Source organism: Bos indicus x Bos taurus, chromosome 1 (genome assembly GCF_003369695.1).
Source record: "Bos indicus x Bos taurus breed Angus x Brahman F1 hybrid chromosome 1, Bos_hybrid_MaternalHap_v2.0, whole genome shotgun sequence".
Lineage (NCBI taxonomy): Eukaryota > Metazoa > Chordata > Mammalia > Artiodactyla > Bovidae > Bos > Bos indicus x Bos taurus.
The window spans coordinates 51,763,245-52,339,369 of NC_040076.1; the positions used below are offsets into that span (position 1 = coordinate 51,763,245).

General features: G+C 39.6%; 1 protein-coding gene and 1 non-coding gene across 15 annotated transcripts; both read left to right on the forward strand.

Moving 5' to 3' along the window:
• The first annotated feature begins 139,015 nt into the window (after positions 1 to 139,015).
• LOC113899689 lies at positions 139,016 to 139,158 on the forward strand. The gene has a single exon (XR_003512961.1). It is a non-coding gene; the product is annotated as a small nucleolar RNA SNORA48 (small nucleolar RNA).
• A 20,168-nt stretch (positions 139,159 to 159,326) lies between these two features.
• BBX (BBX, HMG-box containing) lies at positions 159,327 to 457,210 on the forward strand. 14 transcript variants are annotated; one of them, XM_027566187.1, is made up of 19 exons: positions 159,327 to 159,473; positions 162,647 to 162,718; positions 291,549 to 291,622; positions 309,361 to 309,478; positions 359,167 to 359,337; positions 364,766 to 365,008; positions 374,722 to 374,920; positions 378,574 to 378,641; positions 394,008 to 394,088; positions 397,143 to 397,217; positions 406,183 to 406,263; positions 420,572 to 421,580; positions 422,578 to 422,716; positions 426,119 to 426,267; positions 435,006 to 435,095; positions 436,451 to 436,510; positions 444,559 to 444,756; positions 446,734 to 446,920; positions 451,374 to 457,210. In XM_027566187.1, exons 5-19 carry the CDS (start codon positions 359,176 to 359,178, stop codon positions 451,459 to 451,461), a joined length of 2,829 nt encoding a protein of 942 aa, XP_027421988.1. In that variant the 5' UTR covers positions 159,327 to 159,473; positions 162,647 to 162,718; positions 291,549 to 291,622; positions 309,361 to 309,478; positions 359,167 to 359,175; the 3' UTR covers positions 451,462 to 457,210. The 14 variants fall into 14 exon arrangements, with proteins under 14 accessions (XP_027421988.1, XP_027421601.1, XP_027422234.1 ...); XM_027565800.1 differs by lacking the exon at positions 309,361 to 309,478; XM_027566433.1 differs by lacking the exon at positions 309,361 to 309,478 and having other exon boundaries at positions 444,637 to 444,756.
• Positions 457,211 to 576,125: the final 118,915 nt, after the last annotated feature.

Below are 576,125 nucleotides of genomic sequence, written 5' to 3' on the forward strand. Positions count from 1 at the left end.
AGGAAACTATTAGCAAGGTGAAAAGACAGCCTTCAGAATGGGAGAAAATAATAGCAAATGAAGCAACTGACAAACAACTAATCTCAAAAATATACAAGCAACTCCTACAGCTCAACTCCAGAAAAATAAACGACCCAATCAAAAAATGGGCCAAAGATCTAAATAGACATTTCTCCAAAGAAGACATACAGATGGCTAACAAACACATGAAAAGATGCTCAACATCACTCATTATCAGAGAAATGCAAATCAAAACCACTATGAGGTACCATTTCACACCAATCAGAATGGCTGCAATCCAAAAGTCTACAAATAATAAATGCTGGAGAGGGTGTGGAGAAAAGGGAACCCTCTTACACTGTTGGTGGGAATGCAAACTAGTACAGCCACTATGGAGAACAGTGTGGAGATTCCTTAAAAAACTGGAAATAGAACTGCCTTATGATCCAGCAATCCCACTGCTGGGCATACACACTGAGGAAACCAGAAGGGAAAGAGACACGTGTACCCCAATGTTCATCGCAGCACTGTTTATAATAGCCAGGACATGGAAGCAACCTAGATGTCCATCAGCAGATGAATGGATAAGAAAGCAGTGGTACATATACACAATGGAGTATTACTCAGCCATTAAAAAGAATACATTTGAATCAGTTCTAATGAGGTGGATGAAACTGGAGCCTATTATACAGAGTGAAGTAAGCCAGAAGGAAAAACACCAATACAGTATACTAACGCATATATATGGAATTTAGAAAGATGGTAACGATAACCCTGTATACGAGACGGCAAAAGAGACACTGACGTATAGAACAGTCTTATGGACTTTGTGGGAGAGGGAGAGGGTGGGAAGATTTGGGAGAATGGCATTGAAACATGTAAAATATCATGTATGAAACGAGATGCCAGTCCAGGTTCAATGCACGATACTGGATGCTTGGGGCTAGTGCACTGGGATGACCCAGAGGGATGGTATGGGGAGGGAGGAGGGAGGAGGGTTCAGGATGGGGAACACATGTATACCTGTGGTGGATTCATTTTGATATTTGGCAAAACTAATACAATTATGTAAAGTTTAAAAATAAAATAAAATTAATTAAAAAAAAAAAACAAAAAACACCAACACTGTAAAATGTATAGAGAAAAGGAAGGAGACAAAGATTGAAAAGAAACATCCAAATAAGTAAGGGAATACAGGGGGAAACAAGGATAATCAAAATGTCATAGAACTATTAAGTATGATACCTACCTCAATTAAAAATGTGAATAAGAGTAGGGGTTTTTTTTTTGTTTGTTTGTTTTTGTTTTTGTTCTTTTGAGTTTTTTTTTTTAATTTTATTTTATTTTTAAACTTTACATAATTGTATTAGTTTTGCCAAAGAGTAGGGGTTTTACATTGTTCCTGCTTATGGGATGTTGTAGACATTGAGCTAGTGCCTGTCAAGATTTCCATTCCCCAATCTGACTTAAGTCTTCAAGGACTCACTCTTCCCCTATGGATGAAAACTGGGGGAAAGAGAGAATTATTCACAGCATGTAGTTGGACAGAGGTTGGTTTTGAACAAAGGCTTGCTCCAGGATGGGCAAGAGCACTCCTGATGGACATCACCCAGCCAAGTTTTCACTGGATTTCAATGGGAAAGGCAACTGTGTCCTCTGGGTGACGAGGACACAGACTCCATGCTCAGTGAGCCCTCAGACACTTGAAAATACCTCTCACAGGGCCCTGCCCTCAGACAGCCCTCATTCTTGGCTGCATGAGCCCTATCAGGTCCAGCCATCTTCTTATTCATCCCCATAACTTCTCTCATTTCCTCATTTTCTCTCTCCATCTTCAATACAGGTTTGGGGGGAGATGTTTTCCCTTTGGTGACTCATGGGAAGGAATTACTTTCACTTATGATATTTCCCCAAGGTACCTTAGGGTTTTTTAGACCAAAAGCAGGAAGACACTTTTGGTTGCTCTTTCTGACCTTGTGACATTCTTCCAATGAGGCACTGAGCTCAAAACAACTAGCTGCTTTAATTGGGGGTGGGAGGGGTGTCAAAAGAGAAGGAAGAGAAGGAAATATTCTATCAGTGAGAAAACATCATTTATTTAATACTAGTATATAAAATATTAGACTGATACAAAAAAAAAAGCTGGTGCAATGGTGAATGTTTGTACCCTCTCAAAATTTGTATAGTGAAATCCTAACACTCAGTATAGCGGTGTTAGAAGGCAGGGCCTTTGGAAGAAGACTAGGTCATGCAGTGGAACTTTTAAAAATGGGATGAGTGATTTTACAAAAGAGATATTCCAGAGCTCCCTAGCCCTTTCCACCACATGAGGATACAAGAAAAAGTGTGTCACCTGGAAGAGGGCCCTGACCCCATCATGCTGGCACCCTGATCTCGAATTTCCAGGCTCCAAAACTGTGAGCAATAAATTTCTGCTGTTTATAAGCCACTCATTCTGTGGTACTTTGTTACAGACCAAACAGCTGCGTAGTTTGGTCTGGGGAGTGTTTAAAAACATAAAATTTGTTTAAAATTTTAAAATTTGTTTTAAAAATGTGTTTAAAAAGATAAAATTGCAGTGTCCAATAGACAGAGGTATAAAACAGGCATCTCTCTTCCTTCTGAAGGAGAAATCAAGAGAAAGAGACAGGGTTGATAAGCACTACATTCTTAATGATGTCATTTTTCCAGAGCCTATATCCCCTACCTCCAAGAAAATATGTATGAATGAGTAAAGAAGATGTGGTATATATATACACACATACATACACACACACATAAAGGAATAGTACTCAACCATAAAACAGAAAGAAATAACGCCATTTGCAGCAAACAACATGGATGGACTTAGAGATGATCATACTATGGGAAGTAAGCCAGACAGAAAGGCAGATATCCATGTGGTATCACTCATACGTGGAAACTAATTTTTAAAAATTACACAAATGAACTTATTTACAAAATAGAAACAGACTCACAGATTCTGAAAGCAAACTTATGGTTACCAAAGGGGAAACGTGGTGGGGAGGAATAAATTAGGAGCCTGGGATTAACATACACACACTACTATATAAAATAGACAACCAACAAGGAACTATTGAATAGTACAGGAAACTCTACTCAGTATTCTGTAATAATCTATATGGGTAAAGAATTTGAAAAAGAATAGATATATTAGGTTGGCCAAAAAAGTTCCTTCAGGTTTTTCATAAGATGTTATGGGAAAATCCAAATGAACTTTTTGGCCAACTGTGAAACCAGCACAGCACTGTAAATCAACTATACTCCAATAAAATAAAAAATAAAAAAAAGATAAATTTGTTACTTTGGGCTGGACAATGACTCTGAGCTACATGATACCATTAAAAATCAAAAGATTTTATAAGATAATCAAGTTAGTTACATCAAACAGATGTAACTGTTTATGAGCCTGTATTAACCAGTTTCATATTAGGTCTAACAATTGTGGCTGTCAGTTGGGCCACTGCACTTCTCATGCAATCTCAGGTTCCGGAAGAACCATTAGCCAAGACACAGGCCCCAAATTTTAAAAAGTGAAAGTGGCATCTAACTCCAATATCTCTCGCTCTCACATCATCCTTTACCATATCCCCAAATGTTAGATTTCTTATCATGACAACAGACTGGGGCATGAACAAATTCCCCTTCCTTACATATCACTAACTACTTATCTTTAAAATCTTCTACTTTAGTCATTGGTTTTTGGCTAATGTTCCCTTTTACCATTTCATTCTTTGATTCAAGAAAAAAAATCAGAAGTAATAATTTATATCACAGTGAAAATATTAAAAAATATAGAAACGGGGGAGCAAATATAATCTTTCTAATATAATTATCTTTATTAGAAGTCATTGTGATATAATGGTTAGGAACATTTACTCTGGAGCCAGTCTGTCTGGAATAAAATCACAATATCACTAGCTGTGTAATTTGGGGTACATCCTGTCTTTGCCTAGATTTCACTTGAAAAATCCAGAAATAATCTCTGCCTTACACTACTATTAAAACACTAAAAGCTCTTAGGACATTGCCTGCCACTATTAAGCACTTAATAAATGTAATCTACTGACTACTGTCTTACACACTTTATTTACAAGTTCATTTCACCTCATTACTTTGAGTTTATTTTATCCTTTTCTTTAATGTCCATCACTATGGTAGAGATAATAATTAGTCATTGATAATGATGATACTGCAAATGATAAGAATGAAGTAATAAGATGTCAAAAGAAGAACTTGGGTTTTTGGTCTACAGTGGCTTGAACACCTTGGGAAAATATTATTGGAGAATCTGATCCCTACCCTAACAAGTTATTGGTGGTTGGGGGCCGGGGGGGAATGTTTGTGAACAACATCTCTCAATAACCAATTTGACTAACATTACAATCAGAAGAACTGTACAAAAAAGATCTTCACGACCCAGATAATCACGATGGTGTGATCACTGACCTAGAGCCAGACATTCTGGAATGTGAAGTCAAGTGGGCCTTAGAAAGCATCACTACGAACAAAGCTAGTGGAGGTGATGGAATTCCAGTTGAGCTATTCCAAATCCCGAAAGATGATGTTCTGAAAGTGCTGCACTCAATATGCCAGCAAATTTGGAAAACTCAGCAGTGGCCACAGGACTGGAAAAGGTCAGTTTTCATTCCAATCCCAAAGAAAGGCAATGCCAAAGAATGCTCAAACTACCGCACAATTGCACTCATCTCACATGCTAGTAAAGTAATGCTCAAAATTCTCCAAGCCAGGCTTCAGCAATATGTGAACCGTGAACTTCCAGATGTTCAAGCTGGTTTTAGAAAAGGCAGAGGAACCAGAGATCAAATTGCCAACATCTGCTGGATCATCAAAAAAGCAAGAGAATTCCAGAAAAACATCTATTTCTGCTTTATTGACTATGCCAAAGCCTTTGACTGTGTGGATCACAATAAACTGTGGAAAATTCTGAAAGAGATGGGAATACCAGACCACCTGACCTGCCTCTTGAAAAACCTATATGCAGGTCAGGAAGCAACAGTTAGAACTGCACATGGAACAACAGACTGGTTCCAAATAGGAAAAGGAGTTCGTCAAAGCTGTATATTGTCACCCTGCTTATTTAACTTATATGCAGAGTACATCATGAGAAATGCTGGGCTGGAAGAAGCACAAGCTGGAATCAAGATTGCCGGGAGAAATATCAATAACCTCAGACATGCAGATGACACCACCCTTATGGCAGAAAGTGAAGAGGAACTAAAAAGCCTCTTGTTGAAAGTGAAAGAGGAGACTGAAAGAGGAGAGTGAAAAAGTTGGCTTAAAGCTCAACATTCAGAAAATGAAGATCATGGCATCCGGTCCCATCACTTCATGGGAAATAGATGGGGAAACAGTGGAAACAGTGTCAGACTTTACTTTTTTGGGCTCCAAAATCACTGCAGAGGGTGACTGCAGCCATGAAATTAAAAGACGCTTACTCCTTGGAAGGAAAGTTATGACCAACCTAGACAGCATATTCAAAAGCAGAGATATTGTTTGCCAACAAAGGTCCATCTAGTCAAGGCTATGGTTTTTCCAGTAGTCATGTATGGATGTGACAGTTGGACTATGAAGAAAGCTGAGTGCTGAAGAATTGATGCTTTTGAACTGTGGTGTTGGAGAAGACTCTTGAGAGTCCCTTGGACTGCAAGGAGATCCAACCAGTCCATTCTAAAGGAGATCAGTCCTGGGTGTTCATTGGAAGGACGGATGCTAAAGCTGAAACTCCAATACTTTGGCCACCTCATGTGAAGAGTTGACTCATTGGAAAAGACTCTGATGCTGGGAGGGATTGGGGGCAGGAGAAGAAGGGGACAACAAAGGATGAGATGGCTGGATGGCATCACCAACTCGATGGACATGAGTGAACTCCGGGAGTTGGTGATGGACAGGGAGGCCTGGCGTGCTGCAATTCATGGGGTCGCAAAGAGTCAGACACGACTGAGCAACTGATAATCAGTTTAAACATTATTGTATAATATCAAGTGTTAGTTGCTCAGTGGTGTCCAACTCTTTGCAACCCCATGGACTGTTGCCTGCCAGCCTCCTCTGTTCATGGGATTTTCCAGGCAAGAATACTGGAGTGGGTTGACATTTCCTTCTCCAGGGGATCTATCTTCCTGACCCAGGGATTGAACCCTGGTTTCCCACATTGCAAGCAGATTCTTGACTGTGTGAGCCATCAGGGAAGCCATTGTAATAATATATTCTGTCCCCCCAAAATTCAAGAGACTGAAGTAACATATAATTTGTCATAATATAGGATATATTTTAATGTAATTTAATTAATTTAATGTAATTTCATACCAAGATAGGACATTTTTAATCAATTAATCCAATGAATTCAGTAATGAATTCATTACAATAACAAAAAAGGAGTTAGTCTGGTATCATCAAAAGAATCTTTAAAAAGTGTTGACAGTGTCAGCTGGGAGTAAAATGGACTAAATAACTGAGTCCAAGTTTAGCAATTATGGTCAGGGTGCTACTATAATGGAATTTCTTATTATAAATTAAAAAGAATATAGAATTTTTATCATAGTAGAATAACCACTCTGACACTTAGGCCCAAAAGGCTAAAGAGAAATATCCTTTATATTAACCTGATATGGTGACCTCATTATGGCTTAGTCAGTGTAATCCTTAGCCATTAGCTGAGATATAGATTTTTGTACAAGAGAGTATTGTTCTGTCTGAAAAAGAAATACCTTTAGAAACATTTCAAATAATTTATTATAAAAGCTTTCTGGTGAAGCTCTGGGACAGTGGTGAGAATGTGGAGGTAGGGAGAATGCTATTTTTAGACTCTAAAATGACTTTTTGATATGAGTATAAACTAACCTGATTTGAACTTGCAATTTCCAGAAAGATTTCTTGTTGAAACAGGACTAACTTCTCTCTTGAGAAACTGTATTTAAATAAAAAGATCGAGCTAGGTACTGGGTGAGGTCAAGGAACCATGTTAAGCAGCACTAGAGCCGAATGTGTACATGTATGTGTAACATGTATGTGTATGTATGTGTGTGTATCTGTATGTGTGTATATATGTGTATTGTATATGTGTATATTGTTATGAATGTGTATGTGCATATGTATGTACATACTGCGGGGAGCCTTCCAGATTCACCCTTCAGAAATCAGGCACACACTTTGTCAGCTATGAAACAGATTGTTTACAGAGTATTCCCAACTCAGTTCTCTCAACTCTTACCCTCAGGGAAAGAGATGACTCAGTCAAGTTCACCCCGCTTGCCTCGGGGGCAGTCCACACACAGTGACTCATCCATGTGTGTGTGTACAAAGGCTAGGCCTCTTTGTCTCAATTCAGAACAACTATAAAGAACTACCCCAGCTCCAGAGATTCCTGTGGTATTATATTCGCTGAAGCCTTTGTTCCATATTCATTGCTTCCCTCACTGCCTCATAGGGGTTGTTTTGGAGCACACGCCCCAGTAAGCCTTCTGGACACAAATCTCCAACTCAGAGTATGTTTCCAGAAGCCAAACTAAGATACTAAGCATTTATTATTTAGTATCACTTTAGCAAAAGGTTAGTTTACAGATTTATAAATGTTGAAGGGAGATGAAAGTAGGATAAATTCCTATATTTAGCCAGACTATATGTTGATATAGAACCAGTAAAGAACTAAGATGGTGGTTTATTTTTTCACTAGTCTGGGCACCCTTGTGTGTTTTCTCTCATGCAAACTATCAGACAATTGGTTAAATCATTTTTTTAAATGGGGCAAAGGGTACTTTCAACTCAGCTCTGCCAGCACTCTGCCAACCACTTCTGCTATTACCACCACTGCCCTTCAAAGACAGTAGTGTTGGTATTGGGTGGTCCTTTGTCTTTAGATATAATGGTCATCCGGAATGTCAGGTCCATGAATCAAGGTAAATTGGAAGTGATCAAACAAGAGACGGCAAGAGTGAATGTCGACACTCTAGGAATCAGCGAACTAAAATGGACTGGAATGGGTGAATTTAACTCAGATGACCATTATATCTACTACTGCGGGCAGGAATCCCTCAGAAGAAATGGAGTAGCCATCATGATCAACAAAAGAGTCTGAAATGCATTACTTGGATGCAATCTCAAAAACGACAGAATGATCTCTGTTCGTTTCCAAGGCAAACCATTCAATATCACAGTAATCCAAGTCTATGCCCCAACCAGTAACGCTGAAGAAGCTGAAGTTGAACGGTTCTATGAAGACCTACAAGACCTTTTAGAACTAACACCCAAAAATGATGTCCTTTTCATTATAGGGAAGTGGAATGCAAAAGTAGGAAGTAAAGAAACACCTGGAGTACCAGGCAAATTTGGCCTTGGAATACGGAATGAAGCAGGGCAAAGACTAATAGCATTTTGCCAAGAAAATGCACTGGTCATAACAAACACCCTCTTCCAACAACACAAGAGAAGACTCTATACATGGACATCACCAGATGTTCAACACCAAAATCAGATTGATTATATTCTTTGCAGCCAAAGATGGAGAAGCTCTATACAGTCAGCAAAAACAAGACCAGGAGCTGACTGTGGCTCAGATCATGAACTCCTTATTGCCAAATTCAGACTTAAATTGAAGAAAGTAGGAAAAACCACTAGACCATTCAGGTATGACCTAAATCAAATCCCTTATGATTATACAGTGGAAGTGAGAAATAGATTTAAGGGCCTAGATCTGATAGATAGAGTGCCTGATGAACTATGGATGGAGGTTCGTGACACTGTACAGGAGACAGGGATCAAGACCATCCCCATGGAAAAGAAATGCAAAAAAGCAAAATGGCTGTCTGAGGAGGCCTTACAAATAGCTGTGAAAAGAAGAGAAGCAAAAAGCAAAGGAAAAAAGGAAAGATATACCCATTTGAATGCAGAATTCCAAAGAATAGCAAGAAGAGATAAGAAAGCCTTCCTCAGTGATCAAAGCAAAGAAATAGAGGAAAACAACAGAATGGGAAAGACTAGAGATCTCTTCAAGAAAATCAGAGATACCAAAGGAACATTTCATGCAAAGATGGGCTCGATAAAGAACAGAAATGGTATGGACCTAACAGAAGCAGAAGATATTAAGAAGAGATGGCAAGAATACACAGAAGAACTGTACAAAAAAGATCTTCACAACCCAGATAATCATGATGGTGTGATCACTGACCTAGAGCCAGACATCCTGGAATGTGAAGTCAAGTGGGCCTTAGAAAGCATCACTACAAACAAAGCTAGTGGAATGATGGAATTCCAGTTAAGCTATTTCAAATCCTGAAAGATGATGCCATGAAAGTGCTACACTCAATATGCCAGCAAATTTGGAAAACTCAGCAGTGGCCACAGGACTGGAAAAGGTCAGTTTTCATTCCAATCCCAAAGAAAGGCAATGCCAAAGAATGCTCAAACTACCGTACAATTGCACTCATCTCACATGCTAGTAAAGTAATGCTCAAAATTCTCCAAGCTAGGCTTCAGCAATATGTGAACCGTGAACTTCTAGATGTTCAAGCTGGTTTTAGAAAAGGCAGAGGAACCAGAGATCAAATTGCCAACATCTGCTGGATCATGGAAAAAGCAAGAGAGTTCCAGAAAAACATCTATTTCTGCTTTATTGACTATGCCAAAGCCTTTGACTGTGTGGATCACAATAAACTGTGGAAAATTCTGAAAGAGATGGGAATACCAGACCACCTGATCTGCCTCTTGAGAAACTTGTATGCAGGTCAGGAAGCAATAATTAGAACTGGACATGGAACAACAGACTGGTTCCAAATAGGAAAAGGAGTTCGTCAAGGCTGTATATTGTCACCCTGTTTATTTAACTTATATGCAGAGTACATCATGAGAAACGCTGGACCGAAAGAAACACAAGCTGGAATCAAGATTGCTGGGAGAAATACCAAAAACCTCAGACATGCAGATGACACCACCGTTATGGCAGAAAGTGAAGAGGAACTAAAAAGCCTCTTGATGAAAGTGAAAGTGGAGAGTGAAAAAGTTGGCTTAAAGCTCAACATTCAGAAAACTAAGATCATGGCATCTGGTCCCATCACTTCATGGGAAACAGATGGGGAAACAGTGGAAACAGTGTCAGACTTTATTTTGGGGGGCTCCAAAATCACTGCAGATGGTGATTGCAGCCATGAAATTAAAAGACGCTTACTCCTTGGAAGGAAAGTTATGACCAACCTAGATAGCATATTCAAAAGCAGAGACATTACTTTGCCGACAAAGGTTCGTCTAGTCAAGGCTATGGTTTTTCCTGTGGTCATGTATGGATGTGACAGTTGGACTGTGAAGAAGGCTGAGAGCCGAAGAACTGATGCTTTTGAACTTTGGTGTTGGAGAAGACTCTTGAGAGTCCCTTGGACTGCAAGGAGATCCAACCAGTTCATTCTGAAGGAGATCAGCCCTGGGATTTCTTTGAAAGGAATGATGCTAAAGCTGAAACTCCAGTACTTTGGCCACCTCATGTGAAGAGTTGACTCATTGGAAAAGACTCTGATGCTCGGAGGGATTGGGAGCAGGAGGAGAAGGGGATGACAGAGGATGAGATGGCTGGATGGCATTACTGACTCGATGGACATGAGTCTGAGTGAACTCCAGGAGTTGGTAATGGACAGGGAGGCCTGGCGTGCTGCGATTCATAGGGTCGCAAAGAGTCGGACACGACTGAGCGACTGAACTGATCTGATCTTGTCATTAGAAGGGTTTAAATCAAGATTAAGCAAACAACATGTCAAGGAAGTACAGTGGAGACATCAAATTAGTGTATCTTTCCAGTATAGTAATGGATAACATGTGGTTAGATAAATAGTAGGTATCAGAGAAGTTAGCTGATATAATGAGGACATATCAACCATTGAGTATCAGCTGAGAAAAACTGCAACTTAGAGACCAACGCAAGTAGACAGCTGCATCAAAGAGGTTTAGAAGCAACAGAGTCTTGGAACTAAGGTTCAGAGCTAAGTTCTAATGGTGCACTTGGGAAAGGCCTTGGCCTATATTTAGTAGGGGAATACATATCTAAAAAGGAGACACCGTTTGACTCTCTCCTATATTCCTTAGTACTGTTGTTTCCCACTATTTCCACATCCTGTTTTCATCATAGTAATAGTCATCTTTTTCAAAAAGTATTTGGCACCTTTTAATTATTTGGATAATATTCTTATGGGTTGAAACCTGCTTTCATTGCTGCAGATCCAGCTTCTCAAAGGCTAGAACCTGAGCATAGGCAGGCAGCCAAGGATCCAGGAAGACAGAATCTGTCGCCAAAACTCAGGCACAAATATAAATAGCAAGACTCAATAGATCCTGGGTCAAGTTCTTTTGTCTAATAACAGGATTGATTAATTGATGTCAGAGCTTTGGGTGAGGCTAAATCTAAAGGCGGGGATCAGGAAACCCCAGCTATGGACTGAGGAGCATGTGAGGGGAGTGAGCCAGGAAAATTATCGCAATAGCAAAGGGCAAGACCTGAGATACTCAGGCAGTTGTCATATATTAGGGGTAAAGTGGCTATTTGGACAAAACCACTATTGCAGTAAAAACATGAAAAACTTTTTGGTAAGAAAGAAACTGTAGGTATAGTTTCTTGTATGTGAACCTCTGAAGGCTTTCCCTACAGGGCTAAGGTATGTAATAAACACCTATGTTATAAACACTTATTCTCCAGCCTAAGCAGAATTAAGCTCATTAGTTTTTTTCCCTCAGTGGTCTGATAAAACCAAAATATTACAGAACCTAATAAACATATTCAGTTCAGTTCATTCGCTCAGTAGTGTCCGACTCTTTGCGACTCCATGAACCACAGCACACCAGGCCTCCCCATCCATCACCAACTCCCGGAGTTTACCCAAACTCACATCCATCGAGTTTGTGATGCCATCGGTGATGCCATCCAACCATCTCATCCTCTGTCGTCCCCTCAATCTTTCCCAGCATCAGGGTCTTTTCAAATGAGTCAGCTCTTTGCATCAGATGGCCAAAATATTGGAATTTCAGCTTCAACATCAGTCCTACCAATGAACATCCAGGACTGGTCTTTAGGATGGACTGGTTGGATCTCCTTGCAGTCCAAGGGACTCTTAACAGTCTTCTCCAACACCACAGTTCAAAAGCATCAATTCCTCAGCTCTCAGCTTTCTTTATAGTCCAACTCTCACATCCATACATGACCACTGGAAAAACCATAGCCTTGACTAGACGGACCTTTGTTGACAAGGTAATATCTCTGTTGTTTAATATGCTGTCTAGGTTGGTCATAACTTTCCTTCCAAGGAGTAAGCCTCTTTTCATTTCATGGCTGCAGTCACTGTCTGCAGTGATTTTGGAGCCCCCAAAAATAAAGTCTGACACTGTTTCCACCGTTTCCCCATCTATTTCCCATGAAGTGATGGGACCAGATGCCATGATCTTCGTTTTCTGAATGTTGAGTTTTAAGCCAACTTTTTCACTCTCCACTTTCATCAAGAGGCTCTTTAGTTCTTCACTTTCTGCCATAACAGTGGTGTCATCTGCATATCTGAGGTTACTGATATTTCTCCCTGAAATCTTGATTCCAGCTTGTGCTTCCTCCAGCCCAGCGTTTCTCATGATGTACTCTGAATATAAGTTAAATAAACAGGGTGACAATATACAGCCTTGAGGTACTCCTTTCCCTATTTGGAACCAGTCTGTTGTTCCATGTGCAGTTCTAACTGTTGCTTCCTGACCTGCATATAGGTTTCTCAAGAGGCAGGTCAGGTGGTCTGGTATTCCCTTCTCTTGAAGAATTTTCCACAGTTTATTGTGATCCACACAGTCAAAGGCCTTTGGCATAGTCAATAAAGCAGAAATAGATGTTTTTCTGGGATTTCTTGCTTTTTCCATGATCCAGCAGATGTTGGCAATTTGATCTCTGGTTCCTCTGCCTTTTCTAAAACCAGCTTGAACATCTGGAAGTTCACAGTTCATGTATTGCTGAAGCCTAGCTTGGAGAATTTTGAGCATTACTTTACTAGCGTGTGAGATGATTGCAATTCTGTGGTAGTTTGAACATTCTTTGGCATTGCCTTTCTTAGCAACTGGAATGAAAACTGACCTTTTCCAGAACTGTGGCCACTGCTGAGTTTCCAAATTTGCTGGCATATTGAGTGTAGCACTTTCACAGCATCATCTTTCAGGATTTGAAATAGCTCAACTGGAATTCTATCACCTCCAGTAGCTTTGTTTGTAGTCCTACTTCCTAAGGCCCACTTAACTTTAGATTATTATTATTATATAATAAACATAAAAATATCTAAAGAGATTAACTCAGAAGATAATGATGATTGTATCTCATATGTGTCTTATCTTTGACAAAACATGGTCACACATAATCTCATTTGAAGAATGTTATATTCTATTATATGCTATAATCATTATTTTATAGATAGGAAAGTGAAAGTGAAAGTCACTCAGTCATGTCAAACTCTATGTGACCCCCATGCACTGAAGCCTGCTAGGCTCCTCTGTCCATGGGGATTCTCCAGGGAAGAATACTGACGTTGGTTGCCATGCCCTCCTTCAGGGGATATGCCCAATCCAGGGATTGAACCCAGGTCTCCTACATTGGAGGCAGATTCTTCACCATCTGAGCCACCAAGAAAAGCCTGAGAATATTAGAGTGGGTAGCCTATACCTTTTCCAGGGGAACTTCCTGACCCAGGAATACAACCAGGTATCCTACATTGTAAGCAGATTTTTTACCAGCTGAGCTACCTGGGAAACCCATAGATAGGAAAATTGAAGTTGTAAGAGACATCTTGTCAGGAAGTATCAGAGCTGGGACAGAAACTGAGTTCCTAGCTCTATTCTCCTCACTTGCTCAGTCGTGTCCAACTATTTGCAACCTTATGGACTGTAGCTCTCCAGGCTCCTCTGTTCATGGGATTCTCCAGGCAAGAATACTGGAGTGGGTAGCCATTCCCTTCTCCAGGAGATCTTCCCAACCCAAGGAAAGAACATGTGTCTCCTGCATTGCAGGCAGATTTTTTACCATCTGAGCCACCAGGCCATAGGACCTCTCTACATCTGTAACACTTAGAATTAGATATGCTGTGAAGATTCAATACATGTTAATTAAAGGAACATTCTGTGACTGGAATAGCTCACCTGTGATGTGACATTTTCTGCCACCTAGTAGTTTTTAGACCTTTCATGCATGTGAAGATATCTTTTTGCAGCTCAGGTTCTAATTGTAAAATAAAGACTTTTTAGAATAAATATTTTAAATGATTTTTTCCAGATATAAAATCTAATAGATTTCTTCTCCAGTAAATGATGAATAAGTCTTCACTATCTAGGAATCTGTAAATGGCTGTTTGTGTGTGTGTGTGTGTGCGCCTATCTGTGTTGCCATAGAAGATTTTCCATATTACATCCAAAGAGTTGCAACTGATGTTCATAAAGGGATATTTGATGATTCAAAACTTGCCTATATTTCTTATATTCATATGGTTCTTTCCTTTCTTTGAATCTTCTCATGTATATTTAGGGGTTCAGTTCAGTTCAGTTCAGTCACTCAGTCGTGTCCGACTCCTTGCGACGCCATGAATCACAGCACGCCAGGCCTCCCTGTCCATCACCAACTCCCAGAGTTCACTCAGACTCACATCCATCAAGTCAGTGATGCCATCCAGCCATCTCATCCTCTGTCGTCTCCTTCTCCTCCTGCCCCCAATTCCTCCCAGCATCAGTATACCTACTTAACTGACAGCTTTCTAGTCCTATTTAATTGAAGTTTAGCTTACATGACTCTATTAGTAATCAATCATTGACTAATACTGATAAAAACTGTGAGACAGAACTTAAGGAAGCTTATTAAAGTATATCGAGTTAGCATTTATAAGTCAATTGTGTCGTAAATGTAGTTACTCTGACTCTGATGCTGGGAGGGGTTGGGGGCAAGAGGAGAAGGGACGACAGAGGATGAGATGGCTGGATGGCATCACTGACTCGATGGATGTGAGTCTGAGTGAACTCCGGGAGTTGGTGATGGATAGGGAGGCCTGGCGTGCTGCGATTCATGGGGTTGCAAAGAGTCGGACATGACTGAGTGACTGATCTGATCTGATCTGATACTTATAAATGTGTGTGTGTGCGAGTGTGTATGAAAGTGGCTCAGTCACATCTGACTCTTTGCAATCCCACTGACTGTAGCCTGCCAGGCTTCTCTGTTCATGGAATTCTCCAGGCCAGAGCATTGGAGTGGAAAGCCGTTCCCTTCTCCAGGGGCTCTTCCCAACCCAGGAATTGAACCCAGGTCTCCCACATTGCAGGCGGAGTCTTTACCATCTGAGCTACCAGGGAAGCCGTATTTAAAATATAAAATGAAAAAAAAAATAATAAAATGCTTGGTTCATGTGACCTTACCATTTACAGCTTTCTTTCACATACACCCACAGAGGTTTCTGTGCGATATTTATGTGAACTTTGAGTCATCCCCACTTATTTCTTTGTCTGGTCTAAAGAGTGACTCTGACTCTCCAAAATTCTTCCCCCTGGTATGTTACAAATCAGCCCACAAACTTTAGAAGTATGCCTACTACTCAAATATCCAATTTGATATTTTACAAAAGCCATAAATGGAGACTAATAAATGACCTCAGTAATGCGAAGTAAAGCTCAACATTCAGAAAACGACCTCAGTAATGTGAAGTAAAGCTCAACATTCACAAAATGAAGATCATGGCATCTGGTCCCATCACTTCATGGGAAATAGATGGGGAAACGGTGGAAACAGTGTCAGACTTTATTTTTTGGGGCTCCAAAATCACTGCAGATGGTGATTGCAGCCATGAAATGAAAAGACGCTTACTCCTTGGAAGGAAAGTTACGACCAACCTAGATAGCATATTGAAAAGCAGAGACATTACTTTGCCAACAAAGGTCCATCTAGTCAAGGCTATGGTTTTTCCTGTGGTCATGTATGGATGTGACAGTTGGACTGTGAAGAAGGCTGAGCGCCGAAGAATTGATGCTTTTGAACTGTGGTGCTGGAGAAGACTCTTGAGCGTCCCTTGGACTGCAAGGAGATCCAACTAGTCCATTCTGAAGGAGATCAGCCCTGGGATTTCTTTGGAAGGAAATGATGCTAAAGCTGAAACTCCAATACTTTGGCCACCTCATACAAAGAGTTGACTCATTGGAAGAGACTCTGATGGTGCGAGGGATTGGGGGCAGGAGGAGAAGGGGATGACAGAGGATGAGATGGCTGGATGGCATCACTGACTCGATGGACGTGAGTCTGGGTGAACTCCAGGAGTTGGTGATGGACAGGGAGGCCTGGCGTGCTGCGATTCATGTGGTCACAAGGAGTCGGACACGACTGAGTGACTGAACTGAACTGAACTGAATGCGAAGTATCTATAATTCCAAAATAATTCAGCCCTATACACAGACTGGAATATGTGTCTTCATTAAGAAGTAGACATACATGGGATCACAGACTGGATCTCCCTGTCTGTGATAAAGTGTCCGTGTAGCAGAGTTTCTCAGGTGGCTCAATGTTAAAGAACCTGCCATCCAAGCTGGAGATGCAGGTTCGGTCCCTGAGTCGAGACGATCCCCTGGACAAGGAAATGGCAACCCATTCCACTATTCTTGCCTGGGAAATCCCATGGACAGGAGGAGCCTGGGGGCCTTAGTCCATGGAGTCGCAAGGAGCTGGACACGACAGCAGCAGCAGCATCCTGTGTAGCAATCATGAAGCCTTAGTTTGGGAAGAGATTTCAGACTATTGCTGAAAACATGGATTAGGACATTCTGTGTTGTTTTGGTTTACTTATTGCTCTTTGCTTCTTTGGATGAACTGTTTTGTTCACTTTAACAATTTACTTCATACAGTCAGGGATGAAAATGTTTAACAAAAGGAGATGGTCCTGTGAGACTGAATTCCTATTTATCCAGAATTAGGACAGACTTTTTCAGTCTAACTAATTACTGAGGATGTGAGACTGTACTACTCAAACTGATTTATATAAGTCACTACATTTGCATATACTTTATTAGTTGATGTATATACATTTATTCTTACCATCAATTTTTTCTTCTTTTGACTTGCTTTTTTCCAGCGTTCACCTAACACTGTTTCATCTTACTACCTTCATAGATTCTTAGATACTATAATTTTATTTCTAAACTCCTGCTGCTGCTGCTAAGTCGCTTCAGTCGTGTCCAACTCTGTGCGACCCCATAGATGGCAGCCCACCAGGCTCCTCTGTCCCTGGGATTCTCCAGGCAAGAATACTGGAGTGGGTTGCCATTTCCTTCTCCAATGCATGCAGGCATGCTAAGTCGCTTCAGTCAAGTCCAACTCTGTGTGACACCATAGATGGCAGCTCACCAGGCTCCCCGATCCCTGGGATTCTCCAGGCAAGAATACTGGAGTGAGTTGCCATTTCCTTTTCCATCTAAACTCCTAGATATTTTTAAAGGAAAATGTTATGAAGAACTTATTAAGCCATGATAGAAATTTTTCTTTTATAAATTATACTTCTTTAATTGTTTACTTTATCTGAGAGTTTCCTCACAAATTACTAGAGTGCTATCTAGGTTTTTATTTTAATGTATGCTAGTTGTTGTTTCATAAGCTAATTTTTATTTTGATTCTATATAGCTGTCTCTGTTTCTTCTGTTGACTTTTCCTTAGTTTCTTTAATAAAAAATGTCTAAAATTTAAAGCAGAATAAACTAAGTAAAATCAAGATCAGAACCATGTATACTCTGCTGTGAAAAGTTAAATAATCAGATAGCCTTCTACAGGAAAATTAAAAAGGGTATAAATACTCTGTCAATACAAATGATAAAAATAGTCAATTTATATAAGACCAAGTGATAATTTTCCTAGAACTTATATCATAAGGTCTTAAAATATAAAAATAAATCTTTTAATATCTTTCAGAAAACTAAAATTAGTATATAATTTAATCACTCATTTATATAGACATTTGAACAAATCTAAAAGCTCGAGAAAAAATGAGACAGAAATAGATGGCTTTTATAATGTCACAAAGATGGAATTACTTTACTGCTTTACTTAGTCACTACTGAAATTAATTTCTCTATTATATCATAAACTGGGCCAAGACACCATTAGAGTACATATATGAATGAGTTGCCATCTTAAATTAATTCTCCTACAAAGAATGCCTCAGAAATTTGTGGGAAATCCTTGAAGAATCAAAACATTTTATAAATAAAAAACAAGTGACTAAAGATTAAATCCCTCAAGCAATATAAACATTATAGACATTGGCAGTAGGAGAGGTTTTCTTTGACTAAAACATTTTGAGACTTCTTAATTGAAGAAATCATGGTATTAGAGGTTCAGTTCAGTTCAGTCACTCAGTCATGTCCAACTCTTTGCAACCCCATGGACTGCAGCATGACAGGCCTCTCTGTCCATCGCCAACTCCTGGAGTTTACTCAAACTCATGTCCATTGAGTCAGTGATGCCATTGCATTTATTTTAAAATAGATTATAGATACAACTAAGGTATTTACCTAGAAGAACATATTCTGTCCATATTTTTGGAAAACGAACTGAGATGCTGCTAGGTAAATGAACTTAAGAGTACACCTGAATCTAAAAGGTAAATAAATATTCCCAACTTTTCTGCAACTATGGTTCTGAAAATATTGCACTATAATTTATTTTTCCTGTCTATGTCAGAGTCCAGCAAATGGAATAAGAAGACATGACTAAAGCCAAGCTAAGCCTTTGTTTAACATCCCAGGGAAATCTGAACATACGAGATTGTTGTTGAATGTTATTTGAGTCTGTATAACATCCCTCTGGATTCTTGCCTCATTTAATCTGGTTAGTTGGTAATGTGACCCCCCTCACCCCGTACCCTTTGAGAAATGATTCAGACCTCCAAGGTCTAATCCCTTACAATTTCGATAGATGGACCTATGCTATGCTATGCTAAGTCACCTCAGTCGTGTCCGACTCTGTGTGACCCCATAGATGGCAGCCCACCAGGCTCCCCCATCCCTGGGATTCTCCAGGCAAGAACACTGGAGTGGGTTGTCATTTCCTTCTCCAATGCATGAAAGTGAAAAGAGAAAGTGAAGTTGCTCAGTCATGTCCGACTCTTAGCGACCCCATGGCTGCAGCCTACCAGGCTCCTCCGTCCATGGGATTTTCCAGGCAAGAGTACTGGAGTGGGGTCCTAAATTTTACTTTTTAAAGTTGCTTTTGATAGAACCATGGATTTGTAAATAACTGTGGTCTAGGCAGAGAATAAGAATATAATTTATCACCAGACCAGGTTATTTGTGACGGAGTAAAAGGGCTCAGTGTAGTTACTGTATTAGTTGCCTATTGCTGCTGTAACAAATTATCACAAACTTAGTGACTTAAATCAACATAAATTTATTTTCTTACAGTTCCAGAGGTCAGAAGTCCAAAATCGGTTTCACTGGATAAAAATTCAAGATCTTAGCTTTTGGTAGATGCTCTGAGGGAAGGATCTGTGTCCTTGCCTTTTTCAGCTTCTAGAAGCTGCCTACAGTCCTTGGCTTGCCACCCCTTCTAGCCTCACTCCAACTTCATGCTTCATCATCCGTCTTCTACTACGAACTCTGATCCTTCTGCCTCTCTTCCAAAAGTACTCTTGAATTACACTGGGCCCATCCAGCTAATCCAAGATAATTTCTCCATCTCCAAATCCCTAATGTAATTATATGTCCAAAGTACCCCCCCTCTTTTTTTTAAAAACCATGTAAGGTAACAAACTCAGGGGTCCTGAAAACTGGGACACAGAATCTATGGGGGATATTATTCAGCTTACCACAGTTACCGTGGGTATAAATTGAGACTATCACAACAAAACTGGGACACTGGGTCACCCTTTCCTAATAGACAAGATAGACCTGAACATCCAGTGCCATCTTCTCTTTGTGTTCTTGTGATCGCCACTGTCAAGTCCTGGAATGCTCTCCATTTCCTACCCACCATTTCATCTATGCTATTTGAAATAATTTCTCTGGTTCAAGAAAAAACCACCTCCACCATGAAAACTACCCAGGTCAGAGTAATTTTCCCCCTCCGTGCTGCTGCTTCCTCTTTAGCATGGATCTGTCATCTCCTATTGTACTTGCCACCATCTATCCAATTTAATATAAATATATTTGTAAATGTGTCTTTTCTCCCCAACCCGAAGTAAGTTCTTGATGGTAGGGACCATGCTGTAGGCCAAAAGAGAGCCATAAACATTCAGCATATGAAACACAAACAAGTCCTCAACCACTTCTAGGCCTAGGTCTGTTGGAGGAGGCCCTCCAAGCCTAATTGCCATCAGCTTACCTAGGCGACCAACCAAGTGTAGGAGTCACCTGACACTCAAGCGCTTTCTATACATGGAGACAAATGTTTCACCAGAAACTTCCTTCAGACTGGGTTAAAGCCAACATTTTTATGGAACTATGTCTACCAGTCAACGTGATTTTTATCAAGAGGATGCTGCCACCCATACCTGCTTATCCTGGCTATTAGCCGCAGAAACAAACAAAAAAACACTTTGATAGTATTTAATTATAAGCTGAGTGCTTTCAGATCTTCGCTGACAATCAAAACAAACAAAAAACTTGTTTTCTTTTTCATTTTTTAAATGGCAGAAGATGATAACATTGAAATCTCTTTTTTTAATAAAGGGAAGAGATACAAGCTGCTGTTGCTGCTACTGCTAAGTCACTTCAGTCGTGTCCGACTCTGTGCGACCCCATAGACGGCAGCCCACCAGGCTTTCCTATCCCTGGGATTCTCCAGGCAAGAACACTGGAGTGGGTTGCCATTTCCTTCTCCAATTCATAGAATTCATTTACTCATTATTTCTCTGGACACTATGTGCAATAGTAGAGGTGTAAGTGGAGGCCACAAGAAGTTACATTTATTTGGTGGACCCTAATCAAGGAAATTTAAATATGAAACCAAAAATAGCCCTTGGTATATTTGCCTCACCAGATGCAGACTCCCAATACTTTCAGCCAGATTTTGGTGTATCAGAACGTGCTGCTACTGCTAAGTCACTTCAGTCGTGTCCAACTCTGTGCAACCCCTTAGACGGCAGCCTACCAGGCTCCCCTGTCCCTGGGATTCTCCAGGCAAGAACACTGGAGTGGGTTGCCATTTCCTTCTCCAATCAGAACGTGAGAGAGTGATAAACATTACAGAATAACTTATTAGGAAAGGATATTGAAAGTCATTCGCTTTTTTCCTCTCCACTATTAGTCATTCCTAGATTCATTCACAACCCAGGGAAAGGAAGGCCAAAAACAGCCGCCACGCCAAGACCATTGTGAAGCAGCTGTCTGTGGTGCACCAAGGCAAGCAGACAGTTGGAAGTCCAAGTGCAGAGAGTAAACAGAGGCTATATCGAAACAGCAATCATGCTAATCACCAATTTGTTAGCAAATGTGCTGCACTTTGTATTTCAAAGCATTGTATCATCATTAATTAATTAACGAGTGCTAATTACTATTGCAGTGGCATACAAAATTGTGTGCAAGATTTGGAAAGAAACTATTTTATACGGCATACACTGAAAAAGTGAGCATTTTTTCCCTTTCTCTTCTGTTGTCTCTAATTTGTTTATTTGTTTTCCACCAAACAGCCTGTGTCATGTTCTCTCTCACTCTTCCGTTTTAGCTTATGCTGTTCCTGCTAGCAGGAGCCTTCCTCTTCAGATAACCCCCGTGCATCTATTACATGGATATCAGCAAAAACATCACTTTCTTCTAGAGACAGTGCCCCGAGGCTGTTATGCTATTTTAGGGACTTCTGCAGTCCGTAATAGAACCTTTCACCCTCTATTAAATGTCCTATTTAATTGTCTGAAACCCTTGCTAGACTGTTGGCTCTATGAGGGCAGAGGCTTGTGTGTCTTGTTCGCCTAGCACAGTGATCCATACGTGGCAATCATCCAGTAAGTGTTTCTTAAATGAATAAAAGAATCCCCTATGAGGAGAATGAAAAGAGGTTATTATTACTAACATGAGCTCCCACTCTGTAAAAATCAATCTGCTCAGCATTCTAAATGCTTTATCTCATTGAATGCTCACCATGTTCCACTGAGATAGGTTCTAGGTAGGAAATTGAAGTGACAGAGAATAAGTCATTTACCCATGATCATGCTGTTGGTAAATGCTGAAACAGACTGAATCACAGGTTTCCTGATTTCAAAACTACATTTCTCCAAGTGGTGAAGAAGAAAATAGTGCCTCCTGAAGTCCAGGAACTGGTGTGACCCTCCTGGTCAGGTCTCTGTGTTATCACAAACTGGATACTGACCTTGAAATCTGGACTGTGACTTCCTCTTGTTGCACAAAAATAATCTCACAGACCATCAGCATCAGACAAGGTCACTCTGAGACCATGGCAAAGTGAGGCAAAACATGCCACTTCATAATTAAATCTAAAGTGAAAGTGAAGTCGCTCAGTCATGTCCGACCCTTAGCGACCCCATGGACTCCGGTCCACCAGGCTCCCCCGTCCCTGGGATTCTCCAGGCAAGAACACTGGAGTGGGTTGTCATTGCCTTCTCCAATGCATGAAAGTGAAAAGTGAAAGTGAAGTCGCTCAGTTGTGTCCGACCCTTAGCGACCCCATGGACTCCAGCCTACCAGGCTCCTCCGTCCATGGGATTTTCCAGGCAAGAGTACTGGAGTGGGGTGCCATTGCCTTCTCCAAATTTTATCTAAGTACAGACCAAAACATGGTCACTGTGAAAAACTCACAGAATACCAAACGTTACCCCCTCCTGACCAATAGGAGTTTCTGTTACTTCTTTACCAAGGATAGCTTTCACCTCACTTCTCTATGGATAAGATGTACTGAGATATCCAATCACAAAATTGCCCTCACTTCCTAATAGCACCCACCTAGAGGGACTTTCTGTTTGCTTAGATCTTCCTCAAAATCACTCAAATCCCATAATAAGTCTTTTTAAACATCCTCTTACTGAAGTGTATCACTGTTCCCATGGAATGTGTTCTCACTTGCTGCAACAAGGAATAAACCCAACTTGTTCAACCACAGATATGTTCCTGGTATTCTTTGGCTAGAGGACATTGAGCGAGTTATACAAGACTATCTTTGTATAGCTGGAGAAAAAAAAAATGTTAGAACTTTCATTTATAATAGGAATATAACCCAGTCAGTATTGAACATAGTATGGAAACATGGCTCTCTTCTTTCATCTCTTCCTCTGTGAGATGACCATATGACAAATGAAGTGCATGAGAGAGTAGCAATAAGACAACTAGAGAGCCACAAAAGGGCAAATACTGTGTGATTTCACTTATATAAGATATCCAGAGCATCCAAAATCATGGAAACAGAAAACAGAATGGTGGCTGCCAGAGGCTGGGGGAAGGGGGAAATGTGGAGTCATTTGATTGGTATAGAGTTGAAGTTTTACAAGACAGAAAAGTTCTAGAGACTTCTTATACAACAGTGTAAATCTAGTCAACACCACTGAACTATATACTTAAAAATGATTAAGACTGTGTGCTTTAAAGTTTTTAATTAAAAGTGTAAACATTTTTAAATTTAAATAATTAAATTTTAATTTTAAAAAAACCACAACAGCTAGAGGCAATGGTGATAGTTTTATACAACAGAGGATTTGACTTGGAAACCATAGCCTTTCTTCACTTGAATACTGGGACATAATGCTCTTGACCTGCACCAAGTTAAGTGGACTTACAGGTTACATTAGCTTAAATAGAATATACACAATACTTTGTAATATACTGCAATATATTATATATGTATATATGTGTATGTATTTATTTATATATGACTCCTCGGTCCATGGGATTTTTTAGGCAAGAGTACTGGAGTGGGTTGCCATTTCCTTCTCCAGATCTTCCCGACCCAGGGATCAAACCCAGGTCTCCTGCATTGTAGGCAGACGCTTTTACCATCTGAGCTACCAGGGAAGCCCCCCATATATATATGTATAGTATACTATATTCTATACAGTAAGGTATGCATGCATGCTAAGTCGCTTCAGTGATGTCTGACTCTGCAACCCTAAGGACTGCAGTCTGCCAGGCTCCTCTGTCCATGGAATTTTCCTGGAATGGGTTGCCATTTCCTCCTCCAGTGGATGTTCCTGACCCCTGGATCGAACCCACATCTCTTATGTCTCCTGCATTAGCAGGAGAGTTCTTTACCACTTGCACCACCTGGAAAGCCCATACAGTAAAGGATAGTGAGTATCTAAGGAAATTTTTGCCCTACACATACAAATGGTTCTTAGTCTTGACTGCATCTGAGAATGACCTGGGACGTTTTTGAAAAATACCACAACCTAAGTCCCACTCCATAGCAATTAAAGCAGAATCTCCTGGAGTGAAGTCTGAGAACTGTTTTTTTGTTTCATTTTTAAATGATTACAGCCATCTCATCCTCTGTCGTCCCCTTATCCTCCTGCTCCCAATCTTTCCCAGCATTAGGGTCTTTTCCAATGAATCAACCCTTCGCATGAGGTGGCCAAAGTATTGGAGTTTCAGCTTCAACATCAGTCCTTCCAATGAACACCCAGGACTGATCTCCTTTAGGATGGACTGGTTGGATCTTCTTGCAGTCCAAGGGACTCTCAAGAGTCTTATCCAACACCACAGTTCAAAAGCATGACTCGATGGACATGGGTTTGGGTAGACTCTGGGAGTTGGTGATGGACAGGGAGGCCTGGCGTGCTGCGATTCATGGGGTTGCAAGGAGTCGGACATGACTGAGCGACTGAACTGAACTGAACTGATTCTTATAGGTAGCCAACTGTTGAAAGCCATTGAAAATAGAAGTTCACCAGTTATCTTATGACAAAGCACTTAAGAGTTCTTAAAGCTAAGGACTTATTATACATTGTTCTTTTACAACTGAAAATTATTCCTAATTTATTGACCTTTTCTATAATGAAAAATTGTTACAAATAGTATGTTATTAAGCAGATTTTTTAAAAATACATCAACTTTTATCTTTCTTTTTGAGGAAGAGGTAACACTTTGATAATAAGTGAAATAATAATTGCTTTCAAAAGAAAACTGTGCTATAGAGAAAAAATTTTGAAAATGTATCTTCAGAGATGTTTCCATCACTTTATTGCTAGAAGTGATGTCATCATAGCTGTACAATAAAAAACTTGAAAACAAAGTTTTCTATTCTGTAATTTAAAAGTTTTGGTTAATTTGAGTCCCAATATTAAAAATATAAAAGCTTCATGTTAATTTTTAATAAGTATTGATTGTCATGAAGGAAGATAGCAACTTACCATACAAATTTCAACTGAAGTTGAACTGTTCTACTAGTTCAACATAACTAGTGGAGAGAGCTGAAAAATTGTCTCTATTAAAATTTGTTTATCCAATTGATATATTTCTTTAATTTTAATCTATATATCTTTGTGAGATATTTTTTCCAGGAAGGCAGGATTAAAATTAAATATAGAACCAGAATTTTGAATTGCTATATAAGAAAATACTCAAAATTTTTTTCAAAAGTAGTAAAGCATATTTAATAACAGTGCTCTTATTAAACATATTGCTATACTATCAAAGGTAAAATAAAATAAAGCAAATTATATTTAAATATTAATGTATTCTGAGTCTACTTTGGAATGTTCCTAATAACACACAATATAATTTAAGTAATTTATAAATATATAAATGAACATATTTTGAAACTGTACTCAAAAATGTTGATATTGGGAACTATACAATCAAAACAGTTTAGAAAACACAGCATTGTGCTACACTTCCTCCTCCCCAAAAGTATAGTATCTCCATACCATTATTCTTTCACAACAATAGCTATTTATTCCTGACAAATGCAGTTAAATATTATTTATACTGATTAAGGCTCTACGTGTATTGTAAGCAGGAGGGCATATGGGAGAGTGGCATATTTGTTTTGTTACATGATAAAATTCAAAACTAGGTGCTTGACAAAAATCCCAATCTTGCTTAAGTATCAACAGAGTCAATTGACCTAAAACAGCATCACTAGGAAGATAACAAAAAGAAAACAGCAAAGAACTTAAAATTTAAAAGTCTAGGAGAATACTCAATGCACTTAATAACATTTGAAGTGCATTTTGTTGCTTTAATCATAAGTAAAATTAAAAAAAAAAAAATCATCCTCTTCCTGGATTTCCAAAACTGCTCTCCTGGAAGACTCTGCTATGCAAATTATCACTGAATTCTCTTCCTTTGTCCTTGTGATATACATTTTCATAAAGACAAGATATAAAACATACATTTATACCATTTTGTAGTGTAATTGGGCTTTTACTGAGAGTTCTTATATTAGATGACTTGGCCGTGACTAGAAGAATTTTAGAAAACAGAACAAAGTGAAATAAAACAAAATGGCCATTTATTAAAGAAAACAAAATGATCTACAGTGCAACTCACAGGTAAGTCAGTATGGTTAGCGTGTGTTTGAAAGTCTCATGACATGTGAAACACCAGACGTGGCTACTTTAAAAACCTATCACTTGTGGAGAAGAGGGAACCCTTTTGCATAGCTGGTGGGAATTTAAATTAATACAGCCACTATGGAGAACGGTATGGAGATTGCTTTAAAAACTAGGAATAAAACTACCACATGACCCAGCAATCCCACTACTGGGCCTATGCCCTGGGAGAAAACCATAATTCAAAAAGACACATATACCCCAATGTTCGCTGTAGCACTATTTACAATAGGTAGGACATGGAAATAATTAAGATGCCCATTGACAAATGAATGGATAAAGAAGTTGTGCTACATATATACAATGGAATATTACTTTGCCATAAAAAGTCAATTCTAGCAAGGTGGATGAACGTAGAGCCTGTTACACAGACTGAAGTCAGTAAGATAAAAACAAATATCATATATTAACACATATAAATGGAATCTAGAAAAATGGTGCTGATGTACCTATTTGCAGCACAGGAATAGAGATGCAGATGTAGAGAATGGACTTGTGGTCAAATTGGGGGAAGGAGAGGGTGGGATGAGTTAAGAGAGTAGTACTGAAACATATACATTACCATATGTAAAACAGATAGCTAGTGGGAAGTTGCTGTATAACACAGGGGCTCTGTGACAACTTAGAGGCATGGAATGGGGAAGGAGGTGGGAGGGAAGCTCAAAGGGAAGAGGACATATGTATACCTGTGGCTGATTCCTGTTGATGTATGGCAGAAACCAACACAACATTGTAAAGCAATCATCCTCCAATTAAAAAAAATCACTGTATCATGCATCCCCAGCTATAGTGCCTAAATTTCAATCTTGCAACAATTGAAACACTGGTTTCTGACTAGCCTTGTAATATCACTAGCCTTGCTTGTCTTGTCACTGATTTTGAAGAAATCCAGATTGAATGTGTCCTATCCTCTCTGTATCTGCCAGACCATGCAGGTGAAATCTAGAGAGACGGTAAACTTTCTGCCTCCTTGTGGTAAAACTTATGAGTAAAAAACACTTCTGAATGTGCTTTATTAAGGTTAGGTTCAAAGAAGAAAAGATATGGGCCTTTAAAAGGAATCTTGAAATGGTAGGAAACCCTGAGCATGCAGGTGAAGAATAACTGGTAAGTTGAATCAGAGATGCTGCGACTGTGCTCTGAGAGCTGAGGTTTGCAGGCAGAGGCCCCAAAGGTCCCTCTTTCCTCATCCCCAGAGGTTCCTCTTGATACCAAATCAGATGGGTCTCCAGTCCTCCACTGAGCTTGTCACTGGATTCGTACATTCAGCTTCCATTTAAGAATTCTTTTGAAGAACACACGAACTTTAAAAAATCAGTATGAATATGACTAAACAATATTATGATATTTTCTAATCCTGGTATCAGTGGATGAGAGATTAGACTGTAAAAGGAGTCCAGTGAAGGCAAAGGACTTATTCCTTGATGAAGTGTCACACAGGAGACACAGTGAGTAGGAAAATCAAGGAGCAACAAAGAGTGGACCTCACAGAAGAATTTCAACTTCTGTCCTAAGAAATGGAAGGAGGCATCAAACACAGACCAAAGACAGTAGATTAGAGGAGGAAGGTGAAGCAACTTCGTGGGTTTTTCACTCCTGTAAGAGCACACAGTTAAAGTTTTGCTTCCAAAGTGAAGAATTAACTTTGAATGTTTTCTATCTTAGCTTATCTTTTCTATTTTATTACTTTATTTTTAACTATAAAAGAATTATAGTTTCATAGCCAAAGAGATGGGGTGGTAACTTTTTAAATAACTATTATGGGAGTATTAGCATGTTTATATTGCTGATGTTTTTTAATTCAGTGTAATCTTAGTGAGCACATTATATATTCTGCTTTATACTCTTACCATTATATGCAGAATAGTGCAAATTATTTAACCTAATTTTGGTGACAGAATCAAACAAAATTAGCATAAACACTGTTAAACGTTAATAGTGAGAAAATTTCCTATTTTTATCAAAACATTTAAAACTGTTCAAATCATACAGAGAAAAGAAAAAAGTTAAAGTAGCATTTACTTAATGCACAATAATAATAATAAAATGCCTTATTTCTTGGTAAAAAAAAACTTATCAAGATTAATTTGAACAAAACTTGTCTTCTCATCATATTAGCTTATGTTAAGAATCAAACACTGTTTTTACACTTTGGTAAACTATGGTGCCCCTAAATTTGGGTCAGCTTCCATCATTTTATTCTTCACACTGTTAATATTATGAAATAATTCCAAAAGTTCCCTTAATATGAAGGTTTTTTTTTGCTACCATCACTTCCTCTGGGGCTTCTTCATTGTCTTCCTCACACAAGCAGGTGCCTTACAAGTGTCCACAAGTTCACTTTCATTCCTTTCTGGCTGCACACCTAGACTCTCTTGAACAGCAGTACTCTTGACATCACCATGGTCAGCACTTTCTTCAATAACTCTATTCACACTTGATTCAAAATTCCTTTTCCAGTGTTACCACTGTTGTTTTGCTGCATATTCATTTTAGTTGGCCAATTTCCTCTTTCAATTACCCTCTGTAAAAATGTTATGTGGATTTATCATTGGGAGACAAAAGAGGCAACACAACTACACGCTTTGGTGCTTGGGCACAAATCGAGTAACAGATGTCCAGTGACCAATAATCAACGATCTTTGAAAGTTGTGATGTGACTGGACACCAGTCATCACCAGTCATGGTGCCTCTTCTAGAAAGTGATTTAGGAAGAGAGTTGTAGACTGAAGAGTAAGCAATAATGTTTGTACTTTATATAACTAGTCCCTATTACCATACCATATTCACTGAAATTTGAGTCTTTTTTGGGGGGAATTTTTTTCGGTAAGTCACTTCAGCCACGTCTGACTCTTTGTAACCCTATGGCCTGTAGCCCAGCAGGCTCCTCTGTCTATGGGATTCTCCAGGTAAGGATACTGGAGTGGGTTGCCAGGCCCTCCTCCAGGGGATCTTCCCAATCCAGGGATCGAACCAACATCTCATTATGTCTCCTGCATTGCAGACGGGTTCTTTATCACAAGAGCCACCTGGGAAGACCTTGTTTGGGGTAGGGGAGGCTGTGTTATTTAACTGGGCTTCCCCAGTTATCTCACACAGTAAAGAATCTGCCTGCAATGTGGGAGACCTGGGTCTGAACCCTGATCTGTTGAAGATCCCTTGAGAAGGGAATGGCTACCCGCTCCACTATTCTTGCCTGGAGAATTCCATGGGCAGAAGAACCTGGCAAGTTACAATCTATGGGGTCACAAAGAGTTATTTAACTAAATCATGGTAACTGAAATTCCTTTGAGAGACTTAGTCGTTTTTAATCTGTTTTTTTCCTGAAGATCTAGTTACATGTAACACATTCAAGAAAAATGCAAATGAGAAAGGCAAAGTCCCTCACTTCAACAAGTTTCCAGTTTAATGGACAGCAATAAGATAACTACACACTTTCTGTAATCTGATGAACATGATGTTCAAAATGATGTAAAAGTAGGTAAATGAAATTACCCTTGGTCAGGGGCTGAAAAATAGATAACTAAGATAATGGCAGGGACGACAAACATTTTTAAGGTTATGCCAAACAGCTGCTGAGATTTCCACCAGAAAGATAAAAAGAATTTTGGTTTTCCTGTTTCCCTAATGTTAATCGTCTTGCTATTATAAATGATGTTATGATGAATACTTTTGTAACTGGAATCACTTTCAAGTGGAATAACTAGACAAAATGGCATGAACAGCTTTAAAGCTACTGGTACACCCTCTGACCTGAAACACTAAAAGCTTGTGATCTCTGTTTTGATCTCTCAACCAAAGGTAATTTCACCCACCTATGAATTTTTATATCATTTTTGAACCTTATGGTTCATCAGCTTCTATTATTTTATGAAGAAAAGTATGAAAACAATACCTACAAAGTATTAGGAATCCCTTTTTCTGGAGAGCTAAAGTTGGGAAAACAGCATGGATTGCTTATTGAATGTCAAGGATGATAGTTGTCACAGAGAACAAGAATCTCCAAAAAAACTTATTTTATGAGCCTTCTGGGATAATAATCCATGTGGAAAATTAACTACACTGAAGAAATATTTAATAGGTCAGGAACACTTTGTATTTTGAGAGTTTAAAAAAAAATTATTTGTGACACTTCAAAGAAAGGACGTAAAAAAGGAATGTAGTCAACTTGTGCTTATGTTCCTCCTAAGTGAGTTCCACGCTTATAGTGGGGGTCAGGGAGGAGTCAGGGCACAGACGGGGAGGGTGCATTTGGTTTCTTATATCTACATTAACCTCACATAATAAATAGATAGTAATTTTTAAAATGAAATGTTGCATACCTCAGGTTTTACCTACCAGCATGAACACAGAATGACTCTGTGCTTCTTTTGCTCTTGTTCTGGTACATCACAGAAGAATATAAAGATTATACCACATTAAAGTTTTTCTCCAAAAGCTTTGCAAAGCATTAGATATAAAAATTAATTGAACATATGTACATTGCTTCAGTTTCCCTGCACAGCAGACTCACATTTGTGATTAAAAAGTACAGGACTGGAGACTTCCAGTCCATCGGGAAAGGCGTTCAGAAGTGGTCACTCCATCCTAACAAGTTAAAAACTGAACAAACAGAAAAATCAACAACTCTCCCCCAGATTAGAAAGAGAAGCGAGGTCTCAGAGCAAAACACTGCCCCTTAAATTGTAAAGACAGACAGGGATTACAAAGAATGACAACCTACAGACAAGAAACCCCACAGAAGAAACTTCATGGGAATTGGTGTCAAAAATCTAAACTTCAATTTGATGAATTGCTGGAGACTCAATGTGGACAAGTCTGAGAGTTTAAAACTTCAGAAAGATCCAGTGTTGACAGAGGTGGGTGGGGCAGGAGGGGGTCCAACTGCTGTAAGTCTCACCTCCAGGGGCTCTCCCAGGTCCTCAGGGTGAAGATGGCAGAAAAATACCCTTAGGGTTCTTGCAGGGAGAGGGGAAAGTAACTATTTTGAAATATGACAGAGATTTCTGTTCTTCTCAACAAGGCTTGCTCTCAGGAGAAACTATTTCACCAGAGCCTAACCTGCTGGGGTTTTATCAGGGCCTAATCTATCTGTGGAAGGTAAATACAGACAGCTGTATTTCAACTTTCTCTGAAAGGGGAATCTCAGCTTTCTCTAGTTTTCTGTAGAGAAAATTAAGAATTACTGGTGAGATTCTTCCCTGATGGTTCAGTTGTTAAGACTCTGCGCTTCCACAACAGAGGGCAAGAGTTCAATCCCTGGTCAGGGAACTCAGATCCTGCATGCTACATTGTGAGGCCAAAAAAAAAAACAAGAAAGAGTTTAAAAAGAACACAGGTAAGGTTTACAATCGAGGAGCACGGGGTCATCAAAAGACTGAGCTCTAATCATAGGACTACAGAAGGTTTTCCCTCTCCTGATACCATCATATCACCAAAGACCCATTTACTGCAGTTCCTTTCAGTCAGTACATCATGTCCAGATTTCAGCAAACAACTATAAAGGAAAAATTGTACTTTGAAGAGACTGAGCAAGCATCAGAACCAGAATCAGATATGGCAGGTATGTTGAAATGATCAGATTGAGAATGGGAAAAGTAGACAACATGCAAGAACAGATGGATAATACAAGCAGAGATGAAAATTCTAAGAATCAAAAATACATACTAGAAATCAAAAACAGTATCACAGGAATAATGAAGGTCTTCAGCATGCCCCTATGTAGACCGGATATGGTTGAGAAAAGAATCTTTGAGCTTGGGGACATGCAATAGAAACTTTTAAAATTGAAAAGCAAAGAGAAAAAAGACGAAAAAAGTAGAACTGAATATTCAAGGACTGTGGGACAACTATAAAAGGTCTAACATACATGTAATGGGACTATCAGAAGGAGAAGAAAGAGACAAAAAGAATTAAGCAGTTTGAAGCAACAATGACTGATGATTTCCCCCCAAATAAGGTCAGATACCAGAACACAAATCCAAGAAGCTCAGAAAACACCAAGCAAGATACATGCCCTGCAAAACCACACTCAGGCATATAATTTTCAAATTACAGAAAATCAAACATAAAGAAAAATCTTGAAAGAATCTAGAGAGAAAAAAACACCTTACCTATATGGAAGCAAAGATAAGAATTACATCCCACACAGTGAGGGAAGGAGAGGGTGGGACGAATTTAGAGAGTAACACTGAAACATATATATTACCATATATAAAATAGATAGCTAGTGGGAATTTGCTGTATGACACAGAGGGCTCAAACCTGGTGCCTGTGACAACCTAGAGGGGTGGACTGGGGTGGAGGGTTAGAGAGAGGTTCAAGAGGGAGGGGACATATGTATACCATGGCTGATTCATGCTGATATATGGCAGAAACCAACCCAATATTTTAAAGCAATTATTCTTCAATTAAAAATAAGTAAATTTTAAAAAACGAATTATGTTCCACTTCTTTTAAGAAATCATGCAAACAAGAAAAGAGTATTTAAAGTGCTGAGAGAAGAGTCACTTTAGAATTCTTTAGCTTGTAAAATTATCCTTCAATATGAAGGTGAAATAAAGACTATTAGACAAAGAAAAATTGAGAGAGTTTGTTGCCTTAGACCTTCCTTGTAAGAAATGTTAAAGGTTTTTCATAGAGAAGGAAAATACCAGAGGTTATAAATTTGAATGAAGTTAAAGTAACTCAGTTGTGTCTGACTCTTTGCAACCTCATGGCCTACACAGTCCATGGAATTCTCCAGGCCAGAATACTGGAGTGGGTAGCCTTTCCCTTCTCCAGGGGATCTTCCCAACCTAGGGATCGAACCCAGGTCTCCTGCACTGCAGGCAGATTCTTTACCAGCTGAACCACAAGGGAAATTTGGATCTACACAAAGAAAGGAATAACATCAGAGCATGAATAACTAATGGCAAAAAAAAAAAATTCATTTTCTTATTCTTAGTTGATCTAAAAGATAATTGTTGCAAAATAATAATACCAACAATGTATGTGATTGTGTATGCTTATGATGTGTGTATATATATATGCATAAACATATATATATATATATATGCTTATGTGTAAGTGAAATGAACAATAGCAGTGATACTATGCCCAGGAGGGAAGAACTACACATTCCTGAAAACCCACAGAATGTACAATACCAAGAGTGATCCCTGTGTAAATAACGGACTTGTAGTGACGAGGTGTCAGTGTAGCAAATGTACCACTCTAGTGCAGGAGTTATAGTAGCGGAGGCTATAGGTGTATCTGGACAGAAGACGTATGGGAACCCCGTACTTCCTACTCAACTGTGCTATAAACCTAAACTGCTCTATTAAAAAAAGCAAATAATTGAATAAGGTAGTTTCTGATTTTAAAAGTGGGTATCATTCTAGTAAATATTGATAGTATAGAGTAGAAATAAAGAGACTACATCTATGATTCAAGAGAAGAGAGTATTAACTTACTAGAATTTGGGATGTATGAGAAGATATGCCTATGGTGTCTATAAATATAAACACTGAGATCTAACTGACACTGAGATCTAAGCTAACGAGAACCTTACGGAACTATACTCATAAATGAAATGTCAACATAAGCTGGCACAGTTTATACAGTTAGGACAGAAAAAAGAGGAAAGTTAAAATTGTTATAATTATACATACACGCATTTACAATTCTACTGAGGTATATTTTGACACAATTGATGAAAAATATAAGCAGGAAATATTTTATCTTCAAAAGAATTTTTAAAATACCATAAATTGAATAAAATGCAACTCTGCTGCTATTCCAGAATCAGTTTACATTCCTGATGACAAATTTCAGACAACATAATTCCCAGTATCTCTTGGGGCTCTGTCATTTCAAATTCCTTTGTAAGAACCATAATCCATATAGTTTAAGTATCAGACAATACTATAAATCATTCCATTTGAATTTAATGTGGCCTTGACCAATCAAGGGGGCTTCCCTGATAGCTCACTTGGTAAAGAATCCGCCTGCAGTGCAGGAGACCCCGGTTTGATTCCTCGGTTGGGAAGACGCACTGGAGAAGGGATAGGCTACCCACTCCAGTATTCCTGGGCTTCCCTTGTGGCTCAGCTGGTAAAGAATCTGCCTGCAATGACCGATCAAAATAAATAATGAGTTAACGCTCAAACATCAATCAATACCATTAATGTTTATTATTTTAAAATGTCATAATAAAATTAAACAGTACTACAGTTTGACACACTTTTTAAATCAGTTTTGCTCATCTGTATTTATTTTTGTGCTTGCATGTATTCACCTCTCCATATGTAACTTAATTAATACATATAACATACATGTGCATATGTTCTTCTCAGAATCTGCTGCTTAAAATGTATAAAATTCATTTTTTGATTGTTAGATATTTACTCCGAAATTTGTTAATGCTCTTAATACTTTCAACAATGAGTTAATTAGTGACAAAAATTAAGTTGGGTTTATATAGTCATTATATCTATCAAACACTTGGAAAATTTTGTTTGTCTTAAGAAAAATAACAGTATGAATTAAACCACCACTTTCCCATTAAAGATGGTAGCTGTCAATCATAAAAACATGTCATTCTGCCTCTTGTCTCTCTACATTTTCTACTTTGCACTAAATTCTAAATTTAATAATGTATTTCTATTTTCTCTCTCTCTCAAATGACAGCAAAAAAAAATTTCCCCAATATCTGAGCAACTAAAATGTTATCCTACCTCAATAGTCCTCATCCTAAGGAGTCACTGGTTAGCAGACAGGCAGCATGTGTCCCTACAGGTGTATGACTCACACCAAGAAACAGAAAATGATTACTGAAGGGACTTTTTCTGGTCACAAAATGACACCTTCATAGATGTCTGAGAGCTCCTGGTAGGTATTCAACTTGTCATCCGTTTTTAGTCACTGAAATACTGCCACCTTCAGGAATAATATTCATTGAATATTCATTGTCCTGAATATTCATTGGAATATTCATCGGAATAGTCCTGAATATTCATTGGAAGGACTGATGCTGAAGCTGAAACTCCGATACTTTGGCCACCTGATTCAAAGAAGTGACTCATGTGAAAAGACCCTGATGCTGAGAAAGATTAAAGGCAGGAGGAGAAGGGGATGACAGAGAATGAGATGGTTGGATGGCATCACGGACTCAATGGACGTGAGTTTGAGTAAACTCCGGGAGTTGGTGATGGACAGGGAGGCCTGGCCTGCTGCAGTTCATGGGGTCGCTAAGAGTCAGACACGACTGAGCGACTGAACTGAAGTGAACTCAGGAAGAAATGTGGGAACCTGAGATTGTATTCTCATTTATGTGTGTGTGTGAGCTCAATAGTGTCTGACCCTTGTGATCCCATGAACTGTAGCCTGCCAGGCTCCTCTATCCATGAAATTTTCCAGGCAAATTTGTTTCCCTTTAAATCCAAACTGTGCATTTCCCTTTCTTTAAACATAGCTATATATTATCCTGTTATTTTTTCCCCATATATCTAAGTGCTAGTAATATATTTCTAAGTATCTTTTTAACTTATCAGTATCCAAACAACTAAACATTACAGTAAAAGGTTTCCCATTCCCATAAATAATAAATGGAAGAGTATTCACAATTACCCACAAATAAAAACTAATAAAGCCAAGGCTTTTCAGGTATTAAATTATGAAGCATAAAGAACAGGCTCTAAGATTTTTCTGTGCTCAAGTAAGATATATATATAGATATAGATATATATATAGATATATAAAAGATCTAGATACAAGGTTTTAGGAAATAATTCCAAAACAATCTACATTTTACAAAAAAAAATTTCCTGTAATGTATATATTGAGGCTTCTAAAAGAGAAGGCTTTTCCTCCCTTTATAGTTTAGTGCCTCTTTCATGAGTTAACATAAAATTTGTAAGATGTTTTGTACCAACTTTTCTCTCTCTCTCCCTCTCCCTCTTTTTCTCTGCTCTTTTTTCATTTACAAATCAGCTGTTTTTCATAATCTCTTCTTGGCCTAATTTTTATTAGTATTTTAAAAATTACTTTTCCTTTTGCTTATACTTTTCTCTTTCTTTTTTCCCCGTCTTCCTGCTCTCTTCCTTGGTTTACTTTTTCTTCACTTAGAAGGTCCATTGTAAGTTGCCAGTTTCTTTCATGTCCTCTTAGCAATATCTACAGTACCCTCTTTCTGCTTTCTCCTTATTCAGAATCCATTCCTATAATCAGACAATGCCATCAAGCACTTTTCCAAAACAAAGTTGTTTTTTAAAGTGTAATTACTGTGAAATGTCACACATATTTTACAAAAGATGAACTACATAGACCAACTGGAAAGGACATATATACAAAACCTCCTCTCACTTCTATCCTCTAAAGTAATTTGACAGTTACAAAGATGTAAGTTCCCCTAGATTAATATATAATTGTATAACTTAAAATCTCAGTGAAAGAAGAACAGATGAATTGAGCGGAAATGGATGGTATTAGGATAGATGAGAATTTAGCATATGTTAAAGTTATCATTCTGTGGGATTTCCAATGGTTAAGACTCTGCACTTCCACTGCAGAGCAGTGGGTTGGATCATTGGTTGGGAATTAAGATACCTCATGCCGCATGGTGCAGCCAAAAAGAAAAATGTTATCATTATTTTAACTGGGAAAAATTGCTTATTTAATAAATGGTAACAGAATAATTGGTTAACTATTTTAAAAAACAATAAAACTATATCTCCTACCTCATAATAAAAAAATAAAACCCAGAGTGAACTGTTTCTTAAAATAAAATTCTATGTTTTAAAAAATGAACATTTATTGAATTGTAATATAGATAAGAAAGAAACAATAAAGAAAAATGATTGATATGTGGGTTAATAAAAATGTAAAGCACCTCTGTTAAAAAAATCATAAATATAATTAAAAGGCAAAGAGTAAACTTAAAAAAATAATTTTAAACATTAATGTCAGGTAAAGGTTTAATATCTGGAGGAGGAAATGGCAACCCACTCCAATATTCTTGCCTGCAAAATCCCATGAACAGAATAGCCTGGTAGGCTACCGTCCATGGGGTCACAAAGAGTCAGACATGACTGAACAACTTCACTTTCACTTTTTTCAAAGGTTTAATATTCGGTTATTTATTCAGTTTCAAAAATAATTACATTGGAAAATGTTCAAGTATTTGTAAAAAAATTAGATTTATTAAGCTATATTACAAGATAATCATAATGTATACTTATATACAAAGAAAAAAGAGACTAAGAATATATTGTCAAATGATTTTTTTTTTTTTGAGTGGTAAGACCAAGGTTGATTTCCTTTCTTTTTTAAAATATTTGTATGTATTTTCAAATTTTCTGTAACAATATGACATTTTAAGAAGAGCTGTTTTTAAACCATTAAAAACTCTTATTTCAATTCTGTGTTTAAATTAGGTATACTAATGGGAAAGCAGAAACATCATATGTAACATACATTTAAAAAAATGATTCCTTAATTGAAGATGAATAAAAGAAATGGAAAGATAGTCCATGCTCTTGGATTGGAAGAATTAATATTGTTAAAAGGCCATATAACTCAATGCAATCTATAGTTTTAATATGATCCTATCAAGTTACTCATGACATTCTTAACAGAACTAGAACAAAAAATCCTAAAATTTATATGGAACCAAAAAAATCAGAATTGCCAAAGCAATCCTGAGGAAAAAGAACAGAACAGGAGGCATAAACCTCCCAGTCTTCAGACAATACTACAAAGCTACAGTAATGAACGGAGAAGGAAATGGCAACCCACTCCAGCATTCTTGCCTTGAAAATCCCATGGACGGAGGAGCCTGGCGGGCTACAGTCCATGGGGTCACAAAGAGTCAAACACAACTTAGTGGCAAAACAACAATAATACTAAGCAATTATAACACGTGATTATGGAGGTTGACAAATCCCGGGATCTTCAGTGGAGCTGCAGAAGAGCTGATGGTGGTGCTCTAGTCTGAAAGCTGGCAGACTCAAGACCCAGGAAAAGCCAACGTGTTTGAGTCAAAAGGCAGGAAATGGCTCGGACAGTAAAGAATCTGCCTGCAATGCAGGAGATATAGATTTGATCCCTGGGTCGAGAAGATCCCCTGGAGAAGGAAATGGCTACCCATGCCAGTATTCTAGCCTGGAGAATCCCCATGGACAGAGGAGTCTGAGGGCTACAGTCCATGGGGTCGCTAAGAGTCAGACACGACTGAGTGACTAAGCACAAGCACACAGTAATGAAAACAGCATAGTACTGGCACAAAAACAGACATAAGGACCACTGTAACAGAAAAGAGAGTCCAGAAATCAGCCCATACACCTATGGTCAACTAATATTTGACAAAGGAGGCAAAAATAAACAATAGGGAAATGACAGTCTTCAGCAAGTGGTATTGGGAAAGTTGGACAGCTGCATGTAAATCAATGGAATTAGAACACACCTTCACACCATACACACAAAAATAAACTTAAAATGGTTTAAAGACTTAAATGCAAATGCTATGCTATGCTAAGTCACTTCAGTCGTGTCCGACTCTGTGCGACCCCATAGACGGCAGCCCACCAGGCTCCCCCATCCCTGGGATTCTCCAGGCAAGAACACTGGAGTGGGTTGCCATTTCCTTCTCCAATGCATGAAAGTGAAAAGTGAAAGTGAAGTCGCTCAGTCGTGTCCGACTCTTAACAGACTGCAGCCTACCAGGCTCCTCCGTCCATGGGATTTTCCAGGCAAGAGTACTGGAGTGGGGTGCCATTGCCTTCTCCAAAGACTTAAATAACACTCTTTAAATATAAAGACTTAAATAACACCTTAAAAACTCCTAGAAGAAAACATAGGTAAACATTCTCTGATATAAATCAACTAATGCTTTCCTAGTCAGTCTCCCAAGGCAAAAGAAATAAAAGCAAAAATAAACAAATGGGACCTAATCAAACTTACAAGTTTTTGCACAGCAAAGGGATCCATGAACAAAAGGAAAAGATAACCTATGGACTTGGAGAAGATATTTGCAAATGATATGACCAACAGGGGCTTAATTTCCAAAATATACAAACAGGTCATAGGACTCAATAACCCAAAACAAACAACCCAATCAAAAAATCAACAGAAGACCTAAATAGACATTTCTCCAAAGAAGACATACAGATGACCAATAGGCACATGAAGAGATGCTCATCGTTGCTAATTATTAGTGAAATACAAATCAAAACTACAGTGAGGTATCACTTCAACCAATCAGAATGGGCACCATCAAAAAAGGCTACAAATGACAAACGTTGGAGGAGGTGTGGAGAAAAGTGAACCTTCGTACACTGTTGGCAAGATATAAGTTGGTCCAGCCACTATGGAAAACAGTATGATATTACCCAAAAAACTAAAAATAGAGTTGCCATATGATCTAGCAATCTCAATGCTAGGAATATAACCAGAGAAAACTGTAATTTGAAAAGATACATGCACCACCCCTATGTTCAGAGCAGCAGTATTTACAATAGCCAAGCACGGGAACAACTTAGATGTCCATCAGCGAGGAATGGATGAAGAAGATGTGATACATATATTGTTGCTGTTATTAGTCAGTCTGTCGTGTCTGACTCTTCACAACCCCATGAAATGCAGCACTCCAGGCTTTCCCGTCCTTCACTATCTCTCTGAGTTTGCTCAAACTCATGTCCATTGAATCCGTGATACCATTCAACCATCTCATCTTTTGTCGTCTCCTTCTCTTCTGCTTTCAATCTTTCCCAGCATCAGGGTTTTCTCCAAGAGTCAGCTTTTCCCATCAGGTGGCCAGTGTATTGTAGCTTCAGCTTCAGCATCAGTCCTTCCAAGGAATATTCAGAGTTCATTCCTTTTAGGATTGACTGGTTTGATGACCTTGCTATCCAAGGGCCTCACAAGAGTCTTCTCCAGTACCACAGTTCAAAAGCATCAATCCTTCAACACTCAGTTCTTTATGGTCCAACTCTCACATTCATCCATCCCTGCTGGAAAAACCATAGTCATACAGACCTTTGTCAGCAAAGTGACGTCTCTGCTTTTCAATACACTGTCTAGGCTTGTCATAGCTTTTCTTCCAAGGAGCAAGCGTCTTTAATTCCATGGCTGCAGTAATCAACTGCAGTGATTTTGGAACCCAAGAAAATAAAGTCTCTTACTATTTGTATTGTTTCCCCACTTATTTGCCATGAAGTAATGGGACCAGATGCCATGATCTTAGTTTTTTGAATGCTGAGTTTTAAGCCAGCTTTTTCACTCTCCTCTTTCATCTTCATCAAGAGGCTGCTTAGTTCCTCTTTGCTTTCCGCCATTTGAGTGGTGCCATCTGCATATCTGAGGTTATCAGTGTTTCTCCTGGCAATCTTGAGTCCAGCTTGTGCTTCGTCCAGCCCAGCATTTCACATGGTGCACTCTGCATATAAGTTAAATAAGCAGGGTGACAATATACAGTTTTGATGTACTCCTTTCCCTATTTGGAACCAGTCTGTTGTTTCAAGTTCAGTTTTAACTGTTGCTTCTTGGCTAGCATACAGGTTTCTCAGGAGGCAGATAAGGTGGTCTGGTATTCCCATCTCTTGAAGAATTTTCCACAGTTTGTCATGATTCACACAAAGACTTTAGCATAGCCATTGAAGCAGAAGTAGATGTTTTTCTGGAATTCCCTTGCTTTTTCTATGATCCAATGGATGTTGGCAATCTGATATTTGGTTCCTCTGCCTTTTCTAAATCCAACTTGTACATCTGGAAGTTCTCAGTTCATGTACTGTTGAAGCCTAGTTTGAAGGATTTTGAGCATTGCCTTGCTAGCATGTAAAATGAGTAAATTGTGCAGTAGTTTGAACAATCTTTGGCTTTGCCCTTCTTTGGGATTGGAATAAAAACTGACCTTTTCCAGTCCTGTGGCCACTATAGAATGGACTCTTGTTCAGCCATAAAAAAGAATGAAATAATACCAGAGTCAACAAAACGCATGGACCTAGAGATTATCATACTAAGTGAAGTAAATCAGAAAGAGAAAGGTAAATACTATATGATTTCACTTATAAGTAGAATCTAAAGTACAACACAAATGAACCTGTCTATCAAACAAAAACAGACTCACAGATATAGATAACAGACTTGTGGTTGCCAAGGTGGGGTGTAGGGGAGGGAAGAACTGGGAGTTTGGCATTAACAGATGCAAACTATTATATACAGGATGGATAAACAGCAAGGTCCTACTGTAGAGTTCAGGGAACTATATTCAATATCCTGGGAACATCATAACAGAAAAGAATATTAAAAAGAATGTGGATGTGAACACATTGTAAATCAACTATACTTCTAACAAATTTAAAAAAAAAAATGATTCCTTTGTCAAATCCCATAGAAGGGATAACACCATGAATAAATTCTACCGTAAACTATGGGATTTGGGTCATAAGATGTATCAAAGTAGGTCCAGTGATTGTAATAAATGTACCATTCTGGTACAGAATGTTGATAGCGGGGGAGGCTGTGCATTTGAGGAGCAGGGGGTTTATGGTAACTCTGTATTTTCTGTTCAATTACTATGTGAACCTAAAACTGCTTTAAAACTTCAATGTTAAAAATTCCCAGAATGTAAATTTGACACAAAGCAGATCAGTACCACATAATACAGAATTTTAAAACAATACCAATTTAGTGTAAAATCCCTTGAAGTATGATAATCAAGTGCATAATGAATGTTTAGATATCAACTGCTTCGAGCAAAACTAGATTTCATATAATGAAGATGAAACTAAAACACAATATTTTTTCAGTTGCCTTCTTATTCCCACAGAATGGAAAGAAAATGCACTACAATATAATCATTCAATTGAAATTTAAGAAGCACATAAGTAATTTTAAATTATCTGGGAAACCACATTAATATATATATATATATATATATATATATATATATATATATATATATACACATACATATTTTAGTAAAAGGAAATGGGTAAAAAACATTGTCAGACTTTATTTCTTTGGGCTCCAAAATCACTGTAGATGGTGATTGCAGCCATGAAATTAAAAGACGCTTACTTCTTGGAAGGAAAGTTATGACCAACCTACATAGCATATTGAAAAGCAGAGACATTACATTGCCTACAAAGGCCCATCTAGTCAAGATTATGGTTTTTCCAGTGGTCATGTATGGATGTGAGAGTTGGACTGTGAAGAAAGCTGAGTGCGGAAGAATTGATGTTTTTGAACTGTGGTGTTGGAGAAGACTCTTGAGAGTCCCTTGGACTGCAACGAGATCCAATCAGTCCATTCTGAAGGAGATCAGCCCTGGTTATTCTTTGGAAGGACTGATGTTGAAGCTGAAACTCCAGTACTTTGGCCACCTCATGTGAAGAGTTGACTCACTGGAAAAGACTCTGATGCTGGGAGGGATTGGGGGCAGGAGGAGAAGGGGACAACAGAGGATAAGATGGCTGGATGACATCACCGACTCGATGGTCGTGAGTTTGAGTGAACTCCGGGAGATGGTGATGGACAGGGAGGCCTGGCATGCTGCAATTCATGGGGTCTCAAAGAGTTGGACACGACTGAGAGACTGAACTGATAAAATAAGTTTTTAAATATATTTCATTTAACCCAGTATACCTAAATATTATCATTTCAACATGGAATCAGTATAAAAAATCAATGAGGTATTTTATTCTTTTTATCTTTTTAAGTCACTGAAATCTGATAGCATGTTTCAATTTAGTTGCTAAATTTTCACTGGAAATACTTGGTGTTCAGATTTCAAAAATTAACTGCTGAAAAAGAAGGCTAATATACATCAGTTTTTCCAAACATAACTAAATCTTCCTATAACTGAATTGAGAATCTGTTTTCAAATTTGAATTTAAGTGAATTAAAATTAAAATTAAAAATCAAGTTCTTCAGTGGCACTGGCCACATTTCATATGTAGTTAGAGGCTACGTTTTTGGATACCTCTCATATCAGGAATTCAGACTGAAATGCTGACATTGGATATGCTACATTATGGGGAACTTTGCGTGAATATGGCTGCCTGGGACCTTAACTGTGACTTGCAGGCTCTTTGTTGTGGCTTGTAGGCCTAGTTTTGCCTGGAGGCATGTGGGATCCTACTTTCCCAACCAGGAATCAAACCCACATCCCCTGAATTGAAAGGTAGACTTGCGACCACTGAGCTTCCCCGGTGGCTCAGCTGGTAAAGAATCCGCCTGCAATGTGGGAGACCTGGGTTTAATCCCTGGGTTGGGAAGATCCCGTGGAGAAGGAAATGGCTACCCACTCCAGTACTCTGGCCTGGAGAATTCCATGGACTGTATCCTCTATGGGGCCGCAAAAAGTCGGACACGACTGAGTGACTTTCACTTTCACTTTGTGTGAATTGGCCTACTACTCAGCAAATTCAAAACTAAATCTTAATCATGTTGAAAGAAATGTAAATCGTGGAACCTTATCTAATTTCTTGGCCTCTCTTTAATATTATTGAATCACACACATATTGAGTTATTCTCTACAAATTTAACTACAAAAAGAGAAGTAATATGAAAATCAGGTATTGGTTCCAGCAATAAATCCCCTGCACAATTTCACTTCCCCTTGCTGGATTTAGGGATGATTCTACCACTGTACAATTTCTGCCAGTAAAGCCTGAAAGTGTGAAGAGTGTAAAATACAGACATTTTGCTATTTACAAACTGGATGGATTTGTGATTACTCAAGCTACAGAACTTTCTCACATATTTAAGAAGTCTTGCATGACCCAAAGGAATAGAACTAATGAACTGTCTAAAACTCAGCTGTGCTTTTCAGCTTGTTCATACAAACTGGACAAGCCCTTTACAGTTGGAAGCCATACCTCTGGTGGGTGCTAGTGATTGCAATATTTTGAATGCATCACAACTGGACTTGAATTCGTACACACTGATTATGAGAAGTCATGTCCTAAGTACTAGCAATGCAACACATACATGATCATGGCTGCCATTTGATGTTGTTTGGAAAAATGATAACATGTCATGACATTTGCTCCTTTCCTTTCTCTAAATAAATGTATCACCCAAACCATCATCCTCATTTAGCTCTTGTCGTTGTGGTTCAGTTGCTAAGTTATATCTGATTCTTTTGCGAACCCATGGACTGTAGCCCATCAGGTGCAGCTTAAAGAAATAAATTAAATATTTTTTAAAAAAGGAAATATCTTAAATACTGATCTAGGACTAGAAAAGTGGTTCTCAAAGGGGGTCTATAGAATCCTGGAGGTTCCCAAGATTTCTTCAGGGGTTATGTGTGGTTGGAGCTAGTATCATGATGATATCAAGAGGCTATTTACCTTTTTCACGGGGTTGATGTTTTCACTGACAGTGGATATAACTCTGGTTGCCTCAACAGAAAGCAAAAGAGTGGCATCAAGCTGTAGTAATAGTCAATATATTCTTTATCACCACACACCTGCAGTTAAAAAAAAAAAAGAGAGAGAAGGAAAAGAAAGAAAAGTCATTTTCACTTACAAATGTCTTTGAGAAAGCAGTGAAAATTATTAATTTTATCAAATCCTTACCCTTCAGGGCATGTCTTTTTAACCTGTGAGACAAAATGGGAAGGATACATAAAATGCTTCTGCTACCTACAGAAGTACAATGGTTGTCTTGAGGAAAAGCATTGGTGCAGTTGAGTTTCAAGTTGAATTAGCCACTTTTTTCACAGAGTAGCATTTTTATTTGAAAGGACAAGTGACAGACAAACTATGGTTACTCAGACTTGAGTATCTGGCAGGTATTTTCTCAGAAATAAAGAGCAACTGTCCTTCAAAGCAAACAACCAATAGTATTTCTTGCTAATGATAAAATCAGAACTTTCAAACAAAAATTAGAATTTTGGAAAACCAGTATCCTAACAGGGCTTCCCTGGTAGCTCAGAAGGTAAAGAATCTGCCTTCAATGCAAGAGACCTGGGTTCAATCCCTGGATTGGGAAGATCCCCTGGAGAAGGAAATGGCTACCAACTCCAGTATTCTTACCTGGAGAATTACATGGTCAGAGGAGCCTAGTGGGATACAGTTCATGGAGTTGCAAAGAGTTGGGCACTACTAAGCGACTACTACTACCAGTAGTATCCTGACATGCAAAATGTTTCCTGATGAAAAACAGTGATAAAATTAAGGAACATGATATTTTTGATATTGTGTGATGAAATGAGTCAACATGTGGAAGATCTGCATAATTCAGTGAACCAACAGTCTCCAAAATGACCAGTGTATAACTGGCACCCCACTCCAGTACTCTTGCCTGGAAAATCCCATGGATGGAGGAGCCTGGTTGGCTGCAGTCCATGGGGTCGCTAAGAGTCGGACATGACTGAGCGACTTCACTTTCACTTTTCACTTTCATGCATTGGAGAAGGAACTGGCAACCCACTCCAGTGTTTCTTGCCTGGAGAATCCCAGGGACGGGGGAGCCTGGTGGGCTGCTGTCTATGGGGTTGCACAGAGTCGGACATGACTGAAGCAACTTAGCAGCAGCAGCAGCATAACATACTCATCAGGTATAAGTAAAAGGTCCGTTTGGTACACCAGTAAGTTTTAATGCCACAGAAGTGAAAAGTCTATAGATATGAATTTTTATTACACAGTGCAACTAACTTTTAAAAAATTACTACTTGAAGAATTCTGGAGTAGTAATAAGCAATACCCATAATAATCTGAAAAGCTACTTAAATAACGTTTCCCTTTTCCAACTACATATCTCTTTGAAGCCAGATTTTCTTCATCTATTTTAAACTATATACACTGTATCACAATAGATGGACTGCAGAAGCAAATGTGAAAATCCAGTTGCTTAGATTCAGCTAAATAGTAAATCCAGGTAGATATTAAAGAGCTTTACAAAACATAAAACATTTTTCTCAATTTTTTTGGTTTTGGAAATTTTTTCTATTTTTCATTAAAAGTATGTCATTTATGTTAATATGTAGTGGGCTGATTATTATTATAAGCTAAGTAACCAACATTTTAAACATTTTTCCAATTTTAATTTCTAATATTGATACAATGAGTATTAACAGGTGAAACCCATATAAGCAAAGTCTGTGTGAGTGGGGGCAGTCCCAAAGCTAAAATATTTGAGAATTGTTGGACTAGAGAAAAGGGAGCAACCAAGAGGAGCTAAGGATCACTGCTCTGTGTGATCAGTTATCACACCATATCCAAACATACTCTTCCCCAGAAATCTTTTAAGGCCCCAAATGAATGGTGTATTTTAAATATAACCAATTTGCACTAGTTTATTTACATACCAATGCATTATACTTGTGGAAATGCAACATAAAATCCCAAATGCAGCAAAACTCCTTCATAATCAGAGACCTACTATTAAGTGGCAGAAATAATAACTAACACAAGATAACTAGCTGAGATTAACTAACTGATAACTAATATGAGATTTTACAATATATCAGTGGTTCATTTTCATGTTCAAAGTCCCCTTTTTAATATTTATTATCATTTACAAACCTCCATGAACTTTTAATGAATAATCAAATATATTATCTAGCAAACAAACTACACTTATTGAGTAACAGTTAATTTATTTTCCTCTTTTAGATTGAAAAATAAATAGAAAGTTTATTTGGATACAGCCATGGAAATTTACATGGACACAGTTCTGTATCCATGTAAGTCAGGCAAAGCAAAAACAGTGGAGTTTTAGGTATTCTACCTACAATAATCATGAAATTTGTTTATATTTTAAAATTTTGAAATTTTAACATAGATTGTTGATTTCTCCCCATACGTTATTACCTCCATAAATGATTTGGAGGTTGACATCTTCTGTGGCACGTGGGTGTTTTTGTTTTTAATTTAGTTTTGAGTCACTCAAACTGTGATAGCAATGAGTTTGCCCATTTTTGCTCAGTCACCAGATAATCTGATAGTCAAAGAGTTTGTGTCCATTATTGGGATTCAATGCAGTTTTACGGCTTGCAGCAAGATGGTATTAAAAAGCCTGGAATTTAGAATCAAAAAGTAGCTTTCTAGTTGATAGCTTTGTGAATTCAGGAAAATAGTTTAGGCTCTTTGAGTTTCCTTATATGTGGAATGGAAATAATGACATCGGCCTCATACAGCTGTTGTGTGGCACACAAAATGATAGTCATCATTATAAAGGAAACAAGTCAAGTTGTGTTACAGTTCAAAACACTGTTTTAAAAGTTGATATTACTGATATTTCATAGTATTGATAATTCGTGGCAAACAAAAATTTTTTAAGAAATCTTTTGTAGTTGGCTCTTGGTGCAATTTTTGTCACTTTAAAACATATAATAAAAATTGTTTCCATGTTCAGTGTGCAACTGTTTACTACACACATTTGAAGGTAAATAGTGTTGGTACTGGCAAATTTTAAATTGCTCAGATTTAGCGTCAGACACAAAGAACTGTCCGTTTTCTCAGAGCCCACGATGAGCCAGATCCACTGGTTCAACAGCTATAGTATTGACTCTCCACAGGAGCAGCTGGGCCTCTGGTTTGTCTTAGGATTTTGCACCCAATTTGCAAATTCCCTACCCGAATTTACTTTCTTTTCCCCGCTTGGACAAGTCAGTCCTTTTCTTCTCAGTTTCTCCTCATCCTTCTCAAATACATATTTTAACACTGTCCTACAAATTTTATAGTACCTTAATTAATATTCATCATTATTTCGGGAAGATTCTATATTTTAATATGATATGGACTTTCCACATTAAAGAAATTTCTGACAATGAAGCGTGCTGTTGAAATTCTTCCCTTCTTTAGAAGTTATGGCTGCATTTCCACAAACTATTACAGTGTTGGTAAAACATTAAGATACCACCGATATGTTTAGTCCATAATTACAATTAACTTCTTAGCCCCATGTTGTGATGATGTCTACAATTAAAAACTAATTTTCCCCTACCTTGCAAAAGTATTTTAGGAATTAGTTTTTAATTGTGCATGAGATTTATAGAGTAAGGGCATAACCTTGCTACAATTATTGAATACATCCTTTTTCATTCGGAAAACCCGGAAGCTATCACTTGTCAAAAGCTATTTAGAGATGACTGTAATAGCCAGGCTTCAATTGTTTTTCAACCGTCTTCTAATTTTTCTTTTCTTCCCAAACAACTTACTGCTCTACAAAAAGTATCAGATTTTTAAAATTGCTCATTTCTGTGGGAATATTGCCTCGAAGACGATATACCTCGCCTCTCTGACAATTCTGGAAACTCAAGAGCTGGAGTTAACGGAGCGAGGTAGGTTTTCAGGAAAATCCGGCCGGTAGCGAATCCCGCTGGGTCCGGACCAATCCGCGCCGCCACAGCTCCCCGCTCTAGGAACAGGGCGCCTCGGCACACGCCTCGCCACGCTCGCAGACACACACCCTGGCCGAACCAGCAGAGCCCACCTGGTTTCCCTTGCTAGATGCCTCGGAACCTTTTCCACACTTATCTGACGATTCTGTGCCTAAACAGTAGCTCCCAGCTTCCGAGAGAAACCCTTTTAAAATTCAAAATAACTGAGCAGAGCCTACCACTGCCACCATTCAGCCCGTGGTAACCGTACTTTCTAATTCTCTGTTTAGTGAGAGAACTTTAAAAACGACCGAAAGCTTCAATCGATTCTGTGACACTTTCCAACGTGTGTATATCGTGTTAACCATAACGTATTATGGTTAACGTATTTGTTTTGTCCGGTAAGTTTACAGGCACTGCTTAGGGGCACTGATGGCTTCGCCCACTCGCTGCACAGGGAGGCCCTCAGGGGCCCCTGGAGGCGCCCAGGACCCCAGACCCCGGGGCTGCCGCGACGAACGAACCGGCGGTAGGTCCCCCTTTTCACCCCACATGTTCAATTAAACTGGATTCCCAGAGACAACAGGACGCCCTTCCTGCAAGCGGCGGGGGTATCACAGGGCATCTGCCGCCCCCTGTTGGTGACCAGGGGCAAAATAATCCGAGCCTGATTAGAATCAACTAGAAGGGCCTCTTGAATAAAGAATATTCCATGACTACGCAGTAGCAGTAGCAAGAGGACTCTCAGGGAGCTTGCCTTTCGCAGACACTCCCCTCCGACTGCGGTGTTTTAATGCAGGTGTTAGCAAGTGAGGGAGGGGATGTTGGGCTGTCGAGAGGAGTCTGTCGCTGCTTCTGTGAAGGCTGGGGAGGAGCGGGAGTGCGGGGCGCGTGCAAGATACATTCAAGGTTCAGTTTATGCTTTCCACCTTTCACCAGCCCATCTCATCCTTAAGAAAAGCATTTGCCCTCCGCCGGGATAGGGTGGTTCGTTAGAGCAGTGTGTGTTCCCAAACACCTGTCCCCTCATGTAACATCTTGAGCAGAGTCTAGTGACCTCTGCTGCAGAGGTGACAAAAGCTACCCTACCCAGAAGCTGCCTCAGTTGTGTCCAGGAATGGCCTCCCTATAGCGTGCTAAATTCTCTGCTGGGGATGCTGCTTATTTGGTAGGAATATGAATATGCTTCAGAAAAATAAAACATTGAAAAGAAAGCTCTCGGTAACCCCAGGCTAATTTCCTCCTAGGTCTGATCGTGTAAAATTTGTCACCCGTTGGACACAGTCGAGACTGCTAGCAGCGGGGGGTGGGAAGGGAGGAGGTTATTGTTACACAGTCGAGATAGTCCTAATTTTATTTTCATTTTGTCCCACCCCATTACCGCTTCCCTACACAAACCACACATTCACACACTGTAGTATCAAGTTGTTCACTCGTGTGCATATTTGCCTTGGCCCTTTGGGAAGAATGCAAGAGAGATGAACGAAGGTGAGTGGGGGAAGGGAGGGGTGAGGGAGGGAGGGAAGGAGGAGGAGAATCGTCTTCCACAGCCGACTTTAAGCGGGAAGACACTCCCGGCGGAGGGTGTAGTGGACAACAACGGCAAAGTCCCATTACAGGCTCACAGAGCTGGTACTAGCACTCCCCCCACCCCCCAGCCGCCGGTGGCAGCAGGAAATCCGGGATCCAGTTGGTTCCCTCCGAGGTCCCCACCCGTTCGCGCTGGGGGTCTGGCCCTCCAGTGTCACTGTGAGTGTGAGAGAGGAAGGAAGCTCCGCTACCTCCGTTCTCCCTTCCACCGCGCCCGGGCGGCAGCCGCCGGTCATAACCCCGCCAAGTCCCCGCTCCCGAGAGGCCGCAGGTGCCGAGTAGCCCATCCCTGGCGGGAGCTAAACGTGGGGCTAGCGGAGCCCTCCCGCGTCCAGTTCCATGAGGGTCTCCGGCGCGTGGCGGAGGTCCCCGGGTCCGGACGCTCTCCGTTCCCGCGGCCTGTGGGCGCGGTAGCAGCTCCTAGAAGCAGGCGGAAGGCGCGGCGCAGCCACGGTCACGGCTGCCGCCGGGTCTCGGGCGGAAGCGCGGGCTTGGGAAGGGAGGGGCTGCCGCTCCCCGCGAGGCCCAGGGCTCGCGGCGTCCGTCGGTGCAGGCTAGATCCCAGGCTCCGCTGCGCTCGCCAGGCAAGGATGGCCCCTGGTCAGTTTCAGCCCCGACCGGCTGTTTCTTTCACTTGCACACACCGAGCACTCCCCCACCCCCACCCCCCACCCACCCCCAGCCACTCAGGCCACAGCTCCGAGGTTGTCGGCTCCCGCGTCTGCCACCTCCAGGATCCAAAGTCGCCAACCCCAGCCTCCCGGCAAGCCGTGACTTCCCGGATAGGGCCATGCTTTTCTTCCAGGACAATCACGACTCCTCCCCTCCCGGCGATCTTTCTAGGAGGCCACCACCTCCAGAGATTCTGAAGCGATTTCCTCTCTGCTGGTACTAAGCTGGTAACGCCTCTCACTAAAAACACCGGGGAGAATGAGAAGCTGAGTATTAAGCGAGGGGCCACCACCACTTGGAAAAAAGAAAAAAAATACACAGTTCGATGTACGTGGAATGTTTTGATCAGTAGATTAACGGGTGATAGAAGTTCGCTATTTTTGATAACTGATTTTCAAGCTTTATTGTTACATTTTACAAGCTTTAAAAGTTACATTGCCCTGTTTTCTGCTCGCTCAACAATACAGAAAATGGAATCTTGCCTTTGTTGTTATTGTTATGATTCAAAGTCAGTTGTAGTAACAGAATTTCACGGCAACTTGTGAGGTAAAATGGAGATGAACACCTAGGTGAGAGTCATTGTATTATGCAGTGGCAGGCTGGATCCAGCCGACAAAGTCCATGAGATTTATTCTCTGCCTCTCTCAATTCACCCACTTTAGTGGGACTTTTATCATTTAATTATTTTTTTAGTTATCATGAGGCTCTGAGTAGTCTAAGAGTAAAAATAAGGCAAATTGAGCATAACACAATTCCCTCAAACTATCTTTACCTTTTTGGTGGAAGTAATTCCTGGGGCTAATAAAGAAATTTCAGATCTGAGATCAAAAAATGTTGCTTAAAAAAAACCCAAAAACTTCAGTTATATTTCTTTTATTTATTCAACAGATGTTTAATGGAGCACTCCATACATACATACTGCGGGCTATACAAATGATAACATCTGTTGAATGCTTAGTATTTTTTTTTTTTTTTGCTAAGTCGCTTCAGTCGTATCCGACTCTGTGCGACCCCATGGACGGCAGCCCACCAGGCTCCTCTGTCCCTGGGATTCTCCAGGCAAGAACACTGGAGTGGGTTGCCATTTCCTTCTCCAATGCATCAAAGTGAAAAGTGAAAGTGAAGTCGCTCAGTCGTGTCCGACTCTTAGGGACCCCATGGACTGCAGCCTACCAGGCTCCTCCTTCCATGGGATTCTCCAGGCAAGATAGGGTGCCATTGCGTTCTCCAATGCTTAGTATAACCAGACAATATAATTGATGTTTTAAAAGCATTATACCATTTTACCCTTCAAGGAACAATATGGAGATTACTGTTGTTATTATCATCCCTGGAGAAAAATTAGATACTGCAGGCTTGAAATAACTTGCTCAAGGTCACCTAGTCAGTAAGTGGCATGGCAGGAGGTTAAGACCAGTCCCATGCAGGTTCTATAGGCTCAATCAGTACATTATAACTGCCAGTTAGATCTGGTGTGTATTTTGGAACTATCTCAGGTGAATCTGATGCAAAGTAGTTAATCGCTTAAACTTGAGAAAAGTTTCATATAATAGTACTCCCTTTTTTTCCTGATAAGAAAACAGACCCAAAGAAGTGATTTATCTGAAGACACTGAGGTTAATTAATTGCAGAGAGAGATGCAGAGAACCACCTCCTAGTTCTTTGCCCAGTGTTCCTTTCTACCATCCAGACCATATCAGTTCAGTCAAAAAAGAGTCAGAGAATATAAATATTTCAACAATTACAATAAATGTACAGTCAAATCTTGATTATCCTTAGCTTCCTCTTCTAATTACTTCCCTTCTGGATATTTTACTGTTGTAGTTTCTCTCCCAGAGGGAGTGAGAAACTGAGTGAAACTCAATTTCCTTTTTGCTAACCTTAATTGATAAGAACTCTTAATACTAAAAAGGAAAAAAAAAAAAGCCGGAGAAGTTTCATAGCCTAGAACAAGTTCCTAAAAGAAGACTTGCAGGTGATTCCTGGATTTTGCTTTTCCATGCTACCAGAAACTCCCACTGCTGTAACGGAGGCATGAAGTGGGGGGGAAGCAATATGGATGCCTCATCTAATGCAGCCCTTCCTCCACGCTTCCTCTTCCTTTGACCCCATGTTTACCCAATGCTGGTCATTGAGAAATAGGAAAAAGGAATGGAAATAACAAAGGAAGTGGGATGCATTAGTCTAGAGAAATTTCTACTTTTGTTTTGGAGAGTGGAAGAGTTATAGTACGAAAAAGAAATATCTAGGCCACTATTCCTCCATCCTCGATCTAAAGCACTCAGCATAGACAGTCATACATTGTCATTAAACAAATAAACTTGGTTAGCCTATAACATCCTGACTTCTATTTTATTTTTCATCTTTTTTTTTTAACCTACTCTCAGGTTATAGGGACGTTGAGAGGCTGTGCAAGAGCCATGGTACTGCTGCCTTTTCTCAACAACTCTGACCAAATTATTTCCTTTACTTAAAATCATTTGCTGATTCCTCATGAACTCTGTGGAATAAAATCTGACTCTAACATGGCAAATAATGTTATACAACTAGCCCCTGACTATGTCTTACCACCCTCACCTCTGCCTCTGACTGAAACTTTGAGCACTACTAAACTAACTGTGGTCCTCTGAAAACACAATGCTGTCTCCTGCCTTTGTGTTCTTACATTATGCCCATCCTCTTCATGGAATTCTTTCCCCATGTTGTCCTTTTGGTAAACACCTATTTATTGCCCCAAATGCTGCTCAGACACTGCCACACCTATGAGGTCTTTCCTGACTCTGTTTCATCTCCCCAAAGCAGTAATCTCTTGCTCATGTGGGAAGCCACTTCTGTTCTTTTTATATTCTCTGTGATGGCTCTTAGTCTGTGTAATGATTTTTTCCCCATATCCTTCTCCTTTATTAGACTGGAACTTCTTGAGAATCTGTCTATTTCAGTTCAATCGCTCAGTCATGTCCAACTCTGCGACCCCATGGACTGCAACACGCCAGACTTCCCTGTCTATCACCAATTCCCAGAGCTTGCTCAAACTCATGCCCATCGAGTCGATGATGCCATCCAACGATCTTATCCTCCATCATCCCCTTCTCCTCCTGCCTTCAGTCTTTCCCAGCAACCAGGTCTTTTCCAATGAGTCAGTTCTTATTTGGCCTCATGTGGCCAAAGTATTGGAGTTTACTTTAGGATTGACTAGTTGGATCTCCTTGCAGTCCAAGGGACTCTCAAGGGACTCTCAAGAGTCTTCTCCAACCCCACAGTTCAAAAGTGTCAATTCTCTGGCCCTCAGCTTTCTTTTAGAGATGGCAATGGCATCCCACTCCAGTACTCTTGCCTGGAGAATCCCATGGATGGAGGAGCCTGGTGGACTGCAGTCCATGGGGTCCCTAAGAGTTGGACATGACTGAGCAACTTCACTTTTACTTTTCACTTTGATGCATTGGAGGAGGAAATGGCAACCCACTCCAGTGTTCTTGCCTAGAGAATCCCAGGGACAGGGGAGCTTGGTGGGCTGCCGTCTATGGGGTCACACAGAGTCGGACACCACTGAAGCGACTTAGCAGCAGCAGTAGCAGCAGCTTTCTTTATGCTCCAATTATCAGATCCATGTATGACTACCAAAAAAAAAAAAAACACATAGCTTTGAATAGTGTACCTGTGTCAGCAAAGTAATGTCTCTGCTTTTTAATATGCTGTCTAGGTTGGTCATAACTGTTCTTCCAAAGAGCAAGTGTCTTTTAATTTCATTGCTACAGTCACCATCTGCAGTGATTTTCAGTTCAGTTCAGTCGCTTAGTCCTGTCCGACTCTTTGCAGCCCCATGAATCGCAGCACGCCAGGCCTCCCTGTCCATCACCATCTCCCAGAGTTCACCCAGACTCATGTCCATCGAGTCAGTGATGCCATCCAGCCATCTCATCCTCTGTCATCCCCTTCTCCTCCTTCCCCCAATCCCTCCCAGCATCAGAGTCTTTTCCAATGAGTCAACTCTTCACATGAGGTGGCCAAAGTATTGGAGTTTCAGCCTCAGCATCATTCCTTCCAAAGAAATCCCAGGGCTGATCTCCTTCAGAATGGACTGGTTGGATCTCCTTGCAGTCCAAGAGACTCTCAAGAGTCTTCTCCAACACCACAGTTCCAAAGCATCAATTCTTTGGCACTCAGCCTTCTTCACAGTCCAAATCTCACATCCATACATGACCACAGGAAAAACCATAGCCTTGATTAGACAGACCTTTGTTGGCAAAGCAATGTCTCTGCTTTTGAATATGCTATCTAGGTTGGTCATAACTTTCCTTCCAAGGAGTAAGCATCTTTTAATTTCATGGCTGCAGTCACCATCTGCAGTGATTTTGGAGCCCCCCAAAATTTGGAGCCCCCCCAAAATAAAGTATTGTACTGTTTCCCTTGTTTCCCCATCTATTTGCCATGAAGTGATGGGACCGGATGCCATGATCTTAATTTTTTGAATGCTGAGTTTTAAGCCAACTTTTTCACTCTCCTCTTTCACTTTCATCAAGAGGCTATTTAGTTCCTCTTTGCTTTCTGCCATTTGATTGGTGTTATCTGCATATATGAGGTTATCGTTATTTCTCCCAGCAATCTAGATTTCAGTGTATGCTTCCTCCAGCCCAGTGTTTCTCATGATGTACTCTGCATATAAATTAAATAAGCAGGGTGACAATATGCAGCCTTGATGTACTCCTTTCCTGATCTGGAACCAGTCTGTTGTTCCATGTGCAGTTCTAACTGTTGCTTCTTGACCTGCACACAGATTTCTCAGGAGGCAGGTTAGGTGGTGTGGTATTCCCATCTTTTCAAGAATTTTCCACAGTTTGTTGTGATCCACACAGTCAAAGACTTTAGCATAGTCAATAAAGCAGATGTTTTTCTGGAACTCTCTGGATTTTTCTATGATCCAGCAGATGTTGGCAATTTGATCTCTGGTTCCTCTGCCTTTTCTAAATCCAGCTGGAACATCTGGAAGTTCATGGTTTACATACTGTTGAAGCATGGCTTTGAGAATTTTGAGCATTACTTTGCTAGCGTGTGAGATGAGTGCAATTGTACAGTAGTTTGAGCATTCTTTGGCATTGCCTTTCTCTGGGTTTGAAATGAAAACACCTTTTCCAGTCTTGTGACCACTGCTGAGTTTTCCAAACTTGCTGGCATACTGAGTGCAGCACTTTCACAGCATCATCTTTTAGGATTTGAAATAGCTCAACTGGAATTCCATCACCTCCACTAGCTTTGTTCATAGTAATGCTTCCTAAGGCCCACTTGACTTCACATTCCAGGATGTCTGGCTCTAGGTCAGTGATCACACCATCGTGGTTATCTGGGTCGTGAAGATCTTTTTTGTATAGTTTTCTGTGTATTCTTGCCACCTCTTCTGAATATCTTCAGTTTCTGTTAGGTCCATACCATTTTTGTCCTTTATTGAGCCCGTCTTTGCATGAAATGTTCTCTTTGTATCTCTAATTTTCTTGAAGAGCTCTCTAGTCTTTCCCATTCTATTGTTTTCCTTTATTTCTTTGCATTGATCACTGAGGAAGGCTTTCTTATCTCTCCATGCTTTTCTTTGGAACTCTGCCTTCAGATGGGTATATCTTTTCTTTTCTCCTTTGCCTTTCACTTCTCTTCTTTTCTCAGCTATTTGTAAATCCCTCTCAGACAACCATTTTGCCTTTTTGCATTTCTTCTTCTTGGGGATGGTCTTGATCAATGCCTCCTGTAAAATGTCAACAAACCTCTGTCCATAGTTCTTCAGGCACTCTGTCTATCAGATCTAATCCCTTGAATCTATTTGTCACTTCCGCTGTATAGTCATAAAGGATTTGATTTAGGTCATACCTGAATGGTACAGTCATGGAAAACTAATCAAACTGATCACATGCACCACAGCCTTGTCTGACTCAATGAAACTATGAGCCATGTGTGTAGGGCCACCCAAGATGGACAGGTCATGGTGGAGAGTTCTATTTAACCTTTCTTTAGTGGATCAGAAAAATTAGGAAACATAAAATTTATTTTTAAGTATAATATTATTACATTTTTAAATAATATGCTCAGTATATTTAAAGCAATAAGTCTATTTGTTATCTAGAGAATGTCAAAAAAAAACTCTGGAAGTGGAGGAAAACATACTGTACATATTATACTTTTTTCGGATTACCATCATTTTAAAATTTAGAAATATTTAGTGTAAAAAGATGTCTGGAAGTTGAAGAAAAAATATTGAGCATATTGTCTGAAACTGTAACTAAAATACTGTTTAAATATAAGTACACCCTGTTTCCTGAATTTCAGACCCCTGGTGGGCGCAGCACCTAACACTATGCCTAGTGCCTGATATACGATATGTCTAATGTATTCTAAACTGAACAGAGCAACCAGCTGAAATATCCATTGGTCCAGCGACTTCCAGTTCTAGCTCATTATAGCTCCTGCTTCTGTCTCTCCTTTTAGTGAGCTCTTATCAGCTTCAGTCACTTTGTCAGTCACACTCCTCCATTTGTTCTCCCTTTCAGCTAGCATCAGTGCTTTGGGCTGAATTGTAATTATTTACATGCTTTGGACATCTGTTATGGAGAGGAGTTCCCAAACTCTTCCCCATTGATGACAGTACATGTTATTAAGGGGTAGAGACAATTGATGGAGCAGTAGAGCAAATAAAGCCCTCCACATCAGCTAGTGGACCATTCATTCATTTATTCAACAAATATTCTTCCAACATGTGCGATCTGCTAGGCTGTGGGCCAGGCAATGGCCTACCAGACCTGTAGAGGAGTGCTGTTCTACCCAACATCACTAGCCTTACTTGTTGCAGAATCTCCTATTGCCAGAAGCTTATGAGTGAGCAAGAACTTTCTATACCTTCCAAGACCATCAGGGTGTGCCAAAACCAGGCACTTAAAGTAAGGGGTTTGCATGGATAAATTTTCCATGTAGGTTAACTCTTTAATGATTAAAGAATTTTGTGTATATTGAGCAAAATTTAAGAAATAATTGATAGTTAATAGCACCTCTGGCGGAGAAGGCGATGGCACCTCACTCCAGTACTCTTGCCTGGAAAATCCCATGGAGGGAGGAGCCTGGTGGGCTGCAGTCCATGGGGTTGCGGAGAGTCGGGGCACGACTGAGCGATTTCACTTTCACTTTTCACTTTCATGCATTGGAGAAGGAAATGGCAACCCATGTTCTTGCCTGGAGAATCCCAGGGACGGGGGAGCCTGGTGAGCTTCCGTCTATGGGGTCGCACAGAGTCGGACACGACTGAAGCGACTTAGCAGCAGCAGTAGCAGCAGCAGCACCTCTGAAGCACAAATAAATATGTACCTATTGTCCACATCCCTGAAAAATGATCTCACATTAACAAACTAATCTCATATGATAAGAAATCTGAGCCTCTAGAAGGCTCACATAGCATTTAATAATACCTTGACTATCTTTTTAATTAACTTATTTATTTATATCTGTATTTTTGGCCACACTGGGTCTTCATTGCTGCATGAGGGCTTTCTAGTTGTGACGAGCAGGGGCTACTCTCTAGCTGCAGCGCTCATACTTCTCACTGTGGTGGCTTCTCTTGTTGGAGAGCATGGGCTCAGTAGTTGCAGCCTGTACTCTCTAGAGCATGCAAGTCCAGTGGTTGTAACACATAGGATTAGCTGCCTCATGGGATGTGGTATCTTCTCGGACCAGGGATCAAACCTGTGTCCCCTGCATTGGTAGACAGATTCGTAACCACTGGGGCACCAGGGAAGTCCTCTTGGCTATCTTATATGTTTGTCTAAATAGATGTATTCATAATGTTCATATTTTTATCTGATAACTAATGAGAAAGAAAATCTGTGATATGGTAGGTACAGTTGAATATACTTTTTTAATATCACTAAAGGGTTCCTTGTTATCTCTCTAGAGAGGAGAATCTAGAACTTTAGCTTCTTTAGTCCTGAGGAAAATAATGTGAATTGTAGCAAAATACAAAGAACTAATTAAGTCTCTGTATCTGAGGAGTGATTATATGCTTTACCAAAATTCATTTTGGGAACTCCTGACTTAACACTCAGGCCATGTCTCAATTTGCAAAGCAACCAGAAATATACAGTTAGTTATCTGAGTAATTTAGGCCCCCAGATAAACTATCTTTGTTTGAATTTACCTCAGCAGTATCACCATTATAATCATATTAGCTTAAAGTAGGAAAGGAAACATACCTTATTAGACATATTTGGAGCCAAATGATTTGTGTTCAAATCCTAATTTCCCTATTTATCAGCTCTGTAACCTTGGCCTTGCGTAGCTTCTTTTCTGTTTTGATTAACTCTTGTGAAACAGGTATATCTCACCTGCCCTGTCTACCATCTGGGAGGTATTGTGAGAATCAAAATAAGGTACTGGATATGAAAGCTGCACTTTGAACTACAGAACAATTCAAATATATGTTTCTGATGTAGGTCTCAGGCTAGGGTAGGCTAGGCTAAGTCGCTTCAGTCATGTCCAAGTCTTCTGAAACCCTATGGACCATAGCCTGTCAGGCACCTCTGTCCATGGGATTCTCCAGGCAAGAATCCCATGAGAGTGGGATTGCCCTGCCCTCCTCCAAGGTTGTAGGTCTTACAATTTTCAATTAAGAGAAATATTCCTTGAAATGAATTTAGGAAATATCCAAGTTGATTCTGATTTAATTCTTGAATTGGAAAGTGAAGTCGCTCAGTCGTGTCCGACTCTTTGCGACCCCATGGACTGTAGCCAACCAGGCTCCTCAGTCCATGGAATTTTCCAAGCAACAATACTTTCTCAGGTAGGTTGATAAGAAGTCCAGGTCCCCAAGAAGAAAGAGGTCTGGGGCTCCTGAGGGCAAACTTTTTTCCTACATTGCTTTGTCTTAGTCACCTAAGACGTTATTTTCTTTAAGCCCAAGCTAATGATTACACAACAAAACTCATCTTGCTCAAGGATAAATTTTGCCTTAAGTTCTGTACTAATGATTATATAATAACAATGTATCTTGCTTGAGGACATGTTTCTTCTTCTTTTCAAGAACCTTATGACTAATCTTGTTACCTTAAGATGTATGTTGTGGGAGTGGGTCTGGTAAAAGTATATAAGGCCTTGATAAGACCAGCGGGTGGGGGCACTCTCTGTCCCCCTTCCGACGTCTATGTCAGAATCTTTCTCTGTCCTTTTTCACTGTAATAAAACTTCTGCCACACAAAAGTTCTGAGTAATCAAACCTGGTCCCTGATCCTGAAGCTAAATCTTCTTTGGAGATCATGAATCCGACACCGTTCACTGTAAGTTATCAATTCTTAAAATTACTCAGAGAATAGAATTCTCTGAATTAGGTACCAAGAAACACCTTCTCAAATATTTGTCCATTTTGTTTTGCCTTGTATTGACCAATAAAATGAGCACTGATACTACTGAAGCCACCAATCAATTTCTACTCTAAACTAGTGAAGAAAGCATCAACACAGTGACAAAAAGTACCATTGACTCCTCCTGTCATTTTACATAATTTAGCTTACTATGAATTGATTGGAATCATTATTAGCATCTATGCCAATAGCCTTAAACAAAACATAAATTCTGCAGCCACTGATCAGATGTTTGTGAGTTTATATGCAATGTGGTTGAGAAAACTGAAGGACACAAAAAGTTCTTTTCTATTGTAGAGCCTCTAATTTGATTATGAAATCATTTTTCCCTAAAAGATGATATGAATTCAGAAGTCTAAGCTAGTGCTGTTCAAAGTAGAAGTGTGAGGAAAATGCACTAATAAAAATAGCTGTATAAGAAGCAACAAGGGCCATCATAACTCAAAAGAATATCCATTTTTTCCAGTCAGGTTTTCTTAAATAAGACATGTCTGCTTCACTTCCCACCTCTATCTTCCCTAGTAGTCGGTGATTAATGATCAAAATGTACATTTTGCACAATAATTGTATTAACATGCCCCCATTTTCATCCTATCTCCCAAATACTAGAAAAAAAAAAAACAACAACAACAAGAAAATTTACTGCAAAATGAAAATACAAAAAAAGCCTAACTCCAAACATTTTTTGTTTATTTTAGAGAAGGAAAGGGAAAATGAGCACCACTGCCTTTCATAAATTACATAAAAATTGTATGTAGAATGAAGTTCCTTACAATTGTTAAATCCTATAAGGTTATAACCATCCTGAGTGACTTTCTGAATTGAGCTCCTTTCTAACATATAAAGAAACCAGATTTGAGATGATTCTCAATGTCTCCGCAGTGGGGAGAGAAGTGATTGGCAACTCCCATCTATGCAGATGAGAACTGAGGTTCTCTGGAGATTTTCCCAGGGAAGGCCGAGAACTGAGTAATGTTCAGATTCAGGGCTGCAAAAGTGTCCAGGGGGTTATGATATGAATATGTGTGTAAGCATGTTAAAGAGATCCCCCAGAGGCTAATGTTCAAAATTACTAGAAAACACTAAAATTGTTAGTGATCCTTCAGTTTTATGATTATATTTTTCCTTATTAACTTGGTAAATGAAACTGTTTTTAAGTAGACAGAATAAAAGATAGGTCTATGTCTACATCAGAGTATCACAGATAACAAAAGGAGTTTCTGAATACTCTATGCCAACTTGTGGGTTTTATGAGGACAATTAGCCTTAAGTATCACAAGAAAGGGAAAGGATGAGTTGGAAACCCTCATAGTATCTCCATGGCTCCAGTTCATTCTTAACTCTCTTCTGTTTCCAATCTTCCTTGAAGAACAGAGGGCCTGATTTCTTGCTTTTCCTTAGCTCAGTTTTCAGTGTTATTTGAGAGAGATGGGTTTGCCAGCAAGTGTTCTGTAGCCACTGTGTGATACTGAATTCAGCACTGTGACCACAGATTGTATAGATGGACCTGGCTGAGTGACTGACTTAGAACACTGAATCCCCAGACTCAGCTTTAGACTTCTGTCTGACTCTAGATGTGTAAGTCTGCACAATGTATCTTTTAGCATATAAACTTCCAAAGAACATACAAAATTTAGATTTTACTACCTCTATGTGAAATTTTAGTACAGGACTGTAAACAAACCAGCTACTCTGTTTTTGGAGACTTTCCCTACAGCATATTAATTAATAAAGAATAAAATTTCCTAGTGGTAAAACTTTTTGAGGTATTAAAATAATGACATTATTTTCTTTTTTTCTGACATTATTTTCTAATTATGAATTCCAAGTACCCACTATGTAGCAGGCACTCTTCTAGGTCGAGGCTGTATCACGTGTTAATGACAGAATTGTATCCTCCCAAAAGTTCATATGTTGATGCCCTAGTCCCAATATGATGGTATTTGGAGATGGGGTCTCTGGAAAATAATTAAGGTTAGATAAGGTCATGAGGGGGGACCCTCTGATGTGATTCCTGTCCTTATAAGAGGACACACCAGAGAGCTTGTTCTACCCACCCACCCACCCCACCCCTCTGCCCCGTGGGCACAAAGAATGTGAGCACCCAGCAAGACGTGGTCTCCTGCAAGTCAAGAGACAAGGCCTCAGAATGAAAATTATTTGCTAGCACCTTGGCTTCCAGCCTCCAGAGCAGTGAGAAATAAATTTGCTGCTTAAGCCACTCAGGCTATAGTATTTTGTTGTGGCAACCCAAGCAGACAAAGGGAACAACCAACAAAACTGACACATAATGAAGAAGTAAAATCTACGATGGAGCACGTGGTTACAAGTGCTATGGACAAAAATAAAGGAGGTAAGGGCAATGGGTAGCAGGGGTTATAATTTGTGAAAGGAAGACTTCACTGAGAGGGTGACCTTTAATTAATGACCTGAAGGAGGTAAAGAGCCAGCTGTGTGCAGCATGGGGAAAGAACAGGCCAGGCAGGGGGAGATAGCAAGTGCCAAGGTCTAATGCAAGAATGTGCCTGATGGGGAAGAGTTGGCAGCTGAGTGTGGCTGGCATGGATGGAGGGTGGGGATAGGAGCAGTAGATGGGGTCAGAGGTCTTAAGTGGGTGATGTGGAGCAGACACATAGGACGTTGAGGTCATTGTAAGGGTCTGGCCTTTATATAAGTGAGATGGGAGGATTCTGACATGAAGAGTCTGATGTTTTATAAGGAGCACTCTGTCTGCTGAGGTGAAAATAACTGGAATTGGCATTGGTGGAAACAGGAAGACAGGAGCTACTGCAGTGGTCAAGGTGAGAGACAATAGTGGAAAGTAGCAGCTGTGGAGGTAGTGAAAAGTGGAATATGTACTTGAAAGCTGAGCTAACAGCATTTGCTGATCACTTGGGTGTGGGGTGTGAAAGAGAGGAGTTAAATAAACAAACCAGGACTTGGGACCAGAGCAACTGAAAGGATAAAGTTGCTATTACCTGAGTTGGAGAAGACTGTATGAGCAGGTTTGAAAGAAAAATCTGGATACTTTAAGTTCAAAATATCCCTTATGTGTCCATTACATATTCAGGATGAGATTTTGGTAAGGCAACTGGATTTATCGATACAAGTCTAGGGGTTCAGGGAGAATGTTTCAGTCTGAACTGCAGATATAAATTTAGGAATTCATGTAAAGCCTGGTAAATGAGTGCAAGGATGATATTCAAAATACTTAACAACCAGTATGGCAATCATACTAACCAATCAGAAAGTGCTGGAACACAGTTTGAAAGAGTCAGGTGTTGGGGTGAGGGTGGGGGAATAAAAGGTCAGGTGTTAACATTTTAGAAACTGATCATGGGTAGGTATGATGCTCCCGGAATGAAGCTGGAATGGTGGGTGGGGAGCTGTTAGAGTGAGAGCAGTCCAAACACTAATTTGAATAGAAATATTTCAACATTTTATCAAGCAGTACAGCATACCAATGTGCAGCAGTTGAAAAATAGCCCCATGGGAGTGTAGAGAAGGAAGAGAAGGAGAACAGGAGCTACTGCAGGATCCAAGGATACCCTGGGTGGTCCAATATTTACAGGTTGAAGAGAAGAGGGCAGCAAAGGAGACTGAGGAAGAAGAGCCAGGCAGGGATCCTGTCCTAGAAGAAAACTCTGAGACGGTCCCAGTTGGCATCTGCAGTAGTAGTTGGCATGTCCACTTTCACTCTCAAAAACGTCTTCATTCTGATTTAAAAAAAAAAAAATGTGGTCTCCTTACAAAGAGACCACAAGTGAAGAAAACAGTTTTAAGTGGAAAGAATGATCAGCTATTTAAAATGCTGCTGCTAAGTGAAGTAAGAGGAGGACTTGCTGCTGGGTTTTGTCTCATGGAGGCCACTAGGACCTTGTCTGAAAAGCAGTTTCAGTGGTGCCTTGGGCATGAAAACCGGAGTTCAAAGGAGAATGGGAGGAGAGTGGCAGATGACAATAAATACAGACAAACATCTTAAAACATTTTGTTGTTAAAAAAAAAAGGCAGAAAGTTGCTGTGGGTGGGTTGAGTGCACCAGTTGAATGGGTGGTTGGAAGGGAAGGTGAGTCAAGACAGGGTTTAGATAATGCTATGGATTGATATCTGTGTCCCTCCAGATTCATATGTGAAAGCCTAATCCCCAGGGTGATGGTATTAGGAGGTGGGGCCTTTGGAAATGACTGGCTGGGTAGAATGAGGGAGGAGCTGTCATGAATGCAGTTCAAGAGAGACCCCAGAGATCAAAAGCTGCATTGTTTAAGAATGAATACATTAACAAAGACATTAAGAATATATTAAGCAGAGACATTACTTTGCCGACAAAGGTCCGTGTAGTCAAAGCTATGGTTTTTCCAGTAGTCATGTCTGGATGTAAGAGTTGGACTATAAAGAAAGCTGAGTGCCAAAGAATAGATGCTTTTGAACTGTGGTGTGGGAGAAGACCCTTGAGAGTCCCTTGGACTGCAAGGAGATCAAACCAGTTGATCCTAAAGGAAATCAGTCCTGAATATTCATTGGAAGGACTGAAGTTGAAGCTGAAACTCCAATACTTTGGCCACCTGATGTGAAGAATTGTCTCATTTGAAAAGACCCTGATGCTGGGAAAGATTGAAGGCAGGAGGAGAAGGGGACAACAGAGGATGAGATGGTTGGATGGTATCACCAGCTCAATGGACATGAGTTTGAGCAAGCTCTGGGAGTTGGTGATGGACAGGGAGGCCTGGTGTGCTGCAGTCCATGGGGTCGCAAAGACAGACACAATGGAGCAACTGAACTGAAACTGAACTGAATATAACACTATTCATTAAGGCACTTTTCGACCTAAAAGTTCATATTTTTCTTTTGATCATAAAGGGAATTAAATATTTTCATGCACCCCTGAAATTAAGGTGGCCCTACACACTGTGCTTACTGTGCTCGTAGATCCTTGGCCCTGGGTGCTATTAAGTAGATGAGAAAGGGACAGGGTTAGTACACAATAGGGGGCTGGCCTCAGACGAAAGCCCTGGTTTTTCATCCACAGACAGGAAAGAAGGCAGACAACAGGGAACAGATTCAGTGCTGGGAGTTTGTGCAGGGTGAGCATTGTGATATTTTTGCCCTGATTGTTTTTTTCTCAATGAAATAGTAAGCACGGTCATAAGCTAAGAAAGAGCACAGTGGAGGACATGTGGAGGTTTAAAGAGAGAGGAAACCAGGAATGTGGAAGTGTGAATGGACCAGGGAAAATGTAGTAGGATTTCAGGGCAGCACTAAGAGCTCCCCTGAGGATAGGTGAGGAATGGAAAATGAGACCAGGCAGCATGAGGTATATGGCTTTCTCCAGCCATGTCTAGCTGCCCTGCTACAGAGGCAGAGTAGGACAGTTGGATTCAAGCAGGGATGTTTACCAAGTCTGATTAAGTGGGGCTTTCCTCCTAGTTCAGTAGGTAAAGAATCTGCCTGCAATGCAGGAGACCCGGGTTCGATTACTGGGTCGGGAAGATCCCCTGGACAAGGAAATGGCAACCCACTCCAGTATTCTTGCCTGGAGAATCCCAAGGACAAAGAAGCCTGGCGGGCTACAGAGTATGGGGTCGCAAGAGTCAGACATGACTGAGTGACTGAGCACGCACATTCTGACTAAGTGAGACATGGCAGGGCAGTTAAGGTGTATGCAAATGAGTGATTATAATCATGGACCACAAAACTTAAGAGTAAGAGGTAAGGATGGATGTGGGGATATGAAATGACTGAGGGCACTGAGTAATAGGAGACTGGATTATCAATCCTGGTGGGTCCGAGATAGAGACTCTAAAGGAACTGAACTGTAAAAGCTGTCAATGATGGTGTGAGAATGGGATGCTTGAAACAGAGATTATGGGGGATGTTCAGTTGTTATTAATGAGGAGGCCTGCATGTAACATATACATATCTGTTATGCAAAATTGAAATAATACCCCACAACTCTTTACAGTCTCTAAAGGTAACCACTATTAAGGATCTGATATGTAGCAGATATATAGCATATATATATATATATATATATACATACATGCAATATACACATTGCTTCAGGGTTGGTTTATTTGGTATATTTTTTACATAAATAGAATCATGCTATATTATCCCATTCTTTATTTTTTCACATAACAATATAGTCTGGAATCATCATGGTTGCTTACATAGATCTTTCTTATTTTTTCAATGGCTTCATTTTTTTTTCTTTTTCAGTTAAATGAACTTCCAATTCAACTGCCTATTAGACTAGACATGTTTCATGTTTATAATGGTGTGTGAATGTGAAACTAATAAAGTCCCGGCTTCTGGTCTCCTCATTCTCATAAACCATTTCCAGGATCTGGATGAGGGCAGCAACACGTTCACATGGCCGTAGGTTAATATAAAATTTCCAAGAGTAAGATACTTCAAATATGATTAGTTAAGACGGCAATCTCTATCCAAATTCCCTCCATTTCACTTTCCCCATTTTGGATGATATTGAAGAGGCTATGAGATCCAATAAATATTCACTTCCAAAATGCAGATGGCCAGTAGGTACATGAAAGGATGCTCAACATCACTAATTATTAGAGAAACAAAAGTCAGAATTACAATGAGGTACTACCACACACTGCTCAGAACGGTCATCATTGAAAAGTCTACACATAGAAAATGCTGGAGAGGGTGTAGAGAAAAGAACTCGCCTACACTGCTGGTGATAATGTAAGTTGGTAGAGCCATTATGGAAAGCAGCATGGAGGTTCCTCAGAAAACTAAAAATAGAATTACAATATGATCCAGCAATCCTACTCCTGTGAATATACCCAGACAAAACTGTACTTCAAAAAGACACATGCACCCCTGTGTTCACAGAAGCACTGTTCACAATGACCAAACCATGGAAGCAACCTAAGTGTCCATCAGCAGAGGCGTGGAAAGAGATGTGGTGCATATACACAGTGGAATACTACTCAGCCACAAAAAAGAATGGAGCACCATAAATGGACCTGGAGGGTATCATACTAAGTGAAGTAAGTCAGATAGAGAATGGCAAGCACCATATGATGTCACTCATATGTGGCACAAATGGCACAAATATGTGGCACAATATGGCACAAATATGGCACAAATATGTTCAGTTACAAAATAGAAATATGGCACAAATAAGTTCAGTTACAAAATAGAAACAGACTCACAGACATAGAGAACAGACTTGTGATTGCCAAAGGTTGAGAATTTGGGGTTGGTAGACGCAAACTATTACATTTAGAATGGATAAACAACAAGGTCCTAATATATAGCACAAGGAAGTATATTCAATATCCTGTGATAAGCCATACTGAAAAAAATATAAAGAAAGAATGTATACTCATTTTCACTATATTGCTTCTTCCGATCCATGAACATGGTATATTTCTCCATCTATTAGTGTCCTCTTTGATTTATTTCACCAGTGTTTTATAGTTTTCTAAACATGTATAATATCATATAAGAAACAAATCACCAGTCCAGGTTTGATGCAGGATACAGAATGCTTGGGGCTCGTGCACTGGGATGACCCAGAGGGATGGTATGGGAAGGGAGGTGGGAGGGGGGTTCAGGATTGGGGAACACGTGTACACCTGTGGCAGATTCATGTTGATGTATGGCAAAACCAATACAATATTGTAAAGTAATTAGCCTCTAATTAAAATAAATTTAAATAAAAAAAAAGAAAGAATGTATATATGTGTATAAGTGAGTCACTTTGCTGTCCAGCAGAAATTAGCACAACACTATACATTAACTTCAATTTTAAACTTTTTAAATAAATAAATAATATATACATCCAAATGAATTCACATCAGAATAAATATGCATTTTTAAACTTAATTCTGAATTCTTTCTCTTAAGGAGGGCCTTTAAGATTAAAGAAGCTGTAGGTCCTACAAAGCCTGGATCTGCCCTACAGGTTTAGCAGTTCTCCTTTAACAGCCTGTTTCCTCAGCGATGTCTAGATCCCCATGACTTACTGCTGCCCCAAACATGTGTTGCTGAACCACAAAGCGAAATTCCTCTCCCACTTCCTCTCCTTCTCCTTTTCCCTCTCCCTCTCAGAAAGTCAATAATGAGGTAGCCACAAAGACTTTTACTTTCCTGGATCAAGTCACTGACCCTCAAAATGATTTGGGGAAATTATGAAAATATGCAAATAACTCAGATTGTCTCAAATACTCTAATTTGGGCTATTTCTTTGTGTTATTGTTGCTTTAATCTCTGTATCAAATCAGATAATCATTAACTGAGAATTTTAGATATATAAGATAATTTAGAGGTCATCTAATACTGTCCTCTGATTCTTACAACTTGGAGAGCTGTGGTGCAGAACAGAAGGACCTATGACTGTTTATAATTCTACAATGAAGGCTAATCATTTCTTAAGTCAGGCCTATGTTAAGTGTGAGGTGAGAAGATCAAGTGAGTCAGGTCCCAGCTCAGAGACAGAAAACTGCTAACCACATACCCTTGTAAAATTCAAGTACATTCTCCCTGCTAACAGACACTAATGACTATAATAAATTAAGGAGGGTTTAGTTAGGCAATAAACAATTACTGTTGATGACAGGGTGTAAACTTGATGTCTTAATTAATGCATTGACCAATAGCTCTTTCTAAGTTAAGAGCCCTGGTCCTAATTCAACTGTAATATCTATGTCTGTTCTTTTCTTTCTTTTATGTACTAGAACTAAATCGTATTCAATATTCAAATAATAGTTGCACAGAGTGAAGTATTAGAAAAATACAGGGACTCAAGATAAACCCAAGTTTGGCCACACTTGCCTCTAAGAGTGATGACACTTTGACTTACCTCATAGTATTATGAAGATTAACGAGATTATGTCTATAAGTATTCTAAGCTCCTTGGATTTAAAAACTGCAGTTGGCTGGCAGCAACATTTTTCTTTATGTCTAGTCTGGGTGGTTCATTGGTAATGGGATAGGACTTTAAAGTAGGGAGACTAATCTTGGACAAGCATATTCCATCAAGATGCGTGCATCCAACCCTGCTTTGTCCTGCCATGTGGTTACTATGGGAAACTCGGTACTTATTTTGTTGAGGCTTCCATTGCTTAAAACATTTTCTGAACTGCTCTTTAGGAACTGCTGCAGAGTCAGCTTAGGAGACACAGGAGAAAGGAGACTGCTTATGGTTTAGGGAAATTGTGGGTGTACAGAAAGGTCTTTAAAAACAACACCAATTCATTTGGCAGAAGACTAGCACCTTGCAGAGACAAAGTTCTGTATGTCTAGCAAAGAAGCAATTGCAGAAGACAAATGTCAGGTTAAAATTCCCATGGAGTTGTTATAAGGCTCATTAAAAGCCTTTTAAAGTACATCTATAAATGTGACATTCTCCTGGAAGATAGGAAGGGGAGCTTTTTTATATGAAAAGTAAGACATCTAGTTTTCAGTGATTTGACAGGCCATACGCTGGCCAATGGTTTTAGTAAAAGTGAACAGATGAGTAGCTGTTGTTCAGTTGCTCAGTCGTGTCTGATTCTTTGTGAGCCCATGGACTGCAGCATGCCAAACTTCCCTGTCCTTCACCATCTCCCGGAGTTTGCTCAAACTCATGTCCATTGAGTTGATGATGCCATCCCACCATCTCATCCTCTGTCATCCCCTTCTCCTCCTGCCTTTAATCTGAGTAGTACATTCTAGTTATTTAACCATTTTTCTGTACATTTGGGTTTCCCTGGTAGCTCAGCTGGTAAAGAATCTGCCTGCAATGCAGGAGACCCTGGTTTGATTCCTGGGTCGGGAAGTTGCCCTGGAGAAGGGATAAGCTACCCACTCTAGTATTCTTGGACTTCCCTGATAGCTCAGATGGTCAAGAATCTGCCTGCAATGTGGGAAACCTGGGTTTGATCCCTGGGTTGGGAAGATCCCCTGGAGGAGGGCATGGCAACCCACTCCAGTATTCTTGCCTAGAGAATTGCCATGAACAGAGGAGCCTGGCGGGTTACAGTCCATGAGGTCACAAAGAATTGGACACAACTAAGCACAGCACATGTACATGTTCATTTTATTTTCACAACACACCTAAGGTACTGCAAACATTAATAGTATTATCCTCTCATTTTACTTATGTAAAAATTAAAGCTCAAGAAGTTCAGAAATCAGCCTAAGTTATCTTAATAACCAAGTTATTGGTTAATAAGCAGCCAATTTAACTAATATATATATACACACACACACATATCCTGAGTGAGTCTTATATAGAAATTTTAAATCGATGTGTTCAAATAATACAGGTGTATATACAACAAAGAGAATTATAATTCAATTAGCCAATGAGGTGGAGCTCAGACTCACCTCTTGTAACTTCTCACCCTGAGTTTTTTCAACATTATAACTAATATTTTCTAAAGTGTGTTATGAAGAATTCTGAGCCCCCAAGATAGTCTTAACAGTGATTTTAAAATATGCCCACAAATTCTTTGACATTGCTCCCTTCAAAAATTGAAGCTAAAAAATAGGGTGGAACTTAATTTACCTTCTCTTGAATGTGTGGTGAATTTAATGACTCATTGGTAGATGTTATGGTATGCAACTTCTGAGAGTAGGTCTCCTCGCTCTCTGGTAAATGGTTCATCCCATGAGAAGCCAGCTGCAGGGCATGAATGTGTTCATGCAGCCTTATCAATAGGTCCTATAGTGAGGAACTGAGGCCTCCTGCCAACAGCCATGTGTATGAGCCATCTTGAAACCAGACCATTAAGGCCCAGTCAAGCCTTCCCATGACTGCAGCCCCAGCCAACATCTTTACTACAACCTAAGGAGAGATTCTGACCCAGAACCACACAGCAAAGCCAATTCCTGATTCCTGATTCTCAGAAACTGTTTATGATAATAAATGCTTGTTGCTTAAAGTCTGTAAGTTTGGGGTAATTTATTTTTCAGCAATGGATAACTAATACAGTCTCCAAAGTGTTCTATGATCAGTTAAGTTTGGGAAGTTCTCTTCAAGATTCATAATGTCTACTAGTGTATAAAGGTTCTAGAAAAGTTCTGCAGCAAAGAAATCTGTGTTTACTTTTTTATATAATGCAGATTGTTCCAAATGCCCTTTAACAAAACATCTTATTACAACCCATGGAACTGATGTGGGATACTTTGAACTGCAGTATCATAGGCTGCTGGCCATTTCAGTTAGTTTTAAATTCCAAATGAGCATTTAGAATAAATATCAAAAACTGCTACAAATCTAATATGTGTTTGGGCCTCTATTGGACATTTTACACAGCAATGGGTTGGATTCTTTAAAAATGTCAAGATATAAAAGACAAAATAGTTTGGTAAACTATTCTAGATTAAAGGATACTAAAAAGACATGTCAATTAAGCACAATCCTTTTTCTTCATTAGATTTTGGATCAGAAAAAACATAGTCATAAAAGACAATATTGCAACAATTTGAAGAATTTGAATTATGGATTGTGTATTAGATAACATGTGTTCAGTCACTCAGTTGTGTCTGACTCTTTGTGACCCTGTGGACTGTAGCCCTCCAGGATCCTCTGTCCATGGAATTTTCCAGGCAAGAACACTCGAGTGGGTTGCCATGTCCTCTTCCTGGAGGTCTTCCTGAGCCAGGGATCAAACACATGTCTCCTGCATTGGCAGGCAGATTCTTTACCACTGAGCCACCTGGGAAGCTTCCCTATTAGATAATAGTATTGACCTAATGTTAAATTGTCCAATTATAGAAATTGAACTAAGAAAAATATCCTTTTTCTTAGGTCATATGATACTTGCCAAAATTTGCAGGGTTAAAGTGTCAAAGTGTCTATAACTCTCAAATGATTCCGAAAATAAAATGCTATGGCAGTTTTCTGAAAAGAGACTGTGTACTTCGTGAAGTGCTAAAGTTTATATCACTTAAAAAGAGAGAGAATATATAAAAGTGGAGTTCGTAGTTTGTACTTGTGTGTATGCACGTGTATGTGTGTGTATGGAAAGAGGAAGCATATAGGCAAATGCGAGGAGAAAAATATCAAGGCATGTGTCTGGAAGGACAACTCCATATTAAGCTGTGGGATAGGATATGAAGGCCCTCATCTTGACTACTAAGTTTCGAGATCGCTGTTCAGAGGCAACCCTGAAAAACAGATGAAGGAAGTGAAATGCCTAATCTTGAATCCTCCTCAACTTTCCAGTTGCAGCAAAAATGTTTCTTCCTGACCATACTATCTGAAGAGGTTCTTCTCAGTTATTCTCAATCAGTAAATCTCATAATGTTTCTTAGTTTTTTAATTTAAAATGTATTTACTTTATATGTCTCTGCTGCTGCTGCTAAGGCGCTTCAGTCATGTCCAACTCTGTGCAACCCCATAGACGGCAGCCCACCAGGCTCCTCTGTCCCTGGGATTCTCCAGGCAAGAATAGTGGACTGGGCTGCCATTTCCTTCTCCAATGCATGCATGCATGCTAAGTCACTTCAGTCATGTCCGACTCTGTGTGACCCTATGGACAGCAGCCCACCAGGCTCCTCTGTCCACAGGATTCTCTAGGCAAGCATATTGGAGTGGGTGGCCATTTCCTTCTTATATGTCTTTACTGCTTCTCTTTTCCTCCTAAACTGTATGTTTCCTGACGACATGAATAATGTCCTTCCGTTTACCATTCCTTGTATGTGAACCATGAACTTTCAGATGTTCAAGCTGGTTTTAGAAAAGGCAGAGGAACCAGAGATCAAATTGCCAACATCTGCTGGATCATCAAAATAGCAAAAGAGTTCCAGAAAAACATCTATTTCTGCTTTATTGACTACACCAAAGCCTTTGACTGTTTGGATCACAACAAACTGTGGAAAATTTTTCAAGAGATGGGAATACCAGACCACCTGACCTGCCTCCTGAGAAATCTGTACGCAGGTCAAAAGCAACAGTTAGAACTGGACACGGGACAACAGACTGGTTCTAAATTGGGAAAGGAGTACATCAAGGCTGTATATTGTCACCCTACTTATTTAACTTATATGCAGAGTACATCATGAGAAACTCTGGGCTGGATGAAGCATGAGCTGGAATCAAGATTGCCAGGAGAAATATCAATAACCTCAGATACATAGATGACACCACCCTTATGGCAGAAAGCAAAGAAGAACTAAAGAGCTTCTTAATGAAAGTAAAAGAGGAGAGTGAAAAAGTTGGCTTAAGGTTCAACATTCAGAAAACTAAGATCATGGCATCTGGTCCCATCATTTCATGGCAAATAGATGGGGAAACTGGAAATAGTGACAGACTTTATTTTCTTGGGCTCCAAAATCACTACAGATGGTGACTGCAGCCATGAAATTAAAAGATGCTTGCATCTTGGGAGAAAAATTATGACCAACCTAGACAGCATATTCAAAAGCAGAGATATTACTTTGCCAACAAAGGTCCGTCTAGTCAAAGCTATGGTTTTTCCAGTAGTCATGTATGGATGTGAGAGTTGGACTATAAAGAAAGCTGACTGCCAAAGAACTGATACTTTTGAACTGTGATGTTGAAGAAGACTCTTGAGAGTCTCTTGGACTGCAAGGAGATCCAACCAGTCCATCCTAAAGGAAATCAGTCCTGAATATTCATTAGAAGGACTGATGATGAAGCTGAAGTTCCAATACTTTGGCCACCTGTTGCGAAGAACTGACTCATTGGAAAAGACCCTGATGCTAGGGAAGACTGAAGGCAGGAGGAGAAGGGGACAGCAGAGGATGAGATAGCTGGATGGCATCACCGACTCGATGGACGTGAGTTTGAGTAAGCCCTACGAGTTGGTGTGCTGCAGTCCAAGGAGTCGCAAAGAGTCGGACACGACTGAGCAACTGAACTGACTGATTTACTATGCTCCTTCCAGGACCTTTGGAGAAGAAAATGGCAACCCACTTGAGTATTCTTGCCTGGAGAATCCCGTGGACAGAAGAGACCATGGGGTCACAAGAGTCGGACACAACTTAGCGACTATACGTATGTATGTATGTCCAGGGCCTTACCCTAAGCCTGGCCCATAAAATGTACTCATGGTATTTTTTAAAGTAACTTAACAAATGTCCTTTTTACTCTTTTCTACTGGATGGTGATCCCAGGTGACCTCCCACACTCAATAGATGCCAAGTGCCTTTATACTTGGAAACAATGGAAACCCTTATAGAGTGTCAGTGCCCCATATCACATCACGATTACTTGTCTCTACAACCAGATTTGTTCTACAGATTACCTGAGAGTCTAGCCTTAATAGACGGTATGCTGGTTGAAAAGTGTCCCCCAGAAATTCATGTTCACCCAGTCCTCAGAATGTAACCTTATTGGAAAATAGGGTATTTGTAAATATAATTAATTAAATTAAAATGAGGTCATACTGGATTAGGGTGTGCCTGCCCTAATCCAATGACCAGTATCCTTGTAAGAAGAGAAAACAAAGGCAAACAGACACATAGACATAGAGGGAAGAATGCCACGTGAAGATGAGGGTGGAGATTGGAGTGCCACATCAATAAGACAAGGAACACCAAGGATTCCTGACAGCTAGCATGCCAGCAGCTAAGAGATCAGAAAGTACTCTCTCATAGAGCTTTCAGTGGCCACATAATGCCGTTGACACCTTGATTTCAGACTTTCAACCTCCAGAACTGTGAGACAATAAATTTCTGTTATTCTAAGCCACCTGGTTTGTAATATATAATTGGCTATGGCAGCCTAGGAAACGAAAACAGATGGTCTGTATAGATAGCTATAAAACTGAACGAATGTGCTCAGATATTCCCTTCCCAGGTGAGCTTCCACTCCAGGCCTGTAAACCAACCACAGTAACTGGCCCTGTGAATCAACTGCATAGGGACTAACCACAATGTGAAGAGTTCTGATAACAAATCTCCAGCCCACCAACTTGTTAAAAAGGAGCTGACAATTTATTTGTCATCCTTTCGGAATATTTGCATTTTAATAGGATACTTAGTCATTCAATATTACATATTGAGTAAATGAATCCATTTACTCAAGAGGGTTTACAGAGGGCACAGGATGTCAAGCATAGCTGCAGGTCGGCCAGAGAAGTATTTTAGGACACAAGAGCGGTTTTCCTGAATGTTTCAAATCACACCCTAGAGATCGCCACCTACTCATTCAATGAGCTCAAAGAACTTACTGGATATTCTATCAAGAGAAGACAACACCACATATATCTTCTACTGAAGAAGAATCTATCTGGAAAAGTTATTCTCTCTGAGCACAGTTTGGGGAGCTATAAACAAAGACTGAAGAGGAGGAAAAGTCAGCAGTCATAAAACCAGTCAAGCAGGGTCAGGCTAATCAACGCTAGAGAATCTCACTGCACATTCTCTCCTGGCTTTGCTCCTGGCTTGCTGGCCTCTTGTTTTCCACCTTCTTCAAATGCCCATCTTCCTCTATTTGGTAAGTGTTTATGTTATTCACCGTTTTTTCCTGGGCCCTCTTCTCTTCTCATTCTACACACTCTCCCTGGATTTTTGCCTCCAGTTCCGCTGGTCTCAATTACCATGCAATATATGCTGATGTCTCCCCAATCTTTAACTCTAAACCAGAACTTCCTCCTGATCCACACACCATTAAATTCAACAGCTTACCAAATAGTTCCCTTTGGATATTCTTCAAATACCTCAAATTAAACATCAAAACCCAACCAATTGATTTCACCACCAAATCTACTCTTCTTTCACTATCTGCCATATTGCTTAAGTGAGAAACTTCAGTGCAATGAGCTTGAGAATGTTTAGCATTGCATTTCCTTTCTTTGTCCTAAATTTAGTTTTTTGGAGCTTAAAGGGCAACCCAAATTCTAGTTCTTTATGATGTTGTGAATACATTTTTATTTACTCTTTCATCGATCAATTATTTTTCCCTTAAGAAAATAAGCTTATTTTCCAAAGCTTTCCTCCATTTTTTTAGAAAGGCTTTAATAAACACCTTGGTCTTCTCCAACTCTTCTCTAAAAGACTAACACCAACCTAAATTTCTAACAACAGAGTCTGGTTACCCAAGTTATGACACATCAATAGATGTATTAAGAATCATGTTCTAGAGGAATATTTAATAATCTTAGAAGGGTTTGTGACTTAACATTATAAAAAGTAGGTTTTAAAGTCACACAGAGCACAGCAATAACTTTTGTTCCTCCAGAAAGTATGACTACAATGGCCAGGTAAATATTGCAGACTGAACAACATTTACCTTTACTTCTTCTTGAAACCGCACTAAAATGACAGTTCCATGTAGGAAATAAAGAGGACGATGAGAGCAACTGCAAGTGGCAACCTAAACAGTGAGGTCAGGGAAGACCTCTCCAAGACAGCAATATGAGATCTGTTATCAAAAGGATAAGAATGAACCATATGTGTGGAGGACTGGAGAGAAGCTTGTTGGGACTAGGGAACAAGAACAGAGGCCAGAGTTGGGAAAGGGTTTTTTGCTTTTGAAACATAAAAACTAGGGGACGTCTTTAACGGATCTTTAGTTGGGAAGTTATAATATCTGACTTATGTTTTTATCTCTTTCTGTGGCAAGGAAATCTACTGGGGTATGCCAAGAATGGCAACAGGTGAACCTAAGGAAGCAATTCATGTTGTCTTAAGAAGATGTAGTCTGCACTAGAGGGTGACTATAGAGATGGAGAGATTGGTGATATTTGGATGGTGTACTTTAATGACACATTAAACCATTTGATGCTGTCTATAGATATATTTTGGTGGCAGAGCTACCCAGTAGTCCAGTGGCTAGGATTCAGCACTTTCACTGTCATGGCCCTGGGTTCAATTCCTTGTCAGGGAACTAACCCCACAAGCCATGTGGCATGAGCAAAAAAAAAAAAAGATATATTTTGGTGATATATCTTATTTGGCCAATAGGATTTGGATTTGGGTGTTGCGGTAAGAAAATCAAGCATGTTTTTAGCTTAAGCCAAGTGGTAAAAACTTTACCATTTACTGGGATGATTTTTGTATAGTCAGGATAGTTATTATGATTGAGCATAAACAGGGCGCTCCTTGGTGGGGACAAAGAAGTACTTAAAATTATATCACTCACTCTTATGTTTATATGTATAGACTACAAATTACCTGAAACAAAAAATCTTTCAGAAGAGAGTTATTCAAAAGGAAATTCTCAGTTATGTAAATAGTTAAGTATCCATGATTTTAAAAGGAAGGTGTAATAATATCTTTTTTAAAGTATTTTTTTTTAATACAACCTACCTCATTATTTCATAAAGAGAACTTGTCCTTGGAAAGCAATGGATCAGTTTGCAAAAGGACCACAGGCCTCCTATGGCAAAGGGCCCAAATCACTGACTTCCCCCTCTGTGAGACTCACAGTTAAATAGACTTGGAATGGTGGACAGGATGGTCCTGCCCAAGGCTTAGGAGTTGGAACTGTTAAGGATGACCCTGAAAAAACCTTGAGGGAAGGACAAGTCTAGGGTGGTATCCCCAGTCTACACTTGTGGAGGGGCCTCCCTGTGATGAAGGCTACCTATGATGGCACAGTGACACGCAGAATGCTTTGTTATGATGAACAGTGACAGAATATCTGAGTATGCCCTAAGAGAGCTACATGCTCAAAGCCCAAATTCAGCGATCTACTGTGAGGCTGGCAGGAATCCAGACCAGCAAGGACATCACACAGAGTAGGTAAGCATCTGTTAGACTCTGGGCACAGACTTCACAGTGACAGTAGGAACCAGCTAGAAGCAATGACAATCCTGAGCTGATCAGTCATTTCCGATCTCTTTGCACCCAGCCCTGGGAGCAGGGTGGGCTTCCCAGGTGGTGCTAGTAGTAAAGAACCCACTTGCCAATGTAGGAGACTTCCGAGACATGGGTTCAATCCCTGGGTCAGGAAGATCCCCTGGAGAAGGAAACGGCAACCCACTCCAGTGTTCTTGCCTGGGAAATCCCACAGACAGAGGAGCCTGGTGGACTACAGTCCATGGGGTTGCACACAATCAGACATGACTGAAGGGAGAGCATGGCTGCATGGCACCAGGAGCAGGAATGGCCTGGCCCATCAGACCATCTTCTGCATTCATTTTGTCCCTGGATTTCTTGGGAAATTGGCCAGAAGAAAGGAGGGGCATGTTGACCAAGTAGATGGAGAAGGCTTCAGAAGGTTTAGACTCACTCTCAATGACAACAGGTTATCTAGATATATTCAGGTCAAACTAGTTCCAACCCTACATAGACCACAGGTCAGCCTCTTCTCACATGCATACATGACTCTAAGCGACCATTTCTAGCCGAATCACTGGAAATCATCAAAATATCAGTGCTCATGTACCACCACATACAGGTCTGTTTTCTAGGATCTTAGTTGTATCTTAGTGACAAGCTTTTAATTCACTTTTAAAATGTTAATAACCATTTATTAATATTAGCAAAATCTCTTTCTTAAAAGTTTCCAAATGTCTAACCTTTTTCATAAGAAAAACAGGCCTTTTTTTCCCAAGAGAGAGGGAAAAAATTTACTCTGCCATAATACATGGCATGAGTCATGAAAAGGGCTTGAATAATTTGTAGACACGTTGCTGTTGAGTCATCATGAATGGTACAAGACCACTTGAATACTGATGAAGTTAAACTCTCTACAATCTGTAAGAAATAAAAATACGATTACTTTTTTGTTTTTTAATTTCACAAAACTCAATTTCAGTTTTACCCTAGAAGATACACTGGGACTAGATGGCAACAATTCCCATTCACAGATGAGGCCACATGTTTCCTAAGAAGCCAAGCAAGATCTCCAGCAAAGTGAAAGAATCAAAGATATAACATGGGATTTAATACAAGTGTTCTCTCTTTTCCTAGAGATTCTTTGCTTTACAACAATAGGTATTAGAAAGAAAATGGGTCCATCTGTGAAGAAAATACTCAAAGATCTTGTGGTTCTAAAGGTTTTAAGCAATGCGACTGATGAGGCTTGTTGGGTACATTGGAATGCTGGTGATTTATTATATAATTTAAGTGACCATCTGTGCAGCTGGGCAGAGACACAGCTGATGAAAATGTCAGCTGTCCAGCTGTTTTCTCGACTCAACAGAGGTCATGAAGATTGCTTCTCTAGCTGCCCTCACCGCTCCAACAACCGCACCTCTGTCAGAAGGACTCTTCATTTTCATACTCTCTCGAAAAAGCAAGGCCAGCAACCATGGTCCTTAATCCTGAAGAAGATTCCTGCTATTTTCTAGGCTTGCAACTTTTGTAGTTGCAACTTAATGAGCCTTGACATTGCTTAAAGAAGTCATTCTCTTGCGCTTTGTGTCACTTTGCCTCACCTCCCAGCCAGCTAGCCTGGGACATGGAGGGGCTGTGATCTGGCCTAGTCTCCTCAGTTGTATTTCTGACTCTACATTTACCTTTCAATCCTTAAAAGAATATTAATTCTGTAAAAACAGGTTAAGCAGCATTACCTCCCACTTTTCAAATGCTGCTTGGCTGCTTTATCCATTCTCATGGCTCTGGGACCATTGACAAGTTTAGTGACTCTAAGAAGTAGAGCGGCAAAGTTAGAGATGGGCCCTCAGCAAACTTTCAGTGTGTCCTGATTTGTTTAACATGATTTACTTGAGCCATATGGGCTTTACCAACCCTACTTACTCTCTTTTCCATTGAGATTGTTACTCACTAAGTGGCAGGTATTATAGTAGGTACTCAGTATATAGGTATGAACAAGAAAGAAATGTGAAGAAGACGATGAGTTGTTGACTGATAGAATCAGAAGGAAGGATCAAATCTATTTATTATGTTATATAAACCCAGTGGGTATTCAAACTTCTCACTACATTTACTGCCTGTAACAATGAGGAGCTATGATCAGGCAGGCACTGATTTCAAAGCTGTTGACCCTTTCACCTGCCTTTAAGAGCCACAAGTAGTAATTCTGGCCCAAGTGCAAAGAGTACAACAGTACTTAAATCAGTAGTGCAGGGAAGAAAAGAGATAAGGGGGAGGGATCCTAAAGGCACTAGTAGGCCCTAGAATCTCAGTCTTTGACTTCCTACTCCATCATCACACCTAGTGCCAAGGGACCTGGCCCAGGGCCCAAGGCTAATTTGCTACCTAGACTAGAGATGCAGGGGAGGCCAAGTAAGGAGTGGCTTAAAACTTTGTACAACCTTTAAAAAGCATTATATAAAATATAGGAGCCCTTTCTTTGTCAGGGACTTGAGTAAAGGCCTTATTATCCAACTCAAGATTGGGGTTCTGAATTTTTTTTTTTTTTGTAGTAACAACAGATAACATGAAGTCTACCTGCTCACCTTCTCTAATTTGTTACATGTACAATAAAGTATTGCTAACCATAATTATGAAGAAGGAAATGGCAACCCACTCCAGTGTTCTTGCCTGAAGAATTCCATGGACGAGGAGCCTGGTGGGCTATAGTCCATGGGTCGCAAAGAGTTGGACAAGACTGAGTGACTACCACACACACAACCATAATTGCAGTGTTGTACTGCAGATCTCTAGAACTTATTCATTTTACATGACTGAAACTTCATACCTATTGAACAGCAACTCCACGTTTTCCCTCAGCCCCTGGCAACCACCATACTACTCTGTTTCTATGAGTTTGACTAAAGATATCTTTGAATGGAATCACAAAGTATTTGCCCTTCTCTAACTGGCTTATTTCACTTAGCATAATGTCTGGGTTTATTCATGTTGTCATACATGGTAGGTGGATTCTGCCAGGGAGATTTTCATAAAGAAAAACAACAGAAGACAGCTATCTTTTATTTGCAGCAATTTACTCTCAGTTTCTCTGAGCTTCTGTTAACTACTTAATTGGTAAGGAATGATACTGTCTTAGGGGTGCCTCTAAATTTCTTCCTGGCCCTTCATAATATATTGAATAATATTTGAATGCTGCTTCATAACTTACAAAGGATTTTAACATTCAGAAATAAAGCAGAGATAAAGCAGATAACACACCATTTCATTGATGACGAGATGAAGGCTCAGAAAAGTAGTTGCCCATGGACAGAGGAGCCTGGTGGGCTACACTCCATAGAGTTGCAAAGAGTCAGACATGACTGAAGTAACTTAGCACGCACAAATGCAACCAAGGTCAACCTACAAATTCCAGCCTCTTCTCAACTATACCCGAAAGCCTTTTATGTTCTTTAATTTTAACTTCAGGTATGCTTATTACTTAAAAAGTAAACTCTTATGTGAGCAACTATGAGTCAAGACTTTATAAGTAATATCAATAAAATTAAGCTCATAATTGCTTGTCTTTTCTTACCTTCAGAGTCTTACGCAAAGAATTGTCATTCAATTCAATTATTAGCATGATCATAACACACAGATGGCAACTTCCCTGGTGGCTTATGTAACACTAACTCTAGGTATCTCTTTGCTTGCTTGTTTACAGTGTGCTAAAATTTACATACAGTCCTGAAATATAATGTGTGCCAGTAATGTAGCAAGTTAGCTGTTGTGGGCTGAATTATAGCCCACCAAATTTCATATATAGAAGTCCTAACTCCCCAGTACCTCAAAATGTGACTATTTGGAGAAGGGTCTTTAAGGAGGTAATTAAGTTAAATAAGGTCATTAGAGTGAGTCACAATCTAATATGACTGGTGTCCTTATAAAAACAGGAAATTTGGACACTGATACTTTCAGAAGGAACACCATGTGAAGACAGAGAGAAGACAACCACCTACCAGCCAAAGAGAGAAGCTTCAGAAGAAAGCAAACCTGAGGATACCTCGATCTCAGACTTCCAGCCTCCAAAACTGTGAGAAAATGAATTCCTATTGTTAAGCCACAAAGTCTATGACATTTTGTTATGGCAGCCCTAACAACCTAATAAAATAGGTAAGACTTATCCCTTAGTGGAGAAGGCAATGGCACCCTACTCCGGTACTCTTGCCTGGAAAATCCCATGGACAGAGGAGCCTGGTAGGCTGCAGTCCATGGGGTCGCTAAGAGTCGGAAACGACTGAAGTGACTTAGCAGCAGCAGCAGCATCCCTTAGTTATTTATATCAAAACTTTATGTATTCTTAATACTCAGCATAAATCCACCAATTTATTGAACTCTTATTTCTCATCTAGATTCATCTCATGAAAATCTGAAATCTCATCCAGTCTATAACATTATCACTATGAGTTGCTTGCACAGATTAATAACATAACTGACTTCAAATATAATATGTAAGTACTGAAATACCACTGCTCCCAATTTTAAAAAATATAAGTATGTTAATGTTAATCATGTGTCCGTGTTTATTATGTTTTGAACAGAAAAGCATTACTCACCAAGCAATTACAACCACATGCAAGTTAAAGTGACACCACAGTGATAACATTATAGACTGGATGGGTATTCAGATTTCATGAGATCAGCTCTAGGTGAGAAATAAGAGAAAGTGAAAGAAAGAAAGAAAATAAAGTCACTCAGTCGTGTCCAACTCTTTGCGACCCCATGGACTGCAGCCTACCAGGCTCCTCCGTCCATGGGATTCTCCAGGCAAGAATACTGGAGTGGGTTGCCATTGCCTTCTCCAGGGGATCTTCCTGACCCAGGGATTGAACCCAGGTCTCCCACACTGCAGGCAGACGCTTTAACCTCTGAGTCACCAGGGAAGCCTAGAAATAAGAGAAGAGTTCACTAAAGTGGTGGATTTATACTGAGTATTAAGAATAGATAAGGTTTTGATATAAGTAGCTCAGGAATGAGATAAGAAAGAGGCTGGGAAAATGAAAAATCAGAGAGAACACCAAACACCAAACAGGCAAGTTTGGCTAGAGCAGAAGTGAGGAAACTAAGTCAATTGGTCTGGGAAAAGAGAATTGAAAGACTGAAGGATAATCTCATGGTGAAGGAGGATGTGAGGATGAGCTCGGCATATCCACAGCATAATTTAGAAGTTAGTCTATTTCTCTGTCTACAAGAATAACCTGTTGTTGACTTACTGCTCCAACTTGTGGTTGCCTTATGCATTTATTGAATCCTTTTCCAGAAACACCCAGGGAAACTAATGTTTCTATCTATGACAATCACTCCCAAAATCACATGGGCATTTATTTATTGTCACCATCCTCCAGTTCAGTTCAGTTGCTCTGCTGCTGCTGCTAAGTCACTTCAGTCGTGTCCGACTCTGTGTGACCCCATAGACGGCAGCCCACCAGGCTCCCCCGTCCCTGGGATTCTCAAGGCAAGAACACTGGAGTGGGTTACCATTTCCTTCTCCAATGCATGACAGTGAAAAGTGAAAGTGAAGTCATTCAGTTGTGTCCGACCCTCAGCGACCCCACGGACTGCAGCCTTCCAGGCTCCTCCTTCCATGGGATTTTCCAGGCAAGAGTCCTGGAGTGGGGTGCCATTGCCTGCTCAGTTGTGTCCAACTCTTTGTGACCCCATGGACTGCAGCACACCAGGCCTTCCTGTCCATCACCAACTCCCAGAGCTTGTTCAAATTCATGTCCATTGAGTTGGTACAGTCAAATAGAACCTCTAGGGAATAGCTGCACCCTTGACTGCATATTACAAGCACCTGGAAAGAGAGCATCTCGGTAGTCAGATGGTATCAGACACCACATTCCAAGCACGTAGTTAACTAGTGATTTGATGTTCAAAGTTAAGACCAACCCTTAGCAATGTGTTACAAGTAAAAATACACACAAGGGTATAGTCCAGACCATTAAATCAGACACACTGGTGGTGGGAGCAGGTCATCAGTAATTTTTTAAACTCCCCTAGTGATTCCAATGTATACCCAAGTTGAAGACCCACTGATGTAGGCAGTAGAGCTTGAGTATCCATGTTTTCAGTAGGTGACCCAAGTTATTCTTCCTAGCCAACCCATGAAAAACATTTGATCCTCAGCACTGAGGCATCTATCTTCTATTCCTTGGTCAGCTTCCTCCAATCCCCTAAGAAAAACAAATGTCAACTCTTTTCTCTCCTCTCTCTCTCTTTTTTTTTTATGTCAAGAATCTCATTCTCATTTAGCTAAACTTACCTCACAATTTGCAAGATAAAAAGGTGTTACCCATAGAACATACAACACAGGGATGGACTTACACTTTTGACCTGATGATTAAGGCCCTTCAGTAGCTCTGTGATGAAGCTGTGAGCCAAAGAAATAGTTTTGAAAAATAAGACAGATATGGATTAGACTGAAGAGGAACCATTTTTTCAGTTACAAAGCCAATGGCCTTGTAAATTATTGGGAAAAAAAATTCTGCAGGAGGTTGACAAGATCAATACTAGATTTTACAGAAATTATAAAGAAGAAAGCAATGACAGAAAAATATGAAAGACAGTTGTAAAGGAGGAACAATAGACGTGACTGATAGATTAGGTATGTGAGAAGTCAGGAACTGAAGATGTAATTCTGAGAAAGAAATTACAGCAATGGGGAGATGAAGAGAAGAAGCTAAATTTTTCTTGGGGCAAAAGTAGAGATGGGAAGAGGACTGAATTGGATTTTAGATTTGTCTGAGATAATGTGATGTTTAGAAAGTAAGGCCGGTCTAGAAACAGATTTGGCATCTTCTGCCAAGAAATCTCAGTTGCAGCCAAAAGAGAATGCTGGGAAAGATGAGATGAGAACCAATGACAAAAACTTGGCAAATACCACTGTGGAGATAATAAAACACAAAGGGAAGCATCTACTAGATAGGTAGGAGGAGAACCTGAATAGGGTCATGGAAGAAGAAAAAGAGAATTAAGAAATCATCACTGGTGTTCAATAGCCAAAACTGAGGCCTGAGATAACAGATATGACAACTGCTCATTTCAAGGCAGTGCCTAAAAGCCATCATTGGCTTTTCATTGCCTACAGAATAATATATTAGCCTCACCACCCCCCCAAAAATACCTTTATAAATTTGCTCTAATACATAACCCAACCCAAACTGAACTACATACTATCCTCCATGAAAATATGCACCTTAAAGCTTCTTTCTGTTTATACACACTCCTTTTTGTCTGACAAAATTTTACTCATTCCTTACGTGTGCTCAGTCATTCAGTTGTATTGGACTCTTTGCAACCCTATGGACTGTAGCCCGTCAGGCTCCTCTGTCCATGGGATTCTCCAGGCAAGAATATTGGAGTGGGTAGCCATTTCCTCCTCCAGGGGATCTTCCCCACCCAGTTCTTTACCCTTGAGTCATCAGGGAAGCCCCCATTCCTTAAGACCAGCTCATAATGTCAGTTCTTCTGTAAATTCCTGTATACCCTAGTTCCTAGTCAAATGCTGCATAGTCAATGCTTCCTCAATCCTACAACTTCAGTTTGTACATGCCTCAATAACAGTACTTACCACATGTATCACAATTTTTTTAACCATTTGTTTCAGTTATTTATTGCTATGCAACCATCTACTACAAAGCATAGTGGTTTAAATGACAACTAATTTGTCATCTCTATGAGTTCTATGGATTGCCAAGGATCAGCTGTGTGAGTCTTCAGCTCCATGTGATATCAGCTGGGGCTACAGTCAAATGCATCGGGCTTCCCCAGTGGCTTAGCAGGTAGAGAATATGCCTACAATGCAGGAGACACAGGAGACGTGGGTTCGATCCCTGGGTCAGGAATATCCCCTCAAGGAGGAAATGGCAACCCACTGCAGGATTCTTGCCTGAAAAATCCCATGGACAGGAGCCTGGTGGGCTACAGACCATGGGGTCACAAAGAGTTGGATAAGACTGAGCATAGCACACAACAGCCAACTGTTGGGCTCAACGAAGCTGGAACTTCCAAGATGATTCACTCATCTGTCTGGTGCCTTGGATGAGATGGCTGGAACGCTGGGCTCAAGCTGGGATGCTGGGACACCTGGGCTTCTTTCTTTCCATGAATTGTTCCACAAGGTCTTTCCACCAAGGTAGCCCATCCTGCAGTCAGAGCTCCCAAAGAAGAACATTCCAAAAGGAAGAAATCAAAAACTGCAGGTCATCTTAAATGTTACTCCCTAACTTTGTCACTTCCCCTGCTATTTACTTGCCTTGTGTTACAAGCCACAGGGCTCAGGACTATCAAAGGCATGAATACCAGAAGGCATGGTTCCCTGGGGACTATCTTCTGGGCTCTCTTCCCCATTAGTTTGCCATTTGCCTGAGGGGCAAAGATTGTCTTTTTCATCTTTGTGATCCCAGTACCTTGCATGAACTTAACACTGAGTGGACATTCATTAACTGACCGTTGAATGAGAGAGTAGAAGTGGAACTGCAGAATTGAGAAACAGGCCAGGTTAAGAAAAGTCAGAGCCAGTGGAAAATTGGGGCTGGGACTGAAATGCCATCAATATTGTATCTGAGTTAAAAGTGTTAACCTGTTAAGTTTAAATCTTTAAACTATATCGTAGTTTGTGCAATCCTGTTTAGCATGTCTGTATTTTTTAAATATGGAAGTGGCCTGAGCCTCTTTTGACATTTGAGAGTTCCCAGGAATAACCATTGTTAAGTGTAGGTGTTAGGAAGTAGCTTTAAATTGTTTCGCTAAGAGATGCCCTAAGAGTACAGTGGAGCTCCCTCAGGGACCACTTTAAAAGGGATGGGAGAGAAACGCTGAGCTGAGCCTATGGGCCTGTGGGCCCAAACCCCATTTCTACTCCAACCAGAGAAACTTTGATTGGTTTCATTTATTGGCACAAGTAAGGCTTTATTTGGAAAAATAAAGGCAGGTTTTTTTTCTTTCCCCCTACTAAAGAAATTGTGAAACTTACATACTAAGAAACAAAACCAGAAAAGAATAACAAGATTAACCATGAAGACTTAGCTGGAGCCAGATAACCTGAATTGGCAGCAAGCCAGGTAAGTATGGTCCTATTGGCAGAGCAAGTAACATGAGGCGATTAAGGTGTCCAGGGAGTCTGGAGAGAGATTGTGAGGAGGAGGAGGGTGATATACTTTGAGTGTGGAGTCCAGATTTTTCTCTTTGTCACTAACTGGCCCGAGAGCTTGGGTGGGACACTTAAACTCTTAGGGCTCAGTTCTCTTATTTGCAAAATAAGGTCACTGGTCTAAATGACTTGGGAAGGCTGGAGTTCCTGCTCTAAGACTATGTGATTCCAGGGAGTTAATGAAGCACTGTGAGTGACTGACAATGATTTCCAGACTACACATACTATTCATTATGACCACAGAAAGCTCATTTGCAGGGTATGAAAACCAAAAGAGGAGGTGAAAGGTTTAAGAGTTGATATTGGAGCACAGAGTACTTAGCTCAAATAATACCTGTTAAATTAAATAAAGAGGCTATTAGACTGAGGTGGCTCTAACACAGTGTGTCCACATAAGCAAACCAAACTCTAGGACTGAAAATGCCTCAGGGTCACAAAATTAAAACCAAAGGACAAACAATCACAGCCAGCTCAGTTCAGTCGCTCAGTCGTGTCCGACTCTTTGCGACCCCATGAACCACAACACACCAGGTCTCCCTGTCCATCACCAACTCCCGGAGTCTACCCAAACCCATGTCCATTGAGTCGGTGATGCCATCCAGCCATCTCATCCTCTGTCATCCCCTTCTCCTCCTGCCCTCAATCTTTCCGAGCATCAGGGTCTTTTCCAATGAGTCAGCTCTTCGCATCAGGGGACCAAAGTACTGGAGTTTCAGCTTCAACATCAGTCCTTCCAGTGAACACCCAGGACTGATCTCCTTTAGGATGAACTGGTTGGATCTCCTTGCAGTCCAAGGGACTCTCAAGAGTCTTCTCCAACACCAAAGTTCAAAAGCATCAATTCTTCGGTATTCAGCTTTCTTCACAGTCCAACTCTCACATCCATACATGACCACTGGAAAAACCATAGCCTTGACTAGATGGACCTTTGTTGACAAAGTAGTGTCTCTGCTTTTGAATATGCTATCTAGGTTGGTCATAACTTTCCTTCCAAGGAGTAAGCGTCTTTTAATTTCATGGCTGCAATCACCATCTGCAGTGATTTTGGAGCCCAGAAAAATAAAGTCAGCCACTGTTTCCACTGTTTCCCCATCTATTTGCCATGAAGTGATAGGACCAGATGCCATGATCTTAGTTTTCTGAATGTTGAGCTTTGAGCCAACTTTTTCACTCTCCTCTTCCACTTTCATCAAGAGGCTCTTTAGTTCTTCTTCACTTTCTGCCATAAGGGTGGTGTCATCCGCATATCTGACTAGGCTTTAAACTGTAGCCAATCAATAATTTCCTTACTTTGCTTGTGCCCTTTCTCTATAAAGGGCTTCCCTGGTGACTCAGACAGTAAAGAATCTGCCTGCAATGCAGGAGACCCAGGATTGATCCCTGGGTCAGATAAATCCCCTGGAGGAGGGAATGGCAACCCCCTCCACTATTCTTGCCTGGAGAATCCCACGGACAGAGAAGCCTGGTGGGTTACCATCCATGGGATTGCACAGAGTTGTACATGACTGAAGGGAAAGCACGGAGTTGGACATGACTGAGGGACTAACACTTACACTTTTTCACTTTTCTTTATAAAAGTCTCTCCCTGAGCTCTTGTTGGAGGAGTGCTCCTAAACACTACTGGTTTGGTGCTGCTGACGGGAATCAGTTATTGCTCAAATTCCTAAAATGTTTAATGTGCCTCAGTTTCTCTTATAACAAAAGCTAATATTGTCCGTGCATTAAGTACTGACACAATACTAAGGACTTTACCCACAATACAGCATTTCATGCTCACATTTCTACCAGGTAGGCACAATTGTTACCCCCATCTTAAAAATGAGGAAATTGAAATTTAAGACTGTCCTTTACTTAAAGTCACACCTAATAAGGGATATAGCAGGGATTCAAATGAAGGCATTTAAGTGCATATCTTTATTTTTCCTATTCATATAAAGTCTACCTGTATTACATTATAAAGCCCTAAAGAAATGGAATTTGTATCCCCTTAACTCACTTTGTATAACCACAGCAAGTGCCTTCAGGCAGACGGGCTCCTAGTGAGTGTCCTTTTATAATGATGATACTAGTGGTACTGACAATGTTAGTGCTGTTTAAAGAGCTTGTACCTTTAAAATGCAAGTTAACAAACCAAACCTAGTATTTCAGTAATCAGTTCTACCACACTGTTTTTATATAACGCTACTGGAAGCTCTACAGTTAAACTATGAAAGAATGGTAGCATTTTCAGAGAAGCTCAAAAATTTTGAATTCTACTCTATCAATTGAGGACATGTAAGTGGCAGAAATGTCCAAAATATTTCACATTTTTTCTTCCTGAGAGCAACTTGTAAAATAGGTAAGTATCAAAAGTATAATAACATCTTTATAAAACATTTAACAAACTATAGAGTGCCTTCCTTTAGAGATATTACATCAGTTAATTCTCATCATCCAATTTTAGAGATCTCAGTACTGAGGTTTATAAAAGTCAAACTTTTTGCCCAGGGTGATATAACTAACAAGTAGAACTAAATTTTAATCTTAAGACTCCAAGTTCAGTGCACTTTCCATTATACTACAATCTACTTTATTACAATACACATTTTATGGCATATAAAATATAGTAGGTATTACTTGTTAAATAGAGTAGAATTGCCTAGTTCCGCCCCCTAGAGGAAGAAATTATATCCTTTCCAAAGATCTGTCTGCTAGAGGCAACTTGCAATTACAATATTAATATTGTAATAGATATTGATTAAGTATGTAGCTAACACTTTAAAAGAGGCAAATAAAAATGAACCCAAAAATAAGACTGTTTTTTAAACTTAGGACTGCTAGTACAGTTAGGTGCATTGCGTCATCTATTTATATTTTAATGTTTTGGGAATGGTAAAATTATTCATTATAAATCAGCCCAAGAGCATTAATAGTTATGTTTAAGCTGCTGGTAGTTATCACACTTAAAGAGCTTAATTTTCTCAGAGTTTGGGATTAGCAGATACAAGCTAGTATATACAAAACAGATGAAGAACAAGGTCCTTCTGTGTAGCACATGTGTGCATGCTAAGTCACTTCAGTAGTGTCTGACTCTTTGGGACCCCATGGACTGTACCCCACCGGCTTCCTCTGTCCAAGGGATTCTCCAGTCAAGGATATTGGGGGGGTTGCCATTTCCTCCTCCAGGGGATCTTCTTGACCTGGGGAATTGAACTATATTTAATACCTTGTAATAAAACATAATGGAAAATAATATGAAAAAGAATATGTGTGTGTGTGTGTGTGTGTGTGTGTGTGTATATATATATATAACTGAATCACTTGGCTGTACAACAGAAACTAACACAACATTGTAAATCAACTACAACAAAAAAATAAATAAATAAAGAGCTTAACTTTTTGATCTCGGGGGAAAATCTACATCTAGCATATCCTTTAAGCCCATGCAAATCTGGGATTTCCTTCTGTTCTACTGCTAACTACCTGTGTGACCTTGAGGAAATGCATTAACCTTTGATTCTAAGTTTCTTCATTTGTAAATGAGGTAATCTTCCCTATATCATTGAACTGGCTTGAAAATTAAGTATGAAAATGTAAACAAAGCATATAGCAAAAGATCTGGTACTCAAAAAATATTAGTTCTATTCCTTGAGAGACTTGCAAACATTAATGTATTAGGCTTCATGTGTCAAAAACAAATAAACTAAAACCTCTTTATCTCTATACTTACATCTGACTTTAAAGGGAGGACTATTTAGTAATTTCTCTTGTACCTTGTTCACAACCAGGTTCCCAATAAATGTTAGGAGAGTTATACAGAAATCAAATTACTACTCTTCCTGGGTCTCAAGAGTTTAATTAGAAGCCCACCATAGCCCGAATCTCAAGGGCCAGTACTCGGCTGATACATAAAGGACCTTGTGCTTACAGCACCCCTCCCCCAGCTCCAGGCCCTGCTTTTTGTCATGGTTCATTCCAGTTGAACTAAAATTTCCCCAAACATGACTGGAGCGATGGGCCGAATCTAACGAGATTAAGTTTAATAGGGATAAATGTAAAGACTTATACTTCAGTCCAAAAAGAATCCTGTACAAGTACTAGATGGGGAATATGGGGATTAGCAGCAACATGTGTGAAAAAGACTTAGGGGTTTTACTTGATATTAAGCTCAATTAGTCAACAGTATGCTTTTGATAACAAAAAGTTGATGTGAACTGAGCCTGCATTAACTCCTGCCCAAGCCTGGTGATTACCCTGCTGCTCTAGTTCTTTAATTTCAGCACAATCACTGGGAAGTCTTGGTAAAGCATATACTCCCATAGTTTCTCATTCAGTCGGTTTAGGATGGGGCTTGAGAATTTGTACTTCTAACAAGTTCCCAGGTTGGTACTAAAGTTGCTCTCCCTACATCATATACTTTGGGAACCACTGCCTTCCTCTATTATACCTGGTCAGGTAACACTGAGATTAGTAGTAACTAGGATAGTGAAGAAACTGAAAACATAAGAGGGACAAGGAAAGAAAGGGAATGAATAGTCATTTGGTAATGTAACTTTTACAAAATTACTAATAATAGTTAACATCTGTTGAGGGTTTATTAAGCCTCTTGATAAAAGTGAAAGAGGAGAGTGAAAAAGTTGGCTTAAAGCTCAACATTCAGAAAACGAAGATCATGGCATCTGGTCCCATCACTTCATGGGAAATAGATGAGGAAACAGTGGAAACAGTGTCAGACTTTATTTTTCTGGGCTCCAAAATCACTGCAGATGGTGATTGCAGCCATGAAATTAAAAGATGCTTACTCCTTGGAAGGAAAGTTATGACCAACCTAGACAGTATATTCAAAAACAGAGACATTACTTTGCCAACAAAGGTCCATCTAGTCAAGGCTATGGTTTTTCCAGTGGTCATGTATGGATGTGAGAGTTGGACTGTGAAGAAAGCTGAGCACCAAAGAATTGATGCTTTGGAACTGTGGTGTTGGAGAAGACTCTTGAGAGTCCCTTGGACTGCAATGAGATCCAATCAGTCCATTCTGAAGGAGGTCAGCCCTGGGATTTCTTTGGAAGGAATGATGCTAAAGCTGAAACTCCAGTACTTTGGCCACCTCATGTGAAGAGTTGACTCACTGGAAAAGACTCTGATGCTGGGAGGGATTGGGGACAGGAGGAGAAGGGGACAACAAAGGATGAGATGGCTGGATGGCATCACCGACTCCATGGACGTGAGTTCGAGTGGACTCCGGGAGTTGGTGATGGACAGGAAGGCCTGGCGTGCTGTGATTCATGGGGTCGCAAAGAGTCGGACACAACTGAGCGACTGAACTGAACTTAACTGAAAAAATCCATCAATCATGTCATATATAATTAATCATACTAATAATAGCAATAGTAATAATAATAGTGTTACTTGCTTAGTCGTGTCTGACTTTTTGTGACCCCATGGACTGTATTCCACCAGGCTCCTCTGTCCATGGCATTCTCCAGGAAAGAATACTGGGGAAGCCATTACCTTCGCCAGGGGATCTATCCGACCCAGAGATCGAACCTGTATCTCCTGTAATTGCATGTGGATTTCTTCCCATCTGAGACGCCAGGGAAGCCCATAACCGCCACCCAAATGGCACTTGTGTCAGGTTTCGTTCTGTGTGCTTTACATGTATAAGCCTTACAATAATCCTACATATTACTATGCTTATTTTTCAGACAAGGAAACTTCAACCCTGGAAGGAAACGCATGCAGCTCCCGTTCACCCAGCTAACAAGAGACACAGCTGGTATTTGGATCTAGATGTGCTGACAACAAAACTCCTGTGATCCTGTGAGATCTCCCCAGAGACAAGACTGAAGCAAAATTTACCTAAAGAAGAGAATAAAGACAGGAAGATAAATCATTTAAAGGTGAATGAATGAATAGAATATGGTATTCTCATACAATAGAATACTTTTCAGCAATAAAGATGAACTGAACTATTGAAAACAACAGGCAACAACATGAATAACCTCAAGATAATCATGATGAGTAAAAGAACTTGAAGAAACAATTAAAAAAAAAAGATTATAAAATGTTATCTAATCCACCTGACCTGTATGCAGGTCAGGAAGCAACAGTTAGAACTGGACATGGAACAATAGACTGGTTCCAAATTGGGAAAGGAGTACATCAAGGCTGTATATTGTCACCTTGCTTATTTAGCTTACATGCAGAGTACATCATGAGAAATGCTGGGCTGGATGAAGCACAAACTGGAATCAAGATTTCTGGGAGAAATATTGATAACCTCAGATATGCAGATACCACCACCCTTGTGGCAGAAAGCAAAGAAGAACTAAAGAGCCTCTTGATGAGAGTGAAAGAAGAGAGTGAAAAAGTTGGCTTAAAGCTCAACATTCAGAAAACTAAGATCACGGCATCTGGTCCCATCACTTCATAGGAAATAGATGAGGAAACAGTGGAAACAGTGACAGACTTTATTTTTGGGGGCTCCGAAATCCCTGCAGATGGTGACTGCAGCCATGAAATTAAAAGACACTTACTACTTGGAAGGAAAGTTATGACCAACCTAGACAGCATATTAAAAAGCAGAGACATTACTTTGCCAACAAAGGTCTGTCTAGCCAAAGCTGTGGTTTTTCCAGTGGTCATGTACGGATGTGAGAGTTGGACTATAAAGAAAGCTGAGCACCGAAGAATTGATGCTTTTGGACTTTGGTGTTGGAGAAGACACTTGAGAGTCCCTTGGACAGCAAGGAGAACCAGCCAGTCCATCCTAAAGGAAATTAGTCCTGAATATTCATTGGAAGGACTGATGTTGAAGCTGAAACTCCAATACTTCGGCCACCTGATGCGAAGAGCTGACTCATTGGGAAAGACTCTGATGCTCGGAAAGATTGAGGGCAGGAGGAGAAGGGGACGACGGAAGATGAGATGGTTGGATGGCATCACTGACTCAAGGGACATGAGTTTGAGTTGACTCAAGGGACATGAGTTGGTGATGGAGAGGGAGGCCTGGCATGCTGCAGTCCATGGGGTCGCAATGAGTTGGACACGACTGAGCAACTGAACTGAACTAATCTACAGTAACAGCAGATCAGTGGTTGCCTACAGATTCTGGAAAAGGGATCCTGAGAAGATTTGGGAGGGAAAGATTTCAAATGGGCACAAGGAAACTTTTGGAAGAGGCTGATATATTCGCTATCTTGATAGTGGTGATGCTTTCAAAGGTATCTAAATATGTTAACTTACAGATCTGTAAAATTTAAATATGCTCATTTTCTTGTATATTGATTATAATGCAATGAAGTTCTAAAAACACATTTGTGGGAATTTCCTGGCAGTCCAGTACTTCCACTGCAGGGAGCAGAGGTTCAGTCCCTGGTCAGCGAACCAAGATTCCACATAACAATGCTCAGCAAGGCCAAAAAACAAACAGAAAAGCCCCACGATACATTGTGTTTAAATATATTAAGTAAAATTCACAAATCCTATGGAGTAGCCAGTTTCATTAGCCTACTAGTAACTGATTGAAAATTGTGTTCAGTATAGATTCACACCTATAGAACAAGTTGTTGTTTTTCAGTTGCTCTGTCGTGTCGAACTGTTTGCAACTCCATGGACTGCAGCATGCCAAGCTTCCCTGTCCTTCATTATCTCCCAGAGTTTCCTCAACTCATGTCCACTGACTTGGTGATGCCATCCAACCATCTCATCCTCTCTTGTCTCCTCCTCCTTCTGCCTTCAATCTTTCCCAGCATCAGGGTCTTTTCCAATGAGCTAGCTCCTCACATCAGATGGCCAATGTATTAAAGCTTCAACATCAGTCCTTCCAGTGAATATTCAGAGTTCATTTCCTTTAAGATTGACTGGTTTGATCTCCTTGCAGTCCAAGGGACTGTCAAGAGTCTTCTCCAACAACACACTTCAAAAGCATCAATTCTTCGGTACTCAGCCTTCCTAATGGTCCAACACTTACATTCATACATGACTACTGGAAAAATCACAGCTTTGACTAGATGGACCTTTGTCACTAAAGTGATGTCTCTGCTTTTTAATATGCTATCTAGGTTTGTCACAGCTTTTCTTTCAAGGAGGAACTGTCTTTTAATTTCAGGTCTGCAGTCACCATCCTCAGTGATTTTGGAGACCAAGAAGATAAATTCTGTCACTGTTTCCTATCTATTTGCCATGAAGTTATGGGAACAGATGTCATGATCTTCGTTTTTTGAATGTTGAGTTTCAAGCCAGCTTTTTCACTCTCCTCTTTCACCTTCATCAAGAGGCTGTTTAGTTTCTCTTTGCTTTCTGCCATTAGGGTGGTGTCATCGGCATATCTGAAGTTATTGATATTTCTCTCTGGCAATCTTGAGTCCAACTTGAACAATGCAAAGAAATAGAGGAAAACAGTAGAATGGAAAAGACTAGAGATCTCTTCAAGAAAATTAAACATACCAAGGGAACATTTCATGCAAAGATGGTCACAGTAAAGGGTAGAAATGGTATGGACCTAACAGAAGCAGACGCTATTAACAAGAGGTGGCAAGAATACACAGAACTGCACACAAAAGTTCTTAATGATCCAAATCACCACGATGGTGTGATCATTCACCTAAAGCCAGATATCCTAGAGTGTGAAGTCAAGTGGGCCTTAGCAAGCATTACTACAAAGCTAGTGGAGGTGATGGAATTCCAGCTGACCTATTTCAAATCCTAAAAGATGATGCTGTTAAAGTGCTACAGTCAATATGCTAGCAAATTTGGAAAACAGCAGTGGCCACAGATAAGTTTTCATTCCAATTCCAAAGAAGGGCAATGTCAAAGAAAGTTCAAACTACGGCACAATTTTACTTATTTTACATGCTAGCAAGGTAATGTTCAAAATCCTTTAAGCTAGGCCTCAAATATACATGAACCAAGAACTTCTAAATGTACAAGCTGGATTTAGAAAAGGCAGAGGAACCAGAGATCAAATTGCCAACATCAGTTGGATTATTGAAAAAGCAAGGGAATTCCAAAAAAACATCTACTCTGCTTCATTGACTACGCTAAAGCTTTTGACTGTGTGGATCATAACAAACTATGGGAAACTCTTAAAGAGATGGGAATACCAGACTACCTTACCTGCCTCCTGAGAAACCTATATGCAGGTCAAGAAGCAACAGTTAGAACCGGACATGAAAAAATGGACTGGTTCTAAATTGGCAAAGGAGTACATCAAACCTGTATATATAGAACCGGTAATTTTGATAAACCAACCCTTTTGGCATGTCTCATCTATATTCAATATGTCTTACCAATTTTTGAATAGAAATATCAATTAAATAACTTAGAAAAAAAAAAAGATTCCATGGAAATCTAACAATAGAAAATTCTAGTTCATTAAAAAAGTGGGGTTTATGTAGAATCTAAAAAAAATGATACAAATGAACTTATTTACAAAACAGAAATAAGTCCATAGATATGGTAAAAAAAAATTAGGGTTACCAGAGAATGTATATTTCAATAAAAACTTAAAAATAAACAAAAATAATGGGGTTTTAAGAGGTCATGAATTCTAAAAACTAAAATATACAGTATTAATTGAAGTCATACCATGTTCTTATTAAATTTCCCATTTAAAAAATTAAAAATTATCATTTCCCTTTTAAAATAAATAAGAGGATAGGACTGTTTCCATTTAACAGATGTTAAAATCTAACTTAACTCCAATATGCCATTTTCATAGCTTTTTCCTAACTGTTCTTGATAACAAGGATCACAATGTGTTTGGAAGTTTGCTTTGCTCAGTTTAAAAACTTGGTTAAAAATTCAGTTGAATGTCCTGGTTTGTCATAGGAGTTCACCAACAAGCATAACAACCAATGCTTCTTAAAGGCATTAAGTAGAACATTTACAATAATGTTAATTCATATAGCATATATGTTTTTAGGACTTGGAAGAAATATAATGTCAGTGAGAAAGAATTCTAATCAAATTTGGAGATACTCCTGTAGAACTATTCTTTGAATTTTTCAGGCTTACTCATACATATTGTTCTCAAATTATTTGTGGCTTAGTAGAGACATGGATGGAGAAGGCAATGGCACCCCACTCCAGTACTCTTGCCTGGAAAATCCCATGGACGGAGGAGCCTGGTAGGCTGCAGTCCATGGGATCGCTAGGAGTCGGACACAACTGAGCGACTTCCCTTTCACTTTTCACTTTCACACGTTGGAGAAGGAAATGGCAACCCACTCTAGTGTTCTTGCCTGGAGAATCCCAGGGACGGGGGAGCCTGGTGGGCTGCCGTCTATGGGGTCGCACAGAGTCGGACACGACTGAAGTGACTTAGCAGCAGCAGCAGCAGAGACAGGGAATTCACTGGTTTAGGAATGCAAAAACAAATAAACAGTAGAAGTGGGTCATATACTCACTATATCTTTATTCTAATTCCAAGAGAAAATGTAAGTTTTCCTATTCCATCACTCTATTCCAAGGAAGAACAAAGTAATACAAGTCAAGGATCAAATCAAGATAAAAGTGGCCTCCAAGATAAGGAGAGGAGTGGAGTTTCGGGCAGGAGTAAAGAATACCAAGTTTCCCAACTCACTGCCTAGAGGTGCAAAGACTCAGTTCCAGCAAGGAAGATCTGGGAGGGATTTTTGGAAAGGCCTTAGCGAGATAATAACAGGGGTGTACTTGCCATTTCTCCCTTATTCCCTAGCACAGTGGAGGTGGATAATTGCATAAAATCTCAGGATTCCAAGATTGAGATCTTGGCTTTTAACAATTGACAATCAAATAAGAAGGAATGAGAGAATATCCGTCTAGGATTAGTTATTATAGTTCTATTAAGAGCCAGCCCCAGCCAACAAATCTCTGATGTTTCCCACTGCGGCGTGTATAGGTATTCTAATATACAGTATTAAGAAATTAGAGAACCATATTTAACATAGCCCTTCTCTAGGCTAGGTGGTGCTTTAGATTTCTAAGTGTGCCCAGGGACACTTCATTTGGTCAAAACCCAATAAAAACGAGGCTCTGTAGAATCTCAGGGAAAGGAGGACACCCAGGACCAGGCTCATGGACATGATACCAGTGCAGTCACACAGGCCCTCCTCCCTCCACTTGTTTCAAAGCTCTGCAGTCGCTCTCTTGAAATTTTGAATAAATTTTGAACAAAGGGTTCTTCATTTTCTGTTTGCATCAAGCTTCAGATTTTGTAGGCAGTCTTGAATGTAACAATGTAATATGTGGATTGCAGTTCCCTCCCTGTTGGCATATCTCTTCTGCCTGTGTACGCTACTCCTACTTGCAATATTTTTCAAAAGAGACAGTCATTCAAAGCAACTGCTAAATACACCCTGACAAACTATGTGTTCCATCGTTTCTTAACAAGAATTTTGAAATCTTACAGAGTGCGAATTTATTTAATCTAAAATTTATTTTACATTAAAAAAGAATGCCAGAACTTATGATTGCAGTTTCATGCAGAATGTTTTTCCCTTATATACATCTGCATTGTATCTGCATTCATTTTCACAGAGTAATTGCTTCTGAACCACAGCTACATCCACAAGTCTTCAGCCCACATCCACCAGAATGATCTATTCAAAAGTGTTTGACTTTTATCTCCACATGTAAAATCATGCAGATTTGTGGATAGTCCAAGGAAGTGAAGTGAGTACTGACTGATCTTTAATTTGTCCCTTCTTGGCTGCAAATGCCACTGGCAGAAAAATGCCTAACACTATTTCCTAAGAGACAGCGCCTAGTAAAATTAAGACTTCCTAAGACATGCTTCCGGAGAAGGCGATGGCACCCCACTCCAGTACTCTTGCCTGGAAAATCCCATGGATGGAGGAGCCTGGTAGACTGCAGTCCATGGGGTTGCGAAGAGTCGGACACAACTGAGCGACTTCACTTTCACTTTTCACTTTCATGCATTGGAGAAGGAAATGGCAACCCACTCCAGTGTTCTTGCCTGGAGACTCCCAGGGACGGGGGAGCCTGGTGGGCTGCCATCTATGGGGTCGCACAGAGTCAGACACGACTGAAGAGACTCAGCAGCAGCAGCAGCAGTAAGACATGCTTATGATTCAAATAAAGCTAAAATACCCAAAACAAAGTCACTTTATAAGAAAGAAATGACTGGGTCCAGGCCCTACAACACTGAATTTCTCCCTATTGTTTTGTGCTATTTTCTTTAACTAAACTAAGTTTTAAAGGGTTATGTCTACAGCAGCCTAGGGAACACACACAGCTGTGACTGTTATGGTGAATTAGATTTTCTGGCTGCAGGAAAAGTTACAAGATCTTTATACTGCCTCTTTGGAGTGAACAGAGAGAGCTAATGTGAATAAATGCTGCATTAGACTGATGGTAAAAAGAGAAACTGATGGGTAAAACCCACAAAATTAGGATATTCAGACTAATTTTGATTTCAAAATTAAGTAATTTTATATACAATAAATCCCATTCATTTGGACGCTTTCAACTTAAAACTTGTATAAGTAATATGATAGAACTCTGCCAGGTTAACACTTTTATATAATAAGCATAAAAATAACTAATATACATGCAACTGCACAACTCAGATGAGACTTGAACCCACAGGTCAGGACTTGAACCCAGCCAAAACCCAAATTGGGACTTGAACTCAGCCAGAACCCAAGTTGGGACTTGAACCCACTGTTTTTGAGATGACACACTCAGTGAACTTCAGGTACTTGATGTCTCATTGCAGAAAGAATTCAGTGAGAGACAAAGTGATAGGTATTTAGAGAGATACACATTCCATAGAAAGAATGTCTCAGAAGGCAAGAGCAGCCCCAGGGCATGGGGTCGCCTGGGAAAGCAAAAACAGGCACAGGAGAAACACACTTCATAGGAAGAGTGTGGGCCCCCTCAGAAGGCAAGAAGCCCTGAAACATGGTGGTGGTGTTCAGTTGCTCAGTCTTGTCTGACCCTTTTCAATGCCATGGACTGCAGCATGCCAGGCTTCACTGTCCTTCACTGTTTCCCAGAGTTGGCTCAAATTCACGTCCATTGAGTCGGTGATGCCATCCAACCATTTCATTCTCTGTCCCCTTCCTTCTCCTTTTGTCCTTAATCTTTCCCAGCATCAAGCTCTTTTCCAATGAGTAAGTAGGCTCCATGCATCAGGTGGCCAATTAGTTTTTATGAGCTGAGTAATTTCATAGACTAATGAGTTCAGGTGGTGCTAGTGGTAAAGAACCCACTGGCCAATGCAGGTGACTCAAAGAGACTCAGGTTTGATCCCTGGGTCAGGAAGGTCCCCTAAAGAAGGAAATGGCAACTTCAGTATTCTTGCCTGCAAAATCCTATGGACAGAGGAGCCTGACAGGCTACAGTCCATGGGGTTGCAAGAGTCGGACATGACAGCAACAATACACAATGAGATTCAAGTTTACTGGAAGTTTAATCTTCTGCCATCTTGGACCTAGTTGGTTCTAACTGGTTTATGTCATAGCCTCTTGGACCTAGTTGGTTCTAACTAGTATATGTCACAGCCTCAAGAGTTAATGTCATTTTTTAGAGGTTGTGTTCTGCCCGTTTCCCTCCTGTTTCATAAAGATGATTATTAAAATGTAAACTGTGTTAAACAATAAACCATTTTAAAGCACACTTAGGTGCTTTATAACTCATAATTTTATTTTAAAATATTTTTGGAGTTGAGTATATACCATGTGAAGGATGTCAAGCTAGGTATGGCTGGTACTGTAAAGAAGCATTAATCAAAGGCCTGTCTTCACTGACCTTAGATGCCAGGGGGTGAAACAGGACAGATAAATGGAGGAAATATGATTCTCAATACCAGGTATCTTGAATAGTGTGAAATGAAGGCCACAAATAATTTGTTTCATTTGTTAGGACAAAGCTCCTAAAGTAGGAAATGGTCATTGGTCTGCTATAAAGTTACTGAAAAGTAATTGAAATGTTAACTTTTTCTTTCTTTTACATTCTGTAATGCAAATTTAATGCTTTCAGTCAACTTTTAGTTGTTGAGTGCCTACTTCAAGTAAGAGATGATGATAGTTGCTAAAACGAACATGGGAAGGAAATGCTGTTCCTGACCTCAAGGATCAAGAGAGATTCCTGAATGAATATTTCCCAAAGTAAGGGAAGTTATAACAGGAACAGCCTAAGCAGCCTGCTAAGAGAGCACAGACAGAGTATTATGTTGGGTTCCACCAAAGGCCAAGCCTGAGACTAGAATGTGCATGAAAATGGTTTATCTGGGAGGTCACAGAAAGCACCAGCAGGGCAGGAGGGAAGTTAGGCAAGGAAGCAAGGCAGCCAGCAATAAAAGGTGCATCATTGAGCACATTCCTGCTGTGAGCAGCTGGGACTCAATCCTTTTGGGGAACTCTGGGACACAGTATAGAAGATGCCTCAGTTATCCTAAATGAGGGGCGAAGATACCTAGGTTTTTATCCTTTGCTACTGCTACTGCTAAGTCGCTTCAGTCATGTCCGACTCTGTGTGACCCCATAGACGGCAGCATCCTTTAGCTTGATCCAATTCATTCGTTGAGACCTACTACTGGGAAATAAAAAGTTCTGGCTCTCAAAGTCTACCCAGGTTTCAGGTGCAAGTAGAAGGTCCTCAGGCAGCTGCTCCCAGCTGGAAGCCCATTTGCTTGGAGTTTATGGGAATGAAGTTCCTGGTGTGAAAGGGCAGGGTACTCAGAAGTTCCACAAGGGGAAAATACGATTCCAGATATGGTGATGGAAGAAGACTGTCGCAGGTAGTGGTATTTCAGTAAGGTCACACAAAAGGTAGTGATGGAGGAAAAGCCACACCAGCAGTAGTAACTGTCCATGCAGAGATAGAGAGAGCCATGTAGTAGTCACTGGAGAGAAGCAAACCTGGGTAAAAACAAAGCTTAGGCTTTATGAAGAAGAAGGGATGGAGCGAAATACAGCTAAAAGACAGACAGTAATCAGAATGAGGAGGGCTTCTTTACCCTTTTTTTGGCCATGCCACATGACTTGCAGGATCTATTTCCCCAACCAGAAATCGAACTTCAGGTCTCAGCAATGAAAGCACCAAGTCCTAACCACTGGACCACCAGGAATTCCTGAGAACATCTCTAAATATACCATCCACCAACTTTAAACTTGCTTCTGTAGGTCTTGACGACACTGAATATGTTTGATTACTGGAGTTACATTATTAAATTTTTATTTTAGCAAGACTACTCTGAAAACTTTGTCATAATGTTCGGAATGGAGTGGAAATGGTGGATAGGAGGCCATTGGTATAGCCAGGGTGAGGCATAAGCAGTGGTGGTACCAGGGATTGACAGTAAGAACAGAGAAGGAATATAGGCAGAAGGCACTCTGAGAAAAGCTCCCAGGACTGGGTCCCAGAGAGGAAGATGGAGGAGCAGATGAGCATCCCACAGACAAAGCCTAGTAACTCATGGGATCAATGTTATCTTTAATTGTGGTAACAATCCATAGTAGGAAGAAAAGTTTATGTGGTTGGAAGTTGAATCCGCTGAATTCAAGATAGGCTGTTAATCTGGAGAGGTGCAGCAGGCAGTTAGAAAGATACGTGTCCAGAGAGCCTCAGGAGAGAGCTGGAGCCAGAGGTATACATTTAAGATTAATCCAAAAGAATTTAACCAAGGAAGAGAATCAGTTCAGTTCAGTTCAGTCACTCAGTTGCGTCGGACTGTTTGCAACCCCATGAATCGCAGCAGGCCAGGCCTCCCTGTCCATCACCAACTCCCAGAGTTCACTCAGACTCACGTCCATTGAGTCAGTGATGTCATCCAGCCATCTCATCCTCTGTCGTCCCCTTCTCCTCCTGCCCCCAATCCCTCCCAGCATCAGAGTCTTTGCCAATGAGTCAACTCTTCACATGAAGTGGCCAAAGTATTGGAGTTTCAGCCTCAGCATCATTCCTTCCAAAGAAATCCCAGGGCTGATCTCCTTCAGAATGGACTGGTTGGATCTCCTTGCAGTCCAAGAGATTCTCAAGAGTCTTCTCCAACACCACAGTTCAAAAGCATCAATTCTTTGGTGCTCAGCTTTCTTCACAGTCCAACTCTCACATCCATACATGACCACTGGAAAAACCATAGCCTTGAGTAGACGGACCTTTGTTGGCAAAGTATGTCTCTGCTTTTGAATATGCTATCTAGGTTGGTCATAACTGTCCTTCCAAGGAGTAAGTGTCTTTTAATTTCATGGCTGCAGTCACCATCTGCAGTGATTTTGGAGCCCCCCAAAAATAAAGTGAGACAATTCCAAGTAGATCTCCCTCCAAATACTCAGGATTAGTGATATTTTCCCATATATATAATTTGGAACAATCATTTCAGGATACTCACTAATTAGGATACAGAATTTCCCTTTCCAGTTTGTCTTTTAAATATGAGAGTAAAATGCTTATGAGCTATAAAATATAAAACAATTTCTTCTCTTGTGCTTAGTTGCTTAGTTGTGTCCAACTCTTTGCAACCCCATGGACTGTAGCCCACCAGGCTCCTCTGTTCATGGGGATTCTCCAGGCAAGAATACTGGAGTGGGTTGCCATGTCCTCCTCCAGGGGATCTTCCCAACCCAGGGGTCGAATCCAGGTCTCCTGCATTGCAGGCAGATTCTTTACTGTCTGAGCCACAAGGGAAGTCCTTCCTTCTCTTACCGAATATAATTTATTTCTATGAAACAGAATATAGGAATTAAAAGTGTAAATTGAGGATAAACTACAAATGCATTGTTCATATTTTTGGGTAATGGCTAAAAGTACCTGAACCACTTGTATCCTGACAATAGTGATTGACTGACTCCAGAAATACTTCCATTCTGTTCTGGGAGAGGAGCCACTAATGTTAAAGTATAAAAGAGAGCAGTCACTCAATTCACATTTGCTAAACTCCTCTAATATTCTAAACTGGCCACTTGAGTTCCTTTTCCAAAGTCTGTGTACCTGGTAATCTTCACCTCCAAAGGCTTTGCAAAATATTTCTTGAGCAACTTCAGGCCATCTGTCTGCTGTTTTCTTTACTAAATCTCATCAGATAATTAGTGATAAGGACATGGGTTGAAACTTGTAAAGGTCTGATAAATAGCACTGTTTTTCTAGTTTGAGGGTTTTTTTTTTTAAGGTGGGCCATTTTAAAGTATTTATTGAATTTGTCACAACAGTGCTTCTGTCTCATATCTAGTTTTTTGGCCCCGAGGCATGTGGGATCTCGCCTCCCTGACCAGAGATCAAACCTGCATCCCCAGCACTGGAAGACAATGTCTCAACCACTGGACCACCAGAGAAGTCCCCTCCTTTGAGTTTTGAATCAAAAGATTTCAGGTCAATGAAGAACAACATATCACCTGTATTATTATTACAATCATCATCATTACCACCACAATCGTCATACCTGGTAAAGACTAGGTGAGGAACAATGGACATCCTAATGCTGAACCCCTGAAATAGACAGATTTATCCATCAAGTCAAATGCAAAAGTGGAGAACTACAGGCCTCCCTATGTGGGAAACTACCTTGTAAAACAAATTTCAGACATTGAAAAGCCAACCGGAAATGATGCTTCCAGCATCAAAAGTAAAAGAGGAGAAAAGGGATAGAGCCAAGCATGCCCAGTTCCTTATCCCATATCACCAACAAGTCAAGTCATTTATTCTTCAGTCACTTATTTATTTGGATGACCCATATCCTGAAAACACGAAGGCATCTGAAAAAGACTTTCTTGTTCCCTCCCTTGCTTCTCCATCACTCACAAACTCATAGTTCAAGGACTTAAGAAAAATTGGAAAACAGAATCTAGAGTTGGAAAAGTCCTCTGAGATCACATAGCCTGACCTGTCAGTACAGGGAAGTGAAGTGACTTTCCCAATGTCACACAGCTCCTTAGTGGAAGATCTCAAGCTAGTATCTTAAATTTGAAGAAGAAATCTTAAAAACAAAAAAAAACAGTTACTTGATTCCACAATTTTGTGCATCACTCAAAGGTCCCTTTGAGCAGAAACATCAGCCAGATGCTATAATATTTTTTAAAATTCCTAACCCAGAGAGGGAACTTAATGAAGCAGCAGACTATCGCATGGCTTTGGTTTGTCCTGATCTGAGCAATATCTTTTGAGGCCACCAGCAGTGTTTCTTCCTCTAGTCTGGAAAGAGTCAGTCTTTTCTATTCAGTAAATTGCAAAAGACTTATCCTGTCCATTTGTTTCTGTGGAATCACTTTTCAGCTAGCACAGAACATACCAGATAGTAAGGACTCCATAAATGGAAAATGATGAATGAATGTATGAAGACATAAATGAATAAAGTTTCTCTCATCCAAAAAGAGTAAAAGATGGGGAATTCCCTGATGGTCCAATGGCTAAGACTCTGTGTTCCCAATGCAGGGGGACTGGGTTTGACCTTGGTCAGGGAACTAGATTCCATATGCCAAAACTAAGAGTTTGCATGCTAGAAAATTCTGCATGCCACAGTGAAGATCAAAGATCCCCTGTGCTGCAATCAAGATTTAGTGCAGCCAAATAAATAAATCACACCTCACTTATTAAAAAAAAAAAGTGCAAGATTAAAAAAAAATCGATGCTGTTCCAGCTAAGGCAATAAAAAACTCTATAATAGAGAAATGCATCAACTTAGTTCTAAAAGCTTTTGTGTGAAATATTAACAATTATTAACAAATATTAACAATTACCATTCAAATTGACAAGTGGAGAGAATGGAAAGGAAGACTGAGAATAAAGAAGCAGCAGGAGAAAGATCCAACTGAGAAAAAAAAGCAGTTAGGAGAGCCTCAGTATTTATAAGGGACAGCCCTGACAACCCCAGTGAATCCCCAGATTGACAAAAAACATAAGCACTAAGCCAACTTCACTTCTGAGCACAACATTTCCCTTCTGAATACCAGCCCTTGAGCATTTGAAGTCTGTAGGTATGCCAAGAACTTTACATATGCTATTTACCTATTTCAACCTTTACTACCACTGCATGAAGTAGATATTATAGACTCTGCCATAAACCATATACATTATGCACCTTCACAAATGTTAAATTGAAATATCAAGTTTATGTTGTATAAATATATCTTTAAGCTTACATCGTTCTCTTAGGCTAAAAATTTTCCTTTTGCTCATTCACATGTCAATCCATTAATTTAAAAAGTATTTATTAGGCAGTAGGTGGGATAATACATTTCCACATGTGGAAATGAACAACTAAGTAATAAAATTAATACAATCCTATTCAAAATAGCATCACAAGAAAAAAATACTTAGGAATAAATTTAACAAGAGAAATATAAGACTTGTACACCAAAATTTTTTTAAACTTTGCTGAAGAAAATAAAAATAAATGGAGAGATAGTCCAGGTCCATGGAAAGAAAGGTTCAGGATTGCTAAAGTGATTTTTCTCTCTAAATTGATCCATAGATTCACTGTAATTCTTAAAGTTTCAGCAGGTTGTTTTTTTTTTTTTTTGCAGAAATTGACATTTGGTTGCAGAAATTTATATGAAAATACAAAACATCTAGAATAACCAAAATGATTTTGAAAAAGAATAATTTGTAGGACTTTGACTTCCCAATTTAAAAACTTACCATAAAACTAGTTATTAAGACAGTATGGTACTGGCATAAATGCAGACATAGATCAGTGGAACAGAACTGATAGTCTAGAAATAAATCATTATATTTACTGTCAACTGAGTTTTGACAAAAGCTCCAAGGCAATTCACTGGGGAAAAGATTCTGTTCAACAAGTGGTGTTTGGACAACTGAATGCAAAATTTAACTTAGGGCCTCATATCACATCATATACAAAAAGTAACTCAAAATGTGTCAAAGATTTAAATGCAAAAGTGAAAACAGTAACTAGATGAAAATTTAGGAGAAAATCTTTAAGATTTTGGGTTAGGCAAAGATTTCTTAGCTATGACAGCAAAAGCATAGTACACAATACAAGAAAAAATAACAAACTAGATCTCATAAAAATCAAAAACTTGTGGTACTTCAAAACACATCATTACAAAAATGAAAAGATAAGCAACAGACTAGGAGAAACATTTGCAAACTTCATATCAGATTAAGGACTTGAGCTATACAGAGAGCTCGTATAGCTCAATAAGACAAAAAAACTCAATCAACAAATGGGCAAAGACATGAACAGAGAGTTCACCAAAGAAGATATATAAATAGATAGTAGGTACATGAAGAGATGGTCAACATCATTATTCCTCAGAGAAATGCAAATTAAAACCACAGTGAGATACCATTTTATACCCACTAGAATGGTTAGAAGACAGACAATAACAAATGTTGGCCAGGATGTGAAGAAATGAGAACCCTCATCCAGGGTAGATAAGATGTAAATGATATAGCCACTTTGGAAAACAATTTGTCAGTTTCTTAAAAAGTTAAATGTAAAATTCCCACACAACCCAACAATTCTACTGTTAGGTATCTATCCAAGAGAAATGAGCACCTGTCCACACAAAGACCTGCACCAGAATGTTCATACCAACACATACTGGAAGCAGCCCAAATGTCTATCAACTACTGAATGGGTACACAAAAGTGCTCTATCCATGCAGTGGAATGACATTCAGCAATAAATAGGAACCAGGTAATTGATGAGCTTCAAAAACATCACACAAAATTAAATAAGCCAGATGGGGACCACATATTGTGAAACTCCATTTTTATAAAATTTCCCCAAAAAGGGCAAATTTATAGAGAAAGAAAGTAGAATTTGGCTGGAGGTACTAGCTAGGATTGGGCTTCCCTGGTGGCTCAGCAGTAAAGACTCTCCCTACAATGCAGGAGACCTGGGTTCCATCCCTGGGTTGGGAAGATCCCCTAGAGGAGGGCATGGCAACCCACTCTAGTACTCTTGCCTACAGAATCCCATGGACAGAGGAGCCTGGCGGGCTATAGTCCATAGGATAGGAAAGAGTTGGACACCACTAAAGCGACTAAGCAGGAGCAGCAGCAGCAGCACAAGCTAGGATTAACTATAAATGAGAATGAGGGATCTTACTAGGGGGATGAAAATGTTCTAAAACTGATTTATTGTGATGTTTGCACCACTTGGTGAATTTATTAAAAATCACTGGATTCAAAAATCACTTGAAATAGGTAAATTTTATATGTAAAATATACCTCAATGAAGTTGCTAATAAAAAAATTTAAATAACTTAGTAAAAGTCAGTGTATCATTTGATTCTAGATGGAATATACATCATTTACTCAAATTCAAATCTTAAAAGTCATTTTTGAAACATTCCTCTTCTTCATTGCCGTACAGATCAGGTATCAAGGCCTTCCTTGTTCTTCAGTGAACTTTACTCTATGAACTATTTCTTTAGTTTTCTTTCCGAAAGCCATTTTACTAATCCAGATCTTTCTTACTTCCTTACTTAATTTTATTATAATTGTAAGTGCTTTCCCTAACTGTATTTACTCCCTGTAGGTTAAACTGCACTAATTACTAAATTAATTCTCTAATAACATTGTTTTTTATCAGGTTGCACTTTCTCACCCCAGACCTCTAATTGTTCTCATTGCAGGCAGTATACTGTGCAAACAATGGCTTTCCTGTTTGGAACCACCCTATATTTCCAATTTTATTTTCCACTCTTACTACAATTCCTTTACTCTATCAGATTGGTTTCCTCATTGTCCCCTGTATTAGCTTCCTAGGGCTGCCGTGACAAATTGCTACAAACCAGGTGTCTGAAAACAACAAAAATATGTTCTTTTTCATTTCTGGAGGCAAGAAGTTTCAAATCAAGGTTTCAGCAGAGCTGTGTTTCCTACTAAGAGTTTACTGGAGAATCCTTCATTGTTTCTTCCAGCTTTCAATGTTGCCGGCAAAATCCCTCATGTTCCTTGGCTTGTAAACATGTTCCTTTCCAACTTCTTCCTGTGTCTTTTCATGGCCTTGTCTGAGTGCACTTCTCTTCTGCTGCTGCTGCTAAGTCGCTTCAGTCATATCCGGCTCTGTGTGACCCCATAGACGGCAGCCCACCAGCTTCCCCCGTCCCTGGGATTCTCCAGGCAAGAACACTGGAGTGGGTTGCCATTTCCTTCTCCAATGCATGAAAGTGAAAGTGAAGTCACTCAGTCGTGTCTGACTCTCAGCGACCCCATGGACTGCAGCCTACCAGGCTCCTCTGTCCATGGGATTTTTCAGGAAAGAGTACTGAAGTGGGGTGCCATTGCCTTCTCCGGCTTCTCTTCTAAGTCCACTCTAATCCTGCATCATCTCATCTCGAGATTCTAAACTCAGTTATATTTATAAACACACTTTATGCAAATAAAATCACATTCAAAAGCTCCAGGAGAATATATCTTTTGGGATGCCACCATTAAATCCACGATATCACCTGAACACCCTATGTCCTTTTTATACCTTTGACCACGTTTTCTCCACATTTGAAATTTCCCTTCCATTGCTTTTTCCAGATCCTGATCTCATTCTAAGTATAGGTCACCCAGCTTCTCCTATTCAGAACACCCTGTATTAGCTTCTCCTTTTCTGAACTTCTGAGCACTCACTGGTCCCTTCATGGCTGCATTGCTTATGTTCATGTTAGTAGGTCCTTTTTGCCAACCAGGGGCTTCCCTGGTGACTCAGCTGGCAAAGAATTCTCCTATAATGCGGGAGACCTGGGTTCAATCCCTGGGTTGGGAAGATCCCTTGGAGAAGGAAATGGCTACCCACTCCAGTATTCTGGCCTAGAGAATTCCATGGACTGTACAGTCCATGGGGTTGCAAAGAGTCAGACACAACTGAGTGACTTTCACTTTGCGAACCAGATTTTAATCTCCTGTAAGGAGATCTCAAACTCTAAAGCAGTGGGTCTCAGTCCTGGCTGCATATTGGAATTACCCAGGGATCTTTAAAAAGACAAACTTATTCGTGTCCCATCCCCAAAGGTTCTAATTTAACTTGAGGTGTGTCATAGGCATGGATATTTTTTAAAACCTTCTTTACTTCATTCTAACATCCAGCCAAGATTGAGAAGTCACAATTTTAAAGCACATGTTCTCAATCAGGAGGGCTAAAATTGGTCCTTAGGGTAAGGTTGGGGTAGAAAAATCTTAGATATTACAATGGTTTGTCATTTTCAAAAGGCCCAATATATGAACAGATAAATAGTATACATCTATGGTACTAAAATTTCATGGGGAGGGAGCAGTTAGGGGGAAAATGTCTAAAATGGTTTTTTATGGGACAATAATGAAAAATATGGAGAAGGCAATGGCACCCCACTTCAGTACTCTTCCCTGGAAAATCCTATGGACGGAAGGGCCTGGTGGGCTACAGTCCATGGGGTCGCTAGGAGTCAGACACGACTGAGCGACTTCACCTTATTTTTTCACTTTCATGCATTGGAGAAGGAAATGGCAACCCACTCCAGTGTTCTTGCCTGGAGAATCCCAGGGACGGGGGAAGCTGGTGGGTTGCCGTCTGTGGGGTCACACAGAGCCGGATATGACTGAAGCGACTTAGCAGCAGCAGCAGCAATGAAAAACATGTTGAGAAATACTGCTCTAAGGTATATCAAAATCACCCATGGACCCTGGTAAACTGAATGTGGCCAAGACTCCAGAGATTCTAATTCAGGAGTTTGGACTGTGACTCCAAGTTCAGTATTTTGGATAACAACTACAAAATTTGCATGCTTACAATATACGAAGTACTCTCCTGAATGCACCCAACCATTACCTTCATTTGACAGATGAAGAAACAGAGGCACACAGAACCATTTTCCCAAAGTCACTCAGCAAGTAAAAGAAAAGATTTGAACCCAGGTATTCGTGCTCACATACTTAACCCCTAATTACATAGTCTCAAGTACCAGAGCTTGTGCTAGGGGCAGGAAACGTGCCTCGTAATTCTCTTCTATTCCTTCCACAAGGAATAGAATGCATCATATATGGACGAGGCCAAAGAACACTTGTTGAATTAATGTGTTTGTCTCTCAATCATGTCCAACTCTTTGTGACCCCGTGGATTATAGCCAATCAGGCTCCTCTGTCCATGGGATTTTCCAGGCAAGAATACTGGAGTGGGTTGCCATTCCTTTCTCCAGGGATATTCCTGACCCAGGGATTGAATCCAGGTCTCCTGCAATGCACAGAATCTTTACCATCTGAGCCATCAGGGAAGCCCATGATATAAATAAAGAACCAAAGAACAGCCAGTCAGACAACAGTAGGACTACAGGGCACCCTGTATCAAGATCATCATTCAGGGCCACAAGGGTTAGATTCCATTGGTTAACTGGGTTAGTTATGAACCTGGTTAAATGGACAAGGATAAGACTTTGTGCTTAGGGGATCACCCTGGTGATTCAGCGGCTAAGACTCCACACTCCCAGTGCAGGGGGCTTGGGTTCCATCCCTGGTCTGAGAATTAGATCCCACATGCCACAATTAAAAAGATCCCACGTGCAACTAAGACCCAGTGCAGCCAAATAAGTAAATAATTAAAAAAAGAAAAAAAAGACTTTGTGCTTAGTCTGAAAGGTATAGGTAGTACTTGGGAAATCTCCAGTATATTACAACTATTAACACAAAGTAAAACCAACAAAAACCTCAAAATGTTCATTCTCACTGTTTCAAAGCCTCTTGATGGTTTTGGGTTCGTTGAGACCAGGGGTTCGTAACTTTACTTAAATTCCAAGGACTCCTTTGGCAATCGTATGTGAAGTAATATGTCATGTGTTCAGAAAATTACTCTGGAAAGGTTGAAGCCTATAGACCACTTCTCAGGATAATGTTTCTAAAGTGTAAAGGTATGAGATGACAAAGGCAACCAACCATATTGAACTACATTTCTCAAAATACTTTTTTAATGTGTGGTATTTGTGTTTCCTTATTAATATCTTTAAAAAGGTCTATGACAAGTCTGAAAACAACTGTAATTTGAAGTTGTGATGAGTGTAAATAATATTTCAAGCTATCCATAACAACTAAAATGTGATACAGGAACATCTGTGCTTTCTGTTGGTGACAAAGAATCATGGATACTTCGAACACTAATGTGGTTTGTTGCCAAATTCACAGTAGAAAGAAACGCTCATTCTCAGTTAAAAGTTAGTGAAAATAAAAATGTAAATGTTTTGGGCTTCCCTGATAGCTCAGTTGGTAAAGAATCTGCCTGCAATGCAGGAGACCTGGGTTCGATCCCTAGGTTGGGAAGATCCCCTGGAGAAGGGAAAGGCTACCCACTCCAGCATCCTGGCCTAGAGAATTCCACGGATTGTATAGTCCATGGGGTCGCAAAGAGTAGGACACAACTGAGCAACTTTCACTTTCACTTTCCCATCCATTGACCCTTTGGGTGGAGCTGTGGATCCCAAGTTAAAATATTTGCTATTTAGGGACTTCCGTAGGGCTTCCCTGGTGGCTCAGAGGTTAAAGCGTCTGCCTGCAATGTGGGAGATCTGGATTCAATGCCTGGGTTGGGAAGATCCCCTGGAGAAGGAAATGGCAACCCACTCCAGTATTCTTGCCTGGAGAATCCCATGGATGGAGGAGCCTGGTGGGCTACAGTCCATGGGGTCGCAAAGAGTTGGACACGACTGAGTGACTTCACTCACTCACCTGGCATTCCAGTAGTTAAGACTCCATGTTTCCAATGCAGTGGGGTGTGGGTTCAGTCTCTGGTTGGAGAAATAAGATCCCACATGATGTGTGTGCAGCCAAAAAATTAAAAACAAACAAACAACCCTGCTTTTTAACTCCAATAGCCTAGCCCTATCTCCTTTATCCTGCCCAGCGTGGCCTGTCTTGATTTAGAGAAATTCCACAGACCAGCTCCATCATTGTCAAAACTTCTGGCCAGGAAAGTTTCTCCAGAAGTACAAGACACAGTCTCTGAACACATCAGCAACTTTGGACAGAGTGACCCTTATACTGACAGGAACTGAGAAGTGTTGTGGGGAGGATTAGTTAGAAAAGAATTTGGAGGAAATTTCCCGGTGGTCCACCGCTTAGGACTCCATGCCTTTACTGCCAAGGGCCCAGGGTTCAATCCCTGGTCAGGGAACTAAGATCTTACAAGCCACACTGTGTGGCCAAAATAAAAGAAAAAAGAAAAGCATTCCTGAAGCTGTTTTCTTCACTTTGCTTAACAACTAACTGTGGAATCTAGAGAAAAAATGCAGAATCCTAGTCACTCTCACAAATCCCCCAACCCCCAACACACCTTTCTCTACACACACGCACACATACATACACACATGCTCACACCTCAGAGTTCCTAATTCAGTGAGTCGGGGTGGGGCCTTGGAATCTGCATTTAAATGATCCTACCAGGTAATTAAGCTGCTGCTGACCAGATGCATTAGCCCAGCTTACCAGAAACCTCTTTTGAGAGCAATTTATGTTTCCAAATGGAAGAGAAAGAAGCAAGCATCAAAGCCTTTCAGAGCATTTCCCAATAGCTGCCTGGCCGGCCCCTTAGGTGACTGATTTAGAGCAGACAGCAGCCTAACTCAAAAGGTTCGCTATCAGGGCAGAGCAGTTTACATTCCCATCAGAAATGAAATCTCTGACTAAATTTTCCTCTTTTGCGAAATGGAAATATTCTCCCTTTTTTTCTCTCTCATCTCCCCTGTTTTCCCCTCAGGATTCTGCAGAGACTAAAAGGAATACATGATTCACTGAGACACTTGAACTCTTAACAAAGGTGCCAAATAAATACACTGATGTTTCAAGAACCCCATAACTTGGGAGCACAAAGTGTAAGGATTTCTTGGATTCTGGAGGCTTGTTGTTCCACAGTGCCTGGGATAACTCCTTTATCTTATCTGCAATAACTTCATCTGTAATCTGGAAGATAACTTCAGTCTGTGCTAAGAGAACAATGATATAAGCCTCTCTTTCATTTGACCCTTGACCTTTATCTGCAAGAAACACAGGAGGGAGACTTGTGGCTTCCTGATCCTTTTATATCTTTAGTCTCACCAGTCAAGACTTTATTAGAAACTTAACTAAAGCCATCTAGACTCTATCTAGCACACAAGTGGTAAGATTCTTTATTCTGAACAGAATCAATCTAAATTGACAGGTTGGAATTGTATTTTTTTAACAAAGAAGCAATATACATTTTACTAACATATTAAAAACATTTTTTATATAAAACATGATACTAAATGGTATTTATTAGCAGTTAGAATATGATTTTTTTCCCCTCCTCTTGTTATAGGGCTATTTATAGCTCCTGGAAGTTAATTTATCAGTGTTTTAAATTTTTAAAAGTTTCTTATTTAATGGATGATTGGTCAGTGAAATGTATAGAGTTTATGAACTTCTCTCCAGTGTTCCATCCACTTCCTATAATGATGCCATTTATTACTACTTTTTCTCCCCTGATATCTCTCCAGTGCTTAAACAAAGTCTGACACAGACAATATTTGTTGAATAAATTTTGAACAAGGCACTGTATTTACTACTTTATTATAGTTAATCTCATTTGATCTGATTAATTAAATGTTACTCATTAAATTCTATGAGGTCAATTAGTATTATTATCACAATCTCATTTTATAAACTATAAAACATGAGTCTGAAAAACACTGAATGAATTTATAAGACTTCAGAGAATCACTGGAAACCCTAACACTAAGACTTGAAGTTGGTTAGGCATATGGGTTTATAATTGTTTAATCCAGGGGTCAGCAAATTATGACCAGAGGTCAAATCTGGCCCACTGCCTGTTTTATTAAACACAACTCACTGATTTATGACTCTGAAAAGTGAAAGTTGCTCACTCGTGTTTGATTCTTTGCGACCCTATGGACTATACAGTCCATGGAATTTTCCAGACCAGAATACTGGAGAGGGTATCCTTTCCCTTCTCCAGGGGATCTTCCCAGTCCAGGGATCAAACCCAGGTGTCCCACATTGCAGGTGGATTCATTACCAGCTGAGCCACAAGGGAAACCCATGACTCTGAAAGATGAGCTGAAATTAGGAATATTACAAACTTCAAATCCTTCTTTTCTAAGCCTCAATAAAGAATAAATATGCTGAAAATGTTTGGCAATCTTCTTATGTTGACAGTATTTTGATAGATAAATTGTGTTTATAGTTGTCAGATCAATCAGATCTTAACACATTAAAATATATCGACACTTACTAATATATTTTTTAATCCTCTGTCCTGATGTATAAGAAACAGGCACAATGGAGAAAGCGTAAGTGAAGACAGAATCCAAGGAGGATGCAGAATCCAAGAAGGATGCAGAATCCAAGGGCAAGAGAAATCACTGAGTTTCATAGCTGGGATGGACTAAAAACGAGCAAGCTCTCAGAGCCCACGGCCACTTATTTCTCTGGTCCTCCGTCTTTCCAAAGCCACACGATCTCTCTCTCAGTGCTCCCTGCTGTTTATCAAACACACGTGGCCTAAAATGAATACCCCAAAGTAGTGGCATCTACGGCTATACAACTTTATTCATCTAGCTCCTGCGGCCATTCACAGTCTCTGGGTCAATTCCTTGTTCATGCATCTAATGCACAGTTTCTGCAGGAACATGTGATATAAAGGTCTGTCTCTTCCCGTGTTATGGAGGGTCAAATCTCCAGGAAGCGTGCATGGAGGAGAACAAATGATTGTCATCACAAAAATGCCCTATTAAAATGATTCTTAGTGTGATGGGGGATGGGTACTTATTCCTCAGATTGCACGGTAACACTGTAATGAACCACTATTACTCATAGGAGTAGATCATGTCCTTTGGTTTTGCTTGTCTGGATAAAATGTAGAAAACTATGCTTTAGTGTGATTCATAATAATGTACTATATTTAGGGGAAAAGGTTTTGTTGTTTGCAGAAATTTGTGTTTGGAACTAATGCAAAGCTTCCCTGGTGGCTCAGTGGTAAAGAATATGCTTGCCAATGCAGGAGGCCCAGGAGATGTGGGTTTGATCCTTGGGTCAGGAAGATCCCCTGGAGAAGGAAATGGCAACCACTTCAGTATTCTTGCCTGGAAAATTCCATGGACAGAGATGCCTGGTGGGCTACAGTCCATGGGGTCACAAAGAGTTGGACAAGACTTAGTGACTGAGGGCAATGCAAACACATGCAGTTCCTTGATAAATGCAGTTTATGCAGATAAATGCAGTTCCTTGAAATATCTAACTTGATCTATGTTCTTAAATGACTGATAATTAAATGGAGTCATTGAGATGATGATTTCATTATTTTGACGTAATGTAAACATCAATTTTCTTTTGGTTTCTTAATCTCACCTACATATTTGCTTCCTTTCTGTGTGTTTCTTATAATATTTATGCTTAGCAAAATGGGAATACCAATAACCACTACAATTTTATAGGCCTATCAAACAGCAGAATGACTAGTCTATTGGTAGACCTTAATGATTACCATGTCTCTGTCCCAGTACACCTTGTAGCAATTTTCCAACACATTCACAGAGTTACATTTATAGTGCAGTATTAATCCATTTGCAAACTCACATCTGAGGTCATAACGTTGACCTGCAGAATTAACAGTATACTCGTGCTGTTCATTCAGCAGCTAAGTATAACCTCCAATTATTTTATAATTGTTTTGATGAGTGTAGTTTCTTTTGTACATGAAAATGATAATCCTTTCCCAGCTGAACTTACACTTGGATTTTTTTCCCTTGTGAAAAAAAGACTTATATTTGTAAATTAGTTGATCCAGACTGGTGGTGTTTTCCCAGACTAAAGTACAGTGTTTTCCTCTGTAAAATTCTACTTTATTCTTTGAATGAGACTAATTTTGAACTATGGAATTATCATGTGTCTTTGCATCAGGTAACATTTGCTGAGCGCCTACAATACTCAAAGCATTGCTAGAAATTTGGAGTAAGAAAGTGAATAAGATAATCACTGTCCTCAAAGAGCTTCTATTTGTTAGGGAGCAGCCACTAAGCCATGTAAACCTGATTAATTGTGACACATGTTATAACAGACTAGAGGGATGGACAAATGCCATGGAAGAACTGAAAAAAAGACTATAAATTATTCTGGGAGTGAGACAAGAAAAAAATGCATATGACATGACCTTTGAGTTTGGCTTTGAAGGAAGAAAGAAAAATTCAGGTCAAAGAGAACAACATGAGTATGGTGACCTGAGGCAAAATAAATTAGTGAAAGGAATGTGTCTAGGATCAGTTCAGTTCAGTCACTCAGTCATGTCCGACTCTTTGAGACCCATGGACTACAGCACGCCAGGCTTCCCTGTCCATCACCAATTCCTGGAGCTTGCTCAAATTCACGTCCATCGAGTTGTTGATGCCATCCAACCATCTCATCCTCTGTCGTCCCCTTTTCCTGCCTTTAATTTTTCCCAGCATCAGGGTCAGTTCTTCACATCAGGTGGCCAAAGTATTGGAGCTTCAGCTTCAGCATCAGTCCTTCCTTCCAATGAATATTCAGGACTGATTTCTTTTAGGATTGACTGGTTTGATCTCTTTGCTGTCCAAGGGACTCTCAGGAGTCTTCTCCAACACCACAGTTCAAAAGCATCATTCTTCAGCATTCAACTTTCTTCACAGTGCAACTCTCACATCCATACATGACTACTGGAAAAACCACAGCTTTAACTATACGGACCTTTGTTGGTAAAGTAATGTCTTTGCTTTTTAATATGCTATCTAGGATAGATGAAACATATCAGAGAAAGAGGTAAGAAGTAAGGCTGAATAAATGTGACCATGGTAAAAGAAGCTTTATATGCCACTGTATATCATTCAAATAGATCATTAAGACAATGGAAAACTGCTGCAAGTTTTTAATTTAGGAATTTACAAAAGCATATCTGTATTTTAGAAAAATAATACATGTGGCAATGTGGAAGACTGATCAAATTGCAGTGAATTCCATGAATATTCATCTAGTATTAATCTAGTTTTCCTCATTCTGTAATAAAGATGTTTATCTACTTATTAATTCAACAACTACCATGGGCCAAGAATCCTGTACTGAGTTATCATGACCAAGTATTTATCACTACTGTTGATTAATGTTTAATTCCTTTCATCCTCAAGAAACCCTAATATTCTTATAATTTCCTTGGTACTAAATCTACAAGTGTGACTTTCCATAGTAGTTAAGCCTTATTACATCAAGTTTGCTTCTTAGCATTTATAATTATGCAGTATGGAGGTGAATATCATTATTCAAATTATTTTAAAATTTTCAAAAAGAGAGAAAACAGAAATTACAGTATCAAAAATGAAAGAGAAAATATTATTACAGATCTTATGGATATTAGGAAGACATAAGGAAAAATTATTAATGACTTAATGCTAACAATTCCAACAACTTATATAAAATGAACAAATTTCTTGAGAGGTACAAAACAGACTAAAACTAACAAAAGAAGAAACAGAAAACCTGAATCATCCTATAGCCATACAACTAGAATTCCATAGGTTAAAAATATTCTCAGGACTCCCCTTGTGGCCCAGTGGCTAAGACTCTGTGCTCCCAATGCAGAGGTCCTGGATTTGATCCCTGGTGGGGAAACCAGTTCCCACCAGCCACAACTAAGAGTTTGTATGCCACAACTAAAGAACTCTGATGCTGCAGCGAAGACTGAAGATCCCCCATGCCACGACTAAGACCTAGTGCAGCCAAATATATATACATATATTTAATTAATAGACAGTACTTTAAAAATTTAAAAAGTAAAAGTATTCTCACGGGGACTTCCCCAGCAGTCCAGTGGTTAAGTAAGACTGTGTACTTCCACTGCAGAGACACGGGTTCCATTTGTGATCAGGGAACTAAGATCCCACAAGGTACACATGGCATGAACAAAAAAAAATAGTATTTTCATAAAGACAACTCCAGGTCCAGATGGCTTCACTGAATTCTACCGAATACTTTAAAAAAAAAAAAATAGCAAATTCATACAAACTCTTTAAGAAAATAAAGGAAGAGGAAGGGATACTTAATCAATTCATCTCACAACAACAGCATTACTATGATACCAAAACCAGCCAGAAGCATGACAAGAAAACTATAAATAAACTTGCCAACAGATTCAAAAGCTCTCAACAAAATATTACCAAGCCGGATCCAGCCATGAACAAAAAGAATACTACATCAATACTACATCAAGACAAAGTGGGATTTATCCCAGAAACATGAGTCAGGTTTAATGTTAAAATTACTTTTAAAGTTTAAAGCTTGAGCTTTAGAATTAACATAGAGCTTCAATAAGCATACATGGGGTAAATAATTGATAGAAGAATACTAATCCTGAAAACTATTGTCTTATTTTCTTTTGGCTTAATGGGCTGGTACCTAGTCAGACGCATGTTGAGAACTGTGCAACTCAGGTCTAGAAAGTCTGTGCATGACATACCCCCCACCCCCATCACAATGATTGGTTCCTGTGTGGGTCCTGTCATAGCAAAGTTGAGCAAAGGAAATTTTTCCCTTACTTTGGTGTCTGACTCATACATATGTTATCTCTTGAATTGCTGCAACTGTTTTGCTGTGAGTGAAGCTTACATATTAAAAAGGCCAGTGAGAGGATCATAAAAAGAAAATATAGAGATGAAGTCCATATCAAACCTTCACAAAGGCCTTTATGCATCTGAACTTGTTGATAGAATTAATTTCAATCTTGGACAGATTATTTTTTATTAACTAAGTATTAAATAACCAAAGAAGAAAAAATCTGAAAGCACAGATAAGCCCACTTTATTTCCATTGCTGTTACATTTACCACAGAAATTCGTTCATAATATTTAACTTACAAAATCTGAAATTAATATCTGCATCATCCTCCTGAACAATATAGTCTCTGCTGCTGCTGCTAAGTCACTTCAGTTGTGTCCGACTCTGTGTGACCCCATAGACAGCAGCCCACCAGGCTCCTCCGTTCCTGGGATTCTCCGGGCAAGAACACTGGAGTGGGTTGCCATTTCCTTCTCCAATGCATGAAAGTGAAAAGTGAAAGTGAAGTCGCTCAGTCTTAGCGATTGTTAGCGACCCCATGGACTGCAGCCTACCAGGCTCCTCCGCCCATGGGATTTTCCAGGCAAGAGTACTGGAGTGGGGTGCCATTGCCTTCTAGAACACTTTAATTCTGATAATCCCTGATAATTTATAGCTGCATATTTTAGGTGTATCTTTTTTTAAGCCCCTCAAAATTTTTTTTACAATGCTTACTTAGATTTATCCATATTTTACATTTTGTTTTTTCACCTCTTCCTGAATCACAGACCATCAATTTGGGATCATGTTCTTCCATCTGAAGCACATATTTTAGAGCTTAGGTTCAGTTCAGTTCAGTTCAGTTCAGTCGCTCAGTCACGTCCGACTCTGCAACTTCATGAATTACAGCACACCAGGCCTCCTTGTCCATCACCAACTCTCGGAGTCCACTCAAACTCATGTCCATCGAGTCGGTGATGCCATCCAGCCATCTCATCCTCTGTCGTCCCCTTCTCCTCCTGCCCCCAATCCCTCCCAGCATCAGGGTCTTTTCCAATGAGTCAACTCTTCGAATGAGGTGGCCAAAATATTGGAGTTTCAGCTTCAGCATCAGTCCTTCCAATGAACACCTAGGACTGATCTCCTTTAGGATGGACTGGTTGGATCTCCTTGCAGTCCAAGAGACTCTCAAGAGTCTTCTCCAACACCATAGTTTAAAAGCATCAATTCTTCGGCGCTCAGCTTTCTTCACAGTCCAACTTTCACATCCATATGTGACCACTGGAAAAACCATAGCCTTGACTAGACGGACCTTTGTTGGTAAAGTAATGTCTCTGCTTTTGAATATGCTGTTTAGGTTGGTCATAACTTTCCTTCCAAGGAGTAAGCGTCTTTCATTTCATGGCTGCAATCACCATCTGCAGTGATTTTGGAGCCCCAAAAAATAAAGTCTGTCACCGTTTCCACTCTTTCCCCATCTATCTGCCATGAAGTGATGGGACAAGATGCCATGATCTTCGTTTTCTGAATGTTGAGCTTTAAGCCAACTTTTTCACTTTCCTCTTTCACTTTCATCAAGAGGCTTTTTAGTTCCTCTTCAGTTTCTGCCATAAGGGTGGTGTCATCTGCATATCTGAGGTTATTGATATTTCTCCCAGCAATCCTGATTGCAGCTTGTTGCTTCTTCCAGCCCAGCATTTCTCATGATGTACTCTGCATATAAGTTAAATAAGCAGGGTGACAATATACAGCCTTGACGTACTCCTTTTCCTATTTGGAACCAGTCTGTTGTTCCATGTCCAGTTCTAACTGTTGCTTCCTGACCTGCATATAGGTTTCTCAAGAGGCAGGTCAGGTGGTCTGGTATTCCCATCTCTTTCAGAATTTTCCACATTTATTGTGGTCCACACAGTCAAAGGCTTTGGCATAGTCAATAAGGCAGAAATAGATGTTTTTCTGAAACTCTTATTGCTTTTTCGATGATCCAGAGGATGTTGGCAATTTGATCTCTGGTTCCTCTGTCTTTTCTAAAAGCAGCTTGAACATCTGGAAGTTCATGGTTCACGTATTGCTGAAGCCTGGCTTGCAGAATTTTGAGCATTACTTTACTAGCGTGTAGAATGGGTACAATTGTGCAGTAGTTTGAGCATTCTTTGGCATTGCCTTTCTTTGGGATTGGAATGAAAACTGACCTTTTCCAGTCCTGTGGCCACTGCTGAGTTTTCCAAATTTGCTGGCATATGGAGTGCAGCACTTTCACAGCATCATGTTTCAGGATTATTAATTGCAAACTTGCAGTTTTTATTTGCCTGAAATGTCTTAATTTTGCCTTGGTTTTGAAATGTATTTTTGATACGCATACAATTCCAGTGTGAGAGTTATTTTCTTTTTAGCACTTAAGATTATTCTTCCTATTGCTTTCCATGGTTGTTCTCAGTCTGTCTTTTCTTAGTAATCTTTTAGGTTTCCTTGTCACTGATGTTCTACATTTATCTACAATGTGGCTGGTTATGTGTTTTCTCTTAATTTATCCTATTTGAGAATTAATGCACATTTTGAATATCTGGATATATGTTCATTAGTTCTGGAAAGTTCACTACTATTAACTCTTTTAATGTTTCCTCTGCCCGATTCTCTCTCATTTCTTCTTGGAATTCCAGTTTGATGTATGTGAAATCTTTTCACTCTCATTTTGCCTCAGTGTCTCTTTATATTTTCTGTCTCTTTATATTTCTGTACTACATCCTGCCTAATTTTCAGTACTATCTTCCAGTTCACTAATTCTGACTTCAACAGTGTCTAATCTGCTTCTAAACCAACCTATTGATTTTTTTTCAAGTATTACATTTTTTTTCATCTCCAGAGGTTATATGTGATTGATTTTCAAATTAGCTTGGTCATCTTTTAGTCTATTATTTTTTTAAACATAGCAAACATTGAACAATTATTGAATATTCAAATTCAATAATTTGAATCATTAACTATTTGCTAATAATTCAAATAGTTAAAGCTTTTGTGGGTCACTGATTCTGCCATTTTTTTCTCATCGTGGCTATGCTTCCTTGGGTATTTTGTGATTTTTGATGGTGAGTCTAGGAATTCTAGGAATTTATCTGTAGGACTTTTTTGATGCCTGAATTGAAAGTACCATCCTTCTGTGAGGATTTGTGTTTAGTTTCTCCAAACCCTAGGATGCTACTAATTTGGCATCATTTTATTTTTTTAATTTATTTAATTGGAGGTTAATTACTTTACAATATTGTATTGGTTTTGCCATACATCAACATAAATCCGCCACAGGTGTACACGTGCTCCCCATCCTGAACCCCCCTCCCTCCTCCCTTCCTGTACCATCCCTCTGGGTCATCCCAGTGCACCAGCCCCAAGCATCCTGTATCCTGCATTGAACCTGGACTGGTGATTCATTTCTTATATGATATTATACATGTTTCAATGCCATTCTCCCAAATCATCCCACCCTCTCCTTCTCTCACAGAGTCCAAAAGACTGTTCTATTCATCTGTGTTGGCATCATTTTAAACTTAATAATTGCCTTAAAGTTTTTCAGACCATGTTGCTGCTGCTGCTGCTAAGTCGCTTCAGTCGAATCCGACTCTGTGCGACCCCAGAGACGGCAGCCCACCAGGCTCCCCCGTCCCTGGGATTCTCCAAGGCAAGAACACTGGAGCGGGTTGCCATTTCCTTCTCCAATGCATGAAAGGGAAAAGTGAAAGTGAAGTCACTCCGTCGTGTCTGACTCCCAGAGACCCCACAGACTGCAGCCTACCAGGCTCCTCGGTCCATGGGATTTTCCAGGCAAGAGTACTGGAGTGGGGTGCCACTGCCTTCTCCGTCAGACCATGTAGGTAGCAAATATTCAGGCTGTAATCCTTAGGAGTTGACATGTGGCTATGAAATCAGAGGAAAGAATTTTTCTCCTTAAACCAGTGCTAAAGTTTAAACAGTACAATTTTCCTTGAGGTTCCCTTACAAAATGGAGAGGAAGGAAGGTTTATTTCACTGTCACACTGATGAAGTGTACAGATTCACTATCAGTTTTTATTTTTATGTTGAGTGTTCTGCATCCTAGTGAAACATAACAGTCTCATAATTAGACCCCCCAGTTTGAGAGGACCTTGGAGTTAATCATTTGTCTCTTGTACTCCTCAAGATCTGAAAAGTAAAATTCAAATTCAAAAGATTTGGCAATTGCCCCCAGAGTCAAAGAGATTTTCAGTGTCCAGGTTCATGCCTTCTCTTAGTTTTGACATCTTTGTATTTCATACTTTCTTGCCATCTCACCTGATGTATTAAAACACAAACTTCTTATTTTTAAATCCAGCATATTAGGGTTGTTTTTTTTTTTTTTTTTTTTGGTTTGTTTTATAATGGGAGTGTCACTCTGGGTATCTAGTTTATCATGCTGTCAGATATGGAAGTCCTTTTTACAAGTCTTCTATGGTATTCTATTAGCTGGAAGACTCTCTTTCCATAACATGCCAGTTACAAATATCTCACCTTGGTTCCAAATTCACTTTTCATTGCCTGCTGTGCAAAAATGCAGATGGGCCTTTAAAATAGCTTTTATTTGCCAGCTGACATAATGCTAAACTTTATCAATAGAGACTCTATCAATAGAGGCTCCATTGCAGGATGGAGGCCTTTTTCTTCCAGGTCCAAACTGCTCCTCTGGCAGGCACATGCAGCTTCTCCAGTTCAGGCTTTGGAAGTGCTCACAATTTCCCCAGTGTCTGGCTCCTGTGCTGCACACCATTTCCAAGGCACCCACCTCCTTAAGGGTTGGTGACTTAGGCTTTGCCAACACTAGGTTCCTCCAGTTCAGGCAGCATCTTCAGTGAAGGCCTTCAGCAGCAAGGAGCAGCCAGCAGCTGTCCCCAGGACCCAGTCAGGCTGTTTCCTAGCAGGATCCCTTCAGTGAGACACTTCCTTGGGAACAACTTCCTGCATCCCAGAGACTTCTGTCACAGCAACTTCTCTGCCATTTCTGGCTCAGACCTGGAGTACAAGCGCAAAGGAGACCTTCCTTGGGTATATTGTGGGGTTGGGTAGTGATTGGTCCTTACATTGGCTATATTCTTCAGAGTTCTCTTTACTTCTTTCAAGCCAATCCCTCCTTAATCATAAGCCCTGCTTCTTTATATAACACTTTCCCTGTTTACTTCACTGGTTTTTATCTCCTGGTTCAATCCTGGTTGATGAATATACCTTCATCCAGTAATTTCCTCTCTCCTCCTCAAGATTCAGTTCAGGCATCATCATTATACTCGTTCAGGTATATTGCAATGAATCATACAAAATTTCTATTTTTTGTAGGTCAAAAATAGTTGAATATTGGCAGTTTCAGTGGTTCAAACTAATATTTTCTCTGTAGTTCTCATCACATACCTCTGTCAGCACTTACCCCACTAATTGAAAATAACAGTTTTTTAAAATATGTCACCTACTATAAGACACACTCTTGGGAATAATTTTTAGTCTTTTATTCCTAATGCCTAATGCCTAATCCAATTCACAGTAATTACTATATGTTCAGAAAAAATACTGTTGAACTAACTGAATACTCGCAAATCATTTAGCCTCTCAAATCTTCAATTTCTTCCTCTTCTAACTGGTATCATTAACACCTGCTCCATTTAACTCAAAAGTTCTTAAGACAGACTAAATGAGTATTTCTTTCTACTTCCTTAACACAACTAAAAGCAGATCATGCTACTAAATGAGTTATTTCATGTGGGAAAAAAATGGAAGAATTACTCTTTTAGTATGATTTTATTTTTCAAATATTATAATTAATTGTAGAATTAAAGAACACAAAAAGCATTAAAAAATATTCAAAATATTACTAACCAGAGATAGAACTGTTAATATTTTCATGTAGTTATTTCTAGTACTTTTCCATGAATATTTTAAAAACAAAAATTATGAAAAAACTATATGTATATAGCTTTTTACCCTGTTTTTTCCATTCAATGTAATGTAAGAATATTTCTAGATCATTAAACACCCTTTTAAAAACATGTTTTTATTGGCTATTATTCCATCACATGAATAAACCAGTAAACATTTATCAAGTTATTTGGACACATTATGTTTAATTTTTTGCAATTAAAATTATTAAGATAAACATTCTTACAAATACTTATGTACATCTCCCTTGTTTTCTTAAAAGAAGTTAGTGGGAGGATATACTGAATCAAAGCATACAAATATTTCTATGGGTTTCTGAAACTATTGCCAATTTCCTTCTAAAAACTATGCATTAATTTGCACTCCAGCATGAGAATAGCCTTTCAAAGCATATTCAATGAACAAAATGGTTTGAAAAAAAGTTGCCAATTTAGTTGTTGAAAATACTTTTTACTTTCACTTGTATTTCTTTTAGTAATGTGCATGTTTTCATGTTTATTTCTTTTGATGTTAAATATCTATATATACCCTATTTTCTAAAAATTGTGTTCAACATATTTTTACTTTTTATTTTTAAAAGTTCTTTATATATTATGGCTACTAACCAATTTTTCATATATTTTGAAATTTCTCCCATATGATTTTCATTTTTATTATGATAGGTGTGTGAAATTAAAATTTTTTATAGTCAGTATCTTGTTTATATATTGAATAATCAATCTTTTTCCTGCATTGATTTATATTAAGAAGGTTCCTCCCCATCCTGACATCAGAGTCACCTCTATTCTACCCTCTCCTATTTTATTATTTCAGTTTTTAGTATCACATGAGGCAGAGTATGACATTTTTTTTCTAAAAATATAATAACATATACTTATTACTTGATAATTTGAAAGTTAAGGCTAATATATTTGCAAAATCTGTAAATATTACCAGGCATTTGGTAAGCAGAGTGGCTGGGATTTGGAGGGACTGAGCTGCCATGTGCTTTAAAAAAAACCCTAATACTGTAATAAATATGGATTTGCTTTGTTTTATGATTGTCTGATAAAGTGTACAGTCTCCATAATGGTCAAGTCCTTTATTATTCACAAGTCTTTTATTATTTATTATTTTCATTAAAGAGATCACTGTTTTCAACATGTGAGTGAATCCTATCTGCTAATGTGAATATTCTTAGCTTATAGATGGTAGGCATGTTAAGAGTCAGTTGTCTTTTGAATTTGAAATACATTTGACCCTAAAAGGAAGGTTTAGGGCACCGACCATCTGCACAGTCAAAAATCTGCATATAACTTACAGTTGGCTCTCTGTATCTACAGTTCCTCTGGATGTGTGGTTCTCCATTTGCAGATTCAAACAACAGGGGATTATGCAGTACTGTAGTATTTACTATCAAAAAAAGCAGCATACAAGTGGACTCACATAGTTCAAACCCATACTGTCCAAGGGTCACCTGTATTGTCTTTGCTCAAAGCATTATGTTTGTGAAATGTTATTGTTGCTTAGTTACTATAATGTGTCCAACTCTTTTGCGACCCCATGGACTATAGCCTGTCAGGTTCCTCTGTCCATGAGATTTCCCAGGCAAGAACACTGGAGTGGGTTGCCATTTCCTTCTCCAGGGTATCTTTTCGATTCAGGGATTGAACCCACGTCTCCTGGACTGGCAGGTGGATTCTTTACCACTGAGCCACCAGGGAAGCCCATCTGTTTGTGAAATATCTGGCAACAATTTCAGTGGTGCAGATGGAAGTAAATTGTAGCTTTATAAGATATTCTCCTTACCTCATTCTTCTAGTTTTTAATTCATTCTACTTTTCTTGCTTGCCACAATTTGGGTTGGCTTATATGAGGACTAAGGATGTTTCTGGGGTGTTCTACTTAGGTATGACATATATTTTTGTGGAACGTATTAAAATTACCCAGGAGATTTTGGAAACTCCCCTACACTGGAGTTGGATATTCATTTCCCACCAGCAACCCAAAATATCCTCAAGGCTTCATGGAAACACAGAATGGATCAAAGGTCTTATTGAAAACCACAAACTGCCATGTTGGGTGATTTACTCAGAAAAAAGAACTTTAAAAATATTCAATAGTGCATGGACTCTCTTAGAGGCCTGGGGACCAGTATTAGAGGCTCTCCCCACCCCAAGGCAAAGTGCCCCAAAACATGCTGAAGAACCAGCTTCATGATGTGGCTGCCACTGCAACTGCCACTACCCCATTACCAGGATGCATTCTGAGTGGCTCCTGCTTCTTCACATGTTGACTTTGACTCAAGAGTCCAGAGTAGATGAATCTGATTGGTTGGAATTTATGATTTAGCAGCAAGGGAGGCTTAGAAAGTGATTTGCTATTATTTTCAGTGCCTAAGGTGAGAGCTTCCCATCTTCTGAGGAAGGGATATGGATACTCACTAGACACAAAGAATGTAAAATGTCCATCCTCTAGACTGATGCAGATGAACAGCTAGTGTTTGTACAAGAATTTGGACATTGGGTGACCAGAAGTTCTCAAAGGGATTGATAATACGCTATATACCCATTTTAAACTACTTATAGAAACCTATCGTGTACAAGGCATGATACAACGTGTAACAAACTCTTGCTGTCCTTAGGATACTACACTATAGTTGTGGAAGCAAGACTTACATCAATAAGATCTTTAAAGGTTGAAGTATTCAAAACACAATAGCAATGCATACTGCATAACTGCTATTCCAAGCAGAACCTGAAGGGAGGACTTGGGTCAGGAAGTCTATTTTGGAAGTGATCGCAGGAAGCAAAAGTGACAGGGTCAGAAAAATGCATGGGAAAAAGAGGAAAAGTCAATATAATAGTACCATTTATAAGTCACTGCTATGGACAAAGGGGGCTAATTTCTGCCAGGATTTCTAAGAAATACGTTGTTGTTGTTCAGTTGTTAAGTCATATCTGACTCTTTGCGACCCCATGGACTGCAGCACGCCAGGTTTCCCTGTCCTCCACTATCTCCCAGAGTTTGCTCAGATTCAGGTCCATTGAGTCCGTGATGCTATCTAACCATCTCATCCTCTGCTGCCCTCTTCTTTTGCCTTCAATCTTTCCCAGCATCAGGGTCTTTTCCAATGAGTTGGCTCTTTACATCAGGTGGCCAAAGTATTGGAGCTTCAGCCTCAGCATCAGTCCTTTCAATAAATATTCAGGGTTGATTTTCTTTAGGACTGACTGGTTTGATCACCTTTAAATCCAAGGCACTCTCAAGAGTCTTCTCCAGCACCACAATTTGAAGGCATCAATTTTTCAGCACTCAGCTTTCTTTATTGTACAACTCTCACATCCATACATGACTACTGGAAAAACCATAGCTTTGACTATACGGACCTTTGTTGGTAAAATGATGTCTTTGCTTTTTAATACACTGTCTAGGTTTGTCTAAGAAGTATACAGAATAGAAATGTCCATAGCAGGTAAAAATATTTATCCACTAGCTCCCACATCCTATTGATGAAAGCTTTCCCCCAAGAACGATAACTCTCTCACACTTTCAGGCTGGGCTTGTTCACAGCACAAGTTCCCTTGTATCAGAGAAAGCTTCGTGAGGAAGGGAACTTGAAGCAGATGAGTTGCAATGAGGTAAGTCTGAGCTTGAACGAGCCCTTCTACAACAACTGCAGCTGAAATCAGAGGTGAGACAATGGAAGGTGATAGGGGCACTAGAGGTGCTTGTTAACAACTGTCAACCTACAGAAATACTTGACAGAGGTGATGCATTCAAATGAGCACAAGGTTGCCCCAGGCCTGAGTGTTTGTGGAGGCTTCCTTAGGAGGTTGGACTCCAACTGAGCCTGGAAAGAATTGATGGAATTTCTTATGCCAGAAATTTTGCAACACAGTAATATTGGAGTTTTCCGAAGTCTGGCTGTGCTAAAGGCAGCTATTATATATTCCTGTGCATTTTACCCCCATGATTCAGTCTATATACTGTTTCTAGGAGTAACATGACACTGAGGTGATGGCATTTAGGCATCTTTCAAATATCTGCCTGGGCTATGACACCAAAAAATATTCCCTCCATTCAAGTGATTTTAGAGTACTAGAAATTACAATAAAGTTAACAGTGGTTATTTAGTCCGTGTGAACAAAAAGCACAGCCGATGATAATTTAACTTAAAGATAATTTTGACAAACTAAGATACTGCCACTGAGTAAAACAGGTCACACATTTCCCTTTGAATTTTCATAGCCTACCTTATATGGAATCCATAAAACAAAAATAAATTTCTCATATTTAGCCATCATGTCAAAGTGTTTACAATCTTAATGTAAAATGCAAATCTTTCAATAAATAATTTTTTCATTTACCTCATCTTTGTTATTGTTGTCAGTGTAGTCAACTCATAACGGAATAAATAAAACTCCATTTCTCTTAAAATGTACATGATATTGACTTGATCTAAACCCATCTTGCATACTCCCTAATGTATTTTCAGACATACAAATAACAGATTTACAAATACATAAGGTTATTTGTTCATCTCCTTCCTCCTTTGACACGTACTCACTGCCACTGAAGTGGGATTCCTTACTCCTTACTCCTCTTTTCCCGCTGTGAATAATTTCTTTATAAACAACTGCTAACCTAAGTTGATAACACTATATAGAAAGGCATAGAAATATATACAAGAATCCCATGGCTGCAAATCCTATCCATTCCGCTTTTCCCTCGGGTCAGTGATGGCCCCATGTGAGTGTTCTGTGCTCTGTCCACCCCTAACCTCTTCCTCTTTCATCATCTCAGATGAAGGGAATTCCCACCAGAGACAACTGCGTACACTTTGAAGTCCTTTAAAAATGTCCTTCTTCTTTCCTTCCCTTCTCCAACTTTTGACAGTTTCCTCAGTGAAATGCCTAACTCTTTGCTCAGTAAAATGAGATAATATTCCTGAACACAATCTGTGAATTATAAAGCAAAAAACAGTTTATTGTTATCACTTACGATCTCCCCAAATAACCCAAGTTCGGACTGAGTAGAGCCCATGATATGTGTTTCAAAAAAAGAGAAAACTCAGAAGTTTCATAAACAAAGTTTCCTTTATCATTCCAAAAGTATACATAGTAGTTGAGAAATGTACTAATCTATAGAAATAGAAAATAAAATCTGTGACCTAAATCTGAGCACCCAAAATTAGCCCATTTTTTGGCTCTGTCTTTTTATCTATGCATATTTTCTTATAGGTATGGCCTTGTCTGGGCTTCCCTGACAGGTCAGCTGGTAAATAATCCTCCTGCAATGCAGGAGACCCCAATTTGATTTCTGGTTTGGGAAGTTAACTTGGAGAAGGAATAGGCTACCCACTCCAGTATTCTTGGGCTTCCCTGGTGGCTCAGCTGGTAAAGAATCCCCCTGCAATGCCGGAGATGTGGGTTTGATCCCTGGGTTGGGAAGATCCCCTGGAGGAGGACATGGCATTCCATTCCAGTATTCTTGTCTACAGAATCCCCATGGACAGAGGAGCCTGTGGGCTACAGTCTACGGAGTCCACAGAGTCAGACAAGACTGAGTGACTAAGCACACAACACATAGTCATGTCTATAATTTTGCAGCCTGCCTTTCAGTTAACATCACAGTATAAAAACTCTTAATATTATTATATACTCCCATTACTTCCTACAGAAATAATATTGCATTGAAATTTTACACAATAAAAACACCAGCACAATTAATCTCTTAAATCTTTGAAGGTATTCAGACATCCATAATTTAAAACATCCATAAATTTTTCCAACTATCCCTTCTAATTAAACATACCCTCACTCAAACTATTAAAAATAAATACATGCATATTACATAGTTTAATTTTATGGTATATAATTATATCTCAGTAAGTCCCTTGGACTGCAAGGAGATCAAACCTAAAGGAAATCAGTCCTGAATATTCATTGGAAGGACTGATGCTGAAGCTGAAGCTCCAATACTTTGGCCACCTGATGTGAAGAACTGACTCACTGGAAAAAACCCTGATGCTGGGAAAGATTGAAGGCAGGAGAAAAAGAGGATGAGATGGCTGGATGCATCACTGATTTGATAGACATGAGTTTGAGCAAGCTCTGGGAGTTGGTAATGAACAGGGAAGCCTGGTGTGCTGCAGTCCATGGGGTCACAAAGAGTTGGACAGGACTGAGTGACTGAACTAAACTGAAAGCAGATACTAAAAAATAACAGCAAATACAAACCATGTCCCCCAAATGTGATTATATTTTAATTAACTGATTGTATGACAGGATAATTTATTGAAATATTAATTTGTGTTTTGGCCTGTGCATTTTTCTTTACCTTCAATCCAGATGTTAGTCTCAAGATTTTGAATTTTCTTTCTTCAGAGGTATTTGCATGACCAAGTAAAAGCTGCATGAACAAACTTTGACTTCCAACTTGCATAAAAATCTAAACTCACTGAAAAGCTTATGCAAGGTTTCTTAGAGATGGACAGGAGAGAGGGAGTATCCTTTGAAAGTAACTAGAGGGGAAAAGGAGGGCTGTTCTCAAGTCTGGGAAAAGTTAACAGAACTCTGAGGCAAGTGGCACTGGATTGGGTATGTGGCAGGGCCAGATTCCCAGCACTAGCATAATCTGTCTCACCCAAACTTGCCATGCCTCACCAGTGTCATCAAATTATCCAACTGAACCCATAAGACAAAAGGCCCTCATGGGCTGGCACAGGTTCCAGTGGAAACTAGGGTTGACTGTGGGGTCAACAGAACGCTTCCCAGGAACTTTGTGATCTTAAGAGAACCAGGCAATTTTGCATGAACCCTTGCAGTAAGCACAGATTAAAGCTATCAACAGCCTGGAAGCCCATGATGTGGATTCAGGTTCAAACTGGCTTATAAGACAAAAAGAAATGCAATTATTTTTATGAAGAGCATTTATGTTCACTATGAGAAGGCAATGGCACCCCACTCCAGTACTCTTGCCTGGAAAATCCCATGGATGGAGGAGCCTGGTAGGCTGCAGTCCATGGGATCGTGAAGAGTCAGACACGACTGGGCGACTTCACTTTCACTTTTCACTTTCATGCTTTGGAGAAGGAAATGGCAACCCACTCCAATGTTCTTGCCTGGAGAATCCAGGGAACGGGGGAGCCTGGTGGGCTGCCGTCTATGGGGTCGCACAGAGTGGGACACGACTGAAGCGACTTAGCAGCAGCAGCAGCAGCAGCAGCATGTTCACTATGGGCTTCCTTGGTGGCTCAGATGGTACAGAATCTGCTTGCAACACAGGAGACACAGGTTCAATCCCTGGGTCAGGAAGATCCCCTGAAGAAGGGAATGGCTACCCACTCCAGTATTTTTGCCTGGAGAATTCCACGGACTGAGAAACCTGGTGGGCATGAGTCCATGGGGTCACAAAGAGTCAGACACAACTGAGGTACTAACAAAACGTGTTCACTGTACTAGTACTGCAACCATATAGACTGCAGTTGTTTTCTAAGTATCACCTCATATATGATATTACTACCCAATTTTTTAAAGTCTTTTTTCTCCCACAATGGAGTCAGTTCAGTTCAGTCGCTCAGTCGTGTCTGACTCTTTGCAACCCCATGGACCGCAGCACGCCAGGCCTCCCTGTCTATCACCAACTCCCAGAGTTTACCCAATCTCATGTCCATCAAGTTGGTGATGCCATCCAATCATCTCATCCTCTGTCGTCCCCTTCTCCTTCTTCCCTCAATCCTTCTCAACATCAGGGTCTTTTCCAATGAGTCAGCTCTTCGCATCAGGTGACCAAAGTATTGGAGTTTCAGCTTCAGATGGACTGGTTGGATCTCCTTGCAGTCCAAGGGACTCTCAAGAGTCTTCTCCAACACTACAGTTCAAAAGCATCAATTTTTTGGTGCTCAGCTTTCTTTATATTCCAACTCTCACATCCATACATGACTACTGGAAAAACCATAGCTGTATTACTCTATTTTAAACCTTGAAGGGATCTTGTAGAACTAGGACATCTCATCATTTTACAGACTAAAAACTTGAACCTGAAGGTTAAGTGAATCCTTCAGAGTCACAGTTTGAACCTGAGGTAGAATCGAGTATCCTCACTCTTAGCCAGGGCTGTCTCAAAGCAGGATCTGTAGTCATGACATTAGAGTGCTAGTAGATTGATGAGTTTAAGAATTTTCTATAGTTTGTTGTGATCCACACAGTCAAAGGCTTTGGTGTATTCAATAAAGCAGAAGTAGATGTTCTTCTGGACCTCTCTTGCTTTTTTGATGATCCAACGGATGCTGGCAATTTGATCTCTGGTTCCTCTGCCTTTTCTAAATCCAGCTTGAACATCTGGAAGTTCTCAGTTCACGTACTGTTGAAACCTCACTTGAGAATTTTGAGCATTAATTTGCTAGCATAAGAGATGAATGCAACTGTGCAGTAGTGTGAACATTCATTGGCGTTGCCTTTCTTTGAGATTGGGATGAAAACTGACCTTTTCCAGTCCTGTGGCCACTGCTGAGTTTTCCAAATTTGCTGGCATATTCAGTGCCGCACTTTAACAGCATCATCTTTTAGGATTTGAAATAGCTCAGCTGGAATTCCATCACCTCCAATAGCTTTGTTTGCAGTGATGCTTACTGCTAAGTCACTTCAGTCGTGTCTGACTCTGTGTGACCCCATAGATGGCAGCCCACCAGGCTCCCCCATTCCCTGGATTCTCCAGCCAAGAACACTGGAGTGGGTTGCCATTTCCTTCTCCAATGCATGAAAGTGAAAAGTGAAAGTGAAGTCGCTCAGTCATCTCCAACTCTTAGTGACCCCATGGACTGCAGCCTACCAGGCTCCTCCGACCGTGGGATTTTCCAGGCAAGAGTACTGGAGTGGGGTGCCATTGCCTTCTCCAGTGATGCTTAAGGCCCACCTAATTTCGCACTCCAGGATGTCTGGCTCTAGGTGAGTGATCACACCATCAAAGTTATCTGGTTAAGTTATCTATTAAGATCTTTTTTGTACAGTTCTTCTCTGCATTCTTGCCACCTCTTCTTAATATCTTCTGCTTCTGTTAGATCCATACCATTTCTGCCCTTTATTGTGCCTATCTTTGCATGAAATGTTCCCCTTGTATCTCTAATTTTCTTGAACCGAACTCTAGCCTATCTCATTCTATTGTTTTCCTCTATTTGTTTGCATTGATCACTTAGGAAGGTTTTGTTATCTTTCCTTGCAATTCTTTGGAACTCTGCATTCAGATGAATATTCAAGAAGCAACAGTTAGAACCGGACATGGAACAACGGACTGGTTCCAAATTGGGAAAGGAGTATGTCAAGGCTATATACTGTCACCCTGCTTATTTCACTCATATGCAGAGGACCTCATGCAAAATGCTGGGCTGGATGAAGTACAAGCTGGGGTCACAATCGCCAGGAGAAATATCAATAACCTCAGATATGCAGATGATATGCCACTCTTATGGCAGCAAGTGAAGAGGAACTAAAAAGCCTCTTAATGACAGTGAAAAAGAAGAGTGAAAAGCTGGCTTAAAACTCAACATTCGAAAAACTAAGATTATGGCATCCGGTCCCATCATTTCATGGCAAATAGATGGGGAAACAATGGAAACAATGACAGACTTTATTTTCTTGGGCTCCAATATCACTGCAAATGATGACTGCAGCCATGAAATTAAAAGATGCTTGCTGCTTGGAAGAAAAACTATGACCAACCTAGATGGCATATTAAAAAGCAGAGACATTACTTTGCCGATAAAGGTCTATCTAGTCAAAGCTATGCTTTTTCCAGTAGTCATGTATGGCTGTTAGAGTTGGACTATATAGAAAGCTGAGTGCCAAAGAATTGATGTATTTGAACTGTAGTGTTGGAGAAGATTCTTGAAAGTCCCTTGGTCAGTAAGGAGATCAAACCAGTCAATCCGAAAGGAAAACAGTCCTGAATATTCATTGGAAGGACTGATGCTGAAGCTGAAGCTCCAATACTCTGGCCACCTGATGCAAAGAACTGACGCCTTAGAAGACTCTGATGCTGAGAAAGACTGAAGGCAGGAGAAGAAGGGGATGAAGAGGTTGAGATGGGGATGTCATCATTGACTCGATGGACATGAATTTGAGCAAATTCCAGGAGTTTGTGATGGTCAAGGAAACCTGGTATGCTGCAGTCCATGGGGTTGCAAAGAGCTGGACAAGACTCAGTGACTGAACTGAGATTGATGAGTTATCAAATCCCACAAGGCAGCCTTGTAGCTGTCTTCTCTTTAGACAGAGATGTTGAGCTGGATCATCACCACAGGTTTAGCTGTGGTAAAGCCTGGCTTTAATGCAACTCACTTGAGGAAAGTGGGCTTTAAAATTCGTACAAATCACCAAAAATGTAATTGCAACCCAAGTCACACATTTAGCGTGGCCATTCTCCCAAGAACAACTGTAAGCAACTGTCATTATTAACGGATATTGTATAAGAAAACCACATTCTTCCCTCATTTGTTTCTTTTTTCCTATAATGATCTTAGAAAGATATATTTGACCTACATTTCTACTACTTCTATAACATAAGGATAATGTAATTCAGAAGTGAAGGACCAATGGAAACAACAACAAAAGATGCGAAAGTCAGAAATATCGTGAAATAAAAGACATATGTGCAAGGGTTAGTGGTACATAAGGGCTTCCCTTGTAGCTCAGTTGGTAAAGAATCTGCCTGCAATGCAGGAGACCCCAGGTTCAACTGCTGGGTTGGGAAGATCCCCTGGAGAAGGAAATGGCAACCCACTCCAGTATTATTGCCTGGAGAATCCCATCGATTGAGCCTGGAAGGCTACATTCCATAGGGTTGCAAGAGTCGGACACAATTTAGTGACTAAACCATCACCAATGGTACATAAAGATATGCATGTGATAATGCATATGATTATAATGAAGTAGATGCTTTTCACTAGTTGTATGTGGGTTAGAAAAATCAGTATGGAGTCACATAACTGTTCATGGTTTATCTTGACACGTGCAGAACTGTTCTTTTCATTGTCATCTTTTGCATGCTGGTTAAACACTTGTTATGCATTTTGTCACCATTGAAGCGCTTTTCCTACTCACTAACTTAGAAGCAATTTAAGCAATTTTAAATTCCTACTCTGGGAAAATAAAAATGCCATTAGGAGAAAACACATTTACTTTGATTTATTCCTACCAATACATTGTAATTCAAAATATATTTTTCTGATTACATCTTTGTGCAATAATTGCAACTACACAGTAAACTTTTAGCTGAAGGAATCAAATGTAATGTTTATCTTGTAACTTCAGTAAATTTGGTATCTTTTTGGGCTTTATTTATGAGAATATTTTTTCTCATTATAAAAATATAAATATGTTAACAGTTCTCTCTGACAGATTATTTTGTGATATTACCAGGTCACAAATGTTGAAGTTAAAAGTTCAGAAATAGGGATTTCAGGGACAAATTAGAGGTATGATCATAATAGATTAAAAATACTATATGTAAAATAGATAAGCAGCAAGAAATGACTGTATAGCACAAGGAATTATACCCATTAAAAGTGAAGTTGCTCAGTTGTGTCCGGCTCTTTGCTACCCCTTGTACTGTAGCCCACCAGGCTCCTCTGTCCATGGGATTTTGCAGGCAAGAATACTGGAGTGGGTTGCCATTTCCTTCTCCAGGGGATCTTCCCAACCCAGGGATGGAACCCAGGTCTCCTGCATTGCAGGCAGATACTTTGACCTCTGAGACACCAGGGAAGTCCACATCTTATAATAGCTTATAATGGAATATAATCTGCAAAAGTAGTAAATCACTATGCTGTACACCTAAAAAATCAAAGTGTTAGTCACTTAGTTGTATCCTACTCCTTGAGACCCCACCAGGACTGTACCCCACTGGGCCAGGGTCTTTTGTCCATGGAATTCCAGGCAAGAATACTGAAGTGGGTTGCCATTCCATTCTCCAAGGGATCTTCCTAACACAGGGATCGAACCTAGGTCTGCTGCACAGCAGGCAGATTCTTTATCATTATAAGTCAACTATACTTCATTTAAAATAAATGACTTTTTACCTTTAAAAAAGTAAGAGAGGTCAATGCTCAACCAGCAGCCCTGGCAAGACCTCATAGGGTTGAGGACCTCTGAGGAGTTTTCTCATCTCAGTATCAGGTCCTGAGTATTGTGGGATCAAAAACCTGATTTTGTCAAAGTACCCAGACTTGATCAATTCAACTAATCTATTTAATAAATTCTCAAGGGATTAATCTATAAACCCAGGTGCAGATTTATTTCTTTATAATAGTAGTAAGAACTTGGGCTATGAAGTCATCAGTAGTGGTTTCTGATCCAGGCTCACCACTAGTAACTCTGAGGGCAAACTGCCCTCTAAATTTCTCTGAGACTCAGTATTTGTATCTATCAAATGCAACTGTCATGAGAATTAGAAGAAATGTATAAAGTACCTAACACAATGCCCAGTTCTCAGTGAGTGCTGGTTATTATCATGAGCATGACTGTGGAGACGACAACAAAAGAGGAGAAGGAAGAAGATGAGGGAGAGGAGGAGACAAGGATGCAGGAACCATAAGGATTAGACTTATATTAGTCAATCAAAGACAGTCTAGAGATAATTAGAAGGCATTTGCTTGGTAGAGAATCAGATTTAAGTGAATTGAGTAGAATATTATAAAAGCTTGGGCCTTGAAGCCATGAGGATGTAGTAGATCCACCACTACTCTAGGGATATGGCTATTTGGCAGACAGGATAAGTCGTTTCTATTCCGGTACCTAGAACAGTGCCTAGCAGATAGTACTTAATAAAGAGTTCATGGATAAACAGGTCGAGTATCCCAACCCCGAGGACAGCAATAATTTCTTTGTCTTCGGTCCACCTATTTCTGGACTCAATACAGGCATTACTCTCTCCCATTTCTCTTCAGTTCCCACACTATATGACCACAGAATTTCTTCAGTAATGTAATCAAATGTTTCACAGATTTCCCCATTACATCAATCACATTTAGACATTGTCTAATTAAACTCAAATCACTTTGTCATTCACTGTAATCATATTTCAAAATTCTGTGAGTTCCTCATTATAACCGAACAAGTGCTTAAGGTAGAAACTAGCTAAACATTCCTGAAAGTCATGTTTTCCTTTTCCTGGGCACACAGCTAGATTGTGTCTCATGCCCATGATTGAGTTTTAACCATTGGTAAGTGTGCACAAGTGATGTACATTTCTTCTTTTCCTGGTCCGTAAAATCTTCCTATTTAAAATCCAGCTCCCTTGTCCCTGGCCTGGGTAGAGTGGCACCTGGTTGGTTGGTTGATGGTGCCTGTCTCATATTAGTGAGGGACAAAACAACTCCTTGTTTATCCCAGCTTGGCTTTTGCTCTGTGCCCATGCCTGGTTCACGCCCTGGACACGTGGGAAAAAAAAAGTCAGCTCCCTATCTCCCTTTGTCCAGATGAATGTAGAGAATCCTGTGGCCCCAGGAGATGGTAGAATCAATGAAAGGAAAAATCTGGGTCTCTAAATAATCACACGGGCCAAAGTCTGCCTCTCTCCTCACCATCACATGCACACATATCAACCTTCATTGGGTTGTGATGTGAATGAGAAACATACCTTTATTGTATCAAGTTACTGGTACTTGGGGGTTATGCTTATAGCAGTTACCATATTCTGACTAATTTAGAACAGTAATCATGTCACTTTACTGATTTTTCTTTTAAATATGTATAAATGTTTCTTGAGAATATTAAAAAGTATATCTTGAGAACTTGGAACAATTCATTTTTTTCTCCTGTGTTTCATATTTACACAGTTACCCAAGCATGTTCTCTTTCTTTTGTCCTCTTAGTCACCCATATCACACCAAATCAATCAATCAGCAATCAATTCTGCTGCTAAATATTCATTACTCTTCATCCCCACTATCTTTACCTTGTTTATTAGACCCCTGAGTTTCCCACCTGGATCGCTGAAATAACCTTCTATATCTTCTACTTGTCTTCAGTCTTTTATTCCTTCATCAGCCAGACTTTGCCAGACTGGTCTTTCTGACATGAAAATCTGATTCCATCATTTCTTTGCTTAAAATTCAGTAATTCCCCATCACCTTCCAATTAATATCTAAAGAAACTAGCCTTCTTTTAGATCCTCTTTGCTTACATCTTCCTTATCACACACCCTAAGCTATTAAAGCTCAATGATTTCCAAATGTGAGCTTAAAATATCTGGTCTCCCAGGCATTACTGAAAAGAGTTTTGGAATTTAGAAGTGGTCCAGGCATCATCTGCTGACTAAACAAATTATATAGCTTAAACACATATGCATTGCCACTGAATTAACATGCATGCAGTATATGTGAGCTACTTTTATCACCATCATTGTCCAAATGTATTTATTTGCTATTATGATTAATAAAATAAAATTCCTTTTGAATGAAAGTATTTGTAATATATTTCTCAGTTAGAGGATATTAAATAAAACTACTGTCATGTGCATTGGAGGCCCAATATTTTCGTGTTAAAAAGGGATCCGCTCGACTATTTGGAAACTACTGCTGTAGGCAATCCAAACTATTTGCAATTCTTTGAATGGGCAGTCACATTGATTCTGTACATGTGGTGGATTCTGTGGTTTGGCTTGATCAACCTCCATCCCACCTTACTTAGAAGTAAGCAAGCATGCCTTCCTGTGTTGCAGAAACTAGAAAGCTAATGGCTTTCTTTCTTAAAATTTTTTGCAGCAAGAGCTCTGAATGCACAAAATAGATGTGCTCCTGTGAGATTCAGAAATTTAAAACAGAGCTGAGGCCATGTTCCTGCTCTCCTGGCTGTCTTTCTATTGGCAAGCAATTTTGCAGAGATCCTTTGCTCTTAACAGTCCAGTGGCAGCAGCATCAGGACTGCCTTCCTGATCCTTATCAGAGAATGACAATGTATTCTTGGTCTGAAGCAGTCCAGTGATGGCCTCAGTGGGACAGTACTATAGTTTTGGGGAATCACTCTTGGTAGGCCAGCCTACAGCCTATTCTGGTCCTTTCATGATTTTGTCCTAATTCCCCGTGAATCTTTACTCTCTTAAAATGACCATATTGCTTTCTGTTTCCTGTCCTGAACCCTGATGAACACAAGTCTTGGAAAATATTGCTGTAACATGGAATCGTGTCCCCTCTCAACCCCTCATACTCTTGCTCTCAGTTCAAGTGCGTTCTTTTCTAAGAAGCATTTACCAACTCCTGTAGCTGAGTCAAACACCTTCTTTTCTGTCCCAGTCATAATCCTAGGATGGTGCTTCTCACTACTGTACAACAATGGTCTATATTTGTCCATTGTTGTTATTGTCTAGTTGCTGAGTTGTGTCTGACTCTTTTGGGACCCCATGGACTATAGTCCACCAGGCTCCTTCTGGCTATGGGATTTCCCAGGCAAGAACACTGGAGTGGGTTGCCATTTCCTTCTCCAGGGGATCTTCCTGACCCAGGAATCGAACTCACGTCTCCTGTATTGGCAGACGGATTCTTTACTGCTGAGCCACCAGGGAAGCCCTCACATTTGTCCATTACTTTTCTCTAGAAGTTAACTAATAAAGCTTCTTTGTGTTACTCATTTGTTCCCAGGCTAGTACACTATAAGGGCTCATGAAGTGAATGAATGAAGAAATAGGAATGTCCATGAATAACAACTAACAACCCATAAACAAGGAAACACAGTAGTATGTGAAAGGACGTGTAGTTTTTCTTGCAAAATGGTACCATGTGCAAGTATATTTAAAATAAAGATGGCCTTAAATGTCATATATTCTCCTTAGACCCTTAACAAAGGGTCTTAGACCCTAAACAAAAAAAAACCATATGGGCTAGACCAAAGATTGGCGATTTTTCTCAGTAAAGCTCCAGACAGTAAGTATTTTAGGCTTTGTGGGCTATATGATCTTTGTCACAACTACTCAACACAGCCATTTTCAAAAGAAAGCAGCCATGTTGCTAGTTTGGAGACACAGGAGGCACAGAGACTGAAGACAGACACAGGCCGCTCCAGACGGAGAGCTGACAGGTTTAATAAGCCACGGTGAGGTGTGGTGAGGAAAGTCACGTGAGGTGTGGTGAGGAAAGTCACGTGAGGTGAGGTGAGGAAAGTCACGTGAGGTGAGGTGAGGAAAGTCACGTGAGGTGAGATGAGGTGAGGTGAGGCGAGGCGAGGCGAGGCGGTGGCCATAGGTCTCCACACCCCCCGTCAGAATCTTGAAAGTTTATACAGAGACCTTACCTGGTTCAGTCAGTCATATATTCAGTCCTTACGGTCTCAACATCTTAGTCTCCCAAGGCTTAGACTTAGAACAGCTCTCACTGACGGAACGGTGGGCGGAAGGACATTCCAAGACAGGGGAGTGTGTGCGGCACCTCCAAATGTGCCGGACCCACGTACCGGTCAACCCGCGGTCACGCCGTTTCTGTGACCTTCCTCAGCACATGCACACACTCACATAAAACACGTAATTTATAAGTAGTGGGAATGGTTGTGTGTGGTCCTGTAAATCTTTTTCTTTTCTTTTTTTTTTTTTGGTCCTGTAAATCTTTATCTGCTGCTGCTGCTAAGTCGCTTCAGTCATGTCCTTCAATGCATGAAAGTGAAAAGTGAAAGTGAAGTCGCTCAGTCGTGTCCGACTCTTAGCGACCCCATGGACTACAGCCCACCAGGCCCTCCGTCCGTGGGATTTTCCAGGCAAGAGTACTGGAGTGGGGTGCCATTGCCTTCTCCGAAATCTTTATCTATGAACACTAAAATGTGAATTTCATATAATGTTCATGTCAAAAAACATTCTTTGGGGATTTTTTTTCAAGCATCACAAAAATGTAAAAAATATATAAAAATAGGTCAGGGTGGGAGTGAGTAATAAGAGTAAGCATATTTGGCCTGCAGGCAGTGGTTTGCAAGTCACTGGTTTAGGAGATTAAGGAAAGGTCTTGGTTTATAGTTTGGAGTGACTTTATTATTATTATTATTGTTTTTTGGTATATCTTTGTATGTCTTTCAATTTCTTCTCATGTAAAATGAAGATTATATTATATAATAACATATTACTAATATAATTAATTCTGATATTATAATAGAACTGGACATGGAACAACAGACTGGTTCCAAATAGGAAAAGAAGTATGTCAAGGCTGTATATTGTCACCCTACTTATTTAACTTATATGCAGAGTACATCATGAGAAACGCTGGGCTGGAGGAAGCACAAGCTGGAATCAAGATTGCCGGGAGAAATATCAGTAACCTCAGATATGCAGATGACACCACCCTTATGGCAGAAAGTGAAGCAGAACTAAAGAGCCTCTTGATGAAAGTGAAAGAGGAGAGTGAAAAAATTGGCTTAAAGCTCAACATTCAGAAAACTAAGATCATGGCATCCAGTCCCATCACTTCATGGGAAATAGATGGGGTAACAGTGGAAACAGTGGCTGACTTTATTTTTGGGGGCTCCAAGATCACTGCAGATGGTGATTGCAGCCATGAAATGAAAAGACGCTTACTCCTTGGAAGGAAAGTTATGACCAACCTAGACTCTGGTAGTTGGTGATGGACAGGGAGGCCCGGCGTGCTGCAGTTCAGGGGGTCGCAAAGAGTAGGACATGACTGAGCGACTGAACTGAAAATGTTTTGAGACCTTAAGGACAGGGCTTGTCACTTGTAGATCTCTTGAAGTTTCTAAGTACTGGATTAATTTAAGTGTTTGACAGACAACATCTAATAGTAAGGCCTTGAAGTTCTATGTGTTTGGCAAAACTGTCAGTGAGCAGTATGTGTTTGGCAAAACTGTCGGTGAGCAGGTAAGAGTATTCTCCCCTTCATTTATTGCATGAAAGGGAAGGAGGCAAAAATAATATGTAGAAGATTACCACCCCACTTTTGTTCCCATCCCAAAATGGACAAATCACCTTAATTGCAGTTTTCAATAAAGGAGATGTCAAGAGATTATAAGCCCACACATTATACCTGTTTTAGTTTCTAGGAGAAATTTTTTCTTGGAGTTTTTGAAAGACTCAAATTAGAGAGGTGGAAGGGACACCTCCCTCTACTCCCAGTTCACAGGTGAGAATGTCCTGGACGGAGACTGTTAAAGGGTAGTTAGTGGCAGGACACCACAGTGCTCTTTTTACTTTATCAGGCTTTAAAAATAAATTATGCTGCTTTCTTTTAATAAAAATTTTCTAAGGTTAGGTCTAATCATGGGTTTATAACTAAATCATGTTTTTTCCTGAGTTGCAAAGGATTTGTGTTATATAAAACACAGAGATATAGTATAAGAAACCCAATTTCTTATTTTTTATTGATGACACTAACCATCACCCAAGACCATAAACCAAGGATTGTGAGGGATGAAGATTCTATGACCTTAGAGACTGAGTCCAAAAGAGATAAGCAGAAAAACCGTTCTTGCCACCTAATGGGCAAGCATCACTAAGCTGCTTTCTACTGCTCTCCTGTTGTATTTGAGAAATTAAGGAATAACATCCTACTTCTTTTAGGCACTCTAGCCTCTCATTTTTGCCTAAAACTGCTCAAGTATAGTGAGCTCTGCACAACTTCACAAAAACAGGGAGTTCCCACCCACTCTGTGTTTGAACAACTCAGAGAGACCTATCTTGATCATCTTATTTAAAACTCGAACAACTCTATTCTACCTCCAATCTCCATTCCTTGGTTCTTTTTCCATAACACTGACCCCACTTGGCATACAACATGATTAACTCGTTTACTAGGTTTATTGGCTATTACATTTGTCCCCTCAACTAGAATGTAAGCTCCCTGATGGAAAGGATTTCTGTTTAGTTCTCTTGATTGTTTACCTCAAATTGTGCCTTGCACATAACAGGCACTCAGGAAATATTTGCTGAATTAATAAACAAAATTGAGAAAGTGAAGACTAGGGAATCAAGGCACATCTTGATATATCACATGGTTACACTTGAAAAAGATTTGGACAGGATGTAAAGAAATGATGGGGACAGCAGAATCATAAGAGGGCAAAGGAAAAGAACATTCACTGAGTGTTATGACATGCACGGGACAATAAGATATGCCCATTATCTTCTTATCACAGCTGCTATTATCCTCATCCTTACAGTTGATGAAATGAGGCTAGATAACTTGTTCAGGTTCATACAGCTGGTGAAGGGTAGAGCCAGGACTCAATACTCACACCTGACTGCAAAGTCCATGGGTGTCACCACTGCTCTGTAACAGACTATGTGATGCCACCCCTATGAACCACAGTGCTGGTGCAGCCAGCTCAGCACACAGACCTGATTTTATTAAAGTGGTAAATAGACAGGTTTCTGGTGTAAGATACTAGCAGATTCATGCTGAAGAGGTTTTGCTTTTCAAATTTACCACATAAAGGATGTCTATTTCCAGTAAGGACTTCCCCCATGGCACAGTGGTAAAGAATCCACTTGCAATGCGAGGAGGATGCAGGAGATGCAGTTTTGATCCCAGGGTTGGGGAAGATCCCCTGGAGAAGGAAATGGCAACCCACTCCAGGATTCTTGTCTGGAAAACCCCATGGACAGAGGAGCCTTGTGGGCTACAGTCCATAGGGTTGCAAAGAGTCAAACATGACTGAGCGACTGCACACACTGAACACACACACACACACACATTTCCAGTAAAGCCAGAAGCATCTCCTGGCAGTCCACTGGTTAAGACTACACTGCCAATGCAGGAGGCATAGGTTCAGTCCCTGGTCAGGGAGCTAAGATTCCACATGCTGATGGCACGCCCCTCCCTCCAAAAGTAAATTGGAATTGTTTCATCCATGAATTAATCCCCTAAACCAGGGAACTAAAATATCAAAACTTGTCCTGTTGCCTGGGCAGTAGACAATGGCTTAGTGAGTTAACTATTCGCAGGTTCAACATATTGGGGCAGCCAGCATCAGAACCTCTGGGGCTTACCTGCCTCTTTACGGGCAATCACTTAGGCAATATAAAAGTAGAGATTTCCTCCTCTTCTTCATAGGCATCTTTCCTTTCCTATTCCTCACACCAGAACTTGAGTTGACACTTTCGTACATATATATTTTTTCAGTTTACAAATTGGAACATAGAAATATAAATTTTACTGACTTCATGGCTAACAAATTTCTAGAAGCAGAATGAGACAGTAATCACAGGTATCTGGCTGATGTGATCAAATGGGTCTGGAGTAGTGATCAAAACGGAAGTGTTAGGGCTAGATAGGTTAGAGATGTCATGGGGATATATGCCAAGGATACCTGAGACTTTAAGGACAGAGGGAAGTGGGGGAGAGAAAGGTCAGCTTTAACCAGTTCGATCATGAAAAGGTTTGCATAAACCAGGAGATCTCTATGGATCCTAATCACACACTTATTCACATTTGGTCCGTCCTCAGCTCTTCAGTAACAGGGATAAAGTAAAAGTTTAGCTGTAACCACAGCAAGCAGAGGAAGACAATTGTTTCTGAAGACTAGAAGAGACAGTAAATCATTTTTAATTAAGTGATTTGGAAAGGTTGTTAAGGCATAAAGAACAAATAGTTTTGTGTCCTGTGAGTATTAGGGTGTGTCCCATAAATGTTTCATATAAGGTACTATTTAAATAATAGGCACATCCTGATGGAGTCTGTGGAGCAGAGCTGATTTGTGAAGCACCATCATTTATGTGGTCATGTCATTCTTCAGCTTAGATGCTGATAAAAATAAGCTGGGTTGGGATATTTATTTAAAATTTGGAGACTTCCTCACATGTCAGGGCCAGGAATCTGAATTTGTAACAAGTCACTTGGGTGATTCTGATGAACCACACTTTGAAAGATGTCATCAAGACTGCAAAGTGCTAAGGATGCAAGGGTGCTGCTGCTGCTAAGTTGCTTCAGTCGTGTCCGACTCTGTGCGACCCCATAGACGGCAGCCCACCAGGCTCCCCCGTCCCTGGGATTCTCCAGGCAAGAACACTGGAGTGGGTTGCCATTTCCTTCTCCAATGCATGAAAGTGAAAAGTGAAAGTGAAGTCACTCAGTTGTGTCCAACTCTTCGCGACCCCATAGACTGCAGCCTACCAGGCTCCTCTGCCTATGGGATTTTCCAGGCAAGAGTACCGGAGTGGGTCGCCATTGCCTTCTCCTAAGGATGCAAGGGTGACTTGGAGCTAAAAGTGAGTTCTTGTTCGACTATAGACATATTAAGAAAGCTAAATGAGTCAAGTCAGAAGAGCATAAATACTTTGAAATTCTCCAAGGTCATCTAAATAACTGTGAACATCACTAGCTTTTGTAAAGAAAACAGAGGGAAATATTCAGTCCATTCTATCCATTGTAATTACTGTGCTACTGTATTAAATTTTAGCAATCTTCCAAGAATGGTCCTCTCAAATCTCTCAAGTATTTTAACTATCATCCTCAGAATATAAAACTTCTATTTATCTTCCAGGGCTCTATATCACTGGACACAAAACATTATATGACAAGCCACACTTAAAATAAGAGCCACTATTATTAAAAAAAAAGAGACTGTTAATATGCAACATCTTGTTTGATTCTCACAATAAGCCTAACAGGTAGGAACCATTATAAACCTCATCTTACAGTTTATGAAATGGAGGACTAAGGCTTAGTAGGTTTAAAAAGTTTGCCCAATGGATGGAAACAAAATTTTTGGTGGTGAGTGTGCTGTAGTATCTACAGAAGTATAAATACAATGTTGTACACATAAAATTTATGTAACATTACAAACCAAAGTTTCCTCAAAAAAGAAAAAAAATTTTTTTAAGTTTATCCAAAGTCACATAACTAGTAAATAGCAGAACCAATGTTTGAATTCAGATCTTTCTGACTCCAGAAGCAGCAGCTCTTAAGCTCTAAGCAACTCTGTCTCCACTGGAAATCTGTGTCCATGAACATGCACAGATAAAGCAAATATCAATACAAATTGCATAGCTTACCAAAGATACACCACCCCTGTAGAGTAACAGGTCTATTTCATAAGAAATGACATAAAATCAAGCTTTAATTACACCTCTCCAACATATAGACACAAACTAAAATCTACATCAATATCCAGTGACTGCCATTCTTACCAGACATGCTTTAATTATGGAAATGGTCATTCTTGTTGCCAGCATGTAAACTTTTTTGTTCAGTATAGCCACCACCTGAAACTTCCATTGTGTCATATTTTCTGAAATATCTTTTTATAGCCACTAATACTTAAACTTCTTTTTTTCTGAATACTAGTAGTACATTTAGCCTCTTATTGAAATTTTTGAAACAAACAAAATAATCTCTCCCTATCACTTACTACTACACACAAACTCTAGAGTTTTAAAAGAATAATAGTGACCACAAAAATCATAAAAGGACATGTCCCAAAGTGGTAGTCTTTTCTACATAGAACACAAAGCCAATCTAAGAATCTAAAGATCCCATAATCCAGCCTTTTTCCTTAGCTAAGGAAAGCCTCTTTACTCTTTAAAACAGTTAAACCTTCAGTACCTTCAGACCCTGCATTGCTCCTCTACTTTTAGATTCCTCCATCACTGGAAACTGGCTTGCTCTGCCTCCGTCCCTAATTCCAAGGAACATTTTGTATTATGTTGTATATCACTTCCATCTCTGCTGCTGGACCATAAGCTCCATTGGTGCATGTGTGTTGGCTCAGTTTCTCAGTTGTGCTCAACTCTTTAAAACATAATAGGTTCCTCAGTCCATGGAATTTTCCAGGCAAGAATATAGAGCAGGTTGCCATTGTCTACTCCAGGGGATCTTCCCAACCCAGGGATCAAACCCATGTCTCTTGTGTCTCTTGCATTGCCAGGCAGAATCTTTACCACTGTGCCACTTTAGCGCATTTTAATGGGAAGCCCCCATTAGCACGGACCACATCTATTGGGTATCTCTTACAATAACCACAGTACCTGGCACAGAGAAAGCACTTAATAAATGTTGTTGAATGAATTAATGAATGCGTGACCCATGATACTTAGTGGTTCCTAGAGCTTGTTTCTTTCTTCCAACCTCACTAGGAGAATAGTGTGAACTTTAGTAGATGTCTCATTCTTCTTTACTTCACTTAGGATTGAAAAGCCACTAGTCTTGCAGATGATCACCAAGAATCTGGACCAGCTCCTCTCTACTCATCACTTTGTGACACCTGTTAAATTGCTGGCTCTTCCTCTTTTGGAGTGCCAGAGACAATTCCAGTTGTTGAAGGCAGATACAGCCTTTAAGTTGGGAAGCGAAGACTGGACAGAGTGATGAGGGGATGAAAAAGTGAGTGCTTTCTGGTGCCTGCTTTTCTCTTGTGAACAGAACAAGTAAGACTGGGGAGGAGAAACAGGATTCTACTGAGTAGTTACGGTGTAGAGAGTCGGACACGACTGAAGTGACTTAGCAGCAGCAGCAGCAGCAGGAAGATACAGATCATCAAAGGCGTACAGCAAAGGAGGCCTTGTCTTGCTACAGCCACTGACTTTGTTACCTCTGGAGCAGCTGAGGACTTAGAGGGCAGAGAGACCCTTATCCCTCAGTCTGATGTTGGGGACCCAGATGTTGCTGAAATCTACTTAAGGAAAGATTTCTTTTATGTTTATTTCTTCCCCCGTTCCAGCTCCTACTCAGATCACATCTAAATGCAGAGTCAGAGTCAAGGCTGGGTAACTTTTGAAGTAATCCCAGCAAAACTTCTCTTAGAATATATTTTTCTTCCTTCCCTTCCTATTTCCTTCCATCTTTCTTTCTTTAACTATGTCTCTCCTTCTACACTCTGACAAGCAAAGTTACTCATTTCATTTCCCCTTCTCTCAAATAGCACTGGCCAAAGGTCAGTACTTTAAGACTTGTAACAGTCAATCTGATATTCGGAAAGAGCACTTTAGCAATCCAACAGGTTAGAAAGTTTTGTTTTTGAGTGAAGAAGATGGTATTGTAAGAGAAAGTGTCAAATGATGGTAAAGGAAAACATTCCTTTCCAAATAGCTAAATCCTAGTCCTAAAACCTGGAGTTGACTCCTCCACTGTAAAGACTTCAGCTGGATTTCAGGTAACAACATATTTAATGTACTTTCCTGGGCATTGTCACATTGTTCTTTTAAAACCATTCTTTCTGGTCAGCCATCCTCAATAGATTTGTTTTTTTATCAATAACTCCATATGGTGAGGGTGAGCCCCAAAATAAATTCACATGAAAGCCATCATTGAATGCAAGCTCCCCCTCCTCCTTAGGTTTTATCTCCATTACTTCAAAATGTCATTGTTTTAGTTAGCTCCTCAATTGTGTGCCTCTCTTGTCTGTCCCATCCCACTTCAAGGAAAAGCAACCTTTCTCACAAGCTGTACTTCCCACGTTGTAACTGTAATTTCAGAAAATGTCCTTGGCCTATTGCCTATCTTTGAGCCGTGATAATCTCACTTCGTTTGGGGTTTAGGGTTGTTGTTCTGTTCTGTTGGTTGTTCTTTGCTGTAACTTTACATGTGTAGTGATTCTAATAAATCTTCCCTTTCTTTAGCTGGGCTTCCTTGGTGGCTCAGATGGTAAAGCATCTGCCTGCAATGCAGGAGACCTGGGTTTGATCCCTGGGTCAGGAAGATCCCCTGGAGAAGGGAGTGGCAACCCACTCCAGTATTCTTGCCTGGAGAATTCCATGGATAGAGGAGCCTGGTGGGGTACAGTTCATGGAATTGCAAAGTGTTGGACATGACCGAGCGACTGAGACTTTCTTTAGCTAGTTTGAGTAGATTGATGTAGAATCTAGGAAGTAAAAAATAAGTTTAACAAAATTTGAGAGATCACCTAGGCACTCTAAATGTGTTCATATTTCCAAGCTCTATTGAATAATACTTGAGAGTCTTGAGAAAATGTGCAGCTAAGTTTGCACTGTTGTGGGACTAACAGAAATCTTTCTGGAATGAGTCAAGGGATAAAACAAATAAATAAACAAAATTGAAAGAAATACTTTATTTCTAAATATATGTGGGTATAAAATCAGCCCATAAACGCCCTCTAGTTAAATTTCTTGGGATTAGTGGGAAAAAGATGGATTCTGCAAATTACAGGGTAGTAAATGAGACATTGAGCCTAGATAATATTCTAGAAAGTGCTATGTAGTAGAATGCCCCTTATATCCTCCCATCCCTGTCCTCCCTTTAGAGAATGATTTCTGCCTACAAACACCGAAAGAACAGCCCTCCATTCTAGGCAGGTCCTTGCCCCTCTCCCGGTGGCACAGACAGCAATGGAGGCCACATGCTTTTGTTTCCACCGGATTATACTTACTGCAGGAGACGGAAATGGCAACCCACTCCAGTGTTCTTGCCTGGAGAATCCCAGGGACGGCAGAGTCTGGTGGGCTGCCGTCTATGGGGTCGCACAGAGTCGGACACGACTGAAGTGACTCAGCAGCAGCATACTTAACTGCCCTTGAGTTCTGTGACAGACCCCAATATTTGCACAATTAAGTTCCATTTTTATAAAGCTTATCTCAGTGGCTTTATGGTCCTTGGAACAAAATGAAATCTAAGATAGGCAAAAAGAAGGAAAGATCTGTGTATACTCAAAAAAAAAAAAAAAAAAAAGGACCAAGTAATCCCTAGAAGCCAGCATGGAGTCCCTAAGACTAGCCTAAGCCTATTTTTCTTTTGTAACAAAAGAAATATATCAGTTAATAAACTGATAGCTCAGTTGCACTGTGGCAGTTGGAGATGTTATAAATTTCTTATTTTCATCTGACTAGTATCTATTTGCCTTCTTTTCTCAGTAGTACTCCAGTTTTACTTTGGAGAAGGCTAATAGCCTTTTTTGTATGAATCTTTTTTTTTTTCCTATCATTGTTTTTAAAGTTTTCTTTTCAAAATATATTTGATACAAAATAAAGAATAATGTAACATCTATGTAAGTTATAAATGAGCACCCCTGAGTCCACCAAGAAGCAGAATGTTACCAACACATTTGTTGTTGTTCAGTCACTCAGTCTTGTCTGACTCTTTGTGACCCCATGGACTGCAGCATGCTAGGCCAGGCTTCCCTGTCCTTCACTATCTCCCAGAGTTTGCTCAAACTCATGTCCATTGAGTAGGTGATGCCATTCAACACACTGCTTAGTCACGTCAGTCGTGTCCGACTCTGTGTGACCCCATAGACGGCAGCCCACCAGGCTCCCCCATCCCTGGGATTCTCCAGGCAAGAACACTGGAGTGGGTTGCCATTTCCTTCTCCAATGATGAAAGTGAAAAGTGAAACTGAAGTCGCTCAGTCGGACATGACTCTTTGCGACTCCATGGACTGCAGCCTACCAGGCTCCTCTGTCCGTGGGATTCTCCAGGCAAGAGTACTGGAGTGGGTTGCCATCACCTATTCAACACACTGCATCCATCTAAATAATTCTGTTCTAACTTAGCCCCCTGCTGCCTCCTCCACTGCCCCCTCCTCCATGCAATCTTGATGAGAGGGTTAAGCAAAGCATCCACTTCTACTCTGAACAAAGAATAAGCATATAATTTGGGTATAGACAAGTGGATCCTTCCATTTCACTCTCTTTTGTGGCATAAAGAAAAGAGGATGGAAAAAAGTTTGAGCAAATTTATCATAATGACAATATTGTCACTAAAAGTGATCTCAGTCCCTGGAGTTGACAGTGCCCCTGGCTTCTGAGATCTGGTTCTGCAGCTTTTTTTTTTTACTTTCACAGTACAGTTAAAAAGAAAACTTTACCGTTTACTGAATAGTTATATGAAAGCACTGTTTTAAGTATTTTAGATACATTATTTCTAAGAGCCTTCTCATATCATTCCATAATTTTCTCTTTTTGTTTTGATTAACCAGAATTAGGAAATGGCAACCCACTCCAGTATTCTTGCCTGGAGAAACCCATGGACTATAGCCTGCCAGTCTCCTGTGTCCTTGGGGTCGCAAGAATGGGACACGATTCAGCAACTAAACCACCACCACCACAGTATATTCTACCCATCAAAGAACTCCTCTCTGATAACATTAGTGAATGAAAATTTTATAAAGCCTTTTGACAAAGCCACATTAGATATTTTCATGAGTGGGATGCAAAAAATATGGATAGGATGAGAGTGAAATTATAAAATAATGGTCACCTCTGGGAGAGCTGGAGAGTCACTGGACCAGGGAAGGGGGCTTCAGTGTTTTATTGTTTAAAAAGAAATCTGAGGCAATATAATAATATGTTAAGTTGTAATAAAGCTCCTACATGATTGCTATTTTATATTATTCTTTATAAATTTCTTTAGGTTTAAATTTTTTGAAGAGGCTGAGAAGAATCTCAGTTCCCCAGCCAGGGACTGAACCCAGGCCATGGCAATGAAAGTGCCAAATCCTAACCACTAGACCACCAGAGAATCCGCGGGTTTAAATTTTTAAAATTTAGGTGAAATTAGGTGACTCTACATCACAGGTTCAACAGCCATGGCCATAGCAGTGCTAATTAAGATCAATGTTTACCTGCAGAAGGAAATGGCAACCCACTCCAGTATTCTTGCCTAGAAAATCCCATGGACAGAGGAGCCTGGTAGGCTACAGTCCATGGGGTCACAAAGAGTCAGACACAACTGAGCGACTTCACTTTCCTTTACCTAGGTAGGTAAAGTGCTCTGGTATCTGTCTTAGAAAATACTTTTAAAAATGACTTAGAACATGTAAAGAAGGCATGAAATTTGTGAAAGAACAAAGGATGGTGAGACAATAGCAAATATGTTGAATAAAACAATCAGCATACAAAAAGATACTGGCAAAATGGAATTCTGGGCTGAATGTCATCAGCTAGAGAAAAAAAGAAAACTTTAGCATTTATTGAATAGTTATAAGAAACGCTGTTTTAAGGATTTTACATACATTATTTTTATCATATCCTTTCAATAACTTTATGAGTAACATATTACCTTTCCCTATACACATAAAGAACTGAAGACAGATTATAAAATTTGTCCACATGAATTAGTAACTGCTGGAGCCAAGCCCTGAACTCACGTTGTTTCAACTTCAAAGCCTTGAATCTTAACCACTGTATAACAATGGGGTTATAAAGGCTTATGCCTCAGTTTCCCCCAAATACATTATATAATAGAATGGAGGAGACATGGCTTATCAGCCCACATTTCAACAAAAGTTTGTTTTTTGAGAAGAAGCACAGTAACAGTCAGCAGAGAGATGTGACTGCCAAAGAAGAGAGTTCCCTGTTAGGCTGCAGTAATAGAAATTTTGTTTCAAAGAGAAGGGAGCCATGGTCATGCTGTACTGCACACTGCCTCAGCCCCTACCTGCTCTGGATAGCCCACTTGAAGGAGTAAACTGACAAAGACAATAGGCAGGGTTTGAGAGAAGACCAGGAATCAGGAACAGGAAGAATGATTTAAAGAACTGAGACTGCCTGGAAAAGGCACGACTCAAGGCAGGAAGCGGTCATGAGTGCTGTTTCACATAATTCAAATGGTACATGAAAAAGGGGTTAGATTGTTCTATGTAGTAACAAGGGAACTGAAAAAGGAACAGTGGAAAACACTTAGAGGAGAAAAGGTACGTTAAAGATCCAGAAGAATTCTGTAGTGCTCAAAACCAACAGAAGATGAAATCCATTGTCTTGGGAAGAAAGGAGTTCCAAAGAGTTGGATGTATCATAGAATACCTTCCCTGTTGGGGATGTTGCTGAAGCTTCTGATGAGATGGTGGCTAGAAGGGCTGGCTGATGCTAATGCTAGTGCTTACTGACTTTACTATCAAAACCATTAGTGTAAAATCATTGTCTACTTAGAGATCTATTTTTATGGTATGGTCCTTAAGTGACTCCTTGGTGACTCCCCTTTCCCCTCTCTCCTACCTAGGGCAGAAAGCTTGCAGAACTAGGTATCTAGAACCTTAGTACTACCCCAGTGCTACTACTAGCTATATAATATTGAAAGCATCATTTAACCTTTCCCTGCTTCATTTTTTTCATCTTTAAAAGAAATTCCCTCTATTTGTCTCACCTACCTCACATGGATTTTAGTGAGTATGACAAGCTAGTTCAAATATAAAGGTGCTTTAGAAAATTTAAACACTACGCAGGAATAACCATGATGACTATAACATACATTCTGGTCACCATATGCCTGGGACACCCAACATTCTCTAGCACCCGTCTCATCCCTATTCTCTCTGATCCTTTTTAAAATTCACAGTCCTTTTATTTGTTTGTTCATTTGTTTTACAAATCTTTGTTGAGTTACTGTTACATTTTAGACAATGTACAGGGTATTGTGCTAACCACCTGGAAAACAAAATGATGAATGAGACATCATTATTTTCTTCAAGGTGTTTGTCATCAAACTAAGATCTCTATTGATATACAAATAACATAATACAAGGTAAGGTATTTGAACGCCTTAATAGTAATATAGATGAAATGATACAGAACATCACAGGAGAGAGGGAATTTCAGGATACTTTGGCTAGCACTGCTCTAGGAAAGCAGGGTGTTTTCCTCTCTTTCTATCTCCAACTCTGCTGGGATCCAGTAGAAGCTGGTTCTCTTCAAGATTATGAGCATTTGCATCAGTGCTCCCAACTATCCGAGTTCTAGTTTTTAGTCCCCTTGCATTGGCCTTGGGGAAAGATATGCGATTTTCTCTATTTTTCTCTTATAAGAGGAAAAAAAAGTGAAGCTCAGCAAGGTCAAGAACAAGTCAAAAATTGTTATGTAAGGCAGACCCTCACTTCTGCAACTAGCTAGAGTTTCAGTGTACAAAACAAGGCTTGTTTCAAAGAGTGATTTATTACAAATTTGCCTTTTTAGGTGCTTAATAATGGCTACCCAATAGGATGTTTTGCTTTATCCTGGTATCAGGCTGACATCCCTTTTATGTGCAGAGATGCTGGAATTAGTAGAACGCAGGCTAAAAGGAAACTGCAAACCCTGGGCAAGTAAGTTGTAATAGGTTCTATAAACTCCGTTTGATGTCAGGGTTAAGTCTTAGCAAAGTTTCTGTAAAGCAGCTGTAATTGGCTTATATGTGTGAAAGACAAAGAAAAACAATAGTTATTAAATATTTAGTATCTTTCAGGTTTAAGCATTTTATATGGATTGTTTCACTTATGGTTACTCTTATTATCCCTAATTTACAAACAAGGAAACTGAGTCTTGGAGTGACCAAGGAATTTTTCCAAGATTTTGAATAGGGATTGAATAAAGAAATAATGTAAAGTAAGGAAAGAAAAGGTTGTTTATAGATGTATCACATGTACACATAAACACTTGTATGTGTACATTTACACACACATTTAAATCTACTCCCCCCAAATTATTTTATGTGGCTTACAACAAAGGATTCATACTAAATAAAATTAAGAATATGGATAGTAAAGGCCATGAGAAGGATGAATATACTAACCATGAGCTCAACCTAGGATTGCTCATCAAAATGTGAAAGCAAGAAAGGAAAAACCCTTTCTTGCAGACCCTTTTTAATGCCATTTTACTCGGGAAATCAACAGTTGTTTTTATATTTGCAATTTTATATTATAAAAATTAAAGTCCCTGAAAGTTATGATTTTCCATATTTTTAAGTTTGGGGCACTACTGACATTTAAAATTTCTTGATATTTATTTTTAAACAAAATAATTAAAATTCTAAAAAGTGTTTCCTAAATGGTAAAATACTATATAACATTTAGTTTAAGCCTTCTTGGCAAGGCTTTACCTATCTTACAGAAGACTGGAATTCTATTTCGTCATTTCTAGGAACAGGCAATTTTCCTTTTCCAAAATTCTGGTGTGCTTGGGACCTACCTAGTACATGAATCCTTCTCAATAAATGATCTGCAAGAGAATACTGAATGATGACTTTTACTTACACATAATGCCTAAATACACCACCAATACATCAGATGTTAAAAAATGTACCAATATCTGAACCTAAAGGTTCTGTGGACCCGTTAGTTTTCCAGTAGTCATTTCCAATAATGACTTGCAACCAGTCATTTCTATCTACTTCTTTCTCATCCGTCCTGATCAGTTAGCACGTTGTACTGTCAGAGGTCTCCAAACTTGAATACAAAAACCCTGGGGCATGTTGCTAAGACTATATGATAGGAGTGTGGAGAGAAAATGTTAAAACTCTTGTTTATTTTTCGCCATGCCATGTGGCTTGCGGGATCTTAGTTCCCCGACCAGAGATTGAACAGGCTGGGCAGTAAAAGCACCAAGTCCTAAACACGGGACTGCCAGAGAATTCCCTTAACTTTCATTTTTATCTCATGCTTTTTCATTTAGTTTTTATGAATGTATGCTTCATAAAAATAAATAATATATCCATGCAGTGGTACATTTTTAAAATGTATACAGAAATATACATATATCGAGGGTACTCACTCATTTTACTGATAACATGTGAGCTAAAAGTTTGAAAATGTAGCTCTAAATAATTCTGGTAAGCTAATTATACTTCAACCAAAAAAAAAAAAAAAAACAACACCAACTTTGCGACCATAAAGAAATGAAGAATGTTTTCCTATACTTGGGGTTGAGGGTAGGGGTGGGGAGTGGGCTGGTCTTTCATATTTTTCATAACTTAAATATACTAGCAAATAATTCACAACACTTCACTCAGCAATTAAATATAGCAACTTGTGTTGATTTTTTTTTTTTTCTCTCTTTTTCTCTTCAAAAAACAGGACAGTGAAATCCTGAGAAAGTTTTTCTGGGTTTTCCTCTATCACTTCTATCTGCCTCTTGTCCCTGAAGCTTGTCATTTGGAAGGAAGGACTATCAAGTTATTCAAAATCGGTGTTGGGTATTAAGAGTCCTGGGTTTAAGTTCCTTTGTCACTGGTATTCTGTGCTATCTTGAACAGTCCCATTTCTCTTATGATAAAATAGAGATAATCATACTTAGCACCCATCTCAAAGCAGTGTGCAGTGTGGATAAAGCACAATTTGTTCCTTCCATCAACTAAATGCAGAGCATCATTAATATAATCTTTAACATCATTGGTTTAAATTGCTATTTTATATACTTTCCCCTTTTAAAAAGTATTTTCCTTTAAAAAAGAAGCAAAACAGCACATTTCCAAATACCACTGCTTGTTTTCTAAACTTTACAAATTTAAATTTTCTCTGTATCTGTTTCTGGTTCCCATTCTTTCACACACGCGTACACACACACTCATTCGTACACACACACTCATTCGATAACTTTATGGATGTGAGAGAAAAATCTCAAGATAACATAAAGAAATAAAGAGGGATTTGAAATAAGTTCTTTTATCCAGCTTTCCTTTAAGTTTTAAAGCTACACATCTAGGCCATAAAATCGTGGTGTTTATTTAATCTTCAAAATGTTTGTGTTAAGAATAATTCACAGACTCTTAAATCAGAAAGAACCTTAAGGAAACATCTAGAGCCTATGATAATGCCTGGTACACAGTAAATGCTGAATAAACATTTAGTGAAGGAACATTTAGGGAGAAGGTTCTTACTGTAACTTAAAAAATAAAAAAAATGAAAACAAAATCCCAAACTAAATCTGAGCATTAGAGGAGCTAAATTAATTGCTCAAGATTGTTTAGTGAGTTTAAGAGTTGGGTCTAGAATTTATTTCTCATAGTTTCCAGCTATGGTGTTTTCCCAGCAACCTGTTGACTTGCTTATATAGGACTGTCAAATATATATTTGTCAAAGACACATCATAGGAAAAAATAAAAATCAGAAGGCAAAGTCCTTGGGTTCACCATCTCCCAAAGTCATCCAAAATGCTCATATATGATGTGAAACATGTAGTGTAAATATCATATGTCTATAATATGCAAAATATAAATCTTGCATATATTGACTCAAAAGGTCTATTTTTAAGGGAAAGGGTCAATAGTCAACCTTCCATGACTTACTCTACTTTACAGCACTGTTTGTAGGTACACACAGGTGATCTGCAGTCCTCTGACCAGCTAGAAGTAGAGTGGCTGTTTTAGCAAAATGATTATCTTTGTTTCTGTGTATTGTTGTGTTGATTTTTCTCAATTTACCTACGAATGAAGCTTTAACAACCTCAATCCATTACCGTCCTAATAAACTTATCTTGGACTATTTTGGCCTATGTGATAGCTAACCCATTGACAAAAGAAATCCAAGCTGATAAAGGTTTTCCTGGCCACTTGTTAGCCAGGTCATGCTGTAAAATCATAACACAATGCACGCCTCTTCCATGGGGCACCACAAGGCAACGATTAAAAAAAAAAAAAAAAAAAAACCCTCACTTCCATATCCAGTGGAGTTGTAGTTTATTACTATAACCCTCCCAAGTCAAAAGGACACCAATTTCAAGCCTTGCAACTTGGTGCAGACAGGGTTTTTCCCTCTTAACCCACTCTGCTGGGCCTCTCTACCTGTCCTCTCCTACTGTCTACAGGTCCCGAACATTAGAAAATAGAAAATGTGATGATCTTTGTGTGTCTCTGTAAAATGTGTGTATGTGTGCGTGTGTTTGGGTGTAACGGGCCTTCTGTTTGGTCGCGTGGCCTGTCCGTCACGGAGCGGGCCAATGGCAGGCTGCCTTATATAAAATGAGTGTTTTCAGTCTCTCCGGGTTGCATGTACTGTATGTGGAGCAGTGTACAGTGAAGCGGAGGCAGAGCGGCTCCGCGAGCTCCTCTCCACTTTCCCATAGAGAACCCCTGACTGGCCACTGAGGGCGAGCCACACACACGCCCTCGCGCCCGGCGAGCCCGCGAGGTAAGCGCCCCCCATCTCCAGCCCTTCTCGGGCGCTCTCCCCGCACTTTCTGTTTTCCTACTCACTTGAGAGCCGCCGGGCTGCAGCCCCAAGGACTCCGCGGCAGGAGCAGCGGCGGCGGCGGCGGCAGCCGGTAGGCTGGACTTGAGGAAGACGGAGGGAACCCCGCGCGTCCGGAGCCGCCGCCAGCCGGCCCGCTCCCTGGGCACTTTCCCCCTCCGCCAAAACTTTGGGTCGGGAGAGGTCGGGGGCGAGGGTCGCGGCGGCCGCGCCGGCGGCGGGTGGGGGGCGCGGAGGCAGTGCCCTGCGGGCGGGAGGCTGGGGGCCGGGCTGGGGAGTAGTAGGCCAGCCGGTGCCAGGCTGCGTTTGCAACCAGCACCTCTCGGCACACAGGCAGCGCCGCCCGAGAGGGGCACGGGAGCCGGGGCGCGGGCAGGAGCAGCCCGAGGAAAACAACAACAGAGCCCTCAAGCCGGCGGGCGGCTCGTGGCCGCCCGGGGAGCCCCAAACTTCATCTCGGCGAAAGTACGTGGAGCCCAGCTTGGGCTCGGCTGCCGGGGAGGTGGGGCCTGGGGAGTCGGGGCAAGGGAGGAAGGTACGAGCAGCCAGCCCTCAGTGGATTGATTGAACGTTTCGAGTGCGTCGGTGACCGGGAACAGTTCATCTGGAGAGTTGGGATCTGGGTGTTCCGGCCCCGGAGATCGGTGCCCTCTCACCCCCCCACCCCTAACCAAATGCGCGGCGAGTAGAGAAAGTGCTGTTTTAGTGCCAGAGTGGCTAGGAGGAAGAATAGGGGGAGAGGGGGAAGAGGGTGAGGGAGTAGGGGAGAGAGAAGAGGGAGGGAAAGCCGGCGGGGGGGAGGGAGGGCAAGAGAGAGAGAGAGAGAGAGAGAGAACCGGAGAGAACGGGAGAGAGAGAGAACGAGAGAACGCGAGGGAAGAGAGGAGGGGGAAGAGGAGGAGGGAGGCTGTGTCAGGATTTTGCTTGAATGTGGGATTATGTTGTGTCAATAAGTTTAAGGTGGAGGGAGCGAAGCTGGGGGTGGTGGTGGAGGGGAGGAGGAAGGCCTTGGCTGTTAAAAGTCTTATTTCTGAAGGTAAGTTATGGCATTGCATGGTCGCGATGACAGAAAACTTGCAGATCCTTTATCCGGGGATGGGGTCGATGGCTCTAGAAAGAGCTCCCGAGCCCCTTAAGCCACACTCGTGTTACACTGTTATTTGCTGCGATCCGGGTCGCTAGTAAATTACCGAAATCAGACTCGAGGTTTCTTTTCCTCCTCCACCTCGTCTCGCTCGCTCACCCTCAGAGATGTATTATTATTATTTTTTTTATTTTTTGGTATTGTATGAAACTTAACGTGAGTCCTGTAATTTACAAGGACCCTGAATCCAAGAATCTGGAACACGTTCATGTGTGAAATATCCACGATCATTTCAGCTAAATGAGGAAGGTAAAACGAAACGATGCAAAAAGCTAAGACACAACATGTACGACAGAGGAGGGGGGGGGGAGAGGGAGAGACGGAGAGAGAAGCTATTTTTTGCTTTCCTTTCTGTAGAAAGGAAAATAAAACGTGCATTCCCCTTCTCTCCCGGTGTGTAGGGTCTAGTCAGTATTTTAACTGTCTGAGGACAAATTAGTCCAGGTGGATCTCGTTGAAAAGTTTCGTGAGGTGGGGTGGAGGTGGGGGGGGGTACGAAGGGGAAGGTGGGTGGAGGTGGTGGGGGATGGGGACGGAGCGAGCTCTGCCTCTGCTAATGGTCATTGGCCTGGGGCTTTGAAACCATTGCCTGTCCTGCTAATGACACGTCCAGTTCTAGTCTCCCGGCCGCGGACGCCGGGCTGCCGGGGACTGGGGTACTTTCCCCGCGCGGGGAGGGGCGTTCTTCGCCATCCCTTGGGGTTGCCCACTCGCGGCGTGGGAGGCCCCCCCACGCGCGCCCCCTCTTATGCGCGCCGCCGCCACCTCTGCTCGCATGACTTTTGTAGCCAGCCCGCGGCGAGGGGGCGCAGGGGGTCCCCGGTGCGGATGTCCCCGCGCGGCCACCCAGCTCCCGCCCCACGCGCGCCGCGCGGTCCAAGCCCGGAATGGCAGCGCCGGGCCGGGCGGCCGTGCCTCCCCGGGGGGCAGCGGAGGCAGCAGCGGAGGCAGCAGCGGTGGCGGCGGGATCTTCGCCGGGGCCCGCGGGAGGAGGAGGAGAGGGAGGAGGAGGAGGGGAAGGAGGAGGAAGACGAGGAGAGGGAGGTGTTTTCTGCCCAGACCGCCGCCAGTTCGAGCGGGCACGGCGACGGGGCCACCCCACTCGTTGCTTCTCCGTTATGGAAAGGTGTTTAGCAGACTTTTACGCCCGGAGTGTGGGATTTACACTTCATTTTTTTCTCCCCCCTCTTCCCCAAAGCAAGATGGACTCTATTCCCTTTCTCTTTCTCCCTCTGCCTCTGTCTTGTCAGCCTTTAAGATCGACATTTTGTACTAAGATGCAAACTTGATGGTGACCAGCAACAAAGCCGGGGTGGGATCCCTCGCTCCCTTCCTCCCTCTCCGTTTCCCATCTCCCCCCACCCCGACCTGGTGGCCCTGCACTAGACACCGGGGGCTCTGGCGAATGTGTTCCCCGCTCGGTTCCGATCTCTAATCTCGGGATTGTGACCGGGGCCGGGCGTTTGGGCGAGATATGGGGCCGCCCAGGTCTGCAGGGCTGAGGGCTGCGCTACCTGGACCCGCTGCCGTCGCCTTGCCACCTCCGGCCGGCTTCTGAGCACTGGGAGACTCGGACTGCCTGTCGATTGCCATGATTTGGTTCCTGGTGCATTTCTCCTGGGGACGGCGATCACTTGTGCAAGTTGATAAATGAGCACGGCGTGGGTTTGGGGTGTGCCGAATTGATCAACTTTCTGCCTTGTACATTACCGGGAGTAGGGTGAAAGTGTGCTGGAGACACCCTAGAATGCCAACTGGGCTACCCTCAGCCTCTGCCCTTGGAAAACTGGGAGCTCTTTCCCTTAATTGCCCCCACAGCACGTAGGGGTGGGGATGGCGAGAAGGAGTGGTTGGTGGGGAGCGGGCCTCCTGGGTTTCGGGGTCCTTCCTTCGTAGATGTTGCAGGAGTTCGCCCTCAACTGTAAAGCTATATCATACTGATGATGTACCTTTATTTGATACTTTATAGGTCACTATCATATGACAGAGGTTTTGCCGCAGTTCATCTTCCTCTCTGTGTACTTTCCACTTGCCTTCCTGAGTAAGTATGCAAACTCTTCATATAGGGAAGCTAGCTGATATTAGTAATGACCTAAGGGTCCTTACTGTACACGTCAGAAGATGCCTTTTTGGGCTTGTAGCACCCCAGAAATCTTGTCCCATTGAGTTTCCCATAGCAGATTTTTAGTATTTAGAATTCGGCTATGGGTATTATTATTTTAACATAGTTTAAATGTCCGTTTAATATTTTTCTGCAAGTGTCATTTGAATACTTATTTTCTCTTTTTATTTCATAATGAAATTTTGCATAGAGTTGAAGGCCTAGGGAATTTGATGCTAGATAATATTGTAGAAAGATTGTAGCTTGTGAGTGGAGAGAATTATTAAAAAACCCAAGGAAGCATTGCCCAGAAGACCTCTCTAAATTACAGTATCTGACATTTGTTTACTTTTTTCTGGGCAATCTTTTCTTGGGAACTTGTGCTGTTTATGACAGTTACCCTTGTAGTAGGGAAGGTGGACTGGGCAGTGTGGTAAATCTAGCATTTAGTGTATCAGCTTGATTCAGAAGCAAGTAACTGTCCTAATGCATTGAATTTGCTTCAGAACTTCTAAATTTGGAGAAATTGGGTATATTTTGACAGTCTGTGTATGTGAAAAATAGCAACTTTGAAATCTGTTGCTAAGTACTCTTTTCAGATCTGTGCCCCTAATTGGAAAAGTTGGTGAAATAATGTGGGACAGTAAGTGCCTAAAAAGTTTGTTTTTGAGAAGTAGCCCTCTAGGTGAAAACTGAGGGTTTAACATTTGAAAGCAGCGTGGTAAGCCCAAACTTCAGAAAACCAACGTGTAATTTTGCTCCTCCACTGCAAGAAACACCTCAGGTATTCTTAAATTGCTGATAATTTAAGAAAACTGGTCATACAAATTATGTAAATCAGTTTTGGTGCTTTGTAATAGTATCATAATGAAGACAGACTGTATTTTGTGAATGAAAATGAACTTGAATTCAGTTTTCCATAAAAGAAAAAGAAAAGGGACCTTCTTTTGTTTTGTTCCATGACTTGCTGTAATACTGTGTGTCACCAAAAGATTGTCTTAATATTGAGAGAAATTGAATTTGAAGACCAAGCTTTTCTGGTAGTTTTTCTGTTTTCTGTATGGTAGCAAAGTATACTTTGACATTGCTGAGAACTTTAGATGATATATAACAGAAGCTCTGTATCCAGCTTTCTTTAATGGAATGTAAAATATCTTGTTATTTCAGATAGTTAGGAGAGCCTCCTAATACGTCACATGCATAACAGTCAGAATGAGATGGGTCTGTAAGATGAATTTAGTGCACACTGAAATATGGGATTTCAGCTTCTTTGATTTTTTTTTTTTAAGCTTGTTTGCAAGAGAAGTTTTTCATTTTTGAACATATGGCAAGAGTATTCAAAATGCATTCCTGATTACTAAAGAACACCACATTTATACATGTGAGGCACATTATTTTGTTCACTGTCGCAAACTTTTAATGTTAGTTCTTTCCCCATGGAAATGTGTTTTACCAATTCAGAATTTAAAATGGGAATCAGCAATTTCCAGAATAAAAGCGATCTGATGAGTTCTTGCATTTGTTTGAGATATCAAATAACTGCTTCATTAAAACAATATTTTCAAGCAAAGTCTTGGTCTTTGAAGTCAGAGTAGTTTTTATAGTGTAAAACTTGAAGTAGTGATTTGAAAAAGTCACACTGACAATGAAATACAAGTTATTTGGCTTGGTTTATAAGGCTTAATTTTTCAAGATAAGATTTTAGATACGAGTTTTGCTTCTATATGGCCAAGAGTTTTCAAACCTCCTATTTTATTATTCTGCATACCTCTATTAAATTCTGAAACGGAAATCTTAATTTGCATTTCACATTTATTGAAAGAGGGGTTCATCTATGTTATTTCTTAGTGGTACATCTTTGTATGTATTATGGCAGTTTTAGGAAGAATCTTCCCCTAGGGTCTTAGATACTAATAGAACTTTGCAATTTTGATACTTTCTTTTTTTTAATATCCATCTTGATTTTTATATCCAAATTTAAAAAAAAGTTCCAGGTTTATGAGTTTGTGAAGTAGCTCTGCTTTTAATGTATATCTAGCTCTGCTGTACAACTTGAAAACTATGTAGGACCTTTGACCTTATAGATTTGTTCTTTATACTTCATCCATTGAGACAGATTTGTTTAGACATTGAATTTAAAACATAGCTCTGAGTGAAAGTGAGGATGAATATATAATTATGGCTTGCTTGTGCTGTAAGTAACTATGTAATTGATAATGTTTTCTGTGTATAGTTAAAGGACCAACGACCTTAAAATAATGTGGCACAGCTCATGAAAGTCTAATTCATCAGCTAAAGTTTTTTAAAGCCATATTTTTCAGTAAAATTACAGATGTAATTTCTAATTATTAATTATCAGTCAATATACTTACGGTTTATGTTTTCCAACATTTCATAAAGAATGTGGTTAAAGCAAGGGCCATATTTTTACTGGGATCCTACCATGAATATCAATTACTTTAATATTAGAAGTCTTTAATAGAAGTGGTAAAGACTTCACAGTTCAACCCTATTAAAAGAAGTTTTTGAAAATAGCCTCACTATAGATATGGCTGTTTTTGCTATACTAAAAGAAATCCCTGGAATTACTAGTCCATTGCAAGAGTGCAGAAGTGTTTAAAATTGTATTTTTAAATGTTCTGAATTACTAAATATAGGCAATTAATTTGGCATGTTGCATCACCACCAGTGTGGAATATATTTTAAAATTTAAGCTTAAGCAGGTATTTAGCTTAAGAAGACACTTTTCTTGAACTTGTAGTTTGAGGTCCACCTTGTTTTTAACATTTCCTTACCAAAGGCACCTTTTAAAATAGGTCTGACTGATATCTTCTGTATTTTTAATCAGCCTTCCTCTCAATATGAAATGAAAACAGACCCAAATTATAAAAACATTGTAGTTTCACCCCTTCATTTTTATTGCATGCCCCAAGTAAATTGGATGCAAGCGGTCCTCAGGCCATACTTTGAGAAACACTGCTCTGAAGGTAGTAAAAACTAAGGCTAAATATTGAATGGATGTTCTTCCATCTTGAAGATTCTGTGACTATAATTCCATCCATGAGCTTGTACTACCTCAAGGGCAGTCGCAACACACTGTGTCGAACTGTAGAGATTTCTATGTTTTAAGTCATACCTGAGGAGAGCATCTTTTGCATTTAGCCTCTCAACATTCGTATGTGTTCATATTATCCCTTAGAAGGCAATTACAGTTTCTTGAAATGCCAGGACATCATTGTAAAACTGTAAAGATATATCCAGAAAATCCTCATGTGTTAATAGGGATTGTTTTTTTTTTTTTCTTTCAAAGGAAAAGATAAGGTGAGAATTGAAATAAGTACCAATTACACAACAGAAATGCAAGAGAAGACAAGCCAATAAAGAATTCTGTCTAAAAAGTGTATATAAACAGAGAATGAAAGAGTAAGGGAATGAAAGATTTAAAGGATTAAGTATAGACCATGAAACACTGACACACCTTCCAAAATATAAGTTTAATAAGTTAAAAATATATCAGTTCAAGGATCTAGATAGAGTAAAATAACTTCAGATCGTGAGGAGGCTGTATAAAATATAAAGTAAAATTAAGAATGAATTGGAGTTTAGGAAATCTTAGAAAAGTGAAAAGTATTGTAAAATATTGATTAAATAATTAAACCAGTAGTTAAATATAGCCCTTGGGTGAAAAGATCAGGGAATAAAACAGAAACTCCTGGATTGAAATAACTGAGATCCTGAAAAAGACACAAGTTTGGATATTTTGTAAAGGGAATAATTAAATAAATGATCAATAACTTCTTTGAAAGAACAAATAAGAATGGGGATAAAAGTTGCTTAAAACAACTGAATTTCTCAAATGTTTTTGAGATTTGTGGTAAGAAATACTTTTTCTATTCCAATACACATATAAAACCTGGAACAAAAGTTTCCTGAAACAGTACTAAGAGCAGTGCTCTGATAATTTCCTATTCCTGTCTAACCTTTATAAACCTAATCTGTTTCAAACTATTTTATTAAAAGACAGAGTGTCATTCATGAAATTTATTTTATGACTTAAATTAAAAAAACACCGGTATGCTTGCAAAATATAGAAATCCCCAGCCCTCATCTTCATATTCTGATTCAGTGTATCTAGGGTAGGGCCTTGGAATCTGCATTTTAACTAATACTGCTGGTGATTCTGAAGCAGCTGTGAGGTCCCCTGATACTCTTGGAGGAATTCTCATTTAAGGGACTGATGGATAAAGATTGAATGGGCGTTACGTACTTGAATGTGGAGTTAGAGTTTATTGACTACAGAGGTCTCTCTTCCGGAGCTTCAAGATTGTATGGCTGTATTTCAGTCAGCATGTTTACAATACTCAGAGGACCCTTATCCCCCTCCATAGATGTTCCATTGTAGCAGGTATAGAATAGGAAGCAGAGGCTTTGCAGCTGAAGAGCCCTGGGTTTCACTCTTGATGGCTCTCTAGTTTATAAGCTGAGGGACTTTGGGCTTATATGGACACAGAATAAACTTCCATTATCATATGTGCAAAAGGGCATCTTAATATTTACCATACAGCAGAATGAGAATTACATAAGACAGTAAGGTCTATAATGACCCTTATCCACAGACAGTACTCAATAGGATATGTTTTTATAGTTATATCTCATCTCACTCCAACTCCCACCAAGTTTGAAGTTTTTCAAGTCCGTGCATTTCAGTTTTTTGTTTCAACTCTAGTATCATGAAGCAGTGGTGCATTTTTAACTGTGGGGTGCTGGACAAGCAAGTTATTACTGAAGGAAATAAGAATAACCAGAAGCGAAGAAAAGAAAAAAATAGCTGAAGCATGCCACATATAAGTACAGTGCTTCTTGAAGTTTGGGGAATGATTCTTGTACCTCTTTAAAAAAAAGATATCGCGCAGGACAGGACACCATTCAGAATGGTTAGTTGACAGCATTAGACTTTCTCTCAAGTGACTTTGATGCATCCTGGAATGTCTTAGAGCATCATTCCTCAAACTTTCTACGCACACGCATGCGACTGATGTTTTCATATGGGACTCTATGATTCTTTGGTGATAGACATAGATAAATTATGCAGTTGACTATATAGGTAGTTCACAGTGTGATAAAGCCATTTCTTTCCCTTTCAGTAAAGTCTGTCAGAAAATAAGCAAGAGTGATGTTATTATGATGAAAATCTTGAATACACCCATATATATACTTGTAAAATCCTTTAAACTGTGGTACATTAATTTTTCATAACTAATTACTTGGGGGGACTCTTCACAACCAGTTACAACATGTTTGTGTCAAGGCATGAAGATTGAGGAGCATTATATCCAAAGTTCATAACAAATTATATCATACAAAATGGCACTTCAATCGAAAAGAGGGACAAACTAGAGAGAGGATGGATGGGAAATACCCTAAATCCCTGAAATCTTGAACAGTATGAAAATCAAAAGCCTGGGGATATGCACCCTGTGGTTAAATGCAAGGGAAGTACCAAAGACTATTAGTACTATGGTTCTCAAACTTGAATACTCATTGCCTCTAACACAGACATTTATTTTTAAGTAGTCTCAATGTTCATTTAATTTATTTGAGTAAATTAAAATGAAATAACCTTTGTATTTCCTAACTTTCTAGGGTTTTTTTTTTTTTTTTTGGGCTGCACCCTGCAGCTTCTGGGATCTTACTTTCCTGACCAGCGATTGAACTCGGGTCTTCAGTAGTGAGAAGGCAGAGTCCTGACAACTGAACCACCCAGCTGTTCCCTGGCTTTTAAGGATGTATTTGCCAGGAACATCTTACTTTGCTGAATTTTAATTTGCCATACTTTTTCATCTCTAATAAATTAGTGAACTGTATCTTGATCTGGAGTGGTATTGGGTATATATTTGCAATCTTGTATCTAAAAATACCTCTGAAAAAGTAATGTTTTTGTTTTTCCAAAAGTTTGACATTAAAACTCACTTGATGTCAAAACCTGACCCAGATTGTCATGGGCCTTTTTAAAATAGTTTTTAAAGCCCACTTAGAATATTCACATATTTTGCTGTAAGTAGTAGTATGGTACGTTATGAAGTACTAACCTAAATTGAGCTACGAATGTTACATAAAGCATGCAGTATGCTCAATCTGATCTTTTTAAAGCCCACACAAAATCTGATGTGTACTTGGACCTAAGGGTTTCATATAAGGGATTGTGATCTTATTGTATTAACTTTCTTAGTTCACAAAGTGAAAATATAGGGTATTCCTACTCGTTTAGCTCAATGAAAATCCTTTTGCTAATTTTGATCATTGATCATCTGAACATTTTGAGTTCATTGCAAGGGGATAGATCATGGAAGCCGTGTTAACATCATATATTAACTCAGACTATCTGTCTGTTGAAACCCTTGGCTTCAAATATAAATGTGGAAGGCATCAGAGGTTATCAAGACAAGGAAACAAAATGGCAGTGCATAAAATCATTTGTGCCTCCTGCATTGAGCAGAGTGAAAGGCTTGTGGGTAAGGAAAGCTTAGACACACACACACGCACAATCACATGCACACTAGCTGAACCTCATCCATCCATTTTGACATTGTTGATTCTTTTTTGGTTGTTGTAGTTTTTATTTTATTAAACAAACACACACTTATAGCTGTAACTTTTGAAACTTGTGCCTTGTTGAACATTGCTTATAACAGTGAACAAAACTTAGGTTACTTTCATTACGGTTTACTCTTAGGAGAAGTTTCATGAAGGAATTATATTTCCTTTATTACTCTGCTACTTGAATGTTTCTTTCCTTCAGTCAGAAAGGTAAAAGTGAAAGTGTTTTCTGCAAATTTGGTTTCCTCTCAGGTGAGAATGTTCCTGGGTTGTATTTTATAGAGGTCCTAGGTATCTTTATTTTTAATAATTAACTGTGAAATGCTGAATCTTTTATCTGTACTTCTAATTTCCTATAAAAAAGCACTATAAAATTGAAAAGTATGAAGTGAGAGTCTATATGGCTCTCTAGGAATAAAGTAGTAGCTGTGTCTGAACTACTGTTAGGCCAAGACTTAATCTTCATTTGTTAGATTAAAACTATTAATGGCTAAAGAAAGTCTTCTTATTTGTTGATTCGACTACATCCTTTGATGTGGGAAAGCTACAGATTGAGTCATTCAGAGGGAGTCTTATTAGCAGTCCTGAATCTTTTAATATTAAAAATTGCTGAGTTATTTTTCAGCTTTTGGTGAGCCTCTCAAAACTCACCCAAGTGTAGAGTTCTCATTGACTGCAAAGAGAATGTTGTGGAGCATGGAACAAAATGAGAAAATAATTCTCTACATCCAACTGTCAAACTTGGATTATATTTTGTGTTACTGAAGTTATTATTTTTTTCTCTCTCTCCCTTCTGTTCTTCCTTTTCTCTCCTCCTTCTCTCCCCCTTTATCTCTGTCCTGTTTCTCTCAGCCAGTTATATTCACTAATGTGCATCTGTGATACTGCCTAGAAATGTCTGAGGATGGGAATGTGGGATTGAACGTTTTTTTTTTTTTTTACCATTATTTGATTTTAAAGATTTATTTGTAGCTTTTGAGTCCTTTTAGTATTCATCACTACATATAATGAAGTTGTCAATTATGAATTTGATACTTACACAGTCCCTTATATAGTCTTTTAGGAACAGTTATTAGACGCCGTTAGGACGGCTACGTGAAATAAAGGCACCTGTTGTTTTTATGAAGTAAATTCCTTATCCAGTCATTTTTGTTTTTTAGAGTGGTAGCATGATTACATGGTTTCACGTATATTTAAGGGAAAATTAAATGCAGTTTTTAGGAGGGTAGCCCAAATAGTATTTCACTTTGGGAGGAAGGGAGGAAGATAATTTGCAGTCAGACTCTACCACTGAGCTGGACCCTTTGGGAGAAAGATATTTGGACTGCGAGCCTCCTTATGAAGTGTAAGTTTTATTTTTACTACTTTATTTTTCATAACAGCTTTCTGATGAGAGGTAACCCTGTTTTAATGACGAGGAAACCAAGTCACAGGTTAAGTCATTTGTTGGAAGTCACACAGCTAAGCAAGTGACTGTGCCAGGCTTAGAATGCCTGTCTGCAGTGCCACCGTCTCCTGGGCTTGTTCTCTGCATACCTGCTTTTAGGACCACATTCCAAAAGGTTACAAATGAACGGTTTGAGGCTACTTATAGCTAAGAATTACCTCTAATTTTTCTTTCTCCTGAAAGAGAAATCATCTTCTTTTTGAAGTGATGGGGCTTGGAACACTGTCCTCTATCAATCTTAGGAAAGGTGGATGAGAAAGTCTCTGAGCTGGGGCTGGTTGTCAGTTTTCGTCTGTGAGGTCACAATCAAAGACAAAACTGGCTTCAAACTTAGTTTAGAAATTAATAGTTAGAGAACTTCCTTTCTGTTTGGTGTATCCAGGATAGAAATGTCTAATAACAACAGTTACTGATTTCACTATTTGTTAATTCCTTTGGTACAGCAGTAGTAGCAATCATCATTCATTCTTCATAAGAAGTTGTTTTTCTTGCTGAACAGTCTATATGTTTTTAGTCTGGTACTCTTAAATACTTAATCAGTGAATATATTTTACAAAAGGAATTTAACATAGTGTTATAAAATAGTTTTCTGGAATTTGGTTTGAAAAGAAATCAGTATTCATGGAAAAAAATTATTAAGCAGATTTCATAGACACATTGCAGTGTTGTTCTAATGAGCAAACATGAATTAGAAGGTCAGTCAAAAGTTAATCAGTTTTCAAAGTGATTTCTGGGTACTTTTGATTTATTTTATGTAAGAAATTTGTTTCTGCTATGATAAGTAGAGATTTTATAAATTACACATTTACATACATGTAGCAAATGATTTAAAAAAGACAAAGTAACATGTTGCTTTTTTGGTACTGAGAGCCCTATTCACCTGAAATTAAATTCTTTTATCTTTGCAAATTCAGCAAAGTTAGAGCCGAATTCAGATATAGGAAAATAAAAAGTTTGTTGTTCTTTTTAAGTGACTTCTCTTTTCCCCTGAACCCTGAAACATAGAAATAGGATATTTTTCTGTTTTGGCAAAGTAGTTTCTGTGGATGATAATCTTATGAAGCGTGCTCTTGCTGGGTTCTGCTCAGTGATGCGTTAGGGTGTGTCAGGCTTCCATTTCTTGTCTTTCATCCCCCCTACAATAAAGTACTTCCATATTTCTCATTCAGGTAGGCTGGTAAACTGAGTAAGTTTTGTGGCATCTGATACCTTTTTTTTGACTTGTTTTCTTGAGTCATGTTCAAAGATCACTTTGCATGTTATATAATTTGGTCAAGTATAGGTGAGATTCAGGTAGCAAAAGCTTACTGATTTAATTCACTGGTCATATATTGGGTGCCTACAGTGTATTGATGCTAATTTAAACTTTGAGGATTTAAAGATGAATGTGGAAAAGCCCTTATCCTCAAAGCAAGCATCTTCTACTGACTGGAAAAGTCCAGTAGATATGAATGTATATGTTATTCTGTGCTAATTATTCTGACAGATATGGCATAAAATAGTACTAAGTAAAAACCACTTAAAAATTGGCCAGTTCCAACATAGGAGCTGACATTGAAATATGAAAAGGATTTCTTCCTGTCCCACTATATATGTCCTAACTACCATCAGGGTTATAAACTCATTTGGTCCAAGCACCAGAGTGGATTTTAAAAATTAGACTTTTGACCGTAATTTGGCTGGCATTTCTTTATTTATTATTTTGGCATTTAGTCTAGTTATTTTTGCATTTAGTACATTATTTTGGCTTTTAGTCTATTTTAAAAACCAGTGACTTTTTGATAAAGTTTTCAACCTATATTAAGTTACATTACAGTCAAGTGTTTTGGGGCTTCCCTGGTGGCTCAGATGTAAAGAATCTGCCTGCAGTGCGGGAGACCTGGGTTCGATCCCTGGGTGGGAAAGATTCCCTGGAGAAGGGAATGGCTACCCACTCCAGTATTCTTGCCTGGAGAATTCTGTGGACAGAGGAGCATGGCAGGCTACAGTCCATGGGGTCGCAAAGAGTAGGACCCGACTGAGCAACTAAAACACACACAAGTGTTTTGGACTTTCTTTATTTTTACTTTTTTATTTATTACTATTAATGTCACAGTCTGAAAAGACAACACTTTTGAAGTAAAGGGAACGGTTCGAGGACTCCACGCACTTATACCAAATCATGTTAAAAGTATAGTGAATAGAAAAAGTTAGAGCTGTGTGTTCAAACACATTCTAATAAAAATGGTGTAAACTACTATTTCTAACACTGCTTCTTACTTACATAAATATACTAAAGTATATTTATTAATAAGATTTCAAGCCCAGACTCTAACCAGGTAAAAATGTACTTTTCTGTCTATGAGAAATTATAGATTAAAATTATATTATTTAATATAAAATTTATTAAAATTAAAATAGATTAAAAATTATGCTTAGTGCTTCCCTCAACCTTTGTTACAACTGTGGTGTCTCTCATGTCTTAGTAAGCCATGACCTGTAAGGCACACATGAGTTTCTCTTTTATGCTTAGTAATCTAGGTTCTGGTCTTTGGATTTCCCTTTGACTTGATCAGATCTTCAACATCACATTTTAAAATCATAACTTTTGTATTTATTACACCTCAGGGTGTATTCATTTTTACCCAGTTTTATTTGTGGCCCCCTTTTGACTGGTCATTTCTGGACATCATCAGAGTTTAGATTAAAACTTTGTTTCGAAAATACTGTGTGCTCAGTGTTCCAGATGCCAACCCTGGGTGCTTTAATAAAAAATACATTCATAAGCAAAATCATAAGGAAGAAACTGATCTGGGAAAATATTTCTTGGTAAGCTCACACCGTTGATAATGACCCTAATGTTTACATTAAAGAAGCAAAGAGGAATGGAGAAACACAGAAAAATATTTTGTGAGTCTTCTTTCCGTTCTATCATGGGGCTCTTTGGCATCATGGAAGTACAGTTACTCAGATCTCATTTAACTGTCCTCATGGTAATAATGAATTTCTCTTTTAAGTTTTGTATATGGATATGCATTCTTGTCTCATTTGGTGCTATACATTCTTAGTTGTCCCAGACAACATGTTCAGATTTGTTGTAAGGTCCAGGGTTTTAAAAAGTTTTAATAATTTTCTACCTATAGCCTGTGCATAAATTTAAATCCATACAGAAGTCTTCTGTAGCTTGAAAGGTCTTGGGAATGGGTCTTGAGGAATGGACACAGAGTTATAGATCTGAGGATCTGGTCTCACATAGTGATGAGTTTACTGTATCATAAATCAGTGGTGGATTTTATTTCTTGAATTCTTTTTAGGTAACCATATGTATCATTCCTGACTTACTTCAGGTATAGCTGTCTCATCATAAAGTCTGATATATAGATCTCAATAATTAGGGTGATTGGCGCTTTTCTTCATTAAAGATGTTTTCTTGGAAAGTTTTGACTTCCTTAGTTTTTCAGAACTAACTATATATCCTTATTGACAGATTATAATTTCAGAGCGTTTCATATGTGTTTCTAATTGATCTTTAGTTAGCAGTGGGTACTTGAAGTTTTACCATTCCCAGGTCCTAGTCGTAATCAGTGGTCTGTGAAGTACACAGAGGGGTGCTGCATAAAGGAATCCAGTGCTGATCATTATAAAGAAGAGCAATCTTTGGTAAAGCAAATACTTGGTGCCTCTATCATATCTGTTTGGTAATTCTGGGTTCCGTATATTGATTTGTCTTTATTTTATACAGCATGTATTTATTGAGTACTCATTATATATAACGCCAGACTAGGAATTCTGGGGCTTGCAGAATAAAATGGTAGCGGCTCTGGCTTCAGGATGTTTCTGGTATAGTAATGACACACATATACCAGATGTGGAATAGAAAGTAGCAATGCTGTGATATCCGTGGGACACGGGGATGGTGAATATATGGTTGTTAGGAGACAGTTAGGGAGGAAGATTGAGATGGATGTGAACTTCGGTTGTTTAGTTTAATGTTTAGGCATCCTTGCCAAAACGCTTCCCAGGCTAGTGGGAAGTCCAGGCTAACCCCATCGTGGCAGACAGTTCCTTCTAGTTGTGTCATCATTCAAGCCAGTGGTCTCTGGAAGTTTTAGGTGCTATCCCCTTCAGTAAATGAATTTGAGCATGTATCCTCAGTGTCTATACGTTTATTTATAACATACATATATTGAGCTATTAATATATAATGTGATAAACTATAAATGCTTAGAAATAAAAAATAAACAATATAAAAATATTTTCTTTTGAATATAAAGGAAAATTATACTATTTCCTTCTTACCTACTCCAGTGGGCTAAGTCTTATTCATGTTTTGGGTCTCAAGGACCCGATTTTGGACACCACTGGTCAAAATTGGGCAGTGTCACACCAAGTTTTGCCAAGTTCCATGAGCCCAAGGACTGTGTTTTGCTTCCTACTGTATCATCAGCACCTAGAACTTGTTAGGAGTGCAATGGATACTGTGAAACAAATCAGTGGAATTAGTCTAGTTAGTAGGGACGAGGACTGAGTCTAGCTCATCGTGAAGGATCTGATAAGAATAGAGTCAATTGTTGTCTGTTGCTGTATCTCCTGTACCTATAAAAGTGCAGGAACTCAAAAAATACTAGTTCACTGAGCTAAGGGTGTGGACAGTGTGTAGCTCATAATGAGGGATCTGCCAGAGTCTGTAGAAGGACACGAAAAGGTAAATTTCAGGAGGTCCCCTAGAGCAGAACAGTCTATGGAGATCAGTAGGCAAAAAAATACAGCCAGTGTGGCGAAGGGGTTACAGTGTTAGTAAGAACATTATGGAGGAATGGCTTCAGTAACCTCACATCTTAAAAACTGTGACCCTCATAAGCAATAAGATCTGGGTTTTACTTATCTTTGTACCCACACTGCATAGAACAGTATAGTAGGTGTCTGATTCACTTTTGTTGAATTGCTCTGTTTTATACTATGTCCTGAATATAGGAGGTTCTGCATGTTCAGAAATGGCTCAGTGGAAAGATCAGAGGCCTGTAAATGAATCCTGCCCTGATTGAAGCAAAGCCAGCGGTTCTGGGATTACCTCATCTGCAGACATGGTTTTAAGCCTTCACAGTGTTGCCTGCACAGAGGTGCTCTGGTGACCACAACTGCCAAATCATATTTAGCTGTTTGTTATTAACAGTGTCGTTATTAACATACTGCCATCGACACGTTATCAATGAAGAAAATGGAGTTTGTGACAGAATTATTTCTTATATGCTGTCATCCTATACTGTCTTCCATCATCAGTAACGCTGGCATAATGTCATGGAGCACCCTCCTGTGTACTATTTCAGTTAGGACTGAATGTATTTACAGATAAATAAAGCAAGGTAGTTTGTATTTCCCCTCTTATTTTTGGAATTTTCTTATTCAATAGACTTCCTCTTTAAAAGGTAGTAAAAATTCTAGTTTTGTGGTCATAAAATAAACCTGTCATGCATTTTATTGAGCCCTGTTAGGGTTGGGGAGAACAGATTTCCCCTGAGAAACAACTCTGGCATTAGCTCTCTCCTTTAGAGACTGGCCAGACGAAGGCATCCTTCTTCAGCTGTGACACAGTCAAGACAGGTACCCCCTTACTCCCTCTGCAGTTCAGTCTCATTTAGGGCATGTTTATTTAAAGCAGTTTCACATCTGCACAATTAATAAATTACTGTGCTCTAATTTGCATTTCTGATGTCTCGTAGTAAGCACAGCAAGTTCCCCTTTGCCCTTACAAAAACAGTTTAGTCTGCCCAGGCTTCCTAGAGCTGAATAAAAATTTTCTCTGAGGGACTTCCCTGATGGTCCAGTGGTTAAGATTTCACCTTCCAGGGCAGGGGGTGTGGGTTCGATTCCTGGTTGGGAAGCTAAGATCCCACATGCTTTGTGGTCAGTAAGCCAAAGCATTAAAAAAAACAAGCGGTGTTCTAACAAATTCAATAAAGACTTCAAAAAATGGTCCACATAAAAAAAAAAAATCTTAAAATTTCCTCTGCATCTGTATCATAGTCTCCATATAAAGACTTAAACTAGTAAAATTTCTTTGCTTTCATCCTTTTGGTCATTAAGTCGTCAAATTTTTCTTCACTGTAAGTTTGTCACTCTTAAAGGCACAGTAGTAATAAATGTCAAACTTGTTATTGCAATCTAGAGTTTACACTGTGATTTCACAGACATCTTGCTTGCTCTTCAGGCTGTGAAGTAGGGTATCATTATTCCCATTTTTGCAGATGAGGAAACAGGTTCAAAGTTGTCAAGTGGCTGAACCTGAGTCAGAGTTTGCAGTGGCTCCCCTGAGGCAAAACCCTGTCTTTTGTTCATTCCTCTAGAAAACTGCCCACTGTGAAGAGCAGAAGTTATCTTACTTAAACTGAGGTTTCGTTTTCTTACTTTCAACCTGATAAGTGATTGTAAATACCTGGAATGGCAGTGCCCTAGACATTATGGTTGTTTTGATTTTGAATGCCCTGTGGGCTATAAAATATCAGTGGAATGGACCTTAAATTTCTGGTGTATTTAAATTTATTTGTATATTTAAGTAAGTGTTTTAGATCATGTGGAACAACTGTCCATTTGACTTAACTTTTTACAATTTGTAAAAAAGTTTGTAAGGGTTTACAGTTAGTGAAAAAGATGGAAAATTGAATGCATAGGAACCACACACTGACAAAGAATGTGCTTTCAAGTGTATATTGCGATTCTTAAGTGAGATTTGGATTATGTATTGGGGCCATTTTTTCCCCTGTGAGACATATTTCTGAAATTATCATGAAAAATCATTGGAAAGTATCAATTGATATCTAAATACCTAAGCTACACCCATTTCTAGAACACATCTGTATTATAATGTGATATCAACTGGTGTTTTCAGAGAAGTGGTGGCAAGTGTTTTTAAGTTTAAAAGGCATTTTAACTTGGCACAATTATTCAATTAATATTTTACATAGTAGGAGAGTTTTATTTGTTAGAATCTTATCTCAAAGTTCCCAAAGAGTAAAGAGGCCTACTTATTATTGAACTGTGGGAAAATAATGAAAGATTGATTGCATTAGGTCTCCCAGACCTTTTTTTATTTAAAGATTTAAGGCCTGACACGAAATTCATCAATTTAATTTTCATAATTTGATTTTGAAGATTTATACTAACTGTGGGATATGGTATAGTATTTGTGGATAAGGAAGTTTGTTGAAGAAGAAGCGTAATTTGAAGAAAAACTAGAGTATGTATTTATTGAAGAAGACTTCTAAAGATGGAAAGAGGTAGAAACTGTGAACTTTTCTTAACTATAGCTTTTTATTTAAAATAAAGTATGAAAATAAAAGTCATGAGGATAATTAGGTAAAGTTCCTCCCCATCCTCAGTTTTTAAGCAGTTGAATCCTGTGGTCCCTCTGTTTCCACTTTGAAACAGCCTGGGAGAGAGGAATTATCATCTCCATTTTAGATGAGGGAATTGAGTCTTAGAGGCCCGGCAAGTTGCCCAAGGTCATTCTTCCGGTAAGCGGTGGAGCTGGCATTCCATTCCAGCTCATTCTGAGGAGGCCACGCTCCTACTCACTCTCCCCTGCAAGGCCCCTCGCTGCTGGCGCAGCCTTTGTACCGCTACTCGACGTGACTTCCAGCCCAGGATAAAAGTACCTCTGCTGTCTTTGTGGAGCACATAACTGTATTCACATTTGCTTGTTTCTTATTTCTTAAGTCATTCTAAGTATATGGTAAACTTCTAAAGTTAAAAAGGTAGTATTAATATAGTATTCTGAGGTGAAATATCTGATTTTTAAAAAAAAATAGCATTGTGGTGCAAATATAAAAAAGAAAATAGTTTTGAAATTAAGATAATTTTTAAAAAATACTATACGTATGTATTTTTTCTTGGCTGGGCCGCACAACCTGTGGCGTCTTAGTTCCCTGACCAGGGATTGAACCTGTGCCCCCTGCAGTGGAAGCTCAGATTGTTAACCACTATACTGCCAGGAAGTCCCTGAATTCAGATAATTTGCATTCAAAGTGAATAACAGAATTTGGGCTCTAGAAGGGACATTGCAGATGATCTTGGAGTCTTATATATGTCATCATTTTAAATTTGAAGAAAGAAAGACCCAGATTAAGGACTGGGACCCAGGCCATGTGAGTGGCAGAGCTGGAACTAAGATGTAAGACTTCTGATTTGGTGTTTTGCTAGAAAAATCTGCTTAGCTCCAAAATGATGTAGAAAATATTTTTAGTCCATTGATGGCACCATTTTCACAGCCGGAATATGTGGCTTTTTTTTTTATATGTTGTTTATAAATGGTTAAAAATATTAAAGAATGAAAATATTATGTGTTATTAGAGCTCTATGTAATACATTATACATACTAACTTTGAAAGCATTTTTTATCTTACTAGTTGATTTCTAATTTATTTAGTAGTATAACAAAATTTTGGTAGCTAACAGATACATGGCTTTGGTGTAGTTCTGTGTCCTGTGAAAACAGAGGAAGAATTTCCAAAACAATAACACATTGTTAAATGGCATGCCAGTTTATCAAATGCCATAAGTTTATTATAGTCTGGTCTTAGGAAAAACCATCCTAGCCTTATAGCAGCTCATCCTAATCTTAAGCAAAAGAGCCATTGAAGTTATTCAAGGACTGTTAGATTTTGTTCTGTCCAAGAAAGTGTAAAGTTGTTGATCAGGAGAAAGAAGTTTTTTAAACCCTAACAGTGTTCATTGTGGAAGAGTGATTTAACTGATTTGTGTACTGTGACGGCTCATGGTGGCCTTATTAAGAAACTACCGTAGTGACCACATACCTTGTAACTCGGACTGCTGCTGCTGCTGCTAAGTCGCTTCAGTCATGTCCAACTCTGTGACCCCATAGACGGCAGCCCACCAGGCTCCCCCATCCCTGGGATTCTCCAGGCAAGAACACTGGACTGAGTCCTCTCAAATGTAAATGTACTAAACATTGGTGAGTTAAGACCCTCCATCATGTTTTCAAGGTTTGTATGTCTGTGTTTCCTTTGGGAGAAATTAACCCCTGGTTGCTCAGACGGTAAAGAAGCTGCCTATAATGCAGGAGACCTACGTTCAATCCTTGGGTCGGAAAGATCCCCTGGAGAAGGAAATGGCAATCCACTCCAGTTTTCTTGCCTGGAGAATTCCATGGGTGGAGGAGCCTGGTGGACTACAGTCCATAGGATTGCAAAGAGTTGAAGCAACTTAGCACCCACTGCAGTTCAGGGAGGGAGCCTGGTATGTCTTGTGAGAGCATTGCTTCTGCGAGTTCACCTGCCATCCTCCAGATGGGAATTTTCAGAGAATAAGAGCCACGTAGTCCCAAAAGCTGCTGGAAAACACCCCTTTCTTAATATATTCTAGTTTCAATTGTTGGAAGATTGTCATAATAGATTGATTTTGTTAGAACAAGACACTTGATTGCCTTTAGGCCGGGAATTGTCATAATAACTATATAGAGCTCTGCTCTCTGATGTGAATGGCGCCCCCTAGGATTGTGCACAGCACAACTTGAGCAGCCATACGTGAACCCTGCAGGCAGTTGTATCCAAGGAGATTGTCTTTAGACGTCAGATATTAAAACATCACGTCTAGAAAACTATAAATACAGTTCTCAGATACAAAATGCTAGTTATTTATGAAATCATTATTTTTTTAAGTTATAAACATAATAGAAATTGTTTCTTTTGGAATGGAGTGGAGGCATTGCTTTGCCTCTGCAGTATACTGACAAAAGGCTATATATTCTGTTACGCAGCTCTTGGCCCAACCAATTTAATATATTTTCAAAGTTAGTCTGTCTTTTAGAGTTCTGACTAAAGAAGGGAATTTTTGACCTTTATGAAGGACCTTTCCTTTATTAGATGGGTGCAGTAATAGAATGCAGAGTGACTTTAAGCATCCACCTCTTTTATCCATCATTAAAAGTTAATTGTCACCTCATACAAGTGCAACTTGATGGGATTTTTAACGTACCAAAAATTGGCAACCTGTGATGAGGAAAAGTATGTTCTGTGAGGACTTGAGTTAAAAGAAGGAAACGAAAAATGAACTTTTATAAATATTAAATAGCAGCTTAATGGAAATAAAAGCTTTTAATTTTTGTGGGAGGATGGTGATAGCAGATCAGTACCTTATGTTTAGTTGGAAGCAGAAGGTTTCAGAATGCAGGTTTACTGACGTAAGAGTAAACGTTTGGGTGACTTGGGATTGTCGAGGTTTCATCCCCTACACATTTGGAAAGATAATATTGCATTCACTGTCTTTGTGCTGGTCTGTGGAATTATTTTCTTAACAGGAGCAATAATTACTTTTCTCATTCTTATTTAAGGAACAGCAATCGGTGGGATGTTCAGCAGGAAATCCATTACCCTGTTTGTAGTCTTTGGTGCTTCCCTGGTTGAATTTGAGTCTTGCCCAGGAGGTAGTGATGATGCATTAAGTAGCTGAAACCATCTTTGTGCTGGGTCTTTCATTCAGCTTGGTGATGTGACTGTAAATTACTACACTCTAAACAGATTTTGAACTGTGCTCAAGTGCCAGTCCTCTTTAGAATTTGGGAGAAAGGACAGTAAAGTGTTGCTTGTTTGCATGAAACCTCCAGGTAATCCTTAACCTTTTACTTTTATTTTAGGTCCCACTCACCCATCCAGAGCCTTCCTGCCGGCTTCCTAGTTGACAGTAGATTGATTTGATAACGTGAAGTTTATTTAAATTAGCACCCCTTTCTCTGCCATCTGAAGATTGGCTCTAAGACCTGGGAGCCACTAACCACCCATATTTTGACTCCTCAACTCTTTTAGACTTGCCTGAGATGACATTCATTCTCTAATCATTCCTGGCCATAAATTGCTGGTTTCTAAATTTCATTTTTTGTTGTTGCTATAATTTTGGGAAATGTTAGTGTGCATAGCTTAAGGACCATGTTTTTTAAAGCCCTTTGTCAGAACACTCGTCATTTGCTTATTGTTTACTGACTAAATAAAACCCAGATTTTTTAAGATTTCATGATACACAGGACTACATGATTAAGTAAATCATTATCAAGTGGTTTAGTGACAAATCATTTTAGGAAATATGATAAACTCATTTTATCTCACATGAGACATAATTTTTGCAAGAAACTCATATCCTCTTTTAGATTTCTTTTTAGGTTATGATTATGAGAAAGATTTGGACTTTTGAGCTAAATAACAAAAATTTACCTTCATAAAACTTGTAGTAATAATAATGCAAGATTTCTTTTGTTAAATATGTCTTATTAATTTAAAATGTATGAATTGTTGATCAGATTTGGAAAACTGGTTGTCTTGCTGGGCCTTTCATTAAGTATACCTGTAAAACTATCCTATTTCATTACAAAACGTGATACAGTTATTATACTTGAAAATAATGTATGGTTCCTTAATCTCCCCAACCCCTGCTGTATATTCAGAAGGAAAAGTGGTTATATTGATTTGTTTGTTGAATAATTTTACCCAACCAGTTTATGTTATGGTCTATTAACATAACTGCACTGCTGGTTTATTTGTTCTGACTTGTGAATAAAGAGTGTTTTAAGTAAACTTCATAATGTTCAAGATAGTTTGAAAGATTAATCAATTCTTACTTCCTTGCTATAAAGTGTATAAGTGCTATTCAAGTAACAATTGCCTGAACAAGCTGTTTTGTATTATAATGAGATAGTGCTAGAAAAGTATTTGACAACATGAAATAAAACTCAAACATTCTCAACATTTTTAGATGTATACTACAGATATACTATACATAAATAATATATAAATTTCCTTAGCTAAATTTAGGATGAAGGCATGAATTATAGTTTCCTGTGGAAACTTAAGATAAGTTTGAAATAATTTACGACAGTTTTAAAACTTAGTAAATTAATGGTATTGGTGACTGTTCACTAAATACCAGTTCAATGAATGAAATTACTGAACTTTGTCTTATTTTTTGGTGATGATTGTACCTTACATGACCCAACAGTACCTACTTCAATATTTATCAAGTAAAGAGGCATTTGGCAGTTAGTGGATGAATGACATATAAGGCTAAATGCAGAGTCTTGTGGCTAAGATCTGACATGAAAACTATCCCAGTTGATTTTTGTTTTATATTTGTCCTGCCCTTCATGAAATGAGGGAAATCTGACATAAATGTTACATATATTTACTACCTACTTATATCAGGCACTCTAATGTGCGCTTTCAGATATCTTGTCTCATAATGGGTTTTTGCAGGTAGATATAGTTTATCTAACCACCCACTTCTCCCCTCCTCCACTTCCTTCACAAGTTTTGCAGCTGAGCCTCCAAGAGGAGGAGTAACTTGCTGGGATGACGCAGGAGGGACCAGCATCTAAGTCCAGAGCCAGTTCCTTTTCCAGTGTCCGGCCTGGACTCTCTACTTTCTGATTCTTGGAAAGATTGCCTGATTTCTTTGTCATGATTTAAATGATATTCTGGATCCAGCCACACTCTCAGAAACCTAGTTAAGTTGGTCTTTTAATATCTACCTGGGAGGCAGCATGGTTTAAAAGTATCATTGTGTGAAGACAAGCCTTGTTTAATATCATCTCTGCCACCTCTTATTTGTGTGAGTTTGGGCTATGCACTTAACCCCTTGGTACTTTGATTTTCTCACCTTTAAAAAAGGAAACTAATAGTTACTTTTTAAAGTTATTTTGAACATTAAAAGGTAATAACCTATGTAGAGCAGTCAGGTACTTTGCGTATAGATGCCTAGCAGCTGTAAATTATATCCCTTTTTAAAAAGGACACTCTTGGCTCTGTTAGATGTATTCAGTACATTGTGTTTAGTGTGTGTTCATTTTTCTGTTAATGTGTATAACATGATCTTATATTTACATACATTTCTGTATGAAAACAAAAAGTGGAAGACAGATAGCTTTCTCAGGGGTGGGGGGAACCATATAATGGGCAGTATTATATATTTAAAGATAAATGATAAAAGAACTAGCACTTATTCAACAAACGTTTGTTAAGCTGCTGCTATGGGCTAGGATCTCTTCTAGTCTCTGGGACTATGGTAATAATAATAAGATAGCTAAAAAATTGTTGCCTGAATGGAAGGTACCTTCTCATGAGGGAAAACAGACAATAAAACAAGGAAGCTGTATATGTTAGATGGTAAAATGTTACAGGAAAAAGAAAGCGCAGGAAGGAGGAGTGTGGCGTTGCAGTTTAATCAGGTGGTTTGTGATTAGAGAGAGGTCAGGAATTGTGCAGGTCCAGGAGGAGCTCGTACAGAGATGGAGAGCAGAGCGCAGTGCTGACCTCAGGAATGCCCGGCTTCTTCCAAGAGCTGAGTGTCTTTTTCTGCACCATTTGTAGAGTGCCTCTGGCAGTCTTGGAGACATTCCTGCTCAACATGAAAGGTGGTACAGAAGTTTGTACCTGGTGGCAGGCTTTGGGGAATCTACTATTATGCTTGGAAGAGGAGGCCTGGTACTCTGGATGGCTTTCTCTGTAGTTGGCAGAATTAGGGGCAAATCATGTGCATTCCTTGCAGCTAAAGTGCTCACTCATTCTTCTCAAGATTTTCTTTGAAATTCCCTGATGGCAGTCGAGTGAGCTAGTAAGACGACCTTTCAGACTGAGAAGAGTGTCCTGAACAAGTGTGCTGTTCTTTTTTTTTTTTTTTTTTAGTATTTATATATTTATTTATTTATATGGCTGTGCCGGGTCTTAGTTGTGGCATGCAGAATCTTTAGTTTTGGCATGCGAACTGTTTAGTTGTGGCATGTGGTATCTAGTTCCCTGACTAGGGATTGAACCTGGATCCCCTGCATTAAAAGTGTGTAGTCTTAGCCACGGGACCACCAGGGTAGTCCAAGTATGCAGTTCTTAACTGTCTTCTTTTCCCACCAATACTGAAAGTGAAGAAGGGTGCGTTTAAATTTTAAGGTAATCGTAATCTATGAATCAAGATTGGAGAAGGCAATGGCACCCCACTCCAGTACTCTTGCCTGGAAAATCCCACGGACAGAGGAGCCTGGTACGCTGCAGTCCATGGGGTTGCTGGGAGTCGGACACAACTGAGCGACTTCACTTTCACTTTTCACTTTCTTGCGTTGGAGAAGGAAATGGCAACCCACTCCAGTGTTCTTGCCTGGAGAATCCCAGGGACGGGGCAGCCTGGTGGGCTGCCGGCTATGGGGTCGCACAGAGTTGCATACGACTGAAGCGACTTAGCAGCAGCAGCAGCATGAAGAAGCTGACAGCAGCATGAGAAGTTGACACTCAGTTCAGTTCAGTTCAATCGCTCATTTGTGTTCGACTCTTTGCAACCCCATGAATCGCAGCACGCAAGGCCTCCCTGTCCATCACCAACTCCCGGAGTTCACTCAGACTCATGTCCATCGAGTCAGTGATGCCATCCAGCCATCTCATCCTCTGTCGTCCCCTTCTCCTCCTGCCCCCAATCCCTCCCAGTATCAGAGTCTTTTCCAATGAGTCTTTTCCACCTTCGCATGAGGTGGCCAAAGTACTGGAGTTTCAGCTTTAGCATCATTCCTTCCAAAGAAATCCCAGGGCTGATCTCCTTCAGAATGGACTGGTTGGATCTCCTTGCAGTCCAAGGGACTCTCAAGAGTCTTCTCCAACACCACAGTTGAAAATATACCCCCCCCCCCGCCCCCGCCACCACATTCATTTATAGACCTTTTAATTCTTTCCTCATGTGTTAATTGAGCAATTGCTACGTTCTGTGAATGTTACCAAGAAGACAAGGATGAGTTGTGTGTGTACAATAGGAAGGGAGAGGAAGTATAGAAATAACCTCCTCATGAGCTATTAATGCAGTCACACAAGTTGAATAGAGTACGGTGGATACTCAACACCTGTGTATTGACCTTTGGTTAAAGTGATTAGTAAGTTGAGACATAAAGACAATAGTATGCTGGGTCCCTGGTGGTCTAGAGGTTAGAACTCTGTGCTTTCACCACCATGGGCCCAGGTTCTATCCCTGGTCAGGAAGCTAAGAACTTGCAAGCTGTGTGGTGTGGCCAAAAAAAAAAAAAAAAAATGATGAAGTCAGATGAGGGAGCCGAAGCCTCTGACTCCATTATTGGTCCTTGGACACTGGGATTTGGACATAGCCCCTGGGTGGTGGGGACATAATTTGTTTTTGTATTTTTAGCAAGTGGTAGAGAATAGGCTGTCAATAAATATTTGTCATATGAATAAATTAAGAGGAAAGGACTATCCTGCTGAAGGGAAAACCTAGAGTAAGGGCATGGTAGAGATTGCAGAGCGCAATTTCCCTTTAAGAAAGGGAGATACACTGCAGGGTAATCAGGGTCAGATTTTAGGAGCGCATAATTGCCAGGCCAGGCTCAGTGGTGGGTCGTTGAAGCAGGTTGTTAGAGTGCACCCTGCACTGGTAGCATTCCAGGGGAAGGGATGGGTGGCAGGAGCATCAGGTGAGGAAATTATCACAGCATCAGAGGCTGGAAGTTAACTGGGAGCTCATCTTGGTTGGCCACAGGGAAGGAAGAGGCACAGATGGAGACAAGTAATATGTTAAAGGCTGAATTGACAGCACACTAAAGTATTCTGTACAGAAAAACTGAAACAAACTTTTTAGCCAATCCAGTACTTAATTTTTAGCTCAGTAGAGTAAGTTTGAATGCCTCCTTTTGCTGTAGGAGCTCTTTTTGAGAAAATGAAAGCATCAAATCAAATTTACTGGGACAAGAGTTGAGCACTATCTAAAGTCATGCTCTCAGGAACCTTATGAAAGCAAAAAAAAATGTTAAAAGTTATTATATCAACCTTTAGGTAATTTACAGCAGAGTTCAATTTTTATATACTATATATATAGTTTGTAGCTCTTTTGAGCCCTTTGTATATTCTGTTCTAAATACATGCACACACCAGGGAAGAAGAGGGAAAATACAGAAATATCCACATAATAGTTACTTATTTGATGCTGCATCTTGAATCAGTAATGTAGTCTAATGATAACACAGTTGATTTTTTTGTGTGTAAAAATTCTTTATGATCATCAGTTTTATAAAGTGGTTTCCAAGAAAGCATTTCAGGAGGTCTTGTGTTTTCCATTTAAAGAAAAAAGATTTTTGAATAGTAACTTTTTGAATAGTAATGCTATTTGGGTTTTATTTAGTATAATACATTTTTGTTAGGAAAAGCATTGTCAGAAGAATCATAGCAGCTTTTGCCTTCACATCTAGCATAAGTATATAAGACTGCAATGAGAGACAATATAAAAATGGAATAAGTATGATCCTTTCCCTCTAGTCACTGACCTCATTAATATACTTGTATGTTAGGGTATAAGTCCTGAAAATTGAGAAAACCTAGATTCCAGCCCTGGTTTTTGTGGCGCTGTGTGTAACCTATACCAGACACTTATTTCAATAGGCCTCCGTTTTGTTTTTCATTAAGGGTTTGGCCTGGCCTGGAATGATCAGGAAGATCCTTTCCTGGGTAACTCCTAGTGACTCTATGACCTGTTAGAGCCACGAGGGGAAGAATTTCCCAGAAACATTGACAGATTGTAATATTTCAAAATTCACATTATTTAGCATTCTTCCTGAGTCCCCGACTTGTATCTTTTTTCATGTAGATGGCTAAAAGGCCCATGTTTACTTTCATTGCAGAACATTGCCCTTTTCTGAGCAGAGTGCAAGGCACAGGGAAGATGCCCCCGATACATAATTGCTGGGTTTGTTTCAGCTGTGAGAGACATTAGTGTGTTAAGGGATTACTCTGGGACTTGGTCTGATCCTCTGCTGATGTCAGAGAAACAGTTGAAATAACTCTTACTGTATCAGAAGTAAACTCTTGAATGGATGATCATAGAAACTGTTATATTCACTCAGGGAACATTTATTGAGGTCCTGACATTTGCTTGGCAGGCATAGTATTAAGCCCGGGAATATAAAGTAAGTAAAAACAGGAATCCCCCAATACCAGCTTCCACAGTAGTAGAGAAAATGGGCATAACGACTTAGTAAGATAGGTGTTACACCAATATTAGATGGAAAAGTGTGGAACCAGATGACTGTTCTCTCAATCTTTGTTAAAAGTAAAATTGTGTTTAAAAAAAATGTCCAAATCCGTAAAACCTGAAAAAACTGACAGATAATAGGACTTCCCCCAACTTCCCCTCCTCCAATTTAAAGTTCTTTTTTTTTTTAAAGGAAGGTGACAGATTGTCTTCTAGTTTCTTCATACTTCTCTTGTTCAGGTCTGAAGAACAGGGACATTTCAGGTAGTCTCAGCAACCATGACAGGAGGCAGGGACATATACAGTCTCTAAGGACACTGCAACTCCAATTATTTAGGGATTTATAGATCAAAGCCATTTTTAGTCATTTTTGCTGAGGTAGCAACGATCTCATCTCACCCCATCCTTTTAATGCCATATTGGCTTCATGAGGATAAAACTTCATTTCAGGAGTTTTATTTTGGAGTAACAGAGTGAGCTCTGGTTAGTATGGATCGGCTCAATCTGAGTTGGAACCAGTGGTGGGTAGTGAAGAGTTTGATTTATTTGGTATTTAGATGTTGCATTAAAATGAATAATGGGGCTTCCCTGGTGGTCCAGTGGTTAAGAATCCGCCTGCCAGTGCAGGGGACACGGCTCAGTCTCTGGTCTGGGAAGATCCCCATGCAGAACAACTAAGCCCATGATGCCCTAGGGCCTGTGCACCGCAACAAGAGAAGCCACTGCAGTGAGAAGCCCTCACACTGCAAAATAGAGTAGTCCCTGCTCATTGCAACTGTAGAAACCCACACGCGGCAGCGAAGACCCAGTACAGCCATTAAAAAATAAATCTTTTTAAAATAAAATAATAATAATGAATAATAATTCTCACTGCATTCTGCTGATGGATTTAACCACTGTTCCCAGTTCTTCTCTGTAATAATAATTGTTCCTGTTTATTGAGGCTAACATTCCAGACAGTGCCATAGGTATTTAAAATCATCTTATTTAACCTTTGCAATAATACCATGAGAGATATATTATTATTTCCCATTTTACCTATGAAGAACCTAAGACTGCAGGTGGTTAAATATCATACCCATATTTGCTTTCTGTGTTTCAGGATTTGAATTCTGGTCATTCTGACTCTAGAGCTTAAGTCCGATTTGCCATTTCTCCCCCTGCTCTCATGCACTTAGAGCCGATGTCTAGTCCTGTGCTTTTTAATGAGTGGGCTACAGGGCAGATGCAGTGGATGAGGGTTGTGCCTGTGAGGGCACATGAGAGAGGAGAAACTTTGGAGCTTAAACAGGAGGGAGGTGTGTGTTAGAAGTTACAGTGAAGAGACTTCTCTGGTGGCCCAGTGGCTAAGGCTCCTCGCTCCCAGTGAGGGGAGTCTGGGTTCGATCCCTGGTCAGGGAGCTAGATCCCCTACATGGCAACTAAGACACAGCCAAATATATAAATAAATAAGTATTTAAAAAAAAGTTAAGATGAAGACAAGGAAATAGTAGCCATCAGGAGAACCCGAGATAGTAACTGAAAGATACTGCATCAGATGGTGTGAAGTGACAGGCCAGGGGAAGGGGTAAATAAATCAGGCCTTAAGATGTAGCTGCTACTACCACAACTCTTGTCTGCCTGGTCTCCTCCTGAACAAATCAGAATCTTCGGAGTAGGATCTAAGGATTTGTATTGTTCACAAATCCTGCAGATGATTCCGATAGGCTCAAATGCTGGTAGGACGCCTGTATGTACATGGAGAGAGTAAAGTGGATGAAACCAGGAGTGCCGAGTTTGCAGAGGGCTATTCCTTTTCTGAAGCACAGAGCTGAACATCACTGAACAGAACACACTGGTGAGGGACTAGTGATTACAGATTCGGAGTGTTATTCATTCTTAATTTTTAAAACCCTTTCTGGCTATTTGTGGAAAATAAATTGATCTTTTTCTCTCACATTTTCTCTGGATAAAGTGGATCTAGCTTAAAGGGCCTGGTACCCAGAGGTTTTGCTGTAAATAGACTGATATTATTTCACTTAAAAGAAAAAAAAAAGATTTATTCATGTTTGGCTCTGCTGGGTCTTCCTTTTTTGTGCTCATCTTTGCGTGTAATCTTCCCTTGGTACCTCTTAATTTTCTTGAAAAGATCTCTAGTCTTTCCCATTCTATTGTTTTCCTCTGTTTCTTTGCATTGATCACTGAGGAAGGCTTTCTTATCTCTCCTGGCTATTCTTTGGAACTCTGCATTCAAATGGGTATATCTTTCCTTTTCTCCTTTGACTTTAGCTTCTCTTCTTTGTTCAGCCATTTGTAAGACCTCTTCAAACAACCATTTTGCCTTTTTACATTTCTTTGTCTTGGGGATGGTCTTGATCCCTGCCTCCTGTACAATGTCACAAACTCCCGTCCATAGTTCTTCAGGCACTCTGCCTATCAGATCTAATCCCTTGAATCTATTTGTCACTTCCACTGTATAATCGTAAGGGATTTGATTTAGGTCATACCTGAATGGTCTAGTGGTTTTCCCTACTGTCTTCAGTTTAAGTCTGAATTTGGCAATAAGCAGTTCATAATCTGAGCCACAGTCAGCTCCCAGGCTTGTTTTTGCTGACTATATAGAGCTTCTTCATCTTTGGCTGCAAAGAATATAATCAGTCTGATTTTGGTGTTGGCCATCTGGTGATGTCCATGTGTAGAGTCTTCTCTTGTGTTGTTGGAAGAGGGTGTTTGCTATGACCAGTGCATTCTCTTGGCAAAACTCTGTTAGCCTTCGCCCTGCTTCATGCTGTACTACAAGGCCAAATGTGCCTGTTAGTCCAGTATTTCTTGACTTCCTACTTTTGCATTCCAGTCCCCTATAGTGAAGAGGACTTCTTTTTTGGGTGTTAGTTCTAGAAGATCTTGTAGGTCTTCATAGAATCATTCAACTTCAGCTTCTTCAGCATTACTCATTGGGGCCTAGAGTTGGATTACTGTGGTATTAAATGGTTTGCCTTGAAAATGAACAGAGATTGTTCATTGTTGTTTTTGAGATTGCATCCAAGTACTGCATTTCAGACTCTTGTTGACCATGATGGCTCCTTCATTTCTTCTAAGGGATTTCTGCCCACAGTAGTAGATATAATGGTCATCTGAGTTAAATTCACCCATTCCAGTCCATAATAGTTCACTGATTCCTAAAATGTCGATGTTCACTTTTGCCATCTCCTGTTTGACCACTTCCAATTTGCCTGGATTCATGGACCTAACATTCCAGGTTCCTATTGCAATATTTTTCTTACAGCATCTGACTTTACTTCCATAACCAGTCACATCCACAACTGGGTGTTGTTTTTGCTTTGGTTCCATCTCTTTATTCTTTCTGGAGTTATTTCTCCACTGATCTCCAGTAGCATATTGGGCATCTACTGACCTGGGGAGTTTATCTTTCAGTGTCATACCTTTTTGCCTTTTCATACTGTTCATGGGGTTCTCAAGGCAAGAATACTGAAATGGTTTGCCATTCCCTTCTCCAGTGGACCACGTTTTGTCAGAACTCTCTGCCATGACCCATCTGTCTTGGGTGACCCTAAACGGCATGGCTCATAGTTTCTTTGAGCTAGACAAGGCATATGATCAGTTTGGTTAGTTTGCTGTGATTGTGGTTTTCATTCTGTCTGCCCTCTGATGGATAAGGAGAAGAGGCTTTTGGAAGCTTCTTGATGGGAGAGACTGACTGAAGGGGAAACTGGGTGGTGTTTTGATGGATGGGGCATGTTCAGTAAATCTTTAATCCAGTTTTCTGTTGATGGGCGGGGCCGTGTTCCTTCCCTGTTGCTTGACCTGAGGCCAAGCTATGATGAAGGTAATTAAAGAAGAGTTCATGCAAAGTTGAGCACAATAAAGGACAAAAATGATATCGACCTAACAGAAACAGAAGATGTTAAGAAGAGGTGGCAAGAATACACAGAAGAACTGTACAAAAAAAGATCTTCACGAACCAGATAATCACAATGGTGTGATCACTCACCTAGAGCCAGACATCCTGGAATGTGAAATCAAGTGGGCCTTAGGAAGCATCACTATGAACAAAGCTAGTGGAGGTGATAGAATTCCAAATCTTATTTCAAATCCTAAAAGATGATGTTGTGAAAGTGCTGCACTCAATATGCCACCAAATTTGGAAAATTCAGCAGTGGCCACAGGACTGGGAAAGGTCAGTTTTCATTCCAATCCCAAAGAAAGGCAATGCCAAAGAATGCTCAAGCTACCACACAGTTGTACTCATCTCACACGTTAGCAAAATAATGCTCAAAGTTCTCCAAGCCAGGCTTCAACAGTACATGAATCATGAACTTCCAGATGTTCCAGTTGGATTTAGAAAAGGCAGAGGAACCAGAGATCAAATTGCCAACATCCGCTGGATCATCGAAAAAGCCAGAGAGTTCCAGAAAAACATTGCTTTATTGATTATGCCAAAGCCTTTGACTGTTTGGATCACAACAAACTGTGGAAAATTCTGAAGGAGATGGGAATACTGGACCATCTGACCTGCCTCCTGAGAAATCTGTGTGCAGGTCAAGAAGCCACAGTTAGTATTAGACATGGAACAACAGACTGGTTCCAAATCGGGAAAGGAGTACGTCAAAGCTGTATATCGTCACCCTGCTTATTTAACTTATATGCAGAATACATCATGAAAAGTGCTGGGCTTGATGAAGCACAAACTGGAATCAAGATTGCTGGGAGAAATATCAATAACCTCAGATACAGATATGATAGCACCCTTATGGCATAAAGGAAAAAAGAACTAAAGAGCCTCTTGATGAAAGTAAAAGAGGAGAGCAAAAAAGTTGGCTTAAAACTCACCGTTCAGAAAACTAAAATTATGACATCTTGTCCCATCACTTCATGGCAAATAGATGGGGAAACAATGTAAACAGTGAGAAACTTTATTTTGGGGGGCTCCAAAATCACTGCAGGTGGTGACTGCAGCCATGAAATTAAAAAGACACTTGCTTCTTGGAAGAAAAGCTATGACCCACCTAGAGACCGCATATTAAAAAGCAGAGACATTACTTTACCAACAAAGGTCCGTCTAGTCAAAGCTATGGTTTTTCCAGTTAGTCATGTATGGATGTGAGAGTTGGACTATAAAGAAAGATGAGCGCTGAAGAATTGATGCTTTTGAACCGTGGTGTTGGAGAAGACTCTTGAGAGTCCCTTGGACTGCAAGGAGATCCAACCAGTCAGTCCTACAGGAGATCAGTCCTAAATATTTACTGGAAGGACTGGTGTTGAAGCTGAAACTCGTAATACTTTGGCCACCTGATGTGAAGAAGTGACTCACTGGAAAAGACCTTGATGCTGGGAAAGATTGAAGGCAGGAGGAGAAGAGGTTGACAGAGGATGAGATGGTTGGATGGCATCACTGACGCAATGAACATGAGTTTGAGTAGGCTCTGGGAGTTGGTGATGGACAGGGAATCCTGGCATGCTGCAGTCCAAAGAGTCACAAAGAGTCGGACATGACTTAGCAACTGAACTGAACTGAGGGTCTTCCTTACTGCATGTGAACTTTTCTCTAGCTGCGGTAAGTGGAAGCTTCTTTTCATTGTAGTGTGTGGCCTTCTCATTGCAGTGGCTTGTCTTGTAGACCATGGGCTCTCGGGACATGGGCTTCAGTAGCTGTGGTGCACGGGCTTAATTGCTCCATGACATGTGGAATCTTCCCAGACTAGAGTTGGAACCCAAGTCTCTTTGGTCTCCTGCATTGGTAGGTGGATTCTTGACCCCTAGTGCCACCTGGGAAGCCAAAGATGTGATTATTCACTCAGCTTAATATATAAAAAATATATTTATTTATTCTTTTAATTATTTATTCTGTTGTTTCATTAAATCTTTAATTCCACAACAGCTATTTTTTAGATTTCTAACAATTGTGGAATATGTTATTTGCTTTGTGTATGTGTGTTTAATGCTGTAGATTAGCAGTGATCATGAGTGACTCTGGAGTTGTGGTTGTATCTTATGATTTGTAAATGCTTTAAACTTGCTAGCAGTAATTTTTTTTCTCTCTAAAAACTTAAGTGATAAGAAAAGAGATATGGAGGTGGATCTGTGGGAAAACAATCCAGAAGTAATACTGAGTCTGATGATGGGGTTTTCTTGAGGTGTTTTTATCTACAGCAATTCTTATAGGGTCATTTTTTGCCTTTCCATATTGTCTGATCTCTGCTACATAAAAAATATTTTTTGGCAGGATGTAAATCCATGCAGATGATTGAGAATGGTTTTATCTTACCAAAGCAATTCATCCTTTAAAAAAAAAAAAAAAAAATTGTCTGTTTCTACTTTTTCCCCAGAGTATTTGTTTCTGCTTGACCAACACCTCCTGTTTGAGGATTACATACTCAATTCCCACCCTTTCTTATCCTCTCTATTTACCTGTAGGCTCACAGTTTGAGTAGGAGGGGATGATATTGGTTAAATCACAGGATGATTTAACTAAACAAAACAGCACATTTGGGGTAACTTTTCTTGTGCTGGCCTCTTGGTTTAAGGTTTTTGATATACCTTGTTTCCAAAGGAATTTGTAGATTTCCAAGAGCAGTCTAGAAAGGAAAAGTGATGTGCAAATGTCAGAATAATTCATGCAAGTTAGGTTTTTCCTTAAAGACCCTGGAAAAAACGTGATTGCTTGTTAACTTTTCCAAGAAGAGATTGGCTAAGATCACATCACCCATATGAACATGAAAGTCCAACAAAAAATTATTTATCAAAAAGCAGAAACAGAACCAAAAATAATGTGCCACTCATGTTTGAGACACAGCACTCATCTTCCAGAAATACTGTATGCATCTCTAGGTTGGAAAGATGTGAATTAAGGAAACTGCCAGAAAGGGCATCTGAAATACCGCTGGGATGGAGTGCTATCATTGGAGGGGACTCTCTTTTTAAATGCTGAAGAATCTCTAGTTTAAGCTCGTGGATTCTTGGATAAAGCCAGCGAAGCATTATTCACCCAGATTCTTGTGAATTTGAATGACTGGTAATGCCTTATAGTCCCACAAATTTCTGGACAAATACTGCCTTTCGCCCCCACCCTCCATCCCTCATTATAGCAAGTAGTAAGTTTTGGAGTTTATCCATCATCTTGTGAGGCTGATGTCTGGGGAGAAAGCATTATCCTTCCACTGCAAGCTCTTGTCTCTACTGTCAGATAGAGTAAGGGCCCGGGTGGCTCAGGGCCTGCTCAGCTCTGTTGTTCGGTGCTCTGATATTGTATCCCTCTTTCTTGCTATCCTGCCAAGTTCTTCTAAGATGTAGGACTTTACTTTCCATTTTAGAAAATTATTGCTTAACAGAATCTACTCTGTGATTCAGCAGACATTTATTGAACAGGTTTATATGCTTTACTGTTATATATGAGAGCTCACATTAGATTCATGATTTTTAAGTGTTGTGTATATTTTGTTTATTTTATTTTTTGGATTAGATTCTGTTTTAGATGTTGGCCTTGTGCCAGATCATTTTGCTGAACAAACTTTAAGGGCCCTTCTGCCTGTAGGGGAATGTTACATGTAAGTTCTCTGTGTTGAACAGCTTTACAGGTATCTGGTAACTTTCTGTAGTTATTCCTTTAATGAACAGGGCCAGTGGGCTGCCTGTCCCACTGGGGCTACTGTGGTTGTGGTGACTTTTCTGGTACTTCTTTTGAAGAAGTTGCTTTAGGAATGTGTTTTAAGGCACAGACCGGTCTTAGGTGGTAATCCTACCAGGTCACCCATATTTCCAGAAAAGGCTCAATTTATATAAAATAACCAATGAAAAACCAATAATTTGTTTTCCTAGCTTTCTGTTTCTCAAATTTTCTACTAAAGTACCTGAAGAGCAGAAGAAAGTAGACTCGTTTTCCTGCAAAGTCATGGGTCATAACATAGGCCAAATTGTGCTTCCAGAAAGCTCAAATTCGTTGAAGTTTCCAGAATGCTTGATCTTAAAAATCTATTTGAGTATTATATATCCTGTTCTATAATATAGGCCTCTTTTTTAAAAAATCGAGATAAAAAAATGACACACAGTGGAATGTGTAGACCTTAAATATAGAGTTTGGTGAGTTTTGACATAAGCAGACAGTAGTATAATCTACATGCCTGTCATATCAAGAATATATGTACATGTTCTAACATAGAAGTACTGTTTGAAGTTATTTGCCATCAAGAAATTCATGCCCACCCCCACCCCCTCCCCTGCACCGGCGAAAAAGAAAAAGGTTTCATTCCCTAAGACTATCTGCCTTTCAATTTTTAATTTCTACTTGTTATACTACTCTATATTTTTGGAATGATGGCAGTAGACATGGCATGATTATTTGGTTTTGAGAAGTATAGGCTTCATCAAGATGGCTCTGCAAAGTGGATAAGTGTCTTAATGGATTTTCTTCAGTTAACATGTAGCTAGAGAAGTTGTTTGATGTCCATTGTTTGCCTAAACACCAAAAAATTTTAACTGCTCTAATTGCAAATAGTTTACTAAGTCAAGCAATAGGTCTGTGACCAGGAAATTAAAGATTGGTTCACTTTCATTGTTTTTTCTGGTAATCTGTTTTATAATAAGGCCTTATTCACGTGCACAGTATGTTAGTTCCTTTAACATTCTTTCCAGATAACATTTGACACTCTGTGCTTTGTAGTAGTCACCTTATAGGAATCCCACTGATGATCCACTCCCAGCCTTTTATTCTCATTTCTTGAATTCTTTCTTGAACATAGCCTGCAACTATAACTGAGTGCTTGTACTTTGTTTTTCCTCCAGATTCTTTCAAAAAAGCAGATGTTAAGGCTCCCTTTCAGTGGAGACTAAGTTCTAATTATTGTAGCTAATGCAGTGGACAATACATTAAGCCCACTAGATTGATTTCAATTGTAGGTATTGGTGTTAGGTAATATAGGAAATGCAATGTTGGGTAAGGGATAGATCCTATGCTCAGTAATGTTTAGTAATAATAGGGGAGCTGATGATGGTAACTAATACTTATAAAGATTTTTATGTGCTTGGTACTATTCTAAGCATAGTGGATATATTTCCTGATTTTATCTGCACAGTCATCATTTAGGCTAATTAATAATGTACCTATTTGCTACATTAAGAAATTGCATGTCAGGTTTCTTAGAAGCAGAGCCTGAGGTGCAGAGTCTTGTGTGGGTGATTTATTGAGGGAGCACTCAGGAGGAACCTGAACATGAGCAACGGAGGGAAGCCGGATTGGGTATGTGGTCAGTGGCCTCAGCGATACTTGGAAATATACATTCTCAGGTTGTGTATTCTCAGGAGCCCTGAACCGGGAACTTGGGGAGCTGGGGAGCCAACCTGTGGTTTAACTAGTCTTCCAAGTGAACCTGATTGATCCTAAAGTTTGAGAACTACTTGGGTAGAGGATGCTGAAGCTGAAACTCCAATACTGTGGCCACCCGACGCGAAGACCTGACTCATTTGAAAGCACCCTGATGCTGGGAAAGATTGAAGGCAGGAGGAGAAGGGGACAACAAAGGATGAGATGGTTGGATGGCATCACTGACTCAACGGACATAAGTTTGAGTGAACTCTGGGAGCTGGCGATGGACAGGGAGGCCTGGCGTGCTGCAGTCCATGGGGTTGCAAAGAGTCAGGTACAACTGAGCAACTGAACTGAACTGGGTAGGGGAAAAAGCCAGGTAAAGATGTGGATTTTGCTAAAAATGTAGCTTCCTTGAAATCCTTTGCGAAGTTTGGAGTGGGAATGGCACATAGATTTGCCATTGGGAAGAGGACCACTCAGTCAGGCATTGGCTGAGGGGGACTGTCTGGGGAACAGACCCTGAGGGAGGGGCATAATCCCCCAGAATTGCTGGGAAAGGTAGCTCTTATGCAGCTCTGAGCCCTTAGCATTCGACACTCTCAGCAGCTGGGCAGTGGGTCTGCTGGCCTAGAGGGGATCTAGGTAGGGCATCCCAGTGTCCACTACACTGAGGTATAGGGAAGTAACTAGCTTAAATTCCCACAGCTAGTAATGGGAGTTGAACTCAGGCTGTCTGTATCCAGAGTCCATCTTCCTAACCATCAGTTATACTGCCCCCTGTGATCAGAACAATAATAGAAATAACAACAATATGAACAAAAGACAATTTAGAGGAGGGTGGTACTTCTGGCTGAGGACAATGGAAGCCCTTATAAAAGGAGTGTTATTTGATTTCACCTTGAAGTACAAAAGATCTGGACACAAGAGGCTTTCTAGATAGAAGGAATAGCCTGAGAAAAGGCATGCATGCCTGCGTGCTAAGTCCCTTCAGTTGTGTCTGATTCTTTGACCCTATGGACTATAGACCACCAAGCTCCTCTGTTCATGGGATTCTCCAGGCAAGCATACTGGAGTGGGTTGCCATGCCCTCCTCCAGGGGATCTTCCTGACCCGAGGATCGAACCCACCTCTCTTACATCTCCTGCATTGGCAGGTGGATTCTTTATCACTAGCACCATCTGGGAAGCTCTGAGAAAAGGCATGCTACTTCTACTGCTGCTGAGTCGCTTCAGTTGTGTCCGACTCTGTGCGACCCCATAGACAGAAGCCCACCAGGCTCCCCTGTCCCTGGGATTCTCCAGGCAAGAACACTGGAGTGGGTTGCCATTTCCTTCTCCAGTGCATGAAAGTGAAAAGTGAAAGGGAAGTCGCTCAGTCGTGTCCAACTCTTAGCAACCCCTTGGACTGCAGCCCACCAGGCTCCTCCATCCATGGGATTTTCCAGGCAAGAGTACTGGAGTAGGGTGCCATTGCCTTCTCCAGAGATACCACTACTCACCTACAAAAATGGCTAAAATTAAAAAGACTGATTATATCCAGTATAGAGAAACTAGAACTCACATAAACCACAGGTGGGAATGTAAAATGGTATAACCACTCTGAAAGTAGTTTGGCAGTTTCTTAAAAAGTTAAACCTACATTTACCATTGATCTAGTCATTTTCCTTTTACAGTATTTATCCAAGGATGTGTACCTGAATGTTCATAGTAGATTTATCTGTAATACCCAAAATATCCACCAACAAGTGAATGGTTAAACAAATGATGGTCTGTGCATACAAAGAACTATTATTCAGCAATAAAAAGGAAAGCACCATTGATTTACCCATCAGCATTGGTGAATCTCAAAATAATTATGCTTATTGAAAAACCTAGACCAAAAAGAGTACATACTCTGTGATTCTGCTTACATGAAATTCTAAAAAATACAAACTAATCTAGAGTCATAAAACAGATAAGTGGTTCCTTCACAAGGGAGAGAGAAGGAGAGAGAGGGTTTACAAAGGCACAAGAAAAAATTGGTGGTGGATCATGGATGTGTTCATTATCTTGCAAGTGATGGTATCATAGGCGTACCAAATGTATCACATTGTCCACTTCAAATATGTGCAATTGATTGTGTGTCAATCACACCCAAATAAAAAAGGACATACAAAAGAAAAGAGAGAAAGATTATATGACCACATATATGTAGGGTGAATTTCAGGAGGAGAAGCTGGAAATAAGCAGCAGTGAGTCAAGTCTGGAAGCAGTGAGTATACACAATAAAGTGGGACCTGCTCTTGGCTATGGCAGTTAAACTGGAAGAGAAATGGTAGACAAGATGCTATAGAAGAAGCAGTCCAGGAGTTAGAGGAGTAAGAGAGAGGAAGCCATGGAAGAAGCTGGCCAAGAGAATGCTGTCCCCACCCCCCCGCCCCCCCACCCATCAAATGAATGGAGCTTCCGTGATGGAAGGTGTTGATGGAGGGCGTGCAGCGAGATCACAGTTCAGATTCAGGAACATGGAATATGGTAAGGGATAACCATTGTGGAGATGTCAGGTAGGTAGCTGGAAATGTTGAACTAAAATGCATGAATAGAGGTATAGAGTTAGACTTCATTGTAGAGGCAGTTATTGAGAGTCTGATAATAAAATCGCTAGTGATGATCACATTGGTAAGAGAGGGCCAAAGTCAGTTAGGATTAAAGTTCTTGGTCTCTTAGCTTCTTGTTCAGTTTTTTAAATCCATTGACTTACATGGCCTCCAAGTGAATAATGAAGTTACATTTTGCATATTAAATTGAGAGAAAGTTAAACGTTTTGCTACTTTCTAACTTAGACTGCTGCTGCTGCTAAGTTGCTTTGTGTCCAACTCTGCGACCCCATAGACGGCAGCCCACTAGGCTCCCCCGTCCCTGGGATTCTCCAGGCAAGAACACTGGAGTGGGTTGCCATTTCCTTCTCCAGTGCATGAAAGTGAAAAGTGAAAGTGAAGTCACTCAGTCGTGTCCGACTCTTAGCGACCCCATGGACTGCAGCCCACCAAGCTCCTCCATCCATGGGATTTTCCAGGCAAGAGTACTGGAGTGGGGTGCCATTGCCTTCTCCACTAACTTAGACTAGGGAATATAAAAGGGAAAATGGAGGAAAAAACCCCTCTCAGGTTGGCAAAAGCAAACATACAACTTTTCAGCTCTTCCTAAGTAGTATTTTCACCTTGTATCATCTGTCTTCTTTTTTTTTCCAAAATAGGCATTTAAATAGTTTAGCTTAAAAATCTTTTTTTCTTATTTCTGCTATGACTTAGATATGGAAATAAATGGCAAAAATGTCAGCCAAGATACTATTAATAAATAAAGTCACCTAGGAAGTAAGATTAAGATTTTATTCTTATAAACCATGAGACACAGATTTAGTTGCATTTCCATTGTTTAATTTAGAAATGTGTGTGGTCAGTTACTTCAGAGGATGAAGTGAAGTCACTCAGTCCTGTCCGACTCTTTTCGACCCCATGGCCTGTAGCCTACCAGGCTCCTCCGTCCATGGGATTTTCCAGGCAAGAATACTGGAGTGGGTTGCCATTTCCTTCTCCAGGAGATCTTCCTGACCCAGGAATTGAACCTGGGTCTCCTGCATTGTAGGCAGACGCTTTACCATCTGAGCCACCAGAGAATACAATTACTTCAGAGAGATGTTGTAAAAAGTCTGATTAGTGGGGCTGTAGAATGGCGTTATATGCTGTAGCTTGTTTGGACTCCTTCTTCTGAGTCCAACTGTTTGTGATGTCAGAAAGCATTTCAACTTAAGGTCACTGCTTACTGTTATTTAAAGGATGATTTCATAAGGCCAAAGTTCCTGGAAGTTCTTGACCTAGGAGGGAAGAAGAATGTATACCAGAACAAGCCAATTGGACATTCTGTTTTTCCAAAGGTAAAACTGGGCAGTGAGGTATCCCCCATCTCCAGCCACTGGATGCTAGTAGTGCCATTCTCCTAAAGTGAAGTCGCTCAGTCGTGTCCGACTCTTAGCGGCCCCATGGACTGCAGCCTACCACGCTCCTCCATCCATGGGATTTTCCAGGCAAGAGTACTGGAGTGGGGTGACATTGCCTTCTCCAGAGGATATTCCTGACTCAGGGATCGAACCCAGTTGTCCCACATTGTAGGCAGACGCTTTACCATCTGAGCCACCAGAGAATACAATTACTTCAGAGAGATGTTGTAAAAATTCTGAGCCACCAGGGAAGTCCTGGTCACGACCATAATTGTCTCCTTCGGTCAGTCACCTCTGGCTGAGAAACACTGTACTGATAACCTAAGCAGATCAAGCAAGAACATGAAAGTCTGCACATCCATTTAAGAGACCAGTTTCTTGAACACTCTGCTTGGAACAGATCCTAATTATATAGAATCCATTCCAAATCAGTGTACACTTTGATACAACTACTTAGGGAAACAGTTTGTCAATGTCTAGCAAAATTTGAGAAACAGCAGTTATGTATCTAGTTACATCCTAGAGAAAGTCTCAGACATCTGCACTGGGATGTGTACAAGGATGTTCATGGCAGAGTTGTTTTGTAATGGTGACAATTGGAAGTAACATCGTTGGATCAATCTCAGAAACAAAGTTGATAGACAAAAAACAAAACATAGAATAATTTTTACTTTATATCTTATGTGTTTATTTTACAAAACACCCAAAACAATACTATATACATTGTTTAGCTCAGATTCGTGACAGTGTTCACTTCTGACGAGGAAGGGATGAAGAGTAACGGGACCAAGGAGAGAAAAATGGAGAATGTCAATTTTATTTTTTTAAAAAACGGTCAAGTATATACTACACAATGTTTTCAGTCGGTAGATTCATGCATATTTATTATCATTCTTTGCATTTTTCTTTTTTTTTTCAAATGAAACCTTTATAAAAGAAATGTTTTATACTTGACCCTGTAAATTTATATTTTTGTTCATTATGAGATATATTGAATTGTACCTTTTCCTGAAATACCTTTTAGCTGTAGATTTAATTTTCAGTGTTATATTTGAAGAAAGTGATTGTGCTTTGTGCTATTTCCTAGTCACATTTTCATGCACTAAGCCATGGTTTCATGATTCACTCTTGCACAAACATGTGTAGATCTTGATTCTCACACGTTGAAATAAACGCAGCTGTGTTTATTTCAATAAGATTACATTCAAATAAACACACATGTGATCCCTCATGAGTGTGAACCCATAAAACACTTGTTGATTTGGTTCTGAAATTTTGTGTTCAAATAAACACACTTGTTTTAAGGGAAGTTTCGCTTTACTAAAATGTTCATGCTTCGAACATGTGTTTTTAGTAGGCAGACGTGGACATGAGTGTCTAAAAAGAATAATAGTTCTTTGGAGTTTATCATTGCTTTAGACAAATGCAGGGCTTATTTAATAGGCTACTTTTTAATATGCTGGTAGTTGTCCTAGGTAAGTAATTAATTAAAAATAATCTTTGAATATCACATTTTGAGTAATCTATTCATTTTATTTTTAATTATTTATTTTTGGTCATGCTGCATGGCTCTCACGATCCTAGTTCCCAGATCAGGGATTGAACCAGGCCCTCAGCAGTAAACTCTGAGTCCTCATCACTGGACCACCAGGGAACTTCTGTTATTTATGTATTCTTGACAGGTTAACTGAATGTAATAGAATTTTAAGTAAAGTATATCTCATGTTAAAAATATTTGTGAGTATATGTTTTAAAATGTAAATGATAAATTAAAAAGGGAAAGAGCTGTTTATATTTTGGAAACTGCTTATTGACTAGTTAAGGCCGTTTGTGACTGTAGGGGCCCATCCCTGACTTCTTCTCAAGACCCAGGGAACTTGCTCACGACCTTTGTGAAGCACAGTGTATCTTTTAGCTCCTTCTCAGGATCAGACAGTCAGACACGACTGAGTGACTTCACTTTCACTTTTCACTTTCATGCATTGGAGAAGGAAATTGCAACCCACTCCAGTGTTCTTGTCTGGAGAATCCCAGGGACGGGGGAGCCTAGTGGGCTGCCGTCTATGGGGTCGCACAGAGTCGGACACGACTGAAGCGACTTAGCAGCAGCAGCAGGATCAGACACAAGGTGCTCTCCTCCATTTGGTGCCACAATGGATAACTATCTCAAAGCCTGCAATTCTTTCATTAAACCCTCATTTTCTGGTCAGTCATTGCTGGATTTGGTCTTTTAGGTATTTCTATCCAGGTATTTCAGAAGGGTAAATAATCGTTATGTGCATAAATTCCTTAAATATAAACTGTTATAGAGAAAATAAAATTTTATAAAGTTTCAAAGGTTAATGTTTCTATTTCAGAGGTAATGTATGAGTACATTTTTTCTTTTCGTTTTCTTTTTCCTACTGTTTACTAACTTCTGAAGTTATTTTTAATTTAAAATGAGAGGTGTTTTATTAGTAGTTACTTGCTGGCATACATGTTTAGAGCCTTGTCTCTTTCTTTCCAGAAAGGAAGCTTCATGAGAACAGATGTCTTTATTTTGTTTGCTCCATATACCTCATGCTTGAAACAGGATTTATTAAACACTCAATAAATGTTTGTGAGTGAATGACTGCTGAATGAATAAAAGATAAGAACAGATTTCCTTTGGACTTTCATTCCTAGTTTTAATATTTTGTCATCTACCCCACCAAGTTCCCAAGCTAGGTACTTTATCAATTTGGTGTATTTTCTTTCAACTTTGCTTATAATGTAATTTCCCAGGGGACACTGAGTTTTTATCTATGTATTAACTTTGTCCATCTTTTCCCTCTTGTCTTTTCTTTCCTTCTTTAAGAGGGTCTTTCCTACCCCAGTGTCATTGATATACTCCCTTGTATATTCTCTTATCCTTGTATCTGTTTGATTCTATTGTTTAAGCCTTTGAAAAAAATCTGTCTGCAATTTATTGTTAATGTTGTGAGGTAGTGATGGATCTTTTTACTCCTCTTCTCCCAGCCCAAACACACACACACACATATCTACACAGAGGTAATCTGTGGAATACTGTGTGCTTTAATTCATTTGAAATGCTTTAATCGTGTACAAATATTTTAGAACTTAAATTTTGTGTTCTATTTCTATGGCTTTATATATATATATATATATATATATTATATAGCTTTATAATACCTCTCTTACTAGTTTATTAGTTTGTCAGTTTATTCTCTTGGATATTTTGACTAATGAATGATAGTTGTGTCACTTTGTCCAGTGTTTTTTTTTTTGCCCATTTTTCTTTCTTTCGTTTTTGCTTTTGGTTAATACATGGGCTAGTACCTCTGATAATGCTGATTACACATGGTGATAGTGTACATCCTTTTTAAAAAAAAAAAAAAAATTATTATTTGGCTGTGCCGGGTCTTAGTTGCAGCCTGTGGGATCTAGCTTCCTGACCTGGGATTGAACTGGGCCCCTTGCATTGAGAGCTTGGAGTCTTAGCCACTGGACCACCAGGAAAGTCCCTGTACATCCTTTTTTGATATATATTTACATATTTTAATGCATCTAATATTGACTACTATGAATACTATTTTCTGTGTCCTTCTTCCTTGATCTCTGATTCTGCTGGCTTCTCTTCTTAGCTTTTTTTTTAAATCAGATTAAGGAAATTCTCTCCTATTTTTGGCTGAGAAATTATATCATGAGTGTATGGTAAAGTAACTTGTTGACCTGCTCATCTCATTTTCTTCTTTTACTCTCTTAATGTAATGAATTGCATTAATATATTTTCTGAGGCCAGTCATCCTTACATTTCTGGGCTAACCTCTATTTGATGTTATTTTTTCATACCCTGTTTTATTCTGTTTTTAAATTTTACTAAAGAATTTTACATCTACTTTGAAGTATGATGGAACACTAGTTTTTCTTTTCTTTGCTTTTCTTACCTGGTTCTTGAATGGGGTTAAGTTAGCCTCAGCTCCTATAAAACCACCTTGGGCTAGTGCCTTTCTTGAGGATGCAGACCTTTAGCCAATTGCTTTAATTTTTTTACTTTGGTTACTGTGTTGGTTTTTCTGCTTGTTCTTTGGTAAATTTTGATAGTTTATATTTTGTAATAAAGCCATCTTTTCATATAAAATTTTCTGTTATTTGCGTATAATGTTTAATTTTTTCTCTGTTATTTTTTATAATGTTTAATGTTTTTCATGTGTGTTTATTAACTTTTGTTCAAATTAAAATTTTTTTGTTCTGTTTTCTAGTGCTTGTTTTGAAATAATTCATTTATTTTCAAATTTAATGGTTCTGTAAAATATTGTTTGTTGCCCTGTTTTCAATGATTACCATTTTGATGGCATCTCACAGGTTATCTTACATAGGGTGGTCATTGTCCATTTGAAATATGAAAAAAATGCATTTTAATTTGCTGTTTAACTAATACACTACTTTTAGAAACAGAGTTTAAAATTCTTGATTAAATTTTTTTGGCTGTCATTTTATTACCAATTTCTTTTTCTGCATATTCTTTTTTTAGTCTTCTTAAAATTGATCTGTAGTTAATTTACAATGTTGTGTTAGTTTCAGGTGTATAAGAAAGTGATTCAATTATATACACACACAAATACTCTTTTTTAGATTTTTTTCCATTATAGGTTATTACAAGATACTGAGTATAGTTACCTGTGCTATAGAGTAGGTCCTTGTTTATTTTGTATATGCTGCTGCTCAGTCGCTTCAGTCGTGTCCAACTCTGTGCGACCCCATAGACAGCACCCCACTAGGCTCCTCTGTCCCTGGGATTCTCCAGGCAAGAATACTGGAGTGGGTTGCCATTTCCTTCTCCAATGCATGAAAGTGAAAAGTGAAAGTCAAGTCACTCAGTTGTACTCTTAGCGACCGCACGGTCTGCAGCCTACCAGGCTCCTCCGTCCATGGGATTTTCCAAGCAAGAGTACTGGAGTGGGTTGCCATTGCCTTCTCCTATTTTTGTATATAGTAGTGTATATATGTTTATCTTAAACTCCTGATTTATCTATTTATTTTATTGATTTATTTCACATCTTAACTGTATTTAGGTTAGTGAATGTGGCCTGCAGGATAACACTGTTTAAGAATTGTTAATTTACCTTTTGATGTCCACTACATGATCAGTCTCTATTTCACATCTTCAGAAAGAATGTGGTTTCTTTTTATGTGGAGTCCATAATGTTACCCATAAAATACCTGTTTAAGTTAATATTATATCTGTTAGGTTAATTTGAATGTATCGTTCCTATCCTTGATAGCATTATTTATTTTTCTTTTACTTTATCAGTTATTTTCTGAGAGGAGTATTTTAAAGACTCTCAGTGTGATTGTGATTTGCTAATTTCTGCTATTTAAACATTTTTTCTTTTTATATTTCAAACACTATGTTGTTAAATGTATAAGAACTAGTGACTATTATTCTCTTGGAAGGTTATTCTTTGTAGCAATGTAGATATTTTCTTTTCCCCTTTTAATGATTTTTCTTTAATTTCTTTTGTCTGGTGTCACTGTTTCTATACGTGCTTTCTCTTTTCCTTTGCCTGCTATGTGGTTTCATATCCCTGACTTTTAACACTTCATGTGTCATTGTGTCTTAGGTGTGTCTGTTATGGACGTGTACATAGTTTTTTATTTTCTAATTTAGTCTGAACATATCTCTGATGGTGTGTTTATATTTATTGTAACTTGTAACTGGTAATTTCTTTATATTACCCTCTCTTTGTTTCTGTTTTCTAGACTCATTGGAATGATCACATTTGTTTTATTCTTTATTTGCTCTGCTGGTTTGAATAGCATACATTTCTTTCCTACGTTGTGATCATTTTTGTTTATTTCCTTTCAGTTTTATTTATATATATTTGGTATGTAGCTCTGTGTAAGTTTAAGGTGTACAGCATTAATGATTTGATTTATATGTACTGTGAAATGTTTACTACAGTAAGTTTGCATGCTAAGTCACTTTAGTCATGTCCAACTCTTCGTGACCCCATGAACTGTAGCCTGCCAAGATCCTCTGTCCATGGGATTTCCCAGGCAAGAATACTAGAGTGGGTTGCCATTTCCTCTCTAGGGCATCTTTCTGACCCAGGGGTTAAACCCGCATCTCTTATGTATACCTGCATTGGCAGGTGGGTTCTTTAACACTAGCACTACCTGTAAGTTTAGTTAACTGCATGTCAGTCATCTCATGTAGGTTCCCCCCACATCACCCCTCCCCTTGCCCAAAGGGAAAAAAAACGTTATTTCCTTGTGATGAGAACTTTAGGATTTACTCTCTTAGCATCTTTCAAATATACCATATAGCAGTGTTAACTAGACATCATGCTGTACTTTATATCCCCAGTACTTATAACTGGAAGTCTATCTTTTGATTCTCTTCATTCAGTTCCCCCACTTTCGAGGTAAATGTTTTAACACGTGTATTTAAGCATGTTTTTCTTAGAGTGTCTGAAATTAAAGGTATCTGTTTAATACCTTTTCTCTGAACAAAAGAAGAATTTAAGCTTGCTCTTATTTCCCCCCAATTCTCTGTTTTCAGCCTTTTAGGTTGATAAAGACAAGTTTCCTCCTAAATTATTATTAAAAGAGGAAGGTTGGTGTCTCTTCTGTGGATAAGTCTTTTCTCTTTTTTCTGTTAATTTTAGAGATTTTTGCTTTATCCTTGTTAGTAAGAATTTCTCTTTCATGTGTTTCATAAGTTTTTGTTTTTAATTTATCCAGATTGGCACTCAGTGAGTGACTCTATTCAATGTGAAACTATGCGTTTGGACTCAATGTTCATAATCTTCAATTATGTAAAATTCTCTAATACTCTGTTTTCAGATATTGCCTCTCCTTCACTCTTTAGTCTCTCCTCTTGGAATTGCTAATAGGTAGTGAAAATCAGGTCTGTCCTCTGTCTGAAAACTTTTTCTTTTTTTAACCTTTTATTTCTTTATCCTTTTGCATTCTGAAGAAATCTTTGGCCCAGGTTTGAGCTTACTAACTCATTTTTCAGTGGTATTCTTCTAGTGATGTCCTGCTTTTCATATTCAGCCTTCTATTTCGCTAAATACATTTTTCATTTCCAAGTTTTCCAGAGTTTCACTTCCAGGATTCAAAGTTTTTTTTGTATACATCCAGATGATTTTGAAGTACCAGTAAAGTATATGTCTGATACCAGCATATGGCTTCCAGCAAATACACAGACCTGTTTTCAGATCTTGTTTTTCTACCAGTTAACTATGTCATGGCTGGTTACTTGATGCCTCTATTTAAGCTTCGATTTTCTGGCAAAATTGTGATTAAAGTATCACTGTGTTATCTTGATGTGGAGATGAAACATAATTGTAATTTGTAATTTATAAATTTATACAAATTTATAATTGTATTTATAACTTGTGTAGACGCTACATGCCAGGAACTATACTAGGTTATTTTACTCCCAACTGTTATTTTCAACAAACCTAAGAAAATATCCTAAATATGATAGTTTCATATATCTTATTCCCCTGAAAGCAGCTGATGATGTTGTTCTACTTGTTGAAATTCATTGCCCTAAGCAAATCTTTGATGTCTGGTTCTGCTAGCTTCTCAAACTTAACCAAGTAAACAGTATTTTTAAGAAAGGAATGTTTGGCCTACCTTTGATTGTTTTTTTGTTCAGAGTAATTTCTTTTTCATCTCCCATTCAGTGTTTCATCCAACCCTGTTCAGTGTTTCGTCCCTGTGTGTGTGCGCGCATGCATCATTTAATCCCATTGCTAGGATTTGTTAGTTGAGCTACCTACCACTGGTGCAGTTTCTTTCTTGTTTGCCATTGACTCTGCCGGGCGTTTGCTCTTTCTGAAAGGATAAGGTATTTATTTTGTGAAGAAATCATTTAGCAACATAATATGAAAGGGTAAATAAAGGTTATGGGAAATTACATCATGCTAGACTGAGAGACTGAAAGCACACTGCCCTCTGTAAGGTATTTAGAATGGTACAGTTATTGCTGAACCAGAACCGCTGTATGCAGGTGATGGCCTCTGAAACTTACTGTTGCCTGAACTTTATGAAATTGCAATATTCAGCTGGTCCTTTCTTCTCAGCCATTCCTACTGAAAGGATTTTTGACACTTGTTTATTTTTTTTAAATAAGAGCAAATAAATTAAAACTCACTTAATACATTGTCTTGAGACAATTGGTACCCATCAACGGGCTAGTTTACTGAGATTGTTACTCTTCAGAAAAGCCAAACATGCCTGAAATGGATTGGAGATTTTCATATGTTGACAAGTAAACTCTCAATGTCTTAACATCCTTTCTTTGTAATCTTCTGATCATTAATATGTTTACAAATACTTTTTTAAAAGAAAGTTAAAATTACCATCAATATGTATAATCATTTCAGTGTTTTAATGACTGAGCTCTGAATGAATAAATGAACAAATGTGTAAACAGAGCGATTTTTCAAAGTAACATTTAAATGATCAACCATTGAGATAAACGATTATATTTACTGAAGTATGACTAGGAAAGCTAAATTTGGGGGGAAATATAATGATTTATATTAAGAGGCCCATTGTATAGAATATAAAACAACAAAAATTTCTTAAGTGAGGTTATTAAATGAGTCACACTGTTAATTCTGAATTAGAAAGAAGTCAGTGCCTTTAATTTACTCTCAACATACCAATTCATATGGTTTTTTTTGGTTTATTTTAAAATTTTGAGGAAATATGCAACTCATATGTATGCTCCGTCGCTCTGTAGTGTTTGACTCTTTGTAACCCTATGGACAGGTTGTAGCCCTCCAAGCTCTATCCATGGGATTTCCTAGGGAAGAATACTTGAGTGGGTTGCCATTTCCTCCTCCAGGGAATCTTTCCAAGCCAGGGATTGAACCCACATTTCCTGCATTGTAGGCAGATTCTTTACCCCTGAGCCACTGGGAAAGCCTATACAACTCCTATTCTAATTTTTAATATTATCCCAATTTAGTTATTGAAAGATTGATCAAATAAAAACAATTAAAAGATTCTATTCAATTTTATACCCTTATTATAGGAATAAGGTCATATTCACAATAACTAGCTACATTTACAGCTGTTTTCAGTGTTTCACAATTTTGTTTCTTTAATAGTGTTCAGTTCAGTTCAGTTCAGTCGCTCAGTCATGTCTGACTCCTTGCAACCCCATGAACCACAGCATGCCAGGCCTCCCTGTCCATCACCAACTCCCGAAGTCCACCCAAACCCATGTCCATTGAGTCGATGATGCCATCCAGCCATCTCATCCTTTGTCGTCCCCTTTTCCTCCTGCCCTCAATCTTTCTCAGCATCAGGGTCTTTTCAGATGAGTCAGCTCTTTGCATCAGGTGGCCCAAAGTATTGGAGTTTCAGCTTCAACATCAGTCCTTCCAATGAACACCTAGGACTGATGTTCTTTAGGATGGACTGGTTGGATCTCCTTGCAGTCCAAGGGACTCTCAAGAGTCTTCTCCAACACCACAGTTCAAAAGCATCAATTCTTTAGCGCTCAGCCTTCTTCACAGTCCAACTCTCACATCCATACATGACCACTGGAAAAACCATAACCTTGACTAGACGGACCTTTGTTGGCAAAGTAATGTCTCTGCTTTTTAATATGCTGTCTAGGTTGGTCATAACTTTGCTTCCAAGGAGTAAGTGTCTTTTAATTTCATTGCCACAGTCACCATCTGCAGTGAATTTGGAGCCCAGAAAAATAAAGACAGCCACTGTTTCTACTGTTTCCCATCTATCTGCCATGAAGTGATGGGACTGGATGCCATGATCTTAGTTTTCTGAATATTGAGCTTTAAGCCAACGTTTTCACTCTCCTTTTTCACTTTCATCAAGAGGCTCTTTAGTTCTTCTTCACTTTCTGCCATAAGGGTGGTGTCATCTGCATATCTGAGGTTATTGATATTTCTCCCGGCAATCTTGATTCCAGTTTGTGCTTCCTCCAGCCCAGCGTTTCTCATGATGTGCTCTGCATGTAAGTTAAATAAGCAGGGTGATAATATACAGCCTTGACATACTTAATAGTGTACATAGATCAAATCTAAACAACAACAGAAAAGACTCAGATATGTTATTTCTTATAGAGATTAAGAAGCATTCTTCTTGAAGATTTATTAGATCATGTGATATCTTTGTATAAACTCAAAATTTCTTGAGCTACAAATAATAAATATATTCATGAAATATTATATAGGCTTTAAAAATGAAGTTATAGATTTAACATAGTTACAGTGTTATTAACTTTTCAGTAGATTAAAGAGGAAATACACAGTTTTGGTTTTCTGGGACAGTCCTAATTTAAAATCTTTCATTTTCTTCATAAATACACTAGCAGTTTTTCAGCTTATCTATCCCCACTTTTGGTTTGGAAAATACATGTGGGTAATAAAAAGAACTTAATAGGTATCATTGATTGAACACTCATTATGATAAGGCAGTATGGTTTCAAGGATATGTCACTTAATCTTGCCAAAAACTGGTGGTAGGAATTACAAACATCTCTGTTTTATAAATGAGAAAATTGAGATCTGGAGAGTTAAGTAACTTATCCATGATCACATAGTCCTAATAGAGGACTCCAGATTCAAACCCACCATTCTTTTACTCCCAAGATAACATTATATTAAATTGTAATTGAGTATAGGTTATTTCACTCTTCTTTGTAATATAGCATCTTTAGATTGATCTTTTAAGAAATGTCATTTCAAATACATATGTATCTTTAATAATCATCTGTTAAAACTTAGGCTGCTCTTTGGAAATTTTGAAGAATAAAGGATCACACCATAAATATTTTGGTTATTCTAACACTTAGCACAATATCATACATGATAATAAGCCCGCAGTAATTATTTGTTGAAATAAAGAAAATTCCTCATTGGGAGCTTAATGAGTAAAAATGGGTAAAAAGATGGTTGACAGTGTTTAAAAATTCAGTTATCAAGTCAACATTATTAATGTGATTCAGAGATGAAAACTGAGTGCTTAAGAATATCTCTGCAGAACATTGTAAAGCAACTATACCCTAATTAAAAAAAAAAAAAAAGAATATCTCTTGGCCCCTTGTTCTGTTGTCCTTCTGTATTTCAAAAATACAGTTATTTTTCAGAAAGAATGACTCAAGGCTGTAGAGGGCAGTGTAAACCAACTCAAGTGGACTTCTGGTTAGAGAGGTGCTATAATAGTTGCTGTGGTTCATATATCCAAATAGGTTTTAACATCCCAAGTATCTGACCACTATTAGAATTATCTCAGACGTAAAAATAGAGAAGGATAAATGAAAAGTGTATTATAACCAAAGATTTACATAAATCCACAGAGATGCTGGCAGTTAGACATACAGTTTCTATCCTTGTAAACTCTAGTGGAAAAACCAGGACCATTAGCTGTATAATCTAGGCCTAAAAACATTTTTGTCTCAGTGAATTTGATAAAAGTTTCTTGTAAAGAATTTTCTCTCCTCTTATAGTTGTCTAAATAAACAACGAATAAAAAATATTAACACCCTCAGTTGCCCTCCCTCTTCCTCCCCCCACCACTTTATAAAGACATAGACTATTTAGTTGTGTACCAAATTATGCACTATACTAAATTTTAAAAATATTTAATATCAATTCAGATTTATTTGGCATTCTCTTATTCTGTTGCCAGTATTCCTGAACAGTTTGGTTTTCCAGGGTTTCCTTGATTTTATCACTCTCCTGGTGAATAAGATGTTTGGGATTATATTTTGTAATGAGTGACACAGGGTTTCATTTAGGAAAAGAAACACCCCAAACCTATTGACTCACAAGTATTTCAGTTTTTGGCAAAGTTGCTGCCAGTGTTGCCTACAATTGACCATCTGATGGATATAGATATCTGTGTTCTGAACAAATACCATACCGGTTTATGTTAGTTATAATGCTCATTTTTATAGAAATTCTGTATCATTTGCCCATTTTTCTTAACTTTCTGGTTTTGTCTTTAGGTAAATACAGTTTCCATGGATGAAAATTTCATAAGTAACAATCATATCTTTAATAACTGCAGACACAGTACTTGGTCATTGTACTGATCTCACTGGGTAATTCTGTCTAATTTAAGTAATTTTATTAGGCATGTAGTCCTTGAGTAACATAGTATCTCCAAAGTTAATATAAATGAAAAAGCAAGTTTTCTAAATGTAGAATAATGAAGCTTGTACACCAGAAATTAGAGAAGTTCTGACTTCAAATTTGTCTATTGTACGTTTGACCGTTTAAAATGTGATGAAAGCTATAGATGTATAGTTTAGAAAAACTAACTTTATATTTTTAGATCTCATTCATATTTTCATTTGATTTTCAGAATAGCCTATAGTAGACTCAGGGTTGCCATTGTTATCTTTGTAGATGTGGGGAAACTGAGCCTCAGACAATTTGAGGGATGTGCTGAAGTTGAGGTAGCTGGCAAATCATAATGCTTCAGTTGGAATCCAGTCCTGCCTGTGGTGTTTGCTTAGAATTAAACGGCTATTTTATGGTTTTGTTGGCTTATACTTATATGATTTCTTCAGTACATTTAAGAATCAAGTAGTAGTATTAGTCTGTTAGTCACTCAGCTGTGTCTGACTCTTTGTGACCCCATGAACTGGAGCCCACCAGGCTCCTCTGTCCATGGGATTCTCCAGGCAGGAATACTGGAGTGGGTTGCCATTTCCTCCTCCAGGGGATCTTCCTGACCCAGGGATCGAACCCAGGTCTCCTGCATTGCAGGCAGATTCTTTACCATCTGAGCTTCAGGGAAGCCCCAAAGTTATGAATCAAACACTAGCCATATTTTGTTGAACTGACTTTTAAAAAAAAAATCAAAGGGTATGTTATCTGGAAATTCTCAATAGCAGTTTATAATTTCAACTTTATTGGCCTCATTAATTCACTAACTTAAGAGGCAGTTTCTAGTTTTCGGTTTTGCTTTAGTTACAGGTCAACATTCTGAGGTTTGATGTACCTACTTACCTATTTATGCATCTAGTTCTTTTTACCCTCTGAATTTTGTTTTATTATTAGGGTATTACCTTATGACTTATTTATTCTCTTAAAGCTCTTTATGGGCTTCCCTTGTGGCTCAGCTGGTAAAGAATTTGCCCACAATGCGGGAGATCTGGGTTCGATCCCTGGGTTGGGAAGATCCCCTGGTGAAGGGAAAGGCTACCCACTCCAGTATTCTGGCCTGGAGAATTCCATGGATTCTATAGTCCTTGGGATTCCAAAGAGTTGGACAAGACTGAGGGACTTTCACTTTTCAAGGCTCTTTATGAACATTAAATCATAAGAAGATATTGATTATTTTACTTGAGCTCTGAAAGGCACGTAAAATTTGTTGACATAAATCCCATTAATTAAAATACTAAAAAGGATCTCTCTCACACCTGTAGGGAGGAAGTAAAGCATTGTGTGGTACTGTTGGTGTGTGTGAAGCACAACGTGATTTCACCTAGCAAAAAAGTAAATGAACGTTTTAAGTTTTTAAAACTTATCAAAACAATATTTTCCAACAAAAACTAGTAGAACAGAGGAAGGGTTGGTAGATAAAGACGTCCTACTTCTGTCTTCCTAGGAGAGGAATTTGAGGCTTACTTTAAGAGTGTATGACTCTAGACAAGTTACTTAAACTCTGTAAATCTCAGTTTCCTCATCTTTAAAGTGGGATAATAATAGTACATGTCGCATTGACTTTTGAGAGAAATAGTGAGGTAAAACGTATTTTCTTGGCATATGGTATTCTCTAAGTAATTGATAGTAATAGCAGTAGCACTTATTGGCTGCAATAATCTTCAGTGAAAATCAGTTCATGGTGAAAGTTCAGTGGTAGCAAAAGGAGTGGAAAGGAAAGATCAAATGAGTGAAGAATAGATAAGGAAACTCCCTGAGGGCTTAGCCTCTGGTATGATGTGGGTGTTGAAGTTTAGGGGGTGCCAGGGTGACTGATCGGTCAAGCATAGGGGCTGTTAAAAGAGATGGTGTTGTCCCTTACCCCAGGAACATAGGATTTCAAAGGAACATCATTAAGACAAAGTGGTAGGTAAAAAAAAGCTCAGGGTAACTTTTGTTTTTATTGAACAAGACTTTTAAATAAATTTGTATTTAATATTCACCATTTTAAAATGCTACTAAATGAAGTGACTTTTGTTATTCTCCTGTCTGAGTAATTCAAGTGTTCAGTACTTATTTGTTGGGCTAGTGAATAGCAAGATTTCTGTCATTGCCTCAGTTTGAAAGACTCGGCTCTTCTTTAAGATAAACAGTATCTAGAAGCATGGCCAGGTACGTTCACTGCACTGTGAGAGGAGGGGGAGAGGAGTCAGGAAGCATGTAGGTGGGAAGGTTTCCTGTTTCCAGGCAACAGCGAGGAGCTCCAGAGGGAAAGCAACTTGAATATAAATTCATTCAGGAGAGGACATTTTACCACACTGCTTTCTAGCCGGTGGGAACTCAGACTTGATTCTGGAAGAGACGGTGGGGTTTAAACTTCATTTGTCAACGGGTAAACTTACTGGAAACCGATTTCTCTTCAGGTTTTGTGTGTACCAAAAATATCACGTACAGGTTAGAATTTTAGAGTATTTTGAAAACAGTGGCCAGCCCCTGCGTGTTCGCCTCCTTTCTCCTTCTCCAGGAGCACAGGGACGTTGGGCGGCTTCATCGCCCCGTCCGTGGGCTGTTGAGAGCAGAGAGGCTCTTGGCCTTAGAGCGGCGCTTTCCCCGCCTGCCTCCATCTGCAGGAAGGAGGGAGAAGCACAGCACCCTCGCTCGCGGGGAGGTGCTTCCTCCTCGGGGCTCCTCCAGAGCAGACGGCGAGAGCCCCTCCTGCGCCTCGGGCTTCGGGCCTCGGGCCTCAGGGAGTGCTGGCTGGTCGCGGCTCCTGGCGTCGTCCCGGCCCCTGAAATGCAGGAGAGGGGAGTGGCTTTGCAAGAGTGGAAGACGCGCCTGCAGGAGGAAGCTACCTGATGGGGTGGGTTAATCTCTAGGCTTTTGAGATACTAAAAAGGGGGGTTTAAATACTGCCCCCCCGCCAAAGCTCTCCAGTCTGATGCGGTAACTCTCTGGGCCCTGAAGGACCTTCTTCTAGAGTGTGTGGGTGCGCGTCGGTGTAGGAACCCGTGAGAAACCCGGGGAGGGTTACACACGCGGAAAGAGTTGCCTGTGCAGAATGCATTCTTTTCTCACTTTCACATTGGGTTCCCTCTAGAGCTCTGAGGCGGGCCACTTTCCTTTTAAAATCTGCTTTTCGTTGTTTCGTTAGACTACTGAATGTTTAAGAGTTATATTCAAAACTCTCAGGCAGACGATAGGTGTGATGAAGGGGGCAAGCACCCTGCAGATCTTGCGCTGGCAATTGCCCTCCGCTCCGGCAAGAGGAAGAGAGAGTAGATGCGGTTGGTCGGGGGGCCTGGAAGAGCCCGGCATTTTACCCCTCAGTCTAATCCGGAGTCTCCCCGAGTACCTCCAGGGACTGTTAGGTGCCTTAGTACACCCTAGTTTAATTTCGGGGCCATAGACAGAGCTGCCCAGATGCTTAAGCAAACATGCAGGATCCAAGCTTTATATTGGCTCCCCTCTCACCATGTGTCCGAGGATGAATCACCCCTTGAAGGGGCTAATCTGTCTCCTTATTGTCCTGTCTAGAAGGGTCACATTATTTAAGTGTAACTCCTGAGAGCCTGGCAGGTCTTTTCAAACAAATGTTGATGGATGCCTTGCAGTCCCTCCCACCCCAACAGATTTCTTTACGCTTCTTTTTACATAGACACTTAACCTATGTTGAGGGTGCCTCTTTTATGACCAGAGAGAAGAAATTAAAGGAGTTTGGTCCTCGTGGTTTATAGTTTGTTCTTGCTCAGCTTGTGCAGCGTCTTTTAGTCAGAAGTCAAGCTGTATTCCCTTTTTTCTGTACTTGTGTTCTCAGTATCCTGTGGGGACATTCAGAAAGGGCTTACAGTAAATGATCATTTTACTATCATTTTCTATAGAATTTTTTTTTAAGTCTCGTTTTAAGAACATGATTTGACATGTTCTGGGGTATTTTTGTTAATTATGTAATTATATATTTATAACAATGGATTTTTCTTAACCCTAAGTAACTTTGGATTTGTATGGGAGAAGCTCATTGTAAATCAAAGCTGGAGATTTTAAAAAGCCAATAATCTTTATGTAAAGTTTGAGTTACATATGGCATCATATAGGTATTTAATTAGGTCTAGTTCATTTTAATCACTTGATATTAAAGAGTTTAATTTCAGATAGAGGGAATTATGAAAGATTAATAAAAATAGGTGCTACACATCATACTTTTTAAAAAATAGTTTGGCTTACCAGGCATTTATGTTAGCTGTTTATCTGATTTTTAAAGACATAGCTTCTGTTGTGCTAGCCTTTTAGACAGAAGATAAGTCTTAAATCCAAAAGTTTTTTTCCTGTTAATTTTTTCTTTATTATTCTCACTGTTTCCTCCAACATTATCATCCTTGCTATTTCTTTGAATGTTCAGTATTGTTATCTTGTATCATCATGTTCATAGGGTAATGTGTATTAACAATCTCTCTTATTTTACTGAAGCGTCAAAAGTAAGATTTCCATGTGGGATTCAATTAATAAAGGAACATTATCTTTTGACATCAGTCTCTCTAAATGTTAATTGAATAGTTAAGCATTTACCAAGAATATGACTGATATATAGATATCCTATCAGGAAAAAAATATTCTATGGTCTAAAAATATTAAAGTGGAGAAAGAAATGGCAACCCATTCCAGTATTCTTGCCTGGAATGGACAGAGGACTTTGACTGGCTATAGTCCATGGGGTCGAAAAAGAGTTGAACAGGACTTAGTAACTAAACAACAACAACAACAAAATACTAAACAGTATTTTTAATAAGAGATGCTAAATTTCATGATTTTAGTCTTCTGTAATTATGCCAATAAATGTTTGAATATGGAAAACCTAAAGTCTACCTGATACCTCCTCTATTCCTAACCTTTTAAATTGTTATTCATAAGTGAATTCTTGAATGAATTTTGCTTAAAGAACAATCTATATTTAACAAGGAGCAAATTTAAACGAAGCTAATTTTTTATAGAAGCTGCTAGTTTTGCCTTAAAATACCTTTAATCATATTTTCACTTATTGAACATTTAGAGAGTGATCACACTTATGTTCTGAAGTGTTGGATGGATAAAAGAGAAACTTGGACCTTTCCCCCACATTTAGGAAAGGAATAGTTGTTGCAGCATTTATGCTGAATCTTTTTTGAAGGTATAGGCCAGTCTCCGGATTCCTAAATTTGGGAATTCCCCTTCTGTAATCCTGTATTTGTGTCCTGCTCCTACCAAGTGTAAAGGGACCATATTTTTTTCACTCTTCTGTCTTGTATGGCCTATTAGTTCTTTGTACATACTAGACAGGTAATAATTGTGGAATTAAGCAGAGATTTTCAAAAAGTAGAGTTGAGGATGGAATGATAGGCCAAATTATAATTCAGTTCAGTTCAGTTCAGTTGCTCAGTCATGTCCAACTCTTTGCAACTCCATGATTCGCAGCATGCCAGGCCTCCCTGTCCATCACCAACTCCCGGAGTTCACTCAGACTCACGTCCATCGAGTCAGTGATGCCATCCAGCCATCTCATCCTCTGTCGTCCCCTTCTCTTCCTGCCCCCAATCCCTCCCAGCATCAGAGTCTTTTCCAATGAGTCAACTCTTCCCATGAGGTGGCCAAAGTACTGGAGTTTCTTGGTTTGCTAATTAGTCTTCTCTGTTGTGGTCATGGGCTGATGTTGTTCAGTTTTTATACATTGTATGCTTCCTCGGGAACTAATATCCTTGATTTGGCTGTTTCTTTTACTTTGCAAACAGGGATTTAAGATAAGAAAACTTGAATTTGAGTTTTACATAAAGAATACAATGGATCAGCCACAGAGCCAAAGTTACAAAATTTATGAATTCTAGTTCTTAATTGGGGCTTCCCTGATGCCTCAGACGATAAAGATTTTGTACTATGGCCTATTAACCAGTAGTCTGATATTTTTAGAAAAGAATGATGGTTTATAGTTGTCATCACTATCATTAAAATAATTTTAAACAGTTTAGTTTTTTTTAATTTGTATACAGTGTTACCACATCTATAGTCACATTTATAAAACATTTATTTTATAATGTTAATTTTAGTATAATATATGCATATATGAGCATTTTATCAGTTCAGTTCAGTTGCTCAGTCGTGTCTGACTTTTTGTGACCCCACGGACTTTAGCACGCCAGGCTTCCCTATCCATCACCAACTCCCTAAGCTTACTCAAACTCATGTCCATCTAGTCAGTGATGCCATCCAACCATCTCATCCTCTGTCAACCCCTTCTCCTCCTGCCTTCAATCATTTCTAGCATCAGGGTCTTTTCCAATGAGTCAGTTCTTCATATCAGGTAATCAAAGTATTGAAGTTTCAGCTTCAGCATCAGTCATTCCAATGAATATTCAAGACTGATTTCCTTTAGGATTGACTGGTTGGATCACCTTGCAGTCCACTGGATTCTCAAGAGTCTTCTCTAACACCACAGTTCAAAAACATCAGTTCTTTGACCCTCTGCTTGCTTTATGGTCCAACTCTCACATCCATATATGACTACTGGAAAAACCATGGCTTTGACTAGATGGACCTTTGTTGGCAAAGTAATGTCTCTCCTTTTTAATGCTGTCTAGGTTGGTCATAACTTTTCTTCCAAGGAGCAAGCGTCTTTTAATTTCATGGCTGCAGTACCATATACAGTGATTTTGGAGCCCCCCAAAATAAAGTCTCTCACTGTTTCCATTGTTTCCCCATCTATTTCCCATGAAGTGATGGGACGGGATGCCATGATCTTAGTTTTCTGAATGGTGAGTTTTAAGCCAGCTTTTCAGTCTCCTCTTTCACTTTCATCACGAGGCTCTTTAGTTCTTTGCTTTCTGCCATAAGGGTGGTGTCATCTATATATCTGAGGTTATCAATATTTCTCCCAGCAATCTTGATTCCAGCTTGTGCTTCATCCAGCCCAGCATTTTTCATGATGTACTCTGCATATAAGTTAAATAAGCAGGGTGACAATATACAGCCTTGACATACTCATTTTCCTATTTGGAACCAGTCTGTTGTTCCATGTCCGGTTCTAACTGTGGCTTCTTGACCTGCATACAGATTTCTCAGAGGGCAGGTCAGATGGTCTGGTATTCCCATCTCTTGAAGAATTTTCCACAGTTTGTGGTGATCCAACAAACAAAGTCAAAAGCTTTGGCATAGTCAATAAAGCAGAAGTAGTTGTTTTTCTGGCACTCTCTTGCTTTTTCTATGATCCAGCAGATGTTGGCAATTTGATATCTGGTTTCTCTGCTTTTCCTAAATCCAACTTGAACATCTGGAAGTTCACGGTTCATGTACTTGTTGAAGCCTGGCTTGGAGAATTTTGAGCATTACTTTGCTAGTGTATGCTGCTAAGTCGCTTCAGTCATGTCCGACTCTGTGCGACCCCAGAGACGGCAGCCCACCAGGCTCCCCTGTCCCTGGGATACTCCAGGCAAGAACACTGGAGTGGGTTGCCGTATGAGATGAGTGCAAATGTTGTGGTAGTTTGAGCATTCTTTGGCATTGTCTTTCTTAGGGATTGGAATGAAAACTGACCTTTTCCAGTCCTGTGGCCACTGCTGAGTTTTCCAGATTTGCTGGTGTATTGAGTGCAGCACTTTCACAGCATCATCTTTTAGGATTTGAAATATTTGAAATGAACATTCTATAAGTTAATGAAGGTGTATTCTGCTCTTTGCTTCATTAAAAGCACTGTATGTATGTACATTGCTGATCTTTAGAGGATAATCTGTGCTTTAATATTTTTTTTATGTACCATTTTTTGTATCTCATTCCCTTTCTGACTCTTCTCAAGTCTGTTAGTAGCCTTGTTATATGGTTTGCTGGTAGATAATGAAGCATATTGCAACAATGATCAAAATAAAAATCAAGGTGTTGTGAAGTTTAAAGGCCTGCCTTAAATATATGTGACTTGTTGGTTAATAATAAAAACAAATCTTGCTATTCAGAGGGGTTTTAATTTTTTTTTTTTAAGACTTTTAATCTTTTGTATTTTGAATAGTTAAAAGAGACTCTGAAGCAGACTTTCAGATTAACCATGATGTTGCTGTGGGGGCAAATGGATGTCATGAAGCAGTATAGAGGCTGAGGAAACCCAGAGAATGTCAAGTCCGTACCTCAGTTACAGGAAACAATAATGTGTGGAGTAAGCCACTCCTGCATTTAGCAGGTTCAGGCTATTGCTGATCTTAAGGAGAGTCAGTTTTGAGAATTTGAGAGGTCAATAGCCATATAGCAGTGGATTGAAAAACAAGTAGAAAGGGAGAAAAAGGTGATAGTTGCTGTTGACAAGTGTTTTGATAAGTGTTACTTGGAAAGGAGGAAGAGAGAGTAGTAATACCTAGAGATGGAATTGGAAACTGATTGGTTCTTTATGCTAAAAGGAGATACCTTTATTTCCAAGTAGGAAAAAATAGCTTCTTGAAAGACTGATAGTATATAAATGAAAGCAAGTACAATTTAAATATTATTTAGTTTTTCATAATTATGATGTTTATAAGAAGCCTTTCTTTTTCAACTGGGTGGCTTTTAGCTAACTCACTACCACAAAAATACAATCCTATTTATTTTTCTATAGTTCTTTTAATTCCTTTGGATAATATTTTATCAAGGTTTATAATTTTTAGTGAAGCTAAATTGGCATGAGGCACTGGAAATAATAAGAGAAATAATTCCTGAATAGGAAACCTGTGTTTTATATATTTAAGCCTCTCTGGATAACTAAAAAGTAGATCTATTTTAATTGTTACTAAAACATAATAGGGAGATGCAAGAAAAAAGATATTTATGGTTATATTATGTTTTTGTCACTGAAGAGGTCAGTAACCCCTAAACTAAGAGGTTCCAGAATCTTCAGATTTCAGTCCACATTAACTCTTGTTGGTTAGGGTTACACTTTATTAATAATTTTTGGACATTGTTATTAATTAACAATAAAAATCAACTTTCAGATATATTTTCGGATGGTCTTTCATATAGCTTTAATTAAGTGTTCTCATTTTAAGAAACCACAATGCAAAATCAAAGTTAATATCAAATAAATAGAGGATAATTATTTGGCCAAGATAATTTATCCACGTGGTTATCTTAAATATCTAAGTAAACTTCTGTTTTAAAGAGTTTATTTATGTATATTAACTCTTTGTTCATCAGAGAACTATGGATGATGGGCAGAGAAATATAAAATTTTAATGTTTTAAAAATCACTAGCATTTGAATATTAATCAGAAATGAACTTCAATTAAAGTATTCAGTTTGTTGTGCTTATATATGCCCATACCATAAATAAACGTGAATTCATTTTTGAAGAGATACCCTTGTGTCTTTTTTAGATCACTTAAGTCAAGTAATGGACATATCATTAGAGGTTAGCTATTTCTTAATGGGGAAAAAAATTTTTTAATGTTTCATTTAGCTGATAAATACAAAAGAAATAATACATTTCGGGTCCCCTGATTAGATAACTTATTTATAACTGAGCTTTACTGTTGGATTTTTGTATTTTGTCACAATGTTTGACAAAAATGTTCACCTAGAGTGAATGTTGAACCATTAAGACCATGTTCTTTAAACAGGGGTCCACAGAGTTGTCTGTAGATTTATTTTTTTTTTGGTCAAGACTAAGTAAGTTTGAGAAACAGTATCCTTGATTGTGATCTGTGCTTATTGTGTCCAGTGATGTAATAAGCAAGTGATTCCACACTGTTGAGGGCTTTGCCATTTTATCTTGCTTTATTCCACCACTTCAGAATATTTTGAAAACTTAACATTTTTAAAGAGAAAAGAGGGACTTTTGTGCTAAAATTCTGTGCCCCCATTGCAGGGGGCTTTGGCTTGATTTCCCATGTTGGGAAACTAAATTCCACATGCCACAACTGAGGAGTTTGCATGCCGCAGCTAAAAAAAGAGTTCTTGGGCCACAATTAAGAGCCAGGGCAGCAAAATAAGTATTTTTTTTAAGAAGAGGAATGAAATTAGCTTTGGTAAGCTTTTGAGGATTTAATCCCATATTAAAGTGATAGACAGAACTTCTTGCAGTTCTAGATAATCTAAGCTAGAAATTTCTGTTTTCACAATTCCTAAAGAATTGGTTAAGATTATGTTATGGAGTTTTTCAGTCTTTAATCTACTGTTATTTATTAAAGCCTGCACGGGGACAGTTGCTTGCTTGAGTCAAGGAGGGAGCATGACTGCAGGAAATGGGCATTGGATAAGAGGATAGAAATAGTGGGGATCAAGCCTTAACTGGTGGTGCCTGCCCTGTTTTGATTCCTTTTCACCTTCACTGGGCAGGCCAGACAGGTACAGATTTGCAGACTCTAGACTCTTGTCTCTCAGTCTGGTTGGGGGAAGCAAAACCTAGAGACTAAGTGGTTTGGTCACAGTTTGAGGCAGTTGCTGTTTCATCTCTCTGTCCATTCATCTATCATTCCATCTAGTCATCCATGCTCTTCATTTGCATGTGGTAAGTCACTGATCACTCAAGTACCTTTTGTATTCCAGGCTTTAGGCAAAAGATGGAGTCCATTCCTTCAATAACTCACAATTTTATAGCAAGTTGGCAGAAAGCCAAGCAGAAATAGTACAGAAATTGCCTTGTTTTCATAATGTATTATCACTGACAAATTAGTTTTTCATTTTTTAATTTGTTTATCTTCTGTTCTTCCTCTGAGAGTAGAAGCCTTGTCTGTTTCATTCCCCTTTCTATCGCAGTGCTCAAGGCAGTACCTGATGCACCCTAGGTGTTAAGTAATTATTGAATAAATTGAATGAATGAATGAATGTTTTAGTCCAGTAAATTGTCCAGTAAGACTGTATGGAGGGGAGGAGACAGGAGCTAGATATTAAAAGGTGGTCAGGCTTTGAGGAGGTGTAAAAGGAGGAAGCAACTGACAGAAGGAACAACATGGTCACAAAATAAGAAAAAGGACCTGGAGCAAGGAGATGGGAATGGAAAGGTAGAGGACAGGAAGATCATCAGTAAAGAAGCTAGCCTGGATTGACTAGCCCTTTCGTGTAGAAGAGAAGCCAGGTAACTTTGTTCAGGTTGCTTAACTCCTCCGTTCCTTAGTTTTCCAATTCCCAAAAATAAAAAATTTCAGCCATTAAGAAGATTATGTTCACTTATATTTTTAATAACATGAAGGAATACTTAATGTTATTTTTCCTGGAATATAAGTGAGTAAAAAAGATCAATTAATTTTGGTATACTCACTCAACATATGACCGTATACTCTTGAGTTAAACACAAGCACCCAGATGAATATCAGACGTAAGATCCTGAGAGAAGGGAGCAAGCCATAGAAGAATATTCCACTTACATAAAATTCAGAAGCTGGCAAATTTAAACTGTATTGTTTAGCAATACATGTGTAAGTGCAACCTGTATAAAGTAATGCGTTTGTTTACAATTATTAAAACTTGTCATAAAAAAAATACTCCTCAGGAAGGATTTATGGTAAAACCCCCCCTTTCCCCGTCTTCCCATTTGCTACCTTCATATCAAGTTTAGTTGATTTCACTTACCATTGCATCTCTGAAATCAGTCCACAGCTCCTCTTTTTACTAGCTCCATCCTAATTCAGACCACCACAGTACCTGCCTGCATAATTTAACCAGTTTCCCTGCCTTTAGTTTTGCCTCTTTTCTGTCCACTCCTCACTCCATTGCTGCCAGAGTTGATGTTGTTCAGTTGCTAAGTAGTGTCTGACTCTGTGACCCCATGGACTGCAGAATGCAGGCTCCTCTGTCCTTCACTATCTCCTGGAGTTTGCTCAGATCCATGTCTGTTAAGTCAGTGATACTATCTAACCATCTCATCCTCTGCCACCCCCCTTCTCCTGTTGCCTTCTATATCTTTGCCACCAGGGACTTATCCAATGAATTGGCTCTTTGCATCAGGTGGCCAAAATATTAGAGCTTCAACTTCAGCATCAGTCCTTTAAATAAATATTCAGGGTTGATTTCCTTTAGGATTGACTGGTTTGATCTCCTTGCTGTTGAAGGGACTCTCAAGAATCTTCTCCAGCACTACAGTTTGAAAGCATCAGTTCTTTGACTTTTTGCCTTTTTTATGGTCCAACTCTCACATCCATCCATGACTGCTGGAAAAACCATAGTTTTGACTATATCAACCTTTGTCAGCAAAGTGATGTCTTTGCTTTTTAATACACTATCTAGGTTTAATACACTAGCTAGGTTTGTCATAGCTTTTCCAAGGAGCAAGTGTCTTTTAATTTTACGGCTGCAGTCACTGTCTGCAGTGATTTGGAGCCCAAGAAAATAAAATCTGTCACTGTATCCACATTTTTTTCCTTTCTACTTGCCATGACGTGATGGGACCAGATGCCATGATCTTCGTTTTTTTGAATATTCAGTTTTAAGCCAGCCTTTTCAGTCTTTCACCCTCATCAAGATTCTCTTCAGTTCCTCTTCACTTTCTGCCATTAGAGTGATATCATCTGCTTATATCTGAGGTTGTTATTTCTCCCAGCAGTCTTGATTCCAGCTTGTGACTCAATTAGCCCTGCATTTCAGATAATGCAGTCTACGTATAAGTTAAATAAGCAGGGTGACAATATATAGCCTTGTTGTATTCCTTTCCCAATTTTGAACCAGTCAGTTGTTCCATGTCCAGTTTTCTAACTGTTGCTTCTGTCCTGCATACAAGTTTCTCAGGAGGCAGGTAAGGTGGTCTGGTATTCTCATCTCTAAGAATTTTCCATAGTTTGCTGTGATCCACATAGTCAGAGGCTTTATCGTAGTCAGTGAAGCAGAAGTTCCAAAATGCAGATCTCTTATTACTCCTACACTGAATTCTTATCATACTTAGAATAAATACACACTCCTTACCATGGCTAAGAAATTCCTGAATGATTTGGCTATTTATCTTTTGTTCTTTTTTCTCCATACCCACTTTCTTTTCCTCTCAACACTTGCCTTTCTCATGTCTTAGGCTCTGATTGAAATGTAAGAATGGGGTAAAAATTGAACATATAGCATGATATAAAGGCAAAGTCCTTGTTCATATGACAGGCTTTGGGATTATAAAGAAAAACATCTGGGATCAAAAATCAACACTGAGTGATGTGATTATAGGAAATATTTATTTCCTTGAAATCATACATAGTATACTAGTGAACACTAATGAATGTGAGAATTAAATTAGGTAAAAAATAAGAAATGATGTTTACAAAGAATGTGTGTGACGTCAGAGTTAGGACTAATGTGTTACACATACTTATTTCCACTTCTGCCAATTACTTTACCCCATGAAACTTCTCTTTAGCCTTTTTGACACATTGCATTTGAATTTCTAGAAATCATTTTATGCTCTTTCTATGATTTCTAGTGCAAACCTGATTATGTGGGAGAAAAAAGTAAACATTTTACTATTTGAGTTTATAATTACACTCAATGAATAAATATATTTCGAACAACTGCTATTTGAGCATTCTCCTGTTATGTTCTTAGGGAGATAGACAAAAAGTGTGCTTGGTTCCTTACTCTCCAAAATCTCTTAAGAGGACTGAGAAAACAAAGCTATTAGAAGAAGCTAGAGAACAATTGAAGTTAAAACAGTTTAATCCTAATTCAGAACTCTGGGTTTTCTGCCTCCTAATTTTATTTCCAGAATGCCTTTTTGATCAAGTTACTTGGTTCTCTAGGTAGTTATCTGTTTAAAAAAAAAAGTAACAGAGAAATGACCACTGATTCATATACTCCAGCTGCTTCTAACTCATCAGCTCTGGTTTAAGTGATCAAACGATTCTTGGCACTGTTTCAGGAAGTTCCACCAGAGGAAGCATGAAAGCCTAAGAGGCTTGGTTTTCGAGCTGTGCCACATAGCAGCTCTTTTTTAAAGTTTCGGAAGTGAAATTGTGCTCTTCATTTTCTCTGGGAAGGTTATCAAAGAAGATAGTTAAGCTGACTGTTGTTCAACTACAGAAATATGCCTGTTTTGAGAATTTTGGCTTTTTTAATCACACACACAAAAGGTATACAGATGTATTGAGAGAAAGGGCAAGATCTAGCAAAGCAAAATTTGTTCAAAAGTGTGGGTTTTGCAGTTGTCTTGAAATTTTGCATCGTGCTCTGTGGATTTTGATTTGTTCCTTTAGTGCTTTCCAGCATTTCAGGGTGTAATCTGGTCCCTTCATCTTTTCTACAGGTCTTAATCCTTCCTCCCCACCACCCCAGGAATATGACTTAACAGGTACAATATGATGTACAAATACTTCGAATAGGAAGTATTTCCTTAAAGTGCATCTTTGTAAAACACCTCTGAAAATATTTTCATAAATAACCATTCCATGGGACTGGAAAGGTTGTATCAGCTTTAAACTTGAAAATTTTATAATTTGAATAATAAGATATAGGTTCTATATTACAGTTAAACAGGAAGTTATTTATGTATGTTCATATATGTGAATCTGTTTTATTTCAGTTTTCTCAATCTTCATATCTCTTATTTTACCAGTTCCCCACATATTTCTTTACATCATTTTAGAGTTTAATCTTCATCCAGAGCACTTCCTATCTACACTGATGAATCCCTATTGCAGGGAACGCGTTGGGCTTTCTTTCCTATCTGAGAGCTTACTTATCTATTACTTAGTCTATTAGCAAAAGCCAAGCCAGTGGGCATATGACCAGCACTTGGGGTATGGGACAGATAGTAGGAATTAAGCTATTTCAGAGTGCGAGCTCAGGAATCTCATTCATCAGTAACAGCACAGGTTGTGTGTGGTCCACAGCTTTGCACGCCCCAGTATTGCCTGAAACTTATTGACCTTTTATGACTTTGCCTCCTTAACACAACCCTCAATACCTTCAGCTTCCAGGCATTATCCACTCTTGGGAATCTGCCAATTTCCTAAAGGTTAATGCCATTCCGGATGGTTTTTTTTTTTCCCAATAGTCATAGGAGAGAATCATAGATTGAGTATAGAATCACATCATTAGCTTTCAAGGTATATTTCCCTTCTCCTTGGTGCTTGTAAGTTCTAAAAGAAGTTTTTTTAAAAACTATAATGCCTATCTAAAAAGAAAGGGAAAAAAGCACCAAACTTAGATAACATTCTTCATTTTTCATAGGACAGTGAAAAAAGTTATAAAAAGAATGAAAGAGATCAAAATCTGGGTGGTAGTGCAAGTCCAATAAAAGAGGCTTATTAGAAAAACTTGCGTTACGAGGCAGAAACAGCAGCTTAAACGTGAGTGGGGCGAGCAGGAGGCCTTTGAGAAGCATTTGGAATTCCCTGCTCCTCCAAATTTTATTCTGCATTGATGAACAAATGTATTTGCAAACTTTCCACTATATGCTAAAACCACCTGATTTCAAGAAAGAAAACCCAGTTCAAATCTTTCCTTTTTAAGCTTACTTAGCAGACAAGATGCTTGGCCTCTATGGAGCTTAGTGCCTTTATATAATGTTTACCTCAGTGGTTTTTCTCTTAAATAGAAATATATTGTAAAATATGCGTGCTAAATTTCCATCAGTAGAATTTTGTATATTATAGATCCATCGTGGGTGTCTGTGTAATTCTAAGGGACCTGCTAAATCTTTGACAAATTTTGACTTTCAGATCTCAGAGCTCTTAGAGCTAGAGAGTTGGTACAGGATAATAGAAATATACCTATTCTCTGGGAAAGTTATCAGACTAAGAAGAACATGAAAGTAAATGATATATGTAATCTGATTTGAGAGGATATATTTCTACAAAATAGAACCCTTCAGCTTCAGCTTCTTCAGTGTTACGGTCAGGGCATAGATTTGGATTACCATGATATTGAATGGTTTGCCTTGGAAACGAACAGAGATCATTCTGTCGTTTTTGAGATCACATCCAAGTACTGCATTTCGGAATCATATGTTGACTATGATGGCTACTCCATTTCTTCTAAGGGATTCCTGCCCACAGTAGTAGATATAATGGTCATCTGAGTGAAATTCACCCATTCCAGTCCATTTTAGTTCACTGATTCCTAAAATGTGGATGTTCACTCTTGCCATCTCCTGTTTGACCACTTCAATTTGCTTTGATTTATGGACCTAACACTTCAGGTTCCTATGCAATATTGCTCTTTACAGCATCGGGCCATGCTTCCATCACCAGTCACATCGACAGCTGGGCATTGTTTTTGCTTTGGCTCCATCTCTTCATTATTTCTGAAGTTATTTCTCCACTGATCTCCAGTAGCATATTGGGCACCTACCAGCCTGGGGAGTTCCTCTTTCAGTGTCCTATCTTTTTGCCTTTTCATACTGTTCATGGGGATCTCAAGGCAAGAATACTGAAGTGGTTTGCCATTCCCTTCTCCAGTGGATCACATTTTGTCAGAACTCTGCACCATGACCTGTCTGTGCTGGGTGGCCCCACACGGCATGGCTTAGTTTTGTTGAGTTAGACAAGGCTGTGGTCCGTATGATCAGATTGGCTAGTTGTCTGTGATTGTGGTTTCAGTCTGTCTGCCCTCTCAGTGCCTACCATCTTTCTGGGGTTTCTCTTACCTTGGACGTGGGGTATCTCCTCATGGCCACTGCTCCTGACCTTGGATGTGGGGTATCTCCTCTCGGCCACTCGCCACTCCAGCACTGCATAGTTAAAAGATGATGCTGTGAAAGTGCTGCAATCAATATGCCAGCAAATCTGGAAAACCCAGCAGTGGCCACAGGACTGGAAAAGGTCAGTTTTCACTCCAGTACCAAAGAAAGGCAATGCCAAACAATGCTCAAACTACCTCACAATTGCAATTATCTCACATGCTAGTAAAGTAATGCTCAAAATCCTCCAAGCCAGGCTTCAGTAATACGTGAACCGTGAACTTCCAGATGTTCAAGCTGGTTTTAGAAAAGGCAGAGGAACCAGAGATCAAATTGCCAACATCCACTGGATCATCAAAAAAGCAAGAGAGTTCCAGAAAAACATCTATTTCTGCTTTATTGACTGTGCCAAAGCCTTTGACTGTGTGGATCACAATAAACTGTGGAAAATTCTGAAAGAGATGGGAATACCACACCACCTGACCTGCCTCTTGAGAAATCTGTATGCAGGTCAGGAAGCAACAGTTAGAACTGGACATGGAGCAACAGACTGGTTCCAAATAGGAAAAGGAGTACGTCAAGGCTGTATATTGTCGCCCTGCTTATTTAACTTATATGCAGAGTACGTCATGAGAAACGCTGGGCTGGAAGAAGCACAAGCTGGAATCAAGATTACCAGGAGAAATATCAATAACCTCAGATATGCAGATGACACCACCCTTATGGCAGCAAGTGAAGAGGAACTAAAAAGCCTCTTGATGAAAGTGAAAGAGGATAGTGAAAAAGTTGGCTTAAAGTTCAACATTCAGAAAACTAAGATCATGGCATCCGGTCCATCACTTCATGGCAAATATATGGAGAAACAGTGGAAACAGTGGCTGACTTTATTTTTTTGAGCTCCAAAGTCACTGCAGTTGGTGATTGCAGCCATGAAATTAAAAGACACTTAGTACTTGAAAGGAAAGTTATGACCAACCTAGACAGCATATTAAAAAGCAGAGACACTACTTTGCCAACAAAGTTCCATCTAGTCAAGGCTATGGTTTCCCCAGTAGTCATGTATGGACGTGACAGTTGGACTACAAAGCAAGCTGAGAGCCAAAGAATTGATGCTTTTGAACTGTGGTGTTGGAGAAGACTCTTGAGAGTCCCTTGGAATGTAGGAACATCCAACCAGTCCATCCTAAAGGAGATTGGTTCTGAGTGTTCATTGGAAGGACTGATATTGAAGCTGAAACTCTAATACTTTGGCCACCTTATATGAAGAGCTGACTCATTTGAAAAGACCCTGATGCTGGGGAAGAATGGAGGCAGGAGGAGAAAGGGACGACAGAGGATGAGATGATTAGATGGCATCACCAACTCAATTGACATGAATTTGCGTAAACTCCGGGAGTTAATGATGGACAGGGAGGCCTGACATACTGAGGTCCATTGGGTCACAAAGAGTTGGACATGATTGGGCGACTGAACTGAATTGATTTCTACAAAATATGATTTACTTATTTTATAAGGAACTAAAAATCAGTCAATGTTTTACTTGTTAGTAATTGTTCACAGTTAAAAGTAGGACACAAATCCCATAGGTTAATAACATTCTATTTATTTTAAAGGGTGTTAATACTAATCGAATATTTCCTTGAGGCCAGAGTACTTTACTATAGGTAATTGAAATATTGTAATAAGATTTCAAGTAGATAAAAGGAGAATATTTGAATGTATGTGGTGAGGAGAATCTTTGGCCTTAATAATCATTATGTTACAGAAAAATGTTTCTTCGAATTTTTTTGTCATTGTATATATAATTTATTTTGATTATATGGTAGCTATGACTGTGGCTTTATATTAAAGAGATTAACTCCATCACAAAGTTAATACTCAGCTCAGTATGACTTTGATATTTGGGAAGACTTAAAAACCCATGGACCTGCAAAATGTAATCTACTTACTGTACTTTTTTTTTTCTTAGTGTTGTGCATTTAAAAACTGTTAAGATCACCAGGTGTTTTCTGAGAGAGTACTGATATTTTAAAATATCTTAAAATGATTTTTAGTGTAATAGCTGCCTTAGCGTTGAATAGAATGTTCAGTTTTATTGTTTCTTGAAGTCTAATAATGCTAGGAAACCTTAGGGGAGTTTGACACATTTAAAGGTACATTTTTGCATACAACCTAAAGTTTTACTTTAAAGTTTATTTACTTTGCTGTATTACCAGTATGCACAATCTCAGGTTTTATTGACAAGAGGGGCATATGGAATTTTCAAGAGGCCTCCCTCCCCCAAGTAACTTCTCCAAATAGATATGTTTAGATTTATTAAAATAATAATCTGATTTAGGGAATTGTAGGAGTATTATTTGATCATTGATCCTGAGTTCCTTCCTATGCAAGTACCTTAAAGGACTAACAATTTCTGTTAATTTGTGCCATACAGTTTATGAGAGTGTTCGTGTTTTTTTTCAGATTAATGTTAGAAAGTTCTCTCAGCATTGTACTTTTCAAAGGCCTCTATATGGAAAAAATAGAAGCATGATATTTGGGGGAATATTTATTATGGGACTATGTTTAATCATAGTTTCACATTTCTTAAAAGCTAATTATTTGAAATTAGAGACTTTGGTATTTTGCTAAATCTTTTAACACCCTTTTGGTAGTTCAAGGCATTTGGTCTGTGGCAGTTTTAATAGTTGTTGTCAATTAATCAACCAATATTTTATCTGACACTGACCTTGTGCTAGGCACTTAGCTGGATATTATGAGATTAACAAAGCCCCTTGAGCTCGTCAATAAATTTTAAGTGATGATGACCCTAAGGCATGCATATCTTTTGTCTTAAAAACTGAATATTGGGCATATTCCGGAAAGTGGATACTGAAGCATCAACCCCTGGGTGTTTGCTTTTTATTTCTCCAGCCAGTTGTCAGGGAAGTAATCAATACTCCACTAAATCCAAATCACTTTTGGTGACTCACGATTATCATTATCTAAAGAGAGAGGTTTTTAGAGTAAGCTTAGTGGCAAAGAAAACCTTGAAGGAGGAGACCAAAAAACTTGTTTGAAAACTTTCAGCTAATCTTTCAACATTTATTGAGTGCAACACAATGTAACTACGAGATGGTTGGGCTGTAAGGATGAGCAAAACGTGGAATTTCTTGTGTGGAATCTTATAGGGTAATGAGGTCCGTGTCACAGCTGAGAGTCATCAGCACACAGTATTCTAACAGTGGCACTTGCAGGAAACACACTCATTGCAGCTTGACTCTGCTTGAGGCAAATAGGTAAACTGAGATGTCCAGCAATCCCTTTGGGTGAAAAAAAGAGGTTTTTAGATTTAGACGGATGGTATAGAGAAAATAATCTAGATGAAAAGCTCAAAATGTTTATCCAAAGGAACTCAGAAATAATATGGCATGAGCATGAAAGCATGATTTGCCACAGGAACAGGATTGTAGTTAGTAGTTGAAAGCAACATTTTGTTGGGCTCTGATACTTTCAGAGGTAAATGGTTTTCATTGTGCCTGTTTCAGGTCACCAATGAGAGCTGATTAAATTGATCACATTCCCCCACCCCCGCACCCCCTGGATCAGTTCGCTTCAGTCACTCAGTCGTATCCAACTCTTTGCGACCCTATGGATCTCACAGCATGCCAAGCCTCCCTGTCCACGACCAACTCCCAGAGTACACCCAAATCCATGTCCATTGAGTTGGTGATGCCATCCAACCATCTCATCCTCTGTCGTCCCCTTCTCCTGCCCTCAATCTTTCCCAGCATCAGGGTCTTTTCCAATGAGTCAGCTCTTCACATCAGGTGACCAAAGTATTGGAGTTTTAGCTTCAACATTAGTCCTTCCAGTGAACACTCAGGACTGATCTCCTTTAGGATGGACTGGTTGGCTCTCCTTGCAGTCCAAGGGACTCTCAAGAGTCTTCTCCAACACCACAGTTCAAAAGCATCAATTCTTTGGCACTCAGCTTTCTGTATAGTCCAACTCTCACATCCATATCTGGCTACTGGAAAAACCATAGCCTTGACAAGATGGAACTTTGTTGGTAAAGTAATGTCTCTGCTTTTTAATATGCTGTCTAGGTTGGTCATAACTTTCCTTCCAGATAATAAGCGTCTTTTGATTTCATGGCTGCAGTCTCAATATGCAGTGATTTTGGAGCCCCCCAAAATAAAGTCAGCCACTGTTTCCACTTTTCCCCATCTATTTGCCATGAAGTAATGGGACTGGATGCCATGATCTTAGTTTTTTGAATGTTGAGCCAAGAAAAAGAAATGCAAAAAATCAAAATGGCTGTCTGAGGAGGCCTTGCAGATAGCTGTGAAAAGAGAAGCAAAAAGCAAAGGAGAAAAGGAAAGATATAAGCATTTGAATGCAGAGTTCCAAACAATAGCAAGGAGAGATAAGAAAGCCTTTCTCAGTGATCAGTACAAAAAATAGAGGAAAACAATAGAATGGGAAAGACTAGAGATCTCTTCAAGAAAATTAGAGATACCAACAGAACATTTCATGCGAAGATGGGCTCAATAAAGGACAGAAATGGTATGGACTTAACAGAAGCAGAAGATATTAAGAAGAGGTGGCAAGAATACACAGAAGAACTGTACAAAAAAGATCTTCACGACCCAGATAATCACCATGGTGTGATCACTCAACTAGAGCCAGACATCCTGGAATGTGAAGTCAAAGTGGGCCTTAGGAAGCATTATTACGAACAAAGCTAGTGGAGGTGATGGAATTCCAGTTGAGCTATTTCAAATCCTGAAAGATGACGCTGTGAAAGTGCTGCACTCAATATGCCAGCAAATTTGGAAAACTCAACATTGGCCACAGGACGGGAAAAGATGAGTTTTCATTCCAATCCCAAAGAAAGGCAATGCCAAAGAATGCTCAAACTACCACACAGTTGCACTCATCTCACATGCTAGTAAAGTAATGCTTAAAATCCTCCAAGCCAGGCTTCAGCAATATATGAACCGTGAACTTCCAGAAACTCAAGCTGGTTTTAGAAAAGGCAGAGGAACCAGACATCAAATTGCCAACATCTGCTGGATCAGCAAAAAAGCAAGAGAGTTCCAGAAAAACATCTGTTTCTGCTTTATTGACTATGCCAAAGCCTTTGACTGTGTGGATCACAATAAACTGTGGAAAATTCTGAAAGAGATGGGAATACCAGACCACCTGACCTGCCTCTTGAGAAACTTGCATGCAGGTCAGGAAGCAACAGTTGGAACTGAACATGGAACAACAGACTGGTTCCAAATAGGAAAAGGAGTACGTCAAGGTTGTATATTGTCGCCCTGCTTATTTAATTTATATGCAGAGTACATCATGAGAAACGCTGGGCTGGATGAAGCACAAGCTGGAATCAAGACTGTCGGGAGAAAGACCAATAACCTCAGATATGCAGATTACACCACCCTTATGGCAGAAAGTGAAGAAGAGCTAAAGAGCCTCTTGATGAAAGTGAAAGAGGAGAGTAAAAAAGTTGGCTTAAAGTTCAACATTCAGAAAACTAAGATCATGGCATCCCTGGATGGATCAGATAGCAATTATTAAATAGATACAGAGTGGACCCCAAATTATATCACAGGCCAGGTTTTTGCAGTTCTTCTTGGTATTCCTTTAGGCACCTGATTAAATTTTAAAATGTTTGTTTTTCTTGGGCTAAATCCACTGCCCCCCATCTCCATCCCTCATCTAGTAGCTGAAGATTTTTCATATTATTTCAGACCTTCATTTTGTTTCTTTGTTCTATTGCATGGTATTCTCTTCCAGCAACCAGCTTCTGTCTTCTTCCCTGAAGGCGCTGACTTCTGTCAGTCTCACTATGTCAAATTCTCAGCTCTTTACGTCTCATCATTGGGGTGCTTCATAGACCTGAGGCCCTGCAGGCTAACTAAAGAGAATGTGGGTGATGCGGGTGTTGATGACTATGGTGAGGCTAGAGATGGTTCTAATGTTACACTCATTTCTAGAGAGGCAGTGAACAGTTAACAGTATAGTTCACAGTGTGAGCCCCCAGTCAGGCTCCTGAGCCTCATTGCAAGCTGTTTCACTTCCTAGATCTGTGACCCTAGGCAGATTGTCTTACCTCCCTAGGATGGTCTTTCCTGATTGATAAAACAGGAGTGATAATAACAGTATCCACTGTGCCATAGAATCGTTAGGAAAATTAAATGAATTAAGATGCATCACGTAATGGACTCAAAATATGTTAGTTGTTATTATTTAGTAAACTCAAGTTTGTTACTGGTGGGGTGCTAAAGATTGCTAAGGTGCTGCCCCTCTTAATCCCCACAACAACCTTATTGGTGCTTGTTAATACCTTTTACAGATGAGGAAATTGAGCTTTAGAAAAGTTAAATAACTTGCCCAGGGTCTGGATTCAACCTCTGATCTGTGCTATTCCAGGACACTTGCTCTTCGGATTAGAACCATGATGTCCATGGGAAACACAGAACGGAGCAGGACTGCCTGCCACTACAGCTTCTCACTGCAGTTTTTATCGATTTTACCAGCAGTTTCAGAGGGGCAAGTACACGTACCAGGGAACTTTGTGGGACTGTCCATCTGCAGAATTGAAGTCTGGCTTTCATTTGTGATCTTGAGCAAATCACTTAAATACCTTTGAAGGTCAGTTTTTATAATCTGTAGGAAATAATAGTAAAATTGCTTAAAGGGTCAAGTGAAACTATGATAATACTAACCACATAATAACTCATGCAACAGAATAAGTTTATCCTATGGATGTTTTAAATAGAGCAGGTACTATCAGTTAACTTTTTAAAACCTTATCTCCCCTTTGATGCTGTTTGAATTTTATTTGCTACTTTTCAAAGTGTAAGGTTTATTTTGTTCTTCTGGGACTGAACCTATGGTTCTAGGGCACTCAATGGACCAGTAGCTTAGGAACTGAAGTTCTGGTCTACCAAGCACCATAATAATAAAAACATTTAGGGAGCATATAATTAATAAAAGCAACATATTTCTGTGTAGTGGTAGTTGGGAGGGTGATGGATTTGGTAATAAAATGAATGAGGATCATATCTGAAAGATATGTTAGAAAGGAGACTGAGGTTTGTTATAATAGCAGATTGAGGTTTTGGATGGAACACATAGAGTTATGTCTTTCTATGTATTACTCAGCCATCCAGCAGTATCGGTGATCCAGAACTCACATGGCCCCTGGAAATAAATGTCAGAGACATTACTTTGCCAACAAAGGTCCGTCTAGTCAAGGCTATGGTTTTTCCTGTGGTCATGTATGGATGTGAGGGTTGGACTGTGAAGAAGGCTGAGCACCGAAGAATTGATGCTTTTGATCTGTGGTGTTGGAGAAGACTCTTGAGAGTCCCTTGGACTGCAAGGAGATTCAACCAGTCCATTCTGAAGGAGATCAGCCCTGGAATTTCTTTGGAAGGAATGATACTAAAGCTGAAACTCCAGTACTTTGGCCACCTCATGCGAAGAGTTGACTCATTGGAAAAGACTCTGATGCTGGGAGGGATTGGGGGCAGGAGGAGAAGGGGACGACAGAGGATGAGATGGCTGGATGGCATCACTGACTCGATGGATGTGAGTCTGAGTGAACTCCGGGAGTGGTGATGGACAAGGAGGCCTGGCATGCTGCGATTCATGGGGTCGCAAAGAGTTGGACACGACTGAGCAACTGAACTGAACTGAACTGAACTTAATGTATGAATTTTATAGAAGACATCTATCTCTTACTTAAACCATTTTTATCAGAATTAAAAAAAAAAAAAAAACAAACAGATCTAGTTAGCTTCTTTGGCTGATTTCCACAATTAGAATGAAGAGAGGAGCTTCATGCAAGCACTCATAATGAGAACATATGTTTTCTTGGTGTGAAATTTTCAAATAAAGCATGTTCACTTCTGTGAACTCATCTCTGTTTTGTGAGATAGTTTAAGAAAGTGAGATTAACTTATTTTTATAGGGGAGAAAGTTGGAGCTCACCATGTTTTAGAACCTTGACTTAGGGACTGGCAGCTTATGATTCCTGGACCAGGAATTGAATCCACATCCTCCACTTGCTGGCAGAAATGCAAAATGCCAAACAGGAAGAGCAGGAAAAGCCTAGGTTAAGGGCATTATATGAATTCTCTGCAGAATTTGTGTTAATAATTATCTGGGAAACACTAATAATTGGTTAAATCATGATGGTGTAGTCTAAGAAGAGGTCCCCTATTTTGAGAAGATTTTCATTTATAGTAGCTTTAAATTAGGAGACAGAACTGTTGTGGTACTCAACGAACATAACCACAGATAACTGGAAAATTAAGTTGTTGCAGGTGGCTTGTTTCCTGAGGTTCTAGATTGCTGTTCTTTCTGTTTTATTTATTTTTAAACTCTGTAGTAATAATTGGAAGGTGCTATGAGATGGAAGAAAGGTGCATAATTGTCATTGGTTGTAAATATTAACATTCCTTCATAAAATTCATAAAAAATCTATGCACTTGAATCAAATACTGTAGCTGTTTAGGGCTTCCCTAGTAGCTCAGACAGTAAAGAATCTGCCTGCAATTCAGGAGACCCAGGTTCAATCCCTGAGTTGGGAAGATCCCCTGGAGAAGAGAATGGCTATGCACTACAGTATTCTTGCCTGGGAAATCCCATGGACAGAGGAACCTGGTGGACTATAGTCCATGAGGTCACAAAGAGCTGGATATGACTGAGTGTCTAACACTTAAAACCTACCACTATCCATTTGAAACTGCTCTTTAACAGTCAGATTTTAAAGTGTTTTTTTTTTTTTTTTTTTTATCCTTGAGGTCTTTATTACTATACTTCCCCACTAAATTTTCTCCTTATGTATTATTACATTAAAAAAAATATTTTTGATCACCCTGTCGTACTTCTGGTGACAGAATTTAACTTACTGTGATAATAAGACTTTAGGTAATTTTTAAACTTACTAGTTGTTATTAGTACATAGTTAATCGAAATAACTTGTGAATTACAAATTTTGATAAATAATATTAGAGATAAACGTTATTTACTGGAAATTTATCACTACACTGTTGGTGCTTTTCTTCTGGTTAGTTCATTTATCAGCATATGAATATTACTAATTGCAGAAAGAGTTCAGCATACTATCCATTCTATTTAGTATATACACTGTGAAATGTTGTTTACATAGATATGTTGATGAGGATGAAAGTATTAATATAGCAGTGTCAGTCAGTTCTTTGAACTCTTCCTCAGTTATATTCAAAACCACTGTGCTCTATCATTTGAAATTGTCTAATGATTTACCAGCTGACAACCAAATTAGGCCCTCCTCCAATTTTCTTTCAAGCAAAAAATTGGCACAACCCACCTGAGTTGCAAGAGAAGAGTGATTAGGGCTACACACTTTTTCACTACCAGTATTTCTAATTGTCTCCTTAGGTCCTGCTCAGAGGTTTTTTCTTACCACAAGCAGGGCCACATCGTGACACTGGCGATGAGCAACCGTGTGCCTTGATTTTGTGAAGTGGGAGAAGTGGGATAGGAAAGGAGTGGGAGGGACAGGTGACCCTACTTTCCAGGGGCATTCTCAGGCAGATCAAGGGCACTTACTTAGAAGGGTTGATCTGGAAATTGATTTATCATCTATGTGTCTGCATACCTTTCATACCCTTTAGAACGATGGGCACTTCTAGGAGTTGCCTATCCTAATTTGAAGACTGTTGTCCTAGTAACCAGTTATATTATGAGCTCTTAATTAAAGAAAAATCTCCCCCTTGGTGTTTGTGTGTGTGTGCAAGCACCCATTGCATGAGCATCCTTTCAACTTAGAACACTGCTGACCGAGGTAAATAGTTTATGCTGTCTAGGATAATGTTAAAAGTCTTAATTGCTTCGAAGCATCTGTTTATGAATGAAGTTTATAAATTGTCCTTTACCGAACATGAATTTTCACAGTCCTCATTCTCTACAAATTCTCCAGGTCGGAATTAACAGTCAAATTTCCTGTAACTTTTCCCCCTATACATCTTTTTGCTAATCCTATTCATATTTACTCACATGTTGGCAAAGCATATTTTAAGTAGCTCAGTATAAGAAATTATGTGCAGTTTTGAGTAAACAAGAAACAATTGGCGACAGATTACTTTTTACCCCCATTTGTTTCTTTTGCTTCTCAATTCATAAAATTACTACATGAGACTTCAGATGTAATTTATATTAGCTCTTTCCCTTTACAGAAAATGAAACCAGAGAGATTAAACCAATTGTTCAAGGTCATTGAGGTGGTATTAGAAGAGGAGAATCTGTGTCTCCTACTTCCCATTACTATACCCTTTGCTACATCATACCTTCTGCTGCCTTTTGCAAAATTGCATTCCTTACCACCATCCTATTTAATATTATTTCTCCTGGGGACTGATTAACTTTTATCGACCCAGAATTATTATTATTTTTTTTTAGACAGAGAGGCATTTACTTTTTCATTGAAGACTTTTCTCAAAACTAAAATACCCCTTATCCCCTGGCAAATACTTTCTGCTGCACAGTAGGACACAACTTCCGAGCCTGGGGCCCCACTGGCCCAGGGCAGGGTCACGGGGCTGTGGGGGGAGGGAGGGGATGCTAACAGGTCAGAGTAGAGGTGGATTGGCAGAGCGGGGCTGGTGGGAGGTGGGAAGCTTACATCATTTCCCTGCAACTGGGCTCTGGCGAGGTTGTAAGGCCTCACTTTCCCCTGTGTAATAGTTTACCAGATTGCCAGAGATTCGTAGAGGAAAGAAAAGGTATGGCAGGGCCGATGCTCACCCTGTTCATAAATCTGTGCTATGAGATGAAAAACTGTCAATAAGTAACTAGAAGCAGCCAGGACTGTCTGTGCTTTGCTCTCCCCCAGCTCAGTTCCTTTCTGCTCCGCCCCATCCCTGCTCTCTGCTGCTCAGATCAGCTTCCTGCTTCTCATGAAGGCTGTTCTCCTGTAAAGCTGGTCAGCTTTCACTGAAAGCATTATATTCATAAGTCTGAGTCAGGTTTTGTGGAAGTATTGTGGGTTTGGTTTTCTTTGGGGGATGGAAGGGGAGGGAAGAATTTTTTTAAAAAAAAGGAAGGGGCAGGCTGAAAAAGCAAAATCATCATGAATTTTGTTGTCACATCGTGCCGGTGTTATAACCAGCTCTGTAGACTGCTGCACTGAAAACATTTCTGTGAGAGGTATGTGCTTGAAAAATGGAAAGGTGACTCTTGGCTGTGGAGCAGACTGTCTGCCCAGCAGCTGCTCAGATGGCTGTAAGGTTGTAATTCTTTCTAGTGTTTTGATGCAGAAAGGGCAATTGTTACTTGAAACGTGGTACAGTTAGCCAGCTATTGGTAAAATGTTAACTGTATGCTTGGTCCCCACACCAAGACTCCTGAAATTGTCCTTTAGCTTGAATCCGTCTAGCCAAATCCACAGCATTATTCCAGGCTCTTTTGGTGGTGGTTGTAAACAAAGTGATGATCTTTAATATTCTCTCATTATTTAGAAATCTCATGATAAAGATTAATGAAAGACACTTGGAGTAGCCTAGACGAAGCTTCAGATTCACTTGGAGCTTTTTGCATTGACAGATGGCAAAAGTAAAAGGAAACGGTTGGTGATTTACTGTCGTAATCTAAAGTGAAAGTTTTAAAGTTTAGAGGGTATGGTATATCTAAGTGGAAAAGCCTGGAGGGGTCACTAAAATTCAGACACGTAATCCCACCCACTACAAGTGATTGCCTGACCAGTATTCAGACTAGAAGGCTCTGGATGTATCTTTTTCAAAGGAGATTATACACAAATGTGTATAAATGCCTCTATTCAGTGGTCAGAAGAATAGGATTAAGAATAAAAATATAACCAACACTGAAGGAAATGTGGAGGACTGTATATTGGTTACCAAAAATCCAGGCTATTATGTTATAAAATATTTTAGAAAAATATTTAAGGTAGGAAAATAGAATATTTTATCATGTACATCGGATAAGCTACTAGTGACAGAATCCCTTCAAACTACAAAGGAGATCCTGCTTGATTTTAAGAATTATTTTGTCATGGAAGAAACTTGAAAACTCTTGAATGTTAGCTAATTTTAAATTTATTTTACAAAGTTTTGGAATTAAATTGCTTGAATTTATCAACATATAAACGTGCCAGTACTATTGTTCTTCTCCACAAAGATGGTAATGCTTAAATTACTGAAGGCAGTTATTCATGAATAGAAAAGACCAGCTATTATAATGCAACCTAAATTCTTCTCTTTAAGAGACTGTGCCATTTAAACTTGATTTCTTCTCAAATATTTGCAAAGAGAGCTAATCTTCATGATCATATGGGATGATGTTAATAAGTTAAACCTAATACAGGCTTCTGAGAAGGAATTCCCTCTGCACTATACCACACACAGACAGGTGGCCACCCTGACTGTATTTACCTTGGTCATTCTCAAGTGTAGCTTCACGTTAGAAACCCCTGGAGAGCTTTCAATAGCTCCCATTGCCCAGGCCCAACCCCGGGGACTCTGCTTTAATTGGTTGGGGGTGGGGCCTGGGCATTGATAGATTTGAAACTGGTCCCAGGTGTTTTCTAATGTGTAGCCAGAGTTGACAACCGTTGTATTACCTGACTGTCCCCAATGCTAGAGCAGCCCATTCTGTTTTGGGTACTGTTTGTATGACACTAGGTCTGCTTTGCTGTGTGTTCTGTTAGGTCTGAACTTTGTCTGTAGCAGCTCATCAGATATTTAATATCTCTCCCCCAAGGCTTAGCTTTTCCAAGAGAAATAGTCTTAGTTTTTTCAGTCTCTGGGGCTTTTTTTCCTAGGCCCTTTCCCATTCTGGCTACTCCCTGTCATGGAATTGCGTTTGTTTTGTATCACTCCTGAATAGGGTGTCCTGGGGACAGAGCCCACCATTCTAGAAGTGTGGTGCCCAGCTCAGGATGCAGAGAACATAGAAAAGCTGTAGCTCTCTTGTTCTGGACATTACACTTCTGTTGTTGGTGGCTAAGCTTATGTTAGTGTTTTTGGCAGTCACAAAGCACTGTTGACTCATGTTGAGCTTGAAGTCAGCTCAAGCTTCTTTTTCATGTGAACTCTACTTAGTCATGCCTCTTCTCCTCCATGTATAATACATTTTTTTTTTCCACTGTAGTACCAGGGTTTACATTTATACTTTGGAAACATAAGAAGAAAACCCAATGAATCAGTTCTTCCATACAAGGAAAGGGATATATTTGAACTTGATGCCAGAAGTATATTATATGCATATAGCAGCAATTTTAAAGAGTGATTTAGACCATTCATTTGAATCCACAGTTAAATTTAATCTTAATTCAGTCCATCTTTCCATCATTTCTTCTGATTCACTACTCAGTGTTTGCTGTTCAAAGTTAGGATCCCGTTTGACTGTGCAGCCTGTCTTAATGTTTGTATTCAACACTTGGTCAAATGCGTTTCCCAAATCAAAATACATGGGGGCATTCTCCTGAACTGTTTGTGTATATCTTTATTTTAAAAGGAAATGTGTTGAATTTGTCATGGCTTTCTTGTTTAATGACAGAAATGGAAGAAAATATTTTGCAGATGAGCAGGTGACTTGTCCCAGATCCCCGTTTGCCACATTCAAGGCTAGAACCCAGATCCGGCTCTCGTGTTCACTCCAGTGCTCTGTGGATCACACCACAAGTGCTGATGCCACTTGTCATTTAGGATAAGAATTCAAAGAAAATGGAAAGGAAATAAAGCCTCCATGGACACTTCACTGTCTCTTTTGGGATATTTAATATTTAATCCCATAACCTATAGCCCAGTCAACTCTTGCATTGTTATTCATTTAGTGTTCTGCCCAAAGCAATAAAAGAGGAATAAAATGACTAGCCAGCATTCTAAATGAACTGCAGAGAATAGGATTCTCAGGAGTTTGGGCACCCTAACTCCCCTTGGAAAGTTTTTTCAACACCCATATTTATACACAGTGGATCGTGGTGGAATAGTGTCACTTTGTTCATACTGAATCACAGTGTGGGGAATATTAAATGAAAGGCGTATGTAGCTTGACTTTTAATTTTGCAGATGAAGAAACTGAGACCCAGACACCAAACACTGTAGCCAGAGTGCTTAGCAGCGTACTTAGTACATAGTGTGTACTTAGTAAATACCCGGATGTGGCTCAGCTTTCTTCAGTGTTGTTTTCTTCTCCACATAGGAATTGGATTTTTCCCTTTCGTCTCCCCAGCTTTGCCCTCGGCATTTATTTCCTTAAAACTGTTGAAATGGAACAGATTTTTCAAGAATACCTATTACTTTAGAAAAGCTCCAGTGATAGAGTAAAAGCTCGGATAACCAGGTTTATTTTTCCTGGTTTTTGACTTTTAGGAAAATAAGCTCCTTTCCTCCCCTTGAAAAATTGATTTTAAAAATTTGAGTTTTTTTAAAAAAGAGGAGCTCTCAAGGAATGAATAGCCTAGGACCAGTCTGTATACATTTAGCCCGAATGTGCACATCTTTATTAGGATCCAGTAAAAACTGATGCTCACAGCAAGGCTGACCCTACTGTATGATAAGACCTGCAGTCACCGGTGATTTAATTATGTTCACTATATTGTACTTCCTAAAGCAAGAAAGTATTCCTTAATACATTTTAGGAAGGTTTGCAATAGCAGTAGTTGAAACAAAAAGGCCTTATAAATAAATTTAGTCAATCAGACCAAGCTACTCCTCTAGCCTTTTGATTATTATAGATTTGATTGTATGTCCTCCTATGCAGTTTGGAAACACCCAGCTTTATTCACCTGAGGCTGGCAAAAGATGAGAAGTAAAAACCTTGATGGAGAAGGAAATGGCAACCCACTCCAATATTCTTGCCTGGAGAATCCCACGGACAGAGGAGCCTGTAGGCTGCAGTCCATAGGGTCGCAAGAGTCGGACACGACTTAGCAACTAAACCACCACCACTGAAACCCTTGGGAAGCTGCACTTTTAGAGTACCCCTGGCTTCTTTTGCAAACCCACTCAGTAGTCCCAAGTTCCTATTTTATAGGTATATTTTACATCAATTAATACTGGTTGTATTTTTACATGGCTATTCTTATCTCATAGTCTGAAATCCATTCTTATGACCCATACTTTATTTTTATGCTTCATAATGCTGCTTGTAACTAGGTGTTTTAAGAGGAAATGAGGATGTAAATGTGTAAAGAACTATGAACCAGTATATATGAACTATACAGAAGCACAGTTGAAAGCTGTAATATGACAAATAGATGAAGGTATGATTACTAGTGGAATTAGTTAATTCTTGAGTAGTGCTCAATGCAAAGTGTCCATGTGTAGTTTTATATTAACACGGGATATTGGAGGGGAAAAAAAACAACATGAAATTGGGAAATACAGATTCAATACTTCATATTGTAGAATTTTAAAATGTAAAGATCTAAACCCTAACCTTTCTAAATTACTATTCAGAAAATGTTTATAGACATATTTTCTAAAGCTTCATACAAATTTCTTTTTACATGGCATATCCCAATGGTTATGGTTTACATGGTTTTGCTATGTTTTTTCCTTTGTTGTTGATTTTATCATTATTAAGAGACCAAAGTCAAGCTTAGCAAATTTTAGAAAGAAATTTAAACTTTAGGTTCAAATTGTAGGTATTTATTTACAAAGCATATGTGGCTTTTTACACAGCAAACTTAACTGCTAAGTGTGTGTGTGTGTGAAGTCCTTAAAGCCCATAAAAAGGCAAAGAAGAATTGCAAGAAAATAGTGCATTGGTTGCTGAATTATTCATAATGATTAAGTCTGTCTTAGTCTATTCAGGTTGTTGTAACAAAATACCACAGACCAGGTGGCTTATAAATGAAAAGCATTTATTTCTCATAGTCCTGGAGTTTGGAAGTCCAAAATCAGGGTGCCAGCATGGCCAGATGAAGGCCCTGTTCTGGATTGCAGACTTCTTGTATCCTCACATGACAGCATGGCCAATTGTGCATGCATGCATGCTCAGTTGCTTCAGTCGTATCTGACTCTTTGCAACCCTATGGACTGTAGCCTGCCAGGCTCCTCTGTCCATGGGATTCTCCAGGCAAGAATACTGGAGTGTGTTGCCATGCCCTCCTCCAGGGGACCTTCCTGACCCAGGGATTGAACCTGCATCTATGTCTCCTGCACTGCGGGTAGATTCTTACCCACTGAGCCACCTAGGAAGCCCCAAATGGCCAATTAAAGGGCACTAATTCCATTCATGAGGACTCAACCCTCATGACTTGTTACCTTCCAAAGGCCCCACCTCCTAATACTATTACTCTGGGTACTAGGATTTCAGCACATCTATTTGGGGTGGGGGAAAACACAAACATTTAGATCACAGCATTCAACTGCTGCATCCCCAAAATTCATCAACTTCTTAGGTGCAGAATGCATTCATACCATCCCAGTAGTCCCAGCATCTTCACCAGTCCCAGCATTGACTAAACAGTCTAAATTCCAAAGTCTCATCTAAATATGATCTCCATCAAGTATGAGTAAGATTCAAGGAGTGAGTCATCTGGGGCAAATTCACCTTTAGTTGTGAGCCTGTGAAATCAAACAAATTATGTGCTTCACCAGCAATGGTGGGATGGGCATAGAGTTAAACACTCCCATTCTAAGAAGGAGCAATAGGAAAGAAAACCGTAAGCAAGAAAGAAAACCATCAGAACCCAACAGGGCAAACAGCCTCAAATCTTAAGTCTCAAGAATAATCTTCTTAAACTTGATGCTCTGCTTGCCAGGCCCACTTACTATGGGCCCTCTTACTGGACACACAAAAGAATGTCCCTGCCTCCATGGCTTTGCTGAGCGCATCCCCGCAGCATCTCTCTCAGGCAGGAATAGTACACCTGTGGCTCTACTGATTTAGAGTTGAGGGAACTTGCAGCCCTTCCCCCACCGCTTTGCTGAGTGTTGCTCCAGTGGAGGTCTCTGTGTTGGCCTTGTCTTTGCTGTGCCCTTTGCTTGGGTCTTGTGCCTGTAGCACCAAATGGCTCCGTTCTTGGAAATCTTGATGAAGATAGCTGCTTCCCAACAGCTCCGCTGGGGAGGGGTCTGGCTCCCATGGCTTTGGCTGGGAGTCTTCTGGCTTGCTGAAACCTAGGTAATGCCTTTCCCACTTTTGAAACTGATGATCTGTGAATCACCTTGTCTGTTTAAAAAAAAATTAATTTCTTTTTGGCGGGCTGGGTCTTTGTTCCTGCACACAAGCTTTCTCTAGTTTCAGAGAGTTGGGGGCTCCTGTCTAGTTGTGGTGCATGGGCTTCTCAGTGTGGTGAGGGAGCAGAGGCTCTAGCTGCACGGGCTTCAGTAGTTGCGGCCCAGGGTAATTAGTTGTAGTTCAGGGGTCCTAGAGCCTGGAAGGCTGCAGTCCTTGGGGTCGCTGAGGGTCGGACATGACTGAGCGACTTCGCTTTCACTTTTCACTTTCATGCATTGGAGAAGGAAATGGCAACCCACTCCAGTGTTCTTGCCTGGAGAATCCCAGGGACGGGGGAGCCTGGTGGGCTGCCGTCTATGGGGTCACACAGAGTCAGACACGACTGAAGCGACTTAGCAGCAGCAGCAGCAGCAGCAGCACTCAGACTCAGTAGTTGTGGCATACGGGCTTAATTGCTCTCCATTATGTAGAATCTTCCTGGACCAGGGATTGAACCTGTGTCTCCTGCATTGGCAGTTGGAGACACTGCCGATGTCTGCACCCACTGCTCCACTAGGGAAGTCCTTATCTTGTCTTGACTATCACACGTTTGAAGCAGAATGGTGCTATGGTTCCCTCCTATGAATTTCAAGAAGTCTGACAACCAGTCTTTATTTGTTCCTATCTCTTTCCCCTTGGATTCAAATAGCAGTTGCTGAGTGGCTGATTAAATCTCTGGTTCATATACATACTCATCTTCTCATCAGAAAGTTTCTTGGCCCCACCCTTAGTGGTCTCTCAAACATGCTTAGTCATGTTTTATAAAATGAATAAGCTTCGAGTTTTCCAAATTTTAAATTTCTGCTTCTTTTTTGATTACAAATTCTGTCTTTGTCATTCTTTCTTCTTCATGTTTTACTGTAATATTCCAGGGAGCCAATGGTACCTTCAGTATTTTGCTTAGAAAGAAATTTCAGCCAAATAGCCAGCTTTGTTGGATATGTCTGTCTTCCACAGGATAGAACCATGAGTTCTATCTCCATAAAATACTCAGACATGAGCACAATTTAGCCACGTTCTTTCCTACTTTTTAACAAGGATTGCCTTGCCTTCAGTTTCCAATAACAGGTTCCTCATTTCCGTTCTCATCAGAATGGCCTTTACTGTCCATCTTTCCACCAGCATTCTGTTCAAGACCACTTCGGAGTTCTCTAGGAAGATTGAGGCTTTCTCTGCGGCTCTTCTCTTCTCCTTCTGAGCCCTCACCTGAATAGCTTTTAGTGGTCTGTTCACTGTCATGTAGGCTTTTTCTAGCCTGCACTTCAAAACTCTTCCAGCCTCTACCTATTACTCTCCGTTCCAAAGCCACTTCACATTTTTAGGTATTTGTTATAGCAGTACCACACTGTCAGTACCAATTTTCCATCTTAGTCAAGGTACTATGACAGAATATCACAGACTGAGTGGCCTATAAACAACAAACATTTATTTCTCACAGTTCCGCAGACCAGAAACCTGAGATCACAGTCATAGTTTGACTATGAATGACAAAGCTTCTTACTAAGAGCATTATTATTACTGTATTTCATATTTAGAAAGTTCCAAAGAAAATGAATGTAAAAGTGTTTCTGTGTCTAGGTCTAAATTAAATAATCCACCAAAGCAAATATATATGACTTGTGTATTGAACTATGTTATTTATACCTTAGATATTATCTTTGCATGAATCTTAGAATTATTTGATTTTTTAATATTAGAACACTTTAATTAGATTTATTTCAAGTTGTATAGGTATCTCTTTAATTATTCAATAAGGGACCTATCCTTATCTGAAGATTCAGGAAAACCCGTCTTTTAAGAAGTAATGGATAAGACCCGACAGGCTGAGGTGAGAAAGAGCAGGATGTCTAGGAGAAACTAGAAGAACATTATAACTGGATTTTAGAAAAGAGCAAAAAAGGTAGAATCATTCGGATAGAAATTAGAATATGTGAGATTTTTGTGTGCTTTGAGATTATATCCCAAGCCCAGTGGGTAAAATTGAAAGGTTTTAAGCTAGAGAGTGAGCTGTTCATTCATACTTACTTTTTGTCCAGATCAGTGTGGTTGCTGCAGAAGGGGTGCTTTTGAGAGGGGCACAAACAGAGATTCAAAAGTCAGTCAAGGGATCAGTGGCTTAGTAGTAGTTTAGATCAGGTGGAGCAGTGAAGATGAGAAGTGGACTGATTTTGCGTTGTGTTTGGGAACTTGAATTAACAGTGTTTTATGATTGACTAGATGTGTGAGAGTGAGACAGAGGAAACCACACATTAACAGTAGCATCCGGTGCATTCATTGCATGATACAGTGACAACTACTGAGACAGGGACAGCCCCAAGGGAAGCAGATCTCTTGGCTGGACTTCAGAAGAGACGAATTGGCTTGAAATACACATTTGGCAGTCATTGGCATAAGGTAATTGCCTCCAGAATGAATGATGTTGGCCGAGGAGGAGTGTAGTGTGAGAGTAGAAGTTGGCTTGGTAACCCTAGTCCAAGGCCTTGCAAGGAGACTCATCACCCAAGGACTGAGAACACGAGGAAGTTCATACTGCTCACCTGCTTTGTGTTTGTTATTGCTATACAGTTTTTTAGGTAAACTTTTTATTTCAAGATAATTGTCAATTCATGTGCAGTTACTGGAAATTATATGAGGAGATCCCATGTACCTTTTATTCATGTTCCCCTAGTGATAACATTTTGCAAAACTGATAAAATATCACAGCCAGAGTATCAAGATATATACAGCCAACATTTAGAACATTTCCATCTCCTCAAGGATCTCTATGTTGCTTTTTGTATTGTCACATCTACTTTCCTGTTGCTCTCTCCCCCTTTATAATTGATTGCAATTGCTAATCTGCTCCCCATTTGTGTAACTTTGTTACTTTAGCATGTTCATAGAAATAAGGTCATATAGTAAGTAGTTTTTTTCATGCAGCATAATTCTCTGGAGATAAATGCAAGTTGTGAGTGCATCAGTATAGTTAACAATATGGGTTTGAACTGCACAGGTCCACTGAAACATGGATTTTTTTTCCAGTAAACATTTTTTGCAGTACTACATAATAATCTATGGTTGGTTGAAACCACGAAGGGTTGACTGTAAAGTTACGCACAATTTTTAATTGTTCTGGGGGGAAGAGGGGTGAGCACCCCCTAACACCTGCATTGTTTAAGGGTAAACTGTATATACACTTTGGTAAACATGTCTTTTCATGAATTTCATCCGTTTTCTAATTGGATTTTTTGCCTTTTTCCTGCTGTGTTCTGGGAGTTCTTTATATATTCCAGTTAATAGTTGTCAAATATGTGGTTGGCGTGTATTTCGTCCCAGTCTGTACCTTATATTTTCATCTTCTTTATAGGGTTTTTGGCAAAGCAAAAGTTTTGAAGTTTGTTGGAGTTCAGTTTATCAGTTTTTCCTTTTATGGACTGTGTTTTTGTTGCCAAGTCCAAGAACTGTTTACCTAGCCCCTATATTCTGAAGCCGTTCTAATTTTCTTCTCTAAGAGCTTTATGGTTTTGTGTTTTACATTTAAGTTCATGATTCATTGTGAGTTAATTTTTGTATAAAGTATGTTTCTTAGGTTGAGGTCCTTTCTTTGCTATGGATGTCCAGTTGCTCCAGCAACATTGGTTTAGAAAGGCTAACCTTCATCTGTTGAATTGCTTTTTTTGAGCCTTGGTCAAAAAAAGATAGGTGTATTTAAGTGGATCTGTTTCTGGTTCTCCATTCTGTTTCACTGATCTATTGTGTCTGCTTCTCCAGCAATATCATACGTTCTTGATAATTACTGTAGCTACACATAAAGTCTTAAAATCAGGTAGACTGATTTTTCACACTTCATTCTTCTTTTTCGAAATTATTTTAACTAATCTAAAACAATTTATTCTGGGTCTGAAAGAACTAGAATAGACTTTATACAGAAAGTTCTAGACTTTCTGTATAAAGTCTAGACTAATTTTGTCTCTACTGCATTTTCAAAAGTCTTGCTGAGAATTTATTTTTAAGGGATTGTGTTAAATCTGCATATCAGTTTGGGCAGAATTTACATTTTGTATTATGTTTAATATTCCGTTTCTTGAACACAGTGTATCTCTTCATTTATTTAGATCTTTTTTTTTTTTATCAGCATTTTGTACTTTTCAGCATACCTGCATTGGATATGGTTTTATTAGGTTTATAATTAATTACTTCATTTTAAAAACGATTTGGTGGCTCAGGTGGTAAGAAATCTGCCTGCGATACAGGAGACCTGGGTTCGATCCCTGGTCAGGAAGACCTGGGTCAGGAAGATCCCCTGGAGAAGGGCTCAGCAACCCACTCCAGTATTCTTACCTGGAGAATTCTGTGGGCAGAGCCTGTTGGGCAGAGCCATGGGGTCTCAAAGAGTCATGCGTGACTGAGTGACTAACACTTTCACTTGTCTCATTTTAAAAACTGTTGTAAATGGCATAATATTTTTAATTATGTTGTCTGTATATTTATTTCTAGTATCTAAAAATGTTAATTTTGATGTCCATATGTTCATTGTTCATAAATAAAAATATAATTGATTTTTGTATGTTGAACTTGTATCTTTTGACCTTATAAATTCATGTATTCATTTTAGGAATTGTTTTTGTAGATTCCTTGGGATTTTCCATATAGACAATTATATCGTCTGCAGATAGGGATAGTTTTATTTCTTTTTTCAGAACTATATTATTTTTAAGAGCTTCCTGGGTAGCTCATCTGGTAAAGAATCGACCTGCAATGCAGGAGGCCTGAGTCCTATCCCTGGGTTGAAAAGCTCCCTTGGAGGAGGGCAGAGCGACACATTCCAGTATTCTTGCTGGGAGAATCCCTATGGACAGAGGAGCCTGGTGGGCTATAGCCCATGGGGTCACAAAGAGTCAGGCATGACTGAGTGACTAAACACAGTATATACCTTTTATTTCCTTTCCTTGATTTACTGTGCTGGCAGAACTTAGAGCTCTATATAATAAGAGTAATGGTGAAAGTGGATATTTTTGCCTTGTTGCTGATCTTAGGGAAAAAGGGATTTAATACATTGGTGTTGTAATGTTAGCTGTAGGTTCATTTTAGATTCTCTTCATCAAACGAAGAAATTCTCCTTGATTCTTTTTACTGAAGGTTTATTTTTTTTAATCATGAATGGATGTTGAATTTTGTTGAATATTTTTTCTGAATCAATGGATATGATGATATGATTTTTCTTTTTTTACCTGTTAATATAGTGGATTGTATTAATTGATTTTTGAATATTGAACTATCCTTGCATTCCTTAAATAACTCTCTGGTTATGTTATAGAATTCTTTTTATATATTGTTGAATTCTGTTTGCTAGTATTTTGTTGAGGATTCTTGCATCTGTGCTAATGAGGGATATTGATGTGTAGTTTTAGTTTTTGGTACTATCTTTGTCTGATGCACCCCACTCCAGTACTCTTGCCTGGAAAATCCCATGGATAGAGGAGCCTGGAAGGCTGCAGTCCATGGGGTTGCGAAGAGTCAGACACGACTGAAGCGACTTCACTTTCACTTTTCACTTTCATGCATTGGAGAAGGAAATGGCAACCCACTCCAGTGTTCTTGCCTGGAGAATCCCGGGGACGGGGGAGCCTGATTGGCTGCCGTCTATAGGGTCGCACAGAGTCGGACATGACTGAAGCGACTTAGCAGCAGCAGCAGCAGTATCAAGGTAATACCAAAATCATTTTTCTATTTTTAATTTCACTGATTTCTTCTCTTTATTGTTTCCTTAATTTCTGCTTATTTGGATTTATTTGGATCTTTCTCAAGATTCTTGAGGTAGGAGCTTAAATTACTGATTTGAAAGATTTCCTTTTCCAAAAATAAAAGCATTTAGTTCTACTGATTCCCCTCTCAGCACTGCTTTTGCTAGTTCCCACAAATCTTGATAGATTATACTTTCATCTTCATTCAGTTCAGTGTGTTTTTCAAGAAATTTTCCTTGAGACTTTTGATTCATGGATTATTTATATTGTTAGTTTTCAAGTGTTAAGGAGTATTCCTGTTAATCTTTCTGCTAATGATTTCTAATTTGATTCTGTTGTGATCAGAGAACATACCCTTAAGATTTTAATCTCTTTTTAAAAAAATTTTATTTATTTATGTATGTATATATGTATTTTTGCCTGTGTTGGATCTTCGTTGCTACGTGGGCTTTCTCTAGTTTCAGAGAGTGGGGACTACTCTCTGGTTGCAGTGTGCGGACTTCTCATGGCAGTGGCTTCTCTTATTGTGGAATACGGGCTCTAGGTCTGCGGACTTGAGTAGTTGTGGCACATGAGCTCAAGAGCTGGGGTTCCTGGGCTCTAGAGCACAGGCTCAGTAGTTGTGGTGAACTGGCTTAGTTGCTCCACGGCATGTGGGATTTTCCTGGACCAGGGATCAAACCTGTGTCTTCTGCATTGGCAGGTGGATTCTTTACCACTGAGCCACCAGGGAAGCCGAAGATTTTACTTTAAGTTTGTTGATGAGCTGTTTTATAGTCTAGCATATCATCTTTCTTGGTATGTATTCCCTGGGCACTTGAAAAAGAATGTCATTTACTGTTGTTGGGTTGGGTGTTCTATAAATGTTGGTTAGATCCTGTTGTTTGATGTTGTTGAGATCTTGTATATTCTTATTTTTTCTCCAGTCATTCTGAGAGAGGTTTGTCGATGTCTCACACTCTGAATTTATCTGTGTCTTATATCAGTTCTATAGGTTTTGATTTTTACATATTCTATAGATCCATGGACTTCCCTGGTGGCTCAGACAGTAAAGTGTCTGTCTACAATGCAGGAGACCCAGGTTCTATCCCTGGGTTGGGAAGATCCCCTGGAGAAGGAAATGGCAATCCACTCCAGGACTATTGCCTGGAAAATCCCATGGACAGAGGAGCCTGGTAGGCTACAGTCCTTGGGGTCGCAAAGAGTCAGACATGACTGAGCGACTTCACTTTTACTTTCACTTTTCATAGATCCATTATTAGTATATACACATTTAGGATTGCTCTATTATCTTGGTGGTATGGCCCTTTTATCATGAGGCCCTTAATGTCCCTGTCTGTGTCTGGTGATTTTGCTCTGAAGTCTTCTTTTCTGATTAATATAGCACTCTTTCTTCATTTTGATTAATGTTTGCAGGATATACCATTTCCATTCTTTTACTTTCAACCTACCTATGCTATTGTGTTTGAAGTGAGTTTTTTGTAGTATATAGTTAGATCGTGTTTTTTAACTGACTGCTAATCTGGTTTTTAGTTAGTGCATTTACTTCTACTTTTCTTTATGTCCCTTTACTTCCTGCATTTAGAATACAGTTTTTTTAAATACTTGACGTACATTTAGAACTGTATTAGATACTGTTAGGATTTGTTAAAACCATCAAAATTAATTTAGAAAAGTCAAGAAGGAAAGCATATTGTATTTACCCATATTTTTGCTTAGCATGTTCTTTTTTCTTCCTTATATTTTGAGGTTCCTTCTTTTATTTTTTTCCTTTATGCTCATTAGCATTCTCTAGCTGCTCTTTTTGGTAAGGTCTGTTGGTGAAAGTTCTCTCATTTTTTCTTCCTCTGATCATGTCTTTATTTTCATTTCCTTCTTGAAGGATATTTTCACAGGGTATAGGATCCTAGGTTGACAGTTCTTTTATTTTTTAGCTCTTGAAAAATTGCCTCTGCCTTCTCATCTCCATGGTTTCTAATTTGACTACCATGTGTCTTGGTATATGTTGCTTGCCAGATTTGACAAGTTTTTAGCCATTATTTGTTTGAGTACCTTCCCAAACTTGCCCTTTTTTTCTCCTTCCTCCCTGGATTATAGTCACATGGATTTTAAACATTTATCCTGAGGCTCTGTTGAGAATTTTCAGACTTTTTTCTTTCTTTTGTTCCACTTGCATAATATCTATTACTTTCTTTTCTAATTCACTGATTTCTTTCCTCTGTCCCATCCACTCTGCCTTTGACCCCATTCATTAAGTTTTATTTTGGTTATTGTTTCTCTCAGTTCCAAAGTTTCCAGTTGGTTCTTTTTGATATTTTTCTATTTATTTTCTGAGACATTTTATGTTTTCTTCTGTTTCAAGTATGTTTGCAGCTGTTCATTGAAACTTTTTTTAAAAATAATAATTGCTTTAAAATGTTTGTTGCATAATTTTAACATCTCATCTTTAATTTGTCATGTGTTTATTTTTATTCAAGTTGAGGCAGTCTTAGTTTTGGTATGTGAAATGACTTTCAGTTGAAACCTGGATATTTTGGGCATTAAGTTGTGAATCTTTGGATCTTACATAAATTTCCTGGTTTAGCTAACTTCCTCTGACACTGTTCTATCAGAGGTGAGGGATGATACCTTCTTATTACTGCCAGAAAGGAAGAGAAATCTAGTGTTCCCCACTCGGCTGCCATTGACATCCAAGGTAGAGAAGGAATCTTAATACTTCCCAGGCTGAGCTGGGGGGTCCCATCCCTCACTCAGCTCTGAAGGTGCCACTGCCACTAGAAGGGTTAGGAGAGTTTCATTACTGCTTTACACATGGCCTCCTCCGGACCAAGGAGCAGGGTTGGGGTGGGCTCTTTGCTACTGGGTGGTAGTCAAAGTCCTGATGTGTCTTCACTGGGCCTCTTCTGAAACCAGCCAAGTGGGGAGAAAGAGATAAACCCTGTTACCACTAGGGGGATAATGGAAGTTATCTGTCTGCACATGATCGTCATTGACTCTGTATTTGTAGGAGGAGAGGGAGGACTTGAACTTGTTACTGTCTGACTGAGTGAAAATCCCAGCACCCTCCTTGCACTCCTCTGACACCGCTCCATTGCGGTGGTCAGGGGCCATAGTTTTTTCTGTCATGTTTATCTCATGCAGTGCAGTTACTTTGTAAAAATTTGCTCTCTGTAGGCTTTCCTGGTCCTTTAGACCTGGCTTTTGTTGGGACTTTTTTGTCTGCACCTCATTGGCATTTCTTTGTTGCTGGCTTCATCAGTTTCAAGTCTAGGATGTATAGGGTGAAAAGAAGATCCAGGGAACTCAACACTGTGCTGTTACTTGGGTCTTGAAGTCCCAAACTAGCTTGCCTTTATTTCTTCCTTTCAGAGTTTTCTTATATAATATCCAGTGTTTTTAGTTGGGCTTCCCCAGTAGCTCAGCAGTAAAGAATCTGTCTGCAATGAAGGAGACATGGGTTCCATCCCTGGGTAGGGAAGATCCCCTGGAGGGGAGGGAATGGCAACCCTCTTCAGTGTTCTTGCTGGGAAAATACCATAGATAGAGGAGCCTGACGAGCTACAGTCCATGGAGTAGCAAAGACAGGACTGAAGCAACTGAGCACACAGTGAGAGCAGTAGGGATAAGTATGTTTGTACCACCTTTCTGGAAATAAAATTCCCTCACCTTTTTTTTAATGGTGACAGAGAAGATGAAAACACTGCATAGATAGTATTACAGAGAGCATAGCTTGAAATTTCCAGATGGAATTATTAACATTGGAATGGGACTTTCAGAGACAGATTGTTAGCTGAGGTAATTTAGATAATCCTTCAGCTTCCTATGTATCCTCAGAAGACCTGAGTTGCTGGCTGGTGACTGACAGTGACACAGTGTTTGAATTTTCTTTTCATATGCTATTTTGGTCTTGATTTTGTATGTATAGTAGAACAAGAAGCATTTTGGGTAAGATTATACCTTTGTAAGTCATTTTCAGCTCTTATGCTGTTTAGTTGATTCCCCTGGATTTTAGTATAATGGGCCAAATGTCCTTTCAGTCAGTAAATTGATACTACCATCTCTTCACTTCAGTTCAGTCACTCAGTCATGTCCGACTCTTTGCGACCCCGTGAATTGCAGCACGCCAGGCCTCCCTGTCCATCACCATCTCCCGGAGTTCACCCAAACTCATGTGCATCGAGTCAGTGATGCCATCCAGCCATCTCATCCTCTGTCGTCCCCTTTTCCTCCTGCCCCCAATCCCTCCCAGCATCAGAGTCTTTTCCAATGAGTCAGCTCTTCACATGAGGTGGCCAAAGTACTGGAGTTTTAGCTTCAGCATCATTCCCTCCAAAGAAATCCCAGGGCTGATCTCCTTTAGAATGGACTGGTTGGATCTCCTTGCAGTCCAAGGGATATCAAGAGTCTTCTCCAACACTGCAGTTCAAAAGCGTCAATTCTTTGGCGCTCAGCTTTCTTCACAGTCCAACTCTCACATCCATACATGACCACTGGAAAAACCATAGCCTTGACTAGACGGACTTTGTTGGCAAAGTAATGTCTCTGCTTTTCAATATGCTATCTAGGTTGATCAAAACTTTTCTTCCAAGGAGTAAGTGTCTTTTAATTTCATGGCTGCAGTCACCATCTGCAGTGATTTTGGATCCCCCCAAAATAAAGTCTGACACTGTTTTCACTGTTTCCCCATCTATTTCCCATCAAGTGATGGGACCAGGTGCCATGATCTTCGTTTTCTGAATGTTGAACTTTAAGCCAACTTTTTCACTATCCTCTTTCACTTTCATCAAGAGGCTTTTTAGTTCCTCTTCACTTTCTGCCATAAAGGTGGTGTCATCTGCATATCTGAAGTTATTGATATTTCTTCCAGCAGTCTTGATTCTAGTTTGTGCTTCTTCCACCATCTCTTACAGATGTTCTAATAAATATTCCAACAATTTATTTTTTTGCTTTTTAAAATTTTGGTCTTAAACTTTTTTTTTTTAAGTTTTTAGATTAACTGACAATAAAATTGGCTTTTGATGTATATAGTTCTGTTTATTTTAAAACACAAATAGATTTTATATAGTGCTCAGTGTTCACATTTATAAAGTTATATTCCCTGCCCTGCCTCGCCATTCCAACTTTTCTTATGTTGCATGTAGTCTTACCTTTCTCCCAACCCCAACTCCTGGCAACACTGTTTTTATCTACATTACAATAGTTTTGTCTTTTGGAGCATGCAGTATAAATTGAATCATATAGTATATAATCTTTTGAGATTGGCTTTTTTCACTTGCTGTAATGCCTGAGGTTCACCCAAGTTGTTGCATCAGGAGCCTGTTATCATTTTCTGCTGTTATTCCTTCAGTTATCAGGTTGTTTTCAGTGTATGGCAATTACGAATAAAGCTACTGTAAATGTTGATGTAGAGATTTTTGTGTGAACATAAGCATTGATTTCTCCTGGGTTAATACCTAGGAATAAGACTGCACATATTTATATGAGGAATATCCAAACTTTTCCAGAGTATTGAACCACTTTTTTTTTTTTGCATAATCTTCAGGAGTAGCAGCCTTTACTTGCTGGAGCATTTAAAAATCACTGTCAAATAATTTTGACCCCTGCATTGTTTCATAATTGTGGGCTGTTGATTATCATTTCCTATGCAAGCTGAGATTTTTCTTATTTCTTCATATGCTGACTAATTTGGAGTTTTGTCCTGGACATTCTGATTATTATGAGACTCTGAGGCTTTTACAAAGTCTGTGGGAAATAGTGATATTTTAGTTTTAGTAGGACATTGATTCAGATAAGTTCAGGATTCAGGTTCCAACCAGACATCTGTAAATTTTTTGTTTTAATTTTATTTACTTTTCATTGGAGGATAATTGCTTTACAGTGTGTTAGTTTCTGCTGTACAACAACATGGAACAGCTGTAAGTGGCAAGTATGAATTGCTTCCTAGGTCAGTTCTGTTTAAAGCCTTTTCAGTGTTATTTAGATTTGTCCTCTTATTTGCCACCCAGTGGCCAATCTGAGAATGAGCAGTGCTCTATCAAACAATTGTCACTGTCCATGTGTACTGCTGAGGATCAGTTCCCTGCATGTGTAGCTTGGGATGAGACCAGGAGTTCATAAAGAGTTCCTCTTTACCATTTTGACTTTGATTTTGATTCTGTGATTGGAAAGCTGGGGCTTTAGTTACTATGCTCTACTGTGCACGCCCCATGATTGTACCTGTGTCTGGGAATAAGCCATGAAAGGATAAAGAGATGGGTTTGCCCTACCTTCTTGGAACCTGTGTTTCTCTAATTAGAGATGAAGGTTCCCCTTACTCAGATTTTTGGTTCCTGTGGATTCCTGTTTTTGCTGCCTGCTTTTGCTACCACAGAAATCCCTGAAGTCCAAGCACATGAGAGAAAGAAGAAAATGGTACTTCAAAATTTGTTGTTCTTCATTTTCCTGCTACCTTAATAGCTGTGACATATATTATTTCCAGGTTTTGTAGCTACATTTGGTGGAACAGAAAAGGTGGAGTATATTTACTCCCTCTTATCCAGACTGGAGCCCACTGGGCTGGCTTTAATGTTGAAATAATTAATGAAAAGGCAGAAGGATTCCGGTTTTGTGAAGTCCGAAGGTTGTACAATTTGGAGGCCATCTAAGCAAAGGAAGACAAGTTATGAATATGACACATAGGCACATTGTTCTTGGGTAGGGCTGTGAAAGTGGAGAATGCAGGAGCTTAGGCTTCATTGGCTTTAGTAAAAACCTACCTGTAGGGAAAAGACAAAACATGAATAAATATTGATTATGGGTCAGACATTATACAGGGTGTTTCTTATTCATGTTTTTATCTAATATTCATAAAAATAAAAAACACAACCTATTTTATGCCCATCAGACACATGAAAAAAACAGATTTAGAGTGGTTAAATCATACAGATATAAGAGGCTTAATAACTCTATTCCAAAGCACATGGTCTTTCTCCTACCCATAATACTTTGTGAAATAAGTAAGAGATTAAGAGAACTAGTATAGGCTCATGGTTAAGAGCATAGGATCAGAAGCCAGACTGCTGCCAGGATTCAGCTGTGGCTCTGACATTGTCCTTACCTCTATATGTCTGTAAAATGGGGATAATAGTACCTACCTCATAGATTGATGTGAGAATTAAATGGTAAATATTTAGTAGCATTCAGAATAGCTTCTGGCCAATAATAAGTGCATTTTTATCTACCATATACAACTGTACATTTAGATAAATTTATTCAAATTATATGTGCTGTGTTAGCAGCCTTACTTCTTGACCTACAAAGGCAAATTATAAGAAAAGGGAATTTTTTTATTTATACATAGGTTGTATTACAGATTTAGAATAAAAGCTGAGATATAATAATTAGTGAATTAGGCTACATATTATATAGTCAATAATATCTTTATTTTCTGTACAGAATTTAAACTTTCTTTTTTTAAATTTTGGATGTCAACCTATTTAACAAACAAAGCTAGAAGAAAAGTTCAATATGAGTGATTTGAAAATCCAGGCAATTACCAGTTAAATGTCTTGGGGAAATGGCAAATAATAACACAGAGGTAGACAAGTTCAACAGAAAGAAAAATATTTATTTTCTTAGATATATTTAAAGTTTTAAACACTCCCAGGCTCCTCTGTAAAATGGAGACAGTAGAAGCATCAGTCTGTATTAGTTAACTATTAAAGTGTAACTGGAATGCAAAAATAGGAAGTCAAGAAATACCTGGAGTAACAGGCAAATTTGGCCTTGGAGTACAGAATGAAGCGGAGCAAAGGCTTATAGAATTTTGCCAAGAGAATGCACTGGTCATAGCAAACACCCTCTCCCTACAACACAAGAAAAGACTCTACCCGTGGACATCACCAGATGGTCAATACTGAAATCAGATTGATTATATTCTTTGCAGCTAAAGATGGAAAAGCTCTATACAGTCAGCAGTAACAAGACCAGGAGCTGACTGTGGCTCAGATCATGAACTCCTTATTGCCAAATTCAGACTTAAATTCAAGAAAGTAGGGAAAACCACTAGACCATTCAGGTATGACCTAAATCAAATCCCTTACGATTTTACAGTGGAAGTGACAAATAGATTCAGGGAATTAGATCTGATAGACAGAGTGACTGAAGAACTGTGGACGGAGTTTGTGGCATTGTACGGGAGGCATGGATCAAGACCATCCCCAAGAAAAAGAAATGCAAAAAGGCAAAATGGTTGTCTGAGGAAATCTTACAAATGGCTGAGAAAAGAAGAGAAGCTAAAGGCAAAGGAGAAGAGGAAAGATATACCCATTTGAATGCAGAGTTCCAAAGAATAGCAAGGAGAGATAAGAAATCGTTCCTCAGTGATCAGTGCAAAGAAAGAGAGGAAAAACAACTCAATGGGAAGGACTAGAGATCTCTTCAAGAAAATTAGAGATACCAAGGGAACATTTCATTCAAAGATGGGCAAAATAAAGGACAGAAATAGTATGGATCACTTTAAGGTGGTTTCATTCACATGCCTGGCTAGCTTGTGACTGACTGGTGGAAGAGTTCATGAGCTTCCCAGCCACATGGACCTTTCCTTAGGCCTTCTTGAGTGTTCTCATGATTTTGCATTCCCTAGAGCAAGGAGTTATAGAGCAATCAAGGCAGAAGTCATAATGTCTTCTGTGTGAGCTAGCCTCAAAATTCTCTTTGATTTCTGCAGTAACCCTGTTGGTTACAAGGTTAAGGTTAAGTCGCTTCAGTCGTGTCCAACTCTGTGCGACCCCATAGACGGCAGCCCACCAGGCTCCCCCGTCCCTGGGATTCTCCAGGCAAGAACATTGGAGTGGGTTGCCATTTCCTCCTTCAATGCATGAAACTGAAAAGTGAAAGTGAAGTTGCTCAGTCGTGTCCGACTCCTAGTGACTCCATAGACTGCAGCCCACCAGGCTCCTCCATCCATGGGATTTTCCAGGCAAGAGTACTGGAGTGGGGTGCCATTGAAGGTGGTCCCTATTCAGTGTGAAAAGGAACTCTGGTCGGGGTGGTGGGCAGCATCTCAGAGACTGTTTAACACTTAACCTTACAGAAAAGAAAGTGAAACTGTTCACTCAGTTGTGTCTGACTCTTTGTGACCCCATTGTACTGTAGCCTTCCATTAGGCTCCTCTGTCCATGGGATTTCCCAGGCAAGAATACTGGAGTGGGTAGCCATCCCCTTCTCCAGGGGATCTTCCCAACCCAAAGATCCGATCCCAGGTCTCTTGCATTGCAGGCAGATTCTTTACCATCTGCGCCACCAGGGAAGCTTATCTTACAGGGTTATTTTAACTATTAAATGAGGTTACTCTAGTGAAGCTTCTGAAAGCTACTAGAAGCCCTGTACAATACCTGTTTGATTAGTGTTTTTCATTGATGATCTTGATCAATAGAAGTCAGTTTCTAGTTGTTTCCCAAAAGTAAAGGAAGCTTAAAGTGACTTTATGGAAGAGCTGAATACTGATGAGGAAAGTCTTCAAATTGTTCTTTCAGTTGTTAATTTGTTTAGAAGCTAGGTTGGTTAGAGTTTAAAGCAAGAACATTGATAAATACTTAAATAAGAATTTTGACACACAATGAAATAAGAATTTTGACGCACAATGAACTCATTTAATTTTCTTATCACCTAGTACATGATCACTGAGGAAGAATTGTATATTTTAATATTGATAAATATTTAAATAAGAATTTTGACACACAATGAACTCATTTAATTTTCTTATCACCTAGTACATGATCACTGAGGAAGAATAGTATATTTTAAATCTAAGGTATGCATTTTTGTATGTGATTGAATATTACTGAAATTCTTCTACTTTCTCTAAGGTTTAAACAGATTAAAAATGTTTTTCTTTTTTAGTATACTATATCATACTCTTGATAATGATATAAGTAATACTTATTTTGAAGAGGACACTTATTAAATTATTTAGAAAATTATAGAATTTACAATAGTTACTTCTGTTTGTTGCAAAAAAGAAAGCATGAAGAGAACTCTTATTTAATGGTTTTCTTTCAGTGGTAACATAAATGTTGCAATATTTGGCCACTGGAGGGCTCCATATTTTAAGAAATTATATTAAAGATAAAACTGCTCACTGCAACAAGTTTAAGCAGTACAGTACAGTACAGTACATTTAAAGAGCTCCTTATTTTTTAGTAAAGATACTGAATTAAACACTTTCTGGTTATAAATGAAAATTGTGCATGTGCAAATAAAGTATATTTAAAAGATGTTTGTTTTTTATATTGGAATGAAAATAAATCATATTACACAATTTCTTTATAAATAACATATCTCCCAACTCTCATATCAAAATATAAAACTAGTCACTTGAGAGCCCCTCAGTAGTAAAGAGATTGAAATAGATTAAATAATTTTTTTCTCCTCTGTCTTTCCTGTGTGTACTATTTTTATATGAGGAAGCATCTTATTTTAGGGTTCATTGAGGTTATTTCTTTTTGGTTTAATGAACTTGCAATTACCTCAGTGAATGGTGTGACATAATTAACGAAGTTCACAGAACATTAGGAGACATTGTGTAATTGAACCAAAAACAGAAGTAGATGTGGCATCAAATAATTGGCAATCAACGATTTTTAGTCTTTTTGTACGTGATATTAGCATTTCTTTGATCCAGATGTGTAATTTACTTTGTTATACACTGAAATCTGAGCTTCGGGGCTTACTTACCAGTATAAAAGTAAAAGGGGAACTTAAAAAAATTAAGAAATTAGAAATTCTTTTTTTTTTTTTGAGAAATTAGACATTCTTTTAACAGGTATCAGATTCTACCTGAAGGAAGAATCTTTTGGTCTAGAAAAATTCTAGATGGGAAACTACTGTGTTCCGCAAAAACAGCATTTTTGCTTCCTTAATCTTTCCAACTTGAAAGAAGTCTTTTGATTTCTTTATAATTGTGAAATATTTATTTTTTAAATGTTTGATCAGAACTTAGGGAAGTCTTCAATATCTAGGGTAGTTAAGCAATTTTTTCCCCCTAATAGGATGTGAGTCTCTTTGTACTGAGCTTGGAGAGCTGAGGTTGTATGTTTTGAGTGATCTAAGTAGCTAAGCTACCCAGTTATTCAGTAGCTTTGTCCCTTAGCACCTCCTCTTCATAAAGGAAGCTGTAATGCAGATTAATTGCTAATGAGGGTGAAACAAACCCAAACCAAAGTGAAACAAAGTAAAAAACAAACAACTTCTAAACCTGTTCATTTGAAGACTATCCAGGGTCTATGAATGGATAGTTCATTTCAGTTCAGTTCAGTTGCTCAGTCGTGTCTGACTTTGTGACCCCATGAACCACAGCACGCCAGGCCTCCCTGTCCATCACCAACTCCCAGAGTTTACCCAAACTCATGTCCATTGAGTCGGTGATGCCAGCCAACCATCTCATCCTCTGTCGTCCCCTTCTCCTCCTGCCTCCAATCTTTCCCAACATCAGGGTCTTTTCCAATGAGTCAACTCTTCGCATCACATGGACAGAGTATTGGAGTTTCAGCTTCAACATCAGTCCTTCCAATGAACACCCAGGACTGATTTCCTTTAGGATGGACTGACTGGATCTCCTTGCAGTCCAAGGGACTCTCAAGAGTCTTCTCCAACATCACAGTTCAAAAGCATCAATTCTTCGGCGCTCAGCTTTCTTTATAGTCGAACTCTCATATCCATACATGACTACTGGAAAAACCATAGCCTTGACTAGATGGACTTTGTTGACAAAGTACTGTCTCTGCTTTTTAATATGCTGTTTAGGTTGGTCATAACTTCCTTCCAAGGAGTAAGCATCTTTTAATTTCATTGCCGCAGTCACCATCTGCAGTGATTTTGGAGCCCAGAAAAATAAAGTCAGCCACTGTTTCTGTTGTTTCCCCATTCATTATAGGGGAATGGAATGCAAAAACAGGAAGTCAAGAAATACCTGGAGTAACAGGCAAATTTGGCCTTGGAATACGAATGAAGCAGGACAGGGGCTTACAGAGTTTTGTCAAGAGAACGCACTGGTCATAGTCAACACCCTCTTCCAACAACACAAGAGAAGACTCTGCACATGGACATCACCAGATGGTCAACACTGAAATCAGATTGATTATATTCTTTGCAGCCAAAAATGGAGAAGCTCTATACAGTCAGCAAAAACAAGACCGGGAGCTGACTGTGGCTCAAATTATGAACTCTTTATTGTCAAATTCAGACTTAAATTGAAGAAAGTAGGGAAAACCACTAGACCATTCAGGTATGACCTAAATCAAATCCCTTACGATTATACAGTGGAAGTGAGAAATAGATTTAAGGGACTAGATCTGCTAGACAGAGTGCCTGATGAACTGTGGACAGAGGTTCGTGACATTGTACAGGAGACAGGGATCAAGATAATCCCCTAAGAAAAAGAAATGCAAGAAAGCAAAATGGCTGTCTGAGGTATCCTTACAAATAGCTGTGAAAAGAGCAGTGAAAAGCAAAGGAGAAAAGGAAAGATATACCCATTTAAATGCAGAGTTCCAAAGAGTAGCAAGGAGAGATAAGAAAGCCTTCCTCAGTGATCAGTGCAAAGAAAGAGAAGAAAAACAACCCAATGGGAAGGACTAGAGATCTCTTCAAGAAAATTAGAGATACCAAGGGAATATTTCATGCAAAGATGGGCTCAATAAAGGACAGAAATGGTATGGACCTAACAGAAGCAGAAGATATTAAGAAGAGGCGGCAAGAAGAACTATACAACTATACAGAAAAACTATACAAGAAAGATCTTCACAACCCAGATAAGCACGATGATGTGATCACTCACCTAGAGCCAGCATCCTGGAATGTGAGGTCAGGTGGGCCTTAGGAAGTATCACTACGAACAAAGCTAGTGGAGGTGATGGAATTCCAGTTGAGCTATTTCACATCCTAAAAGATGCTGTGAAACTGCTGCACTCAATATGTCAGCAAATTTGGAAAACTCAGCAGTGGCCACAGGACTGGAAAAGGTCAGTTTTCATTCCAATCCCAAAGAAAGGCAATGCCAAAGAATGCTCAAACTACCGCACAATTGCACTCATCTCATATGCTAGTAAAGTAATGCTCAAAATTTTCCAAGACAGGCTTCAGCAATACGTGAACCGTGAACTTCCAGGTGTTCCAGCTGGATTTAGAAAAGGCAGAGGAACCAGAGATCAAATTGCCAACATCCACTGGATCATGGAAAAAGCAAGAGAGTTCCAGAAAAACATCTATTTCTGCTTTTTTGACTATGCCAAAGCCTTTGACTGTGTGGATCACAATAAAGAGTGGAAAATTCTGAAAGAGATGGGAATACCTGACTACCTGACCTGCCTCTTGAGAAACCTGTATGCAGATCAGGAAGCAACAGTTAGAACTGGACATGGAACAACAGACTGGTTCCAAATAGGAAAAGGGATATGTCAAGGCTGTATATTGTCACCCTGCTTATTTAACTTGTATGCAGAGTACATCATGAGAAACCCTGGGCTTGATGAAGCACAAGCTGAAATCAGGATTGCCGGGAGAAATATCAATAACCTCAGATATGCAGATGGCACCACCCTTATGGCAGAAAGTGAAGAACTAAAGAGCCTCTTGATGAAAGTGAAAGAGAAGAGTGAAAACATAGGCTTAAAGCTCAACATTCAGAAAACTAAGATCATGGCATCTGGTCCTATTTCTTCATGAATGTATAAGTCCCTACTTATTTCAACATATAAGGACTAACTATTAATATAGGGATAAAGACACCAAAAAATCATGCAAGGTAGTATTCCTGAAGTAAGTACTAGTTTTGCACAAGTGATGTTGAGTCACTGTATAGAATGATTTTTTTTTTAAACTCCCTCAGGCATCCTCACAGATCATTCTCATTTAAGTGGTTTTATTATCTTTTTAGTGGTTTCAGGGTAGGATGTGCTTTGGCCTCTGGATCTTTAAAAGCCAGTCATGTGATTGTGTTTGGTTGTCTGGGTTGAGAGTGATAGACTCAAAAGGAAGCTGCATCTTCGAACCTTTTTGAGGGCCCTCCGAGTTCTGATTAGTTACACAATGTCTCAGTAAATACAGCTACTCTTTATATTTAAATATGTTCTCTCCTCACCCTCAACTTACTGCCAAAGAAAAAAAGGAAACTTAATATTATTTTGGTTGCCAGTATGGCCTCCATTAATTTGAATTGAACCACTGAAATTTCTGGGATGAGGACTGGGGAAAGTGATACTAGATTCCCAGATAGGATTTGCCCCATCATGATGAGTTTGCCATATCTGTTATGCATTAAAGCAGTTGGTTCATGTTTTCACTTTTAAACCAGTTCTAACAGAAAGTGCAATATGGTCTGGCCAGTATATGTGTGTTAGTTGCTCAGTTGTGTCCAACTCTTTCCAAGTCCGTGAACTTTAGCCTTCCAGGCTCTTCCATGGAATTCTCCAGGTAAGAATACTGAATTGGGTTGCCATTCCCTTTTCCACGGGATTTTCCCAACCCAGGGATTGAACTCTGGTCTCCCACATTGCAGGCAGATTCTTTACTGTCTGAGCCACCAGAGAATCCTGGCCAGGGGAGCAGGTAATTCTGTGAGTGAAATGTGCTTCAGTGTGTAGGGGTTTTTTGCAGTATTTAGAGATTGTACACATAAGGAAAGTGTGGAAGAACAGTATATGCTACAGGCAGGCTGTAGGGTGCTATAAGGAGCGGGTACTTCAGGATCAGCAGATCCCAACAACAGGTCACACCAACTTTTGAAAATATTCAGTGATGTCAGTCATGGTAATGATCCCCTTTGCTTCTTTCCTAACTCTTCTCACAGTGAAGGAGCTGTCAAAAGGTGGGCTGTGAAGGTTCCCTGAGAATTCAGTCGTAAGGCCCTTGTTCTCCCTGTGCTTCCTACATGAGGACACTGGCTGACGTCGCTCAACCATACGTTTATCCTGTGTGTGTTGGGATGACTCACACATCCTGTGGCCTGCTCAACATTTTTATGGTTCATGCCATGTAACACTCCATGTAAAAGCGATCACAGACTGTATCTCTATCAACTAGAGCAGACATTTTTGGTACTGCCTCAGTCTGAACCGCACAAACATCTGCTTTTCCAGGACAATAGGGTAGTATCACCTTGTCACTCTGCCCAGGCCTCTAAGCCCTTGGGCTCTTCCCCCATTTCTCTCAGCACCTCTGGCTGTTGCCTGATCACATCTACCTCCTAATGTGCCCCCTGCAGGCAGTCATGATAATAAACTACTTGGATGAAAGGGTGAAAATGTAGTTTCACCTAAACTGCATTTAGGTGAAGAGGAAGAAGAAAATCACCATAAAATATCAGTGCAGTGGGAAAAAGTAAAATGTTAGGAGAAAGGTCAAAATCTCAGTAAGTCTCTTGGTTTAGGATATCTAGAAGATTTTAATTAAGCATTGTGTTTGACATATAGTTTAAGTTTTATCCTTGCTTGTTTGGGCTGGAACTTATCTTTTTGCTTAGAAGTAATTGGCTTAACAAAAGAAAAAGGAAAAACTAACCATTTAAGATAAGTTTGGAGGTTCTGGTTTGTTTTTAAAGACATTGTCTTTTTTAGTAGGAGGTCTCTTGCATATAAATATTCCCAGTGCATGTATTCTTCTTGCTATTTGTGGATTATCCATAGCAACCTGGTGACATTGCAGTCACATCAGTTTTCCTTAGCTACCAAAGATTGCTTAACTCCTAATTGCTCTTTCTGACCTGTATTTAAGAAACGTAAAATTGATTTTAATTTTACTGCCAAAAATAGCACTAGTACTTATTTAAAATTTTATATATTCGAAAAATTCAAATTACTTGTGTATATATTTTAATACTTAAAGAAAATTCATTTATGGGAAGACAGAGTATTCCAAAGTGAATTTAAAATGGTTTTCAGAATACTTAAATCTAGTTCCCTTCCACAAGCCTTGGCAATCAAGAGCTTCCTAGAGTGTCCCAATTACAGATCCTAGTGATAACCTTCTGTGGGTCTTAGAAATGCTTGTTTGTTAGTGCTTTTCACTTTTTGGAAGGGTTAATACATTTTTCTGGGCTTCCCTGATGGCTCAGTGTTAAAGAATCTACCTGCCAATGCAGGAGACTCTGGTTGGATCCCTGGGTTGGGTTGAATCCCTGATCAGGAAGGTCCCCTGGAGGAGGAAATCCTCCAGGGAAATCCCATGGGCAGAGGAGCAAGTTGGACACGACTAAGCAACTAAACAACAACAAACATGTGTATCTACTAGTAATTTAAAGTTCATTTTTATTGAGGAAATATGATTTCTAAAGTTGAGGTTGTGGAAGTTTGTTTTTGACTTTGATGTTTGGTATAACCTTCACAAAAGGGTTCCCACAATAAAAATGAATGATTACAAAAAAACTATCAAAGTAGTTATTTGTCCAGGAGAATTTTATGAAAGGGTTTGTCTTCTGTCAGGGAAACAATGGCACAGTCCCTTAGAAAGTCACTTATATTTAAAAATAAAATAAAATTAAAAAAAAAAAAGAAAGTCACTTATAAGATATGGTAATCCTACCAAAATATTAACCTCGTGATCTTCAATTCCAAGGTGCATTCCCTGCCCTGCAAGTTCAGCTAAAAATATGCTGAAAGGCAAATTTCATAAGATAATGAAATAAAAATATGGACCTAAGTCTGTAAAATGCAAATTAAGAAATAAAACCCCTAGCAGAATATAAATGTCTGACAGATTCTTTACTCTCTTAAAATTAGTAGCCTGGTCTTTTGGTATATTTGTAAAATAATGATTTTTATAAAAGGCATTGAGAAGGTATATTGTTAAATGATGTACCCATCTGATAATTTTTAGTCTGAAAATTATTTTCACATTTGTGAAGTTGATGAGTATAACTGTACTGTTGGTGGCTGTGTCTTCTTAGTATATAAAATGAAAAAAAATCACTATAATTTTTTTATAGATTTTGAATGTCTAAAAAGTATTTTGGATTCCAAAGAACAGTTTTATGAAACTAATAACACTTCATATTTATTTTTAATTACTTTTATTAAACCAGTTTAAATTCAGTGTAACAATATGGACATAAACTTAGTAGGTGATAATTGTATTAACATTAAACCTTTTGATTATATGAAAAGATATGTATAGACTTTTAATTAGAAACTAGTATCTGATCAATTCCAGTTCCTTAAACAGTTTGACTCATAACTGACATTTGGTGTGATTTAAAGTGCATACAGCCTAAACTTTTCTTTGATATATTACTGGACATTTGGCATTTAGATCAGGGGTGTAGAGCTGTGGTTGCTGGGTGCCATGACTGCTGGGTATGATGGATTTCAAGCCTCATGGCTTCCAGCTTTTATCTGCTTTGATTTCAGAAAGCTAAAGAATCCTGAAATGTTTGGACCTTAGACTCTATGGCTTAGTGATCAGCCCTCAGTGCCCATACAGTAACTCCTGAAGTTTCTGTTTGAACATCTCAATTGATAGATAAATATCCCAGAGAAACTCACTGATTTTGGATAGATCTCATGGTTAGAAGAATGTGCTCTTTCTGAATGTCTCAAACAGCCTCAAAGAAACATCTGTTAATTGATTCCAATTTTAAACTCTGAAACCACTATATAAAATTATGTCTTTGATGCCTCTTCTTTATAAGACACCCCCTACCCCGCCCCTCCCCACCCCAAAGATATGAAAACAGCACTTCTTTTCCAGAGTAACATTTTCATTGCCTTCAACCATTTTGCCCCTAACACAGTTGCTTAGCTTCTGGCTATAATCTCTCAGTGATCTTGTCTAGAGGCACTTTAACTCTTCCTGTCCTCACATTATTTAGACAGACAGCACCAGATAGAGTGAGCTCTCATTCCCTCTTGCTGGACTGTATAGTTCTACTAAACTTGATTTCCTTTTGAGTGCTTCTGTTGACTCATACTGCAATATGTCATTTACATGCTTTTCATGTAAGATAGGAATCCCCTGTTGAGTTCTTTCAGACTTTTATTATTTGTTCCATTGATGCTACTCAGCTCAGACTGTGTTCCATTTCAGTGATATAAAAGCAGATAAAGAGAAGATGATGATGGTTACTTATAAATCTGTGGGTGTGCTTTCATGTTACCTACTCTTATTACTCCACAGTTGGAGATTTTATTACTGGGACATAATCTGTGTACCTAGCACATCCCAGTGAGAAGGTTTAAAGACCCCTGGGGGGTTACTTGTCTGCCTTTGGGTCTTTTTAAAAATTTTTTGGAGGGCTTCCCCAATGACTTAAGGGGTAGAGAATTCACCAGCAATGCAAGAGACGTGGGTTTGATCCCTGGGTCAGGAAGATCCCCTGGAGGAGGAAATGGCAATCGGCTCCAGTATTCTTGCCTGGAGAATCCCATGGACAGAGAAGCCTGCGGGGCTACAGTCCATAGAGTCATAAAGAGTCAGACATATCGGAGTATGCACATGCATTGATGTTAACGTTGAATGCTTGTTACCCTGCAAATTTTACTACTTGGTACATATACTTAGTCACTGATGTAAAAGTAGGTTTTGATGTAGAGGATGATGGAGTGAAGCTTGTTGCTACCTGTGGTGGCATGAGAAGTCTTTGGGGGAGGTGGGAATATTTGTGAAGAAAGTTTGAGGGCAGCAAACCTCAGCTTTAATTTTCCTTAGGACCAGTTTTATAGTACTTTTCTTCTGTTAATCTTAAATCTTTATGTCACACATAAACAGACAATTCTGTGTGTTTGTTAGATTCTTTGCTGTATAGTTGAATCTTCAGACAGAAACTGTGCTAGTTTTTGGAACCTTATACCTTGAGATTTAGATAGCTTGCAGCTGCTTTGTAGTCTCTGAAAAATATATCTTACGGTATGTTGGGAATTGCCAGATTTACATTAGCCATATTAACCCTTTCTCTCTTCCTGCTCAACTTCTCACCATCCTCTTTACCAAATGTTGGGTGACCCAAGTTTAAGGTAGTGGTGAGGATGAAGTGAGCAGAGAGTTGGATCTTCAACTGTGTTTTGCTCTGAGAACAGCAAAACAAAAACATAGCTCAGGAAATAAATAAAAGAAATATATTATTTGACTTCTCATATTAGAAACTCAAAAGAGATTTTTTGCATCTGTGCATTCCTGTACCTCTGTTTATCTGGTGTACCATTCTCAGTTCTGTGCAAAATTAACATGTATTCAAAATAGTAAGTGCATTAAAGTGATGGCTTTGGAGGAGTGGCATATGACAGACGAGGAAGACCATGAGCTTACCTTCTCCTATGGGCACACTAAGATTACAGCTATCTGCAGAGCAACTGTTGATGAGAAAGATTGGAAGACTAGAAGAGAAGATCTTCTACAACTAGAGATATAAAGAAGGAACCATAATGAGACAGGATGGGCTAAGATGCAATATTCAAGACCCATGTCCCTGGGGTAGGAGGTAGGGGTGACTTGCAAACAGAAAGATAATTCCGATTGCAGAGCTTCTTCCCGAGGAACCAGGGGTTCAAGCCCCACATCAGGATCCCCAGCCAGGAAGACAACACTCCCAGAACACTGGCTTTGAAGGCCAAGTAGGGCTTACTTTCGGCAGACCCAGTGGGCTGTAGAAACACAGATTCCACTCTTAAAGCCTGCACATAAAATCTCACATACTCCAAAATCCCAGGGCAGAAGTGGTAATTCAAAAGGAGTCTGGGTCATTCTCACTTGCTGATCACAGACTGCATCCCAGAGAGGCAGGAGGGAACTAGAACTTACCCTGGGACATAGACACTGGCAGCAGCCATTTTGGGGACCTCCTTGTACTACAAGGATATTGGATCTGGGAAGCACTATTTTGGAGTTTTTTTCTCTGGTTTATTAGCACTGGCACCAGCCCTCTCACCAGCCTGCTCCAGGCTCCAGTTCTCAGACATCTCAGGGCAAGGTACTAGTTAAACAGGAACATATTGCTCCTTGGAAGAAAAGCTATGACAAACCTAAATAACATATTGAACAGCAGAGGCATCACTTTGCCAATAAAGATCGGGATAGTCAAAGCTATGGTTTTTCCAGTAGCCATGTACAGATATGAGAGTTGAACCATAAAGAAGTTTGAGCACTGAAGAATTGATGCTTTTGAACTGTGATGCTGGAGAAGATTCTTGAGAGTCCCTTGGACAGCAAGGCAATCAAACCAGTCAATCCTAAAAGAAATCAATCTTGAATATTCATTGGAAGGACTGAGGCTGAAGCTCCAATATTTTGGTCACCTGATGGGAAGAGCCAACTCGTTGAAAAAGATCCTGACACTGGGAAAGATTCAGGGCAGGAGGAGAAGGAGGTGCCAGAGGTTGAGATGGTTGGACCGTATCATTGACTCAATGGACATGAGTTTGAGCAAACTCTGGGAGATAGTGAAGGACAGGGAAGCCTGGTGTGCTGCAGTCTGTGGAGTCTTAAGAGTCGAACATGACTGAGCAACTGAACACCAGCAACACCAGCATAGCTACCTTAAAACCCTTGAGCCCATGGCAGGGCTAGCACTAATGCAGGGACCAACCTCACCCACCAATGGGCAGGCAGTAACCCCTGGGATCCCTGAATTTCAGCCCTACCTATCAGTGGGCCAGTACTAGCTCCACAACCTCCAGGGCCTTGCAGCCAGAGACCCACAGGCCTGCCTCTTCCCACGAGTGGGCCAGCAGTAGCTCAGGACCAGTCTCCCCCACCAGTGGATGGGCACCAACCCCATGACCACCACAGCCCCAAAGACTGCCTTGTCAATAGGCAGCCCATCCGCCAGTAAGTTAGCACCAGCCATGGACCTCCCAGCCCCAGTCCTGTACACGAGCAAGCTGTTAACTCTGAGATACCCTGGACCCCTCAGTCAGACTCACTGGGATCTAGCCTCGGTTACTGGTGGGCTTGCACCAGCTTTGGGAAACCCTGGACCCCATAGCCAAAAGTGTCAGGAACCAGCCTTGCCCACCAGCAAGCAACACTACATCTGTGTCTCCTGACCCTCCAGTCACCCACCCTGGAACCTGGCTCTGCCCACCAGTGGACCAGCAGTAACCCTGGGAACTCCCTGAGACCTGGCCCTGCCCACCAATGACTGGCATCCTCTAAATAAGGCAAATCTTGGCAGCCAAGTTAGCTGGGGCCAGCCACACCTACCAGACTGCCCACATAGTCACACAATCAGAAGGGAAGGACCCTGAAGCCCACTTAGGGGGTACCCCTAGAGCATATAGCTCTGGTGACCAGAGGGGAATGTGCTGCTGCAACACATAGGGTGTCTACTATAAAAAACTGCTTCTCCGAGATCAGGAAATATAAATCAGCTTACTAAATACATAGAAATGAAAATAGCATATTAGGCCAAAATGAGGTGACAGAGGAATATGTTCAAAACAAAGGAAAAAGCTAAAGCCCCAGAAGAAGGACCAGGTGAAGTACAGACAGGCAGTCTATTCAAGAAAGAGTTCAGGGTAGTGATCATAGGGATGATCAAAGAACTAGGGAGAAGAATGGCTGTGTAGAGAGAGAAGTTAGAGGTGTTTAACAAAGAGAATATATAAAGAACCACCAAACAGGAAGAATCTAGAAATGAAAAATAAACTAGATGGTATCAACAGTAGACTAAATGATAGAAACAGATGAGTGAGTTGGAAGATACAGTAGTGGAAATCACTGAAGCTGATCAGAAAAAGAATGAAAAGAAATGAGGATAGTTTAAAGAGACCACTGGGACAAGGAGCATACTAACATTCACGTTATAGGGGTCCCTGAAGGAGGAGAGAGAACGGGGTGTATTTGTAGATATAATAACTGAAAACTTCCGTAACCTGGGAAAGGAACAGGTATCCAGGTCCAGAAAGCACAGAGAGTCCCAAACAAGACCAGCCAAAGAGGATCACACCAAGATACACTGCAATTAAGATAGCAAAAATTAAAGAGAGAATATTAAAAGCTGCAAGAGAAAAGCAACAGGTTCATACAAAGGAGCTTCCATAAGACTGTCACCTGATTTTTCAGCAGAAACTCTGCCGGCCATAAGGGAGTGAAACAATATATTTAAGTAAAGTAATGAAAGGGAAAAACCTCCAACCAAGGATACTTTACCCGGCAAGGCTTTTATTTAGATTTGATCAAGAGATCAAGTTTTACAGATAAGCAAGAGCCAACGGAGTTCAGCACCACCAAACCAGCTATACAAGAAATGTTAAAGGGACTTCTGTTATCATAAAAGAAATGGCCGCAACCAGAAACATGCAGATTACAAGGAAAAATCTCATTGGTAAAGCAAATATAGGGTAAAGGTAGTAAATCAACCATGTACAAAGCTAGTTTAGAAGATTAAACAGCAAAAGGAGTAAACTCATCTGTATCTACAGTACTTAGTTAAGGCATACAAAAACAGGAAATGTGAAGTGTGTAAGAAACAGTAAACATTGTGGGGGGGGGCAGTGAAAATGCAATGAAAACATATATGAACTTAAGAAATCAGCAACTTAATCACAAATATAGATAGAATGCTATACATAAATCTCATGGTAATCACAAACCAAAAATCTAGATACACATACCAAAAAAAAAAGTCCAAACATGATCCTAAAGTTAGTCACATCACAAGAGAAAAGAGCAAAAGAAGAAAGGAACAAAAACAACTACAAAAACAATCCCAAAACAGTTAATGAAATGACAGTAAGTACACTTATTAATAACTACATTAAACACAAATGGACTGTATACTCCAGTCTAAAAACATAAGAGTAGCTGAGTGGAGTATTAGTCATAAAAAGGAATGAAATCCTGACATTTGCAGTAACATGGATGGACCAAGAGGGTATTATGCTAAGTGAAATATGTCAGACAGAGAAAGACAAATATGTGATTTTACTTATATGTGGAATCTAAAAAATAAATAAATGAACATAACAAAACAGAAACAGAGTTACAGGTACAGAGAACAAGGAGGTGGTTGCCAGAGGGAAGGGGGTTGAGGAGAGGCATGAAATCTGTGAGGGAGATGAGGAGTACAAACTTTCAGTTGCAAAATAAATGAGTCATGCGTTATGAAATGTACAGAATGGGGAGTATAGTCAGTAACTAATATCCCTGCATGGGGATATTTAGTAACTTGACTTGGCATAGTGATTATTTTGAAATGAGTAGACATAACGTAGTATAGGTCAATTATGTACTTCAAAACGAAGAAACAAACTCATGGGAAACAAAATCAGATTTGTGGTTACCACAGGTGGGAGGAGGAGGGATTGGAGGAAAGTAGTCAAAAGGTACAAGTTCCCCACTGTAAGGTAAGTTAGTGCTAGGGATATAGTGTACAATATACTAAATATAATTAACACTGCTTTGTGTTACATATGGAAGTTAACAGAACAAATATTAAGAATTCTCAAGAAAAAGTTTTTTCCTACTTCTTCTATTTCGTATCTGTGTGAGATGATGGATGTTCCTTAAACTGATTGTGGTAATCATTTCATGATGTATGTAAGGCAAACCATTGTGCTGTACACCTTAAACTTATACAGTGCCATATCTCGATTATATTTCAGTATAACTGGAAGAAAAAAATGTCAGTAAAATGAAGGGAGAAAGGAGAATGGGAGTGGAGTATGGGACAGAGGGAAACTATTGATTATTTAAGACTATCTTGTTAGCTACAGTGTTGAATTGTATTGCAGATTTCATTATAGATAAATAGACTTCTATTCAAGTCTGTATCTTAGACTATATTTTGAGGATTCTCAGAAATTCCTTATATGAAGCCCTTGATGGTGACTAGATTCATTGAAGACTGTGAACCACATTCCAGAAGATGTAATTACTCTTCTTCCAGGCACTGTTACCCCAAGTAGAGTAACTGAAGTTCAGTTTTAATTGTGTTGTTGAAGCAGAGTTTGACATTTACAGAATACTATAAAAGCCTCCTTGGTATAGCATGTTTGGAAGTATATCCTAGATCTTAATTTACATTTAAATGATATTTCTTTCTTTGTTTCCATCTTACTCCAAAGTAGGAAACAAGTGCTTGTGTTATTGCTTTTAAATTATAGCAAGTACCTTCTGGAATGTGACTTGCAGTAGAATTCAGCACTTGGGAGTTGAGATTTGGTCATATGTATATATTTGCTCGTATGTGAACACATCGCATATATTTATGAATGGTATGAGTCAAGTAAAAATTATATGAAGGATTTACGAAGAAAATAATTTCTAATATACTGTGTGATACCCAACTCTCTGTTTTTTGTGACTATTTCTATCTATAAAGAAAGAAAGTGGAGTCGCTCAGTTGTGTCTGACTCTTTGCGATCCCACCGACTGTAGCCTACCAGGCTCCTCTATCCATGGGATTTTCCAGGCAATAGTACTGGAGTGGGCTGCCATTTCATAAAAGTAACTTATTTTGCAGAGAAGATTCTTTTTAAATTTTGTATTTAGGTTATTATCAAAAAAATAAGCAATAAAAAGTGTTGGAGAGAATGTGAAGAAAAGGAACCCTTACATGCTGTTGGTAGGAATATAAATTGGTGCAACCACTTGGAAAACCGCATAGGGATTTCCTTTAAAAATTAAGAACAGAACCGTCATATGATCCAGTTATTCTACTTCTAGATATTTATCTGGATACAAAAACACTAATTCAAAGAGATATATGCACCTCTGCATTCATTGCAGCATTGTGTATAGTAGCCAAGGTATGAAACAACTTATATGTCCATCAGTGGATGAATATATGAAGAAGAGATCTCAACACCCTCCCCCCACCACCATGCGTGCATACACTGGAATGCTACGTATCCCTAAAAACCAATGTGAAATTCATTCATTTAATTTGTCATTCATTACAACATGGATACCTATAGGGTATTATGCTAAGTGAAATAGGTCAGAGACAAATACTGTATGATTTTGCTTATATGTAGAATCTAAAAAATAAAATAATAAAGCAGAATCATAGACAGAACAGATTTAAAAATTATATTCAGAATAGCTTTCGTGTCATTATATTTTACTTTTGTTCTTTAAAAATTGGTTATTTTTTCCAGAAAAAAGTATGGTAACTCACTAAAGCAAATCACTCTATTCCTAACTATTCCATGTTTTTTTTCTTTTTCCTAAATATGAGGATAAAAATAATTTCAGGTATGGAGAATGAATTGTGTGCCAATATCCACTTAAGTATAATGGCATACATAATCGAAATGCCCTTAGAATTGGTTTTAGAAGTCACATTATCTAGTTTTTCAGTGTTTTTGTTGAAACTTGAAACTTCTCTTTATAGGAAATATAAACTGAAGGAAAATTGGTGCTATAGAAGTACAGATTGAAAATTTAAACATCTTGACTTACTGAATGTTATGATGTGCCAGATTTTTAAAATAAATTGATTGAAATTAGGATTTCAAATAAAGTAAAGTATATCATTACTCCCTTTCATTTTCTTTTTCAGGAGGTTTATGTGTGGTCCACTACTTCTATGTTCTTTTCCTCTTATGAAAACAGAAGTGCAAGCCATCGTACTTTCTTTTCTCCTCTCATTTCAGACAGTAGTAATAATGTACCTGCACATACCTGTTATTTTGCGTGCTGTGTCCTGATCTAGGTTTCACACCCGTTTCTCATTCCAGAAAATGAAATAAGCTGATGGGCCAAGCCTGGGTTATACGTCTATCCCTGTAGCTTGAGAAGAATTAGGTCAGTCCCACTCCAGGCATGGACCTTGAGAAAGTGGAGTATTTTCCTAAAAGTCAATGTTCTGTTTCCAGAAAATGGGAGATACACTTATACCTTGCAGGCAAAAACATGTATGTCTGTAATTTCTGCTTAAGAAGAGCCAGTATAGAAAAACACACTTCTGTGGCTGATTATTCTCCTGTTTAAGCAAGGTGTCTACAGGGAATTTGCTTTTTAACTTGAAATGACAAAATCTGACTTTATTAATTATAAAAAAAAAAAAAGTTAAAATTTCAAAATACTTACTAGTAGGGTTCAGAGCCATGACTAGTACAGATGTTTGCAAGGCATATATACATGTCACCATTCACCTTGAGACCTGTGTGATTAGTGGCCTCTGTGGTTGTATAACACTGAGTTCTGAGGGTCACTATTATGCTGGAATTAGCCACAAAGGATAAATCTTTTTTCTGTCAAATCAATGGGAGTACTAGGAGAATATTTCCTTTGAATTTTTTTTGATTTTTGAATTGGCTTAGTTTGAGCCCAAATATTGCACATTACTTGAAATGACTGCTGTAGGAGCAGAGACATTTAATGAGGATTAGTGATCAGTGAAGCACGTATACTGTACAGAGGTTGATGTTGTAGGGCATGGGGTTAGGTTTAATGGAGGACATAAATTTAATTGTTAGTAGGTGTTTCTGGTGGACGTGAGCATTTAAAGGGAGAATTACTGTTCATAAATTCTTAACTGCTATTGGCCTGTCGTTCACTGCTAAGCTGCTAAGTCACTTCAGTCGTGTCCAGGTCTGTGCGACCCCATAGACGGCAGCCCACCAGGCTGCCCCGTCCCTGGGACTCTCCAGGCAAGATCACTGGAGTGCGTTGCCATTTCCTTCTCCAATACATGAAAGGGAAAAGGGAAAGTGAAGTCGCTCAGTCGTGTCCGACTCTTAGCGACCCCATGGACTGCAGCCTACCAGGCTCCTCCATCCATGGGAGTTTCCAGGCAAGAGTACTGGAGTGGGGTGCCAGGGCCTTCTCCTTGTCGTTCACTAGTGTGCATATAATTTTAAAATTGTTAGAATGAAGTAAATTGACAGCTTTAAAAAAATAATAAACTTTACTTTTTAGGGAAGTTTTGGGTTCACAGCAAAACTGCTTGGAGAGTACAGAGTTTCTATATGCTCCCCCTCCCCCCACATAAACAAACATTAACTTTTTACTCCAAGGTATATATTTTTTAAATTAAAAATTTTTTTTAAGATTTATTTATTTTTGTGCAGGGTCTGCGTTGCTGCGTGGACTTTTCTCTAGTTGCTGGGAGCATGGGCTTCTTATCGTGGTGGCTTCTCTTGTTACAGAGCACAGGCTCTATGCACGCGGGCTTCAGTAGCTGTGACTCTGGGACTCTAGAGCACAGGCTCAATAGTTGTGGAACACATGTGGCCTGTGGCACCTTCCCAGGGCAGAGATTGAACCTGTGTTGCTGCATTGGCGGTTGGATTCTTAACCACTTTACCACCAGGGAAGCCCACTCCTAGGTATTTATGAGAGTATTTAGAAACACAAATTTTTTGTGTGCTTACTTTTGCAACTAGAAGATGTGTTCAGACTAGAAAGGGGAAAGTGTTCTGGAGCCAAGAAGCCTTCTCTGACAGCCCTGAAATGTTGCTACAGTGGAAGAACAGAGGAAGAGTAGGGATCTAACATCATCTGATCTGGAGCCACCTGCCTTCAGATCAAACTGACTGACGACAGCTCAGAAGGGAGCATTGTGCCCAGGGACAGTGCACAGACCAATAGCAGGAGCCCTTGGTTCTGGCTAGCTCTGCGTCTAGCTTGCTGTGTGGTTTAACTGAGTGAAGACTGACTCCCTTCAGCTTTCTGGGATTCCACGATGGAATGGGGTCTCGAGTCAGGGCTAACATCATATCCTACAGGGGCAGCAAGCAGTGTGGAATCACAGAGTGTTGTCCAGCTTGGCCACACACTAGTTGAATGCCTTCTGTCCAGTCACTTAACCTCTTGGTTTCAGCTGTGGAAAGGTTGTAATTGACTTCTCTGTTTTCCTCTAAGGGCAGTTTCTTGGCTCTTTCTGGTTTAACGTAGCTAATTATTATATAGTATTATTTGTTCATGGCACCCCACTCCAGTACTTTTGCCTTGAAAATCCCATGGACAGAGGAGCCTGGCAGGCTGAAGTCCATGGAGTTGCTAGAGTCGGACACGACTGAGCGACTTCACTTTCACTTTTCACTTTCATGCATTGGAGAAGGAACTGGCAACCCACTCCAGTGTTCTTGCCTGGAGAATCCCAGGGACGGGGAAGCCTGGTGGGCTGCTGTCTATGGGGTCGCACAGACTTGGACACGACTGAAGCAACTTAGCAGCAGTAGCAGCAGCAGTTCTAGGAGTAACTGCTTTGTGAATAAATAACTTCGAAAGGGAGTGTAGTAACACTTCACTGTTTTTGAACAGATTCCTTTGTGTCATCATATCAGGATGACCTAAATCAAATCCCTTATGATTATACAGTGGAAGTGACAAATAGATTCAAGGGATTAGATCTGTTAGAGTGCCTGAACAACTATGGACAGAGGTCCATGACGTTGGACAGGAGGCAGTGATCAAGACCATCCCCAAGAAAAAGAAAGGCAAAATGGTTATCTGAGGAACCTTACAAATAGCTCTGAAAAGAAGAGATGCAAAAGGCAAAGGAGAAAAGGAAAGATACACCCATTTGAATGCATAGTTCCAAAGAATAGCAAGAAGAGATGAGAAAGCCTTCCTCAGTGATCAATGCAAAGGAATAGAGGAATACAGTAGAATGGAAGAGAGTAGAGATCTCTTCAAGAAAATTAGAGATACCAAGGGAACATTTCATGCAAAGATGGGCACAATAAAGGACAGAAATGGCATGGACCTGACAGAAGTAGAAAATACTAAGCAGAGGTGGCAAGAATACACAGAAGAACTGTACAAAAAGGATCTTTACGACCCAGATAATCACGATGGTGTGATCACTCACCTAGAGCCAGACATCCTGGAATGTGAAGTCAGGTGGGTCTTAGGAACCATCATTATGAACAAAGCTAGTGGAGGTGATGGAATTCCAGTTGAGCTCTTTCAAATCCTGAAAGATGATGCTGTGAAAGTGCTGCACTCAATATGCCAGCAAATTTGGAAGACTCAGCAGTGGCCACAGGACTGGAAAAGGTCCATTTTCATTCCAATCCCAAAGAAAGGCAATGCCAAAGAATGCTCAAACTGCCGCACAATTTGCATTCATCTCACATGCTAATAAAGTAATGCTCAAAATTCTCCAGGCCAGGCTTCAACAGAACATAAACTGTGAACTTCCGATGTTCCAGCTGGTTTTAGAAAAGGCAGAGGAACCAGAGATCAAATTGCCAACATCTGTTGGATCATGAAAAAGTGAGAGAGTTCCAGAAAAACATCTATTTCTGCCTTGTGACTACACCAAAGCCTTTGACTATGTGTATCACAATAAACTGTGGAAAATTCTGAAAGAGATGGGAATACCAGACCACCTGACCTGCCTCCTGAGAAATCTGTACTCAGGTCAAGAAGCAACAGTGAGAATTGCACATGGAACAACAGACTAGTTCCAAATTGGGAAAGGAGTATGTCAAGGCTGTATATTGTCACCCTGCTTATTTAACTTACATGCAGAGTACATCATGAGAAATGTTGGAATGGATGAAGCAAAAACTGGAATCAAGATTGCCAGGAGAAATATCAGTAACCTCAGATGTGCAGATGACACCACCCTTTTATGGCAGAAAGTGAAGAAGAACTAAAGAGCCTCTTGAAGGTGAAAGAGGAGAGTGAAAAAGTTGGCTTCAGAAAATGAAGATCATGGCATCTGGCCCCATCACTTCATGGCAAATCGATGGGGAAACAGTGGAAACAGTGACAGACTTTATTTTTTGGGGCTCCAAAATCACTACATTTGGTGACTGCAGCTATGAAATTAAAAGACACTTGCTCCTTGGAAGAAAAGTTATGACGAACATAGACAGCATATTAAAAAGCAGAGACATCACTTTGCCAATAGAGGTCCATCTAGTCAAAGCTATTGTTTTTCCAGTGGTCATGTATGGGTATGAGAGCTGGACTACAAAGAAAGCTGAAGGCCAAAGAATTGATGCTTTTGAAGTGTGGTGTTGGAGAAGACTCTTGAGAGTCCCTTGGGCAGCAAGGAGATTCAACCAGTCCAACAGTAAGGAGATCCAACCAGTCCATCCTAAAGGAAATAAGTCCTGCATATATTCATTGAAAGGACTGATGCTGAAGCTGAAACTCCAATACTTTGTCCACCTGAGGCGAAGAACTGACTCATTGGAAAAGACGCTAATGCTGGGAAAAATGGAAGGTGGGAGGAGAAGGGGATGACAGAGGATGAGATGGTTGGATGGCATCACCGGCTCAATGGACGTGAGTGAGTAAACTCCGGGAGTTGATGGTGGACAGGGAGGCCTGGCATCCTGCAGTCCATGGGGTCACAGAGTCAAACATAACTGAGCCAACTGAACTGACTGACTGACTGATCAGAAATGTTCTTGGAATCAACATATCTGGAACTAGAGTCTTTCTGCTTCAAAACTACTTGCTAGATATCCTTTAGGCACACCTGAAAGGGACAAGAACTCTTTTTGGATAGTATGGTTTTTTAATAACATAATGTTATTAATAGAGATGTGATTTTTAAATGACAGAATTGTACGTTAGTTTTCTTTAAATTGTCTTTGTGCAATTTAAGTAATACAGGCAAAAAGGGAAAGATCAGTGTCCTTTACTTCTTGGAACAGAATGTTTTTTGATTGTTTCCATTTAAAATGATATAAATTGCTCACAACTCACTTCCTTTTTTTATCAACTGACTTTGGACTAAGTTAAGAGTATGATTTTCTGTCTATTGTGAATGCTGATTAAAGGAATCCTTTCTTACCTCAAAGGACAAGGTAGTCCTGAGATTCCTCCAGGGAGTTTAATTCACAGAACCCCTCCTTGAAGATACAGGCTACTTCCTCAGGTGTGTAGGCCAAGGTTTACTTGGACCAAGCCACAGTAATGTGGATATGCGATATCCCACAGGGCTGGGATTATCTTAACCTTTTATTTTCCAGCTTAGTGACTTGATAGAGCTAATGAATCTTCCCAAAGTACCTGGGGTTTCCCTGTCAGTGTGCCTCATATAGCTGCTGGCAAGCACGTTTTTATACTCTTCCTGGAAGTGAAACTCTTTCTGCCTTAAATGTGCAATTTCCCCTGCCTGAGAAGGTCAAAGGCACATTTACATAGTTCACAAGAGTATAAAAGAGGCATTCAGGGCCTCCTTGCCAAGCCATCTGACTAGACTAATACCAGCTCATTTTCCACCTCTACTTATGGAAACTGCAGAAATTCATAGGTGCACCATGGTCCCTGAAACAAGTCTTAATGGCAAAGGAACATTAAAATAAAATGTCCACATTATCAAATCAGTTAATGTAGCTTGAAATTGGTAGGAGTAAAAAGTGGTTGTTCAGACTGTCAAAATTAAACATGTTAAAACTACCTAAATAAAAACAAAATCTACCTTTTTGAAACACTGTTCTTGCCTAGAGAATCCCAGGGATGGTGTAGCCTGGTGGGCTGCCATCTATGGGGTCACACAGAGTCGGACGCAATGAAGCGACTTAGTAGCAGCAGCAGCAGCAGCAGCAATTTACTTAGTATTCAAATACTGAGAATATTCAAAGCAAACTTCAGCATATTCACAATGTTACTTTTTTTATTGCTTTTCTCCCACCTAGTTTTTAACTCTAGTGTGCTCACTAACATTTATTGAGCACTTCCTATGTACCAAACCCTTTGTATTTATAACATCTTCTAATAATTTAAGGCAACCTGTTGAGGTGTAGGAATTGTTATCCTTCTGTCCTTGAGGAGTAGAGGCTCAGAATCTCAGGAATTGGCTCACAGTGGCAGGGGAGTAAGTGAATGAGGGATACAGGTTTGGCCCTAAGGCCAGTATGCTTTGCAGAACGGCATGCTGCTAACTGTGCTCTGCTGTTTATGAGACTATGGAGAGAGAAAAAAAGAAGAGCAAGTTGCATTACTCTCATTTGCCTACATTTCATGTTCCACTGTCTGATGTGAGCCCAGATCTGCCTCCTTCCCCTTCCTGCATAATGAACTTGGGCCCTGTCTGGGCCTGTGCCCATGACACCCTTCTCCATCCTCTTCATTTCCTATGTAAAGATTTCCTTTATAAAGATTTCCATGTGCAATCTAACTTTGGGGAAATTCTCTGCTTAACATTTTGACATTACACATTTCTTTCTGTTACTGTGTAACTCTGTGTGTGTGTGTGTATGTAACTATGTGTGTGTGTGTAACTGTGTGTGTGTGTGTGTGTGTGTGTGTGTGTGAGTGAGTGTGATTACCTGTCTGGATCATTAGCTTCCAGAAAACAGCAATCTCATTGGCATCTTTGTACTCTTGGCATGTGGATAGGTGGAAGGCAGTTTTTAAAGCATAGTTTTATAACTGGTCAATAGTGACTACTGAAGGGGAGAGGATTTCCAGATCTTTCATCGTGTTATTTTAGGAGGTCTAACAATGAATGCTAGAGTTTTCTATCTCTGCCTGCTGGTGTTTTTCTACACTTTTTTTGGGAATTTCAAGCAGATGGACAGATGATAATGACTTGTATTAATAGTTACTTTGCTTTACTGTTACTATCTAGTGAACTCTTAAGGCTTGTTTTGCTTTTTTTTTTTTAACTATGTTTAAGATTTGTTAACTGTGAAAGACTCTGGGTCATGAGGAAATGCAAGAGTGGGGATGGGAAGGTGATAACAAAGATACTTCAGATTTGCATTTTCTTTTTAGAAATTTCCATTTTCAGTGTAGCTGACACTTGTAATTTCTGTTAAGGATTGGTGCCTGAGCAGCAATGCCTATGAAATAAGCTTCAGCTGTAAAGACAGGCAAGGTGGGTGATTTTAACAAAAGTGTTGTCTTTTTTCATACCTTAATGAAATAAAATAATAAAATGAAGACAGTGACAATAAGAATTATGAAAAAAGACAACTCTTTTTTAAAACAAGCATATGTATTATATATTTCCAAGCATTTATCTTTGTCTGCATAAAGGTAATTTATTTCAGCAAATGATTTAACCGGAGCTTATCATTTTTAGAAAAAAACATCCTTTGTCCTCTGCTATATCACAGTGACCTGAGGTGTGGAATTGATTGACCAAAATTGCATAACAGCCGGTATGCATTTCAGTACTATATTATTTTGCAGTGTGCCTGGTACTACTACTGAGGAGATGAAAAGAACATTAAATACTTTGGGGGTGAGTAGGGGGCTTATGTACACACAAGGCTGGGAAAGCTTTAGTTAATGAGTTTTTTTTGGACTACAAATATGATACATTTACATAGAAGTAAGAGCTTGGCATTTGTATTTAGCTTTTATTTATAAACAACATTTACATTTTACTTGTAAACATATAGTTTATAAAACGGTGAATTGAGGAAGTAGCTTCAAGATAGAAAAATCTTGCAGAGAACACCTACTTTGTAAAGTGGAGATTGGAGTACATATTATTGGGCAAATGGAGAAAGCCGGTAGAAGACTGAGTGAAAGAGCGGATGTTAAGACTGTTATTTGTGACCTGGACTAGTCCTGACTTTCAGAGGTCATACTGAGTCTTAGATTAGACATGCAGCCTCTTTCAGAACACAAACATAATTGAAAATAATAATTTAAAAATCTGCTTTCTTGGGTCTCCATTTTGCTTTTCTTCCAGTGTAAAAGCATGAATATTCTATTTTCAGGAAGATGAGGAAAAATATTATTTCCTTCTCTAACCGTTTGGCTAATTTTGTTGTTGTTTCTGGCTCCATAAATTGAGAGGCAGTCTGTACCATGCATTGTATCATGCCCAGCAAGTTTTTGTTTTGCTTTGTTTTTTTTTTTTCATTTGAAATTGTTCCTTAGCAAATAATTGCAGTTCAGAATGACTTTTATTGAGCTTGATTGAATTAGGGTTATGTATGAAAATGAGTTAGTTAAAGCTTAATCTATTACCTAGAGAATTGATGAAAACATCAGAAAAGCAGTCATTCATGGGGATTAAATATTCTTCCATGTAAGTGGGCAGCATGGTTGCCTGGATTCTCTTCTGCACTGACTAGGTTGTAGTGACATCAGGGTGCAAAACATACAATGTTGGCCTAGAACGGGATTTTGCCATGATATGCCTTGAATATTACATTGGACATTAACACTAATGAGGGAGCCTATCACATTGTAAAAAGTGGCATCTCATTTTTTTTAGTATAATAAGCTTTCAAAACATAGTACCCCAAGGGGCAATGTGTAAACCATCAAGAAGCCAGTTGCTTTGGGATATTTCAATGGTTGCTTAGGCCAGGTCTTTATGAAGGGTTTTGCAGATGCCAAGTTAGATGTCCTATTTGTGGCTAAGAGGTGAACAATAGATAATTTAAAGTTAGCACTCCCACCTGCCATGATAGTTTCTCAGGGAATTCTGAGCTGTGGCAGTTCAGGCCTGGCTTCATGTTCATCCTGTGGGAGGCAGTTTCATGGGTGGGAAATGGGCCTTGGGAAAGGAGCAGGTTCTTAATGAGCTAGTGGGACTGAAGTCCTTGGGAGTTGGGAATCCAAGGCCCTGTTTGGGTGGAAGGGAGGGCTGAGAGGAAGCACCGTGTGACCCAGAGAACATAGACAGGCATGGGGTGGCTCAGTTGAAAACCTCCCCTGCCTTTGGTCTAAGGGCATACACACACAAGTCACCATTCTGCGGGATTGTATTCACCCCCTTAGACTTTTCCCCTTCTTGCCCACCTGTCCTTCTGACACCTCACACAGCTGCCCATTTCCATCAAATCAGAACATTTTATGAAGTCGCCTTGTAACTTAAATGCAGACAGAACAGCTTGTGCTGAAACTGCTTTTCTGAAGTTACCGTGTGGGCATTTGTAATAGCCAGATAAAATCTGGAGTCTCTCAGTGTGGCTCAGAACTCAAAGAGAGTCTGTCTCAGGCAGGATCTTCAGCTTTGGAATTGACCTCTGTTCTGTGGCTTATTCCCTGGCTGATTCTTTGGCTGCCCTGTCCTAAGTTAGTTAAGTCCAGCATGATTTCTTTTTTATCCTGAGTTTTAAAATCCTTATTGGTTACAGCATAATCAACCTCCTTCCTCTCCCTGCCTACTTTATCCATAGATATTTACATCCCATGTGATAAATTATTGAACAATAATCAAAGCAAAGTATAGATTTGTTCTATTTGGGGGGTATATATTTGATTATAGAAACAAATCAGTAAATGTACCTTAAGATTAGTGATAGTTTGTTTTTGAGCTCCTAACAGAACATCTTTCTGTACATAGGATAGAACATACTTTATTTCTCAGATAGCCTGCACTCACTTCTTAAACTAAAAGGTAAGCAAATCTCCAAACTAAAATAAAAATTTGTTGTTGTTCAGTTGCTGAGTCGTGTCCCAGTCTTTGGGACCCCATGGACTGTAGCACGCCAAGAATTAAACCCACACTATCAAAGTTAATTTTGGACCCTTCTCTCCCAGTTGTGGCAGTATCAGTTCAGTTGCTCAGTCATGTCCGACTCTGCAACTCCAGGACTGCTGCACGCCAGGTTTCCCTGTCCATCACTAACTTCCGGAGCTCACTCAAACACATGTCCATTGAGTCGGTGATGCCATCCAACCATTCATCCTCTGTCGTCCCCTTCTTCTTTTAGCTTCAATCTTTCCCAGCATCAGGGTCTTTTCTAAGGAGTCAGTTCTTCGCATCAGGTGGCTAAAGTATTGGAGCTTCAGCTTAAGCCTCAGTCCTTCCAATGAATATTCAGGATTGATTTTCCTTTAGGATTGACTGGTTTGATCTCTGTGCAGTCCAAGGGACTCACTCTCAAGAATCTTCTCCAATGCCACAGTTCAAAAGCATCAATTCTTCAGCGCTCAGCTTTCTTTATGGTCCAACTCTCACGTCCGTTCATGACTACTAGAAAAACCATAGCTTTGACTATATGAACCTTTGTCAGCAAAGTGATGTCTCTGCTTTTTAATGTGCTGCCTAAGTCTGTCATAGGTTTTTTTCTAAGGAGCAAGCGTCTTTTAATTACCAACTGCAGTGATTTTGGAGCCCAAGAAAATAAAGTCTGTCACTGTTTCCATTGTTTGCCCATCTATTTGCCATGAAGTGATGGGGCTGGATGCCATGATCTTAGTTTTTTTGAATGTTGAGTTTTAAGTCAGCTTTTTCACTCTCCTCTTTCACTTTCATCAAGAGGCTCTTTAGTTCTTCGCTTTCTGCCATAAGAGTAGTGTCATCTCTCCCAACTGTGGCAGTATAAATTAAATTCATTTTTTAAAAGTTTATACCAGTTTATTTACTTGATAGTTATTTATATTCATGATTTTTACCTATTTCATAATTTTTCTTTTAATGGTGCTTGATAGTTGCTTTTATAAATTTATATGAAGAAAAAGCATGGACATAAATATATGAGATAGTGTATGTCATTTTCTTAAAACAGCAGTTTTAATGTTAGCTGTCTCAGTTCAGTTCAGTTCAGTCACTCAGTTGTGTCTGACTCTCTGCGACCCCATGAATCTCAGCACACCAGGCCTCCCTGTCCATCACCAACTCCCGGAGTTCACCCAGACTCACATCCATCGAGTCAGTGATGCCATCCAGCCATCTCATCCTCTGTCGTCCCCTTCTCCTCCTGCCCGCAATCCCTCCCACCATCAGAGTCTTTTCCAATGAGTCAACTCTTTGCATGAGGTAGCCAAAATACTGGAGTTTCAGCTTCAACATCATTCCTTCCAAAGAAATCCCAGGGCTGATCTCCTTCAGAATGGACTGGTTGGATCTCCTTGTAGTCCAAGGGACTCTCAAGAGTCTTCTTCAACACCACAGTTCAAAAGCATCAATTCTTCGGTGCTCAGCCTTCTTCACAGTCCAACTCTCACATCCATACATGACCACAGGAAAAACCATAGCCTTGACTAGACGAACCTTTGTTGGCAAAGTAATGTCTCTGCTTTTGAATATGCTGTCTAGGTTGGTCATAACTTCCCTTCCAAGGAGTAAGCGTCTTTTAATTTCATGGCTGCAGTCACTATCTGCAGTGATTTTGGAGCCCAAAAAAATAAAGTCTGACACTGTTTCCACTGTTTCCCCATCTATTTCCCATCAAGTGATGGGACCAGGTGCCATGATCTTCGTTTTCTGAATGTTGAGCTTTAAGCCAACTTTTTCACTATCCTCTTTCACTTTCATCAAGAGGCTTTTTAGTTCCTCTTCACTTTCTGCCATAAGGGTGGTGTCATCTGCATATCTGAGGTTATTGATATTTCTCCCGGCAATCTTGATTCCAGCTTGTGTTTCTAAGGAGAGACTTTTATACCATTTATTTAATCAGTTTTTGGAATTGTATGCTTCTTTTGTAGCAACATAAGCATTTAATTTGAAAGTATTCACGTGTCCCATTAATTTTCTTCAGAGATCTTTCTTCTTTCATCCATACCCTTGTTCTAAAAAATGTGGATAAATGAGTAGTATCTTGTGAGAAGCCTTGTAAGACCATTTAATATTTTATTCTTTCTGGTTATTGTTTTCTTCTGTAGCATTGGGTGACAACTGAATTATCTACATCTAGTTAGGATTACTCAAATGAATCATTATACATTTTTGATATTTAATGTATAAGAGCGAGTTCTTCCATATTGTAGTAGCTGAAAAAACACTTTAGCTGACACATAAAATGACTAACAATATTGATCAAGCAGTAAGCTAGTAAGTGATACCCAGTTTCTGAAGTATGTTGTAGCCTGCTGATTGTAAAGAAATATATTGTCATAATACACAAGAGAGTAGGAAATTATCTCTTAGTTGAGTGTGATTTAGTATTACCATATGAAGCACTTGAGAAACTAAATGAATGTGTCTCACATAGAAACTGAAATAGCTTAATTTAAAAAAATTATAATTTAGATATATGTCTGTATTAATGATGACCCTATATGCGAGACAGCAAAAGAGACACAGGCTTTTGGACTCTGTGGGAGGAGGTGAGGGTGGGAGGATTTGAGAGAATAGCATTGAAACATTGCTATTGTATAGTACTATATGTGAAATAGATCACCAGCCCAAGTTTGATGGATGAGACAGGGCACTCAGGGCCATAGCACTGGGATGACCCTGAGAGATGGGATGGGGAGAGAGGTGGGAGGGGGTTTCAGGATGGGGAACACATGTATTCCCATGGCTGATTCATGTCAATGTATGGCAGAAACCACTACAATATTGTAAAGTAATTAGCCTCCAATTAAAATAAATAAACTAATTAAAAAATAAATAAATTGGAAACATTAAAAATAAAAAAAATTCACAAGCAATTATAATTTAGGTATATGTCTATATTTGCAGTCTTAATATAAAGTTTTGTTTACTTTGTACACTTGATTTCAATCCTCTTTTATTTCATCATGTGTAGCTAGAAAGTAATTTATAACAGCTTTTCTCTATTTGTATGTGTTCCCCCACCCTTTAATAGAAGAACTATCTGGGCTTCACTCATCTTTAAAAGATAAAATATAAGCATCTGAACCATAGCTTAATTGTGGTTAAGCTTTAACTGGTTTGGTTGAACCAGTCATTTCAAATAACTTGACTTTAGTCAGGATGTCATTTTAATTCCATGTTTTTCCAGAGGATTTACCTGTAACTCTATACCTGAATTTAGTCAGCAAACTAAGAAGTAATGGCCTGTAATTCTTTGTCTCTGTAACTTTGGCCTCAGAATTCCCATTGAGTAATTTTAGTAATCATCTTTTTGTTAAATTAAAGTTGACAGTAAATACTTTCGGTCTTTTTTTCCTCAGTAGTGTTAGTCCAGGGATGTTTAATCATTTTCCTGATTTTGATTGGTTGGCTGTTAATACATCTTATTTAGGGATGATTTTGCTAAAGGAGACTTAAGTGTCAATATAGTTGGAAAGGGCTTCCTGACTCACCATTTTAATCACTTTGCTCTGGGTCCTCCACAGAATCCTGCTGCATCACAGAAGTTGGAAGTTCTGATGTTCCATTGGCATCACAATGGAAAGTCTTGACTTGACCGGTAAGAGCAGCCCCATGGTGCATCTTACTTACTTACCTGGAAGCAATGAAGCAGTCAAGAGCTATGTGGTATCAGAGCTGGTCTCAACTTTTTCGCATCTGATAGATTCACCTTCCGTATTGATCAGGGAAGTGTGATAATTGTGTATTTTACTTGTCAATTTTATTAGTATTTTAAAAGTGACATGTAGTCTCTATTATCAAGAATGTTAAATTTTCCTTTAAAGTAATTAATTTTTAAAAATTAACTATTTCAGAATCCCTGGCTTGTTTCTCCAATGTAATGGGCTATTGGTAAAAAGTCAATTTATTGAAGTCCCCAGTTATCTAGAGAATACATGTCTTAGTAAATATTACATTGGTTTGTTCCCTCAAAGCTTTTTGTATTTCCTTTGGCATTAAATGAAAAGTGAATCAGTATCAAAAAGCATTATGGGAGCTTAAAAAAGACTATTAAAAATAATAGAAGCAGGTGTAGCAGTACCATAAAACTATTTTGAATATGAAAAACCACACAGTGAAGAAAAAGTTGAGATTTTAAAATATATACATGTGGCAAATTATATCAAACTTTGAAACTCACATAGTATAATTCTGTCCTTTTGTTCATAAGTTGTATTCAAAACTGCTTCCTTTGGAATATTTTAGGATTAATTTTAATAATGATTACTTAAATGCATAGAGTTTTCTCAGTCTGGGAATAAAAACGTGTGATTGATTTACTGGTGTTTGAATACTTTATGGTGAACTGATGATTTATAAGACCAAGGAATGTGACATAAAATGAACAAAAATAGTAAATATTGCTTAGTTGCAATTTTCAGGACATGCACTTATTCTTCAAATTTTCGATTCATGGTAAACTTAAATCTTTTTTCTCTTAAGTATTTTTGATAGCCTGTTAGGTCTGTCTAGAAAATTTGTGTGTGTGTTTTTGTTTTAGTAAATATATGACTGAATGTTGCTTTTATGATTTTATGATGTGATAAGGCCTCTGAACCATTCTTCTGAGTGTTACAGTCTAGGATTGTTTGCATTGTAAAAATAAATGCCATTAACTTGTAAGTGTGTTTACTTGGATATTGAAACACCAACAAAATCTTATTGCCAGTGAGAAGACTGAGATTTAGTTATTTCTCCTCCTTTCTGTATTATCCTTTAAGGCATAATAAGTCAGAAATACAAATTCTGGATTTATGAATGGCAGGATACCATTGACTGTGGTTTTACTGGGTCAGCAGAATAGACTACAGAAAATTTGAATATCTATACTGTAATTTCAAATATGTTCTCAATTACTAATTCTAACAGTGAGATTTAAAGAAAATTAAATTTGTGGCAATATTCTGAGTTTTCTAAATATGAATATATATATAGAAAATACAGCAGGACCTTTTATATTACCTGTTCAGAGAACTAAATCATTAATATGCCATTGTATGGCAGTCTTGACTTAAGTAGCCATCTGATCTTTGATCTCTGAATGTTAATTAGATTACATCAGTAAAGTATTTTTATTGACTGTAAACAGATACTGACAGAAAATGCTGATAAAATTTAAGAAAACTGACACTTTATACTTCTAGTATACATTTATGTTCATCATAAGTACAGTATTAACTAGTAGAAAATATGCCATTCAAAATCAAGAGTAATTTAGGAAATAAATCTTGGAAAATGTTACCTAGCAAAATGGTTCCCAGGGTTCAGTAAATCTGGGAAATAATGCTGTTTTAGTCAGCTTAGGCAAAGCTTTGTTTAATTAAACAGAGTCCCTAAATCTTAGTGTTTTATACCAATAAGAGTTTCTTTATCACTCATGTTCGTATTCCTGATGAATCTGTTGCCACTCTGCTCCATGTCCTCTTCATTCCTGGACCAGAGCTGAAGGACAGCCTCTCTGGGATGCACAAGTCTTGTGGCAGGAGTCAGGCATTCTGGGTTCTTTAAGAGGCCATGTATGTCACTACCTCTTAACATTTCATTGGCTAAAGCATGTCACATGGCCAGCTCATGTCATGGGATAGGAGTGGCTTCTTAAGAGGAGTGGTGTAGGGGCTGATAGGGAAGCACAATGCCTATTTTAAGGGTAATATTCGGATAATCCTATCTCGGGCTTTTCTAGACAGACAGAATGCACCTTGTATGTTAAGCTTCCAGAAGTCCTGTAAAAATTAATCTGTTTAACGTGGAAAATTATTTGTGAAACTTCTGTGTGATACATGGAACATATTGAACTTTGAAACCTATCTGTGAACAAGTTTTAGGGAATGAGGAGTTCATTCATTCCAAGAGTTTCCCTAAGTTTTGAACATTATCACTTTTACACTATGCAATAAGTGGAAATACACCCTATATTAAGCTTACATTCTTGTTTTATAAGTTGGCTTTAAAATGAAAGAAAATTACTTCAGACTGGACCCTCGGTGGTTTGAATACAGAGTTTGAGAAGGGAAATAATGATCCTCATAATAAATTCTTCCCTATATTTACTGGATTTCAGGAATTTTGACAGATATCCAATTGGGTATAGAGGAAGAGCATAAGAGAATGGGTAGGTTTTTTTTTTTTACCAGTAGTAGCATAATTATTTTACCATGTAATGGTAATCAAGTGCTTCTACTTAAAGTCAATTTCAGGAATGATTCTGGAGAGAAAGAATACACATACTATAAGGTTTTCTAATGTACACGAGTTTTCTAATGTACCCCGAGGTCGTATTCACTATACAGTGATTGCATTATTCTGTCCTATACTTTGTAGAAAATTGATAGTCATAATGATCTCCTCAGCTAGTGTTATGATTAATCCCACAAGTTTTATAAAATGTTGTGACCACATGTGTGTGGATTAAGATGATTTAAATATTGAGGATTATACTATAAGCAGTGCTTTGTTTGTAAGTTTCTAGTTCCTTAAGATTGGGGAAAAGGAACATTTAGAAATCTGTGAATTCAGAGAAACTTAGGCATAAATCCTAGTTCTGGAACTTTTAAGTTGAAAGAATTTGGGTGATTATTTAACCTCTGTCAAATTTTGTTTTCTCATCTTAATATTGGATAATGATCTCTACCTCATGGAGTACTGATAATGAAATGAGGGAATTAAGTTGAGTGCCTGGCACATGGGATGCTCTCAAGAAATGGTAGTTAAGAAATGTGATCACAGTTCAATAATCTTGGATGCACTGTAATATACTGTTATTACAGTATATGTATGTATAAACTATGTTTGCATATTTATATTTAAGCACACACTTCCAAGAGTTTTAAAAAATTGTCCTTAAGGTATAAGTATCCTACAGATTTACTGAAAAATAAAAGTGGCTTTATCCTCATCTGAAAAGGTGAATCCTGTGGAAGTACTAGTCACCCTGTGAACTAATAAATCAGTTCTTGCCACTGAGAACATAGAAGTCCTAACAGAGTGATTGCCAATTGTGGATGTATGGCCTCGCCTCTGAATTTTAAGGTTGGCATCAAAGAAAAACAATTTTTTATAATCTCACAGGGTACAAGAACAAAAGAGAGTGCCACAGAAATTTTCTTCAGCATGTAGAGCAAATGCTGTTTGGTTTCAAAAGAGTCAGCATTTCTACTTCAAGATTTCTATGCTGCTGTTTCCCAGTGAAGCTGAGATTATTTAAATTCCTTCGATGACTTCTCTGTTGGCATTGTCCCCTCACACTCAGAATCAGGACAGCAGAGGATATCTCTTAGGGTTCAAAGCTTTATGTTATTTCTAAATGATAATTTAATTTGGAATAACACAGAGATACATATAAGTAATTTGGGGTAAATTATTTTTCAAATTGTCCCAAGTCTTTCTCTTTATAAATGAATCATCATTGTAACAACTACCAGCTGGATCATTGATAGAGTGAAACTATTTCAAAAATAGAATATTTTCATTTTTAGAGACTATATAGTCTGGGCAGCCATAACAAAATACCACAGACTGGGCAACTTAAACAATAGATTTCTTTTTACAGTTCTGAAGGCTTATGGTCCATGGTCAAGGTGTTGACAAATTCTGTTTCTGGTGTGGTTTCTCTTCCTGGCTTTTGGACAGTTGCCTTCTTGCTGTGCTCTCACGTGACCTTTTCTCTGTGTCTGTGGAGAAAGTGTGCTCTGGCCTCTTCCCCCTTCTTATAAGGACACCAGTTCTATCAGATAATGGCCCCACCCTAGTGACCTTACTTAATTTTTACCTTCTTCTAGGGTCTGTCTCCAAGTACAATTGCACTGGGTTTTGAGGTTTCATTATACAAATTTGAGGGCAGCCAATTCAGTTCATACCAGAGGTATTTGTTTTTTCTGTGCCAAAGAGAGAAGAGAATGTTAAAAAAAAAAAAAAAAAATTCTATGTTATTTAATCTATAAACAAGAAGATCCGGTTTACTGTATCATCTAAGATTCTAAAAATTATCTTTGAATCTTTGGAATGGGAGACATTTGAAATTACTGAATTCATATTTCTTCCACTTTGAAGTCACAGTGCATTAAAAAAGAATGTCTTTCAAGGGAAGGAATCAAATCAAAGAACTTGAAAATCAGAGTGTTTTGTATGATGGAGGAATAGCATCATTGTAAAAATTGATTTCCATGTGTATTCATTGTTGACTTGATATGGAATGTATTTGAAAATTAGGTCAAAGAAGACATTTAACTTTTTGAGATACATGTTTCTGCTGACTATAATCAAGCCAATTCATATTTTTCATGGCTATATTCTTTTACTTTATTTAGCAGGAAAATAGCATAGTCTTAAAGGTTCTGGAAAACAGAAAGAAAATATTATGCATTTGAAATAAAGCCAGCAAAAGCCACAACAGAGTCCTAAATCTCCTATTCTCCCTGTTAATTATCCTGCCTCCCTCTCTTTCTTTTTTTTAATCTCCTTTTTTCATCCTCTTCCTTTTCCTCCTTTCCTCTGATATTACTCTTAGGTTAGTAATCATTGAATTTCTCAAGTAATAGTCTAAATGCAATTCTTTAAACATCTCTGTAGTACCTTTTTCTAGTACATAGGAGGAACTTTCAGTTGATGAGTGTTTGGGATTAGTAATCGTATTGATGAAGGCTCAATTTAACTCTTAGTTCTACTTTTGAACTTAAAAAAAAAAGAGTGCTCTGTGTCACTAGAATAATTTGAGTGTCTTATGATTTGATGCCTATCTGAAAAGAGAAAATATACCATAAGGAAACAAACCTTTGAGACTCTCTTTGTATAATAATAACTTTAAATTGATTCACCTTGTGTGTTTACAGACTAGAAGATAAGCTCTTCAGGACTGATCTACTTTTGTGGATTGCAGTTAATTGGTTGAAAGTTATTATTTTACCTTTTATTTACTTTTGATTTTGATTTCCCTCTAAAGCTATTTACAGATGACTCAAACTTAAGCCTTATATGTAATAAATTTTAGCACTGTATTTCTTTTGCATAGGCTCAGTCTACTGATTATTAAATTTACTAGTTAAGGACAATACAAATAAGTTGAGACATGACCACTTCATCCATTTTACTACTCTGAAAGGTAGATAAATTATTTTTATACTGAAGTCTATATTGCCTTTGATCTCTATTACAGAGAATTGTGTTTCTCCAGGAAAATAAATGAATCTTGTTGTTGTTCAGTTGCTCAGTCACGTCCGACTCATTGCATCCTCTGTGGTCCCCTTCTCCTGCCTTCAGTCTTTCCCAGCATCAGGGTCTTTTCCTGGGAGTTGGCGCTTCACATCAGATGGCCAAAGTATTGGAGCTTCAGCTTCAGCAACACTCCTTCTAATAAATATTCAGGGTTGATTTCCTTTAGGATTGACTGGTTTGATCTCCTTGCTGTCCAAGGGACTCTCACGAGTCTTCTCCAGCACTTCAGTTCAAAAGCATCATCTCTTTGGCGCTCAGCCTTCTTAATGGTCCAGCTCTTACATCCTGTGTGACTACTGGAAAAACCATAGCTTTGACTAGACAGACCTTTGTTGGCAAAGTAATGTCTCTACTTTTTAATACACTGTCTAGTTTATCATAGCTTTTCTTCCAAGGAGAAAGCATCTTTTAATTTCATGGCTGCAGTCACCATCTGCAGTGATTTTGGAGCCCAAGAAAATAAAGTCTATCACTGTTTCCACTTTTTCCCCATCTATTTGCCATGAAGTGATGGGGCCAGATGCCATGATCTTAGTTTTTTGAATGTTGAGTTTTAAGCCAGCTTTTTCACTCTCTGTCACCTTCATCAAGAGACTCTTTCGTTCTCTTGGCTTTCTGCCATTAGAATGATGTCATCTGCATGTCTAAGGTTATTGATATTTCTCCTGGCAATCTTGATTCCAGCTTGTGATTCATCCAGACTAGAATTTTGCATGATGTACTCTGCATATAAGTTAAGTAAGCAGGGTGACAATATGTAGCCTGATGAACTCCTTTCTGAATTTTGAACCAGTCTGTTGGTCCAGGTCCAGTTCTAACTGTTGCTTCTTGACCTGCATACAGGTTTCTCAGACAGCAAGTCAGGTAGTCTGGTATTCCTGTCTCTTTTAAGAATTTTCCACAGTTTGTTGTAATGCATACTGTCTAAAGGTTTTAGTGTAGTCATGTTTTTCTGGATCTAAATGGATCTAATGGGGTGAAATTTCTCATAACATTGCTCTCAGAATTTCCATGCATATTAATGTAGAATACATACTATATTTACTGAGTATTCTGCATGTACACAGATAAGTGTAAATATACATGAGTGAATACATGTAATTTTTTCAGGTAACTTCTTCAGGAAACCTAAAGCCTTAAGTTTACATTAGAGGGTCTGTTTTGTTTGGGCTGTATCCCCCAAACCTACGAATGGTTTCCAGCACATGGAACTTGCTTAGTGAATATTTGGTGAATTAGTAATACAAGAGTTCACATTTTATTAATTGTATATTCCATTGATATTGATATTAATAAGCATCCCCAGGTCTACTTGGAGATAGTTATTCTTCCAAGTGTTAGTTCAGGGGGAGGAGTGTTCCTCATAAATAAGTCTTTAAGTTGCAGTTAGTCCTATAATCAATAAATGTTAGTGAGCTTAAGAACTTAAAATGAGCAGCAAAATAATTTCTGGGTACCTGTTGTATTGTTCATAGGGTACATTGAGTCAGCAAGAGTTTATTAAGACTTGTAAGCCTTCTGCCAAGTACTTTCCTAACACTTTACCAGTGACCTTCTGAGTGGAGTGCATGTGAAGGTTCTGAGATACAAGAAAGGCAAATTGGTTCAGGTGGGGTCACGAGAGATGCTGTATGGTACTTGTATTTAGTTAATACGTAATAGAAAGGTTGACTTAAGTCCACATTTAGATGTTTTATTCTTGGGGGGGTACTATTTTTAGGATATTTCTATATTCAAATTTATAAAGATGTTAGAGAAGAACATTGTGTTTTGGTTTGTGTGTGTATGTGTTTTGATTTTATAAACTTTCGTAATCTGCTTGATTTTCAGTTCTGCCTCTGACATTGTTATATTGCTGTTCTTAAAAAGCAGATGAGTTATGTAGTTATTTTAATGTTTCCTTAACATTTATTGTAAGGCCATTTATTATCAAGTGTCTCTTTGAGGCAAAAGTATTCCACTTCAGGAATGTAATGTTTTAAGCTGTTGAGTTACCACAGGCATAAACAGTGTACAGGTTTCTGGAAAGGTCAATTAGATGGGGAGGAACTGGCTTCTGAACAAGGCTTAAATAATAAGATACCATTTAACTGGTGAACACAGTCCCAAGCATTTTCAGTTATGCCATACTGCTACTGCTGCTAAGTCGCTTCAGTCGTGTCCGACTCTGTGCGACCCCATAGACAACAGCCCACCAGGCTCTCCTGTCCCTGGGATTCTCCAGGCAAGAACACTGGAGCGGGTTGCCATTTCCTTCTCCAATGCATGAAAGTGAAAAGTGAAAGTGAAGTTGCTCAGTCGTGTCAGACTCTTAGCAACCCCATGGACTGCAGCCTACCAGGCTTCTCCGTTCATGGGATTTTCCAGGCAAGAATACTGGAGTGGGATGCCATTGCTTTCTCCAGTTATGCCATACTAATTACTAAATTAGAGAGAATGAAACCCACAAAACGTGAGATGTATCCATGTGCAGAGAAGGGTAAGCCCTCAGGCACCACCCAGATGGCCCGAACTGATTCTCTGAATCATGCGCTTAATATAGTTTGTGAATACCTGCTGTGCTTTCAGTATTGTTAGAGATGCCTGTTCATCAAATAGGTGTATTATATAAAGAGACAATAGAGGAAAGTGTGAGATTAGCAGCCAGTGTCCATCCCCTGTTTAAATACAAACTTCTTCCTCTGTCAGTCATTTTGTTCTGCCATTTGCTGACACTTACAGCTCATCTCTTGGGCTTCCCTGGTGTCTCCGCAGTATAGAATCAGCCTGCAGTGCGGCTTCTATCCCTGGGCTGGGAAGATCCCCTGGAGGAGGGAATGGCAACCCAGTACCCACTCCAGTATTCTTGCCTGGAGAATCCCGTGGACAGAGGAGCCTGGCCTACTACAGTCCATGGGGTTGCAAAGAGCCAGACATAACTAAAGCGACTTAGCACTCATACACGCACAGCTCATCTTTCAGTCCATTTAGTAACATAAATACTTAAAGGGATGATAGTTTTCGGGTTTGAAAGTTTTTCCTGTTAACATAATGGGTATTGGTTTTCTTTATTGCTGACATAACAAATCTATCTTGTTGATGGTAAAGGTGTGCCAGTTATGTTTCTCTTTATTAATTTTGAACTAATCATCAGTTATAGAATTTTTTAACCCATTATTCCTTTTATAATAAAATATTTCATGCATTAGAATTTATAATGTGCCTGTGGAAAAAAAATATTTTAGAACTTTTACTTCCCAATTTACTTCCCATTCTTGCTACTAGGTTGTCAACTGCCTAATACTCATCCTTGCTTCGGTAGATAGGTAGAAACTTAAAGATTTCCTTATAGAAGACAAATTTCAATGGATCACTTTTTTCAGCTGTAATTTGATCTCAGAAGCATGGGCTCTGGATCTGGAGTCAGATGGACTGTACACAAGACTAAATTCAACTCAGTTGATTACTGATTGTACTGTGGGAAAGTTACTTTTCTTCATCTGTGAAACGGGGTGAATATGGTCCGTGTAAGGTTCTTACGAAGATTAAAAGTGCTGGAGGTTACACTGCCAACCCCAGAACAGGGCAGGGCTGCTAAGAAAATGTGTTTGTTCTCACAATGGACAGTAGGTCAAAGTGGTATTTGACTTTTTTTTACTGCTCTAACTGTTCTTTGAAATGGAATTTCAAGCATGTTATTATCTCTATTCACAGCGAGAGAAATGTCTTCACTGTGTTGCACTTTATTATATGAAGTCTTTATTGAGTACAGGATTGGTTTTAAGTCATTAGAGAGTAACATTTACTCTTTATATTGTTAAATACCTTAAAATATTTCCTATACCATCATAATAGATGTTTATTTATACTTTGCCCAATTTAATTTTGCAGTTTTATTAAAGTGTAATCAAAGCTCAAGTATATGAAAGTATTAGGAGATAAGTCATCTATCATTCAGTGAGGTATAGTTATTTTAAGAATATTATCGCCTCATGCAGTGTTGGTTTTAACAAAATTATCACCTTAAACAAAAAGTAAATTATTTAAGTGTAAAAGTACATTTTTATAATCTACACAATTTTCTTCAAAGATTATAATTATTTTAATAAAACAAAGAGCTGTATTATGAATTCTTAATGAAATTTAAAGTATGAGAGCTATTTTTGTAAATTGATTATTGCAACCTAGCTAAAAAATTAAAAAAATTCTAAACAGCTGTGACTTTATTATGACCTTATTCTACTAGTTTATCCATAAACTAGAGAAGCAAGATTCTCCTTCATTTTAGGTCATTGGCTTAGCATTTCACAATTAATTGATCCAAGACAAGAAAGTATTTTTATTTCTAGTAATTTTCATGAGCGTGAAGCATTACAGTTTTGTTCTTTGTCCCTAGTAACTTTTATTTATTTATTTTTATTATCTCTATAATTAGTATATCTCAACTGATTTTGAAGATAATTTAGGACTATCTATGAAAATACCTTGGTTCCTTCAAAAAGCTTCTCTGTAAGTTAACATGTTTGTATTAGGATATTTGTGGGGTCTTTTTTTATAGCAATTTTACCCTTTCCTAGTCAAATAGGTGCATTTTCTAAACATAACTATGGATTTTATAGACTTGAATTATGTACTTTTTCAACTATTAGTATACTATATATCATTCTAAACTTTTCTGGCTCCCATATGAGTGAAGAGTGTTTGCACTCTTTTTCTAGCTCTTGTATTCCTTTTTTAGAACCTGAACTGCCTATAGTAATCTCACTGGAAAAATTGTTTTACTTAAAAGGTAAAAGTAGCATACTTTCTGTTCCTCTTATTTATCTGATAAATACTTACTGGAACTACTGGGTTCCAAGTGTTAGACATTGTCAAGGTCACATTATGATAATAGAAGGCAAACTAATTAGGTACAATATAGATAGGTAAATAAACCTCACTGAGAGTTCTGAGTGGAGAAGGCAATGGCACCCACTCCAGTACTCTTGCCTGGAAAATCCCATGGACAGAGGAGCTTGGTGGGCTGCAGTCCATGGGGTCGCTAAGAGTCGGACACGACTGAGTGACTTCCTTTCACTTTTCACTTTCATGCATTGGAGAAGGAAATGGCAACCCGCTCCAGTGTTCTTGCCTGGAGAATCCCAGGGACGGGGGAGCCTGGTGGGCTGCCATCTATGGGGTCGCACAGAGTCAGACACGACTGAAGCGACTTAGCAGCAGCAGCAAGAGTTCTGAGGAAGATCTTAAATTCCAGGTAGGATATCAGGGAAGACTACTCAGAGGAATAAATATAGAATCTAGAGAAGGGGAATGCAGGCATACCTCAGTTTATTGTAGTTTTCAGATACTGCATTTTTTGCAAATTGAAGGTGAGACAGCCTTGTGTTGAGTAACGTTATCACCATCTTTTCTTTTCCAACAGCTGTCACTTTATGTCTGTCTGTCACATTTTGGTAATTCTTGCAATGTTTTAAACTTTTCCATTATTATTGTATTCATAATGATCAGTGATCTTTAATGTTACTATTACAGAAAATTATGTCTTGCTGAAGGCTCAGAGATTGGTTAGCATTTTTAAGCAATAAAGTATTTTTTAATTAAGGCATGTACCTTTTTTAGGGATAATGCTATTGCACACTTACTAGACTATACTATAGTGTAAACGTACTTTTATATGCACTGGGAAACCAAATAATTTGTGCAACTTGCTTTATTATGACATTTTCTGTATTCAGGTAGACTGGATCCAAATCCACAGTATCTTCAAGGTATGCCTAGATACCTTTTGCTATTTGAATGGAATGTTTGTAAGGGTAAAATGGGAAATTTTCATCCAGAGCTAGATGTAAGAGGGTCTTGAATGTCAGGGTGAATTTACTTTTTTTCTTTTCTTTTTCTTAAGGCAGATAAACCACTGAAAAATTTTGAGCAGACAATATAAATGAGATGGATTGAAAGGGAAAAGAAATAGGCATTGGAAAGTTTGGTTTGAGGGGCTTTAGCATATCCCAGGCAAAAAGAAATTTGTTTTTCTAATAGAGTTTGAGAGTTGTAAATAGCATCATTGTAGGAGACATGAAGGTTTATACCCTGTCTTGATGTGTCTTAAAATATTTTGGATTGAGGTATCCAACTCACCAAATCAAATAAGTCTTTTCCCATTTTGCAAGCAAAAATTAATAGATACTCACTTTTAATGATTGCTTTAATGAAGATTTTCTCAAATGTCTGATGCCTGCCACTACTGATGTGTGTGTGTGTTTCTGTCTGTTTTTAGTGACCGTAAATTTAGTTTTCACTCTAACAATTTCTCAAAGAATACAAACCCTGTCTTGTCACTTGAACCAAACTACTAATGTGCAGAATTTAGCACCAGATGGAACTTGGGGTGTAGAGGAGTCGTAAGAGGGAAGGAAAGCAGTGGGGCTTGTTGAAAAGGAAGTCAGAGATAGGGAGGGGCTGGGATGGAATGGATTTGAAACACAAAGAGAATATCTGTGATTATGTATAGGATGTGTTTATGAGTTTGTTATGAGTTTGGAAGAGATTCCAGCTGAAGATAGGTATAACTTAAGAGAAAGGTCGTAAAGCTGAAACTTTGAAAACTGGTGAAAGTAGAAAATAAGGCTAAGACAGATCCTTTGAAAACACCTACTTACTTGTTAAGAAAAGTATAAAGGAAAGAAAAACAATCAGGCCTGTGGTGGGAAAAGCAATAGAGTGTAGTGCTAAAGAAGATGGGAGTTTTCAAGAAAGAAATGCTGCTGCTGCTGCTGCTGCTAAGTCGCTTCAGTCGTGTCCGACTCTGTGCGACCCCGTAGACGGCAGCCCACCAGGCTCCCCCGTCCCTGGGATTCTCCAGGCAAGAACACTGGATCGGGTTGCCGTTTCCTTCTCCAATGCATGAAAGTGAAAAGTGAAAGTAAAGTTGCTCAGTCGTGTCCGACTCCTAGCGACCCCATGGGCTGCAGCCCATCAGGCTCATTTTTGATGCATTTATTGCCTTCTCCGCAATAAATGCTATTTCCTGTCAAAAAAAAAAAGGTGTTTGGGTTAGGTATTCCATGGGTCCTTTGGGGAAAGTTTTAAAATTAATTTTATTATTAAAGTATAGTTGATTCACAGCGTTTATTATACAGTGAATGATTTAATATTTTTTTACATTGGGCTTCCCCAGTGGTTCAGCTGGTAAAGAACCCACTTGCCAGTCCAGGAGACTCAAGAGACTTGAGTTTGATCCCTGTGTCTGAGTAGATCCACTAAAGAAGGAAGTGGCAACCTTATCCAGTATTCTTGCCTGGAAAATTCCATGGACAGAAGAGCCTGGCAGTCCATGGGATTGCGAAGAGGCAGACACGACTGAGAGCACATGCACACATTTTATAGATTATGCTCCATTTGAATTTTTCTTAAAATATTGGCTATGTCCTCGGTGCTTTAAAATATTGGCTATGTCCTCGGTGCTGTACAATATATTACTGTAGCTTATTTATTTTATGCATGATATTTGTACCTACCTTTCTCGCCATTTCCCATTTCCCTCTCCCTGTTGGTAACCGCTGCTGCTGGTAAGTCGCTTCAGTCGTGTCCGACTCTGTGCTACTCCGTAGACAGCAGCCCACCAGGCTCCCCCGTCCCTGGGATTCTCCAGGCAAGAACACTAGAGCGGGTTGCCATTTCCTTCTCCAATGCATGAAAGTGAAAAGGTAAAGTGAAGTTGCTCAGTCGTGTCCGACTCTTAGCGACCCCATGGACTGCAGCCCACCAGGCTCCTCGGTCCATGGGATTTTCCAGGCAGGAGTACTGGAGTAGGGTGCCATTGCCTTCTCCGTGGTAACTGCTAGTTTTCTATATCTATGTTTCTGTTTTATTACATTCATTCGTTTGCTTTATTTTTTAGATTCCACATAAATGATAATAATATTTATCTTTCTCTGATTTATTTCACTAAGCATTGTACTGTCTAGGTCCATCTATATTATTATTATTGGCAGAATTTCATTCTTTTTTTTATGGCTGAATAATATTCCGTGTGTGTGTATGTGTGTTTGCACACATACTATATATACCTCATCTTCATTCATTTCGTCTGTTCATGGATACTTGGGTTGCTTTGTTATCTTAGCTCTTGTAAATAATGCTGCTATGAATATTGGGTGCAAGTATCTTTTCAAAGTAGTGTTTTTATTTGGGGGAGATGTATACTCAGAAGAGGAATTGCTGGGGCATACAGTCATTCTATTTTTAGTTTTTTGAGGAACCTTCATGCTGTTCCCTGTAGTGGCTGCACCAATTTACACTCCCACTAACAGTGTACCAGGGTTCCCTTTTCTCTATATCCTCGCCAACATTTGTTATTTGTGGACTTTTTTGGTGATAGCCATTCTCACATGGTTTTGATTTAAATTTGGGTAAGCAGTTTTTGCAGGGTAGTCAAGGCAGAAAGTATTTATATATGTTTCAAATATTCCCCCTCTTATTTCCACTTTCTTGCTTTGATTTTTAGATGAAACTCTATGTTGAGCCAGTCTTCATGGAAGGATCTAAACTGACTTACAGAGCCACTCCCTGGGAACATAGAGCTCATCTTCTATAAATATAGTTTTAATATTCTTTTCTTTAAATGTGTTACCTAAAATACTTCAGATCAGATGCTAATATCATTTCTCAGATACACTAAGTGTTACTTTCTTTAATATATCATCATCAAACATACTTCCTAAATGCCTCACCGTTAGGGGCTTACATTTATTATGTAATTGGAATTATAGAAGGATGATAAATGAATTCCTTGTCATTGCCAGTTCTTCTTTTACAAGAAGTACAGTTTTACTTTTTAAAAAGCTTTCTGTTTTTATAAAGATCTCATAGAAAGCTTTTTGGATTAGTAGGGCCACCTGCATATGGGATTTCTAGGTGAGAATCAAATACATAGTTAACTTTTGTTTCCATCTGCAGAGAATAGTTGTAAGGATATAAAAGACTCAACCTAAGAGCAGTAACAATGATTATAATTTTAAAGAACTGTAGTAGTTATTCTTTGCATTTTATGCACTAATTTCTCTTTTTATGTAGAAGTGTGTGTGTTTAATCATCACAGTGGCCCCATAGATGCAGATATCTTTACTCTCTTACCATTTATGAGAGAACTGATGCTCAGAACATTTAAATAAATTGTGTGAGCTTTTTGACCAATTGAAAATAGAGCCAGGATTCAGGTCAGCTCTTTCTGACTTTCAAAGACCATGTTCTCTACATGGCCCGTGCAGTTTACAAATGTATTTGAAATTTGAGTTTTAACACCCTTGGTGGCAACAACTCACTCCAATTTGGGTGCCCAGTGCCTCATTACTTTCTTCCTTTTTTCTTCCAACTTGGGATGACTAGATAATTTTCATTTGCTTAAACGTATTATCATTCTATACTGCTGATTGTCAGGCAATCTTCTGCATATTTAATTCCCTTATTTATTCTTCACATCAGTTATATTTCTCCTTCAACATTTTATTTTGAAACTTGAGACAAATAGCATATGTTTGTATTCACCACCTAGATTCTGCCATTAACATTTTACTTATTACTTATTTTATTACATTATCTATAATCTGTGTATCTATAAGTTCATTTTTGATGCATTTAAAAAGTAAAGACATCACTGCAAATATCCTAAATACTTCAGTATGTATATTATTGACTATAGTTCAGCATTTATGTACAACTTTTTTCTTTTGATGTAAAATTTACATTCACTGAAATGCATAAATCTTAAATATACATTTTCTGGATTTGATAAACTCATATACTTAACTGTGTAACTCATATACCTTTGAAGACATAAAATATTACTACTGATAGGTGTCTCTCTTTATTCCCATTTTGTGCCTGAGGAAACTGAAACACAGTGAAATTAAATAATCTGCCTGAGGTCACACTGCTAATTGAAATAGAGCTGGAATTCAGGCTCTGGGAATCTGCTTTTAGGGTTTGCGCTCCTGACAGCACCCTCAGTCTGCACATGTCCAGGTATCCTTTTACATTCCCATGTACAAATGTCGTATTAATTTATAACATAAGAGTGTAGACACAGAAGTAGTATGTTTGGGATTAGTGAGAGTAGAAATGCTGTTCTGGAAATGCCTTACATCCTTGCAAGAGTATATATGGCAAGAGAAACTAAGAAGGAAAGAAGAACCTTCGTCAAAATACCATGGTGAATCTCTGTGTAATGATTGTGTCTCAGCCGGCATCCTTGACTGATGTTTCCAGGTATAAAGTGACCGTCTGTTAATGACGACACTGAGGTTCAGGAAAATCCTAAACTGCCACTTGGACAGTTAAAGGTAAATAATGTTCAGTGCATTTTTGTATTAAGCATATTTTTGCTCTACTATGATAATTAGAAAATTGTTCATCCGTGTATGGTGTATGTAGTGCCACTTGCCTTGATGTCTCAGGCTCAAATAATAGAATTAACCAATTTGGGATTTATAGTTATGAAATTTGTAAAGCCTTTAGCAAAGAAACTGAATGGAATTCTTTGGCCTTTCCAAATTTCATAAAAATATGCATAAATTTTGAAATAAATGATACTTATTTTTTGTAGTTCTTAGGTGTACTATTCCTATGAGAAGAAATTATATTTTTCCTGAATTGTGTTCATATCAGAAGCCATATATTAAAATTGACCAGTTTCTTTTGTTCCTTTATTCAATTATGAAAAAGTACTGTCATATATATTTTTAAAAATCGTAAGTATTGTTCATAAAGTAAAGTCAAAAAACCAGAAAACATGTAGTTAACAAAACCTAGCCTGTCACTAGAGGGCAGAACAGTACTATACTTGATTTGACAATTTAAAAAATTGCTGAACATGGGAAAATGTTGATGTACGATTGAATAGAAGTCTCTTTTATTTTTATGTCTTGCTGTGAAATCCATTAACATACTTATTTCACTTGTATCAAAGGAGCTTTGCTGATAATTACAGAAAATTGATTACAATTGATTGCTTGCAAAAAGGCATCATTATTTAGGAGAGCGTCAGTATATCTCAAGAGAAAATGCAATGCTTACCAAGAGGTGCATTAAATTATTTCTATTATATGTAGTACTCTGAAGTAGAGTTGCCATATAGACTTTTAGGTGTGGCATCATGAGAGAACATGTTTGAGACATTTACTAGTATTTAGGTTTAAGAACTCATTGAAATATAGGACTTTTGATCTTTCAGCTGAAATGTGTTGAATAATTAAGATTTTGAAATTATAGTTGTAAAAGCAATGAACTAATTCTAGCCCCTTTTTTAAAATGTTAAAATTTTGTCAGTGCCTGTTCACATAGTTTTATTTCTGTTTGACAATTTCTGTTGTTCTGATATAGTTGCATTTTGCTTTATTTTTTCTGATAGACTTTTTAAATAATTCAAGCTCTAAAATTATTCTAGTGAACAACCTCAGCGGTTCATTGTCTGAACGCATAGTTTTATCTTAAAAGTGTGTAGTTTGAATTTTATTCTGTAAAAACAGTTTGGATTTATAAATGATTCATTTGTAGTAGAGAATATAGGATGTCAGTAAAAGTCCTAGTGTTTGGCATTAGAAGATTTGTGGCCCCAGTTATCATGTTCTTGCCTGTGGCCTTGGGCAAGTCACATTACCTCTCTGAAGTAACCATTGTCTAAGTTGAAGAATTGGAAAAATATTTCCATATTTACTGCTAGGTTAATTTGAGAATTGTGTTTTTATCTGTGTAGATGTGTCTCCAAAGATGCTTCTGTGTAAGGATGAGTTTTAATAAATAAAGATAAATAAGCTCAGAAAAAGCTTAGAAATAACTTTGAAGTGGTCAGTTATATCACAAATTTAGTAACATAAAGGCGCTTACTACAGGAGTAAATGAAACAAAAAATGTGGTTTCCAACTTGAAACCCAAGTTCAAATTACTGACCTCCGCCCTGTCTCTGAGTATGTCTGACTGCTTAATCTTTCCATAACTGCTGACTATGTGGCTCCTCTCACTCTGTTCTATCCTCTTGTTTATTTCCATGTTCCCTCTCTCTGTGTTTCTCCTGACTGTCTTTGGTCTCTCTCTGTGTTTTTCTTATCCCAGGCACCCTCAGGAAGACCCCAAGCCTCTAACAGTACCTGGTATCATCTCCAGCATGTTTGTAGATGTGGAGGATTCACTGGCTTTTTGAGACATACCAGAGGCGAATTGTTCCACTGTAGTAAGTCAATCAGCATTTATTAAGTGACTACTGTTTACAGAGCACAGTTGATGGTGCTTTGGGCAAAGAAGAATGAGTTAGGGCATAGCTCTGAGGACATAATCTTGTAAACACTTCTCAGTGGCTCTTACAAGCTAGATACATGCAAATAAAAACAACAATGAAGTAAAAAGCTGACAAATAATTATATAAGTGAGTTGTGTTGTTAGAAAACCAGGTGGTATCAATCAGGTTTCCTGCATGAGTTTAAAATTAGGTTTTGAAATATTATTGTAAAAAAGATTGAGGAAAAAGAGGGTAGAAGTGAGTAATTTCTGTGGGACTTGGCAAGCCTGTTTCCTTGCCTGTTGAGTGAGTCCCAAGGGTAGTGAAAGGAGTTTCAGCCTACTGACAGCTAACTTTCCTTAAACTTCCAGTCTTAGAGAAGTCAGGGTATGAAAAGAAGTACAGCTAAATTGGGACTTTCCATAAACATATGTGGTATCTGTTACCAGCTTTAGAATTTAGAGAGTTTAATGGTAAATTGTGATTATGAAGTAATAATGAGGTACTATGACATAAAGTTAATACAAACTATTAGAATATGGTCTAGGGATGCATTATAAATGCTAAATTGTATAAAAATAGTAAACTACAGTGTAACAAGACAGTTTCGTGTTTGTGTTGGAAATTTATTTGTGCTGTTGTATTTTAGATAGTCCTACGTGCAGACACCCTGGCTTTCACAGTTTACGGTTTGAATCTCGCCTCTGCTCGCTGTTTAATGTTGGGCAATCTATGAAACAGAAATCTCAGTTTCCTTCTATGTTAACTAAGGGTAAAATATTTACCTGAGAGTTGTTGTGTGAGTTAAAAGAGGTAATTTTTTAAAGTCCTGAATATGTGCTAGGTACTTGCAGCTTCTTAAAAAGTACCTTTTAAGATAGTTTGTTAAATATAGTATTAATTTTCTGAGCGCTTTTTAAAAATAGGACTAACTCCATAGTATTTAGAAAGTGCTATACATGCAAGGGTTATTTATTACATGTGAATAAGATACAAATAACATTACCTTGAATAACTGAGTACTTACCACTAACTTAGGAAACAGAGCTATGCCTGGCCCAGATTCCGTCAACTCTCTTTAACCACCACCACAGTGCTGAGTGTTGAGTTTCTTACTTCCTTATTTTTCTGTATAGTTTTTTTCATAATTTATATATCCCCTATATTGTTTTGCTTCTTTTTGAAATTTATATTAAATAATATATGTTTTCTTTTGCAATACCTATCTTGCCACTCAACATGTTTGAGAGAATCACCCTTCTTATACTTGTAATTCATTTATGATCACAGTTGTATTTTGTTGTATGAAAGTTCCACATTTTTATTACTTATCTAGTATTTATTCCATAATAATAATTCCATTATTTATCCACTTTCTTTTGATGGCTACTTAGATTGTTTCCAGTTTATGTTATGAGAGAAAAAATTGCAAATGAAAAAGTCTTGAGAGTCCTGTTTTTGCTTCTTAACACATATATTTCTCTAGGATATATGTTCATAGCTATAAATGCAGAATCAACCCACCCTGAAACTCTATAGGATTGTGGCAAATGGATTTCTACAGAACTTATTACATTTTATCCTCCCTGTAGCTGAGTTTAAGTGTTTTCATTGTGTATTTCCTATATTGCTGTTGTTTAGTCACTGAGTCCTGTCTGACTTTGCAACCCATGGACTGTAGCCTATCAGGCTCCTCTGTCCATGGAATTTCCCAGGCAAGAGTACTGGAGTGGATTGCTGTTTCCTTCTACAGGGTATTGTCCCAGCCCAAAGATCCATCTCACGGCCCAAAGATCGATCTCACTTCTCCTGCATTGCAGGCAGATTCTTTACCACTGAGCCACCAGGGAAGTCCATATCTCCTATATAGTTCTTTAAAATCACTAAATTTTTGTTTAAAGAATTTTGTAACTTGTCCAGAACACCATTTTAACAGTAATCCTGATGACTTTTTAAAAAATTAGTTTTATCCTCTGCATCAGCTGCTTTTATTTCTCTTAGTTTTCCAATTGTCACTTACACCTTTTCTCAAACCCAGTTAAGTCCTGACATCCTGAAATAGCTGGATGTGTTTACCAGCTAAGTTCTTTCTCCCAGGAAAGCTATGTCAAAATAATGTAATGTTCTTTTATATTAGATGAAAATTACCAGCTATTCCTGACCAAAATTTTTAAAAATAGCTTCGGCAGGGAAATGTACACATCTTTTACTGATTATTTTTTCCTTAATTTGAGTTGAGATAGAAAAAGAATGACCCATGGAGGACTGTTCACAACCTGTGATTTGTTCTGTGTTGCAAAAGTCCCAAAAGCTTGAGTAAGTGACAACTTGCATTTGCTAATCTTTCCCTCTTTCTCTCCTTTACCTACTTCTGTAGTTCTCAGCCATTGGATCTATTGGTATCTGATTATACTTGCACAGTCCATTCCAATTTTCATATCATAGTTCCTCCTAGTTTTGTGCTTGGTGGTCCATGATTTTAGTTTGACTGACTTCACTGTTTTGCCTATTGTCAAGCTTGGTAATGTGATCTGCTACATTTATTTCCCAAGGTTTTCCAGGGGACATTCCCAGGTTCCAGTCTAGTGCCTAGTTCTTGTTATTCAACAGATGTTTATTGAATGAAGAAAGGAAAAATGTAAATGGAGTAAGGACTGAAATGCCTTTTCTCTGCTCAGCAGTAATAATTACCCTAAAAGCAATGGGCAAAAATCATGCATACTGTTAACAGATCTGCATATGGATAGCTTTGTAAACCATAGGTAGTCATTTCTTCTTGAGCTTCACTCTGTTTTTCTGTTTTTGCAAAATGAGAGTGGTAGAACAGTGATCTGTAAGAATCCTTTTGACTCTAAACTTTTTGTATTCTGTCTCCAACTGAAATGAAATACATTGATAGTTTTTCTTGGGATTTCTGGACACCACTACCAAAGCCTGAATCCACCTACCTTACCAGGCATTAGACTCACCTGTGTATAGCAACCTGCCAGTTACTGTCTCTGGTAACCATAGCAAGTGGGGCATACATCAAACTTCCCGTCTTGTTTGGTTTGATTTGTCCCAGAGAAAGATTACATTTATCTTTCTTTGAGAAAGTGTAATGAATGCCTTTGGCTTCCCACTTTCTTTTACCAGACAGCCCAGGTGTTCAGTGCAAAGTTTTGAGTCCTGGCCTCTTGCTTCTCCTCCTCTTCCCCTAGCCCCATAGCTGTGACTGAGCAGAGTGTCCTCTCGTATCTTCTGTTACTTGATATTACAATTTAACCTCACGTGTTTTCTCATAACGCCAGCTGCCATCTTTGAGTCAGTGTTGGTTTTAACTGTCGGATCCTTCCTTGATGTCGATGGACCTGTATTCATCTGATGTTGGCGGCTAGTTGCCTGTTCCTTTCTCCCGTGATTTCTTTGCTAGGAACTTCTCAACCCAAAGTTAATGGGAGTGAGACCTGGAGTCCTTCCCTCGTTGCCTTTGGTCCATCTTCCCATAGTTGTTGAAGGGACTCTCACTCGAAGATGCATTTGTGCTCAGACCCCTTTTAAGGAATTATCTGACTCTTCAGATTTTCACATGATTGCTGTTTCCTGCATCTGTTAGTTGTCCAGAGTTCCGTTTTGTGAGTACCACTGAACTGTGTGGATCAGAGGCAGAGAGCAGACTACATGGGGCAACGGGCACAAACTGTCTTAACTTTCTGTGAATTGTAAATGCTGCCCAGTCACTCCAGAGGATCTTGGCCAGAGAGCTATTTGACTATTAATCAAGGTTAAGGAGACTTTAATCTTGTAAAAAATCTAATTTTGTCATGATTTTACAGATCTGCTTTGTGAAAAGTCTCATGTGAATCAGGCAGATTTTAGGATAAAAAGAGAGTTAGGCAAGAGAAAAGTTTTCTAACTAAAAAAATGAAGAGGGAAAAGATTTTTAAATGAGGATTTATTTTTAATAACTAACTTAATTCTAAATCGAATAAATAAATAGTCTTTTTTTTTTATGTTAAAAACTCATTGAAAGACATTGATCGAAGTTGCTAACTTTCAGTCTTACCTCCAGCCTCAACACATATACAACACTTTAGATTTCCCAGGTAGCACTAGTGGTAAAGAACCTGTCTGCCAATGCAGAAGACCTAAAAGACATGGATTCAGTCCCTAGGTTGGGAAGATCCCCTGGAGGAGGAAATGGCAACCCACTCCAGTATTCTTGCTTGGAGAATCCCGTGGACAGAGGAGCCTGGGGGGCTACAGCCCATAGGGTCGCAAAGAGTTGGGCATGACTTTGCATGGGCATACATCCCTGCCATGAGGAACCAGAAACCATGCTACCTGTGATAAGTCACCCCTCCTAACTGCTTACTTAACAAAACTCTACAAAAACATATTATGCCAAATACTGTATTCTGGAAGGAAGGGTGACTACCATCCTATCTCTGGAAGAACAGATTATTTTTGTTCCTCAGAAATACAAGGAGAGAAACATCCTTTTGTGCTTTTATAAGAGGAAAATGAGAGAAAATATCTGACATGAAAACTTCACTGATAGGAGAATGCTTACTCTAACCACTCTTATATTGTCTCAGATTAATGTAAAAGGCTTGACCTAATAAGTATTCACATTAATATTTTAACTTAGTGGTAAGTTTCTTTTGTAATACTAATTCACTTAGGATATCTTATTAATATAGACGGGCTTGAAAGTGCTTCTGAAAACCTACAGCACTCATTTAGTATTTTAATGTCTTTTGAGAAAGAACTATACATTCTATAATGATTACATTGCAGCAAATATTAAAAATATATACTGTTGTGTTAATAAGTTGGAAAGGTGGATCATATTTAAATACTGTAGAAAATTTATAAATGTATATACACAAATGATACAGAATTTTCCTTTGGTGGAAACTAGGAAATGTATTTAGTACAGATTTCAGACTGAATGGTCTTGGAAGAAGAATTTTTAAATGCTTAATTAAATAAATTTTAAACTGTATTTTTACTCATTTTATATCTATCATACAGCAAATTTAGTAATACATATCAAAGTAAGCTCAACTTAGAGCTTTCTGTAATTACTCATATAATTATACAAAATACAGATTTATCTGTATTACTAAAAAGCATCTTATTAAAATAGTTTTAAATTCAATGACTACATTTAAATTTAGGTGTTGCTGGAATAGCAATATTTTGTGTGGGAGTTTATATCCAGGTAAAAAAACAGTGAAATGTTCAATGGGTCTGTAATTTGGGGGGACAAAATGAGAAATGAATCTGTTTTCCTGAAGTTAATTTCCATTCATTATCTTAGTTGCAGAATCCACATTTCTAGAACACTGGGTGTTACTAAATTCGAAAAATAAATCACTGAGTCTTTTTTTGTTTAATCAATAGAACATAAAGTAGAGCAGCAGCACCTTAATATTGATAATTGTTTTGAGGGCTCGGGACTCCCAGGAAGCTCCCCTAGGCATCATCATATTGTTAAAGATCACTAAGTATAATATTCTTCTGTCTTGGTGCCAAACTGTTTCTCCCACAAAAATCTTTCTTAGATTCTGTACATCGCTATTGTGATTCCCCAGTGGGCCCACTCCAGTATTCTTGCCTGGAGAATCCCAGGGATGGAGGAGCCTGGTGGGCTGCCATCTATGGGGTTGCACAGACGTGACTTAGCAGCTTAGCAGTGGATACCTTACTCCCTTTCCCTGTGCTAGCCAAGCACCGTGTCTCATTTGAATGATGGCATCATTGCCCTTAGGTTATAAGGTTTATTGTGTGTGTGTGATTTTTTGTTTTTTGGAGTATATTAGCTTTAAAGTGTTGTTTATAGTTTCTGCTGTACAGCAAAATGTAAGGTCTGTTTTGAGCTTAGAGGAATCTTGGCTGCTGTTTTCATCCATTTATAGTTATTTGCTGTTACTTAGCCCATACCCTGGGTGGTGTTTAGTTTCTTAACTTGTGTCTGACTCTTTTGCAGTCCTATGGACTGTAGCCTGCCAGGCTCCTCTGTCCATGGGATTCACCAGTTAGTAATACTAGAGTGAATTGCCATTTCCGTCTCCAGAAGATCTTCCCAACCCAGGGATCGAACCTGCATCTCCTGAATTGCAGGCAGATTCTTTACCATTGAGCCACCAGGGAAGCCCTACACTGGGTAGATGGCAGTATTACTGTCTGTGAGTTTCAAGCTGCCCTGTAAACACAGGATTTGTATATTCGTCACTTAATATCTTTCAACTGTGCAGAACCACTCTGGACCTTGGGAAATGGGTGCTCTGGAACACGTGAGTCAGAGAACATCTAGATCTCAGTGCCAGCTCAAGAGTGAGCCAGTGTGATTTTCACTGAATGGAATCATCCAGTCAGCTGTTCTGTCGGGATTAAAGCTCATCAACACAGCTTTTCTTCAGCTCTTACTGGAATTTATTCAAGGATTGTTTCTTTTTCCTTCAAACTTTAAAAAACATACCAGAGATTTTTCTTTTTTTGGTCATCTGTTTAAAATTATTTGCATTTAAATAATTTCCAAGACAGTTTTCATTGAGAGGTTCTGGCTCTTTTACTCTTTGTACTTATTATAGTAAGGATGAGTGAAATTGTGATGGGACTGTGTTCTCCTGTTTATTCCTTTGCATTTTTCTGGTGACTTAACAGTTATGGAGAGGATGAACCTGAGGAAGTTTAACTTACAGGATTTAAGCCTATCATTTTCAGCGAGGGACTTTCTGTGTAAGACTCACCATCGGTGGTTAACAGGCTGATGATGGTGTCGTGGATGTCTGTAGTGAAGGTAAAAACAATAAGAGGCTGAGTGGCAGATTTAAATCATCATTCAAGACAGTAACAGAAGGTCACAAGGAAATTGGCTCATGTTGTAGGGAATTAAGAAATTTGGAGGAAGAGAATGTTATTTTCACCTGCATAGAGAGGAAGAGAAAAGGAGCAGTTTAAAATAAGGGATCCCTGAGCAAATGAAAGAAGGAAAGGAAGTACTCAAATGCAGGAAGCTGGGGCTTGAGTGTATCTTCTGGGATATTGGATATAGAGAAAGTCAGTGGAAGTTTAGGGCCAGGTTTTATGTGTTTTGTGGGAAGAATTAGGGAGCATTAGGAATGAGGCAGGGAGGGCACACAAAAGGTGTGGAATGCCTGTCTGAGGAATTCAATTCTGAAATGAGACTGAAAAGTGCCACTGAGGAGTTTGAATTCACAGAATGAAAGGCTTCAAGTTCCACTCTGAATAAATCACTGATAGAGATTAGTTTGGAAATGGAGATATCATTTAGAAGTTACTGTAAGCATCTCTTGGGGTGAGGTGGTGCCAAAGAACTTGTAGAAAAAATACATTCATTCATGCTTTTTTTTTTTAAAGGAAATATATAAGCCAACATATGTGAGACATTCTAGAAGGGATTTTACATATCATCTGTTTCCATTCTTACCATCCTATGAAGAAAATACCAGCCTACTTTTATAGATGAGTGAACAGAGAAGACCTTGAATTTGATAACTAATAGTGGTAAAGTTTCATAGCCTATGAAATTGGCTTGGCGTATCTGAATGCCAAGTCCAGCCTTTCCTACTTTGCTCTGACTCATGAAGCATGAAATTGAGAACAGATGAACTTTTTATTCCTGATTTGATTTGTCATAGACTCTTTTCTTAGGAATTATTAAATGGATCCAAATTAGGATGATATTCGTGCATATTCTTATTAATCATATGTATGTCAGTACACCTGAGTTTGAGTTTGATAAAGATGTTATATGTTAGATTTAGCTATTTCTCAATCACAGCATTTGGGAAAATGGCTCCTTTCTGATAATTTAGAGGATAATAATAATTGACAGAATTTGGGTCAATGATATTTTATATTACTTTAGAATAAATATGAAGAGATATTTCCTATCAAGTAGTAATTTTGGTATATAGCAAATGAAATGAGTGTCCCAGTTTCCTAGAATACAATTATAGCATAAACCGGAACAGTTGTTTAGGAAAGAATGTTTTGGTTAATTTTTCTTACTGATTGAAAGTAGCTAGAAAAGTTTGTAAATCAGTCTAGAAATGTTAGTATACAACTGAATTTCTTAGCAATAATTAGTGAAACTTTTTTTTTTTTTTAAGGAAAATGATCTTGGAGTCATCACTCTAATGATTAACACTTATTTTACTGTTTAAAAAACACACAGTATATAGAAGAGGTGGGAAATTTGAAGAAGATACAGACATCCAATGAATTGCCCACAAATGGTACCCCACTCCAGTACTGTTGCCTGGAAAATCCCATAGACGGAGTAGCCTGGTGGGCTGCAGTCCATGGGGTCGCTAGGAGTCGGACACAACTGAGCGACTTCACTTTCACTTTTCACTTTCATGCATTGGAGAAGGAAATGGCAACCCACTCCAGTGTTCTTGCCTGGAGAATCCCAGGGACAGAGGAGCCTGGTAGGAGGCCGTCTATGGGGTTGCACAGAGTCAGACACGACTGAAGCAATTTAGCAGCAGCAGCAACACTAACAAACTCTTCACCTCCTGCCTAAAATGTTCTGGAAAGTTGTTGTGGGTTTTTTTGTTTTTGTTTTTTGAAGTCATTTAAACAAAGTAGCTTGTTTTTATAATTTGTGATTTTTTCTAAAACAAGTTCCTCCTGACACCCCCTCTCCCCCCAACACACACACACATGGTTAATGGAGGAATTTTGGTTAGTTGCTTCCTGGTTAAATGAGATTTACATATGTATTTACGTATGTATAAATGAGATTTTTCTGTTTCATCCTCCAACTGTGCCAAGTGGAGGCCTTTCTTTTTAATCTTAATTTTTATTTCTCTTTGTATAACCTGCATTTCCTTCAGCAAAAACATTTTCAATTTCACAAACAAGAAGCAGCTGTCTGAAATATGTTCATTGACTCAGCTGACTGTCTGCAGTTGCCCAACAAAAGTTATTTGATTTGAGTAGTGTAAGGAAATAAAAATAAGCTTTCAGATTAGGTTTTGGCTGCTGTAGTAAGAACTTCTGTCTGTAACTTGAAGTCTTGAGTTCATATATAGTGCAATCTTATGTTGAAATTTAGACAGATTTGAGCCTAAACACCAATGCGGCTGTTAATAACTAATCTTAAGTGATAATTTGCTTCCTGTTTTTCTCCTGAATCCTCAAAGGAAAACACTGAATCATCACCTCAAGATTGACGTGACAAGGGATGTATCTCAATACTCTTCACAAGATGGAAAAAAAAAATTGTAATTTTATGTGTGTGCTATTTGGTAAGAAGTGATGAATGCTTTAGTTCACTAAAGAAAATCAGTCCAGAGAATGAAATGGACAAAGCCAGAAGCATGTTGAGAATGATGTCCCAAAAGACTTTTAGGAACTGTAAAGTTGAGTACAGTGATATAAAACTATTCACACATTTTATTAGATCCATGTAAGACTGCAAACTGATTGTCTCCTTGAGAGACTGTTGCTGTAAATATTTAGGAAGAAAGAAAGTGTTGATAAGTCTCTGGCATGACTAAATATATTCACCGTGGACAAGTATATTAAAAGAATAAATTGTATCTCAGTTAGAAATCCAGGTTACTTTTAGTATTCTGTTTTGTTGTTTTTGTTGTTGTTGTTTTTGAGACTGTTTTCATGAAAATCATATACCTTCAGAAGTTTTCACATGTGACTCTTTATCCCTGATGGGTACTGAAAAATTAATAATGGTTGAGAAAAGTCCTAAACACCAAATTATGACCGTTGACAAAACTCATAATTAAAACTTGGCAAATTGGAAATACAGCCTCCTGCCTGATTACTTTTAGATGAAATTAATTTTATGTCTGGAATGTTGAATTGAGAAGTAGAGCAGATATTTTAGAGTCACTTACGTGAAACCTTAAGGATCTCTTCACCTTAGCTCCCCAAGTGTAGAATAAGTGCACTAAGTATTTTATGTTTTCTTACATAATTCTTCGCTCAGGTTCTTTGAGAAAGATTGTTCTTATTCTGGGGCTACAATTTGAAAAGTAAGTATTGGGAAGATTTGACCTATTCAGTTCAGTTCAGTTCAGTCACTCAGTCGTGTCCGACTCTTTGTGACCCCATGAATTGCAGCACGCCAGGCCTCCCTGTCCGTCACCAACTCCCAGACTTCACCCAAACCCATGTCCATCGAGTCGGTGATACCAGCCTGCCATCTCATCCTCTGTCATCCCCTTCTCTTCCTGCCGCCAATCCCTCCCAGCATCAGAGTCTTCCAATGAGTCAACTCTTCACATGAGGTGGCCAAAGTATTAAGTTTCAGCTTTAGCATCAGTCCTTCCCAGTGAACACCCAGGACTGATCTCCTTCAGAATGGACTGGTTGGATCTCCTTGCAAGGTACTCTCAAGAGTCTTCTCCAACATCACAGTTCAAAAGCATCAATTCTTTGGCGCTCAGCCTTCTTCACAGTCCAACTTTCACATCCATACATGATTACTGGGAAAACCATATCCTTGACTAGACGGACCTTTGTTGGCAAAGTAATGTCTCTGCTTTTGAATATGCTATCTAGGTTGGTCATAACTTTCCTTCCAAGGAGTAAGTGTCTTTTAATTTCATGGATGCAATCACCATCTGCAGTGATTTTGGAGCCCCAAAAAATAAAGTCTGACACTGTTTCCACTGTTTTCCCATCTATTTCCCATGAAGTGATGGGACCAGATGCCATGATCTTTGTTTTCTGAATGTTGAGCTTTAAGCCAACTTTTTCACTCTCCACTTTCACTTTCATCAAGAGGCTTTTTAGTTCCTCTTCACTTTCTGCCATAAGGGTGGTGTCATCTGCATATCTGAGGTTATTGATATTTCTCCCGGCAACCTTGATTCCAGCTTGTGTTTCTTCCAGTCCAGCGTTTCTCATGATGTACTCTGCATAGAAGTTAAATAAGCCGGGTGACAGTATACAGCCTTGACGTACTCCTTTTCCTATTTGGAACCAGTCTGTTGTTCCATGTCCAGTTCTAACTGTTGCTTCCTGACCTGCATATAGGTTTCTCAAGAGGCAGGTCAGGTGGTCTGATATTCCTATCTCTTTCAGAATTTTCCACAGTTTATTGTGATCCACACAGTCAAAGGCTTTGGCATAGTCAATAAAGCAGAAATAGATGTTTTTCTGGAACTCTCTTGCTTTTTCCATGATCCAGCGGATGTTGGCAATTTGATCTCTGGTTCCTCTGCCTTTTCTAAAACCAGCTTGAACATCTGGAAGTTCACGGTTCACGTATTGCTGAAGCCTGGCTTGGAGAATTTTGAGCATTACTTTACCAGTGTATGAGATGAGTGCAATTGTGCGGTAGTTTGAGCATTCTTCGGCATTGCCTTTCTCTGGGATTGGAATGAAAACTGACCTTTTCCAGTCCTGTGGCCACTGCTGAATTTTCCAAATTTGCTGGCATATTGAGTGTAGCACTTTCACAGCATCATCTTTCAGGATTTGAAAGAGCTCAACTGGAATTCCATCACCTCCACTAGCTTTGTTCGTAGTGATGCTTTCTAAGGCCCACTTGACTTCACATTCCAGGAAGTCTGGCTCTAGTTGAGTGATCACACCATCGTGATTATCTGGGTTCTGAAGATCTTTTTTGTACAGTTCTTCTGTGTATTCTTGCCACCTCTTCTTAGTATCTTCTGCTTCTTTTAGGTCCATACCATTTCTGTCCTTTATCGAGCCCATCTTTGCATGAAATGTTCCCTTGGTATCTCTAATTTTCTTGAAGAGATCTCTAGTCTTTCCCATTCTGTTGTTTTCCTCTATTTCTTTGCATTGTTCTCTGAGGAAGGCTTTCTTATCTCTCCTTGCTATTCTTTGGAACTCTGCTTTCAGATGCTTATATCTTTCCTTTTCTCCTTTGCTTTTCGCTTCTCTTCTTTTCACAGCTATTTGTAAGGCCTCCCCAGACAGCCATTTTGACCTATTAGTTAGTAGACAAGTGCTAGCTACTTTATAGAGACATGTGATGCAAAATGATATTTTAAGTTAAAGAAGATCTAGGATTACATGACTGAAGTTTTCAAGCTTTGTTGAATGTGGCATTTTGTAGAAAGAACCTAGGTTGAAAATGTTTTGTAGTTCAGGTAGAAACTTTATGGAACGCTTGCTGTGTTTTTGTATTTGTGATATGCTGTACTGTTACTAGTTTCTTGAGATACAGGATACACCCTCAGTGTAAGGTGTAAATTATTTAGAAGTTGAAGTAGGAGCCAGTATAAAAAAGTACCTGCAACAGATGAAGAATATAGACTATTGTTTTCTTTTTTTTAAACTTGTTTCTGTAGTCTATTGGAATATGATATGTTGAGTTGATTAAACCTTTCTAGGATAGTATAATGATCTTATAATGAATTTTCTCATAGGTCTGAATTCCTTCTTAGTTCTTACATATTGATTTGTCTTTTTCACCAAGGTGCTTGGCAAAGCAATGGATGCTCAGTATATTTGTTTTGAATGTAGAGTGACTATTGGTCTTTTTGATGAAGCAAATTTAATGACATGAATTTTAATGAAACTTTTACACTTTGAAAGTGTCAGTGATTTGCTTTCTTGTTTTAAAAAATATTAAATGAATAAACTTTAGTTATTATTAAATGTTAACTTTTAGACTTTCTCAATCTAGAATGAAAAATTAACCCCAGGAATGACTTTGTTACACCTTGTGCAAGTTCCTGAGCAGATTTCTTCATTTGGACCTGAATTTCCTATTCTTTCAATGAGATGTTTAAACTGGATCTTTAAAGTTTGTTCTAACTCTGTAAATCTGTGATTTTGAATGAGAATAAAGTGGAAGTTCAAAATAAATATGAGTATTACTAAATCAAGTTATTGAGGTTAATAAGAGGAGGACTTCCACATTTATGATGTTTTAGCAGAATTTTGATGAGGAAGAAAAGAGAATAAGTTGGTAGAGAAAACATTCTTTCTAGAAGTGATGCAAGGAGTTGCATAGTAACACAGCTTTGTGTGGGATGCAGTGACAGTGAGATTTGTTTGATTCCAACAAATAAGTAAGCTAGATAATTTTTATGTTCTGTGTCAAAAAGTTCAATTTCTGATAAAATGGTCATTTAAAATCTGTTTATACTAAACTTTTATTCTATATTTCTTTTAAATCCCTGGGGTATTAGCTTCGTTAACCACCCACAGCACACCCCACCCCTCCAAAGCATAAGAGGTGTGTTATTCATTTACTCTTTGACTGGGTAATATAATCTCCACACAAAGCTACAAGCATAGCCAAGAGTTTAAAAATTGTCAGGCTGTTGGAGAATAAAAATAACGCCATTTTAGATCAAAATGTGTCTTCACAATAAAATTTTCCTTTTTACAAATTGCTCTTGATAAGAGAATAAATTATTAGTAAGACCTAAAAAAAAAAATTCAAAATTTTTTCTTAGAAATACTGAAATGTTAGTCTGCTATGAACTGTTTCCAAAATTAGTGTTACATATTATATGCAGAATTATTTTCAAAATCAAGAAGCCTATGTGATAAAATACATTTCCTGATACCCAAATATGTACCTTTTTTTAATCTGATAGTTTCTTTTCATCTAAAAGAGTAACAGAACAGTGTCTGTGAAGGAGCACCTGTCTTCAGTGACGGTTCTCAAGTATTTCATTTATGCTAGAGGCAGAAATAAACTGCTTTTTACAGAGGGGTGTGACCACAAAAGTAAATTCTTATCCTTTTTGAAAAATAAAATGCATTCAAGCTTACATGTGATGTATTTTGAACAAAACCATTAATAATACTTATGAAGATACATTTTTCAAGGGAAAAAAGCCTGTAAGTAAATCATATGTAATTGCCTTAAAAGTTGGAAACAAGTGTTACAGGAGCCCGAAAATGAGGCATTCAGATGTAAATATCTTTGCGAATTCTCAGACTGTGTAAGTGGCCTTAAAAATAGTTCCTGTTGATTCTATTTGATTATTTTAATAAGTACCAGTAATGCCTTTGATCCAGAAAAGGTGCATGTGAATGTTTTTCTAAACAGTTACATTGTGTAATTCCCGAGTCATGGTCTCATTACCCTTTGAATTTTTCACAAATTAGTCCACATTTACAATGTTAACATAAAAAGATCTCCTTTGTAATGATTTGAAAGTTATATCATTTTGAAAGTTTCAGACTGGAACCGGTTGCACCAGTAATGACTTTGGGACACTTGACATTTAGCTGGATGACTGATCCCAGTGTATAGCTGCCAAGTAAAGGGAAGACCTTGAGGCCTGCACTGTGTAGAATTGCTTTGACTCACTCCGGTCCCCTGGCAGCCGTGGCAGCCTGGCGGCAGCAACACCAAATCTATGCACTTGCACATTTGAAAGCTGCTTTTCTTAGGCTCCCACAGCAGTTTGTATAGAGGAGGAGCCAAAGTAAGATGTCCACAGAGACTTTCTCAAAAGCAATTCACTTGTAAACTACAAAGAACCTCTTTTAAAAAGATCTGGTCCTATCACTACACTCCACAGACTTCTGTTGAACGCCTTTGCTGAAGATGCAATGTGAAAGACAGGCCGGATAGGTTTTGTTGTGTTGAAGTCTATTGTAGAATGTTTTCAAGAAATAGAGCCTTAGAAAAATTTTAGAGCTAGACAGGCCTCTTCGGAACCAGATGGAGACGATGGAGATTCAGAGGTTAGGTGACTTAGCCGAGGCATGCTCCAGCTTAGACTCAGTATTTGTGTCCACGATTTCAGACTTTAACTTACTGTGTGTTTAGTGCGTCAGAAATATGGCCCTATGCATAGTAAGGTAAATAGCAAAGTAGTAAAAAAAAAAAAAAAAAAAAGGACATTCTTAACCGTAGATTAAAAGTCAGAAGCATCAATTGCTCCAAATATGACAGAAAGACCGCAGATAAAAGTTTCATTCAGATTCTGGAAATTGCAACTGATTCAGAGCTGAAAGATTGTGTGGTGTGTATATGCTTACTCTTTGAGATATGAGAGGTAAAAATAACAGTTTTGAGAGGAATTGGAACTTTATTCTTAAGTAAGTTAGTCCCTGTACTTCTGTTTATCCCGGGAACTCCCGGATCTCACTTTGGAGCACCTGTTGAAGAGATGGTGTCTCCCTAGCTATCAAATGCTTAAGGACCATGCTGGTAGGAGCAAGAAACAGCTCCTCTACCTTCTCAATAAACAGTAATGGCTCCCACTTCAGTAACTGCTGGGTCTGTTCCCTCTTCTCTTGATCCCCTTCTCGAAATTGCTGATGTAAATCTCCCCATAGAAACTGCATTGCACCGACCCCACTGTATTTTCTTTGATGATACTGAAGAAACTCACAGTTTCAACACTCCTCTTTGCCCTACATGCACATCTCAGCAGCAGTTACCGTGTGGACCTTTTAGACTGAAAATGAAACTGTAGTACTTAAGAATTTAATGGAAACACTCCATTTCTGTTTGAAGAAAAATAAAAAGGCAGTGCAATATAGTGGAAGAAGCAGTGAAGAAGTGTTAGTCGCTCAGTCGTGTCCAACTCTTTATGACCTCATGGACTGTAGCCCGCCAGGCTCCTCTGTCCATGGAATTTCCTAGGCAAGAATACTGGAGTAACTTGCCCTTTCTTCTCCAGGGGATCTTCTCCACCCTGGGATCAAACCAGGGTCTCCTGCATTGTAGGCAGATGCTTTACCGTCTGAGCGTTATAGTGGAAAGGGTTCTAATTTTCTGATTAAGAGGGCTGGATCCTCACTCTACCATTAATTCATTTAGTGAACTTGAGCTAGCCTTTGACCTTTGTGGATCTTGGTTTTCCTCATCTGTAGATTGGAGGATGCAGTGATCTCCCAGGTTTGATTCTGAATTTGAAGTCCCTATCATTGTATAAAATAAAGCATCTAATTTTTAGAAGAGTAACTCCTTAGACAGAAATTATCCTGTAAATTATCCCATAAATATGATACCCAGGAACAATAATAAAACATGCAAAATTTTCCTGAAGATGTTAGTTATAACTGGTTGTGAATAACTCTTTTTGAGTCAGAGCTTTCCATTTCATCAGTGAGTATAATGGTCTCCAAATAAATTGATCATTTCTGTTTTACAGTATGGGAATCTGAAAATATTTAGACAATTAGAAGCTTTTAAAAATATTTATAGACTGCTTCCGAAGGCAAAATATTGAGTCTATAGGAAAATTTAGATAGATTATTTTCATGGATATTTTAAATAAGTGGATTTCATCTGTGTAAGTCTAGCCCTAAACTTTCATCTGAATTATCACATACTAAAACTGTAAACACTTAGATACCTCAGCCTTTTACTTTACTTCTATTGTGTATCTGTTCCACTTTAATTCTTTTCATTAATTTCATTTTAATTGGTGATAACTTGTGTTGCTGCCATCGCTGATGGCAAACAAGGGTCTCTGCAGCTTGTACAAATGCTTTGCTGGAAACGCTGCTGATTTCTAAATACCAGATATGGCTTATTTAGACCAAGTGAATTTGTTTTCATATAGTGTAGAGCAGAAGTTATAGTAATACTAGTAATGCTAATATTTTATTTTTATCAACTGAAATATTAGTAATGCTAATATTTTATTATTATCAACTGAAATGAATGATAAAATAATATTAAGTTGGATCTCCTTTCTAGCTTTATGTATGGTATCCTTAATAGATTCTGGAACACTTAGAAGATAATTGGAATTTTTTTTCTCTGGGCAATGGCAGAGGTTCATCTTAAGATATATAATCCATATTATCAGTCAAGAGTTGTGTTTTTTAAAAAATGATACGTTATAAACCAGCTCAGTTCAGTAACTGGTGAGGAAGGACTGTAAGGGATAGCAATTTCCTCATACAGTGTAGCTATTTTTGTTGAGATGTAACATTATATTAGTTTCAGGTGTACAACATAATGATTCAGTATATGTGTGTGTGTATATATGTATAGTAAAATGCTTACCGCAGTAAGTCTAGTTAACATTCATTGCCACACATAGTATTCTTGTGATGAGAACTTTTAAGACCTACTCTCTTAGAAACTTTTAAATATGTAATTTAGTATTATTAACTATAGTTACCAGGCTGTACATTATATCCCCAGGACTTACTTATTTTATAACTGGAAGTTTGTACCTTCCTACCACCCAAGTAGCTTTTCTGAAGATTACTTCACAGCATGTAAGTGTAAGCAGAGACTCTTGATAAAAGCATCCACTAGATGGCACTTTCTGTTTGTGTTAAGAATCAGCCCTGCGGCTCTCTTGACTAGAGGGTATAATTGAAACAGAAAATATCTTTCTCTGAAGGCTGGATATGAATATCTGGACTCAGAAGAACTTTAAAATAATTCTAAAGTGAAAAGCTTTATCAGTGATTTTGTCTTGTTGCCAACTCATTGTAAGTAAAGTTTCTGCATCATCCCTGACATGTTTTCAAACACATGACTTTGGTATCCTGTACTAGTAAAAGGGGGAAGACTGCTTTCCTAACCATATTAAGTTCTTAATTTTATTAAAAAAAATAGAAAAAAGTGGTCCTCTGTTAGAATAGCTATCAGTTAGAAAATATTGTATGTTTTTTGCCAGATGTAGGACGTTGTGCTTAAAACAGATTCAAATTATATATCTGGTGTGGTTCCAAAGTTCTTTTTAAGATAAGGTTTTAAGAAGCACTGGACTGATCCTGTGGAAAATATATAATATTTGAGTTTAGTTTTCAAATAGTTAATTATAAATATACTAATAATCCTATTCTGCATTTTGCATACAAATTTATGAATGATCTGATTAATCTCTGTTTAGCCACAGGATACCCCATCTTTTCTTACTTTTGGTTTTTGAATTATTTTTACGTGGCAAAAACTTAACAAAGGAAGAAAAACTCAGTCCTGTTATATAGAGATAATATTGTGAACAATTTAGTGTTTATTTTTCCAGGATTCTTTTTTTTTTTTGGTCTATACATATATAACCATATATATTAAGTCATATTTTTATAAAATAAATTACAATCTTATCTTATGAACCTGTTCCTTCTTTTTTCATTTAACAGTTTATCTCTTAGCTCATGTCAATAAAAGAATTTTCATATTACTCCTTTTAAACTAATTTCCCACTGATTATATTTTTGTTTTCCCCTGGATTTTTCTACCCGTGGAATTTTGAAATGCAGAGGGATTCCTTTACTGAAAATATTTACTAATAAGAGCACGAGATTAAAGCAGCATGAGTCAGCCTAGCACAGCATCTATTGATAAGTTCTCAATATTGAATAAATTGGTTCAGTCTGTTCAGTTGCTCAGTCGTGCGACTCTTTGCAACCCCATGGACTGCAGCACACCAGGCTTCCCTGTCCATCACCAACTCCTGGAGCTTATTCAAACTCATGTCCATCGAGTCAGTGATGCCATCCAAGCATCTCATCCTTTGTCGGCCCCTTCTTCTCCCGCCTTCCATCTTTCCCAGCTGCTGCTGCTAAGTCGCTTCAGTGTCCAACTCTGTGCGACTCCATAGATGGCAGCCCACCAGGCTCCCCCGTCCCTGGGATTCTCCAGGCAAGAGTACTGGAGTGGGTTGCCATTTCCTTCTCCAGTGCATGAAAGTGAAAAGTGAAAGTGAAGTCGCTCAGTCGTGTCTGACTCTTCGTGACCCCATGGACTGTAGCCTACCAGGCTCCTCCATCCATGGGATTCTCCAGGCAAGAGTACTGGAGTGGGTTGCCATTTCCTTCTCCAGTGCATGAAAGTGAAAAGTGAAAGTGAAGTCGCTCAGTCGTGTCCGACTCTTCGTGACCCCATGGACTGTAGCCTACCAGGCTCCTCCATCCATGGGATTTTCCAGGCAAGAGTACTGGAGTGGGTTGCCATTGACTTCTCCGAATCTTTCCCAGCATCAGGGTCTTTTCAAATGAGTCAGTTCTTCGGATCAGGTGGCCAAAGTACTGGAGTTTCAGCTTCAACATCAATCCTTCCAATGAATATTCAGGACCTGTTTCCTTTAGGATTGACTGGTTGGATCTCCTTGCAGTCCAAGGGACTCTCAAGGGTCTTCTCCAACACCACAGTTCAAAAGCATGAATTCTTCGGTGCTCAGCTTTCTTTCTAGTCCTTCTTTCACATCCATATATGACTACTGGAAAAACCATAGCTTTGATTAGATGGACCTTTGTTGGCAAAGTAATGTCTCTGCTTTTCAATATGCTGTCTAGGTTGATCATAACTTTCCTTCCAAGGAGTAAACATCTTTTAATTTCATGGCTGCAGTCAGCATCTGCAGTGATTTTGGAGCCAAAAAAAATAGTCTCTCACTGTTTCCATTGTTTCCTCATCTATTTGCCATGAAGTGATGAGACCAGATGCCATGATCTTACTTTTCTGAATGTTGAGTTTTAAGCCAACTTTTTCACTTTCATTAAGAGCCTCTTTAGTTCTTTTCCGTTCTTTGCCGTAAGGGTGGTGTAATCTGCATATCTGAGGTTATTGATATTTCTCCCAGCAATCTTGATACCAGCTTGTGCTTCATTCAGCCTGGCATTCCACATGATGTACTCTGCATATAAGTTAAATAGTCAAGGTGTTATGACTATATGAGGTTAATGAAATAAAGATGATTTGAATGTTTATATTCTGTGATTAATTATAGTGATGATGATATAATAATAATAGCAAATTCTCATATATACTTACTCTATGCAAGGTTCATACATATACACTTATTTAAGGCAATACTCTTAAGTAGTTTATACACAAACACATACAAACATATTTGTTTAATCCTCACAGTGTGGTAGGACTGTTGTTCCCCTTTTTGTAGATGAGGATGCCAAGGCATAGAGAGGTTACTTGAACCAGGTAACAGAGTTAATTATTTGTTGATCCAGGTTTATGAATCCAGGAAAAAATAAGCATCCACACTGTTAACCTTCTGCCAAGTCACATGATGCACTAGATGAAGGCAAAACGGAATTAGGCAGGGTGGTCTGGGTTTTCTTTCAAAGTTGGTTACAGGGTTTTATTAAAAAAAAAAAAAAGACTAGAAATATATGTGGTTCCTTTAATATTGATATCAATATCATCAGATTTTCTTGACTGAATTCATTATTGGACATTGTGCATGCTAAGTCGCTTCAGTCAACTCCAACTCTTTGCAACCCTATGGGCTGTAGCCCTCCAGGCTCCTCTCTTCATGGGATTCTCTAGCTAAGAATACTGATGTGGTTGCTGTGCCTTCTTCCAGAGGATCTTCTTGACCCAGGGATCAAACCCACATCTCCTGCACTGGCAGGCAGTTTCTTTACCACTAGCAGAACCTCGGAAACCCAGAACTTTTATTATTCTAAAATGTAGACAAGAAATATGCTAACAGCAAATATTTTGTGATGATGACACAAAGATACATAATTTTTAACTTGTTTCAAATGTATAGGCCATGGTAATAATTTGATGTGTATTACCCAGAATTTAGGCTCATAAAAATTTCCGGGCTTTGATGCAGGGCAGGCATTTAAAGTGGATAGTCTGGTAGCAATGAATAGCATCAATAAGAGAGTCGGACCTGAATTCCAGGAATCAAGAAAGGCTGGGAGAACAAGTGTAAAGCAGAGTGTAGTTTAAGATTTCAGGTACTTCCTGCCCCTCAGTGTTACTGTTTCCAGAAGGCGGTCAGTCACTGACAAGGGAGCCCTATTTTCGGATAGTGTACAGCCAAAAAGGCCAGACTTGATCGTTGGCCACGTGGGACTGTTTGGTTCTGAGAAAAGTTGTTTGCAGAGCAGAGTTGAGCATGACATAAATGGGCTGGCTTTCCATTAACTAGAGCTTCCCCTAAGCAGGGGCTTCCCAGGTGGTGCAGCAGTAAACAATTCACCTGCCAGTGCTTAGGAGATGCAAGAGATGTGGGTTTGATCCCTGTATCCAGAGGATTCCCCTGAAGGAGGAAATAGCAGCCCACTTAAGTATTCTTGCCTGGAAAAGGCCATGGACAGAGGAACCTGGCAGACTGCAGTCCATGGGGTTGGATCACAGAGTCGGACACACACCACACCATGCCAGGGCAGATTCATTTACCAAGTTTTAGGACTTGCATTGGAGAAGGCAATGGCACCCCACTCCAGTACTTTTGCCTGGAAAATCCCATGGACAGTGGAGCCTGGTGGGCTGCAGTCCATGGGATCGCTAAGAGTCGGACACGACTGAGCAACTTCAGTTTCACGCATTGAAGAAGGAAATGGCAACCCACTCCAGTGTTCTTGCCTGGAGAATCCCAGGGACGGGAGAGCCTGGTGGGCTGCCGTCTATGGGGTCACACAGAGTCGGACACGACTGAAGTGACTTAGCAGCAGCAGGACTTGCATACATGAAGGAGACTGGGTTTTCAAATGGAAGTCACAAAAACAACTATTTAATGAAATATTTATAGGAGGCCATTGTAATATTTATAGGAAACCTGTTCTGACAAGGGTAAATCAATTTAGATAGCTCATATGTAATCAGCACAATAGACATAGAAATATTAACTCACACAGAAGTTTTATGACATAAGAATTAATGATCAGAGGTCACATAGAAAATATTCAAGCTGATAAATGATGCCTTAAGAGTATAGTGTAGGTTTGCTATATTTAAAATGGATGACCAACAAGGACCTACTCTATAGCAGATAGAATTCTGCTCAGTGTTATGTGGCGTCCTGGATGGGAGGGGAGTTTGGAGGATAATGGATACATGTATATGTAAGGCTGAGTCCCTTCACTGTTCACCTGAACATTGCTAATCGGCCCAATACAAAGTTTTGTTTTTGTTGCTTTCAAGTGTGGTGTATGTGAGCCTTGCATATTCCTGAAAATGTGAGGAGTGGGCTTGATGTGATGCAGGTGTTAATGAATAGTCACTGTGGGGAAAGCCCTCTGAGGCTTGTTTTTTAGGTTGTTTTTTGATGCTTTCAAATTGTGGTGCTGGAGAAGACTTTTGAGATTCCCTTGGATTGCAAGGAGATCAAATCAGTCAGTCCTAAAGGAAATCAACCCTGAATATTCATTGGAAGGACTCATGCTGAGGCTGAAACTCCAATACTTGGGTCACTTGATAAAAATAACTGACTCACTGGGAAAGGCCCTGATGCTGGGAAAGATTGAGGGCAGGAGGAGAAGGAGAAGGGCAACAGATGGTTGGGTGGCATCACTGACTCAATGGACATGAGTTTCAGCAAACTCTGGAGACAGTGAAGGACAGAGAGGCCTGACCTGCTGCAGTCCATGGGGTCGCATAGAGTCAGCTGTGACTTAGCAACTAAACAGCATCAACAATTATTTTTAAAATGTGGATTTTTTAAATTTTATTTTTATTGCTTTTTGATTGCGCTGCGTCTTCGTTGCTGTGTGCAGGCTTTCTCTAATCGTGACTAGTGGGGGCGACTCTTCGTTGCAGTGCATGGGCTTCTCATTGTGGTGGTTTCTCTTGTTGCAGAGCACAGGCTGTGAGTGCAAAGGCTTCAGTAGTCGCAGCAGCGGGCTCAGTAGTTGTGGCACAGGAACTTAGTTCCTGCACAGCATGTGGGATCTTCCCAGACCAGGCATCGGACCCGCGTCCCTTGCATTGGCAGGCGGATTTGTATCCACTGTGAATTTTTATGTATTGGGTTTATTTAGAGCAATGATTCTTAATTGAGGGGGGCGTGGTTCATACTACTCCCCTCCACCCCTCACCTTGGGACTGTTTGGAAAGCTGTGGGACATTGTTTGTCTCTGTGATTAGGGAATTCTACTACTGAGATTGAGGGTGGGGATGAACCAATAGGAAAGGAGCTATGATGTATGTTGACTCAGCAAACAGTGGAATAGTTTTGCCTAGTAGAGAACTTTCCCACCCAAAATACCAAAAGCATCCTCACTAAGAAATGCTGATTTGTAGTAAAGGATATTCCTGTAAGTTGAGCAGAACCAGGTAAGTAATTGGACATTTCTGCTCTTCAGATTCTGAGGCCGCACACCACATGCATAAAGAATAAGGATGGTACTAGAAATTCTGGAGATTTCTACAGTTCCTATTTCATTAAATTATCTTGTGGATAGTTTTACTCAGTGACTTAACTGAGGGTAAACTTTTATCTCTTAGTCTCAGAGTAAAGTTAGCAACAGGAGTGCTGTAGATATAAATTACCCAAATCTAACATCTACTGCTATACAGGTCAATCTAGATCATGGAGGAGGCTGCACTAAAAACATGTTCTTAGCCACTACTGATAATGTAATCAAATGCAAAATAAAATGACATGCATTCAACATTCTTCATAACAGTGCAGTGTAATGGTATCTAAAAGATAATTTATAGTTAGTGAGGAAAAAACTCAGGTTTTATAAACAATACTACAGATAAAAATAATTCATCCCTTTCTTTTTAGAAGCAGATGTTGAATACATTCATTCATGACGATGTTAGGAACATGGATGAGGTGAGCAGGGACTGAAGGAAAGAAAGAAGCTTTAAGTTGCTAGTAACTTTTCATAGGGAAGGAACATGTGCCGGCTTTCTTTCAGTGTTTTATGTTGTTGAGTTTACAGATGGTTCACTATGATTTCTTGAGCCAGTTCTGACATTTGTCTCCAAGTTTAGTTATTTGTATAGGACAGCTCATTCATTCATTTATCATTTACTGGATGCATTCTTGGTAGTCTGTATACGTCAGTTAAGTGTGGAAGATGCGAAGATTACTCTCCAAGCTGATAATGTCACAGAGCTGTGAATAAAATACTGTGGGGCTTAGGGAATGCATTCTAGCAAACCAGTTCTGGCCTTTGATCACAGTATGGAAATCCCTTATGTTACCTGGAAATGAGACGGAACACTGCCCTCCCAGCTAGACCCAGAGCAATGGCTAATAAGCTAGGATGCCTCTGGGATAGATAAATAGGTAGCATATGGTATGTTGAGCATCTGCTTTATTTCTCTGTATATAGTCAAATGTATGCTTCACTTCTTAATATTCAAACTGTAAAGTCTTCTACAGTAATTGAATTACCTACAAAAAGGCCCATTGCTGTAGTTGCAGTCATTATGTAGTGAAGCAGTTAATTTTGAGCAAGTGTGAAAAGATGTCACATGGTCACAGGCAGGATCAGAAAGAAAATGACTTTCCACTGCAGTATATTGATTTTGTACCTCAGAAGCCTGCTACGTTGTTCTCTGTTAAATTACATTTAAAATATTTGATTTTAAAATACTTTATTGACTTTCTTTTTTGCTTTTAATACATGTCAAAAACACTGAAAAGCATGAAGACAAAAATGGAAATCACCCTCAGTGCATATCCTACTCCATATCCATTTGAACAAAGCAATTTGATATTTCTCCTTCCAGTGTTTTTTGTAGGTATAGATACATCTTTACAGTTTGTTTTCTTCTAAACTGAAATCACGGAGTGTGTCACTATAAATGCATTTAAGTGAAGGTGGGTTTTTTTTAAAATTCTTGATTTAATTATCTAATTCCTATGCCCTTTATTGTTAAGGGTTTTCTTTCTGCTTAGTGTTTTACTTTATATTTCAGAAAGATGGTGGGATTCACAATTTGATGGGCTGTGGAGCTGTACAGTGTAGAAATCTATGTTTTTCTGTATGTGTTCCCTGTGTATCTGTAAAATCACTGCCGTTTGATAAGGATGGGAGTCACAGTTTGCTTTTTCAGGCAAAAGAAAGTAGCTATTTTGCTAGGATATTGTAAGGATTTATTAACGACAACATTTGCCCGATGCTGACGGCAGAGTGACACTTGATTATCATTGCTTAATTCTGTTTCCTGGGATGTTATTGCAGGGACTGTGAGTTACAACATGCTTAGGTGATTAATGTTACTTTCAAAGCTTAGCTATCAGCTTTACTGTTGTTGTTCAGTTGCTAAGTCAAGTCTGACTCTTTATGACCACATAGTCCACAGCACACCAGGCTGTCCTGTCCGTCACTATCTCCCAGAGTTTGCTCAAATCCATGTCCACTGAGTCAATGGTGCTATCTAACTATCTCATCCTCTGCCACCCTCTTCTCCTCCTGCCCCCAATCTTTCCCAGCTTCTGGGTCTTTTCCAGTGAGTCAGCTCTTCGCATCAAGTGGCCAAAGTATTGGAGCTTCAGCTTCAGCATCAGCCCTTCCAGTCAGTATTCACGACTGATTTCCTTTAGGATTGACTGGTTTGATCTCCTTGCAGTCCAAGGGACTCTCAAGAGTCTTCTGCAGCACCACAATTCAAAAGCATCAGTTCTTCAGTGCTCAGCCTACCAGTCAGCAATATACTGAATGCTGACTTTATAGATGAGTCTCAAAAGTTAGAGACTTTTGGCCTTTGGGATCGTGTTCAAAGAAAACATTTTATGAAAGTATGGGATACTTTACTATCCAAGTTCAGATAGCAGTCTCTAGTATCTATCAGTATTATCAGTTCTACACTTTCAGAGTATATGTATATGTATGTGCGTGTGTGTGTGCATGTACTCATCTCATGTATGTGTGAACTTTAAAAGCATAATTCTTCTCCATGAAAGATGTTCACCATTGCCTCCAAAGTCCTATTGTTGTAAAGGGTTCTTTTAACCTAGGAATACATATCTTCCTTAGGGTTCAGTTAGATACTACTGTTTTTCTCTACTAACTGAACTTTAAGGGCTATTAATTACTAAAGATAAGAGCTTAACCCCATAATTTTAGCATCTTACTGTCTGTTTCCTTCTTGTATTAAAAGATCCACAACCAGTAGCTGTTAAAGAAAATATTTTTGAATAAATTATACCATAGTATGGTATTTATGTCCCCTAATTGTTTAAAATGGACTGTAGGGACACTAGGAATATTTTTATTGTTATAAAATACACTTTGTTGCATTATTGGAGCCATATATTACCATTAGATTCTTGCCAAAATAGAAAATGTAGAAGGTTGAGAACAGATTTCATTTGAAAATCTGAAACCTAGACTCTGTTTAGGTTTAAGGTCCTCAGACTTTTTCTCTTAGTTGCAACATATGTTTCACTGATAATGGTCCTTGTCCAAGGAGATGCTGAATGACTCTGTACAACAGTCCAGCATCACACAGAGGGAATTGAGGGTCTGCCAGGTGGTCAGATGGATGCTGTTACTATGACAGCTTGTCACATCATCAGAACAGGCAGAACTGTTACAGGCAGTAGCAGTGGCAGAGCATAAAAGCAGCTACTTCTAGGCTGACAACTAGAAGCTAATAACTCACATGATTGAATTTCAGGGAACATTTTTCCCATAGTTGGGAGTTGGGGTGCCTAACTGAACTATCAGCTGTGTCAGCTGTGAACAGTGAGAAAAATACTTTTCCAAGATCAAAGGCAGATATTGTACTTGGAATTTGTTTAAGAAGAGTAACTTTGCAATTACAAATATACTTTTAACTCCAGTATTTTGTTATCTTTCTTCAAAGGAGAACCACTTGTTGATAGTTAGGCTACTTCCTGCCTTTCATCTTTTTTTCTGACTCTGGACAAAGGGTTGGGGAAAGAGTAGCACCATGGTAGTGGTGATCCTTTTTTATGAGTTGTTTTAAAACATGTGCAACTGATTTAGGTATTTTAGAAATTGGCTCTCATAGAAGTGCAGTTCTAATTCTGTGCTAGGGTCACAGCAGGTGGCTTCCAGATAACTTCCTTCAAGATCAGTAGCAGAGGTCAACGGTGTAATCTGTAGAGAAATAGGAGAATGGAAAATAGAATTTACAAGCTTTAGGAGCCAGACCCTTAAATAGATTGTTAGAAGGTTGCCAAAGTGGAGAAGCAAGTTTAAAGAAATAAGAAACCCTCCTGACAGGAGATGGTATCCAACAGGGTAAAGATACCAATTTGTCAGCTTGACAGCTTCTTGTTCTCGGAATAGGCATAAAGCCACCTTGATCTGCTTTACCAGAGGGTATTTAATCAGGTGCTTCCTCCAAGGAATGTTGAAGGTGATAATTTGGGACCACATTAGGCTAGTTACAAAGTCACACTTGAAGAACCTAACCTCGATGATTTTTCTAAATGAAATTGAAAGAAGGAGAGGGAGGAAAACTCATTCAGGATTGCAACTCATCAGAGTTTGCTGGAAATTACATGTAAAAGAAACACCACTCCCTTTCTTTCTCAGCCTTCATTTTTCTTCTCTTGCCTGGAAAATCCCATGGACAGAGGAGCCTGGTAGGCTGCAGTCCATGGGGTCGCTAAGAGTCTGACACAACTGAGCGACTTCTCTTTCACTTTTCACTTTCATGCATTGGAAAAGGAAATGGCAACCCACTCCAGTGTTTTTGCCTGGAGAATCCCAGGGACAAGGGAGCCTGGTGGGCTGCCATCTATGGGGTCACACAGAGTCGGACACGACTGAAGTGACTTAGCAGCAGCAGCAGCAGCTCTTGTTAGTGATGCCTCTGTAAGAGGATAATGCAGGTTATCCTGCCATGAGTAATGGACCCTGATTTCCACTTTTTTGGTTGCTTGCTATCTGCTGTAAGTAATGCCTTACAGAAATACTCCCTGTGTCTTAGAGCATTTTGACTAATACTGTTTTGAGCACAAGTCCCCCTAAACCATGGAATCCTTCATTCAGCTTTCCTCATTTTTCTCTGTATTGATTGATTTTCGGTTAAAACTCTCAGTGTAGGATTTTGCTCTCCTATATTTTGTGCTTACTAGGTTTTTTGTTGGTGTGTAGTTTTTCTTTGAGCTATTTTATTCTTTCAGATAGCAAGGACCTGGAGAATTGTAAGTTGCCCTAAAAACGGATCATTTCTTGGCTGGTTCCATTCTGCAGCAACTTCTTTTATTGATAATAGAATAAGATTGCCCTTTAGAAGCTTTTCCTATATTGATCCAGTTCATTTCATAGGCTGAAAGTGGAACAAGAGAAAGAAACCAAGAGCTCTTTCTGTTATTTTATTGTAAATAAACCTGGCAATTTCTGAATTTTTTAAATGGCAGTTTACTCATTAGTCTTACTAATAATACAACCATAAAGCAATCTCAGGTTTATAATTCAGTAAAAGAAAAAACAAACAAACAAACAAAAACCCCTAATAGTAATGATAATAATTTTCTCAAAAGGAACCCGAATTTTATAGCAAATCAGAGAATAAGACTATTTAATTTCAAACCTAACCTCTATGAACTTACTTTTCAAGATCTTTAAAATTTTGGGGGGTTGATCTGTGATTTCTAAGGTCCCTTTTGATTCTAATGTTGCGCAGTTTTATTAGCAAATCCAAATTTGTATCTTGTAGAAACCAGTATCTAGAAACAACCATGATAAATCTGGTTTGCCTCTCTCTATTTTAGCAGTAGTAGAATCCAACTTTTGTATGAGAATGTCCTTTCTTTCCCCACCCCTGTCCCTTTTTCAATGTGCTTAGAAGAATTTCATCTTTTTTGGTGATAGATACCTGGCCTTTTATTTCTGACCACCGTATTTTTAGGGAGCATTCCAGATAGGACTTGGGATTTACAGTTACAGAATTCCAGAAACTCATTAGTGGTTGTGCTTCAAATCCTGTTGTCTTTATGAATGAAGTAGTTATAGCTCCTGCACCTGTTGCCCACCGCCCTCCACGTACTTTGCTTTATCCTACCCTGTATTTGAAATTTGTAGTAATAGAGGAGAAATTAAGATTTAGCATTCCACAAACTCCTCTTAGATGACTCTCAAGAGATTTTGAAGGTTGGCATAATATATGGGCTCAAGTATATTTGGGAAATACTAAGTAAAGCAAGTTTTTCTTAGGAAATACACAACTAACAGTTGGGGTTGGGGGGAATCACCCAACAAAGTATTTGTCTGGATTCTGTTTTAAATGAACTCAAGGACATTTAATAATACAACCCTTATAAACTACCCAGGTAAGGCAATGATTTAATTTTAATGCAGACACGTAGTGCTAATTACAGCAAGGTTAAACTATACTAAGTCACTTTAGTAGTACATGATGCATGTCACTTGAAAAAGAAAATTACAGGTTAAAAGGTGACAAAGATAATCATCATGTTTTACTTCTGAGCCTCTGTTGACCTTCAGAGGACTCAAAAGGAGACTTTTTAGTTTAATCCCACTTTTAAAAATGTTTTACCATGGCAGTATTTATCATTTTCCCAAATTCTAATGGATAAGACATTTTGAATAGCAATGTAGCTTGGCAGCTGGACCGCTTAAGTCTGAATCCTGGTGTCCAATGCACCACTTTTCTATCTGTTACCCTGGGAAGGTTTCCCTCCAAGCTCAGTTGCTTTCTCTGTAAAATGTGGATAATTATGCTTCCTTTTTCATAGAGTTGTTTTGAGGACTAGGTGAACTAACGGTTGTAGTTAGAATAGTATCCTGGTCTATGATTAAATTCAGAAAGGAAAAAAAGCACACTGTATGCATGAAAATTCTGTTTTCAGTTTTAAACTATAAGTCTTCTTTTATTTACAATAAAAATGTACTTTATGAAGTTGAAAGTAAATTTCTGAATTGAAAGTGTCATTATTGTTTTTGGACTTGGCAGGTAGTGGGTTTAGTGGTTTAGTTGCTAAGTTGTGTCTGACTCTTCGAGTCCCCATGGACTATATAGCCTGCCAGGCCACTCTGTCCATGGGATTTCCCAGGCAACAATACTGGAGTGGCTCACCATTTCCTTCCTCAAGGAATCTTCCTGACTCGGGTCAAACCTGGGTCTCTTGCATCACAGGCTGAGTCTTTGCTGACTGAGCCACCAATGAAGCCCTCCCAGGTGGCGCTAGTTGTAACGAATCCACCTGCAAATGCAGGAGACCTGAGAGATGCAGGTTCCATGCCTGGGTTGGGAAGATCCCCTGGAGGCGGGCATGGCAACCCACTCCAGGATTCCTGCCTGGAGAATCCCATGGACAGAGGAGCCTGGTGGGCTAGAGTCCACAGGAGTGCAAAGAGAGTTGGACACGACTGAAGCGACTGAGCAGGCACACAGGCACATTGTTTCTGTTACACAGCATTCTCTTTGACTTTGTAAATTCTAAATATTAGGTAAAAATATTTAAGTGAATATATGATGACTGGATTTCTATGGCTATAAACCTGTGGTAAGTTTTAGGTAGAAAGTAAATGTTGTAAACGGTCTGGAAGAGAGGTGTTGGACGACTAGTGGCAGTAATTGCCTGCGCTTGGCACAGTTAACAATTTAATACTTTCAGGTGTCAAGGACAGCCCTGTTTGTCTACTGTTAAGGTTTCAGGCACCTCTAATTCCCATTAATCTTTCCATCACCAGGGAGCTCTTCAGTGTTGCAGATAGTTCCCCTCTTGGCCCATGAATGGTTTGGATTTATGTGAAGAGACCCAGGATTTAAAGTCCCAGAGTTGGCCACATTTATTACCTGTCTGAGCTGTATATTGTGGTCTTCAGGTTTTCCAGAGTCATAGCGTTTTACTTCAGATTCTCCAGGATTCTGTTACTCTTAATAAATGTGAAAGTAGATCAGAGGTGGTTTAATCCTAACCCTTGTTAGTGATCTGAGTCTCCTGGTATCTGAGAGTTGAACATCTCCATAAGAAGGTTACGTGTGTGTTGTGTGCACACCCGTTTCCCTCTCTTTGTGACCCCATGGTTTGGAGCCCACCAGGTCCTCTGTTCATGGAATTTTCCAGGCAAGAATACTTGAATGGGTTGCCATTTCCTACTCCACAGGATCTTCCCGACCCAGGGATCAAACCCAAGTCTCTTGCATCTCCTGACTGGCAGTTGGGTTCTTTACCTCTGTGCCACCTGGGAAGTATAAAAAAACATACATTCAATTATTTATAAAGTAAAAAAAAAAATACTAAGGGTTTCCATGGCCTGGATTTGAAGCTATTAGAAATTGACTTTTAAGGGAAAAAAAAAAAAAATTCCTTATGCATTCCCTAAAAAGATGTTGGTAAGTCTTATGTAAGTGTTGGAAAAGTTATTTTTCCTTAATATGGAATTCTAACAAAGCACATGGAAAGTGTTTAAAATGTCAGTAATTAAAAACAATGAAGATACACAAAATTCAAAATTGGGTTCAATTTTCAAATTATAGAGTGCAGTGTTAATTAATGGTAAGAGGGGTGGGCATAGACTATAAGAAAAGCAATGTGGGAAGAATTATACAAAATCACTATTGGCAGTTTTGAAAAGACTGAGCTCGACAGGTAAGAAATTGTCACCAGTGTAAAGGCTATGTTAGGGGTTGTGAAAGCTGCTTTATTATGTCTTTATCTTCCTGGTAGGAGGTGAGAGAGGGGAATGAAGGCCTTTGTATAGGAGAGGGGAAACTCTGCAGTACGGTCTGGTCTCCACTGGAGACATCAAGGTCAAAATTATAGCAGAGAGAGGTACTGATGTGCCTGCAGGGTCATCTAGACCAAGCTTTTGATGCATGAAGAACTTCTACAGTTTTCCTACTTAATCAGTTGCTAGTTTTGTCCTTAAACAGGTCTGGTATTGAATCTTTCTCTTTTGGTGAGGTGAAAACCAGGGCTAGATGTTCGGCATCCTTATTCTTAATCCTGTACTATTATTGGTCCCATATCTTCTCTATGCAAAAACTCTACAAACAAGAAAAAAATGGATGTGAGAAACATAAAATGTTACTGCACTTTACACGTGTCTGAGGTTGTCATTGACCAGTTTCTGTGTGAATGCCAACAAAGTTCCATCCAGTTCTGTGTTCCCTTAAGCACTGCGTACGTGTGTGCATGCTAAGTCACTGTGTCCAGCTCTTTGCGACCCTAAGGACGGTACCCCGCCAGTCTCCTCTGTCTATGGAATTCTCCAGGTAAGAATTCTGGAGTGTGTTGCCATTTCCTTCTCCAGGGGATCTTCCCAACTCAGGGATCAAACCCACATCTCTTATATTCCCTGCATTGGCAAATGTTGACTTGGAATCAGGAGATCTCCCAAGAGGAGCTTCATACAAGCTGTAGGAGGAATTTGCCTCTCTCTCAAAAACAGATTAGTGGTGGCGGTGGTTTAGTTGCTAAGTTGTGTCCAACTCTTGCGACCCCATGGACTGTAGCCCGCCAGGCTCCTCTATCCATGGGATTCTTCAGGCAAGAATACTGGAGTGGGTTGCCATTTCCTTTTCCAGGGGACCTTTTCAACCCAGGCATCGAATATGAGTCTCCTGCATTGCAGGCAGATTCTTTACCGACTGAGCTACGAGGGAAGCCCCAAGAACAGATTGGTAGTCCACAAATCCGGAGAGCTGGGAGAGTGCTGCAAGCAAAATTCTGTGACTGCTTGATGAGGTTTACTTTCCAGTTTGAGAAATGCTTAATAGAATATAAATAATGTGATATTTACATTGAGAGATGGTGAAGGACAGGGAAGTCTGCCATGCTGCAGTCCATGGGGTCGCAAAGAGTAGAACAGGACTAAGCGACTGAGCAACAGTAACAAATGTGATGTTAACTCTTAGATGGTGGTTTTGGGTACACAACAGACAGTGACAGGTTTATTTATTTTTCCCCTAAAATCAGGGTGATCAAGCATATTTTATTTACTCTGGTTGGTTCTTTTTCAAACACTCACCCAACTTACTTTTATTCCCAAACTGCACATTATCACATATTTTAAAATCCAGTAAATATTGGGACATTATGTAAAGGCCTTTTTTTTGTATTAAATATGCAGTGAATTTTCATTTACTCTTAAAAATATTTGCAAGAACCATAGGAAGAGGTACTCTGCTCTAGGATTACATGGTAGATCTGTTACGTTGCCCATGGAAATGACAAGTTTTCATGGTATGTGTTGGAGAAGGCAGTGGCACCCCACTCCAGTACTCTTGCCTGGAAAATCCTACGCACGGAGGAGCCTGGTGGGCTGCAGTCCATGGGGTTGCTAAGAGTCGGACACGACTGAGCGACTTCACTTTCACTTTCATGCATTGGAGAAGGAAATGGCAACCCACTCCAATGTTCTTGCTTGGAGAATCCCAGGGACGGGGGAGCCTGGTAGGCTGCCGTCCATGGGGTCGCATAGAGTTGGACATGACTGAAGCGACTCAGCAGCAGCAGCAGCAGCATAGTATGTGTTAAACTGTAACCTGCCTATCGTGTTCAGTGGAGAATGCCAAACTGAGCTGAGGAATTATGTTGTTTGTTCCACCCTGGCTCTCAGAATAATTAGATGGAGGTACACGTGCTCTCTGTCAGTAAAGCATATTTGTTTTGAGAGACACAGCACTCATGGACTGTCAGTCATAACTACTTATGAGAGCACTCTGGGAGCTGCAACATCAATATTTACAAAATGCAAAGTGAAGAAAAGTATACTGAGTATTCACAGATACATATGCTTTCTTACTCTGAGTCCCTCCCTTCCCCCAGTGTATAGAGTATGTCTAAATCCATACAAAGAACTGTTTTGACATATAAATGGAAATTTAGGAATTCTCTAGCTAAGTAAATGCTAAGATACTAAACAAATGCTCAAAAAGGCTTATAAAGTGGCATTACTTCTCCTCTCAAAATAAATGTATTGATTTAAAACTAAAATCAGTGATAAAGTCATGTGGAAGAAAGAACTTATGCTTAGAGATTAAAGCCCAAGCCTTTAGGCTGTGCCCCTCTTTTGCCCCTCCGTGACTTTGGGGAGATTATGTAAATCTCTGCGAGGCTCCTCTTCCTCAGCTGTGAAATGGGCTTACTTGTACCCACTTCACAGGACTGTGTCATATCAGATAAACAGATACAATCTGTAAGTCACAATGTCTTTCATAATTGCGAAGTAGCAGTTAAAGTAACCCGGAAGTTTTTAGAGCAGTACTGAATTTTCTTATTAGAAAATGTATTTACAACTTATTAGTGAAATGTACCTCCAATTTCTTATTATAAAGAGCTTTATTATCAAAATCAAAACAATGTTTTTAGATATGTCAGCAAAATAGCTTTCATCTTTGAAAAAAAGAAGGTGAAAGGAAAAAACAGTGCAGGCATATGAGTAGCCCTGTAGCCCCGTGTTGATTATGTGTTCGGCCAATAACTGTTGCTGCCGTGACAAATCACTATATGTGTGAGTGAGAGTGCTCCTTCCTGCCTGCCCTCTCTCCATAATGCTGTCTGTGTAAACATGGAAAGATTTGGTTAGACACTTATTGCAAAGTACTGTGGAGAAATTGTCTTGGTAGAGGTAAGGATCTTGCTTCGATTATAACTAAATTGGAAAATCCCTGCCCTTAATTCAATACTGGGAAGACTGCTTCTCCGTAAAGTCAGCTAATGCCATGCCTTGATATAGAAGAGCTTCTTAAGAGACTTTCCAGGTTTATTTGGAATTTTATTTATAATTTTTTATAGAGGAGTTTTTAATTTCTTTATAGTATAAAACATTGACTTGTATTTAAATAGGATGCTAGAGGATAAAACTTCGACCAGCAGAGGAAGCAAACTTATATGAAAATTAGGTTGTAAAACACCAATACAGTATACTAACGCATATATATGGAATTTAGAAAGATGGTAACAATAACCCTGTGTACGAGACTGCAAAAGAGACACCGATGTATAGATCAGTCTTATGGACTCTGTGGGAGAGGGAGAGGGTGGGGAGATTTGGGAGAATAGCATTGAAACATGTATAATAACATGTATGAAACAAGTCGCCAGTCCAGGTTCGATGCACGGTAACTGGATGCTTGGGGCTGGTGCACCGGGATGACCCAGAGGGAGGGTAGGGGAGGGAGGAGGGTTCAGGATGGGGAACGTGGGTATACCTGTGGCGGATTCATTTCGATATTTGGCAAAATTAATACAATATTGTAAAGTTTAAAAATAAAATAAAATTTAAAAAAAGAAAGAAAAATATTCCAGGATGCCTTAGTAAACCACGTATCTTGTGGGTAATCAGTTCAGTTCAGTTGCTCAGTCGTGTCCAACTCTGAGACCCCATGAACCGCAGCATGGAGTCACCAACTCCCGGAGGCTACCCAAACCCACGTCCATAGAGTTGGTGATGCCATCCAACCATCTCATCCTCTGTCGTCCCCTTCTTCTCCTGCCCTCTATCTTTCCCAGCATCAGGGTCTTTTCAGATGAGTCAGCTCTTTGCATCAGGTGGCCAAAGTATTGGAATTTCAGCTTCAACATCAGTCCGTCCAATGAACACCCTGGACTGTTCTCCTTTAGGATGGACTGGTTGGATCTCCTTGCAGTCCAAGGGACTCTCAAGAGTCTTCTCCAACACCACAGTTCAAAAGCATCAGTTCTTCAGCGCTCAGCTTTCTTTACAGTCCAACTCTCACATCAATACATGACCACTGGAAAAACCATAGCTTTGACTAGACGGATCTTTGTTGGCAAAGTAATGTCTCTGCTTTTTAATATGCTGTCTAGGTTGGTCATAACTTTTCTTCCAAGGAGTAAGTGTCTTTTAATTTCATGGATGCAGTCACCATCTGCAGTGATTTTGGAGCCCAGAAAAATAAAGTCAGCCACCGCCGGGGTCCAGCCCCGGTGGATCAAGGGAAATTCAAAGGAGAGACGGCGTCGGCAAATACACTGGCTTTAATTAGATATTAATTAGAGATATAAAGAGTAATAGAATAATAGAATAAGCTCAGTAGGAAAATTCAGTGGAGAAAATAGGCTGAGTAGCTTGGTTTACGTGGGAAACCAATAAAACTTCAAGACAAGAAGCTTGCACCACTTACGTAGGCCGCAGGCATCCTTCCGTTCTCCTGAAGGAGAGGAGACACTGAGGCCTCCCCGGTCGGATCTTCGAAGCCTAGGCAAAATTAATAAGCTTGGCGGGCTCTGCGCTCCAGATGGAAACTCAGTCAGAGTTTGAGAGAGAGACATGGGGAGACCAGTCTTTCGAGGAACTGATCCCATTCTTTATTTTCCAGGGTCTGTTTTTATACACTGAGATGTTATACAAAAGTCATGCGGGGACAGCTGTCCTGACTTTTATTAAAGTCAGGTGCTTCATACAAATGTATACAGAGGTCTTAGGGGTGTTACATCATCTTCTGGCCAGGGGGGCCTGCTGACAATTTATGACCCTCTCCTTGTGACGGCGGTCAGTCAACCAGAACGCTTATTTCTCCAGGGGTGATTATTTTTGAAACAGACGCCACCTTCTGAAGGTACCAGATAAAGTTACATTCCTATAGGGTGAGGGTGTAGTGGGTTTTAATTAAGGAAAGAATTTGCTTAGTCTAAGGTCTAACGTGATTAATATCAAAGGTTAATACTTACTTCTTCTATATATTCATTAATGTGTATAAGGGCAGGGGATGTGGAAACTTAGCAGCAAACATTGGCTCAACAAATGAAAAACCCTTCACCAATACAGTTTCTAATCAGCCCACTATACTTATACTAATAGTTTTCTAACTTCTCTAAGGAACCTGTTTTTTAGAAGAGTTAAAGCATCTCGTGCCTCTCACGGTTGGGAGGCTGTGAGCAATCACATGTGGCTGAACAAGCCTGTCAGGCAGGCTAGAGAACCTTCAGAGGAGTTTGTAGATTGAAACACTCCTATCACGCCCAGGAATTATTATTAACTGGAGCTCTAAGTTAACTCCTTCTCTGAAAGAGGTGGTGGGGGACAGCCCCCATAAAGTCAGAGGTGTAGGTGAGAGCACAAAGTAGTGAAGTAGGCAGGCTCTGGTTTTGGGGGTAGATGCTCGAGAATTTCCAAGGGACTCCTGAGGCTTGATCCCGCCTTTGCGTATGTTGAGCCTCCTTCCTCATGACCTTTTCCACGGGTGGAGGTCCTCACGCCGGCTCCCGGCAAGCCACTGTTTCCACTGTTTCCCCATCTATCTGCCGTGAAGTGATGGGACCGGATGCCATGATCTTAGTTTTTTGAATGTTGAGCTTTAAGCCAACTTTTTCACTCTCCACTTTAACTTTCATCAAGAGGCTTTTTAGTTCCTCTTCACTTGCTGCCATAAGGGTGGTGTCATCTGCATATCTGAGGTTATTGATATTTCTCCTGGTAATCTTGATTCCAGCTTGTGCTTCTTCCAGCCCAGCGTTTCTCATGATGTACTCTGCATATAAGTTAAATAAGCAGGGTGACAATATACAGCCTTGACACACTCCTTTTCCTATTTGCAACCAGTCTGTTGTTCCATGTCCAGTTCTGACTATTGCTTCCTGACCTGTATACAGGTTTCTCAAGAGGCAGGTCAGGTGGTCTGGTATTCCCATCTCTTTCAGAATTTTCCACAGTTTATTGTGATCCACACAGTCAAAGGCTTTGGCATAGTCAATAAAACAGAAATAGATGTTTTTCTGGAACTCTCTTGTGGGTAATGCCCATTTGCATACTGTGCATTGAAAGAAAAATGGAAGGAAGAATGAATTTTGGGTCATCCTAAAATGTCTAGCTATTTATATTCTCTCTTTGGTAGTTTTCCAAAGAGGGGGAATAAATAGGCAAATGGTAAAGAAATAGAAACTTATGTTGTTAATTCTATGATCTGAAGAACTTTTTAAAACAAATACCATGGATTTAATACATTTCATGAATAAAGGAAAAGAGTGTTCAGTACTTGGCACTGAAGTCAAAGCAATCAGACCGAGCACACAGAAGGACTGTAACACCCAAAAAATATAGATGGAATGTTTAATGTTTTGAATAGGGCACTATTATGACTCCGAAGCTGCAAATAAGCACTTTGATATCATGTGTATTAAGTCAGAAAATATTTAAAGAAAAAAATCTCACCAAGTGTGAACCAGGTATAAAACAAATGGTTTTTCTGCTTAATTCTAGTTAAACAGAAACTATAAATGTATCATAACTCCCTGTATATTCTAATTAATTTCCTTGGCAAATGCACAGTCTGATACAAAATCATTTAGTTAATGCATTTTCAAGCACTTTTTATTAATTGCATAATATAGTCAAGGCAGTATTCCAAGCATTTGGGAATATAAAGATAAACAACATCCTACCTTCTTACAGTATGTAATCTGGAAAAAGACAAATTAACTCAGTTCTAGTGTGCCAAAGTGTAAAGCAGATGGGTGTTGCAGAAGCTAGGATAAGCTGCTTCAGTAAACACTACAACTACTAAAATAAGAGCGATTTCTTTCTTTTTAATGTTATGGGAAAATAGTTTTGTAACCATTAAGATGGAGAAATTTTGCTTTATTGAGTGAACTAAATTTAAATGTAACTTAAAATTATTTGCCATCACTTAAGAGTAAAGAATAATAGCTTAGGAAAAAGAGATTTCCGTCTAGAGGTATCGTAGATTGTTGATTCTTAACAGGAACCATTGTTTCTGGTTTTGTTTTTTAAGTTGTAAGTAGAGATCAGGATGGTGAAAGACATCCAGACTAATAAAAAGGTCTGGATTAGTTTAGAATTTTTTTAAGTTAATATAACTGAAAAAAATTTTTTTAACTTTGGTTATTGTGAAAGCGAAAGTCGCTCAGTCGTGTCGACTAGTTTCGGCCCCATGGACTATACGGTTCATGGAATTCATGGAATTCTCCAAGCCAGAATACTGGAGTGGGTAGTTTTTCCCTTCTCCAGGGGATCTTCCCAACCCAGGGATGGAACCCAGGTCTCCTGCATTGCAGGCGGATTCTTTACCATCTGAGCCACAGGTAAGCCCAAAAATACTGGAGTGAGTAGCCGCCTATCCCTTCTTCTGCATTGCAGGCAGATTCTTTACCAACTGAGCTATCAGGGAAGTCCTGATAGAATTTTAATATAAATATTTAAAAGTATTTGTAAAAATACGCATGATCATTCTTACTATTTAAAGAGCTGTATTTAAACTGGTTCATGTAAGATTAGTGTTCAGTGATGGGTACAAGAGAAAAGGGAATAGTAATTATTTCTCTTATGAGGTCAGAATTGTTCATTGAGTCATTTTAACATTTGCTGCCTAGAAGCTAGTATTCCAAACAAGTAAAATTGTCAGCTGTTCTGATTTGGGAGTTTGAGAATGCTATTTGAACTTGGTATAAGGAATCTCTTGAGATGGAGGGTCACAAGGCAGGAAGGAAGAGCCAGGTATGGTGGGGAAGGAGCGGAAAAGAAGCAGGGGCAAATGAGAAGCAATAAAGGTGACAGGAAGAGACTTCAGGGAGCAAACCTGAGACTGCACTGAACGAGTGGGCTCAAGTTCATACCATGACTGTCAAAGCCAGGAGGCATATAACAAGGGAAATACGCCGTTTCACTGGGGGATATTGAGTGTAGGGTGTTGTGGGACAACTAAGAAGCACCTCTCTCTCAGACTGGTAAGGGCCAGTGGGAGCTGATGTGAGATCCAGGCTCTGGCCTGAAGCAGGCCTACTAGCCTCACGGCAGGGAGCAGTCGTGCAGATGCTAAGAGGTGAGTTCCAGGTGATAGCATGTTGCTCATTGTAGGTAGAACTTTAAGAGTGAGAATGGAGCAAAGAAACATGAGCCTTAAAACTAAGTAGGGGTGAAGTCAGGAAGAATCTTATGTGCTGTATGAAGGCAGAGGTTTGCATGTCTTCCTTAGTACATTGCTGCTGCTGCTGCTGCTGCTGCTGCTGCTAAGTCGCTTCAGTCGTGTCCGACTCTGTGCGACCCCATAGATGGCAGCCCACCAAGCTTCCCTGTCCCTGGGATTCTCCAGGCAAGAACACTGGAGTGGGTTGCCATTTCCTTCTCCAATGCATGAAAGTGAGAAGTGAAAGTGAAGTCACTCAGTTGTATCCAACTCTAGCGACGCCATGGACTGCAGCCCACCAGGCTCCTCCATCCATGGGATTTTCCAGGCAAGAGTACTGGAGTGGGGTGCCATTGCCTTCTCCGTGAGTACATTGAGGGACTGCTGAAGAGATTTCATATGGAGGAGAAGGGCATGAGCACGTATTTGTAGTGTGGAGAATTCAAGTCAGCACAACCATAAATAGGAAGACCAGACTGCTGAGCCAGAGTGGGGAATGGAGAGGAGCAGACTATATATTAGGCGGTAGAAGGGACAGAACATGGTGAGAGATTAGGTATTGGCACTAGAAGCCAGTTGCAGTGATTGGAATTGGTGAGGAAGTAGAAAAGATGTGCATATTTTCCAGATGTTTCTGTGAAAAGAAGGAATGTCCAGTTTCTGTGCACCATGCGGGCTCTGGCAAGTCCCCCATGGATATAATGGAGACAATGTGTTTTCTCTGAGAGTCTAGAAATTAAATATGCAAGCGTGAATCATAGTGAGGTGGAGAAGGAAGCCAGAGCCTGTGGCACAGTTGGAATCAGCTGTGAGTGCTTTCTAGGAAATTAATCCTGGATTTTAGAACCGAGAAGATTAGGAAACAAGTCAGTAAATGAAGTGCAAGGTGGAGCCTGTGAACAACGTTAGTACCTAGGGCCAGTTCTTCTTGGCTGCTAGTTCCGTGGCTTGTGGTTAGGCAGTCTCCTGGCCTGACGGCTGGAGGGCAGTTTGTACCATAATAGAGGACTAGCTAAAGGAGGAGGATTCAGAGAGGGCTTTAGACTTGAAATTGTGTCCAGGCCAAAAGAGAAGGTTTTTACTGGGAGCAACTGGTGATAGTTCATCAGTACTTCATCAAACTGAACATCTAATGGTCCAGGGGAGCAGGAAAGATGAGAAGCACAGGCTGGGAGGGAGAGAAGGAGCCGGCCTTGAAATTCTGCCTTTGAGAAAAAGTAGAAGAAAAGAAGTTTTGAAATTGGTAGGCAGGGTGGAACTTTGGGAGGGTCCACATATGCCTTCCTGTTAACCAGGAGGCAAAGGCATTTCTTAGAATGACTAGGATTTTGCTGGGAAGGACCGTATGGAGAAGCTTGGGCTCTGAGGACAGAAGCCCTAGGCTTAAATCCTGGCTCTGCCACATGCTGGCAGAATGGCCTTGGACATGTTGTTTAAGCTTTGTCATTCCCAGTTGCTCCCTATATAAAATGTGACCATTATAGTTCTTTCTCCAAGAGGTATATGGAATGTTACAGAAATTAATTCATATAAAGTGTTTAGCGGTTGTTTAGTTGCTCAGTCATGTCCAGCTCCTTGCAGCCCCATGGACTGCAGCATGCCAGGCTTCCCTGTCCATTACTAACTCCCAGAGCTTTCTCAAATTCATGTCTATCGAGTCAGTGATGCCAGCCAACCATCTCATCCTCTGTCATGCCCTTCTCCTCCTGCCTTCAACCTTTTTCAACATCAGGGTCTTTTCTAAGGAGTCAATTCTTCGCATCAGGTAGCCAAAGTATTGGAGTTTCAGCTTCAGCATCAGTCCTTCCAATGAATATTCAGGACTGATTTCCTTTAGGATTGACTGGTTTGATCTCCTTGCAGTCCAAGGGACTCTCAAGAGTCTTCTCCAACACTGTAGTTCAAAAGCATCAATTCTTCAGCACTCAGCTTTCTTTATGGTCCAACTCTCACATCCATACATGACCACTGGAGAAACCGTAGCTTTGATTGTGTGGGCCTTTTTCAGCAAAATGCTATCTCTGCTTTTCAATACACTATCTAGGTTTGTCATAGCTTTCCTTCCAAGGAGCAGGCATCTTTAAATTTCATGGCTGTAGTCACCATCCACAGTTATTTTGGAGCCCAAGAAAATAAAAGTCTGTCACTGTTTCCACTTTTTCCCCTTCTGTTTGCCATAAAGTGGTGGGACTGGATGCCATGATCTTAGTTTTCTGAATGTTGAGTTTTAAGCTTTCACTGTTATCAAGAAGGTCTTTTAGTTCCTCTTTACTTTATGCCATTAGAGTGCTATCATCTGCGTATCTGAGGTTGTTGATGTTTCTCCCAGCAATCTTGATTCCTACTTGTGGTTCATCCAGCCTGGCATTTCACATGATGTTCTGGCATATAGGAAGCAAAATATATACAAGCATTTTATATATATGTAAATGTTTTATGCGTGTATATATATATATATAAATAACTATTCTCCTCATTATCAGTGTAGTTTGGGAAGGAACCAATAATTTATTAATCTGTGGGCCCTGTGGGATTGGATAAGACTAAGACAAGTAAAGATTATGAATGAGCACTGAGGATCAACCTGAGACTGGAAACTTTTTGTAGTAGTGTCAGACCCTGGGAATAGCCAGCAACCTGGGGATAGACTGGGAAAGAAAAATGATTGGATCAGTTCAGAATTGAGGTTAATTAGCAGACCAGGTATGAAAGGAAAAGAGTACTAGTGAGGGGAAGGTGCTATGATATTGTTTTGAGAGCATAATGATAGTCATTGACCAGAGAATGGGATAAAGCTACGAAAAAAATGTCTTCAGTGTTGACAGCTGTTTGGAAGTGACTTGGATTTCATTTTATTACATCTCCTTGTCAGTTTTCTGTTTCTCTTCTCTCTTCCCTCTCCTCCTGAGCAACCCTCTGGGTTCTTATTTTTCCTTCTCTGCATGTTTTCCTTTCAAGCCTTGTGTCTCTTATGCCTCTTAGCAAAACAATGCAAAGAAAAAGCATAATGTGAAAGCAGAAGGGTATTGTTTCTGTGTTCACTTCCTCAGGTACTCCTGTCTAGCACAGGGACGTTTGCTCTGACAGATCCTGAAAAAAGGCATCTGGCATGTTTTTTACCCTCCAGGGTCTCTGGGAGGAATTCATATGGAGTCATTATACATGTATTATATGGGAAAACGATGGTTGTTTTACAGTCACGTTTCAAAAAATATGGCACAGACATTAAATGTGAGCGGTCAAAAATGGTGCTCAGGAAGGAGAGAGACAGGAGCTGAGCAAATAACAATAGCTCCTTAGAAATGAGAGTTCAGAGGGACTTGCATAGGAAGTGAGAATGGGTGTGTGGGGTACAGTGTGCAGGCCTGGGAGAGCTGAGGAAGCACAGGGCAGGTGTGGGGAGACAGGACGACACCTGCCTGCCAGCGGAATGGAGGCAGCAGAGATGGTGATGAAATGAGAGGTAAGGCTGGGCACCTAACTGCCACAGTGCATAGCTCAGCATGTGATCAATAAATACATGTTTAGCTGTGTGGAGAATAAATGAGGAAGAGGCTCCCATCGGCTTTGTTTTGTACATCAGATTCTTGTCAATGTGATAATTATGCCCTGACCATGTAATAAATGGATTAAAAAAAACACCCATGTTCATTTAGAAACTAAAAAGGGCAAATGTGTTATGCTAGACCTGTTGAAGACTAGGAATTTGGTGATTTTATGGTGAAGAACATAAATGCCACAGGAAAGCAGAAAGTTGGGCTTTGGCGGAGAGGGCAGTGTGATGGGAAACACGTTCAAGCCTGTTACTGAATTCTCTGTGTAAATCGCTTTTCTTCCCTCAGCTGCTTCTTTTGGTGCCTTATCTCTTTCAAGGTAGCTGTTGTCTCTATCTGTAGCCTAGAGCAGCATGCATTTTGAGAACCATGTTAAGCTCTCCTAAGGCTATAAATGTCACGAAGTGTAAGTATTAAAGATCTTAGAACACATATTCCTTCACGAAGGGGGGGGTCAGGGACCAGAACTGCCAGTGTAGCTAAGCCATTATTTGAATAGTTGCTGTCTTATTAGTATTCATGAAGAGCATGTAGATAACATCTTGACAGAGTTAAAATTTCAACTTGAAGAGCTACTGCTTTTCAATAAGGAGTGCATTAAAAGACACTCTTTGCATGAATAGAGTGACTGAATTGCTTCTACAATGAGAGTATTACTTTATTGAATGAGTTAGTTTTCATTTAATCTGTCTACAGTTTAGAATTTCCATTAGAATTACAATAAATAATGATTAGCACTTGTAGAACTTTAATCTTCAAAGAGTTTTAAAGTTAGTCTAATGTAACTGTCACTTGTAGTTATCAGAGATGTAAGCTTGCTCTTCTGCTCTGAACCTTGAAAGTATGTACCTTCCACCCCCTAGAGTGCCCTTTAGGTAGTTCCATGGCTCATAAGCTATTTGTCCTATAGAAAATGCCCAGTGAGTCAACAGATGGAAGGCTTTATATTGGAGCTTTGTCCTAGGTAAGTGTTTGGGCTCTTGAGTTAAGCTTCCTCGTTCTCGAGCCAGCTCCTCTGCTGCCAACTGTGTGACCCTAGACAAATGGCTTAACCCTCAGCTTTTTCAACTGGATTGCATAGTGGTTAGTACTTGCCTGAATGGTTCTTACAAAGATTAAATGAGATAGTGAATATCAAGTATGAAGCAAATAGTATTAATAAATATTAGTTGTATATTAGTATTATTTTAAAAATTATCCTTAGGAACACTTCATTTTGGGAAATTGTTTTATGTGGTTGTCAGGTGAGGAAATTACAAGCCATTAATACCCTTTTCAGAAACTGCTAATACCAGCCTCAGTTTGAGGCCCAGGGACAAAAAAGGAAGAAACCAAGACACCTTCCCATTAGAAATTCACAACCAACTGGGGGGAGGGTGGAGATAACTGAAATACCATGATAAGTGCTTGACCAAAAAAGTCAAGTACAATCACAGCTCAAGAGCAAAGAGCAATGAATTTTGACTTAAGGTTTTCACAGAAAGCTTTAGAAGGGAAGTGAATGTGACCTGGGCCTTGGTAGAAGCACAAGTCAGAAAGTGGAAGAATTTTAGGAAGTGAGCATGGCTTCCAAGTTGGGGTGTCTGCCAGTGTCTGTGTCAGGTGGATCCCTGAAAGAATGGAGGCAAGGAGCATTTTGAAAGGAGCAACACTCTCGGAAGAGTTGTTTAAGCAGGTCACCCTAACTCATGGGGAAGCGCTAGAACTACTGCTTTATCACTATTTCTTGGGGCTGATTTTCTCTGTAGGCCCGAGATGGCTCTGAAGCTTTGCAGGCTCAGCTAGACCCAGGAGAGTGTTTACTTATAAATAGAATGTGTGGCTGTCCAACAATGAGATTTCATAGGCCTCCCTCACCTTCCCCTATCTCATTTGGTCTGAGTTTCCATTAATATGATTTGAATGGAGTTTTATTGGACATTCAGGAAACAGTTTAAACTCTAAAATACCCCTGTGACACAGTTACATTTACACAGTGTTTTGAAAGCCAAAATTTACTGATTGCCCAAGTAGAGAGACAAAAGGATAGAAAGACTAGAGGATCTTATAGAATTTATGACTGTGCCAAGGGTCTGTTTCTGACTGTATATCACTCATACAAAAGAACAGAAACTTACCATCTTTCTTTTTCAGTTTCTGAGGCTGGAGATGAAAGAACATGGACCACTGTTGAATGGGAGTCCTCTGTGTTCTCTCTCCAACAGCATCTTAGGCTGCGTTACAGTGAGCCCTTACTGTCTGTTGAACCCATACTCTAAAAAGCCTGTGGATGTCAGGAGGGTTTACCACTGTGGAGTGGGAACTGTCTTGGTGCCAGGCTGTGTGCTGGGTGTTACATGAAAAGTGTTCTCACAGTAGAGCTGTTAACATAGTTTTAATGTGAGGAGAGACTAGCAAGATAAACAGCTTTACAGTGAGCAGTTAGTGGTATAGGCAGGATTCTGAATGAGGCCTTTAGGCGTCAGTGTCCATGGTTTTCTCTTGTTAAATGTGGTGTTCACTCTATACTGTTTCTTTTATGATATTTATTCCTTAAATTTCTCATGAAGTTTGATCTCAGTAAAGGTCTTCTATGAATGGCCTTGCTGCATTTGAAAAACATAGTTCAATGAAGTTTTTCCTAATGTATCACCAAGTTGATTTACATTTGGTTTAGTCTTATTAGTATCTAGGGCAACTCTTCCTGGCAAAGAAAAGGGTACACATGGGTTGGTTTATATTTATAAGATAAATATTATTCAGTACAGTCCACTTTTGAATGCTGGGGTTATATAACTATACAGTCACCTACCTGTATCTATGGCTCTCTGATCAGTAGATTCAACCAGCAATTGATTATGTAGTAATATAGTCTGTTTTTACTGAAAAAGTTTCATGTGTAAGTGGACATTCTCAGTTCAAACCTGAGTTGTTCAAAACCCAACTGTATTTTGGATAGGGACCTTCAGCCTCCATCATTTGATCTCAGCAGCCTAATTTTATGATATTGATTCTTTCAAGTACAGAGTCCACTGATAGTAAAAATAACCTGAAATTGCCATGTAGAAAGGAAGAAGGACCCCTTTTGAATAAAGTCCCCCAGTTGCTTCATTCATTACCTGTAGATTGCTAGCTTAATTTGCTCTTTTACCAGAACAAGAAACCAAACTTTATAATGTGTGGGGTTTTTAGTGGCAAAATAGTTACGAAGGTAGGTCTTTGTTACTGTCAAAAAGTAACGATTTTCCCTCCTCCTGTCTGTTGAAATAAGATAAGTAATATGCTTAAGTCTCAAAATTATGCCTTCTTTGCCCTTATTTTTTCTCAGATGTTTTTCTTCACCTTTTCTTTCTTCTCTTTCTCTTTACTTCTGAATGATAATCAGGAGCTCCCCCACCCCTACCCATTGTGGACACGTTTGCCTTCTTTCAACAGTTTGAAAATAGATCCATGGTGATTTAAAAAGTAATAGATAACTATAAGTTATTAAAGTGTCCAATTTATAGTTGGGGTATTTCATGGTCATTAGATCAGACATACTTTTCTTGACTATTTTGTCCCAAGTTTGCTGTCTTCAGTTCACTTATTTTATTCATGCTAAAAATATCTATCTTCCTCCTGTTTTGTTCTAGACTTTGTGCTAGTTGTCACTCTTTTTTCCCCCACAGCCCAGGTAGTCAGTCGATGGTTCTCCTAACAGAACATTGCCACCTAGGCCTGCATTTACTGTTATATGTAGTTATCAGACCTCCTTTTTTTTTCACTCAAGAAAGAATATCTGAATTCACAGGAATGAAAGAGAAGGTGCTAATTTTGAAGCCATTCTAGTGTATAAATAGTGAATTATCACCATAATTTAGCATGGAGTTTCATATGGTTGCTTACAGCAGCCCTCACAACTAACCGATCTTGATGTTCTGATAAGCCAGATGCTTCTGGGTGTATAAAGTTAACTAGTCTTGGATCATCAAAGAGAAGCTTAGTGATGAAGGTAGGATGTACCCACATAATTGTAATTCAAGAGAAAATGTGGTTGGTGTCATTAGCAATATAGGATCTTTTTATTGTTTTCATGGGGGTGGAGAGATTAATGTGGGGAGCATCAGAGAGGAGATACGGTATCATAGTGGCCTGGCAGCCTTGTGGAAAGAAGCGGAGCAGTGGTGGGAGGAGGTTAATGTGGTTATTTTGAACCCCAAAGCCACGTATACCTTCCATTCATTTGATTCTTGACATTTTGTATTCTGTTTGAAATTGAAATTACACATAAATATATACAAAGGCACATACTCTAAAACACATTCATGCATAATTAAATAGCATAATCAAAATCATTGAATCTAAATGATATATTTTTCTCTAGTCACTGGCAATCACTTTGACCTCTCCAGTTGATAACAGCTTGCCTGACTTAAAATTTCCTGCTGATTTCTTTTACTTATTTAAAAAACGTGTTATATCATAAAATATTGGGTATTAAAACCCAGTATGGGTTTAATTACTACTCAAGCATCTCATCCTGAAGTGATTAGTAAGCCACAAAAATAACTGTTTCCTCTTCTCTCTGTACAGCACTGATATTTTTGGAAATTGGGTTGCCTATGCCAAGTTTTTTTTGTAGATTGACTGGGAATTGTTAACTGGTCTATCAATTCAAAGAAATTGTTGTTCCTTTATTAAAAACATAGCAGATAACTAATTCCATTTAGAGTTCTCAATCACTTCTACTCTTGAGGCAGCCACATGAATCATGTAATTGCTTCAGATGCTCAGCAGAAGTTTCTTGCTAAGGAAACCACAGGAACATGTTCTTCTCCCCTCCTCACCCCCCCCCCTTTTTTTTGACTAGACACAGCTTTTAATAATAAGATTTTGTCTGAATGAAGATTAAAAAATTATTAAAATGAAGATTTTATTGATACGTAATCTTAATGCCTATCAATCATGAAATAATTGAGAAAATTTCAATACATTCTTATTTTGAAATAGTATATGGTTATTAAAAATGAGGATGATCAAACTTAAAGCAAGAAATTTTCAGCTTAGACACTTTAAGTGGCTGTGTTTACTATTATATTTGTATTTAGAAGAAGGTACAGAATGATATTATCCATTAAGATATTAGAATTGGTCAAAGGATGGGAAAACAAAGGGGAAGATTATTAACAGAAGACAGACCAGAAATGGACTTATATACATGGAATGGGGGAAAGCAGGAGGATTTAATAAATGGTTTGAAATAGTTGGTTAGGTATTTTGGGGAGAAAAAATAAGCTCAATCCCCACCTCACTCCTTTGTCAGAATGAATTCCAGATTGATTAGTTATTTACATTTTTTAAAATAATGAAGTCTTGTAAGTTCTAGAAGGAAACATTAGTGAATGTTTTTTGATTTTGAAGTGAAGACCTAAATATGACCCTCAAACCCAAAAACAATTAAGGAAGGAAGATAAAAAATTGCCTATATCATATTGTTTTGAAGACTTGAGAACTAGATGAATCTTGAAACTGTATGTTCATGGATCCTAATGTTAGCAACTTAGCATTAAAAGTTTATTGATAACACTCTGCAAGCATTTGGATCAATGCAAATTTAAACTGACCAGAAAGGCCACCACTGTGTGATTTTTGGCAACTACATTTAAGTTTGTAGTCATCAGCATGAACCATTTAAACTGATGGTATTTAACTGTATTATGTGAATTTTCACATCAGTATGTATAAAGAGTAATTTATTTATCAATATTATTTCAAATGAATGAATGAGAAATATTAAATAATTATGGGAAAGCATGTAAGAAACTGTGTAGTTTAACTTCGGGCTGGGCATAATGGAGAAGGTACTTTTTTTTTTTTTTGCTATTTTCACCTTTACAATATGAATATGTAGTTGTTTCACTCAGAAAAAAAATTTTTTTAAGTCATTGAAAAATATTTTAGAATTTAGGTTTCTGAAAGATTTTGTCAGATTCATAGTTATTTCAGACAATCATCTATTAGGGGAAAGAAGTCTAGAGAGTGAAACTTACTACAGGTTTGCAGTGCATATGTAATAGGGAGAGGCACGGAGATTGGTGACTTGTATCACAAGTGAGTGCTCATCCCACTGAGTGACTTCATATGTGGACGGGATCCTTGGAGGCTGCATGCAGTTAGTTTTTGAAAAGTGTATGTCATCTTATGAAATAGTTTTATTTTAAATCTAAAACATTTGATTCTTACAAAGCATTCGTTTTACTTAATACTTCTAAGATTTATCATAGTATAGAATGTGAAATTCATATAAATTATTATGAAAAAATAGGAGCTATCAGAGAATGTAGAGAGACCTACATCTGGGAGGATCTCTACTCTCCTGGGAGGAATCTTTCACATTACTCTAGTGGAAGACTCTGAGAAACACTATCCTGGTAAATATGAACAGGTGACAATAACTTATCATCATCTTAACACTTTATTTGGGTTTTGAGTTCTGAAATTATAAAGTGGAAGGAAGAAGATTTCAGAAAAGGAAAAGGCAAATTTTATTAGCAATTTAGCCCACTAAAATGAATGTTTGATTATGTTAACTTAGAGTTCTTACTGAATCCAGTAAATGCCTGAGCTGGTAGATATTTTAATCATTAAAACTATAATCCAGTTAAAGTTAAGGAAGCTAAATAAACTAGTTTTAATCAAATTTACTTTGATTTCTCTTTCTCTTTTTCTTTTGACTACCACAGGTCACAGTAATGAAAGGCAGTAATAGAAATAAAGATCATTCAGCAGAAGGAGAAGGGACTGGAAAACGACCAAAGCGAAAGTGTCTTCAGTGGCATCCATTGCTAGCAAAGAAACTCCTTGACTTTTCAGAAGAGGAAGAAGAGGAAGACGAAGAGGAGGATATTGATAAGGTAATTTCTCTGTTTATTGTAGTAGTTTTAAGTTTGAACATTCATTCAGAAACTGCAGTGAACACGTGTGGTACAGTGAATGTGTTTCTAGGAGTCTGTATAACTTGAATTCTACTTAACTACTTTATCTACAGTTTCATCCCAAATGTTGATGACTCTTAAAGTATCTATACTTCCTAATAATTTAGACTGAAGCAGATCCTTCTTAATTAGTATTTCTCTCAATTAGCTAATGATTTGCAGGCAATAGTCAAATGAAGTGAGTTCATAAAATTTGATATGTTCACCTTGCACCCACCTGTTGCTCTTCTGGCCTCTCTTTCCTCCTGCCCAGCCCAGCTGTGCCACTACAGGCAGGTTCAGAGCTGTTCAGGCCCTCATCCTTGAGGCCCTCAGAGCATCTGGGTGCTGCCACCCCTCTCAGTCCCCCTCCTCTGGTCTCACACTGGAGCAGCCAGCTCTTGCTTAGAAAGTTACACAATGATGCAGGTGACTAGAAAGCCACACATTCCTTCAGATCTTGGCATGACTGCTTCCTCATCTTTTACCTCCCCAGGGATGTCCCTCACACCCAAGTCTTCCCCGTCTGAGGAATTTGTCCCCTTGAACTTCTTTCTGTTTGCTATGTATACTTGTTTATGTCTGTCTTCCCAGACTAGTGTATAACTTTGGTAGAGCAGGGGTCTTCCCCTTCCTGTTGTCTTCTCCTTCCTTAAAGCCCAGAATGGTGATTGGTGCAGAGTAGATTTTGAACAGCTCATTGGGCTTCCCTGGTGGCTCAGATGTTTAAGAATCTGCCTGCATGAAGGAGACCTGGGTTCGATCCCTGGGTTGGGAAGATCCCCTGGGGGAGGGCATGGCAACCTACTCCAGTTTTCTTGCCTGGAGAATCCCCATGGACAGAGGAGCCTGGTGGGCTACAGTCCATGGGGTCGTAAAGAGTTGGACATGATTGAGCGACCTTCACTTTCACCTTTCATGGTCAGTGGAAGAATAAATGAGTACATATTTTGTGTCACTACAAATATTATAAACATTCTTCAATATCCACTCAGTCTTTTGTCCTAGGCTTGGGTCAACTCCCTTCTTTGCTCTGTTTATCAGGAATTACAAACATTTTTCCTGTTGTGCAGACATCTTCTCTAGATACTGTTTATGGTCTCCTCACTGCTGCACTTTTCTTCTCTTTCACAGAGAAAATAGAGGCCACCAAAAATGCCTCCTTCAGCTTTCTCCACTCAGCTTACTCTTATCTCGGTCCTTATCCATCTTTTCCTTTCCTTTTTCAGAGAAATGGTGTCACTCTTCCTATTTGAGGAAATTGCCAAGTGTATGCTCATGCCTAATTTGATCTTTCTCATGCATTTGCACCTATTGATGACTTGGTTCTTGAAGCTGTCTCCTATGTCCACGACAGCACTCACTGTTATTTCTGTTCCTACCTTCCCAACTATACCTTTCTGGTTTCTTCCATTTGTTGTCCATCCATTATTTAACCCTCAAATATTGATGTTCTCTGAGCCTCTTATCTTAATTTCTGTCTGCATCCTGGACCTTTCCCCTAAATTCTGGACTTGTATTTCTGACTATTTACTTGACATATCCACTTTAAATATCGAGTCAGAATCTCAGATTGAATGTGTTCAAAATGAAGCTTTCACTGTTCTTCTCCAAACCCCATCCTCCGGCATCTTTCTTTCCTTTCTCAGTAAATGGCAATTCCAGCTGTGTCAGATTGGTCAGACCTGACACCTTGTTTGTTTTCTTTTGCTCAAGTCTCTGGTCTGTCCATCAGCAGCTTTTCAACTGTGCTTTCAAAAGGTCTTCACCAGTTGACCCTTCTTTAGCAGTGTCACTGCTACCACCTTGCTCCAAGCTACCACCAGCGCTGGTGCAGATTGCTATATTCTGCCTCTCTCTCCCTAGTTCTTGCCCTTCTAAAGTCTGTTCTCAATAAAGCAGCCAGAGAGATCCTTCCAGAGTGACAGGTTGATTGTGCTACTTTTCAGCTTCATGAGGATGGGGATTCTGTATGGTCACTGCTCTGTCGGTATCACCTGAAACGGTGGCTGCTCCGTATCACATGCCCAGTAAACAGTTATTTAGTAAAAGAATGAAGTCATTGAGTCCTCTTCTCTTTTTAGTCTACAATCAAGAGATCTCACCCATACTGTTGGTCTTACTTCTTTTTGTTGGTACATTAGTTCATTATCCTAACTCAGCCTTCTCTGCCAAGAGCCTCTTCACATTCTGTCTACCCAGTACTAATCTTTCTGCTCCCCACTGGATATAACTTCCCTTCATTTGAGAAAAAGTGTTCTCAGTTGTGTATGAAGGAATCTGGCTGCCAAAGTTGGAAACATTCTTCCTTTTTCAACCTTTACATTCAGTTAAGACACCAGTCGCTCTTGTTTCTACCTCATTAGTGAGTGTTGTCTCTGTTCCCAATTCTCCGTTCGCATGAATACTGCCTTGATTTAGCCCTGTCCTGGTTCTTGCGTGGACTGCTGGCATAAACTTTTAATTCATTCCTCTAGTCTTGTTTGCTGCTAGTTTGGCTACTGTAATTCGTGCTCTACACTAATGACGGGAGTTATCCTGCAGTACAGATCTGACAGTGTCTTTCCCCTGCTAAAACCACTCATGGCTCTCCATTGCTCCTAGCAGCGGTCTCCAGATTCTGGTCTGGTGCTAGTGTTGTCTTGTTGCAGAGTGTTACTTGCTTGGCCTCTGGTGAAAGAAAAAAAAGGTCCAGATAATTTTTTATTTCAATTTAATTTATATACCATGCACTTGTTTGTTTACTCACTTTTCAGTTAGTTAATTTAATGAAATAATTATATTAGAAGTTTAAAAAAAATGTTTTTAGTGTTCATACTTGACAGAACAAAAAGTTTCAGTCTGTGTTGGTCCCCTTCAAGGGGTTTTTTTGAGTCATACAGTCTGAAACCACTCATTTACAGGATTAAATGCCCTTATTTTTCTTTCGCATTTTTCAAAAAAATGACAAAGCACATTGTTCATGAAGCGGCCCATACCTTCTTCTACAACAACTCTAGTTCTCCATTCTAATCTTTTGTATACTGATTCTGTTGAACTGTATATAAGTGAATAAACCATTGAGCCTTAATCTTTGTTAGTTCCCCACGACCTCCCACTGACTACCTTATATACTCTGATTTGTCTTTCAAAGTTTAGCCCAGACGACGCTTTTCTAGGGAGACTTTTCTGTTGTTCTACCAATCCACTAGTGTTTCATTATCACACTGATTTCTTATAGTCATCATCCTGCTTTTTAATTTATTCGCTTATATGTCTTTCTCCTCTACCAAAACAGTGAGCTCCTGGGGCCAGGATCTTGTCTTATTTATCTCTTTTTCCAACTCTTGTCTTGAGTTCTATAATTTAGTCACTGGATCAAAGTTATTTTTTCTGAAGGGAAAATAAAATTACTTCCTCAACTTACGTAATACATATTTTTACGCCTCATTTCTCTGTAACTTCTTAGTCAGTTTCAGAATGATAGATAAATATTCCTTGAAAACGCAAGTCATTGTTAATGATTATACCCATAACAAGGAAGATAAATCTGTAGCCTTCATTCCCAGTAATAATCCCTAATGTACTTCCAGATCAGGTAGCTCTGACTTTGAGATTGTTCTGTACTATTTGTGTCTGAAGACAATTGATGATTAATTAAATACATATACAATGCTTAATTTAAATTTAAAAGACTTTTAAAAAACATTTAGTTGGATTAAATTAGTGATTTGTCTTAGAGTGTCTGTAACAGTTGCCCAATAAACATGATATAAAAGAAGCTGATTGCCTTATTATAGTAATGGCCTCAGAGCGTGATCCTTAGACCAGCAGCGTAACTGCACAACTTGTTAGAAATACAAATCCTCAAAGCCTACTCCAGACATACAGAATACAAAATTCTGGCAATGGGACTTAACAATCTGTGTTTTAACAAGACCTCCAGGGATTCCTATGCCCACTTACATTTGAGAACTACTGCCCTATTGTATCGGAGATGGCAATGGCACCCCACTCCAGTACTCTTGCCTGGAAAATCCCATGGACAGAGGAACCTGGTGGGCTGCAATCCTTGGGGTTGCTAAGAGTCAGACACGACTGAACGACTTCACTTTCACTTTTCACTTTCATGCATCGGAGAAGGAAATGGCAACCCACTCCAGTGTTCTTGCCTGGAGAATCCCAGGGACAGGGAAGCCTGGTGGGCTGTCATCTGTGTGGTCGCACAGAGTCGGACACGACTAAAGTGACTTAGCAGCAGCAGTATAATGCAGTCTGACAGCATCTTTGATCCTTCTTGATTTTAGCTATAAAGCAGCATTAAAGGAATGGTTTTAGTAAGCATTCTGGACTTCTGTTCTTGGTTGCAGTGTTTCCAAGAGATACCATGGAATCATATTTTAGCCTCAGAAGATACTTAACAGTGCTATTCTAAGATTCTGTGGTCAGAGATGTGCTTTAAGAAATTAAACCTGCAGCCATGTATAGGAAGTATTATAAGGGAGTAAAAGCAGGAAGATGAAGCCATAGGCCAGAGTGCTACTAGGACAGCAGCAGTGAGGATTACACAGATGGACAGGATCAGAGCCTTGCAGAAGTCCTTGAAGATCTTGAATGAGATGCTTAGGGAAATGAAGGATTCAAAAGCAGTTTTGAAAGTGTAAGCCCTATCACCATAGAATTTCAGTAGACAAGAATGTGTGATTATCTGTAGACTTGAAAATTTACTTTTGTAGTTCTTCCTTCAAATAACGTCAAATGTCTGTTTTGATTTTTATGGTTGGAGGCTTCAAGAAACATTAAATAGTCTGTATTAGATTTTTATTCATTTTCACATTATTAGTTGTACAAAAGCACTTTCTAAAAAGGAGAAAGACAGAACCAATATTCGTGTATCTTTATGAGGATATTGTTAACTTTGAGACCCATATACTATGAAATGGGTTTAATCCTTTATCCAGCAGTTAGTTAGGTACTAATATTGTACAAGACATTAAACTAAGCACTGTGTATGAGGGAAATAAGAGAGGTTTTGTCCTCAAAGAGTTCACTGTTAGTGAGAGAAAAAAATGCAAGCAATTATAACAACAATGTAATATATGCTGTAATAGAGACATGCACAGGTTGCTACAGAAACTCGGCAAAAGAAAACATTTTAAGTTGGTTAACATGCACAGGTTGCTACAGAAACTCAGCAAAAGAAAACATTTTAAGTTGGTTACCAGCCACAAATAGTGGTTGATAATTTTTAAAAACCCTTCCTCCCCCCATTTGTAAATTGTTTAAACACAGCTAAGGAAAAATGCAATTTAAAAACCAACACTAATTGTTAAAAACAGAGTTATCCAGGATGTGTTAAACATCTTGGCTCTTGTTTTGTTGCTAATAGGTTCAACTTCTTGGGGCCGATGGCCTAGAGCAAGATGTTGGTGAAACTGAAGATGATGAATCACCAGAACAGCGAGCCCGGAGACCAATGAATGCATTTCTTTTATTTTGCAAACGTCATCGCTCTCTTGTCCGTCAGGAACACCCCAGGCTTGATAACCGAGGTGCTACCAAGATACTAGCTGATTGGTGGGCTGTTCTCGATCCAAAGGAAAAGCAGAAATACACAGACATGGCCAAGGAGGTGAGTTACAGTGAGGAGGCTTTGTGGTAACTGTGAACAACCAATCCTGCAACCCCCAGTTAGTAGAGTCCATGCAAAAGGTCTAGCAGCAGCACGAAGGTGAATCCCGAATCAAGTGTTAAACGAAGACATTGAAGCTTTGTTCCTATTCCTGAGTTCCAAGTCCACCTTGCAAATAGTGGTGAGGTGCCAAAAGAAACCTATTGCCAAGAAGTTTTTTCTCACTTGTTTGTATTGCACTGATGACATGAGGGATGGATTTTTATGAATGGTGATTTATTTATTATGAATGACTTTTGTTTTTAGTTTTTCTAGGAGCCCAGCTTCTGCTGTCAGAGAATGCCCATGGTGAAGATGACACTCTTGATCTAGTTCTAAAGCTAAACAGCTTTGTAACCATATCTGAGTTAATTTCTGGGTCTCAGTTTTTTGTGGGGTTTTTTTTTTCCTTTTTTAAAAACGATGTTATGAGAAAGAGAAAGTTGGAACAAAATTTGCATCCCTTCCAGCACTAATTTTTAAAAAAATTTTGTAATATACACAGTTATCAAAAGATATGCTTTGACTTCTTTCTGTAGGTAGTAAGTACGGCATGAGTATTCAAAGCCAGTAGAGGAACGAATGGCAGTGGAACAGGATGTACTGTGATGTGTGCGTGCGTGTAAACACTGTGAGCAGCAGTTGGTGAGAAGTATTTCCATACAGGAATACTTTCCAGAGGACTGGAGTGTATGTTCCAAAATGTGACTTAATTTATTCAAAAATTGTATACTGATCTGTTTCTAAAGTAACCTTAAATTAGTGTGAGTTCATTGTACATTTAAAATGTATTGTATAATGGATTTAGCAAGTAAGGGGAAAGCAAAGCAATATCATTGTGGTTAACTTGAAAGGAATAATTCTAACTATATTTCTTTAGAGTTACAGCTTGCAAATAATATTGATTCATGAAAAACCCCAGCCACCCAAACATTTGGTTAAGTTCTATGAGAAGATGGACCAGCAGGTGACAAATACAGAGTTTCAAGTGAGATATTTTATTAGACATCTCAGTATGTAGAAAAATAATTCTTTCAATTGCTGTGGTTTTATTGAGTTGCTTAACAAGCTAACATGGAACATAAAAATTTCTTAGTCTTCAGGGAAATTTGAATCCAGAATAAATGATTAGCATAGTTATTGTGTAATTAATGGTCACATAAGGCTTCAGGAATTAACTGTATTGTTAAAGACAGAATTTTAGCTATGTAGAGCATCTTATCTTGCAAATTTAAAATCAATTCCAGTAATCTACATGATTTTAAATGCTACTGGAGATTTTCATTCTCATAACAGTAATTAATAGTAAAAGATTCCCATTAAGTAGCTTTAGATCCTTTCATAGTCATGCTTCTAAGATAAAACAATTAATCTGAAACCTCATAGAGAGTTGCATAAGCCTCCTATAATTAAACTCTTGAGTTTATTTTTGGATTACTGTTTTTGGGTAACATACAGCCTGTCCCATAATTGTTTACTTTCTCAAATACTGCTAATTGATAAACCCAACAGGTGGCCACTTTTAAGAGGAAGGAAGTCTTATTTTCATATAGGAATTCCTTTACTAGTTACTTAATTAGCTTCACAATATTTGCCATTGTGGTAAGTAATGAAATCTAAATCTCATAAGGTGTGCCGCCCCCCCCCCAACCCCCAAGCTACTCCAATGGCAACAGTAACTGGCTCTTCCACCCAACAACTTGTCTTGTTTATAGTTGCTCTTATGAAATGTCTCACTTCCAGTGCCATGCGTGGAAGGTTCAGCTACTTTCAAAATCCTTATATAATTGGTTTCTAGTCGTAAGTGATACTTGTTTCTACCTACTTACCAAATGGTTTTGAAATTACAAAAGAGTGCAGGTAATTGTGCTGGTGTTTTTTTGTGTGCATATTACAGCCTTAGTTGAAATGTCACTTTTTCCCTTACTCATTACTTGCTGTCTGATTATTTTCTGTTAGTGCATCTGGTGAGGCGAAGTACCTGTTTGGAAATTTTTCAGTTTTTTAAATTGTTTCCCAGGGCTGATTTATATTGTTGAAAAAAAAAAGTTTAATGAGGGTTTCCTGTTTTCCGAGGGTTTTAAACTGTCCTAAGGATATAACCTGGATTCCTTTCTTAAATTCAGCAGCATGCCTTATGGTGCAGTGTTGTGGGCATTCATAGCCTCTAGCTTCTGCAGCTGCCTGTTAGTAGTCTCACACCATATTATTGTTCTTTTAACATCTTTATGTATACATTGTACAAATGTAAAAATATATGTCTGCATTTTTGACTAGGACATTTCTGGAAACTTCTACTTGTCACTTAAACTAATAATCATAATTAATTAATGGACAGTCAATATAGAGGATCACACATGTTATTCAGATAGAGAGAGTCAGTGCCAAAGAGAGGGGAGAATCTGGTAAGTTAAGACAATTTTGAATGACCTTTTTCATACCCCCTTTGGTTTTTGTAGCCTAGGCATGGGACAGAATACATGCATTTATTGACTAGTTAGTTCATTCCAGAGTGGATGTCTTGCATATGCATAAATATTTAAAGTCAGTTATGATTGTTCCGTGGGGCTCAGAGGTAAAGAATCCACCTGCCAATGCAAGAGATCCTTTGGTCGGGATCCCTGGGTTCGATCCCTGGGTTGGGAAGATCACCCGGAGAAGGAAATGGCAACCCACTCCACTATTCTTGCCTGGGAAATCCCATGGACAGAGGAGCCTGACAGGCTACAGTCTGTGGGGTTGCAAAGAGTTAGACGCAACTAAACGACAGCCTTGAGTATTCCTGTTCTTCAGAGCAGGGACTGAAGGCTCTTTGGAGTTAGTATCTTGACCAGTCATACAGTTGTGGACCCTGGAATAGTCTTTCCTATGTGCTTCTAGCATCCTTGTAGTATATGTTGCTCACTTTAGATGACTGAGAGACAAGAGATTTGAGTAAGAAGTGGAAAATGGTAACTATAAAATATCATGGTCTCATGGGAATAGTCTGCTTGTGCTGGGGTTAGGGTATTTCAGAAAAGGCTTAATGAAGTTGTTAGTAGAATTTGGTATGTCCCTTGGCACAGGATTCAGAAGAAAGGCAAGGATACGAGCAGACAGGGAAAAATAAGAACAACTTCAGGAATGAGAAAGTTTTACTTGAAGCCTGAGCTGTTTGTAGGTGAGTAACAGGAAATGATGATATAAAGGTGAACATCTTGAGAAATTGGCCTGAAAAGTTGGAAGCTCAGTTGTACGTTAATAAAAGAGCAATGGAATCAAATGCAGTAAAATACAGTTTAAAAGTAAACTGTAATAGCCTCTTGTAAATGTTGGGGTCTGTTGTGGTCTGGAGTCTAGGAAAGATTATCACTGTAAATCTCCATGGGGTTTCGTGACCAGTTCTTCCTCGATATTTCTTCAAGAGAAAATTAATGTATTCATGCCCTTTCTTTGATTTTATCAGAAATGGATTCTTCTCCATAGAAAATTTGATGTCATTTTCTTAGGTATTATCACTCTGTACAACTTCTGTTAACAGTCATGTGTCACGCTCGACAGAATTTGTCTTTGTACTAGCTTGATGTGGCATCTTGCATACTACTGAGCGAGAGCAGCACCTCATTGATCCCCACATTCTTGAGAAACAAGTGTTACATTTGTTATTTCCGTACAAGAATTATTTTATAATCTGTAATTTGGTGAGAGTTTTGTGAACAATTAAGTTATGGTCACATTTTCATCTGTTTATTAAATGATTCTTAACCCTTCTGTTCTTTGGAACTTCTGCTTTGGTTTTCCAAGAACCTTTCTTTTGAGTGAAGCCATAGCTGTCAATTGACATTTCTTTCCTCTATCAGACACTTTCTGCTACCTCTAATGAAATAACTTACTCTGTGTGGGTTTTTCTGAGTATGACTTAACTGGAGCCCCAGCACTTTAAGGAGAGGTGGGTAGTAAAACCAAAGATTTGGGCTTCATGGTTCTCAAATTTCTTGTTTCCGAGGCCTTTCCCATTCCTGTGTTCTGGATGTTGGGACTTTCTTATTATAAAAAAAAATACTTGTGTTTATTTTTTTGAAATAATACCAATTTTTGAATATTGCTTTATTCTCTCTAGGGTTCTGACTCATTTAATCCTAAAAATAATCCTATGAAGTAGATACCATTTTCTGAAAGCTAAAGATGAGGACACTGCAGCCCAGAGGAGTTACGTGACTTATCCAAGGCAGCAAATTACTAGCAGTAGAGTTTGGGTAGCCTTCTCCCTTTTCAGACCTTCTGAGTTTACACATTTGTAATTGTCAGTGAAGATACCTGTCCTCACAGGGTTGAGGTTAAGATGCAAGTAAGGCACTGTGCGCACAGGCATGAAGTTTAAAATGCCATGAAATATTAGTTGTTCCTGATAAGCTTATGTTTGTGTTTCATACTTCTTTACCTAATAATTTTTTTACTGTTTTTATTAGAACCTGTTAACACACTGAAGTGCTACTAAAATACACAATTAATCTTTGAAACATAAGAATCAACAAAACTAAAAGTATCATTTGCCCATCTTGGCAGACACTGTCCAATGTGATTAATGATTCCTAACAAAATAGATATTCCACTAAGTGAGCTAACTACTTGATTTCAGAAATATCAGTCCATTTACTAATTGTTAGGTTTTTTTCTAATTTGCTGATTGTTTTTCTGTGATTCTCTTGTTTTTTCTATGATCCAGTGGATGTTGGCAGTTTGATCTCTGGTTCCTCTGCCTTTTCTAAATCCAGCTAGCTTGTACATGAATTATCTGTTAATGCATTTCCAGAAATGCAGATAATGTTTACTTACCCAGACCCCTACCATCCTTTTATAAAGTGCCAAAATTACATCTTAAAAGAAATTCTGAAATTTTTATTTTTAATTAGTGCTAACTGATTAAATAGACTTTCTCCTTCTTAACCCAAATTAGGGAGGAATATTGTCCTTTAAAAAAGGTTATATGTGGAAATGAACTACTGTCTCCACAGTAATCCTTACAGGGAATTTAGGCAACCATATCTATAGCCAACTCAGTTTTTCCTTTATGACTTTTCTGCAAGAGAACCAAATAACTCCCTGGTCACTTATTCAAGTCACTTTTTGAAATGTGTGGTTTTTACTGGAGTGGCTTTATCACGAAAGTTTCATAGGTTAGTGTATAATTTAAAATAGATCTTTTCTATCAGATACATAAACTTAATTCATCATCCTGTCATATAAAAGTCTGATTCATTTTCTTCCTGTTAAAATGTCTAGTAAGAATAATTCAGACCTATAAGTTTTAACATTTTTATGAGGAAAGGTTCCTAGAACTAAGAAAGTACTAATTAGTACCACTTCTCAAATATCTTACTCTCATCTTCCACCCTGTATAATGTGATTTCTGCCTGCCAATATGAGGAGGTACAGTTGTCTCCAAATTCATTAGCCATTTCAAAATTTATTATGCTAAAGATTCACTTAGCCCCTGCAAAGTTATAGAATTTAAATTGTATTATGCCTTTTTTTGAAAACAAGATAATTACTGAATAATCTCATAGTTGTGGTAGATTTTTTTTTATCATGGTGATATTTCACATTTTTGCACCTGTATCAGCTCTCTTTATTTATATAGATATTCCCAGGGTCCCTTATTACTTTACCTCAACAGGGTTATTATTCTCTCTCACTCTGCTGAGACGAGCTAGACTGCAATAATAGCTAGAAATACTGCCGGACTTTTTGAGCCAACCCTCCCGCCCCACCTCCAATTAAGAACAAACACTTGGAGAACAATTAATAAGGACATCTCTCCTTAAGGTGCTTTTTAAGATCAAATTTCCCATTCTTATAAGTGATCTGTGAAAGTAATTTTGAGAACCAGTTTTTTAAAGATTAACGTAATACTGTCTTTTGGTTTATAATAATGCCATTGTCATATATAAAGTAGACCAAATACTGTGTCAAGGGTATGTATTTAATACCATTACCGAAAAGCAGTGGTGTATTATCATTGCTAATGAAGTCTGGTGGTGATTGAGATTGGAGAGAGGAGGGCCAACATTTACTAATAAGCACCTTCTGTAAGTCAGGAACTGTGGCTATAAAGTAGATTCACTTAGGTTATCTAATCAGTTAGAAATTTGCAAAACAAAAAAGAATTTAGTAAGGGAATTTTTACTTTAATGGGAGATTTTTGAAAATAAGTATTTTAGCAAGAGGTTAGTTACCTCGAGGATAGGACCAATAGCCTGTGATTGATGTTTGTGAAGGATAACTGAGCTTCGCCCTCTACCCCCAGCAGGAAAGCCCTCCCCTGGGGATCCAGATGAGTGGGCCTGTCTCTTTGGTCCCTTCAATCTGTGCTGATGGATTTTTGCCCACATGGTTGGCCAGCGTGCTAATAGTTTCACTCAGCTATTTGCTTCAGACTATATATAGCCGCTTCTGATTTCTCCCTTACTCAGCTTTCTCTGTGATCCCTTTCCTAATAACCTCATCACAACAAATGATTAAGCCTTTCTGTTGTCTCTTATAGCTGAATCAGAGCCAGTGACTGATGGTGTGTGTGCTCGGTTCCAAGGACAGACATCCTCATGCCCTGAGGCTCCTCCTGCCTTCTCCCTCACTGGATGTTCATACACTGCCTGTGTTGACCTGTCTGTCTTTTCATGAACTTATGACATCTCCATCTAAGCTTTAAACTCCTTAAGGACAAGGGCTGTTTGTTATTCTTTTCTCTTATATCCTTCATTCTTAACCCTTTGCTCTGCTGTTTTACATTGAGTTTAAGAATATGAAAGATTAATATTGTGGTTAATTTACATAGTATTGATCCTCATAGTGAACTCTCAGTTTCTGTTTTCCATGAAACCCCACATACTCCAGGCCTGTCTTCTGCCATTTGTCCTACACACAGGTAGCTTCAGTAGTTGTTGTTCAGTTGCTAAGTCGTGTCTGACTCTTTGCAACCCCATACACTACAGCACACCAGGCTTCCTTGTCCTTCACTATCTCCAGGAGTTTGCTCAAACTCACGTCCATTGAGTCTGTGATGCCATCCAACCATCTCACCCTCAGTCTTTCCCAGCATTAGGAAATTTTCCAGTGAGTTGGCTCTGCACATCAGGTGGCCAAAGTACTGGAACTTCAGCTTCACTATCAGTCCTTTCAATGAATATTCACGGTTGATTTCCTTTAGAATTGACTGGTTTGATCTCCTTGCAGTCCAAGGTACTCTCAAGAGTCTTCTCTAACACCACAATTCAAACGCATCAATTCATTGGCACTCAGCCTTCTTTATGGACCACTTCTCACAGACCCACTAAAAAACAGTTACCATGCTGGAGCCAGGGAAAGGTGTGTGGACTGTGTATTAAAAGAAGTAATATGTTTGAGTGGCTAATTGTGGATTGTAATCAATTTAAAACCAGACTAATTCATGCTCTTCTCATGCCCCGTGTTTAACCAGTGTCGGTCATCTAGTCAGTGACTGAGTGGGTAGAATAAGTACAAGAGAAAGAGATGTTTATGGTCAGTGATTGTCACTGCTTTACGTTGTCTTCAGCACAGCTGCATATCATAAGTTAGTTTAAACTAGCCCTTATTAATACCATCAGTGCTTTTAAGAATAGTCAATACTGGTAATAAATCATTCATAAGAATGACAGTATTATTGTTTTCATCACACATGCAGATTTTCATCAAAGCAAATTGCTAAGTGATTCTTAGAAAAGGATGTAATATTTACTGAGAAAGAACTATATTATCTAGCAGATTGACAACATAGGAAGGCAAGAAGGTGACACCTAGAAACAGAGGAAATCTGAAATCTAGTGACATCCATCCATCTAGGATCTTTCACAGTTGGGACTTTTTCTTAAAAAAACAAAAAAAACACCACCAAAAGTATCAAAAACTTTCTTTTAAATGTCTTGTGACAGATATGTTACTCTGATAGTCCTTTGTTACTTTATAGAGTGGTGACTTTTATTCAGATGACTGTTCATCCTACTGTTGCAGCTCGTGTTCCTTTTGCTGGGACAAAATGATGATGCATGGTGCCTGCTACTTTGATTTTCATCTCACCCTTTCATTTGTCACTTTCCACCTCCAGACAGCAAGTAAAGCTGTTTGTCTGCCTCAGCTTAACAAACCTGTAAATCCCCCTCATGCATGTGAATGTGACATTGATACCCTCAAATTTATTCTGCTATGTGATGATAAATTCTAGTCTGGATCTGGCCTTTGTATCCTGTTTTAATTATTTTTGTAAGAGTAGAACTTATCTTACTGTATCTTCCTTCTGCATGTACCTATATATCAATATGCAGATGTACAGCTTTTAGTTTAACAGCAAAAAGATTATTCAGAAAATTTGAATTAAGGGTAATTCTGGGGGGTAATACTAAACAATTGACTACTAAGTTTGCATTATATTGTCTACAGTACAGTTTTCATTTATATGATTTAAAGTGAAGTGGTGTTTATTAGTTTGATCAGATATACTGTTTTTACACTAAGGGTAAAGGAACTTCTTTTTCAAATGGGTTAGTTTAAAAAGCTGTTTCAATCTTATACTAAATTAATTTTACACACAGTGTTCATTTTGAAAAGCAAGCTTTATAGGATTGAACAAATCATATTAATTAAATAAGGTATCTAGCAGTAATAAAATCATTGAAGAATACATAAAAATATATTTTATCAAATGACATAATTTTGGTAATAGAACATGAATAGCATACATATATTTTATTTAATTTTATTGTCGGGAAAGGAAATGGCAGAGTTGGGAAAGAGGGAGAAAACCATAGAAAAATAAAGGAGAAAAGAAAATATTGATAACAAAGGCTGAAAACCTCCATGTTGTGATGGATTAATTGCAACCTCACACATCACAGCTCTCTGTATGTTCACTTTAGTGATCACATGTGTTCATTGCAAACCTCTAGGTTATGATCAGGTGAAGTTACACTGTGTAGTTTTGAGGAGGAATTGAGGCTGAGAAAGGTTGTACAACTTGCTTAATGTCCACCACTGACTAACAGCAGAAGTGGGTTTTGAACCCAGATAATTAGACTCTGTATCCAGTACTGTTTCTTCTACATGCCCCTGCAAATAACTGAAAAGTTCATCAGTTTGCCCTGCGCCATTCTCTTGCCATTCTTGATCTTGGTTCATTTATCCTACAATTGATTACATTGCTCTGTAAGATTTGCCTGTATTTGCCTGTGCAGTAAAGCATGTTTTAATTTTTAACTTACCAAATTAAGCAGTGAGCAGAATCTAGTTACTGACTCTGGTGTTCGCTCACATTTGTAATGTGCATCTGATACCTACTTAGAAATATATACACATGACAAATAACATGGCAGATAACTCCCTTTCTCCACCAAGACCAGGCGGAGATCTGAATTTGGATACTGGAAAGGAAAAAGAATAATGAGAGTTGAAAGATACAAAATTTGTTGCCTCTGAACCCTCATCCCACAAATGAACTTTCTAGTAGATAAATTCATGTCCTAGCTCTAAAGCCCCATACTGAGGCTGTCATTCTTCTACAACGGAAGACACAGAAGTGTTGTTTTTTTTAATTCAGTATCTTAATAGAGGAGTAAGGTGAAGGCTATTAGAACCTTTTCAATCTATGTGTTAATTAAAATATGTTGTCTGTTCTTTATTTATAGTATAAAGATGCGTTTATGAAGGCAAATCCTGGCTACAAATGGTGTCCTACCACAAACAAGCCTGTGAAATCCCCAGCACCCACCACTGTCAATCCACGAAAGAAACTATGGGCCTTCCCATCTGACTCTTCAAGAGACTTGCCAAGCCCCAAGAAAACAAAGACTGAAGAAATGCCTCAGCTTAACTTTGGAATGGCCGGTGAGTTTAAACACTAATTTTCCCTGTTCTTTAAGACTGGGGCAGTTCATGTAGGCAGTATTTTTAACAGATAATAGAGAGGGAGAGAAAAGCAAAATTTATGACCAATAGGAAGTAATGGCAAATATGTACCTTAGCTTAAAGCTTTGGAGTATGACATGCTTTTTAGAATGTATATATAATTAAAGAAAGGAGGGTTAGACCAAGTGGTGGAGCCACTGTAAATATCTGTGGATTCCTGACGTTGATATGGAAAAGCAGACAACAATGTGGAGACTGTCAGGAACTCAGGGATTTTGTAATGTAACAAAACAGCTTACACACTCGTGCCCACTATTAAGTTGTTCCCCGTAAGCACCTTCTCTGGAGAAGGGAATGGCAATCCACTCCAGTTTTCTTGCCTGGAGAATCCCATGGACAGAGTATCCTGGCAGGCTACAGTTCATGGGGTCGCAAAGAGTCGGACACGACCGAGCAACTAGCACACACTGTAAGCACCTTAGTTGTGTTGCACACCTAACAAGCCACAGTTATGTAGATCATTTGAGGATATGAAACATCGAGGGCAGGGGGATGAACAACTCCATCACAAATCTAGGATGGATCTGACAGCTGTTTTTTAGAGGGAATCGCCATCCCAATCCTTTTACGGGCCCGGCAAATTGAACATTCCAGATGGTCCCATTTGTTCTGAGCCTTTAATATTCTTTGGGTGGTAAGGAATGTTACAGCATTTATTACCACAAAATAAAGTATTTATATTCACTTTGCAAATGGTTCTGTCTTCCTAGCTGTTATAATACCATAATCAAGAGAAGTTTCCAGGATGAATTAGGGAGACTGGGCAAGATGGAAGCATTGAAACTGATGTGGAGCTAGAGGGTTCCCATGTCATTAGTACAAACAAATTTTCTTCAAAATGGGAGCTCTGAACAGTTTGCAAAATAGAAAGCTTGGGAATGAAAGTTTAGCAGTATTGTGATGAGGCTTCACTTTTTAATTGCCAGGAGGCCTAGTGAGATTTAACAGTTCAATGTGTGACTTGTGGCATCTAACAATGTGGTGGTGTCACATGTAAATCTAAGAAATGCCATCTGGCCATTCTTGGGGAACAAAGTCTTCAGGTGATTGTTATGTAAATATCTGTGGTATAGTTCTAGGTGAGCTTACAAAGTGATACTTTGCATATCTCAGAGGAATCAGAATAGGGATCTGTCTTTGTTTCAGCTGTTACTTTGTACAATTTCAGCTTCAACCTGCTTGCTGCTTCTAGAATCCACAGATTGTGTCAGTAAGAGTTTTTATAAAATACTTAATCATCTGAACTTATCATCAGGACCAACTCAGAGTATATCTTTGACTGGCTTCTGAATGAATTCCTTCGATTAGCATGTGTCTTCCATTGCTTTTTCTACCACTTCTAAGTCTAGATCAGTCTTTCTAGGTTGTGTTGTGTTTTGTTTTGTTTTGCATACAGTGGCTATTCACAAACCAGAAATACTGCAGAAAGCTATAAAAGATGTCTATCTATAGCATTATTTCTGTCAGTTTATTAGTCTACTTGTTATACCTACAAATTCAAATTGGGACCTAGGTTTCAACCAAGACATTTACAGGTCAGTTTTTAAGAACAGCATTCTTTTTAAAAAAATACAGAAAAGAAGGAAAAGAACTTTCTCACATTATATAAGGGCCTGTGATGGATGTTGGAAATCCATGATCACAGCCCTTGTTAAGCTATATACAGCTGATAACATTGGTCTGATGTTCCTTTTTAGCACAACGATAGCAAACTAATTTGCTGTTAATTAAAACATGGTTCTTAGTGTTTAAATCTAGAGGAAGAAGCTGTAGGGCTTTTAGAGGCCAGTTTAAGCTTACATGGAATTTCATTTTATTTTGTTTTCCCTGTAGTCCTTGTCACATGACATTTTGCATTTTTTAATAACCCCAAAGCAGTCAAGTGTGTGATATCCAAGAAGGAAAAGCTGTGTAGAATTTAACTTAGTGCAGGTCCTCTGAGTGAAGGGAATGCATGCTATTTATATAAGTATAGTTTTGATATATCCAAATAACATTATATAAGTATAAATTAACATAAAGGATGATGGTAATTTCTTGTCTGTGTTTTAGTGTCTATACAGCAAAGTCATATTTGTGTATAACGTAAATAGATTATCATGGAAGTATGTTCGTATTTTACTTAGTAATTTGAACTAACGCATTTTTATCTTTATTAGAAAGCAATTATTCAATCCTTCTTATCTCTAGAATGGCAGTTCCAAAAGTATTTGGCTGCCCTGAGAACTGAAGTTCACTTTTACTTTCCACCCAGTTCATTTCTCCTAATTTTTATTGGCCAATAGATTTAAGTGTCAGTTTTAGCAGCCACAATAGTTCATAAACTTAACGTTTAATTAAGGATTGAATCTCAACAATGAAGAGCCTTGTTTTAGCAAATCGGTCTGTGTTCCTACATCTCTTCCTACAAGGCGGTCTTCCAACATGGAGCTGTTTTGTGACCACCTGATCATTTGGTGACATATTTTACCTCTACTAAGCTCTTTCTTTTTTTAAAAAAGCTCCCGCAGATTCTTTTCTTTTTTTAAAGTTGGACCATTTGTAAGATGTGGTCAGAGTTGCTTCATGAGTTCTTGAGACAGATTTGTATTGAAAGATGGATTTAAGGACATATCTTTAAACAAAATCAAAAAAGAAGAAAAGAAGCACCTGAATGTCTTCAGGCAACACTATGCCTGATCCTCATTTTTAATTGTAGAGAGATTACTAAAATAAAAAAATTGTGTTTATTGAGGACCAGGAAGCACTAGGTTAAGCATTGACTTAGGCATTTTCACATATGTTATTTTATTGAAGTTCTGAAATGTAACTTATTTAAGACAACCTTAAAGGATATAGGTTTCTTATTGTCTGTATTTTCTTTGTTTGGATATAATCCTGGGTCATAGATCAACCAGTTTCTGTTTCTACTTCTGTTGATTATTGAAGGAATGAAAACAAAGACCTTCAGTAGTATAAAAAGGGTTCATTTTGAGTGCTAAAAGATATTTTGAGGAAGGCCCTAACCTTATCCCTAAGATTTAAGATGTCAGAAATACTTAACTGTTGAACTTAGATTTGTTTTTGAAAGTTTTAAAGAAAGAATATTTGAACAAAGCCCACTAAATTTTTGGTGGCTCATTTGTAAAATGTCTTTCTGTTCTCATGTTCCTCCAATGACCTGTTTCTTTTTATCAGCCCTGATTTCATGTGGGAAAAATAACAATTTGGGAATAACAGTCTCAAATTTCTTAGAAAAAAGCATAAGCACTCTATTGTTTTTTTCATCCAAACTCCCCATGCAGTAAGGAAAGAAGCATTGCACTAGGAGATAATTCATGTTCTAAACAGCTGTGGTACTGAATAAAGTATTTTGTTGGAATGGTGGACAACAGTGGTATTCTTAAAGCTCACAGAAGTATGAGTACTAAGCATATATATGCCAGGTTACTGCTTCATAAAGTTCAAAAGTTTTCTGTAATAAGTTATGTGTGGTTCTGTTGGATTTCTGATTGTTAGTCTTTGTGAGTATTTTGGATTATATGTTCTCCATTGTTGTGAATTGATAATTTACTTACTTTTGGCTTATTTAGATCCTACTCAAATGGGAGGCCTGAGCATGCTGCTTTTAGCTGGAGAACATGCTCTTGGGACACCAGAGGTAAGTAGTCCCTATCCCTCTCTGTTCCACTCCTGCTAGAAGTTGATAACATGGACACTTGTGTTCTGTTCACAGTGTTTTTTCTACAGTTTCACTGTTAACAGCTCATGAACAAACTATGCTTTTAATTTTCATGCTTTCAATTTTAAACGTTAATTTTCATTAAGATTTCTGTGTGCATGGTATTATGCCTTGAAAGTAACAGACTGGGTTACATGAACCCAAAAGGACACAAACAGAGATTGGGTGCAGATTTTGAGATTCTCTGAGCACAGGCGTAAGACTTAGGACATACAGATAATTAGCATTTGCCATGGCTTTGTAATGGAGTTCAGATGGTGGATCCTGTGAGTCATTCATTCTGTTTATAACAGTGTCTGCTTTTGTGATGTTCTCATTTAGACTTGTTAGTGAAAAGGTGAGAGTTTAAAAAAAAAGCATGAGACTGTTGGTCTCTCTGGTACCTGAATAAATCCAAACTCCTGCTTTTGAAAATCAGAAAACGTGGCATTTTAGGATTGCTTATTCTTTAAAATGGAAAATGAAAAAGGACCCAGACCCTCCTAATGACCTTGGTCTTATTTTATTCCCTTGTATAGTTATTGGGTTGTGTTTGCTAAATAACTCTTAGATATAGTCTTGACAGGCAGGTAGTAGTCAATAGCCATGCATAGTTTGCATTTGTGGAATTTCTCTATTTTCCAAACCCATTTAGCAGAGGCCAGATGCATTGACCTGCTACTGGTCACATTATTTTATACACTGAAGTCCTTGAGGTGGAAATTTTTCAATCCCCAACCAGCATTACTACTTAGGACCCAAAATGGCAATTTTATTGCATATACATATATACATAACGTATGTATGTACATACATATATATGTATGGGCCTCCCTGGTGCCTCAGATGGTAAAGAATCTGCCTGCAACGCTTGAGACCAGGGTTCGATCCCTGGGTTGGGAAAAATCCCCCGGAGAAGGGAATGTCAACCCTCTCCAGTATTCTTGCCTGGAGAATTCCATGGACAGGGGAGCCTGGCAGCCTACAGTCCATGGGATCGCAGAGAGTCTGACACGACTGAGCAACTAACACACACATACACATATATATATTCCTTCCTTCCTTTCTTAAGTTGTATGCATGCCTTATGAATTACAGTTAAAGCATATTCAAATAGTTGTTTTAGAAGATACCACATATTTACATCACAACACTCTTTTATTATTTATAGTTTATGTTTGGGATCCATAGTAGTTGACCAGATATTCAATTTGATTTAACTTGTTGCTGCTGCTGCTGCTAAGTCACTTCAGTCATGCCCGACTCTGTGCGACCCCATAGACGGCAGCCCACCAGGCTTCCCTGTCCCTGGGATTCTCCAGGCAAGAACACTGGAGTGGGTTGCCATTTCCTTCTCCGATGCATGAAAGTGAAAAGTGAAAGTAAAGTCGCTCAGTCGTGTCCAACTCTTAGCGATCCCATGGACTGCAGCCTACCAGGCTCCTCCATCCGTGGCATTTTCCAGGCAAGAATACTGGAGTGGGGTGCCATTGCCTTCGGATTTAACTTGTTAATTCTGTTCAATTTAGAATCACAATAAATGTGTCAATTTGGTGGACCCGTACTTATTTACATTGTACTTATCTTTAGCTGAAAAGGAAACTTTGTACTTTTGCATACTCATCATTCAGCAGGTTTGTATTTCCTCACATGATAGCCTTCACTGGCATCATTTGACTTTATGACACATTAAAAGCAATCAGATTAACTCTGACTAGAGTGTAGAGCATCCCAAGCATGTTCCCAAAGGTGAAGGTTGGAATAATAATGCGCATTTGACCTTTCAGCACAGTCTGACTCATGATTCCCAAGAATGCACTGTATTGTGAAAGTCCGTATCATCTTCTCTGATAGATTAGATAATAATGAAATTTTCTTCCAAACATCTATTAGCATTCCTTCTAATTTTCAGGAAAAAATGTAAACAAATAAACATGTATAGAACTTACAGATGGATGAAAATGCTAGTCAGAAAAAGGAATACTTTTTTTTTTCTTTGAATTAAAATTTGTCTTTTGGGCTCTTTTTAGTGAATAGCTCTTCTCCCCACTTATGAGGACAGCAGAGTTTGACACAAGCAGTTTAAATCATGCCGTGGTCAACCTTCCATTTCTGATGAAGGGGGAACCATTTTGAAAATTCTCAAGCTAAAGAAACAGAGAAAATTAAATGGCCGAAAGAAATGAACCATACAGGAGAAAGAATTTCATACTAAGGAAGTTGCCAGCACTTAGGTTTTTAAGGACCACTTCTAAGAATACAAGTCTTTCTTCATAATTCCTCCTTCTTGTCCCAGATATATTTAGGCATTATTGAAAATGGTCTTGAGCTATTGAAACAATAAAGGGGCAAAGTTTGTATAACATAATGCCATCTCTAAATATAATTAGTTTGAGAGTTTTTTTCATACCTGTCAGTAGATTTCATTTAATACCTAATTTCTATGCAAAGTCGCATTCCAAATATGTAGACATTTTCATAGAACTTTAGGGGCTTATGTACATTGGCAGATGACAAATACAATGAATACATACTTATATTTTTAAAAGAAAATTGTAAAGATAATGAGATAAGGAAAGAAGTACAGAAATTTGATACTTCTTAGATTTGGAACAATTACCATGAAGTCTGTTTAAACTGTTGGGTAGGACCAGTCGAATAAAGTGACATTTTACAAAAATTCTTCCATAGAGGAGGTCTAATTGTAATGAATTTTTAAAATGCCATGAGAAAATTCTTACTCTGAAATGGCTTATTGAAAAGGAGATTTTCCTTTATTTGTCAGCCTGAAACCTAATCACATAGAAAAAGTCCTCAAAAGCCTATTTTTTTTAAATATGAAAAATTTAATATAGGTAATAGTTTTATTTTTAAAAGCAATTCTATTAACAGAAGGTAGACAGGCTTACTGTTACAGGAACAATAAAACTCTAGGTTAAAGTTTCTTTGGTTTATACATTTCGTAGATCTACATATGATGTGCTCTTAGGGTTTTTAGAGAGAAATTATAGGTTCTTGATATAGCAGTGAGCAAATAATAACAAGCAGGATGTCTGAGTTTTTGCTTTCTCCTTAGTCTTCTGATTAACTCTAAATTTGCCACAATATGTTTGGCATTATTAGGGCAGCATTTTTATATGCTACTATTTGTGTCTCTGATGAGTGAAATGGGGTAAGAATTGCATTTACAGTTTGTTTGACTCTTTTTCACATAAATGGTTAGTCCTGTCTTTTCTTTATACCCAGAATACACTGAAATATATTTCATATTTGAGACAAATTTTTAAAAGCAGTGTTTGTTGTTAAGAGTATATGAATTAAAGAAGCAAAATAAATGTATAGGCATCCCTCATTTTATTGTGCTTTGCAGATACTGCAATTTTTACAAATTGAGGGCTTTTAGCAACCCTGCGTCCAGCAGGTCAGTTGGCACCATTTTTCCAACCATATTTACTCACTTTGTATCTCTCTGTCACATTTTGTCAATTCTTGCAGAATTTCAAACTTTTCATTATTATTATATTTGTTATGGCAGTCTATGATCAGTGACCTTTAATGTTACTATTGTAATCTGAGCTGGTGAGTAGGGGGTGCTACAAATCATATCCATATAAAACAGTGAACTTAGTTGATAAATGTTGTGTGTATTCTGACTGCTCCACCTGGGTGACAGCATGTCTGTTTATAACATAGTTAACTGAATATTTCAAACCCACTGTTGAGACCTACTATTCAGAAATGAAGAGTCCTATAAATATTATATTTATTTATAATACTACTACTCATTTTTTTTTTTTTTTTTTTTTACTACTGCTCATTGACGGTGCACCTGGCCATTCAAGAGCTCTGACGTAGGTGCCCAGCAAGACTAATGTTTTCATACTATTCCACACATCTGTTCCGCGGCCCATGGATTAAGGGGTCATTTTGACTTTTAAGTCTTCTTATTTAAGAAATGCATTTTGTAAGGCTGTAGCTGCCATAGATGGTGATTCCTCTAATGGATCTGGGCAAAGTCATTTAGTTGAAAACCTTCTGGAAAGGATTCACCATTCTCGATGCCACTAAGAATGTTTGCATTTCATGGGAAGAAATCAAAATATCAACATTAAGAAAATTCCCTGGCAGTTCAGTGGTTGGGACCCGAGGCTATCCAGCAAGCCATGCGGCATGACCAGAAAGAAAAAAATAATAATCAGGATTAATAGGATATGGGGAAAAGTTGATTCCAACCCTCCTGGATGACTTTGAGGGGTTCCAGACTTCACTGGAAGAAGTAACTGCAGATGTGCTGGAAATAGCAAGAGAACTAGAATTAGGAGCTAAAGATATAACTTGAATTGCTTCAATCTCATGATAAAACTTGAATGGATGAGGAGTTGCTTCTAATGGAGCAAAGGAAGTAGCTTCTTGAGGTGGGATATCCTCTTGGTGAAAATGCTATGAAGATTGTTGAAATGCCAAGAAAGGATTTACAATGTGACATAAATTTAGTTGATAAAGCAGTAGCAGGGTTTGAAAGGATTAGCTACAGTTTTTGAAGGAACTTCTACTTTGGGTAAAATGCTATCAAAGAACATTGCAGGCTGCAGAGAAGTCATTCGTGGAAGGTAGTGTCCATCAATATGACAAACTTTATTGCTGTCTTAAGTTAAGAAATTGCCACAGCCGCTCGGACCTTCAGCAGCCACCACACTGATCAGTCATCCATCAATGTCAATGCAAGCCCCTCCATCAGAAAAAAGATTACAACCCACTGAAGGCTCATGATAGTTAGCGTTTTTGAGCAATAAGGCATTTAAGTTAAGGTGTGTATATTTTTTAGGTGTAAAGTTATTGTACACTTGCATGGGTGTGTGCACTAAGCCACTTCAGTCATGTCCAACTGTGTGCAACCCTGTGAACTATAGCCCCCAGGCTCCTCTGTCCATGGGCTTCTCCAGGCCAGAATACCGGAGTGGGTTGTCATACTCTCCTCCAGGGGATCTTCCCGAACCAGGGATTGAACCTGTGATTTTTACCTCTCTTACATTGGTAGGTGGGTTCTTTACTACTAGTGCCACTTGGGAAGCCCTTGTACACTTAATAGACTATTTATAGTATAAACATAACTTTTATGTACTCTGGAAAACCAAAACTTTGTGTGACTAGCTTTATTGCAGTATTCGCTTTTGATGGTAGTGGCCTGCAGCTGTACCCGTGATATCTCTTAAGGTGTGTCTGTATTGAGCAAGACAGCCATTAGGGAGTGACTACCGCCCGCCACCCCCACCACACACACACACACTCAAAATGGCATGTTAAGCTTGTCTCTACTGAGACCCAGTGAAATGTAAATATAGAAGTCTTGTTAGGAAATAACCCCATAATAGTGAAGGAAATGGAATGTTTCCAGAGAATATGAAATTTTAGTAAACTTACATAAATCAAAAAGCAAATGACACTTTTTAATTGAGAAAATATGATATAAGCTTAAAGTATACTAATCAGGGAACATCAGAGACCTGGTCTGTTGAACAGTGTCCAGCAGCTTTAGTGAACATATCTCCTCTTTTTTACTTTTAAGGAACAAGAAAGAAAAAGTAGAATTAAAAGTAATATTATTAAAAATTTAAGCAAAGTAATAATGTTCACAAACTCTGGGAAGAGCTAAGGAGAAGGAAGTTATTACATTGAGTTAAGCCGTTATGTTTCATATCAGTGAGTTGTATTCTGAAGATGGAAATGCAATAAATAAAGTATAAGTATTATGATCTAGAATTTCTGTAATCTCCAGGACTGAAAATCTGTAGTCTTATATTTTTAACTTTAAAAAATAAAACATAAAAATATAAAGCTAAATTAAAATTTAAAAATAAAGGCAGGAAGAAATAAATTTCAGAGATGAAAAGGGAGGTTATTCAACACATAATGTATAGAACAGCTTGGAATAATATTGGAAAGGTCAGTATTAGATCTAGGTGAGCACAGAAGTCATCTTGCCTAGAAAAGGAAGAGATGATTTGAGGAATAATAGAAAATAAGAAAAATTAGGCAGAGTAATCATAACTGATAAAAAGGTTTGATGGTATCAATATCTATTTAGTTGAATAAATGAAGACAAACCTTTAGACATTTGGAAAGTGTATTAGACCTGAATTTGTGATTTTCGGATGCCTCGTTGTTTTGTTGGCATTAAGAAATATGGTGGTAAAGTTAAGATCAAGTCACATTTTTGTTTTCCTTCCATCGTGTAAAATGGAGCTAATAATACTCGCTTGCCTCTAACTCCCAAGACTTCTATGAAGATTAATTTAAAAAAAGACATTTTTACCTCTCCTGAAAAGCATTCTAGTATTGGTACTTAGTATTATTACTATAATTTATTCTAGCCATTTTGTACTTGAAATGTCAGGCTATTACTCCTACAGGCTATAGTATGCTTTACCAGCAGCATACTCACGTTGAGCAAATAACCTGCTCAAGATTGTGTGGCTATGACGTGACAGAACTAGGATTTGAGCCCAGAGGGACTAACTTCAGTCTTCCAGTAGCCCACTTGTGATTCAGTCCCTGCCCACCTCACCTCAGCCCCTGCCACTTCTCCAGCGGTGTTCTGAGCTGCAGCTTTATGCACAGGCATTTCATGAGTACTTTCTGGGGACCAAGCCCTATACTAAGCACTTACACTGGTTATCTCATTTCATCTTTCCATGAGCCTTAAGAGATTGGTTTATTATTTCCCATTTCATAAATGAGGAAACTAGGCTAGAGAGGTTAAATAACTTCTCTAATGTCTTAGAGCAAGAAAGTCATTATACTAGCATTTAAACCTGTATATGTTCCGTTAAGTAATGAGATGGGTGAAATGAGATAAAAGAAAAGGTGGTAATACCAGTATTTGTTAAATTAATGAATATGTCCATATTTAAAACACTGTGAGTTTTATTTTTATTTTTTTAAATTTTATTTTATTTTTAAACTTTACAATATTGTATTAGTTTTGCCAAATGTCAAAATGAATCTGCCACAGGTATACCTGTGTTCCCCATCCTGAACCCTCCTCCCTCCTCTCTCCCCATACCCTCCCTCTGGGTCGTCCCAGTGCACCAGCCCCAAGCATCCCACTGTGAGTTTTAAATTTAAAACAAATACAGATTTTGGTAAAATTGAAAAATTTCCCCTTTCTTACAATTTCTCATATCAGTGAAGTGGGACAGTTATTTTTACTACCTGTTGGTAACATTGAGCTACTGTGACTTCTGCCTCTCTTAGGCTGCTATATTTGACTACTTCAGGATGCTAAAATCTACTGAATTCCAACCTCACCCCCAACTCTTGCCCCCTTCACAACTTTTGTCCCCCACCAAAGCTTTTAATATATGGGCTTCCCTGGTGGCTCAGATGGTAAAAACATCTGCCTACAATGAAGGAGATCCAGGTTTGATTCCTGGGTTGGGAAGATCCGCTGGAGAAGCAAATGGCAACCCACTCCAGTACTCTTGCCTGGAAAATCCCATGGACGGAAGAGCCTGGTAGGCTACAGTCCATGGGGTCGCAAAGAGTTGGACACGACTGAGTGACTTCACTTTCACTTTTCAAAGCTTTTAATTCCCTTCTCATAGTTTTATAGCTTTTAAACATAGTGAGGAAATACTATATTTATATTTAAATTCACATTAAGTGGGCTCCTTGAACTTTCTCAGTTCTGGGTAGAGACCCTTCCTTTTTATAATATGCCGCTGCTCACTGCCCATCCAGCCCAGCATCTTCCATCTCTTAACAGTGGGGCTCAAAGCCAGACAGGCACCTGTCCTCATGAGTCCCCGGGCCTCATTGCTCAAGATGCTGACGAGCTCAGAGGAGCCCCTCCGTTCCCAGAGGTGGTGGAAAGGGGGAATGGGAAAGGTGGGCAGCAAGTGAGTGGGGAAAGAGGGGAATGAACAAGTGGGTGAACGAGAAGGGTGGGATGTGCTGCTGCATTGTTGTCGACAGTGTATTTATATGCACAACTGCATTCTGTCTTCACTGTGTCCGGTGAAGAAGTCGGTAGCGTTGTTACCTGTTTTATCAAATGAGGAAACTGAGGCGGGAAGATGCTCTGGTTTTTCTCAGTGTCTGTCACACTTTACAGAAGTGGCCTGGAGTCTGACCTGAACTTCCATCCTAGCGCTCTGCCACATGGCTTAGAATGACAGGGAACTTGACTCTGGTGGCCCTGGTGCCCCAAGGGAAACCACGGACTTATCCTTCTTCTCAGCCCATGATGAGTTGACTTGATTTGCATTCTAGTTTCAAGGAATTCTCAATTCTGTGTGGTACTATTTGGTGTGATCCCCAGGGTGGCCCAGTTCTCTTTCGGCTGCACCCCAGCCCTGGCGTCTGTCAGTCAAGTGCACTTCTTTAGTCCTCAGGTACTCCTTAACCTCATTTAGGTTTAATTAAGAGTGGCTCCATTTTAGTCCTTAAGTAGATTTTGAAGGACTTACTTGGATATAATATACTTATATTGAGTTCACCTGTGTTTGAAAGCTCAAGTCCATTTAACATCTCATATTAAATGCAAATTAAGTGATCACCCAGATGCTGGTATAGAAGGATCCTTGGTAAAAAGTGCCAACTGTGGGAAAGCCTGGGCCAGGTTGAGCGAGGGTAAGAGTCAGTGCATGGGCCTCAGAGTCACCCAGATCTTTACACTTGAACTCTGAAAGGGACTCCTCTACTCACAACCCCTCTCCTCCCGAAGAAGACAAACTTACCTTAGAAACACTGGCACTTACTGGCCCCTCTCCCTCAGCCTTGATACCCTTCCCAGTAGTTACTGAGGCCTGGCAAATGCCATCTCTGATTGAATTGGGGCCCCACATCTTAGCTGGTTTATTTCCTTAACCTTCTAATTAGTCTCCTGCCTCCAGTCACTCTCCAGCCAGGGTCATCCTGCACTCCACTGAAAGCACTCTCTGACTACACATCTCTCATCATGCCGCTCCTCTGACTATAAACCTTGGGTGACTCCCCATTGCCTTCAGCCTAATCATCACACTTACTAAAGTAGCGTTCAAGTTCCTCTCGGTTCAGTTCATCTCGTACTGCATTCCCAGACATCTCAGTCTTCAGCCATACTGGGAAGATTGCTGATGCTCACGTACACAGGGCACGTAAGCCGTACTTTGCCCCCTATTGTTACCACATCATTTCCACAATTCTGATGTTCCTTCTAGGGGTATCTCAGATGCTACTTGCCTTACTTCTTCCGTCCACCCCCAGATAGAATGAAGGCTGCTTCTCTGTCCTCCCATAGACCTTATAATATTCCACCAGGAGGCACATCTATTCTTAATGTGTAGCTGTCTCCTGCACTTGAGCCACAAGCACCTTAAGGGCCAGACTCATCCTCTTAGGGTTATTTTATTCCCTGACATGTAAGGCACACAGGTGGGATGTAGGCTTCTTAAAAGAGAGCAGCGGTCTTTGTTCTGGCACATATTAGGTGTTTATTGAATATTTGTTGAAGGAATGAGTAATCAATAAATGTTTGAATTAGCAAGGGCAGGGATGTGGAGCTCAGATATGACCAGTGCACTTCATAGCTTTGGTTGACTGTGTATTCATCACAGTCCAGCTCTGTGACTGGTTTTGTGCCTTGAGAAGTAGGAATGGGCTTAATAAAACCTAGCTTTCCAGACCACTTACAGTGCATCTGACTGGCTTGATTTTGTTTTATATAAAGGGACCAGGTCATGTTTCTATGTCTCTCATTATTACGATGTACATTTTGCCTGTGGGAAAAATACTACCTCGTCATAATTCTTAATTATACTAATCATTCCCCTTCCTGGGTTATTGAGAATTATAGCTAATTTAAAGGGAAGATTGGATTTAAGGGAAGTTGAACACGTAACAAAGCCGTGTTTAAAAGCCCTTTAGCAGTTCTCTTTATTGGGTGTATAGCAACACCTAGTGGCTTTAGGGATTACTTCAGAAACTACTTCTAGAAACAGCTCCTTGAGTTTCTTTCTCCCTTTACTGACTGACTGCTCATTGGGGATTTTTCTTCCTTCTTAATTAATGGACAAATACCTTTAATCTCTATATTTTGTTATATTTAGCCATATCCCACTTAATAAGTAATTAAGAATACTGTAAATACAAACAGCAAAGTGATACCCCAAGGTCTGCTGCTGCTGCTAAGTCGCTTCAGTCGTGTCCGACTCTGTGCGACCCCATAGACTGCAGCCCACCAGGCTCCCCCTGGATTCTCCAGGCAAGAACACTGGAGTGGGTTGCCATTTCCTTCTCCAATGCATGAAAGGGAAAAGTGAAAGTGAAGTCGCTTAGTCGTGTCCGACTCCTAGCGACCCCATGGTCTGCAGCGCACCAGGCTCCTGTCCATGGGATTTTCCAGGCGAGAGTACTGGAGTCGGGTGCCATTGCCTTCTCCACCCCAAGGTCTGCTGCTGCTGCTAAGTTGCTTCAGTTGTGTCCAACTCTGTGCGACCCCATAGACGGCAGCCCACCAGGCTCCCCCCGTCCCTGGGATTCTCCAGGCAAGAACACTGGAGTGGGTTGCCATTTCCTTCTCCAATGCATGAAAGGAAAAGTGAAAGTGAAGTCGCTCAGTCGTGTCTGACACCTAGCGACCCCATGGACTGCAGCCTACCAGGCTCCTCCATCAATGGGATTTTCTAGGTGAGAGTACTGGAGTGGGGTGCCATTGCCTTCTCCTACCCCAAGGTCTAGGCCCCTCTAATAACATTTCTTAAATAGGAGCCTTTTGTCGGAAATAACCTCTTCCTTCCATGTGGGTATAATGCCAGATTTCTTTATCAAACATTCACATGTATGCACAAATATGTACAGTTGCACTGGATGCCTCATTTATCAGACACGCAAGAATGAATTCTACCTCAGTACATTTTCCATGTCATTGAGCCGTTTTTACATTTTGAGTTTTTAGGTGGAAGTAGGTCTAGCATGTCAGAGAAGGCAATGGCACCCCACTCCAGTACTCTTGCCTGGAAAATCCCATGGACAGGAGCCTGGTGGGCTGCAGTCCATGGGGTCGCTAAGAGTCGGACACGACTGAGCGACTTCACTTTCACTTTTCATTTTCACGCATTGGAGAAGGAAACGGCAACCCACTCCAGTATTCTTGCCTGGAGAATCCCAGGGACGGGGGAGCCTGGTGGGCTGCTGTCTATGGGGTCGCACAGAGTCGGACACAACTGAGCGACTTAGCAGCAGCAGCAGCAGCAGGTCTAGCATGTATCACACACATTTATTTCTGCCTTTTTAAAATAAAGAATACATTTTATAATTATCCTTATCTTGACAACTTAGAATCATAGTTATAAATACTAATTTACTACACTCAGGAGAAACTTTAGGACCACTTGATCTACTTTGTGTTGTTGTTTTGTGTGTGTGTGTGTGATAGCCCACTTTTCTAAGTAACTGAGATTTTTTTAAATTGTAATACAATTTTGGAAGGTTACTTTCCATTTAGAGTTATTTCAAAGTATTGGCTATATTCCCTGTATTATACAGTATACCCTTAAGTCTATCATAAACCCAATATTTTGGTTAAGTAAAGTAAGTCAACTATACTTCAGTAAAATTTAAAACATATTGTGTCTACAGTTTTTCTGCCTTTTCCTTCTGTGTCTTGTTGCTGGTGACATTGTTTCTTTTTCAACACTCTTCCTTTTTCTTATCCCAACTCTTGGCCCCTTCTGATTTGCTCCTTCTGTTCTTCTATGAACTAGAAAGTTAAGTAACCACGTAGTTTAGTAGTAAGCCAGTTCTTCTGGCTCCTAACTTTGTGCTGTTTCCATTATACTACACTGAAGATAAAGGCTAAATCTACAGTGCTTTAAAGTAAGAGTGACTAGATTTTAAAAGAAGACGTTATCCACTGCAGTAAAATGCATAGCCTCAGTGGCTGTAATAGCTGTTCTAACCATTGAGCAGTCTTTGTTGTGTGATTCCTGGCCAGGTCATTGAGATTCTTCATTTTTATAAACATGGAGAATCAAGTCAGTCAACAGGTATTCCCTGTGCGTTTAGTATGCATCTAGTCCATGGGGAGCACAAACTCGCTCATATAAACTTCTCTGATTGCGTAGTACAATTGACATGTGTAGGGCTATAGGGGCTTCCCTCATGGCTTAGATGGTAAAGAATCCACCTGCAATGCAGGAGACCCAGACTCATCCCTGGGTCAGGAAGATCCTCTGAAGAAGATAATGGCTACCCATTCCAGTATTCTTGCCTGGAGAATTCCATCGACAGAGGAGCCTGGGGTCACAAAGAGTCAGACAAAACTGAGTGGGGGAGGGAAATAGGGTTATAAACATCTTGATAATTACTCACATTTGAATTCTTCATATAAGCAGAAAGTTTTACTTAAGACCACCTATCATAATGATTTGCAGGGGGTCTTAATTTAACTTTAAACTTTTATGGCTGTATATGCTGCTGCTGCTGCTGCTACTGCGTTGCTATAGGCATGGCCAAATTATCTACAATGGCACTTAAAAGAAAGTTGACTTTTCTTCTTATGGTTAATATGAACTCTAACTGAGCCATGAGGAAACTAATCCCATAAATGATAACTGTCTTATGCATCATTGGATCAGAAATAAAAATATGTGTGTGTGTATTGTGTAGACTTTATATGGGGTAGCTCCCATATATGATAATATACTTAATTCTAAATATTTCTATAGATTTTTCGTGTGTGCCATCTACATATCAAGTCACCTTATTTTCATTTAGTCCTGGGCTCAATTTTTTTTTAATTAATTTATATTTTTGGTCATGCAGCTTGTGGGATCATAGTTCCCGGGCCAGGGATTGAAAGCAGGCCACAGCAGTGAAAGTGCCAAATCCTTAACCATTGGACTGCCTGGGAATTCCCAGGGAAATCAAAATAAAATAAAATTTTGATTATTTACCAAGGTATCTAGGGGCTAAACACCCCTAGATTCCTTATAAACCAGAACAGTATTGATTTTTTTCATTGTTCAGAAACTATATGGAGTTTTATTTAAAAAGAAAGGAATTTTTTGTGGCTAGTAATGTCAGGATTTGCTGGCCTTTTTAAAGTACATTTTGTGTCTCCTTGGATCATACATTTAGAAAGCAAATAAAAACTACTGGACTTTTTGGCACACTGGTTGTCAAATAGTTACAGACAGCAAGGGAATCAGGCTTTGGCAGCCAAACCACAGGTGGCAAATTAATTAAAGTTTCTGCACCTTTTCTGTGGAGCTTATCACTGGAAGAAGGTGGCCAATACTCTTTCAAATCCAAAGGTGACAATTAAAATTTTAAATACTTGCTTCTGTCCAATGGTCTGTGATGTTGTTAGAAAATATATCTTCAGTGTGAAACTGTGGTTTTAGGAATATAACCTGGGTCACTGCTAGCTCTTCCCATAGATTCAACCATCTAATCACATGCAGTTATTAAAATTACATAGGGAAAGGTTTAGTAACACAAGAAAATCAATGTACTGTTAAAAGCAAACATTTTGTAACTAGTACAACATCCCATTTCTGTTGAAAACATTATCTCTACACACAACTTCAAGAATATACATGGAATTCTAACAGTGCTTATCTTTGGGAGATAACATTGTAGATGTAGAGTTTTCTTCTGTATTTTTTTTTCCAGATTTTAAACAGTGATCTTGGATTATTTTGTTTTCAGAAACAGGTTTCTAAAAAGTATTTTTAACTTTCATTTTTCTCCTAGAGTAAAAAATAACTTGTTCCCTCAGATTCTCTTAACTTTGCCATTCAGGGAAGAAAAGAGAGGGGGCACACTGATTTGGTATTTAAAAGACAGGGTTCAGGATGGGGGACGCATGTATACCTGTGGCGGATTCATTTTGATATTTGGCAAAACTAATACAATTAAGTAAAGTTTAAAAATAAAATAAAATTTAAAAATAAATAAATAAATAAATATAAAAATAAATAAATAAAAAAAGATGCACAACCTGAAAAAAAAATAAAATAAAAGACATGTTATCAATTTTAATTTAGTTAATTCAACAAGTACTTGAGTATCTACATTGCACCCAGACAATGTTGAGGATTCTGCGTTAAACAAAACCTCTGGGAGAAGCTGGAGCATAAACACATTCTTATGTCTTGTGGTGGTCAGTGATCGTTGATTGTTGGGGAGTAGAGGTGTTGTTTACCTCTCTCGTCCTATGTCCTTTATCTGTAAAAGGGGGCAGATCAGAGGGATACTGAAATTCTTCCCCAATGGCACCCCACTCCAGTACTCCTGCCTGGAAAATCCCGTGGATGGAGGAGCCTGGTAGGCTGCAGTCCATGGGGTCGCTGAGGGTCGGACACGACTGAGTGACTTCACTTTCCCTTTTCACTTTCATGCATTGGAGAAGGAAATGGCAACCCACTCCAGTGTTCTTGCCTTGGAGAATCCCAGGGACGGGGGAGCCTGGTGGGCTGCCATCTATGGGGTCACACAGATTCGGACACGACTGAAGTGACTTAGCAGCAGCAGCAGCAACATGCTATGACTCCTATGACTTTTGAATTACGGGCTACCAAGGTGATTATTTCACCCAAATGTAGTCAATTTTAACATTCTGTAAAAAAGGAAATATGTATCCTGAGAATAGTACTTGATTAATAGCAAGAATTTTTTTTAAAAAGTCAGTAGTGTTTCTGTAACTTTTGTTAATAATGAAAATCACAAGTAAAGATTTTAGAGTGTTAAATGTTTACCCAATATAGTGAATAATATACAAGAATATATTATAAAAGAAATTTCTCTTAGAAAAATAATACTAACTTTTCTAAGATTGAGACTTGTATGTAAATTCAGGAAAACCCTGGAACACAAAAATTTGACCTGAGGTTTATTTTCCCAAAAGGTTTATAATGATCAAAACTCATTTGTGTTTTCATATAGTCAAGTGATATGAAATATTGGGGAAATGCAGAATGTGGAAAAAGTAGATATTCGTTGGTTTTGGTTGTAGAAAGCCAAGAGATCAAACGAGTGTCATTGTAGAAATTTCACTGTGGTTAATCATCATGAAATGCAGAGCCTTGTCTATGTCCTACTATTTATGGCATTATATTTAGCAAATGAATGAATATATAAAACTTTATAAAACCATGTATAAGACTTTGCAGAATATAACTATCTTTTTTTCATAGTACTGCCTCAAATTCGGGAATGAAAACTGTTCCTTCCTTAAATGGGAATGTTTTAGGTGACATCTGTCCTCTGTTGTCGTCCAGGAGCTATTTGTGTGATGCCTCACGCCACCTTTCTTTGTTCTAGATCTCCTCTGGCACTTGCAGGCCTGATGTTCCAGAATCCTCTGAATTGCGTCAGAAGTCACCATTATTTCAGTTTGCTGAGGTAATATACATGATGCAGTCTATACTTAATGAAATTGTAAAGTGAACTTCAATTTTGGCTGATGACAGTAACTTAAAGCAATGACGAACTCTTCGTTCTTAGATCTATTTGATCATAAATGGGAAAATAAACTAAATTTTGAAACTCTAGAGTCTCTTAATTAAGGAATAAATATATTTATAGAAACATGTTATTAACTCATACTAAATGTTATTTCCCTTAAACCTCATCACTAATTTTTATTCAGGGGTAGGAAAGTTAAGAATATAATTGAATTATTGTTAGAACTTATTTATCAGGTGTTAATTTGACAGGTATTGAATTAGAAGATAGAATTGTTTCATGGTTATTGGCTGTGCATTCCTTTTTATTTATTTTCAATATACTTTTCTCCTAATTGAAACTTTAGCATGCAGTTGGTAGTTTTCAAAGTCTTATGTCTTAATGTTAGACCTGTTTGGCTCAGTATGTCACTAACATACAGATGATGTAGAAAGCACATTATCCTTGATATCAAGTCTAAAGGTTAAGACTGCTTCCCCAAATGTCTGCATTTACCCCGGAACTCAATATGGAGCCATCATTGATTAATTTTTTTCTCAACGTTAAACCACATGGTCCTCCCTTGATCATGTGAATTGTCTTTCACTAGACCTTCTCTCAAACTGTCATCCCTCCTAATGTTTGCCCCTTGTGGTACAGTTTTGTACAAGGAGAAAATATTTGTAGTTTCAGACTTTTTTCTCCTCTAGTGTCCTTTCCTGGTGGTTCTCGACATTTCATTGACAGAATTACTTTTCACACTGGCATATTAGGTCATTCCTTTTATGACATTGTTGGTAATATGCCTAAATGTCCTGCTGATATCACCAGAATATTATGTTATATATTTGCTCACATAATGCTCCTTATCTATCATTTTCCTGTCTGCTCTCTGTGAGGTGTGCCATGAATTCTAATTTTCTTGTATATTGTTTCCTCAAGAATTTAATATAGTAGAGTGTTCAGTCTGCACTCCCTTTTAAACATAGTTTTATACATATTAAATAATGTTAGTGCTGGCTTTGAAAGCAGAGATTCTTAACTAGTGATCCCTGAGCCCCTGAAGATCTAGTGAAATCTCTCAGATTTCATATGAAATTTTTGGTATTTTGACACATGTGCACTTTTTTTGGTTAGTATAGCAAACTAAAGAGTCCAGAGATATCCTTGGACCCTAATCTGCCATTTCTTCAGGAGCTCGCTATTCATGTCAGAATCTCCTCTACTCAGTATTAATTTGTAGACACTTCCTTTTATTTAAAAACTTGTGAAGTGCTTTTCGGAAATCTAGATGGTTTATGCCACTGGTTCTATTTGGTTTACTCTCTGACTTAAGCTTTGAAAGGCATGCATTTCCCCTTACACAAACTATTTGTTTTCTTTAACTTTTATGGAGGGTTGGTAGGAGTGAGAAGTCATGTCTGAAATAAGACATGACTTTTATAAGTTTAAATGATAGACTGTAGGTCTGTAATTCCCAGGACATCTTTATGGATTCATATCTGCAGTCTGTCACAGCTGTCACATGGAGGTCTTTTGAAATGATAGGTTTCATGATTGGACCAAGAAGAGTTCTACAAATTTATCCTCAAGTGTCTTCAGAGTACTTGGTTTTATCTTAGCCATTTATGACCATTTGTGTATATCTAGTTTGTTAAATAGGATATGGGATATCTTTTTTCTTTCTTTCTCTTTTTTCTTTTTTACTTAGATTTATTCTAAAAATGCTTGATTAAAAAAATACAGTGAAATGAAAATTTTCCTAGTGCCTTCAGCTGTAAATAGAGTCAGTAATTCAATCAGTTCTCTCTTCTGATTATTCCTTATCTCTAAAAGTGGCTTCAATGTTGTGTCACGAACTGGCTCCATTGTCTTTCTAACCAACTTAATTTGATTAATATGAAGAAATGATTCCTATGAATTCTTATGAAGAGTTATGGTCCAGGTTCATGTATTGCTTAGTAAGTTGCCTTTGATGGAGTCAGTGAGCACAGTTAATTGAAGAAACTTTTGGGGGACTGGGAATGGGCTGAATTTATAGTGCCTACACTTTCTGCTCTTGTGACTCATTTTCACCCAATTTTGTAGCTGGATAGAAGGTTTGTTCACTTTGAAACCAAAATTAGTAACTGACTTGTCTTCAAAACATCCTTGAGAAGTATTTCCTTTAGAAATACTTGGCCCTCAGAGGAAACCTTTAATGAAGTTTGAATAAGCACTATTAGGTAGGAACAAAAGTTCTCCGAGTTGAATCAAGGATGGTATGACAGAATTCCCTATCTACTGTCAGAGATCTGAGGGTTGTGTGTGGGTGGGTGCAGGGGGCGGTGGTGGATGGGAAGATGCATGGTGTTATAAAGGAAGAAACTGCTATTCATATTCAGTGAACAGTTTATTGAACTCTGGTTCCATACTAGGCAGTGTTTTCTGTGACTTATTTTCTTCTCACCATAATCCTATAAAATGGGGATTATCATCACCATCAATTTACAATTGGGTAAAATAAGTCTCAAGAGATTAGTTGAGCTGCCCAAGGTCTTGTAGCTGATGAGTAGCAGAGCTGAGATTCAATCCCAGATACTCTGACCCGCATGGTTTGTGTCCCCAACACAGTCTCAGAGCTGCCTCTAAGCAGAGAACAGCTTAAAGGGCGTGCTATAAGAGAGAGATTTTACTTTCAGCTTCCAACATTTAATATTATATTTTTAAAAATCACTGAAATAAGTCTATCTCTGTAGGTCTTCTCAGCTGCTGTTTGGTACACATCTGATACCCATACAAGAGACATAGCAAATGAGCCAAACTCAGTCTTTTTTCTTCTTTCCACGTCTGTTTTTAGAAACATGGCCTTTGTCTTCATTTATCATTGATACTGTTTTTCTAAAAGGGATTGAGGGTGATGACTCATGTCTTAGTCTTTATCAGTGTCTACAGGGGAAATATATGGCAGATCTATTAGTCTGTTATGGAAAAAATGTGCTTGTGCTTTAAAAATTACATGTTTCCTTTCAGATATCTTCAAGTACATCCCACCCTGATGCTCCTTCAAAACAGTGTCAAGCATCAGCCTTGTTTCAGTTTGCAGAGGTATGGCTTTTTTTTAATATATATATTGGGTTCAGAAAATGTACTGAGTGCAGAAAGTATTGGAATAGAATTTTGTCACCTATAGAGAACTTCAGGCATGCCTCTTGCCATTACTGACAGAATATACATGGCAGACTGTTTATTGCTTTCTGCTACTTTTCTGTAATCATAGATCACCTCCAGATTTTATAAACATTGACTAAAGAGTTCATCCAGAATAACAGTTTTTCATTTATTTCATTTTGCCTTGTTTTTAACTTGCTTTAAAAGCTTAGGAAAATTGTCAACATGGAGGCCACAGTATTCCAATTTATTTATTAAATTTTTCCAGTAGCGAAATTAGATGCTATTGTTGATGAATGCGTCTCACAGTGAATGCAGGGTGAATACGACCTGTTAGATTGCACTGTGATGTAGCTTCAGCCAGTATTTATATTAGCATTTAATCCCAGGCTTAGGTCGGGTCAGCTCTTGCAGGATCTCAGATTTCTCTGGATTGTCAGCCAGAGAGAGAGAGCACACCCTGGAGAGCATTTTCTTGGTTGGTATGATGAGAAGGCAATCTGATATTCTTTATTTTGCCACAAAAGCCCTGGCCTCAATCATATGCTCATTTCTAATAAGCACTATAAGACAAATAATAAAATATATCCCTTTTGCAAAAGTAAGATACCATCTCCTTTAGGTTTTTCCCCATTTTCCTTTTTATTAATTTCAACCAAAAATGCATATCATAAACTAAACAATTTTTTATAGGGTTGAGAGAAAATGACAAGCAGGACTGTTCTGTTTAATATTGATGTATTGAATCACTTTGATTCATTTGCATAAAGAGAGCTTCATAAATGAAATGTAAAATGATATCCTTTTGGCAGGAGAAAACCCAGCATCTTACTTTGAAAATGAGAAAAAATTACTTTTAGCTCTAGCAGTTTTTTTTTAAATGCTGCTTCTTCTTGGGACACTTGCGTCAACCAGCACAACTCGAGCCTACCAGTTGGCTTGCTTATCTGTAAGACTTCTCTGCCATAGTGCTGCTGCTATAGTTGTTGAGGGCTATTCTATAAAAGTGGTAATCAGAATATCATATAATGGTATCATTTCACTAAGAACAATTTGCTTGATGAATCTGAATAAACTAAGATTTTATCATAATTTTTCATTATGATAAACAGGCTGGTATTTTCACTGTCGGGAATAGTTTTGTTTTATATTTCCTTGCTCTCCTCTAGTCATTGATATCCATTTACTTGATACTAATAATTTTTTCAAAGATAAAAAAGAATTTTGACATGACTATAAATGTTTTTAGTGTTGGCACCTGATTGGTCCCATCAGACTTTTTAGAAACATTTCCTTCCAAACACAATTTATTTGCCATATATTTAAATTCTATACTCATGAATATTAGAAAGGTTATGGCTTGTCTTTGACACATCTGGTATTTACATATGCGTTATTTACCAGGAGTTTTCAATTTAATTAAAAATGCTTGTATAGCATATCTCAGCTGATGCATTTCTAACAGGTCCTGTCACTCAGAGTGCGGTTCTTATTTAAGTGATAGCAACATCAGATTTATCAGGTGTCCCAAAGCCCTGGGCAGCCCTAGGGAGCAGCGTGAAGGTGAAGCAGCCACTGTCTCATGACTCTGGAGAATGAGATCGTGTGCCTCTTTTGAATTAATTTGTTCTGTACACTCATTCCTCAAAAAGAAAGTTGTTGTTTTTTTTCCTAGTAAAGAACCTCTCTTTCCTTAGGAATTGTGCAGGAAGACATTTCCAGATGTCAATTCTCTATACTCAATGGCATTTGTCTTCTGAGGATTTCTGACCATGCATGTATAAGATTTAGGAAGCTTTAAAAAAATTAATTTGAAAACTCCTTAGGACTTGTTTCAAGGCCTTAACAGAGGAAGGCATGCACGATGGAAAACCAAAATAAAATGTTCTGCTTTGGAATCAAATACAGTTCCCATCTAAACTCTGTGTATTATTTTTCCTGGTTTTATTTTGTGTAGGTTGATAATTAAGAGCCCTTACAATTCCTAAGCAGATTAAATTATTACATACTTAGCTATTTAACTGTAAATGCTATATATGATTATACAAGAGCAGTATACTAAAATACAGGGTTCTCTAAGGATATATATAACTTCCAGTCACTTTCCCCAGCTGACCCAAGAGAACTCTTAAGTTTCAGTCTCTCTCATGTTATGATCTGACCATATTGTCAGCCGAGTATTGCACTGGTTTATTCAAATCTAAACTATACTAACTAGATGGACTGATTAAATTATCTACTAAGATCTGCTATGAGTATATTTATTACGGTAGAAATAGAATAGCCTATAATTACTGTGATCGTATCCCTAAAACTTTTATAATTATTTCATAAAACACCCATCACCTTTGAGAAAACACAAAGGCTCTTGAAATTCTTGTTCTAATTAGTCTTTACCAGAGGCTCTCCAACTTTGAAACACATCAGAGTTCCCTCAAAGACTTGTTCAAACACAGATTGCTGAACCCCACCCCCAAAGTTTCTTATTTAATAAGTCTGCAGTGGGACTGATAATTTGCATTTTCAACAGGTTTCCTCTTAGGGAACTGCAGTTTGAGATCACTGCTCTATAGGTGGTAATTTTTACCACAAGTTATTAAATCAGCATTGTTAAGGCACTTCTGGTATCTCTGGGAACTTACAGGGAAAGGATTAAGTGAGGAGGAAATGGGCAGATAATAGAAATTTGCCCAAGGGGCCACATTATAACCCTCATCCCTTTTCTGAGAGATTCTTGGTCCTATTACATACACTTAGAGAAAAATGTTTATATCATTTAGGCAACAGTTTTCTCTTGAAGAATGTTTAGCTTTGTAAATGTCCTTAAGATCAGGCTTGCAAAATGCTTGAGACCCTTAGTGTTAATTTCAAGTGTTCATGACTCCAGGAAGAGGTTGGTCATTTAGTGTGTAATACAATTATCCTAGAAACACACTTTTTAAAAAACAGTAAACTCAGGGCATTTCTTTAAATGAATATATTTTTCTTGTATGTCAAGTCTTGGGTCTCTGTCTCACAAGCTGAGAAGGGTATTTTTTCCTTCTGAACCAAATCTGATCGTTTTAAAACCCATTAAAGTAACCTGCATAGAACCATGAAACTAAATAAAGAACATTTTGCTTGTAGGTTCTTCATAAATGTGTACATTTGAAGGGAGAAAGATATATCTGCTTTACAAGATCTAGAAAGAAATACAGAGTATAGAACCTGTTTTCCTCACATTTCAGCCTGTCTCCCATTCCATATTGATGGTTGTAATTCATCAAGATTCCACTTGGCCCATCTGAAGAGCCATCACTGTTTCCAGACTCTGATCCATTAAGTTGGTCAAAATGAGTTTCCTATCTGCATTTTTTTGTTGTTTACATGTAGACTGACACATCTGTCTCTGTTTAGATCTCATTTACTGAAGACTAATGACCAAACGTAATGCCAGAAGGGAATTGTTGTCATCCATTATTTAACAGTTCTGAAAGCCATGACCAGTCCACGTATCCTCTTCTCTGCTGAGTGGCTGACTCTTACACCTGGAGTATACCTTTATCTTGAAAAATTGCATGTTTACTTTGAAGACAGGGAGCTAGTCTGGACCATTTAGACAGATACATTTGAACACTAAAACTTCCCTTAGAAGATTTTTACTTTGCTAATGTAAATATAACTGTAATCTCTCCAAGGTATTGTCACTGTTGGATATAAGCAATTAGTGTGGTTTTAAAGCATTCATTTTTATGATGGCATGCCCAATATGTTACGGAATGTTATACTTGACACAGATTCCGTATGCTCACACTGCAGCTCATCGGTGTGAACGTTTTCCATGTTTTATTGGAAGAATTAATATTTCTTTTAAGATAAGGAAGACCAATTATCTCATATTGTTTGTTTGTTCTTTGATTCATTTATTCACTCAACAATTGTTGGTCATTTCCTCCCAGACTACAGTGTTCATGATACCTGTTATAACTCCAGAAGGCTTCTGCCTAATTTGCTTTTTATCTTTGCCACCTCTTTCCTTGATGTGCTCCCCTACCTCAGGCAGCTATAAAATTAGCAGTTTAACAACAAGGGTGATCATTTTTCTTGGCAGTTTTGCTGTATGTTACATACTTTTAATACCCACCCTGTTTATCAGAACATTATTTAATAGACAGAGGAGAGACTACAGTGGAATTAACAGATTGGCAAGCTCCATCCAATGTGAGGAAAATAAAAAAACATAGCCACCAACTTACTGTGCAGTATGGCCCACTACTGCCCCCTACCCAGGAGGGGAACATAACATGCACTTCCCTCCACTGGCAGACCTGTCACTGAAAGACAGGTTTTAGCTTATTCTTACTTGAAAGGATGTGTATGTCCTGTAAATAGGGGGGGAAAAAATACAAGGAAATGAACAATAGTATAACAAATCAGCATTATACAAGCTATGTTTATGTTAGAAGCAGGTGAGATTACTGAGAGAAAAAGTATGAAGAAAGAGAGGGCTCTAAGAGAGAACCCTGAGGGAGAACATTTAAGGGCTCACTATAGAAGGGGAGAACCACGAAAGAACAGCAAGGAGAGACCTTAGAGAGAGTCTGCAGTATTGGAAATCCAGAGAAGACTCTCAAGACAAAGGTCAGCCATGCCCAGTGCTGCAGACAGTAACGTAAGTTCCAACCCTTTCCCCCAGTTAAGCCAAAAGGCATTTTTATAGAAAGTATATCTTACTGTTGAATCATTCCATGAAAATTTAATTGTTAGGTGATTCTAGAAACGTTGGGCTGCTAAAATACATTGATACACCCCCTACCAGCATGATCCTTTGGAAATCAGGCTTACAGCAACATTGAGCATTTAAAATACTCCCCTGTACCTATAGATAGGTAAAAAATACTTTTAGATAATGAGGAAAAATAGTTCTTACTAAACATTAGGTGGTGGTTTCTTCTGCAAGGCAAGGAATCATTCTCAAGCCTCCATGCAGAACACTGCATGTTAACTCAGCTGACAGGCAATGCATCTGTGAGGTCAGAAGTTCTTCGCTGAGCCTCTGGGTGTGCCATGCAGGCATTTGGCACAGGCTTTGTGGTAGTGAACCTACACACACACATGGGCTTTGTGGTATCGAACACACACCCACACACACAGCGTCAGGGAATATAAACCTACAGCAACAAAAGCAACAGCAGAGGGAGCCAGTGAAGAGCTAGAAGACTGTCAAGCTGTGTATTGCAGCATCACCAAGCTTGTTGTGCTCTTGAGGGTATTATATGATTATGTGACAAATTTAATATTCTACAGATTATTAAATTTAATAATTAACCTCTGAGGTTGCAATTTTTCACTTTACTCTAGTTTCAATCTGTAGCTAATTTGGGGGGATTGTATTAACAGAGTTTATTAGTGTTAATAATGATAAATCCTTATAACTAATAATTGTACCGTTGATTGAGGGCATAATATGGGCTGAGCACCAGGCCAGACTCTTTACTAACGTAACATGTCATCTTCACAAAAGGAATACGGGGCAGATAGTGTTTCTGTTTTGAAGGTGAAGATGTGGTCTTAATTATTTCCTTCAGTCCACACCACAAAAAGTAATGAAGGCATGTTTGTCTGACACAAAAGCCATGTCCTTTCTATTAATACAGTGTGGGTTCACGTGACTGGTCAAGTTACTCCAAGTTAGTAATTGTATTAAATGTGTTTGTTTTCTTAGTCTAATGATAAGGTTAGTAATTGAATTCACCTTGTCTAGAAAAAGTAGAAGTGACATATATCAGAGAAAATTCAGCCAGAGGAAAATCTTTAGAAAGCTTCAGCCCCTAAATTGGTCTTCTAAAGAAAAAGGAAGTGATTGGGATGAATAGGGAAGGACTGTCAAAAATGATGGCACCAGGAGGAGAAATCTCCCCTAAAACTTAAATTAATAGCCCTTTCTAAATGATCCGGGTGGCTTATTAGATATTGCCTCAACAAAAGCCTCTTATTCAGCAGGTGTTCTAGGGAGAATTTTCTCTAGCAGTAATGAAGCCCCCAGTCTCTCCTGGAGGGACAGCTCCATGATATTCTCTGTTGGGCCTGGGGTCACCTGTAAGGATATCATCACAAGGCAGGTTTGCCTCCTAAACTGAACTGAGAAATACCTGTCTTAAACTGAGAAAGAATTCCTAATCAGGAGGAATATTAACAGCATAAACTATTGCTAGCTGCTCTAATCAGATGACAGAACTTCTCTAGGAGAAGACTTCTTTGTAAAGATCCTTAAAAATATATGTCCTCAACTCTTTACTGAGTTAAGCTCAAAATTGGAAATTAAGTCTTCCTATAAAAATGAGATAGGACAGTGCTGTTCACTGTTGCAACTGTGCCCAGTTGCAGCTTTACAAAATTTGAAGAAGAGCATGCAGTCACCATGTAATGGTGTGTGTATATTGATGTGCTTACTGAGATTTGTGGTCTTCACAGTTAATCTTTGTACACACTCTTAAGTGCCACTGCCAGTGTTTTATATAAGACTTAGCTTCACCAGCTCTTGTTATATTCGGTTCAGTTCAGTTCAGTCACTCAGTCGTGTCCGACTCTTTGCAACCCCATGAATCGTAGCACGCCGGGCCTCCCTGTCCATCACCATCTCCTGGAGTTCACTCAAACTCAGGTCCATCGAGTCGGTGATGCCATCCATCATCTCATCCTCTGTTGTCCCCTTTTCCTCCTGCCCCCAATCCCTCCCAGCGTCAGAGTCTTTTCCAAAGAGTCAACTCTTCACATGAGGTGGCCAAAGTACTGGAGTTTCAGCTTTAGCATCATTCCTTCCAAAGAAATCCCAGGGCTGATCTCCTTCAGAATGGACTGGTTGGATCTCCTTGTAGTCCAAGGGACTCTCAAGAGTCTTCTCCAACACCACACTTCAAAAACATCAATTCTTAGGTGCTTAGCCTTCTTCACAGTCCAACTCTCACATCCATACATGACCACTGGAAGAACCATAGCCTCGACTAGACAGACCTTTGTTGGCAAAGTAATGTCTCTGCTTTTGAATATGCTATCTAGGTTGGTCATAACTTTCCTTCCAAGGAGTAAGCGTCTTTTAATTTCATAGCTGCAGTCACCATCTGCAGTGATTTTGGAGCCCCCAAAAAGAAAGTCTGACACTGTTTCCACTGTTTCCCCATCTATTTCCCATGAAGTGATGGGACCAGATGCCATGATCTTTGTTTTCTGAGTGTTGAGCTTTAAGCCAACTTTTTCACTCTCCTTTCACTTTCATCAAGAGGCTTTTTAGTTCCTCTTCACTTTCTGCCATAAGGGTGGTGTCATCTGCATATCTGAAGTTATTGATATTTCTCCTGGCAATCTTGATTCCAGCTTGTGCTTCTTCCAGCCCAGCATTTCTCATGATGTACTCTGCATAGAAGTTAAATAAGCAGGGTGACAATATACAGCCTTGACATACTCCTTTTCCTATTTGGAACCAGTCTGTTGTTCCATGTCCAGTCCTAACTGTTGCTTCCTCACCTGCATATAGGTTTCTCAAGAGGCAGGTCAGACGGTCTGGTATTCCCATCTCTTGAAGAATTTTCCACAGTTTATTGTGGTCCACACAGTCAAAGGCTTTGGCATAGTCAGTAAAGCAGAAATAGATGTTTTTCTGGAACTCTCTTGCTTTTTCCATGATCCAATGGATGTTGGCAATTTGATCTCTGGTTCCTCTGCCTTTTCTAAAACCATCTTGAACGTCTGGAAGTTCACAGTTTACATATTGCTGAAGCCTGGCCTGGAGAATTTTGAGCATTACTTTACTAGCGTGGGAGATGAGTGCAATTGTGCGGTAGTTTGAGCATTCTTTGGCATTGCCTTTCTTTGGGATTGGAATGAAAACTGACCTTTTCCAGTACTGTGGCCATTGCTGAGTTTTCCAAATTTGCTGGCATATTGAGTGTAGCACTTTCACAGCATCATCTTTCAGGATTTGAAAGAGCTCAACTGGAATTCCATCACCTCCACTAGCTTTGTTCGTAGTGATGCTTTCTAAGGCCCACTTGACTTCACATTCCAGGATGTCTGGCTCTAGGTGAGTGATCATACCATCGTAATTATCTGGGTCGTGAAGATCTTTTTGTACAGTTCTTCTGTGTATTCTTGCCACCTCTTCTTAATATCTTCTGCTTCTGTTAGGTCCATACCATTTCTGTCCTTTATCGAGCCCATCTTTGGATGAAATGTTCCCCTGGTATCTCTGATTTTCTTGAAGAGATCCCTAGTCTCTCCCATTCTGTTGTTTTCCTCTACTTCTTTGCATTGATCACTGAGGAAGGCTTTCTTATCTCTTCTTGCTATTCTTTGGAACTCTGCATTCAGATGCTTATATCTTTCCTTTTCTCCTTTGCTTTTCACCTCTTCTTTTCACAGCTATTTGTAATATTGGCTAACACTTGTCATATTGCCAAACACATTTCTGTTCAATTCTCAAAAAAATATTTGTTGACTGCCTTGTTGCTATCTTTTCACAGGGATCCCAAATAATATTTCAACAAAAAATTAGCTAATTGCTTTTTGTTAAATGATACTAAATCTCTTTTCTATATGACCAGTTGCTGAGTTAGTGTTTATATGGAAGTGGAAATGTATAACTTGTTTTAAGGTTATAGAGTTAAATTTAAAGCCTGGAATACTCATACTTGGTATAGTTCAACAGCCACCCAAGTCACACTGGTTTTTTTGTTGCTATTTTTGAGGTTATTTACTGATACTGATTTCGAAATTATAATCCCAAACCTAACGCATTTAAGTTATTTGACACTTGAAAGCAATGATATTCTTATAAACTAAGGAAAGTTCCTGAATGGGTGTGAATGGAGAGCAAAAATTCTGATATCACAATTAATATTCTTTATATGAATTGTTTTCCATATAGATTTCTTCAAACACTTCACACTTGGGTGGTGCTGAACCTGTAAAACGCTGTGGAAAGTCTGCACTCTTTCAACTGGCTGAGGCAAGTTTCTAAGAATACATTATGATAGATCTGCAGTGGTTGAAGTCACAAAAAAGTTAATCATAACAGTGTTGCCTAAACTGAGCTATCTCACCTGTGACCATAATGTGTGTTGTATATAATTTTCAACAATGAGGGGGGTTCATCTTTAATTTAAGGAAAGTGGACTTTTGCTACTAAAAGTCATCAAGCATTGAAAAAGGTTATCCAGGGAAATAGCAAAATCCTTTCACAGATAGTATTTTAAAATAAGGTCAGTTTTTGTCTCTCTTGAATTGATAAAGTAAGTCCATCCTAAACCCAGAAAAATGGTCTAGGTAATTTTCTCCTTCTCTGATTCTCTTATATTAATAACATCTATAAATCTCTGGAAAGCACTACTTTTAAATCAGGTAGTTGATGTTTTAATTTGGGGGGCTTTTTTAGTGAAGAACTCAAATGACATGTTCTGAAGTCTGGTTTTATAGCATCTCTCAGCTGTGCATTTGATGTGACATGGATATAAAATGCTACTATTCCTTTGGTTGAGTAAAAAAGATGTTTTTGTAAAGCCTGTGAAGGACAGAACTCTCACTTGATGGGAACAGGCAGGGAGGAAGATGCCGGAAGTGATTGTTACTGGGGCGGGCAGGAGGGGGACTTCCTTTGCCAAATTGTGACCACTCTGCCTTAAAGGGAACATGTAGGACAAATGTCTTTAGCACCAGACACTGTTGTAGCGGTTTTCTCTTTCAGTGAAACAAATTAGGAGGTACAAAATGGGTAACCAAATATCTCCGTTAAACTTTCTCTCTTGTTTTCTGTCTTCCTTACAGTCAGTTTCAGTTTCTTCTGAGTGTGTGTGTGTGTGTGATAAATTATTTTGAGTTTATTGAACTTAATGGGACAGCCAGTCATTTTCTAAATTTTATGGTAGCTTGTGTCATTAAAATTTAGGAATTTTAACTATCTAAGTCCAGCCAGATCCAAATTAGAAGCATAAACAGTAAAGTATGTAAACAGTGGGACAAACTAACCCAGTTGTATCTGACATGAAGCTGACATGCTTATACATGCTTCTTGTATAAGACAAACTCAGACTCAAAATAGAGGGCTGGGAATAACTAGAAAACTTAGGGAGACCACAGGGAGTAGTTTTTGAAAGAACTGGGTAAGTCAGTAGCAAGGTACTATTTCTGGTAGAACTAAAGTGGTAAAGATCTGGCAATGAGTGTGCCTTTAGAGTTGTAACCATGTCTTCGTAAGCAGGGAGACTATAGGTCATACATTTGTCAAGTATCTAAGACTATATAGTTGGTCAAAATAATTTATTTGAAAGAAATAACTATTTTTCTTAAATTATATGAATGTATAGCCATTTTGGCTCTTCCTGGAGGGGAGGATTGTGTTTATATATATATATATATATATATATACGCACAAACTTATACATATGATCTTTTAAATATTAAACAACACTAATCTGTCCTTGGTGGCTCAGATAGTAAAGAATCTGTCTGCAATGCCGGAGACTTGGGTTCCATCCCTGGGTTGGGAAGATCCCGTGGAGAAAGAATGATTTCCCATTCCCTAGCGAATTCCATGGACAGAGGGGCCTGGTGGGCTACAGTCCCTGGGGTCAAAGAGTCGGACACAACTGAACGACTAACACTTTCAACTTTCAATCTATAAAACAAACTAACTTTCAACGTAAATATATATTTATTAGATAGTTTTGTATTGGAAATGTATGGGCCTTAGAGGTGCTTTGCTGTGGGGGGTGCTAGAGCAATGAAAATTCGTCTTTTCATTTTCTTTCTTTGGCACAACAGTCATTAAAAAAAAAAAAGGATTCCCCATTAAATCAGAGCTCATTAAAAAGAACACTCTTCTAATTTGTAGGGATGCATCCCAAATATGAAACAGATGCTATGGTCTAACAGATGTTTCAGTGCTGGTGTCGTAATTTAAAGGGGTAAAATGACTGCAATAAGCCTATTCCAATTATATAGCAAATCAGCTTATACTCAGACTTAGCTTCATATAACATCTGAGTAAAAATATATGCTTTTGATAAAACAGGGTCGGTGAAAAATTATTTACTGAGAAAATCTCACATTATTATTTGCACCACATGAATATGATGCCATAATGCTAATAGAGTGTGTTTTAGAGTAATATCCTAAAGCCTTCCCAGTTTGTAATTAAACATAAATATATGCACAATGGATTAATCAGCATCTCCAAATAATCACCAGTGGAAATATGCTTCCTCGGTTATTTTTTCTTCCTTGTGTAGTTGATGTTCATCTTTTCTTGAACAGAATATAATATTTAATTATTTCAGGTACCTCTTTAGATAAGCATGACAGGGTATTGAAGAGAATTTTTCCTGTGGCCCAAATTGTTGCTGTTGTCAGAAATCCTAAAGAATAGCTTTAAATTCACACATTCCAAAGGGAAAGCCCCCAACAAGCCACCTTCAGTTTGGGCCAGATCTTCTCTCAGGATTTATAAAGAGACAGCCTAACCGAGCTGCCATCCGATCGACCACTAAGGGTTTCCCTTCTTGTCCCCACCCTAACCCCAGGGGTGGGGTGTCACAGGCTGGGCAGTCACCTGGAGTATCATGGCTTTTCTCCTTGTCATGTGGAGGAAAGCAGAGAAGTACTTCCTCTTCTTCACCTCTGGCCTCTGTCAAACACAGTGAAGACAGCTTTGAGAGAAGCCCTGTTAAGGACTGAGTGAAGAAGTGTCTTCTCATGGTTTGGCAAGAAGCAAGCAGCGTTTTAGATATTGATATATTGCTGCTGCCTTCTCCTCTCTGACCAAGCAAAAAGAGAACCAGAGGAAATCAACAGCAGGCAGAGACTTAGAACAGCTTGCTGCGCTCTCTCTCCTGGCATTTGTTGCAAAAACGCATTTGTTTTCCAGGGGCAAATGAACAAGTAGAAGGTAGTTCGACTTAATCAGGCAAGAGGCTGTGGGCCAGTCATGGGGAGAGGGCTGGCCTGGGACTGTCTGATCTCTCATTTGACAGTCTGAGGAACTCCCACTGCAGGAGTGTTGTTCAGCTGGTTTGCACCAGAACAGCTGTCCCAGTACTAAAATACCAAAACACCTCTTATTGTTGGTTAAAAGACTGGGACCCTGCCCCCTGAGGACCTTTGCAGCGACTCTCCTAGCAACTAGAGGGCGCAGCAGGGGGCCTGCAACACCCTGTTCCAGCCCTGACACCACATCCCTTCTGGTTGCTTAGCACTCTGCCTGTTCAATATTTTGTATATCATCTTTGTCCTTGACATCCCTACCAAGGTCGTTCAGTCTTACATGGAGTTAGTAGGAACAAAAACATAACCAGGGCTAGTTGTTTTTACCTCCACCATCCCTTCTTCTGTCCTTTCAACCAGTGGCTTTATGTCTTGTGAAGGAAGGGCCAGGAACCAACCGAAGATGTAACCACTCACCCTTCCCAGCTTCATTCCTGCAGCTGGGCACGGGGGGAGTGGTTGAGCAGCCCTCCCAAAGACAGGCTGTTTCTTACAAGAAAACTCTTCTCTTGGAGAAAAGCAAGAAATATGGTAGGCACATATTTGTTGCTGTGCTTACACCCACTTTAACAGGCAAAAAGAAAATTGGAAGAGGCTGGCAGCAGATAGAGAGGGTCTTAGATTGGCCTGCACTCTCATTGTGAGGACCCCTCCCCATTTCCCAGCACCCAAGCTGGGAGATCCTCCAGCAGAAGGCTCTTTAGGCATTTGATTGGCATTTTAAATTGGGTGGATTTTTAATAGCTGAAAGAGACCTGAAAATTCTGGGATCTATTCCAGTTATTTTTCAGGAATCTACTCCAGCTAGGAAGGGAGATTTGGCACTGTGCTGCTAAGGTCAGGGAATTGTGAAAAATACAGTCTTTTATATTTGAACCTCCATGAGGTTCATACTGTTCAGTTAATCAGTTAATTGGTGCAGGTACTATAATGTATTGTGTTTCCTTTCCTTTTGCAATTAATTAGGTCAGGTCACATAAAGAACAGCAGAGGAGACTCACAGAGACGTCTTTATCTGTGCATTTTCGCAAAGAAAATGCTACACTTAAAGATATCTGTTACTAAAATTGCTCAGTACAGCAAGTGGAGCAGTTTATTCATTTATTCTGGAAAACAGTTGTTTCTGAGAGCCTATTCCATGCTGTTAACAGTGAGGCAGCTGATGCCACCTGCATAGGGATGTACAGTGAGATAACCTGTGAGCTTTCTTTTGACGTCAGTGGTATTGGAAGACCTTAACTCCAGATCCAGGTTTGGTGTTTGGAATGCATTAAGGGGCTGGAGCATAAGCCTAAAAGTATTACTATTTTACTTCTAATTTTTTTATCTGCAAGTAATTTTTATTATCTATCATAAGATAAAAATGACCAATATCTGTTATCTACAGTGTGTTAGGTACTCTTTCATGTACTTTATAATGTAGTCATTGAATTCTTACACCTGTCCTTTGAGGCCAGTATTATCATCATTCCTCTTTTACACAGTAAAAAAAGGACAGAGAAGTTTCGTGATTCACCTAAGGTCACATGGACAGGAAGTGTTAGAGCATTGCTAGAAATCTAGGCAGTCTCTCCACAGCCTGGGATCTTCAACACTGTGCTATTCTGTCACTTGTTTTAGATAAATATAAAAGACTGTGCAAGTTAGTTGTTATAGGAGTTTGCACGTTATTGAAGGCTCTATGGAAGACAGCTTACTCCTACACATGTGTATGGCTGAATAGGATGACAGATTGTTCAAGACTGCTGTCAAAGAAATGGAGCTGATATTTCCTTTTTAAAAAGTGATTCTACTTTTGCAACTGCCGAGATACATCTTACACCCTTAAATAAGTGCCTGTTTGCGAAAATACTTTGGGAGATACTGTGAGGACTTTAGGAAATTATAGTGTACACCTCCTGTCCTCTAGGAACCTGTTCTCCGGTTGTAAGGAGATAAAATGTAAAAAGTTAAGGGATAAGAAATAAATTAATGGTGCAAGTGGTTTCATAGGAAATCATGCAATGAGATGAGGAAGCTCAATTTGAGTGATACCCAAAGTGAATGTGTAAAATCAGTAAACGGAGCAGTGGATTCAGCTGGAGTGCTCTGGGGACTCAGCACCGAGGAGGAAGCATGAAGATAGATGGTTCTTTGAAGAAGTTCTTGGGGAACAGAGGTTGAAACTAGCAGCCTTTGGGCCACACCCACCTTTAAGAGATGCTCTGTTTGGCCCACAATTTGTTGACCTGTGTTATATCTTATATTTGAATTAGTGGCTAATACTTTCAAATTATAGATTTCAAGTAAATGCATACTTTTGACTTCTCTTGAAAGCATAGAGGGCCTGGAGACACTGGACCAGCCTCTGCATGAGAACAGGGTGGTCAGAGCTGATAAGTGGCTGCCCCCTTGGAGAGGTGTTTGTGGTACAAATGTCACTGTCCTCTCCTTTCCCTACTGAGTCCAGACTCTGAGTCCAGCAGTCATTGCCAGTATCCATTTGCACTTGTTTGCATTTGCATTCCTCCCCTCCCCGCCCCCTGCCTTTTCTACCTAACCAGCCATACACACTGGAGATGGTGATTTATGCATAATTAAACGGAGAGATGGGGGAGATACAGCGAAGAGATAAAGGCAGGCAGACATGAAATAGGTAGATGACAACAAGTAAATCAGCCGAGCGTGAGTGCAGGGCTGTGCTGGGAGATTTATGCAAGTTGAAGGTAGAGTGTCGCTGCAAGTCAGAATTGGGAGGGTGTTTAGTGTGAAGCAGAGATACTTGTACTTGAAAATAATGAAGGGTGATCGAAGATTTGGAGCAGGGGAGTGCAGTGGTGAGAGCAGCCTTTGAAGAGATTCGCTTGCTGGCTGTGGGGGTGGCAGACTGCAAGGGATCCAGTTGGTTGTGACAACTGAGTCTGTATCAGAGGGAAAGGAAGGGAGTCAGCAACCACTCCAGCCCTGAACTTGAGTGTGTAGGAGAAGGGCTTCCAGAAGTTTGCCCTGATTGATCTTGGAGCCTGACTTCAAGAAAGCTGGATGTTTGTAAACCTGGTGGGGAGCCCCAAAGTAGAAAAGCATGCTGAGGGAGAAGAGATAACTGAGGACATCCAGTACTCAGAGTCTATATGAGGAGATGGCTAGCTAGGTAAATGGTTGAGTTTGGAAAGCAGAAACCCATGTTCCTCTGAGCATAGGAGGAAAGGTGAAAATCAGTCACCATAGGATTGCTGGCTTCATCTGTGTTGTACTTTTCTTCTCTATCACAATTCGTGAAGCAAATCACCTGCTATGGTGCAGCTGAAGAAAGAGAATGCTGGACCTCTCCAGATACACTCTTCATAGATGTAATAAGCAAGATTTGGGGTATGGTGGGTCCCAGAGAATTGCAAAAGTTTTCATTAACCCTACTTATTGAAAAAAAGGAGATGTTTTCAGAGGCCTCAACACCCTAGTTTTTCTTACATTCTAACTTGCAAAAACCACATATGATGAAAATCAAATGGATGGGTAACAATGAATTTACTACAGTAACTATAAAAATTAAATCTTATGGAAAATTATGGCTCACTTTAAGAAAAGCTGAATTATGTTAAAATTACAGAAATTATATAATATATTGATAAAAGTAGGAAGTCTCATCCCTCATGTTAGCATTCCGGCCCCACCACCGGCAGTCATCAGTGGTATTTAGATGTGACTCTGTTTCTGTGTTCTGCTGTGTCCTTGTTCTCCCTTCATCCTGCCGCAGCCCCCTGAAGCCCAGAACCTCAACATGTCGTTCCCGGCTTCACCTACACCCTTATCACAAAACAGAAGTCTATATATAATTACTATGTATTTGAAGGGGCCTTTTATTTGAAGTGGTGCATTTCTTTCCTTTTTGTGCAGTTACAAGTCATTTTTAGAAAACCCTTATGCTAAAACTTTTCATTGTATTTCTAATTACACCAATTTACTTTTGTAGGGACTGAAATATAGCAACACACCTAATGACTTCCTTTAATACCATTGAAGGAGACTTCAGTAGACTCTTGAAACAAAGGCCATCCCAACCCCATCTAATGTCTTTAAAAATGGTATAGTTCCTGAAGAAATAGCATATAAACATTTAAACCACCATTCCACCTGGCCCAGTTGTTACAGCAAAGCAAATAGTAAGCTATTTAAGATGCACAGATTTTAGTGTTGAGAGACACTTAGACCACTGTTGTGTGACCAGTTATCTTTTATAATAAAGAAAATTGAATTTTCTTAGCAGTGATGCTATTCTTTATTCTGTGAAACCATCAGCCAGTATATTTTTATGGCAAAAACATCCTGATCCTATGTAATTATGGGAGAGATGCACATCTTGGAAGAACACTGCTGAACGTCATCCTGGGGTTATGTCTACACTGTTTTGGCAAATAATAAGCCAGTACAAAATCACTGTAAACATACCTTGGCTGCAAAACATTTGTTTTGTACTAAAAAGCGGAAATTTTGAAATTGAAACTTCTTGATTAGTGTCAGTGGGTCTGTTTTCACACTGCCTTGTTTTTAATTGAGCTGGCTCCTTGATAACAGACAATGAAAGACAAAATATAATTAAGACTGAAATAATATGGTATATTTTGGAACTACATACCCATTTCTTTGTACTAGTTCAGGGCATCTTCTTCTATGGTATTACTTCTTATCTAGTGCACATGATTAATTATTTTTCACTGGTTATTTCACTCAGTCTTTTAAAGCAGGACACTTTAATAAATGAATCTATCTTAACATTTGTTGAAAGGAATGCATTTTGAAACGTCTTTGATTTGAGGAGATAAACGTTTGTTGTAGCACAGATTTGTTATGCCTTTAAAGCAACTCCCCAATAACAAACCCCGAGCCTAAGGTGTGGTCTTACGTGAATTGAAAATGACAGCCTCTCTGAACTCAGGAATACAAAAAAAAAAAAAAACCCTCCATTTTATCTTTATAAAGATTTCAATATCTTTATTTTTTTCTCTGCAATCATTTTTGAAAAGGATAGTTTTTTATGTGTCTGTCCAGCATGTACATTCAAAGGATCTAGGTTTCAGCATGATGATTTTTGTTTGTTGGGGGGAGTGAGTTCCATTTATTCTAGCACATCACTATCAGGCCACTCTGACTACATGAAATAGTAATAAATCTCAGTGTGTTTCCAGTTGTCAGAGGTAAAATTAAAATATTGGTGAGTGATTTTCACGGGTGCTCCTGGGAACCATAACTAAGGACAGTATGATTGTGGTCTGGGCCAAGCCACAGCATGGTCATAATTAGCATTGTTTTTTATAGACTCGTAACTCTTTCCTGGTATTAATCAGAATACATTTTAGATTCATCATTTACCTCGGAACTAATGAACCGTTCAATCCAACACAATTATCTTTTGAATGCCTTCATTTTGAAAGCTACTAGGATATTCTTGGAGGAGAATACAAAGGTGAACAGGATATATTTTGTGCCCCCCACTCCGAGTTACAGTTATTAAAAATAGAATAATACCTGAGGGAATAGACAGTAGATATCAAATATTTATGCCCAGCATTTGATTTAAAACATTAACATTTTAACTTCTTTGAGTACAGCTGTGGGAGTGCCATCCAGCAGGTGTCCTACAGATGATTTTCCATTCTCACTTTTAAAGAAGGTTATTGTTCTATTTAAAATAATAATAGAAGAATAAATCGTCATTTACTAAGGCATGTTCTGTTTCAAGTCCTGATTAACAACCAACCCTCTACTAAGGGCAGATGAGCTAATTAATAACAGACATTAATCCTGTGCAGTTTTATTCACTTGAGTTCACATTGATTTATGTTCTTCTGTGTCCACTATGTGTGCATCCTTGCATACGTGTATATAATGTCGTTGGTTTGCACTTTCCTGAGTCCCACTGAAGTGTTACATATACACCCAAAAGTAGATGTCACTAAACGATGCTTGTACCCAAAAGGGGAACTGAGCTTGATTGTATCTTTAGTAAGAGATGCTTCTTGAAAGATAATTGATTTAAGATCTTCCTGAATCTAATGTTGTTGGATATGGTTTTCCCCATGGTATAGAGTCGTTCAGCCCTAGAATGAAAAATTGGAGCAGTTGATCTGCGAGGGCCATGATGTTCTATTAATGATACCAGTACGAATATTACTACTAAATAATAGCCAGCATTTATCCTACATGGCATTAGCCCCCAAAGGGGTGGTTGTCACAGTGCATTATTCTTGCTCAGTGCTGGATACCAACTTAAGTGCTATACATGTGCAATTTGCTGAACCCCTCAATATTCCTAAGGCAAGCACTGTATTAATATCCACATTCTAGAGATTGGGAAATTGAGGCACAAAAAGGTTTAGAAAAAAGGAACTAATTGGTGGCAGAGCCAATCCTTGGTCATGGACAGTCTGGCTCTAGAATCCCTGCCTTTTGAAACTGCCTCTCAGTAACAGAATTTGCTCACATCTAGGAGTGATGGCCGGAGAAGGCAATGGCACCCCACTCCAGTACTCTTGCCTGGAAAATCCCATGGATGGAGGAGCCTGGAAGGCTGCAGTCCATGGGGTCACTGAGGGTCGGACACGACTGAGCGACTTCACTTTCACTTTTCATTTGCATGCATTGGAGAAGGAAATGGCAACCCACTCCAGTGTTCTTGCCTGGAGAATCCCAGGGACGGGGGAGCCTGGTGGGCTGTCGTCTATGGGGTCACACAGAGTCGAACATGACTGAAGTGACTCAGCAGCAGTAGCAGCAGGAGTGATGGCATGTTCTTTGGTTTTTTGTTTGTTGTTGAGTCACTAAGGCATGTCCAACTCTTTTACATCTTCTAAGAGGTACTAAATCCATAGCTGTTCCCGGGTTCTGTTGATGTCATGTGAAAATATAGACTGCTATTTCCTAGAAACTTTTGAAAATCACTTCTAATCATATTTGAACTCATAAAAAAGAAGATGAAAACTGGGGATTATTGGAAGTCTCCCCGCTCCACCCCCACAGTTACTGTCTAATGTGTGTCCCCAGGATCTCTGTGTCCTGTATGCTGGCTTATATCTCAAGTGGCCCCAGACTCCCCTTTCCTGGTTACCCGTGTCCCCTGATTTCCACCTGGATTCAGCCAGTGGGAGACTCTGGCAGAAAAATTGCGGGATGGGAGGAAGAAAGAATCTGGGATTGTGCAGGAAGGGGTGAGAAGGGATAGGGGTAAGCAAAGACAACATCTCTTTCATGTATCCAGCGCCCAGGAGCTTGGCCCACCATGGGTCCATCTTCCACCAAGGACCTAGCTCCTGGCTTCATAGCACTCCTTCCCCCATTTGTCCTGCCATGGCTCCCTGCTGTGGCTGATCCCTGGGTTACCTCACCACCTCCTGTTCGGGTTTTCCAGTTCTTCATAACTTGTGTAATCAATTCATTCCAAGCCATAAATTCCCTTGGCTAGATATGCCTTCCGTTGTTTCTGTTTGTGTACTTAGTCCCTGACTACTGCACAAGCCACCCTCATTTTCTATTTCCTAAGCTTATAAATAGGCTGAGAGAATGCTGTTGGCATACTGAGTCCAGATTTCAGCAAAACTTCTGACAGGTCATCTTAAACGATGTTCTTGTAAGCAGAATGGGAGGAATTTAGAGTGGATTATTAAACATTCTTAGGTTGCTAAAGTTTACTAATGTTCAAAATCAATCTGATTGGAAGGGCTCTAAAGGTTTGTCAGAAGGCTGTGTCTTTGGCCATGTCCTACTCAACATTATTACCAAAGATTTGGACCAAAACACAAAAAGCAACTTTATCAAATATGTGTATAAGACCAAACTGGAAGGTAATTTAATTCAGATTTTGAAAGGATGTACTTTGTAAGGAAAAGTGAAAAATCTTACATCTAGGTACAAAAAATATAAACATATTGAATGGCAGAGACCAAGCTCCCCAGCATAGCATGTGGGTAGTCCAGAATTTTAATTGACTACAAACCTAATCCAAGCCAGAAATTTGACCTGTTTTTTAAAATTAAAAAAAAAAAAACAGTGGGGCAAGTTCATCTTTGGTCCCCATTAAAAGATTAAGGTTGATATCAACTGACAAATAGTTTCACTTTTCACCTGGAGTATTACAGGATAGCTAGGAACTTAATCTAAGAAAAATGAGTGTTTTCCAGACTTACCGTCATTTGCGAGTTTTATTTGCACACATTCATTTATTTTTGCCTCATAACAACTCACTGGAGGATGTACTGTTGCCATTTCTCAGCCTTTATATCCTCATATGGATTTAAGTATAAGCTCCGAGGCTCACTGTGTGGCCTTGGGCAAGTACAGTGCTCGCACAGGAACCCACTTTATTTCAATCAAGTCCATTCTCAGTTCAGGATGACCATACTGCATCTAGATAAAAGGGACCCAACTTTTAAAAGGCCAGGAAGCCTTTACATATTATGAGCAGTTTGCCCGGGGGAGAGACTCATAGGAGCATAAAGTCTGTCTTCTAGAATTTGGAAGTCTGTCACATAAGAGAATGAGTGAATTGATTTAAGTGGCTTCAGGGAACAACCAGGACTAATAGGGTTACCTTAGATTTTTGGCCTCCCTGTCCATCACCAACTCCCAGAGTTCACTGAGACTCACGTCCATCGAGTCAGTGATGCCATCCAGCCATCTCATCCTCTGTCATCCCCTTCTACTCCTGCCCCCAATCCCTCCCAGCATCAGAGTCTTTTCCAATGAGTCAACTCTTCGCATGAGGTGGCCAAAGTATTTTAGTATTTTATTAAAATGAATTTCTATACTAGGAAGAATGTTAAATTAGATAACATTAGATAATTAGATAAGTCTAGAGCAACACTCAACTCTGAGAGTCTGATTTCTGTGTGTTTTGGGTTTTGGTTAGTGAGATTTGTGATTTGTAGTTATTTGTTTTATTGTTATAATTTAACTTCCAGCCATATAATTGTTTTCCTTGTAATTTAAAATTAGCATGCTCTATTTATGAAAGAACTTTTAAGAGCCTGAAACAAGGAAGGAAAGCTTGACTACGCTCAGTGTAATTACCTTCCCAAGAAATATTATGCTATTTCCTGGAATATGTCCCCAGAGTGAATGTCTGCATTTGTTCCATTTCATTCCTAGCTATAGAATCCTATCAGGGGTGATGAGGAGCATCATTCTGAAATATATTGAAGCTGAGAATAGAGTTTGCAAAGTGTTATTGGGTTTGCTAAGATGAACCTGTGCAAATGCAAACCATTGGTTCACCACTGTGAAAATCAAGGCCTGTGTGGCAAAGGTCCCTGAAATGACTTATTAAAGGCCACCAGAGTGATAGTGCTTGGAAACTATAAAATTTACCTTGATGATGCCTTTCTAGCCTTCTTGCCAGAACTAGCATAGTGTCTCTCCCCATTTGGGACAGTAAGATTCATGAAGGACTAGTATATTTGAGAAAGGAAAATAAAAATTATTTCAAAATTAAGACAAAAACAGCAGATCTCCCCTGAGAGTAAAGCACACAGGGAAGATGAATGTATCAGTATTTCAGAATTACATTTTGCTTTGATTTTTTTTTTTTTTTTCTGGTTGGGTTTAATAAAGGGAACTTCTCAGTCTTCATAACTGTTTGCTGAGGCCTAAAAGTTAACTGATCTCCTGAAAAAGACAGCTCTGTTGTAAATTTGTAGTATTTCAGATGTTTCCTGTGAATGATCCTAAAGGACTGGGTACTCTCGTCACCTTCATTTCTTTAAAGAAACCTCACACTGCCTGCCTTCCCCCAGCCTTTCACCAGTTTCTTCCCAGATTAATTAATCATACTATAATTCTTATGGAAGGATTTGAGATGCCCTGAAATTACTAAGGGAAATAATGAGGTGAAATAGTATCTGATGTTTAATTCAATGTATTATCCATTTTAAAATGGATACTTTAAAAAATGAAATCTTTATAGCTGTTAACAATCTCTGGCAACTTGCCATTCCATAAAATGGTGATTTTTCTTTTAAAACAGTTCAGTTTCCTACTCATGTACTTAATGTTGGGGGCTCAGCATGCCCTAATAGTCTTTTTCCTCTAAATTGACAGTCAGTGCAAAGTAGATAAAATGAGTAATGGCTAAGAATTCCTGTGCTGCCATTGGTCTCATCAGCCTTGTCACTGTGATGAATTCCTCAGAGGTGCTGGGGGGCTGGGGTGGAGGCTATCAGGACAGCGTGGGATGGGCATTACTGATCCTTATACCTTTAGTGGGTCTGGCACCTGGGCACCTTACAGGGAGTGTTTCTGAGTGAAAACCTAGGTATTGAAGATGAATTTTACAATGAACTATAATTTCCTTTTTTGAAAATAGCTTCAGATTGCAGTTTCAAAGTACCTAGAGCTGCTGCAGAGGAAGATGGCAACAGTCTCCTTTAATGTCCTATATGTGAAATTTGGGGAGTTTAAAAACTAACCAAATTGCTGCCAGATCTGTTTTGATACTCAAAAATTTTCATATTTTAGGGAAAGTGATATAGTATATGTATCTTACAGTATGCCATTCATTCCTCCAGTATATATTCAAATTCATGGAGATTTGATAGCCAAAATATGTATAGTCACGCTGAGATAAATTAGCAATGCAAAGCATTTTCATTATAGTTCTGGTCAGAATTTACAGTCATGTAAGTTCGGATCAGATCAAGTTTGCTAACAAGTTTTTTAAAGAAAGCAACCTACTACTTATGTTTCAGAGCTTTCATCTTATAATTTCTAATTTCAAGTGATTAGGTAGAAATTGTTGCTATTTCCCTCATGTTTCCCCAAGAAAAAAAGAAAAGGTAAATATCTGAATAGAGTTTGGGGATGATTTACTAAGCACTGCCATGCACGCATCATCTCACTTACACCTCACAGGATCCTCTGAGATAACTATCATCATCATTTTTATCTCACAAAGGCAGCAGAGGACTGAGGGCTGAAATGACTCATTGTAGATACAGAGTTAGCAAGGAGCAAAATTGGGACTCAAGCCCAGGTCTTACAAACTGGCTTCCCCCCTCCTTCTCCCAAATCTCATTTTCATATGAAAAGCTTCATCAGAAACTGGAAGATGACAATTTGAGTGTGTGTTCCTCCAGAGCTGAATGAATATATTATGAAACTTTTATTAATTTGAATGTTAGTTTTTCAGAAGTGGACTTGTTATTGTAAAGTTTGAAGTTTGTTTTGAATTTTTTTTTAAGGATGCAATTTAAAAGTTTAAGGTAATTTCAGGTATGCAATAATGTGTTTTGTTCTCATTGTGTTTAACTGTTTAGATGTGCCTGGCATCAGAGGGGGTGAAAATGGAAGAATCAAAGCTAATAAGAGCAAAAGAATTAGATGGTGGAAGAATTAAAGAATTGGAGAAGGGAAAGGAAGAAAGAGACACAAAAATGGAGAAAACGGATGAAGCCAGGTTACAGAAAGAAGCAGAATTTGAAAAATCAGCTAAGGAAAATGTAAGAGATTCTAAGGAAATAAGAAATTTTGAGGAGCTGCGAATGGATGATATAATAGGTATAAAAATGGAAGCTCCCAAAGAAATTAAAAAGGAAGAATTAGAGGAAGATCAAAAATGTGGTCACTTCCCTGATTTTTCCTACTCTGCCAGTAGCAAGATAATAATAAGCGATGTTCCCAGTAGAAAGGACCACATATGCCATCCTCATGGAATCATGATCATCGAGGATCCCACAGCACTAAGCAAACCAGAGAAGCTAAAAAAGAAAAAGAAGAAAAACAAAATGGATCGACACGGAAATGATAAATCCACACCCAAGAAGGCCTGCAAGAAGAGGCAGTCCTCGGAGTCAGATATCGAGAGTGTCATGTACACCATTGAGGCTGTGGCCAAGGGAGACTGGGGCATCGAGAAGCTTGGAGATACCCCTCGCAAGAAGGTCCGCCCATCCTCCAGTGGAAAGGGGAGTATTTTGGATGCCAAGCCACCAAAGAAAAAAGTGAAATCTAGAGAGAAGAAAATGTCAAAGGAGAAATCCTCAGACCCCACCAAAGAGTCAAGACCTCCAGATTTTATCAGCATTTCTGCCAGCAAGAACATTTCTGGTGAGGTGCCAGAGGGTATAAAAGCAGAACCATTGACCCCCACGGAGGATGCGCTACCACCCACCCTGTCAGGACAGGCCAAGCCTGAGGACAGTGACTGTCACAGAAAGATAGAGACTTGTGGCTCCCGGAAATCGGAGAGGTCTTGCAAAGGTGCTCTTTATAAAACCCTGGTGTCTGAGGGCATGCTCACCTCTCTGCGAGCTAATGTTGACAGAGGTAAGCGACTTCTCAAAATCTGGAAAGAACATGAAAACCTAGCAGAATTCCTCCTTTAGAGGTATTGAGAAGCAATTAAGACTACAGTAAAGAACATTAGTATCAAAATAGTATCTTAGACTTGTATGAGTCTTTGTGGTTTATAGAATATATACATTTGTCATTTTACCATATGTTTTAGCACCACAGAGGAACGTTTCTATTCATTTTAGACATAATTCTCAGAATGTAAGTGTTCTAAGTTACTCCAGTCTTTTTCCTTTTCACTGGTGTCAGCTGACTTTTTGTTTTGAAGGATCAGTATTGCATGTGTAGAGCTCTTAGTCTGGTTTTTAACTGATGGAAATACTTTTCAGAATCACGCAGGTATGGTTGACAGACTCTTGACCTGTAGACTCTAGAAACAAGAAATGTATCTAGCCCTCCCTGCTAGATAATCAGAACTGTAATTGAAGTGAATAGCTCTTTAATACATAACAGTTCCAGAAACTAGTTAATGTGTATACCTTTATTTCATAGAGGGTTTCATGTACATTTATCTATTTTAAAATATAGTATCTGACTGGGGGACTACCTCTTGCCAAACTAAATTCCAACCATAGATGTGTATGAAAATAAGTCTCACAAATCCTGAATGGAGATCCTTAAGGGTACATATTGCTCCAGGGAGGTCATTCCACTAAGTGTTGGGGAAATTAGAATTAATAATGTGCAGCAGTAAAGGGCTCCCACACCTCAGGCTGATTCTGTAATGGAAAAGTAAATAGTAGTTTTTCTCATGCATCAAGTAGCACCTGTTGAGTTATGAGACTGTGGATCTCAGTCTGTAAGTTACTTTTTACACATTCTGTTATTGAAGGTGGTCCTGAGTTCTCTGAAATAGTTAAATAGCATCATGCAAATAGTGCCTAAGGGGTCAAGAGGTCACTTATGAAGCAATTAAGATGATTTCCTTTCCACCCCAATATGCCAACCACACTCTTTTGAATTTCCTTAGGGAAACGAAGCTCAGGAAAAGGAAACTCGTCTGATCACGAGGGGTGTTGGAATGAAGAAAGCTGGACATTCAGCCAGAGTGGGACCAGTGGAAGCAAGAAGTTCAAGAAGACAAAGCCAAAGGAAGACTCTGTCCTTGGGTAAGTGCCTGTGGGCACAGTCAGCCGTGCAGCACAGACCACACGTGCAGTAGTATTAAGTTTTCAAGGTAAACAAATCACTGACAGCTTATTCTTTGAGTATTCAGTCAGTACTTACTGTGGTCTTAGTAAACTCATGAAGAAATACAGATCATCTTGTGATTCCTGCTGTTAGCATGGTGTGTGAGTAATAGTGTCTTTCATGTTTTAATTATGGTACAAAATGTGTAGATTGTAGACTTAGGCCTGAGTTTCAGTTGAAGTCCACCTTGTATTATTAGTGGTGTGACATTGTAAATCCTTTCATATCACCAAGATATAGTTCTAATCTGAAGTTTATGATGAATATCACATGTTTATACTTTGCTAATTTTATATACTCTATGTACTTCATATAATATTTATAAAGGTTATGTACATATTTATAAAATAATGGCAGCTGAGAATGTGCATAAAATTATGTTCCCACCTCTAATCTTGTTTTGTTTAAACCATGTTCTAATGCTCTAAGGTAAAAATATTAGATTGCATATTCTTTCAATACAGAGAAATTTCAGCAATTAATTATGTATTAAAATGCAGTATCAAGAAGGAGCATACACTGAGGTAAAATAATTAAGAATTCTTTTCTTTTTTATTATATAAGACAGACTCCTAATACTAAGCTTAACATAAAGCATTTTGATAGGCAATGCAATACTTTATATTGGTGAAAAAAGAAAGCATCTGTATATTCAGTCGTACTATCCTTTGGCTTTCTCATTAGCCGAATTTGAAAAGAATACAGTGAATAGAAATGAGTACATTTTAATGTATTTTCCATAAGTATGTTAAAGGTATGCAGATTTTATGCATTAGGAGTATTACATTTGTTTTATCCATAAATATTTGCATTTCTTTTTGTGGGATAATGTACTTTGTCAACTGGACATTGCAATGCTTTCAGGTCTGGTTAATCTTAAGGCCCTCATTACACAGTGGGAGGGTGGAAAGTATTTCTCATGAGGATGATTCCTCAGTATTATTTATATTGAGATGATATATTTATAACTATATATTTTGTTCTAATATTTTTTAAAGTCCAAAGTTCAGATTATTTTGCCGACATTATGCTTAAACAGTGACATGAAAAGCCTCACATTTGTCATTGTCAAGCACAGAAGTATTTGCGGGATTTTCTTAAAAAGTGACAATTGAGCATTAGAGCCAGTGCTCTCCATCTTCTGGAATTACCACTGTCCTGTAGGTCTACACACTGAGAGAGGTATAGGTCTTATGGCAGCCAGTGTGAAAGCCCAAGGGAATAAATAATGCAGGCCTGAAGGCTCCCCAGCAGAAAGTTCTCTGGTGCTTCTATTAGAAACTCCTGAATGTTTTTACCAGTCTTCTCTGAGGAACAAGAAAAGTGAAACAGTCTTTTGCAAATCTGTTCCTGAAAAGAGATTGGGGTGTTTTTGTTTTAATCGTTTCTTAGGAAGCCACATGTGTTTAACTGGGGGTGTGATTTTCTGCAGGCTAAATCAGTGGTACAACTCTGGTCTTTCCCCCTCTCCCTTCTTTAAATATTGGCCTGTCAGAATCAGATTGTCTGGGCTTGCTTTATTTGGCACATGCCAACATAGTTCATGAGCAGTGAAAAATGCCACATCTGTCAATCTTCTCTGAGATTTCTAAATGAGTATTTTAAACCTTTTTATCACAGAAAATGTGCTGTTTAGTTACCTGTGGCCAAGGAAAATTCACTCTGTATTGGCAGTTCTACTTTTATAGACTTCTTTAAGAAAAACATAGGTAATTATTCTAGGTGAAAAAAGGCAGGGGAAAGTCCCAAGGGACCTAAGGAGTTACAGCTTACATTTTCATATTTCTCTTTTGGTTATCCAGAGTATCTAAAAAATTCACGTCTTATAGATAGCTTTCTGACAGCAACTGATTAGTATCAGATATTATCTGATTTTCCAGTACTATAATTTATTAACTCAAATGAGAAAAGAAAATTTTACTAAGGGAGGAACATCACCCACAAGCCATCACCTTTAACTGCTTTGTTAGAACTTAGTAATGGCCTTTTTCAGGGGGGCCTTTCTGATGATCATCTGACTGTCCTATTTGTGCTCCCCATTCTTGTACATTCCTCCAAGACTGAGAAAAGAGTCTTAGGTGAACACACCTCAAGTACATTTCTCAGGTAGCAGCCTAACGTGTTAACTTCTGCCAAGTGAGTACTCCAAGCTGCCCTCTTCCCAGTATGCCTTCCATTTTCCATCTCCCAAGCACAACAGTTCCCCTGCAGCTTCTCCCATCTGTTTGGGTTGCATCTTAGCTAATAAATCTCACTATAAACGAAAGCCAGCAACCAGCCTCACTTCCAGCAGGCACACTGCCATTGCTGTGGGGCTACGTAGAGACAGTCAGCAGCAGTCCAAGGATTTCCCAACTTTGCTGGTGGCATTTCTGGAGTCATTTGTGGTTTGCGTTAAAGTCATGTTGCTTCTCTGCTGGTGTATACTTGGAAAACTGGCTTTACTTTTCTCTTTGAATGTTTTGTCTTCATCCTGGTCAACTGTCCAGAATTTTTTTCTAATCTTCAGAATATTTGTTTATATCTTCTTTGTGTGTTAGTTGCTCAGTCGTGTTCAACTCTTTGTGACCCCATGGACTGTAGCCCACCAGGCTCCTCAGTCCACAGGACTCTCCAGATAAATGTGTGTTTTAATCAAGTCCTAAACTAGTCACTGGGCTTCCTGCATGGCACTAGTGATAAAGACCTCACTTGCCAATGCAGATGACAATAAGAGATGAGGGTTCTATCCCTGGTTCAGAAAGATTCCCTGGAGGAGGGCACGGCAACCCACTCTAATATTCTTGCCTGGAGAATCCCATGGACAGAAGAGCCTAACAGGCTATGGTCTATAGGGTCAGACACGACTGAGCAACTTAGCATGCACACAAACTAGTCAGTAATTTTTTTTTAATTAATTTACGAAGTTATCAATATAAATTACTAATTTCTATAAATAAACTTGCCTATACATGAGAATCTTTAGAATGAAAAACTTGGATGGAATATGCTTTGTATTGAACTTAATAAAAAATTCCTGTGCCAATGGAAAAAACAGCAAATTCTCCACTTCAATAATACCCTGCTATTTTATATAATGTTTCTACTTTCTAAGGTAATAACATAACCTGTCACGTGAGTTTATTAAGAAAACTGTGTTGGTATAATCTCAAGCATTTCTAAAAAGATATTGTATGTCCTTGCACAGAATTTAGCGATGTCCTAATTCTTAAGGAACCCCATTTTCAAATGGAATATCTTAAAATATATCTTAGATTGTTTTCTTTTTAAATATTTACATCATGTGCTGATTGAGTCTCTCCCCTCCCCTCTTTCATTAGCTCAACAAAGCTGGATGAAGAATTTGAAAAGAAATTCAACAGCCTCCCTCAGTATAGTCCTGTTACATTTGACCGGAAATGTGTACCTGTCCCAAGGAAAAAGAAAAAGACTGGAAATATGTCCGCAGAACCGACTAAAACCAGCAAAGGTTAGATGTGTGCTGTGCCTTCCTGCATCATGGTCAGACTCTAACTGAAGCTTCTTCTGACCGTCTGCGGCTCCCTTTGCAGTTGAAGCAGTAGCGAGTTGGAATTTCAGTTGCTTTCCAGGGTTATCTTGGTTCCTGCCTTACTCTTTTCTCTCTTGTCTTCTTCCTAAGTCTCTTCAACCTTTGTCCTTGGGCATCTCAACCTATACATTTGCCCATATTCAGGTCTTAATTATACACGGTCTTCGACCTTCTTGTGTCCAGAATTCAGACTGAGAATGTTGAGCTTTTCTTGAGCAGGAACAGTTGGCTAAACCCAGTTCATCTGTTTCTCTGTGTGTCTGCAACAGGTTGGACTCTGGGGCAGTGAAATCCTTCCATTCACCTAGTCAGGAGATTCCATTCTTAACTGTCAATTGAACCAAATGAAGAGAAAACTCCCCGTAATACTTTGGCAATATAATTTTTATTGGTTTTATTAAATTTAGAGAAGTGCTATGTACATATTCTTTTTCAAGAATATCAGATTCTCCTCTGTGTATATCAAGGAAGTTTTTTAAATTGTCAGCGTGGCCTGGGGATTTGGGGAGTCTCAGCACTCATGAGGGGCAACACTACGGTTCATTAGAGGGGTTTTAAAGAGTGGGGTGTGCATTTTCAGTGGTCACAACCCCTGGCACATTAGTATGGCAGAGGCTAGAGTTCTAAACATCCTAACCAGCGCAGGACATTCAAGTACAATGAAGAACTGTCCTACACAAAGCCACAGTATTGCTCCCCATGCAGAACTTCTCTTCTGAGTTTACTTTGGGTCTGGAAGTTGGTAGGCAAGTAAGTATACCTTTATTTTTCCACACAGAGGTGGAAAACTTCATTTGATAGCTCTCCTCTAGAGGTAGTGAATGAGAGATGAAGAACTAGTGTGGGGGTTTGTTGTTCCCAGGATCAAATTCTGAGCAGGATTTGATGGCAGAGTTCTCATAATTACCCTGTAAAAGAGGCAACCTGTTGCTTGCTGTATGGCAAATCAAAATACTTCCCTTTTTGTGTGTATTTAGCTGAATGCATAGATGAATGGGTAGATAGAAAATGATATATATCTTTGCAAAAATCTTGCCAAAATCTAGCGATCATGGATAATGATCAAAGATAAATAGTAATGACTATATATAATTTCACAGATTTGGGGGAGTCCATAATGTATATATCTAGGGAAAAATTATATCTATGAAGAAACCTAAACCTTTCTCTGTCTAGATCTAAAACACCCACTTTACACTGAAACTGAAACAACAAGGAGACCTGTATCTCAGGGTGAATCTGAAAAGGTGAAGAAAATCCCCCCTTTGTGATAAAAGGTGGGAAGGAATGTAAAAGTGATTTTAGAATTAGCTCAGTTTTCTGCTGTGGTTAATAAAAACAAGTCTGGTGAATAAAGAACTGAAAAAGAAATATTGCATCACCAAGTTTGCTCATCTGAGAAAATAAAATAACGTTGTTCTGAGATTTTCCAAGATAGGTAGGAAAGAAATAAAGCAGCCTGTTGACAGGTAGGTAGCTGAGCACCGTAATGGATTACTGAGTGAAATGACAGTCCTTGTGCCCTGGAGATACTTAGGAATAGGCAAAGCAGTCCATGAGCCCAAAGATGCCAGGTATCATGAGCCCCCATAATTCTTGGATTTTTAAAGTTGCTGATAAATACATGACAAACTAATAAAATGGAACTTAATTGATTGATGTGCAGGACATATGCTCCTCCTCCACTCCTTGCAGTTGGAGACATTCATTTTAGAGCTCTGAAGTTGGCTGAATTATCTATCAGGGACTGTAACAATAGATTTATTTTTGTAAAGCTATAAAACCCTGAAGTTAGGATCTATTTTCATGAGACCTTCTCTTGGGTCTTGGTTGTCTGTTACATGTTTTTCCTCTCCCAGCTGAGATTAACAGTATTTCTTTCGATGTGAAATAGCTTTTTTGGAGCTTTGGATTATACTTCATACAATATCATCTTAACTCTTCTGTTATGCCTCTCAAGCCACAAAGTCCCTGGTTCTTACACAGTGTACCAGTAATTGCATAAATAGGAAGGCTGTCAAGACCTTAGATTTTGCTCATTCCAACTTGTGGAGCAAAATGCAATTAAAATAAAACAGAAATTAAATAATATATTCTCTATTTAGCAAACTAAAGAAGTAGTATTTGTATTTGATTATAATTTGGCATTAGCAGTGCCCGTGTACTATCCTACAAGTTATTAATGAAATTATCATACCAGCTGTGCTGTAATTGCCTGATCTTTAGAGGATAGAGGAGATTGTTTTCTTAGAGTCTAGACCCTTTGCATTTTTGCATAATGAATTGTTCAAAGCAAACATTGTGAGTGAGATCAGTAATTCTTTAGTAAAGGAGCATGTTTTCATAGGAAACCTCATTTTTTCTCCAACAACATTTGTCTGTATTTTATTTTCTCCTGTATTTGTTATTCAACATTTATTATTGTATTTTTCCCTGCCTTATACTAGGTATTTCTTTTTTTTTTTTAAGCTACTCCAGTTTATATAAAATGTATAGAATTTTTATGAAATGTAATTTCTAGAAGAAATATTTATGTATGCATTTATATAGTTATATACCTCAAGATCATAGGACCTAGTTGGGTTTATACTTGTATTTTTCCAGTGGTCATCTTATTTGTATCTGTATTTCCAAGTAATCTTTCCCTTTTCCATCATCCCCTCTACTGTCTCTGCCCTGTTCCTTAAGTGTATATAATGGGTCTACCTTCCTCTAACAAGGTCCAGGCTACATTATAGTAGGCTTAGTATATAGATGATTTAGGCATAGACTCTCCCTTTGCTTCTAAGATTATCCAGGAAGTTATCTCTCATTCATAATGCAGGTCAGCTGCAGTAGCCCATTTCTATCGTGTTTTCTGGTTTATCTCACACAGTTACTTGTATATATTCAAATGAAAGCTTTGAATTATAAATCTAAATTTAATTGTAACTTAAGAGATTTGTTTTGACAAATTATTTTAAGTATACTGTTAATGTGTGAAGCACTTTTTAAAAAAGTATCAGAAGTCAGAGTGCTCTGTAAAATAGTAATTTTCAAGCAAGTAGGGTCATGAAGAAAAAGTTAATTGAGCTCAATTTGGAGTGTTTAAATTATGCCCAAGCTTGACCCTTGACTCAATTTCTCCTTCCTTATCTCTTTTATCTTTTCACATTGTTTTTTAGCCTATTAACAAACATACTGTTCATCTTTCTCATGTTTTTCCAATTTACGCTTACTCTGCAAGATTCAAATTTCCACGGTTAAAGAATTTGAAATTTTTGAAAATCACAATGGAAATAAAAGAAGCAGGTTTACAATGTTAAAGACTGAGGACAGAATCCCCTGTTTGGGATTGAGCTTACCTGACTATATTAATAATGTTTAAGAGCTGAGATGTGATGAAAATCAGGCCATCCCTTTCCCGTCAGGAAGTGATTGCTTCCAGGTTGGGCAGAACTCTGTTTCTTGCCCTGTAGCTATTTGAGAGTCTTCACTGTCCCTAGACATTTTCTTAAGCATGGTGACAACACATTTACAGGTATAAAAGGTATGCCTAATATAATCCTGAGTTTTTTAACAAGACATGCATGTCTAGCCCAATAAGGTGGCTCCTCCTCAATGAATCCTAACTTGATTGTGGTTCATTTACTTAAACTTATTCCAGCCCACAGATTCATATGTTCAGCAGCCACTTTGCTATAAATTATTACAAAGGAATTTACTGTTTCATTGGCCCTTCATTACTTACGTGTTCATTACCGAAATGACAGCCTAGTCTTAGGATAAAACCTCTGCTCTTCTTATAGCTTAAAAACATGAAACTATAGAAGCTGGACATTGGCACCACCATTCAAGTTACGCCTAACACTTGTTTCCTACTGCAGTTCTCCAAACCAAGCTTCTCTTAATTCAACTCACCTGCTGACCTTGAAAAATTTTCATACCATACTAATACTAAAAGGGCTCTGTGTCACTATACTTCTTAGCTAAAACATGTCCATTTTTCAGCAAACCATGAACAACATTAATGTTTTGAAAACGTTGTTATCCGTGTCTCTGTGGCACGCCTCCGACCGTCCCAGATTACAGTTTGTCTTTGCTATTTTTTACCCAGCTGTGAAGTTGGGATGCAAAAAAAATCGATATCTTCAAAATACAGGCCATCCTGCCCAAAAATGTTGGTGAAGTCCTAAGCTAGTTTGTATGCCAGCAATGGTGATTTCTGTCATAAGGAAGTGCAAACTGGTACCAACAGTCTTTCAAGAGGTTTCGTAGGAAGATGGGAGAATGAGATGGCATGGAAACTTGAGATGGTGGTTCATGGAAAGACAGTTGCCATCTGTTTGCTTTCTGGAAGATTCCTTCTCAACTTCTTTTCTCTGTTTTTGACTTCCTACCTTCTTTTCCCTCCTTGGACATTTCTATGTTAATTATAATTAAGGAAAAATAGTAGTATATGTGCTGTTTATTACAAATTTTGACTTTATTTTCCTTGAACAAAATATCAAACATGTATACCATACTGGTGGACAGGAGTCAAATCGTTCACTTCTTGACTAAAGTTACTGCTTTTCAGTGAATATCCTTGTATCTTATCCTCATATCAAACTCCTTCAAGTTATTTGAACTTGTCGTTTGCTTAGATTTGTTTTATAGTTCGGGATGGCTAGCAGCAAGGCTGTTTAAAAATATAACTTTACGGAAGCTCTTCTGGGTACTAAACCTCCCTGGATGTTCTCTTTTTATGTTAAAATTGACAAGCTCTATATTAAGTTTTGTCCTTAAATTATACTTTTTAGGTTTCTCCGAGTATGGTTGGGTCTGAAAATACGTATTCTTTTCTTCTTTCTTAACCCATTCCATACATCAAACCAGTTTGTTTCTGTGAGCCATTTCCTGATCCCATTGTCCTCGTTCACAGTGATGAACAAAAGCATTCTCCCTGTGAGCCAGTGCCTTGTTATCATTAGATTATCTTCCCTTGGTAAATCACTAGGATCCTTATGATCCAGAGAAGTCTCAGAATTGTTTCTCTGCTTTCTGCTTTCTTCTGCTTCTGTTTTCCATGATTGCCCATGCATCTGTCATTCATGTGCACCAGCCTTACAGCTTCCTGGATTGTATAAAATACATATGAATGATGGCAAATGGGCTATAAGGAACCTCTATAGTATTAGTGTATATCATCCACATGATATACTGTCTTTGTATCTGTTAAATTTATTTTCTTTCCCTTTTCATTCACTTCCCTCCAACCCCAAAAAACAAATAAGAAGTGTTTTCTGTTTCCATTTCAAACCACTACCACCCAATTCAGAATATTTGTTATTGGTTATTTAGAAGGATGACTTGGTATAGTCCTCAAAAATCACTTGTAAACCTTTATGTTATCAGTAATAATAGCAACAACTGTCATTTCTTGAACTCTTTATTTATGCCATCCAGTGTTTTAAGAGCTTTATTCATGCAACAATATTGTTGAAAATCATTCATGTGTTAAGCACCATTCTAGGCATGTAGAATGTATCTGAATGAAAACAAAGAACCCTGCTGCCATGGAGGTTACATATACTGTCTGGGAGTACCAGACAGTAAATAAGCCTAAACAATAATATTTCAGAAGGTGAGCAGTAATATGGAAAAAGAATAGGTTTGATAGAACTAGGTCAAAGATTAACAAAGGAGAAGACTTGAACACTGTATAACAGCTAGACCTAACAGACATATATAGAATGCTCCACGCAACAACAGCATCATATACACTCTTCTCAGGTACACATGGGACAGTCTCCAGAACACACAGTATGCTGGAACATTTAACAAAAAGGACTGAAATGATTAAAATTATGTTTTCTGACCACAGTGGAATGAAAGTAAAAATTAACCACAGGAGAAAATTCAGAAAACTCAAAAGTAAGTGGAAATTAAACAACACACTCTAAATAACCAGTGAGTCAAAGAAGAAATCAGTAGGGAAATATGAAAATACTTTGAGATGAGCAAAATGAAAGTATAGCATGCTGAAATTTATAGGTACAGCTAAAGCATAACTTATAAGGAAGTTTATAGGTATAAATTCATATATTAAAATAGAAGAAAGATACCAAATCAATAACCTAACCTTTCTTGAGACACTGTTAGCAGAACAAACTAAACCTAAAAAAGTAAAAGAAAGGAAATAATAAAGATTAGAGAGGGGATTAATGAAATGAAATTAATTAAATAAAGAATAGGAAAATAGTCATGTATGGATGTGAGAGTTGGACTGTGAAGAAAGCTGAGCACCGAAGAATTGATGCTTTTGAACTATGGTGTTGGAGAAGACTCTTGAGAGTCTCTTGGACTGCAAGGAGATCCAACCAGTCCATTCTGAAGGAGATCAGTCCTGGGATTTCTTTGGAAGGAATGATGCTAAAGCTGAAACTCCGGTACTTTGGCCACCTCATGCAAAGAGTTGACTCATTGGAAAAGACTCTGATGCTGGGAGGGATTGGGGGCGGGAGGAGAAGGGGACGACAGAGGATGAGATGGCTGGATGGCATCACTGATTCGATGGACTTGAGTCTGAGTGAACTCCGGGAGTTGGTGATGGACAGGGAGGCCTGGCGTGCTGCGATTCATGGGGTTGCAAAGAGTCGGACACGACTGAGCGACTGAACTGAACTTAGCTGAGGAAAATAATGGAGAAAAGTCATTAAAACCAAAAGCTAATTCTTTGAAAAGAAAAACAAACTTGATAAACATTTAACTAGACTTACCAAGAAAGAAAGAAAACAAATTCAGAAGTGAAATAGGAATCATTATTACCAACCTCACAAAAATGGAAAGGATTGAAAAGGAATACTATGAATAATTGTATGCTGATAAGTTAGACCACCTCCATGAAATGGGCAGTTACTGGAAAAACACAAACTACTGAAACTGACTTAAGAAATAGACAATGTAAATAGACCTATAACTAGTATGAAGATTGAACTTAGTAAGCAAAAAAGTACCAGACCCAGATGGCTTTACTACTGAATTCTTCCAAATGTTTAAATAATTAATACCAGTTTTTCATAAGCTTGCTCATAACATTAAAAGAGGAGGGAACACTTCACAACTCATTCTAAGAAGCCAGTATTACCTTCATGTCAAAACTCGACAAACATATCACACAGACAAGAAAATCCAAAACTGCAGACCACTCTCTCTAACACATGTAGGCACAGAAATCCTTAACAAAATGCTAACAGACTGAATCCATGTAAGAATTATATACTGTAATCAACTGGTGTTTTACCCCAGGAATGCAAGGCTGGTTTAACATCCAAAAATCCAGTTGCTGTAATATACCATAGCAGTAGGACAAGGACAAAGAAAAATCCACAGGATCATCTCAGTAGATGTCGAAAGAACATTTGACAAAATTCAGCATCTTTTTCATGATAACAGCCAACAAACTCAGAAGGGAACTTAAAAATCTGATAAAAGACATAAAAAAAACAACTTTGCAACCAGCATTATGCTTAATGGTGAAAGATTGAGTGCTTTCCCCCTAAGATAGGGAATAAGACAAGGATGTCCACTCTCACCATTTCTATTCAACATTGTAGTGGAGGTTCTAGACAGGGCAGTTTGGGATACAGAGACTATAGATGTAGGGAGGAGTATAGTAGCTAAAAGGATATGAGGTTTATTTTTGAGGTGGTGAAAATGTCCTCAAATTGATGACGGCTGCAAATATTTGGGAACATGAAAACCATTTGATGGTATACTTTAGACAGGAGCACAGATAGTTGCCTCTGGCAGGAAGACAGGGCACGTGGGTGCAGATCCTGGTAGGTGGGTAGATGCAGCAGGAGCAGCTTAGAGAGCTTCTAATTTTTAAAATCCTCACTTCAACCCTGTGAGTTAGGCACTATTATTATCCCCATTTACACATGAGGAAACAGAAGTTATGTAAGATGATTGTCAGTTTCACATAGGAATATCCTCAAAGTGTAGAAAGCAACCTGCTTTGGGGAGGTCAGTGCTGTTGTTGCCATTTCTGATGGTGACTGAAAAACCCCAAGTCTCTTTTCTTTATCTGAGCAAACTAAGATGCAGCTTGAGACTTCTGCCCATTCCCTACTCCCCTCCCCCTGCCACCCTCCACAAAAAGGTCTTGACAAGTATTTTTCTATTTTTAAATCAATCTTTTCTTCCTAGAATATCCTCAGAATAGGATGGAAAGCTATCTAATGCTATCAGGCCAACCTGAAAGTCATCCTCAAAGTTCTGTCCTTGTGAAGAGCAGTTACTTAGGAGAAACAAAATGTCCATGTCATCCTTGCCTTCGTGATATTTAGGAATCTAAAGTAAAATCTTCTGTTGATTACAGACTACCTCTGTACTGCCGTTACTGGCTGTGGTCTGCTGTAGCCACTACATCTGCAGTTTCTGCTGAGGGCGTCCCAGCCCTAATGGAGACTTCTGTCAGATATATTTCTAAGGAAAATCTCACTGGTTTTTCAGTAAATCTAGGGAAGGGAGCTAAGCACGAGTTGGATGAGAAAAGATGCAAGATGACATTTCCTGTGAATCAGTTTGCTTATTCTACAAGTTGGGGGAGGGTGTAATTGTTTAGAAACACGGAGTTTTTTTTTATGAAGCATTGTAAATTTTAAATATATTTATATTAATATTGTCTGTAGGTCCTTTCCAGTCTCAGAAAAAGAACTTATTCCACAAAATTGTCAGCAAATATAAGCACAAAAAGGAGAAGCCTAATGTTCCGGAAAAAGGTATTGGTGCCTTCCATGCTCCATTAAGACTTCCCAGCCACCTCCATTGTGGATTCATCTTTGAGTGACGCTTCACTGCACCGTCTTCGCCTTTACCTCCCCTCTGCTTGCTTCAATGTCATCAGCTCTGACGCAGGCACATTCATTATTTCTAGACTCTGCAGCTAATTGCAAAGAGGGATCTTTTCCACTTCTGTACTCAAATCCCTTATTTGTCTCTAGTTTCAGAGTTCCATATGAATCCTAAAACTGCTTTTTTTTATTTGTATTTGGTACATTTTTAAATTTAGTCTTCATGAGCTCTTCTCTACTTATTTTCATTTGCCTGTTCTCGTTTTTCTCATGTTTGGCAGCCGTCAAAGCAGGACCACATTTCCTGCTTCCTGAAATCTTCCCAGTTTCATATTCATATGAAAGTCCCACAATTTCTATACTTTCTCTGACACTTGAGGATCCTTGTCAAGGGGGATTCCACTCCTACGTCGTAACCTGTCTTTCTCTCTCTTTTTCTGTCTATATACTTAGCTTGTCAGGCTCTTCCCACCTCCTTCAGTCACATAACCATTATTTCCAGAGGGCATGAGAGACATACGCACTCTACCCTCCCTTTACTCTGAGCATCGGTGTCATTGTCATGATCTGGATGGGCCCTTGAACCTCTTCAGGGCTCATCTAAAGATTTCCCTCTCTACAGTTCAGGCCTCTGTTCTCTCACACAGAAGATAAATTTCCCCGTCTGGTTCAGTACAGCCACGTGTCCTGGAAGTCAGTCTTTCTCGAGCATCTCCTGCATGTCAGTGTTGTGACTGCCATGAGCCTGCTCATCCGATGCCCATTTGCATCCTACTTGCATGGCCAGATGTGGAGTCCTTTGTGTTTATGGAATGAGGCTTTAAATGCAGCTGTCTTCCGTGTGTAGACATACATGCCTGAGTGTTCCTGTGTGTGACCTTTTACTTATTGGGTTTTATTTTCACCTGCATTTCAGCCTCTTAGTTTTGTTTTATATGTTGGTATTTATTCTCTGCTTTCAGTGGAGAACTCTCTCTAGGTAAAATGTCAGCTTTTATCTTTATCTTTTAACCAATCTCGAGGTTAATCTCGATTAAAGTCATAGAAATTATCCAACAATGTTTTTATAAAATGCAAATTTGTTTACTTTTAATGCATTTCTGATATGGCCTAATTAGTTGGCAAATATGGTTTTGAGAGTTAAATAGTTGAAGTAAAATTGTGTTTCATTTGTGTTATAACGCTTTTTTATTGAGGTGGTTTTGTGGATTGTCTTATTTTTATAGTGTATGTGTCTGTACTAGGAGTAGAGGTTCATTTTCCTTTTCTGTTACTGCTTTTAGGAAGTGGGGATAAATGGTCAAGCAAGCAACTCTTCTTGGATGCCATTCACCCTACAGAAGGTAAAGGAAGCAACATTCATTGTATCGTTTCAGGTAGACTATGCTGGAAATGGCATAGTTTTTGTAGATTTAAAAAGACACCAATTTATACAGAATTAAGCAACAGCATTAGACCTGTTATTTTTTAATTTTGAGTTATTTTTAATTTTCAAATCAAAATTGATAGTTTTTTTGCTTTTTTAAGTTTTTTAAATTATTAAAATATGATAACACTTTTACCAGAGACTTGGAAAAAACAAAACAAAATTACATACAGTTCCATTAGGTATTAACAATTATTTTTTAAGTAGATAAATTAAGACTCAGTTGGAGTTTCAATATCAAACTCTTAAAAATTAATTGAATGAATAGATAGAAAAGTAGGATATATTAGATCTGAAAAGCACTATGAACCAATTCAAAAGTGACAAAATTTTTATCTTACTAATGGTCAGGCTGTGGAGTTTAATTTGTGAAAGGGGGATTTTTAACCACAATAACCAGAAATTAGAGGGGTTTTTTTGTTTTTAACTTTGCTGCCTTGGGTTTTTAGTTGTGGCATGTGGTGCTGTGCGGGTTTAGTTGCTCCGTGGCATGTGGGATCTTAGTTCCCCAACCAGGGATTGAACCTGTGTCCCTTGTATTGCAAGGCAGATTCTTAACCACTGGGCCACCAGGGAAGTCCCAAATTAGAGGTTTCAAAACTGGAAATATTCAGTATTGCAGCTCACATTGCAAGAGGATGCTCTTGGGAAGTCCAATGGAGCAGCGCAGGGCTCTCCTGGAGGTGGGAGCCCTGCAGAAGTGATTCCTGACCCGGCCTTCCTCCCCAACCCACTGCCCAGTTCCTCTTGACTGTGATCAAAGGGAATGTCCCTGAGGCTTTTGGTAGCCAAAGAAAAGCCCCATATTGACTGGTAAATGTTAGAAGTGCAGATTTTATTTCAAATTTCCCACAGTCATATTTGTGACTTTATATAATTCCTCCTAAGTATTGAACTACAGGTAAATGAAGATTTTGCGGTGGGTAAAAAGCCATACGTCCATTCTTCCCACTGATACTCTTTTCCATTTAGATATTTTTAAAAAGCTGAACATTTTTCCAACGTGTCATGAGGAGTCACTTCATTTGAAAATTAGGAGAGATTTTCATGATGATCTTTTTGATTTACCCCTTTGGTTTATTTACTTATGGCTACAAAGGGGAACTTGATGAACAAGTCCATGTCTCTTGATTCCCAAAGGAATCAAGGAATATACTCTCATTCCTTTGTTGAAAGAGAAAAAATTAAAATACACACGTGGCCTAAACGTGTGTATTTTATACACGTTTTATTAAAAAAACACTCATTTTTAAATATATTTGTCAAAAATATTCAAATTTGAGTTCATCATTAACGTGAACTTTCGTTGTTTGGTTGGCACAGTTCACATGAACTGCATGTCTGCTTTTATGTCATTTTGCTTTTAGAGAAAATGCCAGCAATATGTCTCCTTTCTGACTTATTATTTCACATTCACAGCCTCTATAGAGTATCATTTCTGCACTTTGCTGGCAAACAACATGTGAATTGTTGTGCCACTCTCAGTATTAAATCCTACATCCCTAAATTGATATACATTCACACTTGTGTATTTTAAAAATATGTTCTGCACAGATTTGATAAATGTAAGGCACTGATGCACTATCAGAGGAATCTGAAAGAGGCATTTAAGACAATATTACTCTTTTCTTGAAATGATGCTGTTCTAAATATTTTAATTTTAAAACAGTGAAAACCCTACCTCATCTAAAAGGAGGTATCACAACATGTGCAGGGTGGTAAAAGAGCGAGTAAGTAAGAATTAGGGGATCTGATTCCTAATCCCAGACCTGCCACTAATGCGTGGTTTCTGGTAGGACAGACCCTTTAACCTCATAGGATTCACTCTCCACATTTGTTCTCTATTGTAGAATATGTTTGTTTAGGGGTGAAATAAATGAGAAGGCAGAGTAATACATGAACTGTACATTTCATTTCCCCTCTAACACTTTGATGATTTTATTACTGTGATAACTGTGATATGTGAAAATACCATATTCTGAAGCCCTAAATTTCTGCCATTTGGAGGGCAGAAATGTAAATTAATTTTTAATCTTCTAGGCATCAAAAGGGTTTAGTTGGAAATATTTATTATCTTTGATATTTAATTATATTTATTATTAATGTGTATGGAATGAAACTTTGGCGAATAGGCACTGAAAATTGCATATCTTTTAGCATAGAGTGCAAATTCATTTTACATAGCCAGACAAAAAGGAATCAGATTGAGCCCTGGGAATTAACCAGTAATTTAAAGTGACTTTTTGTTGTTTATTTTTATAACATCCCCTCCATTTTATTGTTCAGGTGGTGACTATGTGATATGTGTCCACGTCATTCCTTGTTAAAACTTCATCTTGGAGATTATTATGAGGACAGAAAAAGGAAACCGTAATCAGGACAGTGTAGCATGTGTAGGCTATCCTGGGCAAAGGTTAGACAGACGTTAGAAGTTTGTAACAGATGCCTATAAATGAAGTATTGATTCCACTGAGGCTACATATGCAGCTGTTAGCTGCTTCTGACTCTGTTAGATGACTTAAAGTTCACTATCCTTTACTTACACTATCCTGAGTACAATTGACTGTGAATTTTCTCCCCTAAAATATTAGAAATTTTCAGGGGTTTAGTAGTCACATCTGAGGTTTAAATGCTAAGCTTATAATTTATAAGCATTTCCCCCATGCTTTTAAAATTCCAAATTGCTGAACCACTTCTTAAACTTGCAAATCATTTAAAAAAAAAAAAAGATTGCCTTATAGGCTAGAATTCAAGGTAAAATTTTCAGAAAAACCAAGGTGACCTCCCTCTGCCACTGTGTTTTCTTTCCACCAAGTTACAGTGTCATAAGTTCATGCTTAAGCTAGAGGTTTCTAATTGTAATAATATTGATGGGGATGATTACTACTTAATATTGTTTTATGTTTCCAGGGGGTTCTCACGTTTACTTTTTGCATAAATGAATCTTAACAGCAGCTCCAGTCAATTTAAGGAGACCTTATCAGCTTCAAATACCTGATAAGGAATTGAAGCCTGGCCAATGTAAACAGGAAGGGAAGAAACCGGCACCAAAGCACAGTGACCGCTACATTTTACATTTTTCAGGCATATCTGGGTAGCCCTCATTTGCTGGAATTATAAGTATTATCTTTTATAAGAAAAAAAAAGAAATCTCAGACTATGTATGTCCATAAAATTCGTTTCTTTGCACTATATAAATGTAATTACAGGGAAGAAAAGTCTAGTTTACAGTTAGATTTTTGAAATATCCACACAGTCAGGCTAACTTGATCTGTCTTCGTAAGTTCAGAGTAGTTGCTTTCTAACTTCAGCAGAGTCCCCCAGGGTCTTAGATAAGGCTCATTCATTTGACTCCTGTGTTCCATTTAGCTTTTGACTGCATTTTCAGCTCATGGGAGATTAACCCATGGCCGTGAGAGTCCAGATTTGGCTATAATAATTTCAGTGCAAGTGTGACTCCTGTAATTGGCATGTGAATTAATGACTCTGGAGCATTTTAATGGCCTCCTGGGGTAACAGTACAAGTGCGATGCTCCTTCACCAAAAAACTGACTCTACATTTTGGGAGCAGAGTTTGGAAAACAAGACAGTCTCTTATTGCCACATTCCTAATGTTACTCCAGGAATCAGCTCACATTATCACTCTCACATGATATGCTCAAAGTGTATTATGATTATTATGGAGTATAAAAAGCAGCTCTGTGGACTTGTTTTGCAGTGCTTGGGTAGGTTTGTGTGTTCAGTTACAAGCCCAAAGAGAAAATGACTAATTTGTTTTTAGAGGACAAAACCTTCCTTTTCTCACATTTCCATTAGTTTAGCGCAGGGGGAGGGGGAGGGGCAGGGGAAAGGAGCAATCTTGCTGTCTTGGTACAGGTCTTTGGGCTGTTCCCCTAAGCTTTTTTCATTTCCTGTTTCTCACCACTGTTGACCTGAAACTAACAGACTGCCAGTTATTTCTGCAGCAAAGATGAGTATATTCTGGATCAGCAGAGAATTTAACTTTGGGGTGTGCAACCATGGTGTGCAAGCCCCGATATGTCAAAGGAAGGAGAGTTTTATAGAGGGGGAAAGAAACTGGGATTGGGAGGGCTATGGTAAATCAAGTGTGTGGCTTTTCATTGTATGAGTCCCAGCCAGGAAAGAAGAAAGGTCTTTCTTCCTGTTGGGCTCTACTATCATCACAAGGCTTGAGAGCTCCCCCTTCTGGTCTCGTGACTGTTTAATTGAGGTTTCTGTTGATTAATTTTCTTGCACCACTAAGCCTTTGTTTTGAATCTTGCAGGTTGGTGGGGAGGACAGTGTATGTAAATCTAGATAAATTGTGTCCCAGTAGACCACAATTTCTACATGTGTTCAGGGTTCCTGCCTGAGATCCTTTAACCAGCTAGTTGGAGAGGATGATAAAAATAGTTTCTCTTTGTTAATGTTGCTGGACTCAGATCTACTGTTCTGTCTCAAACAGCTGTAGTTGACTCTTGAACAGTCATTTCACCCCCCACTTCACCCCTTCAGTCAGAAATTCATGTGTAACTTTACAGCTAGCCCTCTAGGCCCTGCGTATAAGCAGTTTTGCATCTGCAGATTAAACCAGCCGTGGGCTACATAGTACTGTAGTATGTATTAATGTAAAAATATCCACTTACAAGAGGACCTGTGTATTTCAAACTTGTGTTGTTCAAAGTTCAGCTGTACGTCTTTGACTTAGCTTTACCTGCTTTCCCCAATTCTTCTGTGTTAGGAAAGGGTTCTCCCTGAGCACTGACCCTGAAGACTGTCATCGGTCTAGGCCACCAGATAAGACAAGATGTTCTAGGGGTCACCCATGGGTCAGAGCATGGGACAGACTCACTCTGCCCTTTTCCTCTTAGCTACAGGAAGATCACATTACATGCCTTTTTTTTTTATATTGAAGTTTTTTCTTTTTTAAAAAAATTTTCTAATTTGCCTGTGTTGGGTCTTAACTGGCCTGTGAGCTCTTCATTGCAGCCCTTGGGCCTCTCAAGTTGCAGCACATGGACTTAGTTGCCCCATGGCCTGTAGGATCTAGTTCCCGACCAGGGATAGAACCCACATCCCTTGCATTAGAGGGCAGATTCTTAACCACTGGACCACCAGGGAAGTCCCAGATGCCTTTTTCCAGTGTGGATGGTCTACAGGCCCTGTGATTACTTTTCGATCTGACAGTGGTTTAGAGAAGACAGCGTCTGGAGAGGTGGCATTGCCTCCTTTGCAGTGATTTATGAGAACTTCTAGGGCGTTCTCCTTTTTTTCATCTTTCACTTGCCTACAGCCTGATTCATTCCTTTACTATTTCCCAGCCTCCCAATCCCTGTGACCCCATGGTCTACTGGTATCTTGTTGGCCACCTGCCTTTGACCCCGCGGCTCCTTGGCTGCTGGTGTCTGAGCATCCCCCGGTCCCATTGCCTTTAAGGCCTGATTCACCTCCCATTTGCAAACCCTTTGCACCCATACCCTTGGCTTCTTCTGGAAACATATAGGAAAATGAGTAACCACTGGAAAGAAGTTAAAATATCTGAAGTCTCACTGAAAACAAAAAGCTGACAGTCAAGGGAGTCCCACAGTCAAGGCTCTCCCACAGCCTTGAGACACCGGAGCTGACTGGAGAAAACACCGCCAGGACCTTGATTCTAGGCTGTGTGGCAAAATGAAAAGAAGTTTCAGGCTGGATGAGAGGTAGTCTCATCCAGCTTCCATCTTTACATGAGGAAACTGAGACCCCTGGTCCCACAGTTAGTAAATTAAAAAGTCAAGAATAGAATCTTCAGGGACTGATATTTCCATTAGCCCCCTATTGTTGCCATAGAAACCAGGTCATCTTTCCCAACCCTCTTAGCCCTTTTCTGGTGTCCATGCCTTTTCTCTGACCTTTTTGATTCTTTTCTTATACAAGCAGTAATTTGGATTTAATGCACCCTTCATCTTTGGAATCCTGCTACACCCTTATCTCCACAAGTTCTAGATTTTTCTGGGAAGAGGAAGAAAAAGAGAGCAGAGGTTAATGCTTTGTCTGGAAGGTCTATCTGTAATCCAGTGATCATACCAGAGATCACAAGTTTCCCCTTGTAGTCAGAAGGGACAACTGATCGGCCTAGATAAGAAACTAGACTTTGAAGCTTATGAATATCCAATGACGTTATTGTAAACTCAGATTTTGGCTTCTTTATATAGGAGGCTTGAATTTCAGGGCTAATGCAGAGTCATGAAACACTTTTGGAGTGTTTCTGACCAAATTATCTTTTTATTTTGCTGGTAGTTTTCATTGAAGTTTAAACTAAAAAAAAAATTTTTTTTAATGCATATATACCACCACTGGCCTATGTGAAGCTAACTGCAAAGTATCAATATTCCACAACTGACCTGATCAGATCTATAATTTAAAAGGAGCCTTCTTCCTAATTTTTAATTACTTGCTTGAAAAGATGTTTGGGAGCATTGCCAAATAGTTTTTGTTTGTTTGTTTGTTTTTAAGTAACTGTTATCTTAAGCCTGTCCACACACAGATGTCTATTATGCAATAATATAGCAAGACCAAGCCACAAATCATGATATGATTTCTGCTTTTTACATTGTTTCTCTTGATGTGATTGAAATGATATCCCACTTGTTTGGAATAGGAAGCCTGGTTTCAAATGCTTAAGGGCAAAATTGTTACTGATTTGTAGCCTCCTTTCTCAAGGCTGCACCTAAACCCATTAGGGGGCTACATTAAAATTTTTAAATGAAGCCTATATAAGTATTTATATCAATAAATGCATTTTTTCACACCTTGAGTTATTTCTTGTGCTGTGTTCCTTTTATTTTAGCTTGTCTTTCTACATTACATATACTGTGTTATTTCCAATGTCTGCCTTCTTATCCACCTTTTAATAAGCACCTGCAGATGCCCTCCAAGTTGATTTCCTGACCCACACTCCCCTTCTTTTTGTCAAAAACAGTTTCTAGAACTGTCTTAAGAGATTGGACAGTTAAAAATGGAAAGATGCCTCTTTCTCCCAGTCAGGAAACTTGACTACAAAGAAATACTCCTAAATGCTTTTTGTACTCATATCTGCATCTTCCTGTCTTAATTTAAATTAAAGGGGGAGGGAGAGGGACAGACTCCTAAGGAAATAAATAACGAAGAGACACAGCATTCCTGACCCATTTGAACTGGGAGCAAGGTCTTTGGTGGCAAATGTGTTCCTTACTCTTGACACAGTGACTAATAAGATACAAGTGCGTGCTATTAAGTGATTCGCTGATGTTACAATTAGAAAACCTGAAACTAACATTTCAGGGAATTCCGCTGACATGTACTTTATTAAATTATCTCCCTAAAGCACATTATCTTGTCCTTGAATTCTGCCAATGGGAGAGTTTCATTACGAGCTAGCTTCATCAGTGTTTGCCAGGTCCTTCTATTATGCACTCAGTATGCATAAAAGAAGATCAGGTCTCACAGACAATTTCTTTTCTCATCAGTCCAACCTGGAGGTTGAAAACAAATATAAGTGTAAATTTAAGAAGCACGTACTTAACCTCAGTATCCGCAGAAGGAAAGAAACTTCTTTTATCTGGTAGACTAGTCTCCAGACTAGCTGGTCAAAAGTATCTCAAATAGGGATCGTGGTCATGTGTGCGACTTGTCTGTTGGGACACAGTTTATTCATATTTACACACACTTATCCACCCCACAACCTGCAAGATCCAAACACTTAGAAAATGTTACTCCACTAGCCTCTTAGTACAGTATTCTGTTGGGGGTACAGAGGGTATCCTATTCTGTACTTAATATTTAAAGAAATATTTGTTTAAAATTATGGTCAATATTTCTTTTTTCCCTCAGTACTTTGAAAACTTTAAGTTCTCGTTCAAATGGGTCGGACATTTAGAAATGTTTCCTTCTACAAGTAACACTTGTGTTTTTGTGTGTAACTGTATATGGTTTGTCCTGTTGCAGCCATATTTTCAGAAGACAAAAACACCACAGAGCCTGCTTATAAGGTTAAAAATGCCCTATCCATTCCCAACACTCCAGAGCCAACAACAACTCAAGAACCCTTGGTGGGCAGCCAAAAGAGAAAAGCAAGGAAAACCAAGATCACACACCTTGTCAGGACAGCAGATGGCCGGGTGTCACCAGCAGGAGGCACTTTGGGTAAGAAAAGGAAGTGCTTAGACAGAAAGGACCGGAGCAAGCAAGGGGCCACCATGGCCTCAGTGGCCAGAAAGTGACTCTAAGCCAACTGTGGGTCCTCCCCGAAAAGTAGGTCTGCTCTGTGGGTTCTCTCTCAGGGTCTCCTTGAGAACTGGTTTCCTGCAGACTTCTAAACATACATGTTCTGGTCTCTGTGTTAAAATCATAGGTCTTTTCCCAAGAGCACATCCAGAGTTCCTAGGAAGAAAAGGTAGCTTTTAGTACTGTTATCTGCCCTGTCTTTCTCAGCTTGCACAACCACAGATTCTTATGTAAATTCCCAAAGATCTGAGACTTTTAAAAGTACTGGATGAATCTTAGTCCTTGGTTCACTATTTAAGTCATTACAAGCCGGATCATGGGGTATGTAAACCCCCGAATTAAGAAAGCAAGTATCCCACACATCCTATACAGCTGATTCAGACCACGAAAGGAGCCTGAGAATGCTTCTCGATTTCTTGGTTCTCTAGGCTACTCGGTAACCAGATATTAACTTTCAGTGAGTTTCTCCATTTTCATTTGTGGCCTGTGGTCTGTTTGCCGTGTGGCGGCCTCTGTGGGAATTGCCTCGAGGGACCCAGGTTAAGGAATGGTGTCGAGAGTGACACTGTGCTTCCCCCTCACGTCTTGGGGTGCTCCACCAGCAGAGCATTAGTGGTGTTAGCCATTGCCATTCTGCCTTTCAGTGCCTCCAGCATCTCATTCTATCAGTGCTGAAGGAGGTGTTCCCTCCTCTCCCCCGATCCAGTTTCCAGAAAAAGGTCAAAGGCCCATAGGAATGGACCTTAAAAAAAAATTCACTTAAAAAAAAATTTTAAGTGAATGATCTTTGAGGGTGATATTTATAAATATCTGATTTAGGTTAATCCAGTTGGTGGACTCATTGTATGGTAAGATAGAAATTAGAAGTCACTTAGTGGATTTTGTGCACTTGTGTTTTACATATGTAGATTGTTAAACCTTAAAGCATGTTAAAGACCCCTAGTTCTACTGTTATATAGGAAGTGAAGCTCACAGAGGTTGAATTTTGTTTCAGAATATATTGAACTACTAAGTGTAGGGTAAGGACTAGAATCTAGTTTTCCTGATAATTAGCCTAGAAGCTCTGCTCTCCTTCCTTATCCATTCTGGATTCTGTTCTGTCATTTTCATATTGTTTAAGTTGTTATAGCTTCTGTTTTGCTTGTAGGAGGAGTGAAAGGTTTTTAGAAAACATTCCCTTTTATGTGGAAAAGCATATAGCACTGTCATGTTCTAATATATGACATTTACAGCCTTTATCAGTTACTTTCTGTAGGTAAGCTGTTTTTTGAAAAATGATGAGGATTCCTCCCCCTCCTCCTCATGTGTAAGGGCTGCATAATGAAGTGCAATCATTTCCAGCCCGTGTATTGGTATAGCATTTCAGCCACCTCTTCACAAATACCAGAAGGCCCTTTGTCTCCCTTGCAGAAGGTCTTCAAAACAAACAGTGTAGGATCTCACTGGGATTAGTTAGGCCATTCTAAGTATTGGTAACTCAGCATGCGTAGTAGGTGTGCTGTGGCGTCATCAGAGTATTTGGTCAGTTGAGTTTTGCAGGGCCATTTTACAGCATTCCTTGGCCCCTGTGCAGAAGTCCCTTGGGTTTTACTCTGACCAAGGCCCATTTTTCCCCTCTCTGTCCAAGACTGACCTATTCTTTGACCTTGGATAAAACACAGCTCCTCTGCTCGGCTTCAGGGCATAATGCTGCTTGTGGTTGCAGCTGAGCTCAATAAAAGTTTTATTCCCATGGAAGAAGAGATTCTGTAACAGCCTTAATATTCCATGGATGACAGAAGTGAGCAGGAAAGCATATTAGCTCATTTCACATTGTCTGGCACTGAGTTTTCTGTGTCCCTTCTCCGAAGAAAACAGAGCGATCCTCTCTCATGATGAATTTCCCTTCCGATGCAGATGACAAACCAAGGGAACAACTGCAGAGGAGTCTCCCTAAGGTGACTGAGACAGGCTGCAGTGATGAATGCTCACACAATAGGGAGGCCGCAGAGACGCGGAGCAGCACCCCAGAGATGCCGGCCGTGTCCGCCTTCTTCAGCCTTGCCGCACTGGCCGAAGTGGCCGCCATGGAGAACGTGCACAGGTTAGCGGTGGGAAGCCTCGCTGCCCTGAGGCCTGGGGGTCCCGTTCAGCTTTACCCCTTTCACAGAACATGGGTGGAGACCATAACATGCAAACCCAGCTCATCCCTTCTGATGTGATTGGTGATACTTTCCACAATGACTGGGGTTCGGGAGACTATTGTTTACCACGTGTTTCTATTTAGCCGTGCAGGAAAATATAAGGGAGTACGCCAGCCAAGAATTTTACTTTGAATATAGTTTATTCTGTGACTAAGCTTCATTTCTGAAGAGTCCTGAGAGAGCAGAGAGCAGCAGTATTATCTAATCATTGGAGTTTTAGAGGCAAGTCTCAGACCTGGGTTTGAGTGCAGCGTCTGTCAGCTGAAAACTGTAAGGAAGACCTTGAGCAAGAGCATTCACTTCTCTGTCCTCTGTTTTTTCTTCTGTGCAATGGCTGTAAGTGGTTCTCCTTTCATAGAGATGTACTATAGAATAAATCTAGTGTCCCAGGCCTAGCATATGGCAACACCCCCACTGAGGATGGCGTCAGTGGTTCCAGCGGAAGAGAAATGTGTGGTTTGGGAAAAAGAGCATCTCACCATCTGACTCATGGCAGGCACAAGGCCTGAATTTATCTTAAGCAACCTGTGTTTATTAGTCATTCATTTCTCTGGGCCTCAGTTTTCTCATCCTCCATTTAGCATAATGATATCCCCAAAGAATCACACAGTTGTAAGGAATCAGACGAGATCAGATGTGAAAGCCTTCTGAACTCAGTAAAGCCCCACAGAAAGTTATCAAGTTCTAAGTATATAATTGAGTGTTCTGCTATTTAATGGAACATTTGGGAAGGTAAGAAAGTCTTTTGTAAATTCAGGTATTTCATATTTTTATTCAAAATGGATTACCCGCAGATGAGTTCCTTTCTTAGGTTTTCAGTCTTCATCCCAAAAGTGCTTGAAATCCAGCCCAACTTCTTTACCCACCCACAATGGTCAGGCATCATTCTCTTTCATCTTTCATATCCAGGTTTAGGAAAGTTGCTCAGTCATGTCCAACTCTTTGCGACCCCATATAGTCCATGGAATTCTCCAGGCCAGAATACTGGAGTGGGTAACCTTTCCCTTCTCCAGTGGATCTTCCCAACCCAGGAATCAATCTCCTGCATTGCAGGTGGATTCTGCAGGTTTAGGAGTCCCTGATGAAAGTTTTCTTTGTGTCTTGCTCTTACCTATCATATTACAGTTCTAGTACTTCCTCACAAATAGCCTCTAGACATTTCCAAGAAGTCAAATTCCTTTTCATGTGTACACTGCAAGTGCCTAATAGCAAGTGAATGGTGACAGGCATTGTTAAAATCTGCTCAGGTCTCTGAGGGGGATAACACACAGACATTTCTCTGCTTGTGGCGTTTCACAGTTGAGCACAGAGGACAAACTCATAATGCATGCCCAAAGAATTAAATATGTGCCTGCGTGTTATTAAGTGCCCTCATAAATTGTGGAAATAAGAGGTCATATAAGAATTCAGTGGCGGGGGGGTCATAATTCAGAGCTCAGGAAGAGCGACCACACAGTCACCCTTGCTGGGCCATGACAGGTCACACCTCTGCACTGTTAACCTACACACCCCCACCCCTGCCCCCATGGCTTGCGGTGCAGCAGAAAGCGGCAGCCTTTCCACTCCCACCTCTACCTCCCTTGCTGCCCTGTGTTCATGTGCAGTTGCTTACTCCCATCCACATAAGCCCACTTCTTGCCTTTGCACATCCTCCTTCCCAGTGAACTGCTGCTCCTCCTTCAGTCTGTCTGTCCTTTGTCCTCGTCTCAGTCTTCCTCTGAAGTCCTGCACAGTCTCTGTACACACCCCTCTTAGATCAGTTGCCACTCAGGGCTGTAGTTATTGTTTGATGTCTGCTTCCTTCCATTGCACTTTGAAAGCAAAGCACCAGTTTTATTCTCCATGTACACAACTTCCTTAGTTCCTGTTACATCAGGAATGACTGGACATATGGTCAAATGAATGAGTGACTACCCAAGTTATCTAAGAGGCACAGGAAAAAATGATTTGAGTAGAAGTTCTTCTTTTTTGTTTAACACATCCCATTGGAAAGAATAATATTGCTTATTAGAGTTTTCACTATCAACATAACAAATGGTTAGTGTTCTTAACATCCAGAAAGACAGCTAGCTCCTCCTGGGGAATGTTAGTTGTAACTCTAGCCCTTACCTGTTAAAGCAGAGTTACCAGCCTTCCCTCCATGGACAGGCTTAACGTAATTGTACCTGGGTTGCACATTAATTAATTATTGCTTCAGGATCACCTAGTTCATAATTTAAAAGGTGGTCCACAGAGTTAGGGGTAAATATATATTACTTGCATTCTTGTCACAAGAAATCTTAATATTGGGTTCAGAAACCCAACATAGACAAACAGTTTTATAAACCACAGGAAGTAGGAAATTGAAATTAACCTTTGTTGAGAGCCTATTTATTTACTAGAAATTTTATAAGAACAGAAGCTCATTAAATTTATTCTTAAAATTAGCTCTGCCAGGTGCATCTTTTTTAGTTACATTTGAATGATGGTACAGGCAGTTAATTAACTCGCCAACAGCACACAGCTAAACCAAGTCAGGATCTGAATCCAAGTCTTTGAATCCCTGTGTCTTAGCATTTGCTCAAGAATGCTGCTTATGCAAGCATCCGTCCTGTCCTAGAGAGTCCTGAGGAATGTCACTTGACCTGCCCCTGGGAACTGGAGCCACCTCTTGGTGGCAGCCACATCATACCTCTACTTGGGCTCAGTAGTCAAGAATCTGCTTGCCCATGCAGGAGATGGGGGAGATGTGGGTTTGATCCCTGGGTCAGGAAGATGCCCTGGAGTAGGAAATGGCAAACCACTCCAGTATTCTTGCCTGGAATATTCCATGGACAGAGGAGCCTGGGAATCTACAGTCCATGGGGTCACAAAGAATCGGACATGACTGAGCGACTGAGCGTGCACGTGCACACACAAGCTGGGCTATCAACCCAATTTCTCTCTCCCCCTTGATGTCTTTTTTTTTTTTACTGTACTCTTCATCTTTCACTTTTTTTCTTTGTATGTTGCCTTTTCCAATACTTATTAAAATATTTTTGGCTTTTGTAATATTGTTACATATTCAATCTTAAAAGTAAATACCATTTTAATTTCATCTTTCTTGAACAAAGAGTTGGACATATTGAACAGTTGGTTCTTAAGCATCCCCACATGAATAAACAGATTAATCCAGAGGTTTGATTATAACACGTTTTGTTTTTCTAAAAAATTCCTATATCTTAAGATAACTGATCATTAGATTCTGAAATCCCAAAATGTTGCATTTATAGATATCTATATTAATTTTCTTTTTTGTGCACCAAGAGAAAGAAACTTGGATATAGTTATGGAGAGACACAGTTTGAATTTTAAAATTGCTCCTCTTATTTCGCATAAGCTAAAGATACTGTATTAAAGTGGTCAATCCAGTGAAGACATTGCTGCATGCCCCCGTATTTTCAGCGGTGCATCTGCCTTACTGAGGCTCGAGAAGCCTGTTAGGAAATGTCACAGATGTGCCCCATCCTGTCTTTTTAGAATGAGAGGCTCTGTAGACTCTACCAAGAAATGTTCTTATAACCATGAAGCAAGTGGCATTTTTCTTCCTACTCATTAAAAAAAATAAAAATAAACTATTTGATGTAGATCCAATCCAAATGATAAGCATTTCCATGAATTTTTAACGTCTTGTCTAGAGTTCTTTCTCCATATGTATAGATTTTGGCTCAAGATGACTGAATTTTCTCACACACTGAAATTCAGAGTTGGTCCTCCCCTTCTTCCCTGTACACTCTCCCTCCATATGCCTTTGAGACTTCTCTTTCATGAGGAGAGCATCACTGTTTTCTTTTCATTCATTTTTCAGTCACAGTTCACCTCTCTTTGCAGAGGCCGACCCTTTTATTGGCCTTAAATTTTGAAATTGGGCCTATTATTGTATATCAAGAAATGAGTCTGAAGGTTATCAGTTAGTATAGGATAGCCTCCCCCTTGGTCAAGTCAAGGAAAGGAATGTGTTCTTTTTTAGTATAAGAAGATCCAAAGGAACATTGCCATCCTGAAACCATCACCCTTGACTGAAAGTTTTCTACTTCTTAGGTAATTTCCCCAAATTTGTTGGTGCCTCGGGTTTTATCTCTACATAGCAGAGGTGCTTATTTGAGGGCAGAGAGTGTTGTTGAGTTGTGTGAGAGGAATTGAGATAAGAAACCCTTAAAAAAGAAACATAAAGATGCTTTAAAGCCGTTTTAATTAAAAGGCATAAGTAGTATAGCAGTAGCATCTGTTAAACAAGATATATTGGAAAGCATTTGTTGGTCATTCATCATCCTCTCTTATTTCTAATAACATACTCTCAATAAGTGATTTCTCTCTTTTCCTCTTGTTTTACAGAGGTCAGAGGTCAACTCCACTCACCCATGATGGACAGCCAAAAGAAATGCCACAGGCTCCTGTACTTATTTCCTGCGCTGACCAGTGAAGCGCCCTTTAATTGTAAAACATTGTGCTTTACCTACTACCCTAGCCTTGTCTTTACCGAGGGATGCTAGTGAGTCCATGTGGTGGAAAATAGACTGCAAACAAGTGCTTGTTGCCCTCCATGGCCCAGATTCACTTGAAGCAGAAGTTGGCACCCTGGGCCAGTTTTGTTCTCTCAGAACCCAGAATCTTTGAGGGTGATGTGATCTGTCTGATACTGAGCAGAAACAGGATGATCTAGAGCTTTGCTTTCTATTGAAGGCTTTTGATGGTAACAGGTGGTAACTTGGTAAAAGGCTGCCTTTACTGTAGCTCATCCAGCATCTCTTTTACCAACCAGAGAGTGTGAAACTAGTTTCATATATTACCTAGTTATTCTTTCAAAACAAAAACAAAAAAACAACAAAAAAAGCAAAAACTGACGCACTGCACTAGTTATTATTAGATATTCCTAGTCTTTTTTGTACATGGAGATTTAAGTTCTAAGATGGTTTATATAATAGGTTATACCTACATTTATATTGTAGAATAATATTAAAATGCCTGTTCAAAGACTCCCAAGCAGCAGGGGCAGGCAGATGTACCATTGTTAGCGGTGTATGCTCGGCCTCGTGGTCCCTATATCCTGCACTTTTATATTTGCCACCAGAGTGGTAGTTTGCTGGCAAAAAGAGAAAGAGAGGAAAAAAAAATTACAATTCTTGCAAGCTGAATTTTTTTTTTTTTCTTAGCCTTGAGTGACCAAGAAGAATTTGCTTGGGGCAAATTGTGGCAAATATTTTCCCAGACAGGGGAAAAGTCCTGCAGATTACAAATGTTTTCATGCCTTGAGGATTCTTTTTATTTTCTACACAGGGGTCTGAGTAACCAATGGATCGTTCATACAGACAAACAAAAAAAAAAACTATTATTCAGAAGTGACCTTAGTATTAACTTCACTATTCTGAACACATTGAAGACACTCACCTCATGTGGACTTTGAGCTACAGACCTTTTACATCCATCCCAGACAGACTGGACGGGTAGCAATTGCTATGCACAGCCTAATTGGCACAGCAGGTTTTTAGAGCCATTTTGAGTTTTTGTGATTACGGAGGTATTGAGTTAAATGGTGAGGGAGGTGTGCCTGACCACAGTGGGACTCGCAGTCATAGATCCACCTGCAAGTTTCCTGCTTCTTTTTTGTGTTTTGTTGCTTTTGAACAGAAAACCAACCATACATATGCCAGTGCCAAGTGGATTAACTGGCTTAGAACATCCAGCATATTGACTCCACCGCCTGACGTTCACAGTGTCTTGTTTCTTAGCAACAGATGCAAAGTGATAAATCAGAATTAGTCGGCGGCTACACATTTTACAGGGTATTTGTTCCATAGCACAAAGTATTTCCCCACTCTTGCATCACAGCACAAACTACCAAATTTTAATTATTGGATTCCAGCAATAATTTTTATTGGTTTTCAAACTGGCGGAATTTTGATAGTGTTAGTTCGAGTTTGAAGCTTTTGAATTAGCTCTCTAAATGGTGACCGTTTACAAGGTTTTATCTAGCTTTCTTATTTATACTTGACTGAAATGTAATGAAGACTTTTTTTTCTAATCGTAATTTGACCTAATAGCCATACAAAAAATGACTCTATTAGTACTGACTAGGTTTAGCTTTTCACGGTTGTAGATACTACTTCAGTTTCGGTGCTGGAAAATATGTACACCATACTAACAGAATTGAAAAAGGATAGAGAGAATGGGGGTTTTTCTTTAAAGCAGTTAAAGAGGGCAGCAGAACTTTGGAATGGTGTCCTCAAAAATACATATTCTTTGTGAACATGGAGGGAGATGGAAGTAGAAAGTAAGGTTAATCAGAGATTAAAAACTTAACCCCATTCACATAGACATAAATCAGGTGAGCAGCCCCAGATTTTAGCATAATGTTTTTACTATGATGCTGTTTTATTAATATTTTCTAAATTTCAAAACACAAAGTAAATGTTTAAAAATTGCTGGGTCCTAGTGTTGGTGGCTGTTGGAGTCTTTGGCCCACTTGCTAGCAGTGATGTAAAAATTATTAGCTAAAATCCAAAAACAATTAAAAATCAAAAAATTTTTGGTGCAGAACATGCACCTTGACAATGGTACTAACTTATTATTCTCTAGAACACGTTAGAATAGATCTATTTTTGCCAGAGCCCCCTCCTTCCTTCCAGTCCTCCGATTACATTTCACTAGAGTTCCTTAAGAGATTGCTGTATATTCATGGGACCTTTTTTTAAAAAGAAGCGAAACAAATGATTACTTTTTTCTATGTGATTAATATATCTTACTTGATCTGCTTTTCCTAAACCTCAGTGGCTTTTCCCTTAGGCTGGGGTGGGGGTGGAGGGCAACCTACTGGATATGACTGTTTTCAGATACTTTAAAAAAAAACTTTTTGTAGAAATGCTTAATTTTTAAGCGGTTAGGCACTGAGAGTAGCAGAAATCCTGCAAAGCTTTATAGTCCTCTAGACACTCGCCTTGTTGTTTCTCTGAGCAAAGTCTTGATTTCAATAATAGTGCTTTTCTCATGCCCTGAATCCACTGGAGAAGGGTGTTGGTGTTTTCAGGTAATAACATTTGTTAGCACAAGTATTTCAGACCAACATGTAGTAACCCTCCCCCCATTTATCATTTTCATTTCACTTCTTGCATTCTTTTTTATTTTGGAAAATCATATTGCTATGGTGTGTACCTTAATCTGCCAGCAAACACCATCTACACTAACATTTGTCCCACAAGCATCCTCGAGAAAAAGTTGTTGCACCTTATGTATATCTCAAGCAAACCAAAATATGATGCTCTTCTGCTTTGTTTTATTCTAAATTGTTGTATCATATCTTTCTGAAACCATTCTGAATCTAGTTGAAATTATCAATATTTATGCTTTTAACCTTAATTTCTGGATTCAAACCTGTATATAAATCTTCTGAAAAACAAAAAAAAATTGTCCTAGCCCTTCTCTGTAATGCTGGAAGTGGATGATCAGTCTCAGATGGAGACGCAGTACTGTTCCAGTTTTCTTTAGCCTTTTATTTATTTAGTTATTCTGGGTATTTTCCTATGTAATTTTGAAGTGTGTAGAGTATATAATAGTAACTGAAGCTACAGCTCCAAGAAGCTGGGTGGAAAGAAAGAAAATACTGTAAGACATCCTTTTTAAGTTTTTATTTGTTTGGATAACTATACTGAGATAAGGAAAAAGAAAAATGTCCTACAGCTACATTGAAGATACAGGTTCTTAACCCCAAATTAAGTTAGTTCCCAGATTTTAGATCAAAGTTGCTAATTAATTAAAGCCCCCTTTTTTATAAAGGATATGTCATACTCTCATAATCCTGACAGTCTTTTCCCCTCAAGTATTGGAAATATATTTATTTAATTCCATCAGATGAGCTTTCTACCAATGCCCCCTCAAACCCATGTTGAACTCATCCCCATGTTATCACTGTTATTCTAGTTCCTGCCATTAAAACTGCTGCAGAGGAAAAAAGTGATGGAACACTATGAACAAAAAGGAGCATTTGAACTAGTCTGTTTATTCAGAATCCAACTTGTTTAATCCCCGTCGTTCTCTTACCAAGTCAGATGCTACCCTGACTGAGTCCTAGAAAATTTTGTTTGCACTCTGTAGTCTTTGGCTCATCATATGGAAATGTTTGCACCTATGTAAAATCTCAAGCAAATTGTAAATCGATAACAGCACTAGGAGTAAGCTGAAAACCGAATGACATGTTTTGTTTATGCAGCACGGGGTGAGGGCTGGGGGTTATCAAGGAAGTCTGTTCCAAGTTTGGCGTTTGGCATTAATGTGAAGCAGTGGGACCAATGCTGCCTGCTAACTACTGTACGAATCCTCTGTGTCCTGAAGACCAGCAGCTGGAGGCCGGCATCCATACAGCAAAGGGGAAACAGCGCCACTTCACCGGGGAAAAGGAATTCATGCAAGGCCTGGAGTCATCATTTGTAAAGGGAGAGTCGGGGTGTGCGCAATGCTGTGAGGAGGCTCACCTTTGATTGCAGTGCTCCACAGAGCCCTCAGATAAGGCCAACCCTAATGGGCTACCTCGGCTTTAACAGTTAATTTCAGTAAGTCCTGTTTCCAAAGTTTGTCTTTTTTTTGCTTCCACCTTCAGTGCCACTATTTTCCACTGCAGTGTTTAGACTGGCAAACCACCTTCTCCAGAGAGAACAATGTGTTGCTGAAAATGGGCAGCAGAAGCCAATGCTTTTACATTTGACCTACAAAGTATTCAGAGTGACTGCTAGGTGGGAATTAAAATTTAGCCTTCCCCACATAGGACCTTGTTTTTGCACCTTGTAAAGAGTGTACTAATTGTTAATTAGGTGTTGCTTTTATTTATACAAGTATTCCCAAAGAATTAGATTTGGATTTTGTTTTTATTGGAGTTTGGGGATTTTTTTTTTTAAAGTATCTTATTTAGATCGACTAACATCATACTTACAATATAAAAAAAAGAAACAGTTTTCAGTTCATCTTAACAGATCTGTCTGGTGAAGTAGTCAGGATTTGATGGACTGCTTTACTTTCATTTTGGAAACGATAGTGAAGTTTAGTACACCCCATATTACATAATCCTGTCCTTTTCACTGGTGACATCATCTTCCTCACATGATAGAAAAAGAAGCAACAAAAGAGTAAACAAGGCAGATCCGCTTGATTCCCCTCACACACCTTCATCCATGCGTTCCTTAAAAATGCATAAATACACATTTTCTTCACACATACAAAAAAGCTTCCTCTCATGGCCAAATTGTATTTGTGGTGGTATGATTTATACTAATAATTGAAAAGAAACCTTGTGCTTAGAACTTTGCTGGCCACTGTTTTCTTGTTGCAGCCAGTGGTCAAAATTGATCCTGCCCTTAAATTGATTTTTATGCACAGAACCTAGTTATTGTGAACATTACTACTCTTTCCAAAGATTTTCTAATAACTTGGGCCAGAAGTGGTTACCGAGTAACACAGACCTAATTCAATGCCTCCATGCCCTCCCTCCGCACAGCAAGTCTTACCTCACAAGCTCTAACCTAAATCACAGAGGCGCATGTTTCACAGACAAACAGTTTCACAGACAAACAGTGACCTTCCTTTGCCGCCCCGGAGGGGTGGTCACGTCCCCTGCCACCTCACGTTAGTGCCTCAGCTCCTAGCAGCAGAACTGGGGGAGGGGAGGTTTGTGATCTGGAGCTCAGCATATGCTTGGCAACATTTTTCTCATTTCATTAGCACTAAACAAGTCTTGCTCTCAGGAATTTGTCAGAAAGGAATAAAAACCACCTGAGATTCCACATACCAGATTATGAACTTTTCTTACAGGTTTGAATTGCTTACTTACCTGTCAAAAATTAACCACAGCTTCATTTGACCACCGGATCTTAAGTCTGTTGACAGTTTTCAGCATGACCGAATCGCTCATTTTTTTGCTTTCAGAAATTGGCTTGGTTCTCTTTAGAGTTGGTGTAAACATGCCATGTAATAAATGATTTCCACTTAATGGTACAACAGAATTATTGCTTTCTTAGATGTATGTGTAGTAAGAGTCAATATACACATTTATATAATTTCTTTCTTCAAAATCTTATACTTAATTTGATATTTCTAAAAATTGCACATGTAAGTCATGTGTATAACATGCTAAAGTACTTTAACTGTGATCTTAAAACTGAATAAAAATATTTAATAAAAATTTGAAATATTTTAAAGATATTATTTAAATATATATATATATATTTTTTTTTTTTTTTTGGTTCAAACTACTGACCATCATGTATATGCCTTCAGTATACCATTTCCACTAAAAACTAGTAAGGAAAATACTTTAATACAAGTAAGACCTCTCAGCTATTTTAGAATGTCATATGACGGTCTCCTTGAAACTCTACCTGAGATCCACCACTGTCTGAGCAGCCTTGGTTGCTTTCCCTAACATGCAGAGCAGAGGTCATCCCTACAGAAGGAAGAAGAACGCTTCAGTCCACGTGCAGAAGAGCCGCCTTGGAAAGTGTGACCTAAGCACACTGTCTTTCCCCGAACCAGTATAATGATTGGAATAGTATCATTAAGACAGTAGTATAAACACAGACCTCAACTTTGCTGAATAGGATGTTCCTGAGACCTAAAACCTTGGATATCCTGGGTTGTGTTTTTTTTAACCCTTTGGAATGGCACATGAGTCCACATGAGCACAAACGGTATAAATATTGGGTTGGCCAAATGGTTCATTTCTGTTTTTCTATAACATGGAAAAACCCAAATAGACTTTTTGGCCAACCCAAATCCATATATAGTATGATTATGTCACAGCTGTTTGCATTCAGACAGATTGGGCTCCAAAGTGTGGGTCCACCCATTTACCATTAGGTTTCTTAACCTCCCTGAATCACACTTCACTTACCTAAATGATGGTAATAATACCTTCTTAACACCACTACTGGGATAAAAAGGCAATATATATGAATATGTTGGTGTGGGGCATTGTAACAGAAATGCCCATTAAGTGGTAATTGTTACCTATATTTATTCCAACTTGAACGTTGATATGTTAGTGTATTCAAAGGAGATGCTAAGTATAACTTAATCTTCAAAATGAACTTCTAAGGCCCTGATAACCTTGGGGTAAGGTGTTAAAGGAGATTTCACATAATAATAGGTTAATTTCACATAGCTAATTCATACTTGTGTATGTAGTACTGTTAAGATTTTTCTATAAGATCAGTCTGCCTAATGAATTATATTTTCTAATACTCAGTGCACTTCCTTTGCATTATCGAGAATAAAGTATATTAGGGGGAATACCATGCCAAAGAATATAAGTTGAGTTAGAAAAAAGGATGACAATATACCCATGTGTGTGGTTTTATGATCCTACATATATAATTACATCTGTCCTTTTGCGTAGAACGTGAAATTTGTTGAAAGGAACAGTAACATGGTTCTTACCAGTAAAAGCTAAAACTAATACTACATTTCATGCAAACTGAATGAAGGTAAAATTGTTAATCACAATGTATCAGAAACCTCACCTTTTTGAAATACGGAAATTTTCAAATAGATGCAAAGGCAGAGAAGTTAGCATATTGAATTCCATGTGCCCATCACCCTGCACCAAGTACCGGTATGTCCTCAGTTCCTATTTCATCTGTATTTCACCCATTTTCCACCATTTCATTCCCCAACTGAGATATGCATATCCCAGAAGTGTGATTTCATGTATAAATACTTCAGATACAGTCTTTAAAACCAAATATTTTGATATACACAAATATTCATTCTATGTATCACCTCACAATTCAAAAAGTATGTTTTTTGTCCAAAGCAAAAGAAATCCATGACCCACACGGTGCTGAAGTGAAGGTCATTTGAAATTTAAAAAACACTGGGTACCTCTGTACTTGACCTTTGTAAATTTACACTCTCTAAGCAGATTTTAGTAATCAAAGATGGCTTTTCATAACATGTTATTTATTTAGGTCATGCTTTCTATGATTTTTTTTCTAGTTAATGTCAAAAAAGGCCCAAATGCTAAAACTTACAACCATATAAAACTTTTATTAACTTGCTATGTCCTTTACATCTCCCTGAAACCCTATCCCCACTACATTTTCTCTCCCAGACTTGTAAGGGAAAAGTAGAGACAAAATTTTCGATCAACTTTAAAAGGCAGGTTCCCAAAGATTTAAAAAATCTGCAATCCTGGGTCAACAGGCCAGAAATTAAAGCAAAAAGTGAAATCCTTTGCTGGAAGAGATAAAATGATAATTCCTACTTTAAGGCTCAGCTACTTGGAGATTCCTTACCCTAGAGAATTTCACAAAAGGTCATTTTGTCTCTGGATTGTGTATTGCAGAGTCAGACGAAAAAATGGGGATTGAAAGTTTCTTGAGAATGATGGAGAATGAAAGAGAGGGAAAGCTCATACAAACAGGTCTTTAAACGTTCAATGTCTAAAAGTGGTTTTAAAGCCAAAATCAAAATGGTTTTAATGCCAGAATGGAAATACTTCCAAGAAATATACTTGAGTATGTCTTGATTTTTTTCTACTATTGGACATCATATCTGTTGTGCTTATGAAAGACATATTAAACATAAAAATTCTTATCTTCCAGAAATAAAATATGAAGGCACTGAAAATACATTAAAAGCAGTATACTTAGTAGATGCAAAAATAGCTAATAATTTGCGATCTAATATGAAGCATTTGTTTGAAATATATTGAATAGAAAAGCAATACTGATATAATTTAAAATTTTTTCCCTCCAAGATACAATCTTTGAGATGAATACTGGATAAATTCAGATGACCTTTTATAAAATAACTTAAAATGTTTACTTCTCCCATTGCTGTATCTTGGCTTAGGTATTTATAGCTGTGTATTAAAAATAAAAGATATTTTTGACAAGTTCTCAAAAACTGAACCCTTCTTGTAAGTAGAATATGAAGTATTTAACACATGGAAGCCCAGCCTCACCTACATTAAAACTGTATTGCATGTCAGTCAAAATCAAAGCTGTGTTGTTAGAATAAATACAATAGAATTACAAACAGTATACAGTATACATACAAAAATTACATACAATGTGCACATACAATGTGCACATACAATGCAATTTTTATTTATAAAAATAAATATAATAAAAGCAGTGCTTCATCTACTTCTCTGTTTCAAAACCCATAAAAATTAGTTCACCTGACTTGTTTTAGCTCCAAAAGAGTTTTCTACCCATATGGTATGTCCATTAAATTGCTGTCATGCTCTCCGACAATCCAGTCATTCCTCAGTTCTGTGATGGATGCCTGCTGTTGGAGCTGCTAAGCACCAACAAGGCTTGAGGGTGTGTGGTCTACTGGGGTTAGAATTGGTCCACTGAAATGCAATACAAATGAACTTGGGCATGGACAACAAACAGCAAGAAGTTACATACAAATTCATGCGAAACTTGATTATCTGCATTTTGAAGACTAAGAAAGAAAATGGGTGTTTGATGCTGTTCTACTTTTTTTTTTTAATGGCATGTGGGATCTTAGTTTCCCCACCAAGGTTTGAAACGGCCCCTGCAGTGGAAGCACAGATTCAACCACTGGACCAGCAGGGAATTCCCTGTTCTACTTTGAAAGAATAAAATTCTTTTAATTTATCAGATCTCTGAGGAAGATTCATGTTACAGCATATAATGTATGTCCCAGGGTATGGAACCTCCCAGCTACACTGATTCCAGAACTGATGTGCAGTTAGAAAGCACATAAACAGCCTTGGCACAATGACCTAAGGATATCAGAAATCGTAGGGTCGAGAAGCACAGTTTAAGCAGTCAGCCTTCAGTTCAGTTGCTCAGTTGTGTCCAACTCTGCGACCCCATGAATCGCAGCACGGCAGGCCTCCCTGTCCATCACCAACTCCCAGAGTTCACCCAACCTCATGTCCATCGAGTCGGTGATGCCATCCAGCCATCTCATCCTCTGTCGTCCCCTTCTCCTCCTGCCCCCAGTCCCTCCCAGCATCAGGGTCTTTTCCAATCAGTTGACTCTTCACATGAGGTGGCCAAAGTATTGGAGTTTCAGCCTCAGCATCAGTGCTTCCAGTGAACACCCAGGACTGGTCTCCTTTAGGATGGAGTGGTTGGATCTCCTTGCAGTTCTTAGGGTTGGAGAACTGATTGCTTTAGGGTTAGAGAAGTGATCCTGGAGCCAGATAGTAGGGTTCCCTCACTTTCTTTTCCTTCTTGCTGGGCTGTGTATCTTTTTCCCACCTGAGTCCCTGCTCTTGCATCTTGCTAAAACAGCACATCTTCCCACTTCCACACTGTCCACTCACAAAAGCTGTTTTCTCTTTTCCCCTTCTTTCTTCCCCACTGAGAATATCTTTAAGGTTTTTATGGCTGGGTGAGTGACTGAACAAATGCCTTTCTCCATGGGTCTATTGGGGAAAAATTCTCATTTTTAATGTGTTCTGCCACCATTTCAATTTGGATCTCAATTGGGCAAGTGAATCTTTTGCTGATCCTCAGCCATTCAAGAGAACTTTACTACAGGAAGAACCTATTCTTATCTAGGATTCTTCAGGATTACTTCCTATGTACTGAAAGCTGTGCCTTTCCTTTTCAAACTAAACATTTACCTCAGCACACCCAAATCAATATTCCCATTTTAGGGATTAATAGTTAAAAGAATCCTTTAACTACAAATCATCTACTTTAGGAATTAAATTGTCTCTTAGATATGGAAACTGCCCTGTAATTAGTGTCTGAATTCGGAAGTTTAAAGAGTTTAATTAAAGTTCATCAGCTGTCTCTCTGTGACCCCCAAATACTCAAGTCAGTGGGATCTGTGTTGCTAAAAGTCCTCATTGGTCTTCCTCTCCCCACATCCCAAAGTATCGTGTACATGTTTTAGTCGCTCAGTCATGTCCGACTCTGCAACCCTGTGGATTGTAACCTGCCAGTCTCCTCTGTTCATGGAACTTTCCAGGCACGATTGCTGGAGTGGGTAGCCATTCCCTTCTCCAGGGGATCTTCCTTACCCAGGGATCAAACCTGGGTCTCCTGCACCCCAGGCAGGTTCTTTACTATCTAAGCCACCAGGGAAGCCCTACATCCCAAAGATCTGACTTCAAAGGAATGGGTCACATATGAAGCAACATTTCCTGAGCAGCGCTTGTGTGCTGAGGACTGTGATTGAAGCAAAAACAGACAAGGGTCTTCAAACACCTGCACCAGCCCACCAGATGGCACTGAAGTTTGAAAGAGAATGCAGAGGGGTTGTCTCTAAAGCATGCCACAGTCCTCCCTAGGAACACCACTCAAACTGGAATCAGACCAAGATCTTTTTCTTCTGTGTTTGGGCATTTATCCATGTGAATTACTATTTTAGGGTTCCTCTTTCACTCCTACCCACACATCCAATATTCCATATGCCTTCTTTTAAAAAACAAATGGTTGTCTGGTCCGGGTGTGCACTTCTCCCTTCCGAGTTGCCTTTGTGTGACATTCTTGCCTGCCACGACCACCACCACCTGCTCCTCAGCCAACTATCTATTTTAGACAGAGTCTGTCCCAGCTTTTGAGCCGACTGCAGAGAGCAACGTCAGTAATTGGTGGTGGCAAGATGAACGGAGTCATGAATTAGCTGATGAATAGTATTCCTGGGGAAGAGCAGGCCCTCTCCTACAGTCACAGACAAGGTAGAGCCAACCAAGTGGCAAGATCGCACAGCGGGCCGGGCCTTGGAAGATGCCCGCCTCACGGAGCAGGGAGCAGATTTTCCCCAAGGGCTCACCTTTCCCTGCCAAGGAGCAATGGCTGCCACCACAGTCCTCCAAGTATTGGAGCAGAGCCAAGGTTTCTGAAATGAAACTGCTACCGATGAGCAATGCCGTTTACATTCTTGGTCCCTTTTCTTTGCTTCCCAGTCAACTCTACAGTAAGGTTAAAACTTTTAAACTTGAATGTTAACCTCATATTAACTTAAACCATTACAGGTATACCTCGGAGATACTGTGGATTCAGTTCCAGACCACTGCAATGAAGTGAGTCCACATGAGTTTTCCAGCTTCTCAGTGCATGTAAAAGTTACATTTACACTATACTGTAGTTTATTAAATGTGCAATGGCATTATGTCTAAAAAATATACATATCTTAATTTTAAAATACTTCATTGCTAAAAAATGCTAATTATCAACTGAGCTGTCAGGGAATTGTAGTAACATCAAAGGTCACTGATCACAGATCATGGTAACAAATGTAACAATAAAGAAAATGTTTAAACTATTTCAAGAACTTTCAAAACCTGAGACAGGGACACAAAGTGAGCAAATGCTATTGGAGAAAAATCACTTGTTTGACCCAGGGTTGCCATAAACCTTCAAATTGTTAAAAAAATAAAAAATTGCATTATATGTGGCATGCAATAAAGTGAGGTATGCCTGTACCTTCAAAACTTACAATATACACATAGTTCTCAGATTGAAAATCAGGCAAAAGTGTGATCCATCTTCATGTAAATTTTTACTTCTGTTTTTTTTAAATAAAGCTAATATAGCACTTATATCACAGTTACTACCCCATATATTTGAATATAATTATATATGTGCTTCAGATTTATTTCACAGCCTGATCCACCATTTTCCCCCTAGATTTTAAAGACGACTTTTTTTCCCCAACTGCCCCATGAGCTGTCAGTTGAACTGAACAATCTCTGCTACAAACCTAATTGTGTTCGTTTCTACAGAGCCCTCTCTTCTTTGTCATCCATACCAAGTGTGACTCAGTTTATAAATCATTTGCAGTGTCTCCTCTCCATCCTTGCACTTCTCACACTCGAGCTGGGGGCCTATTTCTCAAATAACGTCAAAGTTCTGAAAGTTGGGCTCCATCCCAGATCAACAGGCTCGCCATCACCTGCTGCAGGGCCTCCAGGGAACCAGAGAGAGAGAGGACCAGACAGCCCGAGTTCATTTGTACTTTCCACTTGGCTATGATGATCAGCCAGAGAATATTCTCCTGAGAGATGGCTGAGACCGAGTCTATTTCAAATGACTTCAAAAGGACAATGCTGTCATCGTGTACTTGAGGAAATTGCCAGCTATACAGAGGAAGAGAAGCCACTTTCTGAAATGTGATAGCAAAGCATAACTGTAAAATGAAAAGCAATTTAAATGTATTACTGGACAAAAACCATTAGCCCAATGAACATAAATAACCCTAGTGAGGAAGGGCACTGTTTCCGGACAACTGCTCCCTTAGTTTGGAGGAAATTTCTCTCTTACTGGAAGGCCTCTGAGTGTCATTAAAGGGGTTGCAACTGAAACATGTTATCAAGGAGTCAGATTTTTTTCCACTTGTGTAAACAACCCCATTGGTATTACTGTGACATTTTTGCAGGCAGGGAAGCCAATAACTACTGGTATAACCAGAACCAGGCAATTTTGCTTTCTGAAAGAAGGGTTGTCAACTCTTGATTATTTCTCTCAGATTATCCTCACAGATGCTGCCAAATTCCTGTTGACATCACCCACACCATTAACCACTTCATTAAATTCTTTGTGCTGCTAATGCTGTCTTTATTTAATCTGATTCAGCAAGAGCAAGAAAAAAGGGAACTTAAAATCTCTAGACTTGGGAAAGATGCAAGCCTGGAGACCCTGACGCTGCCTTAGGCTGGACCTGAGCATCCTGGTGGGCAGAAGTTGGCATGGGGTCCCTGTACATGGGTGTTGTTCATTGGGATTCTCTATAGTACAGAGGTATCGTCTGTATATCATGGTTCCTTTACTACGCTAGTGATACACTGAGTTTAGGCAGCTTCCTAATGTGCCATGGAACTTCCCAGCTGGTGCAGGGTTAAAGAATTCGCCTGCCAGTGCAGGAGACACAAGAGACACTGGTTTGATCCCAGGGTCGGAAAGATCCCCTGGAGTAGAAAATAGCAACCCACTACAGTATTCTTGCCCGGGAAATTCCACGGACAGAGGAGCCTGGCGGGCTACAGTCAGCAAAGAGTTGGACAGGACTGAGCACACACACACACACCCCATGTGCCATGACTCTCAAAGTGTGGTTCCCATCTCCGGAAGGACTGAGACTGGAGTGAGATGGAGATCAACACCCCCTAGAAGATGTGCTCACTCACACATGAGCCAAAATGCAGTAATGTCAGCTCCCAGGGAGAGGGCTCACCGTTTCGCTTTGGTATTGTTTGCTGTGGTTTGCTTGTTTGTTCATTTTGCCAAAGGAGGAGAGGGTGTTTCAAGGGGAATCACCTTGGACTCTGGAAAAAAAATTTGAACCCTTTTGTCTCAAAGTAGCTTCACACCAATGGGATCCAGACCACAGACACCCCGGGCTGTCTTGGTGGAGAGAGTTACCCCATGGATGGGGGGAAAATTCCCTCCTTCCGTCTATGTTCTCTGACTGACCTACTAATTAAATTGACATAGGACAGATTAACAGGGGAAAACCAAATTTAATTCAGTACATATGAGAGCTCATTAAAAAATATGAAACTCAAAGAAGTGACCAAAGCAGGCAGCTTTTATACATTTTAGACAGGCATAAAATGTATAAACAATACATTTGTGAAGAATTGGCAAGATAAAGAAGTGTGGACTTGGGGTAGTGAATTGGTGAAGAAGTTACAAGTCTTGTTTACACAGCCTTCTGGGTCTCAAGTTTTGTTTACATAGCCTTCTGGGTCTCAAATTCCTGTCTCTGGTGGGAAGAACGTCTCTTCCTCCTGTGCAGGGAGGCTACCTTTCACATAAGAGATTTATTTCCTGCTTTCAGGAGAACAAAGGAGGGTCAGAGTGTCCTTCTTGTACTGGCTGTCCTAACTTTAATTTGAAACAATCAATATGCCAAAGTGGCATGATTTGGGCTGCCTTGTCCTGAATCCCATCACTCATTGAGAGATGTGGGATGAGGATGCTAGATGTGAGATCTCTGAAAACCAGAATCACCGCAAGCAGAGAGCTGACATCCCCAGGAGTCAGACAGCCAAGCTGGGAGTAGAGGAAGTTACTTTGTACAGCCCTGTAGCCCCTAGTGAGCACAGGGCCGGCACACCACAGGCAGCCCCCAAATCCCAGTGATCGAAGCAAATCTTTCCCCTCTTCTCTACTCTCTACCCTGAACTCCTATGTGACCAGAATCAAATCACCTCACCTCTTTGTGTCTATATCTTTAATGAGGGCATTGTAACATCTACATCCAAGAATAATTTTGTGGATGCAATGAGATACAACATTTGAACAAGTTTTGCAAATTCTAAAATTCTATTATACTTTAAAAATTAGAGAGTTTGGTTGAACTCCGAGAGTTGGTGATGGACAGGGAGGCCTGGTGTGCTGCGATTCATGGGGTCACAAAGAGTCGGACACGACTGAGTGACTGAACTGAACTGACACAATATCCTTTCTGTGTTGGTGCTTGTATTTAAGACTGTATATCTCATCAGCTTTTGCACAGTTAATGTCTCTATTAGACTCATTAAAAAAGTATCTTCTATGGTTAATAAAATGTAAAGACTGCACCTGCAAAAAAAAAAAAAATTAGAAAAGTTTAAGTGTGTTAAAAGACTAGCCATAGAACATGAGAAAATATTTGTAAACATATCTGATAAAGGATTTGTATTCAAACTATACAAAAAAAACTCTTAAAACTCAATAATAAGAAAACAGCCCAGTTAAAAAGTGGGTAAGAGATCTGAACAGATAACACATAGAGGTGGCAGAGAATATACACACATGGCAAATTAGCACAGGAAAAGATGCTTAGTATCTGATGTCATTAGGGACTTGCAGATTAACACGAGATACCACCATATTCCTATCAGAATAACCAAAATCCAAAAGACGACACCAATGCTAACAAGAGTGTGGAGCAACTCGAACTCTCTTTCATTGCTGGTGGGGATGCAAAATGGGTACAGATACTTGGAAACAGTTTGCAGTCACTTACACAGTGAAACAGAGGCTTACTACATGATCCAACAATTGTTCCCCAAAGGATTTGAAAACATATAGTCCTGCAAAAACCTGCACATGAATGTTTATAGAAGCTAAACAAACAAACAAATTATTGCCCCAAACTGAAAGCAACAAACAAATTATTGCCCAAAACTGTCCTTTGATTGGAAATAGATAAATTGTGGTACACTTATATAATGGAATATTATTCAAGAGTAAGAGATGAGTCATCAAGGCACAAAAAGATATGGATGAACTTAAACGTGTATTGTTAAGTGAAAGAAGCCAATCTGAAAAGGTTACATACATACTGTATGATTCCAACTATGTGACATTATAGAAAAGGCAAATCTATGGAGACGGTGAAAGATCAGTGGTTGAGGAAGGGTATATAGGTGAAGCCCAGGGATTACTTAGGTCATGAAATTCTTCTGTAAGATCCTGTAATGATGGGTACCTGACACTGTGAATTCGTTAGAACCTATGGAATGTGCATCACAGAAAGGGAACTCTTATGTAAACAATGAATTTTAGTGGACCATGTCACAAATCATAAAGTCACCATACCAACGCAAGAAGTTAATGATGGGGGAACTGGGGCCGGGGAATGCAGAAGGACTGGAAGAGTGAGAGGATTTATAGGTTTCTCTGTACTTTCTGAGGAGAAGGCAATGGCACCCCACTCCAGTACTCTTGCCTGGAAAATCCCATGGATGGAGAAGCCTGGTAGGCTGCAGTCCATGGGGTCGCTAAGAGTCAAGACACGACTGAGCAACTTCACTTTCCCTTTTCACTTTCATGCATTGGAGAAGGAAATGGCAACCCACTCCAGTATTCTTGCCTGGAGACTCCCAGGGACAGAGGAGCCTAGTGGGCTGCCGTCTATGGGGTCGCACAGAGTCGGACACGACTGAAGCGACTTAGAAGCAGCAGCAGCAACAGTTGTACTTTCTGCTCTGTTTTTCTATAAACCTAAGACCAGTACAGATAATAAAGTCTATTAATTAAATAAAAATTAGAACATCCCCTTTGTGTGTCTACTTCTCAAATGTCTCCAAAATGGAACAGGTTAGTGGCTAAAAAGTCATGTTAATTTTTTCATTGGCTTTTTTCTGTTTAATAAAGTAAGTAGCTGTGTGGAAGAAAAATCCCATGATTTCCCTTCTTTGGGGACATTTTTTTTTCCTATTTTGAATGGAAAAAGTAAGTCTTTGGTACATTTTTCCTTTTCCTGAATGGGCCCAGATACAAAACGATTGGCAAACACTGCATGTAAATAAAAATAAACAGAGTTCTCCTCTGAGGAGGATACCTACCTCATTTTACATGCATTCTCCTGCTTGCTATCAAATATAAAAGAGTGCTTTAAAATGTATAATCACCAGAGAATCCTGATGCTCCTCAAAGGAGAGGTGGTGGGGTCTTGTCCTGTTTGACTAGACCACTTCAGTATTTTAGATTTGGAAAAAATTACTTCCAAACTGCACCACTGTTGTATATCAGGTTTGGGAATGTGACATTTATTAGGATCTGGAAAAAAAAATCGGAGAATGAATCTATCTTGCTAAATGATAGACCTTCTCTCTCACACAAGTTCATTTATCCATCCTCTCAGCAAATAACTGAGGAGGGGGACTTGAGGTGTATGAGGGAGATAATAGGGGGATAGACCTCATTTCTGCTGTCAGCAAAATCACAACCTGCAGGGAAGCCAGAAAGACAGAAATCTGAGAATTATGATATAAAATTACTAATCCTTTTAAAGCCTGAGGAGCACAGTGGAAGGAGCCAGGATGGCTTCCCAGGGGAGATAACTAAACTAAGCCTGGAATCAGGATGAGTCATCTGATCTCTATCCCTGACCCAGGAAATCAAAGGTAATAAATAGCAGGCTGGCACATCCTGGACCGTGGAGTGAGGGCTCGCTTCTGTTTCATTTCTGTGGGAAGCAAACCGTGGCATCAGGAGAGAGAGAAGGCATGGAGGATTTCCTAGTGAGCACAAATGTTACAAAATTTGATAATTTACTCCTATTTTCTTCCCCAGGTTTTATGCTTTTTACAGTGTTTCAGCTGACAATAACTGAAGTCCAAATCATTTTTATTTAAGTAGATGTTTGCAATCAAATTATTTATGATCTTTAGCAATACTAAATTAGAAATCATAATCACTCCAGATTTTTGTAAGAAAAGTACTGATTCTTTTGCCTTTGACTATTCCATCCTGTTCTTCAACACTGGTTGCCCATGGCTGGCTGCACTTTAGTGCATCTGCCCTGGTGTAATGGTTTAGGGGTAGACCCAATACAGGGGCCAGTTGTATACATTAAAAACTGGCCCTCGTTTGAGGTGCTGGGTTACCCAAGAAAAAACTCAGGATATTCTTAAGGCATTAACAAAGATGGGGCACCAAGGGAAATGGTTTTGAAATAATTTGACATTTGATGCTATAGATGTAAGAGATGTGGGTTCAGTCCCTGGGTTAGGAAGATTCCCTGGAGGAGGAAATGGCAATCCACTCCAGTATTCTTGCCTGGAAAATCCCAAGGACAGAAGAGCTGGCGTGCTATAGTCCATGAAGTTGCAGAGTGTCAAACATGACTGAGTGACTAAACATGCACACGTGTTCACACACACACACACACACACACACACACACACACACACACCCCATACATAAGCTGGAAATAAATGACACAATTGCATCAGGCAAATTTGAGTTTTGTAAGAAAATTATTGAACAAGGAATAGGGAAACCACAAAAAATGTATCATGGTCCTCAAGCTAGTAACAGTGGGCCCTGTAACCCCCGTCTCTTCCAGGCATGAAGAGTCTAGTCCTGGAAGGGTGACCTGTACCTGGAGATACACAGAGCTGGGTGGGGAGGGCAGGTGATGGAGCCACAGTCAGCTCACAGTGACACGACTTCCCTCTCCTCCCACCCTCTCATCTCCTGCCCTGTTTCCCAATGGTCAAACCCCACTGGAAGCCAAGAGCAAGAGAACCTGTTGGAACAGTCCATCTGCATAGCCTCCCAGGACACAGAGCCAGACAGAGAGAGGTGGACAGTGGAATGGGGCGGCAAAGGGGAGATACCTGGCAGAGGATATTTATGTGTCGTTGATGGCACCTGAAATGTCTCGACTTCTCTTGTATCTTAGTATATTATTTTGAAACATATGGTAAAAAGAGCAGCCACAATTTTTTTCAAGCTCCAGGCCTCTCTAAAATTCTCAGTTGACCCTTCCCCTTGGGAACATCTGACCTGGAAAGTCAGGGTGTTATATCTTGGTAGTTTTCAGTGAGCTCCGGCCAAGAACATCAAAGACTCTGGAGGCAGAACCATATGTTTTGCTCAGCTGAGTTCCCTGGGCTCTGACCTTGAGAGGCGCTGGGCTGTCAGTCTGAAGGGCAGGGCAGGGCCTAACCTGCTCATGAGGCCAGCCCACGTGCGCAACGCCAGCGGCTCTCTGTGTCTGTCTGGTGGGCACACTTCAGGGCCAGTAGGAGTGGAGAGACACGTCATTCAGGAGGCAAGTTGTCCCCCACAACCAATGTGGGGAAAAAAAAAAATCAGCGTCAGTACATGACAGCCCAGTGGATTTTTCCAGGCAAACGTTTGTGGTTATTTAATAGCATTGATGTCTCTCACTGGATCGCCTCAGTTAGATGCAGCAGAGCATTTTCATCTGTGCGCAGTACCAAAACAGAGCATTTATATTTAAATATTTGAGTTAAACATATCTTGTGTTTGTTGAGCATTAATGCTGTTGACATTGTCCGGTAGCCACACTCTTTAGGGAGTTGGAATCTGTCTTCAATATTAGTCAACAAGCCTTAGAAAACATTTGAATAGGAATCAGGACTGTGTCAGCTCCTCAAAAGGGCCCTTGAATTAGCAAATGGGGAAGATGAACTCCAGCGCTAGAGGTGGGAAGGAAGGCCCCAGTCTCAGGGATATTCAGGCTGCTGTTCTTGCTCATTTCATCGCAGAGGGCCATGTCCTTGGACAGAGGCTGCACCTCGAGAGAGAGACGTGGTTCTGCTTCAGAGGGAAGCGTTCTCCTTCCCGTCCAGTCAAGTATCTCCCTGGAATTCCTAGAAAACATGTCTCCAGCCTGTTGACACTGGCCTCACGCATTGACTCCACTTCTCTCTCTCCTGGCCTCTAAATTCAGAAACTATGTCCCTGTGCCCTGAAAGGGAATATAATTCACCAGTGGGGCTTCCCAGTTGGCTCCGCAGTAAAGAATCCACCTACCAATTCAGGAGACACAGGTTTGATCCCTGAGTTTGGAAGATCCCCTGGAGAAGAAAATGGCAACCCACTCCAGTATTCCTGGCCGGAGAATTCCATGGACAGAGGAGCCTGGGAGCTGCAGTCCATGGGGTTGCAAAGAGTTGGACACGACTAAGTGACTAAACAACAATTCACTAGGGGGAGCCGAGCCATTGAGCAGGTGCTGGAGATGATCGAGGTGCCTCAGCTGGTACCATCATCTTATCCATAATACATCTGTAAGATACTTACCATCTTATCTGTAGTGTCCCCATGTCCTCCCCCTTGTTTAAGCTGCAGGGACTCCACGGGCTAGCTGAGGTCTAGGTGAGAGAGCTCCAGCCCCCAGAAGTAGGGAAGGGGTTGGACAAACACCCAACCATCTTTCCTATGCTGACCATGCAGCCCTCCAAGCCATTTCTCTTTTAAGAGCCTGGGTGTCACGAGTGCTTAATCTAATGGGCCTCATGCAGGTTAAGAGGAAATTAGAGCGCCAACCAACCGAGACTGTACGTTTTCATCAGCAACGTGGGCCCGGCCTGGGGCAGCTGGCTTCAAGAAGGGGACAGGGGAGATGTGATGTGTGTTATCCAGAGGCTGGGGGTGGCACAGCACGACTGAATGGAAGGTAGGGAGGATGTGTGGTGGGGGCAGATCAAGCCAGGGACAGAGATGAGAGTAGAAATATTAAACCCCCTTCTGCCCTTTCCTGCCTTTCCCGAAGATTCTCTCCCTTTGCCTTCCCCACTGTCCCCCAGGCATCTTCCAGCACCTGAGAGTGGATCGCACTCTTCTGTGCAAGGGAGGGGACAGGAGAGAGGAAAATCTACCTGTCATTGCAGTCAGAGACCTGGGACCGGCAAGAAGGTCTCTTTAGGATTCTGTACATGTATTGCATAGAGAACAGACTTATGGACACAGCGGACTGAGGGGTAGGAAGGAGAGGGTGGGATCCACGGAGAGAGTAACATGGAAATATACACACTACCATATGTAAGATAGAGAGCCAGTGGGAATTTGCTGTATGACTCAGGGAACTCAAACCGGGGCTCTGTGACAACCTAGAGGGGTGGGGTGGCGTGGGAGGGAGGCTCAAAAGGGAGGGGACATATGTATACTTATGGCTGATCCATATTGATGTATGACAGAAACCAACACAATATTGTAATTACCTCTGAATTAAAAGTAAATAAATTAAGGAAAAAAGACTCTGTGCATGGTAGCAGTAGCCCTCCTGCCCAGCGCAGACAGGAGGACGAATCCCTCTGTGATGCTAGGCCTTGGAGGGTTCTTGGGGAGGGCTCTGTCACTGCCACTTCCTGGGTCCCAGAGACAAGACCTACAGAGAGACGCAGGCTGGAGAATCAGCCTAGCCCCCAGCACCCCTTTCCTTAATACTCCCTGAGGGTCCCTGGCCTCGCTCTCCCAACCTTGGAAGCTCACAGGGACTAAGTAGCCCATACTCCCCTCCCCTGAGAACATCACCTCCACAAACACAGCTGCTGTTCCCAAAGCTGACCTGGGTCTCCCCATCAGGGGGTGTGACCTTGAGGCTCATGGCCCTTGACCTTCAGTGTGGTTCTGTCCTCTGAGCCCTCTGCCTTCTCCCCTTCCACATAGAGGCCTCCAGCCATCCATTTCTCCTACCTGCCTGGCGGAGCTGGCTCCATCACCTTCACCGGCTCCTCTAGGTTATTCGGGTCTTTTGGTCACGAGTGCCTACCGCCAAATCAGCACCCGAGGCTGCAGCATAACAATCTCCTTCCTTGATTAGAGCTTCTTAATTATGCTCCAGGAATTTGCTTAAACAGATTAATCATTCTTGAGGACAAATTTAGAAGCTGTGCCTGCTGTGGGATCTGCTCTGAATATCCCCCAAGAAATTCTGATTACACCTGCGTGTTGGGCCCTCACCAGGTCAGGGGTGCAGCAGGGACTCGGACCCTGGCTGAGAGCTCTCGGCCATCCCTGCGTGTATCTCTTCCCTCCTCTGGGCCAGCAAGTGGGCTCTGGTGTGGAGTTAACCCCAAGTGTTAAATGTGCCTGGAGATTGAGAATGGCGGTCCCAGTGGGCTTGGTCCCTTCCGGAGGACTGTCGGCACGGGGAGGAGTGAAGCTGGGCTCCTCTTCAATGAAGTTAAAGTCTTCGTTCATTTATTTGTGACAACCTGGACCCACACTGGTTCTCATTAGAATCTCCAGCTTTTAAAAACTATGGGCATGGCTGCCTCATTGCAGATTAACTTAGGATCTCTGGGAAGGGGATCTGGGGTCTGAAAGGGCCCATGAGGTGGTTCCCATGGACAGACAGGTGAAACCACAGTGACATCTGAGCACCTGCTTCACTTCTGTGCACATCAATGTGGGGAGTCATCCCAGAATCCCAGGGACCCGAGGGCAGATCTGATACAGAAAATAAAGCACCTACCCAAAGTGGGTGCTCACAGACCCTTGAAGCTGGGAAGACAGTGCTTCATGGTGGCTACAAGCCAGAGCTCTGTATCAGGCTATGTGGATTTAGGTGCAGTTCTATCCCCTCTAGCTCTGTGACTCTGGGTAAGCTACGTCACCTCTCTGAGCCTGTCTTCTTGTAAAGCCGGCACCAACCTCACAAGTAAGAGCTTAGACTCATGGCATATAGTAGCAAAGAGTAAGCCCTCAGTAAGAGTTAACGATCACTATTTTCCTCATTCTCTTCAATATCACCACTTGGTGGAAGGATAGAACAGAATATTCATAAGAAGCCTTTTCAGTAGACTTTTCCTAGTACATTTTCAGAATTCTCCAGAAAACCAGAACCAATGTGTGTGTGTGTGTGTGTGTGTGTATGAAAAATGTTCGTTGCTCAGTTGTGTCCGACTCTTTGCGACCCTACGGACTGTAGCCCAGCAGGCTGCTCTGTCCATGGAATTCTCCAGGCAAGAATACTGGAATGGGTAGCCATGCCCTTCTCCAGGGGATCTTCTGGATCCAGGGATTGAACTCAGGTCTCCTGAATTGCAGGCAGATTCTTTACTGTCTGAACCACCAGGGAAGCCCGTATGTGTGTGTATATATATAGATATAGATATAGCCTGGCATGCTGCAGTCCACAGGGTCCAAAGAGTCACATACAACTTAGCAACTGAACAACCCCCCAAATTGGTTTATGTGATTATAGGGGCTGAGAGTTCCCACGATCTGAAAGCTGGAGATCCAGGAAGGCTGGAGGTGTAATTCAGTCTGAGTCTGAAGGCCCGAGAACCAGAGCACAGATGTCCAAGGGCAAGAGAAGATAGATGACCCAGCTCAAGAGAAAACAGCTAGCTTTTCTCTTCCTCTGTCTTTTTGTTCTATTCAAGCTGTCAAGGCATTCCTGAGGGCTATCTACTTTCCTCAGTCTACTGAGTCAAACGCTAATCTCTTGCAGAATCACCCTCACAGACATGTCTAGAAATAATGTTTTACCAGCTATCTGGGCATCCCTTTGCCAAGTCAGGTTGACACATAATATTAACCATCACACCTGGCCAATAAGGCTCAGCCTAAAACAATTCGATGACAGACAGTTCCATTGTCAGCACTCTCCCTATGGAAGGAATAACCAGAATTGAAATATGTTCTTTTTAGTGTTCATAGTCGTATTAAGAAATGGATTAATCTATGGTTTGAAGGTTTTCTTTTCGAAATTTTTTAATAGTTTGGAATAGAACAGAAAGTAAAGAAACTGCTCCTATTCCAGAGTTTTACAGGAAAGCAGAAAAAATACAGCCAGATCAGGGCAGGAGAACTTGTCATGGACCTGGAGAAGGGCACCTGGATCTGTGTGGCGGGGAGCTCACGGTCCTTGCAAGAGGAGCAGAGAGAGATAAATGAGCAGGATCGTGCAGCCCTGAACTGTGCCGAGGAGTATGTAACTGACTCTGGAGGCCAGGAGACTCGTGTTATTACGGAGAAAGTGTATGGAAGGAATTTATATACAGATCTGGAGGAAAGAAAGACTGGAAGAGAGAAACATGCTTAAGATCAGCAGTGTGTTTAATCAAATAAATGAAAAACTGCAAAATATTTAGGCATTTGTTAGTGTTGTACTTAAGCATTCGTTTCTTTAGGGGAAAAAATGTACCAAGTTTTTAACCAAGACATATCTTTGGCATCAGTAACTACATGTAATGTAAGACAACAGTTTAAAAAAAAAAAGAAAAGAAAAAACGAATTTACATTTCTAGGTTGGGATAATTTTCTTTTTCCTTCTGTTGCTTCACAGAGACTAAATTGTCAAAATAAAGATTTGATTTTTCGTTGACTATCAATAAATACATTTTGCACATGTCAGTGTGGGTGATTGTGGCTGCTGTTGTTTAGTCACTAAGTCGTATCCGACTCTTTTACGACCCCTTATATTGCAGCCCACCAGGCTCCTCTGTCCATGGGATTCTCCAGGCAAGAATACTGGAGTGGGTTGCCACTTCCTTCTCCAGGGGATCTTTCTGACCTAGGGATCGAACCCGAGTCTCCTGCATTGTAGGCAGATTCTTTACCGATTGAGCTACCAGGGAAGCCTAATGTGGAAGATACTATGGGAATATTAGACTAAATTAAAGACATGATGTCTGTCATTAAAAACTATATCATTCTCTAACAGGAGAGGCTTTGAGAAGCCAAGTAAACAGTTCACCATACCGAGAGTGCAGGCGTGGGGAGATAATAAACTGGATTAAATTGGAAATTCAAAAAGACTGTGAAAGAGTAGAGTGTGGCATCATGGAGAGGTGGGAAGAGGACAGAAGTTCACATACGACTGTCTGGGCTCAAGTCTCAGTCCCTCCAGTGACTAGCACTTGAGCTGCAAGCTCATTCACGGTTTTCAGCCTCAACTTCCTTCTCCGTACATTGGAGCTAAAATATGTGGGCTGTTGACTCACGCTATTCCAATCTTGTATTTTTACAGCTTATTCCTTAGGTCTCTGTAGAAACCTTTACTTTTATCTCAGTCAAATTTTTCTTGGTAGCAATTTTGCAATATGTGAAGGTTTAGTATACTTGTGGAGGAATTAGACAGGGTTTATGAGACCAGAGGCCAGAAGCAGGACAGATGTGGATGAGAGAAAGACAGATAAAGGGAGGGTCAGCATGGAAAAGTAATCTTCTACCTTCAAAACAAAAATAGGATACTTCCTCTATATCAGGAGGGGTGGATTTCATGTCACTAGAGGTGTTTAGAGAAGGACACAGCAGAGATGATTCAGACATCAGATGGTATCTTTTCCAGATACAAAGTCAAATTTAAAGTGGCCCTAAATAAAATCTCATCAACATGCAACCAGAGTAGAAGAAGGAGGTGGCCTTCTGGTTGAAGACTAATGAGAAGGTTTCAGTTTAGGTTTTTACCACAGTGAGCTGACTTTGAATCTAATACCTATTTTCTTCCTCTTTTCTAAGGTAATTCTATTTTAAATAATTCTTAAAATGTATTTTACATTTTAAAATACAGGGTCTAAATACAAGGCTTCCTTTCTTTTTGAAAGAAGTGATTTCAATGAAAAATTACTTAACCCTAAAGTGCCTGACAAAGGTAAGCTTAAAAATTCTGGCAACGATAAGCTTAAAAATCCTAAGTAAAAGTAGAATTTCTATTGATATCTAGTAAATATGTATACACTATCAGTTCAGTTCAGTTCAGTCGCTCAGTCGTGTCTGACTCCTTGCGACCCCATGAATCACAGCACACCAGGCCTCCCTGTCCATCACCAACTCCTAGAGTTCACTCAGACTCATATCCATCGAGTCAGTGATGCCATCCAGCCATCTCATCCTCTGTCGTCCCCTTCTCCTCCTGCCCCCAATCCCTCCCAGCATCAGAGTCTTTTCCAATGAGTCAACTCTTCGCGTGAGGTGGACAAAGTACTGGAGTTTCAGCTTTAGCATCAGTCCTTCCAAAGAAATCCCAGGGCTGATCTCCTTCAGAATGGACTGGTTGGATCTCCTTGCAGTCCAAGGGACTCTCAAGGGTCTTTTCCAACACCACAGTTCAAAAGCATCAATTCTTCGGTGCTCAGCTTTCTTCACAGTCCAACTCTCACATCCATATATGCCCACAGGAAAAACCATAGCCTTGACTAGATGGACCTTTGTTGGCAAAGTAATGTCTCTGCTTTTGAATATGCTATCTAGGTTGGTCATAACTTTCCTTCCAAGGAGTAAGCATCTTTTAATTTCATGGCTGCGGTCACCATCTGCAGTGATTTTGGAGCCCCCCAAAATAAAGTCTGTTTCCACTGTTTCCCCATCTATTTCCCATGAAGTGATGGGACCAGATGCCATGATCTTCATTTTCTGAATGTTGAGCTTTAAGCCAACTTTTTCACTCTCCATTTTCACTTTCATCATGAGGCTTTTTAGTTCCTCTTCACTTTCTGCTATAAAGGTGGTGTCATCTGCATATCTGAGGTTATTGATATTTCTACAGCAATCTTGATTCCAGCTTGTGTTTCTTCCAGCCCAGCGTTTCTCATGATGTACTCTGCATAGAAGTTAAATAAGCAGGGTGACAATATACAGCTTTGACGTACTCCAGAAATTAAATAGATATTTTATTTTTAATATATTTCATTACCAATAATTTAGTAAGAGGAATTAATTGCAGACAACTTAAGGTATAAATTGATTCTGTCTGTATTTTTCCACATGCCTGTTATCAGTCTCTTAAAGAGCTGCTCCTAGAAAAGTTTCAAAAGAATTGTTGAAAATGATTTATTGTATTCAATCTGAATGCTTGATCAAGTGGAAGCATTTGTTGGCTTGTCATAATTATGCATTTATCTGAATGTTCTTTGAGACAATCACTTGGAATATTTACTTCAATCAAACTTACTAGGAATAAGTTCAAATAAAATATTATGTAGTTGAATTCCCAGATTTAACCATCTGGTCTGAAATACTCTCTCCAGGTGGCGCTGTATGCTGTCTGATGCTGTAGGTGAGTCCTGAGTCCCTTGGCCAGTTGTGCTCATTGCTCTCTCTGTATCCTGACCGGAAGGAGCTGGTCTGGATGGGGGCGGTGGTGGGGGAGGCGTGGGTAGTATCCCATCCCAGGCCATGGACCCTCTCTTCCAGTCACTGAGCATGACCTCAGCAAGCTACACTGACTGCTTTTCTCCTCAGCACTGCATTTGGGGTGTAGGAGGCAGCTCCCCTATAAATAGAAGTTTGATGTGTTTTTCTGTTCCAGCAATTTCTTCCTTTTTTTATGCCTCTGAAGTCCTACAGCACTACCATCCTGGTAATTCTCAACCCTGGATGTCTATTCTAATCTCTGGAAGCTTTTTGAAAAAGGTAACTTGGTACCTAAAGCAGTGGTTCTTGAACTTGAGCATCTGAGTAACCTGGGGAGCTTGCAAAGCACAGATGGCTGGACCCCAGCCCTGCCCTTCGCCCCAGTGTAATGATTCAGTACGTCCGGGGTGGGCCTGAAAAATCTGCATTCCTCACAAGTTCCCAGGTGATGCTGAAGTTCTTGTCTGGGAACCACACTTTGAGAATCAAGACCTAGAGATCTGGAATTAACTGGTCTTAGATGGGGTCTGGTCCTGTTGTTTTTAGTTGCTCAGTTGTGTCCAACTCTTCAGCGACCCCATGAGCTGTAGCCCGCCAGGTTCCTCTGTCCATGGGATTTCCCAGGCAAGGACAGCAGATTCTTTCACCACTTGGCCACCAGGGAAGCTCAGGGTGAAGAACCTGCCTGCCAATCAGGAGATGCAAGAGACACAGGTTAGCTCCCTGAATTGGAAAGATCCCCTGGAGGAGGAAATGGCTATCCACTCTAGTATTCTTGCCTGGAGAATTCCATGGACAGAGGCGCCCGGCGGGCTATAGTCCTTGGGGTCGCAAAGAGTTGGACACGACTGAGTGACCGAGCGCACAGACATACACACACACACATGGGACCTGGGCGTGCATAATTTCAAAAATTCCCCAGGTGATTCTAATGGGCAATTAGGCTTAAGAACTACTTATTAAATCTGATGGACTTCTTTCATGGAAACATATACTTTAAAAATTTTATTAAGTTTATTAATTTTATCAAGTTACATGTGATGTGAAAACGAGATGCAAAATACCAAGGTAGCATAATATCAACTGCTGAAAGTTGAGTGTGACCCAATTTAAATGCCCTTATTGACTTAACTATTACACCATAAAGGCTCTAGCTGTTAGCACATACAGTACGTGTAACGCTATGAATATCTTCTTAAAATAATTCTCACTGCATACTTAAAAAAAACAACAACAGGCTCACTAAATTACAGTCCCAAACATGTTTCAGTGTGTTCTACTCAGACCTCATAAGGCCGTAGAAGGAGCCAACAGAGTGTTAAACAAACATGGAGAATCTAAACAAACAAATGTGTTATTGACAATGACATGGGAGCAATAGAAAACATTTTAGATGGAATAGGCTCATTTCAATTAATGCCAACAGTAAAGAGATTATAAAACCTTGGTTTAGAATTAAATCTTGTGCTGTTATCATGTATCATTCTGGATCAATAAAAACGGAATGAGCAAAAGTAATTTGGGAAAAATTTTTAATTGGCAAATCATTGAAATAGAGTACTGAGCGGTTATCTTAAAAGGTCCATGGGTGTATTTCTTTACATACACGTCCTGGGAACCCTACATCAGAGCTTACTTTAGTTATAACAAAGATTGCGGTGGAAATTATCCTAGGGAGGTTTTTACCAGAAAGCTGAAACACTCTATTTGGCCTGTAGCCTGCCTGTCTGGGATCATGCAGACTCTGATGTAACCAGTTTGTAATCTCGTACAATAGGCATATGTGCTGAAAGGAATTCCTTAAGATCAAGATGGTTAAAAATATGGATAAGGGGAACTTTCAAATATTAAATGGTGTTTGAAATCTGATGAATGTTTTTAGAAAACTCAAACAAAAAGCTAAAGTGAGTAGATATGTCTCTTGTGAGGGCTTTATTTCTACTTGCCATTACAGAGATATTCTTTCAGATGAAACATAATAACTGATGTTTACACAGCACTTTACAGTTTTCAGAGCACTTGTTATATATTACTCACAGGATCTGGGCTTAATAAAAAAATATTACTTTTTGGGAAAACTATCCCAAGAAAGAGAAGTAGAAAATAATTTGCCTGCTCTTGTTCAATGATATTTATCCATGAACTATGTATATATGGTTCTTCCCTGGTCGCTCAGCAGTAAAGAATCCACATGCAATGAAGGAGATGCAGTTCGATTCCCTGGGTCAGGAAGATCCCCTGGAGATAGAAATGGCAACCCACTCCAGTATTCTTGGGGAGATCCCATGGACAGATGAGTCTAGCGGGCTACAGTCCATGGGGTCACAAAGAGTTGGACATGACTTCTGGACTAAACAGCAACAAGACAGAAATATTTGGTACAAGCTGAGCTGGAGCTGGAGGGGAAAGCCGCAAGCTTGGCTCAGGGCCAGGAGAGAGGGTGCGGGGTAAGAGATGGCGCTGTTTGGAAGGCAAGGGATAGGTGGGAGTCCCCTGCCCTAGGTGAAGCATCCAAGAATGCTCAGCTCCACACCTGGGTGGGTCTGGAGGTTGCAGACGACCTGGGCCAAGAGCCATTCACCAGAAAGGAGTCTAAAGCCAGACAGATGAAAGCGGACACTTGAGTGGGTTTCAAGATCAAGGTGCTTAGCTCAGTGCCCTGTGATGACCTAGAGGGGTGGAATAGGCGAATGGGAGAAGAGGCTCAAGAGGCAGGGGATACATGTATACATATGGCCGACTCATGATGTTGTACAGCAGAAACTAACACAACATTGTAAAGCAATTATACTCCAATAAACAATAAACAAAACAAAAAGATCAAGGACAGTATAGCCGGAAATGGGTCAAGATAAAGCGAAACAGGAGGATTGAGAGAAGGGGAGAACATAGTGTAAAGGCATGGCGGGCCTGTGGGCACAGGGAACTCTCAGGCACTGGGGGTCAGACCAGGTGTGGCCACTTCCCCGCTGGGCATTTCCTCCTCCGGCCTTCATCCTGACATCGTGCCCAGCATCTTCCTCGGCTTGGAGAGACAGTCAAAGTCATAGTTTCAAGTTTGCACTTTTCCACAGGTCTTTGTCTCCATTTTAGGAATGAAATCGTGCCTTGGATAAATTCCTTTTCAGCAGGAATCAATTGCAGGCTTTAATATATGTATATTTTTTGCCAAAATAATAGGCCATTATCTCAGATTATCTGAATATGCTTAAGTCATATCAACTCATAAAATTAAGACATCTTTTTTTTTTTTTTCATAGGTATTCTGTGGTGGGAAGATGGAACCAGGTTAATCTATATGCCTTGCTATTGCTATAGAATATAAAAAAGAGCTCACAGAGTTCTGAAAGCACATTTTTAATCCTCTTTATTACTAAACTAGAAAGGGTATCAGTTCCCTTCTTCCTACCTGTACAATAGTGAGTCCCTGGCAGGAGCCCTTATCATCCTTCTTCCTATATACTAAAGAAGCTTACCCGGCCCGATCCTCCCCACGTGACTCAGCTGCAAGTTCCTTGCCAGTAAAAAAGGATGCTGCTGCTGCTTCCTGAAAGGTCTGTTCCTTTCACTTTCTGACTCACATTTGTTATCTCTCTTGTCACAGAAGCTGATTCAACAAACATACTCAGTTATACCCTCCCTTTCATCTCACCAGTAGCAGGAGCAGAGAAGGGATGAACATGGCATTGAAACCTGGGTGCTGAAATGCCTTTAAAGAGCCCAGTGAATATTCCCACAGCAGCATCTTCAGGACAGTGTTTCTCAAGTGGACAGGCTGGCTGGTTCCTTACAGCCGTATTTTCAATGTGGGCGACCCCCTGAACTCTTGCCTTCAGGGGTGCTGGGAGGATTATGCCCAGAGGTCCTGAAAGCAAAGCCAAATACTAACATCAGTGGTGTCCACTGACCCAATCCTGTTGCCAGCTGCAAGACTGAGGAGCAGCAGGTGCGAAGGAGTGGAGAATGGGAAATGAGAAGAGCCTAGGGGAGGGAGGAAGGATAATCCGAAATAACCTGGAAATGGACTGGCTTCTATGGCACAGCTCACGCTGGGCAGGTTCCCGGAGGCCAGGGTGGGGGCTGGCGGGCAGTGTGGGAGTATAGGATCTGGGCTCGAGAGGTCTGGCAACCCTCAGCCACATAGAGGCAAACAGGCAATGCCTCTCATGGCAATAGAAGCAGAGGGACATTCTGATGGCTGAACTGAGCCCAACAGGAATGGGGCGGGGTCCCTCCGAGGCGCGGAGGTGTGGTGGTTGGTGGCCTGTGTAGATGTGCAGGGCGCTGAGCTTGGTTTAATTCTCTGCTCTCATGACCTTGAAACTCAATACTTTTTAAACAAGGTGCTGGCATTTTCCTTTTTCCCTGAGCTGTGACATGGGGCCCTGTCAAGATAGGGGAGTGTGATGTTTCTTTCAGTTGACGGGGCCCCAGGCAGCAGATTGGGGCTTGGGGCAAAACTGCATTCCATTCCACAGTCTCCATCACTGTTACCTCTTCACCCTGCTTGACACTTTAGAGCAGTCTTCTTGTCCTGAAATTTCAATACTTATTTTTTGTTTGCTGCTCATCTCCTTTTGCTCGTAAGAGGCCAGGGCTTAGTCTATCTCGCTCTGGCACCATCCCCAGTTCCCGTAGCCCATCAGTCCATGCTACAAGCCTGGAGAAAACCAGGGCGTGGGAAGGTAAGGGTTCCAGGGCCTCAGAGGAATCACTGGGCTCACAGGGATCCATGCAGAGCTGGGGAGGAACTCAGTCCTTTACATGAGGTTTGGGAGTCTGACTCAGAAAAAAAGCAGTTCTGTGTCAGAGAATGAGGAAGCTGGTGTTGAGGAAGAGATTTGTGGTGAGGCCAGATCAGTGTTTATGCTCCTCACCTTCATCTGTTACCTGCCTCCAGCTGACTGGATACTGGGAGACTGGACAGAACATGTTGGCGGGAGAATCACTGGTGAATCTGAAGCAGGCGGAGGCAGCTTTAGTAAGATATGCCATTGCCGACTCTCAGGTATTTTTGATTGTCTGAGTCGTTCAGTCGCTAGGTCGTGTCCAACTCTTTGTGACCCCATGAATGCAGCCCACCAGGGTACTCTGTCCATGGGATTTTCCAGACAAGAATACTGGAGTGGGTTGCCATTTCCTCCTCTACGGGATCTTTCCCACCCAAGAATCAAACCTGTCTCCTGCATTGCAGGTGGATTCTTTACCAGCTGAGCCACTAGCAATGTCCAAATTGGCAAGTGATATGCCAGTTTATAGAGGCTTGAAGATGAAAAGGAAATGGAAACCAGTTTTTCCCATTGTTCTCATCCAAGCAGATTAGTGGCAACCTCAAAAAAAGCAACTATGGAAGGAAATTGCCTGTGAGGCCTGATTTAAGATCTTGCTGATGATGTCCAAGGCTTTAGAATTGTCATAAAACTAGCTTTTATCGATGCACTTCTCATTATTGTAAATGCTTTGTGCTTATGAGACCCTGTACCCATGGCCACAAATGCTCATAGAGGCTACTTGACCCTGGGGTGTGTCTTGGACCCATGGTGACAATTCTGGTTTTTTGGAACTAGTGCAAAATATTCCAAAATGAAACAGACTTCGCCTTCCTATCTGAGCACCTCCAAAATCTTTCCTCTCTCTGGATTCCCCACCCCACCTTCCCCGATTTGCACAAGGACAAACGAAGGTGCTGTAGCTGACATCACAATAAATGATGAGCTGGTGCCCCTGGAGCAAACCATGATAAATGTGGAGGCGCGGGGCATAGAATAATTATGTTGATTTCCGATTAGCCTGAGTGACAAGTTCGGAAAACTAGTTAAACCAAGAAAGGCCTTCGATACTGGCAAACTTGCTGCTCTGCCTATTACTGTCACCCCTTCTGAGCTCAGGTTAGAAAGATAAAACTTTCTCCTCGCTGGTCACACCCTCCCCCGACTAGTCAGAGGAGGTGAAGGTCCCTCAGACGTGTGGCCGCTGGGTTTATCCTTTAGGCAGGACATGAGTTTCGTTTCATCAGGAGAAAATTATCTTTGAACTGTTTGATCTCTGCTGTCACTAAGCATGGTAGTTCCTCTGAGGTCTCTGAGGGCAACGTGCCTGGGTTCAGATCCCAGCGCTGACACCTGCTAGCACTGTAACCTTTCATAAATTATTTTATTTCTCTGTGCCTCAGTTTTCTTATCTGAAAAGTAGCCCCTGCCTTGTTGGTGAGGATTAAATGCATTGGTTATCTGAGTCCGTTTGGACTGCTATCACAAACTACCACAGATTGGGTGACTTGACCAACATTTCTTTCTCACATTTCCCAAGACTGGGAAGTCCAAAATCAAGTTGATGGAAGATTCGACATATGGTAAAGACCTGCAGCCTGCTTCATAGACATCCGTCTTCTGTGACCTCACATGCGAGGGGCAAGGGAGCAAACTGGGGCATTCTTTATCAGGGCACTCACCCCAATCACCTCCCAGAGTCCCCACCTCCTGATACTGTCACACTGGGGATTAGGTTCCCACGTATGAATTTGGGAGGTAGCGGGGCACAAACACTGAGCCCATAGCACCGATACATATACAGTGCTTGGTGTGCCTTAAGAATTCAGTGCATGTTGACAGTTATTTCATTTTGTTACTCTTAGCACCACCTTTGTGAGCCCAGCTCCTCTGATGGGGAAATCAATTCCTGCCCTCACAGATTCCCTTCCTGTTTGGACTGACTGCTCCCGAGGCAAAGGTGTGGGCTGAGTTATATGGCATTTCTCAATTATTAATCCATTATTTAATCAGTCAGTAAAGATCTCGCAGTTCACACAAAAGGATAGCATGAACGTCTTTCATGCGGGGAATGGACTGAGTTGACTGATCTCTAGAGGCTGAATGTCTTGCTGGTGGGGCACAAGCTGTCCAACACAGTCACCAAACAAAGCGTGTGACAAGCACAGAGAGATGGAATACATTTATGGTGTTCATGTAGGGTTCCCTAGAGTCACATCAAGTCTCAGTCTCCCTAAAAAGATTGGGAACCAAATCAAACCTGGTATCAGAGTGGAACATCTCTTTCCAAGGCACCTTATAATCAGGCATGACTCCAAGTCACGTAATCTGCAAAACAGAGTTAATTACACCTGCCTGCTCTATGTCGCACAGAGACAGGGTAAGGATTAATTAAATAATGACTGCCAAGAACACCGAGCTCCTTGGAGATAAATATTCTACAAATGCAATCTTAGATTATTATTCAGAATTCCGTTCTGTAAATATCAGGACAGAACTTCAGCTTATGAGACCCAGACCACATGAGCATGGCTAGAAGTCACTCAGAGGATAGAAAGCCTGTCTGGAAAATTCCTGACCACCAGACTAACACAATATTAAGCTTTGCTTTGTATGGTCACACACAACTCAACAGATGCTTTCTTAACTGTTATCAGAGTCTCACACCAGGCACTCAGATTTGGAGTTACAGCTTCAGTGGTGATGTTGCTCCCTTCCAAAAGAAAATCTCTCCAATGGTTAGGACCTTCTTCAGCTGATCCCTCTCCAGGCGACTTTCTCCTCATCACAGCAGAGTGGCCAAATATCCAACTTTGCTCAGAATACAGGACTTTTAATGCTAAAATCAAGACAGTCCTGGGAAAGTTGGGTGGGTGGTCACCCTAACGTGCTGCTGATAGTAATGACACTAAATTGCTTTAGTGACCTCCGGGATTTATTTCTGGCAACTTGTTCCATAAAATACTAGTTTTGACAATAATATTAAGAATGAATTTTGTCGATGGTGTAGTTTTGAATACTTAACGCTTAACACTCACTGTGACTCCTGAAGGAAGGCATTAGCATCATATCCACGTGACAGACGAGGCACATGGAGATAAAGGAATTAGCTTCATGTTACACAGCTAGTGAATCGGCAGGGCTGGGGTTCCAACCCAGGGGACTTGGTGCAGGCCCAGGCTCTGAAGTACCACATTGTACTGCCCCTCTGGAACTTTCAGAGTCAGAGTTGATGACTGTCCTAAAAAAAGCCATTTTTCCCCTTTATTTCTATTATTTCAAAATATTTTTATTATTTCTAAACATTTCCTTTATTTATAACAGCTCAATAAACAAAGGGTACCAATATAGAATGTGTGCGTGTGTGCATGCCGTCGCTTCAGTCGTGTCTGACTTCATGACCCCTTTATACTGTAACCCTCCAGGCTCCTCTTTTCACGGACTTCTCCAGGCAAGAACACTGGAGTGGGTTGCCATGCCCTTCTCCAGTGGACCTTCCTGACCCAGGGATTGAACCTGTGTCTCTTTATGTCTCCTGCATTGGCTAGTGTTCTTTACCACTAGCACCACATGTATATATACATGCACATACACAAGCCTCTATTTCTCCCACTAAAAATACAAACAAGCTTAGGTTTCCCTATGCCAGATGGTCAACAAATCTGTTATCTCCCTTTTGAGTGTTCCTCTTCCACTGAGGCTACAGGCTGCACATGACATATGAGGAGTTAGCTACATGGAATCATGGAGGAGGGAGTAAAGTTCTCTGCCACCATTCCCGCCACTGTATTCTGTTATTTCCCATTGGCTCTCCTGGAAACTGGCCCCAGGCCGAGCCATCACAGCATCACAACAGACTGAGCCAGCACTGGCGTGGTCTCTGCTCTCTGGGATGGCCCAGACAATCTCTGTGTCAGAGATGAACACAGACAACACTCCTTGCTTGCTTGCTGGCATCACAGCTCTCTAGGTCAGAACTGTGTCAGAATCCTGCCAGACATCTGTCCCTGATGGATACAGACCCTTCTTCCCTCTCTTCCCCAAAGACTCAGGTATCTTGGGATTAGGTTGCTTTTACTTTTTCAAATCTCAGTCAAAAGTGCTGATTACTTCTTTCCACTGCAGTTGACTTATCTCCTCACAGTTCTAAGGACAGCACTTAGCTCTGCTGCCTACAAAATGCTATAGGCTGGGTGACTTAACAGAGATTTATTTTCTCATGGTTCTGGAGGTCTGATCAGGGCACCATGCTGGGTTGTGGTGAGACCTCTCTTTCTGGTTTGCAAAAAGTCACGTTCTTGCTGTGTCTTCACATAGTGAAGAGAATGCTTTTGTGTTTCCTTCTTCAGTTCAGTTCAGTTCAGTCACTCAGTCGTGTCTGACTTTTTGTGACCCCATGAATCACAGCACACCAGGCCTCCCTGTCCATCACTAACTCCCAGAGTTCACTCAGACTCACGTCCATTGAGTCAGTGATGCCATCCAGCCATCTCATCCTCTGTTGTCCCCTTCTCCTCCTGCCCCCAATCCCTCCCACCATCAGAGTCTTTTCCAATGAGTCAACTCTTCGCGTGAGGTGGCCAAAGTACTGGAGTTTCAGCTTTAGCATCATTCCTTCCAAAGAAATCCCAGGGCTGATCTCCTGCAGAATGGACTGGATGGATCTCCTTGCAGTCCAAGGGACTCTCAAGAGTCTTCTCCAACACCACAGTTCAAAAGCATCAATTCTTCAGCATTCAGCTTTCTTCACAGTCCAACTCTCACATCCATATGTGACCACTGGAAAAACCATAGCCTTGACTAGACGGACTTTTGTTGGCAAAGTAATGTCTCTGCTTTTGAATATGCTATCTAGGTTGGTCATAACTTTCCTTCCAAGGAGTAAGTGTCTTTTAATTTCTTGGCTGCAGTCACCATCTGCAGTGATTTTGGATAAAATAAAGTCTGACAGTGTTTCCACTGTTTCTCCATCTATTTCCCATGAAATGATGGGACCAGATGCCATGATCTTTGTTTTCTGAATGTTGAGTTTTAGGCCAACTTTTTCACTCTCCTCTTTCACTTTCAACAAGAGGCTTTTGAGTTCCTCTTCACTTTCTGCATATCTGAGGGGACTGATATTTCTCCCTGCAATCTTTATTCCAGCTTGTGTTTCTTCCAGCCCAGCGTTTCTCTTGATGTACTCTGCATAAAAGTTAAACAAGCAGGGTGACAATATACAGCCTTGATGTACTCCTTTTCCTATTTGGAACCAGTCTGTTGTTCCATGTCCAGTTCTAACTGGTGCTTCCTGACCTGCATACACATTTCTCAAGAGGCGGGGCAGGTGGTCTGGTATTCCCATCTCTTTCAGAATTTTCCACAGTTTATTGTGATCCACACAGTCAAAGGCTTTGGCATAGTCAATAAAGCAGAAATAGATGTTTTTCTGGAACTCTCTTGCTTTTTCCATGATCCAGTGGATGTTGGCTGTTTGTTCTCTGGTTCCTCTGCCTTTTCTAAAACCAGCTTGAACATCTGGAAGTTCACGGTTCATGTATTGCTGAAGCCTCGCTTGGAAAATTTTGAGCATTACTTTACTAGTGTGTGAGATGAGTGCAATTGTGCGGTAGTTTGAGCATTCTTTGGCATTGCCTTTCTTTGGGATTGGAATGAAAACTGACCTTTTCCAGTCCTGTGGCCACTGCTGAGTTTTTCAAATTTGCTGGCATATTGAGTGCAGCACTTTCACAGCATCATCTTTCAGGATTTGAAATAGCTCAACTGGAATTCCATCACCTCCACTAGCTTTGTTTGTAGTGATGCTTTCTAAGGCCCACTTGACTTCACATTCCAGGATGTCTGGCTCTAGGTGAGTGATCACACCATTGTGATTATCTTGGTTGTGAAGATCTTTTTTGTACAGTTCTTCTGTGTATTCTTGCCACCTCTTCTTAATATCCTCTGCTTCTATTAGGTCCATACCATTTCTGTTCTTTATCGAGCCCATTTTTGCATGAAATGTTCCCTTGGTATCTCTAATTTTCTTGAAGAGATCTCTAGTCTTTCCCATTCTGTTGTTTTCCTCTATTTCTTTGCGTTGATCACTGAGGAAGGCTTTCTTATATCTTCTTGCTATTCTTTGGAACTCTGCATTCAGATGCTTATATCTTTCCTTTTTTCCTTTGCTTTTTGCTTCTCTTCTTTTCACAGCTATTTGTAAGGCCTCCTCAGAGAGCCATTTTGCTTTTTTGATTTCTTTTCCACAGGGATGGTCTTGATCCCTGTCTCCTGTACAATGTCACAAACCTCATTCCATAGCTCATCAGGCACTCTATCTATCAGATCTAGCCCCTTAAATCTATTTCTCACTTCCACTGTATAATCATAAGGGATTTGATTTAGGTCATACCTGAATGGTCTAGTGGTTTTCCCTACTTTCTTCAATTTATGTCTGAATTTGGCAAAAAGGGGTTCATGATCTGAGCCACAGTCAGCTCCTGGTCTTGTTTTTGTTGACTGTATAGAGCTTCTCCATCTTTGGTTGCAAAGAATATAATCAATCTGATTTTGGTGTTGACCATCTGGTGATGTCCATGTGTAGAGTCTTCTCTTGTGTTGTTGGGAGAGGGTGTTTACTATGACCAGTGCATTTCCTTGGCAAAACTCTATTAGTCTTTGCCCTACTTCATTCCGTATTCCAAGGCCAAATTTGCCTGTTATTCCAGGTGTTTCTTGACTTCCTACTTTTGCATTCCAGTCCCCTATAATGAAAAGGACATTTTTGGGGGTGTTAGTTCTAAAAGGTCTTGTAGGTCTTCATAGAACCATTCAACTTCAGCTTCTTCAGCATTACTGGTTGGGGCATAGACTTGGATTACTGTGATATTGAATGGTTTGCCTTGGAAAAGAACAGAGATCATTCTGTCATTTTTGAGATTGCATCCAAGTACTGCATTTTGGACTCTTTTGTTGACCATGATGGCTACTCCAGTTCTTCTGAGGGATTCCTGCCCACAGTAGTAGATATAATGGTCATCTGAGTTAAATTCACCCATTTCAGTCCATTTGAGTTCCCTGATTCCTAGAATGTTGACATTCACTCTTGCCGTCTCTTGTTTGACCACTTCCAATTTGCCTTGATTCATGGACCTGACATTCCAGGTTCCTATGCAATATTGCTCTTTACAGCATCAGACCTTGCTTCTATCACCAGTCACATCCACAGCTGGGTATTGTTTTTGCTTTGGCTCCATCCCTTCATTCTTTCTGGAGTTATTTCTCCACTGATCTCCAGTAGCATATTGGGCACCTACTGACCTGGGGAGTTCCTCTTTCAGTATCCTATCATTTTGCCTTTTCATACTGTTCATGGGGTTCTCAAGGCAAGAATACTGAAGTGGTTTGCCATTCTCTCCTCCAGCAGGCCACATTCTGTCAGCCCTCTCCACCATGACCCGCCCGTCTTGGGTGACCCCATGGGCATGGCTTAGTTTCATTGAGTTAGACAAGGCTGTGGTCCTAGTGTGATTAGATTGACTAGTTTTCTGTGAGTATGGTTTCAGTGTGTCTGCCCTCTTGCAACACCTACCATCTTACTTGGGTTTCTCTTAATCCCACCACATGGGCCCCACTCTCATGAACTCATCTAAATCTGATTACTTCCCAAAGTCTATACCTCCAAATATTGTCACACTGGGGTTTAGAGCTCCAGTACATGATTTTCAGGTGAGAGAGACACAATACTACCTGTCGATAGTAACAGCTACCTGATTATCTTCTAGGGGTCATAGACCCTACCTATGGCATCTCACTCTACATATGAAAAGTAGCGTGAAAATGATGACTTAACCCATCCAATTTAGGGCTTTGTGACTTATGGATTGGGTGTATTAGCAGTTTCAAATGGCTTTGGCATATACCTGCCTTCCTGTTCTTGATCTTGAATTTGGAATTAATGTTAAAGTGGCTTGATCAAAAGAAAATTACTATTTTTCTGTTCTATAATTGATCTTCACAATGAGCTAGATGCCAATTCCTGTTCATATCTCGTTTAGTGCTTCGGCATATGCAGAAGTGCTCACATGAATCTAGGAGATGAAAGCAGATGCCACATGAAGCTGAGATTGGAAGATCAGGCCTTCTGGACACATGGTCTCTGATTATTGAAAACTGACTGATTGAAAGGGTTCCCTACATCAAAGCATTCTACTAATTTTTATAATATCCACCCTTTTCTTTTGTTTTTACCTACCTCACTGCTCAAGCTTTGGTTTCATAAAAAGCAATATATTTAAAACTTTCCAGTGTTTCTCTGGTAACATGATACCTTCTTGCAAGTACCATTAATAGTTTCTTTTCTTAGGAGGATAAGAACAAAAACAGGTCAGTTATGGGATCCTATGCCAGAGGTGACTGGTGCTAATCCCACTTCCACTGCTTTTGTTTGAGTATCTTTGTCCGCAGAATATTGCAAAAATTAAATAAAATAATGTACCTAGAGCACTTATCATGGTGTCATGTACAATGAGTGTTAGTTGATTTTATTATTTTCATTCTCCTATGGGACAAAGTTATTATTTTTCCTTTGTATGACATAAGAGCAGGCAGATGAAGGAACATTTGTTGAATGAAGATTATCTAGACCAGTGGTTAGCAGAATTTTGGATTTCAAGGCCCATTAAAACATTTAAAAGGAAATTGGAATTGATATGGAGCTGATTATTTTTTATTTTTCTAAGCTAAGGCATGGGAAAATTAATTTCCAGCTACCAGCAACAATGTGATGTTACAAACAAAGGGAGTTCTATTACAGATAAAATCTATAATTAAAAAGGAACAAATTTAACTTATGGAAAAACATGATATATTATTCATTTTCCTCATTTTGCTGAGGAATGGTGTTCTCATAGTGGTCCGGCATGGGGACAGGGACCAGCATTTAGAAATAATCCAGCTCAAATCTTGTCTTCATAAACCGTCTGAGGCAAGTGATTGTCACTCCTGATTTTAGGGATGAAGATTTCACAATCCTCTTGGCATCTTGTCCTAAAGTTTAATCATGCTTAAGTTGTATCTGAGCCACCAGAGGATTGAGTCAAACCAGTGTGGGGGGAAAAAAAACAGCCTGACCTGCCTACCTTCTGGGCAGGCTGTGCCTTCTGGAGTGTTTAAATTTGTAATCAAATCTCCTCATGGTCATTCAGATTTGAAGATGAGCCCTACACAGAGCAAGCACTCCTCAAATTGAAAACAAATGTGAGCACCAAGTGACTCTCAAGAAAGGCCCTTTTTCTTCCTCTTTTCTCTAGGGACATACAAATATTCTGGAAGCATTAGAATCAATATAATACATCCTTCTTTTAAGTCATGTGATCCTCACTCAGAGCAAATATGAAATAAAAACCAACTCATTGCCTTGGCCTGGGGACCCAAGCAGCCATTGGAGTCACTGGATATATTCTACTCTACTTTTCATCCAAATTTCTGAGCTTCATCAAAAGCCTTTTCATAGTTATAGTAGGACTAAGAAAAAGGCAAATCAGAATCTCTCTACCTGACATTTGTAGAAATTAATGCAAGAATCTGAAGTCTGTGGCTATTTAGAAAATGTTCAGTAATGTTGCCGGAGGGCCTCGATTCTGCTTGGGGAACTGTCAGGTAAGGTAGGAAGATTGATTTTATTTGTTAAGATGATAAATTTATGCTACAAATAAGCTAGGACTTATTTGTGAGCACTAAGCACAATGGGATTGGCTTCCTTTCAAAATAGAATTACAGACTGAAAATCTACCACTTTTTGTTTAAGTTGGGTCCGCATATGACAGCTAGTTGTCAATATACTTCAGTATTTGCATCTATTTGGGGTCTACATATACCTGTTTAGAAGTTTAGGCAGAATATAAATTTAATTTGAAATAAACTTAAGAGACAAAAGATTTATTTGCTTCAAAACTCTTTCAAGTAGAACAAACACCTATTTTGAAAGAAAGGTTGGGATAAGAGTTCCTACAGTCTGTATATTTTTTATCATGTTTTACAATTATCTTGTCTGCAGTTCTTACCTAAGGTGGCATCTTTTCTGTACCTTCAAATCAGGACAAATGATCTAATAACAGGACAGAATATTTGGAATTTTTATTATCCTTGAAAACTTCTAGATATAAGGCCACTGAATCCAAATATGAGCAGAAAATGACCTCATAAAATATCAAACTGTAGCCTTGATTACCAGCATACTAATTTATATAGTTCTGTTTTTTTTAACTCGCCTTAAGATGAATCAAAGGAGTTTTTATATACACAGACTCATACACATTCACGCCATGAACTAGAGAATTTCCAAAAACATACTTTGTTTGTTAATAAATGTTACTGCTGCATTATACATTTTTATAGTTCTGAATCAATAAAGAAAGATTTATGTTAAAAAAAAAAGTGCCCTGAAGAACTAGGTAGACAGCTGAAAACAGGAAATTTGTCAGCTTTATTCGGTACACACCATTTTAAATGAAAGCATCATTCCTCAGAGAGGAGTATGCTTCAGGAAAGCTGGAAACACATCATTCCACAGGAGAATTCTCTTCGCCCAGGTGACCCTTTGCAAAGACTCTGAAAACTGAAATTGTATAGTAAATGCAGAGTCTCTCTGCAACACGTGGGTATTTTGAGTAAAAGTCTAATTGTACCCTTTGCCTTCCTCCCTCAAACAAAAACCAAATGAACCTCACGACAGAAAAGGGTCTAATGCTACAAGCATTCACTCAATAAACCTCTTGCCAAAAGGAAGATACGTCACTGTTAAAAACAGAAATAGAGCTGGGTCTAGTGTGCTTTCACAATCCACTGCCCTTGCTTTTAGCAAATGCAGGAAACCAAGACATTACTAGGCCCGTATACTATCAAGGGATTACCTTTTGAATACAAAGCACAGCCCAGACTGCATGAAGGACGTTGGAGAAGGCCAGAGACACTGAGCCGGAGAAGGCGATGGCACCCCACTCCAGTACTCTCACCTGGAAAATCCCATGGATGGAGGAGCCCGGTAGGCTGCAGTCCATGGGGTCGCTAAGAGTCGGACAAGAATGAGCGACTTCACTTTCACTTTTCACTTTCATGCATTGGAGAAGGCAATGGCAACCCACTCCAGTGTTCTTGCCTGGAGAATCCCAGGGACGGGGGAGCCTGGTGGGCTGCCGTCTATGGGGTCGCACAGAGTCAGACACGACTGAAGTGACTTAGCAGCAGCAGCAGAGACACTGAGCAGGGAGCAGGGTAGTAACGTTGAAAGGAAGCGTTTATTGGAGCCATTGGAAAGAAAGGCCATGTGGGGATAACGCTTTCTGGGAAATGTTTCAATTATAATCCTCCAAGGTCCAACTATCCATGTGCGTATGGACCACGTCTCCACAATGCTGCCAGTCTTTGCTGATGTATTACAGCATTAGTGCTATTTATAATCAACAGAATTACTAGCGCTGTAATCATGGAAGTTTCGTGATAGTAATTATGACAGAATAAATAGCAGTCAGAATGCCTTGCCTCAGTTATTGATGTTGATGGCAAACACGGCCAAGGGAAGCTTTTTATTTTTTTCTTTTTCTTTTTAAGGAAACCATTCAAGAGGGCGGAACCTGCAAGTGTTTGCCAAGAGAAAGATTTTACATACCCTTTTAAAATAGACTTCATGAGGAGCTGAGATTTCACAATGCAGATGGGGAAAAAAGAAGGCAGGGAGTGTACATTAGATCTGGTATGCTGGGTACTACTTGCCTTCAAAAGTCAAATAGAACTTCTCTCTGTCCAAAAAATACAAAAGTAAAATAAAATAGACTTCCTGAAAGATGTCAGAAAGGTGCATTGCCTCTTTAAATGATGTATGAATAGTTCATTTATTTTTAAAAATAGTCACATATGTGTTTATATAAATTATACATGCAAACATATGCTCAGCAGTTCTCCTCATGGAAAGGCTGTTGCTTATCCAATTTGGCGCTGACACTGTCTTTCCATGGTCCTCTCTCTAGCGACAGGATTCTGCTGTCCCCCCCATGTAAGTGCCTGCATATAGAGCTCCTTCTGCACGACGCCAAGCAGTTACTTTTATACTTTTCTTACCACTGATGCTGGGTAAGAAATAAAATCCAGAGACTTCACTACCTATAATTAAGACTTTTGCTGCCACCGTGATATAAAGATTGGGAAACAGATATTTTATCTTGTGGTTGGTTTTATTTCCTTGTGGCTTAAATTATGAGTGAATGTTTTTCTTATTTCTTACTTTCCCCATAAGTAGTCTTTTCAGCAGCAAAATTACTACTCATTCTTAATAACTACCAAGCAATAAAGTGAGATGTCTGTTTGGGAGACAGTGGGTGTGCATTCCAATTACTCCATTCATCATGATTTTAGGGTAGCATGCAGGGCCTCCAGGGAGGGTGGCTTGAAAGACTTCAGGAAGTTAGTATCAATGCTTCACTTCTTGATGGAAGAGTCGGCTTCATGATAGCTCTGGGATTGAATAGGCACAGGCAAATAAAATCAATTCCCTCACACTTAGGAGCCCCATTACACAGAGCACTAGTTTGAACTTGGGTTTAAAAGTTCTTGCCCTTTGATTCAGTAGTATACATTTCTAGGAATTTATTCTAAGGATAAGTCAATGGCCAAGATGTACATTTAAGGACATTTTATGTGTCACTACTTATCATAGTCTCTATTTTGATTCTGAGCCCGAGAGCAAGACTTACCTGGATACAGGTAGTTTATTTCCAAGATGATCCTAAAAGCAGGAGAGACAGAGTAGGAAAGGAGGAAAAACAAATATAATGCTTTTGGGTTCCTGGGGCTAGACTCCACTCTACCCTCTTGAAGCTGAAAATGTTAGTCTCTCAGTGGTGCCCAACTCTGCAACCCATGGACTGGATCCTGCCATGGACTGTATCCTGCCTGTCCATGGAATTCTCCCTGCAAGAATCCTGGAGTGAGTTCCCATTTCCTTCTCCAGGGGCTCTTCCTAACCGAGGGATTGAATTCTGGTCTCCTGCATTGTACCCTCATGGGCCTCTGGAAATTTCCTCTTGAAGGACAGGCAGTTGGAGCATTTATTCACCAGCTCAGTTCTCCACTGGCTGAAGGGTGCCTGGGGGCAGGGGCACAGTGCCCTCTCCTCTGCTTCTGGGCTCCTTCAGCACTGGAAAGCCCATGCTGCCTTGGGCTTGGCTATCAGCTCCTGGCGAGTCTGCGCTCCCCTGACACTTCACCACTGCAGTTGTGGCTGCAACCAGAGGTAGGTCCATCGAGGAACACGACCCTGGGAACCAGAGACATCACTACAGCCCAAAGTGTAAACACCCAAACACCCAAGTAATTAGAGGCTGTTTAAACAAATTGTCGTAGATTCATACAATGGAATATTTTTTAATGATGTCTGTGCTTGTTTATGGATGTAAAGAGATGTTTGGCAACAAAAAAGTGAGTTACCAAGTGGTATATATACTATGCATTTCTTTTTTTTTTTAAAGAAAACTGTTAAGTATACACATGTTAAACCAGGTTGTGGGACATGGAATGGACACAAAATTGTTTCATGCAAATTACTCCAAAAGAGACGAAATTTAATGTTAGAGACTGGACACTCTCACACCCAGGGTGCAACACGAAGTAGCCCAGCGCACAGACAAACTGTGGGGAGTGCCAGTGAGCCCACAGCAGCCGCCGCGCCTGGTCCTGCTGCCGTGGGATCCTAGGAGTCGACCGCTTGGCCCCTGTTGTTTGTGCCATTTGCCTTTCCTGCATTCTAATTGCAGCTGCACAGCGGTGATAAGGCAGAGGCCAGCAGTCTATTTGAAGGCATAAAAGGAAAAAAAAATACTTCGTCCTTCGTACAAAGTTTGTGGCTAGTCACAGGTGGTTCAATAGTTCTAAAGATCTTGTCTTTTTCTGTAAAAAAAATCATTTTAAAAGGGAATGGTAGCACTGCTTGTGCTGATACAAAAGTAGTGGAAGCAAATCTCAAGCATTTCAATGTTTACGAAATGTGATTTACTCCAGACCTTTGAAAACTAGATGATTGCATAAATTGAAAGCGGTCTATATTTCCTAGGAAAAGTGGTTTTCTCTGCACGGTGGAATTTCAAATTACATTCCTTTGTTGGCTTTTTCCCCTTAATATTATCTCCAAAAACTGTGTTAGTTGATAACAAAGCACGGTGATGAAGGGGACAGGGAGGAAAGACATAGCGTCCTCTTCATCACTTGCGGTTTTTGTGGGAAATGGCCATTAAGAAACACACACGGGCAATATCAGAACATCTTTATAGGTATCTGCTGGGAGGAGCAGGCTGAAGCTGTCAGAGCCTTCCAAATAAGACAGGGACGGTATCAATTCCAACTCTCTCTGGGTCAAAAACTGAGGAGGGTAATTATAGAGATTATGGCCAAAGTTTCCCCTTCCCCACAGCCCCCAATCTTTGCAGTGTGGCCACCTGAAAAGGTGATCCTCCTAAGGATGAGATCTCATCTGCCTCCACAAGAGCACAAAACCAGCTTTCTAAATTCACAGAAGGGCACAACCAGATAGCCTGGAATGTGGCTACAAGCAAACTTTCTGGAGAGACTTTCTCGGCTCCCTCTGACAGTGGATCATTCAAAGCGGGCCAGCCAGCACTTCCTCAAATGCCACCAACTCTGGTTGTCTACGATGCCAGCTGTATCCAGCTGATTCAAGGAACAGAAACCTGTTGACTAGGGGTCAGCCAGCAAGAACCACTTTTTTTTTTCTGTTATTTCATTGAGCTAAGTATCTTGTATCTTTAAAATAAAACACAATTATTTCCTAATTACTTATAAATGATGCTAATTTTAAAGTGCCATGTATTTTTAAAACACATACATGCCCTGGCTGAAGACAGCCATAATAAATTCTATAAATTGAAGTTAATAAATATTTAGACTTCTCAGTGCATAAAAAATGGAAGGTTGATGGGCACCCAGAAGAAAGGGGACATTATTTAAATTTCATGCATTTTAATAGAAAAAAATGGCTCAGTTGTCCTTCCTTCCTTCAAAGCAATGATTTTCAGGCTTAGATTTTTAACACCCCTGGTATCACCAATTATCCCAAGGAAGGCCACAGAATTGCTATTCTCTTGTGTTGAGCTCATTGCATTCATTGATTTAATGGGTCCACCTGGACATTTTTCAAAGATAGTAATTGAAAACGCAGCCTGACAGGTTCACAGGAGTGACAGGCTGGAGTGGGTGTGTGAGGATGGAGTGGGGAGGAGGGTGAAGCTTGTTCCTTATGCCTGTGCAGTACAGTGAATGCTAGCTTTCAGGTCACAGACCTGGAGCTGCCTGAACACCTGAGGACATAAAACAGGTGTGTCCTTCTGACTACAGACTGGCCTCAGGGAAGGGCTTGGACTCAGGAGAGAGGCAGGAGAGTCACGTGACAAAACGATGCTGCTCACCATGAATCCAGTAAGTTCAAAAGCGATCATGGGGGACTTCTCTGGTGATCCAATGGTTAAGAATCCTCACGTCCAATGCAGGGGCTGTGGGTTTGATCCCTGGTCCGGAAACTAAGATCCCACAGACAGCACTGACCTGCTTAAAAAAAAAAAGGAACCATGTTACAAAGACCTTATGTTATTTTCTCTTTTATTCATTATCTGAAACCTCTACCCCATTTTTTTTTTTTTTTTTTTTGGCTGGGTGGACTGTCTCAAACTCAACTTACTTGGTTCTATTTACGCACACCCATGGGCTTCCCTGGTGGCTCAGGGGTTAAAGCGTCTGCCTGGAATTCGGGAGACCTGGGTTTGATCCCTGGGTCGGGAAGATCCCCTGGAGAAGGAAATGGCAAACCACTCCAGTACTCTTGCCTGGAGAATCCCATGGAGGGAGGAGCCTGGTAGGCTATAGTCCATGGGGTTGCAAAGAGTCGGACACGACTGAGCGACTTCACTCACTCACTCATGATTATGTTGGTAGCAGTAGTGGGATATAAACTTGTATAAGATATTTTGTTGTATAAAATGTTAACTGAACATTCTATGTTCATGTCGGTATTTTCCACCCCTGTCTCCATCGCTTCATGTCAATCAGCAATTCTGTGCTCATTATCTTGAAGGAGGAAGAGAGGGAAGGAATCATGGGCAAAATAAACCCAAGGCCTCCAGGAATGATGGAGCCTTTGGGAAAAAGCTGAGTCTGGGAAGGAGACTGTCACAAGGGATTATAAGGGAAGAAGACCCCTCCGGGCCTGGAAGGCATTTCCCCAGCACCAGTAAGGAGACCAGCAAGTATGGACAGATGTTTCCTTCTTGTTAGTAAATAGGAACCTGAGAGACAGTCTTAGAACTGGGCAACAGATGGGCTCCCATTATTATCTGAAGACCCCAGAGAGAGAAGTTGATAAATTGAGGAAGAGGGTCCTTATATAGTCTCTCAGGAAACCCGCATATCTCCAAGGATGTGTGGACACAGCGGCAAGGTGTATAGGGTCTAAGGTGCCAGTCAGACAGAAAGAAAGGATAGGTCACTGGCAACTGATGGGGCAACAGCGAGGATGCCCAGAGGCCCCCACAGGCATCTGTGGGGCATTGGAAGCCTGGCACCCCCACCCCCATACTCACCTGTGCTCCTCCAGACCCCAGGGTTCACACTCCACTCTGAGTGTAAGAGTGACCAGGGTTTTGTCACAAGGCCAAGGTATTTAGGCTTGAAACAAACATTGAATTTAGTGGGAGAACATCAGCTATGTTTTTGTACATTTGAATTATGCAGAAGGTTCATGTCCTACAGTGTTACTTATCCCTAGCCTCCTCTGTCGGTGTTAGAATGATTAAATGTACATTGTAGATTTTACCATGTCAAAGCGTTTCCATGAACTTGTGGGAAATGGAATCTTCCCCAGAAGTGTGGGAGGTAGGCAGGAAGGGTGTTATCGCATGTCATAGATGAGGCTGCTGGAAACTGGGGTGAGAGACAAGGAATGTGTCCAACACCTCATAGCTGATACCTATATCCTGTTCACTGGACCAGTGCTTATCAGTCCTTTCAATCCATCCCTCCACCATCCTCTCCCTTGACCCACCCACCACTTTTTCTATCCATTCCCTAGTTCAGTTCAGTTCAGTAGCTCAGTCATCTCCGACTCTTTGTGACCCCATGAATTGCAGCACACCAGGCCTCCCTGTCCATCACCAACTCCCGGAGTTCACTCAAACTCACGTCCATCGAGTCGGTGATGCCATCCAGCCATCTCATCCTCTGTCGTCCCCTTCTCCTCCTGCCCCCAATCCCTCCCAGCATCAGGGTCTTTTCCAATGAGTCGACTCTTCGCATGAGGTGGCCAAAGTATTGGAGTTTCAGCTTCAGCATCAGTCCTTCCAAAGAACACCCAGGACTGATCTCCTTTAGAATGGACTGGTTGGATCTCCTTGCAGTCCAAGAGACTCTCAAGAATCTTCTCCAACACCACAGTTCAAAAGCATCAATTCTTTGGTGCTCAGCCTTCTTCACAGTCCAACTCTCACATCCATGCATGACCACTGGGAAAACCATAGCCTTGACTAGATGGACCTTTGTTGGCATAGTAATGTCTCTGCTTTTCAATATGCTATCTAGGTTGGTCATAACTTTCCTTCCAAGGAGTAAGTGTCTTTTAATTTCATGGCTACAATCACCATCTGCAGTGATTTTAGAGCCCCCCAAAATAAAGTCTGACACTGTTTCCACTGTTTCCCCATCTATTTCCCATGAAGTAATGGAACAAGATGCCATAATCTTAGTTTTCTGAATGTTGAGCTTTAAGCCAATTTTTTCACTCTCCTCTTTCACTTTCGTCAAGAGGCTTTTTAGTTCCTCTTCACTTTCCCTATGATAACCACAAAAAAATTTCACGACTTCTTTAGCATGGTTTTTTTAAAAATAATATTTTAAAACAAATTAATGTATGTATTTAAAAGAAAAGCAAAGCAATGGGACAGAGAATTGCTTTGCTTTCAACGTCTGTCCCACCTGTCCCATTGTTCTTAAATATTATTGACTTGGTAAGCTTTCAGAGACTTATACATTCTTTCCTATGTTTTTGCACAGAGTCAAAGCAGGGAGTCATTCCACGATTGTTTCATCCGATGTAGAACTGTTAGGACTATGTCAGCTGAAGACACCCAGAAAGATAGGACTAGGAGGATTTTGGAGATCACCTGTTCAACTCTCCTGCATGTACAGTAAGAAATAGAGTGATTATTCAAGATGACACGGGCACATATGTGCACATTGAGTAGCCTGATCTATAGTAAATAAAGACTGGTTTCTTTATTCACTGTAGACTGCATTGCCAGCTAGCTTGAACAAAAAAAGTATAAATTTTGATGAATTTAATTCTGTCTCCCAAACTCTATTTATAAAAAATAGCCCTCAGCCTCCCCAAAGCTTTTATTTATGATTCTCTCCTTACTTTCAGATGCTTAAAAAATTTCTTCTACAGAGAAAAGGGAGTCACAAATACATTTCTTATACTGAAAATGTCGAGTTCCTGTTTGTTAAATGGTGATGTCAGTGACTACAAAATATGAACTTCTGGTTAACGATATAAACTCTACGAAGACTTGGATTCCAATATCTGTAGAGATACGAGTGATAACAAGGAAGTTGCTCTTCCTGAGTTGTTTTGAAACAGTTGTAATGACTTGTCGTTATTATCAGCAAGGGCACATATGTGCACGTCTGAAAGAGAGATTGTGATTGCTGATATCTGTACTTATATTTGTTACTGTCACCAAACTCCACGAAGATATTGCCAAAAGGTCTCATTCTCATGTAAGAAATTGTGGCTGGCAACATGAAGGACAAGGCCCGGATATTTGTTGAGCAGCTAATATGTCCAGGGATCATGCTAGGAGGAAAGTGAATGGCCTGCAAGCTTAAACATACCATGACTAACTCACACGTCATTCATCAATACATCCATTCAACACATAGTCTATAATTATGCACTGGGCTCCTGGGGATTGTTCTTGGTGCTGAGAATATAGCAGTGAACAAACCAGATAAGCTCCTTGTGCTCCTGGAGTTTGCATTCCAGAGAGGAAAGAAAAAACAATGAAAAGTAAACAAATAAATGAACAAGCTAATGACTCTCTTTCTACACTGTGCTAAGCACTTAATTACACCATATCATTTAATTATCAGAACAACCCATGTGGGTACTACTATTCATTTAATGTTACAAATGAGGAAAATGAAGGGCAGAGAGGGTAAATCACTCTACACAACCTCTCAAAGCCCCACGAGTGGCAGAGATGAAGTACAAACTCAGGAAATCTTGTTCCTGGGCTATAAAACTTTATAAAAAGCCCCTGTTAAATGTAGGACTGACCTCCCAGTTGGTAGGGGAAACAGAATGAGGATATGGTGTGATGGGTGGTGTTATTATTAGATAAGCAAACTTTCAGCAGGTATACATAGGAAGGGCAACAAATCCAGAATAAGGACGTCTGGAAAGGTTTTCTGGAGAAGTTGAAGTCAGACCTGCTTCTTGAAAAACAAACGTGAATTAACTAGGAAGGGGCGTGGAAGGGCAATGGAAGCCAAGAGTACACCTTGAACTTTAAGCATGGCCAGACCCAGGAGAAGGCAATGGCACCCCACTCCAGTACTCTTGCCTGGAAAATCCCATGGACGGAGGAGCCTGGTAGGCTGCAGTCCATGGGGTCGCTAAGAGTCAGGCATGACTGAGCAACTTCACTTTCACTTTTCACTTTCATGCATTGGAGAAGGAAATGGTAACCCACTCTAGTGATCTTGCCTGGAGAATCCCAGGGACGGGGAAGCCTGGTGGGCTGCCGTCTATGGGGTCGCACAGAGTGGGACACGACTGAAGTGACTTAGCAGCAGAGAGATGTGTGTCAGGACACAGGAGTCCTGAAAGAAATCAAGGGCCTTGGGTACTATGACTAGAACCAGTTTAGACTTTTCATCTAAAGATAATGGGAGCCGTTGATTGATTTTAAGACGGAGTGATAGGATACAATTTGCATTTTATTCTTTAATTTTTTTCAACAAGAAAGAAATTGTTTCTTTTTATTTTTATTGAAATATAGTTTATTTACAATGCTGTGTTAGTTTCCGTTATACAGCAAAGTGATTATTGGAAATATATAGAAATTTATATTATTTTTTCACATTCTTCTTTCATTATAGGATATTAAAAGATATTGAGTATATTTCCCTCTGCTATACAGTAGGTTCTTATTGGTTATCTATTTTATATACAGTAGTGTGTATAATTTAATCCCAAACTCCTAAAATATCCCTTCTCCCTCCCACTCCTTCAGTAACCATAAGCTTGTTTTCTATGTCTGTGACTCTATTTCTATTTTGTAAATGTTCATTTGTATCATTTTTTAAGATTCCGCTTATAAGCAATATCAAATGATATTTGTATTATTCTGGCTAATTTCACTTAATATGCTAATCTCTAGTTCCATCCATGGTGCTGCAACCATTTGCATTTTAAAACGATTCCCTTTGGGCTCCTTGTCCACAGGGAGTTTCAGTTCAGTTCAGTTCAGTCACTCAGTAGTGTCCGACTCTTTTTGACCCCATGAACTGCGGCACGCCAGGCCTCCCTGTCCATTACCAACTCCCGCAGTTCACCCAAATTCATGTCTATCAAGTCGGTGATGCAATCCAGCCATCATATCCTCTTTTGTCCCCTTCTCTTCCTGCCCCCAATCCCTCCCAGCATCAGGGTCTTTTCCAATGAATCAGCTCTTCGCATGAGGTAACCAAAGTATTGAGTTTCAGCTTCAGCATCAGTCCTTCCAATGAACACCCAGGACTGATCTCCTTTAGGATGGACTGATTGGATCTCCTTGCAGTCCAAGGGACTCTCAAGAATCTTCTCCAACACCACAGTTCAAAAGCATCAATTCTTCAGCGCTCAGCCTTCTTCACAGTCCAACTCTCACATCTATACATGACCACTGGAAAAACCATAGCTTTGAGTAGATGGACCTTTGTTGGCAAAATAATGTCTCTGCTTTTGAATATGCTATCTAGGTTGGTCATAAGTTTCCTTCCAAGGAGTAAGCGTCTTTTAATTTCATGGCTGCAATCACCATCTGCAGTGATTTTGGAGCCCAGAAAAATAAAGTCTGACACTGTTTCCACTGTTTCCCCATCTATTTGCCATGAAGTGATGGGACTGGATGCCATGATCTTATTTTTCTGAATGTTGAGTTTTAAGCCAACTTTTTCACTCTCCTCTTTCACTTTCATCAAGAGGCTCTTTAGTTCTTCTTCACTTTCTGCCATAAGGGTGGTGTCATCTGCATATCTGAGGTTATTTATATTTCTCCCGGCAATCTTGATTCCAGGTTTAGTAAGAGTTAAATTCCCTTTCTCTCCTACTCCCTCATCCTGGCTTCCATGGCCAACCTGGGTTGGTTCTGTATTATTCACCCTAGACATCCTACCACCAGTAAAACACACTACTTTTGATATGAAAAGACAGATCTTGAATTGGAGTGCAAGCTGAATAGAAGTATCATGGTCAGAAAATATTCTGGATCATTGATCATTTCTTTTTCTTCTCCTGCCTTCACCATGCCATATGCAAACCTTGAAACCAGCAAAGCTAAAAGTTTTGTTAATTTCATATGATCCTCTCAGCACTTCTCAGCTCATCATCAGTCCTAGAGAGAGTTGAAGACTTCAAATAGCTGAGACAGGGAGACTGTCCAGTAGGAATGTGGACCAAGATCCAAAATGTTTTTCCAGCTTCTCTGTACTTAAGAAAGCAGTTTTTCAGTGTATAGAAACTTTGAGCTTTGAAGCCCAGTAGGATTGGATTAAAATTTCTACTATGAGGGCACAAGCTATATGGTAGCATACCAACAATTCTTTTTAGTAAACAAAGGAGATAAGATTATATGTTCACTTTCACTTTTTACTTTTTATGCATCAATGAACTCTGGAAGGATTCATGGAAACCAACAACAGGCAGGGTACGGGCTGGGAGAAAGAGAACTGAGTAGGTGGGAGATGAGGCAAGCAAAATTATTCATCTTCATGTTTACATATTTTAAAATCTTTGAATCTAGGTATTACATTTCCAATTCAAAAGATATTTCATCTCTAAAAGGGATATAAGCATGACTACTGGTTAGACTGTGGTGATAACTGAGAGAAAGCACCTGAAATAATATTGCCCTGAAACACCAGGGTGAAAGAGACATCATCCTTGCCTTTAAGAAGGGCCATGTTGCCTGGTGTATTTGGGGTTTAATGTGTGGCTTCCCTGGTAGCTCAGCTGGTAAAGAATCTGCCTGCAATGCACGAGACCCTGGTTCGATCCTGGGTTGGGAAGATCCCCCAGAGAAGGGAATGGCAACCCACCTCTTGCCTGGAGAATCCCCATGGACAGAGGAGCCTGGTGGGCTACAGTCCATGAGGTTGCAGAGTTGGACACAACTGAGCGACTAAGCACATGATGATGGTAAACCTCGAGGGTACTTTCTCTTGGTCACAGTACAGAAGGCACAAGATGGCACAGGAGAAGGCTATTGATTTGACCAAGAGACTGCCACTATACAAGACAGCAAAATGGCAGTTTTCTCTTCTAGGATGATCAGTCAGCAGGCACCCATTTTACTGTATGGTCACAAATGAATTTGTGAGCTGGAAAATATCTCATTGCTTTCAAATAGGGAAAATTTGGACATTTTCATTGAAAAGAATTTCCTGCTGCTGAACATGCCTAGAAGTATAATCTAAGATTTCCTTCCAAGTCCAGACTTTTAGGTTTGGGTAAAAATCTATTTGAGAAATATGTGGTTGAATGACAAAGGGAAAAGTCAGAAAAATGGTTTCTCAGTGATTTAAGGCAATAGCTGAGAAATTATTCAAATTCTTCCTAAAAGATGATTAACAGCCACAATGATTCATGGATTTGAGCTTGACTTAACATTTGTTTCTAGTTTCATTTTAGCAAATATTTATGGAGGGTCCTATATGTACCAAGGATTGTCTTAGATTCTGAATGGGCTTCTAAAGAAATACTGCATATAATCCAGTCCCTGTCCTCAACAATTTTTTTTTTCCTTTTGGCAAAAATATACCAAGCAGCACGTAAAGGAGTCTTCACTTACACGTAGTAAATAAAACACCGGGGCAGGAAGAAAGCCGTGCTGGATGGGTTGTCATGGAGAAGAGGAACCTTAGAAGGATTAGGCAACCAGGATGTGAAAAGACACCAAAAGGAATTATTTTCAGTAAAAACAGTAATCACTGTTTTTTCATGGTTAGGCAGACTCAAATGTTAATTGTGCTTTCACCAGAAAATTTAAACAGGGAGTATAAAACTGCAAACATGAGGACAACTAAATCTTCCTGCTTAACCATTTGTTCCTTAAGTCGGCTTTTTATAATGAATTGTTAGAGAAAACTGGGGGTGGGAGCTGGCTTCTGAAAATAAACTCTGTCAGGAAAAATAAACTCTCTGAGGTATGAAAATGAAATCTCCTTCTATTCATAGCCCCGGAATTGGGATGGACTGGATACAATAGGAAAAGTTCCCCAGGTGTAGGCAGATGCCTATCATGAGAGCTTAAAAGAGCTTGAAAAATTAAAATGTGTTTGGGGAGTCAGTTCAGTTCAGTTGCTCAGTCATGTCTGACTCTTTGTGACCCCATGGACTGCAGCACACCAGGCTCCTCTGTCCATCATCAGCTCCTGGAACTTGCTCAAACTCATATCCATCGAGTTGGTGATGCCATCCAACCATCTCATCCTCTGTCATCCCCTTCTCCTTCTGGCCTCAATCTTGGCCAGCATCAGGGTCTTTTCAAATGAGTCAGTTCTTCGCATCAGGTGGCCAAAGTATTGGAGTTTCAGCTTCAACCTCAGTCCTTCCAACGAATATTCAGGACTGATTTCCTTTAGGATGGACTGGGACTCCAAGGGACTCTCAAGGGTCTTCTCCAACACCACAATACAAAAGCATCAATTCTTCAGTGCTCACTTTATTTATGGTCCATGCATGACTACTGGAAAAAACCATAGCCTTGACTAGATGGATCTTTGTTGGCAAAGTAATGTGTCTGCTTTTTAATATGCTGTCTAGGTTGGTCGTAACTTTCCTTCCAAGGAGCAAGAGTCTTTTAATTTCACGGCTGCAATCACCATCTGTAGTGATTTTTGAGTCCCCCAAAATAAAGTCAGCCACTGTTTCCATTGTTTCCCCATCTATTTGCCATGAAGGGATGGGACCAGATGGCATGATCTTAGTTTTCTGAATGTTGAGTTTTAAGCCAACTTTTTCACTTTCCTCTTTCACTTTCATCAAGAGGCTCTTTAGTTCTTCTTCACTTTCTACTGTAAGGGTGGTGTCTCTGCGTATCTGAGGTTATTGATATTTCTCCCAGCAATCTTGATTCCAGCTTGTACTTTATTCAGTCCAGCATTTTGCATGATGTACTCTGCCTATAAGTTAAATAAGCAGGGTGACGCACTCCTTTCCCTATTTGGAACCAGTCTGTTGTTCCATGTCTGGTTCTAACTGTTCCATGTTGCTTCTTGACCTGCATATAGATTTCTCAAGAGGCAGGTCACGTGGTCTGGTATTCCCATCTCTTGAAGAATGTTCCACAGTTTGTTGTGATCCACCCAATCAAAGGCTTTAGTGTAGTCAATAAAGCAGAAGTTTTTCTGGAACTTTCTTGTTTTTTCGATGATCCAGTGGATGCTGGCAATTTGATCTCTGGTTTCTCTGCCTTTTCTAAATCCAGCTTGAGCATCTGAAAGTTCACGGTTCATGTATTATTGAAGCCTGGCTTGGAGAATTTTGAGCATTACTTTGCTAGCGTGTGAGAAGGCAATGGCACCCCACTCCAGTACTCTTGCCTGGAAAATCCCATGGACGGAGAAGCCTGGTAGGCTGCAGTCCATTAGGTTGAGAAGAGTTGGACACAACTGAGAAGCTTCACTTTCACTTTTCACTTTCATGCACTGGAGAAGGAAATGGCAACCCACTCCAGTGTTCTTGCTTGGAGAATCCTGGGGACGGCGGAGCCTGGTGGGCTGCCATCTATGGGGTCGCACAGAGTCGGACATGACTGAAGCACCTTAGCAGCAGCAGTAGCAGCAGTGCAGTAGTTCGAGCATTCTTAGGCATTGCCTTTCTTTGGGACTGGAATGAAAACTGACCTTTTCCAGTCCTGTGGCCACTGCTGAGTTTTCCAAATTTGCTGACATATTGAGTGCAGCAGTTTCACAGCATCATCTTTTAGGATTTGAAATAGCTCAACTGGAATTCTATCACCTCCACTAGCTTTGTTCGTAGTGATGCTTCCTAAGGCCCACTTGACTTCACATTCCAGGATATCTGGCTCTAGGTGGATGATCACAGCATCATGATTATCTGGGTCGTGAAGGTCTTTTTTATATAGTTCTTCTGTGTATTCTTGCCACCTCTTCTTAATATCTTCTGCTTCTGTTAGGTAAGTAGTTTGAATATTCACCATTATGTAGATTATAAATCTGGTAAAAGTTCTTAAGCAGTTGTGATCCTTTTTAAGAGTAATGTCTTTTAAATAAAATATATATAGTTACACACAGACACATATATGTATAATGTACGTATATACACACAACACATATATTCAAATTATAATTTTAAAATGTGTACATTTAACTTAAAAACAATAATTCATTAATAAAGCTCTCACCCAATACCCAGCAACCACAAATCACAGCATAGTGGAACCCAGGTCCCCTCCCGCTCCTGTGGGGGGTTGTGAGCACCCCGCTTGCCAACACTTCTCAGGCAGGGCCTCGGCAGACAGAGACTGAAGGAAATGAGAAATGCAAAGCAAAGACAGCAGTGACGGCAGTGCACAATTATTTTTATTTTTATTTGTTTGTCAAGTGCATCTTCTCCCTCTCCACTACAAGGGCTTCTCTTTAAGCCTAGAAGCCAAGGGTGATTCTTTCGAATTAGCCTCGTGGTCAACATCATGGCTCCAATAAAATCAATGAAATGACTAATTAGATGCAGAAAATCATGCTATCGTTACAGTCCACTAATGAACAAAAATGTGAATGTCTCAGCTTAGGAAACTTATGGCCTAAAGGAAATACAAACAGACTTCAATTTCCTTTTTTTCTCACTTGAGTGAACATATCTTACACAGCTCTGTCAAATCAGAAAGGCTCTGTCAGGGAGAATAAGCTCTTTTTAATATGTATGCAGAAAAACCTGAAGAGTTCATGTGGTGAACACAATAGAGTCACCTTTCCCAAAGGCTCAGTGAGGCCCTGTTACAAGAAACAGCCTTGGAATAGAGACTGCTCGCTCTTCTCAGCCCTGGTGTTGAATCCAAAGAATGTGCCATCTGCCTAAAAGACTGAGGAAAATCATCTTCAAGAGACAGAAGATGAATGGTTGTGAGCTCCCTAAAAAGATGTTTTATTTTACTTAGCCAAATTACGATTATTTTCATTGGAAATCATGGTACTTCACATCTGCTAACTTAATGCTGTGATGCTGTGTCCCTCAAGGGAGAGGCTCTGGGTACCTGAAGAGCCATCTCTAATGGATAGAAATACAAATTGTAATGCCTTTCAATGCTTTTCCCAGAAGGCAGCCCTCTCATTCCAATGAAAGCTGAGCAACATGGTGATTCTACATGAAGAGCCCAGAGTAAAGGCAAACTGATTGTGAATGAAAGAGTTAACACATCTCCGAGAATAAACATTGACAAGGGTGGTTTTCCCTGACTTGCTTTTGAGTGAAAATTTGGAGGTATTTGGTTGTTTTCTGTGGATTCTCGCCTTCTTTCCATGTTACCTAGCTCCTGTGTTTGCCTTTACTCTCCCACTTCTGCCGCCGGATTTGAGGTGTTTTTTTTTTTTTTCCCCCACACTGACCAATACTCTGACACCAGCAGGATGTCCTATAATTAATTTCTGACTTTGTTTACCTGGAGTTCATGTGGATCTTACAGGTTAAGGGGTGAGACTCAAGAGTGCCCCCACTTGAGACAACAACTGCAAATCCCAGATTGGCGCCTGTACTTCTGACCAACTGGCTATAAACTGGCTTCCCATGACCCTCTTCTTGGATTTGATAGTTTGCTAGAAAGGCTCACAGAACTGAAGGAAATACATTTACTGGTCTATTATAAAGAATATAATAACAGATACAGATTAACAGTCAGATAACTAAAAGATACCTAAAGCCAGGTCTGGAAGGGTCTTAAGTGCCGGAGTTCTGTCCCTGAAGAGTTACAGTACACCTCCCTTCCAGGATGTGTTTGTGTTCAGCAACATACCCTGTACTTGAGGTACTCTATAGATTTTTCTGGAGGCTGCATCATGGGGGCATGATGGATCATCACCTCAGCCTCCAGCCCCTCGCTCCTCTCTGGAGGATGGAGGATGGAGGATGGGGCTGAAAGTTTCGAGCTTCTGTTGTTCTTCAGTCACTAAGTCATGTCCAACTCTTTGTGACCCCATGGACTGCAGCATGCCAGGCTTCCCTGTCCATCACTATCTCCCAGAGTTATTCAAATTCAAGTCCTTTGAGTTCATGATGATGCCATCTAACCATCTTATCTGCATATCTGAGGTTGCTGATATTTCTTCCAGCAATCTTGATTCCAAGCTTCTAATCATGGCTTGATTTTTCTGGTGACAAAGCCCCATCCAGCAGCCCAGCCAGAGCCACCTCATTTGAACAAAAGACACTCCGGTCATCTGGGAAATTCCAAAGGATTTACAAGCTCTGTGTCAAGAAATGAGGTCAAAGACCAAGTATTAGCAGGAACCAGGAGTAAAGACCAGTGTATATTTCTTATTATTTCACATCTACCTAAAGTTAAAGGCCAACAGGATATAGCCCATCTAGGGATCTGCACTACACTTGTGTGCAAGAGAGAAAGGCTGCATTCAGTTCACTTCAGTTCAGTCGCTCAGTCGTGTCCGACTCTTTGCGACCCCATGAATCGCAGCACGCCAGACCTCCCTGTCCATCACCAACTTCTGGAGTTCACTCAGACTCACATCCATTGAGTCAGTGATGCCATCCAACCATCTTATCCTCTGTCGTCCCCTTCTTCTCTTGCCCCCAATCCCTCCCAGCATCAGAGTCTTTTCCAATGAGTCAACTCTTCACGTGAGGTGGCCAAAGTACTGGAGTTTCAGCTTTAGCATCATTCCTTTCAAAGAAATCCCAGGGCTGATCTCCTTCAGAATGGACTGGTTGGATCTCCTTGCAGTCCAAGAGACTCTCAGAGTCTTCTCCAACACCACAGTTCAAAAGCATCAATTCTTCGGTGCTCAGCCTTCTTCACAGTCCAACTCTCACATCCATACATGACCACAGGAAAAACCATAGCCTTGACTAGACAGATCTTTGTTGGCAAAGTAATGTCTCTGCTTTTCAATATGCTATCTAGGTTGGTCATAACTTTCCTTTCAAGGAGTAAGTGTCTTTTAATTTCATGGCTGCAGTCACCATCTGTAGTGATTTTGGAGCCCAGAAAAATAAAGTCTGACACTATTTCCACTGTTTTCCTATCTATTTGCCATGAAGTGATGGGACCGGATGCCATGATCTTTGTTTTCTGAATGTTGAGTTTTAAGCCAACTTTTTCACTCTCCACTTTCACTTTCATCAAGAGGCATTTTAGTTCCTCTTCACTTTCTGCCATAAGGGTGGTGTCATCTACATATCTGAGGTTACTGATATTTCTCCCGGCAATCTTGATTCCAGCTTGTGTTTCTTCCAGTCCAGCATTTCTCATGATGCACTCTTGGTATCTCTAATTTTCTTGAAGAGATCTCTAGTCTTTCCCATTCTGTTGTTTTCCTCTATTTCTTTGCATTGATCGCTGAGGAAGGCTTTCTTATCTCTTCTTGCTATTCTTTGGAACTCTGCATTCAGATGTTTATATCTTTCCTTTTCTCCTTTGCTTTTTGCTTCTCTTCTTTTCACAGCTTTTTGTAAGGCCTCCTCAGACAGCCATTTTGCTTTTTTGCATTTCTTTTCCAAGGGGATGGTCTTGATCCCTGTCTCCTGTACAATGTCATGAACCTCCATCCATAGTTCATCAGGCACTCTATCTATCAGATCTAGTCCCTTAAATCTATTTCTCACTTCCACTGTATAATCATAAGGGATTTGATTTGGTCATACCTGAATGGTCTAGTGATTTTCCCTACTCTCTTCAATTTAAGTCTGAATTTAGCAATAAGGAGTTCATGATCTGAGCCACAGTCAGCTCCTGGTCTTGTTTTTGTTGACTGTATAGAGCTTCTCCATCTTTGGTTGCAAAGAATATAATCAGTCTGATTTTGGTGTTGACCATCTGGTGATGTCCATGTGTAGAGTCTTCTCTTGTGTTGTTGGAAGAGGGTGTTTGCTCTAACCAGTGCATTTTCTTGGCAAAACTCTATTAGTCTTTGCCCTGCTTCATTCCATATTCCAAAGCCAAATTTCCCTGTTACTCCAGGTGTTTCTTGACTTCCTACTTTTGCATTCCAGTCCCCTATAATGAAAAGGACATCTTTTTTGGGTGTTAGTTCTAAAAGGTCTTGTAGGTCTTCATAGAACCATTCAACTTCAGCTTCTTCAGCATCACTAGTTGGGGCATAGACTTGGATTCCTGTGATATTGAATGGTTTGCCTTGGAAACGAACAGAAACCATTCTGTCGTTTTTGAGATTGCATCCAAGTACTGCATTTTGGACTCTTTTGTTGACCATGATGGCTACTCCATTTCTTTTGAGGGATTCTTGCCCGCAGTAGTAGATATAATAGTCATCTGAGTTCAGTTCACCCATTCCAGTCCATTTGAGTTCGCTGATTCCTAGAATGTCCACGTTCACTCTTTCCATCTCTTGTTTGACCACTTCCAATTTGCCTTGATTCATGGACCTGACATTCCAGGTTCCTATGCAATATTGCTCTTTACAGCATCGGACCTTGCTTCTATCACCAATCACATCCACAGCTGGGTATTGTTTTTGCTTTGGCTCCATCCCTTCATTCTTTCTGGAGTTATTTCTCCACTGATCTCCAGTAGCATATTGGGCCCCTACTGACCTAGGGAGTTCCTCTTTCAGTATCCTATCATTTTGCCTTTTCATACTGTCCATGGGGTTCTCAAGGCAAGAATACTGAAGTGGTTTTCCATTCCCTTCTCCAGTGGACCACATTCTGTCAGCCCTCTCCACTGTGACCCGCCCGTCTTGGGTGGCCCCACGGGCATGGCTTAGTTTCATTGAGTTAGACAAGGCTGTGGTCCTAGTGTGATTAGACTGACTACTTTTCTGTGACTACGGTTTCAGTGTGTCTGCCCCCTGATGCCCTCTTGCAACACCTACCGTCTTACGGGTTTCTCTTACCTTGGATGTGGGGTATCTCTTCACGGCTGTTCCAGCAAAGAGCAGCCGCTGCTCCTTACCTTGGATGAGGGGTATCTCCTCACTGCCACCCCTCCTGACCTTGAATGTAGAATAGCTCCTCTAGGCCCTCCTGCGCCCTCACAGCTGCATTCAGATCAGATCAGATCAGTTGCTCAGTCGTGTCCGACTCTTTGAGACCCCATGAATCGCAGCACGCCAGGCCTCCCTGTCCATCACCAACTCCCAGAGTTCACTGAGACTCACGTCCATTGAGTCGGTGATGCCATCCAGCCATCTCATCCTCTGTCGTCCCCTTCTCCTCCTGCCCCCAATCCCTCCCAGCATCAGAGTCTTTTCCCATGAGTCAGCTCTTCGCATGAGGTGGCCAAAGTACTGGAGTTTCAGCTTTAGCATCATTCCTTCCAAAGAAATCCCAGGGCTGATCTCCTTCAGAATGGACTGGTTGGATCTCCTTGCAGTCCAAGGGACTCTCAAGAGTCTTCTCCAACACCACAGTTCAAAAGCATCAATTCTTCAGCATTCAGCCTTCTTCACAGTCCAACTCTCACATCCATACATGACCACAGGAAAAACCATAGCCTTGACTAGACAGCTGCATTAGGGCAAGACAATTCCTCACATAACCTCCTGTCAGGCTGCTTTAAGACTAGGTAAGGCCAGGTGACCACCTGGTTGTCACATGGAAAACCCCCAGGAAAGCTAAGGCACTCTCAGATCCATGGACCTTGAAGAACTTGCATTGTTTTCTAGGCTCCACTGAGCCTGGTCCCTCTCACCTGGGGAATGATTTAGAGTTGTCTTACTTGGTCCTTGGATTTCAGCTTCCACTTTGATCCCTGATCTACAGTCCTCCAGCCCTCTGCATCATTTTTTTTTCCCAAAGCCCCTTGATTGGATGAGGTAAGCTTCTATTGTCTGCTGGTGTTTCTGCTATACACTTTGCTCCTCCTCAATTTTGTATTCTGAAAGCCTTCAATTTTGTAACTCTGAAAGCTTTCAATTTTGTAACTCTGGTGGTGGGGAGGGCCGCGAATGTGGTATCTCTGGAATGGAGAGTCACTTGTCACCTCCTTAGCACCTCCTAGACACCTGTTCCAAGTGTGGGACAGGTTGAGGCTGCTGCCTTTGGGCTCCTGGCAGCAATATTTTTCATGAAATTGGGTTCACCAGTTGGTGTTATGTTTCTGGGCTCTGAAATAGAAAGAAATCAGAAAACAGAATAAAATCTTCACTGGGAAGAGTACTTTGGAAATGTTTGAAAACATCTGAGCTCTGTATTCCTTGGAAGGACAGTTATGCCCAACCTAGATAGCATATTAAAAAGCAGAGACATTACTTTGCCAACAAAGGTCCATCTAGTCAAGGCTATGGTTTTTCCAGTGGTCATGTATGGATGTGAAAGTTGGACTGTGAAGAAAGCTGAGTGCTGAAGAACTGATGCTTTTGAACTGTGGTGTTGGAGAAGACTCTTGAGAGTCCCTTGGACTGCAAGGAGATCCAATCAGTCCATCCTAAAGGAGATCAGTCCTGGGTGTTCTTTGGAAGGACTGATGCTAAAGCTGAAACTCCAGTACTTTGGCCACCTCATGCGAAGAGCTGACTCATTGGAAAAGACTCTGATGCTGGGAGGGATTGGGGGCAGGAGGAGAAGGGGACGACAGAGGATGAGATGGCTGGATGGCATCACCGACTCGATGGACATGAGTTTGCATGAACTCCGGGAGTTGGTGACGGACAGGGAGGCCTGGCGTGCTGCAGTTCATGGGGTCACAAAGAGTCGGACACGACTGAGTGACTGAACTGAACTGAAATGAGCTCTGTATTGAGATATGTAATACAAATTGCTTGATTATTGTAAAAGGTGAATGTGACAAAAAATATTGTGCAGCACCAGCATCTGGCTGTCCACATTATAGGATTAATGAGATTCAAAGATCTTTGTGATAAAAAAAATATTCCCAGGTGTCTTATCATAGCATCTGAAAATTTGCATTTTTATGTCCATAATACCCTTGTTCAAATGCAACATTTTTTTCTGGGAGATATACATGCAAATTAATTACCATCAATGTACTAAATGCAGTGATACTGTGTCCTAGCTGAACAGGCTTTGGAAAATCAAACATGGGAAAATATTTTAAATAAAAGTGAGTTGAGAATGTTTTAGAGCTGTGTTGTCCAATTCAATGGACACTAACCAAGTGTGGATTCTTAAACTTAAATTCAAATTTAAATCAATTAAAATGAAATAAATAATTCAGTCATTTAGTCATGTTATGCACTCCAGTGTTCTTGCCTGGAGAATCCCAGGGACGGGGGAGCCTGGTGGGCGGCCGTCTATGGGGTCACACAGAGTCGGACACGACTGAAGTGACTTAGCAGTAGCAGCAGCTACATTTCAAGTGCTAAAAAACCACATGTGGCTACCATATCGGATAGTGCAGATATAGAATACTTCTATTATTGCTAAAAGTTTTATTGGGCATCTCTGGTCTTTCATTGGACAGTAAAGAGGACTTAATGGAGAGAGGATATTTCAGTGGACTGTTTCTATGTTGTGCTTAGAATACAAAGAGCAACAAAGAAAGTACTAGAAAAGGCATGGAAGAGTGCATGGACTCCAACTGAAAAATGAGATCACACAAAATTGGGAGTGGCAGGAAGACCAAAGGCAAGCATTGGCTACTTCAACATTTTGGCTGGAGTCTCCTGATTATGAGTTCTACTAGGAAAATGCAGATTTTCCAGCAAGTCATTCTTGGGTTCAAATGCTGGCTCTACCACTACTAGCTGTGTGGCTGTGAGTATGTCATTTAACTCTTTACCTTTCATTATCAGAATAGAGACTATATATCCTACCCTGCACCGATGGTGTGATCACTCACCTAGAGCCAGACATCCTGGAATGTGAAGTCAAGTGGGCCTTAGGAAGCATCACTACAAACAAAGCTAGTGGAGGTGATAGAATTCCAGTTGAGCTATTTCAAATCCTGAAAGATGATGCTGTGAAAGTGCTGCACTCAATATGCCAGCAAATTTGGAAAACCCAGCAGTGGCCATAGGACTAGAAAAGGTGAGTTTTCATTCTAATCCCAAAGAAAGGCAATGCCTAAGAATGCTCAAACTGCCACACAAATGCACTCATCTCACACGCTAGTAAAGTAATGCTTAAAAATCTCCAAGCCAGACTTCAGCAATACATGAACTGTGAACTTCCAGATGTTCAAGCTGTTTTAGAAAAGGCAGAGGAACCAGAGACCAAATTGCCAACATCCACTGGATCATTGAAAAAGCAAGGGAATTCCAGAAAAACATTTATTTCTGCTTTATTGACTGCTAAAGCCTTTGACTGTGTGGATGATCAAAAACTGTCGAAAATTCTTCAAGAGATGAGAATACCAGACCACATGACCTGCCTCTTGAGAAATCTGTATTCAGGTCAGGAAGCAACAATTAGAACTGGACATGAAACAACAGACTGGTTCCAAATAGGAAAAGGAGTACGTCAAGGCTGTATATTGTCACCCTGCTTATTTAACTTCTATGCAGAGTACATCATGAGAAATGTACTGGATGAAGCACAAGCTGGATTAAGATTGCCAGGGGAAATACCAATAACCTCAGCTATGCAGATGACACCACCCTTATGGCAGAAAGTGAAGAAGAACTAAAGAGCCTCTTGATGAAAGTGAAAGAGGAGAGTGAAAAAGTTGGCTTAAAACTCAACATTCAGAAAATGAAAATCATGGCATCCGGTCCCATCACTTCATCGGAAATAGATGGGGAAACAGTGGAAACAGTGACTGACTTTATTTTTGGCGGCTCCAAAATCACTGCAGATGGTGATTGCAGCCATGAAATTAAAAGACGCTTACTCCTTAGAAGGAAAGTTATGACCAACCTAAACAGCATATTGAAAAGCAGAGACATTACTTTGCCAACAAAGGTCTGTCTAGTCAAGGCTATGGTTTTTCCAGTGGTCATGTATGAATGTAAGAGTTGGACTGTGAAGAAGGCTGAGCGCCGAAGAATTGATGCTTTTGAACTGTGGTGTTGGAGAAGACTCTTGAGAGTCCCTTGGACTGCAAGATCCAACCAATCCAACCTAAAGGAGATCAGTCCTGGGTGTTCTTTGGAGGGACTGATGTTGAAGCTGAAACGCCAATACTTTGGCTACCTCATGCAAAGAGCTGACTCATTGGAAAAGACCCTGGGAAAGATTGAGGGCAGGAGAAGAAGGGGACGACAGATGATGAGATGGTTGGATGGCATCACTGATGCCATGTTTTTGGGTGGACTCTGGGAGTTGGTGATGGACAGGGAGGCCTGGCATGCTGTGGTTCATGGAGTCGCAGAGTCAGACACGACTGAGTGAACTGAACTGAACTGAACTGCACCGTTGTCAGGGAGATAAAAACAGACCATAACTCACCTATCTTTGTAGCTGTCTTAGAGTCCAGCACATAGTAGGCATTCTATAAATAGTTGTTGCATTTAATTGAATTGGAGTATTCAGTATCTCTCTTTTTTACACTCTTGCTATCACTATGAATAAAGATCCCATGAAAGAAAGATGCTGTGCAAATGTTATTGGTATTGCAAGAGTAATTAACCTGAAATAGGATCAGAGGACAACAATACCTTGGAAGCTAATCCTTTTAACTTAATGGAATTGAAATATTATAATTCATGAAATAACGCTTAAATGATACTGCTTGGACAGTTACTGCTTGTTATTTACATTTGTTGAATTTTTAAACTTGCCTGCTGCACAGAATTGCTTGAGGGTACAAGTACAAAGCATTAATACATTAATTATCATAAATGAATCATTAAACAGCAACAGTAATTAACAGCTTAAGCTAATATATTAAGAGAAGAATTTTTTTTTCAACAGTAACCTTAGTGCTCCTCTGATGGAAAAAAGTTGGCTAAACAGCTGATGGGTAGAACAGCAGATCTGAAAATGGAATCATGTGAGTTCATCTCCATTTTACTGACTTTGTATTTAAATCACTGTGGACAAATGACCTCTCATTATAAAGCTCTTTACAAGAGATTTTGTAAACATTTTCAGGCCTGCACTCTGTTGGTGATATTTTTTTCTCTCTAGACATCTGAAAAGGCTATTAATCTATTCATAGGCACTAATGAGCAGCATCTGGGTCTTCACTTCTGAATCTGCCAAATAAAACATTTGAAACTTTCAGATGAGAAGTTTTTAAACTTGGCTCCAAGGAGTCCAGAACCACTTGGGATCTGGGAGGGCAGAGAGCAGGACAGGGTGTGTGAGCAGGCAGGACTGTGGACACCATCTTCCCAGCCCCAACATTGTCCTCCCCACCTTAACTAAGCCAGCACGGTCCACATTGTATATACTTAGGTTTGCTTTAACTGGACTTTGAAAAAAGGCTCCAACAACTTAAAAATAATTATTTTTAAAATTACCAAATTAGGTATTTCTAAAATTTCTCTTCACTTGAGTCCTGTAGTTCCCCACTAGATGCCAGATTCCACCCCCATGGAGTCTCTGACTCAATGAATTTGCCGGGTACATTAACATTTAGAAAAATTTCCCTAGAGGATTTTAACTTGCAGCCAGGGCCGAAGCTAATTTGTTGCTGATCCATAAGAAGAAAATCAATTTTAGTGGTTGACTTTGTGTCCAACAACCTTGCCAGATTTTCTTGTTAGCTCTAAGAGAGCTTGTGTAGATTCGTTTAGATTTAATTTTGACAGTACTTGTAAATAGTGACAGTATTTTATTTTCTTTCTGATATTTATGTTTTGCAACCTTTTTTTTTTTTTTTTTGTCTTACTGCATTGTTTAGGACCTCCAGTATAATGTTTAATAAAATCAAGGGTAATGGAAGTTCTTGGCTTCTTTCTGACAATAAAGGGAATGCTTCTAATGCTTTAAGAATTATGCCAACTGTTCATTTTTGTGAGTTCTTGTCATAGATACCTTCTGTGAGATTTAGAAAGTTTTCTTATTTTGCCAAGTTTTTACAATAAAAATACACTAAATTTTATCATGTGCTTTTATTCACGTCTACTGACATATTGTATGGTTTTCTTTTTTAATCTGGGAAGAGGATAAATTATATGAATATACTTTATTTTAAAATTACTGTATGAAAATTTATTGTATGGTAGTTTTAAGTTAGTTCTTTTTTAATTTTTTGATTGGAGGATAATTGCTTTACAATGTTGTGTTTGTTTCTGCAACAATGCAAATCAGTCACAACTGTCTCCTCCTTCTTGAGCCTTCCTCCCACTTTGCACCAGGCTGGGCTCCCTGTGTTCTATAGCAGCTTCACACTGGCTATTTTACACGTGATAGTTCTTGTGTGTTGTCTACTCTTTCCATTAGAGCCTTAAATATTAGCCATAGCTATGTTCTTTCTTTTCTTGGATGCACAGTGAGACATGCGGGATCTTAGTTCCCTGATCAGGGATCAAATCCTGCAGCAGAAGTGTGGAGTCTTAACCACTGGACCACCAGGGAAGTCCCAGTGATAGTTATTTTAAGTTTCCTATTTTAAAATTCCAACATTGTTTCATATTTAAGTATGGTTCTGATGATTATGTCATCTCTTTCAATTGTGTTTTTATGTCTTTTGATATTCCTTATAATCTTTTGTTGAAAGCTGGACATGTTATATTGGATGATAGAAATTATTCATACAGAAAATGAATCTATATGAAGATTTCTGTTTATGTGGCTAAGAGTTGTGTTGTGTTAAATCTTTTTTGTAGCTTCAGGTGCCAGAGGCTCCAAATTCCTTGTTTTCGTCTCCTCTCTTGACTTCTTTGTATTCCTCCTCAGAGAGCGTATACGTTTGGCAAATCTTTCTGCAGTATCCACTGTTTTACTTGAGCCCTCTGATGTGGTGCTAAGGTATGCGAGACAGAAAACATTCTATAATCTTCCAATCAAATCTCAGTCCCCTAGTGAGCTTGTGACTTGAGTCACCTTCAGAAATATTTCTCCAGTGGCATAGCTTTTCCCCCATCCCAAAATCTTCTCCCTGGATGTTGTGTTCCCAATCTATTTTCTTAAGACCTTGACCTCTGTTGACTACACTGTCCCCCCAGTTATGTGAGACAGAAAGAGGAGAATGCACTTTTCCAAGTTGGGATAAGGCTCTGGCCAAGTCTCTTCCCCAGGAAAGGAGGTCTAGAGATATATTTCACAATAATTACTCTTTCTCTCCCCCTGCCAGAATAAAGGGGATCTCTCTTGACTCTTCACCATTAGAGTCTGGTAGAGATCCTGGAGGTCAAGACCATGAAACTGTGCCCCTCCCTCCCAAAAATGTGTCTTCCAGGAGTTTCTTATCCTCATGTTATTTCACACTCAGCCTCCAATAATTCATCACAGCTACCATTTTCCACAGAATATTTTCCAACTTACTGATCTAGGAGGCTTTTGTTCAGTGATCCACAAATGGAGCAGCATCCAACCTAGTAGACAGAGAGGAGCTCAGAAGAATTCAACAAGGTCAGAGAACTTTTGTGATGAGGAACGAGGAAGTCGTACATGGCATTTGCTGATTGGTTGAGGCAGGGTTACTTTCTTTGTTTGGAGCAAACAAATGTGTTGTGTACTGATTTGATATGATTTCAAATCCAGGTTTTTGCTTTTTCTTTTTTAATCTAAGAATGAAGCTGTTTTGTCCTAAGGGTGATGTTGTTTACACTGAGGAAGCTGCACCAGGATGTTGTCATCAACATCTGAGGTTGTCGATCAGCACTCATTAGCATAGCTATTGATGAGCACTGCTGGGGACTTATCAATAAGAATATGCAGAAGAGACTATGACTAAGGGATGTTTCAGCTTTAAATACCAAGAGGTTTGACCTGCAGCTTGGGAATGTTGAGTCTGGGCAGGGCTAACCTTTGCTCATGTCCAACTCGAGGGACATGAGTTTGAGTAAGCTCCTGGAGTTGGTGATGGACTGGGAAGCCTGGCGTGCTGCAGTCCATGGGATCGCAAAGAGTCAGACAAGACTGAGCGACTGAGGTGAACTGAACCTTTGCTCAGGTAAATAGCTCTCGAAGATCTTGATACATTAGCTCCTCCTTGGGCAAAGTGACACTTTGTTCGCAGTGGTGTCAGCAGTGGTGAAAACTGTGGAGTGGCCCTGAGAAGATGATCTTGCCCTTCAAAACAAGCATCTCCAGTCCCTAGCAATGAGCTATAGCGATAAGGGACTTTTCTTTTGTGCTGGCAGCTGGACTTCAGCTCTTTGTTGACCAAACAGACTTTTCCCAGAACTAACTTGTAGAAAGGTACACTTCAACGAAATTAGGACTTTATTCCTTTCATCTCCCCCTTGCCTAGAGTGACTTTCACTTTCTTTGGGGCTTCCTTGGTGGCTCAGCTGGTAAAGAATCCGCTTGCAATGTGGGAGACCTGGGTTCAATCACTGGGTTAGGAAGATCCCCTGCAGAAGGGAAAGGCTACCCACTCCAGTATTCTGACCTGGAGAATTCCACGGATAGAGGAGCCTGGTGGACTATAGTCCATGGGGTCACGAAGAGTTGGACTTGACTGAGAAACTAAGACTTTTACCGAATCAGGCCTAACCTGGTTACTTTAACAGTAGGAGAAGGAGAAGAACTTTTAAATATTGTGTTTTAAATATCTCAAAATTATTAATTTTAATATTAATTAAAAATTAAAAATATTAATTTAAAATGTAATAATTAATTAAAAGTTTTAAAAAGCTCTATCCCATATGGACTTTCCCAGGTCCAGTTCTGTTCAGTTCAGTTCAGTCCCTCAGTCGGGTCCGACTCTTTGTGACCCCATGGACTGCAGCACGCCAGGACTCCCTGTCCATTGCCAACTCCCAGAGTTTACTCAAACTTATGTCCATTGAGTTGGTGACGCCATCCAGCCATCTCATCCTCTATCATCCCCTTCTCCTCCTGCCTTCAATCTTTCCCAGCATCAGGGTCTTTTCCAAGGAGTCAGCTCTTTGCATCAGATGGCCAAAGTATTGGAGTTTCAGCTTCAGCATCAGTCCTTCCAATGAATATTCAGGAGTGATTTCCTTTAGGATTGACAGATTGACTGGCTGGATCTCCTTGCAGTCCAAGGGACCCTCAAGAGTCTTCTCCAACACCACAGTTCAAAAGCATCAATTCTTCGGTGCTCAGCTTTCTTTATAGTCCAACTGTCCAGGTGGCTCAGTGGTAAAGAATCTTCCACAATGCAGGAGATGCACAGGGGATGCAATCTATCCCTGGGACGGGAAGATCCCCTGGAGAAGGAAATGGCAACTCACTCCATTATTCTTGCTTGGGAAATCCCATGGACAGAGGAGCCCGGCGGGCTACAGTCCATGGGGTTGCAAAAGAATCAGACACAACTTACCAACTAAGCAACAACAACCTATCCCATATAAGCTTGAAGCTGTGGAATATGCCACCCCAAAATATTCCTCTTTGGTTTAAGGATTATTTTGAAAAACAACAGACACAAAGAAGCTCTGAAAATAGGGAAGTTAGCCTTTTGTAAAGGAAATTTACTTTTGTTAAGGAACTCTCTATCTGTAAGGGTATCTCCTACTCTGTACAGAAGAGAAAGATGACTCATGAGAAACTGTTATCAATGGAGAAGGCAAGACCTAAATCCACATAAAATATCCTTGTTCATCATGCTTTTCCTGATAATTTCTCATAAATGCCCCCCACGCCCCGCTTCTTTTGTCTTTAGCTGAAGATGGTAGTCGATGTGGTAGTTTGCACCATCTTGGAAAGTAACTCGTTTTTCCTGGGTATCTCTCGCATATACATGAAGTATACATATAAATTAACTTTTTTTTTTCCTGTTGTGACCATGTCTTTTATTACAAGGGGTCTCGGTCAAGAACACAGAAGGGTAGAGGGAAAATCATTTTTCCTCCTGTACAGAAGATTCTTCCAAGTATTGTTATATGTACAGCTCTAGTTAACTTATTTTCCTAGCTTGATAATATTCCATTGTGTAAGGATACCATAATTTATTTATTTGGTCCACTCCTGGGCATTTAAGTCTCCAGTTTGGGGCTGTTAAGAACAGTGCTGATGTGAACATTCTCATACGTGTGTTTTGGTGCATGTGTATTTGCACTTCTAAGAGAAAAAGCGATGAATCATAAGTTTTGAATATTTTCACCTTTCTTGGTGTTGACCTGAAACAAATAGACCACCAAATATTCCTCCAGCAAAGATACGTTTATTTGGGACCAGCAGAGAATTTTCAGTTTGGCGTCTATAACCACGGTGAATCACAAGCAAGTCCCCACACAACGGAAAGAGGACACTTCTATAGAAGGAAAAGGAAGCCCGGAGGACTGTAGTAAACCAAGAATCCATGACTTTCCGTTGGCTGAGTCCTTGCCTGGAAAGAAGTCTTCCTTCTCCCTGTTGGGCTCTGCTGTCATTATAGGGCATGAAACCTCCCCCTTCTGGTTTCCTGACTTCTTAACTGAGGTTTCTGTTTATTAATTTTTTTACAATAAAAATCACCAGTTTTCCAAAATTGTTGTACCACATTTTACTCCCAGTAGTGTGTGAGAGTTTAACAAATGTGTTTTGAATAAATTAATATATAAGTAAAGGAAATAAGAGCATTTTCTCTGTAAATTTGGCTTCTAGAAGTGACAGTCTCTTTAATTTTTATGGAAAAAAAAATTTTCTGTTCTTTCCTTTTTAATTTTCTTCTTAAATATTTAATGAGCCATAAAGTAGGGTTAAATGAGAATGTATATAAATGTTACCTGTGAGAAAATTTCTAAGTCATTGAAGCAAAGCTATAATGTGGATGTTTCCTTTCCTGTCTTTGTAATGTAATTGCTGATTACCATTCTGGGGACAATTAGCTTTGTTGGTTGTGAATAATTCTGAGGGTATATTTAATTTTTCAGACCCATGTAAATAATATATATCATCCTTGGTGGAATTGCTTAGACTCTCTCTTGCTGTAAACATACCCTAATCAAAAGTAATTGTGGAGTTAGACAATGGAGACCAATTAAAGTGCAGTTACTGCTTGTTGTATGAGTTCACCAGTGACTCCACTCTCTGCCATGAGACTCTGTTCTTTGATCGAGTTGGCCACATTACAGTATCTGGTCTGGGCATCCCTGGTTCAGAGCGGGTGAGGAGAAGTGAGCTAAGAGGAAAAAACTAAGTGTTGCTAAGAGGTAAGGTAATATATTCAGGAACCAGCTTTGTTCTTGAAGAACTGCTACAAAGAAAACCAAAAAAGAGGGGATATATGTATGCTTCTGCTGCTGCTGCTGCTAAGTCACTTCAGTCGCACAGTGTCCGACTCTGTGAGACCCCGTAGACGGCGGCCCATCAGGCTCCCCCGTCCCTGGGATTCTCCAGGCAAGAACACTGGAGTGGGTTGCCATTTCCTTCTCCAAGGCGTGAAAGTGGAAAGTGAAAGTGAAGTCGCTCAGCCGTGTCCGACTCTTAGCAACCCCATGGACTGCAGCCTACCAGGCTCCTCCATCCATGGGATTCTCCAGGCAAGAGTACTGGAGTGGGTGCCATTGCCTTCTCCGGATATATGTATACACAGAGCTGATTCACTTTGCTGTACAGTAGAAACTAACACAACATTGTAAAGCAACTATAATTAAAAAATAAATAAAATGTCAAAGAAACAAAAAACAGTCTTTCCTGACTGCAAGTCCGTGTAATTTCCTGGAGGGCAGCTTACATTTTAGCACAGCATCAACAGAGGACGGGCCTTGTCAGTTTAGCAAATTTTCACTTACTCCTGTGGTCTCCTCTGTGATGTATAATCAAGGGAATTCACTGAACATCCCATGCAGGCTCTGTTTTAGGACTTATCAAGCAGTGGTTGTTGCTACAGCCCTACTAATAGTTATCTTGGACACTAGGAGACGTAGTTACATTAGATTAGAGGAGGAGAATGTGGGTCAGGTCACCACATGTCTGCAGCTCATATTCACAGCCTGTGTGAAAACTCTTTCTAGAGTGAGGCTGACAAGTGTTCCATGGTTTAGTTTCAAAGATTAAAGAAAATTTAGTAACCATATGTAAAGATTTTAAATCTGTTGGTTTCCTACCAAGCCTCAAATGTAGGCCTGAAGGGGGTGGGTGTGTGTGTGGGGGTGCGCAGTGCAAATGATGTGATTTTGCTCACTGACATCAATGTGGTAAAACTCTCCATTTCTGAACCATGATTTCTAGTACAAAGTGAAAAAGTAAAGTGAAAGTGTTAGTCACTCAGTTGTATCCAACTCTTTGTGATCCCATGGACTATAGCCCACCAGGCTCCTCTGCCCACGATATTCTCCTGGAAAGAACACTTTGGTTAGTTGCCATTCCCTTCTCCAGGGGATCTTCCTTATCCAGAGATTGAACCTGGGTCTCTCACTGCAGGTGGATTCTTTACTGTCTGAGACACTAGGAAAGCCTTTTCTAGTACAAATAGCAAATAGTTCCCATAAATGATAAGATGTAGATTGAATCATGCATCCTGGAGAATTTCACTGTCTTCAACTTGAATCTTTGTGGATTAATGGAATTGTATGGAAGCAAAACTTGCCACCCCAAAATGTGCCTCTTTAGCATGGGGATTATTTTGAGCTAAAAACAATCATTTCCAGCTAAAAAGACACAGAAGAAGCTTTGTCCTTGTCCATTATCCTGCCTAAAAGAATTTACATATAACTTGTTCTAGAACGGGAGCTATCATCATGGATAACCACAATATAATGTAAACTAGAATGTGAATTGGTTTGGTAGCCAGGGAGGAACTGAGAAAGTCTGTTTGTGAAAATTTCTCTCAGCATCCCATGATATCTATATGGCCCAGCAAATGTTTGTTTACTAAATTTTGCTTGTTTTTCATCTTCTTTTGTGAGGGTCTTCCTTCCCTTTGAAGACCTAAACCGTTACCACCTTCCCCTTTTCTCAGATAACATATAAACCTCAATTTCCTAACTTCTCCTTGGGCTTCATATCTTATCAGTTCAGTCGTTCAGTCGTGTCCGACTCTTTGCAACACCATGGACTGCAGCACTCAGGGTCTCCCTGGCCGTCACCAACTCCTGGAGTTTTCTCAAACTCATGTCCATTGAATTGGTGATGCCATACAACCATCTCATCCTCTGTCAGCCCCTTCCATTCCTGCCTTCAATCTTTCCCAGCATCAGGGTCTTTTCCAAGGAGTCAGCTCTTCGCATCAGGTGGCCAAAGTATTGGAGTTTCAGCTTCAGCATCAGTCCTTCCAATGAACACTCAGGACTGATCTCCTTTAGGATGGACTGGCTGGATCTCCTTGCAGTCCAAGGGACTCGCAAGAGTCTTTACCAATACCACAATTCAAAAGCATCAATTCTTTGGTGCTCAGCTTTCTTTATAGCCCAACTCTCACATCCATACATGACCACTGGAAAAACCATAGCCTTGACTAGATGGACCTTTGTTGGCAAAATAATGTCTCTGCTTTTTAATATGCTGTCTAGGTTGGTCATAACTTTCCTTCCAAGGAGTAAGTGTCTTTTAATTTCATGGCTGCAGTCACCATCTGCAGTGATTTTGGAGCCGCCAAAAATAAAGTCTGTCACTGTTTCCACTGTTTCCCCATCTATTTGCCATGAAGTGATGGGAATGCCATGATCTTAGTTTTCTGAATGTTGAGTTTTCAAGCCCACTTTTTCACTCTTCTCTTTCACTTTCATCAAGAGGCTCTTTAGTTCTTCTTCACTTTCTGCCATAAGAGTGGTGTCATCTGCATAGCTGAGGTGATTCATATTTCTCCCAGCAATCTAATTCCAACTTGTGCTTCATCCAGCCCAGCGTTTCTCATGATGTGCTCTGCATATAAGTTAAATAAGCAGGGTGACGATATACAGTCTTGATGTACTCCTTTTCCTATTTGGAATCAGTCTGTTGTTCCATGTCCAGTTTTAACTGTGGCTTCTGACCTGAATACAGATTTCTCAAGAGGCAGGTCATGTGGTCTGGTATTCCCATCTCTTTCAGAATTTTCCACAGTTTGTGATCATCCACACAGTCAAAGGCTTTGGCATAGTCAATAAAGCAGAAATAGATGTTTTTCTGGAATCTCTTGCTTTTTCAATGATCCAGCAGATGTTGGCAAGTTTTTTGTTTATTGTTTCTTGTTTCTTGATCATTGTTTCTTGTTCCTTTGCCTTTTTTAAAACCAGCTTGAGTATCTGGAAGTTCACAGTTCACGTATTGCTGAAGCCTGGCTTGGAGAATTTTGAGCATTACTTTACTAGCGTGTGAGATGACTGCAATTGTGCAATTGTGTTTGTCATTGCCTTTATTTGGGTTTGGAATGAAAACGAACCTTTTCCAGTCCTGTGGCCATTGCTGTGTTTTCCAAATTTGCTGGCATGTTGAGTGCAACAATTTCACAGCATCATCTTTCAGGATTTGAAATAGCTCAACTGGAATTCTATCACCTCCACTAGCTTTGTTTGTAGTGATGCTTCCTAAGGCCCACTTGACTTCACATTCCACGATGTCTGGCTCTAGGTCAGTGATCACACCATCATGATTATCTGGGTCGTGAAGATCTTTTTTGTACAGTTCTTCTGTGTATCTTGCCACCTTTTCTTAATATCTTCTGCTTCTGTTAGGTTCATACTATTTCTGTCCTTTATTGAGTCCATCTTTGCATGAAATGTTCCCTTGGTATCTCTGATTTTCTTGACCAGATCTCTAGTCTTTCCCATTTGGTTGTTTTCCTCTATTTCTTTGCATTGATCACCGAGGAAGGCTTTCTTATCTCTCCTTGTTATTCTTTGGAACTCTGCATTTAAATGGATATATCTTTCCTTTTCTCCTTTGCTTTTTGCTTCTCTTCTTTTCACAGCTATTTGTAAGGCCTCCTCAGACAGCCATTTTGCTTTTTTGATTTCTTTTTCTTGGGGATGCTCTTGATCCCTGTCTCCTGTACAATGTCATGAACCTCCGTCCATAGTTCATCAGGCACTCTGTCTATCAGATCTAGTTTTTAAAATCTATTTCTCACTTCCACTGTATAATCTTAAGGGATTTGATTTAGGTCATACCTGAATGTTCGAGTGGTTTTCCCTACTTTTGTCAATTTAAGTCTGAATTTGGCAATAAGGAGTTCGTGATCTGAGCCACAGTCAGCTCCCGGTCTTATTTTTGCTGACTGTATAGAGCTTCTCCATCTTTGGCTGCAAAGAATATAATCAATCTGATTTTGGTGTTGAGCATCTGGTGATGTCCATGTGTAGAGTCTTCTCTTGTGTTGTTGGAAGAGGGTGTTTGCTATGACCAATGCGTTCTGTTGGCAAAATTCTATTAGCCTTTGTCCTGCTTCATTCTGTACTCCAAGGCCAAATTTGCCTGTTACTCCAGGTGTTTCTTGATTTCCTACTTTTGCATTCCAGTCCCCTGTAATGAAAAGGACATCTTTTGGGGGTATTAGTTCTAAAAGAACTTACCATATCTTATAGAGTCCCAATATACATATGTTAAATAAAAATTTTTTTTCCTATTAATCTCTCATGTCATTCAGAGTACTCCAGCACTGTCCATTGGCTGACTGTAAATACAGGAGACACCCTGAGGGAAACCACCTGACTGAGCCCACTCAACACCCCAAACCAGGAGAGTTAATAATAAGATGATTGCCATTGTTCTACACCACTAATCCTTGGGTTGGTTTGTTATGGAGCAATAGATAACCAAAGTTTTAATTGTGCTTTCATTGTGAAACTAGCAAAAGCAATCCCTCAAAGGATGGCATTAACTACTTGCTGAGGGTGTATTAGATACTAGCTCTCGTGCGGTGAAGGCAACCTGGGAACACCAAATTTAATAAGCATAACATCTCAGAGGAAAGAGCAGCTGAAAGTTGCTTCTGTCAAGGGTGATGTACCAGACCTGAAGACTGAGTAGCAGGAGCACGGAGAGCTGCCAACAAGATGTTATGGGTTTTTATCCCACACTATTCAACAAAGATATGGATTCTGGTGAATGATGAAAACAGGAATTATTGACAGAGCTCTTCTTATGACCTGGTTCGTATGACATTTTGAACTAACTTCTCTCCCTGTGCTGACCCCCTGCCCACCCAGGAAGCTGATATGTATAAGGCTGCCCTGATATGTATCTCCTGCCCACAAGGAGAAATTGTGATGGCAGGACCAGGGCACAGGATCGTGCTGACCCTACGAATTCTGTTGACAGGTTCTATTGCCTTTATACTTCAATGGGTTACGAGACTAGTTAAAGTAAATCAGTCTCCTGTAACCTGTTATCTCATAGTAAACTGATAAATATTGATTTCCTCAATGTGCAATTCTAACCAATGGAAAGGACCCTAATAACTCCTCAAAGGCCTCCCTCAGAGCTGGCACTGCCCACAACACTTTACGTATCCAATTCACATCTGATCAACAACATTGCTATTTGTAACAGTCATCCTGTATAGGTTTGGGGTGGCATGTGTCTTTATTTTTTTTCAGTAAATATCTAGGATCGGGATTACTGGGTGATATGACTAAGAGTTTTAAATACAGTGTGTTATTTAATTCTCACCAGCAGCCATTTGTGAAAGCATTGTTTTCAGTTCCTCTTTAGACATGAAAACTAAGATAGACACAGGTTATATAATTGCCTAAAAGTATGTGGTCTGTGAGGCTTCCCTGGTGGCTCAGATGGTAAAGAATCTGCCTGTAATGCAGGAGACCCGGGTTCGATCCTGGGTTTAGGAAGATCCCCTGAAGAAGGGAATGGCAACCCACTCCAGTGTTCTTGCCTGGAGAATTCCATGGACAGAGGAGCCGGGTGGGCTATAGCCCATGTGGTCATAAAGAGTTGGACTCGACTGAGAGACTAACACTTGCACTTTTCATGTGGTCTGTGGGGAGAAACTCAGGCTTGTTTGATTGCAGAAACTGAAGGACTGGATCATAAAGCAACAGAAATATGAAGGTGACAATGAGGCTCAATTCAAAACTCAATTCAGAGATGAGTCGTGACCTTTACCTTTTTATCCAGTTCAAATACTATAGGATTGTGCCAACCTCCATCACTGAAACAGAACTCTGATCAATGTCTTCTCATAAGGCTCCTCTGCTGATAACACCTACTAAATATGTTAGCACACAAGCAAGTGTAAACAATATGTCTCCTCAAACACACACTCACATTTGTGAATTTCTAATGTTCTTTTTGCACAATAATGATAGGAATAACTTAAGTATATGAATAATAACATCTTTATCAATTGCATTTTATCTTCAAATATATATTGCTTGGATTTTAAAATTGTATTCATAATATGAACAAGAGATAAATTGTAATGAAGATTAACCTCTAAAAATGTATTGTGGAGATTTTTGAACTCTTCTGTAGAATTGGAAATAATAGAAAGTTGACAGTAAAATATAAAAGTAGATCATGAATGGTTAATACTCAATTTTTATATGATGAAGGAATTAAAATAAGTAGTCACCACAGTGACAGTTTAAGGCAAATTTGTCATCCCCCAGTCCCTAGCACAAAGTCTTGCATTTATTATGAGCTGAATAAACATCTGCCGAGTTGAATTTAATCTTTCCAAGATGAATGTTTATAGGAATGGTGAGATAATAGTGACAAGTACTCTTTGTAAAGTCTATGGGTTTAGCATTAATAAAGGCAATATATTCTCATCTTACTAACAAAACAAAAATGGAATACAAATGTATTTTGAATGCTGTAACCAGCTTCCCCAGGAAGTCCAAGCTTAATGGGGTTGTTGACAATTATGACTGGCACTTGGCTCATAAGACATTTGAATACCAGTGTATTCTTTTCTCATAGGCTTTAACTACTAAGGAAAACTTATAAAATCCTTTTGAGGATTACTCACTAGAGACTTTAGAAGAACAAAAGTAAATGCAAGGAATCCAACATATGGAATCTTCTACCTTGTGAGGCAGAGCTCATCTCCCATTCTAGAAGTTGAAATTGGTAGAAACTGTCCACCTGCTGTTCCCTTACAGCCAAGGCTCAGGATGTGGGCTCTACTCATCAGGTGCTCTGGCCGGCCCCTGTTTGAAGGGGAACCCAGTGATCTGGAGAAGGAAGAACTCCATAGAATTCACTCTGGCAAGTCTGTGGGCAGAGGCACCAGGACATCCAGCTTCCAGAAACTGCAGTGGTCAGAGTTCCAGTGGCAGCATCTGGCTTGTGTGCCTGCATTATTAGCAGTGTATACTCTAGAGCTTATGCTCATGGCTAGTAGCAGCAGTGCTCTCACGGGAATAATTCTGTGGTATGATATTGGGTAGTGTTCAAGAATGCTTATCCTTTGATTCCGGAACTGAAAAACTTAACTGATACAGCACCATTGGAAAAAAAAAAAAATAAAACAAGCTGCAAATAGCTGAATCACAAAAGGAATCTTGCACAATAAAATTGGGGCATACTGCTTACTCCAGAGGAAAATAGGAGAACTATGATGACCTGAGGCTCAGTGTCTGTGAAACAAAAGCAGAGACTGTTAATAGTGCAAGAGTGTCATTCCCCCAGTAATAGTAAAATAAGTGTTCTGCCTAACACTTGCACAGATGTTTACAGGAGTATTTTGTGCAGCCACCTTTGATGGTGGTCTCACATTAGGTTAATTGCAATGGATCTGTGGATGACAGTAAGAATCAGTTTCAGAATTTTACTTTCCTGGGTGATATGAATTGCTTCATTGTCCTAGAAGAAATTACATTAAAACAAACCTCTCAAGGAAATGCATTGTTGCCTCCCCAGCATTCATTCTTTCTGTCTCCTTTCTAATGGGACCTAGAGCTTCCCAGCTTTGCAGATTGGTTGGAATTGATCTCACAGGAGCTGAAGAAGTGGACCACAGTCTCAGTGGTCGGATAGGATGATTCAAGCTGTGTCAAAGGGCCATAAAGGAGATGTTTGATGAAGAACATCTGGAGAATAAAATTATTCTCTCTCATGTGAATGTTACCAAAAGATGCTCCCTTCTCCCACTGGCTGTGAAAGGGAAGCAGTTAGCTCCAGCTGGTTCTTGTGGCATGGTACTGTCATGAAGACTGACAGCTTTAGGGCAGTTCTGCACTCAGCAAGGCAGAGTAGAGAGTCAGATACAAAGTGGGCCCTGTGGCATCACTAAACTACTGGCCTAAGAGGCCATTCATGCCCTTCAGTAAGCAGCTTGGAGATGGCTGCCCAGTGACCACGGTTTATTAGGGGTAATGCCAGTGGAAGAAAAAAGTGGAAGAAGCATGCTGGACAGTGACATCTGTGAAAGCAAAGGGGAAGAACTCAGGATTGGGCAAGGGGAGCCCAGATTGTGATGCAGATTTTATAAACTATTGGCCAGCCCAACAGGGAGATTTAGAGTAAGACATGTTTATTAGAGGATTCTCACACTGGCAGAAATGCCCAGGCCCTGGTAATCCACCTGTGCTTACTGACCAGGGCTGCCCAGAAAGAGTGTGGTCCCAGATCAAGACTGTGGGAACCCCAATGCCCAGTGGCTGGTGGCTGAGTTACCTCCACTCCTCACAGTTGACAGTCCATCCTTTTTGGAAAGAAGATCCACATGGTGTAACTGCTCTACCTTTGGACTTCTTAAGTTACTTGACCCACCAAATCCCTGTCTTCTTATTGCTGTTACTGCTGTTATCATTATTATTATTAAAACAATTTGACTTGAGTTCTTTTCTGTTACTTGTGACCAAAGGAATTCCAACTAGTATGTGAAATTATATTTTTAGACTTTAAAAGATTGTGAGCTCATTAAAAGATTGTCAGCACACTTAAAGAGCAAAAACAAAACAAAAAATAAATGAATAAACTTGATGTATATCACAGAACTGATATGTAGTTGGAGGTAATAAATGGTAACTACTGTGATTGATATCCCCTACAGTTATATTACTCATCAATGTTTAATAATGGTAATTGAGTTTGTAGTACCCAAAGCTGCTTTTTTTTGGTGCAGAAGATCATAGTTATAGTTCCCTATATGCTTGTGCAAATATTCAATTTATAAAAAGTATAAATTTTATAGCCTAGTTTATATAAGCCTTCACTTTTAACTCACAAATCTTGTTAATATATTTACAAATGTTATTGTGTTATAATTTTAAACACAATTTGTTATTTAATTAATGCCCAATTACCTTATAGATTTGAGGGATTAAATGCTTTAAATGTTAACATCACTTAGAACATTTATGAACTAGATTTTCTTAGATATTTCACTCTTTTATTGCCAATTTGATGAACTGATTCTCTCAAATATTTCACCTGATAAGGCAAACTTACAAATCTAACATGTAAGATACCTGTAATCTTTATAAAACTCTTCTAAATTTAGTAAATCAGATTTATAAGTTCAATAAATTAGATGCTCATATCCACTTGAAACATCTTACAACAGATAAAGCACTTATAAAGCAGCATAATAACTACAGAACAGCTTACACAAAGAGGTGAACTCTATTGAATTTATCCTTTTCTGCAGTAGAGCACTCAATCACCCAACTAAAAGGTACAGATCACCATCAAGAGCCTGCTGTGTGTGACAGAGAAAGACAAATACTGTATGATCTCATGCATATGTGGAATCTTAAAAAATGTTTACAAAGCCAAACTTTCAGAAACAGAATAGAAGGGTGGTTGCCAGGGTCTGGGGGTGGGAATAACAGGGGAGGCATGCTGGTCAGTGGGTAGAAGCCTTCAGTTATAACATGAATAAATTTGAGGATCTAATGTACAGTTTAGTGGCCAAGGTTTATAGTGCTGTATTGTATACTTGAAGTTGGCTAAAAGAATAGATTTTAAGTGCACACACACACACAAAGGTAACTATGTGAGCTTATGGATGTGTTTGTTAATCTGACTGTGGTAGTCATTCCACAAAGTACATGCATATCAAATCATTACACTGTACACTCTATTGCTTAGCTGCTAAGCTGCGGCCGACTCTTTGTGACCCCATGGACAGTAGCCTGCCAGGCTCCTCTGTTCATGGGATTTCTCAGGCAAGAACACTGGAGAGGGCTGACACTTTCTTTTCCAGGGACAGTTTCGTTCAGTTCAGTTGCTCAGTCGTGTCCGACTCTTTGCGACCCCCATGGACTGCAGCACGCCAGGCCTCCCTGTCCAGCATCAACTCCTGGAGTTTACTCAAACTCATGACCATTGAGTCAGTGATGCCATCCAACCATATTATCCTTTGTCAGCCCCTTCTCCTCCTGCCTTCAATCTTTCCCAGCATCAGGGTCTTTTCAAGTGAGTCAGCTCTTTGTATCAGGTGGCCAAAGTACTGGAGTTTCAGCTTCCACATCAGTTCTTCCAATGAATATTCAGGACTGATCTCCTTTAGGATGGACTGGTTGGATCTCCTTGCAGTCCAAGGGACTCTCAAGAGTCTTCTCTAACACCACAGTTCAAAAGCATCAATTCTTCAGCGCTCAGCTTTCTTTATAGTCTAACTCTCATATCCATACATGACTACAGGGAAAACCATAGCCTTGACAAGACAGACCTTTGTTGGCAAAGTAATGTCTCTGCTTTTGAATATGCTGTATAGGTGGTCATAGCTTTTCTTCCAAGGAGTAACTGTCTTTTAATTTCATGGCTGCAATCACCATCTGCAGGGATTTTGGAGCCCCCCAAAATAAAGTCAGCCACTGTTTCCACTGTTTTTCCATCTATTTCGCATGAAGTGATGGGACCGGATGCCATGATCTTATTTTTCTGAATGCTGAGCTTTAAGCCAATTTCTTCACTCTCTTCTTTCACTTTCATCAAGAGGCTCTTTAGTTCTTCTTCACTTTCTGCCATAAGGGTGGTGTCATCTGCATATCTGAGGTTATTGATACTTCTCCCAGCAATCTTAATTCCAGCTTGTGCTTCCTCCAGCCCAGCGTTTCTCATGATGTATTCTGCATATAAGTTAAATAAGCAGGGTGACAATATACAGCTTTGACATCCTCCTTTTCCTGTTTGGAACCAGTCTGTTGCTCCACGTCCAGTTCTAATTTCTGACCCGCAAGCAGGTTTCTCAAGAGGCAGGTCAGGTGGTCTGGTATTCCCATCTCTTTCAGAATTTTCCACAGTTTATTGTGATCCACACAGTCAAAGGCTTTGGCATAGTCAATGAAGTAGAAATAGATGTTTTTCTGGAACTCTCTTGCTTTATCGATGATCCAACAGATGTTGGCAATTTGATCTCTGGTTCCTCTGCCTTTTCTAAAACCAGCTGGAACATCTGGAAGTTCACTGTTCACATACTGTTGAAGCCTGGCTTGGAGAATTTTGAGCATTACTTTACTAGCATGTGAGATGAACTCACTTGTGCAGTAGTTTGAGCATTCTTTGGCATTGCCTTTCTTTGGGATTGGAATGAAAACTGACTTTTTCCAGTCCAGGGACACTGTACACTCTAAATAGATACAATTTTGTCTGTCAATTGTAAAACTGGGAAAAAAGAGAGAGAGAAAGCATGTTGTGTTTGCTGGGTAACAACTTAGAACCACAGGAAGGGTACTGATCCAGGTTCAGGTAAGGAACGTGGACTGGGCACAGCACCCAGGCACCTCTTCAAGGGTGCTGCTACCTGAGCCACATCCTCTGAGTCCCTTCTTACAATCCGGTTTTAGCAGCTTTAACCCTGGAAGACTCCCAGCTTGTAATTTTCAGCTGGGATAAAATTTAGTTTCATAATCCAGTGTATCACATATGTCTTTTTGTGCCTTTTGAGTTTCATCCTGACCCAAATTTACAAATTTTTATTATTTGATTTCCATATACATAATTCTGAATCCCTTACCTAAACTGCAGCTTATCTCCTTATAGTCTGATTAGACATAACAAATATGGCACCCTTTTATATTTTACTTTTTCTTTGCCTCAATTGTCTCTCTTCCACAGTAATTTACTGAGAAAGAAAACATCTCTGCTCTAAAGAGTTATTTTTCTGTTGGAGACAGCTAAAGCATCTACAGAAGTCACCCATAAAATGGGCAAAAATAAAGACGGCTATAAAAACTTTATAAGCAAATATCTATGAGATCCCTGTAGCTGACAGAATTCTAAAATGGCCCCTATGAATATTGCTCTCAGCATTACACCTGCTGTTATGTTACCTAAAGAAGGCTGAGCACTGAAGAATTGATGCTTTCAAACTGTGGTGCTGAAGAAGACTCTTGAGAGTCCTTTGGACATCAAGGAGATTAAACCAGTCAATCCTAAAGGAAATCAACCCTGAATATTCAATGGAAGGACTGATGCTGAAGCTCCACTACTTTGGCCACCTGATGCAAAGAGCCAACTCTTTGAAAAAGACCCTGATGTTGGGAAAGATTGAAGGCAGGAGGGGAAGGGGACGACAGGATGAGATAGTGGGATGGCCTCACTGACTTAATCAACATGAGTTTGAGAAAACTCTGGGAGATAGTGAAGGACAGGAAACCTGGCATGCTGCAGTTCATTGGGTCATAAAGAGTCAGACACGACTTGGCGATTGAACAACAACATGATAAAAGAAAGTTTTCCACTTGTAAATAAGGTTATCAATCAATTGACCATAGATAGGTTATCCATATGGACTAACCTCATCACAAGAGCCCTTTAAAAGTAGAGAGTTTTCTCTGGCTGGTGGCAGAAGGAGAGACAGGAAGATCAAAAGCCTGAGTAGGGATGAATGAGAAGGAAGCTGTTGTTGGGACAGAAGGAGTTTCAGAGCCAGGACCTGAGAGTGGACTCTAGAAACTGATCATAGTCCTAAGTGACCACCACGAAGGAAGTGGGTACCTCAGCCCTGCAAGTAACTGAATTCTCCAAGAATCTGAATGCTTGAGGAGAGGCTCCAATTAAGAACTCAGTTGGACTGATGCCTGGGTTTCAGCCTTGTGAGAACCCAAGCAGAGTACTGAGGTGAGCCTACCCAGACTCTGATCCACAGAACTGGGAGCTAATAAATGGATGATGCTTTACTCTCTTCCTGCTATTTGTTATGCAGCCATGAAAGCTAACACAATTGCATAGATAAAAGTTCTACTCATGCTCAAAGACTCAATTTATTAAATTCTTTGTGTGTGTGTGTGTGTGTGTGTGTGTGTGTGTGTGTGTGTAGGCATCTTTAACATAAGGAGGTCTTAGGATATAAGAGGGTATTTGGGGGACTTTCCTGATGAAAGTAGGCAGTGAGACTGGAAGGCTGCAACTTAGCTGACTGCAGGGAGATCTTAAAAATGTGGTGAAATGCTTTATCTGGGAGAAAAGTCAAAGGCCCAGAGTTTTCCTCTATTGACCTTAGCAGAAATGTCTACGCTGTTTTCCTCCTGGCAGGAGGCATTAAAATGAAATGTGTTTCAGTCTGGATAACATACTCTACCATTTATCAGCGAGAAAGATTTTAGCTTATATTGTTTATCTAGTTGGCAACACCTAGCAAAGCTCTGGAGAATGGCGTTCAGGGCGGATAACTGCTGGTCGAGGTGGGGTCCGCGGAGGGCAACTCTGGAGCGGCCCTGAAGCACGCATAGGGAGGGGCGCACAGCGCGGGGAAGAAGCGCAGGAATGTGACGGAGGGGGCGGGCGTGTGGCCGCACCCGTATTTTATCCAGAGCTTTTCTGGGCGGGAAGAAACATGGCAGCAAAACCGTCTGCCTTTTATTTCCCTCATGTACAAAGAAAAGGAAAGAAAGTTCTAAAACAACCACTTTTACGTCATGTGTACGTTCTCCCCCTTATCCTTCCTGGGAACTAGTGGCGACCGGGCCCTACAGGTCCTACAATATGTTTAAACTCCAGAGTACTTTAACTTTTTCAAAACACGGCCTGTTACAAAGATCTTTCATTTCCTGACTGGACACGAGGATGAAGTTTATAGTCTTTTTATTGCTACTATTTTGACATTTTTATATACTTTTTCCCGCATAGCATAGAACATGTCACTCCTCATAATTGCTTTTATATACTACTTGACTTAAAGATTATTTCAAACCTTCTTGCCCCTAAATCATTTTTATTTTTTGGCAGTCAGAACAAAGGATAGGTGGTTTTTTATGAAGTACCAGAGTGTTCAAGCTGAAGGTTTTATTTTTCACTCTTGTGTTCATCCACCTAAAATGATACCAATGGTTTCTAAAGAAATGAGAGTTTGAATTTTTATCTTTTTTAGCTCAATTGTTATTATATGTATAAATATATTTAAATAAATATATATATTTAAATATACATTAAGCCTTCTAATTACCTTAGCAAATGACATAATTTTGAGGTACATTTTACGTTAATTAATTTTCTTTTTAACTAGGATTTAGATTGGACAGTATGTCTAATTACCTCATCACTGGTATTTTTAATGCGATGATAACAATAAACATCTGTGAAATGTCCTCAGTACACCAAGAGTTTTATAGAATCTCTAACATGGCAAATTTCCACTCATAGAACATATTGATATTATTCAATATGCTTTATTCAAGAACATATTGGATATTCTATATCCCATCATTCTTAATGGTGAGAAAAAAAACTCAATTTCGCAAAATATCTCATTCCCAACTGTTTACCTTAGTCTTCCACTAAGGTTTTATTTCATAATTTTTAAAATGAAAAGTTCTATAATTTTTATTTTAATGTAGTCTTTGTTATAAAAAAGCTTAACTCAGAGTAATGATTATAAACTTAAGCTTTTCAAAGCAGAAATTAAGTCCCTCATCAAGCAACAAATATTCAAACTGTTGGTACTCTGTATAGAGACATAATTTCTCAGGTCTGCAGTTAATGGCCTCAAGGTCTCAACTTGTAAAAAAATGAAAGGTATGTAAAAAATAATATTTTGACCATGTATTTATTATATTCAATGACTATATATATATATATACTTTTCTTACAAATACCTGTATTGAAAGACAATATATAAAGAGTTTCATGAATGGAACAGACCAAGTTCTCTTAGAATACAGGAGAAAGAGGATTTGGATGAGAAGGAAAGAGCATAGTCATTCCCAGAAGACAAGTCATGGGGTTTATCCTGACTGATTCTTATTTAAGTGATCTTGGACCTATTATTACTTAACATTTCTAGACTTCAGCTTCTTCATTTGTAATAATAATATTATTGATAATAATAATAACAATTATTGTTATTTCAGCTCCTGATATATACAAATTGATCAATAAGTATTTTATTTTTTTCTTCATTTGTTATTTGTAATGTCTTCAAAATAAAAATTAATACTTGGGAATTCCCTGGTGGTCCAGTGGTTAGGGCTCTGCACTTTCACTGCCAAGGGCTCAGCTTCAATCCCTGGTTGGGGAATTAACAATCTGCAAGATGCACAGCAAAGCCAAAAAATACATTAATACTAAATTTTCTAATAAAAAGATTCTTAGGCCAAAGCATGTATATTAACACAACACCATAGACTAGGTGGCTTAAACAAAAATTTATTTCTTACAGTTCTGGAGGCTAGAAGTCTGAGATGAAGGTGCCAGGCTGGTTGGTTTCTGGTGAGGGCTCTCTTCTTGGCTTACAAAAGACTGCCTTCTCACTGTGCCCTTACATGGTGAAAGGAGAGAAACTAAGTTCCCTGGCATCTCTTCTTATGAGGACACTTATCTCATGGGACCAAGGCTCTACTCTCACAACCTCACCTAATCCTGATTACTCCCAAAAGGCCCCAACTTCAAATACCCACATATTGGAGGTTGGGACTTTAGCATATAAGCTTGGTGGGGGGGACACAAACAGTCAGTCCCTAACAACAGGTTTTTATCTGCATATCAAGCAAGGTAAAAACATGACTGGTGAGAGAGTAACATACGAGGAGGCTTTTCCAAAGGAAACTTTGATGTGACTTATTGATTAGCCATGGTAAATTGATGTTTTACAAGCCAAGAATTTTTATGATGCTTTATAAGCCAAGAATTTTTATGATGCTTTATAAGCCAAGATACCAGACCATCTTACCTGTCTCCTGAGAAACCTGTATGTGGGTCAAGAAGCAACAGTTAAAACCCTGTATGGAACAACTGATTGGTTTAAGATTGAGAAAGGAGTACGACAGGGCCGTCTGCTGTCACCCTGTTTGCTTAATCCATATACTGAGCACATCATTAGAAATGCCAGGGTTGATGAGTTACAAGCTGAAATCAAGATAGGTAGGAGAGACATCAACAACCTCAGATATGCAGATGATACCACTCTAAGGGCAGAAAGTGAAGAGGAACTAAAGAGCCTCTTGATGAGGGAGAAGGAGGAGAGTGAAAGAGCTAGCTTAAGAATAAATATGAAAAAAAACCAAGATCATGGCACCCAGCCCCATTACTGCATGGCAAACAGAAGGCTAAAATGTGGAAGTAGTGACAGATTTCCTCTTCTTGGGCTCCAAAATCATTGCAGATGGTGACTGCAGCCATGAAATCAGAAGACAGTTGCTTCCTGGCAGGAAAGTGATGGCAAACTTAGACAGTGTGTTGAAAAGCAGAGACATTACTCAGCTGACAAAGGTCCACACAGTCAAGTCTGTGGTCTTCCCAGTGATCACGTACAGTTGTGAGAGCTGGACCATAAAGAAGGCAGAACACCAAAGAACTGATGCCTTTGAACTGTGGTGCTGGAGAAGACTCCTGGAAAGTCCCTTGGACAGCAAGGAAATCAAGCTAGTCAATATTAAGGGAGATCAACCCTGAATATTCACTGGAAGGACTGATGCTAAAGCTGAAACTCCAGTATTTGGGTCATCTGATACAGTCCCATAAGACTGTCCCCACCCTACCTCAGAGCTAATTGCACATAGCGGGTCACTAGTCAGACTTCTGTCTGACTTTTCTTACAAAGGAGCGTTCCACCACCCTTTCCTTGGCTTTGATTAATTTAGCTCAAAGAGCTCACAGAACTCAAGGAAGAACTTACATCTGCTTACCAGTTTACCAAATGATGCAGTGAAAGATAACAGATGAACAGCCAGATGAGAAGACACATATGGTGAGGAATATGGGAAGGGATGCAGAGCATCCATGACCTTTCTGAGCATGCCACTCTCCTAGAAGTTCCACCTGTTCACCAACCTGAAAACTCTCCAGCGCTCCTTCCTTTTAGAATTTTATGGAGGCTTCATCATGTAGGCATGACCAATCATAAACTCCATTTTCAGCCCTTCTCCCTTCTCAAGAGAATGAGGGGCAGGGCTGAAGATTTCAAGTTCCTAATCATGTCTTGGCCTTTCCAGTGACCCATCCACATCCACGAGCCCAACCAGAGTCATCTCATCAGAGCAAAACCCTCTCCTATCATCCAGGTTGTTACAAGGGTTTCAGAAACTCTATGCCAGGAACCAGGGGCAGAGACCAACATATATGTTTTCTATGATCTCATGGGCTTCCCAGGCGGCACTAGTGGTAAAGAACACACCTGCCAATGCAGGAGACACGAGAGATGAGGGTTTGATCTCTGGGTTGTAAAGATCCCCTGGAGGAGGGCAAGGCAACCCACTCCAGTACTTTTGCCTAGAGAATCCCATGGACAGAGAAGCCTGGCGGGCTATGGTTGTGAAGAGTTGGACACAATTGAAACGAGTCAGCACGCACGCATGATCTTGTACCCTCTACATGAGAACAGGACAGAGATTGAAATGCTTTGGGAAGCTATTTGACACATGATCTACCACATCAGACATAGGGGCTTAAGTAGAGGATTTATTGATGCCTAAAGTTTGGGAAATTATAGTGCAGCATTTACAGAAATCAAATGTTGCTGGGAGAGTCAGATCAGAATTTTAAATTCTATTTTGTCTTCCAGGCCTGTTCTAGGGATAGTGAGATGGTAATATCTTTCATGAGGTCGAGAACTAGGGCTGAAAATTTCCCCAGGAGTTTATTCTATTATAGTCTACAGCTCTCTCCCACTTCCTCACCTTTACAGAGCTGCTCAACAGATACCCTGTATGCTCATAATTACCCCCTACAAGAAATTCTGGAATCTTCTCTTGGAAAAATAACCCAATGAAAAACATGATGACAGTTATGTATTAAATTATATGGCATCTCAAAATACCTCAGAACAGCATTTTATCATTTTCTGACTGCCATGCATAAGAAACATGGTTGTAAAAATCTCTTTCACTAAACGTTAGGAGAAAAACATCTCACTCTTGGAGCTCTAATACTGGATGGTTATGATTAGAGAAATTGCAGGTCAGCTTCCTGGGACTAATGACATCTGTGGAACAGAGGAAGCCTGTCAAGGAGAGAACAATGAGATATTTGATTTGTGGCTCCTGCATGCCCTGACACTTGCTTCCAGTTGCTGATAATCATAGTACACATGCAGTTATTTAGCTTCTTACACTGGTGAGTCCAGAAGTACTGTACTAACATTAGTTTAATAACTATGAGAGCCTTAAATAGAGGGGCTATTTTATTTCAGTGGAAGTTATGGATCCTCCCCCCTTTTAATTCTGAAGGAGGCCTACGTTTTCTAAATGAAGTTTGAGTGACAGAAGAGAATGTTGTCATAACGTCTCCATCTTCTGCCTGCCCCTGCCCTGAATCCAGCGTGATTCTGTGATGTTCAGCAGTAGTTGTTCATTGCTAGCCAAACTTTTTCTCTATGTGGGCGTTTGTGTACTTTCACAGCCCAAACACAGTTACCTGGTATCAACGTACACAGCATTTGTCTGCTTTTTTAGGAAAACATTACTGCAATATGAAACAGGATAAACTAGACTTGGTTGTAATGCAACTTGAGAAAGTGTAAGACCCGCTGATGTAGCTCTCCCAAACTGCACAGCAGCGATCAGCCTAACACATGGAAGGAAGTATCCTTGGATTTTTCACCGTGGCTCCTGAGACAAGTCAGGAAAGACAAGAAGCCAGAAATTCTCACCCGAATGTAACCCAATCCATTCTCCTCTACCATTTGTATGATTCTATAAATAAACAGAATGAGATCATGACTTACCCCTCTGAGACAGTGGTTTTCAAACTTTCGTGTCACCAAGACCCCTGGAAGCTGTGTTAGCACACACATGGTTAGACTCCCTTCCTGGAGTCTCACTTCAGGAAGTCTGGATGGGGCCTGAGAACTTTCATTTCTAACCAGTTCCAGGTGATAGCAATGCTGCTATTCCAGCGACCACACCTGAGCGTCATTTCCTAAAGAAAAGACTTCCTGGTTTCACCTGGTTCTACCCACACCACAGTTTTTCTGGTTGGGTCTCATTACTGAAGTTAAATAGCCTGGACCGTTTTTTTTGTTTTGTTTTGTTTTTTGTTTTTCAGATGGCAGTGGGTCTAAATTATTCAAACACTTTAACTGTGAGTCAGCCCTGAGAAAAGAGCACCGGTGATGGCATTGGCCGCGCTAAAATGTCAGGTTCCATCTGTGCCCTTTATGGAACCTGGCTGAGCAGAAGCAGGACGGCTCGATTCCAGACGCTGCAGGTGTGAGGCCCGCGTGCCTACCTGGTTAGGAGACGGCAGGACAGTCTCACAAATGCCCTGCCTGGCTCTGGAGAAGAAAGCACATCTCCCCCACCCCTCATTCCCCTCCTGCCCCGCCTCTAGGGGCAGAGTCTTCCATACACCCTGGTTTGAGGTTTGTAGGTGGCAGGCTCCCAGGGAGGCGCTGCTGTCTTCTAGCTCTTGGTGGTACATCAAATGGTATCTTCCCACAGGTTAGACTGACTCGTCTCCAGGCGCTGTGCCTGCCCGGGGCACGGAAACCGCTCCGCACACCTACCACTGTTCTTTTATGAGAGGGGATTGATTTCCCTGCGAGGGTATGTGTGCGTGTGTGTTTAAGAAAAACCTCCAACACCTTAATTGCAGGTTTCTTAATAGCACTGTATGAAAACACTCATAGCTTACAAGCATTTATATAATCTGGGTCCTCAGAGTATCTCTTACACAGCTTTTTGATCTTTGAAGCTCCCCCCCTCCCATTTACTCTGCTTAACAGATGCGATTTATTTTCCATCTGTGCCACAAGTTTCCTGTTGAAGTGTCTAAAAATTTCTGGCTGGGAAAAGCATGTCTGTAGGTCTGGGGCTCTGCTGATGTTCTATGCTGGGCAGCCTTTCCGTTTCATGTCTGTAGCACTGTGTGCAGAGGGGCGCTCAGGCTCTGAAAATGAGAACTTCACTGGATGCTGTGGAGATGAAAACCATGAGTTTGTCACGTAGAAGTCAGTGAGTGATCAACTCGGAAACTACGAGGGCGTAAATAATCCTCTTCTTGGTCTGTGCTTCATGGCTCACTTCCTCTCCCTCAGGGTGACTCTGGTGCCCTTTGAAGGAGGGTGTGGATGTCTCCCTTAACCTCAGAGGGCCAAACACCTCCCCCCAACATAAATCATTTTCCTTGATAACCAAGTAGGATCCTACCATCATCAGGCCCAGTGACTAACACGGAACAGGTGCTTTTAAGTGACTTATGAATGAATGAGTAAATGAATATCATTCATAAGTGTAGCTAAGCCCTTCTTGAACCTAGAAATACATCCAAGCTATTACAACTCATGGGTTAGTGGGTTCCATAAATTTACTTTGGGCCTTGGCAGACACTAGTTCCTTTTTTTTTTTCCCTTACAGTTATTTTTTCCAGAGGATTGCAGAGAGGTAGGAGAGCCTACGGAGAAGGCAATGGCACCCCACTCCAGTACTCTTGCCTGGAAAATCCCATGGACAGAGGAGCCTGGTGGGCTGCAGTCCATGGGGTCGCTAGGAGTCCGGCACGACTGAGTGATTTTACTTTCACTTTTCACTTTCATGCATTGGAAAAGGAAATGGCAACCCACTCCAGTATTCTTGCCCGGAGAGTCCCAGGGACAGAGGAGCCTAGTGGGCTGCTGTCTATGGGGTTGCACAGAGTTGGACATGACTGAAGCGACTTAGCAGCAGCAGCAGGAGAGCCTATTTCTAATATTCTGGGAATTGTTCAAAACAAAGATAGTCTATGCATGTGTTAGTTAACTTTGGCTGTCTAATAAATTATCTCAGTTTAACAGTTTAACAAAACAAGCATTCATTGTCACACAAGGTTTCTGAGGTGTGGTTTTGGCTCAGGGTCTCTCAAGGTGCAGTTGAGAAGTTCCAGGGTTGCCGTCATCCGAGGGCTTGACTGGAGAGTTTGCTTCCAAGATGGCTCCTCACATGACTGGTGGCAGCATTCTGGGGTTCCACACCACAGGGTGTTCTCTGCATGGAACCTGAATGTCCTCACATGTCTGCTGGCTCTCCCAGAGTAAGCAGTCCAACAGACTGCAATCGAGGGAGTGGAAAGCTGAAGTGCCTTTTGTGATCTAAAATTCTAAACTCTGATGTCTCACACCACCACCCCACCCCCTCTTGATTTTATTTCTTGGAAAGGGACCTGAAAGTCCAGCCCACATTCAAGGAGAGGAGGATTAGTCTCACCTTTTAAGAAATTTGTGTACATGTTGTAAAATCACTACAATGAACAATAGAATTAGGAGACAGAAATATGTTTTAGCACATTTAGTGCCTGATGAAAATAAATTCAGATTTACAGAATCTCAATTCTTTCTGCAGACACCGAAGGTGTCCTGCTGAGGAGGAGGGGTGTGTAACATGACATTCTGAAGTTAGAAGGGGCTTGCTGTCACACACATTTTTTTTCTTTTTAATCTATTTTTTTATTGAAGGATAATTGCTTTACAGAATTGTGTTGTTTTCTGTCAAACCTCAGCATGAATCAGCAATAGGTAGACATATATCCCTTCCTTTTTGAACCTCCTTTCCATCACCCACCCCATCCCACCCCTCTAGATTGATACAGAGCCCCTGTTTGAGTTTGAAGTGAGTCACAAGGAGAAAGTTAAATGTTGTATTCTAACGTATATATACAAACCTAGAAAAATGGTACTGAAGAATTTATTTACAGGGCAGCAATGGAGAAACAGACATAGAGAATAGACTTACAGACATGGGAGAGGGGAGGAGAGGGTGAGATGCATGGAAAGAGTAACATGGGGACTTATATGTTTACGTGTGTTAAAGTTTATCTTGACTATGCAACTAGTCAATATTTAAATTCCTTCTACCAGCCTCTGCTTGGACACAGGGTAAGGGAACTTCAATTTAAAATATTCATCCATTTTGTTTATTCAGTCATTCAACCTTCACAAAGCACCTACAATATGTCAAACAATCCTAAGCCTTTAGTATATAAAATGAATAAGACATGATTTCTACTTCGGAGAGAGTAAAATCTAATGGTGGAGAAAGTCATATAAAAAAAACCAACTAGCACGAGAGGGTTGCAGTACATAATTCATGTAGAAGGAGCTATGGTGTCACTGCAGGGGGAGGTGATAACTCTTCCTTACATGGCAGAAAGACAGCGGAAGCAAGCTTTCTCATGACTCTTATAAGTGCACCAATCCCATTCATTAGGGCTCCACCCTCATGACATCTTCTAATCCTAATTGCTTCCCTAAGACCTCACCTCCTAGTACTACTGTACTGGGGGTAGAGTTTTAACATATGAATGTTGGAGTGGAAGAGGGTGGAATAAGGATTGGAGGAAGTTTGATGGAAAAAGTAACCTTTGAGTTAAAATTTGAAAGATGAGGAAGAGTACATTCGGAAAAGAAGAGGTGAGGCAATTCCAGAAAGAACCAGGGAATGTATAAATGTACAGAGGCAGGAAGCCATGTGGATTCATTCAAGAAATACCAAGTACTTCTATCTGAGTGGAGCAAGAATGGAGGAATAAAACACAGGGCTGAAAACACATTTTGTGGCTGGTTGTTAAAGGTTTTGTACATTACTATTGATATTATGTATAAAATAGATAACTAATGAGAACCTATTGTATAGCACAGGGAACTCTACTCAATGCTCTGTGGTGACATGAATGGGAAGGAAACCTAAAAAAGAATCAATCATATAGCTGATTGACTTTGCTGTACAGCAGAAACTAACACAGTGCGAAGCAACTATACTCCAATAAAAATTAATATTAAAAAAGATCTTGTACGTATGCTATGCAGTTTAATCTTTACAAACATAATCTCCAAAGTGGGATAAATCTACCCTAGTGAGTTATCGACTGCACTGAGAAAAGAAAGATGTTACAGGGACTACCCTGGTAGTCCAGTGGTTAAGAATCTGCTTTTCAATGCAGGGAATGTGGGTTTGATGCCTGGTTGGAAAACTAAGATCCCACATGCTACAGGGCAACAACAGAGTTCATGTGCCTCAACAAAGACCCAGTGCAGCCAAAAATAAATAAATAAATTCTTTTAAAAAAAAAACAACAAAGAAAGATGTTATGGACTGAATGTTTGTGTTCCCCCAGATTCATATGTTGAAGCTCTACCCCCAACAGAGTAGTAGTAGGAGGTGAGGTCTTAGGAAAGTAATTAGGATTAGAAGAGGTCATGAGGGTAGAGCCCTAATGAATGGGATTGGTGCACTTATAAGAGTCATGAGAAAACTTGCTTCTGCTGTCTTTCTGCCATGTAAGGATACAGTGAGAAATTGGCAATTAGCAACCCAGAAGAGGGCCCTTACCAAGAACCTGTCCATGTTGATACCTTGATTTCAGATCTCCAACCTCCAGAGCTGGAAGAAATAAATGTTTGTTTTTTAAGCCACCCTGTCTGTGGTATTCTGTTATAGCAATCTAGATAGACTAAAACAAAATGTTAGAATTTCTGTTGATGTTTATTTATTAATATTTTAATAAATAAGAAATTAAGCCTTGCTAATATACACTATATGAACTGAGAGCAAATGTTGGTTGCTCAGTCATGTCCAACTCTTTGCAACCCTGTAGACTGTAGCCCACCAGACTCCTCTGTCCATGGGATTTCCCAGGCAAGAATACTGGAGTGGGTTGCCATTCCCTTCTCCAGTGGATCTTCCCAACCCAGAGATCAAACCTAGGTCCCCTGCACTGCAGGCAGATTCTTTACCATCTGAGGTACCAGGGAAGCCCTGGTGACAGCAAGTATATTAGATAAAAATATTTCTTATATAGTAGAGCTATTTCTAAGATGAAATGGACAGAATTTGATGCCTGAATAGTTATAAAAATGATAACTCTGAAATTCTAACTTTGAGTGATAAGAAGATGGAAGGTGATGGGGTTCAGGGCAGGCTGCTCCCAATTATATCACTTTGACATATTGATTATTTTGAATTAAAGTTACATAGGAAACAGCCAGTACAAAAAGGACACTCTGACCCTCCTTTGTCCCTCTGAAAGCAGGAAATAAATCTCTCATAGGAAAGGAACCCTCCCTGTACCAGGAGGTAGAGAGACATCCTTACCACGAAAGACAGGGAAATTAGGGCTGAGAAGGCTGTATAAACAAACCTTGTTACTTCTTCACTAGTTACTACCTCAAGCCCAAACTGTGCTGTCTATCAATTCTTCATGAATGTATAATTTTTTGTCTAAAACATATAAAACTGCCTGCTTTGATGATTTCTTTGAGTCCTATATTTATAAGACCTCCATGCATACAAAATCAATTTTTTCCCCTCCTGTTACTCTGTTTTGTGTCAACTTAAAATCACTGCAGATGGTGACTGCAGCCATGAAATTAAAAGACACTTACTCCTTGGAAGGAAAGTTATGACCAACCTAGACAGTATATTAAAAAACAGAGACATTATTTTGTCAACAAAGGTCCATCTAGTCAAGCCTATGGTTTTTCCAGTGGTCGTGTATGGATGTGAGAGTTGGACTATAAAGAAAGCTGAGCGCCGAAGAATTGATGTTTCTGAACTGTGGTGTTGGAGAAGACTCTTGAGAGTCCCTTGGACCGCAAGGAGATCCAACCAGTCCATCCTAAAGGAAATCAGTCCTGGGTGTTCATTGGAAGGACTGATGTTGAAGCTGAAACTCCAATACTTTGGCCACCTGATGTGAAGAGCTGACTCATTAGAAAAGACCCTGATGCTGGGAAAGATTGAGGGTAGGAGGAGATGGGGCCGACAGAAGATAAGATGGTTGGATGGCATCACCGACTCAATGGACATGGGTTTGGGTGGACTCCGGGAGTTGGTGCTGGACAGGGAGGCCTGGTGTGCTGCAGTCCATGGGTCGCAAAGAGTCGGACATGACTGAGTGACTGAACTGAACTATAAGACATGTCAAAAGAATCAGGAGAGGTAGAGGGAAAATTTCCCTCCCTGACACAGACTACCTACTTCAAACAGTCGTGCAGGCTGTACTTTCCACCAAGAACTGTCTGCAGAGGAGGTGTAAGTGCTCAAGTCTCCCCTGAGTGCCAGGGTCCAGTCTGGCATAGGGCTGAATTAGCCTAGGGAAGGATGCCTTTTGTAATCTCCCCAAGACCCAATGTAAGGACTCTGCCTGTGGGACTGAGATTGAGGAGGAGTGGGTTAGGAGTGCAGGGAGAACTCTTGAGTTTGATGTTAGGCATGTTATCTTTGTATTTGTGAAGGACATTCATCTGGGTTGTCCAGTGGACAATTGAAAATATGGATCAAGAATTCAGGGGGAGAGACAATGGGGACAGAGGAGAATTTGGGAAATAACTCAAGAATAGGTTGTAATTGAAATCTGGGCACGGTGAAGATCATGGGTGTGCATGCAGCTTGAGAAGAGGCAAGGACAACCTAATTGAAGGTACAGATAGAGAGAATGAAGCTGGTGGAGTGACGAGAAATAGAGAGGCAGAAAGGAAACCAGGGAGGCGGCATTATAGGAGCAGTGGGAGGAGAGAGTTTCAATAAAGATATGACCAGGGAAGAAAGATCAAGTCAATGAGAAGAAATTCTCTATTAGATCTGGAATTATGGAATTTTTAATTCCTTTAGAAGGAGTTGTTTATCTGGAGTAATGAGTACAGATGTTTGATTAAATGATTGAAGACTGAAATAGAGGTGAGAAAATAAAAATTTGAAATATAAAATATATATATATATATATATATATATATAATTAAGAAGTTTGAACCAGAAAGGAAGGATAGGGATTAAGCCCACATGGAGCGTTTCAATATCTCTCAGAATTTCGTTGAATGAGTATCCAGTTCCTTTTATCCAAATATTCAAGATGTATGTCTCTCCTTATACATGAATCAGGTCTTTTGTCCCCGCAGTAGATTTTCTCTCCTCAGTGGCTTCACTGCGTTTCTTCATGTCCAATATTGAAGCAATTTTCAGGTTCAAGTTCAACAGGACTTCCACAAAGGTTGAAGAGTACTTTTTATTTTGTTTCTAATTCTCATTCTAATGACACCTAGAGCTTATTTTCCAGCCATGCATTGGTCCCACAACCATAGAAAACTTGACCATGCAGCTGTCTTATTCTCTAGAATTACCATACATGTACTATGCACAAAAAAGACATTGAATATTCCCTATTTGGACAGGTCATAATTTTACAAGTAATTTTTGTTCTCATTTATCTTGAAGATATTTCCTCTTGATTTACCTATTCTGGTGCTCAAACATCATATCCTGTCCCATACAGAATCAATCGTGTCCTTTAGTCTACCACTAAACTATCAAGAAAAAAAAAAGTGTTTAGTCGCTAAGTTGCGTCCGACTCTTGCGACCCCATGGACTGTAGCCTGCCAGGCTCCTCTGGCCATGGGATTTTCCAGGCAAGAACACTGGAGTGAATTGCTATCTCCTTCTCCAGGGGATCTTACCAACCCAGGAATCAAACCCAGGTCTCCTGCATAGCAGGCAGATTCTTTACTGACTGAGCTATGAGGGAACTCTGTAATGTGTTTATGTCCCTGAAAGTACTTGCTTTTGTATTCCCACTTCTTGAGCATTTATAAAATAGGTTAAATGGCACTCTCTCCTAGAGACTCTGCTACTTATGTTTCTTTAACCAGAGAAGCACTTGTTTGCCTCTAAATTTTGATTTCTGTCTCAAAATTGGTATTTCTTAAAAAAATTCCCCTTGGTGTGTCCCCACCCAACACAGGGTGTGCTGTTTTACATTATCTTTGAAATAAAACCTTGCTGAAGGTTTTAAAAATATGGAAATAAAGCAAGTTGCCTAGCATCTCATATTTTCATGCCCAGTACCCCAAAACAGGCTGGCAGCTCTACCAGGAATAATTTCCTCTGATAGAAACTGTATTGCTTTATTTGTGATACATGCTGAAATGTTCAGTGATTCTACAGTTTATGGTATTATAATTTTGCTCAGTTTTCTGAGGTCTGTCTGCCAAGGTCCTTATCAACAATGGCAGGATGCCCATTTTGATCCATATGTACACACTCCAGCTATAAATTCCCTCAAAATGCTTGGGTGTGTGCCTGTGATTCATTTATTTCTGTTTGCCAATTAGGTCTAGAGAGTCATGCTAATAGACTCACTGGAGAAAGACAGAAAGAAACTTCAAAAGAAAAGAGTTGAACCAAAAAAGAGAAACCTTTCTGCTTTCTAAATTTAGAAAAAAATCCATCACTATTTTTGCTTTACCTCAATTAACTTTCTCCTTCTGAATTCATGTTGTCTCCAAAGAAATTTTATAGCCTGGAGAATTCCTCCCTTAGTCTGGACTTTAAGAGATTCTTGTGAAATGTATAGTCCATGTGATCTGGAGTCCTAGTGTGCTGGTAGTTCATTGTGGTGATGGTGCTCATGGGCGTCAGGAACGGTAATGTCTGTATTTAATGGTATTTGTGGCTTGCCCCTGGCTTGCAATTACCTGCAAAGTGTGCTGGCCGGATTGAAAGCGTGATTGCAGCAGCGCATTTGAAGAGGTATCCTACTGGCTTCTTGATGATAATTTGACCTAAAGCGCACGTGTGTGTGTGTGTGTGTGTGTGTGTGACACTGCCATTTCCTCATTCTTCCTGAACAGTAAGAGGAAAATTCTCAGGGAATTGAACAATTCAAATAATAAATTTCTTCAATATTGGTCTGGCTCAGCCAGCTGAATATTTTCAATAAAACAGCAGTTGGTTGTCCTGAACCCACCCCTCGGGCAAGAGACGCCCTGAATGTGGAGATCGTGCTGAGTTTGCATGTGACCCTAACAAAAGGAGGCTGTGACCGAGGTGTCTGGCCTCTGGAGAGCTTTGCTGTCCACAGGGCTTAGAGTCTGTCGGGAGCTGCTGATGAGTCCGCCATTTTGTATGCGTTTGTCTCCGGTAAGTGAGACAGCTGCTATTGCCTTTTCATTTAAAAAAGAAACAGCTATGCACAGCTTGGACAACTAAGCAAGGTTACCCCCACCACTGATGGGGAAATACTGATGTTGCATATACATAGAGTTGGCTGTGAACAAAGCAGTACACAACACAGGACTTGAGGTGCGCGCTGCTGTGCAAAGGGCAAGATAAAGAAAACAGTGGCAAATACTCACGCAAATATATAAACCTCGCTCCTAAGAGGCTTTACTTCCTGGAATGGAGCAGTAAAAAGCTTATGGCCCTGGTTCTCTGTTTGATATATCACTTGAGTAGTGTTCATTATTTTAGTTTCATTTAGAATACAAATTAATTAAAATGTCTGTCAGTAACAGTTCATATTCAATATATCACAAAGAACCTTTCTTTTAGGCTTTATACATTTTTCATATTGTAAAAACAATATTTAATCACTGTAGAAAAATTAGAAAACAGGAATAAACCAAATAAAACAATATAAATAGCTAACAGTTTTATTACCCTTATAGCATACTAGGCACTGTTTGAGATGATTTCATAGGTTAGGTCAATTAATTCTCAAAGAAACCTTATGAGGTAGGTTTTTATTTAGCCCCATTCTAGTGATAGGGAAACTGAGGCACAAGGAGGTTAAACAGCTTTCCTCAAGTCCCAAAGTAGCCTGATTCCAAGGTCTGTGCTCTTTGCAACCAGTTATGCTTCTCTGTATGACAACGGCCCTCACCCATCACTTACAGGTAGCCTTAGAGGACAGCATTCCAGAATTTTTTCTATTAATATAAAAAAAGAATATGTGATTCACTAGTATATCATATGTAAATATATTCTATGTATATCATATTTATTTTCTACTAGGACTCAGAATCGGCATTTAAATTTTTTCCCAGTCTTATGAATGGAGAAACAAGCTTGGGAAGGCTGAGTGATTTGCCCCAAGTCTCACAACTTGGGTGAAAGGCAAACTTTTGTCTGAGTGTGCCGCCTCCATCAAAGGGATTCTCTGCATTGAGCTGCCTCACTGTCTTTCAGTTTTGATTTTGATGAAAGTGTACATTTGTTGCTATCTGATGGGTCTCTGGGTGGAAGGTGATTAGGTGCTGTCTTGGGGGGTCTCAATGCCCCCCAAGACCTGCCCTCCCAGCTGGCACACTTTTCCCCAGGGGCTGCAGTGTTGGCCGGCGACCATGGCAATCCATTTATCCAGAGAAGTGCATTCAGTGGCATCACTCATTTCAGGAGCTGCACCAAGGAGACCTGCCTAGGGACAGGGAGGAACCTCTGGTGCTGATCACATGGACTCCCTCCATAGAGTAAAAATCAGCATCCACCCTGGGAAAAGAGCTGGCTTTTGGAGCTCTGCAATAATTTTCATAAATTTTAGCCATACAATTTACCTTGAATCAATGGGGACATATTCTTCCAAAAAGTCCACTATTTTTTCAAAGTGCTTTATTAAAATGTTTTGTTAAGGTGACTTATATGGACCAAAGAAAGCCCTAAAAACCATTTTAAACACATTTAATTTGAGGTCATTTCTCATGTTTTCATATTTCCAAGCTTTAATGCTTTTCTATTTCAAATCAAATTACTTTCTATTCGCTCTTGAAGCACACATATTTAAGAGGTATAACAGAAGAATAGCTATGAATAACTACCCTGCCTCCTTCTTTAATTTCACAGTACCCCCATCTGCCTTCCATCTCCTTTGCTGAAAATTCCCTTTTCCCCATCACCATAATTTCACGGTTAGCTTTCTCTTACCAATGTGTATACCCAGCTGGTAAGGCACTCTTTATTGCAGCTGTCACACTGGGTTCTCTCCTGATTCAACACTTTCACTTCTGCCCAACTTCCCTCCTTTGAAGCCATAAGTAGGTACAGAATTCAACATTTAAATTTTGATTCTTGAATATAGTTACTAGCATCATCTCATGACCTGGGAATGTTTGAGCGATGCTGTAATTTTTCAGAAGTGGAGATTCTGTCAGCATGCAATGTAATGGTGCCTGAATTTTTTCTCATATTTCTCATTCCATCCCATCCTGACTGACATATCGCTTTAAAAAAAAAAAAAATTTATTTGGCTGTACCGGGTCTTAGCGGCATGCGGAGTCTTCAATCTTGGTTGTGGCATACGGCATCTTTAGTTGTTGTGGGTGAACTCCTAGCTGTGGCATGTGGGACCCAGTTCCCTGAACAGGGATGGACCCCAAGCCCCCTGCATCGGGAGCACAGGGTCTTAGCCACTGGGCCACCAGGGAAGTTCCACACATCTTTTTTGTTTATGTTATTGCAGGAGCCTCTCAACTGAGCTGCTTGCTTCCCTTCTCACCCCTAGCAATCCATCCTCTTTAGGGCGGTTACTTGCTAATATTTGTAGCACTGGAATAAGAGTACAGATAAAATCTCTGGTTCACCTGCTTTCTCTACTCAATATATCCCACCACAAAGGGCCAAGGAGGTATAGGGTACAATCAAGTTATGTCCATAACCCTCCAGCCTCCACCTGTAAGTGGTCACCCCTTGACCACTCTTGGATCTAGGGGTGTCCCATTAAAGATATTTATTAGGTTAAAGTTACAAAATACATGCATGTCTTTAAGTCTCTTTTCATTCTATCTCCTTTTTATTCCTTCTTTTTTTTTTTCCCCAAGAAACTGGAATTTTTATCATGTAGGTTTTCTCAATCTGGCTTTAGCTGAGTGAATCCCATGAAGTCATTTAACGTGTGGCTCTGTCCTGTGTGTGTCCTGTCATTGCTGAGGATGGTAACTTGCTTTGATGCTTTTGGCAAAATAACTCCACTAGCAAACTCCTCACATCTCAGCGGCTTGCTCGAGCTGATACTATGTCTTGCTCACAGATTTTGCAGGTCAGCGCTTCTTCTCTCTGTGAATTCTCATTCTGGCACTCAGAGTGAGGAAGCAGGCACCCCCTTGTGCTGGCCATTTCCATGACTGAGGACAGAAACTCAGTGGAAGAAGAGCCGAACCATGCAGTTGCACTTGCTTCTGTGTGGAGGTGGCCTGTGTCAGGTTTGCTCACATTCTCTTATTCAAAGCCAGTCTCATGACCAAGGTCAATGTCACTGGGGCGTGCTATGTGCCGGAGTCCAGCTCCAGCAGCCAGGGGATCAGCCTGAAGGGATGAGCGGTGTCGGCGGGAAATGATGTAGCCTCTGACTCGAGGTGAGGTAGGGGACTACATGTTTATTTCAAGCATCAGGTTCTCTTTTATACTTTTCAAAAGCATTAGGTTCAGACCAGATCAGATCAGTCGCTCAGTCATGTCCGACTCTTTGCGACCCCATGAATTGCAGCATGCCAGGCCTCCCTTTCCATTACCAACTCCCGGAGTTCACTGAGACTAGGTTAGTTTTGACATTTTCAGTTCCCCTTCACCCAAATTATTGTCTCATTGTTGCCCTTCAAACAGAGTTCCTGCTTCAGCCATTGTCTCAGAATCCGGTTTACTTGTGATTACATTGTAGCTTATGCTTATGTCTGGGCTGCATACCACATTCCTCAGTTTATTTCTTATCTTGCTAAATCCTGCTTGCCCCTAGTATCTTAAGCTCACTATCTCCTAAAAAGGCTTCTAACAATTCTTAATTATTCCTAAACCCTAAACTCAGCAAATTTCTTTTGCCATAAACATTTCCCTCACAAACAGGTCTCAGATAACAATCTTTCCCATGGCCTCAAGCTGCGGCCTATGTGCTCATCCTGGGACATTCTTTTTAAAAATCCTTGAACAAATGTCAATGGTTACTTTATAGATTATTTTCTGGGCACAACTGCAGAAGGCTTTGTGCTTTCTCACACTTCTCTCAAGAACAATAAGCACCTTAACATTCTTTCCAGCCAACTCAATGGAAGAAAGGAAGAAACAAGTCAGAATCATAAGAGCTAACTCCATCCCGGGTCTGTGCCTGCAGAATGAGGAGAGCAGGCTGGGGCCATGCCTCCATTTTTTCAGTGATGCCTAACGTGGCTCCCAACAGCTATAAAATCAGCACAAGCTTGGAGAGATGAATGATTACAAACAAATAGAAGTTAAGTAGTTTGTTTTGCTTGTTTTTTTATTGGTGATGTTAGAAACCTTAAATAAAAAGTCTACAAAATGGTGCTATTCTAATCCTACATTTTTTAAAATCTGGAGTTGGAATTTAATATAAAAAGAAACTTCTCCTCATTAACCATTTATCTTAAGGTATCATTTGTAAAGAAAGGTGAAAGTCAGTCAGTCGTGTCCGACTTTTTGTGACCTCAGGCTACTCTATCCATGGCAAGAGAACTTGAGTGGGTAGCCATTGCCTTCTCCAGGGGGATCTTCCAGACCCAGGAATTGAACCTGGATCTCCTGCATTGCAGGCAGATTTTTACTATCTGAGTCACCGAGAAGGAAAGTGAATATTTGATGCTTTCTCTTGAATTTGCTTAGTACCAAAATACAGTTTGTTTCCTACTATCTTTCAAAGTGACCTGTGAGTACTTTTAATGTTATCCTTATTAAATGATCACATCATTGATTCATGGGGGGCGGTGCTGTTCTAGTTCCTGAGTCCTTTGGACATGACTCTGGGCTGTGTGCACACTTTCTTTGCTTTTTGGGGTAAGATCTTGTTCGTTTTCTGCCCCAGACTTGGAATCTGACATTTCTCCAAGAAACTAGTTTTTCTTAGTGGAAAATGGTATTTAGAGCCTGTTCTTTGCTACTGGATTAGTCATTGTTTCTAGGCCTTTTTGATGTACAGAATTTTTAAAAATGTGTTTTGATTTTAAATAAAAATACATGTGAGTTCATATCAATACTTCAAATTTAAACTCAGAGTTCTTACAGTATCTCACATACCCAAGTCTGATTGTGATTCAGTTAAAACATGACAACCAGGAAATAGTAAACATTGAATATAATTTGATGATATTAAGGAATTATTACTATTTTTAGATGTGATAAATATTATCACAATTATATTTCTAAAAGAATACCTCTGTCTTCTAGAGAGACATACATACTAAAATATTTATATATGAAATTCCATGTTACATGGAATTTGCCTCAGGAAAATCAAAGGGTTGGATGGAAGAAGTGGACAGTATATGGATAAAAAGAAAACTGGTTATGAGTTGTTATTGTTGTATCAGAGTGAGGAATAGATGTAGGTCATTATTCTGAACTCTATATTTTCATATGTCAAATTATTCTTTGCTTGGTAATTGAGTATTCATGCTTTGATTGGAGCCAGTAAACATATTAGGTTTGTTTTGTTTATTGGTTGGCTTAGGCTTCTAATATCTAACATAAATCTGCTTTTGTGCTATTTTTGTAAGCAATAAACATAAAATATATATTTAAAAATTTTAATAGTACATTTTTCAAAAATGCACTAGAAAATTATTTAATGACATGAGACAATGTTCACATTATATCATTAACTGAAAAGTTAGATATGCTACTTTTATAAAATAAGCCTGAATTTGTAGAAGGAAGAAACATGTATATTAAAGACTGCAACGACTGACCCTAAGTGATGGATAGTCTTCTCTCTGTTACAGATTAGTTTCATTTTTGTCTTTGTGTTTTTCTCTTTATGCTAATTTTTCAATACGAACATACACTATTTTCAAAATCAGACAAAAAAATAAATGTTATTGACTAAGTGACTTTAAAACAATGAGTACTTCCTTGTTTGTATGCTTTTATGATAATGGCATCTCGCATTTTCAAGCTATTACCAAATGCTGTGAGACTGTAGCTGCCTGAAAGCCTGTGTGTTCCCTTCCTTTCCTGTCATCTTCCTTCAGGTTGCTTCTTCCCTCCTCCAGTGGCCCTCATCTTTCTTCCACTGCTGGATTTACAGAGCTTAAAAGTCAGGACCTTAACTCAGAGGGAAAGAATGCAACCTTATGTCTCACTGCTCAGTGTTTCTTCTCTTTCTAGTCTGGCTAAATTTTTTAGACTTCATTTTTTAGAGCAGTTTTAGAGCAATTCACAGCAAAATTGAGATAGAAGTACAGAGGTTTCCCATATACCTCCTGACCCATTCTTGCATAGCCTCCCTCTTATCAACATCCCCATCAGAGTGGTCCATTTGTTACAGTGGATGAACCTACACTGACACATCATTATCATCCAAAGTCCATGGTTCATCCTAAGGTTCATTCTTGGTATTATACATTCTACATGCTTGGATAAAGGTATAGTGACATGTATCCATCATTATGGTATCATACAGAGTATTGTCACTGCCTTAAAAACCCTTTGTGTTTTCCTATTTTCCCTCCACTGCCCTCACACCAAACCCTTAGCAACCATTGGTCTTTTTACTGTCTCCATGACTTTGCCTTTTCCAGAATGTAGTTGGGATATATTAATTAGCCTTTTTACTTCTTTCACTTAGTAATTTGCATTTAGGTTTCCTCCATGTCTTTTCATGGCTTGATAAAATGCATTTCTCTTTAGTACTGAATAATATTCCATTGTCTGACTTGATTTGTCATCTCTAGTTTTCTTATGTATATCTTATTTTTTTAATAACCTAGTAAGACTACATGGCATTTATAGAGTTTTTGCTAAGTGCTAATTACTTGGCATACATTAACTTATTTAGTCCTCGAAACAGCCTTTAGGATATAAGAATTACTTCTAATCCTTACAGCTCTACAGCATAGCAATTTCTATCCATGCTTAATGGGTACAGCTCAGAGAGGACTTATAAAAAACTTGTCTGACCACACTTTACAAAAGGCAGAGTTGGTTCAAATTCTTGTCTGTCTAGGTCCAAAGTTCATGGATTTCCCAGTCTTGCCCTGCTTTATTCTTTTACACAGAAAAGAAAAGAACTTCTCAACTTATCCTAAAGCAGAGATCTGCAAAAACTTAAAGACAATTTTAAAAGGGACTGTATTGTGTTTGTTTCATTATTCTATGCTCTATGTGCATTTCATATTAGCCCTATGAAGTAGCTATTTTGTCATTAGCTTCATTCTTTTAAAAAAGTAGAATTTAAAATACATAGTAAAATTTCAAGTTAAACAGTCTTATTTAGAAAAGATATAGGGAACCAAGTGTTTAGGGGTGCTCTGCGCAGAAGGGAGAAGAGCCCCAGGGCTGGAGGTGCATCAACAAGGAGGAAAGAATCACACCTGGAAAGAAAGGAAACCCAGGAGACCTGCAGTGCCCATCTCAGGGCTTCATTTGTTGTCATTGTTGCTGTTGTTTATTTTTTGACTACGCCATGGGACATGTGGAATCTTACTTTCCTGACCAGGGGGTTCAAATAAGCACCCCCTGCAGTAGAAGCACAGTCTTAACCACTGAGCCACCAGGGAAGTCCCAGGCTTCTTAAAATAAGCAAAGGAACTGAAGTATATTCTTTTCAAGTACAATGTCTGCACATCAACTTTAACAGCCTGAGCAATGTCGTCTTTGGTATAGTGTTGCTTAAGGAAAACATGTTCTTCCATATTGTAAAAAATTAGAAAGTACCTAAAACACAAAGTATGCCTTTAGAAATTAAAACCAAACAGTATTTCTCATGAAGGGCCCTCTGCCATTAAATTGATTGTGTCTTTGGTGTTTCCCACGACCACCCTTTGGGATGGTCTGCCACCGGCCCTCATCTGATGGCCCCCCACTGCCAGGGTCCCAGCACTGTAGAGACACCCATGGCCAGCCTCTCTGCAGCTCGCATGCCTGCACGGATGGAGCCTGCTGGGGAGAAGGACTTTTCTCCTTATCACATCATACCTCTCTCACTTTTACAGACTAATTTAGTGCTCTTGCGACCTTGCTACTGAACTGTATTGATGGGAATCTGACGAACTATGGAATGTTGCCAGTGAGTTACCTTTCTTAGGAAGATATTTGCATTTTACAGGAGTCTTGAGAAGAACATGTCTTAAATGGGAGGAAGCAGTTTGAGGATGGAGATTTGACTTTGGAGGAAACTAAAACAAGGCTTCCCTGGTGGCTCAGATGGTAAAGAATCCACCTGCACTGCCGGAGACCTGGGTTTGATCCCTGGGTTGGAAAGACCCTCTGGAGCCGGGCATGGCAACCCACTCCAGTATTCTTGCCTGGAGAATCCCCATGGACAGAGGAGCCTGGGAGTCTACAGTCTATGGGGTTGCAAATAGTCAGACACAACTGAGAGACTAAGCACAAAACAGGTGATGTTTGGAGGTAGATAGAGCCTCATGTCCCCAGCAAATCACAGTGTATATGAAGTACAGATGAACACAAACTCTTTAAAACAGTAACAATTTGGGGCACTGACGTCTGTGGACACTTTTTTTTACAATGAAAGAGCACTTCCAACTGAAGAAATCCCACCACCATTGGCTGGCTTAAAGACAAAGGGAGCCCAGAGTTTCATAACTCCCTTTGCTCAAGTTCAGCTTTGTTCAAGTATATCAAGTATCAATTTGTCAACTGTGGAAAACAGAGCCATATCCCAGTGTTCTAGGCCTAAAACATAGAAACATAAAAGTTGTTTCTCTTCCTCCCTAAAAGTCTCCTTCCGTGATGGACACAGACAAATTTACTCCTAGTCCAACCCCTCCTGTGAGTGGTCATGGAATTCTTTTCCACATTTCCTTTGTTCATTTGTACAGAACGTGACTATTACTGTTCCTCTTGGGAATGTAAAATGTATTGGCCCTGTTTTAAATGTCCCTTCCTGGGACATCTTTTCTCTACTTTGCTCAAGACCAATGATTCATTTCCTGAATACATTCCTATACATTTCTCCTCTAGCCTAGAGCCACTAGCCTTCCAGGAAGCTAAATTCCTATGAAGGCTGAAGAAGAGGGACGTAGGGGCTCCTTCAAATATTTGGGAGGCCAGGACCTTTCTAACAGGGAGCATCAGAGGTATACTAAGGATATAACTCTGTGTTATTTATAGCATGTTGCATATTTAGTGAATGGTTAATAATCCATTTCATTATTCTGGTTCAGTAACTCTCGTTTTCCCTTTTTATTGCTTTCATCAAGTTCCAGGGAAAACAGTATCTTCAGAAATTACAAAGGAGAAGTGTTGAGCTGGTTTGACCACACTCCCCAGCCCCCCCACTGCCTCCCACCTCCTGTTGTTTGAATGACAATTCTGGTGCCCAGAGAGGGCAGAGGACAAGCTGCAGCAACTCTTCTCTTGGAGGGGTTTCTAAATAAGGCTCATTCCCAGTTGAATGCCCCCCATCTGTGCTAGGACTGGAACCCTCCTCTCAAGGGTTGAAGAGGACTCTCCTGAAAAAAAGAAATAAGCAGGGTCTATTCAGGTGGTGGTATTCTGACTGAGGATCAATTTGTGCCCCGTGAGTCTGGGAGGAATGGGGAACCCGGGCCCTGGCCTGAAGGACAAACCACCCCCAACAGGCAAGGGGATAGAAGCAACAATGCAGACGTGATTGAAATTACATGGCTCAATGATGATTCTCTTGGCTTTTGCATGTAAAGGCTGGTGTCCAGGGCCAAGTGTTACCAAAACAGAGTAGAGGGAAGTTTTTTCCTCCTAAGATACCCAGCATTCTTCTTTCAATCTTCTTTTCTCTTTACCAAGTTCCTCAAACCTCTTTTTCCTTTGCTTTATCCAAAGAATCTGAAATCTCTTCACCATATAGTGAAAGTAGCTGGTAATAGAGCAAACCTCCTGGTTTTAGTTTTTGCTTTGTTTTTTACTGAGGGCTGTGATTCTCAGGTTGGCTAAAAAAATGTCAGTTCTAAGGTTGCAGATCTTCTGACTGTACATCACTACGCCAAGAATCTCTACTGTGAGCAAGAGCCCACAGGGGTTTGCAGTGCTGCTTGCCACAGTTGGAAAAATCTGGCTGGAGGTCAAAGGTATGAAGCTCTACAGGTTTTCCTGCTGGGAGAAGTAATTGGTTTGGAAGGAACTGGTCTGCTTCTTCCCTCACACCCCACTGTTGCAAACTTATCCCCCAAAGATAAGTTAAAGCCCTAACCCCCAAACCTGTGAATGTGACCTTATTGAGGAACTGGATATTTGCACATGTAATCAAGGGCATCCCTGGTAGGTCAGACAGTAAAAAATCTGCCTGCAATGCAGGCAATCCAGGTTTGATTCCTGGGTCAGGAAGATCCCGTGGAGAAAGGAATGGCAATGTATTCCAGTATTCTTGCCTGGAGAATTCTATGGATTAGGAGACTGGGGGTGGGCTACAGTCCATGGGGTCACAAAGAGTCAGACATGACTGAGCGACTAACACTTTCACTTTTTTTCCAGATGTAATCAAAGACCCAAACCCCAAGGTGAGATCATGGTGGAGCAGAGTGAGCCCTGGTGCCGCAAGGCTTGTCCTTAAGAGAAGAGATGCAGGGACAGACACAGAGGGAATGACGACGAAGCTTGGCCTCTGTGCACTGGTGCCGAATTGAATCTTGGAGACAGAGTTTTGGGTGAAGTATGAAAGTATAACTTTATTGCTTTGCCAAGCAAAGGGGGACACAGCAGCTCATGTCCTCAAAACTGTGTGTCCCAACCTGGGGGGATTTGGTGAGGAGTTTTATAGCAGTGGTTCAAGGTGGGGTTTCTGATAAGGATCAGATTGTGCACACCCCTTCCTTGCTCTGATTAGCAACTATTTGAACCTACCCTTTGGAACTCAGGGAAGATCATGGAGGCTGAAGCCTATTCCCTGAAAATAAGAAAGAGGGGATACAGAAAGTCTTCTGGGCCCAGGAGCCTCGCAGTGTCCTTGGTTTCAGGGAGATGATGAAGGTGAACAGGGAGAGTAGTGGCAGGTAACCACAGGGGCAGGGAATGGAACATGGCTATACAGGAATACCAAGTGTGGTGCATGCTTACGCAGTCGCTCAGTCGTGTCCGACTCTTTATGACCCCCTGGACTGTAGCCCACCAGGCTCCTCTGTCCATGGAATTTTCCAGGTAAGAATACTGGAGTGGGTTACCATTTCCTCCTCCAGGGGATTGTCCTAACCCAAGAAAGGAACATGAGTCTCTTGCTTTGTCAGGCAGATTCTTTACCACTGTGCCACCTGGACAGCCCAAAGAAATACCAAGGACCACTGACAAATGCCAGAAGCTAGAAGAGACAGACCTGGGTTTGATCCCTGGGTTGGGAAGATCCCCTGGAGGAAAGCATGGCAACCCACTCCAGTATTCTTGCCTAGAGAATCCCCATGGACAGAGGAGCCTGGCTGGCTACAGTCCATAGGGTCACAAAGGGTTGGACGTGACTCAGCACAGCACAGAAGAGACAGGGAAGGATGCTCCTCTTCAGGCTGCAGAGGGAACAGGATCATGCCAACACCTTGATTTGGAACTTCTAGTCTCCAGAACTGTGATGCAATAAGAGTCTGCTGTTTGAAGCCGCCCCGTTTGTAATGGCAGCCCTAGCAAGTGAACATAGGCTCCTTGACCATCCTCACCCCAATCACAAGGTGCAGGCAGCCACCTCCTCCACCCCTGCCTGACTCCAGCCCCGCTGGTGACTCAACTCTGCCGCACATCTTTGTTGCTGCCTCATTCCCTGGTCTGGCCTCTTGTGGAACCTGGAGTTCATGACCTCAGGGGCCTCCTGACCATTCAGAGACAGATAAACACAATGTGGACCTGCCTGGGCATCTTCAGGATTAAACCAAGGGCCCATCTGTTATGAAGAAAATCAGAAGAGAAGTCAAAGAAAACTCTGAGTTTGATCCTAGATCGTTTCCCTGGAGCTAGAGAAAATGGACTTTGGGATGAGAGGCCGGGCGCAGCCAGGGTATCACATGCTTGCAGACTCCCTGTGCTCTGAGTCTCTGTTATGATGGAGTCTGCTTTTCCTCCAAGGATGTCTGCAGCTTGTCATGATTGTCCCTGAATTTCTGTGCAGGCAGAAGGAGGAATGAAAAGGGAGTAGGATCGAGATTATAGCAGGGCTCTCCTTAACCTTCTCCAGGTCCAAGAAAACTATAAACATGAAAGGGGTTCTTGGAGCCAAGATGATCACTGTGATTATTCCAGAATGCCTGTGGTCTGTCTCATCTCACTTTACTCTCTGACACCCTTACTCTTGGTGTATGTAGCAGTACAGTGTCCTGGAAATAATAAGTCATTAAAACTATTATTTATCAAGTACCATACACCGATGGACATGAGCTTGAGCAAGCTCTCGGGGCTGGTGATGAACAGGGAGGCCTGGCGTGCTGCAGTCCATGGAGTCGCAAAGAGTCAGACATGACTGAGCGACTGAACTGAGCTGAACTGATACACTGTACATACATCTATTATTCCATATCCTCATAATAACTCTGTGAGGCACACGCAATCCCTGTTTTACAGATTAGGCTCAGAGAGACTACAGAATTTGTTCAAGTCACAAAACCAAGGTGGCTGAACCAGAAGCCAAGGCCAGACAGGGTATCTTCCCACGAGACAACACCACCTGTTTACAAACACACTTTCAGCCAAGCTTGAGCAACAGAGTTCTCAGGCAGCCACTTTGTCCTTAAGTTAGAACAGCTACCCAGCTGCTTAGCCCTTTTGTTTAAGAAAAATTAATTTTTATTGGTGTGTAGTTGCTTTACAAAGTTGTATTAGTTCTACTGTTAAGCAAAGTGAATCAGTTATACGTCGTATACATGAAAGTGCAAGTGAGTCACTCAGTCATGTCCGACTCGGGGATATCGTGGACTCTAGCCTGCTGGGCTCCTCTGTCCATGAAATTCTCTAGGCAAGAATACTGCAGTGGGTTGCTGTTTTCTTATCCAGGGGATCTTCCCAACCCAAGGATCGAACCTGGGTCTCCTGCATTGCAGGCAGATTCTTTACCGTTTGAGCCACCAGGGAAGTCCTGTGTGTGTGTGTGTGTGTGTGTGTGTATCCCTTCTTCTTTTGGTTTTCCTTCCCATTTAGGTCACCACAGAGTACGAGCTCTATGCTATATAGTAGGTTCTCATTCGTTATCTGTTTTATACATAGTAATGTATATATGTCAATCGCAGTCTCCCAGTTCATCTTCCTTCAGAGCTCTCATAACCATTCTCAGTAGTCTCTGCATTTCTTAAAAAAGAACTGTGTACATAGAAGAAAATCAAGTAAATAAGATAAAACTCTCCCAGGTCAAGCAGGTAGAGCAAAACATTTCCTGATCTCTTCATGGTTTTGCAATAGTTGCACTCTATTAAAACACAATTTGCATCTTATTTTGCAAGCCTTTGTTACACCTGTGTTGCCCTGCGTTCCACCTCTCCACACCCATTGCCCAAAGCCTTTCTGTAGATCAATACAAAGGCCTGAATTTAGAAAAGCAGAAAAGTGGAAAAGATCCAAGTCCCACAAGATACCTAGGTGCTCTTCCCTTTTTTAAATGCCTGACAGCTTCTGGTTAAGCAGAAAGTTTTCTCCCTTGTAAATTTCTGAAAGGTATTTGATCAACATTTTAGGCTTCTGCATATGTATTCCTAACCCGTGAGCCTGTTTAGCAATTAAGCATAATTGTGAATTTTGGTTTTAGATGAGATAGAGAAGGTCAAAGCAAGGGGATTAGACAAGCAGAGTTTTCATTTTACAAGTGAGTACTTCAGACTTCTCATATGAAGGTTACTTGAAGAGATGGCACTGACAGATGGTTCTCTGTCCCCCTGTAGGCTGTAATGCACAAACATGACCCTTTATTCTTGTGTAAAACTTAGGCTAGTCATGAAATAGAGCAGTGGTCAGGAAACCTTTTCTGTAAGGGGTCAGAGAAGTATTTCTTTAAGCTTTGCACCTACTCACCTCTGCCATTTGAATATGAGAGTAGACATAAACAATGCGCAAATGAGTGAATGGCTGTGTCCCAATAAAACTTTATTTACAAAAGTAGTCAGTGGGTTGAGTTTGGCCTGTGGGCTATAGTTTTTTGACCACTGATACATTGCAACCAGAGGAAGAAGTTATTTAAACATTGGAATGGTTGACTGAGGTGTTCCATTGCAGGTTTTTAAACACAGAATGGACAGTCACTTGTTTGTGTTGACCTACATACATCCCTCCACTTGGTACCACTGTTCAAACTTTGCTTTAGAGGGTATTTCATACCACACACACTGTGTAGTTCCTACAGGACACATTGGTGCCTGCACCTGCAGAATCTTATACTCAGTGTTGTCACGGGGCTACCAATTACCGTAACCTCTTTCCCTATATACACCACTCAAGCACCCTTCAGGCATGTAAAGAAATGTTTCTCTACACATCTCCAAACAAAAGATGGCATCTTGTGAGGAGGGGGGAACACACATAAAGGATCCAACAGTGACCAAGTGTGGGAAGATCTGAGTCTTGCCAGCACTTGGGTAGGAGAAAAGGCAAATTAACTAATACACCAAATCTTTTCTTCAGATATACCTTGTCATTTCAGAAAAGAAGTGCTTGAAAAAAACACAGTGATGGCGGTATACCAGATGGACACAGGTGCTAACTGGAAGACTACTGATAAAACAATTTGGGCAACAAAATGAATAATGTAGTATTGGAATATAATCCAAAGTTGAAAATACATGCCTGTGAGTTTATACTGATATAAATAAATGCTTGAATGAGTAAATAAATGGCAAGTCTCCCATACAGAAGTATTCCAAATGATTTATTCAGATAATTTACCTCAGGGAGGTGCAGTATTATTTCCCATCCCTTAAGTGTGGTTTGTGCATAGTGACTTCTTCCCACAAAATGTCTTATGGGAGGCAGAGAAAAAAAAATAACTGTACAATGGAAAAGGCTGACATATCCTTGGCCATGTGTTCAAGGTTGACATCAAGAGAGATCAGTTATGTTGGTAGCATGTACCCTTGACATGGGGGCTTCCCTGGTGGCTCAGCAGTAAAGAATGCACCTGCAATGCAGGAGACCTGGGTTTGATCCCTGGGTGGGGAAGATCCCCTGGAGAAGGGCATGCAACCCACTCTAGTACTCCTGTCTGGAGAATTCCATGGAAAGAGGAGCCTGGCAGGCTACAGTCCTTAGGGCCACAAAGAGTCAAACATGACTGAAGCAACTGACCACGAGCACGCACGCACCCCTGACATGATTGACAAGATGAGAATGGTGCTTCCACTCTGTGGTCTTTTCCCAAAAAACTCACAACCCCAGTCTAATCATGTGAAAGATACCAGCTAAACTCTAGTCAAGGACCTCCTGTAAAAAAGCTAGCCAATATTCCCCCAAACTGTTAAGATCTTCAAAAGCAAGGAAAGCCTGAGGAATGAACAGTCTAGAGGAGCCCAAGTAAACATGACAACTACGCTTAATGTAGTATCATAGGTGGGATCCTGGGAGGATAAAGGACATTAAGTGAAAAGAAAGGGAATCGGAATATAATATGAACTTTAGTAAACAATAATATACCAATATTGGCTTAGTTGTAGCAAATGAAACATACTAACATAAGTTGTTAGCAGTAGAGGAAACTAGGTGTGTGGAATATAGGAACTCTTTTGCTCTATCTTTTTAACTTTTCTATAGATAAAAAAGCTATTATAAAATAAAAATTCTATTAAAAAATAGGCAACAGATTTGAACAGGTACTTCACCAAAGAAGACACACAAATGGCTAATAAACACACGAAATGATGTTCAACATCACTAGTCATCAGAAAATGAAAATTAAAACCACAATGGGATACCACTATACATTTGCTAGAAAGGCTGAAATTATAAAGACTGACAAAAAGAAGTACTGAAAATGATGTAGAGAAATTGGAATTTTTATGCACTTCTAATAAGAATGAAAAAAATGGTACAACTACTTTGGAAAACAGTTGGGCAGTTTTAGAAATTTATACATACACTATCCTTTGACCAAATCATTCCACTCCTAGGTATTTACCCAAGAGAGATGAGCACAGATATCCACACAAAGACTTGTACATGAATGTTTATTGCAGCTTTATTTGAAATAGCCCCAAACTGGAAACAACCCAAATATACATCAACAAGTGAATAGAGGAGCAAATTATGATATATCCACATAATGAAATATTGCCAATGAAAAGAAACAAATTACAACAAAAATGTGATGAGTCTCAGAAACACTTTGCTTAGCCAAAGAAGTACATTTTGTATTATAGCACTTACATGAAATTCTAGCAAATCTCAAGGGATAGAAAGCAGATCCACAGTTTCCTAAGACAAGGGAGCAGCAATTGACTTTGAAGAGGGAAGAGAGGACTTTTTGGATCTATGAAATATTCTGTAGCTTGACTGTGGTTATTACATGGGTGTTTGCATTTGGTAATACTAATCAAACTCTACATTTACAGTGGAGCATTTTATCTTATGTAAATATACCTGAAACTTTTTTTTTAATTGAGAACGCTTGACTGGAGTTCTGAGGATGATTCTCTGAGATCCTTCAGGGATGAGAAATTGTCCTCCTGGCTCCATGGCCCTTCCACCATCCCATCCCATCCCATCCCCAGGGGGCAAGGTAGCTATTTGATATGTGACCCTTAAAGATGGGGGCTCCTACTCAGGAAATCAGGTGATAAGATGATCAATGCTAGTAGAACTCAGACAGATCTTGGAGTGTTCCTGGAAGAGAGAGGACAAAGGAGATATACCTTTCCCAGTTCTCCATGAGGAGAACATGGAAGAAGATCCCACGGTCTTACGGGAGCACAGAGATTAACGGACAGGTAGGAAGTGTAGAGCTTCCGGAGTGAGGAGCAAAAGGACTCACAGCTGTCCCTACACGGTGAAGGAGTGTTCTGTGAAGGGGCTATTGTGGAACGCAATATGGTCTCAGGAAAACATGCATCTGGCTCATACTGAAACTCCAGAGCAGCAGGAGCTGTGAAAATACTTTAAGGTGGCCCCAGGTCCGAACCAAGTCTCCCACTACTGTGCTCTCAGGCAAAAACAAAAAGAGGATTTCTCTCCTCTGCTCTGCTTGGAGTTGGTGAAGATGGAGTAGACAGTGTTGGTTCAGAGAGAGAAAGCTTGAAATTATGAATAGTGACAGCTAATAATATTGTACTTTGAAAAAAAAGTCAACAAGAGAGCCTAGGACTCTAATAACCAGATTGGATTATAAAGATCAGGGGACCAGACTAAGATTTAACAAAGAATAGGCCAAAAGTATGTATACCCTGCATAATGGTATACACATTGGATTGGTAGATTGGAAAATTAAAGTTTTGAGAATATAGCAACAAGCTTCATTTAAAAAAATTTGCATTGGTACACCTCAGTCTGTTATATTTATATGCAAATAGTATTTTTATAATATACTGTGTTGCAATTTGCTCTTTTCACTGGGCTACATCGGAAACATTTGTCCATGTCACTATACAGTCTTCCATGACATAATTTTTAATGTATGCACAGCTTCCTATCATTTAAATGTACATATTTTACTTAACTAGTAGCTCATTGTTGGACATTAAGGCTCTTCCAGGTTTTCAGTACTATAAATAAATTTGATAAAGCATCTTAGATGTACATCTTTTCACACATCTCTAATTCTTTTCATAAGATAAATTCACAGTTAAGAGATGGCTGAGATATAGAGTATTCAAATTTTAAGTTTTTTAATGCTCTTCAGAAGGTTTGTGCCAATGTATGTTTCCCACTAGAAATGAACAATTTTTAAAGGTTAATTTTCTATTCAACTAAACCTCTATTCAGGCTCAGCAATTATCTGAACTGGTTAAAAGGATGGCCTTAAATCCACCTCCCTTTCAGTATTATGTCATAGTTAGGGTGAATTTGGACTTCCCTGGTGGCTCAGATGGTAAAGCATTTGCCTACAATGCAGGAGACGTGGGTTCGATACCTGGGTCGGGAAGATCCCTTGGAGAAGAAAATGGAAACCCACTCCAGTACTCTTGACTGGAAAATCCCATGGACAGAGGAGCCTGGTAGGCCCCAGTTCATGGGGTCTTGAAGAGTCGGACACGACTGAGCGACTTCACTTTCAGGGTGAATTTGAGCTTCCCTAATGGTGCAATAGCTAATGCTTACATAGGTTGATAAGGAGTCTGGGGCCCTCAAGGAGGAAGGGGTCCAGAACCATCGAGGAGGAGAGAGGGGTCTGGTGCTCTCAAGGAGGAGAAAAGGACAAACTTTTTTTTCCCCTACATTGCTTTCTCTTAGTCACATATTTTCTTTAAGCCCAGAGCTAATGATCACACAAAAAAACAACTCATCTTAAACTCTGTACTAAGGATTATACAACAACAATGTATCTTGCTCAGGACATGTTTCTCTTTTTAACAAGAACCTTCGGACTAATCTTGTTATCTTAAAACATATGTTGTGGGAGTGAGTCCGGTAAGACCTTTCAATTGTTAGTTCTAATCTTGCTAATTTAAGATGTGTGTCGTGGGAGTGGGTCTGGTAAAAGTATGTAAGGCCTTGATAAAACTGGCGAGGGTGAGGCACTCTCCATCCCCCTTCTGATGTCTATGTCAGGAGGTTTCTCTGTCCTTTTTTACTTTAATAAAACTCTGCTACACAAAAGCTCTCGAGTGTTCAAGCCTGGTCCCTTGTTCTGAAGCTAAGTCTTCTTTTTTGGTGATCATGAATGCAACATCATCATCAGTGGCTCAGATGGTAAAGAATCTGCCTGCAATGCAGGAGATGCAGGTTCGATTCCTGGATTGGGAAGGTCCCCTGGAGAAGGGAATGGCAACCCACTCCAGTATGCTTGCCCAGAGAATTCAATGAACGGAGGCAGATTACAGTCCATGATGTACTAGTGCTGGTAAAATTAGCAGTACTAGCAATGTTAGAGTTTATCCTCAGTTTAATTTCAAAAATGGCTGTGTCCAAGTCATGATAATATTAATGATGGAATGAACCTTTACTGAGAGATTATTATATGATAGGCAGCATTTGCACTGCTTCACAGGTATTAACTGTCCTATGAGGTAAGTACTATTATTGCCTTCATTGTAAAGAGGAAACCACATCATTAAAAGATAAGATCCTGGATTGATGCTGTTTCTCTGTGTGAATGCATGCGTGCTAAGTTGCTCCAACATGTCCAACTCTTTGAGACTCCATAGACTGTGGCCTGCCAGGCTCCTCTGTCCATGGGATTCTCTAGGCAAGAATACTGGAGTGGGTTGCCATGCCCTCCTCCAAGGATCTTCCTGACCTAGGGATTGAACCAGTGTCTCCCGTGGCTCCTGCATTGCAGGTGGATTCTTTACCGCTGAAGCACCAGGGAAGCCCCCCCGTATGAATATGTGCTATCATAAGCTGGATTGTTTCAGTATGTCTGCACGTTGTATTTCTTTTCTTTTGTATCAGATTGGAGTTAATTTTCTCTCTTACAGATTGAACACTACCTCATGGAGAAACATCTGCTCTAAATAGGAGATACTATGCTTGATGAGGCCTGCCTCTGTGGCAAGATCCTACAGACTCTGTCCCTGTCTTCATCTTAAAAATGGCAATATATTCCTGCTCTAATTCCCAAGTGCAGTGTTGGGACAGGCTGCCCAGTCAGCCGTGGAGTTTGCCACAGGCAATTTGTTATACGTAATAAAGTTATGACGTTTGCAAATAGGGTGCTTTTCATGAAAATTGCAGTGGCTGTAAGATGATCTTTGTGGTAAGGTCACTCTCATTCCCACACATTCCCACAGGCTTTCATTGTGGGGCAGAGCAGGTGAGGAGGAGGACGGCAAATATCCTGCTGCCCATCTTACCTCTATTCTCCTAGAGAAAGTGGCATATGCCTATGTGATTTCTGCAGAAAAAGCTCTGGGAATCACAGCTCCAAACAAAAGAATAAAAGGCAGAGAGGGGAGAGTTAAAATGATTGAAAAGTAGAAAAGACTTTTTAAAAAAACTTTTTATTTTACATTGGAGTATAGCCGATTGTGCGTGCGTGTGTGTGTGTGTGTGCGTGTGCTCAGTCGCTCAGTCGAGTCCGACTCATGAACTGTAGCCCACCAGGGTCCTCTGTCCATGGGATTTCCCAGGCAAGAATACTGGAGTACACACAGGGACCTTCTCGCCCCAGGGATTGAATCTGCCAATTAGCAATGTTGTGACAACTTCAAGTGGAAAGCAAAGGGACTCAGTTACACATATATATGTATGCAAAAGGTGTTTTTGCCTGGACACAATAATAAAACAGGAAGGAATTTTAAAGCATTTTCACTCTCAATCTTCTTCCTTAATTAGCATCAAGAAGTCAAATTCAGTTCCCCAACAACAACAGAAAAAGGGACAAGACACAGGTGCATAGCAGGCAGAGAGGTTTCAAGCACTGTTCTTGTGCTTGAACACGTTAAAGGCTATCAAGATGGCCATGAAAATAATGGGACCTCCCAAAACTTTGTTGCGAAAAAATATTTTCTCATCAGTGAGCAGATTGCCAACACTAGATAAGCAGCATGAAAAGCAGAGAAAAGAAGCTTCTATTTGTTTGTTCAGTTGTTCTTAATAATTCATTTGCTTATAATATCCAGAAGGAGACTGCCATTGCTCACCCACTGTCTGTCTGGGAAAGGTCTGCTCCCACAGAGCAGTGAGTCCTTTTCCTTCATTAATCTGTGCAGCTTAGGTTATCAGTGTTTTGGCTTGCTGGTAAACAGTTAGGGTCACTCTCTGTTAATGAGGTCAAGGGCATGGACTATAATTCTAATTAGGATAGTTAGCTTGTTGTATTGCATAGTCACGAACTGGACGCCTAATCCCAGGTAGACTAATCCTTCTTTTTAATGGGTATGTTCAGGGCCAGCACAGGCCCAGCCTCCACTGGAGAAAGAATTCAAAGCAATGTCATTTCAGTGTACATCTTGTATGAATCACAAATCACTGTCATTATGTTCTGATGTGCCATGGTGCTCGGTCATGTCCGACTCCTTGTGACCCCATGGACTGTAGCCTGCCAGGCCCTTCTGTCTGTGGGATTTCCCAGGGAAGAATAGTAGAGTGGCTTGCCATTTCTGCTCCCGGTGATCTTCCCAACCCAGAGATCGAACCCACGTCTCCTGTGTCTCCTGCATAGAAGGTAGATTCTTTACCTGCTGAGCCATTGGGGAAGCCCCTATGCTCTGATATTAAAGAATAAACACTTTTCTATTGAAGGGCAGAATTTTCAGCTCCAAAACTCTTCCTGTTGCTCATACGATCTCTCTGCTCTGACAGGTACTTTTTCCCTCGAATCACTTTTGCTGGAGATTAATACCAAAGAAGCATCCTCCCACTATGCAACAATCCTCTGATTTTGAGATTTTATATAACCTATTTATCTATATGTGGGATAAATTATCTTTAATGCTTTTGTTTTTTCTCTTAGTAAAAGTCACATATATGCATTTTAGAAATAATAAAATGCAGAAAAGTACAAATTAAAAAATTAAGCCTCCTTTAGTCAATGTGGAAAAGATTTTAAAAAAGAAACTAAGGCTAAATGATGAAGCATCCTTCAGCATTTAGATGACTTGATTAAATGATGAACAGTCTTCTGATTAAAGTCTATGCTATAGGAATGATTCGTAAGCCTCTCCTCATGCCATTGTTTTCACCTAGTTGTTTAGTTAAAGCATCATTATGACTGTTTCCTGTTTCATAAATGTACATCTCTGCTGAGAAATACCCTCAGTTGCTTTCCTATAAATCATACTTTAGAATGTATCTTTCTTTAAAAAACTACTGCCGTTAAATTTTACAGCAGAGACTGATAATTCTGGAGATTAAATATTTCAGAAGAAACTTGTATAAATAAGGATAATAACATTTACCAATTGAAATCATTATGCTATACTCCTTAAAGGTATATAGGGCTATATATTAATTAGATCTCAACAAAAGTGGAAAAATTTATATGCACACACAAACATTTACCACTTGAACAGACTGAAAGAAACGAGTGCATTTTAGCAAACAGGACTGTTTATGTCTAACACCTAAGATCAATAGTTACTAAATATCACCACTAATCATAGTTGAGAAAAACTTTATTTCAAAATTATGTGATAGATAAATGGATTTAAACCACTTTCACCTTTCTTGCTTCACCTTGAAAGCAGCAAATTTTGATCATGTTTCTACTCTTAAACAAGTCAAATTTGTCAGACAATTGATCACATCTCAGGTATTCACATAACTTAGGAAAAAGAAAGAGACATTTCCATGATTCTAAAGCAGAATAGGATAGGAAAGCATAGGAAAATGATTTCCAGTTTCAGTCCTGTTCTAAAATTTCCAAGGGAAAAAAGGCATGGAAGTAGAGTGGGAATTAAGGAGAGGAGCAGCTCGTGTTTAACTCAGAAGAGCACCGCAGGCAAAGACTCTGGTGCATAGCAGGTGATCAACTCTTCCTTTATCATTGGGAGCCTCCCACAAGGGCAAGAAGGCATCCTGCAATCTCTGAGGGAAGGAAATAATCCATCCTCTCTTCTGACTCAGGAAAGAACGATCTGTTGCCAGGAGCTGGGTACCTCAAGCAGCTTGATCAAGTGCCAAGAAATGGTAAGGGAAGTTTTGGTTCTTGTCTGGAAGAATTGCAGGATGCTGGGGAGATTCCAGAGGCTTGCATTTCTCACAGAATTTGGATCAAAGTGTATGCCCAGTATTTTAGCAGCCCAGCAACCTCCCTTGATGAACCAGAAGATGTGTGTGCCCAGAAAAAAAACCTTAACCTCTGAGAGGCAGAGCGGCATGGGAAAGAAGCAGAAGCCCTGTTTGTTTGTTCTCTTCCTCTGTTCACTTACAGATTTGCTGCAAGATCTTGGACAGGATCATTCATCTCTGTAGGTATTTAGTTTCCTACTGGGGGTAATGTGACCCTTTCCAACTCTGATACTGGTGATGCTCTTCCCATGCGGGGCTGTAAACCGCAGTGCCATTGCCTGGTCTCGAGAATCCTGTAAGTCAAGAGTTGCTGCTGGTTGTTTTCCTCAGTTTCTTTTGAACCTCACAGATTCCAAGTTTCATAATAGAAGCAAATACATATACCACCACCTCATTGCTTTCTTATACCATCTTACTCACAACAGTTTTAAAGCTTACCTGTCAAGTGTGGAGGCCACAACAAGGTCATTTCCATAAAGAAATGACTTCACTCAAAGCTTCCCTTTGAAGTCTTCTTTCTGTCTGGTGGTCAGCAGCCTTTGTTCTTCAAATAAGAAAGGCCCAAACCAATTGTTGCCCCGGTTTGCTCCTCTTTGCATGTCTACTGGATTTATACACGATGCCTCATTCAATCCTGTGCCTCAAGCCAGAAACTGGGAGAGATCTATGACCTCTCTCTCTCCCTCAACTCTCCTATCCATCACGAAACCCCCAACTAGTTGATCCACTTCCCTCCTCTTCCATCATGCCAGACCTTGTGAAAGCTCCATCATCTCCCACCTGAGCTACTGCACTGAGTTCCTAATGATCTCCCCACGCCCAATACATTATCCTATCTGCCTTCCATTCTCCCATCACAAAGTAATCATTCTATAGTAAATCACTTCACCCTCATGCTTAAAACTCTTCAAGGGGTCTTCCCATTGCACTTAAGATGGTGTTCAAAA

Bases quoted from the DNA above. Each gene is read 5' to 3' on its own strand.
- BBX (XM_027566187.1), top strand. From the start codon at position 359,176: ATGAAAGGCAGTAATAGAAATAAAGATCATTCAGCAGAAGGAGAAGGG. The intron at 378,642-394,007 runs GTAAGTAGTCCC...TCTTTGTTCTAG, and splicing joins ATGCTCTTGGGACACCAGAG to ATCTCCTCTGGCACTTGCAG. The intron at 422,717-426,118 runs GTAAGTGCCTGT...CTCTTTCATTAG, and splicing joins AAGGAAGACTCTGTCCTTGG to CTCAACAAAGCTGGATGAAG.